Source organism: Zootoca vivipara, chromosome 1 (assembly GCF_963506605.1).
Source record: "Zootoca vivipara chromosome 1, rZooViv1.1, whole genome shotgun sequence".
Lineage (NCBI taxonomy): Eukaryota > Metazoa > Chordata > Lepidosauria > Squamata > Lacertidae > Zootoca > Zootoca vivipara.
The window spans coordinates 91,485,906-91,930,545 of record NC_083276.1 but is presented as its reverse complement, the minus strand read 5'-3'; the positions used below and the strand labels follow the sequence as shown (position 1 = coordinate 91,930,545).

At 41.6% G+C, this 444,640-nt stretch overlaps 5 protein-coding genes and 2 long non-coding RNA genes across 20 annotated transcripts; 6 read left to right on the top strand and 1 right to left on the bottom strand.

Moving 5' to 3' along the window:
- The first annotated feature begins 2,243 nt into the window (after positions 1 to 2,243).
- Positions 2,244 to 188,122, top strand: MYLK (myosin light chain kinase). 4 transcript variants are annotated; one of them, XM_035129122.2, is made up of 32 exons: positions 2,244 to 2,550; positions 50,502 to 50,674; positions 66,493 to 66,700; positions 68,366 to 68,414; positions 71,211 to 71,376; positions 73,136 to 73,301; positions 77,838 to 77,874; positions 79,934 to 80,517; positions 81,349 to 81,552; positions 82,140 to 82,274; positions 89,904 to 90,056; positions 104,382 to 104,519; positions 106,025 to 106,222; positions 109,337 to 109,583; positions 113,886 to 113,960; positions 114,366 to 115,408; positions 128,295 to 128,411; positions 132,111 to 132,170; positions 150,120 to 150,170; positions 151,846 to 151,973; positions 156,242 to 156,395; positions 169,064 to 169,366; positions 171,905 to 171,949; positions 172,037 to 172,130; positions 174,078 to 174,281; positions 174,819 to 175,036; positions 176,683 to 176,806; positions 179,381 to 179,533; positions 181,117 to 181,240; positions 182,017 to 182,146; positions 184,205 to 184,336; positions 185,841 to 188,122. In XM_035129122.2, the coding sequence occupies exons 2-32, from the start codon at positions 50,510 to 50,512 to the stop codon at positions 186,086 to 186,088; spliced, it is 5,853 nt and encodes a 1,950-aa protein (XP_034985013.1). In that variant the 5' UTR covers positions 2,244 to 2,550; positions 50,502 to 50,509; the 3' UTR covers positions 186,089 to 188,122. The 4 variants fall into 4 exon arrangements, with proteins under 4 accessions (XP_034985013.1, XP_060131882.1, XP_060131865.1 ...); XM_060275882.1 differs by lacking the exon at positions 2,244 to 2,550 and adding an exon at positions 3,172 to 3,404; XM_060275899.1 differs by lacking the exons at positions 104,382 to 104,519; positions 106,025 to 106,222.
- On the top strand, positions 25,672 to 50,489 carry LOC132592325 (uncharacterized protein K02A2.6-like). Its single transcript, XM_060275947.1, has one exon. The coding sequence runs from the start codon at positions 41,344 to 41,346 to the stop codon at positions 45,157 to 45,159; it is 3,816 nt and encodes a 1,271-aa protein (XP_060131930.1). The 5' UTR covers positions 25,672 to 41,343; the 3' UTR covers positions 45,160 to 50,489.
- A 1,305-nt stretch (positions 188,123 to 189,427) lies between the features above and the next one.
- Positions 189,428 to 217,768, top strand: HACD2 (3-hydroxyacyl-CoA dehydratase 2). The gene is made up of 7 exons (XM_035129101.2): positions 189,428 to 190,245; positions 192,448 to 192,565; positions 195,882 to 195,900; positions 201,834 to 201,922; positions 205,435 to 205,556; positions 208,768 to 208,946; positions 211,308 to 217,768. Exons 1-7 carry the CDS (start codon positions 190,088 to 190,090, stop codon positions 211,388 to 211,390), a joined length of 768 nt encoding a protein of 255 aa, XP_034984992.1. The 5' UTR covers positions 189,428 to 190,087; the 3' UTR covers positions 211,391 to 217,768.
- On the top strand, positions 195,907 to 200,047 carry LOC132592359 (uncharacterized). Its single transcript, XR_009557836.1, has 2 exons — positions 195,907 to 197,109; positions 197,215 to 200,047. It is a non-coding gene; the product is annotated as an uncharacterized LOC132592359 (long non-coding RNA).
- Positions 217,769 to 222,088: 4,320 nt separating the features above from the next.
- On the top strand, positions 222,089 to 413,795 carry ADCY5 (adenylate cyclase 5). 9 transcript variants are annotated; one of them, XM_035128989.2, is made up of 22 exons: positions 222,090 to 223,584; positions 224,111 to 224,975; positions 329,559 to 329,708; positions 332,020 to 332,141; positions 354,123 to 354,234; positions 354,395 to 354,522; positions 358,633 to 358,791; positions 360,793 to 360,934; positions 367,269 to 367,409; positions 375,097 to 375,119; positions 379,169 to 379,313; positions 380,606 to 380,703; positions 387,504 to 387,591; positions 392,254 to 392,370; positions 392,938 to 393,102; positions 394,954 to 395,129; positions 399,439 to 399,471; positions 400,254 to 400,386; positions 402,534 to 402,797; positions 403,895 to 404,099; positions 405,893 to 406,017; positions 406,956 to 413,795. In XM_035128989.2, the coding sequence occupies exons 1-22, from the start codon at positions 223,514 to 223,516 to the stop codon at positions 407,085 to 407,087; spliced, it is 3,594 nt and encodes a 1,197-aa protein (XP_034984880.1). In that variant the 5' UTR covers positions 222,090 to 223,513; the 3' UTR covers positions 407,088 to 413,795. The 9 variants fall into 9 exon arrangements, 6 of the variants coding, with proteins under 6 accessions (XP_034984890.1, XP_034984880.1, XP_034984900.1 ...); XR_004693427.2 differs by having other exon boundaries at positions 222,091 to 224,975; positions 406,956 to 410,602; positions 411,732 to 413,795; XR_009557784.1 differs by having other exon boundaries at positions 222,091 to 224,975; positions 406,956 to 410,602; positions 410,722 to 413,795.
- On the bottom strand, positions 403,021 to 436,970 carry SEC22A (SEC22 homolog A, vesicle trafficking protein). 3 transcript variants are annotated; one of them, XM_060276313.1, is made up of 7 exons: positions 436,897 to 436,970; positions 425,005 to 425,208; positions 422,708 to 422,871; positions 419,844 to 420,038; positions 417,655 to 417,773; positions 415,222 to 415,287; positions 403,021 to 413,923 (listed from the first exon to the last, which is right to left on the bottom strand). In XM_060276313.1, the coding sequence occupies exons 2-7, from the start codon at positions 425,184 to 425,186 to the stop codon at positions 413,723 to 413,725; spliced, it is 927 nt and encodes a 308-aa protein (XP_060132296.1). In that variant the 5' UTR covers positions 425,187 to 425,208; positions 436,897 to 436,970; the 3' UTR covers positions 403,021 to 413,722. The 3 variants fall into 3 exon arrangements, with proteins under 3 accessions (XP_060132296.1, XP_034984967.1, XP_060132338.1); XM_035129076.2 differs by lacking the exon at positions 436,897 to 436,970 and adding an exon at positions 434,940 to 435,078; XM_060276355.1 differs by lacking the exon at positions 436,897 to 436,970 and adding an exon at positions 426,368 to 429,767.
- Positions 434,961 to 438,042, top strand: LOC118091762 (uncharacterized). Its single transcript, XR_004693437.2, has 3 exons — positions 434,961 to 435,097; positions 436,941 to 437,105; positions 437,950 to 438,042. It is a non-coding gene; the product is annotated as an uncharacterized LOC118091762 (long non-coding RNA).
- The last annotated feature ends 6,598 nt before the right edge of the window (positions 438,043 to 444,640 follow it).

The following is a 444,640-nucleotide window of genomic DNA, read 5'->3' as shown; positions in this document are numbered from 1 at the left end:
AATAACTCAGGGAAGCTATGGGCTATCTATGCCATGCAGGACCACCCAAGACGGACAGGTCATAGTGGAGAGTTTTGACTAAACATGATCCACCTGGAGCAGGAACCAGCAAGCCACTCCAGCATCCCTTCCAAGAAAACTCCATGGACAAAAGCCTTCTACTATTCCAACCCAATTCCTCTCTATCTTTCAGATTCAGAGTTGCTCTTCCGTTTTGCTGTTCAGCTTCAGAACCTGAATAGGTGGGTATGAAATTCTTAACACAAGAACATTAGAAGAGCCTGCTGGATCAGGCCAATGACCCATCTAGTACAGCATCCTGTTCTCAGAGTGGCCGACCTGATGCCTGTGGGGAAATCTGCAAGCAGGACCTGAGTAGTTTCCAGCAATTCAGAAGCATTACTGCCTTTGACAGTGGAGGCAGAGCACAGCCATTGTGGTTTGTAGCCATTGGTAGCCTTACACTCCATGAATATGATCCTCTTTTAAAGCCATTGAAGCTGGTGAACATCACTCTCTCCTGTGGAAGCGACTTACCATCTGTTTATCAATTGCACAGCATACTTCTCCCTAACCTTGGGAGGCACTTGGGCAGCTGCCAAAGGTTTCCTGCCTGGATGGACAATAGAGAGGAAAATGTGAGTGTATGTAGAAACCAGCCTACGGTGAAAACGAGAATTTTATCTACGCTTACTTTTTTCTTATATTCTTTTATGATTTGGATTAAGTCCAAGCAATTGCAATCCTTGTAGGCAATTAAACTATGTTTCTTTTTTGTGGGCAAACATCCTAGGATAAGAGGAAAGCAGCTATATCTCCCCTTGAGTGAGGGGGTGGGGGACTTCCCAATGTAGAACTTTATTATCTTGCCCATCAAATAAGGCACATTGTTCCTTTTATTTTAGAAGAAAATACCAAACCCTGAGTTCAAATAGAAAGGGAAGTAGCAGATGGTCTCCCAGTATCAGTGTTCCTTTTTTAAAAAACAAGGATTAACTAGTCTAAAGGTGGATAATAGATTTATTCCAACTATGTTTAACTTCTGGAAGGCAAAAGCTGAAGTGTTGGAACCAGCTTAATCACCTTTGATTTCCCTTGGTTTTCCACCCACTTTTTATAATAGGAATTGTAGGTATGGTGGGGATGGGTGATGGAGAGACAGGGAACTTTATTGTGCATATCAGTTCTGTGATAATGGTGTTCCATTGACTCCCATGAGAGGTGGTGGGTGGACTCTCATTTCTTGGAAGTTTTTAAGCAGAAGTTGGAGGGCCATCTGCCATGCATGATCTAGTTGTGATTCCTACATTGGAGGGGGTGTTGGACTAAGTGACCCCCATGATCCCTTCCAACTCTACAATTCTATGATTCTATGACCTGGTTGATGCTTTGCCAGATCTGATCATTTTTAGTAAAAGAGGAGCATTTTGCCAAATTACTGGGGGTGGATGGGTTATCCGACCTACATTTTCTTTGGGGTAGGGCTCACCCTTGGCAAAGGCAATAGCACTGCTCCTTCTTACTTAACCTAAGGGTGATTTATCTTTTTGTGTCTGCTGCTGCAAGTGGCGGAAACGGCAACTGTATTGGTAGCCTAGCCACCATTTTGCAGTGTCCAAATTGCCTTACCACTGTTGTTCTCTCGCTTTTTTTTTATTTAGAAAATGGTGGAAATACAAAAATGGTAGAAAATAAAAACAAAGAAATCAAAATGGACTGGAGTGGAGTGGAGAAAATTCAGAGAAAATTCATCAAAGTGGCCTTTTTCTAAGGTAGTGAGAAAAAGAAAAATCCAGGAAACTTTATCAAAAAATAAATATGCGAAATCTTGGCTCAGCTATAGTTAGAAAAGATGCACTCATTATTTTTGTTGTAATGGCTCCATTCTTGCATTGATAATAGTCATCCACCCAAATAATGCGAAGGACACTCCTTCGGTCTTTTTATTTTTTGAGGGGATTCCTTCCACCTGTGACAAGGACAATGAGATGCTCCACACTTTCAAAAGGTGCGCACGCCTCTCGAGTTTCTTTCAGATCTGAGGCGACGCTGCCCGAGGCTGCTATGGATCAGTAGTTGCTAGCGGTGTGATCTTCTGTGTCTCTCTCACGCCACGCCGGCCTGCTTTCCGCTCTGCACCTTCCTATCGCATCGCATCCCATCCCCGCCTCGTCCCCCCCTCTTTCCCCCTCCCCCTGGCTGCAGGTCACCAACGCTTGTTGTCAAAACTGCGAGCAGTCCGTGCAGAAGGGCTGCTGGCTGCTGCTGCCGCTGCCTCTGATTACCTCCTCCGCCCCCCCACCCCGCTTTCAGCCACATGCACACGCACAAAAACCCAACTCCTGCAAACATTTCCTAATAAGGCTCCCCAGGCATTAAACAGCCCACTTTTTCGAAAGGGGCAGCCTTGGCGGGTTAAAAGGGAGCCGTCTGGACCGTGCCTCTAAGAAACTGAGCAAGCGGGGACAGAGCGAGAGCGCGGGGGATTGTGAGATCCGGCGGGAGTTTCTAACTTGACTGGCGGCGGCAGCAGCAACCAAAGCGATCGCGGTGAGTCTCTCCCTCCCTCTTCTCCATTGCCTCCGACGATGCGGGTTTCTTCCCCCTGATTCTGGTCACCTTATGCTAAATGCAGGCGAAGAGAGATTTAACAACAATAATAATGGCTAGAGAGCGGTAGCGAGTATGATGCGCCTCTTTCCACCTTGAAGCGTGGGCTTTGCTTTTTTGCCATCCTCCCTTAGTGCGTTTGCTTAGTAACTGAGGCTGCAGTGCTTCGTAACCAATCCTTTGTAATCCTAAAGCTGCAGTTCTGCCGTGGGAGAAAATCCCGTTTGCCACAGGGGGAGTTTCCTCCACCCCCCAACCCCAGTAAATCTGTATTTACTACTAAAGCGTTAGCCCTGCTTGGCTTACTGAGATTTACTTCCGAGGAGACATGCTTTTGACTCGCGCTTGCGCGTTTCGTTTAACCTGGTTCCCCCCCTCCATGAACCTTTCAAAGGGAGGGGGCGGGCAGAGAGTGTCCTGCGGCTGCAGCAACAACAGCAGCAAAAACAGCTCCCCATTCACAAAGATGTTTTTCTCTCGCACCTAATTGAAAAATGCCAGCAGCCGTCTAGTGGTGGAGAATGAATGCAAAGGGGGCGGGCGAGAGAGATGCGGCGGCGGCTGGTGCAGCGATAGCTCTGGCCGGGCGTGCAAGGCACAAAGCCTCTTGGCGTTTGCTTTGGTTTGTCGCTGGCTTGGTGTTGGGAAGTGTGTGTGAGTGAGAAACGTACAGGTTGCCTTGGAGCAGCGACTTCCTCTTAATAATGGCGCGAGGGGGATTGCTAGAGCGTCTCTGTGGAGGGAGCGTTTGAAGGGAATCGCTGAGGTGACGAGGAGGGAATCAAACTTCTCTGGTTTGTTACTTGAAGCCTCTGGCTTTTATTTACTTATTTCCGTAATCTGTGCAGCGAAGGTCACCGTTTCTCCTCGCCCTCTGCCTGAAATGTACAACTTATGCTGCTGCTCCGGTTTCAACTTTCTGAAAGTATCGCCCTGTAGGAGCCTCGATGTGTGGGAACTATCTGAACTGACTCATTTAATTGTTACTTGTTACTCTCAAGTGAAATACTAAGGCAGAAGTCTGTTTGAAAACAACAACTCCTCACATGACCTGAAGGGCCACATTCTCTCACCCAACACATGCCCAGAACCAGGCACTATCCTTCCTCCCCCCTCTGTACAAATCCCATCAATTGTTCTGAATAGTTTTGATGAACACCAGTTCCCCTAACTCCCCCCCCCCCCTGATGTCTATGATCAACAGCAGCTGTTTTGCTTCCTGAATATCCCACTATAATAGGTTTTTAACTACAGTGGTACCTCGGTTTATGAACACAATTGGTTCCGGAAGTCTGTTCATAAACTGAAGCGTTCATAAACTGAAGCAAACTTTCTCATTGAAAGTAATGGAAAGTGAATTAATCCGTTCCAGATGGTCCGCGGAGTAAGCGTTCATAAACTGAAGCAAACTTTCCCATTGAAAGTAATGGAAAGTGGATTAATCCGTTCCAGACGGGTCCGCGGAGTGCTTAAACTGAAGCGTTCATAAACTGAAGCATGGGTGTAATTGGTTCTGGAAGTCTGTTCATAAACTGAAGCGTTCATAAACTGAAGCAAACTTTCCCATTGAAAGTAATGGAAAATGAATTAATCCGTTCCAGATGGGTCCGCGGCGTTCATAAACCGAAAATTCATAAACCGAGGTGTTCATAAACCGAGGTTCCACTGTATATGGGACTAATGTCTGATATATTTCAGTCACAGATTCACAAAACAAAGAAGATTGACTTTGGTGCATGCTTGACTTGAACACATAAAGAATTATTATGGGCAATTCTGGGCATACTTTGTTGTTTAGTCGTTTAGTAGTGTCCGACTCTTCGTGACCCCATGGACCAGAGCACGCCAGGCACTCCTGTCTTCCACTGCCTCCTGCAGTTTGGTCAGACTCGTTGGTAGCTTCGAGAACACTGTCCAACCATCTTGCCCTCTGTCATCCCCTTCTCTTTGTGCCCTCAATCTTTCCCAGCATCAGGGTCTTTTCCAGGGAGTCTTCTCTTCTCATGAGGTGGCCAGAGTATTGGAGCCTCAGCTTCAAGATCTGTTCTTCCAGTGAGCACTCAGGGCTGATTTCCTTCAGAATGGATAGGTTTCATCTTCTTGCAGTCTATGGGACACTCAAGAATCTCCTCCAGCACCATAATTCAAAAGCATCAATTCTTCGGCGATCAGCCTTCTTTATGGTCCAGCTCTCACTTCCATACATCACTACTGGGAAAACCATAGCTTTAACTATACGGACCTTTGTCAGCAAGGTGATGTCTCTGCATACTTAGCTGGGGATAAGTCCCATTGAGCCCTGAATTGATGGTTTTATGGGATTTACCTAGGAACAGACATGCATAGAATTGTACTTGCAAGTGCACTAGCCTGTTGTTTGTGCCTTTGTAATATTGCATTGCATGGAGTGTTGTTAGGTGTTGTGTAGGCTCCATTGGAACCAGCAGAAGTCCTCATAAGGCTTCATTTTTGATGCACACAAAGCTTTCTTTGGTGACAATACTCACTTGTCCAGAGTACCACACCTCTTTTTTTGCTGCCCATGACCTCCATTTTGTGCTGACACCCATGACACTCAATATATGAGTACTTTCACCTTGTTTGTTTTTATTAAAAAACAAGGTGCAAGTACTCATATACCCTGGGTTAAAAAGTAGTCTTATACGCAGGAATATACAGTACCCCAGTGTGGTGTAGTGGTTAAGAGTGGTAGACTCGTAATGTGGGGAACCGGGTTTGCGTCTCCACTCCTCCACATGCAGCTGCTGGGTGACCTTGGGCTAGTCACACTTCTTTGAAGTCTCTCAGCCCCACTCACCTCACAGAGTGTTTGTTGTGGGGGAGGAAGGGAAAGGGGAACGTTAGCCGCTTTGAGACTCCTTAGGGTAGTAATAAAGCGGGATATCAAATCCAAACTCCTCCTCCTCTTCTTCTGCTTTACATAGCAAAATAAAACGAACTAAGAACCAGTGTCCTCTCAATCCAGTAACCTTGACTGAGTGATATGGAAGAGATGGGCAGCAAAAATAGCACCTTCAGCTGAGGTCTGTTGAGATACAACATGTTTCCAGAGGGCAGGAGCTATGTGTACTTGTGCAAGTAATGATAGTGGAATGCTACGACCAGTTCAAATAGTATACTTTTTAGACATGCAAGTGGTGCTTACTAAGCAAGGACTCCTGAAGCAAAACATAATGTGTGAGCCAGAAGTACATAGTAATCACTCTTGGGTGCATTGGCTGGGGAAAGTGCTGCATTACTTACAGGAACTGCTGCTAGCTACAGGTAGGTAGCCGTGTTGGTCTGCCGTAGTCGAAACAAAATAAAAATATTTCTTCCAGTAGCACCTTAGAGACCAACTAAGTTTGTCATTGGCATGAGCTTTTGTGTGCATGCACACTTCTTCAGAAGTTAAAGCTATGGTTTTCTCAGTACTTGTCATTAACTGCAGTATATGTTACGTTTCTTCAAATGAGTATGTGCCTGAAGTTGGTGGTAGGTAAGGAGAAAAAGTTCTTGGGTAATGGTCCACTTAGCTGCATTTTAAGGGGACTGCAGGGTCTCTGTGCAGGGTCTGTGTATATCTCCCCACTTTTGTCTTGCCCTTATTTTTCATTTCTTGCAGGTTACTAGTGAATAATTTGCAGTAGGACTACTGTAGCCTTACCATGGGACACAGGTGGCGCTGTGGGTTAAACCAGAGCCTAGGGCTTGCCAATCAGAAGGTCGGTCTTTCAAATCCCCGCAACGGGATGAGCTCCCGTTGCTTGGTCCCAGCTCCTGCCAACCTAGCAGTTCGAAAGCACGTCAAAGTGCAAGTAGATAAATAGGTAAGGGAAGGTAAACGGCGGAAAGGTAAACGGCGTTTCCGTGTGCTGCTCTGGTTTGCCAGAAGTGGCTTTGTCATGCTGGCCACATGACCTGGAAGCTGTACACCCGCTCCCTCGGCCAATAATGCAAGATGAGCGCCACAACCCCAGAGGCGGTCACGACTGGACCTAATGATCAGGGATTCCTTTTACCTTTACCATCAGGTAGAGTAAGGCAGCCTCTTCCAGCAGTGCATGCAGCGCCCCCTGCCACCAATTCCCCCCAGGGGCGTGGCCAGGATCAAATTTAGGGGGGCAAGGGGCGGGGCCACAGTGGGGCAAGGAAAGCCATGGTCGTTCAGGGGCGAGGGGGCGCCAGGATCAGCCCGAAATCGGGCTGTTCCGATCCCCTCCTCCCCCTGCATGATCGCCGGGGCGGGTAGAGGGAAAACTGGTTTCCCTCCACCCGCCCCACAGCCAGCAAGGGAGAAGGGAGACGTCCCTTCTAGCCGGCTGGCTGTGGGGCGGGTGGAGGGAAAGCATTTGGCTGGCTTTCCCTCCACCCGCCCCACAGCCAGCCGGCTAGAAGGGACGTCTCCCTTCTCCCTGGCTGGCTGTGGGGTGGGCGGAGGGAAAGCCAGCCAAACGCTTTGCGCAGCTCTGGGGCTTTCCCTCCACCCGCCCCACAGCCAGCCAGGGAGAAGGGAGACGGCGGCGGGCAGCAGGGCAGGCTGGCCAGCGGCCCTGCTTCTAGGGGGGGCAACTGCCCCCTGCCTATGCCCATTATTCCCCCCCCCCCCGAGATAACTTAAAAAACACCCTCTAAGTTTCTTTGTTGTGTGTGGGAGGTTATAATAGATAATACAGTGTAACAGTATTTTGTCACATGTGTGCATCCATGATGAACCCATCTGCTACAGGTGCAAAATAGAATTGGCCCTTCGGTCTTTTAAAAAAGTGATTTACGCTGCCACTGCCTGTTGGAGGAATTCAGCATTGTGCTAAGGGGATCAATCCACCAGCGCAAGCTTTATGGCTTGCAAGATGGAATGATTCCCCTTTCCTCCTCTAGTGTGCTGTTCCAGGGGTTCTCCCAACCCCATGAGCCAATTTTGGGGGTGGGGAGGAGGGGAGGAGAGAGGGGAAAGCCCTGCTACACAAGTGGAAGTCATTGTGCAGGGCTTCCACTGATGGGACTCATTAGTTGAATCCCACCCAATATCTCTTACCTCCTCACCAAAGTTGGCCCTACCATTAGGCAGAGTGAAGCAATTGGCCTAGGTAGCAGATGCTGTGGGGCATCATTAACACCCTTTCTAGCTGCTCCTCCTGAGCTCCCAGACCATTCCCAACTGTTTAAGATCAGACCCATGTGTGTCACACAGGCTTCCATGTACCCCTTAAAACAGCTTCCTGCTCTCAGGTGCCCTGGAGGTCACTGCCCTGTTGCCAGTGTTGAAGTCCAGTCAGTTTCTGCACATGGAAGGAAAGGCACTCTACTTTGCCCTTTGGCTCAGGCAGCAAAACGGCTTGGGTCAGTGCTGGTTCTCATCTTTCTTTCTCATTTTACTCGGCATATGGCTGTTGAGAAGCCTGTGAACACCCAGATGTGTAGCAGTTCATTTAAACCAGGCACCCCCAAACTTCGGCCCTCCAGATGTTTTGGACTACAATTCCCATCATCCCTGACCACTGATCCTCTTAGCTAGGGATCATGGGAGTTGTAGGCTAAAAACATCTGGAGGGCCGCAGTTTGGGGATGGCTGACTTAAACTGACTGAAACAAGCGCTGCTCCTTGATTCCTCACTTGTTAGGATGATGCACAAGAAACTATGCTGCAGAGTACCTGATATTGACTCTTTGGGTTAATTGACTCTGATATTGACTCTTCTTTGGTTAATCTTTCTGATTGATGGTTTCATTGTATAGTTCCAGAGGTATTTAAAAAATATATTTTAAACAAGGTTGCTTCTGTGCAGTTTAGAGAGTTTGATCTACCGAAATCAGGAGCTAAAAAAACAGTGTCTTAACATATTTAGGTTGCTCTTTGATGACCTGCTCGTTGAACATTCATTCAGATCAATTTGCAGGGTTGTTATACGACAGTCACTGTTTATTGAGCATTCATTCTGATTTTTGTGTGTGGCTTTTTCATCTTGTCATCAATTGTTATCTGACACTTTCCTTACTGCAAAAAGTTCATCGAGGTGGGTGGGGTGGGGAGAGAGAAGAAGGCAAGAGTGCCAAATCTGCTTTAATTGTGGGATCTGGATTTGTTGGTATGTGATTGAACAACCACAAAATAGTAAGAGTCGGAATGCAGCCTTAATGCAGCACAAGCATTTGGAGACAGGAGTCTAGTTCTGCATATAAGGCACCTCATTGCATGAGATAAGCATTAGCACTGCTAATGTCACCAGATCAAGCTCCTGTTAAAGGGCCAGGAACAAGTTGGTGGCTATCACTGGCTAGGAGGCACAATGGCTATATTCTGCACTGAATAACTGAGCAGGGTTTCTGTGTATTATCACCAAAACAGTGCTTTTTTTATATGCCTCTGGGGTTGCTATTGCCAATTCACCACCCCTGGATGGTTGTTTCTCTCAGTTGAATTGCTGCCAGTTCCTGGACAATGGGGGTACCATGGCAGTGTTTTGGGAGTGAAGGTGAGAAATTTAGGGTTCTATAATCCGCAATGTTTATTTATTTAAGAAATGCATGTACATGCAGTTTCTACCTACCCAATACTGAAAATAGAAGAATGTGGGTTGCCAGGCAAGTATCCTTGGGAAGGGAATTCCACAAACAAGGCACCACTGCTAAAAGGGCAATTTCTATGGTTTGCTGCTTGCCCTCTCCTCAGGTGATAGGGCATCTAAAGGAAAGCCTCTGCTGAAGGAAATCTCAGTACATGAGCAGGGTGATATGAGAGCAGCCATTATACAAGAGGAAAACTCTAGAATGTCAATTTCAACATGAGAACTGGGTAGGGTGTTTAATATGGAGTAGAGTTCCTTAAAAAATGTGAATAAAAATAATAAGTAGCATTTTTGTTTAACCACTATTGTACAATACGCTGTAGCTAGCAAGCCATGGTCACTGCCCAGTGTTGATTTGCTGACATTCGAGTCCTATTATTCTATAACTGCTTTGCAAGCCCCTTTCGTTTCTAGCCAGATCCAACCTTTTCAGTTTGGTTGGTTTGATGGGTAAAGGGATGTTGATGAGAAAACTGCTGTGAAAACAGATGCTATTCTGATGCCCTATTCAAACATGTACAGTGGTACCTCGGGTAACATATGCTTCAGGTTACAGACTACGCTAGCGCAGAAATAGTACCTCGGTGGCAGCGGGAGGCCCCATTAGCTAAAGTGGTGCTTCAGGTTAAGAACAGTTTCAGGTTAAGAATGGACCTCCAGAACGAATTAAGTTCTTAACCCGAGGTACCACTGTACCTACCTTGGTTGGATTTTAAAAAATAATTAAATCAAGTACATCTGCTGGCACTAGATTACTAGGAAGCGAAACTGATGTACATTCCATTGTGAAATGTTTACTGTGAAACAGGCACCCTGCGAATTGTAGGGGGAAAGAAACAAATAGTCCCAGATTTAAAAAGATCAGACTATTTTAAAGTTATTAAAAGTTAATTTGCATCTTTCAGTTCAATAGTTTTCCCTTATATAACAAGTAGGAGTGGGGGAAAATGGATTCAGAGCAAGTATACCGTACATTGAGTTTCAAAAACTTAAAACGTTGTGAATAATTATTTTGAAGTGATTTATGCCATATCAAAATTTACATGTAAAAGTCCATATAAGTTTTTCCTGTTCATTGTTTTAGCAGAGCGAAAGAAAACTTGGAAGTTTTGATTCTGATGAATTCCAGTGACATCCACTGGAAGCAAATCCCTTCCCAAAAAACTTTAGTAAGGAAAATATTCTTGTCTGCTCATGAATTCATGCAGATTTTGGCTGCTTAGTAAAAAATAAAAAATTCATTCTATCATGCGGTGTATAGGAATTAAGATATGATTTTTTTTTCAATCCAGATGTTCAGCCTTGTGAACTGATTTAGCTGACAGAAGCACACAAGCCCTTTGCAATACGTTTTAATTATTGTTTTATATTTTTGAAATGTTATTTTCACCCATCAGCTTTCATAAAGTCATAATTTAGAATTACTTTTGCATTTTATTCATTCAAAGTAATTGTCATTAGCAAAAGAATTCAGTCACGCAAAAGAATTCAGTCAGAACATGTCATGCAAATCCAATTTTGCCCGCTTTATCTTGCTTTGTCAAACACATATTGATTTCAGTGTAAGCTCTATGGTTTCAGATGAATCTACTTAGTTCCAACTAAATATGTTGAACATTATATCTTGCACAAAGCTGTGCAGCCATTCTCTCCCCCCCCCCGCTTGACAAATGTTCGTCACCTGAGGAGGAATATTTTTTGATTTATGATTTAGGAAAATTCCATGAATCCCAAAGGGATGCAAACACTGCTATCTGCCTGATAAATGTTACCAATTTGCTGTTCTAACTCCTTTACTGTTAAGAAATTACAACTGCTGTTATCATTGGGTTGTGTTTTTTTTTTTTAAAAAAAAAAGCAAAACAAAAAAATGTAGGGCTCACTGCAGAACTAATTGTGGCTGTGAGGCATGATGTGAAAACAGGTGTCCTTGAGGTCATAGATTCTTGTTTCTTGTGTTCATTGGGCCAGATGTTGCACTGATTTGTCACTCATAAAGCCACATGTTTTAACTGTAGATGAATAGTAAATTGTTTACCAATAGTGGGGTAGGAGAGCTGGGAAAAAAAATCACTTTTGGCAACTAATGTGCCCCTTTGGTTTCAGATAGTACATGGGTAGACGAGTATAAAAAGCCCGGAACACAAATTTTCACTACTCATTTGAAGGGTTTACTTTGCTCAGAATCAAGCATTAGAGTTAATGCTAAATACATTACTTCTGGTAAATGAGCCACCATAGCTGCTGAGGGCTGTGAACATTTCTGTCCCAGGCTTTTTAGATTTTTCTACCCATGTACTATCAGAAACCAAAGGAGCATATTGGTTGCCAGATGTGAAATATATTGGCATTATTTTCAGCTCTCCTACTCCACAACAAGGGCCAAATGACAATGTTATTCACACTTTTTAAAAGCTTGAAGTGGCCTTTTAAATTTTGTGAAAGAAGCAAACATGGGACCCTGATCCAGATCAGATCCCCTCTTTGGTTTCCATCTGAGAACTGCCCCTTCCTGTATGCAATTTGATCCCAACGGTGCTGTTTACGAGTAGGAAGGGACCAATTTTAATTGGAAAACATGGTGAGAGGGGCTCATATCTGGATCAGGACCCCATGATTACTTTTTCTTCAGAATAAAGGTATTCATTTTCCTCCTCGCCACCTCCTCTCTGGACAAGGAGTTGCTAGCATTGAAAGCTGAGAGCTGTGGGACAGTCTTGCCTCCCCATGGAGTGAAGATTGGGTTGAAGAGTTCCAAATTGTGCAAAAACCTAAGTGCCAACAGGAGGCTGCATCCTGTCCTTCAGACCTTTGCCCACAATGCATGGGCAGAGCAAGGGTTGGGCCAGTGAATGTGGTCCTGTTCTCCCAGTCCATGCAATTATTAATTGGGTGAACTGAATGCCCGAGTAGGGTTTCTCTTGCAGTCCAATCCTATGCAGACTTAGTCAGGCGTAAGCCCATTGATTCCATTGAGTTCTACTAGAAGCTGAAAGCTGCTGTGTTTCTCAAGAGAAATGTAGGAGAGGACAGGCAAAGGGAAATTTGTGTACATAACCAAACACATCCTGCTTAGAGCGGTAGTGGACAGCTTGGTGAGGTATTGCAGCTCATCTGACATCTGGTCTGTTGCATTGTTGATGCTCACTGGGAGGAAGGCAATATCAGTGAGTTCTCTACAAATGTACCACCAGAAGTGCTAGATTGGTTCCACTGCATTTGCAGCAGGACAACTGACTGGAGGCCAGGGGAGTGGCACCACCCCACCATGCTGTGCACTACTAGGCAGAACTTCCCTCAACTCATTTGCTGTTTCCTGGTTCTTGCCAATTACTGACAGTCATAGATACAGTCATTAATTCTTGATCACACCTCCATGATATCCATACTTAGTAGAGAGGGAGGAATCAAACTCTTTCACAGCCTTCAAATCATGCCAGCGCTATGTACTTTACCAGAGTTTCTGGATGTTCTGCCATTTCCACAGGAGATTATTCATTCTGAGGTCATGCAGATCAGAGCATCCTTCGAGACATGGGATTTGTTGACCAGTTAAGGTTCAAGGTCTCCTACAACCTCTTATCTTGTGTTTTTATCTGTGATTTCAAAACTATGGTGTGTTGGATCTCCTATAGGAATGTGTGAAGACATGAACAAACAAAGTGATTGCCCAGCATGTCAGTAAGAGAGAGCGGGGGCAGAGATACATTTGTTTTGGAGGAGGTGTGGGAATGGCTTAACTCTGAGCTCTTGGCTTTGTAATGTCATGCACATAAAAACTTAGGAAGAAGTTTCTATCTTTCCCTCACAGCTGTGGAAGCCTCTCAGATTTTGAGAAGCTTCTTTTTTTGGTACTGTCCATATTTATATAGCACACAAATGTATATGCCACTGTGTAATGCGGGATAACAGAGATTTGTACTGAAACCTTACCATGGAGAAAATAATATAACAAAGGATGTGCCATTTCATTCTTTCCTTCCCCTATAAGAAGTCATATTGTCATGTACATTAATTGCTTCTATTTGAAGTGGTGAATTAAACCTACATGCTGTAAGCCAATTTGGGAGTCATATGTCTCATTTTAAATGAAAGCAGACTCTCGGGACTGATCCTGATTACTCATTATTTTACCCAGGCCTTTCTTCCTCTTTTTACCCAGCCTTAAAATACTGATGACAACTTGATTAATGTGCAGTAGTGTGTGTGCCACTGCCCATACAGTGTAGCGGTGATATGGTATCCAGGTCTTTTTGGCAGGCAGATTGGCTGTGTGGGATGTAGCTTTGGTGGGAGGGTGAAGGGTTAATAAAGTGGCTTTCTTTTAAGCTAGTCACAGAAAATCAATACCACTCGTTGCAGTTGCCATGCTAAAAACCAGTAGCTTTGCGGTAACTTTAACTTCTGTGGAAGGCCAGTTTGTATTGGAAGACTGTGCAGTGGCATGACTTTATATCACAAATGAAAGCTCTCTTAATCCTTAGAAAACCAAGATGTAATACCTCATCATCTTTCAGCAAGCCTAGTGGATATTTACCTTCTCACTGGCTTCTGTAGACCATGTGCTTGCGGAATGGAAATATGCCAATTTTTCCAGTTGTGTTTTTTTTTTAAACCACAGATCAGAAATGATTATGGGGTTGTTGTTTTGAGTCTCAAGTTGCCAGATTTATGATGAAAATGGGGGAAAAAAATATCAGCTTTCACTTAAATGTATAGGAAAGATTTCTAGTTTTCATTTTTTTTCCTTTTGGAGAAAAATGTAAGAAGCTTGAGCACTTATGGGCTGAAGTAGGGGGACAGGCAGCTTTGGAGTGGGGAAGAACATTTAGCACATGATACAGGGATGTAGTGAACTTGCCTGTTACGCAGAATTAGCATCCACATGAATGTGATGGCAGATGTTAAGCCAGGCTTTACAGTGAGCATGTTGCTCTTAGTCAAATTAACCAACTATTTGGAAATTATTATCTCTGGATGTGAAACACCTTTAGTCCACTCCTTAAAAAAGAAGAGATATGGGATGGAAAGCTTTGCAAACATTTTTTGACTAGCAGTAAGCCCCACTAAATTCAGCTGGGCATACATAGAAAAGTGTAGAATCATGGAATCATAGAGTTGGAAGAGACCACAAGGGCCATCCAGTCCAACCCCCTGCCAAGCAGGAAACACCATCAACGCATTCCTGACATATGGCCGCCAAGCCTCCGTTTAAAGACCTCCAAAGAAGGAGACTCCACCACACTCCTTGGCAGCAAATTCCACTGCTGAACAGCTCTTACTGTCAGGAAGTTCTTCCTAATGTTTGGTGGAATCTTCTTCTTAGTGTACATCTGATTGTATCCTTGGTCTTAACAAAAGTAAGATTGCTATCTTTCCATTTGCTTGACCTATGGTTTCCAAGCCTTTAGCATGTTTTGCATATTGCTATAACGATTTCAGTGTCCTTGCCTCTGCAAATAAGAGGACCTGAAACTAAAGTTGCCAGCTCCCCACCAGGGCAATGCTGCCATGCCTTTAACAGCTACACGACAGATAGAAATTCAACAGGTGCTCTTTTTTTTTTTTTTAGGACAAAGGTGCAGTGTCAAGAAAAGCTTTCCCTATTAAAATCATACATGTTATGTAACTGTTAAAAACAGAGGAGCCCTGCTGTGGTGGGGTGGGGAGGTTAAAAGACCAACCAAAACTATTTTTTAAAAAAAAGTAAATTGGAAATTTTGGCAATTCAGTGAGAATTGGATGAGACAAGGCTACCCAATGTATTCGGGTTGCTTACTCTACACAGCAGTTAATGTAATGTCCATTCATACTGTCAAACATAAAAATTACACAACCAACAATTCAGAGCACATGTACAAGCAAAATTGTGTATTTTGCCTTTAGGAAGACAACCTCAGTTGCTTGAACCTTCTTGCTGGCAAACCTAGTACATTCCTGTTACATTCCAGAAAGCTGATATAATTATTCATGTGTCCTTATTTAAAATGGTCATGTCTGCTAACAGCTGCTTCAGCAAACTCTATGACTTACTAGAGATAATTCATTCTAACTATGGATAATTTTTCAGTCAAGGTACACTTCAGCCTCTGTAACTGGAAAAGAATGAATAAAAGAGTTAAATACATAATTTCAGTTGTATATGAGCTCTGAAAAGATGCAAGAGATTTTTTTTTAAAAAAAAACATATTTGTGGAATAGCTGTTAAGAGTAATAAATTGATGTGATATACAATCCCCGCCACCTAGGATTACATGGTGCAGAATTCCAGCTGGTATTAATTGATACAGTACTGTAGTTTAATCGGGGGTGGGAATTCTATTCATTCTTTCAATATTGCATTTCTTCCCCTCCCTTGCTCTCCAAGGAGCCTAAAGTGTAAGCAGCTCCCAAAGCAATCAGTGGAACTGTTATTTCCATTTGTACTAAAAGCTGTAATCTGATTGGCTGGTTAGTTCAAATCAATATTTTGTCATGAAGCCCTCCTGTATTGCCCACTTGCAATGCTGCAATGACAAAAGAAGTCACAAATGACAAAATTATCTGTGGGGTATACCTAGCAGTCTGTTCCTTAAGCCTCTTGCCTTGAGCACTGATTTGGCTTCTACCTATTGCTTACCTATTACCTCCATAGCATGCAGACCTTCTTGACCATTAGGAAGTTTTTTCCCATTGTTCTATCTCTGATTACCGTAGTTCCTCCTTGCCTCAGTTACCTAACGTCCTTCTCCGTTTCCTCAAGCCACCTACCTTCACTTTTGGTTTCTCTTTTGCAGCCCATTTATTACTACCGGTACAGTATGTGCATTTCCTTCTGTCTCTTGCCCCTGGGTTCTCTGGCTGTGTGTACACATCAGTGGCTTAAAACATGTCACGGCAGTTTCCCCACTCCTGCTGCATTTCAAGTCACATTTGTACACTGTTGTATACCTGACAGTGGGCAGGGATGTCTTTACCTGATGTGCATTACCTGATTGGTTTCCCTCCCCTGTAAATACCCCCCTCAATTGATGAGACTATCACCCATGCATGCACAATGACTGTCTCAAATGTGCACACTTCAGGTTAATTGCAAAGTAAATGTGGCTCCTTTCAGATTGAAGCTAGTTGAAGAGAAAGCACATCAAATAGCAGTATTTCTCGAAAGCCCACAGGGTAGTTCTACATTGTAGGCAACAGTTGTGTGTACACTGATACAAAAGCCAGCTGTGGGAGCACACTAGGACAAGAGAAAATTGTAATGTGTATACAGGCTCAGTGTGTCCCAGTCATCAGCTTGGCTCTTAGAGGTTTTAATGCCAAGCAAATGGACATATTTTCCTTCCCTCACAGAATCTGGACTGTCAACTGTTTAGCTCCCTCGGCAAGTCAACATTCCATTCCATCGCATCAGCTAAGCTAATCATTGTCAGAAATTTCAACATCCCAAGCACAATACAATGTTATTTTATATTGAGTAAGGAAACCTGTGATTGAACAATAAAAGCAGCTTGTTTATCAGCCAGAAATCTTAGAAGTATAGTTGTACACAGGTCATTGGTGCAAAATGGTTTCTAGCCTTTTCGAAAATAAAAATTCAAAGCTTAGCTTTTGAAATGGTACAGTTTAAATCAAAATAATTCCACTTTTGGTTGTGTAGTAGTGAATAGAGCACTAAAGATATTGAACTAGGACACAAGGCATTGGGTTGTGTCAGAACTCTAGGACTGATGGTGGGAAAGTATCTTTTGAAGGCAGAGAGCGGGAAGAGAGATTCCGAACAGAATCTTAGATTAGTTAAGGTTCACTGAATGGCTTTGTTGAAAATTCAAGAAGAGCATTTAAATACAGAAGTGCTGATGAAGGTGCAGGGCATCACAGATCTGTTTCCATAGTGATGTTGTTCAAACAGAAGCTTAGAAGTGCATTGAATATATCTTCTATAGAAAATGGCAATCTTGGGGAGGCACTGACATTATTTGTTAGGTCTCCGTGACTGGATGGATTGTAAGGGACCATCTACACTTTCGTTTGTCTCGTGATTTCAAGTCACGGGTCTGATAGGGTTGGGGTTTTTTTGTCCTGGGAAAACCTACTGTTTACTGCTCAATTGGAACAAACATCAATCCGCAACAAACCCATTTTACCTTTGTTCTGATTCATCAGTAAACAGCAGTTTTTCCAGGGAAACTGGTGGGTCAAAAAGCCCCCTCTAGAACCCCTTGACTTGAAATCACAGAATGAAAGAAAGTGTAGATGGGCCCTTGTAGAGTGTTCCCTCAGCCTCCTCTCTTCTCCCCTCTCCTTGGGAGTACTCTGGGCAGCAGCACTGCCACTCCTGGTCTCTGAGCTGCCCCCACCCCGCCCCAAAGAGAGGTGCCTCCTCCCACTGCTCACAGGGGCCTAGGAAGCACCCACTGGCCAACCCCAGAGGCACCCTTCGCCTGGGGAGCTTGTAGCCAGGGCTGCTGCAACCAACAGCTGTGCAAGACTTTGGGAGGCAGAGATGCAAGAAGGCATCAGAGAAGGGAGGGAAGAAAAGAGGGACAGAGGCTAGTGTTGCCTGCGGCACCCTGACCATCATTCAAGGCACCATGGCACACTGGTTGAAAACCACTGCCTTAAGCAATTCCAGACTGGGAAAGATACTTGCTTAAAAGGTTTGTTGAAAGAGGAAGGTCTTCAGTAGGTGCCAAAAGCACAACAGAGATGGTGCTTTTCTGATATTCAAGAAGAGGGAATTCCAAAGGGCAGGTGCAACAACACTAAAGGCCTGGTTCCTACATTGTGTAGAATAGACACCTCATTAAGATGGTATCTGCAGGAGGCCCTCAACCTGCAGAGCACAGGTGATTTATCTTCTCCTTTTCTCCCACCCTTGCAAAATGCTCAAACTAGGAAACTTATTTTGGTAAAAAAATCAAAATCAGTTTGTTGTTGTTGTTGTTTAGTCGTTCAGTCGTGTCTGACTCTTCGTGACCCCGTGGACACCAGGCACTCCTGTCTTCCACTGCCTCCCGCAGTTTGGTCAGACTCATGTTGGTGGCTTCGAGAACACTATCCAACCATCTCGTCCAAAAATCAGTTTTGGGAAACCTTTAAAATATTTGGTTGCTTAAACTTGTCTGAGGTGCTATTCCTAATATTACAAAGTGGTTGTTAACAAAACCCATGCTACTGAATGTAAAATAAAATAAAATAAAAATCAGTTACAAGCAGTAGAAGTGCAATAATTTGTTAACATCCACTCTTCTGGAGAGCTGTGGAACTGTGTCCCATGTAGCAGCAGCAGCAGCAGCAGCAGCAGCAGCAGCAGCAGCAGCAGCAGCAGCAGCAGCAGCAGCAGCAGCAGCAGCAGCAGCAGCTTCCTCACTGGCAAAGCAACTTAGACTCCCATTTCTGTTGTTGTAGTCAATAGGAAACTGGCTTGCTTATGGTCTTGTGCCAATCACAGAGGTTTCAGCTTTATTCACTTCTCCATGATACACTATTTGAGCCCTTCCATTAATGCCTTGATCAGGCTTCCCCTTTGCCAACATCCCCCAATGTGTGGCTTGCCCTCATACAAGCAAGACTGTGCTTTTCCTCTCACGTTACATTAATTGTGTGAGGGAATAACACCCAAATACCAAATAAGGCTGTCGTACCTACCGAAATTGCCTCTTCCACAATATCCACTACTCTGAATGTTGAATTAGATTTATGGGGTTCTGGACTAAATTTAGCTCCTGCGCCAAAGGCAATAACTCCCCGATTTTGTTTCTTAAATTACCTTATAGCTACTTCAGAAGGCAGCTACACTGATGCTTTGGTAATGTGCACAAATTTTTTAATATGCAAGTTAGGTGATTCATTGCCTAAACATTCTGTAAACCATCAACAACCTTGCTTATAGCCTAAACAAAAGGAAATACGGTATCAGGATTTTGCAATGTGGGTCACATCATCATTGAAACAGGGGAGTTTGGTTCTGAAGCAGATTGCTGCTGATCAGTTACTCAGGCTGCTGTTGTGGTGCAGAAAGAGGGAGGTATAGAGTTGTAAGCCATTCAGTGTAGTAGCCAAAACAGGAATGCGGGATAGGAAGGGCCAACTGGATCAGAACAAAGACCTGTCCAGGGTTGGGTAAATGGTGGCCCTCCAGACCATAGCTGCCAAGTTTTCCCTTTTCTCGCGAGGAAGCTTATTCAGCATAAGGGAAAATCCCTGTAAAAAAGGGATAACATGGCAGCTATGCTCCAGACACTGTTGGACTCTGGCTCCCATCAACCCTGCCTTCATGAGAGTACAACTCAACAACATCTAGCACCCCAACTCTGATCTAGTCCATTACAGTATATTGTTTCCTGTTCTACAAAATAGCCAAGAAGACGCTTCCGGGAAGCCCACAATCATGGCCTGAAGGCCTTTGCCCTTGTTGCTTGCCAGTAGTTGGTATTTCCTGCTTCCAAACATGGAGGTTGCATTTAGCTATTACAGCCAATAACTGCTAATAATTCGATTTTCCATGGAATTGCTGAAATCATTCCAAGGCTGTGGTCACCACCACATTTTGTGGCAGTGACTTCCGTACTTTAATTGTGCATGATTGAAATATATATATATGGGGTGGGGGATCTTTCTTGAATATGTTGTCTATTTCCTTGGGTGCCCCTGAATTCAAGTATTATGGGAGAGGGAGAACCTGTTTATTTATTTATTTAAATGCTGTATCTTTCAATCCAAAATAACCAAGGAGTTCTGTCTATTCACTTTCTCCACACCACATTGGTCAGTGTAGGAACTGGCTGTATAAAGGAAGAAATGGCTGAAGGAGTGCAGGATCCTTCTGGGTATACAGTGGTACCTCGCAAGACAAATGCCTCGCACAGCGAAAAACTCACTAGACGAAAGCATCTAGCGATTCTTTGTTGCCTTGTAAGACAAAGCTTTCTATGGCCGCGTCTCGCAAGACATTTTTTTTTTGCCGTCTGCCGTTTGTTTCTGCAAGACAAAAATCTCGCTAGACGAAGCGACCCGCGGAATAAATTATTTTTGTCTTGCGAGGTACCACTGTATTCTCTCATTGAGATGTTTAGACTGGAAGGAACATAGGCACTCTTGTAAGTTTATTAGGGCACTTTATTTCATAAAGTTTAGAGAAGCAGTGCCCTAGCTGTTTTACAAAATCATATGGGGGCAACCTAGACATTTGGCAGAGACCCAAGTCTGGGAATGTGGTTCCCCCCCAAAAAAACATCTAAAATATAATGGGGGGAGGGGGCGGGAGAGTTGCAATTGTGGGAGTAGAAACAGTGAGTGCCCACATCTGTTCCCCTGCACTGCACTTCTCATGCTGTGTTCATAAGTCCTAAGTGCTTCTATTATGAAGTTGTAGGGATTCACCATGCAGAGGAAAAACACATGGGTGGTACCATAAAGATTTTGGGATGTGAGGAGGTGTTAGCTGCTTCCTTTCAGAAGATTATAGGCTAGTGGCTGCATTCTCTTCACATCTGTGCCTGCGCGCTCTGCCTATGAGTGGATGCTCAGAGGATAAGATCTGTCAGTATCAGGAAATACAGACTTAGGTTGCTTTGCTGCAAAACAACAACTCCCTAATAAAACTGTTTAAACATAAACAGTTAAGAAGAAAATAGACTTGGAGCAGATTAATGCACACAGTAAAAGTGAATGTCTAGGGAATGAATGTGGCTTAAGGTGAGTTTGACCCTAAATGTTCACGAACGAATAATTTGCACGTGTACTGGATAGAGCCTATGGTATTAGTTCAGGGAGGGCAATCACTGGCCGGGCGGGTGGGTGGGGAGAGATGGGGAGTGGGGCTAGTTGCATAGAACTTTGATTAAATGTTTCTACTTGAGTCACTCATACATCTCCCACTGGTCCACTTTATACTTTCAAACTCCTGGACGCTGTGTCTAATGCATTCTTTTGTATACTTAAGTTTTGTCTTCTTGCCCAGATTTGGCACTGGCACCACAGGCAGACGGCAGGAAGAGAGAATGAATATATTTTTTCATTTGAAGTGAAGCCACACCAGAAGATGTTATGTTTAGTCTCTGAGCCTCATCAGTGCACTGGAGAAGTTTTCTTCTGTTAGCAAAACACTAGAGATATGAACCACAGTGGAACGGCTGAGAGGTCAAGCAAATGTTCTCATCCCCGCTTTCTTCATTCACTCAGAGGGTAGCTGCTTCTGCCACTGCCAGATTAGGTCTTCAATGAGTGAAGCTAAAAAGGATCATTCTTTTCCGCTATTCAGCCTGGTTCTTCAGGGTGATGGGAAGCTAATCAAAAGTCTAGACTGCCCAAACGTTTTCTGGTGGAATACTAGAATGTAGGTAAATGGCAGGACAGCTTGAAGCAGGGGGTGGATGAAAATCTTCTCCTGAGATACAAAGAGCACTTCAGGTGTAAGACGTTTTCATCATACTAGTTAAGGATTAAAAGCAATAATTATTTTGAGTTTACTAATAAAACCCACAACCCACTTAAACAGTCATAGCAACTCACTTCCTGATCACGATCTACAGATTGGGAATCACCAATATAAAGTATGCATACATTTATGTCCTGCTTTGTTGCTTGTTAGACAACAGGAAAATGAAGTGTAAACAAAATAATACTGAAAACGCAACAAAAAATTGGTGCAGTTGCAAAAGAAAACCAAAGCAACATGATCCAAATAGTCAGAAAACATCTAGAACAATACTCAATTATCACTTATCCCAAAAGCTCTCTGAAAAAACAGTGTCTTCACTACCCTTCTGAACCTAAGCAGTTAGGAAAGCCTGGGTGCCACTACTACGAAGGACCTGCGTCATGTAACCACACACCTTCATTTGGCAGAGGAAAACCGAGCAGGTCATCTGATGTTGACATGTTGCATCTTGCACATTCCCTGTTCACAGAGGAAGAGCTTCTTTGGCATTGCAGCACTCACCTAAGTACCAGTGTATGTGGATTAGAACAATATTTATGCCCATTTTTATCTATGTGCTACCTCTTAATCTTGGATTATCCAGATTAGTGGATCTGTGGACATCCAGATGTTGCTGGACAACCATTTCCATCACCCCTGACAATCGCTCATACCAAGTGGGGCTGTTGGGAGTTGGATTCCAACAGCATCTGGAGGACCACAGATTCCGTGCTCCTAATCTAGATAATAGAAGCAGAATAATAATATGCAGGTGGTGCCTATAGGATATCTCGTGTCACATCTTATAACTAACGGACACACTGATGTCCTGTGCCACATGCTATAACTAATGGACACACAAACATTCATTTTTGTGGTCTTAAATGTGCCTGAAATCTGATTATTTGTGATGATATTCTTGAGGTGGCACTGTATTTCGATTGTGAGAGCATCTGTTTATTTTTTTGCTAGTTAAATACACTAATCTAGTGCCTGCAGTAAAATGCTTTTCGATTAAATTGAAGGGACTGCTTATGCTTATTTATTTGTTTTAATCCTCTGTGCAAAAATCTTAAGTGAGCTACCCTTTTCATGTGTCTGGAATTACAGTAATTGAAGGAATCACTTGTCAGGGGTCCTGTTTCATGCTATTACATCCCTCTAAATTACTATCTTGAAGGATTGCTGCAGCCTAGGAGTTTTCATTCCTTCAAACCAAGCAGCAAGCTTCAGACCTCAATCCTTCTAATTACAGACAAGTAATGGCTTGAGATTATTTGTAATAACCCTAAATTGCTCTGCATTTCTTTAGAAGACTCCACTATTTTATAATATATGTATATTTTGCAGGACAACTGGTTGGTAATTGTGTGTTAAGCTGGAATTCAATTAAGTGACCGTGCACTGTAATAGTTTGAATGGCCTGGGCCAGTTCCAACATTGTTTTTCTCTACTCAAGGCTCAGGAAGTGAGGAAAAAATGGACAGATAAACCACTTTCCTAATGCCAAAATGGGCACACACATAGTCTGACTCTATACTGTACAACTGTATTATTATGTAGAATTCTCCAGTCTTTGGCAACAGAGCATGGGAGGCTGCCATTCCCCCCTCCCTTCAACACACATGCACAAAAGTGCATGTGGAAAAGTGCATGTGGAAAGTGCATGTGGAAAGTTGTGTGTGGGCTTTGCATTCTAGCCGTTATTTAAATATACAGCTAAACCAGGAAAAGTCATAGCTGCCAAGTTTTCCCTTTTCTCGCGAGGAAGCCTATTCAGCATAAGAGAAAATCCCTTAAAATAAGGGATAACTTGGCAGCTATGGGAAAAGTATGTAGTAGTAGTCATATCCAACAATTTATCCAGAAAATTAAATATTTTTGAATGCCTGCCTAAGAAGGAAATATCTCACCTGTCTTCTGCCAAAGTCCTGGCAGGCTTCATTGAGAAGGGAATTTCACAGTTGTGGTTTCATGATAAAAGGTCTAATTTTAAAGCTTAAGCACAAGGGGCAGGTCTTTCCCTATACACCTCAATGGTTTGGGGTAGGGGCATTTTGAAGAATTGGTTTTTAGGTAAAATTTATGCATTGTGACGTGGTGAATGTCCACGAGATCATTTTCAGGCAGAAGGAAAAGGTTTCAGTGTTATTTGTGCTGTACAGCTGCAGGTCTACTGCTTTTACAACCCAAGTATTCTAAAATGTGTTCTCAATTACCTTGTGCATATTTTAAAAGAATTAAATTTCCATCAAAGAGTTTTACATACTGTTTGATGTTACTGTGTCTAAAGATCCAGATCAGAATAAAGATAATTTTGACTGTGTTCATATTGTTCCATTCCAAAATATAAGCTTCCTTTTGTCTGGATTGTGGCTTTCAAAGGAGTTTGGTTGGTCTTTTTCATGTTGTGACCTCTGACATCTCTAGTGGATGTGAACTGAAGATCTAGGTCTGAAACAACATGACTGTGGTGTGGCTTGTGTGGGGTCTGCAGATGCTTTTGCGTATCTTGGTGTTCTGCAAGTTTTATAGCTCTGGAGTTCAAGAGAAAATATTGCCTCAGCAAGTGGAATTGCTTTGGATTTCTAAAGAGGTTTCTTAGCACCAATAAGCAATACTGACCACCCTTGGTGGGTGTGATGTACATGTCAGAAGCTTCTCTACAAGGCAGAAATACACCTGCCTATGAATGGCTTGAGACAGACAGCCTTCATTGAGGTTAGTTGTATAACTGACACCAAGGGGCTTCTCATGACAAGTTAGTGTGGAAAGGCCTCCCTGGAATGTTTGAGAACTTTTGCACTAGTGCAAGCAGCCAACACTTACAGCTCTTAAAACAGGACATTTCATGCTCCACTTCCTAGAATACCCCAATTGTGGGCTTGATCTGATGTTTCTGTTAAAGTTATGATTGTTAAGCACCAGGAATCATGAAGAAGCAATAATTTGCTGAGTTCTTAAACTATCTTAATACATGTTACAGGTAGGTAGTCGTGTTGGTCTGAGTCGAAGCAAAATAAAAAAAATTCCTTCAGTAGCACCTTAAAGACCAACTAAGTTTTTTTTTTTGGTATGAGCTTTCGTGTGCATGCACACTTCTTCAGATACACTTGAAACAGAAGAGTCAGACCCTTATGTATATACAGAGGGTGGTGGGGGTGGGTGGGAATGGGTGATGGGCTGATGGGAGTGGTAAACCTGTAGATGGCTGTTAACGACTGATGATGACTGCAATTGGTCCTGCGGGCAACATCATTACTCGGGCAATATCATTACCCGGACAACACCATTACTGGCCCCAACAACATCCAACATACCATCTCAGGACTATTTAATTGCTCATCTTCTAACATTGTGTATGCCATCAAATGCCAACAGTGCCCTTCAGCTCTCTATATTGGACAAACAGGCCAAACCCTACGCCAAAGGATAAATGGACATAAATCTGACATCAGGAACCACAAGACAGAGAAACCAGTAGGAGAACACTTCAATCTCCCAGGACATTCTATACAAGATCTCAAAGCAGCTGTTTTATTACAGAAAAAATTCAGGAACAGACTAGAAAGAGAAGTTTCTGAATTGGAATTCATTATCAAGCTTAAAACCATGGAGCCACCTGGGATGAACAAAGACATTGGATTCTTATCTCATTATGCATGATCAAGCTTTCTTTAGCGCCTCAGCCCTTGCTTTCCCCCCGCAGGACCAATTGCAGTCATCAGCAGTATATTGGTAATGTGTCTTGCTTTTCCTCAGAAAGTAGATCAGATTCATTAAAGCTTATGAGTATTCTGAAACCTTTCTGATTATCTATCACTTTGCTGAAGACATTCCTTGTTTACATATGAAGCAGTTAAGATATGGATTTGCCAATTCCCCCATGAAAATTCCATCTTAAGCCACAGGAAAAATGAATGGGTGAAAATAGTAGTTTGCATTTTGGGGCAAATTGCAGTTTCAGGGGAACAAATTTTATGGAGGAAATGGCATCTCTCTCTCTCTCTCTCTCTCTCTCTCTCTCTCTCTCTCTCTCTCTCTCTCTCTCTCTCTGTGTGTGTGTGTGTGTGTGTGTTTGTTTGTATGTATGTATGTATGTATGTATGTATGTAAGGATTAACTCCCCTACCCTCTCCAATCCAGATCAGGACTCTGTAGTTGTGGGTTTGTTTGTTTTTTTAAAAAATAAGGCTTTAAAGTAATAGAAATACAACCACAGCTTTTCCAGAATAGAGTTTCATGCTTTCTGTTAAAGTACACATAAAGTACAAATCAGATCTAAGGAAGGTGCATGCACATTAATTTCTTAGCAACATAGCCCATCTCAGATTATGGTGGTTACGGTCTACCTCAGGGGTCAGGAACTTTTTCAGCAGGGGGCCCTCAGACCTTGTGGAGGGGCCGGACTATATTGGGGGGGGGATGAACAAATTCCTATGCCCCACAAATAACCCAGAGATGCATTTTAAATAAAAGGACACATTCTACTCATGTAAAAACATGCTGATTCCCGGACCGTCCATGGGCCAGATTTAGAAGGCGAATGGGCCGGATCCGGCCCCCAGACCTTAGTTTGCCTACCCATGGTCTACCTACCTCCTCCTGCTGCTGCTGCAGCAGCAGCCTTCAGTATAATTTGAAGGAGGGAGTGATTTGCCAGACACCCTTTGCTTGAAAAGTAATCTACAGTGTTGGCAACCAGCTGTATTTCTCAAGCAATTACAGGTGTTCCTATTGGCTTTCTTGTAGCTACGATTATAGTACCACGCAGTCCTTAAAATATTGGAGGAGTAAAATCAGTTTTGAAGATTTTAAGCAAATAATTTCCCACTTGGTCTGTGCTTTCCCATGTGTTGGCAGGTTGCCCCCTTTCTAAGCTAGCTAAGGCAGGGAGAAGAAACTGCTCTATCAGTTATACCCATCTGCCACCAACAGAATAATGCTGACTTGCACTTGGCTTGGCCAGTCTCTTGTGCTCTTGAAAATTGCTGGGTGGGAGGATAGGGAGCTAGTTAAAAAACAATGCTGCCAATCCTAAAGCAATTCATGGGCTCTTCCCAAGACTCCAGGCATATCTGATTTATTTTATGACTTCACAACATCATGGTATAAGCTTCTTGAATGCATTTTATTATGATCCTGGCAATACTTGTGCAACCTTTTCTTTTGTAATCTGACCTGTCTGTTTTCAAAATGAAGGCCTTGTGTGCAACTCTAGTTGCTCAGCAATTCTATGTTTGTTGACCACTTTAACCTCTAGCATGTGGATGTGTAAAAGGAACTGGTATAGTTAAAAACTGGAATATTAATATTCATTTTCCATCTCATAGGATGATGTCATTTTAGGCACACTGTAGGATACTAATAGTGCTGGAGAGGTTAACGTTCCAAGAAGTAGAAAGATGTGTGAATGCATTGCATAGTTCCAAGAACTTGATGTATTTTTTTCCAGTATTCAAAATCATTAGCGCTCTTCTGAGTTTCCTTGCAAATGGATAGCTTTGGAGATCATGGGATGTCAGCCATAGTACCAAATAACAGCAAGATTTAGTGGGATGTCTACCTTTTTTTACAGGGTTCCTTTAGCTATGTTGTTACATTTTGAGCCCTGATTTCAAAAGGCTTCTGAGACAGGCCTCTGTGGTTCCCAACGGAGAAATGCAAAATTTTCATTTCATTTGAGGAAACACAAAATCCGCCCCTCAACCAAGAATGATTGTTCCTTCTTTATTAGCTTCCTGAAGCCTAAATTATACCTGCTTCTATTACACCTCTATGAGGTCAGCTTTGTGGGCTAAGCTGTTATGCAAAGCAGCTTCTGGCACAGCTCTGGTGATTTCTGGTAGGCCAGCGTAATCAAGGGTTTGGTTAATAATAATAATAATAGGCTAACTATAATTTTTTATTTATACCCCGTCCTTCCCGGTTTAGAAACCGTGCTCAGGGCGGCTAACAACAAATATGAAACATTGATTAAAACAACTTAAAAAACAGCATAAAATACAACTTTAGTTTAGCATCGCCAGGGCTAACTGGTCAAGTTAGTCCTGCTAAGGCTAGCAAAGAGACCAGGGAAGAATTTTAATGTGGAGACCCAGAAAGGTTTCTTCATAAAAAAAAAGGGAAGGGAAAAAGGAAAAGGGGATCAGGCTAAATTGAAGGCCAGGCGGAATAACTCTGTCTTACAGGCCCCATGGAAGGAGATCAAGTCCCGCCGGGCCCTAGTCTCATGGGACAGAGCATTCCACCGGGTTGGTGCCATCACTGAAAAGGCCCTGGCCCTTGTGGAGGATAATCTGGCTTCTTTAGGGCCTGGGACCCTTAAGCTGTTATTATTCGTGGACCTTAGAGTACTCTGCGTGGCATACCAGGAGAGGTGGTCCCCTAAGTACGAGGGTCCTAGGCCGCAGGTTAAGATTGTTGCAGACACAAACAGCTTGCCAAATGAAGTTGTCTGTAATGTGGTTATGTACCGATCAGCAACCCACATAGGCAAGCCGCCTGTTTGGACCAGGCCATACAACCACCAGGTATTAAGGAAAATTTTTACTTGCATAGGCCCTGATGTGAGTCTGGATTAAAGACTCATATCATCTCTAGAAGAAACAATACAGTACTACCGTAGTAAACATAATACCTGAAACCTGAGCATAAAATGTTGCTTTTTATTGATCGGGTCCCTGCTACATCTACCCTAGTATTAGATGCTTTCGGGGCAGTAACTCTGCAGGGCCATCAGACAAGGGCCTTTTCCAGCATTGCTGTCTAATCTCATTTCAACTGGAAGCTGAACCCAGGACCTTGTGGATGTAAAGCATTGTTCTGTGATTCAGTATATGCCACTAAATATCAGTTGCTGGTGAAAAACAGCATTAAGGGGGGGGGTTACCCTAAAGAGGAATATTAATAGGAACACAGCCTGTATCACTAGGAGTTAGAAGTGGTAAATCTGCCTCACATTTTAAATTTTCTACTCAGTATTTATTGACATAATGGCTTTATAAAATTGAGATATACAGCTACAGTTTGTATTTGAAGCTGTCTATTTTTATTATAGGTGAATAGCACTTTAACTTATGAAATACTTTAAAAAAGCTAGAGAGCAATTTCTGTTTAGTTAACATTACAAAAGTACAACAGCAACACCTTTTTGAGGACTTGGCATTCCTGGCAAACATGTGGTCAAAATTACGCCCTTGTCTGTATCTCGGAAACTTGTATTTTATTTAGTGCATAGTTTCAAAATGACCTGCGTCAAGTTCAGAGGAAGATGTAACTTGAACAATATGCAAGTAGATTCTTTATGCATGTGGGATAACAGATGTGTTTCTCCTGGAGATATTTGAAGGGTTTCCTGGCTTGTCTCATTTGATCTGTTGAAATAAATGCCGTTTTGTCTGGTGAATGACATGTTCTATCTTAAGTATATCGTGCAGAGTTCTGCTGGCATCATCTCTGGTTCCTGACCCCTTTTGAATGTGTTGCTCAATTTGTTGGAGGCTGGTGTAGTGTATCATAAGAAAAGTCAAGGAAAACCATTCCTTTAATTGTACGCTTATATTGCAAAAATGTTTAATTTAAACTTTTAACAGTAAGGATTAGCTGCCTTTAGAGAACACCCTCCCTTCCTGGGTTGCAACAGGAAACCACCTTTAAGGATTAGCTGCTTCATTTCTGTATCTAGAGCGACTAAGTCCTATTTGAGTATTATCCCCTTCTCCCTAACAGAGCTCTCGGGTAAAATGGCTTCGTAGTTTGAAACTGAAATCCTGAGAGTTTGCACAGCTTTTGGTCAAAACATATTCAGTGGAAGGGAAACACTTTCCAAAAAGTGTCTAATTTCCACAGATGTGGAAAGTATTATTATGGCTAGTGCCTAACGGTAGAATCTCACAACACACATACTTAGCAATCCTTGCCAAGGCTCTGATCTAAAGGCAATCTAAGGCCAATGGGGATTGTTCCCATTGGCTTTGTCGCCATTTAGCTGTAATTTTGGGAAGGCAGCCGGGTACTGTTTGGCAAAGTATTAAGGTAACTGTGGCTAATATAACCAGTACTGAGCAACACCTCCTTAGCCATCATATGCTTTTAGAAAAGGTCTATCGAGCATGGTTACAGTGCTTGTAGAAGGCGTTATAGAAAGTGCAAGCCCCAAGAGGCGAGTGTGATCACCACCTTGCCTAGAGTTTCTCACTCTGCATGGTTTATCATGCACATCTATGCTTTTTGATAGCACCTATATTTATATAAATATATCTACAGAAATGCCTTTATATAAATACGTATCTGTACCTCTTACTGGTGTTCTTACATCATACAGTATTGGTAAACAATAAGATGATTTTTACAGCAGATTGGCCTCTCAAGGTAACTTTATAGCAATTCGTACTACAGAAAACATTAGTAAGGGAAAACAGCCATGCAGTGTAGAAGTAGGAAAAAACTTGCAGTAATGGACAAGAAACCAAATTTCCCACAGTGATACATATGGTCTCTTCAAAGCCACTCAGAACTAGCCCTTTGATAAATGAATTGCATGAACATCCCTACCATAATGATGTCAGCATGCATACCTCTCTCGGTTCTTATTCTAACCTGTTGACCTAAGTGATCAAAATTAGGAATGCATGATCTTCTATAGCTCATTTAAATAGGTGTGTCTGGCACTTATACTGCGAGAATCCATGGGTCTTGCTATTTTGTGTATCTTCTCTTTCTACTGTCAAGATACAAAAATTTCTTATGCAAATACCTTTCTCTCAACTATACTGTAGTGCAGTTGGTAGGTGGGCAGGCCTTTTTCACTGGGATTCATAGTAACTTTCATTGATTTTTTCATACTTTCCCAGGAGTTGGTCACCTCCATGAAGTATGAGCAGTTAATGATTAATTTGCACAATCAATAGATTAGGTAATGGTTTTGAGGGGGGGAATAAATATTTGGCTGTGACCCTAAACACACTTAGTAGGGAGTAAAACTCATTGACTTTGTTGGGTAAAACATGCATAGGATTGTGCTGTTCATTGATCTAAAAGTTAAAATTGTCATATATGACACGACAAGGTGGTTCTCTAGTAAATATGCATCTTGATATTTATTTTAAAATATTTTTTTTCTATTAAAAGGTAACATAATTTCAGTGCAAGTTATATAATATTGAGGACATATTCTGTAGTTTTACTTTCACTATATATTTCAGTATTCCATCAAGCAGGATTTTATTTGATAACTATACAAATTAAAACTAGGCATCACAATTCAAGAAGGACGGTTGACAAATGGGAAAGAATTCAGTGGAGACCCAGAGAAATGACAAGCAGTCTTCTCTAACCTGATGCCCTCAAGGTGTTTTGAACTACAAATCTCATCATTCCTGACCATTGGCCATGTTGGCAGGGGCTGATGGAAGCTGGAGTCCAACAACATCAGGAGAATGTTGGAGAAGACGTGTCTAGAGGGCAAGTGAGGAGGAGTTGCAGGAAGCGTGGAGCTTTTCCTACGACCAAAAAGATTTAATGGAAATGTTGACAGTTATCTAACATGAAAAAGGGTGTTAGGAAAAAGAGGGAAAAGCTTTTGTTTACTCTCTGCTGCGGAAAAGGCAATAAGCAAATTGGCTTAAGCTGCAGGACGAAAGGCTCACAGTGGATATTAAACATTTACTTGTCATAAGAGCAGTTTAGTTGTGTGAAAAACAGCCTGAGATAGTTGTAGAATCTTTCACCTTCAAAACTTCAAGGAAGAGCAGGAAGCAACTTAGTGTGTGTCCAGACTGTGCTCACCGTGTCTGTATGTCCAGATTCCAGTTTATTTATTTAGCAAGATTTATATACCACTTCACTGTTAAAAAAACCCTCTACGTAGTTTACAAAAAGAATGTAACATTAAAATTAGCAATAAAAACAATTAAAAACAAGAATAAAAAAACATTCAAAAGAAAATTAAAATCAGCAATAAGCCAAAAAGGGGTTAAAGCACATGTGAACTTTTTTTTGCTGCTGCATCACACTGTTTAGGCATGTGGTCTACAAAGAGCCCTAGAGCCTTTTCACATGTACTGCTGGCAAGCCAGATGCCCCCATCTTATATTTGTGCAGCTGTTTCTTTCTGCCCGAGTGTAGAACCTTGCATTTATCCCAACTGAAATTCATTTTGTTAGTTTTGGCCCAGTTCTCCAATCTGTTAAGGTCATCTTGAATCCCACCTCTGGCATTAGCTTATGGCATTATTGGCCAGTAGGGCAAGAGGGCATTGCAAACTTGTCCCTCGTCTGTTAGTATTCCCTGTATGTGTGTCCAATTATCTCTGCCTCCTTGCTACCTACCCTGCCTTGCAAATAATTTTGGAGTATATATGAAAGTCAAAATTACTGCTGTTGCTAAATAAATAAGCAAAAATGAAATCTTCCAACAATGCCTGATCAGTATAACTTGGTTCTGATTGTGGAAACTGGGTTTCTGGGATACAGAATTTTGATTTGGGAGTGAAGTGTAGTGAGAATCTAATTTAATAAAGTGAAACAAACCCATTTAAATTGGGTTCACAATCCCAAAAACTCAGATTGGCATTTGTAACCCATCTTTTTGCAGTGGAGTGAGGAAAACCACAGTCAAGATTATTTTGTAAAATGTTAAATTTCATCAGTATCAGGGACTTAAACCTGTTCAGCAGCTCTCTTGAAAAGCTTCAGATTGCAAAACCCAAGCATTCCAAATCTTGCACTCTTTTATCATCCTTATGTATCTGTATCCCCCACTTTATCAGAACAAAGCTCATCTTATGTGCTGTCTGTCATGTCCAGAATCCAAAATTCAAAAGAACAGAAGAGGCCCTGTTAATGTTGCTTCTGAACAATCTGCCCTGCTACATCTAACCTATGGCTTTACTGGAAACATCTGGACATCGCTTTTGTTGTTTAAAGCCTTTGAGAAGCCCTGCCTTACTTGAATGGTGACCCTTTGGTGAAAAGAATGCATTGGGCCCACAGAATGAAGGAAGATATAAAACAGATTCAAAACTCTTTGGGGGCCAACCTTGCTAGTTACTTACAACTTGTGAAGTTAAAACTTATTGTATTGTACTACATATATGTAGTTCTTAATTAGACAGATGTATTCTTGGCAAAACAGATAACAAATTAATTGAAGTAGAGATGAATTGGGGTGGGTTGTTATGGGAGCTTTCAATCTCTGTCCATAGCTGTTGGGTTAGGGTGAACTTGGGTTGAGAAGTCTCTTAAACCCAGCAGGATGGGGATGGGGAGTCCAGTGATTAAAGGATGTAGTATGTGCATCTAGGGGCAGAGTCAAAGGAAAACACTCTGTTAATCCAAGGCAGGTTCTTGGGACTACCTGGGCCACCTCCCTCACTGGCTTGCTCCATGCCCTCTTTGCGTGCCTGGAGAGATGTATTGCCCTGGCCCACCCCAGCTACGGAAGGCATATGTCTGATAGTTAAGTCTTTACTGACAAAAGAAGCGCTTGCATCAACTCTTACGGTGCTCAGAATGCACATGTGCACACATGCCACTGAGCAACAGTCCTCCGCAGATCTGCGCCCTGTGGAGCAGTTGTAGCAACAGTGAGACCTCACCCCGTCTGCCAGCTTATATACCCTCCCCTGATGGTTGTGTGCCTACAACCTGAGACTTCTGCACGGAAGTCGTCACTACTCTTCCTGCTTCAAGCCCTTCCTGGTTTTAGGGTTAGGGTGGGGGGATTGTCTTCTAGAAGGCAAGCTGGCTCACTGCGGGACAGCTGCAAGGGTAATTCTGGCCATACACAATTTACACCTATAAGCACAACCCTTGGAACCAAGCCCTCATATTATGATGCGAGTATACACATTTATGTGGAGAAACTTGTCCTTGTGAATTGTCTGTCAAACTTGGCAGCATCATGTGCAACTATTCTAGTGGAGAATGACACTTGGTAGGTGGGTAACCAGTAGTCACAACCTAGTATGCTTTCTAATATGGAAACTGGTTAGGATGACTTATTTGAAAGGAGGTGAGGCAACAGTTCTATACAGAGATGGTGGGAGTGATGCCTTGATCAAAAAAGGTGATGATGACCTTGAGCAATTGGTCTTAGATACTATTTCAGTGCTGTGAGTGAGTCTCCTGACCTGGTTACCTGCGTATAACTATCAGATGAGCATGACATACCTCCACCTGAGGCTTAGTTCCAGTGATATCAGATATAGGTAGAAATACACTGCCAGCCTTCCAGATGTCACTCCAGAATGTGTCCATGGGCATCTCAAATTGGTTCTATGTGATCTCTTAAGTCCTATAGAGCAAGCGGAAACATCTGTATGCACAAAAGAACAAATATATGTACCTAAAGACTATAAACACAGTTAAAGATGCGTTCATTTTTACTTGGGAACCCTAGTGTGATGCTAGAACTCAGCTAGCCCATGGTTTCCATATCTTTGAAATGCAGGTTACGATGCCTTCCTCCTGCATGCTTTCAATTGGCATTGAGAGGTTTAATCCATTATTGTGTGTAAAGGGCTTTAAGGCCCTGGGTTGGGTAGAAAGTGCTATTTAAGAGCTTAGTGGTGCTATTATTAAAGCAGTTTATGGAGCTTACAGTCATTGACTACAAGGCTGAAAACAAGGCTATACTCAGTGGCAAATTTCAGCTTGTCCAAGAAAGACTGGTCCTCCTGCTGTGCTGTTATCTGCCTGGCATTGACTTGTTTTGAATATATGTACCTTACAAGAACTGTTGGAAATGAAACTAACTCTTTAAACACAGGGAACTTCAAGTTTCTTCAGGAAGCTTCCCCTTTTCTTAAATATAGCTGAGATCACACAATATCCTGACGAATCTTTTTCCAAGATGAACTGGGTAATGGCACATGGAGGTAAGTGCAAGTAGACATATTGGGTGAATTACAGAATTGCTGTAAGACTCCAAACTCCAAGCAAAAGATCCTGTGTTGCGGGTTAGTTCTCTAAAATCAGATATTCAGACAACATGACATTTATGGTAAAATCATTGTTGATTTTTTAAAGGAGTTTGATTATGGTATATTTTCTAGGTGGATGCTTGCAGTTGCAGACATTACATGTCTGTACACAACAACTGGGCTTAACATAGTGCAGTTGGAATTTAAATGTTCTCAGTTTGCATCCCCCCCCCCAGCTGCCAGGACAGAACTATATGGGAAGGCAACAAATCCGAGCATTTAGACATTAATATATCCCAATCCATGGAGGGAGAAGAAGCAGGAGATGCATTTTTTAAAGCAACATGGGTGAGGAGAGTAGACCCCTCCCAGCAATGTTTCATGCACAGCTTTAGTACAGGAAGTGTTTTTGGCAGGGAGAAAAGAGAGAGTGCCTGTGGAGAGGTAAAGAGTCTGTGGGTTACATAGTTTTACCCTTTTCACTCCTATCCTTTATTGCACCTGCATGTGTACTCACTGTGAAACCAGCTGGCCTGACTACTGGAGAATTTGGTTTGTCACATACTTTGGGAATCATACAGCCCTGCAAATGTCCAGTCTGTCTAGGGAAGGCAGCTGATGAAGAGATCCCTTTAATAGTGGTCATGCAAGCTACTCCTGCTGAAATGGCAGCATATTAGTTAAAGGTGCAGGAGTCCTGAGTCTCTTTTTCACCTGGCCAACCTAAGTGTTTACAACACATAGCATTCTTTTTGAGCCAAAGAGCCTTAGGTCCATATATTTTGTTTAGCTAGGCTTCATTTCCCCCCCAGTTGCTTTCTTCAAAGGGACTTCCAGAGGTGTGATTTCCTTAGTAATCTCAGTGCTTTTTACATGTAACCATTATGTTTATTGAGACATATGCTAGGCATCTAAGGCATATCTGCACAAGAGACTAAAGCTAGGGTCAGTCATTCCCTCATCCTAGGAAACTTAGCATTTTACTCGACTAACAATTTCCAGTAGACTTTGGGAGAGACTCTGATGGCTAAAGAGATATAAAACTGGTGTTTGATGGTTTTATATGCCTGTACAAGTCAGGTCAACTGTGCTGCTTGCTTTTAGTTCATTTCTACCATTCTAGAAATAGCTTTCAAACTGCTTTCATGACAGGTACTATTTCTTTAAGATATTGCCTATTTTACTACCAGGTTTTCAGCTACTATGCTGAGGAACCTATGGACCAATTCTCTGCACATTTACTTGGAATAGGTTCTCTAGGGGTTACTTCAAAATAAGTGTGAGTGGAATTGCCACTTAGAAAACACGTACCTGATGGGGGATAAATTCAATTTGTTTCCACTTAAAGGCAAGGCTACCTAATTTATACCCTAAAACACAGCCATCTTTTGAAATTCACACTTCTCTGAATTTTGCAATGCACAGAAATGCTTATAATCGCCGTAAAGTGTGCATATATTAGTGGAAATAATATACAAAATTGCATTAAATTAGAGGAAATTGTTTTGCAAAAATGTGATATCAGGGCAAATTGCATAGAAAAATGTGTATTAGGGGAAACACACTAAAATGCTGTTAAATTTTCATGAGGATTTTTTTTAATGCAAAGAACTGAAATGGAAAATGAGATAACCTGAAATTGAGATTCTCCCAGTCTCACTTTATGGTTAATAACACTGAACTCTGTGTCCTTACTTTTGAGAAATCATGCAACTTGCTTAGTCCAGAAGCACCCTAAGCCTCAGTTTCTGGTCTGTAAAAATGAGAATGACAATAATCTACCATAATGGTAGCAAGATAGCTGCTGTAACCAACAAGTAGAAATTAATGCACTGAAGGAATGTTGCCTATTTTCCATCCCATCTCAAATGACATCTAACTTTGTGGTGAGACAAAGGGAACCAATGCAAAGTTTCCCATTTTCCTGCCTGAAACTCAGGTGTTTGATTGGGAAAGAATGCATGAAGGGAGGCAGTCTAGAACTGGTAAATAGTATTGGGAGGAGGACCGAAGCTACACAGAACCACCACCAGCAGTGTGTATTCAATGGGCCTTTCCTTAGTTAAGAATAAATCCTATGTACAGTATTATAAGATAGGACATCCGGCAATATCACTAAGACTTAAATTGCCCTGTAACATCTTGAGAGTGTTTCCTCCTTCTGTCATGGTGTAGAATCATAACATATGTTTCTGATGCAGCTGGAGTATTTGCCACCACAAATGCCTACAACTCCCTCCTCGCTTCCCTCTGGATCATAGCTGCCAAGTTTTCCCTTTTCTCGCGAGGAAGCCTATTCAGCATAATGGAAAATCCCTTAAAAAAAGGGATAACTTGGCAGCTATGCTCTGGATTCTCATGTTCTGTTTACCATATGAATCTCCCACTTGTTTCAATTTCCATTCTACTTTTATAAAATAGCTCTTGAGTATAGAACATTGTCTTAAAAATGTGCAGTGTGCTTCCCATTTTATCTGCTTTTTTTCAAATTATTTTAAAGCTAACAGCTGTACTTTTTTCCTCTTTGGTCAATACTTGATTTGCTACTTCCTAATCTGCTGTTTCAGATTAGGCATGCAAGGATGTCATGGTTTAAAATTCATTTACAGTACTATTCAGCTGGGTAGTATTCAGCTAAAGGCTCATCCCCACTTACTTTTTGCCCTGTGCTTCCCAGGCACAGGCCCACACTTTCCCAGTCCTTGTCCAAGAGCTTTTTCTTTTTCTTTTTGCCCTGCCACTTTCCCCAGGAAACCCAATCTGCACCTTTGAATTGGAGCAAACAGCCATTCAGGTTTTCTGTGACTTGCTGTTATCTTTCATGGGGGAAGTGGCGGGGAAAAGAAAAGTGTTTGGACACAGACATGGAAAGCTTAGTAACATGGAGCAAAGTTACCATAAGTGTGGATGAGCCCTAAGTGTTATTTGGAATAGACCCATTGAAATGAATGAACATGACTAAGTAGGCCCATTAATTTCAGTGGATCTAATTTGCCCTATATGTAGAACTCAGTGGTTTAATCAACATTAATACATACAGTACATGTAATTTGCACTTAAAAATCCAGCAGTATCTTAACCACTTCAGGCTTGGCAGAGAGATATTAATAGTGGAGTTCTTATGCATGTCATTGTCTACTCAGAAGTAAGTCCTTGAGTTCAATAAAGCTTACTCCCAGGGAATACAATTACAACATAAGATTGTGCAAGAAACTACATTCTTTAGGAAGCCATGGGCAGTGTAGCCATACCTGCCATGGTTTCCAATTAGAAAAACAGAGAATGAGTTCTGTTGCTCTTCAGCCCCATTGGGTATAACCAGCTTTGTTTACCTACATTTATTTGCATTTTTTAAAAAGTCTGTGCATGTGCAGCATTGTTAAAAAATAGTATCTAAAATTGAAAATTGGAGATGAAAAGAGTTGTGGCGCCTGATAGACTTGGCACAAGGCTACTTAAAATCAGCTGTGTCTCTGCCAAAGCACGGAATTGACAGGTATGTATAGCTGCATTCCTAGACTACAATTCTGCTCTCTGAAGAGTGATGGGGTCTGTGCACGAGACCACTAGATTCTTAGAAAGATTATAATACAGTACATACATCTGTATGTATAATAGTCGATTCCTAACAAGGTCCCTGAAATTGCACCAAAGACTACTTACTTGCTGCATTCTGAGTTTTTACGAACATGCTTTCAAGGCCCTTCCTACAACTTTTATTATTACTTGTCAGGTATATACTTCCTTTATTTTTTTGGAAAAAATAAATATATATTTCCACAAGCCTGTCACCCTAACACTGGCAGGATGTGTTATGGCGTTGCACATTCCTTACAGAGATGTTACTTGAAAGCAAGTTGTAAATTCTTCTGCTATAACTCCATAAAAACCTCTGAAGTGGTTAATAGTGTTGCAACTTGATTCTTCCTATCCCTTTAAATCCATGTATGAATCTGGCATGTTGAAGAACTGAGGAAAAATAATTGAGATTGTTGTGTCCCTTGATTCAGCAGCAGATTTATAGATAAAAGACAAATCTCCAGGTTTTACCTTGGCATCTCTAGTAGTAAATGTTCTTAATGACATTTTATATTGCAGTCCAGAGGGAGGAACAGAAGGTGGCTTTCTTGAGGTTGCACTGTAATAAACCACACAAGTTTTGCGAGGGGAGCCTTTCCTTGTTACTAATCCTAGTAGAGCTGTACAAAATAGAGCTTAGACGGACAATGCACCAGGTGGCAGTCATTTGACCTTACCTAAAGTAGTGCAACACTTAATTGTTCGGCTGATTAGCATAAAGAAGTGTGCTAAGAAGGGATTGCGGCAGAGAGAAGATGGGCATTTGGTATGCCTCAAAAAGAGAGTCTGGAATCGTTTACAATGTGTAGTATTGGGGTACTTTTTATGAGGTAAATGTTTAAAAGTGCACCTTTTAAGAATGATATATTTACTGGCAATCCTAATTGGGGAACGGATGCTGCTTTAAGAGTCAGAGGGTGGAGTGTCAGATTAGTAGATGTGAGGCAGGATGAAGTGCCCACCTCAGATGGCGGAAGTGTTGCCGTTCGTCTTCCCCACCCATGGACAGAGAAGCCTAGTGGGCAGCAATGCTCTGAGGAGCACCCTGACTCCCATCAAGTTCAGCAAGAGCTGGGCTGTGACAGTGTCAGAAGTGGGGGGGATGCAGTGGGAGAGCGGAAGGCGGCATTTCCCGTTTTGCCTTTGGTAGCTGAATGGGATGGGCCACCCCTCCAGATATCTTCTAATCTCAGAGCACTTGATTCCTTTGTGCTCTGCAGCTGAGCAGATTACGCTGGCTCTCTCAATAAGCCAAGGCAAGCTAAGGCTCCTCCTGTACCCTTACAGTTGTGTGGAAGTGGGAAATTTCTGAAAGCTGCATGCAGCTTGTCATACAGAGGTGAGTAAAGCTAAATCAGTTGAAATGCTTTTGTCTTTCCCATTGTTAAAGGTACCGTTATTCTTGTCACTTTACACCCTTGTGGGTAACCAGGATAATAAAATTTCTAGCAACATTTTTGCTGAGTTTTCTAATACATGTTTGGGCCAAGCAGGGACTTAACTGAATTTTGTTATCAACATTTTAAAATGTGAAATACAGTAGTTACATATATACAAGCAACAACCAGTGTGCTCTTCTTTTCCATTATTAAGGAAGAATTCAAAACAGCAAAAATCCACATTGCAGTGCTGTGGAATGAAGCCTATTATTATTATTATTATTATTATTATTATTATTAAAGCTGTGAACACTGGATGCATCTAAGTTCCCTCTTTCACTTCTTTTTCTGACTGGGGCAAAGGAAACCTAATGTAATCAAACAGCTATGTAGGAAGCCGACAGTACATATTTACCTCCTGCCACAAATTTATGGTGAGAGCAGCTAGTTATGACTTAATCTTTTCGTTTCCTGCCTTTATTTCTGCAAGTAGAGAGTCAGAAAGTGAGGGGAGGGTGTGAAGGCAGTGGGGCTGGGCTGCAGAATTTGTAAGGATCTGTGTTCTTTTTAGAAAGGATTATGTTGTACATCTGTATTTTTTAATCTTTTTGTGTGGATGTTATGCCATATTCAGCATTGTAATTATAGCTAATGTAGCTTTTGCTTGAAGACAGGGTTATCTAAAGAGCTGCTGTGAGGAAATAATCTGCTATTTAAAGAATGCCTAGTTCAGGGGTTGCCAGTCTGTTTGGAACAGTGGGCATACTGTATTATGAATTTTGTGAAGGTGGGAGCGGTTGTCACAAAATAGCTGCTTTGGGGTGGGAGTTGTGTCCACAACAAACAACACCCGCAACAACCGTATGCTTGTGATGGTCTCTCATCCTGGAGACCATTAACCAATCATGACAGGCAGGAGAAACGGCCAACAAGGGAAGAATGAGGATGGTAAATAGAAAATTTGAAGTTTTGCTGGCAGATAGGGCCTGGCTACGGAAGTAGCTAGGTATGCTTAGAGATTTGGTAGGCAGGATAAACCTGTTTAATCCTGAGGAAAAGGTCCCCAAAAGGGGATAGAGGTGCTTTTACAGGAAGAGTAAAAGTGGAAAGCCCCATTCTAGGAGGATATAATTTTGATAGTGTTGTGTATTGAGTCAAAGGATTTTATATCTGTATTATTATTGTCTGTATTTGCATTAGGATAAAGTAACTGCCTTTTGGTTCCAGAGGGTACAGCTACTATTGGTTCATTTAAGCTGCTGTATTTGGATCCTCTGTCTTATTGGTTTCCTCCAAAAGGCAGCACTGTGATTGCTTGTTATTGTTCCCTCCAAAATGTATCCCTTCCTAGCTAGTCCCCTGTCCCTATAAATGTAGCTTTCCTCTCCTCAGTCTTCAGTCTTGTTCACTTTAATAAAGAGCTGTTACTAGAGAACTGTCTCCAGCATGTTTTGTCAAGAGAGCTGAAATCACAAACCCCACGTTACAACAACTGGCGACGAAGGTGGGATCCGGAATGCTGAGGAGCGGTTAAACACAACCCTGCCTCAGAGTCCGGATTGCAGCTGAGAACAAGACTCACTGGCCAGCTGAGAAGACGACCCTGCCCGCTAGGACAATGGAGAGTCCAAGGGTATTGGAGCCCTTCCAGCCATCAGAGCCCCACACCTGGGAAGACTACGTCGAACGCTTCGAGTTCTTTGCAGTGGCTCAAGGGATCACCGATGCCAGCAAAAGAAGGGCCACATTCCTGAGCTACTGTGGGCCGAGACCTTCAAGCTGGCCAAGGCATTACTTGCTCCAGCGAAGCTGAGTGAGACATCTCTCAAAGATATTCTTGCCTGCCTAACAAGCCACTTGGCGCCTACTGAGACCAAGATGGCCCGGCGGATGGAGTTCCATAAGAGGCAGCAGCATGCTGGGGAGTCTGTATCCACATTTCTGGCTGAACTCCGGAAGCTCGCTCAGCACTGCGGCTTCCAAAATCTGGAAGAAACTCTCCTGGATCGGTTTATTGGTGGTCTGAGCAGCAAGAAAGCCAGAAGACGCATCGTGGCTAAAGAAGAGGTTACCCTTGCTTCAGCCTTGAAAGAGGCCACCGCCACGGAGAATTATGAAAGAGAGGAGCTTGATGCCAGTCGCAAGGCCACTAAGCCACAGATAGAAGTTGCGCATGCCATGGACGAGCTAGAGGCTACTCCGAGCCAGAGCCCAGTCCGTGGGGTCGAGTCGGTGCGTCAGGCCTGCACAGTGCACAGAGATCGCCGAGGCAGTTGCCCAGGTTGTGGCGGAAACCATGAAAGGAAGAGTTGTCGTTTCAGGGATGCTATCTGCCGGACGTGCGGAAAGACGGGTCACATCGCCAGGGTCTGTAGATCGGCGGCGTCGGGAGCGACAGGAGCACCTAGACTGGAGCATCGCAGACCGCCCACAGCAACTCGTTTTCTAAAGGACTGCCACTACGTAACGGAGATCAACGGGAGGGCCGTGCAGTTTCCAGCGCAAGGCAAGGCACACGTCAAGGTGAAGATTGAGGGTCAGCAGTGCGACATGGAGGTGGACTCCGGATCCGCATTCACCATCGTGTCGGACCAGACCGCGAAGACATTCTTTCCCAGGGGTAAGTTGCCCCCTCTGGAGCCCTTTCCGGCAACCTTGCAGTCGTACTCAGCAGGCCGCATCCATGTTATGGGAATGTGTGCCGTGAGAGTACAGTTCCGGGACAAACAGGCTGTACTCAAACTGGTGATTGCGAAGGGCAGTCGCCCCAGTCTCCTGGGCACTGACTGGTTCCCTGCCCTGGGACTGAGTATCTCAGGGCTTAATTCAATCCAAACCTGCCCTGAGATGAGTGAGGTATTATGCAAGGAATTTGCTGGTCTCTTTAATGGAAAACTGGGTTGTTATAAAGGGCCCCCAGTTGACTTCGAGTTGGACCCCGGGGTGGCTCCAATCCGACTCAAACCAAGGCGAGTGCCATTTGCACTGCAACCCAAGATCGAGGCAGAGCTGGATAAATTGGTCAAGCAGGGAGTTCTCTCACCCGTGGACTCTGCTAAGTGGGAGACTCCAATCGTCACGCCCCTTAAAGCAAATGGGGAAGTCAGGATATGTGCAGATTACAAATGTACTATCAATAAGGCACTCAGGGGAAACTCATACCCCATTCCAGTCGTATCACATCTGTTGGCTAAACTGGCTGGGGGCAAGGTGTTCGCCAAAATTGACCTGGCACAAGCTTACCAACAGCTGCCAGTAACCCCACAATCAGCGGAAGCACAGACTATTGTCACACATAAAGGGGCGTTCAGAGTTAACAGATTACAGTTCGGAGTTTGTGTGGCCCCAGGGATTTTTCAAGGGCTCATGGAACGCCTGTTAAGAGGTCTGCCGGGGGTCTTGCCATTTTTTGATGATGTTTTGATTGCTGGAAAAGACCCACAGGAACTGGTTGCGCGTGTCCGTGCAGTGTTGCTCAAGTTCAAGGAGGTGGGGTTGCAACTGAAAAAAGAAAAATGCAGTTTTGGGGTGCCAACTGTGGATTTCTTGGGGTTTAAAATTGATGCATCAGGCATCCACCCCACAGATGCTAAGATTAAGGCCATCATCGAGGCACCACGACCACAGAACAAGACGGAGTTGCAGTCATTCCTGGGACTTATTAACTTTTATCATTCGTTCTTACCCCAGAAAGCTTCGGTAGCTGAACCATTACATAGACTATTGCAGAAAAAGAATGTGTGGCGATGGGGGCGGGAGCAGCAGAAGGCTTTTGACTCCTTGCGAGGAATGCTGAGTAGCAGGAGCGTCCTTGCTCATTATGATGAGTCAAAGCCGCTGGTCCTGGCATGTGATGCCTCTCAATACGGTCTTGGGGCTGTGCTGAGTCATAGGGAACCGGATGGGTCGGAAAAGCCCATCTCTTTCTATTCCCGTACGTTGTCGCCCACAGAGCGCAACTATGCTCAAATTGATAAAGAGGCACTGGCTATTGTGTCCGGAATCAAAAGGTTCTATGATTATTTGTACGGTCGCCATTTCTCCATTGAAACGGACCACAAACCACTGTTAGGGTTGTTCAACCCAAACAAACAAACGCCACAAATTCTCTCCCCCAGAATGTTGCGTTGGTCAATATTCCTGAATGGGTTCCAGTACACCTTGACCCATGTGCCGGGGAAACAGTTGTGCCATGCTGATGCGCTGAGTCGATTGCCCCTTCCTGGCGGGAGCAATGAGGATCCTGCTCCGGCGGAGCACATTATGATGCTAGAAACACTTCCGGGGGCTCCTGTAACAGCTACGGATATAGCTGAGAAAACTAGGAAAGATGCTGTTCTCTCCCGTGTGCTCACTTGGGTGGGGAGGGGGTGGCCAGGTGGTCCGCATGAAGAAAAATTCAGGCCTTATGCGACAAGGCAGCACGAATTGTCCATGCATAAGGGTTGTCTCCTATGGGGAGATAGGGTGATAATCCCAGCACCACTGAGAAACAGGGTTCTTGAGACGCTTCACATGGGACACCCGGGAATGGTCAGGATGAAGTCGCTAGCCCGATGTTATGTGTGGTGGCCTGGAATGGACCAGAACATAGAACAATGGGTACGAACATGCAAGGCATGCCAAGAGGTGCGGCCAGAAGTGGCCAGAGCACCAGTCCACTGGTGGGAGCAGTCCAGGACTCCCTGGAGCCGGCTGCACATAGATTTTGCTGGGCCATTCCAAGGGAAGGTCTTTTTGGTTATCGTTGATGCATATTCCAAATGGTTAGAAGTGGCGATGGTCCCTAGCATGGCATCAGCTGCCGTAATCAAGGTGTTGAGGCAGCTGTTTGCTACCCACGGGTTACCTGAGACCATTGTATCAGATAATGGGGCAGCTTTTGTATCCCAAGAATTCAGGGCATTCTTGGCTGATAACTTTATAAGAGGGGTCACATCCGCGCCCTTTCACCCATCCTCCAATGGGCAGGCTGAGCGCATGGTAAGAACAGCCAAAGAATCCATTGCGCGCTTAATGGAGGGTAACTGGTCGGCTCGCATTGCGCGAATGTTATTTTTGCAGCATGCGACGCCGTGTACTGCGACGGGCAAGTCGCCAGCCGAGCTGCTCTTAGGTAGAAGACTGGTAACGGTGCTGGATTATGTCCACCCAGATAAAATGCCAAACCGTAATTCAAGAGCAACCCCCCAGGCTGAGACTGACACAACAAGGTATCTCGCCCCTGAAGATCTGGTCTGGGTGAGGAACTATTCACGAGGTCCGCGGTGGGTGGCCGGTGTGATCACCCGGGCTAGTGGACCTGTGTCCTATTATGTGACCTTGGAAAATGGGCAAGTTTGGAAGAGACATATAGATCAGCTGAGGCGCCGGGCGCTCAGCAGGGAGGAGTCAGATAATTCATCCCTGGCTAATGACGCACAGCTGCAAGACCAGAGTGAAAATGGTCCAGAGGTACAGTCACCCGGGGCTTCAGCAAATGAACCAGGGTCTGCTAGTCCTCATGATGACGAGGTACAGGTCGGGGACCCTGAGATGTCTGGGACTCCATCTGTTCCTGATGAAACCCCTATAGCAGCCCCTCCACCACAGGTAACACCCAATCCAGAACCTGCAACACCTGTTGTCAGGAGATCAGGTAGAAGTTGTAGGACCCCACAGTACCTGAGGGATTACGTCTGCTGTGCTCACTAGGGGGGGAGGGGTGTTGTGTATTGAGTCAAAGGATTTTATATCTGTATTATTATTGTCTGTATTTGCATTAGGATAAAGTAACTGCCTTTTGGTTCCAGAGGGTACAGCTACTATTGGTTCATTTAAGCTGCTGTATTTGGATCCTCTGTCTTATTGGTTTCCTCCAAAAGGCAGCACTGTGATTGCTTGGTATTGTTCCCTCCAAAATGTATCCCTTCCTAGCTAGTCCCCTGTCCCTATAAATGTAGCTTTCCTCTCCTCAGTCTTCAGTCTTGTTCACTTTAATAAAGAGCTGTTACTAGAGAACTGTCTCCAGCATGTTTTGTCAAGAGAGCTGAAATCACAAACCCCACGTCACAACAGATAGAAACACTTCTGTTGTGGATAATTAAAAGTAAAGTTCAACCTGAAACAGAATTTTTGACAGAAAATAAGTACTGTGCCTTTAATTGTGACACTTCCATGCTTTTTAACCCTCTTTGAGTACAGTTTTCATTTCCATCATGCCCCAGCTTTAATTTACACCTAGGTGAGGGAATAAGTCGTCACAGGGAGCTTCACTATCAAGAGTCCTTGTGGATTTATATTTTACCTTAACACATGTAGAGAATTCCTGAATTCTTTGTTGTTTTAGGCAGAGAATGACCAAGATTAAATCAACTCAGTCATGTTGCCCTGTTCCCATCTTCACTGAGTGTGTCACAATGCTTACTATGGGAGGTCAAATATAACAGAAACAATTACAGTCATACCTCGGTTTAAGTACGCCTCGGTTTGAGTAGTTTCAGTTTAAGTACTCTGCGGACCTGTCTGGAACGGATTAATCCACTTTCCATAACTTTCAATGGGAAAGTTCGCTTCAGGTTAAGTACGCTTCAGGTTGAGTACTCCACGGACCCGTCTGGAACAGATTAATCCACTTTCCATTACTTTCAATGGGAAAGTTTGCTTCAGGTTAAGTATGCTTCAGGTTAAGTACAGACTTCCGGAACCAAGTGTGTTTGTAAACCGAGGTACCACGGTATACCGTGAAATTCCCTGAAACGAGAAGTAATCGGATAAGATAAAAATATATAAGGAACTAAGGATTATCATAAAACTAATAGAAATAACTGATATAGAATTAATTTATGAAAACAATCAAAGCCTTGACGGGATGCCGACTACAACCTCGTTTCACTGCGATTAACAGTTTCCTCAGAAGGAAATTGAAAAAAACTATACTTTAAATAACCATCATTCAAAGATAAAGGGTGCGGAAACTCCGACTTAGCATACTCAAAGCCTGAAATGCAGGCAAAAAAGGGTTCAAATTAAACTATATAGCCTTCTGAAAAACTCAAAGACTGGGCTGTATAAACACCATTCACTGATAAAGGGTACGACAACTCTCTCTTTTTGCACTCTCAAGGCCTGAAACGCAGGCAAACAAGGGATTCTAATTAAGCTATACAGTATAGCAGGGGTCAGCAAACTTTTTCAGCAGGGGGCCGGTCCACTGTCCCTCAGACCTTGTGGTGGGCCGGACTATATTTTTTTTTTTGGGGGGGGGAAATGAACGAATTCCTTTGCCCCACAAATAACCCAGAGATGCATTTTAAATAAAAGGACACATTCTACTCATGTAAAAACATGGGCCGGATTCAGAAGGCGATTGGGCCGCATCCGGCCCCCGGGCTTTAGTTTGGGGACCCCTGCTATATAGCTTTCTGAAAAACTCAAAGTCTGGGCTGTGAGAGCTCTGTGAGCTAATGTTTGGCAAAGAATGCATTGTTTTCATTGAGTTTTTAAAGTTTCCCATGAGAATTGCCTGCTTTAGAACTGGAGGCATTACTTCAGTAGCACGTTTGAATCCTGTATTTGGGATTACTGACACCTTTTCCCTTACCAAAAGAAGCCATAGCAGAGGAGATGTAACTCTTCCGCCCCATACCATTTTCTTCCTGAAAATCAACACCCCCAGCTGCTGTTTATATCATTATTAAAATAACATCTAATTTGGCCAGTGAGGAGTAATTGTTCCTGATTTAAGACTACAAAATAGGAATAGTAGGAATAATAGCATAGTATAGAACTGTGGGGTCTCTTCAATTAATAAAGAAAACAGAGTAGCATTCCTTAGAAAGAAAAGAGGAATTGGAATACGAGACATGAGGCCTTTGGCAGTTCTCCACCTCACTTTACATCCGCCGTGATGGATATGCTGTCATGAAAGTGACTGCATTGCATATTTGGGGATGGCTAAACCTTGGAATATGATTTCTTAAGAAAAACAGACTTGGCAGAGTGGAAGACTGGAATATAAGCCTTCTCATGTGAAGTTCCACTCACCCTCTTACTTTAAAATTATGGACATGAGTATTCATTACAGAAAGCTCCAGAGTTTCTATCCACTAAAAGACACCTAAATGCTGTATTACTGATATTTCATCCATTGAAGGTCCTAGGGTGCTATGCTTATATCACTGTGCAGGTAGGCTTATGGATGAAAATATTTATCTTTCTCAGGTGTGGGTAAGGCACTGAATTTTTCAGTTAGCAGCTGGTGGGGGGAGGGTAGCAATTTTTTACCTAGATTTCAGAGCACTCATGGAGAACTTGAAAATGGAATCCAGGTGCCTTTATGCATTCCTTCCTGTAAGCCAGATTTTATCCCATTCCGGCATTCCAGCCTTTAGCTTGCTTGTCCTCACCCTAGTGTCACCTCTGTAATAACTTAGCATTAACAACCTATGATTGTGGAGCCCCTGGCATTCCTCACGACAAGGCATGCATTAGCTTGGAGAAAAGCATTGGAGCTATAGTTGTGTGTGTATGTGCACACTCCGATAGGGGGAAACAGAGGCTCTGATTGCTCAACTGCAAGGTTCTCTAGGTTTTGTGAAGGCACAGGACAGAATAGACTAGGCAATGTTTAGTAATTGTACTGTGACCTTTGAAAACAATTATATGTGTGAAAAAATCAAAGTGGATTGTCTACTTTTCTTGGGACAGTCTCATGAATGGGATCCAACTGTGATCTCAGACTTTTATTTTACTGGAAAAACAAGAAGGGAAATTAAGGTCCACATTTTTCCTCCCTCTGAACTAGTGCTTTTGTCCTTTCCCTAATAAATTGATAATTGCCTAGAACTGCACAAAGTTGTTGATGATGATTTTTTGTATTCGTGGCTATTGCCTTGTAAAAGTCAGCTGATGAGGACAGATGTGTCGCTTGCTGTTTCACATACATTTCTGAAAATATTGGACATGTAGCATGCCAGAGACCCCCACCTTTTCTTTTAATCGTTACATAAGTCTTGTCCATTAAAAATTCATCACTTATCCTTTTTAATGACGTTGTAGAGTACTGAGGTAGAAAAGAATTTTCAGCTCTTGTGGGAAACCTTCAAAGGGCCACATGTTAGTTGTGGCAAAATTGGGTGAAGCAATGAACATAAATGTTAAATTTGTACAGTAAGCTAATCTGTATACTCACACATCTCCTTCTAACTTCTGAGCAAGCAAGCAGGCAAGCAGGCAGGCAAGCAAGCAAGCTGAGTTATCAAAGTTCAAGGACACATTTGAGTTAGGCAAAAGCACACTGGAACAAGGCAGGGCTTGTGGGGCATAGCTGCCAAGTTTTCCCTTTTCTCGCGAGGAAGCCTATTCAGCATAAGGGAAAATCCCTTTAAAAAAGGGATAACTTGGCAGCTATGTGTGGGGGTGGTGACCTGAGAAGAGCTCTGAGGGCTAGACAGAGAGGCCTCAGGGGGCTAGATTTGGCCCCCATCCTTGATGTTGAAGTTCAGTACTGGATAAGGCCACATTCACACACCATACATTTAAAACACTGATATCATTTTTAAAAAGTTATGGTTTCCACCAAATAATTCTGGGAACTGAAGTTTGTTAATGGTGCTGAGGCCCCTATTCCCCTGACAGAGCTACAGTTCCCAGATTCCTTGTGAAGAGGGAGTGATTGTTAATCCATTCTGAGAACCATGAAAGAAGTTGCTAGAGGCACTCGGGGCAGTGGCCATTACATACCTGACTATAAAAAGAAAGTTCCATTGGTGTGTCTGCTTTGCTGGCATGTAGATATCCAGCTGCTTAGTTACCCAGGTGGCCAAAAAGCTTAATTTGTATTGCATGTTTTAAACATTTTAACCTCTGTTTTCCTTTTTTAAAAGAGATTCCTCCTGCTCTTATTGTGGAGAAAATCATCATCAAAAAATATTTTAGTAGCCGTTCTTCTAGTAGGCCTAGATTCCCCTGCTTGCAAAAGGCAAGAGAGCCTTGAAGTCAGTGCAGGGTTTAAGAATTGCATTACTAAAATATGGAAATAGCTGCTGCAAGACACTTGAGGGACCAACAAGTAGATAGATGCAGGGACTGAATGAGACTGAGAGCAACAAGAATAATAAGCAAGTCAGAGCAATGTTCAGTAGGGTCTAGAATTCATATTGGTGACGAGTAGTGCCACAGCAAGGTAAAAGCTCTATTTGATTGTGTGGAGATTTATAAGGGGATTCAGTGGCTGGTATGGAATCACTATGACTTTGACCTAGCAGATACTAAAAAATCACAGAGAAAAAATAACCTGCAGCTTTCCAAATGCAGCTGCATAGTTGTTTCTTTCCTGATGGTTGCCATCACATTTTGTAAAATCAGTTTATACAGAGTGAAAAGAAAAGGTGCAACTACTGTAGGCATAACTCTACGCTTTTGGTTCATTTCCCTTCCACATTGTGAGGCTTGCTGTTGCAAAATTGTTTATAGTACAGTTAATTCTTGTCTGTCCTGTCCTGGAAAAGCCATATAAATGGAGACAGTCCATTTAAAAAACCACACTTTTTGTCTAGACGATTGTATTTATTTATTACTGATGCAAGTAGTTTTCAGGTTGCTGGATTCCCCACCCCCCACCCCTTTCCCATTAAGCTCTTGTGGTTATTATTTCATAGTTGCTTTAGCTTGGTTATTCCTCCAGTTTTTCACACACAAGGAGGGATCAATTATTTTATGTGTGTGGTTTCTTTTTTAAAAAACTCTCATTGTTCTTGCAGCCAAGGGGTTTCCCGAGCAATGGTGTCCTTTTCCTATAGGTTTAATGTCATATTATTGGGCATAATTCTGCAAAAGTTGAGCATTTTTAATTTGCACTGATTTGGATGAAAGAGATTTAACACTTCAGTGTTCTGAGAAACAATTGACTGTTTTCAGCTTTTCTCCTACTTGCTTCTCCCTCTGAAATAAATAAGACTTGGGTATTTAATTTAATTTTCTTTGTGGTTTGACAGTGTCCCTATAGAAGTAATAACTGGCATTTGTACTTCCTTGTTTTTCATCTACTTTTAAAGCTCTTAACATGGGGGATGTGAAACTGGTAACGACTACTAGGATCTCCAAGGCCACCTTGACCCTGGACCACTCCTCTCTAAAGTCTCCTGCTCCAACAGAAGCACCGGCGTTTACTTTACCTCCAAGGAATATCCGGGTGCCACTTGGAAGCACGGCCAGGTTTGAAGGAAAGGTAAGGCAAGCTTTTTGGGTGGGTGCTTGGGGCAAAGGGGACAAGAAGGTATTGAACTCAGGAACACGAAGGAACATATCCATGGTACATTTTCACAGCAGGAAAAAAGTACTCAGCAGGAGTACTATTCATCTGTGTTGTGCACTTGAGAAATCGGAAAACAGTCATTCTGAATTAATCAAGAGGCTTTGGTGCACTATCTCAAATGACCTAAAGGTGTCTCTCTTTGAATTAAATATATGTGAAAAAATATGATTGTTTACAATCTGTTATGAGCAGCTCAAAATGAGCCCCACCAGTATGTGAAATAGTAGGCTGTTCACTATATGGTACTTTAATGTTTACATTTGTATCCCATCCTTCTTCCATTGCGCTCAAGTGGCATCCACAAATGTGCATTACCTACACGTACACTATAATAAGCATTTGAGGTAGGCTAGGCTCTAGTTGCAGGCATTTCATCTGGACTATACATTGGTAGGTTCTACTGTTAATAAATGTGCCCTGTTTCAGTTTGCTATAGATGCTTCTACTGTTGAAGACGAAGAACATGTTTTTAAGAATAGTATGTCTGGTTCAGAATTATGTTTCAGAAAGTCTGAATAAAATATATTCTAATTTCGGAGGGGGGGCAATTTTCACCAACACCTTGCTTTTCAAGCAAACTGCAGCTGTTATTTCCTGCTAATATACTAGCTCAAACTGTGTTGTATCCAACCAAATCATTGCAGGAGCCCAATGACTTTCACCAGCACAACCTAAGTTCATTTCCTTCTCTCTCTCTCTCTCTCTCTCTCTCTCTCTCTCTCTCTCTCTCTCTCTCTCTCTCTCTCTCACACACACACACACACACACACACACCCCTTCCTTCCTTCCTTCCTCCCTCCTTCTTGAGGCTGTCCTCAAGGTCTGCTTGCTTTACAGCGAGGTAAGAGGAGGGACAGACGGGAACCCCTTCCACCCCTCCTCCCAGCCTTTTAGAGGAGGAAAACAATAAAAATATATTTTTCTTGTTTTCCTCCTCTAAAAATGAGGAGCGCCCTATTGTCGGGTGCGTCCCATGGAGCTAAAAATACGTAGGTTCATGATGTCACTGCTTTACAACCACCCCCACCCCCACCATGTTTGAAAACATCAGATTTGTACTTAAACACAAATTGGCCAGAAATATGCTTGGCAGGGGGGGGGGGGCACCAGAAGGTGATCTCGCCTAGGGCGCAAAAAACCCTAGCACCAGCCCTGTACCCTGTTTCTCATATTTTAAGACATACCCATAAAATAACCCATAGCAGGATTTTTAACCATTCAAGAAATATAAGCCATACCCCGAAAATAAGACATAGTGATAGGCACAGCAGCAATGCTGGCCGTGGCAGGAGGAGGAAGAAAAAAAATAAGACATCCCTTGAAAATAAGCCATAGTGTGTTTTTTTGAGGAAAAAATAAATATAAGACATGTCTTATAATATGAGAAACACGGTATATGCCCCTATACGCCCCCCCCCCAGCTGTAGGAGTTCCCCAACCTGTTCTGCTTTCTGAGCGGTTGTTTCACTTGCACAATGGCCTATTGGATTCACTCCTCTTAAGTAGTCCCATTTGACATTAGTCCCATTTGACATTAATGGAATGTCTTCCAAATATTTTGTTTCCATTTTATTCAATGGAGGTCTGGGGTTTTCTATATTTACTTTTATTTATTTGATTATTGCTGTTCTTCAGGTAAAGCTTCTTAGAGCTGCTAAGAATTTTAAAACAGTAAGTCCATAAAATGCTGGGTTGTATCCAGAGCTGTGCAAATAGAAGGCAAGCTCATGCAGTGGCTTTTTGTCCTCCCCCCTTCTGCAGCTTCCTGAATTCCCCACAAACACCTCTTCATATGCTTGTGTGGGGAGGGACCTACCAAACATTGTGCCATCCAGTGCTCAAAATGGGAGGAGGAAATTACTCGAAAAGGGGGGGGGGGAGTTTTCCACTAGCTCCATTGTTTGGTAGCCCTTGCTAACTCTTGAGCAAGGTTAGATATCTTTGACTACTTAAAGTGGTCTAATAATGCTTCAAATGTATAATGCAGATGGGATCTGCAGTAATAGATCAGCACAAAGGCTTCAAGCCCAGATCTTTATTTGCTTTATTGTATTTCTGTTTATGTGGAGAAAAACATAATCTACTGTCTGTGTGCTATTTGCTTACTCTGCCTGTATGAAAAGACCAGGTGTGACTATGTCTAAGGTGGGATTTTGACTTGGGATTCCCACATTTGACCGAGTTTGTTTTTAATTTGATTAATAGCATTTACTGAAGTGCAACTGTTACGGTACCTATAGCTATATAAAGTTTTCTATCAGAAAAATAAGGAGCAGATGTTTTGATGGATGGTTACTGATACTTGGCTTAATCACACAATATAAATATTAAACTCTACTTGGGCTAAAACAAAAATGGCTAGACAGGCGATTTTCTTCAAAGAACTCTTCCGTACTGGAATTTATGTTATCAGAAAGAACAAACATTTTAAGACTCCAAGGCAGGATATAAAGTTGATATTGTAAAGATCTTATATTCTCATTTTTTAAAGTACCTGATAAAAATACCACAGAATCAGATCTCTGTTATTTTTACCAGTGTATATGACAAAATAATTCACATGGAAGCAGAACTTGAAAGAGAAGAAAAATGCAGAAGTTAAAGAAAGTGACCTCATAAATCCAGGGCAACTGAAATAGAGGTGAAAAACAAAATACTGTATCTTTAAAAGAAGAAGAAGCAAAAACCTACAATCTTTCTGAATAACATGGGTAGTTTCTTTTTAAAGCAAGATGTGTACTGTATCTTTTTCTTCATTAAGAAATTTATCTATGAATTTACTAACAATAAATGTTTTGTGTAGAACATGTAGAACATGATGTTGTCTCTCCCTAAATCCTGGCCCCGGGGAGGAGGGAGTTATTGTTTTCATTTGTTACTATGTTATTTTTGTGTTTCTAGGATGAAGGGCGGTATAGAAATTTAATAAATACAGTAATACCTCGGGTTACGAACGCGATCCGTTCCGGATCGCAGTTCGTAACCCGAATAGTTCGCAAACCGAACGCGATGGGCACTGCCATTTTGCGCATGCGCAAATTGCGCGATCGCGCGCACGGCGAAAACACTTCCGGGTTTGCGCAGTTCGTAACCCGAACTGTTCGCAAACCGAGGTGGTCGTAACCCGAGGTACGACTGTAATAATAATATGCTTCTGAGCTCTTTGTAACTATGCAGAATAAGGAAGGGGGGAGCTCATGACCCTGAGGCTCATGCATGTAATGCTAAACCACAGTTTAGTGTTACATACAAATTAGGTCAGTGCGTATGAAAGTGCAAAAAAGACCTCCACAAGAGACACAAGGTTTTCAGTTATGGCCTGTCTGATTCCTTGATATTGGGAAATTCTCATTGCTGATTATTTTAGATGACAGAACCATGGTAAGTTGCCTTATGGAAGTCCAGTACAGTGGTACCTTGGTTTACGAACTTAATCCGTTCCGGAAGTCTGTTCTTAAACCAAAGCGTTCTTAAACCAAGGCGTGCTTTCCCATAGCAGCAGGGGACTCAGTTTACAAATGGAACACACTCAACAGGAAGCAAAACATGTTCTGCTTTCAAGGCAAAGTTCACAAAGCAAAACACCTACTTCTGGGTTTGCAGCGTTCTTAATCCAAGTTGTTCATAAACTAAGCTGTTCTTAAACCAAGGTACCACTGTATCATCTTCTTTAAAGTACTGTTGCCAGCAATATGTTTGGCCTTATAGAAGCAGAAATAAGGAAGGAGCATTAAATAAATGTGAAGATGTACATGTAGTGATGCCAGGTAGCCACTGTTTTACTGGTCCTCCTACGGTTGAAGACATCTCCCAAATTTTTTTTTTAAATAAATCTGACTGCTTGCTTCCAGCTTTGAGTGGGCAGCAGACCAACGCCCATAGAAATTACAACTCTAGTGGATTTTACAAATATTACTGTATAGACAATGTGCATTTTGTCCAAGGAAAGAGAAATTTAAACCTTGTAGTTTCAAGAGAAGTACTGCAAAAAAAAAAGAGAGAGCCAAGAAAATGACCGCTAGTCAGTAGTGCCTAGAAGCGAGAGCTGGGTCTGATACTCTGACTATATTCCAGGTAAAGCATTTTGGAAGAGTCTTTAAATCAGAAGAAGAAGAAAAGTGTGTGTGTGTGTGTGTGTGTGTGTGTGTGTGTGTGTGTTTAATATCACTTTAGAATGGGCCTGTGAAAAGGCACCATTATTTATAATTTACAAGTTATTTACAAGTGCAGCCTGCTACAAAGTTTTCTATTTTCTCCCTTAATGATCAATCGGTGTTCTGTTCCCAGTCATCACCACTTGACGAAGTGAGATCACTATTAGAACTGAGATCACTACCATATTAGCTATTTTTCCTAGAGGTTTTTGTACTTTTGAAAACCTTGATGTGCCCTGAAGCTTGACGGTACCACCTTCTTGCTTGTGGGTTGTGTTTTGTTGGCTACACAAACAAGGGCACACGCAGCTGAACATTGGAAATAGAGGCATTCTGATCTATGTTTGTGCTCTCTGGCATGGGCGATAGCTTTAACTCCCTCTAAATCAGTAGGCTGTTGAGAACTTGATGCTAACCAGAACAAAGCTATCTTTGCAATACAGGCATTCTTTTGAAATGTACCAGGAAATGGGAAACCTTACACTGCTCTGAACCTGTGCCTGATATTAGGGCTGCATGTTGTCTCTGCCATGTCTCAGGAGAAAGACAGTAGCCTGGCTGTATGAGGAGGGATGAAGGTGATGAACATGGTTCTTTTTTCCAGTCTAAAATTCATTTGGCATTTATTTATTTATTAGTTTGCTTAGTTTAATTATAATTTTCTGGAGAGGGGGTACTTTAAGGAACCATTGTCTCATTTATGCATCTGAGACGTTTTTGATTCCTGCATAGGAAAAACAGAAAAAATCTAATGAGTACAAAATCTGATGTATAGCCCTTGCTGTCAAATAATTAGTAGTGATCTCAGTTCTAATAGTGCAAACATCAAACCTCCAATTCCCATGGCTGTGGAATACTCTCCCCAGAGAGGCTCATTGGTGCGAATCTTGCTGTTATTTGGTTCCAGGCAAAGGCCTATTTATTGCCCTAGGTCTTTTAATATGTCTTAGCTTTAAGTCGTTTTTATGCACTGTAAATGCTGTATACATGCTTTTATTGTTGTAAAACATTACCTTCCTTGTTTTGAGTCACCCTGAGAGTTTCCTGTAAATACCCTGGGTTGCCTGTAAATACTTTAACTAAATTGCCAACCTCACACCACAGACTAAGAGATGGCAGCTTATCAAAAGCCACCAACAGAGTCCATGGCAAGATGAGATTTAACTGGGGAAACCTTTGGTTCATACAACAGCCTTAGCCACCGTGTTACACTAGGTGCTCAAGATCTTTATGCCTACTGAAGAACTTCATAAAGCTTGAAATCTTGCAAAATTTATTGGATCTTTAGTGTGTATATATATATATATATATATATATATATATATATATATATATATATATATATATAAATTTAAACCTAGCAACATTTCAACAGGGACATTGTAATTAATCTATCCATTCCAAAAAGAGACAGAAGAATCCCAATTTTCATAACACAACAGCTTATTAGTTTCTTTCTTGAGTTGCTTCTGGTGATTTTTTTTTTTGTCCTAGTGGGTCATGCAACACAAACCTACTGTTTTTCTTCAATAATCTTTCTTCCTGTGCCAGAGGCTTTTCCTGAAATGAATACTTGAGCATATCATAATTTTCCGGACAGATTCCTGAACTGATTTGATAGGTACTGAAAGTAGTTCCTAGATTATTTGCTGTGCTGATGCTTGGAAATAGCTTGTACTGAAAGACCTAACCTGCGAACGTTCTTTTAGAAATTTCATAGAATATATGTGTGGAAAATTGCATATGCCCTGGGCAGCTCTTCAAGTTTCACTTGGAACTAATGTTATTTTATTTCACAAATTTAAATATGTCATGAGATAGTGCAGGCATGCAATTTTTTGTCATCCACATTTAAACATTATAAATTTCTAATACCTGGTATATATTCTCCAATAATTCACAGGTTAATTTTGGTTAAAGGTGTTCTTAGTCTAATGTCTGACAGCTTTGCCCTTCTCTGGGCAAAGAATTCCAATGTGTGTTCCCATAGACAATTGACATAGCTAGTCAACAACTCTCATGACCTGGTATCACACAAGGTTGCACACCAGTTTGCACAATTGCTTTTTAATGGGGAAGAATCCAGCAGCTGGCTGGAAACAAAAAGTGGGGAATTCTGCAGAAATATAGGCACAGATTTTGCTCAGCCCTGCTTTCTTTTCAGGGTTGGTCGAAGGAGGATATAAATATTCCACCTGTTCATGTTGTTGTTGTTTAGTCGTGTCCGACTCTTCGTGACCCCATGGACCATAGCAAGCCAGGCACTCCTGTCTTCCACTGCCTCCCGCAGTTTGGTCAAACTCATGTTCGTAGCTTCGTAGTTTGTAACCTGTTCATAAAGGTAAAGGTAAAGGGACCCCTGACCATTAGGTCCAGTCGTGACCGACTCTGGGGTTGCGCGCTCATCTCGCATTATTGGCCGAGGGAGCCGGCGTATAGCTTCCAGGTCATGTGGCCAGCATGACAAAGCCGCTTCTGGCAAACCAGAGCAGCAACATGGAAACGCCGTTTACCTTCCCGCTGTAGCGGTTCCTATTTATCTACTTGCATTTTGACGTGCTTTCGAACTGCTAGGTTGTTCATAGGATTGCATAAATAAATGACATACTGCTGAGGGCTCTGTAATGCTTAAAAAGGAAGACAGAAGTTGCCTGCAGCTTAATGATTTATCATGACAGTTTACCAAAAAGTAATCTTTTGCTATAATTCCGTCTGAGACTTCTACTAAAAACACAAAAGAGCATTTTTTTATTGTCTTGTATCTATGTGTCCATTATGAAGAAATGCATTTCCCCTCAACAACCTTCTTGCAATTCCGAAAAATCTGGTATTCTGAAGGCGCACAATTCTGTGATAAAGACCAAGCCAAGCCCTATTTTGGAACAATTGAAGTCCTGTCTCTTTTAATATTATATATAACACTTGATTCTATAGCAGTCACTGTGCAGGATAACTGTAGAAATGTGAGAGCATGAGAGGTAAAAAGATCCTAAACACCTTTGGAAAAAAATAGGATTTCTCTATTTGCCTTCTGTTTCAGGAAATTGAAACTTTTTGCCCTTCCAAATAAAATAAAACAAGTGTTTTTAATTTGCAGAGCACAATTGTATGAGAAATAGCACCTGAGTGCTTTAATATCTAAAACTGCGCACCTCTCAAGTGGAGTGTCATGAGTTGTCTTACATCAGTAGTGACATTGAACAACAAGATTGATTTCTTTTATCAGATTTCCCTCCCATGTTTCCTGCAAGCAGACAAGTTGACATGCCTGGGGAGATTATCTCATTTTATCTTCATTATAGCCTGTGGTAATGGTGACTTGCCCAAGATTACCCAGTGAGCTTCATGACAAAGCAAGTATAATCTCCTCAGGCATGTCAACTTGTCCAGTAAAGAACATTGGCTCACCTATCAAACCACAGCATTGGTTGCATTAGATGGACAGGGAATTAGGCCTTCCCAACAGCAACCACAAGTTGCAGCAGAGGCATTACATTCTCGTGTGAGTTCCTTGAAGTTGAGATGAAATGTTTGAAGTGCAGATGAAACGTTTGCATAATTAAGGACTAAAGTTGAATATTTTTCCATCTCAAGGTGTTGCAGCCTAATCTCTAAATAACTTAGTGGAAGCTTAGTTAGCTACACCTCAACATATTGATGTTGCTATCCTTATTTGAGAGTAATTCAGCATTGCAATATGGTGCAATATCAGGGCAAGCAATATCTCTTCCCCTGTGTGCTTCTCTGGGGATTCTCTGGAACAACCCAAGATAATTTTTCACAGAAGGAAAGGGGATAACAGTTGTGCAAGCAGGGGTCCTGGGGCAGGGCTTCTGATGGGACTCATTAGTGGAATCCCACACATTTATTAATGCATATTAATTCCAGTTTTGCTAAAAAGCACTTACACAATATATTCAGTTGAGTCAATATATCACATTGGACTCCTATTTGCATGTGGTGATGACACATGCCCTCGCGCCCTGAAACCATTGGGTGCATCCTCCTCTGGGGCAAAGCCCAGGCAAGCATTGTGGCCAATGTATTGTATTTTTATTGTATTTGTGTGCAACCAATTGCCATTGGGACACGGGTGGCGCTGTGGTCTATACCAGTGGTCCTCAACCTTGGGCCTCCAGATGTTTTGAGACTACAATTCCCATCATCCCTGACCACTGGTCCTGCTAGCTAGGGATCATGGGAGTTGTAGGCCAAAAATATCTGGAGGCCCAAGGTTGAGGACCACTGGTATATACCACTGAGCCTAGGGCTTGCCAATTGGAAGGTCAGCGGTTTGAATCCCTGTGCCGGGGTGAGCTCCCGTTGCTCGATCCCTGCTCCTGCCAATCTGCATAGCTGCCAAGTTATCCCTTTTTTAAGGGAAATTCTCTTATGCTGAATAGGCTTCCTCGTGAGAAAAGGGAAAACTTGGCAGCTATGAATCTGGCAGTTCAAAAGCATGTCAAAGTTCAAGTAGATAAATAGGAACCACTCTGGCGGGAAGGTAAATGCCGTTTCCGTGCACTGCTCTGGTTCGCCAGAAGCGGCTTAGTAATGCTGGCCACATGACTTGGAAGCTGTATGCTGGCTCCCTAGGCCAGTAAAGCGAGATGAGCGCCGCAACCCCAGAGTTGTCCGCGACTGGACCTAACGGAAAGGGGTCCCTTTACCTAATTGCCATCTGTCATAATTATGAAGATAGCTGACTGTAAGGCAGCCAGGGAAGGAAAGTTGGAGGAAGTAGGAAGTAGAAAATTTCCAGAACATTTTTGCTATCTCCTTTATTTGCGAGGTCAGAAAACTACTATACAGTAGTTCTAAAATGTCATTTTGGGTTAGGACAAACAATTCATAGCATGTGCAGCCACTTTTAATAGAATACTGAAATAGATGTTTTTGCTGTGTTCAGATTAACGTGCTATGGTGACTAATGGTAGAATCAACTTCTGTGCAAGAGCCCTACAAGTTTCTTGTAAGGAAACCTGCAAAACAATAAGATGATTGTCAACAATATGATTTGCAGCTGCTGTCTGCTTTTCTGCTAACAGACCATGTCTTTTGTAGATAGCTCATAAATACTTCACTGTTGGGAGTACTATAAATGTTGGCTTAGTTGGAGCTTCTCCACTCGTCCTTGGAGTAATTTTTGTATTTATTGGAAAAGCCACAGCTTCCACAGTGGTGGTTCATTGCTTTGGCTTCAGGGGCTTTCCAAATGGACCTATTTTTCCTCTGCTGTTGCCATTCTCATGCATTTTGTCAGTTCATTCATTTGTTACCTTGGTTAATGATGTGGAGTTTCTGTTACTTTATATGAGATGAGAGTGAAAAGCCATGAGGTGAGAGCATAGGATGTTCCCTTCACATTAAGTTACTTGAATAAGGTACTGCAGTAGATGAGCCAGGTAAAATAGAGCACAGGAGGACCAGTAATTAAGATTATAAAAGTCATTTGAGGCTATCCCAGAGAGTTTGTCTTTACTCTGTTTCCTGCAGTGGAAGTAGCCAGACTCCCTGTCAGTAGGCTAAGGTTTTTAGCAGTGGGCTCTTCTGGGTAATGCATTGTTCCTAAGCATATTTCAGAGCAATTATGTTTTGATAAGTACACAAATCGTGACCTGGCCTGACTAGCCTTCCTGATTGCCATTGAAGGCTATGGTTTTTGTCCTATTGTTGTGTGATCAGGCCGGGAGGAACAAGAGGCAGAGTTTCTGTTGGAAAGATTTCTGTGTACCCATGTCATCATTCAGGGGCTCGGTGGGTGGGGTGAGATAGTGGCTGCCAGGAAGAGTTGTGGTGGCAAACGTATGCCTCCTGAGCATTTTCTTTCAGGTTTCAGACAAGCAACCCCTAAACATGGATGTTCCAAATAGCCATTGTGGCTAATAGATATGTTTTCCATGAATGTTACTAGCCTATGGACTTGTTACCTAAAATAGATGGATAAATCCAGGCACCTCCAAACTTCGGCCCTCCAGATGTTTTGGACTACAATTCCCATAATCCCTGACCACTGGTCCTCTTAGCTAGGGATCATGGGAGTTGTAGGCCAAAACATCTGGAGGGCCGCAGTTTGGGGATGCCTGGATAAATCAATGCAGCAAAATTTACTTTCATTTGCGATGAAAGGGAAACAGAGGTGAGAGTTCCATGGGATGAAGTCCTAAAGCACACAGTTATAGTTTTCTCTCCATGTAGATGAGGTAGAATCAGGCCACTTAGATACAGTATCAGTGTTGACTAATAATTCAATAATGTTCTGATTTTGAGGGATTTTGTTAAAGACATTGCTGACATTTTTTCCTCTGCTACTTTGGATTGCTTGGGGGAAGATCTCAGTAGTGGCAATCTTCAAATGTGAACTCCCAAAGCAGTGATTTATTAGCACTGCTTACATATGGAATAAGAAACTTAAGCAATGCCAGATGTTGAGTCAAAATATGACAGCTTATGCTGCAAGTTGAAGCATGCATTTGATCCTCTCTCTTTCAATGCATGGATGATTTTGAAAGAGATAGAGTTCATTCCCCTCTTGAGTTGAATGTTGATGTTAATCTAAGCCATCTAGGATTCTAGACCAGGCGTTGTTAAGCACTGGGAGCCATGTTAGAACACAGGTAAATAGGCCTTTACCATATTTTGCTGCTATCAAGCATGCTGTGATTCTATTGCGTACCATTTCTGGTGTCATATTGAATCTGGAATTTGATTGAAAACTTTAATGGATACTTAAGACTTGTTGATGACAGTGTTTTTGCAATAATTTGTGTGGTTTCCAAAGATTGAGCAATGAAGACATTTATTATTTTGTAAGAAGAGTCCTAGGTGTTACTAGTCCCAATTGGGCAAGTTTTCAAATTCATGGATTAAGGTAGGAAATCCCTAGAACTGAAAACCACAATAGGTTAGAGGCAATGCACGTGTCATCTGGGACACTGCCTCTGAAAGATTAACTTTATATCCATGGTAGATTTCTTTATTTATCATTAATATACAGCTTAATAAAAAATTTAAGCAGCTTACATAAAATGATACAAGATATTCATTAAAATGCCAATAAAAGCAGACCTTAAAAGGCTTGACAACTGAATTTTTAGTGTAACCATGTGGTTATAAAGTCAGCATTGCAAGCAAGACAAAAACTCATGCACTTGGGGATATATATTTTGTAAACCTTTGCAAATTTGTTCTTGATTAGAGCTTGAGAAGGGTAATAAAAAGGATCATGGTGTTCAGAATGGAAGAAAATCACCTTCTTATGACATTGCATGTTGTACTTAGTGCCTAACGGTACAGCATGTCTTGTTACTCTTCATTGGGCTTCTGAGCAGAAATTTACTGCAGGAGTTCAAGGTCTATGTCATTTAAATAGGTCTTGAAATAGTGTAACTAGCTTATATGTGTTAAGCCTACTTCTGGGTTCAGGTTAGAACAGAAACAGTTTGTTGTGGATGTGGGCTGAAAATATATCAAGATGCTTCCGTTATCTGAAGTCTGTACAAACCAAGGCATTGATGCTGTCATTTATTGGAGAAGAAAGAACAGTTGCAAAATATTCAGAGAAAGCCCTAGTAGCTTTTCTTTGACCGGGGGGGGGGGGGGAGAATTTTAAATATTTTGTGCAACTTTCACTCAAGTTTACAATCCTCACTGAATTCAGGGCCAATTCAGACATTACATTGCTAGATGGATGTTCCACATATCCACTATGTGTTTCCTGCTGAACACCTTAATACCAAAAAGGATATGAGTATCTGTAAACGTATTAAATTTACTACAAGTTATTAAGGTCCCAGAGCAGGCTACAACAATTAAAACCCAAGAGTCCATACAATTGGGACGCTGCAGTTGGCTATAACTCAGTCCCTGTCACATACGCATTATGTGTATACACACATAGGCCCTTACCCCACTTACTAGTGGAGACAGGTTAGACAACCAGCATGCAGCCAAGCTGCATTTAAATCTTTGTTCCTTTCTTTTGGGTGAAAGCAATCCTCCACCCTTTACTCTTAGGAATCTGTAGGGCCCGTGTAAAAAGTAGATGGGGCTATAAATAAGGGCTATAAGTCCTCACCCATTGTGGATGTGTTACTAAATGCAGATGTTTCTGCAGAGCCTGAAAGAATTATCAGAAAAATTAATTTTTTTATTTATAGAAAAACCTGCTGCAGTTCTGGAATTGGTCCACCATCAGCATCAAACTGAGGTAACTGGCAGCTTGTTTTTGAATCGCCAGACATTTTTATGGCAGGAATACATCTTTTCAGTGCAGGGGTTAGTTCCATGTGAAATGTGTTTCAAACTCTAGCTTGAAATGTAAATCCACGCCAACAGAATAATTCACCACTTGCTGCTTCTCCCTATTCTCCCCCCCCCAAATACTGTATCAACTGATGAAGCTGCAAGGCAGTGTGGGCTAACGAAGCTCACAAAAATGAAGCCCTTTGTGCATCAATCAGCCTCTCTCTCTCTGATTTTCTTAGGAAGAACTCTCTCATCCTTTTGGATGCATGTGTCCCTCCTGCTGTTCTTTCTCAAATTGGAGGCTTGATGTTTGCAAAATAAAAACACATGGAAAAAAATGAAATGTAGCTTATGTATGAGGGAAAGCCAAAAGATGGTCAAAGGAGCCTATGAAACTAACTGTAAGTGAAGAATTGGATAGGAATGACATAGTATGGTCCAATTGGAGCTAAGGGAAATTAGAATGATACGTTCTATCATGAGGGAAAACTAATAATTTGGAATAGCATCCAGAAGGAGAAAGGCACATTACTTTGTGGCCTGTGTTATTTGAAATTGGACTGGATGATAGGAAGAGATTATAATATTTTCCAGGGAGGAATCTACCATCTGTTTGTTTCGTTAAATCAATTCCTTCTCCTGCAAGCACTTCTGACATTGGTGCCCGCTTTTATCCAAACTCCTCACACTGTAACCTAGAGAATATGCTTGGAACTGCTTTATTGTGACACTATTAGATTAATTCCAACGGCAGTGCCTGAGTTATCATAGCTGCCAAGTTTTCACTTTTCTCGCGAGGAAGCCTATTCAGCATAAGGGAAAATCCCTGTAAAAAAGGGATAACTTGGCAACTATGTGAGTTATGCCTTAGTTCATTCTGCTGTTAACTGCCACTTAAGAAAATCTATAGTGTCTTTTATTTTACACCAGATTATGATAAACAGCATGATTGCTTGTGTGAACATCAGGTAGCTAAGTTTCTCATTACTAAATTAACAGAGGAGAGGACCGTGATTACTAAATTCTGGGTTGTTACCTTCTAGGGGATTACCAGATCTTTGTAGGTCAGCTCCACCCTTCCAATGGTGTGAGGAATGTTTGCCAATCTTCACAAAGATTATTGTTACAGTATAGTATTTTCCCCTAGTTGCAGAAGGAAATAACTAAGACTGCAGCTTGACATTGTATTGTTATGCTTGTCCTTGGAGTTTAACATTCTGTGGAAACTTCTCAATGAGAATCACCGCTCACGAAAGCTCATACCAATGACAAACTTAGTTGGTCTCTAAGGTGCTACTGGAATGATTTTTTTAAAAAAAATTGTTTCGATTGCATCCCCATTTACTGATGCATTCCCATGTTAGCTGTTTTCTACCATGGACAGCCCTAGAACCCTTTTTGGACTCCTCCTTCCAGTTGATTTTGGGTGTGTTTTTCAGTTTTATTTACAATAAATGAAATTAAAACACAACATACCATATTTGTTTGTTGTGGGGAACAACATATTGTTAATTGGTGAATTGGTCTTTGTTACTTTGTGAGAACTTTGTAACTGCCAAGGACACCACATGGTGGATAATTTTTTTATCCTGTTTATGTCATAGCTCAAAATAACTCTGTAAATGCATTCAGTACGATGGACAATATGTGAAAAGTTTATATCATTTCCTGGACTACATGTGATAAGCTTATATCATTTACCAGGCTAAATCCGCTGGTTGAAGAATGGCTTGATAAAATGCCATGATGATCCATTGGCACTGGTCAGTAGGTAACTTTGCATGGTATTCATGGTGACAGTTCCACATCTTCACATTATTAAGGGGTATCTGCAGTTTAGAAACTGAATAGCAACATGCAGGAGAAAAAGAGCATTAAAAAATCAGATGTTCCATTAACTTCCAGCCTTACTGATTGCTTAACTAAATTTACAGTTTTCAGCTCTAGTTAAGAATGTTAGGCACTCCTCTTGATTTATTCTGTTGGAACAAAATATATGGTCCAGTGAATATTTGAAATTCTGAATGTTGACATTCGGAATGTAAATGTTGGATTTATTATTTTGTATAAAATACTTATGTAACTGTCTTGAATCCTATTTAGATTTTAAGGAAGTGTAACACTCAAAATGTATATCATAATATGGACTGAAATAAAACAGAAAATAAAACTCATTCAAAGCAGAAATAGAAATAACAACAATTTTTAAATGTCTGAATGAATCAACATGTTTTTGCTTGGTGCAAAACAAAATGTAAATCAGGCACTCTCTTTAAGGGGGGCATTCTGTAACTAGAGTGCAACTGCTGAAAAAGTCTTCTCCTTTATGACTGAGTAATGTAGCTTAGATAAAGGCAACACCTGGAGAAGACCCTCAGCAGAAGATCTTCATTCATGGACAGATAGGTATGGAAATAGGTGCTTCTTCAGGTGTTCGCCCCCCAAAATTGGGTGAAATAGCTACCTTTCGATATTCATGAAATTCATTTTGGGGAACGTTCAGCTTTTATGTGTGATTGAGAATGTTAACCAAGTTTTGCACACACGCATGCACACTTAACACTCAAAAAACACAAACACATCTATTTTGCCATGGGTGGTACTGTACCATGTTTCTCCAAAAATAAGACACTGTCTTATATTTATTTTTCCTCAAAAAACACACTATGGCTTATTTTCAGGGAGGCGACGTCTTGTTTTTTTATTAAGTATGGTACAGTTTAACCTACAGGGTTAAACTGCCTATCACTATGGCTTATTTTCGGGGTATGGCTTATATTCATTGAATGCTTAAAAATCCTGCTATGGCTTATTTTATGGCTACGTCTTATTTTCGGAGAAACGGGGTATTTGACCCTTTCTAAAGAGGCTGATGAACACTGCTGCTTCTAAATGTCTCTCATAGTGGATGCATCTGATAATGAGGCCTGCAAATGTCATGCTACAATAAATTTGTTAGTTTAGCCGTTTGACAGTAGAATATGCTCTAATAATTTTGGCTCGTGATTCTGCTTCTCAGAATTTCTCATTTCTGGCTTTAAAATTTCCAAAGACAGAAAAAAAGCTTTGTCTGGGAAGCTGCCTGCTGGAACAACATTGCTAGTTTTAACAGCTTGATGCACCCAATAGTTTCGTTTCTTTTTCTTCAGGTTTTTGCCATTTGGCTCAAAACAGTTTGTATGTGTTTAACAGATACTGCTTTAGAAAATACTTTCCACTGGCTTATGAAGTGTTCTGCATTTCTTCCAGAAAAAGTCACCTTCTGTGTTTGTTTCTCCCCCCCCCTCACTCCCCACACCACCCCAATATTTCTTCACCCAATCCTTCTAGGTCAGAGGCATCCCAGAACCCCAAGTCACATGGTACAAGAATGGGCAACTTCTGACAGAGGGAGAGCGCTGTGTAGTGGACCGTAGCATTCGAGGTCTTTTCAGCTTAATTATAAAAGGGGTGCAGGAGGAAGATGGTGGGCCATACACATGTGAGGCCCGGAATGCTGGTGGCGTTCGTCAGGTGACCGTAGAGTTAACAGTGGAAGGTAAGGGTCTTTCCATTCTGTTGCACGTTATGTATAGCATGCTTTACCTTGGTAGCAAATGAAGGGAGAAGTAGGTTGAAAATGAGCAGGAAAAGCTTTTAAAATTAAAAGGCTTTTAGTAAGGCAGAAAATGGAACGCTGGCTATTCCTATGCCTTCCCCTCCAAGGAGAAGAAGAGCATAGGGACCAAAGCAAAGTCATTTCCACATTGATAGTATCAGCTCTCTGCAATGGCTGCCACTAAGGACAGTACTTGTGGAATGCTGGGGGTCCACTTTAAGGCCATGTTTAGCTGCTGTGAGCGCAGATGACCCCAGTTCCTGATGGTGTGGCCTTCTGTTGAGTAGCAGGACTGGATGATTGGCCTGATCATCTTCCTCCTCCAGTCTGGCCTGTTTCAGCAGTATCTGTTTTGCTTTTCTTTGCAAATGTTTATAATACTAATACTGAGGTTTCTGTACGTGTTTTGTGTGTGGCTTATTTGTGTAATAATAAATCATCCAGATGCAGCACCTTAGAGTGTTCAAAGTGCTTCATGCTGATTATCTCAGTAATTCTTAACAGTAACCTAGTGCTACTATCGTGATATTATCATCATATTTTCAGGTCTTCTTGAGGGGGCAATGAGGAGAGTGTGGGCAGGTGCTAGCTATCATTGGCTCCTCCGCTGCATGCCTGTGATAAGCTTGCAAGCCTTTGTGCATTGGAGGGTGAATGCTTTACTCGTGGAGGCTCTCCACATAATTTAGAACCCCAGAGATACGATAGAGAATGCAGAAGTAACTGGTACATCTCTGCTCTGCCCCACATGAGGTGAGAAGGAGGCCTGGGTAAAGCTGTAGTGGCTTGCCTATGGCTTCCTGGTGAGATCACCTAGTGCAGGTGAGATTTGAGCTGGAGGCATTCACAGCTCATTCTTCACCACTGTGCTTTTTTTGCTTTTTTGTGCTTGAATAAGAAGATATTATTATTTATGGAAGCTTCTTTTGCTCAGGCTTCCTAGGTCAGTTCTTACTACAGTACTGTTCTGCCAAAAAAAGGGGGGGGGGGTATTCACCATCTAGTTATGTTGGCTTGGGGTAATCCTGCCCATGTCCAGTAGATGGTGCTAAACATACAGTTAATAATACAATTCCTCATATCTTGACTCTTCAGCATGTATGTATAAAACAGGTTTGTTTGTTTTTAATGGAGAGAAATAAAAGGTAACAAATTTAGATAGGTGAGCTTAAGTCTAACTGGACTACATTTGGAAGTAAATATAAATGCACTATTGAAAAGTAATTACAGTAGTAATTTTTAGAAATGGCAGTTTTGGACTCCTGTTTCGTTGGTTGAAAAGCACACCACACCAAATGGCTCATCTGTTACTACTGGGATCCAAGACATTGTGGCTTCTCCACCTCTAAAGTGATCTATAAACAGCAAAGCACACTTACACACGCAAGACATGGAACTTAAATGCTTCCCCGTTTGCTACAGAGGGAAAACATATATATATATTTTGCCACCTTGTATCATATATTTTATTAGAAATTGATGGAAGGATGGCTTTTTAATTTTTAATTTTCTAAATCTATAGCCAGTGTCCCTAATTCTGAAAGAACTTGCATCCCTGATTAGTATTTTTTATTGTATTTCTTTCTTTCTATTTTCTGCTTACAGGATCTGTTTTGAAGAAGTACAGCCTGCCTTCTGGTGCCAAAAGTTCTGGGTAAGAATTTCAGTGGTTTTCACATTTCTAGAGCGAAAGAATACTGATAGCTTTTGGAATATGCACACATTTTGAAATATTGCCCTCTCCACGCTTTTTTGAGGCAACATTGACTCTTGCTATTAGCAATATCAATTTTGCTCAAAACATTCCTTGCAGACTTACAAAAAACTGCAGTATATTTACCAGCCCCTTGAGGCTTCTCCGCTGATTGTCCCTTTTGTTCTCTCTTTCCACCTGCCTACCTTTAAGGCCAACTAGATACCAGCTGAAATGTATGGATGCATTTCGTGTACCTTTTAAAAATGTAAATAGCAGGGTGTGGTTGCGGGGGGCAGGCAATAGCATAATGTCTCTCCACAAACTGCTGCGGGCATGAGAGGAATTTGTGTGTGTGTGTGTGTGTGTGAACATTTTCCTCCTGTGGTAATAGCAGTTTCAGGGGTGACTTTTCACAGCTTTCCCACATGCTATGCTCCTGAGCAATGTATTAAGTGTATTGTCTAGTTTGGTCCATGAATTCATTCCTATATCACTGGGAAGTGCTGAGTCTAAGTTGCCCACTATTCTTTTCTTTTTTCAAGTTAAAAGTGAAGGCAAGGCAAGTGAGGCCCAAAGCAATTGCTTTTCAACTCAAGGCAAGGCAAGTGAGGCCCAAAGCAATTGCTTTTCAACTCATGTGATTTCTGAGACCATCTATATTTCTAGTTGCCTACAAAAATCTTCACCATGACCTTATTTTATTCAGAATTATCAGGTTGCCCCCATATTGGCATCTTTACATTGATGTGACTGCTCCTTGGGCTGAGTCCATATGTGGTTTTTCTTAGTGTTCTGATACGTTGTGGAAGCAGAAAGAGATGGGCACAACTTGTTGGCTTATGGGTAAGCTGTTGTGTGAAATGCACATGGCCCAAGAACGTTTGTTTCGTTTGCTTGCCTGAAAACCACAGCTTCAACTTCATCACTCTTGATTATCTCCTGCTAATGTGTGGTTGTATATTTGCTGTTGAAATAGGCCTTGTCCATATTAATTTGCATGGGTTTGGATCATGCTATAGTATTGGCTCATATTTCAAGGCTGTTTATGAATGAGAGCGACCAGCTCAGTTGACTTGGTATTGATGGTTTTGTCACTGAAGTAGCTTGTTCCTTGAGTATGAGCAGAGATGGGCCAACACTATGAAGATGTTTTAATGCTGGTCATTTAACTCTGCACCTTAAATGTAGCAGCAGGTTGCTGGAAGGCAACTTCCAGCTTTTGATTTAGAGTTGCTTTTGTAAACATGTTTATGGCTGAATTTTCAGAATTGCAGATTCTATGAATTTTCATTCTTAAATTTTGGGGGGCAGGGGCAGAATTTAAAAGATTATGGTGTAAAACAAACCTCGGTCATCAACTAGGTGTCCTCAAACCACACGATTTTTCACCTTGTGATATTTTTTTTTAAAAAAGAGGGTGTCTCTTGGCTTTTAAGATTTGGAGGGAGTACTAGTAGATCAGTTAGCTGCACCAGTTGACTGGGTCACTCTGTAGGCAAAAGGGGGACATATTCCACGTTTCTGATGTGCCAGGATTTCAAATTGATTCCAAAATCCAGCCAAGCCAAAGAGTGACAGAGGCACCTGTCATTGCTACAGAAGAAATTCCATGTATGCCTGCACCATAACTTGCCATTGAACTCCTTTGTAGGTGCCTGTGTTAAATTTTTACAGAAAGTATGCATGTAAGCAAGCTTTGCTGCCGTATAGAACTTCCATTGTGGTTCTTGATGCTGAAGGACTGGCCCATCTCTGTTCTAAATGCACTTTTTTATATGCTCTGCAAAACAATGATTGGATTTTCTGCAAAGCTATGTCTGACTTGGGCCCTTTTGTAAAGAGTATGACTACCCGCTTTTGGATGAATTGGCCAGAGGCATCTAAATTGTTACAGAAGTCCAGTTAAGTTAGGGTGCTATTTATTAGAGAGTTAGGGGGTCTGTATTAGTTCCTTTAGTTCCTATTTTATTCTAAACAAAGTTGGGCAATTTCTTAGATAACTGAAGGAGAAAGTTGAGAAGATCACCCAGTTCTGCTGGAGGATTGTTACAGAAAGATAGACAGTTTTATCAGATTTTCGATGGTGGTGATTCTGCTACGTAGTGGAATAATTCATTGACATCTGTTCAGTAAGAGAACTTCTATTGTATGTGCCATTTAAATTGTTCATTGTTACTTATGAACAACCAGAACTGTCAAAGAGCATGCTTGTATGTGTTGTGTGCATATTAGATGAAGGCATCTGGCAAAATGGTGTTCCATTTTGGGAGGAACCTATGGCAGTGATCATTATGTAAGCAGCTACTCTGCATTCCTTTTTTAAGGGCACTCGTGACCTATCAATCAACATTGTTCCGTACTTTTCCATATACCCAGTTGTTTACTTTATGTTTTGTACATAGGTATGGATAAAGTGCAAAATGTAATTTCTGATTGTGTCTGGTCTGAAGGAAATTAATATACTAAATGTGGTACATGTTCCTTTCAAGTACTCAAAAGGGATGGCTGGCAAAAGTCAAGCCTCTGCTTCCTAGTATTTTCATATGACATATGCCCTCTTCAAACTTGATAAGAGGTACATGCATAATGTAACTGTACCTTAGAATTTTTTTAAAGTGAAAATAGGTTCTCAAAAAGGACACCATATTGTCTACCGCAGGGGTGGGGAACAAGTGGGGGTGGGGAACAAGTAACATTCTCTCTAAATATAGCTATATTAATTACTGAGCTCTGATAATATTGTTTCCTTTCCAGTGGTAGAGTTACTGTTCCATCGGTAGAGCAACGACCAAGCATCTGGGGCGAATGCCCACCCAAGTTTGCTACAAAACCCAATCGGGTCATAGTGCGAGAGGGACAGACTGGTAAATTCTCCTGTAAGATAACAGGACGACCTCAGCCTCAAGTCACTTGGTTTAAGGTACAATACCTGAGAGGATTTCCAAATTCACCTCTCCTAAAGGGGATGAAACCCAAAGCCTTGTTTATTTGAACTTGTGTACTTTGAAGTATCTTTAGCCACAGTTTTGCTCAGCCAGATTTTACAAAGTTTTCAACCTGACCATGAAAACTTCGTTTCCTCAATCTTATTCCCCTGTGAGAATAAATTATGGGGATACATGTCAGAGCACTCCCATGATAAATTATTCAAGTAAACACACCGAAAGACATGGAAAACCTGCAGTGGAAGTATGTTCTGTAACCTTGTACACAAAATTAAGTTGAGATATCTTGGGGAAAGTATTGCAATAACCTTTTAATTAATCATAAATTTATAAACCTTTACATACTGAGAACTCAGAAATGGCAACTATACTGCAAAATACACATGCACATGTGCACAGACATACGATGAATCTTATTCAGTTCAGTGGCAAGCAGAAATTGTTGATTAGAGTCACAGGTGGCGTTTGAGTGCCAACCCTAAACAAAAACCTAAAATGGAGAGAGGGCTCAGAAAACTTGTAAACCCGGATATGCCTGAAATAGCAGGGTGAACATTTGGCAATTTGACTGGCAGGTTGGCGTTTGATGATGGGTGGGTGGTGAATCTACATCCAGATTGAAAACTTTGAGCTGAAGCCAAATGAGCTGGCTGTCATCTCTAAACATTGGGTGAACTCTGATGTAATGTTAGTGAGAAAAGTTAGAGAGCTGGCAGTGTGTAGGCGGGAGCCCAACAGGTAATGCAGAAAGCCCTAACTGGCATTTAATTATTATAATAATAGCAGTTGTGCTAACGATTGTGCAACAGATTTCACAAATGCAATGATCCAAGCACGTGTGTGACTTGGCTGCTGTGCTGTGCTAAAAACAGGGCTCTGGCATGTGGCATGACTGTTGTGTGAATGGGCTGCTACAACTGGATATCACACAATATATTTAGAACCATGGCTAGCATGGGACCCTGCTTCCCCTTGCTATCTTTCGATAACCAAGATTCGCCAATAGCCTCACAGATACGATGGAATTCAACACTGCAATCTTTCTGTTAGTGCAAGCATTTTTGCTTGCCACACGGAACAATCTCCCATCTCCTCCCCTTGTATGCTGCTCTGTGAGTTCTTCTGACCTTCCAAATGAGATTTGGGGGAGGACATGGGGTGGGGAGAGGGGAAGCCCCATTGTGCTAGTGGGAGTCCTTGTGCTGGCTTCTGCTAGCATACCTGGTTAGTTGAATCCAGACCACTGTAATTGAGACTGAATTTAGTTTGCAAACTATTTTGCAAGGGCTAGGTTTGCAGGCTGTGGATGAATGGGTGGCCAGATCATAAAACTGAGGAATTAATACTCACCTAGATTGCGGCATCTAGAACAAGATGCTGAACCATGTGCAGGAATTTGAGTCAGACTCTCTAATCTGGCAAATATGTCTTTTGACTGAAGAATTCACAAAGTTCTGGCTTTGGGTTATGGCAACTGAGCCTTAAGATGTCCATATTCTGAGTGTGTCTTATGCGTGGTGTAAATCAGATTATCTGGAATGCCTGAGGTCTGGTCGCTTGGGAGTATTCTAGTAGCATATAAACATGCCACAGAGAGCAGTGGGCTGAATTGTAAAAGCAGAAAAATAGCAAAGGATGAGGTGTTAATTGGCTAGGCGTTGGTTCCCCCTCCCCCCCCCCCCCCAATTAATGAATGTATCTGTACACCTTTGATATTTTTCATGATGCATGTAGGGTGAAATTCAGGTGCAGAAAAATGATCGTTTCAACATGTTTGAGAAAGCGGGCATCCAGTTTTTGGAGATCCAGAATGCTCAGCTGGTCGATGCTGGAATTTACACTTGCACTGTGATGAATAGTGCTGGGAAGGCTTCTGTGTCTGCAGAGCTCATGGTTCAAGGTACCGTATGGTTAAAATAGACTAAAAGAGAAAGAATGCAGGCATGCCAGCTAAAAGTTTTCCGAGAGTTGAGCCAATTCCTCCCCATCAGTCCTCCTCTCCCTCCTCCTCCTCCTCCTCCTCCACCACCTCCTCCTCCTCCTTTCTTGAATGACATTTAAAACACACACATGCATTTAGATTTTTTAGAAAAGCCTTGTATTTTAATCTAGAGGAAATGAGGTGCAGAAAGATCCAGCCTGTTTACTCTTCATTTTTAGTCATCTTGGAAATCCTGAATTCAGTCAGGGTAGCTGAACACACAGACACCAGTTTCAGAGTTGCGTTGTGAATGGAAGTATTGGACATGGGCTGGTAATACCTGGACCCAAATTCTCATACAGCCAGAAGGCAGAACACCAGGCAGAATCACAACATGGCTATCTTTCTCTTCTATTTCTAAATACTGGTTGGCTTCCCACTTTTAGAGGGTTGTTGTTAGAGTCATTCAGACGCCCAAGACTTTGATTACAAAGGCAGCATTATATATTTAGCATACTTGTCTTTATCAACTCATTTTACAACTTCAAGCCCTCATTTGTAGTCCTTTTCATTACCCCACAGAATCAGATAATAGGCTAACATAAACTGTTACACAATTGGAACTCTTGTTATTTAAAGCAAAACCATGTAGACCTCTTGTATAGATAAGCTCTTTCCAAGCTCCCCCCACCTTATTTTTCCACTGGGAAGGGGAGTGAATGGCCTCTTAAGTTGATTGGATCATAAAGTGTTGCTTCATCTGTAGCGACAGCTGAGTGTTTTCAAAGCTTCTCTGCATTATCTGATCATCATCTTTCAGCTATAGTGCAGTTCTTTTGTTCTTTCTTCCTCTCTCAAAAAATAATAATAATTCCACAGTAATATTGTTTTCTAGGCTGGGATGCACCCAAATATGCTGTAGATGCAGCATCTTTTTGGATCTGGGAGAGCATTCCATAGCTGGGGAGCCTGAGTTCTTGCTTATTCCTTGGCAAATATTGAATTTAATCATGGATGATCAGAAAACCTATTACTGTAAACTCCCCACCACTTGTGGTTGTATTCTGGGAATGTCAGATTCTGCTCCATTATCCCTTAGCTTAGATGCTTTAGAATTATACAGCTGCCTAAGGTACACACACTTTCTGTGGATATTTTATATATTTATTGCATTGATAAACCTACCTTTTCTCCAAGGAGCTCAAGGTGGTGTACCTGGTTCTCCCCCCTCCTCATTTAATCTGCACAGCAACCCTGTGAGGTCACAGTTAGGCTGAGAGGCAGTGATTGGCCAAGGTCACCCAGTGAGTTTCATTTCTGAGTAGGGATTTGAACCCTGGTCTCCCAGGTCTAACCACTACACCACACTGTCCCTGATCCCAACTGAGTGCTGTAATTTAAATTTTTTTGGGGGGTGTGTCCTTCTTGTATACACAAAACTTGTTGTGTGAATAATAATAATAATAATAATAATAATAATAATAATAATATATTTATTTATTTATTTATTTATTTATTTATTTATTTATTATTTCTCCCCGCCCATCTGGCTGAGTTTCCCCAGCCACTCTGGGCGGCTTCCAACCAAATATTAAAAACAATACAGCATCAAACATTAAAATCTTCCCTAAACAGGGCCGCCTTCAGTTGTCTTTTAAAAGTAAAATAGTTGCTTATTGCCTTGACATCTGCTGGGAGGGTGTTCCACAGGGCGGGCGCCACTACCGAGAAGGCCCTCTGCCTGGTTCCCTGTAACCTCACTTCCCGCAGTGAGGGAACCGCCAGAAGGCCCTCTGTGTTGGATCTCAGTGTCCGGGCTGAACGATGGGGGTGGATGTTTGCAGCATGAGGCAGAAAGGCCTAGGTAAGCGGTTGGTCAAGTTTTCCTGAGGGCATACCCAGCAGTGGCCTTTTGCTTTCTGGAGCACAGGATTTAAAATGTGACCTGGTTTCAAAATGGTTCGTTATTCAACATCATCTATATAATCTTGTTTCTGAATTTTCTGGAAAACACAGTTGCAACCAAGGCCAGCCCCAAGTTTGAGTGGAGGGCCCCCTTCTCTGTCAGTAGGTCCTGCTGGGCTTAGCTGGCTACAGTGACAGCACTGCAAGTAGTTGGGCCTAGTTTCATCATTTAACTGTCCCACAGTGCCCCAGAGCAAAGCTGCTTCACAGGCACTGGAGGAAATGACAGATCCTGTCACCTGGTGGTACAGAACAGAAAATGAAATTAAGAGGGTGGAGTGCAGGCATAATGCTGTGGGCCCCTTCCAGGGCTCAAGTAGTGCCCTTCGGAGGCCAGATGCTGATGCTGATCATAGCCAGAGCAGCAGGAAAAGATGAATACCTGCTTAGGTCTTGTGGTCTGAAGGCAGGATATCAGTCAAGTAAGTGACAATTAATTAAAATGTGAAACAGAAAGCAGCAAGAAGCCAGTACAGAGGTACGGCTTCATCCCTGTTTGAGGTAGGGATGAAAACACCAAAATATTCATATTGTGACCATATAAGGCCTTGAATCCTGATCATGTTAGAGGCAGTGAGTTTGTGCTTTTCAAATCTAATCAAAACCAACCAAGGCAATCCATGGCCACAGGGGATAAAACTTGAGGATGGAAGTCAGCACTCAAGTAAAGGGCAGTATACAGCTCCAAAGCACAGTACAAGCATAAACCTACATATGAAATGACATTCCTCCTCTCAATAGTTACGGTATGTTGCACATAGCTACATTTTTGCAAAGGTCCACTGCAATGGGGGTGGGATGTTTTTCAGCAATTTTTCTAAGTTTCAGTTGGTGATCTCTTGCTGAGTCAAGGATAATTGTGTTTGTGATATTGTATGCAATTTGGATATGGCTGTCATTCAAAACCTCATTTTAAATATGCCCAGAAACCGTTTTCCGCAACTATTTAAAAACTGAAAAATGAAAAAAAGACTTAGTTTGGGATAGTTATAAATCCCACCAGCATTTAAATTGAACACTTGGCTTTTAGATGAGGAAGAGATATTTTCTTTTTTCTATATCACTGTGCACTCATTCTGGAAATAGAACAGGAGAGGCACTGAGGATATCTCCAGTCTGATTGTTATGAGCCCTGAGGAAATGCCTTGGAGAGGCTGGTAAAACCAGGACGGGGGGGTGGGAGGAGCTCAAGCAGTTAGAGGCTGATGATCCCAGGAGGGGTAGGGTGGGGTGGGGGAGACCCAGTGAGCCTGGATGGGCTGTGAAAGTATCAGAGTAGTCAAGGGAGGTCATGGCAGATGGTGTGGCTCACAACAGCTCAACCTGAAGCCCCTGCTCTGCCTCATACATTGCTGAGCAATCCTCTCTACTGCCGAGCCTTCAGAGGTGACATCAGGTGACAAGTCTGAATCCCAGCCAGGACTGTCTCCAGCTCCATTGCCTAGGACATGAACAGACAGCTCAGGCCCAGCCCACGAGAAGGACTTCTCATTTGCTTGCCAAGCCCAAATATGCTTTCCCACTCCTTATACATAGCTGCCAGGTCTCTCGTATTCCCTGGGAAACCCCCGTTTTTCCAGCTGTTCCCAGCCGGAAAAACAGATTTTTTTGTTTTTCCCCGGTTTATTCTGGCACGGTGGCCATTTTGGAACTGGGCGGAGCATGCTCAGAAGCGACTTTTGATGCTGCTTTGCCCAGTTCCAAAATGGCTGCAGCGCGACTTCTGGTGCGGTGGCCATTTTGGAACAGGGCAGAGCAGCATCAAAAGTAGCTTCTGAGCATGCTCCGCCCAGTTCCAAAATGGCGGCAGCGCTACTTCCGGTCTGCTACTTCCGGTCCAGTCCCTTATTTCTCAGGCCGGAACTTGGCAGCTATGCTTATAATGGGAACCCAGAAGGGTGTGTCAACTGTTGAGTCAATTTTATAGCTTGCTTAGCTATGTCTTATACCTGCAGTGCCTTTAATGCTTCTCTTGCCTTTGTACGGTACTGATCTGAGCATTCAAGTTTATTATTATTATTGATTTATGATTTTCAGTTATATACATCTCAATAGTTTTAAATCATTTTAACATTTCAAAACTCTACTTCCTTCCTTCTCTTTCTGCAGTTCCTTAAATTTATTTTTATCATTTCCTGCATATTCTAAATTAACTTATTGTTTTATTAATCTACTTTAATTATATACTCTTATGAAACTACAGGTTATTACAATAATCCTGCCAATATCCTTAGCCCTGAAATAAATTATTTGTATATGGCCTTTCTGAACGTCTCAGTCTAACAAGGGGCTAGTCTAACCAGGGGCTTTTTTCTTCTCAGTCCCAGAAATAATTTGGTTGTGGTCACATTATCATTTAAGCAAGGCAGGCAAATATTTGTGCGGCTGGAAGTGAATTGTGTTCTGCTAACTCAGGGACAAATGAATATAATCTAGGGCCACCATGAATTCTCAGTAATATCAGATATTGTGTCTTGAAAACAAACTGCAACATATATGCTCTGCTTAACATTCCAATATCATATTTTTTTAAATGCTTCATCATTTCAGGTTCTATTAAGAAAGACGTGCACACTCATCCTCCTTGGTATGTTTTTCAACTCCCTCTACCCACATTTTGATTTTCATCCTTTTAAGAAAATAAACAGTAAGGTTACTGTTTATTTTCTTTGTATGTCAACAGGTCTTTTGCATTGTTGAGTCCATATGGCCTAATAATGGTTTACAAATTCCATAGGATCCCTCTTCTAATCTGGATATTCCATATGTGAGGAGGAAAATTTGTAGATAAATGCTTAATGGGGCTCCTGCTTCTGTTTGTGTAGGTTCCTCATGCAATGTAGAATCCTGATTTTCCAAGGTTCTAAGTCTCATGTGGGGACCCAACATAAGTACAGGAGGCTCCCTTCTTCAGACAATCACCCTTCATAGAGGGTGATGGAAGGAGGGATGGAACTAGCATGCTCCTCCCCACAGTCCTCACCTCTCAGGTGGACTATCCTATACTAGAAGAATGCCTGAATATGGCTAGGGTTTTCTATGGTGGACTTCCTAACTCCTTGTGGATGCAGGTCATATAAGAAGTTTAGTGGAACCACAAGGGGTAGTTCTCTTTGGGTGAAATTTGCTCTGCCTGGCCTCCCTGCATCTGCCTGAATGTGTTTTGGTCTGGAATGCAAAGATAATGCATTGGGTGCCCAGGGTTCAATCCCATGGATGCTACTCCCAAGGTAAGGAGAGCAGAGAGAAAAGCAGGGAAGCTTCCTTTGTCCCTGACCACAGTGAGAGGGCTGGACTGTTTGTTGGAAGGCTGATCAGCCACAGCTGCAGTATGATGTTGGAGGCCAAGGATCTGTTAGTAGCCATGAAGGCTTGGATTGTCAGTCTTCTAACAAGCAGCACCACAGTGAGTTGATGCCTCTTGGGGCCTGCAAGAGGCAGATAGCCCACTGTGAGTACAGTATATGGCGCATACTTTAAAAGTCAGGGTAGCAGGGGTGATGAGGACTCTGGGTGTGCCTTTAGTGGCAGCAGATAATAGGATAGAGGAGATTTAGGGTGCTGTTCCTCCCTTTCTGTTCTATATATGAAGCCCTGAGACTTTAACAGTGACCACTAGATGAGTGGTCAAAATGTACGTTTAATAATAGGCTTTTATTTGCTTCCCATTCCCACAAACCCTCACTCCATGGGCTCATGAAAGAACTGAATATTTCATAGTAGGCTCTTAATACATAAATAAAAAGAATTAAAAACCCACAGTTTAAAACTCCATGAATCATCCATTTGGCCACGTGCTCTGAAGCTTATAATTATTATAGTTACTATTGATTACTGATAAAGTGCCTAAAATTGCAAGGTGCTGTCACAAAATTACACCAGAAGGTGTACATTTTAAAGCTTTTTAGTTACAGAACAGCAGATAAATGGTGCAGCAAATCAAGTGCCTGTTCAAGGTTTTATTTCATTAATGGATTTCTATGCCACCTTCAGCAAAAATCCCAGAGCTCAAACCAATGACCACAAGGCACAAGAGGCTTATAAAGTTGCCTTGCACTGAGTCAGTCCTTTGGTCCACCCTAGTTCAGAGCTGTCTACTCTGACTGGCAGCTGCTCTCCAAAGTCAAGGGCAGGGGTAGACAGCATGGTGCCCTTTAGACTACAAAACGCATCATACCTGACCATTGGCCATGCTGCCTGGGATTGATTGGAGTTGGAGTCCAGTAAATCTGGAGAGTATCACACTGCCTACTCTGGTTTAAGACATACCGGTAGCTCTCCATTTTGAAATCATTAAAGTGTAGGTGCTGAGAATTGAACCTTGGAACCTCCTGCACTTTAAGCTATGGCTTCTCCTTATCCCTTGTAATAGATTAGTTGGTCTTGTAAGAAATGGCTTATACGGTATCATTCATGTGGTAGGTGCAGGATTGAGTGCTTGAATGCTGTCCCTGCACATACAAGTAGCATGTCAGGAAGAAGGTTTGCACACTTTATATAGACTACAGCTCCTTTTTTTGAACACAATGCATATAACCTGCTTTAAAAGAGATTAGTAAGCCATTTTAAAGAGATTTGAAGAAAGGCATGCCAACTTCTTGTGAATTGTTCCGTGTTCTTAAGAAACTTCCCTCCTCTCTCTTTAGCATGCCAACAAAATGCAACACCTTTACAAAACCCACCATCACAACCAAAGCTATTGAAACGTCCGAGTTCAGAAAAGCCACTAGCAATGGAATTGCTAAAGGACTCAAATCCACTACCACAGAACTTTTGCTTGAACCCAAAGAAAGGCCAGCCATAAAGAAAGAGATCCCTCTCACTTCATCCAAAGAAACCAAACAGAATCAATTGGAAGAGGTGAAGGAACCCCATATAGAGGCACGTAAAGAAGAAGGGAAAGGTTGCAGAGTCCTGCAAAAAACATCAAGCACCATAACTCTACAGTCTGTTAAAGTACAAGCTGGACCAAAGGCGCAAGTGAAGGCAGCTTCCTCTGGACAGGAAGATGATGGGAAAAAGCCAAAGCAACCACTCACAACAGGCTGGCAGGCTGCCCCGTCTATCAGACCAAGTGGTTTGAGGACTAAGGAATTAGATGACCATGTTGGGTTAAAGAGAAGCATAACTGATGTAAAGAGGGAGACTCAAGGGATCGCTCCTCAGTTTGAGTGTCGCCCACAAAGCCAAGAAGCACTTGAAGGAGAAGTGGTTACATTCAGATGCAAAGGTAAATAGGAGAAAGGCTTTGCCTACAGTTGCAACAGCTGCATTAGGTAGTAAAATACTGAGGCTAGTAGAAGGATCTGTACAACTTTGCAATGCAGGAGGGGCATCAGATTTGTGGATGCTTCTCCATGATGATAAAAACGAAAATGCATAAAACACCTCTCTCCAAGAAGAAAACTAGCAATATAGGGAACAAGCTGGACTAGCCCCCCTGGCCCTGCTCAATGGGGAGGGGGGGATTCAGAATTGCTATCTCCAACCTGCTGGCAGAGGAGGGAGAGGGAGTGCATGCATGTGATTTCTCTCTCTGAGTGGTTTCACTGCATGTGTGCATGTGGTTGTGGTATGTGTGTGGTGCTAATTACATCTTTAAATTGAAAATGTACCCACAGGCCCCCAAAATGTTGGGGACCTGTGAACTAGATGTCCCATTGGATAGTTTCCACCATGATTTTCTATTTTTGCCTTAAGAATTTTCAAAACTAGCTTTTCTCCAAACAAAGTGTCATGTCATGTGTCTTCCTGCTAAGAACACACAACAACCCATTTCATTCTGCCCACTATATTCCAGCCTGATGAACTTTTTAGTTTGCTAAATGATGGGTGATGTCAGTGCTCTGTGCTTTTTCAGTAACTAGAAGTTGGCTGGCTTCTCTTTAAAGCACAAGTAGCTGTACTTTCTGGCCATATTCACCCTTGACCCAACCTTTTGGGTGGGTATGACCACAAGTGGGTGAGGCTACCCCACACTTTCATACCCATAGACACTCTTTCATGCACTCAATATGTAACATTAATATATTTTAGTAACAATGCACCTGTGATGAACTAGTTTCAGGAAAGCCCAAGGCAAATGTTGAATGGTTCAAAGAAGGATGCCAAATGGAAGCAGGAGATGAAGTCCAAATATACGAAGAGGATGGAACCCATTGTTTGTGTCTGAAAAAAACTCAGTTGGAAAACAGTGGGTCTTACTGCTGCACAGCCTCCAATGCTCAAGGCCAGGCTTCAACCAGGTGGATATTAACAATAAAAAGTAAGTATATTTTTGGTGCATGATTGGCACAGATGATTGTTTCACTTGTACTTGTACTCACTTGTACTCACTTGTGCTTTTACTGCCACTTTCCCCCAATTTTTGCTGCTGAATTGAAGCAGATGTGCATCGTGTTTTCTTCTTTCCCCCAATTTTTGCTGCTGAATTGAAGCAGATGTCCATCATGTTTTCTTCAGATTGACATTTGCTTCGATTCAGCACTAACAAGTGGGTTTCCCCAGGGAAAGCGGCAGGGCAAACAGAAAACCACTTAACCCCATGCTTTCTAGGCATGGGGCAAGCCAAAGTGTGGACGAACACCGAGAAGGGGCTGTTGGTCTAATGGTACCCATTACGGCTGAGTTGTGACCTATCATTTGGCATTTATACATAATAGACTGCAACACTTTATGAAGTCCTTAACCAATGTGACCTGACATTTGACAGCGAAACTTTTATTTATGTATAGCTAGTAACTGTTTTGCTGTCTATTGTGGGAATTACTTTTCCATTCTGAAACAGGTTACTGCTGCTGGATTTTGCAAGCCTTCTGTTTATAGTGTATCTTCCTTTGCTTTGATTTGTAGGGCCCAAAGTGAAGGATGTCGCTCCTCATTTTTCCACCATTTTGAAGTCATGCAGTGTGAGTGAAGGACAGGATTTTGTGCTTCAATGCTTAGTTGAGGGTACCCCTGTGCCTGAGATCACTTGGCTCCTCAATGGTAAGTCTTGGTCAGAAAAAAATGACCACCCCACTGTCTGTTTCTTGCAACATTGCTAACACTTTGGTTACCAGCATCTACATATGAACTGGGGCAGTCAGTCAGTGAGGGCGTGGCCAGGGGGCTTTGATCAGAACATAGGAAGCAACCTTAAACTGTCTTAGACCATTAGCCCATTTAGCTAAGTATTGCCTGCACTGACTGGCAGCAACTTTCTGGCATCTGAGATCATGAAGTGCTGCCACCGGTTGGTGTACAGAGCTAGATGGACCAATGGTTTGACCTGCTTTAAGGCATCTTTCTGCATTCTTATCATTGGAAGGTACACACAAACTGTCTGAGATTAGTAGAGGAGTTCACGCTGGCCACAGGGCAGATTTTTCTTAAAAGGCTGCTCTCCCATCACAGTTGCCTACAATATGTGGCATGACTAAGATCTGGCAAGGCGTTCTGGAGGGGGGAAAGAAAACATATTTGCTGCTGTTTTGAAGATTGTCCAGTAGAGGGTATTTGCGACAAGGCTGCATTTTTGTTGTTTGCTTGTATGGCCATGAGCTTTATTGCAACAGAATGCAGATTTTAGGAAATGAGATTGAATGTTTTGTTAGTATATATGGTTTATTTCATAAGATTTAAAAAAGAATAAAAAACATACAAAAGTTAAAATACTAAAAACAAATTAAGATTACCTCAATTTTCTAAGCGTTGGGTTAAGCTTGTCTAAACAGGAATGTTTTTAGCAGGCACCAAAAATAATACAGTAAAGGCACATTCTTGATCTCAATAAGCAGGGAGTTCCAAAGTTCTTGTGGTTGATTATCAAGAAAAGTGAATATCGTACCATATCTTCTCATTTCCTCTATTTCCTATATAAATCTTTGGTTAAGAGGTATGTTCTTAATTACCAGAAGAAGCACGCTGCAGTCAGTGCTGACTACTATCCAGGGGAAGATCATCCCCTCACTGTATGTAGCACTGTGGAGAAAGCCTCTTCTCTGCTGGGCATCTGCAGGCCATGATGCAGTTAACAGGGCCTCCTTTTGCTGATTGCAGTAATCTGGCTGTTTTCTCAATACACATATTGATCTAAAGTTGTTATCATAGGGTCAGCAAATCTTCTTAGCTATGATCTTATTTTGCTTTACTTTAATGGACAGAATGCATCTTATCTTCAGTGAGTGCCCTACTGCCTCTGATGGGAGAGGTGTTTTACTGAATATTTTGATACTCATCCCTTTTGTGAGAAGGGAGCAGCTCAGTGGTAGAATGCAAGAAATCCCAGGCTCAATTCCCAGCATCTCTAGATAGGTCTGGGAAAATTCCCCATCTGAAATCCTGAAGAGCCACTGCCAGTCAGTGTAGACAGTGCTGAGCTAGATGGAGCAAGTGTTGGACTCAGTAATTGTGGACGGTGTTTAGTTTATATGCATTTATTCAAATCTGTAGGTTTTCTGGTCACAGAATTCCAGACAATTTCTTTGTAAACATTGAGGAAGTAGCTTCCTGAAAATAAAGCCTACTGAGTCCAGTTGCTGGCTTTCTTAGGTAGTCCTATTCTTTTTTTTTTTTTTTTTTTAAATATTTTTATTAATTTTCCAATTAAAACCAATTATATCACATTCAATATTTCAAATTATACACATATATATATCAATCAGACCGAATGTTATGCCAAATCATCTAAAGAATTTTTTATTTGGGTTCCCATGCTTCAAGAAATTGGGAATTCCTCGCAACTGTCCACTGCCGTCTTTTTTCTAAAGTTCAAATCGTCCTTCAAGTTCATAATAATCCAGATCTTCCCCTTACAGTCACATAGATGTTTTCCACTTTCACGATTGTTTCCCAGCTGCTGATATTAATATCAAACAAAGTCTCACAGATGTTCTTTCTCCTGTGTGAGTTAATCAGTCCAGCCTCCCCATAAATCTTCTTAATGGAGCTCCTGTTGCGTTGAAGCAATTCGAAGTAGCGCCATCTTAAAAAGCTCAAATCACTTTCGCTTTCCTCTCATGGCCATGAAAATTTACGATCATTATGGAATTTACAGCTTTTCCAGGCAGGAGACCCAAACATCAAACCATAGACTCTTGGTAAATTAATGGATCTCCTTGCCCTATAGCTGAACTTAGCTTCAGGTCGCTGCTCCAATTTAAAGTGCGTCACAGCTCATAAATCCTCCGAACGCATTCAGAACTCCTTCCGTCCGACTAGGGGGGGGCTTTTCTCATCGGCAACTCCACATCTTTAAAAAAATATGCTCAGTAACAACAGTTATAAGGTTCAACTCACACAGTCTTTTGCTTCTCTTTCACTCCAAACAAGCCAGGACATCGCGTCCGGGAAGGTACGAGGCAACAATATGAAGAAAAAAAATAAAATAAAAACTCACTCCCCTTATCGCTCCGTCCCCATCAATCCTTCTTCCAGATGCAGTACAATCTTTGACTCCTCTCACTCGGCAGCATAAATTTCTCAGCAGTAAACAGCGCTTCTTTCCCTCCTTCTGAAGTATGTCCATAGATTTAAGCCTAATTATCTTCTTTAACCATGGAAATCCCCGCCATGCAGATTAGCGTCCGGGAGTCCTGGCCCTTGTAAGTGCTCAGCCCAAGCTCCCCCCACTCCAAAAACAGTCGGAGTGGGTCTGGGGGCATCGCGGGCCAGCGGCCCCTCTCCGTAACCCCCGGAGAGGGTAGGGGGTTGCCATTTACTCCCCTAGCAACCGCCAAATTCCTTACAAAGGTCAGAGAGATGGAAAACAGGTCCGCCATTCCTGCAGGCGGAAACCGGAACCTCATTAGGTAGTCCTATTCTTAAGGAATACCACTAGCTGCCTAGAACTGCCACTTGCTGCCTTGCATCCCTACACAGAGGCTGTATTCAGACATAACACAAAACCCCAGCTTTGCAAATCATGGTTTGTGAGTGGCTGCCAAAACAGGACGTAAAACCATGATTTGAAGCTGGTTTGCACAGTTTGTCTTAACTGTAGATATGTCTGAAGTGCAAGCTGGATTTTGAAGGGGCAGAGGAACCAGAGACCAAATTGCAAACATGCGCTGTATTATGAAGAAAGCTAGAGAGTTCCAGAAAAACATCTACTTCTGTTTCATTGACTACACAAAAACATTTGACTGTGTCGACCACAGCAAACTATGGCACATTCTTAAAGAAATGGGAGTACCTGATCACCTCATCTGTCTCCTGAGAAATCTCCATGTGGGACAAGAAGCTACAGTTAGAACTAGATATGGAATAACTGATTGGTTCAGAATTGGTAAAGGAGTACGACAAGGCTGTATATTGTCTCCCTGCTTATTTAACTTATATGCAGATTTCATCATGCGAAAGGCTGAACTGGATGAATCCCAAACTGAAATTAAGATTGCCGGAAGAAATATCAACAACCTCAGATATGCAGATGACACAACCTTGATGGCAGAAAGTGAGGAGAAATTAAAGAACCTTTTAATGAGGGTGAAAGAGGAGAGCGCAAAATATGGTCTGAAGCTCAACATCAAAAAAACCAAGATCATGGCCACTGGTCCCATCACCTCCTGGCAAATAGAAGGGGAAGAAATGGAGGCAGGGAGAGATTTTACTTTCTTGGGTTCCATGATCACTGCAGATGGTGACAGCAGTCACAAAATTAAAAGACGCCTGCTTCTTGGGAGAAAAGCAATGACAAACCTAGACAGCATCTTAAAAAGCAGAGACATCACCTTGCCGACAAAGGTCCGTATAGTTCAAGCTATGGTTTTCCCAGTAGTGATGTATGGAAGTGAGAGCTGGACCATAAAGAAGGCTGATCGCCGAAGAATTGATGCTTTTGAATTATGGTGCTGGAGGAGACTCTTGAGAGTCCCATGGTCTGCAAAAAGATCAAACCTATCCATTCTTAAGGAAATCAGCCCCGAGTTCTCACTGGAAGGACAGGTCCTGAAGCTGAGGCTCCAATACTTTGGCCACCTCATGAGAAGAGAAGACTCCCTGGAAAAGACCCTGATGTTGGGAAAGATTGAGGGCACAAGGAGAAGGGGACGACAGAGGACAAGATGGTTGGACAGTGTTCTCGAAGCTACCAACATGAGTTTGACCAAACTGCAGGAGGCAGTGAAAGACAGGAGTGCCTGGCGTGCTCTGGTCCATGGGGTCATGAACAGTCGGACACGACTAAACGACTAAACAACAACAACAACATGTCTGAACTCATAAATTGTTCACACGTCATAATTAAGGCTGGTGCACCACAGAGGTGAGAATGAACTGACTGAATACTGAGCAGAACCTCTGAATACTAAGCAGAAGGAAAGCAAACTAGGCAAAAAATTCTGCCCCATGGTTTCTTTGCTCTGCGTGTTCGGGTATTCAAATGATAGGGTCCATTCTTGACTATCATTCACACAAAGCATAGTTTTGCGTGATGTCTGAATTGAAACAGAGGTAGTTTTTTTCTGAGAGTGGTGCATTGCAAACTTTTAGAGTTCATGAAAATCCTATCACTTGGCCATTGTGGCCTTGTGGGGTTGTGAAATATACTCGGAGTCGAGAGTGAATTTCATGCTCTTTATTCAGCTCATAGTCATCAAGGAGGAGAAGAGAAGACGAATGGCTCTTTTCCCAAAACCATCTGCTTATATACATTATTTACACAATGGGCCTTGCGTGATTGGCTACTTCAGGGCTACACCTGTGGGCCAATTATATTGTGGATTGACTTCTGCCTGCAGCCTGATTGGCTGCTCCTACAGGCCAATCAGGTAGCAGATTCACTTCTGCCAGCCGCCTGATTGGCTGCTCCAGCAGGCCAATCAGGTTGCGGATTCACTTCCACCTGGAGTTGGATTGGGTAGCTCCCGCTGATTCTGAATCCTATTGTTCTAGGATTCAGCTCAGTACATAACAGGTTGGCACAAAGTTTCTTCCCTGATCAATGACCTTTATTTATACTAGTTATAATGCTTATATATTATGTCCCATATTACAGACAGCATTTTGCTCTTGTCCTGCTTGTAGGCTTTCTGTAGGTATGTGGTTGACCACTGAGAGGACAGAAGGCAGAACTAGATGGATGTGTGGTCTGATTCACCTTGGCTTTTCTTGTTCTTACGTTTTTGATGTAGACCTATGTAGACCTACCCTACAATGGATGCACCCGTCAGCTGCACTCCAAATTTATTTTGTACAATAATTTGTGTCTTTATTCTTCCACATATTCTGTACTATGCTTGCTGAGATGGTGTAATGGGGAGAAGGGGAGTTATTTGAGTAACTACCGTAGCTTTCGAACCATTTAGGGCTTTGGAAGCTACAGATTAAAACCTTAACCCCAATTGTAAGCTGGCAGGCGGTGATGGCTTTCAGCAACAGAAGTTTAAGAAACATGGAAATGTGAAGTGAAAACAGGGACATTATGTATTATCTGAAAGACATAAACATGTTACTTCCATTCCCAACTCCCAGAACTTGCCAGTAATTCTCATCTCTCTCACTTCTGATCTTGATACATAACTGTTTATACATCACTTGGGCTAGCTTATAAACTGTAGTTAAACTCTGGGATTTCTTGCAGCTTTTCAGCATATACCTTCTAGAAAATAATTTTGCTTAAGGATTAAGCTAGCTAATTGTAATATCCTCATGAATGCAAACAATCTGCTTCTTTCTGTCATGGAAGGATACATTGCAGGAAAGGATAGCTGTCCATAACCAAATAAAGGAGAAAGTTTCATTCCTTGTCCATGACTATTAGTTCCAGGCATGCTTAACGGTGCTCATGGCGAAATGGTGAGCAGTACAGTTGCTGTAGTAAGCTTGGTGTTTGGAATTTCCATATTACATTAGACTCTGATCCAGTGGTCATTTAGATTGGATAAACGTCAGTTTATTTTAAAGAAGGGTCCATAATGCACAGAAGACACTTGCCTGCTAGGCCAAAGAGGTTCCCCACCACTGGGCAAAGACGTCTATCTTGATCTGATGCTGAAAAGAACAACTGTGGTACAAGGTATGCCGTGGAGGGAAGGACATTCAAACACTTCGGAGCCACAACAGAGAAGGTCCTTCTGCATCTTAGTTACATCTATGTTGGCGTACTGCAGCTTCCTCTAAATGGTGGTGCCTTTGGAATGTCTTTGGAATTTGACATGGTCCAAAATGTAGTTGCAAAGATGCTGGTGGATGTTTGTCCATAGGATCATGTTACACCCATCCTGCAATAGCTGTTGTGATCACACAGGGTCCCCAGATGTCTCACGGTCTGTTGCCCCCTGTGCCACCACTGGGTTTTCCGCTGCCACCAACCAGTCTCTAACTGGTAAAGTCCAGTCAGGGTTAAATTGGAACATAAAAACTTCTGTTTATTTACTGCAGTTTAACAAGCATGTGGTATCATAAACGGTCTTCAAACAAATATAATAACTGTATGCCTATACCAGCCTATACCTTCCTATACCTTCCAGCATCCAATTTCCACCCTACTATTATCTACTGATCTTCTCAGATTCAAACTGTTACTGACTCACATTATTATTCCTCTACGCTAACTCAACCAACCCACAGACTTCCCTCAATTCACTCCTACTCCAATCTCCCTCATACACTCTCCCCCTTCAACTCCCCGCCCCCCCCCCCGCTGGTTTTATAGCCCCACAGACTCCGCCCCCTGGGTTCTTATTGGGTAATCCAATTAACTATTTCACCCCCAGCACTATCCTAGGCCAACGTCACAAGCACTTCCAAAGCTCTCCCTAGCTTAGGCCCAACATACATTAAAGAATTACCTCCTCCCATATCATCCTGCCCACTCTCTAGAATTAGAAGGTAAGGCCCATCTTTGAAACCTTCCAGAGTAGAAGCACAGCTGTATGGTACAATATAGAGGGACTTCTCGGTGGCTGCACCCAGATTATGGAACATACTGCCCCATGAAATATGCTTGGCTGCCTCCCTCACTGTTTGTCACTGGCTGCTGAAGACTTCTGTATTTCAGCAGACTTTTTTGAAATGGCAGATAAGCTTATACTATTTTAAACTGCTAACTTTGTCTCTCTTTGTAAATGTTACACACACACACACACACACACACAAAATTATTGCATGTTATAAGGTGTATTTATGCTAGAAGCGTTGTGTGTGTAAATGTGCTACAACATATATCTGCATCAAAAGGTTGCCATGAGGCTAACATGCCACCCTGAGTTATTTGGAGGAAGGCCAGAAAACAAGCGTTACTAGTGAAACAAGATTTCATGTTAAGGAGACTGAGGGCTGTGCACGAATCTCTGCATGTTTACATATGTATGTAAAATCTCTCTGCTTGGTGTGGACTTTATGCATAATAATTCACAGTGAGCATTTCTATAAGTTATTTAACAAAATGGTACAAAGAGTTGAAGTTAGCTAAATGACTGATCCTATTGGAAACTTCTTTTGCATTTCAAATCTGTATAAATGGATCCTTGTGTGACTGAGAAGCATTTGATCATTGACTCTAATGAAATGGTAAGGCAGTGAGATGAGCTGTAAAGCTAGCAACTGGCGATTTACAAAGTATGGGTTGGTAACTGGGATGTTCAACGATTTCTTGGTTCTCTCCCCCCCCCCCCCACTACCCCACTTCTGTAGATCGGCCTATTCAGTATGCACATTCTGCCTTTGAAGATGGACTTGCAAAACTGACTGTTCAAGACGCCTTACCAGAAGATGATGGGGTGTATACTTGTTTGGCAGAAAATAGTGCTGGAAGGGCATCCTGCAGTGCTCAAGTTACTGTCAAAGGTGAGTGCCCATCTTACTTACAGCTTAGAAGAAGGAAAATATAGATTAAATTGAAAGCAGTAGCTTTGGCCCTTTTTTATTGGCTTTTAAGAGATTGAATGGTGTAATTGATGATGCGATGTGGTGATCAGATAGAATCCTGTTGTATCTTGAGAGTCTGGCTGATATATCTTATGAAATTGACAGCATATTTTGAACCGATAAAAAATGATTTCTGTATGCTTACTGATTGAAAAGCCCTTATCTACATATTGACCTTATTAGCAGCTCTCAGTCAGCTTGATAATTTTTCATTGCTGAAACAGGGAACCTTGGGCATCTTTGCTTTTCTTTCTTTGCAGGTTTTTTCTCAGCGCTATTTAAAAGTTGAAATTATAATGCAGGGAAGAGTGTGATCAGCAATGATAATTGGAGCAAGAATGACTCAGCCCTGATGGTAGAGGCCAGAATAGTTTCTCTTGCACTCCATTTTTTAAAATTCTTTTACATTTTGTGGGTTGCAATTAGAATGTTTAAGTTTTATATCTTAGTCCTATTTCAGAGCTCTCATGAACTCTCCCATCCAGACAGACCACATAGAAACCTTCTTAGTTTTAACAATGCATACATACATACAGTGGACCCTCTGGATACGAACTTAATTTGTCCCGGGGGTCCGTACTTACCCCAAAAAGTCAGTATCCAGAGGTGCTGCTTCTGTGCATGTTTGCAGCATGATAGAGCACTTCTGCACATGCGCATGTGGCAAAACCCGGAAGTATACGCTTCCGGGTTTGCCGTGTTCGCTGTTAGGATTTTGTGTACCCGCTGCTGGCTAGTGTGCAGCTAGTGTGATTAGTATAAATCACATGAGATGTCTGAGAAGAGTGTGGGAACGGAAGACTGTCTTATCTCTTCCGCCTGAGCGTGTTATTGTACTTACTTCCATTTTTGCTGTATGCAACGGCTTGTTCTGCCAGAGTATGGAGAACACAGACGGGATTATGGATTCTCTGTATAGACTGTAAATAAAATGTAGTTTAGACCTACGGATGTTTCTTGCTTCTTGCTTCTTGCTGCGTGATGCCAGAAGACTTGTGTGCACTTTTCATAAGAGAAGTGTTGCAGAAAGGCACTCTGGAGTGAAGGGGCATGCCATTCCAGAGACGTGCCTACTAGGAGATGCCCAGGAGTGTTATGCACCCGAAGGTAACATAACCCAAGATACCACTGTAATTTTAATTGTATGCTGCCTTTCCAAACCATGCTCAAGGCAACTTACAACATGAAAAAATACATAATTACAACATAAAAAGGAGTCATAATAAATAAAACACCAAAAAATACACAGCCAAATTGAACACTTGTCAAATAAATCCTAATAAGATTTAAAATAAAGAAACAAAAAAAAATACCACCAATAACAGCAACACACACCCCAACAACTCCCCCCAACAACAATACCCCCAACCCAAGAGTCTGTTCAGCAGCCTCAGCTCTTGCAGCTGTAGTCAGTAAGGCCCCACCCTCCCAGGCCAGGTGGAAAAAGTCCTGCAAGGCAAGGAACAGGTTTTCTAGGGCTCACAACCAAGATAACAACAACAACAACGATTTATTATTTATACCCCGCCCATCTGGCTGGGTTTCCCCAGCCACTCTGGGTGGCTTCCAACAGAAAAATAAAATAAAATAATCTATTAAACATTAAAAGCCTCCCTAAACAGGGCTGCCTTCAGATGTCTTCTAAAAATCTGGTAGCCATTTTTCTCTTTGACATCTGATGGGGGGGCATTCCACAGGGCGGGCGCCACTACAGAGATGGCCCTCTGCCTGGTTCCCTGCAACTTGGCTTCTCGCAACAAGGGAACCGCCAGAAGGCCCTCGGTACTGGACCTCAGTGTCTGGGCAGAACGATGGGGGTGGAGACGCTCCTTCAGATCATGTGCTCTCAAATTACTCTGGTTGGTCTTCCATTCATTTGTTACTGTTTTGAGTAAATCAGCACTATTCATGTGCCACTACTTGGGGGGAAACCAACACACACTTCCCAACCACATTATGGCCACCCAGTCAGACAATTAAACAAACCTCCTAGACTCCTAAGGCTACCCAGGGCTTTTTTTTCCAGACAGAGCTCACCGGAGGTCTGCTCCGGCACCTCTCAGGTGGGTGCCATTGCCATTCTAAGAGAATAAGTTAATGGTGAACTCAGGCACCACTTTTTCTAGAAAAATAGCACTGGATGTCCCAGAATGTAGTTTGGCCTAAACTCCCCACCCACCTGTCAATCAGCTGCCATCATATGGCTTCAGGCACAGGACATGTAAAACTGAAATGAGCTCCTGATTCTTCCTTTTCAACCACTAGTAGAATTCAGCACTTTAAAATTCGGTACCTTTTTCTGTCATCTTGTAGTGGTATCCAAAAAAAGCACCAAATTAAAAAACCACTGAACTATAGCTGGAAATAGTTCACTTAAGGGTATGTTCCCAGTGTTTCCTTTGCCGCCATTGCCCCAGTTGCATTCAGCCTATGGCTACAAAGGAAGAATCCAGAGCATACTTAGATTGTGCTCCTCATTGGCCCTTTACAAGCTGTGAATCACCTGGTAATGTGATGGTGTGTGATTGGCAGCCTTGTTCACCAGTCAGTGTTCCATTGGAAAGTTAGCTGGATCCAGTCCTTCACCCCTGGTATAAGTCATCTGTATGTTTCAGTTGACCCTACCCAAATTTACCTGGTGCTGTTTTGAGTAGAGATTGTTTCCTGGATTTTTGGTGTGCTTTTTATGTCAGCCTAGTTATAGGGATGCATAAACTAAATGGGGAATATTTTTTACAGTAATAGACTTAAGTATTTTAAATGTATTGAGAGCCATATGTTTAACATTTTAACAGATTTAGGGCATCCTGTTAAAACCTCATTAGTTTGCATTTGGATTTTATTTTTGCTGTCTCAGATTGAGATAAACATGGATTTTTGTGCTGAAAATAGGCTTGAAACTGCAATTGAAGCTTCAAAAATCTGTGTACATATTCCTCCCATATCTTTAAAGCTCCCTAACGAGCACCGGTACTTGTGGTGTAACACTGTATAATATACAATGTGCTGCTGCTCAGGGCTTTCCCTGCCAAGGGTTGGGGAATAAACACCCACAAATCAGAAAGAACACAGATGCAAAGCGAGTTAGGGATAATGAGTGTTCCTCTGCTATATGACACATTTCTGTCCCACAAATAGCACTCCCATGTCCAATGAAATATCCCATTTGTTGGGGTCACAGAGAGCTGAAATAGATTTTTTGCCCCAGCACTTTTTGTCATGTTTTAATTTTTGTAAAAGGCAGAAGAGAAATAATGAATAAACCTTTGGTGTTAGATGACAAAGATTTGCATAAGACTAGTATTTTAATCTTAATGAAGAAAGTATTGAGCAAATTCCTATCAAAGAGCATTACAGTATATTCACCCATTACACTTCTAGATGTATTCACCTAATTTCAAAAGTCACAAGACAGTTGGGGTCTGGCTGAGACTGTTTGAGGTCTGTGGTTATATAATGTGTGAAGTACTATCGAATTATCTTATGATGCAGCGGAACCTTTATCATTTGAAATTTGGTATCAGAATCCTTGTAACTGAATTCATTGTGCCCTTTCTCCTGTATTATATCTGTGTGAACAGCATTTGTGTCTGGCCAGATGTCTTCTTTGATCCTTTTGGATGTGCATTGCTTAAATTAAGTATGTCTGTGTTTGATATTATCCCACAGAGCTTGTGATCTCAGCCACCCAAGAGATTAATATTTTATCACCATCCAAGAGATTAATATTTTTGCTCATCAGCTCTCCTGACCACCACCACTCTAGCCAAATCTTCCTTCCAGGTCACATTTTTTTAGCAAACACAGAGTGGAGAATCCATGTTTGTAGTGCAATGCATAGCTCTGCCCTGAAGGAGATTATACAGTGACTGCCTTTTCTTTTTAATTTTACAATTACAATGGCCTTAGAGTACCTGTTGCTTTTTCACAGCTGCTGCTTTATTTCTGTTACATTCCCTTTTTGTTATTTAATTCAAAGCAGTGTGCATAGGGTTTCCCTGGCAATCTCCCACCCAGTCATTGACCAGCCCCAGACTTGCTTAACTTCAGTAAGGTGTCTGCTTCAGACTATGCCCTGGGACCTCAGTGTATAAATCATTTTGCTTTCAGACACCTTGGTGATGCAGAAGTAGTAGTAGTAGCAGCAGCAGCTGACAGGATTGAGGGAAGTTTACCTGCTGCTAAGTGTCTTTAAAGTGGCCCCCCACATTTTTTTCTGCAGAAATCTTTCAGAGCTTTCCCTGTTCTTTTATTATTATAAAAGAGAACAAAAACTACTGAACTAAACCAAGGGTTTTGACATTAACTGTCTTGTAAAAGGCCCATATAAGCAGCTTGTAAACGAAATGGAAAATAACATAAAGAAAAGAAAGCATGTCTTTATAAATTCCATGGGATTATGGGATCAAGTTCTAAAACTGAAAGCATATTATCAGCACAAAAGGAGATGTTCTGTCAAATGGATGTAAAAATAGCTTGTGTGTAAAGTGCGATCTTCACCCATCTTCCTGCTACCAGGAGTATGGCCATCCCTACATTGTATGTCCATGTTACATTGTTTTTTGGAGGTGTTGCATACACCCTGGTTAGCAGTTGTGTTGCCCAGATCTGGGTCATTTTATTTGAGTTAGAGAAATCATGTATGCTATAGATTAGGGTCTCATCCAATGAGGAGCCCTTATTCTGAAGTAGTGCATGAATGACAGCTCCATATACTGTGTTTCTGCAGCTCACAACATGATGTATTATATTTCTACATATGACAAGCTAGTGGGGCTTTGTTTATACCTACTTATGGCCTGCATAAGAGCAGAAGCTTGGCCTAGAGTTTAATTTTTACTTGCCCCAAATCAGATGTCATATACAGTGGTACCTCGACTTATGAACGACTCGACAATCACATTTTTCGACTTACGAATGGTGGTAATGGCCGTGTGCTTACGAATGTCTCGACATCCGGAAAAAACCCACGGCGGTTTTAGATAGGGATTTTTCGACTTATGAATTTTTAGATAGGGTTGCTTCAACTTACGATTTTTTCCGTTTCCAATGCATTCCTATGGAAAATTGCGTTTCCAATGGCATTTTTCGACTTACAATTTTTTCAACTTACGAAGGTGCCTTTGGAATGGATTAAATTCGTAAGTCAAGGCACCACTGTATGATGTTAGGTCTACTGCAGCTCGGCCTGACTTCACCCAAATAGTCTTATGGGCCAAATGGGGAGCACCAAGCCTTGGGGCAGCACGTAGTGAATTGAGCAGAATGGAAGGTGAGAGGTGGTGGGGGTACCAAATTTTGATGTTGCACAGGGCACCACTGAAATTTGAAAGACCAAAGCCCGGGCCTGCCAGAGGGTCAGAGGTTCCTCTCTGCTAGAGTAGATGATGGCGGGAAAAGAAAATAATTTCATTGTATGTGTGGATTTGTTTGTGCACCTTTGATGCTCACATATTGCATTTATACAAGAAGGCTTGGTGTTGTGACCTAGGGTTCACCCCATTAATTCTCACAATGATTCTTTTAGGAAGTAAGGCTGGGAGATGGTTTCTTTCTCAGTGAAAGAATTCAGCAAAGAATTGAATTATTGTATCACTTATACAAGATTCTGATTCTTTTCTCCTACAACACACTGGGTCTCTGTTGAAAGATCTCATGGGTCTCTGGAAGGATAGTGCTCCACAATGGGGGCTCTGTCTCCATTTATATGGCCTGTCTCCTTGACATAATGCATGTTGTGCATAATTACCTGTTGTGCTTTAAGTATGTTATTTTTACTCATTCATGCATGCAAGGGTGCAATGTGCATGGTTCAAACGCAACAAAATATGAAGTGATACAATGATTTTATTCTCATCAAATGATACTTGCTCTTATTGATGGGAAAGGATTCACATGCTACATTGAGCAGTTTGCATTTTTGTCATAGTTATAAATTTATTTATTTTTGTTACTGCTTTTTATCTGGTAGCAGTTGCCTTTGGGCGAGGAGCCAAGTAGCACATAGCACATCCCCAGGCTTGCAAGGATGCCATTGTACTCTCCAACACTTTCCTGGCGAGGGAAAGATCTACACCATGAGGGGTGTTGTTTGCACGACACTTTCTTCTTCTTACCTTCTTTACCTTCAAGGCTAGAAGCCAGGGAGTAGCCACAGATATTTATATAGTCTACCCGCATTAAATGTTTGTGTTGGGTAGCCATAGTCCTCATAATCTGATTATAGCAACCATTCATTGACCAGCAGGCAAGCAGATTAGAGTCACCTGAAAGCTTTTCCCCTGAGAGGCTGCTGTGACCAGTTTATCACAGCAAGAGAGGAGAGAAACATTGCTTGCAAAACCTGTTTCAGGAGCAAAATACAACTTGGTGTTTTCAGGTAGGATTCCCTTCTGGATGTCTTGGAGAAGTGGCTTTATTCTTGTGTTTGTTTATAGCACTGTAAAACCATGTTGCTTTCTTGAGTGGCACGCTAAATCAAAATACTGTGTATATATGTAAATTAATGTGCACCAATTTTTAAAGCAACTCTTTTGAATATGTTTAGAGATTAAGGGATTGCATGTGTGTGAGAGTGTCACACCTATTATGTAGGAGGGGGATTGTTGGTTTGTTTTTGTTTTATTAGTTATTTTGTGTTGTCATATTGTCTTTTTTATGTTGTGAACCACCTTGTGAGCATCAGGTGAAGGGCAGTTTACAAATAATAGAATTATTATTATTATTAATTTTATTTATTATTAATTATTATCAGTTTCTGTCATCTGCCAATGTTCTAGGACCATACAGAATGCAAAACATTATGTTGCATGTTACTTTGGAAGTAATGCAATTTATGGAGAACGCTGAGCTTAATCTGTCCATTCATGGGAGCACTTGACAGTCGTCATCATCATCATCATCATCATCATCATCTGATGGCTGGCTTCCCCCAGCCGCTCCTATTGCTTCAGCTTACAACCAAACAATGTAAGGAGGTGGATTTGATTGTACACAACACTAAAACACGATAGCAGACCCTGTGGTTGTAGCCTTCATCCATACAAGAACTCGAGTGACCTGTGTAATTATCACATGGAAAATGGCAATTTGCTGTTATGTAAACTGTGCAGATATGTCTGAGGCTGCATTTTGTTTTCTCTGTGTATGGGTGAGTAACAGCCATACGTTGACACACTCATGCATCAAAAGGCTTTGTTGTATATTGACAATGCACTACTGGAAAGCAGCTTCTTACATTTATTTAATGTGCATGTCTAAGCATGATGTGAGAATAAGTTGTGTAATGAAGCACTATGGCATATAGACATGGGAGTTGTATATAAGAATACACCCTTAGTTTCAGACAATGAATTTTCTATTCTGTGTTTGTGGGGAAGGTGTGTGCATATGTGTACAAATATATATTGAAATAGTAGTTGCACTATTGTTGCTGCTGTTTGCTTTCCCCCTCAATTGAAGTGGGCCCAGATGCTCACTGTGATAAAGAGAAATGTACATACCAGCCATTCTAATGCTGGTTTAGTTATCAGTCTTGCCTGTCGGAGGAGCTGCTTTGCCTTGTTTATTTTCTGAAACATTGATTCACCTGAACATTCCTTTCCTTAAAAAAGAAGCTGCAAAACTGTTCCAAAGATTATGATAGGTGAGGTGGTTTATTATGTCCAAAGGCTTGCTAGTCAATGTTATTCCCAGCTGAAGTGCCTGGCAACTGCAAAAACTGGCTTTCCTTGAGCTTAACCTGGGACATGAAGTTGCATCTTTTGATGAATGCACTTCCAGAATTGCTCCACTGCTCAAATTTTGTTTCACTTGTATTTACCTTTAGCATGTATAACTTTCAAAAAGTGAGCAAAGTGGCCATATAGAACTTGCACACACCTCTGAAGGACCATAATGGATGCTTCTAACCCTATAAATACAGTGGAAGCTTGGAAGTAGAATCAAACTGGCAGTACTAACATGCTTCCTTGTAAATCTTAGTAAATCTCTTTCCGTTATCATATTCCAACATTCATATGTTTTACAGGCAGTTGTGTGTAATTTTATTAGCTGAAAGACAGAGTACAGAACAAACTTTGAAATAAATAGTTACAAAATGACTGAGGTCCTAGTTGAAAGCCTCAGGCCCTAGAGATGGGACACTAGGTTCCTTTGCATAGATCAAGAACACAACATGCAAGAGGGCCTAAAATAAGTTTTGTTATATAAAACAAGCTTGAGAGAAGTCTGCTAAAGTGTCGTGATTCTGTGGGGTTTTGTTTTGTGGGATTTGTTGTTGCTTGTTTTTAGTGAAACATCAGGTTGTCTGAAAAGGAAAGTGAACAGGAGAACTTGCGGCGTGAAGCTGAGAAGTGGTCTTATATAAAAGCAGGTCCTTTTAACTAAATTTTGAGAAGAGAAACTGTCTTGCTCTAATGGGGGCTAAATGTGACTGGACAATATGATGTTGGCTTCATGTTCACTAGATCCACACATTCACATGTCTTACTTACCTTATTGCATGGTTTAACATGTCAGCTTTAGCACCAAGAGTAGAGAACTGAAATTGTTCATGTTTTTTAACTTGAACTAAACATAAATCATGGTGAAGTTTTATCTCCTGTACCCAAATTGAACTAAACCTACAGTGACTTTTGTTTTACACTGACTTTCTGCCTGAGACTTCTTATGTTAGTTTGATTTTTGTGATCATTCTGTGATGTGTGGCGTGGCAGGGTGGGGCGTATTCCTTTTTAACACATTGTAAACTGAACACTTTACTTATTACATGCTAGTAATCCACAACCTAATTGACAACCGGATCACTTTGACTGTACAATCATTTTCAAACTCACAGGAAGAAAGATGTGAGGATACAAATATCCTTGGCATCCTTTCCTGACCAGTTTCAGTGTAGGCAGACATGCTTCCTCTTTGTGCATCCACTCCAAACCTGTGCAAAGAACAGAGAAAGTAAGAGAGGATGAAGTTTCAGGGGCACTTGTGCCATCAGTGAAACTGATTCCTAAGAGGAAGCCAGAGCACTTCTGTCTTGTTGCCTTCCTTTTGAATTTCATTTCTAGTGGAACACAATTAAAGGTTGAGGGGGTTGGACAAAATTGTTTTGCAGAATTAATGGTGGTCGGGTACCAGTTGGCCATTTGTGATCTAGGAAATGAGTTAATATGATGAGGTGGAGTACAGGGATCTGCCCCATACTGCAGATTTTGAACAAAATTCGGAGTTGAAGCATTGACTCCTGCTGTTTCCTTCCGTCAAACTCAGTTTTGTATATGTCTCATTTGGTTTAGGAAGCATAATAATTTTCTGTGTATTTCTTCTGGCCACAACTGAACACTCCTGTCCTTCTCCATCCAGCTTGTTTTGATTCACTAAGAGACAATTTGCAGTTCTGATAGTCCCATGACTATTTCCTATGTTACTTATAAGATACTTATAAATCAACGTCACATAAAATTGTCATTGTGGCGCACAATAAAATAATTAAAACTTCACAAGATTATAAAATCAAAAAATACAGAAGAAATGATGAACAGTGAATCAAATTAATTCTCTAAAAATCCTTGGCGGAACAAAAATATTTTTGCTGCCTTTCACATGGAACAACTCAAAGCAGCTTCAAGTTTATTAAGGCTATGTTGTTTAGAGGTACCTTCCTTTAACAGGAGGCATTGCAAGATAAATATAGCATGGTCCTATATAGCAACTAAAATCCTGTCTGGTGCACCAGCCTACTTTGGATAAAGGCAGTCTTTGTTACTGCCACTGCTTGTTTATGCATTGACAAAAACCATATTCTAGATACAGCAATTGTTTTTTTTTACTCTTTAGGATTGGGTGGGGAATCTTTTTGACTTTGGGAGCCAGATCTTTATCTGGCACCATGCCACAGGCTAACCTCCTGTTAAGCATGACATCATTATGAAGTCACATGATTGACAGGTGGTTTTTTTTGCCCCCCTCCCTCTAAATCCTTTGCTCAGGATTCCCAAACTTCTAATAGCCAGCTAGCTGTCATGTACTTTAGAATCACAGCTCAAGGGCTGTTCCCAGCCCTCTGCTTGACGCTTTGGGAAGTGCTGAAAATGGGCCTGGCAAAGTATTTCTTTCTCCCCTCCCAATCAAGAAAGAAGGAGCACAGATGAAGGAGGAATGTCCAAATTTCCCCATCAGTGTTGCAGTCAAATTGAACTTGCTGAATATTGGACTGCCTTTAAAGAGACAGATCCTTCTAGAATAAGCTCAACTCAGTGCTGGAGAGTATTTTTTAAATACTGTACCTTCATTAAATGCTATCACACAGTCTTGAAAGAACTACAGCCATAGGGGGTGGGAAATGTTTTAAGTTGGAAGAGGCTGGTGCAACTAACAAGACAATTTCTGGGCTGCTTGCATTTCTCTTGATTTAAGTCTGTGGATGGCAGGTTGAATTACACAACTATGCAGATCCTGCTCAGTTGTTGGTTGTCTTGTATATATTTATGAATTGGGGAGAAGATTCTCTGTCTAAAAGGTATATCACTTAATGCAACAAGAAGAAGTAGCTAATTAATAGAAATCTGGATGGGTTTGCACTATATTACAGAAATTGCTTCCAGATTTATTTTTTGTATCTGTAAAATTGAAAGCTGAAAGGAGTATTCATGAAAGAAAGAAATATATCAGTGCATTTTGATTTTAACAAGACTTCTACATTTTGCAACTTTAAAAAAAATATCAGATAAATTTTATATTCTTGTTCCGTGAAAGCTGTTTTTTCTTTTTATGGAGCTGACAGTATTAAAGTATCAAAGCACTGTTAAAAAGTGGAGATTGGATGTAAACCAGAATGGAGATGAACCCTGTGAAGAATATAATCTTATTTGGAAGCTGTTCTGTGACTTCTTGACTGTGCATAATTGTGTGTGATTTCTCCTCTGTGAGCTTAGCAAACCAGCACTTTGTGAGTTAAGTCTTTTTCTGCAGTTCAGTTGATTTATTGGACTCGGAGCCAACACAATATTTTAATCACCATAAATGGTCAATGTTGCTGAGCATGTGTGTCTGCAAAGGATTCAAGCTAAGCATTATTTGGCTGCATTATTGTATGGCTCTGGCAAACAGATTCCTCTGGTATAATTAGATCTTTTCCAGAAACTAAACACTACAGAAGATTATTCACATTACACTCACTTTAGGCTCAGTTAAATAGGATGAGAATTTACTGACAAATAAATAAGATTGCTATTTGGCTACTTTTGAACCAGTGTATTCTTGTTGTTTGCAGGGCTGGTCATTAGCCTCATGCTATTGGGTGGTATCAGTTCATTTGAATGTAAATATGCAAATAGGCACTCCCAGCTTAAAAGAGTCCATAAAGAGAAATAAATGTGAATTATAGTTTGGATCAAGTGTTAAACTATTATGAGCAGCATGCATTTCCCTCCACCTTGCTTTTCCTTGTTTCAGTGGTGTCAGCAAAAGTTTAGTCCCCCTCAACTTTTAAGAAAAGCTTGAAGCTGGACCAGTTTCTCAGAGTTTGTGTGTTTGCTAGATATGCGGGTGGTAGTGATATTCACAGGAGATTTAAGAGCTAAGAATATAAATGTTGCCATTCTTGGCCACAAGAGTGGCCCATGGCAGTTCTCAGAACTAAGAAAAACTACTGAGGACTGTTGGGATAAATCAGTACAGTGATGATATCCTTTGTTCCGTGGATAAAATAGAGGGCATGGGGGAGGGTAGCTGTACAAAACAACAGCAACAAACAGTCCTTCCCCATACAGTTTGGATACCATTTTAGTGTACAGTACTTAATAATGACTGTAAGAGAATGACGAGTAACTACTGTCAATGGAGATTTGAAGGGCTTTTGTGGAAATATGTGAAATTAACTTTGTACAATGATGATAATTAGGATTTATAAGAATTCCTAAGAACATAAGAAGAATATGTCTGGATTAGGCCAAAGGCCCATCTAGTCCAGGTTTCTTGTTCTCACAGTGGTCAGCCAGGTGGCCATGGGAAGCCTTCAAGCAGGACCTGAGTGCAACAGCAACTCTCCCTACTGGTTGCTGCTTCTTGGTGTCGTTCCTTGGACTATGGTAGTGGAAAGATTGGGTTGCATCTACTGTTGGTCCTATTCAGAGTTTACCAATTGAAAATAAAGGACATGAATGAGCTTGGTTCGTTGATTTCAGAGGGTCTACTTTGAATATAACATAGTTGAATAGAGCCCATTTCCTCTGCCACCCACCCCGTAAACAGGAAGTCCATCATCAGTAGGTTCTGTGGATAGATTAACCATTTAGTTAATCATGACAACAGCACTCTTTTCTGGATTGGCTACTACCGTAATTAAATGTTGATATGTAGGTAATTTGCACTTTGACTCAGAGTGCTAATTACACCATGAAACGTCCTTCAAAAGTAAAATAAATTCCAGAAAATTGAATAGTTTCTCCCCCCCCCCATAAGTTTATTGTTTTATTTTTACTCTTCTACTGTGAAAAATGCACACTGTAAGTGTTAGGCTAAATTTTAAAAAAGGTGTATTTACACTGAATATTTGAACGGGGGGAAGGCTATGTGGTCATGTTCATGCATTCCTTTTTTGCATTGATTCCCAGAGGGATAGACCACGGGAATCTTGGAGTTAGCACATGAGTCAGTTTCCTTTCAGCTGGGCATTTTCTTGATGATACTACTTACACTTCTGGTTTTGTAGCAAACATCAAACTGAAGGTCCTGGGAAACTTTAGTGTAAGTCATGCTGTTAGGTCAATTAAGATTGAATGCAGGCTGCTTTTTCTCTGCATGATGAGCCTCACTTCCAAACGTGGAAACATAATTTTACATAATTTTGCCAAGTTCTGTGTATGTTTAGAGATTTGGAAGTGTTTTATACATGTCTACTTCAAAAGCAAGTCCTACTGAAGTCAGTGGTGCTTACACCCAGGAAACTGGGTTTGGGTTTGCTGTCTCTCAACTCAGAGTAGCTGATGTTAAGTAGACCTATGAACTAGTCCTTCAGTTTTCTGTTCTTTGAACAGACCTAGATTGTGTCACAGTGAGATTAAGATTCTGTTACTGATCTAGAGATTTGGATCACATCTTCTTGCTAGCCCTTCGTATAACCATGTCTAGATATGGATAAGAGGATAGTTTAATCCTCAAAGCATTTTTGTTGGTATGTATCCCACTAAATTAAAAAGTTATGGACATATCCATTAATGAGAATAGTTTTATACAGGGAACAGTTAGGAAACTGCTAGTAGGAATATTTCCATGTTAATACATCCAGGACAGACTAAGGAATAATGACAAATGGTTAGTGGAAATGCACTTTTTTCATAAATCACAGAGGATCTTTGTTTTGGGAGCAGAAGAGATGACTAAGAGTGCTGTAGTATCTTTAATGACTATATATTGTGGCATTAGGTGTATGAAATAGTTGCCTGAATGGGGTAGGTATATGGGTTCTGAATAAAGAAGGAAGGGGTAACATGTGTTATTGCATTAAGTGATCTCAAAAGGTTAAGCAATGCAGAAGTTGTGTTTTCCCTTTTGTTGAGTACAATTAGAGTGAATAACCTATGGTACAGGTGTTTTATCTGTCAACCAGCTTAAAGCTTTTGGTTATAAAATTGTCTTAAGTTGCATTATTGCATGTATGTTTTTGATAGCACTGATGACATATCTGTTTTCATATTTTTTCAACCTGAACATTGGTTAAAGATTAGAACCAAATTCACTTAATAATGGAATTTAGATTTTCTGATTGGGAATTTTAAACCCCCCCCCCTCATAATGTGAATATAGTTAGTATTAAGGAAGAATATTATGCAATCAAGGAAACGTTTTCTTAAGTATTTGGAGGGCTTGTTAACTTGGAGTAGGTTGAAGCTGTCATTCCTGGGCAGGATTTCCATCATAAAAATGAACGTACTGCCAAAATTAGCATTCCTGTTTCAAAAAATTAAGTATGATAGAAATAGATGCACAACTTTAGTCAATATTGCATTTTTTAAAAACAAATAAAGAATTTTTAACAGAAAAATATATTAGGGGGCTGTTTTCTGTTTCAGAAAGAAAACCCTCTGTTCCATACAACTGCCTCGCTGCTGGATCAACAATAGCAATGGGCTTTTTTCCATTGGAAATGGTCCCTGTCCCATTCCGTTTTTGTTCTGATTGAAAAGCAGTTGATTACTTTGTACATGTCTTTCGTAATTTGAACTGTTGTCTTGCTTGTTCAAGCAGAAAAGAAGAGCAGAAATAAACCGAAAAGAGCACATCCTGCCCCAGTCAACAAAACCTTCCCTCCAATCTTCCTGAAAGGCCTAAGTGACCTCAAGGTGATGGATGGAAGCCAAGTGATTATGACAGTAGAGGTTTCGGGTAAGAACCAGTGCTTATTAATGGATCATGGTCACCTGTTTTGAGGTTTGACAAGGCTACTTTAACCCAGCAGTTTCTCCTCCTGGTTTCTAGGCACTTTTCTATATCCCAGTTTTTCCTTCTAACATTTGGAAAGTCAACATTTAGAGAGGCTTGTCTTGGTCAGGAAATTTCATGCATATCTTCAAGAAACTTTTAAACATATTTTTTAAACATATTTTATTTTAAACATATTTTGCTCTTAACCCATCCTAAGACTTCAAAGATTAGGCAGACAATAGGGCCCTTTCAGACAATATGTTTTGTGTGGCTGGGGTTTCAATTTTAGTTTGCACTAGGGCATTATCTGGCACATATGGTATGTTTTAAGGCCAGCGCTGTAACCCACCCACAGCCCAGTGGAAAGTACCAAAAAATAATCCATATAAACCCTTATTCCATCCGCATGGAACAGATAGAGTTTAAAGAAAGTGCATTGGGTGGTATTTCCAGCCACTGTCGGTGGAGTGGGGAAGAGTCATTTAAAATGTGTAAAAAGGAGGCTATAGAGAAATCTTCACCTGGAATTTATTACATCTGGTGTGCTTAGGAAAACCAGAATTGTGGATGTCTTTATGTGGGTGCATGTGCGACTGCAGAGGAAGTGGAAGGTTTTGTTGTTTTGTTATTTTGAAAAAAAAATATCATTGTTTACCATGGGACTGTAAAGTACGCTGTAATCTGACAATTCCATAGTGAGAAAAGCACAAAAAAGAGACTACATGCTACTTCTGAATATGCTGTTATATAGATTTTGCTGCAGACATTTCTATAAGAAGGGCAGGACTGCAATTGTGTGTCACCCCTTCTCAAGGGCAGATTTGCATAAGATTTGCATAAATTAATATACAAATTTAGAAATAAATATTATAATGTAAATAAAAATAACAATACAGAGGGGCGGAGAATCTGTTGTCCGGTGAGCTGTGTGCCTGCTCAGCCTGCTGTCTGGATGCAGACTGTGAATGGACAACTTCAGGGCTCCTGCTGCTCTCCCTTCATGGGATTCTTTATCGATATTCAGCAGCTGGACTGAACAACCCTTCAAATAGAGGACAGCATCAAATAGTGGACTGTCCTCTCACTGATCTTTCAATAGAGGACTGCCTCCTGTAAAGAAGTACAAATGGTCACCCTAGTTCAGGGGAAGTAGGGCCGAGGATAAGAGATGAAAGATGGTGCAGAGCCTTGAGGTTCCAGGATTCACAGGAAAGCATAGGACAGTAGGAGGGTTGTTAAATAGCTAAACCTAAGTGCCATTATATGCACTATGCCCTCAGTGTAATTTTGAGCTACCTGAATGTAGCTGAGAATAGGTCTATTTTAAAAACCTATGCAAAAGGAAGTCAAAGTGAGTTGTTTGTTCCTCCTTATCTCATGACTGCAGTTGGCCTAGTAGAATAGCTCGCACGCTTCCGTTGTTGCTTATGGTTTATCTCAAAGCCTTGTGTTTTGTTGTGGCTCAGCTAACCCGCCTCCTGAAATAATTTGGCTGCACAATGGGAAAGAAATCCAGGAAACGGAGGACTTTCACTTTGAGAAGAAGGGGAATGAATATAGCCTGTATATCCAGGAGGTATTCCCTGAGGATACTGGAAAGTACACCTGTGAGGCTTGGAATGACTTAGGAGAAATTCAGACTGAAGCAACACTAACTGTACAAGGTAATCATTCTTTTCCGTCATTCTCAGCATTATTTAGCATTTGTGACAGCGACACAGGAAAGCATTCTACTGTACCCAATGAATGACAGTTTCATAGAGAGAGGAGAGAATTCAAATTTCCCCTTGTAGTTTCATTTTCTGTATAACTTTCTCAAGAAGGCTGCGTATTTAAGAATCTACTCTAAACTCCAAACCAGGTAAAGTATAGCAGAGTATTAAATCAGAATATAAAGATGTTTGTAAAGGTGGTAGATTGCTTCTGCAATTTTTTTGGAAAGCTAGGCACATGAGTGTCAATAATAAGCCAGGGATAAGACAATAAATGTCTATATTATCTTCAGTACCAGAGACAGCATACCTCTGAATTTCATTTGCTGGGGAGCATGAGGAGGACATTATTATGCTTGTGTCCTGCCTGTGATAGGCCACTGTGAGAGCATGATGATGGACTAGATGGGCCTTTGGTCTGATCCAGCCACACTTTTCTTACACTTCAAGAAACTTAGCAGACTGTCAATAATTAATATGGCATTTTAAGATCAAGTTACAGTCTGCATTCATCTGTATCACTGTTATATCTCTTCCTTGTGGATCCTCTCCATTGTGGATAAAGTAACAATATGGATGGATGGATGGATGATAGGGTGGGTATTATTGGAGTATTATTGGAGGTGTTCAATTTCACCATGGTTGACAGGATCAAGTATTTCTTTAGGCTTTAAAGTTAAAAAATTCTGGAAATCTGCTTGGCCCAGCTTATACAGAAACAGCCTTGATATTATCATAAGTGAGCATGAGGAACTAATCCAAAAGGGAAGTATAGCCAAACCACTAAGGAGCACAATGAGTGATTGCCGTGAATTTTTTGTGGACAGAAAAATGCAGATAGGGAAACCAAAGCAAACTCTACATCAGTATCAGAGGGGAAAGAGGAGTTAAAAGGAGTGCTTAGTAAGGTAACTGCATGGATGATGCTTGTTGAAAATATTTTATTTATAAAAATATTTATAGACCACTATATCACCATACTATATTTTTGTAAGGAAAAATGTTGTCACACTGCAGTTCATGTGGCTGCTGATACATGGCCATGCTGACTGCACCATGAGGACAGAACAGCAGGCGGGAGGTGGAGGCAGATAGGTGAGCAAGCAGGGACAAGCAGAAGGTAACTGGAAGCAGGCAGATTGGTGTGGCTCATACTTTACAAGCCTCCCTGCTCTCCTCCAGGTGCTGCCAATGGTTGGTTTGGGAGATAGTGTGTGAATGAGGAGGCAAGCAAAGTGGGTGGGGTAGGCCTTCCCATACCCCAGTCCATCTCCCCTTTGTCTGCCACTACCAACAGAAAGAAGTGTGCTTTTCTCCTCTTCTTTCCCCGTGGCATCCGTCAAAGGGAGTCTTGGGGCAAGCTGTGAGTAGAGAGGGGAGCTTGGGGTAAACAATGGGAGGATGGGGGATTAGCAGTGCCTTTGTTGTATTCATTTTGTCACCTGCTTGAAACATTTTTATTTAGGCATTTTTGTTTATGCAAACAGGTTACCTGTGTTTTAACTTTTTAAGCTACTGCCATTTTTTAACATTTTCTGAATATCTTTAAATTTTCTGAACATCTTTAAATATGTTTTTACTGTTTTATTTCATATTTTTTGTAAATCACTTAGAGGATTTTTTACAGTCAAGTAGTATATAAATTTTCTTAGACACAATGAAAATAAAAATTGGTCTACAAGCAAATATATTGTTTTTTACTGCCCCTATACTAGAGGCCATGCAATAGGTCTGATAAATGGCACTTAAATTCATGTTGTTCTTCTTCCTAACTTAAACTTTGGACCCTTGGAAAACTTGTTCAGAAGCCAGACATTCTTCTGGCTTTTATTGCTAGGATCATAAAAATAGTGGATATCTGCAAATACAAACAAGCCCTTAAAAGAAGGCTGATTCTCCCTAGATAAATCTCCCTGTTATGGCTGTACTCGCTACTAGAAGAAAGGGAGACACCCTTAGCTAAGGCCCCAAGCTTTATTTCCCTCCATTGACTTAATTATGTGTAATCCCAAATAGTTTTTGCTTCAGTGTTGTGAGTTGCAGTTCAGAACTTCAGGTGCCTATATTTGATTTTCATAACTTTTCAGATGTTGACTTTTCCCATTCCTTAGTTCCTCTGAATATAAGAAAGGAACCAGCAACCTGAGGATTAACAGCATTAAGATTCTGAAATGGAGGGTTTAACCCTTTGGATATTCCCAAGGTGGTGGAGGAAAGTAATTCAAATGAGGATAGCAATTCTGGTCTTTTGGCATAGGTGTTCTTTTGACAGACAAGAAGGCAGAATTTATAAATGAATTATTTACCACAATTAAAGTCAATCTGCTCAAATCCATGGTGGCTATCAAATCTAAGACATGTTCACCTACTTTCACTGTTTCTTATGGTGACACTTTTCTCTCCATTCAGAGTCAGATTAATTTTATACAACCACTGTGGTCATGGCCAGCAGGTGGGTTCATCTCCTTTGCCTGAAAGGAAGAAAAATGGAGAAGTACCAATTACAAGAAAAAGGAAAGAAGGAAATTTTCATGTGCATAAGAATTTTTATTTTTTATTTTTTTACTGAGCTCATTGTGTTTCTACCTTAGTAATTCTAACAGGTGCACTCCTGAACAACTAGTTTCAGTCATGGCCCAATATGATGTTCTGCAATAGTGTGAAAGAGTCAAATTGGTGTTCAAATGCTGATGAGACTTTGCTGAGCCAGATGGATCCTGGTCTCAGATCCATCAAGGCTTAATGTTGTTTGGGTTAGAATGGCTACCAGAGTTTCCAATGTTGGTTTGGGAGGAGAAGAACTTTGATACTGGGCTTGCCCTACTAGCACATGCTAGGTTGGATGTGCTAAACTATGACTTTATGCACATAGGATAGCTCTCTCTCTGGATGATGAAGCACCTGTGCTGTGTACAAAAGAAGAAATGATGTAAATGCAGTAAATTAATGTGAATCATAAGATAGTAACTTCAGGTTGAATTTATCCACTTAGCTATTTATATTTTGAATCACACCCACCTCCATTACTTCTTTCAAGTTTTTCTTTTTTCTTTATTTTTCTTCCAGAGCCTCAGGATGGCATTCAGCCATGGTTCATTAGCAAGCCAAGATCAGTGATAGCAGAAGCTGGGCAGAATGTCCTTATTTCCTGTGCCATTGCTGGAGATCCTTTCCCTATGGTTCATTGGTTCAAAGATGGGCAGGAAGTGCTGCCAGGAGCAGGATGTGAATTCCTACAAAATGAAGACATCTTCACATTGATTATAAGAAATGTACAGCCATCTCATATTGGGCAGTATGAAATACAACTCAGGTACGTCAAGTGCAAAGTTATATGGTGCTAAACAGATTTAATTATTTTTGCATGCCATTTCTATACCACTTAGTTATTCACATTTATAAGTGGTGTACATGAAATGTAGTCCTAAATGTGAACTATAAGACACTTTAGTAATTTATAAATGAATGGTTATTTTCACCTTCTCAGAGCATGCATAAGTACCGATAGTCATGGAAATTGACATTGTGGGCATTATGTTTATATTTGTAGCAGCCACTGATGTTTAGCCCAGGCTTGCTATGTTGCAAGCATTTCACTGTTGTTGCCTTTTCATAGCCTGCTTTTCACATTGGCCTGCTTTCAGTGGATTTTTAAGGCTCAAACTACACAGCATGTGGGGTTCTGTGTTTTTATCCTTCTGCTCCCCATTCCTTTATTACAAATGAAAATCAGGCAGTCATTTTTTTCTGGTGAGAGTAACTTTCCAAAGTGGCATTTTAACCCTCAGTGACAGAGATACAGGTAAAGATGTGGTGATCTCTTGCCTTCCCCCCTGCAGGTGGATAGGGAATTTTGCCTTGAAAATAAGAAGCGAGGAAAGGGTTAAATTGTTTCTCTCTCTCTCTCTCTCTCTCTCTCTCTCCTTTATTCTGCTCTGGCTTGCAGACTGTCCAGGCTGATTTTATTTTATTTTTTAAACTCAGAGTAGGGGGAAAGGCATGCATAACATAGTTGTATGTGATAGTAGGTGGCTCAAACTGGGCATTCTGTCCATGATAATTTCCTGCAATACAAACAGGGATTCACTGCTTCTCAAAATTGTTTGAAACGTGTATGGACTGCAGGTCAAAAAATTGTTTTTATATACTTCTTTTGTCATGGACAGACTTCAGGCTTGCAGAGCTGGCTTCATATTTTTTTACTGGAACCCAGAGGTTCACCAACCAGTGCCATGGTCATAGTAGTGGATCAAGGAGCAGAGCCAGTTATTTACCATACTCTGTGAGCCATTCCCTGGGATGACTTGAATATATAACTGCAAATCTACATCTGAGTTAGAATCCTTGAACTGTAGTAACAGCCTGTCCTTTTGTGGGGAGGGGGGAAGCAGTTTTGTTGTTGCTGTTGTTAAAGTTTGAGAGTCAGAAACCTTTGAAAAGCTACTGCAAATCATCCAGAAATCTAATAGATCCCAGTCTGCCTTCTGACCACCCCTAATTCGTTGGTATAGCGTGGAAAGAACTCTGTGCTGTTTGCAAAAAGCCTATCAAAGCAGTTTATAGTATTGCACAGCATTTATTTGCCCACATATGGAACCATTCACCACTTTTGTAGGATTTGAATTTAGGTATGTTCTTTAAACATTGTGTCAACTTAAATGTTTTTGACTGAGGGGAAAACAACTCATGTTCAGATTCTTTTTCCTCCAGGCAAGGCTGATCAAATGCTAAAGTATATTCCCTGGTATGGTCTTAAGAAAAGCAGTGGTACAGCCTCATACTGATAATATCATTACATGCTATTTACTGTGCTTAGATGTATTGCCTTATTCGGTTAATATTTTTGATTTTGTTTAACCTACATGACTTTTTTTGGCCTGGGATAACTTTTAAACAAACTGTCTTGTGCTACCTATTTAGTTTTAGTTAAATACAAAAGTTTCCTGTGCAGCCCAGTCCTATGCATGGAACTCACTAGGAAGTAAGTTCTACTTTCAGGGAAGTATTGTAGGCTTAGGATTACATCTTAAATTTTACTGCCCCAATTCAATGTTCTGTGGGTACAAGTTTTTGGTTTTCGTTTGCTTGTTTTTTGAAAGTGAAGTTGTGTTGTAGAGATTTAAAACTGAATCTAATTAAGCTTTGAAGGTTCATAGAAGCATAGAGCTTTAGAACTGGAAGGAACCTTGAAGGTCATCTAGTCCAACCCCCTACAATGCAGGAATCTCAACTAAAGTATCCATGACAGATGGCCATCCAACCTCTGCTTTAAAACCTCCAAGGAAGGAGAGTCCACCGCCTCCCGAAGGAGTCCGTCCCACTGTTGAACAGCTCTTACCATCAGAAAGTTCTTCCTAATGTTTAGTCAAAATCTCGTTTCTTGTAACTTGAAGCCATTGGTTTGAGTCCTACCCTCTGGAGCAGGAGAAAACAAGCTTGCTCCATCTTCCATGTGATAACACTTTAGATATTTGAAGATGGCTATCTTCTCAGTCTCTTCTTCACCAGGCTAAACATATCCAATTCCCTCAGCTGTTCCTCATAAGGCTTGGTTTCCAGACCTCTTCACACATTCCAGCTTGTCACTACCCTCCTTAAACTGGACACAGTACTCCTGGTGTGGTCTAACCAAGGCAGAATAGAGTGGTACTATAACTTCCCTTGATTGGGCGCTATAGTTCTGTTGATGCAGCCTAGAACAGCATTAGTTTTATTTGCTGCTGCACTGCACTGTTGACTCATGCGAAGCTTGTGGTCTACTAAGACCCCTGGATCCCTTTCTCATGCACTACTAACAAGCCAAGTGTCCTGCATCTTATATTTGTGCAACTATGTTTGTTCCTGTTAAAATTCATTTTGTTACTTTGGGCCCAGTTCTCCAAACCATTAAGGTCATCTTTGAATCCTGAATCTGTCTTCTGGGGCATTAGCTACCCCTCCCAAATTGATGTCATCTGCGTCACAAAAAAAGGGGGGATGAATTTGCACTAAAATTGTGTACATGGACATGCAAATTTAGAAAGAAACGGTACAATTTAACTAAAAATACTGTACATCTCACCACAGTGAGAAAAGCTGAGACCAGGTTGCTGTCCAGGTACTATTTATAAATGGGCAGCTTCAGGGTTCCTGCTCTCCCATAATAGTGATCTTTATTTGTAGAGCAGATGATCGGGCGCCAAATGGGTTACAAGTGACAAAAGTATTTTGTGTAAACACATGTTTGTGAGTTGAGCTTGAGTTTGCATGCCAAATTGCCTAGCTGTAAACATGCCATCAGTGTGATTTAAAATGACTTGAATCTAGTTCTGAATAGACCTACCTGTATTTGCAGCCTGTGAACATTCAGATGGCATTGCTTCCAATTCCCAACTGCCCTCAGCCCCAGCCAATGTGGCCAATAGTCAGACATGATGGGAGCTGGACTTAAAAGGACCACAACTTCTCCATCCCTGGTTTCGATCATATGGTCTAAGCCAATTGTGTGGGTGTAGAAGATAGTGGCTCGATTCACATCTTAAATAAAATGTTCAGCAGGTTGACTTTAGTCGTATGTCTCTGTTCTGAAGGTTCTGCTAAATCCCATTCATTTTGAAAACATAATGGGATTCGGTTAAAAAAGAATACTCCAGGAGTTTCTCATGTTCCTATTTCTACATCCAGTATCTTGAGAATGTTTCCAGAGAGATAAATCTTTCAGATAATATTAATTAAAAGAAAAACCTTCCAGGCTAGTCATGGGGTTGGGCTTATACTGGGAAACCCTTAAAAATCCACCCTCTGATAAAATATCTCCTCCTTTTAACTGTTGGCAAAGGGTCAATCCATCTTTCTTTTCTTTTAAATGAATGCAGTAGCATTGTTTATAGAGTTGCCTGAAGCCATAAAATCTGTGTTGCTTCCCCCCTCCCCCACTTGGCATCTCTTGGGGGAGATGAGCCATTTTGAAGATGTATCTTCTGTGAAGCATAACATGGTTGGGGGGTGGTTGGGAAAAGGGGAAAGTATTTTAATGACTTCTTTATTGGGAGTCATTTCCAACAGGCATCTCTGGCATTCTTCTGCAAAAGGAAGAATAAGTGCTCAGCACCATATATGGCGACACATTTATTTTTTTTAATTTTTTAAATATAAACATGCACAGACTGAAACAATCTGCAAGGGAAGGAGAAGAGGGGGCGGGGGAAGGGAAGGGAAGAGGGGTCCCTGCTTTTAATATCTTAGTGTTAGGAAAGTTAAAAGCTTGCTCTTATATAAACAAACACAGGGACAAGGCTTGGAGAACTTTTTAAGCATTGCAAAACAGTGCTTTTTCCTTGCTTGGAGTTCACAACTTTTGATATTTATTTTCCTTCAGGTTGCTTATTTTGGAGGTAAAACACACACACACCAGCCTTTATTTTGAAGCTCATTACAATGACTCAATGTGCATTTCAAGCAGGGAGAAAAGTTCCAGGGGTGGGTAATATTGTTTGTTTTTAGACAGTGATAGCAACTTGGATGTTTGCTGGGATAGTTGGCTGGGTGCAGGGAAAACCAAGCATAGTGAGGTTTGAGTTTGGGTGGTTTGGGTATGTGGTTTACTCTGTTTACTTTCTGATTTTAACTTTTTCAGGAACCAAGTTGGAGAATGCAGCTGTCAAGTGTCTTTGATGCTGAGAGAAACTTCCACAGGAGAAATACACAGAGAGTAAGTACAATTCCCAGGGACTTACATGGGTGGGTTCTATTTTTTGCTTTGCTAATTCTCTTACCTTCTAGACTCAAGTTGGCTGCTGTTCAGCCTAATCCCCAAATGTGACCCAACAAATTGTTTTCATCACATAGCTGAAGCAAACGGTACCAAGCCAGTGTGGAGCACTTTTTATTTTTTTATTTTTTTGCATGTGTGTAGCCTTATATGGTTCCTGAAGTCATCAGTGATGCAGTTAACTAATGGAGCAAGTTCTTCTAATCAGCCTTCTCTTCTATAAACATATTTTGCCCTGGCTCTAAGGTGGTTCCTTGATATTTTAAACCAACTCTTTGCTTGCCCCTTTTCTCTTTTCCCTCCCCTTCTCCCTCCCCCTTTCCTGCAACCCTTCTCTGCTTGCAGTGGGAGGCAGACGGAACAGAGGGATGCTGATCATCATGATGCACTGACATTTGGAAGCATTGGAGACTTCAGAAAGAGCACTGGTGAAGTCCAGCAAGTTGAGGAAGAGCAGGAGGACGTTCGGGGGGTGCTCAAGAGGCGAGTAGAAACCCGGGAGAGTACAGAGGAGAAGCTTAGGCAGCAGGAGGCTGAACAGATTGACTTCCGTGACATTTTGGCAAAGAAAGTCAACACCAAAAGTTTTTCTGAGGAGGAGCTGAAAGAAATTCCAGCCGAACAGATGGACTTCCGTGCTAACCTGCAGCGGCAGGTCAAGCCCAAGACCTTGTCGGAAGAGGAAAGGAAAGTCCATGCCCCTCAACAGGTAGACTTCCGTGCGGTGTTGGCTAAAAAGGGCGCCCCCAAACCTTCATTTCCAGAGAAGGCACCTACCCCAAAGCCAGCTACCCCAGATTTTAGGTCTGTGCTTGGCGCTAAGAAAAAAGCACCAACTGAGAATGGTGATTCTGGTGTTCAAGCCCAAAATGCTAATGCTATCCCGGATGTGCATAAACCCAGCACCCACCCCAAAGTGGCCGATGCAAGTGCCAACTCCAAAAATCCACCAGGATCCAAGGCACTGGACACCCAGAATGCCAGCTCTAAAATACCATATACTAGCACTGTTTCAGAAGCCAAGGATGCTAGCCCCATAACGCAGAATGCTAGCATTAACTCTGAAGCCCAGCTTGCCAGAACCAACTCTGAATTGCCACATACCAAACTGAAGGAGAAAGAGGATAAGAATGACAACAACTGCAAAGGTGGTTGCCCACCGGTAGTCGATGGAGGAATAATTGAAGAGAAAGTAGAGGGTAACAAGAAAGAGCAGCCGAAGGGAACAGCACCATCATTTACTGAAAAGCTACAGGATACTCATGTTGTAGAAGGTGACAAATTAATCTTGCAGTGTCAGGTTTCCTCAGATCCACCTGCTGCTGTCACTTGGACTCTGGATGGGAAAGTCATCAAATCGTCGAAGTTCATTGTCCTCTCTCAAGAAGGTAAAATGATGCAAACAGCAAGGCAGCCGTGTGGCTCACTGCTGTTATAGCCTACTTCTTTCATTTTTGTTAAGTAAATTTTGCTCTTTTTAACTTGTTATATATATCACTATTTTAGTGCTAACCCTGTAATTGATTCCAGATGTGTTTGTTGCTGGCGTGCTGGGGACAAGGAATAGTCTTATTAAACATGTTTCCTGCAGATCAGCATCTAACAACTTGCAGATGCAAGCTGAATCGTCTTCCGTTCTTGTTTAAGTTATATTTATATGTGGTTTTAGGATTCTGAAATCCAATATCTACTTAATGAGTATTTAATTGGAAACTGGTCTATAGCAAGGGGGTCATATCAATTTCAGTATCTAAATTCAGGTATGATTCTCCTATTATGTGAAAATGTTTGCATGACTCTTGCTGAGTCGTGGGAACTTTGGAAGGAAAAGAAATGAGTTTGGGGTAGAATTATACTTTAAAACATGTTCTGGAAATGAAGTCTGGAAAGGAATCCTCTGAAATAAGAGTATAAGTGACTTGACTCTTAGTATGTTCAACATAGATATTTTAAATAATTTTGATACTAGTTGACAAATGGCTTCAAATGCAGTACAGTAGTAGCATACTTGAATTCAGGAAATGCTTTATTGAACAGAACATCCTGTTTTCGTACTGTTTTTAGGGTCAGTGGTGACTCAAAAGTTCTCTAGTCCAATTCTCTGCACAAGAATTAGGAATGCTTAGTGCAAAGGATTCTAACAATTTAGCCCACCCTGTGTATATGCTGATGTTTCACAGAGGGAGGGAGGGAGATGGATATGGCAATTGCCACAGATACCTGGAGCATGCAGAGTGGATTTAATCAATCAAAGTTGTTCAGGTGCCCAAGTCACAAAGCACCATTACAGGTTAATGTTTTAAATTGGAACTATCTTGAGGCCTCATTTCACCCGAACCTCATAAGGGCATGGCCCTGCAACCACCATTTTTAATACACTTGTTCATCACTGGAACAAGTTGGGTTGTGGGGAGTAGGAAAATTGGTACACATTTAAAACAACAGCAGTAATAAACATGTTTCTGAGGAGATGCATAGTGCCTTTTCCTCACAATAGCTAAGGTCAGACAGGCTTTAAATGTAGGCCCTCTTTCTGTGGGGCCTCAACCTCCCCATTGCCATAGCTGCTGCTACTTGTTTGTCAGGTAGAGGGCTGGTGATTGAACAAGCAGGTAGCAGCTACTCTTCGTGTTAACTTAGTGCTTTGCATTCAGAAGATCCCAGGTTCCATCTCTGGCATCTCTACGAAAGACTGGGAATTTCCTGGTCTGAAACTCTGGAAATCCACAAGCAAGGTTGACCAATGGTCTACTTCCATATTCCTGTGTCTGTGTTTGGCATTGCTATTGCTACTGAGCTGCTCATACCAAAGAGTGGGGGTGCAAGGAAACAGATGGTAACAGGAAGGAACAGGAGCAACATAGCTAGGGTTTTCTAGAGGTGGGCCCTCTAATGGGCTCTATGGCTGGGAAGGTGCCCAACCAAACTGTCCCCTGGATGGTAGCTGCACATCAGTTGGGATGCAGAGTGAAAGAATGCAGGCTTTGCCCTGGAATTAACCAAGAGAATTATATATTTGCTGCTCTACAACTGGCAAAACAACTGTCTTGTCATGTTGTGTGACAGAATAACAAGGGGAATGCTGTGTATTACTGAATTTGATGAAACCCAATTTTGATGTTCTGGTGGGAAGTGATGTATCTTTCCTCATTGCTGAACTGCTGTTGTGCTACACCAGGCACCCCCAAACTTCGGCCCTCCAGATGTTTTGGACTACAATTCCCATCTTCCCCAACCACTGGTCCTGTTAGCTAGGGATCATGGGAGTTGTAGGCCAAAACATCTGGAGGGCCGCAGTTTGGGGATGCCTGTGCTACACTTTGGCAAAAGAAGCCAGAGACATTGCCTAAGTGAACTTGTAGTAAAAAATAGTAGTATTCAATGCTAGTCATGTGCAAAGTAGACATTGAAGCTAATATTCATGTTTAACTTAATTCCATTAAGTCCTACTCTGAGTAGGACTTAGTTGACGAAAATCCAAACTCTCCCTTCACTTTACCACATTACAGTGGTACCTCGGTTTAAGTACACAATTGGTTCCGGAAGTCTGTACTTAACCTGAAGCGTACTTAACCTGAAGTGAACTTTCCCATTGAAAGTAAAGGAAACTGGATTAATCCGTTCCAGACGGTCCACGGAGTACTTAAACTGAAGCGTACTTAACCTGAAGCGAACTTTCCCATTGAAAGTAATGAAAAGTGGATTAATCCGTTCCAGACGGGTCCGCGGATTACTTAAACTGAAAGTACTCAAACCAAGGCGTACTTAAACCGAGGTATGACTATATTATATTTTGATAGCCACAAATTACCTTAAAGTTTAGTTCTCTGAAAAGTACAGTAATTTGTCAGAGAAATACAACTACCATGGTGGAGGTGGTCGTAGTTACATTGACATAACCACAATGAGCAGAATCCAGTTGGTCCTCCTAGTGCAGTTGCTCCAGTGTAAGTTTCATCTCGCAGAAGAAGCAGGGGGGACTTATTCTTTGATTCCTTCTCTTCCTCTGCTGCTGCATTGCCCCCCAATTCTGTTCTAAAGGGTTGGGCGATTCTCCAGAAAAGATGTTCAGGGGGTGCTGAGGGAAATGCCAAAAATCCTCTTCCCTCTTGTGTTAGTAGAAACTTCCCGCTGAATTAAACCTCCCACTGAGGTCCAGTGCCGAGGGCCTTCTGGTGGTTCCTTCACTATGCGAAGCCAAGTTGCAGGGAACCAGGCAGAGGGCCTTCTCGGTAGTGGCCCTCCCGCCCTGTGGAACGCCCTCCCACCAGGTGTCAAAAAGAAAAACAACTACGGTACCAGATTTTTAGAAGACATCTGAAGGCAGCCCTGTTTAGGGAAGCTTTTAATGTTTGATGCACTATTGTATTTTAATATTTTGTTGGAAGCTTCCCAGAGTGGCTGGGAAAACCCAGCCAGATGGGCGGGGTACAAATTATTTATTTATTTATTTAAAGCACTACAGTGGTACCTCGGTTTACAAACTTAATCCGTTCCAGAAGTCCGTTCTTAAACCCAAACTGTTCTTAAACCGAGGTGCGCTTTCCCTAAAGAGGCCTCCTGCCACTGGTGCCCTTCCACCATTTGGCTTCCGTTCGTAGACTGAGGTAAAGTTCACTAACCGGAACAATACTTCCGGTTTTGCGGAGTTCTTATACTGAATAATTCGTAAACAGGGCTTTTCTTAAACCGAGGTGCCACTGTAGTTGAAAATAGACTAATATTTATTTATAAATATATATATTTTATCAATAACAATTCTCACAATAATGTTTTATTTTAAGTCTCCTTTTTAAAATCACAATGTTCCTACATTTCAATGAGGTGGTAAATCTGTACCTGGGCTGTGCCACTTCAGGCACAGATTCGTTCATACACACATGCATATAGAAAACTAGATGTCTGTGAGGCTAAGCTAGAATCTTTACTGTATTTTATGTTGAAGGAAGAAAATGTGTATGGAAGAGCTTTCCATCAAGTGAGCCCCTGCAGGTAATCTATGGTGGTACAGCCTAGGCATAGGCTTATCACCTTAGTAAGAATTAGGTGTTAAGCTGGGTGTCCTTGTACCTGAGGGTGCAGTGGTTTGAGAAGAACAATGTATCATTGTATGTATCAATGTATCAACAATGTATCACTCAGTGCTGTTAACTGTTCAGACCAGAATGTGCACCAAATTGCCAGGCACTTGTGAAGTTGCTTCCATTTGCAGTTGCTTTGCAGTCCTTCCACTTTAAAACCACCCCTGTGCTCAGGACAGGCTAATGCTCAGAGTGGGTTAACTGCATATGAGCCCAGCTGTGGGTTTGAGATACAGCCTCAGTTCCTGGCAAAAAAATGACATGGAAATAATGGTTATAAATAGCAATTTTTGTTTATAATTGTATCCTGAATTTTCCAACGTGTCATCCATAGGTTACTGTCCTAATGGTAAACATTCCATTAGCTATTTTATCTGACTTACGGTTCAAGGTTTAACACTTACATCTTATGAGATGGATAATATACGATCCTTAGCCTGATAATTGTATTCATCATAAAATCAAGATGCTATGTTCCTTTCACTATAAGTTTGTCATGGAGCATCTACGTCAGGCATAGGCAAACTCGGCCCTTCAGATGTTTTGGGACTACAACTCCCATGATCCCTAGCTAACAGGACCAGTGGTCAGGGATGATGGGAATTGTAGTCCCAAAACATCTGGAGGATATAATCTGTCCACATTTTTTAAAAATTCTGTTGAAAAATGGTAAAGTTGTCACAGTTCTTAATTTTTGGCAATTTATATAGAACCCATCACTTCTAATGAATGTCATTCTCTCAAATGACAGCTTATAGGGAAAGCAGTAGGTCGCTTTATTTAGAGTTTTGCAGCTTTGTGGCCACCCACCTTATAGTGTCCTAAGTTTCATTCTCCCCTGACTTCCAGAAGAAACATCCCAAAAGTATGGTTGAATGAAAGCTAATTTGTAACCTAGCACAAATAAAGGCATCTGCATCGGCTAAAGTGAGCTCCTTAACTTGAACATTTGAGGAGTGAAGTTGTCAGCACTTTAACTCCTCCTTTAAACCAAAGTTTTATTGATTCTAGAATGAGAGAGAGAACAAATAAGCATGGATTGAAAAGTTGGACATCAATATAATTTCATTTCAGAACGGTGTCAACCTTTCTTCAATCTCTCTGTTTATTCAAAACAAAAGTTATGGCTATTATACTTCACATTCCAAGTTCTTTGTGGTCAAGGAGAGAAATTTGAATCTTTCTGGACGCACCAAAGGAAAAATGTTCAGCATATTAATTACTTTGTGAAATCTTTTTTTGTGGTGACTTTGATTTGTGCTTATTCTTTAGTACCTTGCTTAGAAATAATAGGGTTAGTGCTGCCAATATCTCTTATAGAAGCTGCCTTTTTCCTGGTCAGACTACATCTGGCCCAGTATTGTCTCATTTGACTGGCTATGCAGGGTCTCAGGCAATGGTCTATCCTTAGTGCAGTCAGAAACAATATAATTCTCATCCTTGAGTCTTCTGGCATCTTGCTGACTCGGTGGACCTCACTGGCATGCTTTCTTTCATTCCAATAGTCTTTTTTGGTATGGCTTTATTGTACTTCTCTTTGGCTCCCCTTTTCACCAGCCTTACATATGTATACATTAATGGTAAAGGGTAAAGGGGCCCCTGACCATCAGGTCTAGTCGTGTCTGACTCTAGGGTTGCCGCGCTCATCTCGCTCTATAGGCCGAAGGAGCCAGCGTTTGTCCGCAGACAGCTTCCGGGTCATGTGGCCAGCATGACAAAGCTGCTTCTGGCGAACCAGAGCAGCGCATGGAAACGCCGTTTACCTTCCTGCCGGAGCGGTTCCTATTTATCTACTTGCAGTTTGATGTGCTTTTGAACTGCTACGGTAGGTGGGCAGGAGCTGGGACCGAGCAACGGGAGCTCACCCCGTTGCAGGGATTCGAACCGCCGACCTTCTGATCAGCAAGCCCTAGACTCTGTAGTTTAACCCACAGCGCCACCTGGGTCCCATGTATACATTAGGATAATTTATTTTCACTTTGATTTCCCCCCATTGGAATGTAATCCTTTCTTCAATTTTTTATTTTTCCCCCCATCTAACTCTTGCATATCCTATTTCAATGCAATGGGAACCGGCCTTTTCCTTACTACTCTATTTGTCTCTGAGTTTCACAGCTAAACTGTGAAACTCTCCCCCCTGGAGACTAGCAGGCAAATCCTCCTAGAAAGCTGCTTACCCAATAAGCAGGAAAGTTGAATCTGAGTTGCAAAAGTTTGGATCTGTCTGTCTATCTATCTATTGAACAGTTTGATCTTGTGGTACAGGAGAGAAGACAAAGTTGGGCCAGGAAAAGGAAAAGCAACTCCGTAATTCTTCAGCCAGCTTAAATCCTTTAACTTTGCTGTAATAGTACAGGAGATGTCAATCTACAGGTAGGCGTGATCAGCTGCATCACTGAAAGGCTAGGCTTACGTAGCCTTTCCTATTGTATTCTAGCTGAGCTACCCTGATCTCAGAAGCTTTAAGTTTACCTCTAATTAGGGAAGGGGGTGGGTTTTGATTGTCTACATTTAAAAATGTACCTGTCTAACTCACACTTCCTAGAACAATATGAGAATCAAAACACAGTCATCCTTCAACATTTGCACTTCTCTGAATTTTGCAGTGCAGTTGTCCAGCCAACAAAAATGTGCTGCAATGCATATATAATAGGGTAAAGAGTTCACACACACACACTCATGACAATAAATACAGAAATTCATTCTATTGCTTAGCCAAAAAGGGGGAAATTAGGCAGAATTGCATACAAACATGTATAATAGGAGAAATCTATACTAAAATACTGGTGAATTTTGCTGAGGACTTCTTTAAAATAATTCACAAACTAATTTGGAAATGTGGAGATTAGAATGCAAGATTGGAAAAAATAGAAACTGAAGGAAACCAAAATGGGCAGATTCACTCATCTTACCTCTATTGACCAGGGAATCCTTGCATGTGGCAATATATACATCACACACACTCTTACACACCCTTTTTTTATAATGAGCTACTGTGATTAATCATAACAGAAAGCACATAATACATCATCATCCAAACACAACTGTAAGCTCACTATCTTGCATCACTGTATCCACACCCACTTGCTTATCCTGGAATTTGGTGAGGTGAAAGGGAAGCCTACCTCGTCTTTGTGGCTTGTACAGCTATTGTTTTTGCCAAGAACAATTTTTAATAATCTTTGAAGATAATCTGCCTGTTTATCCTCTGTTAAAAAAAGGATTGGTGCAGTAGGGAGAAGACTAGTTAATGCTGTTTGGGATTAACTCACTTTAATGGATTTAATTCCTACAGAGCTATTTTGGAGCTGTCAGTGTATTCTTTGTGCCCAGTGTCCTCTGTAGAAAAATACTCTTCAGAATTGGACTTTAGGCTTGTCATTGATGCTCTCATCCCAACCTTTCATTTTTTATTTTTCATTGGTTCTAATTAAGTCTGCTTTGTAACAGTGGGGTTAGTTGGCCAATTAATTGATTACCCCACTAACATATATGGTTAAAGAAATCATAGTTGGTTGAGCAGATGATAGCACAAATTTTAACAGGCAACAATTACGCATTAATAAATTGCTTTGTAGAGGGAACTGAGAAGGATCTAACCCAGGCATCCCCAAACTTTGGCCCTCCAGATGTTTTGGCCTACAACTCCCATGATCCCTAGCTAACAGGACCAGTGGTCAGGGATGATGGGAATTGTAGTCCAAAACATCTGGAGGGGCAAGGTTTGGGGATGCCTGATCTAACCTGAGGTGGCCAACCTAGTGCCTTCCAGGTGTTGTTGGAATACAAATCCCATTACCCCCTTGTTGCTGGCCATGCTGGCTGTGGCTGATGGGAGGTGGAGTCCAATATATGGAGGGTGCCTTGTTGAATCTTTGTATACAGCATAGGTGGACTATAAATCCTACACTCTTGATGGACTGCCTTAGTGGAAAGTGCCATAGCTGTCTAATTGAAGATAATGTTATTGTTATTATGTTAATGGATAGCACTGCTACACATTTTGATATGCAAGTGATTACTTTGAAACATTGGCTGGATGTTGTGATTGTATATAATTCATTCTAATAATTTTGCTTACATTTCCAGATGCTTTCTTAGTAGGAGAGGAGGTTTCTGTGCGACCTTGTTTTTTCCATTTCTTTGATATTCTCAGTTTTTCTGAGCAGATGTTCTTCTCCTTGATCTTAAGTACTTTGGAAATCAGCAGAAGGATAATACACCTACCCAAAAACTTTAAGTGGGTGGATAGATTTAGGAATATTTCCTGTTGAGAAGCTGCTCTTAGGAATGCTTCCTATGATATAGTAGAAATGAGTTCATAGAATAAATATAAGCTATGTCCCCTATAATGATTGCTAGGGTTCAGTCTGGAGAACATGCACTTAACCTTTTCCAGGTGCACCATTAAGGTAGGAACTGGGGTAGCCATAGTTGCTGCTACTTGTTCATCTCCTCACCTTTCATCTATCCGCCACCTGCCTGTCTCTGGTACTGAGCAAGACTCAATGTTTTCCCTGCTACAGGCAAGAAAGAAGGATGGATAAAAACGTCAGTAGAGGAAAAAGAGGAAGCATCTATGGTTACTTCAGCTTCCACCTAACTGTTGCATTTCAAACTCAACATGTTTTATCTGTTGTTGCAATCTGGATCTGGCAACCCCTACTACCAGTAGTAATATACATTCATCATCATGTGTCCATTATGAAGATTCATCCCTATAACAGTGGGGTTCACCATAGTTCTGGTCTCAAAGTGTACGTAAGTTAACACAAAGGTATGCAGCTGAACCCTGCGTTACATGGTAGAAATTAATGCATGCTAAATTTTAACTTGGGCATGCTTCAGCAATAAAGTGTAAACTGGCCCTAAAACAGTAAAGATGGCTAAGCTGAAATCCACAAAGTTGTTTACTTCTTTACTCCAGACTTAATTGGCCTCCAGATTTCAGCATCCTTTTTGGCATCCACTGCCTTTTAAAAACTACTCAAGGTACACAAACTGAGTTATTGCAGCTGGAACAGAGGGAAATATGTTTTGCTGACCAAGATAGGAAAGTAAAATATAAGAGCTATCCTTATTTTGAGGCTCTGCATTTTTTTTTTGAAGTAAATCTTTTGCCAAGTTTGTGCTATTTTGGTTAAACCAAACATCTCCACATAAGCCCCAAACTCCAGGGAGAGTGTCTTAAAGTGTTTAAGCCTCTGAACTCTCCAGACAATTGGATCCTTCCCACTGTATTGCCATGGATATTTCAACAAGTTTCCAATTATAGGCATTCTGAACACGCTTTTGTGTCTAATACACAAGTGTAGCTAACTCTATGCATTGCAGTGCTTTCGTCACATAGACATGTAAACTTTATGACACACAGTTGGCTGACAGCTATATAAACAGTTTGGGGGTGGGGAGAGATCAACATTTACAGCGATCTTGTTATTTTCCCTCCTGGGATTTCATTTTGTAAGGTGCCAAAAATTCAAAATTCCCAGCTGAAGTCACCAGACAGAGCCTTCCTCAGAACTATGAGAAAAGAATCTCATCTCTGGAGGTCAGTGAAGGCTTTTGTAGAGGAAATACCAAATGCTTCACTGAGAGACATTTGGCCTCCCATCTCAGGGAATGAAGCAGTTGCCTAAGTCACAGAAAGCAAAACCCTCTTTGGAAAGTTTTGTGTCTCTAGTAAATATATCTGACTTGCTTTTTGTTTGTATATCTAGTTAAGATTGTTAAGAGGAATACTTGTGCATGATTCAAGACAGATTTCAAACACATGTCCAAAGATAACATTCTGCCTCATCATTCTTTTATTACATGTGCACTATGGCATACAATCAACACGCACTTGACTTCATTAGCCTTTAAAGTGCATAAATTAGCACTAGGTTTGTTGTGACAAAATGCAATTGTTCTAGAGCAGGGAGTGAGGAAGCTAGGGCCCTACAGAGGTTGTTGGACTCCATCTCCCATCAGCCCCAGCCAGCATGGGACTGTTGGGTTTGATGAAGGAAGTTGTAGTTCAATAAAAGGTTTTCTATCCTTGCTTTGAAGGCCATGACTTGAGAAGAAGGAGCATATTGTTTCAGTGCATTGACAAAATGGGATTGGGAATAGGACTGAACCACTATGTGTAAAGCAGAAAGGAGCAGTATACCAGTCTCTACCACAGTTTATTGTTCTTCTGGATCTCTAATGTTCTTAAATAAAAACAATCTGAAACAATAGAGTCATTTTAAAGAATAAAAATGGCTGCATTCTTAAAATATGAACAGTACAGCCATACAGTCCTGAAATTCACTCTCTACAGAGGTGTATGTAGCGTCTTCATTATGTAGTTTTTGTTGTATGCTAAAGATGCACCTCTTTACCCTGGCATTTGACACCATACCCAATTTGTCTAAGCTTTAAAAAGGTACATTCTGTTCTATGACTGATTACAGACAATATTTGTTCAGAGAAGGTAGATGGTGGCCCACCGGCACATGTCTTAATTATTTTGGTACCACTGTGGTTTCTGGTTGAACAATTTTTTGCCATTGCTGTTTGACTTAAGATAATAGTAGTACAGAAAATATAAATATGGACCCCCCAAATCAGTGAAAGTGGCTGAATGAAGTCACTTTCAACTTCTGTAAAATATGTGTGCACAGAACTTAAGATACATGTCACAAGTGAGACTGGTCTTTCTGTTTGCACAAAAAGTCTGTGAAGTTCTGTAGTTTTTCTGCTAACACTTTGGTTTATGTAAATTAGACTTAGATTATTGTTTTGGTCTCATCAACACTTCTTTGAGTACAGTTCATTTTATTGTGGATTGTAAAATTCCTTGGCAAGGTGGCAAAGAACATAGCTTGGCAAGGTGACAGAGACTATATCATTGATTAACCTCCTAAAAACTCATGTTAAACATCATATGCCTGTACTGTATGTATTTTATGCTTTAAACGTTCAATATATAGGAACTAACATGCTGCTATTAACATCATGTGGCTGGTCTTCAATTTGATGCAATTATCACTGCTCCAGTGATACTTGCAGCTTCTGGAGTACTGTTGGCACTCTCAAAGGTGTCCCACTAATGCATCCAACTGGCACAAGGATTTCCACTTGCCACAACAGAAAACCCCTACTCCCAGTACATTTCCGAGCACAATTCCAAGTGTTGGTGCTGACCTTTAAAGCCCAAAACGGCCTCGGTCCAGTATACCTGAATGAGCGTCTCCACCTCCATCGTTCTGCCCGGACACTGAGGTCCAGTGCCGAGGGCCTTCTGGCGGTTCCCTCGTTGCGAGAAGCCAAGTTGCAGGGAACCTGCAGAGGGCCTTCTCGGTAGTGGCGCCCGCCCTGTGGAACACCCTCCCACCTGATGTCAAAGAGAAAAACAGCTACCAGACTTTTAGAGGACATATGAAGGCAGCCCTGTTTAGGGAAGCTTTTAATGTTTAATAAATTATTGTATTTTAATATTTCTTTTGGAAGCTGCCCAGAGTGGCTAGGGAAACCCAGCTGGATGGGCGGGGTATAAATAATAAATTATTATTATTATTATTATTAATAATAATAATAATTTCTCCTCCCCCTCCCTGTGAGACCCTTAAATCTGTGTGACCTTTAAATCTGTCCCCCAACCTGACAGAGTAGATTTGAGGAGGGCATGCAGAGAAGTGGGAGGAGGTGGGAGAGTTGCATTGCACAAGTGTAAAATCTTGCGGTGGTTGGACTCATTACAGTGGTACCTTGGGTTACAGATGCTTCAGGTTACAGATGTCGCTAACCCAGAAATAGTACCTTGGGTTAAGAAATTTGCTTCAGAATGAGAACAGAAATCCCGTGGCGGTGGCACGGCCGCAACGGGAGGCCCTATTAGCTAAAGTGGTACCTCAGATTAAGAAGTTTCAGGTTAAGAATGGACCTCCAGAACGAATTAAGTTCTTAACCCGAGGTACCACTGTAGTTGGATACTGCACACCACACTATTACTTGATTCGCAAATTATCTCATCAGCCTTTTCCATGTCTCCTGGTATGTTTGAATCCCAGTTCACACAACAGTTTTCAAGGTACTAAAGAAGCCATCGCACTGTGATATTACCACTTCATTTTCTCAATTAATTTATTGCTTTTTTGTTAAAGCACCTTTGGGAGCAAACTTGAAAGGCATCAAGTTTTAACCTGCTTTCTTTGTCTGTTCTGTGCAAGTGCCTGTTCCTCTCATGAAAATGAAGTAGCTAAGTTTTTGAGAAATAAACACGTTGCTGAATATGAGTGACTGTGCTGGAAGGCAAAAATGCCACTAAAGATTCCTGCTTCACAACCAGGAGATGAATGTGTCGATGCTCTTGCTGAAGTGGGCCACATGTTTCAGTGCTCACCCATATTGGGAGGCAATTAGCGAGAATCCTTTTTCATGATATATGAACTTTCTCTGTGTTCACAGAACTGTTGTAAGGAGAAGCACTAGAATGTGAATTTCCAGCATAGGAAGCTACCTTATACTGAGTCAGAGCATACGGTGTTGCTCAGTGGTCCACGCCACTTTTCTTCAACCTTGGGTCCCCAGAAGTTCGTTGTTTACAACTCCTTGACCATTGGCTGGGAATGGTGAGATCTGTAATCCAGCATCTGGTGACTTAAGGTTGAAATAACTGGCAGTAGTTTTCCAGTGTTTCAGACAGAAATCTTTTTCTAGCTCTGTCTTGAGGTGTTGTGGATTGAATCGGGAACCTTCTACTATGCCCTGCCACAGAGCCATGGGCCTTTCCCGCCCTGCATAACAATACATCTGGATGTAGATTGAGGAAGGAAGAAAATATTTATCTTAAGACTCCTTTGCCTATAAATATGGAATGTACCAAGATAAGTCTTAAGAGATATTTCTCTGTATTATTTCAGTTAGCATAACACTAAATGAAGTTGCAATGTTAACAGTGCTGTATTTCCATAGGCATATTTCAAAGGACCTACAGAGCTGGAAAAAAAGACTTTATTCACTTGTGTCTTTACATATTGCAAATAATTTATTAACTGTCATATTTTTTCTACAAATGTATCTGGTATTCGCTACACTTATTATGATGTTTTATTGTTTTATTATCTGAATAATAAATAAAAATTTACCAGAAACAAACAGTGCTTTACTTCTGTTATAAACAATGCTCGGTGTCCCCTCCTAACTTCTGTTTCCTGCCCATTAGGATCACTGTGCTCACTAACCATTGACAAGGCCTTCCCTGAAGATGAGGGCCAGTACAAATGTATAGCTGAGAATATGGCAGGAAAATCAGAGTGTGCTTGCAACGTTTCGGTGGAAGGTAAGTAGACTTTCCCCTCCTTATCCCACCTCAATTTCTGCTATCCTCACCCTTTAATCTGATTCTGATTTGTAAAAACACAAAAGGTGGCTTTTTTCTGCTTCTTTCTCTCCTACACTCCTTCCATTAAAATGTTACAATTTTTAATACCTAAAACAAACAGTGAATGAGCCACATGGAGCTAAACACACCATTGTGTGTCAGCTCCACATTTAGGCTGCCCAAACTGTGCTTCTGAATTGACCTTAAAATCCTCTCTGCATACATTTAAGTTCACATATGATAGTTTCTGTGTCATTCTGAAACCATATCTAAACAGCTGCCTTGTAAGCAATGGCATGTGCTTTTGAGGCAAAAATAAATAAATAAAATAAATAAATAAAACTAATAGTTATCTTGCTCTTGTTCTGGTACTCTATTGCCAAACGGAAACAGTGGTGAAATTTTTACCAAAGATGGTAGCAGGAAGAACTCCATACTGTTGTTGTACATACCACATTGCAGTCAAGAGCCTGTGCTAATGCTCACTTTCACTATGCAAACAGCAAACAGCAAAGATTTGTCTTGAAGCAAACGTGGCTTCTGGGGGTCAGAACATACGTTCCTCATAAAATAATATGTGGGCAAACCCAGATTCTCTAAGTCCTTTTATTTATTCACTTCATTACTCTTATTACATTTAGGTCCCACCCTTTGTTCATGTTGCTCAGGGCAGTACATTTTGTCATTTCCCCCACCTCCCGTTTTATTCTCATAATAACCTTGTGGTTAGGTTTAGAGAGTGTGTATGACTGGCCCAGTGAGCTTCATGGCTGAATGAGGATTTGGGGCCTTTGCCTCCACAATCCTTATCTTACACTTTAACTGCTATGACTGCCATTGGCCTGATCCAGCAGGCTCTTCTTATGTTATGAAGACAGAATCAATTCTCTGATTAATAGGCTTGGAGTTGCTTCACTCAAAATTTCATCTGTTGTCATATCATAAATTCTGACAGTGCCTTCTTTTTTTGTTATGCAGTTATGTGCTGTTATGTGCTGAATTCCAAGGCATTGGTGGTACGTCACTTGTTGGTGTCCAGTTAGACATCAGGGGAATTAGGTACTTCTGGGCTTGCTCTACTGTGTTCTCTTGCTGAGACTTGTCTCCCTGTTATGTAGCCATCCAGCCATTTGCAGAAAATGCCAAGGAGGTGAAATCTTTGTAAAGGGTGTTAAACAAGATCCTGGCTGTTGCAAAATGGCCTACAAAATCCTTAAAATCCAAATAAGACAGACACATCATTAGAACAAATCAGCTCCTTCAACTACTTAAACACCCTTCTTTGATTTTGTATTTTACATCAGCTGTCTAAAGAACCTTGAGAGAGGCAATAAGCTCTGCTCACAGTGATACCAGGATAGTGCCTGGGTGACTTTTATTCTCCCATATTCTTCAGTTTATTAAAAGGCCATTGGGTTGTTGTGAAGACTTCCTGGAAGTATCTAGAACAGGGGTGGCCAACTCCGAAGAGACTGCGATCTACTTGCAGAGTTAAAAACTGGCAGTGATCTACCCCCTTTTGGGGTGTTCAGGTCAAAGTTGTTTAGGGAGGAGGAAAGCCCTGTTTTTAGGGGTTCCGGTCAAAGTTGTTGAGCTTTTTAGGAAGGAGGAAGGCCCATTTTTAGGGGTTCAGGTCAGAGTTGTTGAGCTTTTCTGAGGTGGGAAGAAAGCCGTTTGGGGGGGTGAAGGGCTAAAATGTTGAGCATTTTTAGGGGAGCCAAAGTTGTTGAGCTTCTTTGGAGGGAGCCAGTGATCTACCAGTGATCTACCACAGACGTCCAGTGATCTACTGGTAGATCACGATCTACCTGTTGGACGTGCCTGATCTAGGACATCAATCATCTTCTCAAAGGCAAGAATCTCCACATTTCTGTATCTAACCAATATTATGAAATTTTGCAGGTAGCAGAAATTCTACATTACTCATTACAGTTGCTTCCTTGTTGTGATATTCTCCCTGGGTCCAACTTTTCTATAATATTCCATTTACTGAGTTCAGAGATTAACAAAAGTTAATACTTGATATAACAGCATTTTTGCTTTGGACTTGCTAATCTGGTATAGCTAATATCCTTTTATCAGTTTATTAATGCTTTTGGGGGGAGGGGAGGGTATATTTTTAAAAAGAAGAAATGGCAGCAATGTATATTGAAAATGATGCCCTATCAGTTCTATTCCACAAATACTGGTACCATGATCAATACTGTATAAGGAAGAGAATATTTGCTGTATGGCTGAAGACAGGTTGGACAGGAAGGATGGAATGGATATGAATGATTTTTGCTAGATGCATATTATCTTGCAAACAGAATAAATCAAAGTTTGCATATATTTTTAAATCATTACATTCTGCTTTTCTTCTGAGGAATTCAATGTATGTAGCAAACTGTCTCATACCGTTAGTCCATCTAGTTCAGTATTGTCTGCATTGAATGGCGGTGGCACTTTCGGAGAAACATATTTTTTGTAAGACTTGGAGTTAATGTTTATGCACTAGAGGCAACCAGGGAGGTGACCATTTACAAGCTTACGAATGTGTGTGATTCCTATAGGAGGTTTACCAGTCAAACACACATGCGTTTCTAGAATATGTTGTCTTAACGTGGTGCACATTTTGTTTGCCCCATTGCTGTTCCTGGTTAAGAAGTTTTTTAAATGATACAAAAGCTTACAGATTTTGTTTACCAATTGAGTGTACAGTACATTCCATGTGCAGTAATATCTCTTTCAGACTATATTTAACTTTCTGGAAACACTACTGTCTGTTCCCAGGCTTGGTTTCTATCTTTATTGTAACAGCCTGCTACCTAGCCTTGCTATATTTTTGAACTGAGATTTGATTAATCTTTCAACTTCAGCATAGTGATCTTGTTTTATCCCTTCACTCTAAACCCTCTTTGGTTGATCCCTGTGTTTTTAAAACAGGGGACCCTCTGTTGTTGTTGTTTAGTCGTTTAGTTGTGTCCGACTCTTCGTGACCCCATGGACCATAGCACGCCAGGCACTCCTGTCTTCTACTGCCTCCCGCAGTTTGGTCAAACTCATGTTCATAGCTTCGAGAACACTGTCCAACCATCTCGTCCTCTGTCGTCCCCTTCCCCTAGTGCCCTCAATCTTTCCTAACATCAGGGTCTTTTCCAGGGAGTCTTCTCTTCTCATGAGGTGGCCAAAGTATTTGAGCCTCAGCTTCAGGATTTGTCCTTCCAGTGAGCACTCAGGGCTGATTTCCTTCAGAATGGATAGGTTTGATCTTCTTGCAGTCCATGGGACTCTCAAGAGTCTCCTCCAGCAGCATAATTCAAAAGCATTATGGTGACCCTCTAGTTGGGACTTAATCAGAGTAACTTCAGTAGAAAGTTGCATCCTACTAAATTGTTAAGATTAGCCATTGATGTTTTATAGAGTTTCGATCAGAACATCTATTGGACAGCAGATACAGCTATTTTTATTCAGAATGTAGCCTTTCCAAACCACTGTGTGTAATAAATCTTGTTTAAACATCACAAAAGCTAACAATTTCCATCTGCTTTCCAGCTCAATCAGAATCAAATTAAAAGAATGAGAGGTCTGTTTCTCTTGCAATCATTGCTCCTTAGTTCTAAATGTTTGTTGTTGTTTTAATTGTTAACTGTCCTTTTTCTTTCCCGCTGCTTATAGAATCTTCAAAGCCAACTGAAAAGAAGAGCAAAAAGCCAAAGAGTTCACTCTCTCCTGAAAGTAAGTTGTTCTGCTTTGTTTCCTTTCGGCTGAATTTGGACAGGTACTTTAGAAAGTAGCTGGTTCCGAAGATGATTGTCTTTATTGTGACTGAAGCTAAGGGCATACAGAAAGAGGGCAGCAGCATTGATAATGAAAATCTGGTCCTCAATTTACATATTTGTGTGGGTGGTTGATGTCACCTCCTGCAATGATCATGATAAGCCTTCTGCCTAGATGAATCTTCTTGATATCATGTTTGATATCAATTTCTGCATTATATAAACTCATTGTTATGGAGCCACATGAGCAGAGATTTTAAGCATACTTGGGTCATCATGTGGGTGGTATTCCTCATACAGTGCATGCAAAAGTATCTTAAGTAATAAAAGAGGTGGAAAAATGGTTTTAATAAGGGTGTACCAAGCCAAATCCTTGTGTGTTTAGAACTGATTTTTTTTAATGGAATTGCTTTGTAGTTGGTGAATGCAAAAGCAGTTCGTTGTTCCTACTGCATGTGTTGTCTATAAAACTGGTTGAGGTGTTTTGCTTTAAAGATGTATAAAACCCATCCCTAAATTTTGGCGGTGTTTCCCCATTTTCCTCTCCATTTTGTCAGATATCCACAAACTGTCTTGTATACCCTTGGTTTTTGGAACAACTGAGTATTATATTTATATCTCACCTTTCCTCCAAGGGACTCAAGGTGACCTACAAGCTCCTCCTCTGCTCTATTTTTATCCTCACAACAACACTTTGAGGCTGGCTAGGCTGAGAGATAATGACTGGCTCAAGGTCATCCAATAACCTTCATTGTTGAGTAAAGCTTTTAACCCTGATCTCCCAGGTCCTAGTCCAGCACTCTAACCACTATACCAGGCATGTCCAACAGGTAGATCGTGATCTACCGGTAGATCGCTGGACGTCTGCGGTAGATCACTGGCTCCCCCCAAAGAATCTGAACAACTGTGGCTCTCCTAAAAAAAAGCTCAACATTTTACCTCCTCCCTGAAAAAGCTCAACAACTTTGACCTGAACCCCAGAAAAGGGGGTCGATCACTGCCAGTTTTTAACTCTGTGAGTAGATTGCAGCATGCGAATAGGTCTACTTTGCCCTCTTTTAGAGTAGTTATTTGTAGGTTTCATCTTAAAGGAATAACAGGCTGATCATTCACTACTTTTGGTGGTGAACAGAACACTTCCTCCTTCCTGTTAATGATGCCTGCAGCCCTAGATTTGTTGCCGGGAATCAGAGTTAAAAACTTAAGTTGGTATGAATCAGTCAAAGGTGATGTATTTTAGTTGGAATAACAAGACTAAATCAAACTATTGAAACAATTCCAGATTCCATGGCTGTGTAAACAAGACCTCTATAGCAACATTCTTTTACCAAATCCAGTTAAGATCAAGGGAAGAGTTTTTATTCAATTTAACATCAAAGGCAAAATAGTAACATTATACCTGTGTCTGAATAATGGAGAGAGAGAAATCACTGTTAGCTACTGCATATATTCTTTATTCTTGGTGCTATGTTTACAACTGCTACTGTTGAAGGTCTCGTCTCTCCTGCCACCCAATATTTTATTTGAGATTATAACAGAAAGACAGTTAAAGTGCTCTTAGACATCTTGCATTTTGTTGAGAATGGCTGTCCTCTTGGTCACTATTTCACTGTGTAATTGTCAAACTGCTGAGAATGAGCAGCAGGTACAATGAAACTGTCCTCCTTCAGCTCCTCAGAAGGAAGAGGGGAATCTCCTAAAATGATTATTAAATTAACAATGTCCATCTATTCTGATGTCACAAAATGAAGAAATATAATATCGGGTAATGAATGAATCGCAAATTCTTTCATGTAAGCCGTAGCCACTTAGATGCTGCCATGTTATATAAAGGTTACCTTTTGCTAGAAAGTGCAGTACAAAGCTCAGATGTGGCTGGATTATTATAATAAAGAATGCACAATGTAGAGAAAAGTAGTCTTGACATTTGTAGATTTGAGTGCTCCGTGAGTAGCCAGTAATCTAGTCAGGAGAATCAGCGGTGCTTGGTGATTTCATACTGAAATAGTTGAATTTCACCATTCAAAAGTAAATCCCACCTTTTCCCCATTGCTGCTGCCTCTATCCCACCCCAATTTATTCTCTAAGGTGGTATTTTTCAGAACATCCAAATAATCTGGAATCTGCACACAGACAACAGAGCAGCTTAGTGTAGGAATGGTGTTTGTCAGGAGAGGTCTTTACAAAATCCCCTCACATGTTCAGCGAATTCAGGAAAGGAACAATGGAGTCATGCCTGCTGGACAGCCCCTCCATTTCTGAGGCACCTGCTGGCCATGACCCCTGGCAACCAAGCGTTTGGCATTGGTGAGAAAAGGGCCATACAGCTCCTTCACCTGTTCATGAACTCTGTGTATTCAGGGTTCCCAAATGGATGGTGCAACTTATATATGTACAGTTTATATGCTATAGTGATGGCTGGTGCCCCTTGGGACTGGTAGGGCAGAAATCTGAGATGTCAGTGGTAGGTGGAGCCAGAGCCAATGCTAAGCAGAGCCAACTAATTCTAGTTTTGTCCCCCATCCTTTCTGTTAGGCCACCCCATGGAATGGTTTTAAGTAAGAAAGCAGGCATGTGGGGGCTGGCTGAGGGCAGACCGAGGTTGTTGGGGCAGTGCCCTAATGGATCAGACTCCACTGCTTATATGCGTATTTGGGCCGCTTTCTCACTAATGCCACAAGTATAGCAATCTAAGTCAATCTTGCATCCCTAAGGGTCCTTTAGAAGTCCTTTAGAAGTTCTAGTTACCATCCATGGAAATTAAAATATAGGGACAATTTTAGATCATAGACTTATAGAAGGGACCCAAGGGTCATCTAGTCCAACCCTCCACAATGTAGCTATTCATCTTGTAATTAAATTAATCTTGATGTAAATTATTGCTACTCAAGCCTACTTATTGTCATTTTGTTCTACTCTTATGGTGTTTGTGTTGGCTTTGTGACAACTAATGGGAAGAACTGTTCTAAGTAAAAACAGCCAGGGTAACCAATTTTATGGGTGTTCATATTTGAACTGAAATAAACAGTATTAAATTGTTACTCTTTAGGTTTATATGTGATGAAGAATTTCACACTGAGATGGATTCAATAATGGTTATTGAGGTTTTGTCTTTCTTTGAGTGGTATAAACATAAAACCTCATTTTGCAGCCTGCTTTCTCCATATTTTTTCATTCAATCCATGTTCTTGTATGAGAGGTTCTTTACGATTCTCTCAGCAAAAACCAGATAAAGGCTGTGAAGATTTATTCAAACATTATGATTCAGAATAGAGCTGAGTAGGTATAAGGCACTTGGAGAGCCTCAGCCACACTCTGCTTCTGAATCGCTGCACTACAGCAAGTTTCAGAGGAAATAACCCTTAAGTCTCCAAGTACTGTAACTGTGTAGTCCACCCTACCCCAACCTGGTGTCCTCTTGATGTTTTAGACTATAGCTTCCATCAGCCCCAACTACCATGGCCAATGGTCAAGGATGATGGGAGTTGTGGTACAAAACATTATTATTATTAACAGTAATAATAAAGTTTTGAATTGCTTTTTACATATGTTTCCATGTGGTTTACAAACACTATATAAAAAAGCTGCAACTGGTTTTTTAAAAAACAGTAAGAAAACAATTGAAGATAGGTTTTAAAAAAATACAAAATGAACACCTTGGCAAAGACCTTTTCATTTAGCTGTCAAAATAAAAGTGTTTTCAATTTCCAGGAAGAACAGGCAGTGGGTGCCTGCTGCCACATCTCAGGGGAGCTTTCAAGTCTTGGAAGTGAGCAAGTTATCAGTGACATAACCTTACTGTGGGAGAGAGTTTACAGCAAGTAAACAAACTGTACCTCAGATTTATCTCAGTTTCGTAAGGGTGACTTTCTAGGCTTTGTTGATCTAGACCAGGCATGTCCAACTCCCAAGAGACTATGATCTACTCCCAGTATAAAAAAACTGGCAGTGATCTACCACTTGTCATTGGAGGGAGGAGGAGCATGCGTGTGGTGTGTATGTGTGTGTGGGTTGCCCAAATCTCTTGAGCTTTTCTTAGGAGAGAAATGCCCAGAGTTGTTGAGCTTGTTTTGTGGAGGATTGCACAGTTTTTTAGCTTTCCCCCCATAATTTTTTGTACAAGATAAGGATCCCGTGATCTACCAGGATCAGCTGGTTGGACATCCCTGATCTAGACTTACTCCTGATGAGGGAGTAAGCAAATGATCCCAGAGCCCAAAGACTGCATAGTTCCCTGAAGTCTTATTTTAAAAAACAGTCTTTTGAGATTTTTGTCCATCTCTGAGTAAGTAATGATTAGGCTACTTTGCAGAATTTTCTCCAAATATTTTGCACCACTTTTGGGGAAGCGGTCATTTTCCTTTCTGTGCTTCCTTACAGAGGCAGGGTACAGGGTATTGTAGAGGATACACGCCCAAACTTCATAAGGTGAAAGAACCACCAAGAGGGCCCCCTCTGCCAATCTTAACACCCAAGAGAGTCTGGAGGGGAGAGAGTATTTCAGATATTTGGGGGCTGAGTCATTTAGGGCCTTAAATACTAATGTGAGCACCTTGAACTGGACTCAGAAATGAACTGGCAACCAATGCAGCTGTTTTCAAACGTGAGTTACATGAGATCTAAATGGAACTTTAGCCAGTAATTTGACCATTGCCTTTTGGATTGCCTTCAAGGGCACATTGCCGTGACTCAATCTAGAAGTTACCAGAGCATAGAGTACAATGGCTAAGCCATTTCTGTCCAAAAGGAGGAGTAGCTGCAAACCAACCATAGATGGGAAAAGGTACTCCTAGCTACCAAGCCCATCTTAGCCAAGAAAACCCCCAAGGTATGGACCTACTCTGTCAAAGGGAGCTCAACTCCAAGACAGACCACCTTCCAGACATGAGGACTTGGAACACATAACAGCTATGTCTTTTCAGCATTTATCCTCAATTTATTGGTTCATCATTGCCTCCCAGCAGCTGTCTAACTCCTCAGTTGTGTCTCCCAATTCATTTTAGGGTATATATTTAAAAAAACTCTTAAACTCTTAAGTCCCAGAGGATGCACTCCCCTTTTTGTGTTCATGGGGGGGGGGGGTTAACTTTTTGAAACAGTTCACTGTGTAATGTTATTTCTTTTTTCTGTCTGTCTTCCAGCAATCAAAAGAACAGTGCTTGGGGGTATCTCATATCCTTAAGTTAATAAATCTTCATGCTGACTACTGCATAAAATCTGTCCAATTTTATTTCAAACAAAAATATTGGCTAGGTTATTCTGTGCTCCTGCAGAGAGTTGTTAATATACATCACCACTGACACTGTCCAGAACAAAACCTAGGGAAATCACCATTGTTATTTCTTAGACATGATATCCTGGCTAGTGCTAGACTGAATAATTCAAGGTAGCAAGTCTCTGTACTTTTGGTGGGTAGGGCAAATACAGGATTATTCTTCGGGTGGGCTTGAAATAGTGACCTTGGGCCAGTGACTGTCTCTTAGCTCAATCTACCTCACAGGATTGTTGTGGGGATTAAATGAGGAGGAGAACCATGTAAGCCACCTTGAGCTCCATGAAGAAAAAGGAGGGATATAAATGCAATCAATAAATCAATCAATAGAAGAGCTTTTTGGTGTGTGTTTTTAATGAGTGGGGGAGACGGGACATTGGGACAGACTTAATTAGTTCATTAGCTTCCCTCTGCAGCTTAGTGATATTTCCTGTGAAACTTGAGAGAATCCACTATAGGACTGACTCTGCACCCCAAACGCTGTCAAAGGAGAGACCACCAGGTAGCTAAGGCATATCCAACCAGCTGCTTGAAGCAGCGGCAAAGCTTTTATTTAAAAACAAAAAAACCAGCCAATTAATCCTTAAAGGCAAGCCTGCCCAATCCAAATATTCTTTTGTGTTGCCTGCCCCCCAAACTTGTTGATATCCCCTCCCCCCTTTCAAGAGGAGAAATGGTGAAACTGGTAGAGCTTGAGTCCCAGCAATGTTCCATTGTTCTTGAATTATTAGACAGATGTTTGCAGTGCAGTGTACAAGGATGCCATCAGTGTAAACATGTCAAAAGTTCCTCATCATTTTCACAAGCTCCACAGTGGAAAATATATATAAAGCACTTAATTTAACTGGGTGGGATTAGCTCTCAAAGCCCTATTCTGTTGCTTGCCCTTCAGAATCAAAACAAAAACTTGCCTAGGTGGAGGAGTGGAGTTTATAGGTGCCATTTTAGGCAAATGTCTTTGGATGGCTCGCATGCAACCAAATCACAAAAATGTTTTGATTTAATTTCCATTTCCTAGTTCTTAGGGATAGAACCAGCAGTTCTTGCAAGCTCCAATTATAAAAGCATTAAACATGTCTGCTGCCATAGTTGATAGCCAACATGCTGCCTCTGACCACTATTGTGGACAGGGCTTAGAGGTGTGTGCCAAATCACTTTTTATTAATGGAGTCTTCAGCACAGCATCACCACTTTCTCCCAGAGTTCTAGAACCTGCTGCTTCCAACACTTGCCTTTTCCCAGCTGAGCATCAGTACGTTTAAGAGGATGGCAGCAAAAGTTCGATTGTTGCTCTTTCTTTTTTATTCCATTAGCCTGCAACTTTATACTGTACTCTGTAATAAAATATAGTTGCTATAAGAATGTAGAAATAAAGTAACAGCTTCAAGTAGGAGCACCACCACCCCTCGCATAAAAACAAAATGCCACTGTGTTCAAGCTCCTAGACATTTAAAACAAATTTTTCATGTTTGAAAAGTCATTGGAGTGGAATGGTAGTATTTTTGTTGTAACTTCTGAGAATGAACATGTGCAACATGATGAAATGAACAGATTTAAGGCTGAGATCTTGCTTTCTAGGCCCTGCACTTATTGTGACAATTTGTGCTTCTTGATAACTATGTAGATAGTGACAGGCAAATTACACTGCAGAGAAGTGTATTGCAGAAATGGAGTCTGCTATCACATTTGTCCCAGAGAACAAAATATAGAGTATGTTCCACTATTCAGAGAGCTTGTGAAATTTCCACTTTGAATAAGATTTCTCACAGACACAGGAAAATTCAGAGAAGTGATTTAAACAGAATGTGTTTTTAATAAACAACTTTGGTATCAGCAGGTACTTAGAGTAAGGCCTATCATGACCAAGTCTTTTGTTTGTGTTGGGGGGGGGGGATGAACCTGAGTTGGAACTGCTCCAGATTCTGGTATGTTGGAAGTGCTAGAAGAAAATGGAACCGACTTCTAAACTTTAGCCAATGCTTCCACAGAACTCCGGCAAATCAATAGTGTGAGAACTGACTTTACAAATAAAATCCAGCATGGTGTAGTGGTTAAGAGCAGTAGTCCTGTAATCTGGTGAACCGGTTTCACATCCCTGCTCCTCCACATACAGCTGTTGGGTGACCTTGGGCTAGTCACACTTCTTTGAAGTCTCTCAGCCTCACTCACCTCACAGAGTGTTTGTTGTGGGGGAGGAAGGGAAAGGAGAATGTTAGCTGCTTTGAGACTCCATAGAATCATAGAATCATAGAGTTGGAAGAGACCACAAGGGCCATCCAGTCCAACCCCCTGCCAAGCAGGAAACACCATCAAAGCATTCTTGACATATGGCTGTCAAGCCTCTGCTTAAAGACCTCCAAAGAAGGAGACTCCACCACACTCCTTGGTAGCAAATTCCACTGTCAAACAGCTCTTACTGCAAGGGCGTACCCACCACGGGGCAAGTTAGGGCAGCTGCCCTACTCTAGAAGCAGGGCTGGTGGGCAGAGGCGGAGCACAGCCCGGCGGAGCGCAAGTTCTCCATTCCCGCCGCGCCGCGCCGCACCCTCCCTCCAGCTCCCCGCCGCGCCCTCAGGCAAGGCCAAGCACGGCGGGGAACCAGAAAGCGCAGCGCGGTGGGCGGGAACGCCGAACTCGCGCTCCGCTGGGCTCCGCCTCCGCCCACCAGCCCTGCTTCTAGGGAGGGGCACAGCCCGGCGGAGCGCGAGTTCGCCGTTCCCGCCCGCCGCGCTGCGCCCTCCCTCCAGCTCCCCGTCGCGCCCTCTGGCAAGGCCAAGCGCGGCGGGGAACCAGAGAGCGCGGCGCGGTGGGCGGGAACGCCGAACTCGCGCTCCGCTGGGCTGGGCTCCGCCTCCGCCCACCAGCCCTGCTTCTAGGGAGGGGCACAGCCCGGCGGAGCGCGAGTTCGCCGTTCCCGCCCACTTTGTGGCCCCTCCCCTTCCGTGCCTTGGCCCCTCCCCTTGCCCCCCCCCTAGTTTTGATCCTGGGTACGCCCATGTCTTACTGTCAGGAAGTTCTTCCTAATGTTTAGGTGGAATCTTCTTTCTTGAAGTTTGAATCCATAGCTCCGTGTCCGCTTCTCTGGAGCAGCAGAAAACAATCTTTCTCCCTCCTCCATATGACATCCTTTCATATATTTGAACATGGCTATCATATCACCCCTTAACCTTCTCTTCTCCAGGCTAAACATACCCAGCTCCCTAAGCCGTTCCTCATAAGGCATTGTTTCCAGGCCTTTGACCATTTTGGTTGCCCTCTTCTGGACATGTTCCAGCTTGTCAGTATCCTTCTTGAACTGTGGTGCCCAGAACTGGACACAGTACCCCAGGTGAGGTCTGACCAGAGCAGAATACAGTGGTACTATTACTTCCCTAGATCTAGATGCTATATTCCTATTGATGCATCCCAGAATTGCATTGGCTTTTTATAGCTGCTGCATCACACTGCTGACTCATGTGAAGTCTGTGGTCTACCAAGACTCCTAGATCCTTTTCACATGTACTGCTCTCAAGCCAGGTGTCACCCATCCTGTATTTGTGCCTTTCATTTTTTCTGCCCAAGTGTAGTACCTTACATTTCTCCTTGTTAAAATTCATCTTGTTTGCTTTGGCCCAGTTTGGCCCAGTCTAATCTGTTAAGGTCATTTTGAAGTGTGATCCTGTCCTCTGGGGTATTAGCCACCGCTCCCAATTTGGTGTCGTCTGCAGACTTGCTCAGGATGCCCTCAAGCCCATCATCCAAGTCATTGATGAAGATGTTGAATAAGACTGGGCCCAAGACAGAACCCTGTGGCACCCCACTAGTCACTACTCTCCAGGATGATGAGGAGCCATTGATGAGCACCCTTTGGGTTCGGTCAGTAAGCCAGTTACAAATCCACTGAATGGTAGCATTGTCTAGCCCGCATTTTACCAGCTTCTTTACAAGAATATCATGGGGCACCTTGTCAAAGGCCTTGCTGAAATCATGATAGGCTACATCCACAGCGTTCCCTTCATCTACCAGGCTTGTAATTCTGTCAAAAAATGAGATCAGATTAGTCTGACATGACTTATTTTTCAGAACCCATGCTGACTTTTAGTGATCACAGAGTTTCTTTCTAGGTGCTCACAGACTGTTTGCTTAATGATATGCTCTAGAATCTTTCCTGGTATTGATGTCAGGCTGACTGGGCGGTAATTGTTTGGGTCCTCTCTTTTCCCCTTTTTGAAAATAGGGACAACATTTGCCCTCCTCCAGTCTGCTGGAACTTCGCCTGTTCTCCAGGAATTTTCAAAGATTATTGCCAGTGGTTCTGAAATCACCTCTGCCAGTTCTTTTAATACTCTTGGATGTAGTTCATCTGGCCCTGGAGACTTGAATACATCTAAACTAGCCAAGAATTCTTGTACTACCTCCTTACTTATTCTGGGCTGTGTTCCCCCTGCTGAATCATCTGCTCCATATTCTTCAGGTTGGGCATTGTTTTCTTTTTTGGAGAAGACTGAGGCAAAGAAGGCATTGAGGAGTTCAGTCCTTTCTCTGTCCCCTGTTTGCATTTCACCATATTCTCCTCTAAGTGACCCCACTGTTTCCTTGTTCTTCCTTTTGCTACGGACATACCCATAAAAGCCCTTTTTGTTGCTTTTAACCTCTCTGGCGAGCCTGAGTTCATTCTGTGCTTTAGCTTTTCTGACTTTGTCTCTACACGTGCTGGCTATATGTTTGAATTCCTCTCTGGTGATTTCCCCCCTTTTTCATTTTTTGTACATATCCCTTTTAAATCTTAACTCAGTTAAAAGTTCTTTAGATAGCCACCCTGGCTTCTTTAGGCACCTTGATAGACTCCTCCCTTCAGGACCACTGTCTCCCTCCCCCACATAAGTCAGTTTAAAGCCCTCCTGATGAGGTTTTTGAGTTACGTGGCAAAAACATTCCTCCCAACTTTTGTGAGGTGCATAGGGTAGTGATAAAGCAGGATATCAAGTCCAAATTCTTCTTCTCTTCTTCTTCTTCTTCTTCTTCTTCTTCTTCTTCTTCTTCTTCTTCTTCTTCTTCTTCTTCGTGTGTGTGGGAGGACTAGACAAACCACTTCTCAAGTGTTGGTCCCTCTGTCTGAATTAGTCCTACAGTTGTTTGTCAATTTTATTTTCTTATAGATCATTGGTGGGAGACTTCTTGCCTGTGGGCCAGATTAGGCCCACTGGCTTCCTAGTTTGACCCAAATAACACATATGATGTCAGGCAGAAAAGTGCACACAAAGTCTATTCATGGTCATTCTTTTTTTAAAAAAAATAATTTTTATTGCAGATTTTCCAATTTAAAATAATCATCATAACCTCATAACACAAATTTTTTCTTACATAAAGCACAAAAAAGGGAAAAAAGATAAAAAGCAACATTGCTTGAAAAAAGCAACACAGCAAACAAGAAAAAAAGAGAGAGAAAAAACAAAAAAAGGAAAAAGGGGGGGAAAAAATTCCAATCTTATCTAGGTATTCATTACACATCATCGACTTCCCCGTCCCTCCCTTCCCGAGTCCATTTTAATCCCAGCTTCAGCAATCTTCTCCAATTAACAAAATATTCTATTTATTAATATCTTAACCTTCATATAATCATCTAATTTTATATCTTATAAAATTCCCTTAAAACAAAAAAGAAAAATATTCTGTCTATAAAAACCCCTTAGCTTATAAGTTCCCTAAAAAATACTCCCAATTATTAAATCTAATAACCTCAATCTTTATCTCTTGCCCAAAGAATTTTTTATTATTACCCCCCTCCCTCCCCTGGTTGGCAATCCCCTGTAAACCCCGACCAGCTCCTTATAACAATCCATTTTCAAACCATTTAATCCATCCCTTGTAAGAAACGACCTTTATCTTTCACCCCACTCCATCTCTTGCCCACTCCAAAACATCCCACACTCTCCACTTCTCCTTCAGTTGTTCCCATCTCTGTCCCCAATTTCCTTTTCCATTTTTCTTCTTCCCCCTCCAAAGCCAAATCTTGTTTGAGTCTTTTGTCTTTGCCTGATTGTCCTTGACCAGAATCTGGTCTCCCTCTCCCACTGAGAGACCAGGATCCTGAGTCTTTTCTTGAGCTGGAGCCTGCTGGATAAAACCAATGTCCTTTGCAGCTTCTCTCACAAGTTGCCCAGGATTCTGATTTTTCGGCTCTTCTTGCATTTCAGCTTGTAGATCCAATGTATCCTCTGGGGGAGACAGTTGTATCTCTTCTTTGAAACTCTGTGTCTGTCTTCTATATTCCTGTACAGTAGTACCTCGGGTTACGAACGCGATCTGTTCCGGGTCGCAGTTCGTAACCCGAAAAGGTCGCAAACTGAGCACGCGCTTCTGTGCATGCGCAAAGCGTGCCCCGCTTCTGCACATGCGCGGGACGTGCACGCGCTGAAAACACTTCCGGGTTTGCGGAGTTCGTAACCCGAACTGTTCGCAACCCGAGCGGTTCGTAAACCAAGGTACGACTGTACATCCTTCGTCAGCACTTGAAATTGCTCTAGTAAACATCGCATACTGTCATTATCCCGTTGAGAGCTCATTGTTTAGTCTATTTGGTTCCTTTGTGTTCTCAAATTACAATGAGAGGCTCACGCAGCTGTTCCCAGAGATGGTCACAATGTGCTATTCTTTCCCCAATTGCTTTCCAGACTTTTCTTTTTCTTATTAAGTCCAACTTCAAATTTTAAATCCACAGTCTTTTACAACGCAAGTCTCATTATTTCCATCCTAAATCCCAGGTTCAAAAGTTCATGTTAATAGATAGCTTTCTAGCCGATGATGTCACAATGGCGGCTGGTCTTTGTTTCCAGGCTCTTGCCCCCAGATTACCGGAGGGCTCATTCCAGATATTTTTAAAACTTTTGAATAGATCGATAAAACATCTCCTTCCCTTGGCTCTGCACCATCAGGAAGGGGTCCAGCTTGATTTTTTAGCAGATCTCAGGGTCCCGTTCCAGCGTTTTAGCTGCAGGTTCTGTGACTGCTTGGTTATCTCGGCGGGGGGGACGGACGACCTCCGTTTCCTTTTTTAATTCCCCTCCCGAGGCCAAATCTTCTCCAATTTTACTTACAGTGCCAATCTTTTTTTTTTTGGAGGTATCTGTCGCTCATCTGTCGCCGGCACAGAGCTTCACGACCCAGAGGAAGCAATCGACCCAAGGCTCCGTCCCACTCTGCCTGCTCTCGCCGCACCTAAAAAAGGTGCTTCTCGGGCAGCAAGCAGGACTCTGCAGGGCTCAGCTGGGTACGATCCCGGAAAGCACAATCCGGGGGTTCTCCAGGGGGCTGCAGTGCTCACGCAGCTCTCCCCCCCTGGGGTGCTAGGGACCTCGGAGACCGAGGACTCCCCCGCCGATCGGCAAATGGCGGCAGACCGGAAGTGTATTCATGGTCATTCATTTCCAGCTGCTGGGGAAATGGTGTGCTCTTTGAATTACAGCTAGAAAGGCAGGATCTCTTTTGAACTCAAGCTGGGGCTTCAAAGGAGGAAAGCAAAGCAAAGAGTGCACTTAGAATGTGTTCCAGCTTCTTGCTTTGAAGTAGAATCATTTGATGTCATATGATTGACAGGTGGGCCACTCCACCCACCTGTCAAAGCAGCTTATAGAGGGTGGGGGAGTTTTGGATCTGCCTTTGCCAGTTAGATTAAACTCCTGGGTTAAACCTGAATATCTCAGTGACACTTGGAAGTTGATCAAATAGAAAATATTTCCTCTTACACACCATGTTTTGCATCATAACTGAACCAGGTTGCTTTTCCTCAAATAAAAATTATTGTGATTGGACTTCCTATCCAGTTTCCAGGGGAATGTATAGAAAAGTTTCTGTAATGGGCTCCTTCCTTCCGAGAGATGAAGAGCACCTGGTCTTGAAGCAGCCAGCAGCCTAATCCCCTTTTGATTTTTCTATCCTTGATGGAATTCCTTGAATGATATGGCGACGAGATCATACTGGCCTATTTACTTTGAATGTTTGTAAGTGATGCCAATAAGGGTTTTGATACTGATACTGAGAATTCCTTGAGGCTATTTTCATTGTGAGATGAGCACCAGTGTGGCAATCACCATAGTTTAAGGCATTTTGAACATATGCCTGGCTTATTTGGTTACTTGAAACAAAGAAAAAGAGTCAAACACTGATGAGATAATGGGGATGGTAGCCCAACAACATCTGGAGCACCGGGGGTTCTCTGTCCTTGCTCTAAACCAGTAAGGAAAATGTTCTGGTTGAGCAAGCCATTCCTTCTTGGCAAGTGTTTAAGTTTATGCCAGGTATGTTACTTGAATCTCCGCCAGGTTATTATGCTTTATAGTTTATGCCATCCTGACAAGCTGTGACTGAGTTAATACTGGCAAAGAGCAGGATTTTCCATGAGGGCTGTATTTACATTGCATTCTGCATAGTTATCTGGGGGAAAGGCAGAGGGGAAGGGTGGTTGTTATTGATTGCCACATATAGAAGTTGATTGTGACATTTTATCTGTGTGTTACACAACCACATGACACAGGTTCTTTACTGCTACAGTGAAAATTGCCTTTTATTTCCCCCACTCCTGAAATGTTTTTTTCTTGTCTGTAAATGTACAAACTATGCTGAATTGCCCATGTCATCTCACTGAAGGTCAGCCTACAGATCCTTCTAAAATGTGTTGTGGTTTTCTTTCAGCAGCAGGCATTCCTCAAACATGGTTAACCCATTTTAATCAGATTAGATGTTTTGCTTTGCATCTAGTTCTTTATATAGGCAGGAATTGCTTCATATCATCTTATTTCCCTTTTCTTTCCATTCTATTGTGGCACTCTTAATATGGGCCTAAAGTTCCACTTAGAATTATCAGTGCATGCACTTGGTATCTTCTCCCCAACCAATACCCCCTCTTTTTTATATAGTTCATGCTTATGAAGCATATGATAACAATAGGATTCACACCATTTCCCAAGAAGATAGTAGATGAATCGAAGGTCAATGGGCAAAGCAACTTTAGATCCACATGGCCAAAAGCTGAGGATTACTAAGAGAGGGAGCAGATTGTTTATGGCAGAGTTTTCTCCTACGGCATTAGTCCAGTATTCCCTACTGTCACTTGACTAGTGGTAGTCTCCGGGCTTCAGAGGATCTCAGCTAGACCCTACATCTATGGATCCCCACCATTTTGAATTTCACACAGTGCCCCAGAGCTCCTAAAAAGGCATTGATCTTGGTTGCAATGGAAAATTTAAAATGGTGTGTGATTCTTAGACACAGTTGCTTAAGAACACAGGGAACTGCCTTATATGGAGTCCATCCCACTCTGTATTTTCTACAATTACTGGCAGCGGCTCTTCCTTAACTGGAGATGCTGGTGATTGAACCTGGGCCATTCTTCATGCAAAGCAAGACCCTGTACTACAGAACTCTGCCCACCCAAATAGCAGGGGTGGGAAAGAAGGCAGATTGCATCATGACATGCCCATTTCTCAAAAGGCAAAGTTGTTAATTTGATCATGAAAAGAGTCTTACTAGATCACTAATTCAGTTGCATGCACACGAAAGCTCATACCAAAATAAAAACTTAGTTGGTCTTTAAGGTGCTACTGAAGGAATTTTTTTATTTTACTTCGATCCAGACCAACACGGCTACCTACCTGTAATCAGTTGCAGACTCTGGAGGTTCTCTCAGTGGAATTTTGCTCCGGAGATGCTCCCACTGGTGAAAGGGGAGGAGGTGATTTTCACCAAATACTCCTGCCCTTTGCAGCTCCCATGCACCCCACAGCTGCTCTGATTAGTTGCAGCACCCTCTGGAACAGTGCGTGGACTGGCCTTCAAAACTGTAGGGAAAATCAGTGACAATAGTCTCTTTCTCTTTCTTGCTTGTTCAAAGCTCATTCAGCAAATGGAAGGAGCCTTTCATTTACGGAATGCAAGTCTAGAGGAAGAGACTACCGTCTGAATGGTAGATACAATTTTATGTTGTCATATTGGGAGAACTGGGGAGGAGAGGAAAGGCAATATGGATCCTAGAAATGCCTTCAGCAAACTTGGTTGGAAGGCTTTGGTAAAATATAATACTGTAATGTAAAAGGGTCTCTTATACCAAGGAAAGGCCAGTAGGGGCTCACCAGTGGACTCATACTGCCCAGCCCTCACTGTTGCACTGCCCTGCCCACCCCTGCCCCACTCTGGTACACAACAGCAATTCTGGTACCAGAAAGCCCAGTCCCTTGTCCTGCCCCTCCCTGACTGCTATTCCTGCTCATACCACTGTAACTCAGTATTGTCTACCCTGATTGGCAGTGGCTCTCCAATATTTCAGACAGATATTCCCAACATGCTGGGTTTTGAATCAGGGACTTTCTGTATGCAGACCAGATGCTCTACCACTGAGCTATTGTTTCTTCAGCTTCCCACCATACAAATAGACTGGAGTATTCTGGGAGCAGAGGCTAGTGTTGGGATGTATGGCAAAGTGGAGGAGAAGCCGCATGGGACATGAGAAATCTTGGCTAATGATAGTTGAGGATTTTGAGAGACCTTGACCTGACTCTAAAGATGTCACAGCAGTGATTAATACAGAGTGGGCACTGGTGTTAAATGGCCCATGGTGTGCAAAGGCATCTATAATATGAACAATACTCTTTTCCCTCTGGAAATTAAAGCTATAACCAAGTAAATTTCCTTGAATTTCTGCTTCCTAAAGAAGGGCTTGATGTCTCAGAAAGTGTGGGCTGTCCTGTGAGTGCAGCTGAAGTTTGAGCTGCTAAATAGCTAGCATTTTAAAATATCAAGCTGCTTATTAAAGAGCCTAAGTGTAGAGATTTAGAAGCTTAGCTATAAGCTTTTGTTTTGAAAAGCTTTGCAGTCACATTATTGTGCGGGGGGGGGGGGAGGATGGACCACTGCTGAAGTCATTAAAAATTTGTGGTTGTTCGGAAGTAACCTCTCAGGTTTTTAGTAGCAAAGCTAGGGAAAGTACAGGAGAATAATATCTCTCTTGTGCTTGACCACACTGGTAAAATTTCTAGTGGAAGCAGGCATTGCTAGGTACTGAAAAGACAATGGGGCAGAAGCCCATGACACAAATGTGCATAATATTTACATATGCTAATATATGTAAACACACACACACAGAGAGGGGGGGGGGGCCTGGGTAATTAAGATGGTAGTGGGTATCTGAGGTCTCACGAGCAGTGCACTTTGCAGTGTGCTTAGCTATAAGTAAGGATGGACAAATCTGTCAATTTGATTATTTTTATCAAACATCTGTACCTGATTTATGGTAGAGTTCTCCTACAGCTTGGCAGTGTGACAAAGCAGAAGGCCATGGTTTCTCTAGGTGACCATATAGACAACCAATCTACAAAATAAACCTCCCCCCCCCTTTTTGCACCAAACCTCCCAGAACTCCTTTTTCATCTTGTGGGTGCTTAGAATGCAACTTGGCAGCATCAAAAGATAGACAAGCTCTTTAACTGTGAAGTTATTGGTTGGTTGGTTGGTTGGTTGGTTGGAAGTTGTTTTGAATTGTCTTGGACAAGAAGAAGTAGCTAACAAGTTTAATAAACTAATCATCATCTGCAAATCCCCAAATCTATTCTGGAGGACCTTCTGCAGAGTGTGGGGGACAACAGTGTTCTGTTATGCAAGAAATCATTGTGTTGATGGAACCTTAGCCTTAGCACTGCATTGAATACAACTCATAATGACAGGAAGACTTTTGGATACAGGTTTTGCCCAGATAGTCTCCAGCCTTTAGTGCAGTTATATGAGATTTTTCCACTTGATCATTTTTGTGTGGCTCAGACAGTTCAGTGAGTGATTTACTGGGAAGGAAGGAGTAGTTGGGAGTTTCGTGTTACTATTTTTAGTAAAATGCCTGAAAAGGGAAACGAGAGGGAGATCGGGACAGACACAAACACAGACGCTTCTGAGCATCTCTACTTATGGGGCTAGCATTTGCACCACTGAAATGGCATGGCAAAATGTTCCATAGTTGCAAGCCCATTTAAAAGGAGCCTTTCCCCACAGTAGGTGTGATTTTCTCATGCCTAAAATTATTCTGCTTCAATATCAGCCTTTTAATGCCTTGAAAATCTCACCCCTTAAAAACAGACGTACATGTGATTTGTTACATAGCCACATTATAGGAGTATTTGTACTCCTTTGCTCTCAGTCCTACTCTTGACAGGAAACAAATACATTCTGGGGAGGCTGCACCCTACTCTATGTGACCCATTTCCTCCCAGGGCAAAACTGCACTCATTACATTGGTACTTTGTGTGTATGGAGCTGCCAATATTATTTTATTTTTTGTAAAAGCAACAGAGGGGGCCCCTGCTTTGGATTGGAGCCATGACATGGAGGAGGGGGATTGGATGCTTTCTCCTCATGCCCCACGGGACCTGACACCAGAGTTGCCTCCACACCATTTGCTATTAGCTATGTTGGTACCTTTTTTTTAAGTGCACAAGTTTCTACCTCTGGCTGGTAGGAATTGCAGGGAGTTGATCTGGTTAGAATCTCATAATCCTAATCCAGCAAGTGACTTTTTTACAAAAGTAAAATGATGTTGGGAGATCCTGACACTTGTTACAGTGCCATGTTTACACAGTTCCCTTTTGCACCTACCAACCCCTCTCTTTGTTTAATTAGGTGAGGCAACAGTGAAGAAAAAACCAGCTCCCAAGACTTCACCCAAAGCAGGTATTGATTGGAACATTGCTATTAATACAGACGAGAGAACAGTAAACAAATGCAGAAAAATTACCATGCAACACACTTTAAACAACCTTGTTAGTTGTACCCATTTGAGTTTGATGGCTTGACAGTTCAGGACAACATTTCTCAGTTACCTGTCTTCTTGTGTAGGTCTATCAGGTGTGTGTTTGTATCAAAGTAATACAATATGTTGTTTTAAGGCTTAGAGACACAGCATTTTCAAGAGACTGTGCATTGTCAAACAGGAAGTCTTAAACTCCCTGTCATTACACCTCCCCATGTTAAAGGTAAAAACCAAGTGTAACTGAATAAAGTGACTTTAGTTCAAAGACTAACTAAATTCTTATCCCAAATCAGATTCCCCCCCCCCTGTGCTGATGGATAGATTTCTGCCCCATACATGCCCTTACTCACACTGGACCAGACCTGGAGAATTAATAACCCATCAAGCCAAATGCTGTTCATCAACTATAAATTAGGGCTAATGATTCATGCTTAATGAGTGTTTTTGCAGTGTCAGGCAGCTAAAAAAACCATGAGGTTTAATGGACTTCTGGTAGCCCACAAAAATGGCTGGTTAGCTGCATTGAATTTGGGACTAGAGATGGGTGAGCTGTCCCATAGCTCCCTCAGATTAATTCAGAAATTTATCTGAGATCTTCCTCCCCATAGGTTTGGGGGGAAATAATACACATCCTTTTTAGCCTGCATCATCTGTAGAGGGAGATTTGAGTGGCTACATAGACCGAAACCAAGGAAGCTTGGCACCCTTGTGTTTTTGTTTTTTTACCATATGAAGCTATCTTTATAGTATGCAGGACTTATCTACACTTCCCTTTCTTCCATGCTTTCCAAGCACAGTCTAATGCTTTAAAGCTCTGTGTTCAAGTGCTCTCTTTTTTCTTCTTCTTTCTTTTTTTTTTTGCTCCAGAGCTTTCCCCATTAAAACCAGCTCTTTTAAAGCTGAAACCATGGAAAACTCTTTCTGGTTATTGCGCTTCAGCTTTAAAGAGCATGTTTTCATGGGGAAAGCAAAAAAAGAAGAAGAAAAGGAGAGCACTTGGACACAGAGCTTTAAAGTGTGGACCTGTGCCTGGATAGAGCAGGGCAAAAGGTAGGTGTGGATAAGCCCAGTCATAGCATTAGTCTGTCTAGCTCAGTGCTACCTACACTGAGAGGCTCACCAGGGTTTCAGGAAAAGTGCTCCAGTTGCTGCAGCTCTTCCTCGTTTGTTAGCTCATCTTGTCTCTAGAGACTCTATAGGGCATCTCCAAGACTGAGCTGAAATTCCTACCTTGTTATCCTGTAATCCTGGGAGAGCTGTTGGTGTGCTTTACTTCTAACCCCCCATTCCTGGCTTCACTCAGCCAGAAGACTGGGCTTCTTTTTGCTGGGCTCTTTTCACAGGTGAAGCTTTGAAAAATTGGTTAGATAAATGGGAATAGGTTAACTTACCCATCTGGATGCATTGACAAGATAACTTTAAAAGTCTGTCCGTCGGCCCAAGAAGCAGCCGTGCATCAGTGAAAATGGAGGAAAGCAGAGCCACATAGATGCTAGGTGCACTTTTAATGCCTTAGTTGTTAACGTTCTAAACTCAGAGCCAAAAACTTGCTCCAATGAGAACCCTACCTCTAAATAAATCCTCCCTTTTTGCCAGCTCTTCCCCCCCAGATTGTTCAGTTCCCAGAAGACCAAAAAGTTCGGGCTGGTGAATCGGTGGAGCTGTTGTGCAAAGTTGCAGGAACTCTGCCCTTAACCTGTACCTGGATGAAATTTCGGAAGCAGGTAACACTATCTTTGTTGCTGTTCTTTTGTTGCTTGATAGAAGGTGGTATCTGAAAATAATGTTTGCATATATGGAGTATTCATGTTCACCCAAAATCGCATGCAGCCAAATGTCAGGTATTTTCCTACACAGCAACTTGCATCTACATCAGCTGGAGCAAGAAGCTTTTTATCCTATGAAATATCCTAGTAATGATAACTCTGTGGCACGTTTGTCCGTGCTGAATATTACTGAAAAGTCCTAACTAAATGTGTTGGTAAAACAGACACCATGGCAAATGTGTAATTCAATAATGACTTGCTGTTTCCTTGAAAGTAAGGGCTAAGCTACACACAGTGCTAAATGCATCACTTAAGGTAGTGATTCTTTTTTAAATGGTCAATGGTAGGTAGCTCCCCCTCCCTGCCACCCTCCACATGAAGATTAGGGCCATCGTTTGCTAGGAGGGGAGATTGAACCTCCCTTGCCCTGTAGTTGCAGTCCAAGCAAAAACATTCTCCTCCCATGCTGCTATTAGTTCAGGAAGAAAGTTACTACAATGGGAACTTCTTTCCTGGAACAGCGAGCAGGTTTTGTGTGTCTGATTTTGTTGGGACTACAGCTACCAAAGGAGAGTGGGGTGGTTAAATTCACTTTCCCAGCACAATACAGCCCTGATCACACACTATTTAATATTTCATAAGCATTCATGAAATTACAAGTGATGCATTTAGCAAAGTAATTGCTCATGGCTGGTGTTTGCCTCCATGAGGCAAACATAGTTGTAATAGTATGTTATCATATGTAAATAAATAAATTCTACTGATCTTCCCCTCCCTACACTGCTCTTGAGAGCTCCCCCAGATATGCTTTTTTGTCCCATCTCAGCTTGTGTGGAGGCAGCCAAATATAGTATTCAGATCTTGGCTTACTGATAACTGTTGCTTTGCCTCAGGGTGCTGACTGAAAAGCCAGGGATATGATTAGACTCGTTATTATTTCACTTGTAGGATCAGAGAGAGATGGCTGCTGCATTCTGAGGTTTTCTTGTCATTAACCTCTCTCACTCTTACATTTTGTAGTTTCATTGGTTTCTGTTTGTCTTACGAATTCCATTATTTTCAACAAATACGTCTTCATTTCCTTCTTCTGCCCCATTCCTTAGTTCCATTTTGGAATCTAGAAAAATCCCTTGCAATTGCCTTGGAGGGTTTTACATTATTATTTTTAGATCAGTGTTAATCCAGTTGCCCCATATGCTTGTGCCATTTGAGCAGAAGGGTAAGTGGTTGGATATTAGCTACACTTTCGTGCCACTGCATAACTTGTGTTCTATGGGAAATGGTCATATTAGGTACTTTTTTTTTTTACTTTGTGGAGATCACACCCAAACTGAGTTCAGTTAGAAGTAGGAATAATACAATGGTTTCTGGACAGCTTTTGTGGGTCTGTTTCCTTTATTTTTATCCCTTTTTACAGCCAAGTATTGTCTCCCTAAGAAGCTCAAAAGTAAAGAGAGAGAGAGAGGAGAAAGAGAGATTCTACCTTCAGGCTTAACAAACTAAACAAAGCACACAAGGGAAGGGGAATGGAAGAAAAGGTAGAAGAGAGAGATCAGTCCATCAAGGCCAGAATGATGTGGCAAGCTGTATCAAGTTTGAGCCAGGCTGGTGTTTCTGCTTGGACAGTGGTTGGTGGCTTTTGTTCCCTTTGGCTGACGGATGGAGCCAGAGTGTCCTTTTCGCTTGTTTCTGCAGTCCCAGGGCAATGGACAGCTGGAGCTGAGTGTTCTTTCTGGCAGGGACATTTTATGATGATGATTTACTTGCTTCTCATTTGTTAGCTTTTAAAATCTGTTTTATGAATGTGGTTTTAAATTTTTGTTTCTTAGGCACCTTGAGTAGTTCAGTTATGAACTAGAAAGGCAGGGTATAAATATTCACAATCGAGAAATAGCTCTAAGTTCCTTCTATAAAAGAGGATGGCCATTTGTCCTACTTTACAGAGAGCAGTCCTCTATTTGAATAGCTGTCTGGTCCAATGCCAATTTAAAGGTTTTAAAAAAACAGTGATAAGAAGTAAGAGAAGGAACCTTGAAATTGCTCATAACAGTATGTGGACAACAGATTATGCAGGAACAGAGGTTTTTGCTGAACCTCTTTTGGCCATTTTCGCTAATGTCCACAGCTGACCACCTAACGACAGTATGATCAGGAAGCTGCTTTGCCAGCAACTCCTGACAAAGGTAGTTCTGAATTTGCATATGTAAATTACGCATATGCAATTTACATATGTAAATTATGCATCTGCAATTTGCATGTGCAAATTATGCATATGCAAATATGAACATCTCTGCCATCTTTTGTTTTAATTTTTGTTGAAGCATTGCCTCTCTTTTTGGTAATTCATAAGTGGCCAGCCTAGTGCCAATTCCTGGGCAGCAGTAAACCAAGATGCCTGCTGCTTGGGGATATTTCATGTTGAGACCTAGGACTCCAGTGGCAGACAGTTGTACCAATCTATCATTTCTGGTATAGTCTATGTAACCATAATGCTTCTGTTAGGCTTGATACCCCAACAATCTATTCTGTTAAGTGGAATGATCAACATGTTGAATTCCTGGCTCACTCAATACCTTTTCAATATTTTCTAAGTTTTGCTGATCTTACCAGATGTAGCTAGTGTAAATTCCATAGATGACTGTGTCCATACTACAGTCACATGGACTGAGGGAATCCATTGGTGACAAGTTCATCACACACAAAAATTATTATATAGATTGTACATTATCTTGATAACAAGTTCAAGAATGGTGTGTGATTCACATGTTTAAATTTCTTCCGTTGCACAGAACTAAAGGAGTCTGAGCTTCACGTTAAGGTTTGCTGAACACTAGTTTAAAAATGTGATAAAGACAAAACAAAGCCTGTTGAGAACTGAAATCCTCCTGAGATCTTGTGAATTTATTACTACTCCTACAGGATCAGCTACAGGAAGCTAGCTTTTGCAGTCTTTTGCCAGAATAGACTTTGTTACTAAGACCTTCATGATTTTTTGTTGTCTCAAAATGTACAGCAGGACATGCCAAACTAAATAACCTTCATTTTTTAATGAAACTCTGGATGAGCTAGAGAAACTCTTATCTAACAGGAAGTGGAGGGAGGACACTGACGCTACTATCTATTCCCATATTTAGAACAGACTGTGCTGCTTTTTTTTAAGTATCTAACCTCTTGCTTGCCCTTATTTACTAAACTTCATGAAAATGAAGTTCTAAATATTCTTGACATTTTTGACCATGATTCTCATCTTAGCTTCATAGAATTGTAGAGTTGGAAGGGATCCTGAGGGTCATCTAGTCCAACCCCCTGCTATGCAGGGATCTCAACTAAAACATCCATGACAGACAGCTATACAATCTCTGTTTAAAAAGCTCCAATGAAAGAGAGTTCACCACCTTCCAAAGGAGTTCATTCCATTGTAGAACAGCTCTTACTGTCAGAAAATTCTTCCTGGTGTTTAGTTAGACCAGGCATCCCCAAACTGCGGCCCTCCAGATGTTTTGGCCTACAACTCCCATGATCCCTAGCTAACAGGACCAGTGGTCGGGGAAGATGGGAATTGTAGTCCAAAACATCTGGAGGGCCGAAGTTTGGGGGTGCCTGAGTTAGACTCAGGGCCGGCTCTAGGTATAGTCCCAGTGGGGCGGGGTGCCAGGGCGCCGGGCTGGCAGGCGGGGCGCTGCACGCTGCAAGGGCGGGGGCGCCGGAGCGATCTCTGCACCTCAGTGCCAGGGCGCCCGACCTGCTCAAGACTGCTCTGGTTAGACTCTCTGTTCTTGTAACTTGAATCCATTGTTCAGGTATTAGCCTCCAGAGCAGAAGAAACCAAGCTTGCTCCGTCTTCCACGTGATAGCCCTTTAGAGATTTGAAGAAATTCATGACCAGTCTTGCTGTTTGTTAGTTATAATTCATTTCTGTAAAATGGGTACAATGTTTTGAATGTACCCAGTTTGTTGAATGAAATAACTATTTTACACAATAAATAATTTTGCACAGTTTTATTACTTAAAACATACAGTATTATACAAATTGCTTGACTGGTGATCTAAGCAACGGGAACGGGGTCTAAGAGAGCAAACAAAAGGGTGATATCAAGGGATAAGACAGATTGGTGAGTCCTGCCAAACATACACGTCCCACTTCTTTAGTGTTTGACAATTCCTTAAATTGACTTTAAATTATATTTTCAAAATGCCTGCCTTAACCTATCTCTTTAATTTGGCAGATCCAAGAGAGTGAACACATCAAAATTGAGAATGCTGAGAACAGCAGTAAGCTAACTATCTCCTCCACTAAGCAGGAACATTGTGGTTGTTATACTTTAGTAGTAGAAAACAAACTGGGCAGCAGACAAGCCCAGGTTAACCTCACCATTGTAGGTAAGTAAACTGGATTATTATTTTTGTAGTTAATGTTGATAAGTGACCTGGGCTCCTCAAACTTGAATCAATGCAATTAATTATGGAGGAAAACAATGAATGATTATTTTCCATATTTTCCCATTATTTTCCAAACTAGTTTATCCCTTAGTTTGAGTCCTTTTTTGGTTGGAGAACTGCATCACAGAATTCAGAGAAGTGTAAATATTGTGAGATAGCTGTGTTTTAGTTTGCGTGTTTCAAGAAATGTGAATTGGGCAGGTTTGTATTAAAATGTGAACTGAACAAAATTTATCCCCTATTCTCAATGGTGAAAATGAGAAAAAAATATATTCTTCCTTCAATAATAATAATAATAATTTATTATTTATACCCCGCCCATCTGGCCGGGTTTCCCCAGCCACTCTGGGCGGCTTCCAACAGAAACATTAAAATACACTAATTTGTTAAACATTAAAAGCCTCCCTAAACAGGGCTGCCTTCAGATGTCTTCTAAAAATCTGGTAGCTGTTTTCCTTCAATACTTTCTAAAGGTCAGGGTGGGGGGCGCCCTACGGCCAGGCTGGGGGGCGCCGTGCAGCCGCGCTGCATGCTAAGCCCGCCCGCCCACCACGCAGCAGCAGCGCCCACCCGCCGAGCTGCACCCACCCGCCCACCACGCAGCAGCGCCTGGCAGCCACGCTGCGCGCTGAGCCCGCCTGCCCGCCATGCAGCAGCGCCCGGCAACCACGCTGCACCCGCCCGCCCACCACGCAGCAGCGCCCGCCAGCCACGCTGCACGCCGAGCCCGCCCGCCGCGCTGGGAAACAGGGCGGGGGGCGCCAGAGGTATCCGCCGCACCACGGCGCCAGGGATGCTTAAGACGGCCCTGCTAAAGGTCACTTATAATTGAGTAATATAAATTGTAATCTTGATAATTAATGATTGATAGCACTAGGTCTGATATTTTAAAGACATTTGTGTAGTTAAAGGCTCTGATTTTTACCTCAGTCTCTTGGCAGTTGAAAACCTGCTCTGGAAAGGGTCATAAATGTGAGTTGTTGTAAGGATATATTTTCCATGCCCACTAGGATCTAAATGCACATCACCTGGTTTTTTTACCTAGAAATTAGCAGTAAGAGAGCTACATATAGGTATATTGGAAAGTCCTTCTGTTGGGGAAAGAGATTCATTTAGCATGCCAGGGAAAGTTCAAGCCTTCATTTAGAATCAGTAGACCATCTAACTACAGGTAGGTAGCCGTGTTGGTCTGAGTCGAAGCAAAATAAAAAAATTCCTTCAGTAGCACCTTAAAGACCAACTAAGTTTTTATTTTGGTATGAGCTTTCGTGTGCATGCACACTTCTTCAGATACACTGAAGAATCTGAAGAAGTGTGCATGCACACGAAAGCTCATACCAAAATAAAAACTTAGTTGGTCTTTAAGGTCTACTGAAGGATTTTTTTCATTTTGCTCAGACCATCTAATGCACTGTTGAATCTGTGCATGAGATCACTCTTATTAGGGAATCCCTGCTTTAAAAGACTAAAGAAGTCATCTTATTTTACTTGTTATTTTGTATTATATTTACTGTTTTTAATTAGGTTTTGTAATTTTGGATTATGCGGAATGCTTTATCTGAGTGGATGTAGCAACCGAGTAATTTCATTGTTCCCGCAAGGGCACAATGACATCTTATCTTATCTTAAATGTAAGCAGTTGCTGTGATGAAATAGCACAGATCAAATCTGGCCCATATGAGTAGTTGCCTAAGCAGTCATCTTGAGAGAAGACCAATTAACATAATCTCATAATATTAGGTGCTTCTTCATGCCGCCCCCCCACAAGTCCCCTCCTGCCACAAGAGGAACCTGTGAGGCGCAGCACTTCAAAGGTTCCATTTTTGTGTCTGGGCTTCCCTCCACCCCCCCTCTCCTCCCCAGAGCACCCCCTGCCACCAGGTGCTTCTGAGCAAAGAGAGGGGGAAGGCGGCCCTCCATCCAAACACTTATCTGAACGCAGTCATATTAATACCAATCTAAAAATTGTTTCCCAAGCCATTCTTCTACCTTCCTCCAGAAAACTAAAATTTAATACCTAATCGCTCCCCCTTCTCCTCCCGATGTCCTTTTCCCCTCTTGAATCAGCAGTCCTTTATCAAGCCAAGATTCCAGAAACCGTTAATCAATCACCAAAATGCTTTTTAACTAAAACATTTTTACCCCACACCCATTCTTTCCCATTTCCAGATCCAGGCCTCTGTCCCCCCCTCCCTCTGCCTTTCCTTTCCCTCGGTTACCCATGCCCAATTTTTAGCCCCTCCAAAAGCCCTCTTTTCTTCAGTCTTCAATTCATTTTGTTGTTCTTGACAGCTGTCACTTTCCTGTTCAAGTCCTTGTTGTTCTTCCTCCAAGTCACCTTTTTTATAATCCACCTCAGTTTTTGCAAAGTCCAGTTCTTGTTCTTTACTTTCAGGTAGGCTTTTCACATTGTCCTCTATATCCTGCTCTTGAATCAAAGTCTCTGAACATGTTAGACTGGAGTATTGCAGTGTCCTGTTAATGTCCTTCAAAATCTCTAAATAGTTCAGAACTGACTCTTGGAAGCTTGATGAATACATTGTTTTCATTCCTTCTAACCACAAACTGGCAGGAGATTAGGAGGTAGAGCACACTGGAAATTTCCATTCGCACACGCTTTCCTCCATCTTGGTTATTCCAACCATTGTCTTTAAATTTTCCACAAAAAATCGTCTCTTAGGTCCAGATACCTATCTTTTAATAAGGTCTTACAGCCAATAGAACTTTGAACAAATTTTTACAGATTTCCTTGTCTTTTAGCAATTTTGACAGCTTTGACAGCTGTCAAATGAAATCTTCCCTTTGTGCACTTACTGATCCTCGGGAGGTAGCGGCACCGGGATTTGTAAAGGGATACAAAGTCTTTGTTTCTTTCAGGTGCTAGAGACAAAGTATCTTTTTCGGCTTTGGAATGTTTAATGCACCTCTTATTCAGCCATTAGGAAGAGATCGACTCCCGTTTTTAAATCTCTTCCGATATTCCAAAATTGTTAAATTTAGAGTTCAAAAAGTCCCCACGAAGATTTCACTTACTTTACGGATGTCTTTTAAATTCTTGGGAGAATCTGCCGCTGCCCGGTAGAAGACTCGGGGCTTCGCTCTGTGGAGGTTCCGATGTTGACCAAAATGGCTCCCGCGACTCCAACTCCGCTGACTCTCGGGGGCTCTACTGGGTCCCCGGGCAGCAGAGGAATCGCCAAAAACGGAGCCCGCCGGTCTCGGAGCCTTCGGGACGCTCGACCCGAAGTTCTTGTGGGGAATCCGCGCGCCCCGCGGAATTCCCCCCCCCCCCGCGATGCCAGGGACTGCGGAGCTCGCAGTCCCTGCGTCTTCTTTCTCCGGCGCGGCAGACCGGAAGTCAGCTTTTGAAGGTCTAATCATATGTCTAATCATATGTCTTATGACTCGGGATATTACAAGTTCTTAATCTTATTACTGTGGTAACAAACACAGGTGGGTTAAATAGCCTCGAATTAACTTTTATCTCTGTGACTGCTTTGAACAGATATAATTGCATTGCGAAAAAAAGCCCAATTCTGCCTAATGGATTTGACCTGACACTGGAACCAGAAAAAGAAAGATACCAGTGATAAAGGCTGGCCACCACACTGTTAATTGTTATCTAATTATCTATAGTTTTTCAAATGTTACTGGTGGTTTTGAAGCCCTTAACTGATACATATATGGCCAAATCATATTTAGGGTCTTAATGTATTTTACTCATAAGTGCTACTTCCTTCCTCCCCCATAAAGGCAGATATACACACCACAGAACCCAGAAGGCAATTAGCATATACAATCCTGAAAATATAAGCGTCTATATAAAAAGATGAAGTCTATAGCGCTCATTGTTGTTCAGAAGAGCTTATGGGCACAATCTGCTCCTGGTTGTGGGAAAAAGCAGAGCCTGAAAGTTTTAGAAGCAACAGGACAAGCAGCACGATCACTGTGGTGCATTAAAATGACACACAGAAGCTCTCACGGAGAATTAAAAGTGGAAGTTCACTGAAGTCAATATATTGAGAAAAACTGTTGTTTTATGAGGGGAAAGTTCTTTTCACTGAAGAACTTGATAGCTATGTAAAGATGGATCCTAAGTGCTTTAAAAAAAAAAGAGTTGCCCTTTCCCCCTTCCCATGTTTATGCTAAAGATAGAATTCATCAACATCTATACAGAATAATGCCTTTAAATTACAGCCCATTCCCCCCCTTGGAAATATAAGCTGCATGGTACTTTTTTTTCTAATGAAAGCAGAGCAGTTTACAGTGACACACACACACACACACACACACACACACACACACACACACACACTCTGAGAGCGGTAACATAGAGTTCAGTTATGGCCTTTTATGGTTTCATTTTTCTCCCACAGATGAATCTCAAGTGCAGTCTTTGCCAGCAATGTCGGCATGGACATCATCCAGCAGGCTTTAGCAGTATATTAAATACCTTCTCTGGCTAAACAGCCTAACCCATGGAAAGGAATTAATTGTTGCTTTATGTCTGCTCTTCATCTGGCAGGCAAATATCACAATAGCTAATAATAGTGTGGAATGGTAATATGATAACTCAAATTAAAGTAGCCAAGGTATCTAAAGAGGACTACCTTGAGCGTGGTGCTTCCTTTCTGAAGCAAAACTTACCTCCAGATACAGAGTCCCCAAGTGGAAGACACCCAGTCAGCAACCATGGCAGTTGGAGCTTGGGAAGCTGTAAGCCAAAAAAGCAATAGCTTCTAAGTTACAAAGTGAAGATATAGGAAAGAAGTCCCACTAGCTGTATTATTAAATAACTTGTATGTCTCTTATCTCCCAAACTGTACCTGAGGATCCCTGTAAAAAGCATTTCATTTTATCTGAGCCAGTGTAAGCATGCAAGGAAGCATTCAGTACAGCACTCATGAGACTTGCACATATATGCTTTGAAAGTGCCCTCTGATCCAATGGTCCCTGCGCATGTGAAACTGGTACATCAGAGGGAGAGGGAGAGGGAGAGAGTTCACACCTAGTCTTTTCCACCTCAATAATAATTTTTAATAATAATAATAATAATTTATTATTTATACCCTGCCCACCTGGCTGGTTTTCCCTGGCCACCCTGGGCGGCTTCCAACCGAATATTAAAAACACAATACAGCATCAAACATTAAAAACTTCCCTAAACGGGGCCACCTTCAGATGTCTTTTAAAAGTAAGATAGTTGCTTATTGCCTTGACATCTGCTGGGAGGGCATTCCACAGGGCAGGCGCCACTACCAAGAAGGCCCTCTGCCTGGTTCCCTGTAACCTCACTTCTCAAAGCAGCAAGGGAACTGCCAGAAGGCCCTCGGCACTGGACCTCAGTGTCCAGGCTGAACGATTGGGGTGGAGACGCTCTTTCAGGTATACAGGACTGAGGCTGTTTCGGGCTTTAAACACCAAGTTCCATGTGATATACAAGACTACAGTGAAAGGCCTGTGCATCTATACACTCCACAGACACACATATATCTACTGCACAGTTCTACAATGGTACCTTGGGTTAAGAACTTAATTCGTTCTGGAGGTCCGTTCTTAACCCGAAACCGTTCTTAACCTGAGGTATGCTTTAGCTAATGGGGCCTCCCGCTGCTGCCGCATGATTTATGTTCTCATCCTGAACCAAAGTTCTTAACCCGAGGTACTATTTCCGGTTTAGCAGTGTCTGTAACCTGAAGCGTCTGTAACCCGAGGTACCACTGAACAGGGCCGGCTCTAAGGCAAGACTGGGTGCACCCGCCAGCCAGCCGTGGCGGGAAACGGGGCGGGGGGGGGGGGCGCCGGAGCGATCTTCACACCACGGCGCCGGAGCGCCCAATATGCTTAAGATGGCCCTGCCACTGTATAAAGAAAAACACTCTAAATTTTTATCATCTGCATCTGGATAATTTTACTTGGTGCTGAGGCTTTGTACTCTATATTAAAGAGAGGTAACAATGTGCATATTAATAGGATAGTACAAGACTACTTAAATATAGCTATAAATTCAAAAGTTGATTTTGGATCTTAGTCCTACCTATCTAATCAGTTCATACCGAAGAATAAGTAAACATCCGTTCTCTTTCAGCAGAAGGTAGAGATCTACTGGTTGTTTCAAGTCTGTTAGTACTCAACCACAATACAAATTAGTCACAATAATAGCGGCCACAATACATCCATTTGCTTGCAGTGTTTCCAGATGTAATGACTTTTCCCTGTACTTGAAGTTGTTATGAAATGTGATTGCAGGAATATTTAGTGGGACATACATTATTTTTGGTTAAAAGCACAATGCCCTCTCTCAGCTGCTTTTTAGATTGTCAAGAGGGAGCCAGGTTCCCACACACAAGTCTCTGCTGAATGCCTACACTTTGGCCTAAAGTCAGTAAGACTGATGTTGCCCTCCCTGCTCAGATGCTGAGAAAGAGACTTTGAAAGACTCTGCATGTTGAAAATGAAAGGTTGGACCATAAGGGTCTAAGCAAATATGAAATTATCCATGAGATCAAAGATGTATCAGGTTTTATCCAAAACAAAATTTTCATTGTTGTTACTATTAAAATTAAATTATATCTACATAAACAACATTTACTTAAATAAAAAACCTACCCCAAAATAGGTTTTTGTATAATATTTACAGAGCTTCTTGTTACAAAATCAAATAAACAAATACCACTTTTGATTGCACAGGTTCAGTCTCTGGACTCAGCTACATTCAGGCAATTATATTGTTATATCTGTGTTATAAACATGCAATGCCAGATGGTGCTGTAGAGTTTGAGCCTTCATCAATTTGATTTTCCATTATGAGCTTAAGAATATGTTTTCCTGTACTGTAATGCCTTTTTTAATGTGTCTAGATCCAACCTCTATCTTCCTTTACTTAAAGGTAAAGGTAAAGGGGCCCCTGACCATCAGGTCCAGTCGTGTCCGACTCTGGGGTTGCGGTGCTCATCTCGCTCTATAGGCCGAGGGAGCCGGCGTTTGTCCACAGAAAGCTTCCAGGTCATGTGGCCAGCATGACAAAGCTGCTTCTGGCGAACCAGAGCAGCGCACAGAAACGCCGTTTACCTTCCCGCCGGAGGTCCCTATTTATCTACTTGCACTTTGATGTGCTTTTGAACTGCTAGGTGGGCAAGAGCTGGGACCAAGCAACGGGAGCTCACCCTTATGCAGGGATTCGAACCTCTGACCTTCTGATCAGCAAGCCCTAGACTCTGTGGTTTAACCCACAGCGCCACCTGGGTCCCTTTCCTTTCCTTAACAATAACATAATTTGTCTGTTTTGACATCAGTCTGCACCATCTGTATTTTGGAGCCAGTTCCACTGACGTCATAAGAGCACAATAGCCAGAGTACTGGATCAAACAAATGGGCCATCAAGTCCACAGTGGCCCAAGCAGATTATGAAACCCACAAGCAGGTTATAAATTCAATAGCCCTGCATTGTTGTTGCTCCCAACAGCTGGTGTTACATAAGAACATAGAATCATAAAATTATAGAGTTGGAAGGGATCCCAAGGGTCAACTAGTCCAATCCCCTGCTATGCATTTAGTTAAATTATCCATGACAGACAGATGGCCATCCAACCTCTGCTTAAAATCTCACAAGGATTGTAAGGAAATCATTGTATAAAATATGGATGAAATATAAAGGGATCCTAGAACCCAAAACACCTTGGTGGACCTCACCCTTAGAAATCATGACTGTAAAGAGAAAAAATATGAACAACAACTGGGCAACATATAAGGTATTACTGGAGGAGGAAAATAATAAACTTAAATTGAAAGAATATAAGGAAGTTAAAAAATATTTGAACAATTGGCTGCAATACTTTCAAATTAATCAGAGATTGGCAAAAGATAAATGAAAAGGATTTGAGAAAGAAATTTCAATATTGGATGAGTACTTAATCCAATCTAAAAGTAAACATATTTCCAAACTATATGATTTGTTTCTAGAATGGGAGGTAAAGGAGGAGCAAGTGAAGATAGTGATGGTAAAGTGGGCCCAGGATTTAGGGGAAAATATTATGATGAGCCATTGGGAACGGCTGTGGAAAAGGGATATTAAATTTATGGCATGCTACAAATTGAGAATGTAATGAAAATGCAATACAGATGGTACCTGACCCCGGTTATGTTAGCATTCCGTAGCCGGCGGGGCCAGATGTGAGTCTGCCCCACGTAGCTAACAGAAGCCAGAGCACACCCGGCCACCGGGAGTGCACCAAATTGTGATTGCCTTCAGCTTGAAGAACAACACACAGGAATCAATAAGTAGTGTCTAACTACTTTATTATAGAGAGAGAGATGCAACGTAGCGTCTGGCATCTTGCATAGCCGAAAGAGAAAGTGTACAGAGTACAGTGAAAAACATCACATGAGCATAGGGAGATAAGGACTTCCTTTCTCCTGGAAACGAACCGAATAACATCATTAGCCTGGCTCAAGCTGCGTAGCTCGCCAGTGTATAGGAATCCCAACAGGTTAGACTGGCAAAAATTTATAAAAACTGTAGTGATGTTTGTTGCAACAACGGGACAGGAACATTTCTACACATGTGGTGAGAGTGCAAAGAGATAGTGGGAGTGCAAAGAGATAGTGGGAAAATATTTACAACGAGTTCAAAAAGATGTTTAGATTTTCATTTGGAAAAAAAACACCAGAATCCTTTCTCCTAGGTATCATGTCAGAGGAAATAAAAAAAAACCGGTCAGACCAATATTTATGTATGCAACTACGGCAGCAAGGTTATTAATTGCCAAAATTTGGAAAAGCAGCAGTGCCCCAACTAAAACAGACATCTAAAATGATGGAATACTTTCATATTGCCAAATTAACAGGGAGGATAAGAGGAGATGCGGTACAAAAAGTGAATAAGGAGTGGGCTAATGTTTAAGGAATACATCAAAAGCTATGTGGAAAAAGTAGAAATTTTGACAGATATTGAGTGAATCCAGAAAAAGATTAGAGCTAAAGGAGAAGTTAAGATAGAAGAAGAGATTAAAGAAATAACGAAATGAGTTTAAGCCAATTGGAAAAACAAAGTAGCAAAACAAGAATGGCTGGAAGTCAAGTCACTTTGTGGGTGTTCGTGTGGGGTAGGTGTGTAGGTGAGTTGGTATATATAGTATAGGTAGGTATAATATAGAGTAACTAGTGGATTTTAGCCCGTTTAAAAACGGGCGCTAGAGGAAGCGGCCTGCCGGGACTGGCTTGGCGGTGGCGGGTCTTCCCGCCACCGCCAAGCCAGTCCGCAGCGGGGGCTTTTCGCCGTTTGCCTTCCCCTGGGGGAGGCAAACGGCGAAAAACCTCGCCGCGCCGCAATTCGGCTCCGGGACTGGCTTGGCGGTGGCGGGTCTTCCCGCCACCGCCAAGCCAGTCCGCAGCGGGGGTTTTTCGCCGTTTGCCTTCCCCTGGGGGAGGCAAACAGCGAAAAACCCCGCCGCGCCGCAATTTGGCTCCGGGACTGGCTTGGCGGTGGCGGGATGTTCCCGCCACCGCCAAGCCAGTCCGCAGCGGGGGCTTTTCGCCGTTTGCCTTCCCCTGGGGGAGGCAAACGGCGAAAAACCCCGCCGCGCCGCAATTCGGCTCCGGGACTGGCTTGGCGGTGGCGGGTCTTCCCGCCACCGCCAAGCCAGTCCGCAGCGGGGGCTTTTCGCCGTTTGCCTTCCCCCGAGGGGGAGGCAAACGGCGAAAAACCCCGCCGCGCCGCAATTCGGCTCCGGGACTGGCTTGGCGGTGGCGGGTCTTCCCGCCACCGCCAAGCCAGTCCGCAGCGGGGGCTTTTCGCCGTTTGCCTTCCCCCGAGGGGGAGGCAAACGGCGAAAAACCCCGCCGCGCCGCAATTCGGCTCCGGGACTGGCTTGGCGGCGGCGGGAAAAAGGGGAGGAATTCCTCCCCTTCTTCCCGCCGCCGCCAAGCCAAAGCGGGCTTCCCTCCGCGCCCGCTGCCGCTTCGGCTTCCTCGGGTTCCGCGAGGAAGCGCCGTCCCATGCCGGAGGTGTGCGGCAAGGCTGCCGGGGGGGGGAGCGCTTCTCTCCCCCGCCGCCTCACCGCGCACCTCCAGCATGAGACTGGGCTTCGGAGCGGCGGTTGGCGGAGCGGCAGTTGGCTGTTCCCTGTGTCCCGAGAGCGCGGGTCCAATCCCTGTGTCCCTGGTTGTCCCTCCGTCCAATCCCTGTGTCTCTGGGGGACATGCGCAGTACCCCAGGGACACACGGGACAACTGGACGCAGGGACAACATGGACATTATTATATAGGATGTAGGTATGTTTTATGTTATGAAAATAAGGTATTGTGTTGTGATATGTACTGTGTAAATGTAAATGTATGTGTTGTATATGTTAATAAAAAAAATTAATAAGTTTTTTTTATAAAAAAATCTCACAAGGAAGGAGAGTCCACCTCTATTCAATTCTGCTTCGTGATATACTGCTTCTGAACTTGGACATTGCCATCACTAGTAGACATTGATAAACCTCTACCACATGTTTTAATCATCCTATATTGGCTTGGCTTGCTTGCTGCTATCTGCTGAGCTGAGTAGCTGCTGCATTTTCTTTCAAGCAGAATTACCTTTGCTAGTAAAGCTGTAATGCTGTGGTGATGTTCAAAAAACTGATGTGTTTATAGCTTGCAGCCAGCAGCATCTAGCTTCTACACAGCCGTTTCAACCCATAACAATGCAGTTACAAGTCCAATTAAAAAGAATAACTGCTGCTATTGGCTCAAGAGACTGTGCAACTCAGCCATTACTTAGTAAATATTTTTAGGATTGTTGTGTTCAGCACTAGTTAAATAGAGGCTTTCCCACAAATATGCAAACATCTTTTTCTGTTTTTTGGGGGGAAAACTCGATTAGTTGTTGTTTTTCCAAAAAGGATGTTTGGCATCATGATAGGTTGCCCTTCTGTCTCTGGGTGATCATTACTGCTCACATACTTGACTAATGGATATGTCCCAATCTTAAATTATTTTTCCTGTGTTTGCCTCATTCCTTTCCAGTGTGCATCTGTCTACTACTTCAGTGTTCAGTTTTTATCCCCCTTCAGAGTTACTGTCTATATTCTCTCCTTTTACCTTTCCTCACTGTTTTTACTTTGTCTTTCAACTTCATAATTATTGTTGTCCCTTTGGTTCAGTCATAAATGGTTTATTTCATTGAACTCAATGGACTGTGTGGCAAACAGTAGATTCTGACCCTTATTTTTTTAAGATTAGTTCTGAGAAAAGATTTTTCTGAGGCATATAACATCCATATGTAATGTTAGAATTAGTTTCGAATTCACCAACTCGGTGCCCTCGAGATGTGCTGATTGGGGCTGATGGGAAATGTATGAAGTTGAAGGGCACCAGGTAGGCAAAGTCTGGTTTAGAGAAAAGCCAACTGACTATACCTTTTTGTACCTCAGGAGAAACAAGACAATCTATAAGTGAATTATTCTAGAGTATTCCCATTAAACTTATTAAATGTGTTTCAGTGAGGTGAGTTATGAATTACAGTAATCATCAAAGAGTAGACTATTGTTCCAAGACCTTAGCTGTCTGAGAACCTGGGCTCCTAAAAACTTAATGCTGGCATTATTTCAGCTCTGTTGTACAATGTTGGCTCCTGGTGTTGGGGTGAGACCTTTGTATAGCAACAACAACTCTGTTTAGCTAACATATTCATTGTTGCCTGTATGGTCTGCTGTGGGGAAAAGCCTTTGCCTAGCAATCTTAAATCTCTGCACCTAGAAGTTGGCACTGGCTAGGCTAGAAAAGCCAGACTTAAAGCAACATAGTGCAACATGATCTCTGTATGCAGCGTATATAATTAATGTAGCATGCTAGCCCTATAGCAGTAAGAGTTTTTTAACCAGGAAGACAAACCACTTTCTGCTACTGGCTCTTGCTGCCTTCTAAACCAGGATAACCAACAAGAAGTGCCAGGTAGCAAATAGTGCTGTTGGATCCATGGTTCAAATTAGTGATGAGTGAAGGATTTGGCCACCTCATGGGAAGAGAAGAATCCTTGGAAAAGACCCTGATGTTGGGAAAGATTGAGGGCACTAGGAGAAGGGGACGACAGAGGACGAGATGGTTGGACAGTGTTCTTGAAGCTACGAATATGAGTTTGACCAAACTGTGGGAGGCGGTGCAGGACAGGAGTGCCTGGCGTGCTATGGTCCATGGGGGTCACGAAGAGTCGGACACGACTAAACAACAACAACGAAGGATTAGGCTTACAAGGCTATAATTTTCAGGTCCAGCTATAAATTCTTAACCCATACTATACCCTGGTGTTTGTTGCACTATATGATGGTTGCAAGATGTGTACAAAGCAGGGGTGAGGAAGCGGTGGTCCTCCAGATTGTTGGTAGGGGAGCACGCCTCCCATGTTGACTGTGGCTTGTGGGAATCAGAGTTCAACATTTGGAGGGCCACAGCTTTCCCATCTCTCACATAGAGCCTGTGAAGCACAGACTGCACTCTTGAGGGTAATCAGGAGTTCTCAGAGTCCACTTGTGGAGTCAGTGCCTGTCTGTAAGAGAGAGAAATAGGAGGATGTATTTGTTGGCATATAACACATTTTTATGTGTCTCCCCCCCCCTTATCTGTAGATAAACCTGATCCTCCAGCAGGAACGCCTTGTGCTTCAGACATAAGGAGTTCTTCCCTCACCCTCTCATGGTACGGTTCTTCATATGATGGTGGAAGCGCAGTACAGTCCTACACTGTGGAAATCTGGAATACAGTGGACAAGAAATGGACAGATCTCACTACATGCCGCAGCACTTCTTATAACGTCCAGGACCTGCTGGCTGACCGGGAGTACAAATTCAGGGTGCGAGCTGCTAACGTGTATGGGATAAGTGAGCCAAGTCATGAATCTGAGCTAGTAAAAGTGGGAGACAAGCAAGAAGGTAAGTTTGTTGTCACTTGAAGTTAATGTTTAAATATGAATGTATATGCCATTTGGTTTTTACTGTGGCAGCTTTTAGGTGTAGATCACCTTTTTTTCTTAATCTGGGGACTGGGTGCGAGACTGGATAGTACACACAAGAAAATTGAGTATTTATGCTCTTGCATCTCTCCATGGTCCAGTTGGTTAGAAGATCTGGGTGGCTTTATAAAATGTAGGATTCAAAGAAATGAAAAAGTGAGTGTGCATGTATATGTATGAGAATATTTCATAATCAGCTTCAGTGGCTTGGAAAGACTGTTTACCAAAAAGAGGAAAAAGTTTGCAAGCCAGATTTACCAGTTCTTGCGCTAGTGGAAGCCAGTGCAACAAGTCTTTTTAGTATAATAGGACGTCCCCTCCCTCTACCCCCACCCTCCTTCCCCACATGCCCTCTCCAAATATGCTTGGGAGGGTCAGGAAAACCCTCAGAACAGCACACAGTTCCATCTGGCAAGCAGAAATGCTTAGCACAACATTGAATTCCACCCGTTGTCTTGGAGTTATGTATTCTAATTGAATCCCAGTTTCTCACATCGTACTGTTGCTGTAGTGGTGTAGTAGAGAAGAGTTGGTGAACCATGAACTGTGACCTGGAAATTTCTGGTTCAGATCCTAGCTCAGCCACAAGCTCCCAATGTAGCTTGGGGTGGGGGGCATAGTGACTGAGCCAGGTGTGTTTCTCTTGTGAGGCCGTTCTGTAATTCTGGTGCCCTTTTATCCTTACAACAATCATGTAAAGGTGAGTCTGAATTATTTTCTCCTTTTGCAGATGGGGCTCTAAGGCTGACTGGCCACACATTAAAAATCATTGTGGCACAAGCTTTTCTAGGCCATTTCATCATTGTCTCTGGCGCCCAGAAGCTTGTGGTACAATAAAATGATAGCATTTAAGGTGCCAGAAATCATAGCAAAGAATCAACTGCAACAGGCTAACATAGCTACCAATCTAGAGGCTGTGCGCACACTATACCCTCAAAATAAATTTGAAGCCTCAAAGAATTCTGGACTCTTTGGTTTGTTAAAAGTTTCTGGGAAATGTAACTCTACGAGGGGTTAACTACAGTGACCAGAATTATTTGAGGGAAAGAAAGGGTACCGTGTGCATGGTATGAGTTGTTTTATTCAGTCCTCATGCTGCCCTTTACAATAACAAAGTAGATTAACACTAGTAGGGCTACCGCTTCCTTCAACTATGTCCTACAGGCCATTTTAACAGGCCTTCCTATTCACCACCATAGCTGCCAAGTTATCCCTTTTTTACAGGGATTTTCCCTTATGCTGAATAGGCTTCCTCGCGAGAAAAGGGAAAACTTGGCAGCTATGTTCACCACTGCTTTCCTGGAGGTTCTTGCTCTTGCCTTCCTGAGCACAGATTGCTGGACTAGTTAAAAAAGGAGGGGAAATGAACCACAAGTCTCTCTTCCACTGCACCCCTCCTTCACACGCCTCCATTATGTGAGGAAGAAAGCAGGGTGCTGCTACAGATGCCAGATTGTGGGGAGGGGAAGTCCTTTCCTCATACAGAAAGGCCCTGAAGGCGAGAAAGTTACTATATGTATTATTTTGTCCTAATGTTTTCCATTCCTAAAGGCAATCTCTGTAAAAGAAAGGTCAAATATAGCACAAGTCATATCCCAGACGTCCACATGTTCCAAGAGTGGAATTAAAAGGGGTCTTGTGAATTTCTTGCTACTGATGTATAGGGTTTTTCGTAAGAGCCATGTATGGCATTGGAAAAGCTTCAATTTTAAAAAGAGAGATAGTTGAGAGTTAGGTGACGGCCCATCCCCCAGTTTTTTTGCATTCAGTCCATGAAGAATGGATTATGTGTTCCAATTCCCTCTTCCTGTTTTTAAGTATGTTCTATATATAGTACTTTGTAGGTTTAATTTACTTCGGCATAACCACAAACAGTTCATAATATTATTTTAGAGTAAAATAATAGGATAAAATAACATTGCAGTCATTGAGAGCTGTATGATATTATTAACATCAGCTCCTAAGCACATAGGATTTATCCAGCTTCTGTTCGTTGAGGATTTCAATGGAGGGACATCATACTGATCATCAGAATTCTCCTCTCTTATATGCACTCAATATAAGTAGAGATTTCCCCTCAAAGAGAGAATGGAGCAGAAAATCCGGAAAGTGGCAGCTGGGTGGCAATACCCATTTCCCTATGCTGTGATGGCCCCTCTCTTTTCACTGGAGGAAGAATGTCCATTTAAGCCTCCCTAATTCTGTATTTTGCAGTGGTACATATACGTGAAAGGAAACACAGTTATAATAAATTTAAATAAACTAACGGAGCAGGACATGATTCAACAATGGGCCTTGGCAGTTGCCCATGCATGCCAGTTGCTGATGTCATCCCTGTAGCCTTGTCAAGAGACGAGGAACGCACATACAGAATTCAACTTTTAATCCTTAAAGGGAGGAATAAAGATGGTATGAGAAGGCATCCTTTATAGACATATACATTTATATTTGGTTATAGGTCCCAAAGGAGAAGAAGAAGAAGAAGCTGAAGGATCAGATGATGGTAAGAAATTGCTCTTTCACCATACTGCATTTGCAGTGCGTGGCCCTCCTTGTAATCAGATGTGTTTTTCCCCCTGCCAACTTCTAGAAGAGAAGGAAACAGAATTTGACTATCGGACAGTGGCTATCAATACAGAAGAAAAAGTTTCAGACTCCTACAATGTTGAAGAAAGACTGGGATCGTAAGTGTAGCAATATGCATTTTCTTCTAAGCATGTTTTCTTGACAGTTAACTTCCGTCAAAATCAATGTGGCTGCGCTTCAGAGAAAATACGTTTAGGATCGGAGTGTTAATGTGAAACATACCATGATTTCTTTCTGAGAAATGTATCACGTGGGGCATAGCTTGTCCATGCCCCCACACCAGAAATACCATTTGGCTATTCTAAACCCCACCCCATCCCAGTTTTTTTCCCTGGTTCCACCACTGGTGGTTCCTTCTATAGTCTAACCTTGTGAATGAGTTTCTTCCTTTCTTTCATGGTTCCTAAATGGTTTCAAAAATCCCTGTGTTGAAGAGAGTACTCAAGGCTTACAAATATATAAAACCAATTTAATTTGTGTCTGACTGAACAGCAATGTGCAATTTTTACAGTTTCGTTATAACTACAAGAAATTACGCCAGGCACCCCCAAGCTGCAGCCCTCCAGATGTTTTGGCCTACAACTCCCATGATCCCTAGCTAACAGGACCAGTGGTCAGGGATGATGGGAATTGTAGTCCAAAACATCTGGAGGGACAAAGTTTGGGGATGCCTGGATTACGCAATTTGGCCTTTTGTCTTGCCTTTAGGAGATATTCCTTGCTGCTAGTGCTTATAATTCCCAAAATGTATGAGTTATGATGCTGCTGCTCAGTGAAGGCCAGCTGTAAATCACTGAAAATTGCCTCCTTCCAAGGCCCTTCCATTTGCAGAAGTGCAACTTTGGATCTAACCCATTAAAATAAAACACACTGTAAGAAAAAACTAGCCCACTTCCCTATACACATCTGACACAGAACAGCCATAGTTAGTGCCCAAATGAAGGAACTTCAGAGCTGGGGTACAATACTTGTGACAGTTTTGTCCAGTATATCAATCCTCTTAACTTGATACAGAGCAGGACCTCAGTTGACTTTCTAAGAGCATAGGTAGGTCCATACAAGAGAAGGTGGTCTCTAAAAGTAATGAGATCTCAGGTGTATCTCATTTAGCACCTTATAAACTAGGTGCAGGAAACCTTTGGCCCGCCATATGTTGCTGAACTACAGTTCCCTTCAGCTCCAGCAAACATTACCAACAGCCAGGGGGTGATGGGAGTTATAGTCCAGCAACATATGGGGGGGAGGTTTTATGGAAGGCCAAAGGTTCCCCACATTTGTTCTAATGCTTTCTCCAGACCTACCCCAATGCAAGTAAATAAATAAAATAGATTTCCCACAGAATCAAAACAACATATGAATTAGAATTAGTTTTGCTAATATGGGGACGGACCATTGCTCAGTGTGAGACCACATGCTTTGCTTGCTGAATGTCCCAGATTCTGTCCCTAGTGTTTCAGTTAGAATGAGCAGGGAACAGGTGATTGGAAAGATCTTTGCCTGGACCTTATTGAGCTGCTGCAAGAGTAGATAACAGAGCTGCAGAGTTACTAGTACGGAGTCTCAGTGGTGACTCATGTTCACTGGGGCTAGTGGTGCAGAAGGCAGGGAGCCCAAACATGGAGCCAGAGCCAAAGAAAGGTGGAGCCAACTATTTCTAAGTTTGTCTGCAACATTCTCCCCACTAGGTTTTACAAGGGTAGCACTAACAAGCAGTGCCACTCCCTGGACAGGTTGTAAAAAAAAGCAGGCTGGCTGAGGGCAGACTGAGTTTAGTGTCCTAATTTGTTCTAATGGATCAGCCACCACTGCTTTGTATAAGGCAGCTTCCTATGTTCCTCTGTATTGCACCATACACCCTAAAATATGTGTTTGTGTGTGACTCAGGGCATTTGGTCTAAAACACAGCAAGTCCTATCTTCTGAGTTCAAGATCACATTAATCATTCCAGGACATCAAAAAAGCATGTTCTAATGTTTTCAGACTGTGTTGTGTGCTGACCCTCAGACATTGAAATAGCTTAATGTGGATTCCTCTGTATTTTGCAGGGGAAAATTTGGACAAGTCTTCAGACTTGTTGAGAAGAAAACTGGAAAAGTTTGGGCAGGAAAGTTTTTTAAAGCATATTCAGCTAAGGATAAAGAAAACATAAGGCAAGAAATCAGCATTATGAACTGTTTGCACCATCCAAAGCTCGTTCAATGTGTAGATGCCTTCGAAGAGAAAGCAAACATTGTCATGGTGTTGGAACTGTGAGTATAAATTAGACTATTGTTACTTTCGCATAACAATGTTATTTTTAAAAATCTAACAAAGTCCTCCTAGTTCTCTTAACATATCCGCAAGTAGTTCTTCCTTTGTTCTTCACAGTTTTCCCATTTGTCAGATATTGCATTCTTCACTGATATACCCTTTAAAAATCAGATAAACTTGAATTTGCTAAGAACCACCACTAAGAATACTTAGTGAAGTACCTGTGCCACCTTTTCTTATTTGCTCTAGTGCACAGAGGGATGCAAGAGAAATTACAAGAAAATGTAGATTGCCTCACATCTTACTGGGCTTCTGGAATAAGGACCTGATAATGTGATGTTTGAGAGTAGGGGGGAAGACTGGGTGAATGTTGGGGGACAGATGAATGGTTCTGCATTAAACCACTCTACTGGTTCATACCCCACCAACTGTATTTTCATCCTTCAGAATAACCCACGTGCAAACTGTCTTCATATGGAATTTTACCAAACAATAATGTTAATTTAAAAATCTTTCTCTTTTGAATTATATTTTAGTGTTTCTGGAGGCGAGCTCTTTGAGAGAATCATTGATGAGGACTTTGAGCTAACAGAGAGAGAGTGCATTAAATACATGAAACAGATCTCAGAAGGAGTACAGTATATTCATAAGCAGGGCATTGTCCATTTGGATTTGAAGCCCGAAAATATTATGTGTGTCAACAAGACTGGTACAAGAATCAAGCTGATTGACTTTGGGCTTGCACGAAGGCTAGGTAAAAACTATTGAAACTGTTTTACTAAACTATGACCTATTTGATAGGTATTTGATTGTGCGTAGATGTCACAAGACCCAAGCGTTTTATTTAATTCAGAACTTATCTTCCCGAATTCCATATGGTTTGAGTCAGCCTTGGAGCCAAGTCTGCATTGATGGGCACTTCGTATGTACGCTTCCTTTCCCCAGGCACACAGTGATCGTATCCCAGAGGTTCCAAAAAGTTGGAAGAGCCCATGTGAAAGCCTTAGTCCACACTGTGGGTGTTCTTGCTTATAGCATTCAACAGAGTCTACTGACTAGTCTTGAGTAGGAAAGTGGGTTCGTATGACAAATATCCAGAAAAAAAAGAAATAAAGGAATTATTTCTGGAATTGCTGCAAAATGGCAACTGAAGTTTTGTCCGGTGATATGAATTCACCATTACTAGAAATCTAAATTATGCGGTATTTCTGCTCTGCGGCCACTGTATTTCAGCCTCAGAACAGTTTTATTAAATATTAAAATTGTTGGGCCAACCCCTTTATACATTTCCCAGCCTACCCTCCTCTTACATCCCATAGGGACAATAACTGAGAGAATCCTGTGAGCCTTTGCTCTCTATTTTAAAGCTTTATGTGCCTTTTCATTGTATTTTCACCAATTAAAAGAAGGAGGGGGGAAACCAGTGCAGCTAAGCTTCTATGCTTTGATGTCATTTAAATGAGTTAAGACCAGTGATCCTTTTGTGGTCAATTTCTGCAGAGAATTAGTTGTCCTGTTTTGCCAGGACATGCCAAAGATATAGATATTTTTCCTGACCTTTTTTGGTATGTTTAGAACAATTTACATCGCCTATCTCGTGCTGGGCAGAAAATGTGGTACACTGGCCCTCATAATAAAACAGTTCAGCATAAATAAGTGTCAGATTTTGTTTCACTGTCCACAGAATTCTGAAGCAGAATACCTCCTGCTTGAGGAATTCTCCTGGTTGTTATTTTTTTTTATTTGTTAAATTTGTATACTGTCCTATACCTGCAGGTCTCAGGGCGGTTCACAGATTAGTTATTGTGAGAAGCAAGATGATGGTCCAGGTGAATATTTGGCCTAATCCATTAATGTTCTCCTTAGCCTTATTAGAAACTGGAATACTTTTTGGTATGAGGGCCACAAGACCCATTTGTTTTGACTTTACTCAAGAAAAACACATGTGGCCCTACATACACCACTACCACATGTTCCTGTATTAGCAGCTATGTCCATTCACTTTCCACCTCAGTGGATTCGAAATTATTTATATAGTAGTAGGAATCGTGGATTTTAACCCCACTGCCTCCTTAGAAAAACAGTTTTCTCCCATTCCCCACCTAAAAGTATTGATGAGCAAAATGGTGTTAGAACCCAATGTATTGAGTTTGGACATGGGCAATTAAGTTCATATCCCAACTCGGCCTTCTAGCTCACTGGGTTGCCTTGGACAAGTTGCAGTCTCTCCACCTGAATTTATCTCCAAACATTATTGGAAGGAGGTTAAATGCTGCTTTGATCACAAACAGCTGCTTGGACTGATATAGGACATGTTCAAGTCTGGTATTTCTAGTTTTGAAAGGTAGGAGGTATAGTTTTTCCATGCTATATATATAATTTTTTCTCCCTGTTTCACAGAAAGTGCAGGTTCTCTTAAAGTCCTCTTTGGGACACCAGAGTTTGTGGCTCCAGAAGTGATAAACTATGAGCCTATTGGGTATGCTACAGACATGTGGAGCATAGGAGTCATCTGCTACATCTTGTGAGTACTTGCTGCTGGGCCAAATCTTGACCATTTCTCAAATCCCACTGATAATTATCTCTTATGTTTGTTAATTGTATTCCCATGCCTATATGCTGCAACAGAGCCAGACATTCCCAGTAGAGTTATTTGATTCTAGAGTATTTTCCCCACACCACCCTTGCTCTTTCTTCAGAGTCACTTATTGGTGTATTAATACTCTACCTATGTTATGGGAATGTTATATATTCTCTTAATTACGCTAATGGTTTTTCAACTTATTCCACAGATATGTTCATTAACGAATTCCATAGTTGCTTCCTGGAATTCAGCTACTGGTAGCTGCAATTAACCACTGTGAGATTTTTGTTAAAATATTGTATAGTAATAATAAAAGAATAAAGTAATAAAAATCCCTAGCAATCCAATAGCCAAATTACTTCATCCAGTCTCATTTAGACAAGTACTTTTCCTGATTCATCTTACCAAATGTATGTATAACACTGCATCGTAAAAAATATATCACAGTAGTTTTACAATAATATAAAAACACAAAACCAAAGAAGAAAGTCATAAAAGGTTAAAAACCAGTTAAAAGCAAAAAATAAATTAAAAACAAACATCAAGAGACCATTGTGTCAAGCAGCAAAATGTATTGGGCTTGCCATGCACACTCTTGGTTTCCTGCTTACCTGCAGAGCCAACCTTAGGCCAGTGAATCATAGAATTGTAGAATTGGAAGGGACCCCAAAAGTCATCTAGTCCAACCCCCTGCAATGCAGGAATCCTGTCCACAGCTGTCCCTGGGTGGGCTTGAACCTGCCACCTTCTGGTTAACAGCCAGCCGCAGTGAAAAACATCTTTCTGGGGTTGCTGAACACCACGCTGCAATCCTAATGCTAGAGTAGCTTATTCAGATTTACCGTAGTATTTTTAAAGGGAAATATAGCTTTGTTCTGGCCCTGGATGCTGCTATAAACTTAACTATGCCTAAGGTTACCTTGCCAAGAAGATGCCTGATCTCAGTAGCTGGAAAAAATCTTTCCAGTAAACATCTCAGTGTTAGTTGTAATAGTAACTGTATAGCTTCAACCCCAAATACCTTCTCTGAAGCAGACACAGCTCATCTTTGCCACTTTGACTTCAGTACTGCAGAAAGAAAATTGTTTCCATAATTTGTCAAAATTTTGTTCCATTATTGCTTTACTTGGCTATTATTTAAAACTGAGATCAGAGCACTGGGGCATGAAGATCTGTGATAAAGATGGAAATGTTTTAGGGATAAACTTCATTAAAAGCTCCAGCAATCTCCCCTCATGCACTTTTTGTTCTTCCACTTACCAATTAGAGAAATAAATACTAACAGAACATTGCTTTTCCTGGAAGTATTTTTAAACCAGTTTTGGACTGCATCTTTCCTGAGACCAACGTAACACACCATTGCATATGAAACCACCTTAAATGTTGACAGTCAGGTTTATATCATCACAAGACAGAATCAGCATTGATGTGCTTTGATACTGGATGAACATTAATCCTCAGATTATGCATTGACTTGCCACACGAATGTCTAGGGATGGTTGGGCCACCTTAAGTCTAATCCATGCACTCTGAGCAGTTTAGTCATGCTGGCCACATGACCTGGAAAGCTGTCTGTGGACAAATGCCCTCGACCTGAAAAGTGAGATGAGCACCACATCCCATAGTCGCCTTTGTTGTTGTTGTTTAGTCGTTTAGTCGTGTCCGACTCTTCGTGACCCCATGGACCATAGCACGCCAGGCTCTCCTGTCTTCCACTGCCTCCCGCAGTTTGGTCAAACTCATGTTCGTAGCTTCGAGAACACATCCCATAGTCGCCTTTGACTGGACTTAACTGTCCAGGGCTCCTTTACCTTTACCTTTATTCTGTGTCAGTTTTGCTGGTGCTCAATCATAGGCCCATTCTGTTCCATTCTTTGCATACTTTATAAGAGAAAAAAAGCATGAAAAATCCACATGTAAGTTGTATGCATTTACTGTAAAATACACATTGCTCAATGCATTTCAATGAATTTCCCCCTAAAATTCTGACATAAAATACATGTTTTTGTTGCAAACCTTTGGCAACCAAAACCATAGTATGTACTAAATATGAAGAAGTACATAATCCAACTGATAGTTTTAAGCAAATTTGGGAATGTTGCAATGGGTTGGTCTGGAGCAAATAAATTCCTCCTTCATCACTAGTAATGACATACATTGCTTTTGCGTATACTCTTAGTAAGTACTTTCTGTTGAGGGAAAGCATCTACAACTAAAAAAGAGAACATCATAGTTTTTTGGTTCCCTCTAGTGGGTGAAAAATAGAATTATTATTTTTGTTCAGCAGTTGACACATTTCAAACCCAGCACTGACTAGCAGAGATACATCACATTATGATTCCCCCCCCCCTGCAGCTTAGCTACAGGGAAATTTTGGAAGCATTGTCTTTACCTCTGTGTACATACAATTGTTGGATGTATAGATTTGCAAGTAATAAATATGTGTGTTCCTCATAGGGTTTTAAACTCAAAACTTCGATAATTTTGAAATGCCCTTGTTCTTTTAAACCTCAGGGTCAGTGGACTTTCCCCTTTCATGGGAGACAATGACAATGAAACTTTAGCCAATGTTACCTCAGCCACCTGGGATTTTGATGACGAAGCTTTTGATGAGATCTCAGATGATGCCAAGGACTTTATCAGCAGCCTTCTAAAGAAAGATATGAAGTAATATGCCTAATGTGCAATGCCTTGCATGTTGCTTGTTGACATGATTGCTTCTCATGAACTTGTGGGAATAATTGAATAGAAGCCTCAATATTATAACAGTTCTGCTATCTGTATCATTGAATCAATGTTGACAAAATTTGTGGAAAAACTACACTTGAGTGCCTGTCCAGTCTTTTCTCTTTGTCCCTGCCAGAGTTGATATACTAGTAATCCAACAGGCAAAATATGTCCCATATATACTTTTGGGGAAGGAACTGTATGGCATTTTCATATTTAAGCAAATTCAAGCCCCAAATCGTGCAAAAGTATAGGTGAAGATGACTCATCCTATATGAATGGCTACTGTGAAACCACATTTTAAAATATAAAGTTAGAGTAACTTTAAATGATCTCCTGTAAATAGTAATGTTGACAATTTTCTAGCATATAAAGTTTACAGAGATAATCGAGTTTATCTGAGTGTTATATGCAATATAATGAGCATTGCTGCTCTGTCAATAAAGAAGAACATGTAGGCGTATGTAATTCAATACATCTGTTCAAGTTGCTAGTTCATCAGAATTTCTATTTCAATAAGCGTGCTGTTTATGTGCATATTATTTTAAGGCAACCATTAGGTCATGTATGAATGATACCCAAATTATTCTTGATGGTTTTAGTGCAACTTACTCGTTACACTGTTAGATGGATGTGCCCACTCGGTCGAGAAAATGCTGATCCCAGTGTGTAATGGGAGTATCTTTCTTTCTTTCTTTTTCTTTTTCTCTTTCTTTTCTTTTATTATTGATTTATTAATTGCCTTCTAAACAACCATCTCACAGCAGTTTACACTAAAGGTGATTAAAAACAGCTGCAAACACAATAGACTATCAAATACATTTAAGGACTAAAGCCATACAAAGTAGACACTCATGGTAAATGCCAGTTGGGAAAGCCTGTGGAACAGAAACGTTTTCAGCTGTTTCTGGAAAGTGCAGATAGTGAGCGCCTGTCTTATCTCACCAGGAATGCTATGCCACAGAACGGGCATCCACACGGAAAGCCCTGCTCTGAGTGACTGCAGTGTGGGCTTCTGTGATCTTTGGAACTTTCAGGAGAAGCTCTTCTGCAGAGAGCAGCTATCTGCTGTGTGTATAAGGTCTCTCAAGTAACCTGGCTCTGAGCTGTATGGGGCCTTATTATATGCAAGTATCCAGTGGCAGATTGGCAGCCAGTGCGAATTTCACTAGCAGAGTGCTATATGCTGCTGGTATTGGTAGTTTCCCCCACACAAACAATTTAGCCTACAGGTATCAATCAGGTTAAATGTGATGTCACATCCACCACGTGCAGGCATGCACAAGTGATGTTGCACGTCCACTTTGTGGTGGCAGCCACTCATCTTCGTCTGCCTCCTCTCCATAGCCAGCGAGAGGGCCTTGGACTCCCCTGAAGGGAGGGGCTTGGACTCAGAGGCAACTACTTATAGGAGATAATTGAATGATCCACGCTGTGCATGGAAAAATAGAGAGAGCTCAATTGTATGTTAATACAATAGCAAGTTCATTGCAACCCTGACTTTCTTTTCTCTAAACTCACAGGGACCGGTTAGATTGCTCCCAATGCCTTCAGCATCCTTGGCTGCAAAAAGACACCAAAACCATGGAAGCCAAAAAACTATCGAAAGATAGAATGAAAAAGTACATGGCTAGAAGGAAATGGCAGGTAATATAGTGGACAGGAAAGTGGGCTGCAGTTCCCCCATACTTTCCATTTCTAAAGTTCGTGATGTGGGGAGTGATGTGGGAATAAAGGGCCTTTTGTTATGAAGAACATACATATTTTGCAGGAAACATGTTGGAAGATGGGAGAAGTAGATTTTAAGTTACCCTTTTCCTAACCCATGTCCTGCAAAGCACATACCTTTAATCACTGAGTTAAGTAAAGGAGATGATTACTCTTTCTGTTTTGGTTTCAAATGCATATCCTGTGCAGAGCTTGTGGGAAAGGTCTCCTTAGATAATAATGGGAAAATTCTCTCCGAGTCATCATTTTGGGGCAATTGAAGAAGACTGAAAACTGCTCAATATTTTTATTGGAAATCGCAGCAAAGAAGACGGGGAAGGTGGGGATCAATATTCATGCCCTTCAGAAATGTGGGTGAAAAGTTTTTCTGTGAGGTTTTTCTGTTGACTTCATATCTGTTCATTTATATTTCTCCTCCTGTTCTCGTTCCTTAAATGGAAACTTTAAATACTCCAGCTGCTTCAAAAATGTTCTGGCTTCCTGACTCTGCAAGCTGCCCAATATTGACTGTGGAAATCCTTGCTTAGGTATCTGTGTCTCCTGCTACTTATAGTTCCCCATCTCCTGGACCTGCTTTTGCAGCATCAAATGGCCTGACATAATTGTGTGGTTTCTACACTATGTAGTTTATAAACATTTTGGGGATCAGTAATCACAAGAATGGATTCACTAAGCATTTCTGGGTTAAATTTCAGAAAACAGGGAATGCGGTTCGTGCAATAGGAAGACTATCCTCTATGGCAATGATATCTGGCCTGAGTGGGAGGAAGTCATCTTCAAGCTCACCAACCAGTCCTGTTAATGCAGAAAAGACAGAAGCTGAAGGTATGAAAATGTTGATATGGTCTGAACACATACTTATTTGTCCTATATGACTTCCAACATTCGAGCAGATGTTATAAATCCATAGTAAACAATATGTACAGCCCTTGGTCCCAAAATTGCATGTGATATTGCGTGATATTTTGTTTAGGATTTAATTAGAATTCGTTAGTAACTGGAATATATTAAAACACTAATTATTAATGTGTGTAGCAACATTATTTATGTAAGTTTGAAATCTTTTAATTAGTGTTTGTGTAAAGACTGTGTGTGGGACGTTGCAACAGCAATTAGTACATGAAGACTTAAAGGTAAAGGGACCCCTGACCATTAGGTCCAGTCGTGACCAACTCTGGGGTTGCAGCGATCATCTCGCTTCTGGTGAACCAGAGCAGCGCACGGAAACGCTTGGAATGATACCTATTTATCTACTTGTACTTTGACGTGCTTTCGAACTGCTAAGTTGGCAGGAGCTGGGACTGAACAAAGGAGCTCACCCCGTTGCAGGGATTCGAACTGCCAACTTTCTGATCAGCAAGCCCTAGGCTCTGTGGTTAAACCCACAGCGCCACAAGACTTACTTTAATCCTAATGAGTCAACAAGTGTTGATGAAACCAGGTGAACTCCTTTGTTAGGTGAGGGGAGGGAATAAGCATTAGTACTTCAAAGCATCAAAAGAGCATTAGAAGGCAAATGAATAAAGGAGGCTTAGTTTTTAGGAACAGTAGAATTAGGACAGGTGCCTTGGACTCGAGTGCACTGCTGTGGGAAACAAACCGCTCTTGAGATGACCAGGCTGTAAGATCTTGATTCTCAAAGGAACAGAGACCCTGGGTGAGTGCCTGGAACCTTGTGGAATTTTGCTACCGCTCGGCAGAGAGTTGGGGTGGAGCCCAACTTTTGTAACCATATACAGTACTGTATGTTCAGCACAATTTGCCATGCAGACCTTCCTGAATACATGAAAAATTACTAGGACATGTTCCTGGGAGTATGATTTATTGGTATTTAAGATCTCGGTGTAACTGGGAAGATCAACAGGGAAGATCATTAGTAGACTGTTATGGCCATGACAAGGTGCTGTACAGATGGGACACATATACGTATCAGATACTCTGGTTTCTCTTCAGGTCGTACATATACGTATCAGACACACTTGCTCTATTGTCTTTTTGGTGCCTATTGAAGACCTTCCTTTTTCAACGAGCTTTTTAATTGGAATTTTTTATCCCTGTCTGTACTGGATTGGGAATTTATATATGAGATTGTTTGTTTTTGTTTTTATTGATAAATTGCTTCAAGTAGTTTTATTGGAAACAATTCATAAATGAACATATAGATGGATATTGAGCCCTTTAAAAATAACTCTCATATGCTCATAGAGCAATGTGGCATATAAGCAAAAATAAACAATCTTAAACAGCAGTCTTATTATTAATATCAGTGTTCTGAAAACACATTGAAATAGTTTCAACAACTTACAATGTGATGTGATGTACATGTTTTAAATTGCAATTACCTTAAGCCACAGCCAGCATAGCCAATGGTCAAGGATGATTAGAGTTGTAGTCCAAAACTTATGAAGGTTGGGGAAGGATGACTGTGTAGTGAGCCATTCTGTGACTGCCCTTGAAAGGCCATAAGCTAAGACTGAGTATTTCAAGATATCCCCCATATGACATCATGATACCACTACACAGTTAACAGAATAGTTGCTATGATGGATCATCATTAATGCTAATAAAATATTTTTGTTTGCGCAAGCACTAGGTAATATTTACTGGTGTCCCAAGGAGCTCACACTTTTTTCCATGTAAATTTGTTTATGATTGAACTGTGAGAATGCTGCTCAAATTAAATTATGTCCTTATGCTACTGAAAAATAGCTCCACCATTAAAGACTATCATGGTATGCACACAAAGCAGACTTCCATGAACTTCTGCACTGTTGCTGAAAGTAAAGGAAGACTTTGATGGTGATGTTTAGGCCACTAAAACAAAGACCCTTTGCCAGAGAAATTTCCATATAAGTTTAATGGATCTTTGTTTACTTTGTCTAGATGAAGCTGCTAGTGCTCTCCTGGAAGCAGTTGATGAAGAAAGGTCCCATGTGAAGCCATATTTCTCTAAAACAATTCAAGATATAGAAGTTGTGGAAGGCAGTGCTGCTAGGTTTGACTGCAAAATTGAAGGTACTCATCATAAATTTGGATGACTATTTTCTGCTATCCACATACCATCTTTCTCTGTGTTGCTTCATCAGTATTTTTCACACTAGTATTTTATCCACCCATAAGCCACTTTATTTTACTCTTCAAGTACATCTTGATACTCCACTACATGGAATCACATATTAATAAACAGGCCCAGCTTACCAAAGACAGAGGACACAGGCTGTGTATTTGAGAGAGTTTCAATTGGACCTATTATTATTATTATTATTATTATTATTATTATTATTATTATTATTTCTATCCTGCCCATCTGGCTGGGTTTCCCCAGCCACTCTGAGCAGCTTACAGCATATATAAAAACACAATAAAACATCCAACATTAAAAAACAGAATATCCTATACAGACTATAACCAATAAATCAATAGAAACATAAACATAAAAAAATCAGTTTACATTGATACCCAAATTAAAATAACCGCCAACCCCAACCCAACAAAAACAAAACAGTGGAACCAAAATTAAAACCATTCTAAACCATTTTTGCCAGTTGCCCCAACCCAAGAGTTGTTCTAGCAATATCCTTCTGGCCTCCCAGGAGCCTCTTTTAGCTGTTCAGGGTGAGTCTGGGCCCTGCCCCCTAGGCCAGGTGAATATGGTCCTTGCAGCAGGGAGTGGTCTTCCTTCTAGCGCTCTCAGCAGCAGCAATGAAAAGCTGTTGTGGAAAAGAAGGCAAGCTCCCTCACAGAATGTGCTGTGATTGATGATCATGCTCAAGTTTTTGAGTGTCTAAAAATGGCTTCAAAGTGCAGAGGCATAATACACAATCCTACGTTGCTCCATGATGATTAAGTTTTAAGAGATTAGCTGAATGTGTAAAGTTTGAGTCTCACTTCACATGACAGACATGTATGCTGCAAATTCACTGTTATCTCCAAGTGATTTGCAAAACGGGAGTATAAACATAGACATGTACTAGGGAAAGAGAACTAGCTGCCACTTTGGCACGTCTTATTGGTGTGTGTGTGTGTGTGTTGTGCTGCAGTTTGAGTGACCGCCAGAAGGTGCAAGCTGCAGGATGCCAACAGCAGGTTGAAGCGAATGGGCAGGCAGGTAGCCCAGGCAGGCCTTTCCAAGTTCCCCATAATTGCCATAATTGTTGCCGCCACCGCCATAACTTGCCTCTTGCTTGCTCACATGTGCACAAAACAGGGCAAGGGAAGCCCACAGTCTGAGCAGGTAGCCTGGCTGAGAAAGCGCAGAGAGCAAGCAGAGAGCCAGATAGATGAAAAGCCAAGGCAGGATGGGCCGTTGACAAGGGGGGTAGGGGGGTTGGTGAGCAACATTAGTAGAAGCAGCAGTTCCTAGTGTCAACCAAAATTATGTTAACGGATGCACATGTACACACACATCCCTTCCCAATATTACAGTGTATCAGCCCCTTAACATGAATCAGACTTTTAAGGATAAGCATGCAAAAATAGTTTTAAGTTGCTTGACTTGTTGCACTTGCTGTCCTTACAGGTTACCCTGATCCAGAGGTGATTTGGTACAAAGATGACCAATCTATCAAGGAGTCCAGACACTTCCAGATAGACTATGATGAGGATGGCAATTGCTCTTTGACTATTTCTGAAGTCTGTGGGGACGATGATGCCAAATATACCTGCAAGGCAGTTAACAGTCTTGGAGAAATAACTTGTACTGCAGAACTCATTGTAGAAACAATGGGGAAAGAAGGGGAAGAAGAGGAGGAGGAGGAAGAAGAATGAAATCAGAATGGGGTAGAGATATGGAAAATTACCCAGTAAAAGACTGATTTTAAGGCTTACACAGTGTAACTTTAGGTCATTTTTCCTGTTTCTTCAGCACAGTCAGCTGATAACCTGTTTGTTTTATTTATGGGCATTAACTTGAATTCGCAAGCTTCAATTTAGTTTAAGTTAAGGCATCAATTGCATTGCCCAATGTGAACAATCAATGTGAACAACACGCCATATGAAAAGCTAATCTGCAATTTTAACCAGATTCCACAATTTATTTGTTGAACATGCTGATCAGGAGAGGGGGACAGAACAATTGTGCTAATTGTTCCATCAACCAATACAACAGCTATGGAGAACTTGGAATACTTCAGAGCCAATCCTCCCAATCATGTCTGCACATAAGTCTCCTAGCATCAGTGGATCTTATATGAATGTATTTTGAGAACACTGAGCACAATCTAGCAGAAGGCTTACCTCCAAAGAGCCACTAAAAGAACGAGAGCTGCACAGAACAACTTGTCAAGCATATACACAACACAGTTACTTGCCATCATCCCATAGCATGTTTGCAGCATATTTATTAGTGAAGACTCCCCCACAGCAGCATTTCAGTTTCTGTATCTTCATTAGTTTTTCCTCTGAACATTATCATTTGTAACTGTAATTCAGAATAACTAAAATTATGCAAAATAATTATCATTGGAATAAAGAGAATGAATTAAGCTTCAGTCTAAGCATTTCAGCTTAAATGTAGTGTAGTTTTCCTCCTCTGAACAGTAAATGCACATTTTTCCATCACCATAATTTGTTGTTGCCAGTTGAGCAGTAGATCTTCTCCTCAGTTACTCTTTCTCCAGACGTGCCAGTTGTTACCATCATATTAGTAAGAACAAGAAAAAGCTGGCTTATGGCGATCTCCAACCATAACAGCTGGTACACTCAAGATTTGGTACTGAACCACAAACTGTCCAAAATGTTGTGTAAGCATTGGTGTGACAGCTTCTCTTGACTACCTTACCTGTAGGTTATACAGTAATTGGCTGGCTTTCTCCCCACAGCTGCCAAACAGAAATGGTAACCAAAAACAGTCCTATGTTACCTTACCTGATGGCAGATTATTGTGTGGGCAACCAAGATACAGAACTTTGCTTATTGAATTGAAAAGGCATATGTGCTGCTGCAAAGTAGTATGTTGTGTAAAGTCAGTGATTGTGTGCCTGTGTGGTGCAACTCTGGTTTGAAACAAACTTCCAAAGCCATGTTTTAGCAGTATCTGTGAGGCCAATGACTTTGAAAATCAGCACAATCAATAATAAAATGTGATTCTTCCTCAAACTGATTAACACATTTAGATTTACTGCCATTGCTTTTCTTTCACAGTTAGTTGCAGTCCAGAGGCCATGAAAAGTTACATTTAATCAATATGTCCACTGTAAGCACATTATTCCAGTTGTGTGGCTTTTCCCTCTCTCACTTTATTTGTAAGATGCAAACATTTTAAGTGTTAACGGTGACTTCTTTTTTTCTAAAAAAAAGTATATAATGAAGATTACTTTAGCTTATTAATGCAGAGGGGAGAAATTAAGTGTACTTTAATACAGATGTATACGGTATCATCTTTTGTTTGATATTGCCTAATGTTATGTGTTCTATATTATTTGCTCATCTGCCTGTTGGAATGCAACATTCTATATATGAGGCTCACTCACTATTGCTGTGGGTTTTTATAACTGCTTTTGCTGTTTCTTGCTAGGAGGAGGTTACCAGTGTGTCTTCTTTTTGAATGGATAAATAACTTTTGTTATAGTAAACACAATAATTGCCAGTTTGCCACACATTCTTATAAGGTTTTTAGTATATTTAGTGCATAAAGAGCATTTTGTCACGTTTTCAATGTGTTAAGAAAACAGTGGGGTGTATTTTTTGTATACTATAATTAAAAATATGCCAATGATTTCTTAAACCAAAAGATTTGCAAGATATGAGAACACTACAGCTGTAGTTACTCACAATTTCTCAATAAAGAAATACCACAAAGCATGCTATTATTTGCTCATTTGTTTAATCATATAAGCAGATCTTTTATTGCAACATGGTTTTCAATGTTCTATGATTGTTGCTCTTGATTACACATCACCTAATTTTCATAAATCCTGTTGTTGTTTAGTCATTTAGTAGTGTCGCCGACTCTTCGTGACCCCATGGACCATAGCACGCCAGGCACTCCTGTCTTCCACTGCCTCCCGCAGTTTGGTCAAACTCATGTGATGTTTGTAGCTTCGAGAACACTGTCCAACCATCTCGTCCTCCGTTGTCCCCTTCTAGTGCCCTCCATCTTTCCCAACATCAGGGTCTTTTCCAGGGAGTATTCTCTTCTCATGAGGTGGCCAAAGTATTGGAGCCTCAGCTTCAGGATCTATCCTTCCAGTGAGCACTTGGGGCTGATTTCCTTCAGAATGGATAGGTTTGATCTTCTTGCAGTCCATGGGACTCTCAAGAGTCTCCTCCAGCACCATAATTCAAAAGCATCAATTCTTCTGCGATCAGCCTTGCCAGGAGGTGATGGGACCAGTGGCCATGATCTTGGTTTTTGGTCCCATCACCTCCTGGCAAATAGAAGGATTCATAAATACTACTTACTAATAATATTTCCCATTTGTCAAGCAAGTGTAATAAGCTTTTCTCTCTCTCTACCCTCTTCTGTCTAAACACATCTCCTTCACCCGTAGGTGAGACAGTTCATATGAAACGCCAAAGGGGCACTAAAAATATCTATTTATGCCAGAAGAAATTCCCATAGAAGCAACTTTTATAGTCACAATAATTTTAATGAGATGCTTTAGTTGACATTCCTAATTACAGGGTGTTGGACTAGATGGCCCTCAGAGTACCTTCTAACTCAACAATTCAATGCTTCTATAAAGTTGCACATGGTGCCATTTCCCCATAGGACTGTTTCACACATTACAAAATTTATTTTTTGTATTGGAAATTTGTGTGGAAATTGTAGGAAGGTTTAGATATGTATTTATTTTTAGCCATCTCACCCCTTGCCTTTTCCTGCAAGACCAATTGCAGTCATTAACAGTCATCCACAGGTTCACCACACCTAGCAGCCAATCACCCATTCCCACAGGGCCGGCCCTACGGCCAGGCTGGGTGGCGCAGGCTGCCAGGGGGACGTCGCGCTGCGGCATCCCCCAGCCACACACAGAAATGGGGCGGGGGGCGCCTGAGGGATCATCGCGCCAGGGCGCCCAATATGCTTAAGACAGCCCTGCATTCCCACCACCCTTCTGAGTCATACCCCTCCCCACCCTCTCACTATATATAAGGGTCTGGTGACTTCTGTTTCAGTGTATTGAAGAAGTGTTCAGGCACACGAAAGCTTATACCAATGATAAACTTACTTGGTCTCTAAAGTGCTACTGGAGGGATTTTTGTTTGTTTGTTTCGACTACGGCAGATCAACACGGCTACCTACTGTACCTGTGCCTGTAAATACCGGTAACTGCTTATAGGCTTAACTCTGTTAACAGCGTTGGGGATTTAGACAGCTGGCCCAATAGCAAAGCAAACGCAAGTGGTATGCAAGTGGTATACAAACCTGACCAGTACACGCCATTGCAATACAATTTATGCCACGGTAGGTTTATGCCGCATTTGCTCGTTTCCTACACGCCCCCAGCCCCGCTCTCCGCCACAGAGACAAAACAAAAACATCCCGTCTCAGGCGCTCGCAGCTCTGGACTCTGACCTGCAGGCCATGCCGTCGCTTCGCCCTGCCCAGGTAGAAGGCGGGACAGCGGCCCCAAACCCGCCCCGGAGTAGGCGGAGCGCGTCAGCCGCAGGGAGAGGCCCGGCCAGCCCCGCTCCTCGCCGCTCTCTTCCGCCGCCGCCTTTTTCGGCTGCCAGGTAGAAGTAGACGCGGGGGTGGGGACAAAGCCGCAGTCGTTCCTGCTCCCTCGGGGAAAAAAGAGTGCCGCCGAAGAGAAAGAAAGTGCAATGGCGGCATCCGGTAGCGGCAGCGGCGGCGGCCGTCGAGCGGATAATGGCTACGGGGTCAGTGGGCAGCAGCATCAGGCGGGCTCCCGGCGGCGGAAAGGCCCTGGAGCCTTGGCCACGGCCTACCTGGTCATTTACAACGTGGTCATGACAGCCGGGTGAGCGAGCGCCGGTGCGGTGGGTGTGGGTGTGACAGAGAGAGAGAGGATCTTTCCCCTTCGTCTGAACGGAACCGAGAAGGCCTCCTTCCCTCCAGCCGACCCTCCTCGCCTTTCTCCTCCGGCTCCCCGTGTGTGTGTGTGTGTGTGTGTGTGTGTGTGTGTGTGTGTGTGTGTGTGTGTGTGTGTGTGTGTGTGTGTGTGTGTGTCGGCTGAGAGGCTAACGGAAGCTTCCCCCGCCTCAGCCCGTTTGCTGTTTGCTCCCTTCTCTCCTACGGTGACGAGGGTGGGAGATAATGGGGTTCCCTTTCAAGGAGAAGCAGGAGCATTTCTTCGTCTGCAGCAAATAGTTGGAAAGATGGGGCTGGCCTAATGCTGACCTTGGCCTCTGACAGAACAAGGCAGGTCTTCTGTAGCGTTCTTGGCTGGTATTGGAATAATACCAATTAGTGAGCGCCCGGATCGCAGCATGGCCTTTGTTTTATTAGCCCCCTGCCAGGCCATAGCTGCCAAGTTTTCCCTTTTCTCGCAAGGAAGCCTATTCAGCATAAGGGAAAATCCCTTTAAAAAAGGGATAACTTGGCAGCTATGTGCCAGGCCCCCACTAGGCCCGGGGGGGGGGGACAAGCACATGGATCACAGGCCGCAGCACTAGGCCGGGGGGGGGGGATAACCCACAGCAACGCTCTTGGGGGCACAGCAAGGGGTTTTTACTTTACAATTTAGCACCACTACCCCCCCCCCAAAATCCCCCACCAAATAACCACAAGACAAAAATAAATACCATCCTTCAAAACTTCATGAGATACCCCAGTCACGGGGGGGGGGGGGCAAACAGAATAGATCATGGATCGGGACACATGGGGACAGTCACAGGGATTAGCCACAACAACGTGCCACACCCACAAACCCCGCCTCCACCACGAGATCCTGTAAAACAGGGGGACTCTGAGGCTCAGGGGGATCTGAAGGGGATCTATTACCCTCCATTTGACAGACTATCGCACAGCAACCCACAAACCCTGCCTCCACCATGAGATCCACCACTCACATACATACATCCGGCAGAGGTGTTGAAGACCAAACCAACTGAAAACAGGTAGATAGCTGTGTTGGTCTGACGTAGTCGAAACAAAAAAAAATTCCTTCCAGCAGCACCTTAGTTGGTCTTTAAGGTGCTGCTGGAAGGAATATTTTTATTTTGTTTCAACTTTACTTTAGTAACAGAGTACATGTACAAACAAAATGTATAGCCATCTCCTGGAAAGACAAGGTTATATCTTGCCCTTGTTTAGTGCAAAGGTTTGTTTAAAAGCTGCAGTGAAAAGCATATCTGCATATTTACTGTGCACATCAACTAATAGAACTACATATGCAGTTTGGAAAAGAAATGTTTTACAATATGTAGTAATGCTGAAGATAGCATCCTCTGATATCTATCCATCATAAAAGGTTGCTTAATTTGATTTTGCAACTAACACTATCATTTTTAATCATTACACTTACGTACATCTAATTACACCAGAAATAAACTGCTTCTTTTTAACCATTGCTTGGTACTGGTAAAGAGGAGAATAAAAACTTTGTTTTTCTGATAATGCAATGTTACTACATTGTTTGAATTTCATCTCCTGTTCTTAGACTGTAACTAGATGTGAAAAAGCACAGCCAACTCATTAAATGTAGGTCTACCCAAAGGTCTACATAAAGTGAGTGCCCGCCACTACCTGTAGCCTGCAGCAGCCCAGCTGAGAGAAAATTGACAATGAGGTGTAGGTTTCAGGGACGCAAAGTACAGCCATAGCAAAGGTTTAGCACTAACCTGCCTGAATGCCTTTCTGCTCTTAAAACCAGAGTTCGTTAACATCTGATTCATAGTCACTGGGCATATCATAATTTAAAAAGAGGGGATGAGTAAACAAACAGCAGAGGTGGGACAGGAGTTGCTGCCACTGCCTGATTATTCACTGTCTCTTTGCAAGGTGTAGCAAAGCTAAGGAAGAGGAGCAACCTCAGCAACTGTCAGCAGTGATAGTGAGGGGATAGACTCCCTGAGGAACTGGCGTCCAATGAAGGTGTCTTGTCCAAAGGCCCATTAAAAACCTAGAGTGGCACTAGTTCCTGCTTTCAGTCAGAAGATCCTAAGTTGTTTTTCAGTAGGCATTAACAAAGCATTTTGCTATCTCTCCTTTTTTCTTCTAGGTGGCTTGTTATAGCAGTTGGTTTAGTCAGAGCATACCTCACCAAGGGTAGCTACCACAATCTTTATTATTCAATAGAAAAACCTTTGAAGTTCTTCCAAACTGGAGGTTTGATTGAGGTATGTGTACCAGGGAACGTGCCCTTCTAATTGCAGTGAAATATTTTTTTGTTTTTCCTATACATTTCATTCATTAACTTGCTCCTGCATTGAATTCTATCCCTTTTGATAGATAGACCACTGGTAAGTATTGGTATCCTTAATTACATCAGAAGTGAAATCTGAAACATGAAAACAATAGCATCAAAGAGAATTTGTCATTATGCAGTGAAACTATTATTTTCAAGTTAATTTATTTTTCTGAAGTTCTGCTGTCTGGTGATTGCCCCTCTGAAACCATTCTTAAATAGCATAATTTTAATTGAAAAATAGGTTTAATTACTTTACATAAATGGTGAACTTTGCAACACTAGAGACCATTGCCTAGTGCCTTTGTTCCCCTTACTATAACACCAAGAGAGCTTTGTAGTTTTACAGAAAAGAAAGAAAAATAGTGGCTGATGGTTGTGGTTTTAGACATTCCAATAAAGGCAGACAAATGTCTCTCCATAAGGTTCCATGAGTCGATAGAACCAAAATCAATAAAAGGATGCCATATGGCAGGGGTCAGCAACCTTTTTCAACCGTGGGGCGGTCCACCGTCCCTCAGACCATGTGGTGGACCGGACTCTAATTTTTTTTGGGGGGGGTTAACAAATGTGTATGCCCCACAAATAACCCAAAGATACATTTTAAATAAAAGGACACATTCTACTCATGTAAAAATATGCTGATTCCCGGACCGTCTGCGGGCTGGATTGAGAAGGCGATTGGGCTGCATCTAGTCTCTGGGCCTTAGGTTGCCTACCCCTGCCATATGGTATAGGTATAGAATGTGTGAGTCTCCCTGTCCCCAGATCAATATTCCTTTTGTGAAATTGTTAAGTTGATGGTGTGTTAGTCAAGGTATTTGGGTATTCCTTAGTTTGTCTTGTATTTCTTGGGTTGGTATGGGTTTGTTGTTTTTGTAGAAGTCTTTTAGAAAGTGTAGGTCTTTGGCTTGCCAGGTTTTCATCTGGACGTTTTGCACTGCGTGTTGGAATAGTGAATGATAGGCCAGGGGGGTTAGTGGGGATGGGGATGTTCCCTTCTGTGTGAGCCTGTTCAGTTCTGTGGGGATTTTCTTTGTTTTGTTTGTTTGTTTTGGAGAAATGGGTATGCTGTTTTGGGAATGTTTTCAATGGTGTCTCTCTCCAGGTGGACCCATTGTTTTGTCTTGTCTTATAGAATATACAGGATTATGTGGCGTACTTGGTTGGCGATGTAATATGATTCTATGTTGGGGATTCCCCATCCTCCTTCTGAGGAGGGGAAGTGTGGGTATTTGGGGCTTATTCTTAGCTATTTGTGTGAGAAAATAAATGAGTGTAGTTTTTCTGGAGTTGGGCTGGGGGAATCCAGATTGCGAGGGTTTGTAATAAATAGGTTAGTTTTGGGAGGGTGATCATTTTGATCATGGCTATTTTGTCTGAGAGGGCAAAGTTGGTGTTGTTCCATTTCCTCAAGTCTCTGTTGATTTGTCGCCACAGGGGCTTGTAATTGTAGAGGCATAGTTTGTTGAGGTTTCTGGTTATTTGAACCCCTAGGTACCTGAATTTGTGATGTTGGTGAATTCCTTTTGGGTATGCGGGCAGAGGTGAGGAGTGTTGAAGTACATAGCCTCCCTCAGATTTTGCAAAGTTTACTTGTAGGCCCGACCCCATTGCAAATGTGTTGAGTTCTTTAGTTAGGGTGGTTGTTGTGTTTATGGGGTCTGGTGTTGTGAACATCAGGTCATTTGCAAAGAGCTCTAGTTTGTAGGTTTTACCTTTTATTTCCACACACTTGATATCTGGGGCTGCGTGGAGTAGGATTGCTAGGGATTCCAGGGCCAAGATGAATAGGAAGCTCCAGGCCTTGGAGCTCCGCTGGGCCAGGGGGGGGGCTTCCGGTCCCGGTGGGGCCATGGTAACTTGGGGGGGCTGGGGGCTCTGTGCAGCCTTGGTTATGTTCTTAATCCGAGGAGTAAAGTAAGATAGTACGGGTAATTCTGGTTGTAGCAATTGTCCCATCATTTGATTAATTGTTTGAAAAACTTCCCGAAAGAAAAGCAGACTACCACATGTGTACTAGAGCAGCGTTTCTCAACCGCTGTTCCGCGGCACACTACTGTGCCGTGAGACGCTGGCTGGTGTGCCGCGACGTGCGGCGACGAGAAGGGCGATTTGCAGAACTACCATACCTATGTGCGGAGAACCTTCTCAGCATGGCTGCGTTTGAGCGCGCCCTTCACAAGATGGCGGCGATTCCTGTCATAACCCGCCTGCCTGCCCCGCCCGCCCGCACCACCACCACTCTCCGCTCTCTCTTTTATCTCTATGGTTCCTCCTCGAGTGTCCCTTTGACTTAGTTGTCCATGGTCTTCCGCACCCAATCGAAAGCCGCCGAGCGCTCCCCCTCCCCTACTCACCATCTCTGCAGCCGCAACCTCAGCCCAGACCCCCCAGAGAGGAAAAAGCAGCAGAACCCCCAGTATCCCAACATGCACCGCAACCTCGGGACGGCCCAGCCGGGTTCGACGGGAGGAGCGGAGCCACGTGGAAATGAAACGATGCATTTTGTAACGCATAAAAATCGCACAGGGACTCCATAGGTGCAAAGAGAAGAGCCTCTTTTGTCCAGCCAGCATCCAAACTGTCACTCTGTCAGGGAGTGAGCGGCCTCTTCGGCGAGGAGCACGTGCTGGCAGAGAAATCAGCGGCTTGTGAAGCCTTATTACAGGAGATTGCAACCAACACAGCAATTGGCAAGTGTTTCTAAGACTTACAGTCATAATTATAGTCAATATAGGGCGGCACAGAGTTAATTTTTTTAACTTTTTTAATGGTGGTGTGCCGCATGATTTTTTTCACGGAACAAGTGTGCCGTGGCCCAAAAAAGGTTGAGAAACACTGTACTAGAGAACCAGGTAAATTGTATTCCCACTAGCAAAGGTTGGATGTGTTATGATTAATTTTATACAATCTGGCTGGGCACATGCACCAGCGATGTGCTGTCATTAAAGCATTTTATTGAGTTCTAACTGAGATGAAGCTAAATGGTAGTTTATTCCAAATTTGTTCCTAGAGTTGTTCCTCTAATTCTTCTCCAAAACAAATCTCATTTTAGTCTTAAGGAAGTGAGAGGAAGCACAGACAATTGTTTGAGGATCTAATATAGTTGGGAGATTATTCCTCTTCCCAGTTGTTTGAGTAGTTAGTTGCTCAAAACTATTTAAGTTGTGTAATGCTTAAGTCCTTATATTTGGCTGATTAAAAGTCTTGGTTTTTGTTGACTTTATATGTTCTTTTTGTTCTAGATTCTGCATTGCGCAATAGGTAAGTTACTGGATTCATGTAGCTTATTCACTTTAAATTTTTTTAAAAAATAGCAAAAATATAAAGCATGGTATACATTTCTGATTTCATACTTTTTCTTCTTCCTAATGCCTATTCCAAGGAGGATTCCAAACCCGACTTATACTGTACAGGAAGGAGCAGAGCTGTACCTTTGCTTAGCTTTTCTGGCCAAGATAGCCTCTTGTCATTGCCAGCCTCCCTGTTCTGCCTGTAAAATATGCTGAAGGTGGGAGAGCAAAACACAGGATAGCCACTGGTAGTACCCAGTAGAAGCACCCTAAATGTGGTGTTCTGAATATGTGCCAGGGCTGAGCCAGTCCAGGAGCCATTGGAGCCTGAGCTATTTCACTGCCATCACATGAAAGCATTGGGCCCAATCACTGTATCAGCTCCATGTTGCCACAAGTCTGTCTTCTCCCTTATGATATGGCAATTGCCTGACTACTCTGTAGAGCATCAGGGGTAGGGTGGGGGAGGTTTGAATTGCATAATGAGTGTGTCAAATATGACTCTGAAGCATAGCTGCCAAGTGTCCCATATTCCCCGGGAAACCCCCGTTTTTCCAGCCGTTTCCCGCTGGCAGCCCGGATTTTTAAAAAAAACCTGTAAATCCCCCAGATTCTTACCAGCCTGGGGAGGCTCCTGCGCATGTCTGGAGTCTCTGGACATGTGCAGAAGCGATTTCTGGCGCTGCGACCATTTTGGAAATGGGCAGAGCATGCGTAGAAGCGACTTCCGGTGCTGCTCTGCCAAGTTCCAAAATGGCCACAGCATGACATCCGCTGCCGCACCGCAGCCAATCCTGGATTTTTCAATCTGGGAGTTGGCACCTATGCTCTGAAGTAACTTGCAAATTCAGGAAGTAATACAGGCTGTTACTACATATCAGAGTGCTCTGTATAACCCATCTATATTCGTCATTGTTCCTGTACTATCTTTGGACATTTCTGCTTCGTAAAACAAGGCTTGGTTGTTGAGCAAAAAATGATGTATAACAATGCCGTTCTTGTAAGGACACAAGGATTGTCTTGCTGGATCAAGCCATAGGTTATTTTGTTCTGTTCTTGGCACCAACAGTAGGCAGACAGATACATCTGGGAATCTCACAAATAAGCCATGATGGAGATCACTGATCCCTGTTGTTTGTCCCCAATATCGGATGTTTAAAAAGAAACAAACTCTGAGGAGGTTTGGTCCAACTTAGTTGGTCTTTAAGGTGCTACTGAATGAATTTTTTTATTTTGCTTCGACTCAGACCAACACGGCTACCTACCTGTAACTAGATCTGAGGAGGTTTGTTCTCCTTTAGGTTTTCTAACCCTTTCAAAAAAGAAAAAAGGGGTGCCCACAAGATGGACATAGTGTTTGGGGTCTCTCAGACCGCAGCTCCATAATTTGGCTCACCACTGACCCCAATAGCACCATGAGAATGTCTTGCTAAGTCCCCTGAGGGGGTATGCTGGCATCAGCACAATGAGGTAAGGCAGGAAGCCATATGAATTATTTCAGACCCAAAGAAAAAGCAACAACTTTCCTCCCCTTACAACAAACAGGGCCCTCTATAATTGTGTTTCCCTTTTAGCCTTTGAGAGTCTAGGCACCAGCATAGGAGATAAAAAATATAAACAAAGACCTTGCTACACAGTGAAAAAGGCTGAAATATGAGTTAATGAATGACTGGGAAGAACCGCCAGTACAGAAACTTACTGACTGGAATAAACAACAGCCTCTATAGCTTTATACTTGTCAGTCAACAACAAAATGATTAGAAAGCTATTTTTAATAATAATAATAATAATAATAATAATAATAATAATAATATTTATACCCCGCCCTCCCCAGTCAAAAACCGGGCTCAGGGCGGCTAACACCAACAGATTTTTTAAAAAAAAAGAATGCAGAGTTTAAAGAAACATCTGGAGAAGATGAAATATTCAAGATGTGTGGATGTACATGGAATTATAGAGGAAATAGGTGGACATTAGAACCTCCATTATTAACTTGTTTAACATATTGTCCCTTGAGCTGAAACTGGAAGTTAATAGTCTGGAACGAGCTCTCAGAGCTGTCAGACTAAGACCCAAGGACTCTTGATAATAATAGTAGTAACAACAAGTTTCTTGTACCCCACCCATCTAACTATAAGAGCTTCCTGAAACAGGACTGCCTTCAGATGTCTGCAAAAAGTCATATACAATCATACCTTGGTTGATGAACGCCTTGCGACTCGAACGTTTTGGCTCCCAAACGCCACAAACCTGGAAATGAGTGTTCCGGTTTGCAAATGTTTTTTTGGAACGTGAACATCTGAAGCGACTTCCACGGCTTCTAATTGGCTGCAGGAGCTTCCTTGGTTTCCAAACGTTTTGGAAGTTGAACAGACTTCCAGAATGGATTCTGTTCAACTTCCAAGGTACGACTGTAATTGCTTATCTCTTTGACATCTGACATCTTTCCCAAGAGACATTTGTCAGGTACATATTTGTCAGGTATAATAATAATAATAATAATTTATTATTTATACCCCGCCCATCTGGCCGGGTTCCCCCAGCCACTCTGGGCGGCTTCCAGAAGAAAAAGATGAGCTAATGCAAAAAGTGAGAACCTTACAAAACCTACAATATAATAATACCCCAATTATTGTTTTACAAGATCTGGCACTTGAAACGTCTAAAGAAAATATGTGAACTGTGCCCCTTCACACTAAAGCTATGGAATGCATGTTAACAATGCTGTATTGTAAAAATCATTTTTTACAATCATGTGATTACGATGAAGTTTTCTAGAGCACTAGGGATCACCTGAACCTTAATGGTACGCAGGCTGAGACCCTACCTGCCCACAGACTGTCTCGCCAGAGTGGTGCATGCTCTAGTTATCTCCCGCTTGGACTACTGCAGTGCACTCTACGTGGGGCTACCTTTGAAGGTGACCCGGAAACTACAATTAATTAAGAATGCGGCAGCTAGACTGGTGACTAGGAGCAGCCGCCGAGACCACATAACACTGGTCTTGAAAGACCTACATTGGCTCCCAGTATGTTTCCGAGCACAATTCAAAGTGTTGGTGGTGACCTTTAAAGCCCTAAACGGCCTCGGTCCAGTATACCTGAAGGAGCGTCTCCACCTCCTTCGTTCTGCCCGGACACTGAGGTCCAGTGCTGGGGGCCTTCTGGTGGTTCCCTCGCTGCGAGAAGCCAAGTTACAGGGAACCAGGCAGAGGGCCTTCTCGGTGGTGGCGCCTGCCCTGTGGAACGCCCTCCCACTAGATGTCAAAGAGAAAAACAACTACCAGACTTTTAGAGGACATCTGAAGGCAGCCCTGTTTAGGGAAGCTTTTAGTGTTTAATAAATTATTTTATTTTAATATTTCTTTTAGAAGCTGCCCAGAGTGGCTGGGGAAACCCAGCCAGATGGGTGGGGTATTATTATTATTATTATTATTATTATTATTATTATTATTATTATTATTATATCATCCCAGCTCAGTCACTAATATATCATCACCAGGAGTGTTGTTGGTTATTCCCTGAGTTGGTAAGGCTCATTTTAAAACAACTTGAAATAGAGCCTTTAGCATCATTTTTGGATACCAGAGATAGAGATTCAGCAGGTGCCTTCTGTTGCAACTTTTAAACACCTGCTGAATCTATTACCGTATTTTTTGCTCCATAAGACACACTTTTTCCCTCCCACAAAGGAAGGGGGAAAGTCCATGCGTCTTATGGAGCGAAGGCAGTGGATGGCAGCAGGATCCCTCGAGTGGATGGCTCCCAGTGGCGGGGGAGGCAGCATCAGTCTGAAATTGGGCCGGTGCTCCCTCCGCAGCTGCTACCGCCAGTGGAAGAGGGGTGGGGGAGGCAGCATCAGCCTAAAATCGGGCCGGTGTTCCCTCCGCAGCCGCCACGGATACCAGCACTGTGCCTCTGCTAACAGCGGGTAGCAAGCCCCGCCCCTGCAAGGGGGGTTCGCGGGAGCAGCGACCCAGAAGGGCTCGTTTCAGGCCGCTCTTGCTAGCCACCGTTGGCCTTGCTAGTCCCCAAACCTGAGCTCTTAAACATGCTTAGAACCCAAGCTGCAGGTAGGAACATCACAAATGAAAATATCAAACACTTCAAGGTTTCTTTTTGTCCCTTATAACTCCTAATTCAGGGGTCTGCAACCTTTAAGACAAAAAGAGCCACTTGGACCCGTTTCCGAAGAAAAAAAATAAACTGGGAGCCGCAAAACAGGGACGTAATTAGAAATCAGAGGGCCCCATAGCAAAATTTGCTATGCCCAATAATCAATGCCCCAAAATGCCATAGAAAATTAATCAGGGCCCCAGTGTACCATAAATCATAATCAGTGCCTGATGTAAATAATAATTAATAATGAGGGCCCAATGTCATCCTCGTCATTATAAAAATAACTTTGAGTTTGGGCTGCCTTGATTACTGGGAATGGGCAAAACTCTGACTCCCTTATTAGGACACCTGTATGGTTTCATGTGTGTTGCTCCCATCAAGTGAACTTATACAATTTCCTCATATTGAATCAACCCATTGATTAATACATCTACCTCAATCTCCTGACCAGGCCGGCAGGAGGCCGCAGGCAGGCCGCAGGCAGGAGCAGCAGCAGCAAACACGCGCTCCGAGCCCGCAAGCCTTTTCTGCTGCTGGGCTGGAAGAAGCATGCCCATTTAAAAAAATAAATAACTCCGCCCCCGTGAACCTATTGGCTGAAGAAATGCGGCGGGGAGGGGCTGATGCAGGGAGGGGGCCGACCACGCTCCCCGGGCTGCTAACGTCACCTTGCGTCCTTTTTGCACAGCGCACACGCACAGCGGAGTTGTGGACTCCGGCGGGCGCCGTGCGGGGCACAGGCGCACAGCGCGCCGCCGCAGCTGTGTGCTCCGGCGGCGGTGGGCACCGCGCGAGTGTCTGGCGGGCGTGGCGGGCGCCGCCGCATGGCTCAGGCGGCGCATGGCTCGGACGCCTCCTCCCCTCGTACCCACTCCGGAGCCGCAGCAAAGGTGTAAAAGAGCCACATGCGGCTCCGGAGCTGCAGGTTGCAGACCCCTGTCCTAATTCTCTGCTCTATCCTGTCATTGCCAATGCCTCTGTACTCTTCATCCTTTATCTGAAAGCCCCCCTCTCTTTATTGCTGATAAATAATCCTTTCTAATCTGTTCGCTTCTTGCATCAAGAATTTGAGGTGTATAAATGAGAAAACCTATTAGGTGCTCAGGTACCATGGTAAATGGAGCAGTACAGACACTTGAAGTGTGATTAAGCAAGCCTGCCCCTACGAGGGGGGTTGGCGGAAGCAGCGGCCCAACAAGAGCCCTTTTGGGCCGCTGCTACCGCTGCCGTTCGCAACAGCAGACGAGCCGGGAGGAGGGTCGGATGGGAGCCCCTTCCGCCCCTCCTCCCAGCTTCCTTCCATCCTTACTTCCTTCTCTCTCTTTCTTTCTCTCTCACCCCTTCCTTCCTTCTCTCTATCTTCCCTCCCTCCTACCCTCCTTCCTTCCCTCTCTCTTCCTCTCTCTTTCTCTCACCCCTTTCCTGCCTTCTTTCGCTCTCTTTCCCTATCTCATCCCTCCCTCCCTCCCTCCTTCCTCCTTCTCTCTCTCTCTCTCCCCCTCCTTCCTTCTTCTGAGCTGTTGAAGGCTCGCTAGAAAATATTGTTTTTCTTGTTTTCCTCCTCTAAAAACTAGGTGCTTCTTATCGTCAGGTGCATCTTATGGAGCGAAAAATATGGTATATTCTACCAGGCCTGCCTGATTTTAATCTTATATCATTTTTACTGTATGTTTTTATGTCCTTTCATTGTAAACCATTTTTATATATTTCATGAAATAATGGTATATAAATATTTATATAAATTGAATAAACTGAGGATATAGACCAATATAAACTTTCTTTTCAGGAATTGTTCCCTCTTCTGTTGTGCTGACTACTTTGCAGTTGATGTCAAGAGTTTTTATGATATGGGCTGTAACCCATAGTGTAAAAGAGGTAGGTTAAAAGAGAGCAAGAAAAAGATCCATTTCTTCCCTAGAAGTAAATATTTGTACTCTTTTGTATATTTCCTGTTCCTTTTACTGGGTCCACTGTGTGTGCTTTTGCTGGACACCTCAGGATCAGCTGTTTTTGTGAGATGTGTATCCAGAACTCTTAATCTGTAACATCTGTGGTGGCTTCTTGCCCACTGATGCAGTCATATCTTCCCACCTACCCTGCAGATAAGGTAGTGTGGAAAGAAGCATGCAGGTGAGTGGGGAACGGAAATAGAAATGGAAATCATGTAAAACAAATTAACTAATGAACTTCTTTTCAAAACTTTGGACTTAAAACTTGGTTTAAGTTGCTTGTCTTTGCCATTTTCAGATAGCTATTTAGTATACGTGAAACAAGATTCACAGTTTTCTAAGAGTTAGAAATCATATATGTAGGTCTGGTTTAACTATTCATTGTTTGGAAAGGGACAATGCATCAAAAGTTCCCACTTTCATGTCAATCTCTACACTTTCATTAACTGGACTGTTACTTCCTGTAATTTTATTTACATGGCTAATATAAAAACACTATTAAAAATAATAGTGAATATGGGTGCTGGGTAATAGGAACAATATTATGGGTGCATTAATAGATAAAACTCCCCCTGTTTTCACAGTAGAGGTCTATGATTAACTGCTTATGGTAGCTTTCGAAAATTTCACAATTGTGAGGTGTTTTAATTTTGTGGCAGCTGCCCAGTGTCCATTTTCCCCATCCAAGGATTCAGAGTGAGGCAGCACTTCTGGAACAAAACTGTATGTTTATTTAATTATACTTTAGGGAAGTTTAGCGCTTGGTGGTTTCATAAGGCACACAGCTTGGTTTAAAACACAACACTCCTTTCAGAGAAACTTTTTAAGCAGCAGTCTCCTACAAATCAAGTATCAGATAGACTTTTCACCTAATGGCTATCAAGTTCTAAGCACCAGCACCCACCCAGCCCCTTCTAGGATTTAACTTCCCGTCAGAAAATCAAAACTTGAGTTGCCTTGTGTAGCTAACTCCACTCAGTGTGGACAGTTTAGGTTTTGAACCATCTGACAGTCCCTCTCCCACTGAGAGTCAGATCCCTATCTGACTGTTAAACTGGCAGCTTCTCACTTAAAGGCCACTCTTTCCTGATTGGCGTTTGCTTTTTGCAAAAAAGCAGCATGTTGTAGCCCCACTTGATTCAAAGGAAGTGTAACTGTAGGACAGAGAAGGGGAACATACTTTCCAAACATCCAATATGCAGCATTTTATATGTGCAAATAGAATCCAAATTATTTCTAATGTGTTAGAAAGCAGTTTGAGTAATTTGGCAATAAAAATAGTCAAAACATCAAAATTGTATTGTACCCTATCAGTTCCTGAGTATCTCAGATGAAGAGTTAGTTGACAGGTTCATATTAGCATTCCTTTCCTTGTGAGATGAGTGTTACCTACGGTACATTCTTATTAAACAAAACAAAAAACAAAAAAACTTTTGCTTCCCCCCCCCCCACAAGGAATACCTACATACCCGAGCTCCCTGAACAAGTTCACCAATTGCGGATTTTGTAAGATGATACGTGGATGCATGAATGATCTGTGTTGTTTTTTGGTTAAATCAGCCATATGCTTCTAAGGTTCTTGTATGAGGAACTCTTAATATTTTGCTTGCTTTCTCACAAGTCTTACATTATTTCTGATCAAGCCTAATCAAGTGGTGTTCTGGAATCTGAAACATGAATTTTGCTGTTTAATGTTATTCTTCTGGATTCTTTGTTCCTAATATTTAATAGTAATTGCATGGGACAGTTCAGTAATGTTTGAAGAATGTGCTTGCTCTTATTCCTGGAATGGTCAAATTGTTAGCTATTTCTTTGCATGTTGTAGCCTTTCTGCTACTTGATATCTGAAATCTCAGGCAAGTTCACTAAGCATCAATCTGAATGCTTCTCATGCTTATTAAGAGAAAAGTGGAAAATAATCTAGAGCATGGTTGAGAAATCAAAAACAGGTTAGTGAGGAAAACTGTCAAAATACTGTATATTCCTGCGTATAAGACTACTTTTTAACCCAGGAAAATCTTCTCAAAAGTTGGGGGTCGTCTTATACGCCGGGTCGTATTTCTTATACGGCGAGTATATCCCAAACTATATTTTAACTGGGAAAGTTGGGGGTCGTCTTATACGCCCAGTCGTCTTATACACCAGAATATACGTAATACCATATCCTGTGCACTTTATTTTATTCGTGCCTCAATCTGTATTGGCAAGAAGCACAAACTGTGAAAAGTATTCTGTTCATGGAATGCTAATACAGCCAACACAGTCAATAAATAAATAAATAAATAATAAAGCACACGCATTTGCTGGCTGGGAGAGCAGACCAGGCAAGTACCAGGATGGTGCAAAGCCAGCCCCCTCCCTGTTTCTCTTGAGTCTTATACAGGAAGCTTGCAAAGCATAGGGTACTGTGTAATTCTGAAGTTGGAAATTGTTGGCTATAGGATTTTCTAGGAAATGATTTTGTGTGACAAGTATGTAATGTCATGTTTGCATGGGATGATGCATTCAGACTTAGTTACTTTCTTTTTTCTTTTTTTTTAAACATACTTTTTATTAATTTTACAGAATACAAAAAAACAAAAAAAACGGTACATACATAAACACCTTTTCCACCTCCTTCCTACCCACCCACATGGGTCCTCCCCTGCCACAGAAGTATCCCATGTATGTGAACAGTCAGAGATGGTCCATTTTATGCTTGGATTTCTGTCCTCCTCCTCCTCCCCTGACCCCAAAGCCCCCCCCCCTGCCACCAGGGAGCTCCAGCAAACCAGGGCAGTACGCAGGAGCCCATCCATCCAACCATCTATTGTCATACCAAAAAAAGAGAAAAATAGAAATAGGAAAAAAGAAAAAAAAGAAAGGGCAAAAAAAGAGAAAAAAACAATACAAAACAGAAAATTTTTTCTTACATTCATGATTGTAAAACCATATTTTGTGGGCTTCCCCTTCCCCCCCCCTTCCCCGGTTTTCTAAGGGAAGACTTAGTTACTTTCTATTACCAAATGATGTCATATTTATACCGCCATACAGAAACATTGTATACACCATGAACTCTGGTGAAATTAGACCTCAGGTCAGCTGTTATGCCTTTGTTTATTTTTTATTTAAAAAGCAAGCCAATGGTAAATGGTTTTAAAAATATACTCCGTAACCATACTATGAAGCAACTTAAGGTAACTTTCTCAGATTTTTATGTTGTGTCATTTCTGAGCAACACTTAATTTATATGTATGTACAGGCATTCTAATCTTGAAATTACAAAGGAGAAGGCAAATTACAAAGAAGAGTATAATCCCTCCCCCCCCCCCCGATAAATATTTCTGCTTTCCTATGGACCTGAATTACAAAGTTTGAAAAGGTAGATTTAAAAGCTTGACATTTTAGAAAGTTTATAATTTATTTTCAACTTACAGTAACTGTATTTTTCTTTAATAGGTACAAAATGAAGACTGCATCCTCCTCTTTGTTGTTGCCTGGACAATCACTGAGATCGTCCGTTATTCCTTTTATACCTTCAGCTTATTGAACCACCTTCCTTACTTCATCAAATGGGCCAGGTAAGGACATTAAGCACTTCATGATTATGAGCCTGAGAAACTATACATCAGTGGGCATATTTCCCTAATAATTGCAAGACAGAAATATCAGTCCTAGAAAATAAAGAGAATGTTGACATATTAGTTTTATTCAAAAATTAATATCTTCATTTTCATAAAATATATCAAGGAGTCTTACAGCATATAAAATACAACAAAACCATCTATCAATATATATGAAACACAGTGTAAAATCTGTAAATACTGGTTGAATAAAGCAAGAATTCATATTGTGAAGGCCTGTCTAAACAGTACAATTTTCAGAAAGAAGGTAGGGGTGGCTCCTGCTGAACCTCTATAGGTATGGAGTTCTACAGGACAGGATCTGTTGCACTAAAGGTTTGGTCCTTTATGAAGACCAACCGAACCTCAGGGGCATAAGAAACCATCAGAAGTGTCCCATCAAAAGATCCCAGTGATAGAGGTGGAGTATAAATGACGGTCTTCAAGGTACTTTGGGATCAAGTAATTGAGGACTTTGTGAATTAACACAAGAACATTGAACCTGGCCCACTAGCAAATCGGCAATCAGTACAGCTGTCTTAACATCAGAGTAACATGTTCCTAGTATTCTGCTTCTGTGAGCAGTCTGGCCACTCTATTTTGCACTAGTAGCAGCTTCTGGACCAAAAGGCAGCACCAAATAAAGATCCAAAGGCAGCACCAAATAAAGTGCATTACAATAATAAAGTCTTGAAGTTACCAATGCAATACAAGTTCACAAACTTGGTCCCATGAACTGGTTGGATGCAGAGAATGGTGGGATGAACCAGCTGGGGAAGTCCCAAGGGAAGAAGGCTCAGAGCCCAGGGATTGGTGGTGGGACAATGGTGAGTGGTCAGAGGGAGAAGACTGGGAGGAGGTATCGGAAGCTAAGTGGCAGGAGGGCTTAGTGAGCTGGGAGAGTCTGTGTCAGAGAGAAGTCCAGAATCGGAGGCAGAAGCTAAAGCAGTGGAGGAGGGATGCCAAGAGGCAAAGATGAGTCTGGCTGATGAAGAGGCATAGGTGTCTCCTCCTGCTGCTGCAACAAGTTCCCCTCTACCTTTTTCTCCCAGAACCAGAAGAGTCATGAAAATGGTGGAGGAGAGGTTGGCTGCAGGTAGGTGTAGTCTCTAATTGCTTGGGAAAAGCTGTGGAGAAGAGGTAACTTAAGAGGTAACTTTCAGTCTCAACAACTGATCTATGGGGCAATACCTTTCAGGGATAATGCAGATGCATTATTGCTAATAAAGAGTTAGCTTCAACTTGAATGGCGTGACTTGGGTTCAGGACCAGAAGTATTTGCATATGTTCTACACATTGTTAATATTCTCTTGTATAAAAGAGAATATTTTGAATTTCTGGTCCATGGGGTCACAAAGAGTCAGACACGACTAAACGACTAAACAACAACAACAATGAAAATATATATTTATTGACTAAAAGTCCTAACTAAACAAAAGCTAGTGATTCTCCAAGTTTTATTACCGTAGTTTGGACAATCAGAGACAACTACAGAACTGGTTTGCATAATGCTCATCTATAGTTTTGAGCTACAGGGCCGGCTGTAGGCCCGCTCCTGGTGGTGCGGGGCGCCAAGCCACCAGGGGCGCCGCTGCGCCCACTGAGAGGCGTGGCTGAGGCTGCCCCAGACGCACCTCCGCTGTTGAGCGGCTTCAGGCCGCTCTCCGGAGGCGCACAGGCCTGGGGCCGCCTCCGCCGCACACAGGGGCGTTGCAACAGGGGTCGGGCAGCGCCCCCTGGCCCAGGGCCGGCCCTACGGCAGGCTGGGTGGCGCAGTGCAGTGGGTGGCGTATCCGGTGCACCAGGGCACCGGGCATGCTTAAGATGGCCCTGTTGAGCTACATCAGGGGTGGGGAATCTGAGACCCTCCAGATGTTGTTGGGCTATAGATCTCATAATCTCTGACTAATGGATATACTGGTTGGGGCTGATCGGAGTTGGGATATATATATATTGAGGAACAGGTGCTGCATCTCTGCTATGTGCAGCAGCTAGAATAAGCTTGAGTGAAGTTAGAGGAGTTTAGTTTAATTTTTAAAGAATCCTGTCCAAACAAACTAACTGCAAACTATGAGATAGAAAGCGGAGTTGATATATATATATATATATCACTCTCTATGAAGGTACTATTTGGCATGAGAGACAAAAGCTTCCATGGGCACCAGTAGGATCTTCCTTCAGGTGCAAAGTAGCAGGGCTCCAGTGCAGGAGGAAATAGTTAAATTTCCTTCCCTGTTCACAGTGGCCCCATTCTTGATGAATGACCCCTAGCACCTGTTATTTGCACTCATATATTTAATGTCATATAGAAAATATTATGTTGCATTGTATTAGCAACCTTTTCATACTCCTAGTCTCATGTACTATGCAGTTTCATTGAACGTAGTGGAACTTACTTCTGAGTGAACATGTGAAGCATGCGCACGAAAGCTCATACCAATAACAAACATAGTTGGTCTCTAAGGTGCTACTGTGGGAGATGATATACCGTATAATGAACTGGGGGAAAATGTTTAAAAGGATATTTGTAAAACAAAAAAACAAAAACAAAAACCCGAAGCATTTTTGTTAGGAATCTTGGGACAAGACCTGCCAAGGAAAACAAATAACTTATTCATGTATGCTACAACAAGGGCAAGAGTATTATTAGCACAAGGATGGAAGAATGAGGAAGTCCCAACGAAAGAACAATGGCAAGAAAAACTGATGAGCTACAGTATGCGGAACTGGCAAAGTTAACATACAAACTATGAGAGAAGGACAACCGTGACTTTAAGGAAGAATGGGAACTTTTTACAAACTATTTAAAAAGACAACAAAAGGACTGGACTCCTTGGCAGCTTTTGAATACACATCCACAATTTATTAGTAGAACATAGGATAGATAAGGCAATGATATGTACAACTTTATAACATGCAGAGAATAACATGTGTAAATAAAACAGAGGCGGAGCTGAGGGAAGTCTCTGGAGGGTGGGAGACAGTATAAAAAGGGGGGATTGTAATTAGTTATATTGATTGATAATGTGTTTGTTAAATTTGTTCAATAAAAATATAAAATAAAATAAGGTGCTACTGGAAGGAATTTTTTTTATTTTGTTTTGACTACGGCAATCCAACACGGCTACCTACCTGTAACTTTGCATATCTGTGTTTTTGTTTGTTTTAGGTACACATTGTTCTTAGTACTGTATCCAATGGGAGTTGTAGGAGAATTGCTCACAATATATGCTGCTCTGCCCTATGTCAGACGATCCGACTTGTTTTCAATTACTTTACCTAACAAATACAATTTCTCCTTTGACTACTATACATTCCTGGTCTTGACTATGCTATCTTATATTCCACGTAAGTATAGCACTAAGTTACTAAATCCTTCCACCTTTGAGATCTGTAGCTGTTAGACTAAAAGCAGTTTTAAATGCCCGTAAACGTATTTTAGCTGTACATGTTTCAGTGTTCTAGAATGAGCAAGCATTATAAAAGGTGGCTTTTCAACAGTGAAAAATAGCAGTAAATTTAAATGCACAGATCCTGCATCTCTGAGGCATAGAATAAAAACAAGTTTTTGAACTGTTTTAATTCTACAGCTGATTTCCCTCTGGCACTTGTGGAATTCTTGTTTCTCTTTATTTTACATATAGCCATCTTTTTCTATTTATTCTCTCCCTGTTCTTATAGCCAAATTAGGGGATGAAAGCAAAAGAGAATATATATTTGTTGCAACTGATCTTCTTTTTCATGTTTTGAAAGAAGACTTTGGGTTTTAGCTTTGTTTTCTCTCTCATGGAATAGAGCATAATAAGTTTTTGAAGCCTAGTTTTAAGTTAAACTTTTGTGATAGAAATGAAAAATCCATTTAATCCCATGCTGGCATATTTGCCTGTGCAGATATTTTTTATCATAGTTATCACCTATTAAAACTCAAAAACTGTCATGACCACATGACAAATGTACACATTGCAAAACGTACAAAAGCCCTTAGATGAGTCTCTCTTTCATGCATTTCATTCTAGCGGGTTCCTAAGGTCAGCTGGAGCGCACAAGCTTCACATTGTGAAATAGAACTGCAAAAATAATTGGGTACATAGAGTGAGCAACGAAAATTGTAAAATTTATTGGGCTTTCAATGAAAGATTATATTGAACGACACATTGCTGTATCTGTGCATGTATCTTACCAAAGCAATATTTTCTCACAGCAAGATCCAGTGTCATTCGAGCAGAAAATTAATGCATCTGTTTGTTTCACAGAGCTATCTCAGCTTCTGTGTTTGTGTAAAAAAATATTCATTTTTGTTTTAACCAAGTTCTGGCATAGAATAGAGAGGTATACAAATGAATAGGATATTATAGAATTGGCTAGCTGGCTAAGAGGTGAGCAACAGAGACACACTGACTGCATCTAAAGGTGGAGCAATGAGTGTTACTCAAATAACCACTTACATACTTATTAATTATTACTGGTGCACCAATAATTATAGTTTTCATTTATAGTAAAATAAAATGTGTCATAGTTCTATGCTAGGCTTTGGGGAAAATGTTGTGTGCGTTCTCTTTCAAAGCACTTTGCAGAAATCACCTTGCCATTAAGTTGAGCATTGTCATGTACAATGTTTCATACATTATATCTTGCAATTAATTTTTTTTGGGAAATGATACATGAAGAAACCCAAAAATTAATTAAAACATCTTTTACCAAAAAAGCCTATTAGGAATCCTAGGCAATGACATTCCATATGAAAAAATTAACATCTTTTTATACGCGTCAACAGTGGCCAGAGTAACAATTGCAAAAACCTGGAAGGGGCCCACTATACCAACAAAAGGGGACTGGATGGGTAAACTATATGAATACCTGGAGTTAGCTAAATTAACAGACTTAATACGACAAAAAACGAAAGACAAGACTAAGAAACAATGGGAATGCTTAAACGATTACTTAAAGAAAATAGGCTTGGGAAATAAAACATGGCTATGTTTGGAATAACCCTGCAGGACAAGAAACACAAGAGGGGAAAAATAGATTAATTATTATGGATTCAAGATAGTATATTATTATGAGACAGAATAAAGAAACAGTAAAATACAAAACTACTCTGCCGAAAGCGGTGGAAGTGTTCTAGGATTTAAAGAATCTTGCTGTTAATCATTTTTTCTTTCTTTTTTCTATATCTCTTACTTGTATTTTCTAAACTATCTCCTTTTTTCTTTCTTTATACTCTATGATTTCTTGGAAATTGGACTTCTTGGACATTGGAAATTAATGTCTATTTTCTTTTTTTTATCAAATTATCAAAAATAAATTAGCTTAACAGCTTAATTAGCTATTGTACGTTAAGATTAAGTATGAAAGGTATATAAGAAATAATGCAACGTACAATGAATGTAAGTTTTATCTTTATTTTATTTTTATTTTTTCCAATGCATTTGTTGTGAATCTTGTGATTGAAAACTTTAATAAAAATTATAAAAATTAAAAATGGACAGAAGGGAAATGGCTTCATGGTCCCTTGGTTTACAAGTAAACAATCCTGTATTTTGGGAGGTGGGTTTCCCTCCACTTCATTAAAAGAGAGCAGAAACTATATGTTTGGGTTTGGGGGCACTGATATACATACATGTGAAAGCCCTTGAATACATAATATTAAATTGTGTGTAAGTTAAAAAATACTAACTTTTATTTACATAATTCTTTTCTGTTTTTCAGTCTTCCCTCAGCTGTATTTTCATATGATACATCAGAGAAGAAAAGTACTTTCCCTTCCTCAAGAACACAAGAAATCTGAATAATCACAGCTTTTGTTCACAGCTGTTTCAAACGTTTATAAATAATACAGAGTATTAAAATGAATTTTCAAAACAAAAAAGTTTGGTAACCTACTAAGGATATCTTTCCGCACTGATTTTTTTTAAAAAAAAAACATTGGTCTGTGGAACAGCATTTTTGGCATGTCTCATTACAGTGAAACACTTATTCTTTTATTTTACCTTTTAATTAATTTATTAAAAACTTGCATTATAATGTGCTTATATTGATGGTTTCAGTGATAACAATAATTGTGGTGCCTGAATTAGGATTCCTTTATTCCTTTAAAAACTTTTTTGCATGTTAGATACGTGTATTGTTGTAATATTTAGAATGCTTTTGACAGTTTGTCTAGAACTGCCATGGGCAGACTAATGAAGTCCCACAAAAGACGTTTCTGACTCTGGGTCTGGATGAGGTGATAATCCTAGCAATTCAGGGCACAAACTTAGAGAGAGAGCTGCATTACAATGATTGCAGCAGTAACTCATTGTAATTGCACAACTGATTTTTTTTTCCTCCAGAGTGGGGCCTTAAAAATAGTGCAGTGTTGCACAAGAGCATGTGTTCTATAGGTGCAACTTAATCTTATTACCTCAAGCTGGGATGTTTTCCTGCTGTTCTTGAATGCTCTTTTTACTTATTTTCGTGAAAATAAAGGCCCAGTTTTATTGAAATACTCAAAATATAACTAATTTGTAATTGACCTGGATGCTACCTGAGAACTTTTTATGGCTTTGAATTAGTTGTCCAAATACATCTAGTAGCATTTTGAAAGCATAGTCAGATATATTTTCAGCATCTAGACAAATTATCTAAAAAGCATTTTCTTAAAATGAGCTTATTTTTAAAGTTTTAAATGTTTTTAAAAGCAGCATTAATTTTGTGTCCAAAAAGTGATATTAATGCTAGTAAATTCAGCTTACTTCAAAGCTTATTTAGAGAATGGCTTTTTTATAATGGAACCAGGTGAACATTTTTTTATTAAATAACTTGGATACTCTGGGACAAAATGCAGCTTGTTCTTTATGCACTTCTTGTTTCCTAGTTATACTGGAAAAAAACATTTTAAAAATTACCAGTTCTTAAAATGACCAAGGATTCCTTCTTTTTGAAGATAGCTAAACTTTAACCTTTAGCTCAGCTGGTACCAAAAGAAAATAAATGATTTGTCATTTTATTACTGTGTCTTTGAGATCCTATGAAGAATATCAGTGTACCAAAGTTGTTCATGCTTCATGCAGAGTGAATCATAGAAACTGTTATGGTCTAACTTGGATGTTCACTATTTCAATTTATTCCTGTCCTATAACAAAGAGTGGTATCCAGGATTTTTCACATTCATTCAATAAGTCCAATTCATTTCACATCACACTATCACTCACATGCTTTTGTTCTGCTGCTTTTAGAAAGACAAAAAAGACAATTGACTCATTTCACTACTTTGGCATTCCTGTTGATCATCTTGAGTTAAGATGCATTCCTCTTGCAGTCAGCTCATGTTATTTCGTTATATTCTGATATACATTGCTGTTGTGTTGTTAAAAGAGGTTTCTCATTGTAACATCTATAACAGCTTAGCACTAAGCAGCGGTGTATATTTATTGGTTAGAGCTTATATTGTAGAGAAAGTGTGAGGACACCTCCATGACACAGTTTTGAAGGAGAACAAGGATTTCACATTAACCCATTTATTGTACATGTCCTTACATGAACTTTCCCACAGAACACTACCATTCTAGGCTATGATGGTTGCAGATTGAGTATGAGCCTTGCAGTCTAATTGGGCAAAGAATCTTAATGTTCCCCATGTAAGTGACTTTGCATATGGTATCTTAAAAGGTAAAGGAAAGGGACCCCTGACCGTTAAGTCCAATCGCAGACGATTCTGGGGTTGCGGCGCTCATCTCGCTTGACTGGCCATGTGGGTCATGTGGTCAGCCAACCTTATGATCGGCAAGCCTTAGGCTCTGTGGTTTAACCCACAGCGCCACCCTCTTCCCTATATGGTATCTTAATAAAAGGTAAAAGCTATGATACATACAGTAATTGCATTATAGGAGCCCATCAGGACCAAGCAGCAACAATCCTGTAATTATAAGGGCTTTAGGTACACAGAGAGTGGTTGTCTCTTGCTTGTGCTCAGCATTCATCTTCCTGATGGAGGGAATCAAAACAAACTATAGAGTTCTTTACCACTAGCCAGATGCTGCTTCTGGTCAAGTAATGTCCATCAGTACAAATCAGTTCTGCCAAAATCAGCTTCTAACCTTTGCTGCAGCACTTAAGGGCTGCTTTACATTGTCTGTTGGAGCAAATTTGTTTTGTGTTTCACAGCTGAAACCTGTTCTGCCTCCCAAGCACATATACTGACTATGACAGTTATTTGGCGAAATGCACAGACTTCTCACATGCACAAATTTAACTGTATCCTAACTTTCAGGTGAAACAGTTTCTCAGGTCACTGCAGTAGTCCTTTTTCCAGTTAAATATTTGTGACTACTTGTGTAGAATCAGTTGTGAGCATATTTTGTAAGCTGCTTTGAAAGCCTCTTGAGACTATAAAGTAGGTTATACTGTAATTTTTAAAATAAATCTGACTGTAGAGCTTGATAGGACATGCTTTTTTTGACATTTATGTGAAGTTCTGCCCCATGTTGCATAGTTCTTTGTTATTAATTTATGCTGGTCCAAATTCCATATTCTTGGAGGGTTCTGGGCATGTGTTCCTCTTCAAGCGCTCACTTGACCAGAGCCTCTTAAAACTTTTGGCTCTGTAGTTGTTACTTTTCCATTCCACTTCATTCTATCAATAGTCTGCTGTGTCCCAGTTTTTCTGTGCTTTCCCAAGATACAAAGGCCATTTGATCTTCTACTGGTAAAACTCTGCTTTTGAGGCTTATTGTTATTATCACACACAACAACCTATGTCTAGTAAAGCACAAGAATTGCCATCCAGTTCACATGACCAGTCCCAAATTACATATATTTTTACCCTTAGACAATTTGACAGTGAAAACTAATGGGATATAAATCTGATCCTCAGTATATCTCTTTCTATAAAATGTTGGCTGTTATTAAATGTGTGAATGAAACATTTACTATATTGCCACATCACCACAGCTTCATCCTGCACCTACGGTACTATTGTAGCATTTAAAGGCCTAGTTCCCAACAATCCTTTCTGTGCAGTCATTTACCTAGATACAATTGTGGCTGAAGATCAGATAGTAAGAAACTGCAGTCAGCCCCATTTATATGGTGCCAAGCCTTTAAATATTACAGCAGTGCTGTGTGATGAAGCCATGGAAAAAGAACTTTTCTCTGCTGTAACCTTTTGGTCATCATATTTCTGTAAAACAGGAAGGTGAAACATTGCTCGTTGTTAGGATTACCTGTTGCTATACCCAAGGCCTTGCTAGTCAGCTTGATGTGTACTTGTAACAGTTTTGTAATTTAATATCTATTTGATCTTCAGTTACTTCCCCTCCCAAAATTGATTGCTCACTTAGTATTTACTTCACTCAGTCTGTTCAGTTTTCTAACCTTAGCGTGACCTCTCCTCTGTGATATACCTTACTTGTAGAAGAAGTAGAAGACTTAATCTGATACCTTTTTAAGCCACTCATTAGCAACACTGTGAATTGGGAAGGGTTTGAGCATAATCTCCAGACAATTTGTGAAGGCCAGAAAAGTTGGTGCTGCTGGATGTAGATTCTGATACTTGGGTGTAGGGAGAGAGGAATGCTTGAGGCAATATAGCTTTTTTTGTAGCTAGCAGATGTAGTAAAAACTAGAGAATTCAATAAGATTCATCCTGAGAATTTGAGATAGAATTGGCTCTTTGGAGTGAAAGTGGCCACAGGGTGAGAAATCTACCTGACATTTAAATAATATTTAAATTAAATTTAAGGTTTTCTGTAAGCTTTAATAATTTACACATATGCTATGGCCCAAGATTATGGCCCCTTTTGAAACTATGTTGTGGGCGAAGCCCAGTTACTGCTGCCGACTGCTTCACTGACTCAGGATGGGATATTTAAGCCATACTCTTTCCATACTGGTACATTCAGAACTGGCACTGTGGCAGTGAGTTCTGAGGTAGAATTGGTCGTGTCTGGCTCACTCTAAAATGGTGGATAATCAATTTCAAATTAGAAGTTTATTTGTGGAGTACATATTATACAGTCCTCCAGTTCTTACTGCTGTGGAAAGCTCCTCTGCTTAAGGGGAAGGAATTGCAACACTCATTTTCTGACATCTATTGGTCGGCTTCTCACTGGACTATTCTCACAGACTTTTCAAATTAATCCTGGAACAAATAGATGAATAGAAAAAGAGGGGGTATACCCAGCCAGTGACTAATGGAAAACAAATGATTAATCAATGGAAAACTTGTACCAGCAGTCAAATATGAAAATTAACCAGAAGCAGTACTAAAAAGGAAGTGGGATCTCTAAGATGAGACCAATAAATTGGAGAGTAGAATTATTAGACCTCTACTGTTTATGAGGTGGCATTTGCAGTTTCTGTGCACCAGGTCCACCTGCCTGGGTTGTTGCCCATGTGTTCCAGTAATTCATGGATAAATGCTGCCAGCTGATATGGTTTGTAGCTGAGTTTTTACAAAATGTTACTGAAGAATCAGCAAATTACTCCTGCTTTATTCTAAAGCTGCCTTCTCAAAATGCATGTAACGTTCTGATGAGTATTTTTAATTAAAAGCATCCTCGGGTGGCAATTGGAACAGGAGGAATGGTGTGCGGGAAGACAGCATTTAACCTATGCCTTGCAGACTATTTTGCGTCTAAGAGTTGCTCCCCTCAATTTCCCTTTCCCCTTTAGGATGAAAATATGCAGTTACCATTTTTTTCACAGAGGCAGGGGGAAGCAACAAGGGGAGAAAATTAATGAACTTTTTGTGAAAGGGTTCAGGAGGAAAACATTTGTTAAATGACTACAAGGTGTACTTAGGTTTCCAACTCAGACTTGTTACCAGGACTTGAATTATTTACGTGCTAAGTCAAAAATAGTTTTCCAGTGCCTTAGACTATCACAGAAGATAGAGCAGTGTAGTAAACAAAACAGAAGACTGAAATTGCTGCTGTTGCACTACAGCCTCTCAATCAGGCTGAGCAAACAATGATATCTCGTGGGTCAGTGAATGCCATGTGTGTGCATTGCTGATTTTCTTGTGCACGTGGATTGTTCCCCAGCTCATTGATTGAAAAGGCAAGCTGGTGGACTTAGGTCTTTATAGGCATGTCAAAACGTTGTAGAGTGCCTAGGGCATGATCAGTGTGGTTATTTATGTTATCTATATTCCATGTACTGTATGTTTCTCTGAAGATAAAAATCCATGGTAATTAATAGATCTACTTTTGTAAATAAGCTCCCTTTTAAAAAAGAAAGGAAACATAAGGTGAGCAGTCCCCAAAGTGAGTTTTGTCTCTAGTTTTAAAGTCTGCATAATGTTTATTTGAGTTGACAAAGTATTAAGATTACTTGCCTTATTCTTAATTCCTGTAAATACAATCTTTAGAATGTGAATTTGGACAGAATTATTTACATTTTAATACACTTATTACTTCGTTCATAATGCAAGTTCAAGATTCCCTGCCCCCCTTTGATTAGAAATTAACTTTGAAGTATATCTTTTGAGATGTACTTTACCAAGTTGTTCATGGAGCTGTGTGCAGAGGGGATATCAGCCTTTTTTATATAGCATAGAAAATTTCTCACATTATGGTTATAAATTTCTCCTATGCATGTATGGCAAAACCACAGCATATTTGCTCACATCATGGTGGTCTGTGTGATGTACATAATACCTACTTAAACAAGGTATCTAGTAGCTTTCATGTGTTAAATTTTAGATCCTTCAAAATCTGGAATTATGTTTGAAGAGACTATTTCTTACCACAAGATAAAAATTTATTGAGAAATCTTGTTGCAAAATAAATTGCACATATGGCACATACTTCTATTAAATAATTTCATTTCACAAAAGAGGTTGGCATTTGTGTGGGTCAGTTTACAAAATTATTGTTAAGTTTCAGATAATTCATTGATACATCACTGGGTTTTTATGCATGGCCATTATGGAATTTGATAAAACGTAATCTTTTGTACTTTTTCTATGTTGTGAAGAATACTATTGTTATTTTATAAGTATTTTACAATGTACATGTTTTCAGGTGTTTTGAAATTTAATATTACCTGGGCCTCTGAGAGGACTTTTTATGCATGTATAAAAGATATTCCTACCTTATATGTAGATAAATGGTTTGCTATGTATATTGTATTTGTGCAACCCCCCCCCCAACTATTGCATTATGAAATAAATTAGTTGTGTCTTCTTACACATAGAGTACTGACAGTTAATATTTAAGCACTGTAGTCTACAATATTCTGAATACTCAGACTAAAAATGTGGTATGGTAATAATTTTCTACATCCATTAAAGGCAGAGTATTACTGTGGTTTTACTTTGCAAAATGTATATCCTCTTCTAGGATTGTCTTAGGGTGCAATCTTAACCACAGTCACTATGTGGAATGGAGTGATGGGGCCTCTACTACATCAGCAGCCATGCAGAGCATGCTGGGTGGGAAAGGGGTGGGCAGGTAGATTCCTACACTGGCCTGAATTTTAACCTGAATTTCCTCATTCCTGGTCTGACACTCTTAACACTTCACTACTCTTATCTCTTCCAGGTGTTTGGTTAACTTTTGTGGAAGGGACAGGCAAAGAAAATGTTATTTATCAGAATGCTGACAATAGTACTAATTAGGATGATGGCATTCCTTATTCGCTGACACTATCAATTTTTTTTGCTATGAAACTCCCTGCCTTCCTCAGTGACAATGTGACCCATTTCCATTGTCACCATTCTCTTAGAATACATTTAAAGCCTTGTAGTTTGGTATAATAGGTTCAGATGTGTGATGGGCACAAGCATTGGAGAAAGGATGAAAGATTAAGCATAGTTATTTAAGGGAATTTGGGACCCAGGTGGCGCTGTGGGTTAAACCACAGAGTCTAGGGCTTGCTGATCAGAAGGTTGGCGGTTCGAATCACTGCAATGGGGTGAACTCCCGTTGCTCGGTCCTTGCTCCTGCCAACCTAGCAGTTTGAAAGCACGCCAAAGTGCAAGTAGATAAATAGGTACTGCTCCGGTGGGAAGGTAAACAGCATTTCCGTGTGCTGCTGTGGTTCGCCAGAACCAGCTTTGTCATGCTGGCCACGTGACCTGGAAGCTGTCTGCGGACAAACGCCGGCTCCCTTGGCCTATAGAGCGAGATGAGCGCCGCAACCCCAGAGTCGGACACGACTGGACCTGATGGTCAGGGGGCCCTTTACCTTTATGTACATAAGAGAATACTGATATTTACATTGGAGTCTTTAATGTTTTTAAATGTAGCTGACTACACCATCTAAGTAGCTTTTACCTCAGGCCAAATTCCCTAAACCTCCCAAGCTAAATTCCCTCACACACTGGTCCAGCTACTCGGTATAATCCACTTCTGACTGACCCAAAATCTCATCCATTTTTACTTCTAGGAGCTTGGACAGTTTAGCTGACATTAAAAAACAGCAGCATGTGTAGTCATCTTCAGATAGGACCTTTATACAAGGCAGCATTTTAGCCTAAACACTTGTGATAAATAGCTTAAAACTCAGGCCTCCATTATCCATGTTCACCTCAGTTTTTTCTGCCTCTCACTTCTCTCTTCAGCTGTCTTCCCACACCGCCTTTCCCAACTGACATTCCCCACTGAAAATATCTGATTGACAGAACCTCCAACTATTCAGTCTTTTCTCTCAGACAACTCAAAAATAATTTATCTTATTCAAGCCTTGTCTAAAAATATTAAAAGCAATCGTTGTATTTTTCTTTCACCAAGCAGGTTCTGCAAACAGACCTTAAATGGAGCATAAGCCCAAGGCCTCAAACTTTGATCATTATACTCTAACATCAACAGAGCTCACTGAAAGATTTTTTCAAAGCACAAAACGTAAGTAGACAATCCTATCCAAATAATTTTTCCACATGCCCTAAATGTTGTAACTCATGATGATGATGATAATAATAATAATAATAATAATTGTAGTATTATTATTATTATTATGAGTTGTGGGTGCCAGGATTTGTGGGTGCCAGGTTCTAAATTCCTGAGTCTCAGTGTTAAAATTTATCTAATGTTATAGTGTTAAAACTGGTGGTCAGAGGCTGGATTTAACAAATTGTTAAAATACAGGCCAAACCACTTTCCCGTGTTCAGGAATTTGCCTGAGGGAATGGGCAATTCACAAAGCAAAGACTCAGGGCCTGACGGGTATAAGCCCCTCTTTCATCTGGGAAAGAGTTTGCAGAAACAGAGCAGGGTTGAGTTTTAGGATTGCAGTTGGCTGGGAAGAAAGTTAAGGTGAGCCATGGCTGGTGTCATTTGAATCCAAAGCTGTGGGGGCTATGGGATAAGCAGGACTCTCTTTGGGTGTGAATGCTGTGAGCCCCTCCAGGGTAGGCTCAGGGTGTATATATGTGTAAATAAAACATACCGTGTTTCCCCTTTTTTAATACGTAGTCAAAAAGTAAGGCATGGCAGGGTTTTTAACCGTTTGAGAAATGTAAGTCATACCCCGAAAATAAGCCATACTTCCGCGACGTGCAGAGCAAGACCACTGAGCGCCCCAGCCAACTAGCGGGACCCAGCACGGCGGCCGCAGCAGGAGGAGGAAGCCTGCCAGGTTGGGTCGGTGCCCGGAAGCGGCGGCGGCTGCTGCAGCGCCAATGAAGCGTGCAGCAGTACCGCACGGAGCACGGAGGGCACAAGCCAGCAGGACCCAGCTCCTGCAATGCCGGCCATGGCAGGAGGAGGAAGCCTGCCAGGTCGGGTTGGTGGTCGGAAGCGGCGGCGGCTGCAGCGCTGACAAAGCGCGAAGCAGCACCGCTCTCTCTCTCTCTGTGGGTGTCAGTCTCTTTCTCTCTGTGTGCGCGCGCGTCTCTCTCTCCCCCCCCCCGTGCGTCTTTCTCTCTCTCTCCCCCTGTGTCTCTCCGTTTGTGATCGCGTCTCTGTTTGTGCCGCGCAGGTTCCTCTTCGGCTCGTCATTCAGCTGCTCCGGCCTCCTCGCCGAGAGCTGACGCCGCTCCTCTCCCCCTCCTTCCCTTTCCCCCCTCCCTTCCCTTCCTTCCGTCGGTCGGTCCGTCAGTTGGGGTTGCGCGCGCCAGAGGCGCAGGCCCTAACCTGGTCCCCCTCGCGCTTCCCTCACTAGCGTCTTGGAGCGGGACGGGTCCCAGCCTCCCTCCCATTCCCCGGCCAGCATGAGAGAGCCCGGGGAGCAGCCTCTATACCTCCGCGCGCACACACACCCGGCCGCCGCTGCCTTTGAAGCCATGGCGGCGAGCGCCAAGCCGAAGCAGGAGGAGAAGCACCTAAAGCTGCTGAGGGAGATGGGCAGCTTCGTGTATACCTCCTGCTCTGGCATCCTATGAGGTTTAAATCCACCTCACAGAGTGAAGCCCCCCCCCCTGTGCACGTCTGTCTCCTAGGCAGGTGGACATCCAGCCTCTGCTTAGAAGCCTCCAAGGAAGGAGAGCCCTTGACTCAGGATGGGGAGGAGGGGAAACGGAGAGAATAGAGGAGGCAGAAAATGCACGCGGAAGAGAGCGCCAAGCGTCCTGAGCCAGTGGGACCCAGTTGTACTGGCACTTTAAAATTAAAAAAAAGACACCCCCTGAAAATAAGCCACCGTGTGTTTTTTTGAAAGAAAAAAGTTGTAAGACGGTGTCTTAAAAAGGGGGAAACACGGTACATCATAAAGACACCCCAGTCTCAGCTGTGCCTCATTTCCAAAAGGAAATGGGAACCCTGGGTAAGTGCCTGAAACCCATGGATTCACACCACTTGGATATTGGGGTAGCAGGTAGCAATAATAATAATAATAATAATAAACAAAGCTAAATTGTAGATTGTGCTGGGGATGCTTGATGCAAATTTATTTCCCTGTCTCTATATGGGACTGGCCAAAACTTGAAAGAGGTTTGAAGTTTGACCAGAACAAACAACTCCTCTGGCTCTCCAGCCAAAAAAACAAACAAACACGAGGTAGCACACACTGTGAAATGTCCAAGAACCGCAGCTACCAGTCAGAGTAGGCAATACTGGGCTAGTAGTGGTCTGACTCAGTAAAAGGGAACTTCGTCCACGCAGGTTGCTCCTCATTCGGTCTAGGTGGATATTCTAGCGCTTCCAAGCACAGAAATAATACAATCAGCGTAGCAACAGTCCTTAAGCAGGTGATTCCTATTCCGCCCTGCTGTGATGAGGGCGCTTTCCTCTAGATCCGGCTCAGCAGCAATTCTCCCGAAGGAGTTAAAACTACTACACCGGAGGAGGGCCCCTCCCCCCCTCCCCGCGCGCGCGGGAGACGGCCATTCTTTAATTCTTTATCTGACTGTGATTTTTTTTGCAGATGCCAGCTGCAGCCGCGGCTTCCAACATTCCCCGCCCTCCTTCCTCCTAACGGGGCAGCCTATTGGAAGGGAAGCCGATTCAGCCGCCCAGCTCCCTGGAGCCCGTGCTGTAGCGGAAAGCAGCGGCTGATCGCCAGCCAATCGGACCGAGCGTGAGGCGGAGCCATGCCGGCCAGTAGAGGGGCCGTACAAAGCCTGGTTTTGAAAGGGGCGGGTTGCCTCTCTCCTGCAAAGAGGAGCGTGTGAAGGAGCGAGCGAGCGAGCGCCAGGCCGGGCCGGGCCGGGTGAGGCAGCCGCCGCCGCTGCAGCTTCGCTGAGGGGAGCCGGTTCTATTCTCTGCTAGGAGAGGCCGAGGCGGCGGCTCTTCGCGGGAGGTGCCGTTTCTCTTTGCAATGAGCTGAGGACCACTCTTCTGGCTGGCTGCAAGGGGCACAAAAAGCTGCCCCCTCCCTAGCCCTCCACACCGCGCGCCGATACATTGAGACCCACTAGAAGCAACAGCAGCAGCAGCAGGAGGAGGAGGAGGAGGCGGCGGCTGGTGGAGTGTGCATAAGCAGTACGGAGTCAGCCTCGGCGGGTCTTTTTTCATCCCCTCTCCTCGTGGAAAAAATTGTGTGGTGCTGTGGGGTCCCCCCCCCTGCTTTGTTTTTGTATTTTGCATCGCTGCTTCAACTGGAGAGCGAGCCGTGCTGCTTGTTGCTGGCCCCTGCAGTGGAGACAGCGCATCTTCGCACGGAGGCAGCAGTGCAACGTCGGCTTTTTGGCGGAGGACTCCCTCCATGGATCTGTTCGCTGGAGAGATGATCTAGACGCAGGAATCTCTCCTCTTCCGATCTCCCACCTGCGCCTCCTCTTCCCCGCCGCCCTTGATTTGAATCACTCCGTAGATCTTATTTATTTTTATACATATTTTCCCCCCTCCCATGTGCCATCCCAAGGGCAAGCAGTACTGCCGTCCCAGCAGCCTCAGCAATCCCACCCATTTGGCTCATTCGAGCAGGAAAAAGGATGATTCCTCCGGCACTCCAGTCTCGGATTTGAGTCGAGAGCTTCCAATAAATACATTTAACTCAAGGCTTCGGGGGCTGCTGCTGCTGTATGCCATCCCTTCCTCATTGCAGCAATGTCGTGCTCGCCTTGAGAAGGAAGAGCTGGGAAAGAGGGGCGTCTGGGAGGTTTGCTTGTTTATGGTTCTCCAAGCCAATTTGTAGGGCCACTTTCCTTAAATAGGAGGGATCAAACAATGACCCAGCCGGCTTCCCAACGCCTCCAGCGCTGCTGCTGTGGCTGCCCTCTGCACCACCTCTCTAGATGACCAACAAATAAGCAGTTGCCCGCGGGGCAAAATTAAGAATGACGGTACTGAATCGTTTTGCTCCGCTTCCTGGAGAGCGTTTTCAGCGACTGAAATATGCAGCCTCTTTAGGACCTTTCTGACCAGCAGGTCCTTTTTGCGGCGGCAGGATCGCCTTGACCTCACACACAGAGAGGAATTATCGTGGTGGCTTTTCCCCCCCTGATGATGCATTTCGACTGGAAGGTGGTCTTTGCTTAAGGTGCGGGAGAAAACAAAAACCCAGCTGCCTCCACCACATTTGCTTTTCTATGCGTGGAAGTCTTGTTTCAACAAATGGTCAAAGCACTGGGGACTTGTGAAAATGACAGAGTGGGAATCCTCACCAGAGGGGCAGCCTTCCATAGGTAGGGGAACTTGCCTCCCAGGTCTCAGTGGATCTCCTTAAATTCTGGTTGAATTTTTTTTTCTATTCCCAGCAGCCTCTGGAGGGAAGGGGAATTTAACTGGCTGGCAAACCAGTCACCTTAAGGGTTTGAATTCCTTTATCGCTGGGAACTTTGTTTTATTTGGACTCGGCCAGGACTAACGTGTGTGTGTGTGTATGTACACACACATACACACACATGTCTTTCCTCCGCTGCACCTTCCACCATAGGGTGAGAGAAACTGCTCAGAAGCATTGGTTCTTCCTTGCTATGAGTGGGATTCCTTGTGATTTTATTTCTCTCCCTCCTACTCCTTTATAACTTGCCCCACAATCCCTCCCCCTTCTCTTCTGTCTTGGCAGGGCATGTCCCGCTCCAACAGTGTGAGCCCTCCGGGGTTTGCAGCTCCTGCTGTGCCCAGGGGTGGAGGTGCGGAACAGCATCGTTCTGCCTGGGGAGAGGCTGACTCCAGAGCCAATGGCTATTCCTATCCTCTTTCTACCAGGGCCTCTGTAAAAAAATCTTCCCGTATGGAAAGCAGGTGGAGAAGTGATGAAGACTACGAGTCACCAAGCAGCAGGAACCACGGGGTGAGTGGCTGCAGGATGATGAGCTTCAGGTCCAAGTCTGCCTGGCAGGATCATGGGGTTGACAAGAGCCAGCACCCTCGCCGTGCAGGAGATCCATCCCTTGCCATGAGTCCTAGGCGCTATGGTGTGGAGCAGGGTGAGGTGCATCCACGCTGTGTGGAACTGGGGCTAGAGGAGAAGCGGATCAAAGCCAAGATCGATGAGTTGGAGGAGGAGGTAGAACTGGATGACGAAGGGCGGTCTGAGATGGTCTTCTCCATGGGCAGCTGCTGTGGTAGCTTGCTGCAGATCTTCAGGTCGAAAAAGTTTCAGTCGGAGAAACTGGAGCACCTCTACCAGCGCTACTTTTTCCGTCTTAATCAGAGCAGCCTGACCATGCTGATGGCAGTGTTGGTTTTAGTGTGCCTGGTCATGCTGCTCTTCCACACTGTTCATGGCTACTATCAGGTGCCCTATGTGGTGGTGCTGTCCTTGGCCATCCTGCTTATGGTGGCTCTGGGTGCAGTCTGCAATCGCAATGATTTCCACCAGGACCACATGTGGCTCATGTGCTACTCTGTCATTCTGGTGGTGTTGGCTGTGCAAGTGGTTGGCTGCTTGCTGATGCAGCCCCGAAGTGCCTCGGAGGGCATCTGGTGGACTATCTTTTTCATCTACAGCATCTACACCTTGCTGCCAGTCAGGATGAGGGCCGCGGTCATCAGTGGTGTGGTGCTGTCTGCCATCCATCTGGCCATTTCTCTCAAAGTCAATGCAGAAGACAAATTCTTATTGAAACAGGTAAGGCTCGGTTTTTGGATGCTTTCACAGCTTCTGGTTTCTAGTACAAATGTGGACTTAGTTCAGTTTGAGAAATAGTTGTTTTCCCAGGAATTATGCACTACCAGCTATTATTGTGGGGACTTGATTTATTGATTGCCCTGAAGTGTGAAGCAGTTATTAATGATCACGATCCCTGTAATCACCCAAGTTTCATTCCCAGTGTTTTTCATGGTTTCACACTGAATAATATTGTTTGCCTTGAAAATACAAATGTTAAAAATATTTACTGTTATGCGCCTGAAATTCAGAACTGATTTCACTAGAAATCACAGAGAAGTAGAAATAAGGATTTCCTAGCTTGCTGCAAAATTTAGCTTCTTATTGCTGAAGATATAGATTTGAATAGTCTAGCGACTTACCTGCTTTGCAGCAATTAAAGCGGCATGGGAAGGTATCCTTACTATTTACTATGAGTGGTATAGAGTAAAAAAAAATTACATTGCAATGCACCATTGTCGGAAATGACATTTTTTGGATAATGCATTTTTGCATTGAACCTGAAATTCCTGCCTCTGCAGTGCTTGGTAAAGAAAGAAAAACTTCTGTTTAAATATGCTGCATACCAAAGCTTCAGAATTTTTTCCCCAGCAACCAAGTACACCAGAGTTGTCTTTCTGTTTAGTAAAAATAGCAGTTTCTGTGTGGAAGTGCATGTGCACATGTGGGTTGCTTGTAGCTTTAAGAATACTGTTTTCACTTTAAAAGTTGTGTGCTGTTGTGATGGGTAGGCATTCACTTCATAAAGTTAGGAAGCAGGTGTTAAGATTACCCTGTTGCAGTATTGACTCTCCACACACAACTACAAAAGGACATGTGAGTTAATATTTAAAATACTCAATAATACTTTGGTTGGATGCATTGTACATAGCTCTTTATGCCCTGAGGAAGTAACATTTGAAATGAACTGCCTACATATTTACTGCCTTGGGTGCAAAAAAATTCAAAGTATCCTGTGAAAAATATCCTGTGGAATTTCTCCTTAAACATGACTAGATTATGTTATATTTTGCTGAATACCGCTTTATTTGCGGAGTATTTATTCACCTATGATTGATTAGCATCCAACCACAATTGTATAGATAAAGTACAGGTAACTGGTTTACAAATACTTTGGTAAGAACCATCCGTGGGGGAGGGGGGGAATCTCTTTGGGTAGAAAATTGGAAGTCCCTTGTACTATATTGTATGAGGATCCCAACAAAGACATGTACTGTGTGTTTATATATCCATTACTTTAGGAATTGCTGGATTAAGCAATTTGGGATTGTTTTATTTTGCCACCATCACCTAAAGAGAACATGTAAAAACTTCCCATGCCTATCACTCATGGACATTGAACAGGCACATCCAAATTTCTTACAAGGTCATAGCTAAAAGCAGCAGCTGCAAGCCGTCAAATCCTTGGTTCAAATCTCACCTCAGTTATGAACTCATTATGAAACTTTAAACAAGCTGCTAATATCACAGCTGTAGCGCTCACCCATCAGCAATATAATAATTACAACACTGGACTACCTCATAGGATTGTTGTAAAGTTCCTGGATAACTGGCTCTCATTTATTTACTTCCCCTTTTAGTACAAACATAGTTCGTGCTAACATATAAAGGGTAAACTATGGTGACCTTCTGAACCAGAGTAAGAAACCATAGTTTGATGGATGTAATGGCGAATTATTCTGAATAGGAGGAAAATAAGTTAATCCAAATGCATAAAACAGTTGTGAAGGAAAGGAGGGGCTCAAGGGGATCGGGGGTGGGGCTGAAGGGAGACATGGCATTTGGTGGGTGTCTCAGGCACTGCAGGAGGGCTAAGCCATTGCCCATCCCTCAAAACATCAGCTGTGGAACTTTTGGTGATTTATTCCAAAAAAGCTCAATAATGGTGGCGGCTCCCCAGTGGGGGTTGCTATGCCACTGCATAAAGAGAAATGACAAGGGACTGTGCAAGCTAAGACTCACTTTTTAAATGACATACTACGTTTTGATGTTACCTGTGAACCTGCCAATGTATATGAAGTACATGAAATTCTTGAAACTTGCTACAGTATGTAAAAAAATAAGTGTTGCTAGCCAGCAATAACCTGCAGCTTCTAACTATGAAAATGTGAGCCATCTGTGCTATAATTTAGTGAACTTTTTATTAGCCAGGCTCATGCTATGGAACAGGTTTTCAAATCTAAGTTGATTTTTTTCCACTCACCAAAAAAGGTTTGTAGTGATATCTGTTGTGCGTTAAGGCTGTAGGCAAGAGTTTCTATTTAGAGCTTTCTGATACTAAAAAATCCATATCGGCAACTGCCTCACAACTGTTAGCAGGCGTTTTTGTTACCTAGGCTGTAGCTTGTTACCATGGAAATCTAATTTTTCTTTGACACTGCCCCACTGATGCATACATTTCCTTTCGTTTTCTTTCTGGTTTGTGGATTTTAAAAAGTGTGGAGATGGATAAAAGCCAAGTAAATCAAATTATTTTCATGCCTTTCAGCTGCTGCTATTTTTGGTCTTCATTTCATTCTTTCCTAATGAAATCTTTATTGATAAGTTGCTTGTTGAGGGGTTATATTGCTATTGATCAGTAGTGAAACTAATGGCTGATGCTGCAATCCTTTTCACACAGTAAGGCCTGATGAAATCAGTGGGAAGACATGCATAGGATTGCACTGTGAGTGGCTAAATAGCTGTGGCTTTATTTGAATCAATGGTTATATCTAGAACAGGTAGGGGTGTCTTTTAAGATACAGTACTCTGAATACACATTTACAAAGACCTCTAAAGTTAGAAACATTTGCATCAAGCATTTTATTCTTCGCTTGCTTTATTATCTAAATCTACCATGCCCCAAGAAACTAGAGTGTCATTGTAATAACATGAATATAAGGAGGAAAATACTGACAAGATTCATTAGTCTTTATCAGGCATCCCCAAACTTCGGCCCTCCAGATGTTTTGGACTACAATTCCCATCATCCCTGACCACTGGTCCTCTTAGCTAGGGATCATGGGAGTTGTAGGCCAAAACATCTGGAGGGCCGCAGTTTGGGGATGCCTGGTCTTTATCATAACTTTTTTTTCTTTCTTCAAAATTCCTTGCATGTTTTTACTTCAGGAAGAATCTCCAAGTTCACTTCAAAGTTCTCTTTACGTGAAAGCTCAGTGGCAGCACTAAACATTTCATCTTTCTACCTTCTCATTGTTGCTGCTCCACAGAATTCTACTGGAATACAATGGGTGGTAATCAACCCCATTTACATTAATGGTCCTAAATTAGTCATGGCCATTAATTTCTATGGGGCTATTCTTGAATATGACTGGATTGCATTCCATGTTAATGTGTATGAGGCAGATTCAAAACTTAACAGGCTCTTGTATACTGTTAGTTGTTTTTATGCCAAGATTATTTTTGGTGCAGCGCTGAAGTATCTAGGCATGCATCTTGAAGGATGGTGCCAATATATACCAGTAGTTCACTGAAATATATACCAGTAGTTCACTGAAAACTAAAATGCACCACACACATCATTCTGTTCCATGGTAAAAGCAAAATATGAAGGCACTACTTGCTTGCATATAAGTTTCTGTGGTATGGCCATATGCTTTTTTTTGTGCGGTATAGCAATTGACATTAACCTAATATTAGCCGTTGGTGACCTAGAATAAGGTGTAGTTAGATTCATAGCAACTGTACTTTTGCTGCTTTCCCGCCCCTTGCGTTTTATTCTAGCCCTTTTTCTTTTCCAGCAGAGTCCTGATAACATAGTTTTCAAACAGCTGCACCATCATGTGTCTTTGTTTTATAATTATTCTCTGATCCAAGCTAGGCTTCCAGCTGTTTAGACCTTTTAACAACAGCTGTGTCACAACAATACTCTACTTTAATGCTCTCTGACCTTGAAGTCTGAGAACAAGCTACATGTGGTGTCTCTTCACCCTACAGGCTTGCATTAATTAAACATACTTGATCCAATAGTATGCTGAGAAGCTTTACTATGGGTGTAATAATAGCCTGCTTGCCCCTTCGTGAATGGATGGAAGCAAGTATGTGAGTTCACATGTGCCACATGCAATCTGTAGGTGGTACATCACTCACACATAAATCTCCCTCCAAGAAAGCTTGTTTTGGGGAAGAGTGAAGCTGCCTGTTCTTTCCAGTGAAACATCAACTGACATTGCAGATAAGCATCTCATCAAGGTACTGCTTGTTGAATAAGATCTACCGGTAATTGGTTTGTAGTGTGGCAGAATAGCCTTAATAGTAACACAGCCATGGTTCATGGACACTTTCTACTGCCTGTCTATTTTTGCTGATTAGGAGTCAAAAAAATCTGATTTCTGTCTCACTTGAATTGTCTTTTTATGCTGTAGGCCAGAGGTCACCAACCTTTTTGGGCTAGAAGTACATGTGGACTTTTGAGAGAGTGCAATGGGTGTCAGTCCTAAAATGGCTGCTGCGGGGTCATGGCATAATACGAAATGACTGCCACAGCTAAAAGAGCAAAAAAAGGCGGAAAGTATGCTGTGAGCATCTGTTGCCCCATCTATGCGTTGGGAGGGTGGGGGGATATCCTGCCAACCTAGCAGTCCCTGCTCCTGCCAACCTAGCAGTTCAAAAGCACGTCAAAGTGCAAGTAGATAAATAGGTACCGCTCTGGCGGGAAGGTAAACAGCGTTTCCATGCATTGCTCTGGTTTGCCAGAAGCGGCTTAGTCATGCTGGCCACATGACCTGGAAGCTGTACACTGGCTCCCTTGGCCAGTAAAGCGAGTTGAGCGCTGCAATCCCAGAGTCGTCCGCGACTGGACCTAACGGTCAGTGGTCCCTTTACATTTACAGTGGTGCCTCGCTTAACGAACGCCCTGTAAGACGAAATTTTCGCTTAAAGAAAGGATTTTTCTAGCGGAGGTTGCCTCGCTAGACGAATTCGTTTTACAAAAAAAATGTCTAGCGAATTGTGGTTTCCCATAGGAATGCATTGAAATTCAATTAATGCGTTCCTATGGGCAAAAAAAAAAATAATCAAAAAAATTCAATGCATTCCTATGTGATTCGCTAGATGAATTTTTCGTTATAAGAATACTCGTGGAACGAATTAAATTCGTCTAGCGAGGCACCACTGTACCTTTATTCAATGCAGAAGAGGCTGAGGTAGTGCAAACAGGAACTCAGCAGGAAAAGCATTTCTTGTGGCTTTTTGAACCAATATTTACTTAGGACTTTTGTGAGTGTCTTAAGAAGTACTGATGAGCACACTGGTGCCCTTGGGCACCGTATTGGCAATCTGCATGCCAGAATTGATGTTCCTGTCTTAAAAAGATGTGTGTCGGGGGGAACAGTCTGTGATGCTATGTAACAGAAATAGAAGTGTCATGGTGTGCCTTATTTTAGAAATGTTGAACTGAACTTAATTTAGTGCCTACTATTAACTGTGGCAAGAAAAGCTCTAGAGTTGGCATTCAGCAGACCATCTGAATATTATCAGTTAATCACCTACCTGTATTTGTCTCTGGTTAAATACAGAGAAGCCAAGATTGTCCTTCTGCAGGAAGCAAGCAGCCTGTGTTTTTAATTGGATTGTGGTTTTATCAGATAGGAATGAGGGCTTCCTTCTATCTGGTGGTCTACACATATTTTTCATTGTGATCCCTTGCTCAGTAGTAAAACCCACAACCACACTGAATAGCTGATCTTTGTGTTCTAAAATTTTTTATAGTTTAAAACAAAAATCGTAGTTGTGCAACCTGGGTTTTCTTCCCCCAGAACAGTGTCTCTGCTGCGTCTCCCTGCTATCCCGAGCAATGTCTATGTATGTAAAGTGTTTATCTGTCCCCTATCTACGGAATGTGTGCCTGCATGAGTGTATGCACGTTTTTGTCATGTGATCCATGGAGGAATAGCCAGCCCTTAATGGAGCCCTGAGAGAGGTTAGCCACCTCTGCTTTAGAACATATTAATTTCATTATTTCACAACTGTTGATTAACCTTTGCAGTTAGCATGTCTTTCACTCTTCGTTAGCATTTTGCTAAGTTAATTCTTTAAATACATGGTAATTATATTGTCCTTTGAACCCAGCCTCTCCCCCCCCCCCCCGCTCACCAAGCGAACATGCTCACTGAAAACTGACCCAAATTAATTGAGACACTGAAGCATTGTTCACTTGCCAAGTCTTTAAAAGGGAACATCATTCTATATCTGAATGGATAAATGATATCTTAAAAAATCTGTTTATAAAGGGCAAGTATAGATACCGAAGTCTTATGAATGTCATTCTCACCATCACATAAAATGAGCTCGTTTCTGCAAGCTCACTACAGAATAGCTTGTGCTCTTTGAATTTGATGACTAGGGCACAGATCATAGAACCAAAGAGTTGAGTGGGACCCCAGCTGTCATCTAGTTCAACCTCCTGCAATGCAGGAATACTGCCCACTGCCATCCCTGGGTGGACACAAACCACCAACCTTTTGATTAACTGCCAGATGCATAACAATGGTAAAATGCATTCTAGATCGTCCCAGAATCTGACACTGAAAAAGATGGCACATCTAGAATGGGTGACATTCATAGCTGCCAAGTCTCCCGTATTCCCCGGGAAACCCCCGTTTTTCCAGCTGTTCCCAGCCGAAAAAACGTTTTTTTTTTGTTTTCCCCCGGTTTATTCTGGCGCGGTGGCCATTTTGGAACTGGGCGGAGCATGCTCAGAAGCGACTTTTGATGCTGCTTTGCCCAGTTCCAAAATGGCTGCAGCGCGACTTCTAGTGCGGTGGCCATTTTGGAACAGGGCAGAGCAGCATCAAAAGTCGCTTCTGAGCATGCTCCGCCCAGTTCCAAAATGGTGGCAGCGCTACTTCCGGTCTGCTACTTCAGATCCAGTCCCTTATTTCTCAGGCCGGAACTTGGCAGGTATGCATTGGTCAGATGTCACGCTAAATCATTGTTAAATATTATGCATGTGAGCTTGTGCCCTTCCTCCTCCTCCAGGATAGCCGTTTCCATTTTCAAATAATTGCCGTTTGTCATTTTGTTCAGACCAGGAGCTATAGTTCATGTTTTAACTATGCCTTATCTGAACAATTCATGATTATTAACCATGGCACGAAGTTGGCTTGTTTGGTTTCTCTACAGTTTAGATTGGTTACAGTTTATCTGGGTTCATACATAATGCCAAATCACAGTTAATTGAGAATGGAAGTATATGCTTCTGATCTGTGTGGGAGGGGGAGCACAGAAGCCCAATGATTCCTGCATATAACATGAAACTTCATTGTCCAAATGGACACTCTTGATGGGTACTGGGATTGTTGTTTTTTGCATATGTAAGTGAAACATAAGCCGTATCTGTTAATCTCTTTGGTCTCTATTTTTCATTTTTACATCTTATTTTTCCTATTTCTTACCGTTTCTGCATTGAGCTGTTAGCCTGTGGATTGAGGTTACCTTTTAAAATGTTTTGCATGGTGCCTAGTTTTTTTAGTTATTTATTAGGAATAATAAATAAATGTACAGTAGTAGTAGTAAAAAATAAGTTACTGTAGCTTTCAGACTTCAGTTGCAATAAAATTATTGTCTCGTTATTTATTAGCAATTTACTGTAAACTTTAATAATTGGTTTATTGCTGCATCACAAACAAGGCTATTTTTCCCATGAACCTGCATTAGGTTTAGTTAGCTCTTCAAGCAGTAATAGAGAAAATTGTAGCTGGGATCATGGGTGTAGACAGGGGGGGGCAGGAGGGGGCAGCTGCCCCCCCCCTAGAAGCAAAAAATTATTGTATTTTACAGACCATAACCAATACTTTGCCCCTCCAAAAACTGAAGTGGAAAGGGCTTTGCTTTAGCAAGAGCAGCTCTCCACTTGCTGGGGGCGGGAACACAGCTGTAACAAAAACACATCAAATAAATAAAGCAAAGTGGCTACCAGTACTTAAGCAGTTAAGACAATGGAGCAGAATATCCCTTCAGGCAAGGTCCACCCTATTCACCCTATTGTTATTCAGTGGGGGTTGTTAATGGGCATTCAGGGATCGCATTAACAGTTCTATTGGCGATTTAATGAGGGTGCAGAGGATTCAATTTGACTAAGGTGGCCCTGCAAGGCTAAAAGGAAGTGAATAAGAAGGGGGGGCTGTAGCTTTGATAGACACAGTGATGTTTATAAAAAGCATTGGTGTTCCAGTCTGCCCCTCCTCCTGCATCTGTATACTGTAAATCAGGGGTGGCCACCTCCCAAGAGACTCTGATCTACTCACAGAGTTAAAAACTGGGAGTGATCTACCCCCTTTTGGGGGGTTCAGGTCAAAGCTGTTGAGTTTTTTTAAGGAAGGGAAGCCCTGTTTTGGGGGGTTTAGGTCAAACTTGTTGAGCTTCTTTTAGGAGGGAGGGAGGCCCATTTTTGTTTAGGGCTTCAGGTCATAGTTCAGCTTTTTTTAGGGAGGAGGAAAAATTTGGGTGAGCTTTTTTTAGGGGTGCCAGTGATCTAGCAGTGATCTACCACAGACATCCAGTGATCTACTGGTAGATCACAATCTACCTGTTGGACGTGCCTGCTGTAAATCAAGCAGAGAGAAAGCTGCTTACAAGGCTCCTGTACAGGTGTACCGGTATCTTCCTCTTGCTGCAGAGTTCTAGCATCACAGCGTCACCCAGAGGCACCCACAAATGTGAGTTATCCCTCTCTCTATTTCTTCCTTCCTTTCCTCCCTCTTCCATCCTCAATAAAATACTGGGGGGGGGGCAGATAAGCCCCACATAGAAAGCCCATCAACATGGCGGGGGGAGGACTCTTTAAAATACAGTATTTACCAGTAATTTCTTTTGGGGGGGGAGGCACCTAGGCCTCTAGGAGTTGGCTGCTATGCCTAGGACAATTCAAGAAAGCAGAATCATGCATATGCTATGGTAATATATCAATAGAATCATGGAATTGTAGTCGGAAGGGACCACAAGGGTCATCTAGTCCAACCCCCTGCAATGCAGGAATTTTTCCCCAATGTGGGGCTTGAACCCACAACATGGTTGAAATATTATGCTGATATGCAGCAACGCCTCGGAGCCATCGAGACTGCGGCCCTGTCTTGCCTCGCCCTCGCCTGCCCTGCCACCCCCTCTCCCCTGCCCGACCCTCCCATCCTCTTGCTGCAGAGTTCCAGCTTCACAGCATCACCCAGAGGCACCCACAAATATGAGGTATCCCTCTCTCTATTATTCCTTCCTTCCCTCCCTCTTCCATCCTTAATAAAATACTGGGGGGGCAGATAAGCCCCACATAGAAAGCCCATCAAAATGGGGGGGGGGTGACTCTTTCAAATACGGTATTTACCAGTAATTGGGGGGGGGGGAGAGGCACCTAGGCCTCTAGGATTTGGCTACTATGCCTAGGAGTTGGACAATTCAAGAAAGCAGAATGATGCATATGCTATGGTAATATATCAATGGAATCATAGAATTGTAGTCGGAAGGGACCACAAGGGTCATCTAGTCCAACCCCCTGCAATGCAGGATTTTTCCCCCAAGGTGGGGCTTGAACCCACAACATGGTTGAAATATTATGCTGATATGCAGCAACGCCTCGGAGCTGTCGTGACTGCGGCCGTGCCTTCCCTCGCCCTCACCCGCCCTGCCACCCCCTCTCGCCTGCCCGACCCTCCCGTCCTCTTGCTGCAGAGTTCCAGCATCACAGCGTCACCCAGAGGCACCCACAAATATGAGTTATCCCTCTCTCTATTTCTTCCTTCCTTCCCTCCCTCTTCCATTCTTAATAAAATATGGGGGGGGCAGATAAGCCCCACATAGAAAGCCCATCAACATGGGGGGGATGACTCTTTCACATACGGTATTTACTAGTAATTGGGGGGGGAGGGCACCTAGGCCTCTAGGAGTTGGCTGCTATGCCTAGGAGTAGGACAATTCAAGAAAGCAGAATGATGCATATGCTATGGCAATATATCAATAGAATCATAGAATTGTAGTCGGAAGGGACCACAAGGGTCATCTAGTCCAACCCCCTGCAATGCAGGAATTTTTTCCTAAGGTGGGGCTTGAACCCACAACATGGTTGAAATATTATGCTGATATGCAGCAACGCCTCGGAGCCGTCGTGACTGCGGCCGTGCCTTGCCTTGCCCTCGCCCACCCTGTCACCCCCTCTTGCCTGCCCGACCCTCCCGTCCTCTCCAGCCAAGCAGGGTAGCCGCCGCCGTTGCCAGCCCCAGAAGCACAAGGTGGCCGCTGCCGCCGCTGCTGCCACCACGATGTCGTCAGGCCAGCTGGCCCTGTAGCCCCGCCCACGTTCCCACTTTGTGGCCCCGCCCCTGAATGATCATGGCTTGCCCCCCCCCAGTTTTGATCCTGGCTACGCCCTTGGCTGGGATAAGAGTACCAAGGGCGGAGGGAAGCAATACAACTGTTTGGGGAATGTGCACTTCAGTCATCAGGGCATTGCTTAAATGAGTTAAGCTAACAAGTATGATTTGCCTTCTTATTTTACTTTGTAAATTGGGAGTGACTTTAAACTTGTTATCATTCGTAGCTTGTCTGGGTCCTTTTATAAAGCTGGAACATTTCTGGAATGTTATTTTTTCCTTGCCTTGGTCAGTGCAACAACGGTTTCTTGAGTACCTGCCATTAACTGTGCTTGGCATGCAATTAACGCAGGATATTTTATTTGAATATTTAGACTAGTTATCAAGCAGTTGGACTTCATGGTTGCAGTACTGATGGTGTGCTAAAACTGGTCTATGTTAACAAGTTCATGAGAATCTAGGCAAGAGACAGGACTGCTTGTCTTCTGTGGTGTCATGTCTTGTATCTGCATCTGCAAAGTGTTTGTGTATGAATGTTGGTCACTTAATGGCTGCAGCATCAAGTGGTGACATGTGTGAATGTGCCACAAGCCTCTGCATGTATATGAACAAGTTAATCCATTGAGAAATGGCATATTATGAGATTCTATAGAATCATTCAGCTAATGGTCAAAGAATTAAGCCTTTTTAAAAAGACAAAATAAATGGTTAGAACTGCACAGATTCCCTTTTTAAGTAAGTGATAGTTCATATTTTAATAATCTTTAAAAATGCAGACTTCATATTTTCCATATAGGCATTTTTGTGTGATTTGTGACCCACCAAGCCAAATGTAGCCCATCAGTTATATATGGCAATTCCCCAGGGCATTACAGATGCCCTACTTTTGCTGACTGCAACTGCAGAAACTGATTCAGACCCTGGCTATCCACAATGCATTGTGAAAAATCGTTTGTTTTTTTAATTCGGTCTGTATTTGCTCTATTGGGAATATGGACAGTGACCAAAAGCTAGAGCCACAACTAAAAGAGAGCTTAACATTTCTTAAATACAATGCTTTTTTGGGGGGGGGGGAAGCAGGGGTACTCATTCCGCTAAACATTTTGTGAATCCAAGTTTGGCCTCATTGAGGGGCAGTATTTCAATATGAGTAGGAAAATGAGAGTACCCCCTAAATACAACAGAAAAGTGGTGAAATATTGTAGATACCTATTTAAAACAGTGAAAACATGATTCAAAATAAACAATGATTATAGTACAACAGATGAAATTATTACATTGGCTATAGCTATTAGCTGCTTAAGGTAGATCACAGACAAAAAGTGAAATATAAGAAAGCAAGAACACTGAGAATGTTTCACTACATCAGCGGCGGCCAACTCCTATGAGACGGCGATCTACTCGCAGAATAAAAAACTGGCAGTGATCTAGCCCTTTTTTTCGGTGGGTGTGTGGGTGTTTCAGGTCAAAGTTGTTGAGCTTTTTTTTAGGATAGAAAGTCCTGTATTTGGGGGGGGGGGGTTTCAGGCAAAGCTGTTGAGCTTTTTTAAGGGAGAAAAGTCGCATGCCTAATTGTCACTAATGAAACAATCAGCCTCACTGCAAAACTCATTCTGTTCTGAAGATCGTGCAGTAATGGAGCATGGGGCAAGGGGGCGGGGCAGGATTCTATTTTAACACCGCTAAGAAAAGGGACCCAGTGATCGACTGCGACTTACCAAAACCTGTTGCACTAGATTATAGAGGCAGAAAAGCAACATATTGAAACAAGATAGGAAAAGTTACTTGAGGAGTGTATATATTCCCTTTATATTGAGAGAGACTTGGGATCTTTGGTGAGTAATGAGTTTAAAAAGATTGTAAATTTGTAAAATATTAACCCAAGGTATCAGAATGTATCAGAATTTAGTGGCTTTTCCATGATGATTGGAATACAGTTAATAAAAAAATAGGCTACATTTTTCTTATAAGAAAACCACATAACCACAATATATGTGGTTATGTGCCTATTTGTAGCCTATTTAAGGCCTCTCCTGGAAGCAAACATGCTTGCCTGATGAAATGCAAAAAGCACAGACCCACTCTCCATCTTCCAAAACCCCCCACTAAGCCACGATAATCGGATATGTGATCGAAGAGCCGCATGCAGTCATTGAGGCCTCTTTTCCTGGCCCTCTGAAACACTTGATTCCTGCCCCCCGCCCCGCAGCCCTTGTGCAGCCTTTCCAAATCCAGCTAAGCAAAGTGCTGGGTTTGAGGGCTCTCACAGTGCCCTTTCCAAAATCTAGTTAGCACTTTCCCAGCTTTAAGGAGGAGGTGAGAGGGTTCTAGGACCTGCCAGAGTCTCGGGCCTGCTTCCCAAATCCCCGTGCCTCGCTTAGTATATAAAGCTGGATCACCCTGCACTTAAGCCATCATGCCTTCAGGGAAGGTGCTGATGGGACAGGGAGTAAAATACAGTAACCATGTCAGCTAAAGGTTGTATGAAAGATCAGGAGAGCAGAAATGTGGGCTCCCCCAAAAGTTATTTGTAAAATAGGTCCAAAAAGCTGGGAAGCTGTTACTCTTCATCTGCCCCTTCAAGCATGATAAGTTTATAATAACATTCAGATCAAGTCTTTTCCCTATAGGAGGAAAGAGAACAACTCATGCTGGCGCATTTACATCTTTTTCTAGACTTCTTTTTAGACGCCATCCTCTGCAAAATGTTAAAATGCACATGGGAAGGCAGTGTACTCTTTGTTTAATGGCTGATCAATGCTGGATGCCAACTTTGCTGCCACATACACCCGGACAACACCATTACTGGCCCCAACAACATCCAACATACCATCTCAGGGCTATTTAATTGCTCATTGTATAACATTGTGTATGCCATCAAATGCCAACAGTGCCCTTCAGCTCTCTATATTGGACAAACAGGCCAAACCCTACGCCAAAGGATAAATGGACATAAATCTGACATCAGGAACCACAAGACAGAGAAACCAGTAGGAGAACACTTCAATCTCCCAGGACATTCTATACAAGATCTCAAAGCAGCTGTTTTATTACAGAAAAATTTCAGAAACAGACAAGAAAGAGAAATTGCTGAATTGGGACTCATTACCAAGCTTAAAACCACGGAGCCACCTGGGATGAACAGAGACATCGGATTCTTATCTCATTATGCATGATCTAGCTTTCTTTTGTGCCTCAGCCCTTGCTTCCCCCCCCCCCCGCAGGACCAATTGCAGTCATCAGCAGTCGTTAACAGCCATCAGCAGGTTCACCACTCCTATCAGCCCATCACCCATTCCCACCCACCCACCCTCTGAAAATACATAAGGGTCTGGTTGATTCTGTTTCAGTGTATCTGACGAAGTGTGCATGCACACGAAAGCTCATACCAAAATAAAAACTTAGTTGGTCTTTAAGGTGCTACTGAAGGAATTTTTTTATTTTGCTTCGACTCAGACCTACATGGCTACCTACCTGTAACTTTAGCAGGGTGTGTTGGGAAGAAGGGGGGTGGGAAGGAGTGGGATCCATCTGTTAGTACGCCCTGTTCAGCCCAAGTCTTAAACGTGTGCATGCGCTAGGTCAGGGGTCGGCAACCTTTTCCAGCCGTGGGCCGGTCCACTGTCCCTCAGACCATGTAGTGGGCCGGACTATATTTTGAAAAAGAAAAGAACGAATTCCTGTGCCCCACAAATAACCCAGAGATGCATTATAAACAAAAGCACACATTCTACTCATGTAAAAACACGCTGATTCCTGGACCGCCCGCGGGCTGGATTTAGAAGGCGATTGGGCCGCATCCGGCCCATAGGCCTTAGGGTGCTTACCCCTGGGCTAGGCGACTGGAGCACCTTCACTGACCTTCTGATCACAGGAACATAGACATAGCATTCCCAGAGAACAGGTCCTGCTGCAGTGGACTCACACCTGCTCATTGTGAGCACCAAAACTCAGCAGAGTAAAACATAAGCAAAGCTGTGGAGGTTTTGAAGCATACCTAATTTATTTCTAACAGTCACTACAAATCGCTACAGAAATGCATGAGAAGAGCAGTTCTCATGCAGCCATTTATCCCCTCCTTTCTCTTAACATGAAAGTAAAACAAACGATCAGGTGATTCTTGCAATTGGAGGGGTAAAAATGCCAACATCATCTTGGGCAGGCTGGCTGGGAGAGATGCCATTGACTCCAGGGCACTGGCGGAGGAACTCAGGGGGCGGGGGAGCACACTGCCCCCTGCACCATCAGGGAGGGGATACCATCGTGGCTGCCCCCCCCAGACACACATCATGCACCCCCACCACCAGGCCGGATGTCACACCCCTGCGAACGGTGCGCCACACCCCACAGGACACACATCAGCCATGCCCCTGCCCACTCTCCGCCCCTGGTGCCAGAGCATGCAGCTTCCCCACTGCTCCAGGGTTGCACTGCTGTGGGGGACAAGCCCCACTGAAATGACCATGCTGTAAGATCTGGACTCCCTCCATGCAGACTGAAGGTGAAAAAACCATATTGTTTTAAAACTACAACAGTCTTCACTGTCTCAATTCTCCAAGGAAACACAGACCCTGGGTGAGTGCCTGGACCCCCACAGAGTCTTGCAGAGAGTGGGGGTGGCACCCAACTTTTGTAACAATATTCTATATTGTCTTCAAGGAGCAAGGCAGTTTTTAGTAATTTCCCCCTCCATTTAATTTTTATTTTATTTTTTTTGCAACCCTTGCAGATCTGTCTGCCATGGTTTTTAGTTGGCACATGACTTGTTTCTTTTTGCAACAGATAGTGGGAATTCTTTGGCTTACCCCACAAACTTCTGAAACCTGCAAGAGTGCCCGAAGTCATAGAGAAGTGTTGAACTCCTTTGTAATGTACAATTTGCAGTATATTAGTCTGAAATGAAGAGACAAAAACAGTGATAATTAAAGAGGGGAAATGAGCATTCTCTGTTTAAAACAGATATCCTGTTCCCAATGAAGGCAGCTGGGCAAATGATTTGTTCCATCTTGCCTGTTGTTAGTATTCTCTATCTGCGATGTCACGTCTAGGAAGTGATAGAGAAGAGTCTCTGACAATGTTACATGAACTTTTTGTAACAGTTTTTTTTCAGCTGGCATACATAAAGAACCAGCATTGGAGAGGTGAGATAAGCTTTCTCGTCTTCCTCTTTGGAATAATGTATGCATGTATGTATTACATATGCATGCTTTCTTATTTTGTTTAAGCGTTTCCTAGATTGCTATTTGCTTTGTCATCTCAGGATGACAACTATGGAATCTGCTATTATCCAGCTTTTGCAACACTCCTGAATACAAGACTTCTTCTTCTTTTTAAAGCAGGCTCCTGTCACCTTCAAGCTACTGTACTCAGAAATATAGAACTGTAATCTGGGAGGAAAGGTAGGGATTTCAAAGGTTGTATAATCTGTTGTGCTATTGCTTGTCTAAGATCGCTGCCTTATAAAACAGAGTGCTGCTAAAGCAAATAGAAGCATAGCTCAGTTGGAAAGCAGAAATGACTGAAGTGTTGGGTAGAGCTGTATCTCTCAGATAATGCAAGCAGCAGGTTGTTAACCTGCTACCGAAGTAGCCTCTATGCTTCCATGAACCAGTCACCTCTCAGAAATATTGAAGAGAGAAATGTCTACAGGACTGAGAAAATGGTTTCCTCTACAGAGGTATTCAGCTACTTCAGCTGGTTTAATAGTCATTCCCTCACTTAAGGGGGGGAGCAGGGGGAGACAGGATGCACTAGGGATCTTTGATGGATAATTATTCAACACCAGAATTATGACTACAGTACAATAATTCAACAAGCAAGAGAAACAGCTCAGGTGGCTATATCTAAACTAGGGATGGGCACACTTGCAAATGCAGGATCTACTTTTTTTTACTTAGAACACTGAGGTCTACAGTACTAGAAAAGAGAGAGGATGAAGTACTGAGTTACTGAGGAGCGAGTGAATTACAGATGAGTGATTAATTTCTCATATCTGTCTCTGGCTACTTCGTTCTCGGCTATGATGCAGCTCAGGCCTCTTGGCTAGGGAGCTGCTGCTGGAATGAAGGAAAACACTGCTCTCTCTTCCACTGTTGTTTTTATCCTATCGCTCTCATCTCCCCACAATTCTTTTTCCTTTTTCTAAATCTTCTTAGCTATGTGTGTGAAGGGAAGGGAGGATTTATTTATTTTATGAAAAATTTGGTGGTGGCAGCTTTTATCCTAATTTTAGACAAGGTGACTGAGGGTTCCACTTCCCTTTTTCCAGCTTGTAGTGGCTCCAAGACACTACAAGGCTCTCAACATCCTCCCTGCCACATCCTTCTTGCCATGTTTCCAGGTTCAGAATGTCTTTGGGCAATGATGCTGCCTCTTGACATTGCATGTCTTTTCCATGTGCACTCCCAGAAACTGAAGACTGCAGAGAAGCTCATGAGCCATGGAACTGTTTTTAAACTGTAAACTCATTTTATTGTTTCAAATACCTTTTCTGTGTCTTTGTCTAGTGCAGGCATCCCCAAACTGCGGCCCTCCAGATGTTTTGGCCTACGACTCCCATGATCCCTAGCTAACAGGACCAGTGGTCAGGGATGATGGGAATTGTAGTCCAAAACATCTGGAGGGTCAAAGTTTGGGGATGCCTGGTCTAGTGAGACTCTCTGCAACCTCCCACCTTCCCACAATCCCTGGTATTCAAAGGCATGCTACGGTACTCCTGAACATTTTGCTATTATGGCTAAAGAGAGGTGTTTCCTTGTGATGGAGCAGATAGGAGTGGCTCTGTGCTGAAGTTGAGGCAAGATGCAATTGGTATAAATTGGTGCAGGGTAGGGTTAGCATCCTCATTTTTTGAAGGTACAAGCCATCCTTGCCTGGTGTTTGGCTGCCTGCTTGACTACTGGATGGCTTTGAAGCAGGAATCCCTTGTTTATTTAGCAATTATATTATGTACGCCAAAATCAGTCAGGTTTCTTTTGTTTACAAAAGTGAATTTAGTTAGATGCCCTTGATTATAATTGTACTGTGCACTTCTCTCTGACCTGGCATTAGATTTGTCAGAACTTTAATTTGCGTTTCTACCTTTACACCCTGTAGTCTCTGTCTGGCTTATAATTAAATCCTTCTGTCAAAACCAGGCAGTCAGAGATATTACACGGCTAGTTTCATTATTTCTCCCCAGGTGCCCAAAGCTTGCCTTGGGGTTTGGGGATTTTGTGAGAAGACAGAGCAATAATGAGTTCCATGTTTAAATGAGCAGCAGCTTTTAAGGGGAAGTCCACCTCTGATATTTTCTTTTTTCCAGAGTGATGCTGTTGTGTATGGAAGGTAGACTCTGGCCTTCCCACTCTATGTAGTACTCCCTTTTAATATATTAATCAACACTGAATATTAATGAGTAGCTCTTATTTACTGATCCAGATGTATCTCAGCACTTTAAAATCCTGCTGACTTAAGTGCAGAGAGATTCAAGCACATGTTTGTTTACAGATTGATACATTTGTGTACTGCCCTTCGACATTAGTTTCCAGATAAAATAACCATCTAAAAAAATAAAATGACAGGGACCACAATTAAAAGTGGGATCAAGAAGCTTAAGCCTGGAATAATGTAAAAGGACTTTGCCTGGTGCCAAAAGGATAACTGCATAGGTGCCAAACAAGCTTCCCAATGCAAAGAATTCCCAATGCAAAGAGTCCCACAATAAAAAATGTCCAGTCCCTGGTTGCCACTGGAGGAAGAGGATGTAATGGGCAGGTGACTTGGGTCCATGTGTAGGTTGATTTAGGAGAGGATGTCCTTGGAGGTCCATTGTTCCTAAACCATGTGGGCCTTCATAGGTGAGTACCAGAAACTTGTATTGAGCCCTGAAATGGATCATGAGCCTGTGGAGTTCTCTCCGACCCCATGAGATTTGAAAATATTTTTTATTAGCTTTAGTATCTATATATCTCACAATGTTGTTGCCTTGGTTTTTTTTCTGAGAAAGACATCTTAAATCACCATACTGTGTGTGTGCTTACAGTTAAAGCTGTCTTATTCATATGGCGTTTGGTCTATCCAGAATGATGTGGCTGAACTGGACAAGTAAAACGATCCAATTCATAAATGTAATGTAAGACTGAAAAATCCCTTGAACATCAACCTTGACTTTCTAGTAAACATAATGTGAGGCTGCCACAGTGGGAACCTGTGCAGTGTAGACTGACTGCTCTGTCCTACATATTTTGGAGACCTAGATTCAGGCACTATTTCCCTATTTCACAAGGTTGTTGTGAAGCCAAAATTGGGGTGTGGTTGTGTGGAAATGTTTGCAACATAAGTTGATATGCCACACTTACATCAATGCATAATTAGGCGTATCTAAATGAAATAATAATATCAGTTATCAATTGGGGTCATTTCATTCAGGAAGAACTTCCTGATAGTAAGAGCTGTTCGACAGTGGAATTTGCTGCCAAGAAGTGTGGTGGAGTCTCCTTCTTTGGAGGTCTTTAAGCAGAGGCTTGACAGCCATATGTCAAGAATGCTTTGATGGTGTTTCCTGCTTGGCAGGGGGTTGGACTGGATGGCCCTTGTGGTCTCTTCCAACTCTGATTCTATGATTCATGCACAGGTGTTATAGATTTGGGTTGAGTTTGTGTAAGAGATTCTTTTTAGACAGTATCTTGGCATTATCTTGCCAGGTGGAGAGTGGAATCTAAGCAAGTAGGGGAGTCTTAAACTTATTGCCACTCCTTGGCAAGGCACTATGGTAGTTAATAAATGGTTGTTCGTATTTACCCATTCTGTTGAATATACCCCATACTGTTGAATATACAGTAGTTTTAATCAGTTGACCGATTGCTTCATCTAGTTCAGGCACGTCCAACTCCTAAGAGACTGCGATCTACTCCCAGTATAAAAACACTGGCAGTGATCTACCCATGGAGGGGGAAAGGGGGGGCAAAATCAAAGTTGTTAAGCTTTATTTGGGGGTGGGGGAAACAAAACTAGTTATGATAATTAAGGGAGGGGGGAACTGCTCACCAAAAACTGCGACACTGTGATTTAGCCAGCTTCCGTATCAGATCTTGCTGCCACAAAGAAAAGAGAAACAGAGAGAAAATGCCGGGAGGCAGAGACATTAAATGCATTGCTATATTTGGAGAGCAATTGCTAGGGAGCACACGATTGACAGCAGACATCCAGGGATCAACCTGTTGATCATGATCGACTGGTTGGACATCCCTGATCTAGTGCAATTGCCTACATTGCCTTGCAGTGGCTCTCCCGGGTTTTAGAATAGAGTCTGCCCCTGCCCTACCTGGAGATGCAGGTGATTGAACCTGTAATCTTCTCCATGCCATGGGTAGGCAAACTAAGGCCCGGGGGCAGGATCCAGCCCAATCACCTTCTCAATCCGGCCTGTGGACGGTAGTAGAACATGTCCTTTTATTTAAAATGCATGTCTGGGTTATTTGTGTGGCCTGCCTGGTGTTTTTACATGAGTAGAATGTGTGCTTTTACCAGTATTTAAAATGCATCTCTGGGTTATTTGTGGGGCATAGGAATTCGTTCATTCCCCCCCCCCAAAAAAAATAGTTTGGCCCCCTCAAGGTCTGAGGGACAGTGGACTGGCCCTCTTCTGAAAAAGTTTGCTGAACCCTGGTATATGTTGTACCACTGAGCTATTGCTCTTCCCTTATTTCTCTCTAGCTGGCCTACAGAACAGCAGTGTTTTGCAGCACAGTTTAGCCAGCCAGACCCGCATTCTGAACTGTTTGGTAAAATTAGAAATGCCAGTATCATGAGACTGGACTGTCAACACTTGTTCAACTTTCTACATAGGGTAACAGTAATTCCAGGTTTCTCTTGTGGTGCACTTAAGAGCTATTTATTATCCCAGTCTGGCAATTAGTAAAGCAAGTGCAAACAACCCAGGTGTATTCTGGTTTCTTAATGTCTGTCTCTTCTTATCTCTAAATGAGTATAATTGAAGGAGGGTCTCAAAGGAAGGAGCTATTTTGAATATACTAATTTAATTTACCTAACACTTTATGTGATGCTGCCATCTGTTTTTCTGCTACTCAGGGAAGCTGGCTGTTTTGTTGAAGTGATTTAAAACGAAAACATTGTGGGGCTCACCTAATGGCAGGAAAGTTGTGGCTGGATCACTGGTTTGATGAAATATCCCGGAAAAGTATGTTTTAGAATCATAGAATTCTACAGGGTTATCTAGATCTCTAATTTAGTCACACTTGTTTCTGACCTAGCCTCCAAAGAGCTGGTGACCTTAACATTTGGCTGGTGCCCTTAAGAAAAGATTGGTACCACTGTTTATTATTTATATTCCTTCTATTCTGCCTCTTTTAAGTTGGCAACCTCTGGAATCCTCTCGGGGACAGGCAGCTATTTTAAGATATGAGTTACAGAGGACTGCATGTTACTGAATGCTAATGTTGTGTTGATAGCTTTAGTGGAATACGTGAGTATTGTCCATCTATACTCATGAGTCTACATGCCATCTTGCAGATCACAGTGAAGGCCTTTAACAAAACTACATTCTATGAGACACAATGAAACATTGTCTACAATCTCTTTTGGCACTTCTTCCCAGATCTGTGTTAAACTGGATCATGCTTATTGTTTCCATGGACACTGAGGGCATAAGCAAGGTCTCCTTTTAGAATTTCCTCTATAAAGTCAACTTATTACCTGAATTCTAGCTAGGTATGTTTTTGCTCATCAGCTATATTAAATTTGCACTTAAAGGGAAAAAAGCAAAAAGCACTCAACTCTTTAAAATAGGGGAATGAAATTCCCTGTATCTGACAAGTCAGTCCTTTGTCTGTGGATATGGTAAGAGTCCAAATAGGGAAGGGCAAGGTTTCTTTGGTAAAGGTCCCCTGAGTGATGCACATCTCATGCTGCCATTTTGCTCCCTTAGAAGAGAGGTCTGCCAAGTGCAGTGTCTCAACGGACTATGGCTGGAAGTTAGCCTTAAGGGAGTTGTCTGCCATTCAACCTGGGTGCTAAAGTAGAAAAAAATTGGGCTTGGATAAGACATGCCTTTAGATGTGCTTCCAAGTCCCCCACCTACCCAGAAAGGATAATTTAAACTACAAGATGCAGTGTCCCTTTACGATTTAAACCATCACAGGAGGGACTGATTGGCTTTCCGCCAAGCCAGATTTTCCCCATTTACCTCCAGGTCCTGGGACAATGGGGCACAACAGAGGCTATGGTGTCTTTATGACACAGTACATGGTTTATTTATACATACACACAACCTGAACTTAGATGAAGGGATTGCAGAGCATTCACATCATAAGTGGGCCCAGCCCCCCTCCATAAGTGCACCATTTAGAAGTGTGTCTCTTTGTTGCAGCTTCTCCCATTCAGCCCATATTGTGTTCTGCCCCTTGCTTCTCTGCTTGTCAAGCCGCTGGCAAAACTGACACTTTTTTTCTGTTCACTTACACCAGGCATCCCCAAACTTCGGCCCTCCAGATGTTTTGGACTACAATTCCCATCTTCCCCGACCACTGGTCCTGTTAACTAGGGATCATGAGAGTTGTAGGCCAAAACATCTGGAGGGCCGCAGTTTGGGGGATGCCTGACTTACACCATCCACCCTGAAATCCTACAGCCCTTAGGCCTCTGCCCAGCAATGCGCAGCTGGGTAAGTGACTCCTTCTCTCCTTTTCTTGCTGTGTTCTTTCTCTCTTGATGGTTTCCTTTCATGAAAGCACTGGGATAGATAGTCGTACCTTGGAAGACGAACGGAATCAGCTTTGGAAGTCCATTCGACTTCCAAAACATTTGGAAACCAAAGCGCAACTTTTGATTGGCTGCAAGAAGCTCCTGCAGCCAATTGGAAGCCACAGAAGCCCCGTCAAACGTTCAGGTTCCAAAGAACGTTTGCAAATGGGAACACACACTTTTGGGTTTGTGGTGTTTGGGAGTCAAAATGTCCGAGTACCAAGGCGTTCTGTATCCAAGGTACGACTGTACATAACTTATGGTGACATGAAAGGTGACATGATGGCTGGCTGAGTCCTCTGTTTAGAGTGTTTATGTTGGAGAATGTACTCAAATCCTGGCTTGGTTACAGGACATTCAGCCTTGCTTTCCTATCTGTAAAATGAGAAGGGTGTTATCAGAGGCTGTGTAGAATAGTCACTAGATTTGGTCATTCAAAATGGGCATACAGTATTTGATACCACAAAACAAACTACTTCCCCAAATATATCCCCAAACCTTTGCATTTTTTTGATGATGCAGAAACAAGTTGCAGCTGCTTCTCAGCACCATTCTTCCCTGTGTTTACTGCTTTATTTCTTGCAGTAGTGTCACTTTGTTCCATTTGACTCTGGCAACTCAGGTGATTTTTAAAAGTAATTATGTTATGTTGTTTATGATTATGTTAATCATGTAATGTACACTGCTATCATTGACAAAATACTGTGGGTTCCCACATCCCAATCGGATTAAAGGGAGATGACAAAATCTGTGGGTTCCCACATCCAATCAGATTAAAGGGAGATGACAAATTTCTGTGAGTTGCCAGATCCAACTAAATTAAAGGGAGAGAAGGACAAATAAGGGCAAGGAAGGGAAGGGCAAAGAATGGTGTTGAAAAGCGCAGTATTAAAATAACGTGGGTGTATTTGAAATGAGAGCTAAACGTTGCTGAAAATGGAAAACATTTTTCTACACATCGAGAAAACAAAATGAGGCAATAGCAGTCCTATTGTAGACTAGCTACAAAAGAATAAGATGTCAACACATTATTGTTGAACCAAAAGTTTTATCACACAGTCACCTGTAAATCTAAGAAAGATTTATCATAGGTTGTTCTTGTGAGCTGGTCCTTGAGCCATATGAAAATACTATGATTTTGTCAACATGCTCTTCTGTATTTAAGGGTCTGTGAAAGTGTGAATATAAGAAGCTTCTTTGTATGTATCTAGTTCACTACTACCTATTCAAACTGACAACAGCTCTTGGGAATCTTGGACAGAATATCTGCCAGCCCTATAATCTGACACCCTGTAATTTGAAATCCCGGGTGGTGAATCTGGAATCTTCTATTAAGACAAGGAGCATAAATGCAAACTGAGAGGCTCTAAGTAGGAGTTGAATCACAGATACTGATCTTCTTCTTCGGCGATCACTCGTAGCCGAGTAAGATTGTTTTCCATAAACACGGTTTTAACAATAAGTCCGTAGGTGACTCTGGAGGCCTATTCTGAATCCACATGTCCTTCCACAGTGGGGACATTGGTTTCCGTGCGGGAGTTGATCACGGTGTGGATTTGTCAAGCATGCCTTCCTCTTAGCACATTTCTCCCTTGCGTCCTGAGTTCCGAGTGTCTTCAAAGCCCATGACACCTTTGGTAAAGGCTGTTCTCCAACTGGAGCACTTGCAGGCAAGTGTTTCCCAATTGTTGGTGTTTATACTACATTTTTTAAAATTATCCTCTGGCAACATGTTAATGAATGGTCATTAAGGAAAGTTAAGCACTGGAAAAACAAGTCAAAAGAATGGACATTATAGCACTGTACAGTATGGCACATAATTTCCACATTATATAAGATGGGTGTTGATTTACAACAGAGTTGTCCTTATCACCTTAATTAAATGTTTCTGAGTATCATCTTGTAGGTTGTCCAAAGCAATTGTAGGTTGTCCAAAGCAATTAGAATTTATACTTTTTGTCACACACTACTTGTGACAGTTTAATTCCACAGGCCACAATTTCAGTGGGGATTAAAGGATTTTGCAGAACTTCTTATATTATTTGATTATGTAACAAAATGGAAAGCAGTTCTTGGTGATGAGCATGTGCAAATGTGCATTTGGACCTTCTAAAACATGGGGTGGTGGTGGCTGGGTTTACCTTGAGCTTGGTTTGAAAGCTATTCGGTCCTTTTAAAAAATCATATAGAATACATCTATAAAAGCTGTAAGTAATTGAATTATTATTATAATAACTTATTTAAAGAATATATCTGAGAAGTTGCTCAAGGGGCTTTTTTTCTTTTCATGAGAAGTCAGGTGCCTTAATTTTGGTGTAGAGCAACTTCTTTGGATGCAGAATGTTCCAGGTTCAGTCTCCAGCATTTCCAGGTAGGGTTGGGAGAAACCCCTACCTGAAAGCCTGGAAAAGCCACTTCCAGTTAGTGCAGACAGTATTGAGCTGGATGCAACCATGATCTGACTCAGTATACAGTATAAGGCAGCTTCCTACAGTATGTTCCTATGCACACAGTATCAGCAGCTGCTATTGGGTTTGCAAAATACAGCAAATGATCTTCTGAGACCATGGTCAAAACAGCATGGAACAAAAACGGTTAGAGTTAAAAGAGTTTGGGAGGAGAAACACTTCAGCAGCAATTGCCTGTTTTCTCCTCTGGTATCTGCCAGTCTTAAGGACATAATTGAATATCCTTGCTTTAAAGTTCTGTCAAAAAGGATGTTGGTTTTGAGTTTCAGCAGACTTGAGATGATCTGACCTAACTATTTGCAGTTATGCCTGTACAGCGATCAAAATATTTTTTCCTCAGCACAACCACAATTAAGGGAAACAAGAAAGGCTGCTACAAATTGTGGAGCTAGCATAGTGAGATCATTTCTGTCAGAACTTTGAGATATACATACCCTTCTGGGTTTAATCATTCATTATCCTTTCCCTAATTGAGGCCTTGACCCAGTTTGTGGCTTAGCTTGGGCCCTCTTGTGAATTCTAAATGACAGTAGGCTGTGTGTCAGGAGATAATGCATTCGGGCTCTAACCTCTCTGTCACAAGAGTGATGAGAAAATTAAGTTCAGTAAATACAATCTGCATTATATTATGCATTCAGTTACCCTGAGTGAAGCAACCATTTCAGGATTGGGAGAGAGAATAGCACAGTAATGGGGAATGGGAAGGAAACACAACGTGATGCCACAGGCATTATCTCCTGTCTGTGTCCCTTGATTGAGCACATTTAAATTACAAGGCTGTTCTGAATTCCCTCCTTTTATCAGGCTTCAGGCAGTTCCCATGTATTTGTATCTATCTGTCCCATGTATTTGTATCTATCTAGGGATTTGTATCTATCTGTAGAGATTATACTGTTTTGTGACGGACACCTAGGCATTGTGAAAATAATTGCATCTCATTACACAACATTGTGTAAAGTAGCAAGGCCCTATAAGAGCCTGCCTCAGGGATTCCTTCATATTGGGTTTTGCTTGGCTTGGCTTTCCCAATACAGGCGTTAGGTTTGTCTGTACTTTCATTTACATGCTAAGTTCATGAGTTCATGAATCTTGTTATTCATGTGCAAATCACCTGTTGTTTGATAACCAGGATGTTCTCCTGCCACCCCACCCCCACCCCACACAAAGGAAATGCATCACTGAAAAAAGACAAAAGAGGAAAACACAGATTTGTATAAAACTTGTATGAGCTAATTTATACATATAGAAATGAATTAAGAAATAGTTGCTGTAATTTCCATAGAACAATTTCACTGTACTGCAATAGACCATGATCAAGTGACCTGCATGCCTGTTAATTGTACTGTCTAGGTCAGGCATCCCCAAACTGCGGCCCTCCAGATGTTTTGGCCTACAACTCCCATGATCCCTAGCTAACAAGACCAGTGGTCGGGGAAGATGGGAATTGTAGTCCAAAACATCTGGAGGGCCGAAGTTTGGGGATGCCTGGTCTAGGTGCTCATTGTTAATGTGGATTTGAGGCCTTTCGGTAGTGGCTCCCGCCCTGTGGAACGCCCTTCCATTGGAGGTCTAAACATCTAAAGGCAGCCCTGTTTAGGGAAGTTTTTAATCTGTGATATTTTAATGTATTTTGGTATTTGTTGGAAGCCGCCCAGAGTGGCGGGGGAAACCCTGCCAGATGGGCGGGGTATAAATAACTAAATAAATAATTTCTTTGTTGCTTTCTTTTTTTGCAATCAGGTGATATATAAATTTTACAAAATAAATGCCGTTCTGTTGCAAAAGTCAAATTACGTTTTCCATATCCTTGGATTACACAGAAAAAGTGGCCTTTAATATATCTGTTCTGCTTTGGGCTCTGCTGAAAACAGTTGCAAAATTCCTGATGGAAAGCAAAATATTTGGAGTTTATTATTTCCCCAGAAGATAGGGATGTAAGGGCAGAAATGTGACTGGCTGAGTTGTCATTCAGAAGATTCTGAACAGTAGGTTAGCCAGTCCAATCTTCTCATGAGGTGGTTCTAACCAAAGGAAGAAGCAGTTGACTGTAGCTTTCAGTTACAGCATAAGACCAACTTTTGATTTTTCGAGAAAAAATGTTTATGGTGTAGTCAGGGACAACAGACACAATCTTTCCCATGTGACTAAATCTGCTTAGACCGCTACACGGGTTAAATAGCAACTGCATTGTTAGCAATGATCAGAATCAGCCAGATGGACAGCTTTGCAAGCTTTATAGAGATAATAATAGTAATAAAAATGGTCTTCCTTCCAGCACTCAAGGCAGCAGCAATCTCCCTCCAGCCTCCTGGGAGCCTCTTATAGCTCTTCAGGGCATAGCTGTCAACCTTCCCTTTTTTGCTGGAAATTCCCTTATTCCAGCGCCGTTTCCCACTGCTATTCTGGATTGTTAGATATACCATAGATCAGGGGTCCCCAAATTAAGGCCCGGGGGCCGGATTCCGCCCAATCGTCTTCTAAATCTGGCCCATGGACGGTCCGAGAATCAGCATGTTTTTACATGAGTAGAATGTGTCCTTTTATTTAAAATGCATCTCTGGGTTATTTCTGGGGCATAGGAATTCGTTCATATTTCCCCCCCAAAATATAGTCTGGCCCCCCCCACAAGGTCTGAGGGACGGTGGACTGGCCCCCTGTTGAAAAAGTTTGCTGCCCCCTGCCGTAGACTGTCCCCTGGACAGTTGAGGCTGCTGATCCCTTATTTTCAAATCCGAAAGTTGACAGCTATGGTTCAGGGTGAGTCTGGGCCCCACCCTCTAGGTTAGGTGGAAATGGGCCCTTGAGGCAGGGAGATCTGTGTAGCTTTCCTCTTAGAATGTTTCTTAGACAAAGTGATTGTTATATGACTCACTTTGAAGTGCTGATAGTGATCAGTCTCATCTCTGAAACTCCCTTTGAGATTCTCCATTGCCCAGATTTGCTAGAAATGAGTACTCTGTATTTTGACTGGCCCTAGATTATTTTTTCAAGTGAATTGTGTCCTTTCAAACTGACTGTATCTGATATCATGCTGAAAATAGGCAAGACATTTATCTTTGCTTTTCATTTGCCTTTTGGCTATTAAATATGAGATTTGTGTGACCAACCATGTCACTGAAGGAAATGAAGGAAAAATCCATTGACAAGATTTGTAAATGTTGTGTCCTAGTCAGTGGAAATTCAGGCTCTATTTTTAAGTGCTTATTACCTGAGATGTTGTGCACCTCTTGTATCAGTTGGAGGAAACTGGTATCTGAATTGCTTATATGAGAATGTGTTGTATGGGTATGATGGTTTTTTTACATTTGAAAGTAAGAATTATTCAGCTTTCTCATGAGAAAAAATAATACAAGAACCCAATCCATTCTAACCAGAAGATGTCAGTCCCTGAATAATAAATTAATGACAGCAAAAATGGCAATGCAAATGTGTTGCTTGCTTTGCTCTTGCACCTGTATTGATATTGTCACAGCTGCCCATTTTAAACATTGCTGCTTAGATGAGATTTTAGCTGTAGTTTATGACAGCCTCCTGAGATGACTAATTAGGATTAAAGTCTCCGTAGACCAGTGAGTGTGGGAAACATTTCTTGGTCGCAGATGTGAGCCTTGTTATCACAGAGATGTATAATAAAATAATAATCAAAGCCACAGGGGATGAGAACACAGTGCCTAGGCAAAGGGAAATTAAGAAGTGAACAGTGAAACAGATGTTGTGATTTCTTTGCAGGAGTGGAAAACTGCCCAAAATACAGCCCTGGAACTTATTTAGTATAAGCAGCTGCAGCATACAGTCCAGTTCAGAGGCTACAGTTGTAGTTTGTTAACACAAACCAGGATTAAACAGTTTTCTGTAAGCTTGACTAATCGTAATTGGAATGAACCACGGTTACACAAGTTTGAGACATTACAAGGAACTGTAGCTAGTTTAAAAGCAAAAGCTTTTGACCTCTGCAACTAAGGAGACGGGCAGGTGTATGAGTCTGAGGCTTATTAATGTTGTATTCATGCTTGTTGTAATGCAAAAATGTCTTCATAATGGGGGAAAACATATTTCCTTTCAAACTACTGCAGTTACTCTTGCTTCAGATATGTGCAGGGCTGAAGCTAGGTGGTGGCAAGGTGGGCCTCCGCCAAGGGCGCAGAGAATGGGGGCCCGCAAAATCGGCTTAAAATATGTATATAAATATAAATATTGATTATTGTCTCATAAGAAATGGTTTTAAATAGAGGGTGAATTGAATGAGTAAAGGGGGGGTGTTGGAGGAGAGGCGGAAAGAAGAGCTAATTTGTCCGTGGCTAGGGGGCGCAATCTGGACAGTTCTGCCAGGGGCACAAGATCACCTAGCTACGGCTCTGGATGTGTGGAATCATTCAATTATGCACCAACTATTGCCAGGGAGGGAAACAAATGTAGACTAAAAAGGAAACAGAGCATTGCATTCTGTTTTACATCCACCAACCAACACTCAACAATCATTGTGTTTTACACTCACCAAAAGCGGATTGTATAAGAAGAGGGCACGGTCAGCTGTGCCTACCAGTATCAACATGTGCCCTGTGCTTCCTGAGTTTCTGGAAGTATGTACCTAAAATATAACATTTCTGTTGGCATACCTTTAGTTGCCCACCTGGGTCAGAGTTCTAGAAGGGTCCTAATTTTATAGGTCAACATAGAAATTTGTTTTCATCTTCCTGCTATACAGTGCTTTTTTCCTTTAAAAAAATGTTTAGGGGTACTCTCATTTTCCGACCCATATTGAAATACTGCTCCTCAATGAGGCCAAACTTAGATTAACAAAATGTTTAGGGGTATGTGTCGTCGTCCCCACCCCGGAAAAAAGCACTGCTGCTATATATAAATGGAGGCAATGGATACCTGAAAGCAATTTGGAGTGAATCCCTTCTCTCCCCCCCCCCCGGCCCATAAAGTGACTTCTGAAAGGTGGGAGAAGTATTTGAACATGTGACCCTAACTTGTAGATGAGGAGTTGGGAACCAGTGTGACTGGGTTACAACTTTCATCATGCCTGGCCATTGGCCATACTGACTGGGGCTGATAGGAAATATCCAGCAATATCTAGAAGGACACAAGTATCCCATCCCTGCTAATATATACAGGGGATGAAATCTTTTTTGTGTGTGATTGCTTGGTCAAATATTGAATGCCACCAAACCAAAAATTGCCATCTACATGTTGTAAATGTTAATGTGAGAGCAGTGGCAATGTAGTCGAGCCAGCTTGACATCCGCACATGTATGAGCACTATTTGTTGCATTACCCTGACATCTTGGAGAGCTTATTGATATGTGAATAGCAGAGGTTTGAAGATTTGACCATCCCAGTTCAATCTCTTTATTTTTTATTTTCTTTTTTGAACAAAAAAGGGACTTCAGTTATATTTCGTCGTTTCATTTTTCTGCGGCAGCAATCTTCAAATAATGGAAATCTTAACCACAGTTTTTATGCTACAAATCATGTGATTTGTAGCATAAGGACTCTAGTTAGGACTTACATTTTGTTCTGCTTATCAGCCAGTGATGGATGTGACTTGATTTATGCTGTAACCTAAGTTGCTTGGAACTGATGCCACCATGAGATTCTGTATGCCTGCCAAAGACCTCTGAATTATGAGTATCGTAAAACAAATCTCTTCAGTCACTGGAAGAAACAATTGAGAATGGAAAAGGTCAAAGCTATGCTGTGAAACCTGTGTACCTTAAATAACTTTAGTGTGTCCTTTGGTAGGAGTGGCTGTCTTCATGTTTGTTTAGAAGCCATAAAACAAAATTACTGCTGCCCATTGCCTGTAATTCAGAAGGCGGCTAGCATTTGCCTGATGATCTTGGTAAACCTAGTGAGAGAAAACTGTTATATAATGAGGTTTTGCTATATGCATATTTATGCCTTTTCTGATTCTTTTGATGCTGCAAATGAAAAGTATGGATGATTTAAGTTTAATGGTTCAGGAATGTTATTTCTTTTTGCTCCACTTTGTGCCCTTTTGAAACTCTTTGCATCCTCAAGATACTGCCTTGGAGATTTAGAGTATGGTATGATGATGTGTGTGCAACGTCAAAAAATGAACATATCTTTTAGTGGTTGGAAGACTGATTGTAATATGTGGCACAGTTATGAAGCAAGCTGTGATAAGGCCATGAATTTCCTACCCATAGCCAAGGCTACTTGTTCTCCCTAACTGGTTATTGTGATCAGTCTAGATGTCGCCTTTTGTAGTGTCAATTTCTGGAAAGGTATTTGGATATATACCGGTAGGGTAGAATCTCACATTACCAGCAACATTTCCAGATCACCTGTATTAATGTTCAAAGTAATTGAATCATAGCTTAGAAATACGATCTTTTGCTCCTGAGTTTTCTAAAGCTTTCCTGAGCTTTGCCATCACATTTGCAGGGCCTCTGTAACTCTCAGGCTAATTTTTTTGTTCATTGAAAGCTGGAAGATTTTAAGAACCCTCTGGGCAGCTTCCAACAGAAAAATAAAACACAGTAATCTATTAAACATTAAAAGCCTCCGTGAACAGGGCTGCCTTCAGATGTCTTCTAAAAGTCTGGTAGTTGTTTTCCTCTTTGGCATCTGTTGGGAGGGCGTTCCACAGGGCAGGCGCCGCCACCGAGAAGTCCCTCTGCTTAGTTCCCTGCAACTTGGCTTCTTGCAACGAGGGAACCGCCAGAAGGCCCTCAGTGCTGGACCTCAGTGTCCGGGCAGAATGATGGAGGTGGAGACGCTCCTTCAGGTATACTGGACCGAGGCCATTTAGGGCTTTAAAGGTCAGCACCAACACTTTGAATTGTGCTTGGAAACGTACTGGGAGCCAATGTAGATCTTTCAAGACCGGTGTTATGTGGTCTCGGCGGCCGCTCCCAGTCACCAGTCTAGCTGCCGCATTCTGGATTAGTTGTAGTTTCCGAGTCACCTTCAAAGATAGCCCCACATAGAGCGCATTGCAGTAGTCCAAGCGGGAGATAACTAGAGCATGCACCACTCTGGCTAGACAGTCTGCAGGCAGGTAGGGTCTCAGCCTGCATACCAGATGGAGCTGATAGGCAGCTGCCCTGGACACAGAATTGACCTGCGCCTCCATGGACAGCTGTGAGTCCAAAATGACTCCCAGGCTGCGCACCTGGTCCTTCAGGGGCACAGTTACCCCATTCAGAACCAGGGAATCCTCCACACATGCCCGCCTCCTGTCCCCCACAAACAGTACTTCTGTCTTGTCAGGATTCAACCTCAATCATCCATCCAGCCACCATCCATCCTCCAACCGCCTCCAGGCACTCACACAGGACCTTCACTGCCTTCACTGGTTCTGATTTGAAACTTGGGTAGAGCAGTACTCTTCAGACAATGCTGATTATTCATTGGCCAAGAAGCATGCAATAAAACACAACTCTGGAGGGGACCTTAGTTACCCCCAGATGGCAAATGAGGGAGAGACCCTATTTATTTTGGATCCCTGTTTCAGTTTAGGATTGCCCCCCCCCCCTTGAGTGGAGGTGTATGTGAAATGGAAATCTCAAACCAGGCCCTGGCGATTTGGCTCATTACATCTGTTTCCGAAAACAGCATTGTCTTCTCCCCCTGCAAATTATCAGCTGTTTTCAAAAGTGGTTGCTAGTGTATCAAACTGTGTACAGTCTCACATTCCTTGCTGCTGTGATTATGACAGTACATTCAGGCACGGCAGGCGTTGTCATCCGTTCATGGATGAAAGGATAGTGTAAGAACGTGCAGCAGCAATAGCTATACCTGTCCATGGGGCAGCACACCCAAGACAGGAGGACTAAAGTTATTATAGGGCTCGTTGTGGCATCAGACAAATGCAGCCCTGCATATAAACGGTGAACTTGTAGAAAAATGTTGCCTCATTTAAAATGTAAACGACTTGGATAGCTGGAAGTAGAAAAGTTAATACAGATTCTCTTTGATAGTATGTTACTGTTTGCAAGATGTTTTTGTTTGTTACTGAATTCTTTTGTTTTTGCTACTATTATTCTTTATTAATAAACAAAAGAAACCAAAGATAAATAACATAAAGAAATACTGTTATAGCAGGTTGACTACAGCATAAGATTGGACGTTATCACTGAATTCTTGTTATACATGTATCAGAGCAAATCTTTGTTATACCTTGTTTATCTGTTAATTTTTGTACTCAGTTATTCAGAGTTGCATCCTACCTAAGAGGTACTGCTATTTTAAAATATGGGGGGGGGAATCTAAAAATAGTACTAGTCCACCCACCAAAATACTAAAAACCCTCTTTGCAGACATATTTATGTTGGCCCCTACCAATCTGAGAAGGAACAAAACAACTCAAGTTTATAAAACTTCTGTGTTCAGTCACCTAGAGACAATTCTTACCCTGCCACAGGCAATCATTACAAGCTATTACAAGCTGGTACAAGCATTTAACTGAGAATGAGAATGTAAACCTGCTGATGAGGGGGAGTAAAACAACATTTTCAAAAGGGATTCTATGCATTTAATTTAACTTTGAAATATACTTTTGAATATGTCTGTTTTGCACATGTAATGGGGGAAATGCCCCAAAATAGCTTTGAGGTTTTTTTAAACTATTGCACTAGTCCTGCACAACTTGAGGAAGAAATTACTAGGATTCCTCTGCATCTTTGTTCTGAGTAACCTTTCTCCAGTTATTTTTATTTTTTACATAACTATTTCAACTGGAAAGAGTGTGTGTAGGCTGTGCAATGCCTGTGTGCATTTCAGAGGAAACCAACATATTGTATGTTGTATTGCATAGTAATGGGGGATGATGTGATGCATACAGGGAACGGTGTGAACTTTCATGTAAGCAGTTCTGTAATAATCTCAGTGGGGGAGCAATACAATTTGTCTTTGGTTTGAGCCTTTTAGCTGTATCTTGTGCTTCTTTTAATTAATGGGACATAAGAACTGTCAGGGTAAAAACAAATGGCTAATCTAGCATGATATCTTGTGTCTCCTGGTTTTGGGATCAGGTAGATGAGTATGCAGGAATGTAACAGTTATTATCCATCTCTGCTGGTGATTCCTTGCTTCAGATGAAGAGCAACTTGTTTAGTGTTGTTCACTGTGTCTCTGGTGAAAATGGCTGTGTCACTGTTAATAGGTGCTGGTGGCTTAGATGACTTGTGGCATTCTTGTGTGTATGCATGGAGTTGGGTATGTCTAGCCTAGAAAAGAGGAGACTGAGAGGAGATGTGATAGCCATCTTCAGATACAGTCATACCTCGACATCCGAACGTTTCGACTTCCGAAGGTTTTGACTTCCGAAGTCGACAACCCCCAGAAGTCCTTTCGTCGCATGCGTTCTGCGCATGCACAGAAGCGTGAAATCGCGCTTCGCGCGTGCGCCGTAGCGGCGCTTCGCCATCCGAAAACCTTGACTTACAAAGACGGCTGTGGAACGGATCGTCTTCGTAAGTCGAGGTACCACTGTATCTAAAGGGCTGTCACATGGAAGGTGGAGCAAGCTTGTTTTCTCCTGCTCCAGAGGCTAGGACGCAAACCAATGGATTCAAGTTGCAAGAAAGGAGATTCCAACTAAACATCAGGAACAACTTTCTGAAAGTAAGAGCCGTTCGACAGTGGAATGGACTCCTTCAGAAGGTTGTGGATTCTCCTTCATTGGAGTTTTTAAATCAGAGGTTGGATGGCTATCTGTCATGGAGATTCCTACATTGCATGGGGTTGGACTAGATGACTCTTGGGGTCCCTACCAACTCTACAATTCTATGTCATGTGAACCTTCTCTGCATCTTCTCAATGGCACCAAGCATTGTGACCTTCCCTGTCTGCTCCCCATGCCAGCAAGTGTTTATACAGCTTTACTTGAGAGCATCCTGGAGAAGACTGGACAGATAGATGTTCATAAAGCACAGAAATATGAAGATCTGTTGCAGTTACTTTGCATTGTGCCCTCTGCATAGGGCGCAAGCCAGAAGCTTAGATTTCTGATAGATTTGAGTATTACCAGCTGCCTTATGCATCATTTGCCTCACAAACACTGGGATGCTTTAGGTGCACATCAAAAATTAACTTCAATGGAAGATGAGAGAACCCTTGTGGTGTGTTTATGGGAGTTTCAAATGTTAGAAACACACGAACTATATGTAGTTCTTTACATGTCATGTCCTCAAAGAAAAACTTGATTGATTCATCTTTTGAACTATAAAGGTCATGAACACAAACTCATCTCAGATGCTTGCCAGTACCCCTTTTATCTGTTAGGAAAGATATCAGAAGTAAGTCTTTCAGTTCAGTAGAAGTATGTGATTTTAACTATAGAAGAGTTTTGTTTGTGACTAGAAAGACTTTTAAAGGTGGATATATAAAAGGGTAATACAGTATCTGACTTCCATCAGTATCCCTGTTTGTAAAGTAGAACACATTACCAAGCCTTTATCCCACAGGAAGTGTTCTTGGCTTTTAATAAGACATAGAGGTTAGGTATTCACACACACTTTTGTCTCAGACCTCCAAGCTACCTCTAATGGTTAAAACCTAATGGTGCAGAATCAAGTGAAAACAGACAGGGGACACATCAACAGGCAGACAATTCAGGTAAAAAACAGAGCAGTACATAACCAGCTACTGGCACCTCCAAAGATATGGCTGCTTTCTAATTCATGGGAGTATTGCAGTCATGAAAGACAACTCTTTGCATTGGTGTGTGAGCACAATTTTTCTTCCATTCATGGAATGATTTGGTTGGATTCCACCCATTGTGCTTTTTGTGATATTAGGTGATTTCAAAGTCCTCTCTATACTGTTAATCTGTGATGGCCAAGTTGGACATGTAAATCATGTGTGAATCACCCCCCCCCCATTTTTTTCTAGCTGCAGACAAATATGGCTCATGTCATGTTCTGCAAAATTTCTGTATGTAAATGAAATTCTGCTGTGGTTTTAAAAAAATCTCACTATCTACTTATTTTGGATGTGCCCCAAGCTCTTTGGGAAAATAGGATTGTATTCTGTATAGCTAACCTAACACAACCTTACGTTTTCCAGTAAAATGTGAATATATAAATAAAGCAAGTTTAAAATTGCATACAGCTATTTGTCTCCCCTGTGCATACTATGCCAAATATTTCTGCAAATACTTAGTTAAATCTTACCAAATGCAATATAGATATAGCATTTCCACACACCCACCCTTCCCTGCTTAAACAGTTTCATTTTAATTAGTCGTTGACATCACATGGATTTGTTCCATTTCAACCTGAATAAGACCTGTAAGCTCTGCTCGCTGTTGAACAATATCTGATGAAACTTGTAATTTTATACAGTACAGGGAGTACTTTCCAAGGTCAGAGTTGTGCATATTGGAAAAATGTATTGCATATGTGGGCAGTATTAAATGATTGGTGTTGGACAGTGACTAGGGTGAGTTTTTAGTACAGTGGAACCTCGGTTTATGAACACCTCGGTTTATGAATTTTCGGTTTATGAACGCCGCGGACCCATCTGGAACGGATTAATTCACTTTCCATTACTTTTAATGGGAAAGTTCGCTTCAGTTTATGAACGCTTCAGTTTTTGAACAGACTTCCGGAACCAATTACACCCATGTTTCAGTTTATGAACGCTTCAGTTTAAGTACTTCGCGGACCCGTCTGGAACGGATTAATCCACTTTCCATTACTTTCAATGGAAAAGTTCGCTTCAGTTTATGAACGGTTACTCCGCAGACCGTCTGGAACGGATTAATCCACTTTCCATTACTTTCAATGGGAAAGTTCGCTTCAGTTTATGAACGCTTCAGTTTATGAACAGACTTCCGGAACCAATTGTGTTCATAAACCGAGGTACCACTGTATCTCAGTGTCCCTGTGTAAGGGGCCTGCTTGAGAGAGAGAGAAACTTTGGGAGACAAATGAGGTTTGTCAATGACAAACCTTGACTTCTGTGAGTACTAGTTTGCACATATTGTAGCACTAAACCAAGCTTCATGGTTTTTTCTTATTGGCTCCAGGCAGGGAAGAGCAAAATGGAGGTGATTTGATAGCAGGTATCAGCATGTTGCTTGTTCATGTTAAGCCCCAATTTATTTCTTACTGTGAATCTGTGTGTGAACTGTTTGAATCCAAATTATTTACAACATCATCCAGGAGAAGATTCAGTAATAGTTGCCATATTTTAAAACTACAGACTTTGGTCAACACCCCCTGCCAACTGAAGGTGTAATTAAAATATTATTGGGGGGGGGCAGGGAGAAACTATACACACCCACCCACCCATATATTAGTGGGAAGTGCCCAACACTGCCCAGGAATTCAAAGAAACATACAAATATTGTGGTTTTTAAATGGATAGGGTACTGTATTGTTCGAGTCTAATGCCCCATCAAATCTAACGTGTACCTCAGTTTTCAGAACCTCGAAACCAAAAAAAGTATTTGGTGGTGAATGTAAATGTGCCATCAAATCTAATGTGCACCTTATCTTTCACAGCATAATTTGGCCAAAAAAGCTGAACATTGTATTCGAGTACATACAGTAATTTGCACGCACACACACACATGCCTCTCAACCCAGGTGCAACATGACCAACAAATGGGCAAAATCACACCAAAGTAACTTTTGGCTCCACCATTTTGATTCAAAATGGTGCACCTCATGCCAAGTTTGGTGGAAATATCTCAAGAGGTTTCTGAACCTGTAAATATAAAGTGGATAATGATAAACAATAGCACATGCTCACTGCCTAGCTCTGTTTCTAGGGTCCTGATAGAAGTGACCACACAATTAGATATACAGTAATGAAATCCATAGAAGGTGTATTGAGCAGGAGGGAAGCATGTCACACTCTTACTTAGTAGTAAGGTTAAACATTCAAATTCTTGTGAAATAATTAGATGGTTTGAATAGGCTTCCAAGGTTAGGCTGTAATTATTGTCTGATGGACTGAACTGCTGGAAATAGGTTTTGAGTCTTAGTCAAAAAACCTACTCCATAGTGGAATTAACATATAACCATTCTAATTAGAATAGGCTCCGTCCTCCAAAGTATGCCTGCTAGGCAAACTTAATTATTCTCATTGCAACTTGCACAAGAGCCAAAGCAATCTCTACCTGTTTTTTCAAGCACCAGGGATGGTCCAACAGCCAGAAAGCAAATACTGTACAGATTTCCCACTCCCTGTACTAATAGTATGGGGCTCCCCCAGCTGTCATTTCTTTCCTATAGCCCAGGCATAGGCAAACTCGGCCCTCCAGATGTTTTGGGACTACAACTCATATCATCCCTGACCACTGGTCCTGTTAGCTAGGGATGATGGGAGTTGTAGTCCTAAGACATCTGGAGGGCTGAGTTTGCCTATGGCTGCTATAGTGTGTAGAGAGAAGAATCTGTTTGACTGTAGATCTCAGAGTGAAGAGGGGGAAATGAAAAGGGCACAGCACAGCCTCTGCTATGCTCCTGAGTCTCCTGTTCTAGTAACTCTGCAGTCCCAACATCTATAATGTATTTTTACTTAAGACTAAATCTGCAGTATACAGTGGTGGACCCTGGGATAGCTCAGTCAGTAGAGCATGAGGCTCTTAGAGTCATGAGTTGGAGCCCCATGTTGGGCAAAAGATTCCTGCATTGGAGGGGGTGACCCCTATGGTCCCTTCCAACTCTACCATTCTATGATCCTATCCTCTGCAGAAACTACAAAGCTCTGCAAATACTTGTGCTATTTATTGGAAAGTGGTAGGAAGGTTAGGCACTGAAAAGTAAGACTCATAAAACATTGCCATTCTCTGTGTCCGAGATAGAATTATATTGTCCCTTTGTCATTTCACATGGTAATATTAATTACAATTTATAACAGATTCCAATGTGCTGTGCTCTCTCATGATTCTACATTGTGCTTTGGAATAGCATGGGAAATGAGAGGGCATCCACCCCTCTCAATTTCTTTTTGTGTCAAACCCAACAAAACCAGAAGTGTTTGTCTACAAAACAGAAGAAATTCTTTGCTAAGAATAGAGAGTACGTTGCCCTGTTCACATCTTTCGGGAGTCTATTTTTAGTCTCCTATGGAAGACTCGAGACCTGGCACTATTTTGGAAACAAGAGAGAGTTAATTTCACTCTTATGGGCACAAACATGTAAAAGCTAGATGAGTTCCCTTCTTTGCTGGTTATTGACAGTGGTATTATCTCCCTCACCTGTCCTTGATGTTCCACCTAGAGAGTTGACAGCGGGCCAAACTAGACATTACCTTGGCAAATGCAAGGGCAGAGCACACTTGAACACAAAAAAACAGCTTTATAATGATGCAGATCATTGGTCCATCTAGCCCACTATTGCCTACACTAGCTGGTAGCAGTTTTTCAGGATGTCAAGCAGAGTTCTTTTCAGCCATGCCACATTATTTTTAAGAAGATATACAGGAGCTTGAACCTGGGCTTCCTTTTTGCAAGGATTTATTACTGCACTGTAGCCACTCCCCTTGCAGGGAGGAAGATTGACGCCTGGAAGAAGGATGTCTAACACACACAGGCACACACTTCCTCTGCAAATGGGGCTGAAGCCATTTTTCTTCCAACATTGTTCACCTCTGGTTTCAGGTCTATTTGGCCTCTATTTCTCCTCTGGATAGTGGCCCTTTGGCCCAGCATTAGCACCACAATGGGCTACTGGTATAGGGAAATGTGTGTGTCTCTTTTAATTACTAGTTTGGCCAAATTCTTCTTCTTCTTCTACTTCTTCTTCTCAACAACAATTTAAGTTGTTCCCCAACAGTCTTCTACAGCAGTATTTTTCGTTCAGCATGGCATTGGCATTGGAAGTACACAGTATGCACATTATTTTAACAGCATAGTAATCTGGTATTTCTCCTGCCAACCTAGCAGTTTGTGCTCATACAGAGATATGTAAAAAATCAAAATACTCAAACTTAATTTTTTATTTTTAATACTTGTATAGGCACATTAGCAGCAAACAAATAAAAACACTAAGCCAACAATAAATGAGAACTTATATAGGACACAATCCATCACACATCCATAGTGATGGTTCTGCTGATTGGGTTCTGTAATTATTTTATTATTATTTATTACTATTTATTAAATTTGTGTGCCACCCTTCAACTGTAGATATCAGGGCAGCTCACAACATAAAAATACAATATAAAAAATACAAAATGAACTCCATTTTATTCCTGTAGCAAATATATTTAATAGGCAGAACTATCTATTTAATTCAAAAACAAAATAAAAAAATCCTTCCAGTAGCACCTTAGAGACCAACTAAGTTTGTCATTGGTATGAGCTTTCATGTGCATGCATACTTCTTCAGATATAATATTAATACATTGTTCTTGCAGGGGTATATTAGCATAGTCCACTAGGTGGCAGCTACCACTTGTGGTTTACAACCCACCAAAATGCACTGAGGCGCTACTGCGCGGTGGGCGGGCAGGCACAGCGTGGTTGCCGTGGGCGCAGCTGCGCGGCGGACCAGCCGGCCAGCGGGCGGGTGCAGCTCGCGGCGCCCTCCTGGCGGGCCGGCACCGTGCTGCCCTGCGCCACTCAGCCTGGCCGTAGGGCCGGCCCTGCCACTCTTAATCATCTGGCTTAGTTGTACATTTAGCTTATCAAATGGTTTTTTCAAAAGCGTTCACCACATATTGGTACTGTATTGGTATTTTTATAGCATATATGGTAACATCTGAGCATAGATCTCTTAACTTTTTTAAAAAAAAACTTTCACAGGGTGGAAATCAAATCGATTTAAATCACCAGCCAGTAAGACTTGATTTAAATCACCAGCCAGTAAGACCTGATTTAAATCATTTTTTTTACAGAAAGACTAATTCTTGCTGGTATAATCTTAATATTTACAACCAGATGAAGGTTTCATTTTTGGAATAATAAATGTTCAGAGTAGTTTTTACAGTTATATCAAAAATTACTGATTTGGTTATACGATTAGAAATACATAGTCAGATAATTATGAAATATGTTCATATTTGGACAACTTTTCTGCTGTACTTTATTGGAAGGAGAAAAATAATCATTTCCTTAACAATTTAAACAATTTATTTAACTAAAACAATAACAGCATAGCATATGTATCCATGTTTGTTAACTGATGTGGTTAAACGATTTTTTTTTAAAAAAAACAGACTGAGTTTTAGCATACATGAAAAACTTAAAACAAATCCTTATTTCCTGATGAATAGCCTTTGGACTATAATGTAACTTAAGTAGAAAACTATCTTTACAAAGATTTTTTCCTCCGAAAGCATTTTATTTTAAAAATCCTATTTAAATTTTAAAAAATCCAATTTAAATTAAAAAAATCCGACTTTTTAATTTTTTTTAAACAACCATTGATTTTATCCACCCTGGACTTTCATCATGGATGTGGAGCCCTAATTTCTGTAAAAGCATGTTGAGTTAATTGCAGCAACTTCTCTTAGCCAGCTGTGCCTGTACCTAAAGTGATTTGAGCTTCATTCCTTTCTCAGCAGTAAATACTTTTGGACTTTTTGCAGACAACTGCTGAAAGGCAGTGCCTTAGGACATACCACCTAATTTGGAGTGAGTATTTGGAGTATTTGGAGTGAGTTCTGGAGGCTTGCTTTTAGAGCAATGCATTGCTAAAGAGGGCTCTGGAAGCCCTGTGCTTTTGTTTAGGTTTAGAGGGGTTGCTATTTACTCTGACTTAGTTTTTAATTGCTTGGTGTGCCCAGAGGGCTCCCCTTTTGATTTAGTGGTTATTTTCTGAACCCAAAACACACACAGGTAGCTTTCCAGGGTACAGAGATGACTAGGAAGTCTGTTTGTTGTTCCTATATCTCCTTACAACTTGTGCTCCTTCACTCAGTCAAGTTACAGGAGCTCCGTAGCTCCATAATGTGATCAAGTGGAGGCAAACTGCTGGATGGGTTTATGGGAGATGTGGCCAGACCTCCCTTTTCCCATAATGGGGTGTTTTGCTGCCAGCACATCCTGAGAGGTCAAGAGTAGAGAAGCAGGGCTCTTTTGAGCCCTGTGGGGATCCTCCGCATGCAATGTAGTATACTAGATGTTTAATTATTTGCAAGTGTTTAACTTTCTGAGCACTAGAGGACTTAATGTTCTATTTGTGTTGAAATATTATGGATGCTATTGGCAAAAGCACTCTTTGGCAGTTTAAAAATGGCTCTGAAAGCTTTTAGTGTTTATATTTCAAGAGCAAAGAAATCGTCTCAAGAAGCAAGGCAGGTTTTAAAATTTATTATAGCTGGTTCTGTTGTACAGGCAATGAACTAAACCTGCTTGTGCTCAGCCTCTGAATCCTTGCTCTGTGTCTTTTCCACCTTTTGGAAGTGTGCTTGGTTGTGGTGGGGTCAAGAACAGGCCCTGAGTGTTTTTCTGTGCATTCTCAATCTGCAGTTTTGTCCTTCACTACCATTTTACAGAACATGTAGGGGGAAGCATGCAACTCCCAGTGAATCCTGTGTGGAATTTGTATCTTCCCCACTTATGAAGCAGTCCGTGAGTCCATAATATAGGCTTCCATCACTGTTCTGTTTCTTCCCATTCTAAGCACCTATAATGTGGGTTAGTCTGGGGCTTCCCTTACTAATTTAATCTTGATGGACAATGCTAGTTGCCACTGCAGTGTCCATCAACAATATAACAGCTGGGAAAGTTACACAGACCCCACTCCTTCCTGCATTATAGGTAAGTTGTCTCCCCCCCCCCCCCCCGCCAAGACCTATTTTGTGATTCTTATGCTTCCTTAGCTTTCCTTGCTTAATGTCTTTGTCATTTATGATACAGAAATTTGCCTTTCTATTTGATCTGCCTACTTTGAGACTTGAAACAAGAGTTGCTAATATTTGTGTTCAAAAACTCTTAGCGCTGAACAGTTTTTTGTTTATTAACACAATTTAACAACGGATTTTGTGTAATGCCCATAGTTGCAGTAGTTAATGAATAATGGTTAAACGGTGCTTTCAAAGACCTGGGGTTAGCTTAGGGCTGCAATCGTAAACACAAGTACTAGGTAGGTAGGAAGTACGTGGTCCCATCAGTGGTACTTACTTTTGAGTAGGCAAATTTTGGATTGAGCTGCAAATGAATACAGAATAACATAATCAAGTTTCTTCATACATTCTCTATTTTGTTTTAAGTAAGTTTGGAGAGAATAAAGAATGTTTTCCTTTACATGAGTTGGGGATAATAAATAATGTATCTCTAAAACAAATAGACTAAAACTGTTATATTTGGGTTTCCCTGGCCCACTGCAAAAGCATCCTGCCACTGCCAGTTCATAATCCAGATTCTTCTTAGTGAAATTCTGCCACCTGACAGTCAGTTATATCACCATTTTTGGATTTCAACCAATACATTTCCTGTGTGTGTATGTTTTAAGTTGTTTACTTATAAGAAGAACAAGCTAAGCTTATTAATTGGTCATATACTTTTCCAAATGGTGATAAAAATGTACATTGCTCGCCAAGATTGGCTTTGGGTCTTTTACTCCCCTACCTTCCAAACCCATGGGATATCAGGTAAACATGTTGAAATCATCTTGCATGTTAGACGATAACAATAGAGCAGGAGAAACTGTTGCCTAGCAACCAAAGGAGATGCTACCCAAAGACTTAAGCTGAACAGTTTTGTGTTTTGTACACACTGTGGTGGTGGTGCTACAACTTTTTGGAAGGCATGGAGGACAGAAAGGGCGTAAGATTCATTGTGATTAAATGGAAACGCCTTACTTTGTGCCACTTCAACCTGAGCAAAACAAAGAGGTGTGTATACGGTGTGCACCTGCTCTTGCACTGAAATACGAATTGATATTATTTATGAATTATTCATTTTTTACAGATCTTTAAAATATGCTCATTTTTACTTACATTTTCCAAGCACAGGCTATCAGTTCCAATATACGTGTGTGTGTGTGTGTGTGTGTGTGTGTGTTCATTCATTCTAATGTGAGCTGGAAAATGCACAATGTGACCTCTTATTCTGAGTTAGCCATTTTATACTTTCATGAGCAGAGCAAACTGACCCTGATATTTTGCCATGTCAGTACTTAATGCATTTAAACAGCCTTTTTAAACATTAGGGGGGGAAATGAAATGATTGTTCGAACTAGCTGGTTAATTACAGATTTTACAATGGGTTTCTACAATTTCAAGGTTTATGGGCGCTTTTCCTTTCTCAGTGGTAATGCTGGAACCACCAGCCCAGCCCTTCGCCAAATAATAATAATAATAATAATAATAATAATAATAATAATATCAAAATCAAATGATTTCATGTCTTCAGAAAACTCTGAGCCTAGGAACAGTCAAAATTTGAAAGTATGCTTGTTAATCTTTCTATTGATATCGCCTCCTTTCATCATAAGGGCTGGGGCCCTGAAGGTATCACCTTGAATATATTCAGACCAAAAGCTTTCTTATTTTAAAAATAATGCCTTTAAAATAAAATATATTGTTCCAATGTTTTGCTATACTTTATAAACATTTGGAGAACTGAAAAGGGAGAGGATTGTAAATTCATTGTTCATAGGGGGGAAGTGCTTAGAAACACAGCTAGATCATAAAAAATACGACTTTCCCAAGTTGTTTATTCCAAAGCCCCAAGGCAAATATACAGATTTTTTTAAAAAAGGAAAAAGTGTTTTTAATTTAATTTTTACTTTTATAACACACTTCAAATTATTTCCTTGAAATTTGCTTGTCAGAAGCCATACTTCTGCTTGAGATGTGAAAGGTTGGTTTTTTAAAAAATGTAGCAATTTATAATGCAGCACTTTGCAATGTGCGTTGGAGAGATTATAAGTGGGCAACAGAGAACTTTCTTTTAAAAAATAAAACTTGCTAGTTCTAAAATAACTTAACATTTAGTATGGCAGTGTCTTTTGAAAAGCTGTCCGCCCACTTGAATCCAAACTTTTCCCGGATGTCTTGTGAAAAAACAGAGAGATTATCTGCATATCAATTGGGTTGCTTCTTACTCATCCAAACAATAACTTCCATGCGCTGAAATGTATATTAAGATGATATCAAAGTTTAAAAACAGGAATGGTGGAGTGGTGCCATGGAGCCATCCTCCTTAACACTGGTGTTGCTGCCTCTTACTGGGATGGAGGCAGGGCAGGGAAACATGGTGCAGTTCTCTTGTTCCATGTTTTAGCTGTTCCGAGTAGTAGCTGTTCCGTGTTCATGCTGTTATTCCTCTCCCTTGCTTCCCCCATTTTTTTCTTTGTCCCTATGCCCTTCTTTTTGTACTTCTGCAACCACAGGGTTTCCCTGAGGAGGCTGATACTTCTCTCCTCATAGTTCAGAAGGAGCAGTACTTGGAGAAATCTATTTGCAGTTTTATATTACAGTTTAATCCATTTTGTAGCCTGGTCCGTAAGCCCTACTATATGGGAGCAATAGATACAGTGGAGAGCTCGTAAGTGCTGGTGCAAGGAGGCGTCTTGCTTTGTCTTTGCAATCAGTGGCACTGCTTTGAGGAAGCACGTAAACAGCATAGCTTTGCCCCCTGCAAGACTGTTTCGTCATGGTGCAAGGTTTCGTCATGGTGCAAGGTTGGTTTTGTATAGGCCTGCATATTTGAAGAGCTGGCATAGCAGCTAGTTCTTTCCCAACTACTGGTGCTTTGATTCACCATCAAAGGGTTAGTCAATTGTATTTAAAGAGCTATCATAAAGCTGGATAATGCTAGTGTACTTGCCATACAAAGAGTGTTGCTTTGGTTGATATGTCTTAAAGGTAAAGGGACCCCTGACCATTAGGTCCAGTCGTGACCGACTCTGAGGTTGCGGTGCTCATCTCGCGTTATTGGCCGAGGGAGCCGGCATACAGCTTCCAGGTCATGTGGCCAGCATGACAAAGCCGCAAATATTGCAATAGGATAACAAAATATTGCAATAGGATCAGGTTACCTATCCCATTTATAACCAGAGACACTATTATGTGTATTATTTCATTTGCTGCTCTATATCAGTGTTATTTGGGTGGCTTACAGAAATAAATATTAAAATGCAATTGTTGTCAACAAAACAATAAAAAGCAGAATACAATTGTCAGTGGCAGTGTGTAAAACAGTATAATAAGGTGCACATCATCACTAAAAGTATAGTTCAGATTGCTAGTGTTCCGTGCATAGATTTGAATAGATTAGGAAAATTAAGGGATTATCTGGTACTGAAGTGTATAAAGAAAGTGTCAGCCATGTATCTCTAGAGATGGCATCCCATAACCGAGATGCCACCACCCATACTTTCTCCCCAAAAGCCACCAGTCATGCCCTGCTTAGTGAGGTCACCTAGGGCAGTGTTTCTCAACCAGTGTGCCTCCAGATGTTTTGGGACTACAACTCCCATCATCCCTAGCTAGCAAGACCAGTGGTCAGGAATGATGGGAGTTGTAGTCCCAAAACATACGGAGGCACACTGGTTGAGAAACACTGACCTAGGGAAAGGCATCTGAAGATGATCTTGTACAAAGAGCTGATTCCTCAAGTAACTTGGTCCCAAGCCTTTATGAATTCCTCTTTACGTTGAATCTGTTTCCTGTTACTGTTATAAAGCGTTGCTAGTCTCATTTTATCCCACTATCACAGTCATGGTGGGAAGGACAACAAAGTGCTGTCAAACAATTTCCTGTGGCTATCTCTTGCTTTCATAATATTCTGTTTGACTTTGGATTTTTGTTTGAATATAATAATTTATCTTCACTCTCTGCGTACATATAATCAGTTTTCCCACTTGACATGTACAGATATTTATGTTTGCCTTTGGAGGCAGGTGTTCCTCTGGTCACTAATTCATTACTGCAGCAACTCCCAAACGTTTCCTGTGGGAACCATTCTTTCTCCTTTGCAGCGTTTTAAGCACTGCTACCTTGTAAATGGCCTGAGATGCACTCGCATAAAACACGCTTTAGGAACATGAAGTATAGGTATGCCTTGCCTTTAAAGCAGAAATAATTCATGGTTCTCTGGCTACTGTATCTTGCTGTTTATTTATTTGAGAAAATTATATACCGCCTTTCATGGCAAAGCCATTCTAGCATGGCTTACAGGCATAATTAAAACAATTTTAACATTGCTAAACAGCTTTGCTGTTCTGCAAATGAATGTGATTGAAGTACATACAGCAGAACTGTAGCAGGACACTGCAGGATTAGAATCAGTGTAAAATAGCATCACATGGTCAAAGGAAAATGCTTTTTTGTATTGCTCTTTGTCTTTCCACAGCTCTACGTATTCTCACTTGATTGCCTTGCAACCCCGAAATAGAAATTTTGTGTCCCTTTTCAGTCCTGCTTTAGCTGATCTGTTGTGAGGACGCACAAGTTTTATTTTCACAGTAACTTCCAATTTAATATTAAATATGATACGAAATTGCCAGAATAGAGTTGGCTTTTATCTTGGCATATTTCTTGTCATGCCATTATGCTCTTGGGACATAGCCGCTGTCCTTTGTTTCCACACTTCTGTAAAGTGTTATTTGAAGTATCATCTTCAACATGTTTCTCTGTTTTAAAAAAACTGAAATACCAGCCCTAGTGTTACACCAAGAAATTCCAAACATGCAGAATCATAAAATACCATTTCTACTATCTCTCTTGAGTGGTGGAAAATATTACGCAACAGAACAGTATTTCCCTGGGAGATCCATAATCACAGTATCAGAGCAAAAGAAAGAAACACCTTTTGGGTTATTATTTCCCTTGTAGATGTATCATTGCTACACCTTTATAGCCAACAGTCCTGTGGCAAATCAATGTTCCACTTAAGAAGTGTAATCTAGTGACCTCCTAGTGGATAAATTGCATATTGGTTATGATGGACCCATTCCTTAAGCTGGCAAGAAATTCAGACACTCACTGCAGCAGGCTTACTCATTTCAGAACTGCTGGAGCAGCAGAATAAAGTAGAGTGGCTCACCAGGAAGCCAAAACATGTTCAGCCAGTTGGGGAGCTGATTGTCAAATAAAAGTTAATTCTCAAGGAAATGAAGGCCTTGAGGAGGGTGGCGCTGTGACATCTAAACCACTGAGCCTAGGGCTTGCCGATCAGAAGGTCGGCAGTTTGAATCCCTGTGATGGGGTGAGCTCCCGTTGTTCGGTCCCAGCTCCTGCCCACCTAGCAGTTCGAAAGCACGTCAAGTGCAAGTAGATAAATAAGTACCACTCCAGCGGGAAGGTAAATGGCGTTTCTGTGTGCTGCTCTGGTTTCTCAGAAGTGGCTTAGTCATTCTGGCCACATGACCCGGAAGCTGTCTGCGGACAAACGTCGGCTCCCTCGGCCTATAGAGCGAGATGAGCGAGCAACCCCAGAGTCGTCCGCAACTGGACCTCTTTAGATGTTGTAGCTAAATTTGTATAATGGTTCCTCAAATCATGAAGCAGGTTTTCATATATGTTTGGATACAATACAGTTGGATGCAATTTTAAATAAAAAATGTGGACTGACCATTTCAAAATGATTTCCCTTCTGGATAGTTGATCAATTTTGCACATGTACTCATGCTTAGGAGACAGTGTGTAGTGCTGGCCTCCACATGCAAAATTTGAAATGGCTGCCATGGCACCAACTCAACCTGTCTCTCTTGTATTGTAAGGTAGCAAACAGTTGCAAGCCAAAGAAGAGCCAACCTAGCTGATGGGGCCAGAATTGGTGACATAAGAGAGCATGAGAGATATGTTACTTGACACATTTGTTGTGTGTTAGAGAGAAAGAAAGGGTGTGTGATATGGGGGGTGTTGGATTAGTTTGTAAAAATAGATATTTTCTGGATGCTTAATACATTGGCAATGCAGTGCATTTGTGTAGGTTGATGGTTGCCCTGAAAGTGAGTTCTTTACAATGGATATTGGTTTCCTTCGGACTAGCCTCACCCTTGGTGTTCCCTATCAGTAAAATGGATTTTGAGAATTTCACATTCTGGACCTCACAATGGAGGTATTTGATTTATTTATTTTTAACCTATGTGTGAAAACAATAACCGTGCCACAGCCAGAAGACATGAAACAAATTATCTATGGAGTCTGCATATAATGACCTTATTTGCACAGCACACTAAACCAAACCAAACTCCTGGAGAAGAGATTGTGGCCATGACCGCTGCACTCCATCCTAGTTCCTTTTGCTCCTGTGCTGTGTTACAGTTTAGCTGAGAATGTTCTCCAAACCCAGGCTCATGGTTTGTCTCTTCCAGATCAAACCATGTACTCTAACGAAGGTTTGTTCTTGGGTTTACAGCTAGTGGTTTTCCTGAAGGATAAGGGGGGGGGGAGAGACATACCATGATATTTGGTTTGGATGATTCACTGATCCCAAACCATGACTCAGTTCATGGCAGCTGAGCAGCAGGAAGGTTGGCAAAGTCTCCTCTCTGTGAACCTAAGCCATGATTTGGCTTAGTGTTACATTCAAACTAGCCCAAGTTGACATTGCTTAGCCTTAGATTTTGAGCCTTAGAGACTGGAGCCTTTTTTTTTTTTGCCACACCCTTTAGAACTATGTACAGTGTATTTGTGTGGCTCTGCTATAAAACAGGTTCTGGTTTATTGAAAATAATTTATATGCAGATTTACCATGGTAGGCTTGTTAGGATCTCTTACTCTCAAGTAGGACCCTGGTAGAGACACATGCCTGGCTGGCATGTTCTCTCCCTCCTAGTAGATCGTTCAGGAGCTTCAAATTCTTTCTCCAGCCTGAACATCACAGCGACTGATGCCAACTGACATCAGCACACTTATGGATCCGCAGAGTTCACACAATTGCGTAACAGAACTCAGTAGCACAGCATTTGGCTAATCTTCGTTTATTTACATATAAACACACTCAGAGCACTGCAACATCTCTCTCTCTCTCTCTCTCTCTCTCTCTCTCTCTCTCTCTCTCCAGCATCAGGCAGCAAAGAGAAAGAACAAAGGACAAAAGTCCCACTTCAGGAAACACAGTAACACAAATATCCTGTCTTCGTCACTTCCCACTGTGGAATGTAAACATACACTGTCATGTGATAGACAACAATCCCATGAACAGCAACACGGGGAATGACAAGGCTAACAAGGCTATGCCCAAAGTGGTTCAGAGTAAACATCAAATAAGTATAAAAACACTGCGGCAATTTGAAAAACAATTAGTTAGAAAACTTCTCAAACAATTAGGATAAAGTCAACAATCTGATGAGCACGATACAGCACAAAGTCCATATTATAGTGAAGCAGTGTCAGTCAAACTTTATAAATATCAGGTACAAAATCAAGATAAATATTAAGACGGGGAAAACTAACCCATAAGTTGCTGCACTCTAAACAGTCAATGCAGGGCCAGGCTGGCTTAAATGCAGTTGGCATCCTGTGGGTGGGGTCTGGACTCTAGATAGTTCTTTGCATGCTTCCTTATCTCTCCTCCAGCGCAACAGAAACGGGGAAAAGCTGGAGAGAGAGAGATGGCAAGTCCTCTTTCCCAATCATCCCAAGTTTTCTAGCTGCTAGGTATTGTAGTCTTGGAGCTGTCCAAGGGGTTACAGTAGCCTAGCAGGAGAGTTGTTGCTCAAAGCAGCATGAGGGCACTGAGCTATGGAAGGCTGCACTAATGGCAGTGTTTTTTATGTATGGATTTTTTAAATACTAAGACATTTAACATAGAAAATGCTTTGTTCCCCATGACCTTAGCAAAAGAGAGATTGATTTTAAATTAAATTAAAGAAAACTGCATGCTATTTTATTTTTAAAAAGATAATAGCAAAAAAAGTGGCATGCAAGAGATTGTTCTGTTTCAGCAGCAGCACCTATTTTTCAACTGGCAAAGCAGTTGGTGTGGCCTCTAGGCTTTCTGAGGGAAGTATATCACTATTAGATGCTTAGCACCAAGCAAATATTAACTTTCACAGTCTAGTGAACCTCTGTCAGTGCTTTTGATTATTGTTCTTTATTAAGAGGTGTTGTTAGACATTTGTGCAGTAAATAATCAGTGTAATGCCAACCGGTAGGAGCAAACCAATGCCCCCAGTCAACAAATCCACCACACCCAAAATGTTAGTGTAGCATCCCATTAAACGTGGGAACTCACTTCTATAGGATTTGATAATGACCTGTGATATAACTAATTCCACAAACAGGATTTGATGAACTTACGTAATATATTGTCTAATGAGGTTAGGGCACCTATCTTTTTACTGAGGATTGATGCCTTCAGGCATTATGGGAGGACCTTTAATTCTAAAAGCAAAGGATCTGAAATATTTTCCTTCAAGATTTAATTTGTTTTATTCTGGATTGTTTTATTTGTTGTTTTAATGTGTTGTAAACCACATTTTTTCCCCTTTAAAATATGAAGTGGTACAGAAATGAAATGAAAGAGAATAATAAATCTCATTGAGGGGGGGGGGATGCGCCTAGACAGTCCATTGTGGCGACTGTAACATAGGTTTAAGGTGCCAGTTGCCAATTAACTTACATATATGAATTTCTAACACTGCTTGGGGGAGTCCTTCTTCACTCTATCCAGGCGCAGAGTTATTACTAGCAAAATAATAGGACTCTTCTCCGTTGTAGTCTGGAAGGCAAGTGAGCCATCATTACACAAATAATTCAGCCCTTGATAGGAGGTGACAGTTATTCGGTATCTTTGCACTCAGGGGATGAAAGTAAAATTGATGAATGCATGACTAAATCTAAGACATGCCTTCTAATTTTGCCACAATAGAGAGTAGGGGGAAAGTCAATTAGGAAGTAAAATAGCAGTAGTGGTAGAGAAGAAGAAGAAGAAGAAGAAGAAGAAGAAGAAGAAGAAGAAGAAGAAGAAGAAGAAGAAGAAGAAGAAGAAGAAGAAGAAGAAGAAGAAGAAGAAGAAGAAGAAGAAGTTCTAGAACTGGGGGGGGGACCTAGGTTATGGAGTTGCTCTGGTTTGTAATTTTTTTTTACTGAGTCCTACAGAGTTGACACTGGCTCTTAAGAACCTTAGGCTTTTCTGTATATCAGAGGGAGAAAAAGAAAGGTTTGAAATGTACCGTACCACTTGGATTGTGTGCATTACTTGCAGAGATATGCTGTATAGCCTAAGGAAGAGGCTTCACCCTCTACTAGCTGCTAATTTCTGTAAACATATTAAGGAGCACACACGGGTTCAGAAGAAAAAAGGCAAGGGCAACAAATGCAGCATGGGGCTGGCGAAGCATTCGGGGTTTTGTTCTCCCCTTTGCTACTCTGAGTTAGGCTTTTAATAGACCTACTGTCTAAGTGGGAAATATACTTTCCCTGGCATGGAACACAGGCATGTAAACCGCTTTCTAATTGAATTTTCCTTTTGTTGGTGAGATAAAATGCCCTACGTACTCCGAAGGGATGTCTTGGTTGCCTAGCTGCTATGTCACCCAGTGGCAAAAGCTGAATGCAACACAATAATCTGTGTACATAAAGCTTCATTTTTCCTGACCGTTTCTGCCATGCATTGCTGGAATGCCATTGTTTCCTTATATGTTCATCTGATGCTCTGGATGAGTGCATGAAAGGGGGAAAGTACAGTACCCTCTGGGTTTGGGGGCTGCCATGTGCAAGATCTTTTTGCATTCTCACTTCCTCTAGAGCAAGCTTTAAAGCTACATTTTCAGTGGCTATGAAATGCTGCAGGCAAGTTTTTAGTTTACTGCTTTTGGCTCTCTCTGAATCCTAATGAATTTCTTGGTCACTTCATTTGCTGGAACTTAATTTACAAGAGCTCATATTTATTTCCTTTTTGTGGCCAAGCACAGAGAGGTCCTTCCTTCCCACTTCCCACGTATTTTACCTAAACAGATGAAGAGATGCCCCAAAGAACAATAACAGAAAATTCCATATTTTATTCTCTATATTTATTTGTTGGTGTTTAACACATGCTCATCTGAATGAAGTTTATTAAAATGCTTCTCAGCAGTGTCAGTGTGGCCAAGATGATGCACATATCTGGCTTATTTCTGGAAATAGTTTCAGTACACCTCCACTTTGGTGGCCTGATCCAGCATTCCTAAGCAAATTTTGCTGGCCCTCATTGATTTTTACAGTGAGAGCAAAAAGGAAATAAAAACAGATACAACACAGGGATGGGTGGAGCCCCGCTAGTAGTAGGAGTATAAATCATCAGATGGATAATTTGATGAGAAGTGATGTGGCGAGCTCTGCCAACTCAGTTGGTATGCATGGTCAGCGGGGGGGGGGGGCTGTGTGAATAGTATGGGGGTAGCCACACCAACTGCTGGCATGTGCCACTCCCCCTGAAAGGTATTCCAGAGGGGAATGCAGCCCTTAAGCCATAAAAGGTTACCCAATCTCCTGCAATATAAAATTTATTGAATGGTCATTTATGTGATACCTATAGATCCCATAGTTATGCTAGGATGCAGGCAATGCCCAACTTATGTTGGGGTTATGTCCCAAGGCACCACACACTTAAATGAAATAATGCATATTTGAAACACAATTGAGAAAGCATGCGAACACCTTTTTTTGCCTCTGCCTCATTCCATTCCTTTTAGTAATGTTTTCAGTTCACTTCTAAAACGTGAAGTCAGGACAGTAGCAGTGCATGTCTGGCTCTGTCGCTGGTGGTGTACCTGTGGTCCCCCAAAACCTCCCTGCCCTGCACCTGCCTAATAAACTGTAGCAATTTTGTTGTTGGGAGACTGGCTTCCAGCCCACTGGCCGCTTACTGTAAGAGGGATTATGCGGAGTAAACTGTGGTTGACCTCAAGGGCATTCATCAACCTGCATTTTTTCTTGTCAGAAAACTGGAGCTTCTTCCCACCTCTTCCGTTCTCCCTCCATGCCTTGCCACATTTATAGCAGCTTGTGTTGCAAGAGAGTGTGGCAAAGATGTGGCTATCCTTGTAGCTTCCGCTATCGCTTTATTTGTAAACTAGTGAGATATTTGGAATGGATGGAGTTTATGCAGATTTCATCATGCCGTTTAGAGAGACCAGTGTTCTATTTTAGGATTTTACACTTTCATTCGTCAGCATGGTAAAATCAATAAGGAAATGTGAAATCAGTAACAACTGTGAAGTGTGTCAGTGTCTCACTCTTTAGTGCTGAATACATAATCTCTCTTGTAGCTGCTGGTGTCATGCACAGAAAGGGACTTGTTTATAAACGATTAGTCCACAGTGTTAGGGCCAAGAATTCATTTGCGTGGAGGTTCTCTACATCCTCACATGTGAGAACCTCTATATCGCTTAGTGCAGGGGTAGACAACCTAAGGCCCGTGGGCCGGATGTGGCCCAATCGCCTTCTAAATCCAGCCCACGGACGGTCCGGGAATCAGCGTGTTTTTACATGAGTAGAATGTGTCCTTTTATTTAAAATGCATCTCTGGGCTATTTGTGGGGCATAGGAATTTGTTCATTCCCCCCCCCCCAAAAAAATATAGTCCGGCCCACCACATGGTCTGAGGGACAGTGGGCTGGCCCACGGCTGAAAAAGGTTGCTGACCCTTGGCTTAGTGCATTGCATCTGGTTAGCCATTGATCAGTGTTAGCCAGGACAGTGTATCTTATTTTGATGCTGTGCTCAGATAAACTAGCAGACAAAACCTTGCTTTTGATGAAGTAAGGAGTATTCCTTTGGAATGAGAACTTCTAGTGTAGTCTGTTGAATTCCAAGGGACAATTCCAAGGGAAGTTGGAGGCAGGGTAGGTAGGCACAGCTGGTAAGTGTAAGGGCACCATTTAGCTTCCCCTGCTGCACATAGAGGAGAGGTAAGGGAATCACCCCTTGGGTATTTTGAGAAAATCTCATGCAGATTTTCAGCAAAAGTAGAATCATAGAATCATAGAATCATAGAGTTGGAAAAGACCATAAGGGCCATCCAGTCCAACCCCCTGCCAAGCAGGAAACACCGTCAAAGCATTCCTGACATATGGCTGTCAAGCCTCTGCTTAAAGACCTCCAAAGAAGGAGACTCCACCACACTCCTTGGTAGCAAATTCCACTGCCGAACAGCTCTTACTGTCAGGAAGTTCTTCCTAATGTTTAGGTGGAATCTTCTTTCTTGAAGTTTGAATCCATTGCTCCGTGTCCGCTTCTCTGGAGCAGCAGAAAACAACCTTTCTCCCTCCTCCATATGACATCCTTTCATATATTTGAACATGGCTATCATATCACCCCTTAACCTTCTCTTCTCCAGGCTAAACATACCCAGCTCCCTAAGCCGTTCCTCATAAGGCATCGTTTCCAGGCCTTTGACCATTTTGGTTGCCCTCTTCTGGGCACGTTCCAGCTTGTCAGTATCCTTCTTGAACTGTGGTGCCCAGTTACAGCTACAGTAATGCCCTCCAGTTTATGTTGGCAGCTCTCCTGACATTTATTTCAAAACAGTGATGTTAAGAGTCTTGGTGGTAAATCAATGCTACCCACAAATTTAATTTTCCACCTAAAATTATAGAGTGCAAGCCTTGAAGTTAGGGTGAACACCATGAAGTAGTGCTCAGCGGTAGAGCATCTGCTCTGTGTGCAAGTTCAATCCCAGCATCTCCAGGTAGTGTTGGGAGAGTTCTTGTCTGTAACACTGTAGAGCTTCTGCCAGGCAATACTGATCAAGATGGCCCAATTCAGTATAATGTAACTCCCTATGTTTTGTGAACTTCTTGATATTTCCAGGTGATCTGTCCAGTATTCTAAATCAGGGATTCCTCACTCTCTTGGGAACTTAAAATCAGCATTTTGGGGTCCGGCTTTGCACAGATCTTTCTGTGCAATTTAGAGAACAAGAATTCAGTGAAAACCAGAGCAACAACTCTGTTTTGTATTATTTCCTTACCTTAAAAATTACCTTACCTTTCCTTACCTTCCTTCCTTAAAAATTCCTTCTTGAACATGAAAATTTGGATGTGAAAATTGAATCTCATGGAAATTTGGCTCTATTATTCCCTCCCAAAAAAGGATAGGTAAGACTAAAATTATGCATATTATTACATATGTTATATGTGTGCCTAGCCCAAAATTGTTCCACCCATTCCTGGCTTTTAGAGGGTGGGATGGCATAATTGGTGTTTACTTGCACAGAAATTTACATGAACCTTATTCAAACATTATATCCATGCATGGACGTCTGATTTATCTGAGCTGACACAGGCATACCTAGTAAAAGGATAGGGGCATATTTTCTTGCTCTCTGATTGCTTATGGTAAAAAGGTAAAGCAGGGTCTCACCCAAACCTGGGCAATCAAATTTACCTTAATGTTGTTGCCAAACTGCATTGTACATGTGGTCTTTGAAATTATCTAAGGGGACACTTAATTCAAAGTGCTATGCTTTCCCAATCTTTAACTGTCATCAGAAAGGCTTGCATATATATTAAGCGATGCCAGGCATGCTTATTCTAAGCAACGATTTGGAGTCGCATGGGGGATGGGGTTGCTTGTTTCTCATAAGCGTCAGGAACCTAGTTTGGACATCAGATCAGTTTCAAGACCCTGTAGCTTGTGTGTCTTTCATTTGCTAAAGATCGAAGCAATTCAGTTGTGAGACCATGGGGGGAGGAATTACCCAAGGTGTGAGTGTGGTCCATGTTTGGAGACAACATCCATGCCCTCTTTCCCAAGGGCATCTGGCTATCCACTCTTGGAGGCAGCTGTTGGGCTGAATTGGCCTTGTGCGTTCCAGCAAGTCATTTCTTAGTATTTGTATTATTAGATAAGCTGCACTGCAGTTCTCCCAAATCAGATGGTGGCAGCTGTTGCTGCTTCTTCATTTAATTTAATAATTGTCAGCACTTAGTCATGGGTTGCCTAGAAACTATTATATCCTGTCATTAACTACCTCAAAATGCTTCAGTGGTAGATATATTTGTCATGCAAATTCTCTCGCAGCATGCTTTCTAGTTAATTTTAAAAGGAAAGGGCTTGGTCAGGCACACTGCAGGATTGCATAATGTGTCCTCAGACCATGCTTATGGATTTCCCACATTAAGTCTGATTTAGCCTTGGAAGTGGTCCTGAAGAGTAATCACTAATCAGTCACAAATGCAGAGGATGTACAGATGGTGCCCATACGTGGTCCCTTGGGCTTATGTAAAATAGAGATCACTATCTCCTATGTTTCTTTGTGAATCTAAAGATAAATGGAGAACACTTTTTAATGAAAGTATTGAGAGAGAGAAAATACGTAAGTTGGGTACATAAAGAAGTATTGCTGTTGGCTGATTTATAAGTGCTGATCTCTCTTCCTATTACCGGTAGGCACAAGCCTTCTGATCCCAAATCCTTGCAGAATTAAGTGCCTTTCAGTAAGCTAGGTGTGCAAACTATATTCCGAGGTTCTCAGGGTCAGGGAAGGAGAGCTAAGCGGAAAAGACAAAAGTATAGCTAATAGAAAAATAGACTTCCAGGAAGGCACTGGAACCCATGTTGGGAGCAACCAGAGTTTTGTCTAGGTAGAGCACCCAAGGAGAAGAATAGGAAGCTGGGTCATAAGAAACAATGCAGAAGTCGAAGGCAGACAATGAGGAAAACTGTGTCAGGGTCACAGGGAATACAGAGCCAGGACACAAGGCCACACAAACCTCCCCATGTATTTCATTTATTGCGTGAGGCCTTCTGTGAGTCCCCCTAACCTCTGGAGATAGGCAGATGGTGACTGGAGAAACCCCCTTCTCATTTCTGGCCTCACTTCATGTTGAATACATTTCCTAGCAAGCTATGTCTGGCACCAACACTATTTTACTTTTATTACATTGGGTCTTTTGTTGTATCAGTTACTTTAAACAAGCTATTTTTATTGCCGTTACTGAAATTATTGTGTTCAGCCTTTTTTAATAGGATAGTGTTGTTGTTGTTGTTTTTGTTTTCTCAGATGTCCTAATTTAATTTATATACCCTATTTTCAAATGTATTAACTAATTTCAAGAACTATTTCAAGAATATTAATTTGGAAAGCATTCAGCTAAAAGATGGCTTCTAAATCTTTGAATCAATCAATTAAAAAATGGGGGGGGCATTTTGGGGTCAGCCTCAGGTGCTAAAATGTCTTGCGCCAGCCCTGACAAAAGCACTCCAACGGTTCATAGACATCTATTTTACTTCTCCATTCCAAATGGGAGACAATAACGACACTAGGCTGCATAGCTTCCACTCATATTTAGTAATCTTTATCAGTTGCTACGCTTTTCTGAGTCTTCTGGTTCTCCCCCCCCCCTCCCTACCCAGGAGCCTTAGAGATAGGGGTCAGGGAAAGAGAAAGTTTCTCAGTGGTCCCTCTCCAATCTCCAACAAAGTTAGAGCTGCAACTGTCTTGTCCTGTGTCAAGGTAACTTTGTGACCTACAAAATGTTATTGGAGTAGATACACCGACACTCAGTGCAGTAAATGTATCTGAAGGAGTGGTGCTCAAGTTAAAGGCCTGATAGCATTTGGGTACCTGACAGATGATGGCAGAGATCATCAAAAACAGAGGCCAACAAAAACAGAAAGGGTATAAGCTCCATAGTCTGTGAAGTTTCTTGAAGTAGTTGGGAAAAGTGAGCAGCTATGTCATAAACATGTTAACCAATAGGGGGCATTTTCAGTCACTCCTGATATTTGTAATTTTATGAAAACTTTCAGAGGTAGAGCATACATACATATTATTACATACATATTGTGTCTCTCAGTGTGTATGTTTATGTGTTGACTTAGTAATTGTTGATAACATAGTGAATTATGAAATTTAGATGAAATCTGCTATTGCTGAATAAAAAAACTAGGAAGAAATTTAACAGGAAATAATTTTATAAGCACACCTTGCTTGAATGTGGGTTATGACTATCGGATCATTCCAATTTCATGATACACAAGGAGAACCTGGAAATCAGGGTATATGTTGTAATGGTAACATATGTAAAGACCAATCATGAAGGTTTCGAAATCTCATTACTTGGCCGCTTCCCACATCTCACAGCCAGTGAGGTTAATTGCAGGATTTGCCTTTGTACACATTATTCAGAGCAATGACTGCACGTCAAGTGAGTTTTTGAACTCCCTGGGCTCAAGGAATGCTGCATTTCATAATATTTAGGGGTGTGCTTTCTCTCCCATTCTCTCACAATTGAAAATTTTGCCTCATCTGCTAACATCTGTTTCACAATTCTCTGTCTGAATCCCCTTGCTTAAGCAAAGTGCCTTAGACAAGACTCCACAAGAAGGGGAGAAAAACTTCTCCATTAGCTAATTGGCAAACATGAGATTCAATCCAGTGCTAATGGAACAAACTCCACTTTCCAGACAGATAACAGATATATTTCCCTGGGAGTTTTAGAGGACATTATCCTAAAAACCCAACTGTCAGATACTTTCTTCCACCTCACCCTGCTTCTACTGCCTCCTTTTGTATCTTAGGTCTATTCAGATTTAACTAGATTCCTACACAGCTAGCACTGCACACTACATATGCAAACTTCATGTGCTAATTATACATTAATCTATTTCACTGTATGTACACGAGTAAGGGAAGCTACAGCAGACTGTGGCTTCTTAGCATGTGGATATACATTGAAAAAGATACACGTACAGTCATCACATGTGGTTTGCACAGGGATAGAACACATCCCATTTGAATGTGCCCATATTTCATTCGCATAACTTTTTGTTTCACACACCTCTGTTTTAGCATATGTAGTTTGCATATAGAACAGCTGTCAACTGATTACATAATCTTAAAAATGAAGTATGTGCTAAAGTATGCTAGCAATCTGGTAACGTGTTGGATCACATCACAGTGTGTGAAAGACAGCAGTATGCTTTTTAGCAAACATCCCAGCAAAGGCAATGCATTTAATGGGCTTGAAAAACAATACTTTTGCTTGTGGCAGCATTCTGTTCTGGACTATTTAAACTGGGGATTTGAGTTTCTGTGATAAATGCCCAAAATGTATCAGTTATTTCCCCCCCTGCAGTTCTGCATTGTCAACATAGTCTTCAAGCTGAACTATTGTAATGCTCTTAAATGTTTCGTTAATCCTATTTGGAGGACAAAATGAACTGACTTAGCAAAATTGAAAGCTCTTGTAATTCAAGAGTGAATATTCAGAAAATACACAAATTGTATCCCATTACTTCAGAAGGTACATCAGAATAATCTTTATTTGCATCAGCCACTAGCCATAGCAATAAAATAAAATAAAATGTACTGAAGATAGAGGTAAAAACTTAACTATACAAAATACATTATGGAGGTTTACATCAATAATAGATCTTATTCTAATTGTCCTTGCTAAAAAGTTTTGCAGTTTTTGCTGTCACCTGATTATCTTGATTTCCTAGAAGTAAGGACACAGTAGCAACAGTTGAGCAACCTGATATGGATAGTAAGGAAGGTAAAGGGACCCCTGACCATTAGGTTCAGCCGCTGACGACTCAGTAGAGGGGTAATAACTTCATTCCTCAAATTTTTATAAAGCGTGCAAGCTGGAAGCACATGAGCTATTGATTCAATACTGCCATCTCTACATGGATATAACTGCTTTTTCAGCGGAATTTTTTGAAATAGATTCTCAAGTACAGCTGAGGGCAGTATATTTAATCTTGCACAAGTGAAAGCACATCTGTATTTTGGAACTGTTGAATTTTGCAAATAGGATGCCAAAGTGTCAAAATGTCTAGGTGGAAAATAATCATACCATGGACAAAATTTCCTTATCGGGGCCAAATTATTCTGTCGCTCAATATCATAAAGGCGCTGGCTAATTAAATTATTTGCTTTACTGAAGCTCAGTGTTAAGAACTATTGTGGTGATAAACCAGAAAAGTAAAGCTTTTGGTTGACAATTTTAGTCCAAGCGTGCTCATGACAATATTGCAGCACTAAGTAAGGGTAGTAGACCAGTGGGGTTTAAATTTAGCCAAAGCCAATAATTAAATGTCCTACCTACACCAAATCTGTAATTCAACAGAGGAGAGATTAGCCTCCAAGCGCAATGAAGCATTTGGAACACAGGATGGAACAGATTTCTTTTTGCCTTAGGAACTTAGATTGAACAGTATCTGTAGATCAAAGGTGAGCATCTGTCCAAATATGTGCTCCATATAATAACTCTGCTAGGGGTTTAGCTTTAAACACTTTGAGTGCGGATGGTATGTGATTGCCATCTTTTGTATGGAAGAAGCATGTCAGAATTTTGGCACTTTAAGATGCTTTTTCCTTTGCGTTTTTCTGATGTGCTCCCCATGACCCTGTTGACTGAAAAATAAGGCCGAGGTATTTAAAGACTTTAACTGTTCAATCAACTGATTATCCATATACCATCTATGGGCCCTATAGTTTATTGAAAACACCATGACTTTAGTTTTCTTGTAATTCACAGCCAGCTGTGTTGTATCCTATTGGACAAGGGTTAAGTTTCACCAGGACAAAAAACAATTCCTAGTAATAAATGAATTACTAATTTCATTATACAATCTGTCCTTTATTTGTTGAACTTTTGAAGAACACTGTGTATAGTTCAGCTAACTTCTAGAATTGTTTAATCATCCTCTGGATTGATAATTGTGTAAAATGCCAAGAAGAATGTCATATATATGCAGGGCTTCCCCCCCCCCAGCAGGTTGGCACTATTGCCATTATAAGAGAACAAAGGAGGTGTTCATGGTGAGTTATGGCACCTCTCTTTCTAGAAAAGTAGCTCTGTATATATGTATAATTAACTTTCCTGTCAACATTGATTATGATTTCTTAAGGAGCATCAATGTGATAATCCAGTGCAGTTCCCATGGGGTGTGATTCATGTTATCCCCCAAACCAATATACAGTACGTAGATGGAATGAGGATACCTGTTCTTATCTCTGTTTGCAATCTTGTCTATTTCAGTGTAGGAAGCAGGTGATGAGCTCTACAAAGTGTACATGTCTTATTACTCTAGGAGAGGCTGAATTAATATTCTAAGATTCTTGCTATCTTCTGCTCTCATTTCTTTCATGAGATGGCCATACAGACTTTCAAATCCATTGTTTTTCAAATGAATCTGATGAAGTAGGTTGTTGCCCACAAAAGCTTATGCAACAATGTGTTAAGACTTGGAAGGTCCTACAAGATTCTTTGCTGTTTTGCAGCAACAGACTAATGTGGTTATTCATCTCGTGTGTTCCCCTTGTGAATGACTGTGCACCCACCACACAATTAAATGTGCAACTATACTTTATTAAAGCTGCTGAGAATTGTAGCTCTGTGAAGGGTAAAGTACAGTTCCACGTTTCTTTTGGGTGTGAGTGTACACAATGTAAATGTATTGTGCATGCACAGTTCAAATTCACCTCCATAGAGGAAAATATTATATTGGTAGGGTAAGAAATCCCTCATGTGATATTATCAGCCTTAACAGTTGCATTTGGATGTATTTCTTTTCCAGTTTCCCCACATTACCTGGTACATCTCCAATTGATGCATGATCACTGACATACGGGTCCTTTTGGACCCAAAAGAGGGTGGAATGGGACAGAGGCACTTATGCGCGCTCTGCTGACACATGCAAAGGCTGGGAATGGAACCCCTGTGTGAAATGGTCGCCGTATATATTAACCTGAGATGAATATTTATTGTTTCATTTATTTTATACACTAGCTGTACCCAGCCACGTGTTGCTGTGGCTCCATCAGGGCCCCCATTTCCCAGGAGAGACGCATACCATAACAACACCCCACGCATTTCGTTTGTACATAAACACATATAGGAGGGTTGTAGTGAAAGTTGAGAAGGCCCCCTTGGCCCCCCATTTCACAGTCCCCCAAGGGTGTTCTTGTAAATCCCCCATCCCATCCCGACCCATTGAGGGGCCCCGAAAGCCATGGGTCTCCTGCACTCTCCGTCGGCGTTCCCTCCTCCCCCTGCACAATTTATGCTCCCGGCCGGGCAGGCAGGCGAAGGGGGAGGATCCGGCCGTCTGCCTCTCTCCCCCCCCTCGCATACCTCATGGCAGGGCAGGCAGGTGAAGGGGCAGGATCCGGCCGCCGGCCTCGGAACAGGAGTCCTCCACTATCTGCCGGCATTCCCTCCCCCCTGTATAGCTCATGTTTCCGGTGTGGCCCGGCGGTCGAAGGGGTAGGATCCAGGCGTCGGCCTCGGAGCAGGAGCCACCCACTCTCCGTCGGCGGTCCCCCTCCCCCCTCGCATGACTCATGGTCCCTGCGGGACCCTGTGGGCCAAGGGGCAGGATCTGGCCGCCGCCCTTGGAGCAGAAGTCACCATGGTGGTGGTTACAGCATGCTGTGTTTGCTGATGTCAGGATCCGGCCCCCACCCTCAGAGAAGGAGCTGCCGGGTAGTCGCTCCCAGCAGCCTCCACTGTCTGATGCATGTAGTATAGCGTCTGTTACGTCGAGGCCCAATAGATGCCGCTGTGTTGAGTTGTGTTTCCAAAAAAGTTTTACCTGCCACAGGTATGACATCTGTCACACAAAGTGTATGCAAACACTCACGTATTCACATGTGATGTTGTGTCCAAATTTCAACGCAATCGGTCAAGCGGTTTTGGAGAAAAGTGGAGACACACAAACATAGACATTTTACATTTTTATAAATATAGATTTCCACCAAGAAGCTTAAGGTGGCATACATGGTTCTGCTGCTTCCCCATTTCCCCCCAACAATAGCCCTGTGAGGTAGGTTAGGCTAAGAAACCGACTGCTCCAGAGACCTTCCTGAATGAGTGGTGATTTGAACTCTGGTCCTAGTCCAGCACTCTAACAAGTGTGCGGAACTGGTTTTCTATACAGAGAGCATTTTTTAAAAAGTCTTGCCCTGCCATTATTTCATTAGCTATTTTTACAAGGCTAGTCAGTGAATTCAAAGAAGTAGCAATAGAAGAAATGGCACGTGGCTTTAGCACTCAGTGTAACTTAAAGAAGAGAGAGACTCACTTTCCCCCTGGGTTTATCCATAAGCCTCAAAAAGCTTCTTTGGATGCATATGAATTAACTCTTTAGTCTAACCTACATCTTGTCAACTAAAGCATGCCTTTTGATTAATCGCCATTCACATCTTTTCCCTCCTGTAGCATGCATTTGACATGCTGACATATTTCTTCATGGGAGCTTAAATATTTAGACATATCACAGTAGGTACAAAAGCCTTGTAGGTAAAACCAGCCTCTGAGATACTTAAAAAAAACATAAAAAGTTCAAGCAAGAACAGAAGCTGTGGTTCCCTTTTCTGCTTTAATTATTCCTACTTGTTGACTCATTTGCACTTTGTACTTGCACTTGGCAGGAGCGTGGGTGAATAATGCCTCTCTTTAACTTACTTGTGTGAATGCTTGCTTCAGTGTGAAATGGGGTTACAGTGGAACTATTGGCCTGGAAGGAAAGTTTGAGAATGTAACAATTCTTTGCCACTGTGACATAGTAGCTGGGGTTGATGGGAGTTGGAGTCCAACATTTAGAGGGCATCATCTTGGCCATTCCTGTGGTATGGGGCATAGTTTATGATAAAGCAATTCCATATCCCATGTTATAAAATCACTTGCCTCCACCGGCATCTTTACTGCTGTTACAGCAAATGAAATTCAAGGGGTGTTCAGAGCACAGTCTAGTACTGTTGTGTTGGATGAGTTTTTGTTGGTAAGGCTTGAGGATGTGGACCAGGATGCTTGGATCGGTCAGGCCAACCACTTTCACTCGGAACCCCTGCCCTCTTTACAAGTAATAATAATGTAGATTAATATCCTTCTTTAGGGGCTATGCAGTTTACTCATCCCTATTTACACTATAATGCTGTGCTTTGTCTTTGAGACTCCTGAGGGAAACTTTAGAGAGAAGCAGAAACTTGCTGGGGGGGGATCGGTGCCTCTCCGCATGTTCCTGGACTACCCTTCCCATCATCCTTGACTCTTATCCATGCTGACTGGGACTAATGGCATTTGGTAGTCCTGTTAAGTAACTGCGCTACTATAAATCCATGGTTGCTGCTGGCTTCCTCCCCAGGTAGGAAAGGCAGCAGTATCAAGAAATTGGGGGTGGGTGGGTTAGAACCACAATATCCGCAGTCACAATATGACTTCTGTTTCAGTGTATCTGAAGAAGTGTGCATGCACACGAAAGCTCATACCAATGACAAACTTACAGAGCTGCCAAGTTATCCCTTTTTTTAAGGGATTTTCCCTTATGCTGAATAGGCTTCCTTGCGAGAAAAGGGAAAACTTGGCAGCTATGAACTTAGTTGGTCTCTAAGGTGCTACTGGAAGGAATTTTTTTTAATTTTGTTTTGACTACGTCAGACCAACACGGCTACATACCTGTAACTAATACCCGCAGTGTCAGTGTTCAAGCTTTTGTTCCAGAATGACTAGTACTGTAGCTGGTACACTATTTCTCCTCAGTTACAAACTTCATGAACTTCAGCACCTGTTGATAAACAGAGTCAGAATAAATTCATATGCTGCACCTGTCCCATCTGCCTTAAAAAAAAATCTGCCACATTTTCTAGATGTGCATTGTTTAAAAAATAGTTTGACAGAGAGGTTTATTCACAGTAATTATTTAGGCAACTAAAACAGATGGGACAGGTGTGGGCCATGAAGAAAAGAACATTTCAAGATATGTTTATTGATTGTAAAAGGTTAAGAAAATGTACTTGTCTCTAGACCCTTGACTCTAAACAGATTTTGCACATGCTTAAAACTAAGCTTATGTTGTGTATTTTAAATAACAGAAGATACAAGAAAAGTTCAAGGTTTTTGAGAGTTTATCAAATGAAGGAAGATGTATATTATGGTATGTATGTGCTCATACAGAGATATGTAAAAAATCAAAATACTCAAACTTAATTTTTTTATTTTTAATACTTGTATAGGCACATTAGCAGCAAACAAATAAAAACACTAAGCCAACAATAAATGAGAACTTATATAGGACACAATCCATCACACATCCATAGTGATGGTTCTGCTGATTGGGTTCTGTAATTATTTTATTATTATTTATTACTATTTATTAAATTTGTGTGCCACCCTTCAACTGTAGATATCAGGGCAGCTCACAACATAAAAATACAATATAAAAAAATACAAAATGAACTCCATTTTATTCCTGTAGCAAATATATTTAATAGGCAGAACTATCTATTTAATTCAAAAACAAAATAAAAAAATCCTTCCAGTAGCACCTTAGAGACCAACTAAGTTTGTCATAGGTATGAGCTTTCGTGTGCATGCACACTTCTTCAGATACTTATTCTTCAGATAAGTGTGCATGCACACGAAAGCTCATACCTATGACAAACTTAGTTGGTCTCTAAGGTGCTACTGGAAGGATTTTTTATTTTTTTTACTATGTCAGACCAACACGGCTACCTACCTGTAACTATTTAATTCAAATTCACACTAATCTGAGCAATATGTATATAATAAAAAGAGCTTTACTCTTAAGAGAGAGTCATTACAGAGCTGACCAGATGTTTACACTATTGGGTATTAATCTCTATGGACACTGTTGCTCTGCTCAGTGAACTGAGCTGCAGCAATTGCTTGGTATTAGATGTGGAAACATGAGAACAAGGAAAGCTAGACACGCTTGTTCAACACTTGTCCTTGCTTGTAGTTCAGACTGGTTAGCACAGAAGGAAGACATGAATAGGGGCCAGATCCACAGTGAATCACATTCATGTCACAAAGAATGAATTGTGCAACTGTAGACCAAGTTCAGCTACATATGTTGTCTGTGTTGTACCAATAGTGTTTTCAGGTTCTCCTGGGAAGATAATGAGAGGTGTTTGGTAACTGTGAGCTTGCTTAATAGAAGTGACACAAGACTTTTTGGTACCTGAAGCAAAAAAATGAAGCAGGGCTCCTACAGTGTTAAAAAAGTCATAAACTTTTTGTACTTGGAAGGTACATCAGATTTTGTCACCTGATGTGATACCAGTGATTTCAAATTCCCACCCCTTATTTGTAACTGCTTTTAACATAAGAGGATGGGGTTTTGTGGGGGTGGGGGGTGGGGTTAAGCTGATTTACCCCTCCCCAGTGAAGCCCCCCCTTTCCTAAAATTGTGTTTTAGAGAGTTTGGGATGCAAGAATACAACATTTTCTGTCTAGTGTAGTTGGGTAGATTGAGCAAATGTAGGCAGATTTGGTTAGTTTGCATAATACTTTATAATCTGTACAAATCACAGAATGTATTTAGCAATCCCCCTCCCGGCTCAATTTGGAATCAGGCTTGTTAAGAAGAGGGTTTTTTTTCTGTTCCCCCCACCCCCCCTGTTCTTATGCCGCTTGAAACCTATTTTGAGGTGGAAAAGAAATTTACAAAGGAAAGCTGTGTGCTGACTATTTAGAAATATTGTTAAGGAAAACTGAGATCCAAGTTCTGCAATAACAAATGGGACTAATTTGCTTCTCTTGCCTCTAATGCATCTCCTTTTGTCTAGCTAATATCAGTGCTTTTTGAAACTGGTAATTGGGATGAGTTGGTATAAGGGATTCATTCAAACAAAGCAATAATTTCAGAATGTTTTATTTCAGCACATTCCATGAAGCTTCTCACTGTGAGGGAAGATAAACTTATATAAGTACGAAAGTTTTATTTAGCCAGAGCTTGCTATAATAATAAGCAGTTATATTGACATTCCTAACCCCTCACACTCACACACATGGTTCCCTCCCCTTTCATTCTTCAAGAAATAAAATTGATTTAATTTGACAGCTCTAGAGATTTTTTGCCCCTATAAGGAAGTTCAATGCATTTCAACAGAAAGTTCCACCCCTTTCCCATCTGAATGATAGCTTGACTGGGTGAGCCCTACTGACTTTAGCTTCCACTCAGGAATTCAACATACCACTGTTTGTTTGAAAGACAGTGTTGCTGGTTCTTTGCTGATACTGCTGCAGTATATAGTTTGATTTGGAAATGGGAGAAAAATCCTGTCCTCCCCCCCCCCAAAAAAAAAATAAGAAAAGAAGTCAGGGAATAGATTTGTTTATTCTTTCCCAAATTATGAGTCAAATTGGAGCCATATTACATCACGGGAAGTGTGATGGGATCCAACCCTTCCACATATACCTACAAATCTTCTCCCAAGCACCCACCTACTAATATTAAATTGAAACTGGGATTATAATCCTTACATTCATATTGGTAAACACTTTGAGGTGCCAAAATTCGTAAATCAAGTCTTGGGAACTACAACTTTTGATGGCATTTCTAGTTTAGTTAGAAAGGGTTTATTCTGAACATTCAGCTAATACAAACTATGGGGTGTTATTTGCCATACCTAACAATCAAGCATTGCACTAAATGAAACCATGGTGTAGCATTAATGCAAACCTGTGTGGGATCCAAGAGAGAAGATTGTGTCCACTTTCCTCCTCCCTGGTAGCTTTACTGCTGTGCAGCACTGAGCTATGCCATGTTTGGTTTAGGAGGTTGTCCAAACTAGGTTTCATGGTTTACCTTTGTGGGGCAAACAGTTTGTACACTTATGCTTATCTCTGGCATGGCCTAGCATGATGTGCAGAGTGCAGTGAGATAGCAATTCTAGATAAGGTGGTAGTTTGAACACACACACACACACACAAGAGAGAGAGAGAGAGAGAGAGAGTATACTAGTAGGAGAGGAAGGAAAACTGGTATGGGGGACTTACATACTATTCCCAGGTTGTGGTGACAAGAGACTATGCTCTCCTGGACATTTTCCTTTTTCTCTTGTCTAGAATATGGCACGTGATTTATGGTACTACAGAATCTCAGTTCAGTTTTTTCAAATTAACTCCATCTCTCATAGTAGTTGTCTCCCACCACAATTCTGGAACAAATTGCTTAGCAAATCCTGCCAGGCCATCTCATTAGTAGAATTTAGGCTCTGAGAAAATACCCATATAATTTATTGTGCACTATAGGCACCAACTCCTCGGGGCCAAGGCACTTGGAGGGCCCCCAAAGGTTGTTGTTTTTGTGTGAGGGCAGGCCCCCCAATGTTCAGAGGGCAGTGAAGGGTGAATGTGGAGCCAGGCGCAGCTTAAGTGGTTGGCAGCTCCTCCTGCCACGTGCAAGAGGGACAGGGAAAGCAGCCCCCACTGGTGGCACAGCAGGAGGAGGAAGAGGAGGCCAATACTGGAGCTGAGCACGCATGGCATGGCTCAGTGGTTGGCGACTCCTCCAGTTGCTGCTGTTGCTGTCAGCACTAGCCAGGGATAGCTTCCCCTGTCTTTCCCTTGCGCTGCAGGGGGAGAGGGAGGAGTGGAGCCTTGCTGCTGTCATGTTAAACTCTGGTTCCTGACACCTTGCAATGTCACACTTGTAGCATCAGATTGTTGCATCAGGCCCCCACAATCTTTTTCTGAAGTTGGGGCCTCTGCTCTGCTCTTTAACGTAGTTGTAATGCATGCCATTGCTGTCCTGTCTTTTGCACTGGTTTTATTATTCTTTTAGTTGTTTGAATGAATTGGTTTTCTATTGGCTCGTTGTATATCAATTGAGTGCCTTCTTGGCAGAAAAATGCATGCATGCATAAATAAATAAATAAATAAATGGGGGGGGGGACTTTTAATATTATGAGAGCAACGGCCATAAAGAATTTGTCAGAAGTGAGCTTAGCAGATCTTCTATCATGTGTTTTGGAATTTGTCACTTGAATAGCTCTCTGTAACTGTAGCCTTGTCCAAACTGCCCCCACCTTCCCCATGCCACTGGGGCAACTTGCACCATCCGTGACCATTTGGCAGAGCTGGCTGGAGCCAACGAGAGTTGTAGTCTGACATCTGGAGGGCATCATGTTAGCTACACCATGGCTTGTGGCAATTATGGTAGCCTCAACCTTTCAATACCATCTGCTGCTAGTTGCTTAGCTGCTCTTCTATCCACACTAGTCCTTTTCAGTCCGTAGCCTTCTCTTTTGATTTTCGTGAAATTCAACTTTAGAGTTAATTCAGATGAAGCATTGAGGTGGTGGAAGCTGTAACCATGGAGTGGGGTATGGATTATGGTTTTATGGTGTGATTAGACAAGTGTAAAATTTCAGTCACCACTTCATGGCTTCATAGCTCATTCCATGACAAGCTGTTACCACACTACTTTATCTGACATGTCAGAGCAACCAAAACAAAACAACCCACCACCCTCGTTCCTTGACTGCTGGCTAATCACAACTTCTCCAGCCGTAGGCGCTGGGTTCCACCCAGATTTGAGAGGGGCATGTGCGATGTCATGTGCAGAATGCTCATGTGTGACATCACATGGTGGGAGGAGGCTGCAAGACCCGCTGTAGCCACGGGGAAGCCCAGCGGGACTTGCTGTGGCCACAGGAACACTTGGTGGGGCCTGCCACGGCTGCAGGTAGGCCTGGCAAGACCAAATGAGGTCCACTGCAGTTACAGGGAGGCCCAGCTCCTCAAGACTGGAGTGGCTCAGCCCAGGGCTTCCCCCCCCCCCCAAGCCAGCATCTCTCAGTTGGGCTCCATTGCCATTATAAGAGAATAAGGGAGGCATTTATGGTGCGTTCTGGCACCTCTTTTTCTAGAAAAATAGCACTGCCTAGATAGATAGATACAGTAGATAGATAGAGGGCTGAGGTGTCCTCAGTCCCATAGAGTTGTGCCTATGTCTCCAGCCATGCACCATGTCATTTCTGTTTAATGTATAGTGCCTAGAACCCCTGCTGTCAATAGGAGTAGTAGATAGAAATGGATGTCCAAGGCAGTGCATCTTCTCCAGCCACAACATCATGGACATACTAGCTTAAGTGAAAAATCAGATATGGGGCAGTGAATATCAGAACAGCAGCCTTATTCCTTTCACCAGCCTTTCAAAACTTGCTCAGTTCTTTTTTCTTTCACTTCTGGTTTATTATTGGAATTGTTATTAAAAGAAGCCATGATTCATGTACGGAAATATTAAAGAATATGTTTTAACTGAAGGCATTGTTTTATATTCCCTAAAAATATTTAATCAGCACATACAAAATTTCCATCTGGCATTTCTCTGTTTGAAAGCTTGTCTGTCACAGTGGGAATTAAATGACTTTTGAAAAGGCCGGTTGTATCCTGGGTGTGCACAGTAGTTCTCTTTCCAAATAGTTCTAAAACAGCAAAGCAAAAGCTGATTGCAGTGCTAGAATGATATAATTTGTTGGAAGCAATCTGTAGACTCTAGAAATGTAGCTTCAGCTGTATATTGTATGGGCAAAGTATTTTGCAACTGCAGCAAAAAGTGTTGCCCCCAAAACTGGCATTAAGGGTTGAAATAAATGCAGAATGAGCCATTAGGATTCAGAATCACGTACGTAAAGCCTTCAATGCGATCAATGCACATACAAATTATTAATGTGAGTATATTCATTAGAAAAAATGTGTACCTTGCAGAACATGTGTTTGCTTCCATCATTTGCACATATGACACATACCTTTTTCTACAGGGTAAAGGTAAAGGTAAAGGGACCCCTGACCATTAGGTCCAGTCGTGACCGACTCTGGGGTTGCGCGCTCATCTCGCATTATTGGCCGAGGGAGCCGGCGTATAGCTTCCAGGTCATGTGGCCAGCATGACAAAGCCGCTTCTGGCAAACCAGAGCAGCACACGGAAACGCTGTTTACCTTCCCGCTGTAGCGGTTCCTATTTATCTACTTGCATTTTGACGTGCTTTCGAACTGCTAGGTTGGCAGGAGCTGGGACTGAGCAACGGGAGCTCACCCCGTCACAGGGATTCGAACCGCCAACCTTCTGATCAGCAAGCTCTAGGGTATTATTGCTCAAATCAAATGAGGGCTACACTGCACATTTATGTTTAACATCCAGTGTTAAGCTGTCTCTCCCTTTTTACTACAGTGGTACCTCGGTTTAGAAACTTAATCCGTTCTGGAAGTCCGTTGTTAAACCAAAACCATTCTTAAAACCGAGGTGCGCGTTCCTTAATGAGGCCTCCTGCCGCCGGTACCCTTCTACTGTTTGGATTCCGTTCTTAGACCAAGGTAAAGTTCTCAAACCAGGACACTATTTCTGGTTTTGCGGAGTTTGTAAACCAAATCGTTCTTAAACCGGACTGTTCTTAAACTGAGGTACCGCTTATTACATGTTGTGCAGGGATCAGTTCATTCTGAAAATGCAGAGAGCAGGGAGTGGAGACTTATCTCTTACTTTTCCAGTGCATCAGAATTAAACCCTACCCTCTTTTCTCAGTGGCTAGAAGGCCAATGGGACGTGTCCCCTCCCTCCAAAAAACACTCTTGACATGAACTTTTGTGGCCTGTGGGCACATTTGGGACTTTGAGACATTGTCATAGGCCTTAACCCCTCTTGGTTCCTGTCCTATCACCCACCAAACAGAGAAAGCAGAGTATTTGATTTCCCATGAGGTCTGTATAAAGTCAGATTCAGTAGAATTAAAATGGATCCTCTAGAATTTGCCTGATTTTACACACTATATAATATCTCTCTTCACCTCTGTGCAGAATGTATCTAGGGCAGATTGTGAAATTTATTATTTCATTTGTAGTAAAAGGTGGTTGACACTTCTGCACAATACTGAGACATCGTTATCACCTTGGATAGTGTTGTGAGAAGGAAAACTGAGGAGTGAAATTTTGATTTCTTAGTCCTGTTAGAAAAATATTTTTTCCAAGGCACATGAGTTAGTTTGAGCACAGGGCTGATGAAATTTAATTAACCATGCTTTTCTGGAGGCTAGGTCCGGTGAGCATCAGCTGAATCGGATTATGTAATTGCAAATATATTTGATATTTGACCACACTGAATACTTAAGATGAGTCTTTGCCTTGAGGAATTTCTAGTTTTTATAGTAGGGGGCATAGAAGAGGAAGAGGAAATGAATATTACTGTTTCTTCTAAAGAGTTGTCTCCCTAGGTTATGTTATGGAAAAATAATATATTGTGCTACTAGAATGTAAACTTCTATTGATATTATTGGTGCTTACCATGCACCATAGGAGACGCCAGGGCTTTGTGCCCCCAGGCCGGCCTGCCGGGTGTCTCACCCTCTGGTGCAGCTTGAGATAACAACCTAGACTCCAGGAGCCTAGGCATGCTGTTGCAGAGTCCACGCAGTCAGAAACGGTGAGAGAGACGGTAGTGGTATTATTTACAAGCGTTTATTAAGCATATCTCAGGAGAGAGAAAAACATGTCCTCTCCTTCTCGATCAGCGCAGCAGAGCGAAAGCGAAAGCAACACACATCGGAAGTGCAGACAGACATGTGACATACAACAGCTACATGCCTGTACCTTAAGGTGGAACTGAATTCCCAACAGGCTTTTGAGAATTTTGAAAAAAGTGCCAAGGTTGCCAATCACAAATGATTGCTGCCAGGGATATGACATAACTGCCACCTCCAGTGGACCAAGAAAAGAAAAGATACGAAATTAGATACGAAAGATCTGAAATTATATTATCACGCAGCCTGTCTCGGATGGATTAAAGATTGGTCATATATTGGGCAACATAGAGATCTTGGACATGGAGGGATGGAACAATAGTTTTGATTGGCACGCTTATTTGGTTTATGATAAAGTGGCTGTAATTAAGGATTTCCTGAACCATATAATTAGAAAACCCTTATATAAAGTATGGGTAAATTACTGGTGGCTACTGAAACCAAAGGTGTTAGCAGTAAAAAAAATAAACATGGAAAAGAATTGGCCAACATATCAACAATTATTAACAAAAGAACATGGTGTCTTAAAATTAAACCATATGACGAGATTAAGGAATACTGCAGTGACTGGAATCACTGTGTGTCTTATATAAGGAGGATTTCCCTCACTCTAAATGGGCTTTATTTGCCATTAGTTATATCAAACAGCAACAATAAATAGCATTGGGATGTGATTACATTCAGTATGTGACCCCTGATTGGCTCGGAGTACTTGAGGATGAATATTTTGTTGTATGTGTGCTGTTTAAACATTATATAGGACACGGTTGGGGAATCTGTGGCCCTCCAGATATACCGTACTGTAGTTAGATTGCGATTTCCATCAGTGCCAACCAGTATGGCCCATATATCTCCTTTTCCAGGTATAGGGTTATTTGATGCAGTGTTGGCCGGGGTTCTAATCTGTACCTTGTGTAAAAGTGGTGCTGTTTCCCACGCAGATGTGAGAAAAGGTGCATCTGCCAAAACCACACACGAACACCTGCCCTCCTCTCCACAAATATTAAAGTTATGGGAGCATTGTTGCCTTGCCTTTTTTAATCTTTTGCACCACTTGCCAAGATGTCCACAGCCTGCCCAAGTTTAACTTGATCATGCTGCTCCTGGCATGGTTTCTTTTGTCTCAGTTTGTGATAGCTAATTCTTTCTTCAGCTCAGTTGTTTCCTTTTTGGTTTCTGGTTTTTATCCATCACTATTTCCTCACCAGAGCTTTGGCTTGTCAGGGTCAAATAGGCACATGTGGAAGCAGCATTTCCCTGCTGCTGTTGTCAGGGTTAGTGTGGTCATTGGTTTGCCTTTGTAGCTTGCAGACACTGAAGCCAGACTGTGTTAAAATAAACTATGATGGTATGTTTAGATTTTGGTACTATGGTTCTTTTATTGGCTCCACAGCATCCATTACCTATCAACTATTTTGCCCATTGTAAAAAATTGAAACCAGACCCCATTTACCTAAACTTTGTCATTGACTTTACCCCAAATCCTGACAGCTGGTTTTTCATTTGCTTTGGATGAATACCGGTAGTAAGAGTATAGTCAGGCCTATTTTTGGTAGCAGACTTTAATTTCAGATCCCCGAATAAGGCACAGGTGTGGTTATTTGTCCTTTCTCAAGACCTCTCAACACAACTGAGATATTCCAAAAAGTTAATTTTGATTGCGTTAATTTAATACACAGTTCTCCTATTGATTGAATTTTGAATAATATTTTAGAACTGAGCTACCTGATTAGCAGAATCAGATATGATAGCTCTTGAGTGTCGAGGTCCCCAAGACACCCTCAAATAAATTCACACTCCACACAGAATTTTTGTTTAAGGTTTTTGGCATAATTTTGGCCACAACTTTATTAAAATACAAAATGTGAGTGGTTGCTTAGGCATTGGTTGCAACTATCTGTCCCTGCCCAGGGACAGAACTGACATCCGCACGCCTGCGAAAGTCAGTAAGGGAAAACACTTTGGGGAGAGAATGGAGCTGGGTGGCAGACCCTCGCCTCTCCCCCAAATGCTCCCAGGGGCTCTTGCATGACCCTAGGCCCTTGCCGGGGGTACGGACAAAAGCATGACGAGCTCCTGGATTCCTTTAACGGAATACCCTTGCAGCAGCAGCATTGGAGGGGCAGACACAGCCAATCCATACCCCTCCACCAACCATTTAACCAATGCCTAACAACAACCTTACAAGTTGTGACGATTTGCTACGCATTAGGCAAAAACCAAATGGTACCAGCCAATCAGCCAAATGGACAAAATTCCTACCAGGCCCCTGCCCCCAAAGCAGATGACCCCATGACAGGCATAGCAAGGTCAAACGCAAACAGCCCTAAAATTAGGGAGGGTGGGAGGGTGATCCAATGCACGCAGCGAAAAGAGGAAGCTCAACCCTGCGCACAGAGAAAATATACTTTTAAGCTGTCAACCAACCATTGGCAACATCAACATCTCCCCAACAACTAGAGGAGCCCAATCACATCCGTGGCCATCTAAACCAGGCATCCCCAAACTGCGGCCCTCTATATGTTTTGGCCTACAACTCCCATGATCCCTAGCTAAGAGGACCGGTGGTCAAGGATGATGGGAATTGTAGTCCAAAACATCTGGAGGGCTGAAGTTTGGGGATGCCTGATCTAAATTAACCTGCCCAACCACAGAGGGGTATCTTGATAGCCCCCAGCACAACACGTGCTCTCCATGAAGGAGAGCACTCTTTGCGTGTCGAGGTCCCCAAGACACCCTCAAATAAATTCACACTGTTGGTCTGACACAGTCAAAATAAAGAGAAAAAAATAAAAATTGTCCAGTAGCACCTTAGAGACCAATTAAGTTTGTTCTGGGTATAAGCTTTCGTGTGCATGCACACTTCTTCAGATACACTGAAACAGAAGTCACCAGATCCTTATATATAGTGGGAGGGTGGGGTGGGGTTTTTCTCAGAAGGGTAGTAATAATTAATAATTTTTTAATTATTATTAATAATAGTATGCACAAAATATCCACAAATTTTTTGTGTGGATGTAGATAATTATTGTTCTACTAGACTGTTTCTTTCCTTCTTGCTGTGGGTACATCAAAAACTCTGCTTAGAGATAACTAGTATGCCAGAGAGGTGGCTAAGCTACCACAATTTCCTTAGGCATGCTACGTTTTCAAATATAGGGAGTTTTTCTTTTCTATAATAAAGGGAAACATGTCTTTCACTCAACCTGCACAGTTCGTGTGATTCTGCTGATGGGGTTAATTTTACTCTTAATTTCAAACCACTGCAACACAGCTGAAGAGTAGTGAGTAAAGAAGGTGCAGTACTATTTTCACAAGTAACTGGATATGATCTGTTTTCCCCAGATAAATCATTGCTGTTTGTGTAGCTGCTTTGGGAATGTGGGATTGTAAAGCTAAAAAATTCAGTATTGTGGCAAATGTCAGCCTTTATGCCATTTAGGATAAGGATTTCGAAGCCTGTTCTCTACCAGGCCTTAATCAAGTTATTGTGAATGTAAACAAACGTTTTTTTGAGTTCTAGTTTTAGCTCAGTCACAAGAGAAATAATACTCCTTAAAGGCAAGTTGTTTGTTTTTGTGAACCATCCTAAGTGCTCTGCTGAAGCGTGGTATAGAATTTTTTTCAGTCAAATGAAATAGCGGACAGGACAGGGCCACCCGAGGCTGTTGTTACCTGAAATATTAGGGAAACTTAGTTGTAAATTGAGATGTCAAGTAATGTTCTCCATCTTAAGTCAGCTGGAATCCCTGCAATCCCTTCTAAAAATACTGAGAGGATTATTTGGGAAGTTTTGCAGTTGCTCAGAATCTCTATAAATATTACCCTACATGAGATTTTTTACACACATGTTCCTGCCTTCATAGTTCTGTCTTTTCTTGAAGATAAACCCTGTCCTTTGAATCTAGCCTTCCTATTTCCAGATAGAGAGATGGATGTCCAAGACTTGGTGCAGATCAGTGTTTTTTGCAACATAGGATTCTGAGTGCATATGCAGGGGCTTGATAGCACCAAACATCTAAACAGAGGTGTTTTCTTCCTCAACAAGGATAGTAGCTTTTATATTTCTCTTCCTTCCCCCAGCTTGCATGTCTCTATGCACATTTACAGACAGTACTGCTGAAATATTAAATTAAATGATAAGGGGTTGGGTTGTCAAGCATTTTTTGTTGTTAAATAAGAATGCTTTTTTAATGTGTTTGTTTATAAAGCTAAGTCTAGGAATGAACTACATCCATGTTTTAGCATTTGAGATCCAACCTTTTTGTTTTTTCCTTTCTCGAGCATGCCAACTCCCTTGCTTTGTTCTAAAGACCCTGGCACTGGGATTGTTTCTGTTCTCTGCAGGAACCAGATGAGGCCCAGTACAGCTGATGGGTTCAGAACACACAGGGTGAGACCTGAAAGTCATTTTGATTGTTTATGCTTTGTAGGAACAACACAACAAACGAAACGTCCTGGAATGCCTTGTTCTGTGCAGATTCCATTATAGAATGGAATCTACCCAGTAATAAAGTTCTTATCTGCTTCCATGATTGATATTTGGGCACTGGCCACTTTGCTTTCAACTTTGAGTGCCTGCCTATTAATATGAATGTCATCTACTTTTATTAACCAATTCATGAATTTCTGTATCCCTAAAGCAATGTGTAATGTAGGAAATGGATGCCTCGTGTTTGAATTCACTTACCTAATTTTGACACAGCATAATCTGATTTCCTACCAGTAGTTGTGTTGCTTTGCTTGTAATTGAACCCACACATAAATCTGTGGTGAGAGTTGACAGGAGTGGGCTTATCAATATAAGTTAGGGTGAAAATTGGGCAGATTTGCATGACCACTTGAGTTTAGGGCAAACAATTCTATTTAAGTGACATTAACAATTCTATACACTGTGTACCAGAGATTTTCAATTTTTCTGCCTCTGTGGCCCTTGAGAGGACTAAAAATTATAGAAATCCACCAAGCACAAAGTGACAGGGCAGGGTGAGTGGAGGTAGAGTTTGCATAATCAGCTGACAGTTACCAACATAATTTTCTGTTGACTTCTAATCATTCTTTGGAAGTTCTCTAAATTCTTTTAGATAGCAATTTCCATGTCTGTCTGTCTGTCTGTCTGTCTGTCTGTCTGTCTAATCTCCACCCCTCCCATGCAGAGGACAAGCCTTTGTTGTGAAAAACAGCAGTGCAGCCCTACCATTAAGTCCTGTTGAATTCAATGGGATTTCCAGGTAATGGGGGTTAGGTAACATTTGCTTTTATGTTCTTCTTGTGTACTTTTCTGAGGAAAATGCTTTAACACCTCCACTCTGCCCCCGGATGTTTAGCAGTGGAGGACAGAGGAAGGAGTGGTTAAGAGATGCATGTCATTGCTTAGTTCCAACTTCTCTCTTAGACCTCATCCCATCCCTTGTGGACACCTATCCACCCTGCCTTTCTAGTTTCTGGTACCCAAAGTCAGGTTGCACTTCTGTGATGGAGCAGGCAGCTATTGCCCTAGACTCAGCCAGCAGGAGACCAGATTGGAAAGAGTAGTGGGTTGTGGGTGTGGGAGTGAGTATGTGAATCAAAGGTATTAGAAGACACAGCATATGTCCCAGGCCACTGCATGAATGGTGGCCTCGGTCCTGCTCTTTAAATGTGGAGCAGGGTGGGAGTGTCAAATGTTGGGACAATGCATTTGCTTATCCTAGTCATGTATCCTAGAACTCTGCTTATAGACCTATGAACTGTGTGTATCCTGCCACTGTGTGCTGATTTCTTAAATAAAGCTTTCTGGTTTCTGAGTACTATGTCTGAGGGTGGGAACCAGGACACTCCATTAGTCAGCTGCTTGGTCTATCCATCATAAGGTCCATATCTTTCATTCCCCCCCCCCCTGACTTCACATACTCTCTAACCAAATCCCACTGTCATAAATGTGGCAAGCTGTTGGTGCTGGCATTGGTCCAACCAAAAGCCCATGTTATATGAAGGGGGCCTTGCAGGTAAGTGAGGAGGCACTGGGTGGAGGAAGCTCACTAATGTTCCCTGGCCTACCATTTGAGAAAGCTGCCATATACAATTTCCATAGCGGCAGCCAGGTAGTATCAGTGGCTGGGACAGATTTGACACTTGCTCCCTGTAACACACAATTAATCATTTCAGAGGCAACTTCTGGGGTGTGTGTTAGTTCTCAGTACAAATTTCCCCCAAATTGTGATTAAGCAGCTCTTTGGTGCCACCTTTAACTGCAGTAAAAGTTAACCTCCATTTCAAACTGGCGAAGTTTGAAATAGGTTTCAGATCCTGTGTTAAGGGGAGCAGTGATCAACGGATAAAAGGAATTTGAGGAGGAAGGGGAGGGTGGAATTTGCTCCAGAGAGATGAGGGGCTATGAGGAAGGAACATGTGTTCCACAGGCTGGGTGGTTTATGATAATAGTGGGTTAGCAAGGGGACAACATTTCATCTACACTGGCCTTTTAAACCTGGACCATGTTGTTCTTTTGCTTTATTTTAAGGTTACATTTCTGGATTCACTTACTCATTTTATGTTTAAGTACAAAAGTGTTGCCCGTTACATGCATAAAACACTGTTGAATTTTGTGTGATTTATATGAATACATAACTGGATTATAGCCAGAATCTTGAGAGCTCCAGTTTGGCTATAAGCTAGAACTTTGTACTATCTAGACTTCTCTGTACAGCATTTGCTATGTTTGACGGAATGCAGTCTTTCTCATTGAAAAAAAAAATACATTGCTCTTCATGTAGTTTTTCACAGCTGTAAGGCAAAACATGGCTCGCTTTTGCTCGCTTTTTAAAAGTTGATATTTTTGTCCCGTCCCCCCCCGACAAAGCCATATAAACATTGTTGCTTCTAAAAGATAAAAAGTTTTGATTTGTCACTGTACAAAGCTTAGAGATTTTGGATTTATCCATAAAATTAATTTTTCAACAACTGTTCCCCCCCCCCCTCTCTCATATAGTAAACTAGTACTGAGGCTGACTGAAGATGATTCATTGGTGGAGACCAATTTTAGTCACTGGGTCTGTGTGAGTTTCGTCTGCACTGGCCTTTAGGGCACACTTGCTTATTTTTAGAGGCTATTTTTAGTTCCACTGTGTTACTGTAAAAGGCAATAAAAAATACCAAATGTTAAAGATGGCCATCCTTTGTAGCTAGTTTATAGAAGTATATGTCGTCTTGGATGCCCTTCAGAATCTCAAAAGGAAAGATGGGCTGGGATGTTTTGTCACATGCAAATTTATTAAATGTATTAAATGTATTAAATATAAATTAAATTAAATTAAATTAAATTAAATATAAATTAAATTAAATGTATTAAATATGACTACGTACATCAATCCAGATTTACACTTGCTGTCCTTTTAGTCTGTAATCAATGGAAATGTAGACACTATCATCAAAGATGAAAGATGCCTCTGTCACTCACTTCCACTATGAGATTGTAAACGTCTATGGGTTATATCCAGTGAAGTTGTCCCATTAGCACAAGAACTTGTGTATCCTCCTAATTATGCTCTGGAGGGTTGGGAAAACTTCCAGAACAGATTTGCTGGGGTGGGAGGTGAGGAGAAGGAGGGGGAAGCTTTATAGCACAAGCCAAAGTCCTTGCAAATGGAACAACTTGGTTGGATATAACCCCAGATTTTCGCCTCTATATTTAACATGGGGAATTAAAAGTTCTTTCCTTCAAAGCAGGTACAGATAAATAATTTTATATGTTACAATCCAAACACTATCCAATGTAGTGCCTTCCATATTTTTTGAACTACAACTCCCATAATACCTAATCATTGGCTTTGCTGCCTGGGGATGATGAAAGTTGTAGCCCGGGAGCTGAAAGGCTATCCCTGCACTAAAGCAACAGTCAGTTTGCTTGGTTCTTGGTTGTTCATGTCTTTCTCAATATCTGTTGTGCATGGACACTTAACATCCTGACCATTTGCCAATCTCTAAACCATGATTTAGCAACCTGTGGCCCAAGATTGAGAGGATAGGAAAATTCTTTATACTAAGTAAAGACCACTGGTCCCTCTATTGTCCACGCTGACTGCAGCATCTCTTCATGGTTTCAGGCAGGAGTCATTTTCCCAACCCTGCCTAGAGATGCTAGGGATTGAGCCTGGACCTTCTGCATGCAAAACAGATGTTCTGCTACTGAGCTACAACTTTATCTTTGGTCTAAAATTTCATGAAGAGTGGCAAGGGGGAGGGCAATGGAGAGCAAGCAGGTGACAAGGGGAGAGAGAAGTGCCTTTTTGTTTTGACCCTGCCCACTGACTTTGGCCTTGTCCACCACTAGATAGATCCACATTTAACTGTTTTTGGGTGGTTCATTTACTCCTTAATTTCTCCCCCAACATTTTGCTGTTCTGCCTGCTGATACCACCCTCTTGTGTGTGGGGGGGTGATAACAAGTTTGTTGGTGTGTGAGGGGGGGATGATATCCTTTTGCCATCCCTGCAGCTTGGAAGAGAGTAGCCTACAGTGGAATCCCAGCTGCAGCAGAAGCCTGAGCTAGGTTCCTGCATATACAAGAGGCGTATGATACTTTAATAGTAGCTGTCAGATAACATTAGGACATTGTTGTCACAAATAAATCGAGCAAGAGCTACAAGGTACAAGAAGCCAACTGAGCAGATACAAAAGGGCAAGTTTGTCCATTGGTATTCACTAAGGCTACAGAGAGAGCTGCCTGCTCAGTTGATTGCTGGTTTTACTGTTTGAGGTTTCAGAGCATAAACTGGTAGAATCACATTTATCTACCAATTCATTTTCTTTTCTAAATTGTCATAAGCTCAGTTAATGATTTTTAAAAGTGAGAGTATGTTTGCTCAGCTCATGTAACTACTGGGCATGTATCTGAAACAAGCCACTCAAATAGACTTTCCCTTGTGGAATCTGACCTTAGAAACACTTCCTGCTTTCCCTATTTTAATGGGTATAGTATTCTCAACCCTGCATAAAATTGGATGCTTAGGGAGGAATTGAACACCACACTAAGGCAAACATTTTGGCATGCCAGACGGAACACTCCCCTCCCTCAATCTTACCATAATTTCCTAGACAAAAGGGGTTTGGAGGAAGGGTGCTAGGGCGATACTAAAAAATGGCAGTGAGGCTGAGCAGTTTTGTAGCACACTATAGGAGAGTCTCAGTCATTACTGAGTCATTACTGACCTTCAAGTTGCAGACCAGTTTCTTTCGTTTTAGACTTCTTGTTTTTTGAAAATGGAAGTATTTGTGCAAAATGATCACAGTGGCTATCTTTAGAAACAATCTGACAAATTTAGTTCAGGTAAATGATTCATTTTGCTTTATTATCCCACTGGTAGAAATTCACATTTAGAATCAAACATTCATAGAATTAAAGTTTGGAAATACAAAGCTTAAAAGTAGAAGCTATTTTGCAGAAATACCAGCACTTCAGCATTTAGCACTTTGAAGTCGATAGTACAAAACTTCAGATTGCAGAATTGAGGCTTCAGAATGTTATTGCAGAATTGACATAACTATAAGCTATTTGTACAATCCTAAATGGAATATGACACCCTGAATTAAGTGACTTCATCTAATTCAGAATTCCCTTTACATTTTTGTTTCACCTGTAAAGGAAAAGTAGACAGTTAAATTCACATTGTTTATGAGCATTTCTTAGTGGCTTTTACTCTTTTAGTACAAAAAAGTTAGAATGTTATACCCAGTTTGAGTTTTTGCAAATTCAATTTAAAATTCATCTAATTTACGATGACTGACACATTCCTTATATTCCTCATTTGACAACTCTTTTGTGTCATGTTCAACTGCTAAAAGATTTATTGCACATAATTTGACAGGCTAACGACCAAATAGGAAATCATGTGACTGTTAACACTGTTCTTGAGGAGATAAAATTGACGTTCTAGCTCTGTCGGTTACAATATGGGAAAATTTATGCTTTTGAAAATCTTTTAGAATTTTAAATAATGTTTTCAGTCTCAGTAGTGATAGCATCTCATGTTAGACTCAAAATGCATGAGGCAGATGTAATTTCTAAAGACATTCTTTTTATGCTCACAGTGTTCACACAGATCATTCTTTACATATCCTGCCTTTCCTGATGGGGACTACCTGATCTGTTTTGTTGACAGAGTGAGCATGGGATACTCTTAAAAGTTAAGGCCCCAATACTCTGTGACATCAAAGGGTATGAAGTCAATAACCCTTTGTCTGCCTTTGCCGCAGCTGTCCTGATGCAAGAGAGGAGTATTAGCGCCTAGAACAATGATGGCCAAACTTGGCCCTCCAACTGTTTTGGGACTACAACTCCCATCATCCCTAGCTAACAGGACCAGTGGTCAGGGATGATGGGAACTGTAGTCCCAAAACAGCTGGAGGGCCAGGTTTGGCCATCACTGACGTAGAAGAAGACAGGTGAGTATTTTAAGTGCAATGAGAAACTTTTTGTCTCCTAATTCCAGCATCATGAGCATCTATCCCTAGGTTTAAGTATCCTATTCACAGTACTTGGTTGTAGGTTCTGTTGTATTCAGCTCATAGTAGACCCTTTGAAATTAATGGACCTAACATACTCATACTAATTTCAGTACGTCTACTCCCATGAGATGCAACACAATCAGACACTGGAAAGACCTTTAAGACCTTTCTGGCACAACAATAGACAATAGGTACAAAACAGTTCAAGAAATAGCCATCTTTGAGAGATTAACAAATAAACTACAGTATGCTAATAGAACTGGTTACCTAGCACTGCATTGGGTACAACATCAAGACTTTGGGAGTAGCTATAGGCTACCACTAACATGATGAGAAGGCATGTGACAGCCACCTTAGGCTAAACTAAGGCCTGGACTAGACAAATAGCAGATCACATGGTGAACTCATTCTTGGACTGCTTCGAATTGTAGATGTGGGCACTCAGAAAACATAGGCAATTGGCATGTCAGGGATGTGTTTATGTTACTCTGAAGGCATGTGAGACCTTGCTGCATGTCCTCAGGGCTCGGACGAGAGACCACCTGAGAATCACATGTATACCTTGTGTTCCGTGACAGAAGAAAGGTGGGATATGAATGTAAATAAAGAACACATTTCCATGGCATCTGGTTTCCTTTCTGCACGGATTTATTTACTTATTTAAATTGGGAAGGAGCATTCAAACATATTGCTCCCCACCAAGTGTCTACAGTGGTACATGTTGGACAGTTTGAATAGACTAAGTTTATAAGAGTAAATATCATAAAAACATAGTTATTGCGCACTTATCCCCTAATCTTTGCGTGTTTTTGTCTGTTCGGTATCATTCTTCATTAATCAGAAAATAAAATGGCACATATTTGAGTATGTAAAGTTCTGTCTTTATTATTTAATTAGCTCTGCTATGCATGCCTCCTCATTATCACTGTTGGAAATAGAACCAGGTCTGGCGTATCTGGTGAGCATCAGCTGTCGAAACAGAGTTGAAAGCCCGCAGAAACAGCTAATGTCAAAAGTGTTTGAACTACGACAGGATTCTTGGCATGTCTTACACATGTCCTAATATGCCTTGATTTGGCATGGGGCCTGAATATGTTGTGTCCAGCCAACCATGCAAAACTGCATCACTTTTTGGAAATTATCTTTTCTCTTGCTTCCAACTCTTCCACTTGCTCCTAGAATCTTATCTGTTGTCTTTTTTAAAAGCCACTAATGAGCTCTCAGTTTCTTTGCTTCCCCTGTAACCCTCCTCACCTCAAGTCAATTAGTTCTCGCAAGAACACTGCTGTGGAAAAATAATAGTTTCCCATAAGTATAGTTATACAATATAATACATCTACCAAGGGGGGTTTATGTAGCCAGCTTGCATCGTAATCAAGTATCGAGGTTACATGGGGCGGTGGTGGTGATGGAATGGATATTCCTAGATCTTGGGAATATTCAGGACCCTGGGAAGCCTAGACTCTTTAACAGTTATAGGTGTACCTAATCCTTTCACCAGCCAACATTATCTTAGTCTTACCTAGATATGGAATGAAACGGCTTCCTCACACATCTATGCACCAACAAGAAACTATGCAAGGAGGAATGACTGTGAAGTGAGAGACTCCTCTCAAGGAAAGGTGGGTGTGGATGTCATCACCACTCTGATGGAAACCGATTCCACATCCCAAATATCACTCCACATGAGTGTGATTGGAATGAGAGTTGGCACTGTGGGCCGAGAAGGAATTCTGAAGCTCAGGCTCTACAAGATGTGTATTCCCCCCTGCTGTCACATCCCCAGCTTTCCCCTTTCTCTGCAGATAATCATTGTTGTTGTTTAGTCACTTAGTCATGTCCGACTCTTCATGACCCTATGGACCAGAGCACGCCAGGCACTCCTGTCTTCCACTGCTTCCCGCAGTTTTGTCAAACTCACATTTGCAGATAGTCATAGTGAGAGAAAAATGACTTCTTGTATGTCCTTTCCTTTATAAGAATTGTGTGGAAAGTGTGTTTGGGTGGGAAATGGATGTAAGACAGCTGCATGAGGAGGAGAGAAGCTATACAGTACATTTAAAGCAGTATCATACCACTTTAAACAGTCACAGAGCTATAGTTCGTAGAGTGGTTTCACAGACAATCCCTCATCCTAAGGAACTCTGGGAACTGTAGCTCTGTGAAGGGAATAGGGGGCTCCCCCATAACAACTCTCAGCACCTTTAACAAAACTATAGTTCCCAGATTCTTTTGAGGTGCCACGGCTGTTTAAAGTGGCATGATGATGCTGTAAATGGCATAGTCCGCATCTGAAGCCTAAGATTGTAGAATAAACTTCAGGGTGAGGCAGGAAGTTGACAGCAGCACTCCCTTATAAGACGCAGCAGCCTGATCAGCCTGGAACAAGCTTTGATTTTGAATTACCTTTCATGTTGAGGCCTCACCAGTTTAATTGCTGTAAGATGTTCTATATATTCTGACAGCTCCTCTCTGAAGATGATTTGTTTCACTGCATGCTTCTGTGATCATTACAACACTTGCAGCCCTCATTTTTTAAATCTGTTTGTCTCTAGCGTGCTTGGTTTGGGGTGGGGTGGGTGTGTAGTGATAAGAGGCCAAATGCCCAATTAAACATAAAATTGTTTCTGATGTATGTATATTATGGGTAGGATTCCAAGATCCTGTGAGTGAAATTCCCCTGGCAGAAGGAAGCAGGGGTAGCAATTTTCATTTATTCTCTCTTCCCCCTCTTGTTCCCAGATATGCACCAGAGGGTTGGGGGACCAGGTAGCCGAGTCTGGGAGGTAGTGTCAGGGACTGCGGGAGTGGAGGAATCAGCAAAAAACTCTTCATCCACTCCATCCATGAGCAGGACAACTTTGGATCCAAGTCCATGATGATAGTTTTTGCTGCTTTCAATTATAAGATGGCATATAATGTAAAGAAAATGAATAAATATAAATAAAACAATACAGTGCAATAAAATAGTCAAGTAAGTGAATCGTTATAAAAAGAATGTATCATGAACAGAATGGAATTTTCTTCATAGAATTTTTTTAAAATATAATTAAGGCAGCACTGCTTGCTTTTTGTCGCACAAACTGTGAGTAGGTGATAGTCAAAGAGAATGATTTGTCCATTCGTCATCTATGGAGTTTTATACCTGAATTGGGGTTTCCAACATGGACCGTCCACTTTCAGACCCCAAACAGGCCATTTTCAAGTGCTGTGGTCAAACTTTTCAAAACTTTGGGCCGGAATTAACTAATGGGTCCTACCAGGGAAGTCTACACAAAGACTGTGGGGTTTCCCCTTGTTGCCCTGCCCTGAACAGTGCTTTAGGAGAGGAGAGGGGAGATCATTCCAGCAGGTAAGTAGAAGTACTTTTACTGATGGACTGATCTAGAGCACTGCATTGACTTTGTCTCACAGTTTATTTGCTCTGTTGAAATAAATGAGGCATCATAATGCAGGGTGTTTAAACACATCCCATTCTTGGAAACTTCTTCCCCCTCCCCTTTTTTAAACTTTATGTTGGAGGTACTTGAAAAACCTACAGAACATTTTTTGCTGAGAATGAGACAAAAAAAAAAATGAATATATATGTCACAGGCATTTATGCCTCCATCCTACCCTATCTACTTCCTCTTAAAAACCACCTTTAGACTCCAGCTTTACAGAAGGAAGCTGTCCCAGTGTAAAGTGCATTATCTTTGAGACAATCAGAGCAGTAGCAGTTTATGCAGGCCTGTGCTGAGCTTGTCCGAGGCCCAGGGCGCGAGTCATATTAGAATAAAGTTAGAAGCTCAAACAAAAAAGTAGCAAGCCCCTGGCAGGGCCTCCCAGATGATTTAGCCCTCCAAGGCCTGGGACAAGTGTACCCGGTTACCCCACCCATTGCACTGGCCTGAGTTGATGTCACTTTTAGAGCTCCTTAAAAGGGATTTTTGTAGAACATCTTGTGCAAGAAAGTCAGATGAGAAACAGCTTGTCTTATTATGTTTGTCTGATTCAGAGCTCAGATGCTTTCTGTGGAACACAAGTATAGCCGTTCTAATTTGGTCCTCATTGGTGTATTTTGTGTTTCTGTACTTGGAACACTTGTATTATAATAGTAAAAGCATAATTTCCCAAGAAATTGCAGGGCAAGAGAGGTCAGGGACTTGATGCTGTCATCCATTGCATCATTGCTCAGGCAGGATTTTCCCTTTTTGAAGACTTCATGCTGGGTTTTATTCTCCATTTATAAATGTTGAAAATTAAACTGTCAAGTACAAGAGATCTGCTAAGAAGGACCGTTATCAGTTACTGTCAGGGCTGTCCCAAATTATTTTGCTGCTTAAGGCAGAATTGCATGTGTCAAGCTCCTCTCCTCATCTTCCCCTTCCTCTCCTCCCATATACGGAGCTTCAAAACCTGCTCTGCAGGGTTGGGGGACCCTCTCCCCTCGAACAAATTTGGGAGCTGCATAGAGAACTCTCATTGTGCAAGTGGAAGTCTACTTGCATGGCATTATTTCACCCAATAACAATAAATTAAAAGGCAACAATTTGCTGAACTTTCACATTGCCTAAAATCAGATGCCTGAGGCATCTACCTCATTCTGTCTACAGATAGCATTCTCCTACAATGAAAGTATGTTGTATATATCAAGAGTTCTCCTTCCTGGAGTTCTGGGCTCCTACTGTGGAGGAGTTGGTGAGACACTCATTATGATTTCTGGCAAGATGTGGATATGGGAAATGAGTGAAAGCAGTGCATAAAACTTTGACGCCTTTGCATTGGTACCACGTCTTCAACCATACCCCTGAATTGACTCATGTTGGTAGCTTCGAGAACACTGTCCAACCATCTCGTCCTCTGTCGTCCCCTTCTCCTAGTGCCCTCCATCTTTCCCAACATCAGGGTCTTTTCCAGGGAGTCTTCTCTTCTCATGAGGTGGCCAAAGTATTGGAGCCTAGCACCCAGGGCTGATTTCCTTCAGAATGGATAGGTTTGATCTTCTTGCAGTCCATGGGACTCTCAAGAGTCTCCTCCAGCACCATAAATTCAGCATAAATTCTACTTCTTAAATACTGGTACTATTTGTTCTTTTAGGGAAATGTATGGGTAGAAGAGTGTTCCTATCATGGCAAATCTATCTGTGTGTGATTAAATTGGGAAAGTGGCATGGAGTAAAATCATGAACCTTCTCCAGCACTATGGTCTTGATAAGAGTCAGGTCTCTGCTGCTTTTAAAAGGAATAGATGATACAATTACAGATCACCAATGTCACATCTAGTTTGACTCTAAATTTGTGCCAAAAATAAAATATCATTTAAATTGTTTCATAACTTTCTCCTGGTGCTCCTATATATTGATCAATGTGTTAGGGTCAGTGCAAGACCTCTTGTAATTTTCTTGGTGATGTATTAATCAATATTCTACTCAATGAAAAAGTGTGTCACTAATATGGTAAAGCTGCCTGCAAAAAGACATATATCTTACATGTATTTTTTAAAATTGACACAAAATACAAAAATTCCTTCAGTAGCACCTTAAAGACCAACTAGGTTTTAATTTTGGTATGAGCTTTCGTGTGCATGCACACTTCATCAGATGCCTCATCTGATACCTAAGTTAAAAACTTAGTTGGTCTTTAAGGTGCTACTGAAGGAATTGTTTTATTTTGTTTCGACTCAGACCAACACGGCTACCTACCTGTAATTTAAATTGACAAATTACTTTGATATTTTCATAATTGGTATTTATCTGCTAGAATTAGTACAAATCAATTTCAATTTGCAGATTATTTGCACATGTGCCATATCTCTGAAGGCAGCCCTGTTTAGGGAGGCTTTTAATGTTTAATAGATTATTTTATTCTATTTTTCTGTTGCAAGCCTCCCAGAGTGGCTGGGGAAACCCAGCCAGATGGGCGGGGGTATAAATAATTTATTATTATTATTATTATTATTATTATTATTATTATTATTATCTCTAGTAATTGTGTCTTCACAGTTTTAAGTAGGTTGGAAATGGTGAAGTTGGGGTAGGACTTTATCTGTAGAGTACTGTATCAGTAACTTCAGGTCCCCAGCAACTTTCTCATTGCTACTGGTAAGAGCTGGGTTTGTGGAAGAGTGTGTTTAGAGGTAGAGCCTGCAAGAAGGTTACAGATTAGTGGGGGGATGCCACTGCAGCTCAGTGTTACAGCGCATAGTTTTGCACACAAAAGGTCTGGGGGTCAGCCCTTGGTATTTCTGTTGGAGCTGCTACCAATCAGAGTATAATCTGTTAGATTGGCCATTGGTCTCATTCTGTTCAGTAACATGTTCAGCTGCCCCTTAATGTTGTGATCACAGTGAAAGGGCAAGGCATACATTTTCTTAAAATAATAAATAAACAATCTGTGGTCTTCTACCTGTGAAACAACCACCCTGTCTGTACACAGTCCACTAAAGTTCTCTTTCTTGAAAGAGTAATCTCCAGACACTAGCCATTTGGAGACTGCTTTATGTAAGATGTATCATCCATCTGCTGCAAGTGTTTTCAATGTACCTTTTCACTCAAAATAAAATGCAAGTGGGAGTACATATTCCTATCACAAACCAATTAATGCATCACCAGGGAAATTAGAAGGAGTCTTACACTGACGCCGATACATTACTCAATATGCAAGAGCACTAAGAACATTTTATGAAATGTGGAGAGACATTTAGCATAAATTGGGTGTACAAATGAGTGTTTGGAAAACGGACTTAAGATAAAGTAGGGATGTTGCAAGTGGCAAGCCAAAGAAAGTAACTGAGTGACCTTTGTCACTTTAGCAAGTACCATCCCTGACTTATTGACCATGCTGGGTGTGTTTGATGGGACCTGGAGTTTCGAAGCCATGAAGTTGTGCAGAACCATAGCAAGTTAAGGGAGGAGGGAATGTATATTTTTTTCAGGTGATCGTTGCCTTTTCTTCCCCTGCCACCCTCACAGATCTTTATTTTTCAGATATTTGAGTTGTTTGCTTTGGCTTGTCTTAATGAATAGCATTCATGCTGTGACACACCATTTCTTCTTACAATTTGCTCCTTTTTATTAGGCAATTATGTAACTGATTACATGCCTGTGTTGTAGAGTGCCTTGTGTAAACTCATTTGATTTGAAGTGAGCACAGGTTTTGTTTTGTTTTTTATCTAACAAACTGTTTGAACTCCTGTCAATAAGGGTAAAACATTTGTAGTCAGGTCCTTCCTGAAAGATTCCAGAGCTTTGTTGGCAGCAGAACAAACTTACAAAAAATTCTAGTGACAGAGAGTCTGTGGTCCTCCTGAAGTTTTTGAACTCCAGCTAGTCCCAGCAACATGGCAAAAGGACAGGGATGCTGAGAGATGGCGTCATCAAAGTCTGCAGGGCTACAGGTTCCCCATCCCTGTTATAATTGCTTCTAGGATTGTGATTCTGTTCAGTGGCATTGCAACTTCTCAGACCACCTTTCTTCCCACTGTTCCTTTAATATAAAATTCCAAAATCCATATTAGGACAATACGTTTATTAGGCCAAACAATATATCACAAAATAGGGTTCAAGCCTTTGAGTTCTCCAGAACTCATCGGGCTATATGATAAACCGGGGTGGGGTGGGGGTGGGGGTGGGGCGGACTTAAATTCAGTAGCTGATTCCACTGGGAACAAAGTGTAAGTAGCATGCTCTGGATCTAACACTTTTATCTGTTCTTCTATCTATATGACATATGTAAAAATGTTCTTTGAAAATGATAGGGCAAGAAAAGTGTTATCTACAAAGTGTTTTTTTCTATAATTCTAACTATGTTGAAAAGTCTCCTCGCTTAAAAAGTGCCAGGATCCTTGCTGTTTATTAATTAGAGAGGTTGATAATGGCTGAGGAATGTGGAGGTACTCTGTAGTGCATGAGTCAGTGAAAGTATCTCTTAGACAGCTGTTTCCCTACACTGCAAAAGGAGAACATGCAGAGTTCATAATTGCAGAAGACAGCCAGCTAATGAAAGTCCTCAAGGACGTGGGATTTGTACAAACTACTATTTCAAAGCAATCTGTATGAATCTTTGTTGGCGATGTCATCTGAGATGATTACTTTGAATAGTCTCTGCGCATCCGGCTCTCTAGAAGTAAAGTGCTTTGAGGCATATTCATAATTAGTTGCTTTGTATCATGACTATCTAATGACTTAAGCAACATCAACAAGCAATACAGAGCAATGACAAAATGCTAAGTGTGCATGAATTTCACTGGAACTGTTTTGCGGATTTTTTTATTTATTTTTCATACACAACTCTTCTGGGTGTATAGAAACTACTGTCACAAAAGCCATATTCAGAATTAAGTGTGCACAGGGAGGTCCTGGGGATCAGTCCACTAGTTCCTCCTCCTGTTGTCACCCCATGTTGTGTATCAGGGAGCCTTCTGTACTTGTAGGATGTGAATTCTAAAATGTTCAGAGAGACTCCATGAGTACAGGAGGCTCCCTGCCTCACAGGGTCACCCTCCAACCGGAATGGTGATGGGGTTGTGGACTTAGCATGCTCCCTGTGTTGTGTGTTTGCTTCACTCTAATACTGAATGCATGAAGAGGCATTATGTGATGCTCTTTTGTTGGATTCTACATTATTGACTTGGTGTTTGTTGGTACTTCCTCTATATATTTTTACTTTTCCATGACGTTACATGAAGTCTGTGAGGTTCAAGTGATAGCTGGGCTTTCCAGTATAGTATGAATATTGACTTTCCATATCTGCAAAGACCCATTCCTGTATGCCAGAAATTCTAAAGGGGAAATTGTCTGGTCTTAAGAGGAAAATTGTCTGGACTTCAACCAGGCTGTAGATCCTGGAATTTCTCCCGAGTCACAATAAGAGAGGTCAACCACGTGGCAGGCAGCCTGCTAGTTTACTGCACTGGTGGGTAGGCTTCATATCAGGTGTACCTCTAGAGCAGGCACCCCCAAACTTCGGCCCTCCAGATGTTTTGGACTACAATTCCCATCATCCCTGACCACTGGGCCTGTTAGATCATGGGAGTTGTAGGCCAAAACATCTGGAGGGCCGCAGTTTGGGGATGCCTGCTCTAGAGAACTGTTATCAGGGAAAGATATTGAAAGCAGAACTGGTTGTCAAGAGAAATCTATTAGTAGTACAAGAAGTGAATAATGGGAGAGCTTTGAATCCTTTCAAAGTTGTCAACCACAATGCAGTATCTCTCCATGACAATGTTACCTTGTACACTGGCAAGAAATCAGTTACCTGATCTTTCGAAGCTGATCCTGGATAGTGGACAACACTGTAGAGTAGAACATTATTTTAGAAGACTATAAGGTCTAAAACCTCAGGCAACCAATAGAAGAAGAACCAAAATTCTTTTCAATGGGAATTTCCCTTGCTGTCAAAATTTATAATTATTTCCAAGTATATATATTGTTAAACTAAAGGGTGCAGCAGTAATGCAATGGAGCTTTCCATATTTTTTTCCTGTTTTATTTTGCAGCTGATTCCGTTGTTAAATTCGCTGACTAAGCTTCAGGTCCATGGTCCATATTTGGTATCATTTCCCTTTGATTCATCTGCCGACTTTTCTAGAAGACATGACCACTTAACACATGTCTGTAATGAGGGTGTTCCAAAATAGCAGTCCTTAAATTCTGCATAACAAGGCCCTGAAATGGAAACGGATAAAAAATAAAACTGCCAATATCATAATTCCTTTATGCAAATCCATGCTGCAAACAGAGCTTGAAACACTGTGTATAGTTCTGGTCCCTATATCTCAAAAAGTATATTGTTGTGTTGGGGAAAGGTGCAGTTTGAAAAGGGCAACCAAAATGATCAAGTGGCTGAAGCAGTTTCCCTATGGGGAAGGGTTACAACCTTTGGGGCTTTTCAATCTAGAAAAATAATAATGTGTGGACTTTGTGCAGGTGTATAAACTGGTGCACAGTGTAGAGAAAGTGGATAGTCATAATACTGGAATCCATAATCATCCAATGAAGCTGAATAGTGGGAGATATATCTGCTTGCTCCTGCACCAGTTTCTGCAGCTTAATAACTTGCATTGTTATTCATGTCACAGGTAAGAAAATAACAGAGGTTATCTTGACACCATCTCTCTTTTAAGCATATTTTCTGCCTATAATTGTCTGTGAATGGCATCTGGTGTTTGAATAATCAAATACATATGTAGCAGAGTAGTGCAGCATATTGAGACAAGGTGGTGTTTCGCTCTGTTTGTGGTGACTGTACCAGGCTTTTTTCCTCTGAATTACTACATAATAGGGTTACTCTACCTATCCATTTCAGTTTTTAAAGCAACAGGATGAAACTGATGAAAGAGTTCTATCTTTTGAAATGAAGAAAGTGTCCTTGGAGAAAAAATAAAGCAAATTAGATACAAATGTAATTTGGCAAAATATTTTCTTTTTATCCAGGCTTTTTGCCCTTAATTTGAAGTGTGTCATGTATTTGCAGGTTCTTTTACGGGATAGGAACCTAAGACCTGTCCTTTATCTTTGTAGTAGTGTTTTTCGGTTTTTATTAATTGGTTGTGATACTTGTTTTTAGTGTTTCTGTAAGTCGCCTTGAGTCATTTTTGTGAGCAAAGTAACAACAGCAACAAAAACATTTGCTTCAAAAACACAGCCATGAATTTCACTGGTTTATGTCATATTCTGTCAGCCTAACTTTCCTCACAGGATTGTTGTGATGATACAAATTGGGAGTGAGGTTAGTATGTTGCCCTGAGCTCCTTGGAGAAAGCACAGGAATAAAAATTTAATAAATACCGGTAATCTATAAACTACCTGTGTTGATGTCAGGTGTGTTGGCCCCTTGCTGAACTTTCATTCAGGGGCTGCAGTCTCTGCTTCTGGTTCAGAGGTTGTTATCATATGGGTGCTGGGGGTTCCCAGTTCAGTGGTGGTGCTCAGGACAATGGTCCTTCAGTCTCTGAATCTGGGTCCAGGTCACTCCTGGCCTCTCTGATCACAACAGCTACCTCTTTTGATGCATGATACCTCTTCATGTGATTAATGCATGAAAGGAACTTCTGTAAAATGAGGACTAATACATGCATTGATCCCAACTGGCAGAGAAGGGATTATCAGATGTTTTCGTTGGTGGAATTGTAAAAACAATGCCCTGTGTTTCTCTGCTGTTTTTTTTTTTTGAAAATGTTTCTTTAAGCACCTTGTTTCAAATGAATGCAATACCTTCTCAGACCCAGGCAGAGAGACTCCATATGCTTTTGTTGCTCTGCAGATTGTTGCTAATGCAGATTTTATTCTGAAAACAAAATAATCATGTGAAAAGAGAAAAGGAGTACAGTAGCTGCATCAGAAGAATCAGATCATGACAGTATGGCATAATTTACGATCTCATGTAATAATATGGCCCAGTGATTATTATGTTTTAAGCCTTGGAAATGGGCAGCATGTTGGGAAGCTACCAGAGTTTTAGAAACATTGGTCTATGGCAGTGGCTTTCAACCAGTGTGCCAGGGCACCCTGGGGTAACTTGAGGAACATTCAGGGGAGCCCTGTCGGGGCAGCCTTTCATATCTTCCAGTCCATATCTTTGCAGTCCATATCTTCCTGCATTATCTGTCTGTCTCTTTCTCTCCGAGGAAAATTCAGTGGAGCCAGCAGCTTTAACTTGCAGCCCATTATCTTCCTGCATCTCCCCCCCACCATATTTATCTTCTTAAAATTGCCCCCTCCCAAACAAAATCCTCACCAGCTTCAGTAAGTAACAATTCCTTAATTTTACACCAAGGGCTTGAGAAATGCAATAAAAATAGCAGAGTAGCTTGATGGTGTGTGTGCCTGGGTGTGTGTGCTCTGTATGGAGGCATTTAAAAATAACCCTGAAAGTGAGGAGTGTCTTCTGTGTTTCTCTCTCCTTCTACCCCAACATCCCTCCCCACTATTTTCTCTACCTCTCTCCACAGGCAACACCCCCCCCCTTTAACACTCACCCAGCTTTACGGGGAAAGGGAGAATGTTGAAGAAAAGAACCACGTCTCCATGTGTGTCCTGCACTGCATTTCTCGCTTTCATTCTCCGCAATAACAAAACATTTCTGCTTCTGATCTTAATCTTGTTTTGCCTTTTCCACCCCATGTGCACACTAATTTCAGGAAAGGCAGGCTGGGGCTGCCATGTGGAGTATGTCAGCTCAGCCCTGCAAAGTAGCAGTGTTGCTTGGGTTCCCGTCGGCATGTGTGCTCCCACTTAGGCGCTTGCCAAAAACATTGCCCAAAAGAAGGCAGGGTGGAACGGGGGAATTCCCCCGTACACGTAATGGAACCCGAATGTAAGTGGCTCCCACAGGTTAGCCGCAGAAAGAATGTGGTTGGTCAAGGGAGCCGTGGACTCAGAAAGGTTGAAAACCACTGGTCTAGGGGATTATTCCAGAGAACTTGGGAAAGGTGAGTTTTGAGGAAACACTGGAAGGAAGATAAGTAGGTAGGTAATTAAATACCTGGGATAAGAGAGAAAGGGCAGAGTCCTTTTAGGGAGCGGGAAAACTTCAGACATTGTAGGGTTGTGACTGGCCAAGTGAAGATTGCAGGGAGATCACATTTATGTACAGCTAAATTGTACAGCTGTCGTGTGAATAACATGACTACTAGTGCACTCTCAGTAATTTATTTTTAGTTATAGGTACGTTAGAAATGAGTCAGAATCCATTTAATTCCCTCAGGAATCTCAGCTTTGGTTTCCTAATTGAATTTCACCCCTTTACGATGATGAGAATTAGTTTTGTTTGCTCTCAGGGGAGGGGTGCAGCTCTTGTCTCACTTTAGTCAAGTGTTGCATGAAACACACACATATACCGTTTCAAGAATAGCTATGGTACTTCAAACTGTTTTTGGGTCCTTTGCCACCATGACTTTGCAGAGAATTACAGTAGAGTGATTTGTATAATCACTGTTCTTAGTGGTGTGTAAAAGGCACTGGAGACATGGAGGATAGTTTTTCAATAATGCTGTGTGCCTTCAGTAACTCATTATAATTAACTGCTGTGTTGATGGGATGACCTGCCAATGCCTTCCCATGTTATGGGTCTTTGATTGCTTGAATATATGGGCTCTAGGGGGGAAATTCATAGCATGTGAAAGCTATAAACAAAGCAGGGTGGTATTGGGTTTAATTCAGCGTAAATAGATACTGTAGGGCAATAAATTACCATATTGTCAGTTTTACACATTTAAAGATATATGCAGAAATATTTTTTTTTTATGCGCAATCTGCTACACATAACTGTACAAGGAAAGGAGAACAGTCTGCAACACATCCTGTAATCTGCTGTTGCTCACTTCTTGTTTACTAGTTTTTAGAGTTCTCTGTGAAATTGTTATTCCTCACTAAACAGTTTGCAAAATTTGTACTAAGAAGCTACATATTTTCAGTGGCTGTCCTACACAAGAGTTAAAATCCATTCCACTGTGTGAATTTTGTTAGCAAATATTATGTGAATGTGTGATTATTCAACAAATATTTGATATTCAGAATCAGCTGCCAACATTTTACAGCATATTACATATAACAACCAGCATTTAACGGATTCTCGCAGCTGATACACAGTCAAGTCCATATTTGACAGCATCTGACAGCTAATGCAATAGCATTTAATAATCTTGTCCTAACTTTATTTATTCCTGGCAATCAGTCAGAAAATCTTTCACATTAAATAGGCTGCTTTTTCTGTTTTTAGGATGTTTGATTTGATCAATTACTGTTGCTTATGAATATTTTTAATACTGTTTTACATTTGTTATTATAAAAAAGCATAAAAAGATAAAACACCTCCGTGAGGCAAAAAAACACACCCTTATATGACTGATTCTATTATTTTTCTCTTTCGATAATTAGTAAAAGGACACTATAGCAATTTTTATTTGTGCTGACTTCTGTTCTTTAAGCTTACATTTTCGTTTGCTTAGGCAACTGAGCTTCAGTAATTGCCAAAGTTTCTTTACATATAGATGGTTTAGTAACTCTCTCTCTCTTTGCCATTACAAATATTGAAGCAAATAAAAGGTTTGAAATGAATGGGTGGTGTGTTTTTGATATGATCTGCTGAGTGAATTTTAGTACATTATTTTAGCATCTAGCAATATCTTGCTATTGATTATTCTCTTACTAACCATCTTAACTTTCGTCCAGAATTTGCAAATTAGGCGGAACATCAACACCTAATATGTAAATAATTTACTTAAAGTAAATTGTATCACCAGAAAACATTTTTTTTTGTTTTTTTTAGATGTTGGTCATTTTATTTGGCTTAGAATATTAGCACTGTTGTATATTATAATAATAAAATGTATTCAAAGAAGATGATATTCAGTTAAGTCAAACTAAAATCACTGGATTAAAATTAAAATCACTGGATATAACTTTGTTTAAATAGATGTATCCCATGCTGAGCCTGAGATCATTTCCTGTCATGCTTTAAAATTATTCCCACTCTTTAAATCTTGGTTTACAATTAGCTCATAAATTTTGACAATGTTCCTTTTATTTTTTTGGATTTTGGTGGTCAAAACCCAAAACACATTTTAATTCAGGTTTGTTCTTTGGGTATTATTTTAAACTGTGTTGTCCCTACAGTTTCTCAACAGAAATACTGAACAATTGTAGATTCTCAAAACCTAATACCTTAGATGATTATCCTATTATTATATTGTTAAAGGTAAAGGACCCCTGACAGTTAAGTCCAGTCACGAACGACTCTGGGGTTGCGGCGCTCATCTCACTTTACTGGCTGAGGGAGCCAACGTTTGTCCGCAGACAGTTTTTCCGGGTCATGTGGCAAGCATGACTAAGCCACTTCTGGTAAAACCAGAGCAGCACATGGAAACACCATTTACCTTCCTGCCGGAGCGGTACCTATTTGTCTACTTGCACTTTGACGTGCTTTCGAACTGCTAGGTTGACAGGAGCTGGGACTGAGCAATGGGAGCTCACCCTGTCGCGGGGATTCGAACCACCGACCTTCCGATCGGCAAGCCCAAGGCTCATTGGTTTACACCACAGCACCACCCGCGTCCCTATTATATTGTTACATTACTGAAATAGCATAAATTAATTTTAAACCACAGTATTAACAATTTTAAAAATAAACTTCTTTCTTTGCTTTGTAATAATCAAATCTATCCATCCATATAATTCTACTTTTACATCTTGGATTTTATAAAATTCAGAAAGATAATGGTTTGGATCCTAAGATATATATAAATCTAAGGAAATTCCCAGAAGGAAAGTTCTCTGTCCCCTCCTCTTTCCTGCAGCCACTTGCACATCTGAAAAGCCTCCGGAACAAACTCTCTCCAGACTAACTATGAGCTGTGATCTGGGTTTGAACAACATACTAAGCAAAACTTTGGCTTACTGTGCAAAAACCTTGGTTTGTAGCAAAAAGACTATGGAGGAGCAAAGCAGCTCTTTTCTAGGAGTCCACTTACTCACATAGGCCTGCTAAACTGTGGTTTGGCTTAGTGTGACATGTATGCCCAGTCTTTAAGTCTTGCAATGATTACAGCTAAAGTTCCTTAACTTAAGACAGATAATTAGTCGGACATAAAATGGGCATGAAATTTGTATATTTATTCCTAATTTTCCCTTCATATCTTTATATATTGTTTTAATGTACTTTGAAATATTGCCTTTGAGTTTCTTCAGTAGCACCTTAAAGACCAACTAAGTTTATATTTTGGTATGAGCTTTCGTGTGCATGCACACTTCTTCAGATACACTAGAAACAGGAATTTTTTTATTTTACTTCGATCCAGACCAACACGGCTACCTACCTGTAACTAGAAACAGAAGTGTCAGACCCTATATATATACAGAGGATGGTGGGGGTGGGTGGGAATGGGAGATGGGCTGATGGGAGTGGTAAACCTGGGAGTGGTAAGCCCATCTCCCATTCCCACCCACCCCCACCACCCTCTGTATATATATAGGGTCTGACACTTCTGTTTCTAGTGTATCTGAAGAAGTGTGCATGCACACGAAAGCTCATACCAAAATATAAACTTAGTTGGTCTTTAAGGTGCTACTGAAGGAATTTTTTTATTTTGCTTCGACTCAGACCAACACGGCTACCTACCTGTAACTTTGAGTTTCTGTTTCTGTAAAATGCAGAACAAATGTAGCTATTCCAAGTAATCAACCGATTTATACTATTTTAGTGATATATGTGAGCCACTTTGAAGATCAAATTTGTGAATAGATGGGATATAAATTCCATAGCTCATTTGCCTGGAAATATTTTGCTGTGATCTAACAGCTGAATCTCACCAAGAAAGCATGTTTCTGGGAGTGGGAGTATTTGGAATGGAATTAAAAGCCTTTCTGTCAAAGACGTTGAAGCGCGACTTTGAAATACGAGGGAAGGAAAAAGAAAGGCTATCCTATTTTCAGCTCTCATGCCATATATGCAAATATCAGTAAGTGCTAATAATTATAGTCATCCATCATATATTTTATAAAATTCTGAGCTCATCGCAGATTCCACGAATGTTGAAACATTTATGCAGTCTTGGGCACAATAATTGAAGGCATCTGAATGTTAGCAGGCCAAGATTAAAGTGTTCTAATGAAGTGCCAATGCAGTAATGACATTCCAAAGAAATACATGTCTAAGGATATGTTAAAAGGGCAGCTCAGTAGGTTGAATGTCCTTCTAAGGTTCTACCAAGGAACACTGAAATAAAGCACTTTAAAGCAGAGGCACTTTGCCTTTAAGAAAATAGTCCATGTTAAACATAGTGGAATAGGTAGAAGACCACAATCAAAATTTCAAAATCTGGGAAAGGAGTTTGGAAGCCTACACAAACCCCTTTGTTAAAACAATTTTGATTGAAGGAAGGAATAACTTTCTCTAGCATAAAATACCCTTAACAAGTTGGTATCCTTTCTGGTAAAACGAACTAACCCTGTGGTCCTTTCCCCCAGCTTCGTTCCTTGAGGCTTCCCCCCCACCCCCAGTCTCTAATGATGGTGCAGTTTTGCCTGGGTGTTTCATCTTACGACCATTCTGTCCCTTGCCACTGCGTTTTTCTGCATCTATCTGTAACAGCCACTCCCAGAACTTGAATGCAGGCTCCCCTCACCAGGTGTACTACTTCACAAACTCAAAACAACACTTTCTTCCTCAACAGCCCATCATTCTCTTCTCCTCCTCTGGCCCAACTGCCCCCACCCCCCGACTGTCACTTTCCCAATGCTACATATTCCCTTAGCAGTGATTTCCAGGACTCCCCAGAACTGCCTAACTAGCTACATTTTACTTACCCCATTTTCCCTAGTCAACTTGCTGTATGAGGTATATTAAAAACCAAAATAGAAGCATTAAAAAAAAACACAACTCATCGCAAAACCACATGAATATACACACATCATCTGCCACATAGCACCCCCTAAACCTGCTCCAGGTTCCGTCCCCGCAATCTTCTAGAGCAGATTTGTGGGCAGAGGAGAGGGCAGGAAAGTTATATTGCACAGCTACAAGTAGGTCTGACCTTTAAAAGCAAAAATGGTATGCAGGAGTCAAATCTGCTTGCTTTTCCCTATCTTAACTACCTGCAGCCCTATATGTAAACACTTTTCTGTCATCTGGAGCCACTTCTGGTTTCAAGTCTTTGCAGATGTGATTTTTGACTGCCCTCTTTGCACAACAGATTTAGTAGTTAATGTGCTGGCTGACAGGCTGTAAACCAGTTTTGAGATAAATATTATTGAAGTAACTTGGACAGAGACACCTGCTGTTCTACTTTTAAAGAAAGGAGTTGATGAGAATTGGAATCCAACAGCATCTGGAAGGTTCCTCATTACTGTTCTTAACATACTAGCCCCTTTAAATTACTTAAACTTTGCCTAAACATCTCATTGGGTATGGAGAGTTAGGGGATAAGTGATATAACCACTTGCAAGGATTTTTGAGATATATGTGCAAGAATCACCATGGTCTGCTGGCTAGAAACCAATCAGTTCTTCCAAACTATCACACTAGCTTTATTTTTCCCTGATTTTTCTTCAGGCTTAGATTAGCCATTAAGTATAGACTATGGCAGGGGTCTGCAACCTTTAAGACAGAAAGAGCCACTTGGACCCGCTTCTGAAGGAAAAAAAAAACTGGGAGCCGCAAAACCATTGCGACATTTAAAACAAATATAACACTGCATATATTGTTTCTTAACTTAATGCTATATATACAGGATCGTGCAGTCAGCTGTCAATCTGAAGAAAAAAAGGACTTTCACTTAACAGTTCTTGTGCTCAGGTCTTGCTTGTGGGTTTCCCACAGGCGTCTGGCTGGCCACTGTGAGAACAGGATGCTGGACTAGATGGGCCATTGGCCTGATCCAGCAGCCTCTAAAGAACACACTGTTCTCCACTCCCAGCCTAGTTCCCTGACTCCATTTCTAAAACTGTCCAAAGGGGTAGCGGCTTCCTAGCATGCCTAGATGTAAGCCCCTCATCCTATACAGGCTGCCACCCCTGCTTGCTCCACTCGCCATCCCCTTTGCCAACCCTATTTCCCCCACAGCTCACCAAACCCTGCCCCCTTTACACCTAACGGTCCTAACCAAACGGACCTCTCTTTGCACCTCACCCAGCCCCTCACCCATCTCCCTGCCTGAAGTCCCTCCCCTCCCTGCTTGGCCCAAGCCCCATGCCTTTTCAAAAGAGGGGGAAAGTGCTTCAGAAAGCAGTTTGCCAGACAGCTGTTTTCATATGAAATTAAGGTTGCAACCTTCTTTCACCACTCCTGCTCCTTTGAGCAACAGTCTGGCCTGGCAGAAATTAACAATCAATACTGTAGAGGTGTTGTTGTTTTTTCACAGCACAGAGATAGCTTATTATTCATTTCCTCTGTATGTCGGGTGCAGGAATTGTTTAATAATAAGAACCAGTTGCTCTTTACAGTTTGATGGGTCAGTGTGTCTGGCTGTTAACCACAAGGCTGGTGGTTCGAGCCTACCCAGGGATGGCTCACAGCTGTGGGCAGGATTCCTGCATTGCAGGGGGTTGGGCTAGATGACCCTCGGGGACCCTTCCCATTCTACAATTCTATGATTGTATGAAATAATCCTTTAACCAAATATTAAGTGATGCTTTATTGCATTCTCTGGATTTTTAATACAGCTGTTCCATGCTCAAAACTAATCCAGTTACAGAGCAGGAAAAAAGGCATGGAAGAGTATTCCCTTTTCCAAAGGGAAGGAGGGGGGAAAGGCAGAGCGGGCGAAGAGGGCGGGGCACACACACAAACCACAGGGGAGCAAGTAGAGGTGGGGAAGTGTAGAACGCTGGCTGTGTAAAGCAGCCTTTGTCAACCTGGTGCCCTCCAAGAGACTTTGAATCAGCACCAATCAGCAAGAGATTTACTGTATTGAAGTATGTATTGAAGGGGGAGAGAGCTGATATTGCAGCTATAGAACAGAAGCAAGCAAAAAAGGGGGGTGAATGAAAGAACAGTGCTCAAGAATGTGAAGGGTAGGTTTATATTGTAGCAGAGCAGAAAGAAGAACTTATTCAAGCTCCAGTTCTGACATGCAAGGAAAGGGGGCAGGGGAACAAACAGTCTCTCTCTCTCTCTCTCTCTCTCTCTCTCTCTCTCTCTCTCTCTCTCTCTCTCTCTCTCTCTCTCTCTGTGTGTGTGTGTGTGTGTGTGTGTGTGTGTGTGTGTGGCAAAGGGGGGCAGAGAGAAGAAGGATGCAATGAGATTGGGGGGGGATAGAAGAAAAGGAGGACCAGTTTGAGAGGGAAACACCGTGAGGGGGGGAGTGAAGCGAAAACTGAAAATCCTAAAAGGAATTTGGGGGGAGGAGGAGTGTGGGGAAAGAGAGAGAAGCATGGGGAAAGGGGTGGAAAGAGAAAATAAAAGAGAAAAGTCACTATCAGGTTTGGATTGGAAAACAGCCTTGCATCCTGTGGAATACACTTCAAATGGTAGATCTTGTTAAAGGAAACCACTTTTTTATCATTCAAACAAAAGGTCAAAACACCCCAACATTTAATTGTTATTTCCTCCGTCCTGTCATCAAAAGGGGGCAGGAAAAAGGACCTTATACATTTTATGAATGAGTAACAGATGGGACTCTAAGACTGAGGAAACCCCTTTTTCAGCTCCTGACTTCAAAGGTGCTATGTGTTTACACTTTCAATTGACACTCTCAATTGGGAGAGATCAGATAAGACAATAGGTGTGCATTCCAAACCCGCTGATGTTACAATGGACTGATCAACGAAAAGCAGCCAGCAAGGAGGCTTTACTTTAACAATTAATATAAAATTGAGATTTTAACCGATTCACAAAATTCCAGTGCCAGCTCCCCTCTGCTACACAGAACTCATAAATAAAGCGAACCAAGAGCACTCGACCACCCTCCTACCCCTCTTTCCCCCCTAGGAAAGAGACGAGCCCCCACCCCTTACACACCTCTCCCGCTCGCCCCACCTCCGCCTCCCGAGGAGGCGGCAGCAGCAGCAGCAACAACAACACCATTTCAGCGGCTCCTCAAAAGCTGCCCTTTCTCGCAGCCGCGCCCGCCTCTCTCTTTCCCAGCAAGCGTGTCTCTTTAACCCTATCAGGGCTGGCCTATCCGTGCCTCCGTCACCCAACTCTTCCAGCCTCGGCAAGTCCACCATTTCAGAGCCGGCGAGTAGGAAGCCCCGATAGGGTTAAAGAGGCTGCGTGAGCCAGGCAGGGGCAGAGAGCCACGGCAAAGCTGTAAAGGAGCTGCATGCGGCTCCGGAGCCGCAGGTTGCCGACCCCAGGACTATGGCATCAAGTTGTAGTGTAGTTATATATGTGTGCCTGTCAGTAGACTAGGTTAGGGCCGGGCAGAAAAAAAGATATAAATCTTATGTTAGATCTCTGAGTGATTTGCAGTAGATTGGCAAGGGTTTTGGACTCCAAAACAACAGCTGCACAAAATGATCTCTGTACCTTTCACTATATTAAATTACATTACTGAAATGAGGTATGATTAGAATAATCAAAAGTGGACTTATTTGTGGAAAGACTGGGATATTTACCCATCTTTGAGTTAGGTGCTTATTCATTTCCCTAACGGGCTTCTTTAAAACTTCCCAGAACTCAGATGCTAATGGCTATTGCAGTGTGCATGACCATATTTTAAATCAAAGCAAGGGGTGTCTTCAAATCTGTTAACCAAAACAGCAGGAAAATATCCATGGATGCTTTTATAATTCTGGAATGCAGTGGGAAGGTATGTGTCTGGCTGCCTATGAGACCTCTTCTGTAAGCAGGACCAGAGGATAAATATTGTTACTCTTTCTGCAGCTATTGACTTCCATAAAGATAATTTGCTCAGAGCAGAAGACAATGATAATATATATGGTTCAGAAGAGGGCATTCTGGCCTCGAATCTGGTGCTATTCTTACCCTGGTTTCTGGACTGTAACCAGTTCTGTCTTTCTCTCCTTCCACTATTTCTTGTGCAGCTGGTGTCCAACATCCTCATCTTCATCTGCACGAACATTGTAGGTGTGTGTACACACTACCCAGCTGAGGTGTCCCAGAGACAGGCATTTCAAGAGACCAGGGAATGCATTCAAGCTCGTCTACATTCTCAGAGAGAAAACCAGCAACAGGTAAAAGAAAAATCATGATAATACATTCAAGGATGAGGTTTTTTTTTAGCTTGATTATTTTGTTTTGTTATATATATATATATATATATATATATATATATATATATATATGGTGAACAAATCAAATTTACAGGCTTTTTGTGTGGCAATATGGGCCTTGCATAGGAAGAATACAGAATGTTCAAGTAATTCTGATTGAAGTTGTGATTTGATAGAGACCTGGCTTTTGCTGCCCTTTGTGGCTGCAGGAGAAAAGTTCCCAGTACTATGATGATGTTTTCCAAGGTTCAACTGTAATCGTTGCTCAGGCAAAGCCCAAGTCTGACCCCAAAGCTTTACTATATCTATCAGGTTAGGAGAAATCAGTAGGTGGTGTGTGGGGTGAGGGAGGTAACCATCATGAACTGGGAAAATATCCTACTCCTGAGAACATTTTGATTTGCAGCACTGAGTAGTTGGCCAAAACTGTGTTCCTGGTTCCAGTCTTATCACAGAACATTAATTTACTTCATCAGCTTTAATTAATAGCATCCTTCCGTGAGCATGGTTCATGGTAGAGTGTCTGTGAGCTATTTAGTTAATTTGAGAGCATCTTTAAGATGCATGTAGGGAATTGTTAATGATATATTTAGAGAACTGATGATACATCTATAGACAGAAATTAAGTCTGATTCCACCCACATTGCATAGATGCATGTTTTCTTATCCCGTACCCAGCTGCCCAACTCCATCTAATGCAAATAGAGAAAAGTAACTTGGGGTTGCAGCTAATCCTAGTCCTACTTAAAGTAGACCCATTGAAGTCAATGAACATGACTAACTTGAATTCATTAATTTCAATGGGTCCACTCTGAATAGAATTTAGTTGGCTACAAGCCATTGGAATTCACTTTTAGACACTCACCAGTATGCAATAATTACTTCTGAAACTGAGGTGTCAGTGATTCATATGTCACCTTTTGAACCCTTTTGGTTCTAATGTACACAATAAAGATTTTAGTGCTTTTTTAATATCCTTACTTTGCTATCTTTCTGCTCTGGTTGTTTTGGTCTCATACAGGGACTGAGAAAATGCACTACTGAGAATATGAAACTGGTGTTTTCCACAGCAAACGTTAAAATGTGAAAGTCATCCATGCATGTTTATGCATCTTTTAACATATGTACTTTGGGCCCATAAAATTTCCCAGATGCCACCTTTATGAACAATTGTAGTGTAGTGCAATGGAGAAGATTATCTTCATGCTTTTGTTGTAATGTGTGAAGCAGCAAAGTACACAAGTTTCCAGTAGTGAGATGGTGCTTCTTTTATTACTTGGCCACAATCCTCAGAGGCAGACTCAGAGTGAAAGATGATGTGGGTTTACTGGACTCCTTCATCACAGAGGACACTAGTTCTTTCTTCACTGCCTCCAAGCCATAGGAGCAGTTACAGAACAGGGCAATGGTCCTTAAAAGAATACACAGCACCTCAGGGATGACTGGAGTAATAGGAGGTTCAGGCCAGTCAGTCTTCAGAAGGCTTCAGCCTGTTGCTGAGGCAACAGCTCTTCCTAAGTAAGTCCTAGCAAGCATTGGCTGGTGTGAGCTCTCCAGGGTGCTGACAAATTACCCAGCCCATAATCCGGCTGGATTTGACTGGACATGCCTTGCTGTGACCCTGCTTTTTTGAATATGGCTTTTTTTTTTTCTTATCAGCATTAACCTGGCCTCCACTGGGACTGTAAGCCAGAAGAAGGCAGGACAATGCCCATACATTTCAGTATCAGTAGAGAGTTCTGATCTTCAATATTCACATTTGACACAAGAAATACAAAACTTGGATGCAAGCCATGTGTTGTTGTCATTTCTTCATAGTTACTGAAGCCATAAATGTGTATTAGAAATTGCATTTGCTGCTACATAACAAATAAATGAAGCCAAATTTCATGGATGATAATTTGTCCTATGGCCTACATAGAGCCCGTGGAATAGCCACAAACAATGTACAGTCAACATGCATTCTGTGCACCACCAACTCTGTTAAAACAGTTACCTTTTGATGTTGCTAATGAGTGTCTAACTTCTATGAATGGCAGTTAAATTGGAACTGGAGAGAAATCTGATGGATTATGACTTGCTTAATTACTGAGTGGAATAGGATCTTAGATATCTTGATAGAGGCTGGCTTTATGGGAAATATCCATGTTTCTGCCCATTCACTGCAGAACTGATAGCTTCATTTTGTTTATATGAGATTAGAAAAGATGTGTGCTTGTGTTGTTAAATAGAGAGCAGGCATGTTAATTGGCTCATCTGTCTAACACCACAGGAGCGCCTCCTGCTCTCCGTACTTCCTCGCCATGTTGCCATGGAGATGAAAGCTGACATTAATGCCAAAAAAGAAGATATGATGTTTCATAAAATTTACATCCAGAAGCATGACAATGTCAGGTAAGTGCAACAGTAAAGGAGTGGAGTGAACCCACAACAATATGTATGTCTGAGAGGTACCGGTAAGGATAAATGGAATTTCTTTGTTTGCCATTTTTAGCAGCAGAACTGCAAATCACAGATATATCTTTAAGGGAGAGAGGGAAACAAAATTCAAAGCAACTCCAAACAGACTTCAGGCCTTTGTGTGAGTTTAAGGTTACTTCTTTGGCCCTTTCCCACCTTCCCTTTCCTTCTACAAGGTTTGTATGTGAGAGTAGAGAGTGAGAGACTAATCTTTGCTGGTGTCACATGTAGGGAAAACCATGCACAGAGGAGGTAAAACAGATTTGATTTGTCTTTACGTCTTGTTGTTTAACCAGTATAGAAATAATTTGATGTTCTTATCTCATATGTCCATGCAAAGTGAAGTTTCATTTTGAAAGTAGTACAAAGCAATAACTTACCACTATGGATTTATCTGCCTAAGTCATATGCTGAGTAGACCTTTGAAATTAATGAACATAACTAATTTAAGTCATTTGGTTTCAATGGGTGTAGTCTTGAGTCAGATACAATCCTATATCGTCATCATCTTTTTTTAAAGCCTTTTGAGTCCTAAGACTCATAGGTTATTTGAAAAATATTCTGATAAGATTTCCTAGCCTAGGCAGCAAGTGATTGCATGCACTGATAATCTGATTATCTTAATTTGTGTGTTTGCCTTTAAAATGACTTGGTCCCAGTGAGTCAAATTAAACCAGTGCACCAATGCACAAACTATTTAAGCAGAAATGCTTGGACTGACTTAATTAATCTTACCAAATTAATTGAAAATTAATCAACTGGAATCAAAGTAGTACAGCATAACTGATCTATGCATTTCAGTCTGTGCTCTTTAATTAGAAGAAGCCTGCCTTAATTGGCCTTGTTGACTCCAGCCTTATATACATTTGACACTTTTATGTGGTATTTGAAATGAGACTTCCAAGATCAGAGTCCCCATCCAGCACCCTCACTGGATTTAAACCTTGTTTATTTATGTCATGTAAACAAGCAACTAGTTTTAAAAGGAGGTCAGTTTGCTGAGATGAAGGGAGAACAATTAAAGATGAGAGAATGGTCACAAGGTGGAGGAGGTTTGAAAAAAGATAGCTGAGAAAGGGAACGTAATTAAGTATGTGTGTCTTAAGATAAACAGATGAAAATGTTTGCTGTATTTAGCTAATTGTGCCAACACATAAAATTGCAAGTTTAAATACTGTGTAACAACTCTAAAGGGTAGATACGCCAAAGTTTAAATACTGTGTAATAACTCCAAAGGGTAGAAATTTATAACTGAGGAGGGTAAATATACGGTATGCTTTCACATGGTTTTCTTATCTGAGTTCACGTGGATAACTGCTGACTTGTAAGTAGCCATTTTCCTGGTGTCTAAGTTCTTTTCTCCCTCTGCCCCTCTCAAGACATCAAAATGTCACAAATAACTAAAACAGGCTATTTAAAATTTCCTGAGCCAGTAATTTCTGTGGCCTTCGTTACAAGGATAGGTGTACTGTATATAGGAGACTTGTAAAAAAAATATCAGTTTGTATAATAGAAACAAAGTTGTTGTTGTTGCTGCTGCTGCTGTTGCTGTTGCTGTTGCTATTGTTGTTTTATTTGTACCCTGCTCATCTGACTGGATTGCCCAAGCCACTCTGGGCAAATATAAATATATAAGCAATAGCCCTGGACACATAGTTATCCTAGTTATGTTTGGGATGTCCAGTTTGCCTTTACAGTAATATAAACAAGGATCTAGACTTGTAAAACAGATTAAACATGTTTGAGTAGTCACTAACAACAGTTCAGAAACTAGATATGGACTTTGGCAAATGTTGAGAGGCCAAGTCCATCTAGTTCCAATACCAATACTCTTTCTTTTCTGATCTGCCTGTCTCAGCATTATCATTTTTTTTGAAACTCAGCGTCTCGGTAGCATAACAAGTGGCCCAACCTAGGTATAGTTGTTATACTACTGGAGTCAGCCTCTCTGTGGTGAGTGATTCTGGTCCATGACATGTATAGGACTTACTTACTGCATGGAAGTTGGATAACTTCACATTGAACTCCACAGCCCTGTGCCATATTTTTTGTGGAGAGCCATAGTGACAGCTAAGATCCGTGCACTAAGTGGGGCTTTAAATAACAAAACAAAAAACCATGTCACACAGAAGGAGGAGGCAGTTTTCAGAATTATCCACTGATATACACTATGACCTGTGCTCTGGCCATTGTGCATCTGAAGTTGTATTGGCAGTGTGTGGTGAATAGGAACAGATGGGGAGTGGGGGAAGCAACTGAGGAGGTAACAACAACAAACAATTAATGACTAGAAAGATTCAGCCCTAGCTCCCCCCTCCCCCAAGAGCAAAAGTAGCCCTACTTTTTTTCTTTTTTGAGTTTCTAATTTTTATTTTCAGTTTTTGAAAATTTTCAAATATACACCTTACAATCACACACTTCCAATACATATTAGACTTCCATCCCCCTTTTTGTGGTTTCTTATCTTATTCAAAATTTTAACACTGCATTTTCCACTGTGCTCCATTTTTAAATTATTCTACAGTTAATCTTGATAATACTCTTACTAATGCACTTATTTGCATGCCATGATGTTTGAAATATACCACAAAAATTCCCCGCTCTTTAATAAATTAGCTTTCCTCTTGGTTTCTTACCACACCTGTTTATTTTGCCATTTCGACATAATCCATCAATTTAATCAGCCATTCTTCCTTGGTTGGAACAGCATCCTCTTTCCATCTCCAGGCAAATACCATTCTGGCTGCGGTTGTAGCATACATAAACAAATTTCTAAGGTCCTTTGGAATTTCTGTATTAACTATGCCTAAAAGAAAAGCTTCTGGTTTTAAAAGTAGCCCTACTTCAGCCTGATTAAAAACATTTGCAATCTCTCTCTTGTTGCTTCAAATCCACCTTAAAGCCTGTTGGGATTTTGGTGAACACAGAGTTAAAACACTCTGGAGGTGTTCTGATTCTCTGGGTGTCTGCCCACAAGTGATACGTGCAATTTCCTTTGTTTCAGAGTTCAGTTTTAGTTTTGAGTCTGAGAGTCCGAGTATGAGTTTTCTGCCGGAGACGAGTGTGTAGGAGGGAGTGCTAGAGATAAGAGCTGAAAACATGCAGCTAGCTTCTGTTGGTTTTGCTGTTTCTTTTATGCTTCTGTAATAAAGTTAAGTTAGTTTAGAAGCAACGGAGTTGAGTCTGTTTTATTGAAGACACAGACTGCCATCGTTTCAGCTGCGCTGTAACTCTGCTGGGTCTGAACAAGAAGAAGCTTTGCAGAGCGAGCTGGGGAGCGTACTGGACAGCCATTGAAGATTGGCTGTGTGGGTCTAAGGATTTAGGACCCACTAATGAACATTACAACACTACATTTATCACAACATCAGCTGATGAACACTGAACTGGGTGCAGTCCACCTTTCATGCATGGCGGTCCTCCAGGGACTGAACAAACCTGTTTTCTTTGGTCTTCTAGGACTGCAAAATAGCAGGCTTGTTAGCTATTAGCTCAAAATCCATGCTTGGGGCATTGCCTTTGGCTTGTTGGGTCACATTGTGGAGGCTTGCCCTAAATGCATGCTTCAGCAAGGCCAAGCTTTTCTGCCTAAAATATGCTTTGATCAATCACTTATTCCTGGTTCCATACCTTCACCTGCAATTTTCTATAATTAGCTACAGGTTCTCTAATGCATACATGTAGGTTCCTTGCACATATAAGCTGCACACAGGGACCAGCTCCATATGCACACTAGGTCCTCTGAGCTGGCCTGCTTAATCCACTTTTTCACACATTACATAGTTAATCAATAGAACTCATTTCCACAGGAGGCTGTGATGGCCACCAACCTAGGTGGCTTTGGAAGTGGATTTGACCGATACATGGAGGAGCGGGCTACCGATAGCTACCAGCCGTGATGGCTCTGCTCTGCTTCCACAGTTGGAGGCAACTATGTACCTGAATACTAGTTTGTGTTATCCAGGAGGGGAGAGTGCTCTTGTGCTCAATTGCTGCTTGTGGGCTTCCATTTGAGGCACCTGGTTGGCCACTGTGAGAACCAGGTGGTGGACTAGATGTGTGGCCTGATCCAAAGGGCTCTTCTTATGCTCTTATGCTCTCTTGGCACTCTGCTGGTGCTCCATAAATGCTAGCCTGAGCACGGTGCTTTGGGCTGGCAGAAGGTGGACGCCTCAGTTGAACAGGGTTTTGTGTCTCCTCTAGATATGTCTCTTGGGGAAAGATCCCTGCAAGTGTTTGCTGCTGGTGGTGGTAATGGGACCAGGAGGTGGCATTGGTTAAGTTACACAGCAGAGAGCAACCAGAGGACAACAGCTACCTGTGACCTTGGCTGGTTTAGAAACCATGCCATGCAAGGGAAACATCAGGTTGGGAAAGTCCTGCATTCTTACGCATCTGTGAAAGCCACAGATCCACGTGTGCACACAAAAAAGGGCACCCTATCCAACTATGCCCTCTCCAGTTGTAATGCACACATCTCCAGGCTAATTCATCTCTGAAGCGTCTGTGGAACACCTGTCACATCTGTCAAAGCACACAAATGCTCTAGTTAATCCACTCCTCCAGGGGATGTGCAAGGAGCAGTTCTGGATACTTCAGTTTTTTCTCATACGACAAGTGGATACCAGGGAACAGTCTAGACTAGAGGTTCAGTTAGGCCCATCACTGTTTACTTTTCAGCAGGCAGCTTCAACTTACCGGTATCTTTTTTCAGCATGCATTTTTTGCTGTTGTCTTTTAAACTGGGTCTCTGACTGCTAATGTTTCAAGATTGTGGTTTTTACTGTTGATGATTTTGGCTTTATTGTTTCTAATTTTGTTGTTTCTAATTTATTAGCTAGCTTGAGTATAATTTTATAAAAATGAAGAGATAGAAACAATGAACATAAATGCATAAAATGAATAAACTCAGGAATGGGGCAATAATAATTACAATTCTAGGGCTAATTTACCCAGGATTTCCTGTCATGCCTGCTCATAAAATATTTTAATCTAGTTGCTGTTATAGTGTTGCGTAAGTAGAAGTTAGTGATAATGTGAAATCTATTTCAGACTCATATAGTCACTCGTGATGTGAATTATGACTACAGTGGAACCTCGGTTTATGAACACCTCGGTTTATGAATTTTCGGTTTATGAACGCCGCGGACCCATCTGGAACGGATTAATTCACTTTCCATTACTTTTAATGGGAAAGTTCGCTTCAGTTTATGAACGCTTCAGTATATGAACAGACTTATGGAACCAATTACACCCATGTTTCAGTTTATGAACGCTTCAGTTTAAGTACTTCACGGACCCGTCTGGAACGGATTAATCCACTTTCCATTACTTTCAATGGAAAAGTTTGTTTCAGTTTATGAACGGTTACTCCACGGACCGTCTGGAACGGATTAATCCACTTTCCATTACTTTCAATGGGAAATTTCGCTTCAGTTTATGAACGCTTCAGTTTATGAACAGACTTCCGGAACCAATTGTGTTCATAAACCGAGGTACCACTGTATACAGTATGTTGACATTTCATGGGGAAGCAAACATCCCCACTCTCAGAAAGTTAAAATGTGAGAAACTGCTTTAGCACAAAACAGTCTTGCAGCAGAAATTGATCTTTGCCTCACATCTGTTTGTGAAAAATAATGGTCATTGTCAAAAAAAATTAAATGGGATTTCCAGGAGCTCTCAATTCACTTTTTAAAGTAAATAACACAAACTGCACTGTTAAAGCAGTCTTTTTTTCCCACCTTAGACTAGTTTATAGCAGACATAAAAGCACTAAGATATGCATAGATTGTTTCATAGCTGCCAAGTTTTCACTTTTCTCGCGAGGAAGCCTATTCAGCATAAGGGAAAATCCCTGTAAAAAAGGGATAACTTGGCAGCTATGTTGTTTTTACCTCATGGTTTTCAAATGGTAACCCATTGCCACAATAACCCCTTAATGGTATCTGGAATTTGCCAAATGTAGTCATCTTGGCACTAGAAAAAGAGGTGTCAAGCTCAAGAACAAAAATTGCTCACCATTTATATGCCTCTAAATTTTTCTCACCAATGTGTTCTTTTTAGAGGTTGTATCCAGATGCAGTGAGAATGACAATTTCTGTTAAGTGTTGTGAAATATACTTTGATTAAGGAGAAGCAGTAGTTGTCACTGTCAGTTACTGTGTTTCTCATATTTTAAGGCATCCCTACAAAATAAGGCATGGCAGGATTTTCCTGGGGTGGAAAAATATAAGGCATACCTCGAAAATAAGCCGTACCGGGTGGTGGGAGCAGGTCTGTGGCAAAGAAGGGTTGCTGCTGCCGCGTTAACTCCCGGGACCTGGCTGCAGCCTCAGCGCGCGCAGCCCCAGAACCCGGCTGCAGCCTTTGCGCACCGCGCGCGGACGCACGGGACCTGGCTGTAGCCTCGGCACGCAGCGCGCGCAGCCCCCAAACCCGGCTGTAGCCTCAGTGCGCAGCGCGCGCAGCCCCAAAACCCGGCTGCAGCCTTTGTGCACCACACGCGGACACCCGGGACCTGGTTGCAGCCTCAGCGCGCGCAGCCCCAAGACCCGGCTGCAGCCTTTGCCTGCCACACGTGCAGCCCCAGGACCCGGCTGCAGCCTTTGCACACGGACACCCGGGACCTGGCTGCAGCCTCAGCGCGCGCAGCCCCAGGACCCGGCTGCAGCCTTTGCCTGCCGCGCGCGCAGCCCCAGGACCTGGCTGCAGCCTTTGCCTGCCGCGCGCGCAGCTCCAGGACCCGGCTGCAGTCTTTGCCTGCCGCGCGCGCAGCCCCAGGACTTGGCTACAGCCTTTGCCTGCCGCGCGCACAGCCCCAGGACCCGGCTGCAGCCTTTGCCTGCCACGCGCGAAGACCCGGTGGGAGCAGGTCTGTGGTCTGTACAGATACCGGTACCGGTACTTAATTAAAAAATAAGACATCCCTTGAAAATAAGCCATGGTGTGTTTTTTTCAGGAAAAAATAAATATAAGACGTGTCTTATAATATGAGAAACACGGTAATTAGAATGGCTTGAAAGATGGAAGTTAAACCAGCATTTGCTGGAATACAGCAGTGGACTTGACAGTTCTGTAAACAAAATACATGTTTAGCTTTCTAATGTGGTTTGTTTAATGTACCAAAACATACCAATTTGTTGCTTCATTTATCGCTGTTTAAATCCTTTTAACAATGTAGTAGTAAGCAGTGCAATCTGCTTCAGAATTAGTTTTTCTTGCTTCCAACCATGGTTTTTGACTTACCGGTATATTCTCAATGCGGGTATAGGGCGGTATGGAAATTCAATAAATAATAGTAATAATAAAGTCTGTCTGTAGAATGGCTTTTATTAAATTTGTCTGTAATTATACTGGGTGTCCTTTGTTAAAGATTAACAAAGTTTGAGCATGGTGGGGGAGTGTTACTTGTATACCATATCTAAAGTGTCAGTATAAAACAGCAATAAAACAAAAATGTGTAGTAGCCAAACACAGTCCATGACAACATTAAAAACGGAAAAGAGTAGACAGTAAAACATAAAAACAGCATTGAAGACTTAAAGAACCAAAAGGTCTTCACATCTGACCTAAGCAGTAAAAGAGTTGCTACTGCTAGGGATGGACAAATCTATCCATTTTGGTCTCTCTGTTTTTCTCATTTTGGCTATTTTAAGTTCAGTTCACCACATTTCCCCATCAGTTTGCAATTTTTTTTAAAAAAAAGTTACCAGGATTTCTTTAACATTTTCAGCATTTTGTGCACACTTTTCCTAATCTACACACTTTTGTATGCAATTTTTCCTAATACTGTATATGTATTTTGCAAGCAATTTTTCATAATAGAATGCTGTTTTGTACATTATTTTCAGTAGCAGATGCACTTTTATCCACTGCTTTACCCAAGATACAAATTTTGTGCACCTTATTTGGTGAGACAAATGCATATCCAAATTTGGAGAAGTGTCTTGTTTGGAGAAGTGCAAATGAGGTAGGTTCACATTAAAATGCAGACTAAACCAAATTCCCTCCATCCCTAGGTACCCCTGATTACATTTGCTTGATAATGGTGTTCTATTGCTGAGGGCTCTCCCAAATCTCCTGTCTGTTGGCCATTCATTCTAGGCTAGGCTCATTCATGGCTAGGCTCTCTCTGGTCTTGATTAAGCATTTATTCTGATTCCGTTGCTGGGAGGTTATACAACAATGATAATTCATCCCAATTGACTGAGTATTTATGTATCTTCTGTTGATCATTCATTCATTCCATCCTTTTCAGTACAGTTCCCCATAATAGCAAAATAAAAATCAGTTTCTTAGAGCAATGATTTAAAGTTAAAGGGAATTATTTCCCAGCAAGGCAGGTGCCTTAACATTTCTCGGATGATGATAATTGTTTGGAAGTTTCCTGTTAAGCCTGGAAGTGCAGCGGTGGCCTCACACTTGCCATCTGCAGCCTGCTTATTACTCATTGCTTGAATCACTGGCCCCTCTCCTTATTTCCCCAAATAGAGGGATACAATCTTTCATGCTACAACTAGACTGTGAAAAAGGTACCTGCACCTAGCAGCAGTCATTACAATAAATTGAAACCAGCTTCAAAGGTATATTATAGCAGAATGAGCAGCTACCAGGTATCAAAGGAAACACTTTCAAAGTAGTGGTGGTGCCAGATTGCTCCCTCCTGGAGATACGTGGCATTATAGAAAGCACTTATAAGAACAAACACTATTTGTTAAATCATCAAATGTCCTTCAAATCCAGAACTGCACACTATTGATCATTTTACAATAGAAAGACATTGTGACCTGACACCTGGAAAGGGTATCCATTGATGGCACTAGCAGTAGGTGAGGTGGAAGAATGCCTTGCCTAAGAGTGTGCTTTGTTGCTTCAAATATAGACATTCCACAGCCCCACCGAGGAAAGGGGGCTCTGCTGTGCCTTTGTTGTCAACAGGGAACAGAAAACTTGTGCTCCAATTGAGACTGGATGGGGCTCTCCAGCCTTCAAAACCAGAAGGACATACCAACTGTTGTACTCGGCCCACCACAACCGCGTTCACACTGAGTACATATTCAGCAAGAACAGCTTCTTTTACGAGTTTTCTGTTGGATTGTTCAGTGTGGCTGGCTGAGAATTGAGCTCAGTTGGTGCTGACCAATGTGGGCAGCACAGCGGTGCTTATGGTTATTTATTTATTTATTTGAAATGCATGTGCTGTGTTTTCAACATGGGATCAAAATGTCTCACTAGAGAGAAAGATTAAAAACGACATTAATAATATAAATGGCTATATGGATTGATTGAGGCAGATATTATCTGGTTAAAAACATCCAAGTGACATTCCATTGTGTCAAAAGCTGCTATGGGGCCAGTATGTTGACTATTAATGCATATTGACTAATAATAATTTATTTCACATTCAAGTAGCTTTAACTAAAACTAATTCATCCAAGAAGATTGATGGTGTTTATTTTTTTGGAATGCTTCCACACGCGTACTATTCTGGAATTGCCATTTTTTGTTCCTTCTTTACTGCTTTCTCTTCTTTTTCAAAGCAAGTTTTGCCAGTCTAATTTAGTCTCTCTCTCTCTCTCTCTCTCTCTCTCTCTCTCTCTCTCTCTCTCTCTCTCTCTCTCTCTCTGTGTGTGTGTGTGTACTGTAAATACTGTAAATAAATGTGCTCAGTGCTTTTTTCAGGGGGTACTCAAGGGTCTGCAGTACCGGCACCATTTTTTGTTTTTGTTATAAAGTGTTGCATTTACTGTAAGAACTTCACAGCATCTATTTTTCTAGAAAAAAGCACTGCATGTGCTTACCTGCAAATAATTATGTGCAAACAATATTCATTGTTATTACACTGTTATACGAATAAGCAGTTGAATGCAGTGATTAGAAAACTGCCTCTTAGGATTCTATGTAAATGTAGGGGGGAAACTGCCTGATTTGTTCATTTGGTATTGTGTGGAATCATAAAGTTTAAATAGGAATTCATGCTGGGCAGACTCTTCAAACATCTCTATCTTATAGATCATTAACATAAAGTATGCTGAGAACCTTGGCGGTGCTTTTAATTTCTTAAGCTGTGAAGGGCAACTAAAATATTAATAGAAAATTTGCAGTTAACAGAAAATTTGCCAAGATAGTAGCTCTGCAGCAATGGTCAGCATTTTGGTCTTTCCCAGCATCTTGTTGAAGCTACCATTGCTGGGAAAGACAGCTGGCCTCAGAGCCCCTGAGAAAGAAAGAAAGCTATAAACTCCAGATCAGAAATAACTACTGTACTTTGATAATATTTTCTACTTGAAAGATGGTTCCAGTTGAGAGACTGTGTGAACATTTATGCCTGTTACAAAGTTGTGAATTAAAACCAGACAACGAAAGGGGCATATTGCTGCACCACATCTTGACTTTAAGAACTTCATTGGAGTATTGGGCTAAATCATTCATTCCCAACCTGGTGCCCTCTGGGTGTTTTGGATTACAAATCCCATCAGCTACTTGGAGCATAACCAGTGTTCAAGGATGAGGGGAACTGTAATCCAAGACATCTGGAGGGTGCCAAGTTGAGGAAGGCTGGGCTGAACTTTCAGGCTGAAATTGATTGGTTTGTTTTTCTCAATACAGTCGTACCTTGGTTTTCAAACAGCTTAGTTCTTGAATGTTTTGGCTCCCAAACGCCGCAAACCTGGAAGTGACTGTTCCGGTTTGCAAACTATTTTTGGAAGCTGAACGTCCAGCGGGGCTTCCGCGGCTTCTGGTTGGCTGCAGGCGCTTCCTGCAGCCAATCAGAAGCCACAGTTTGGTTTCTGAAGTCAAATGGACTTCCGAAATGGATTCCGTTCGACTTCCAAGGTACGACTGTATAAATCAGTTGGAACTCCAAGTGATTATTTAATACAGCTCCTGGTATATAGACTGCAATAGCTAAGTCAAAACTGATTTAGTTCATTACTTCCACCATAGACAATATACACATAATAAAAGAAAGGGGGGAGAGAACATGGGTATGAACATCCCCATTTGCTTGTTTTTCATCACTCAACTATTGCTTATTATTCTCTGAAAAACTCACTGGGTTAAAACAGCTTAAATTTAACAGGATAGACTAGAATAAAGGTTTGATACACGTTTTTTAAAGTATTATACGTGAATATATCATAAGCACAAATGTCTCTAATAAACATTAATGTACTAGGTTGCGAAATCCACAAGTTGACCCTAGTGCTTCTGCTAACTAGGGTTGACAGCTTACTAAAATAATGTTTAGAGATACAAGATGCATTTTAATTGTGATGATGCATGCCCTCAGAAAGTTCAGGCAACCCACTTTGGAGCCCTAACCAGTTCTTAAAAGTCTTTTTCAACTACATGGAATAGGGTTTTTTGGGTTTTTTTTTAAAAAAACAACACTGCTGAAATATTAAGACCAGGAATAAGAAAGTTGTACGATGCTTCCGGAGCGCACTGCTTCTTAGCCAAGGCTTGAATTTTGTTGTTCTGTGGCACTATAAATAAAGATATTAGCATCAGTATGTAAATAGGCTTCTATTTTTGTTCATTGCATTGTTTAGGAAAACTAGGCCAGTTATTCAGTACGAAATGTTTTCGGTGCAGCACTGAGCCTTACCCGTTCTTTCCAGCCACTGTAGGATTCTTGCTTTTCTGCAAGATATCTCAATTGTGCTTTATTTAAAACGGGGCTGGCTGTGGTAGGCAAATCCAGATTTCCGGAGACTTTGATGATCCTTTGAAACAAACAACCAGCTCTTCTTTACTGAGCTTTTGTGAGTGCCAGGGTGGTCCAGTCAGTCAGTGCTGTTTGCTCAAAGGCCAAGAGCAAGTCTTTACCCCTTATTTTCAGTCTTTAGTCTGTAAAAGGCAAATAATAAGACTTGGCCAGTGCATAGCTGCCAAGTTTTCACTTTTCTCGCGAGGAAGCCTATTCAGCATAAGGGAAAATCCCTGTAAAAAAAGGATAACTTGGCAGCTATGGGCCAGTGGGGCTGTTGCAAAGAGGAACAAGAGCTTAACTGATAAGTGACAATGTTTAAAATACTGTGATAGAAAGGTGACACACTCGAGCTGGCCTTCTGGGTTGATATAAAAATCTCTTTGTTTAGAAACATCAGAACACTATCATTACATCAGGAGTGGGCCCAGAGACTTCTTAGAAGGCAAAGATGGTATGGCCATGTAAGTTGCTTGTGTGTAGGGTGCCAATGTGTCCTACACTACAGGGGGCAGCCTTTTGTTTGAAGAGCTGTCCATTCCAAGTCCAGTTCAAAGATAAAGATACACATGAAGGGATAGCAAGGCCCAGACGTTGCCCAACAGCTGTTACAGTTGTTTAGTCGTGTCCGACACTTCGTGACCCCATGGACCAGAGCACGCCAGGCACTCCTGTCTTCCACTGCCTCCCACAGTTTGGTCAGACTGATGTTGGTGGCTTCGAGAACACTGTCCAACCATCTCATCCTCTGTTGTCCCCTTCTCCTTGTGCCCTTAATCTTTCCCAACATCAGGGTCTTTTCCAGGGAGTCTTCTCTTCTCATAAGGCGGCCAAAGTATTGGAGCCTCAGCTTCAGGATCTGTCCTTCTAGTGAGCACTCGGGGTTGATTTCCTTCAGAATGGATAGGTTTGATCTTCTTGCAGTCCATGGGACTCTCAAGAGTCTCCTCCAGCACCATAATTCAAAAGCATCAATTCTTCGGCGATCAGCCACCTTTATGGTCCAGCTCTCACTTCCATACATCACTACTGGGAAAACCATAGCTTTAACTATACATGGACCTTTGTCAGCAAGGTGATGTCTCTGCTTTTTAAGATGCTGTCTGGATTTGTTACTGCTTTTCTCCCAAGAAGCAGGCGTCTTTTAATTTCGTGACTGCTGTCACCATCTGTAGTGATCATGGAACCCAAGAAAGTAAAATCTCTCACTGCCTCCATTTCTTCCCCTTCTATTTGCCAGGAGGTGATGGGACCAGTAGCCATGATCTTAGTTTTTTTGATGTTGAGCTTCAGACCATATTTTGTGCTCTCCTCTTTCACCCTCATTAAAAGGTTCTTCAATTCCTCCTCACTTTCTGCCATCAAGGTTGTGTCATCAGCATATCTGAGGTTGTTGCTATTTCTTCTGACAATCTTACTTCCAGCTTGGGATTCATCCAGTCCAGCCTTTTGCATGATGAATTCTGCATATAAGTTAAATAAGCAGGGAGACAATATACCGCCTTGGCGTGCTCCTTTCCCAATTTTGAACCGATCAGTTTTTCCATGTCCAGTTCTAACTGTAGCTTCTTGTCCCACATAGAGATTTCTCAGGAGACAGATGAGATGATCAGGCACTCCCATTTCTTTAAGAACTTGCCATAGTTTGCTGTGGACGACACAGTAAAATGTTTTTGCGTAGTCAATGAAGCAGAAGTCAGTGAAGCTGTTACAGTAGAACCTGGCAAAATGAACAGGCATAAAAGTCACCTGATTGTAGTCTGTTCCCCATTGTGGTGAGATATTCTGTATTTCTATTTAAAGAACAGCATTTTTTTTTCTAAATTTGCACCTATACATATAAATTAGCTTTTAGAATTTTAAGGCAAATCTCTGTCCTCTTTTGTCCACACACACACACAGCATTACCAAAAAAGAGAACACCTAGGAAGTCGTGTTGGCGTTTCACTGAGCTCCTTAAAGGAAGAGTGACATATAACTGGAATAAAGGAAGGAAGGAAGACAGGCAGGCAGGTGGTGGTTTGTGTGTGTGCGTAAATTATTGTGTTACAGTACAGTCATAACCCTATCTACTGCGGTGTGCTATTGAATTCAGCTTGAGATTTCATAACAAGCAATGCAAGAAACAGTAAACTGAACTCCCAGACCCACTCTATAAGATACAGAAATAACTTTTTCATGAATTGAAATCATAATGCCCAGCTCATCAATGTGAGATGTATAGATGCTCTATTTATATATGTGTGTGGGTGTGGGCGTGTGACCAGATCAGCAGAAAGTTGGCTTTTTGTTTTGGAAAGCACAGTGGGAAACCAGAACTAGGAAAGACATTATATAAAGCCAGTTTTATTCTTTCGCTCAGTAACATTGTGTTGAACTAAATTGTTCCATCGATATCCAGCTGTCTTGTCATTGTGATGGGAGCACTAAGGACCTCAGTGATGACAAATAGTGTTTGTGCATCTTCTACTTTTATATAACTTCAGGTCTTTCACTTGCACTCAAAGGACTATTTTCAGATCTGCTTTTATATAGTTTATTTTCTTTAAGATTTCTGGCTTCCTAAGTGATCATTTGATTTCATGAAGAAACAATCCATCATTTTATCTTTATTTTCTGGTATAGCTTTTATTTATCTTCCTGGGTCTGCATATTTAACACCAGCAGGTAGCTTTCCAAGCACAAGTTAGTAGAAGAAGTGATTCCCCTAAATTATTATTATCCATTATTCTCTGAAAAGCCACCATAAGGTATCTTTAACAGAACTATGCTGTGCTTAGTTTAAGCTTCTGTAAATTTCTCCCAAACCATTCAGTGATTTTCTAGTAACGTTTTGCTAACTGTAGCTATCATTATTTATTGTATGCAATAAAGTTGGAGATCAAAAGTAGTTTAGAAGAATGGGATTTCCCTGAGACTGGAAAATTAGCCCTAAATAATAACTAGTTCTTCAAAACATAATTCCTTGGAACTTCATTGTTAGTTTTCTAATTCATTTGCTAATGTAAATTAAGTTGTATCTGACTGAGGTATCTAGGCACTGCCATACAAAAAATATATAGGGTTTTTTTTACGACTTTGGAGATTTTTAAGCAGGTGTTGGATGGCCATCTGTCACAGGTGCTTTAGTTGAGATTCCTACATTGCAGGGGGTTGGACTAGATGACCCTCAGAATCCCTTTCAGCTCTACAAGTCTATGATTCCCTAGTATGGAATTTGCCCTTTTCCACTCCTGTCATACACTGGGTCAACAACTTCTTCAAGCTATCTACTGTAATCCCAAGGCCTCATTCCTAGTGTGTCACCCTCAGTTCAGACCCCATGAGCGTATATGTGAAATTAAGATTGAGTGGGACCTCAGGATTCCTTCCAGCTCTACAATTCTATGATTCTGTTAATTCTGTGAATTGCAACTGCTATATTTATTTTGCAAGGTTAGAATCATACAGTTAAAATAGATAGGCTTTTTCTAAAGAGTGGTCATTCATTGTCATGATACTTAAATGGGCACATTTGAAATTTCAATTAGCCGAGGCAGATGAGATTTGCACTCATGATCATCAGGCAGAAGCAAGAAACCTCTAGCTCTGTTTGTGGAGGCAAAGTCATAAGCTGGTGTAGTTATTTTGCACATGAACTTCCTTGTGATGTGTCAACATGGAAATCTTGGGAGGTGGTGGAATCCTGGGCCAAAGAGTACTGCTCTTCCTTTCCACAAATAACTTTTCCTCTAGAGAGGAATATTGCACACTCATTTTCTGCAGAGAAAATCTATAGGTGAATTCCAAAGGAAGACAGCTAAAGCATATCAGTTTTACTGTGTCAACATATAAATAGACCATAGTCTATTTGCATAGTCATATGCAAGGTCAGATCATTGCTGGAAAATCTCTAAAGCTATCACCTGCTGTCCATCTGGATGTTGCTGACGCATGCTTGTTTTAGTGTATTGCAATTTCTGGGATGTGCCATGGGAAAAATTTATACTGTATGCCCATTATTATGGAACTGTTCTGGTATTAGAAATACCCCCCCCCCCTGAAGTCCATGTTTCAGGTCTCATTTCAACCACACATTGGTCTAAAGGCAAGCCACTGTCTCTCAACCTCAGCAACAGGGCTCAGCAGTACTGATCTGCTTTAGAAGATGCCACTAATTAAGTGGACTCTAGCCCACTAAAGCTTAAGCTGTAATTAACTGGTTACTCTTTAAGGTGCTATGAGTTAAGTACTCCAAACACTCTAAAATGCTCTTCGAATAATTGGTGCCTGTTTTCTCCCTGTACCTTTTCTCTTGTGTGTTGTGTCTTTTCAATTGCAAGCCCGCATAATTGTATGAAAGCCACTCTGAGAGCCTTTTTGGCTGAAGAGCAAGGGTACAAATGCTCTAGATAAGATCAGAAAATAAAGATTGAAATGTAAAATGGAGTGAACTAGTCTTGACCCATTCTTGGCTTTAATCAGATCAATAAATAATTACATTAGTGTGTTTTTTTGGCTATCACTCGTAGCCGAGTAATATTGTCCTTCATGAACACGATCTTCACTTACAGTGAGTCCGTAAGTGACTATGGAGGCCAATTCTGGATCCACACGTCCTTCCACATAGAAAAGATAGGTTTCCAAACAGGAGTTGATCATGTGAGGGTTTACCAAACTCTTAGCACGTTTCTCCCTTTCGTCCTGAGTTTGAGTGTCTTCAAAGTCCACAACACTTTTGGTAAAGCCTGTTCTCCAACTGAGTGCTCGCAGGCCATTGTTTCCCAATTGTCGGTGTTTATATGACTTGTTTTTTAGATTTGCCTTGAGAGAGTCTTTAAACCTCTTTTGTTGACTACCAGCATTATGCTTTTCATTTTTAATTTCGGAATAAGTAGTTCCTTTAGAAGACAATATTCAGACATCTGAACAACATGACTGTAGCGTCGAAGCTACACATGACTAGTCCAATGAATTTGATGTTGAAGAATCATTGCTTCAACACTGGTCATCCTTGCTTCTTCCTGTGCACCGGCATTAGTTCACCTGTCTTCCCAAGTGATATGTAATTTTTTTTGGAGTCACCATTGATGGAATTTTTCGAGGAGCTGGAGATGGTGTTTATAAGTGGTCAATTTTTCACAAGCATACAGTAAGGTTGGTAGTACAATAGTTTTGTAAACAAGCATTTTGGTTTTCCTGCGAATGTCCCAGTCCTCAAACACTCTGCACTTCAATCAGGAGAAAGCTGCACTCATAGAGCTCAGGTGATGCTGGATTTCAGCATCAGTGTCAGCCCTTGTGGAAAGATAACTGCCCAGGTAGGAGAAGTGATCAACATTTCCCAACGTTACACCATTGCATTAGATTTGTGGTGCTGCAGAGGGGTTGTTTTGTGCTAGTTGGTGCAGCACTTTGGTTTTTTGGATGTTGTGCGATAAGCTTTTCGTATGCTTCTGCGAATATTTTTAGGATGGTTTGGAGGTCATCCTCTGAGTGTATGTATACACACTACATTGTCCATAGCTGCCAAGTTCTCCCTTTTTTTAAGGGAAATTCCCTTATGCTGAATAGGCTTCCTCGCGAGAAAAGGGAAAACTTGGCAGCTATGACATTGTCATCAGCATACTGAAGCTCTATGACAGAAGTTATGGTAACCTTTTTCTTTGCTTTCAGCCTGCTCAGATTAAAGAGCTTTCCATCTGTTCAAAAAAAAATATGATTTCTACTCCAGTAGGGAGTTTCCCTTCAACAAAGTGTAGGATCATGGTGATGAATATAATAGAGTTGGGGTGATAACACAACCCTGTTTACCACCTGATTCCACTGTGAAAGCCATTGTTATCTGCAATTGTTGCTATCATATTATCATGGAGGAGCTGAAGGATGTTCACAAATTTATCTGGGCAGCCGATTTTCAGAAGGACAGTCCCCAGGGCATTACAATTTACAGTGTTGAAAGCCTTTGTCTGGCCAATAAGCACCATATACAGGGGTTGGTTTTGCTTTCTGCATTTTTCTTGAAGCTGTCGAGCTGTGAAAATCATGTCCACTGTCCCCCTAGAAGGTCAAAAACCATTTTGGGATTCAGGAAGGGTAGCCTCAGATATTGTTAGGAGATGTTTTGCTAAGATCATTGCAAGAATTTTGCCAGACACAGCTAATAAAGAGATGCCTTGATAGTTTCCGCAATCCATTCTATCACCTTTTTAAAAGAGATTGGTAATTTTGGCATCCCTAAAGTCTGCTGGGATCTCCTCATTAGAGTCACTGAGCTTGATTTATCTTTTGAACATCATGTTGGTGTTGTGGTATCCTGCTGAAGCTAAATAAATTTAGTTTGCAAGGTCATGTATAAAAAGCTATGCAACTTGGAAACATACTGTGAACCTTATTATTTCCTCCTGTGGATTATGTAGTGAATATTATAATTTTTTTAATAAGAGAAATAAATCAAAGGTAAGGAGCATAAAGAAATACTATTACAGCAGCTTATAAACAGCATAAGCAGGTTGAACATTATCATTGAACTTGTTCCAAAACATTACCCAAAAAAACCACCAATATTTTCTTAAACCTGTTAAGATGATTTATATGTATTGTTTTGTAATCAGTTGTTTGTTGTTTAGTCGTTTAGTCGTGTCCGACTCTTTGTGACCGCATGGACCAGAGCACGCCAGGCACTCCTGTCTTGCACTGCCTCCCGCAATTTGGTCAAACTCATGTTCGTAGCTTCGAGAACACTGTCCAACCATCTCGTCCTCTGTCATCCCCTTCTCCTAGTGCCCTCAATCTTTCCCAACATCAGGGTCTTTTCCAAGGATTCTTCTCTTCTCATGAGGTGGCCAAAGTATTGGAGCCTCAGCTTCACGATCTGTCCTTCCAGTGAGCACTCAGGGCTGATTTTGTTGATATTTCTTCCGGCAATCTTAATTCCGTTTTGGGATTCATGTAGTCCAGCTTTTCGCATGATGAATTCTGCATATAAGTTAAATAAGCAGGGAGACAATATACAACCTTGTCGTATTCCTTTCCCAATTTTGAACCAATTAGTTGTTACATATCCAGTTCTAACTGTAGCGACTTGTCCCACATAGAGATTTCTTAGGAGACAGATGACCTCATCAGGCATTCCCATTTCTTTAAGAACTTGCCATAGTTTGCTGTGGTCGACACAGTCAAAGGCTTTTGCATAGTCAATGAAGCAGAAGTAGACGTTTTTCTGGAACTCAGTTGTAATCAGTTACTATGGACCAAATTTCTCAGTTGATTTCAATATATTAAGAGAGATGCTTTGCCTCTCAATTTTTAACTGTTATAATTTAGCAGCAATTATAAGGTTGGACATTATTTCTTCCAAGAGAACAGAAGAGGTGGTTCAGCACCACCCTACCCTCGTTCACTTGACTGTGCTATGAGAGTCATTGCCTCTAAACCGATCTCTCTCTGTGCCCATTGTCAAAGAGGGAGATACAATAAATTGCCCCTGGGATGCCCTTCTAGGGACCATAGGAGTGCAGCCTAACTGTGTGTGTGTGTGTGTGTGTGCGTGTGATAGGAACATGCAAGCCCACTCACCACGGCAAGGTGAAACACTGGCCTGTGAGCGCTCCAGTTGGAGAACAGCCTTTACCAAAGGTGTCATGGACTTTGAAGACACTTGAACTCAGGACGCAAGGGAGAAACATGCTAAGAGGAAGGCATGCTTGGCAAATGACTTGGATAATGGGCTTGAGGGCATCCTGAGGAAGTTTGCAGATGACACAAAATTGGGAGGGGTGGCTAATACCCCAGAGGAGAGGATCCCACTTCAAAATGACCTTAACAGATTAGACAACTGGGCCAAAGCAAACAAGATGAATTTTAACAGGGTGAAATGTAAAGTACTACACTTGGGCAAAAAAAAATGAAAGGCACAAATACAGGATGGGTGACTCCTGGCTTGAGAGCAGTACATGTGAAAAGGATCTAGGAGTCTTGGTAGACCACAGACTTGACATGAATCAACAGTGTGATGCAGCAGCTAAAAAAGCCAATGCAATTCTAGGCTGTATCAATAGGAGTATAGCATCTAGATCAAGGAAAGCAATAGTACCACTGTATTCCGCTCTGGTCAGACCTCACCTGGAATACTGTGTCCAGTTCTGGGCACCACAGTTCAAGAAGGATACTGACAAGCTGGAACGTGTCCAGAGGGCGGCAACCAAAATGGTCAAAGGCCTGGAAACAATGCCTTATGAGGAATGGCTTAGGGAGCTGGGTATGTTTAGCCTGGAGAAGAGAAGGTTAAGGGGTGATATGATAGCCATGTTCAAATATATAAAAGGATGTCATATGGAAGACGGTGAAAGGTTGTTTTCTGCTGCTCCAGAGAAGCGGACACGGAGCAATGGATTCAAGCTACAAGAAAGAAAATTCCACCTAAACATTAGGATTAACTTCCTGACAGTAAGAGCTGTTCGACAGTGGAATTTGCTGCCAAGGAGTGTGGTGGAGTCTCCTTCTTTGGAGGTCTTTAAGCAGAGGCTTGACAGCCATCTGTCAAGAATGCTTTGATGGTGTTTCCTGCTTGGCAGGGGGTTGGACTGGATGGCCCCTGTGGTCTCTTCCAACTCTTATGATTCTATGAAATCCACACCGTGATCAATTCCAGCCCGGGAACCAATGTCCCCACTGTGGAAGGACGTGTGGATCCAGAATTGGCCTCCACAGTCACTTACAGACTTATTGTTAAAACCGTGCTTATGGAAGACAATCTTACTTGGCTACGAGTGATCGCCAAGACAAGAGGTGTGTGTGTGTGTGTGTGTGTGTGTGTGTGTGTACACACACACCATCCTTCTGTTGTGAAAAGAAAGTTCATGGTGGTTCACAACATATTAAAAATACCGGTAACCCAAAGAGGTTTCACAGAATGCATAACAGTGGCATCTAAAATGTGGAGGTGATCAGGTGACCATACACAGTACATTCCAAATTATTACTAATCATCAATAATTATAAATGATCAATAATAAATTCAGGTGGAAAGTAGTAGAGCAGGAGTTGAAAGGTCCTCTGGTTTCTACTCACCCAATGATGTAATTTCACAGCCCTGTGAGGCAGCAATTACAGTCTTTTAGAGGCAGGGCTTTCCTCATTTGGTTTAACAACTATTCTTGATTCTGCTATAATCTTTATTATTAACTTGTGAGTATCTTAACCTGTTAATATGATGAGCTTAAGCAATGCTTCACATTTCTGACTCAGCATAAGTGGAAAGGGGTGGGGAGCACCTAGTAATGGTCAACTGAGTCACTGAAACAAAAGTACAAAGCACTGTAAGTGTAAGTTTGCAACCTTTATCTTTTTAATGTTAATTGAGTGGAATCAAATGAGGTGTATACTAGTATACTAGTCACCTATAAATGTAGATAAAGTTGACCATGTTTTTATTATATGCATTTTAGTATTTCCCCCCGCAATAATTTTTATTAATTTTTCCAAATATCTTAAACATAATACAGCTTAACAATATTATTATCCTTTAAATCTATATCTTATCCAAATTAACTTCCCTCCACCCCTCTTCTTGCTTCTCTACATTACTCTTACTTAAGCCTATTTACTATATATACGTTCTATAAATGTCTATAATTCCTTAATAAATTTTTGAATTGTACTTTAAACATGCACTCCTTCTTATATTGCAGCATTACATCTTATGATCTAACCAAATGTTTATAATACTGTAAACGTTATGAGTATTTATTTCAGTCCTGTGAGTGTCTTTATTTATGTACAGTTTTCTCTAAGTATACCATAAATTTGGACCATTCTTTTTGGAATTATTCATCGTCCTGCTGTCGGATTCTTCCAGTTAGCCTTGCTATTTCTGCATACTCCAATACTTTCTGTTGCCATTCTTCAATTGTCGGAATACAGTATATAGCCTGTCTCTTGTCGGGGTGCCCTCGTATATTCATCAAAAGAAGATGAATTATAGGATGTCTCAAAAAAAAAATTACACTTTGGAAATAGCTATATTAAGAGTTTTAGGGATTCACACCTATACTGAAACCGATTTCTCAATTGTATTTTAAGAAGTCCTACATAGGGGCATGCTCTTAGGGATAAGGAAAGTTCTGCATAACTTTGTAGATGGCAGAACGAATGAGAAGCATTTATTTATAAATACCTGTGTTTCCCACTGTTTTCTTTCCCCTTTACTACCCTTGCAGCATTCTCTTTGCCGACATTGAGGGCTTTACCAGCCTGGCCTCCCAGTGTACTGCCCAGGAGCTGGTGATGACGCTGAACGAACTTTTTGCCAGATTTGATAAACTTGCAGCTGTAAGTTTTCCCTCTTCCTTCTGCTTCCCCAAATGTATTATAACAGTGCCTTTTGCATGATGCTGCTTTAGACTCCTGCAAAATTTTCATTGCCATAAGCGGCAAACTGTTAACATCCTGAACTAAAAGTGCTTTTTCTTCTTCTTAATTTGTTTTGCAGGAGAATCACTGTTTACGTATAAAAATCCTAGGTGATTGCTATTACTGTGTGTCCGGGTTACCCGAGGCAAGAGCGGACCATGCACACTGCTGCGTTGAAATGGGAATGGATATGATAGAGGCTATCTCGTAAGTACCAAACACCACAGGGAGGGGCAGTGGATAAATAACAAATATATAGATATAGATATTGTGTGTGTGTGTGTGCTTCCAATTAATTATATATCTTGTAAATCATTATGACTGTTTCATACCAGCAAGTCAAAGTCTAACTGAGACCAAAGGTTTGGGTGTGCAGCTCTTCAGCACAGGGGAAAACAACACTAGAGAATATTTACTTGATTTGTCAAGTGCAAAAAAGAAGGAAACAAATGTATGAAGCAAATATCCCCAAAGAAGAGTGTATGCTTGAAATATCACCATGATGATGATTAAGGGATTTAAATATACTGGAATTTGGGGGGAGGGGGAGTCTTGCTTTTGAGGGCGGGGACCTTGCATTGTCCCTCCCCTTTTATTGTTCTACTTCATACATGTTGGTTTGCAACAAACTGACCCTGGTGAAGTTTTTGGTAGACAGAGCCTCAGTGCTAATTTACAAGTAGCTTATAAACAGCAGTTTATGGAAGTGCCAAACCCGTAGAATGGGAGAAGCATATTTAGGTCCCGGGTTCATATTAGGGCAAAGTGGTGGTACAAACAGTGTGTTGTCACCACTTTCCAAGACTGCATATTCTGGCATACATGTTCAACATCCATGCTTGCATGATGATGCAGCTGGTTCTTGTCATGTAGATAGCAACTTTGCAGGGCCCTGATCCAAACTGGGATCAAAGTGGGGCAAAGCTGGTTCCTGTCATGCCATGTACTGGATGCAAATTCCCCTCCAGAGTCTAGGTAAAAAATATTCTCACCAATGTGCTCAGCACTTTGCTGAGCTCTTTAGCTTAGCTTGGCTTGTGCAGATGCTCTTTGTGTCTAGATGGCTGCTGGTGTTACAACTGGAGTAGCTGCAGTTAAAGTTCTCTTTGATTGCCTGCTTCAAACTGAAGGGCAATACATGAAACTAGATTGGTGAGCATGGCAGTGACCCAGCTAATGTCCCCAAACAGCTGTGTGCTAAGATGCCAAACCTGAAAAAGTAAGCACATTATGATCTCTTTTATTTTATGTTGAACTTCTTTGCCTAAGGAAGAGTCTGTGGGTGGTCAAAAACTTGATATTTTACACGATTGAAGGCTTGGTTAAAGATCTTGAGCAAAATCCCAACAAAGTTAGGGGCACCTTGAACTTGCATATGCAAGCAGTTGGTTGTCATCTTAAATCATATAGATTTCTCTATGACATAGAGCAGCAACCTTTCTTTGGATTGCACCCATTCTTTCAACCAATACTTGACATCTCCATTTCAAGGTAAACAATCTGCCTCTTAGTTATCCCTTCAGCTCTTTACATGAGACCTCTGAGTATCGGGCGGTATAGAAATTCAATAAATAATAATAATAATTTCCACGAAATAGATGTTGAAAAGCTACGAAAGCAAAATAGTGCTGTGTTAATGTTTCACAAGCATAAAGAGCATCCTAAAAGGACCATCAGTTTTAGTGCCTGCCATTCCAGCATTCTGATTTTTATTACCTTTGCTTGTCTGAGAAGCATTCTCTTTCATGAGAGAATATGGAGGAGGCAGTGAGAACAAAAAGTCTCTCACTACAGATTTAGCAAAGAGATAAGACCGTTGAATCCTTTTCATCCCACACAAAGTGGGATCCAGGTTTTTCAAAGCTGACAGGGAACAATTTGTAAACAAAAATGGAGTGCACTTCAGTGCCTGTACGGGTGCTTTATATAAAACACACTGCTGCTCTGTGGAAATGCTACAGAGCCTTGCTTGCAGCCCCAGTGAATTAGAGAAAGCACTACATTGTATCAGGGCCAAACTAGAAAATATTCATAGTGGGGTGGGGAGGGATTATGTGGGATTCAGGCACCTCAGGTGCATTCATATATACTCCCCTCAAAGTAAGTCCCATTGAAGTCAGTAGGGCTTACTTTTGAGTAGATATGAACAGGCTTGCACTAAATGTTGTCAAGGACAGTTTTGAAAAATGCGACAATTGCTTGGCCTGATGTGAGCAGCACTAAAATAAACAAGGACCACGGCTTAGATTCTGCCCTCAACAACCAAGGCTTGATTCACATACTTTGTTTTGCTGTATGCACAAACAGTCCTAGCCATCCTCAGGTACGCAACCATGTGGAACACCATAGGATAAAGATGAAAGCAACCTGTTTGGAAGTGTTCTCACTGCATTTATTTTATCAATATATTCCTTGTGAGGTATGTATGATAGAAAGGAAAAGTTGAAAACCACTTCTGAGCTCCATGACCCCATTCTGAACTAGGGCCTGACAGCTGTAAAACTCCATGGGAGAGCTGATCACAGATCTCCTGATGTCACATGTAGTTTGTTCCTAATACAGTTGCGTAGAAAGCATGTCAAGTACTCCGATTGCTGCACACAGCACTATATCAGGACTCCCATGAGTTGTGTTACCAGTATGATCATCTCATTACAGATGTGCATAGGGGATGGGGAGAAGCACTGAGGCAGGAAGAATAGAGCTTGATACTACCTTACGGGCAGCTAAGGCGAGAGGTTTGAACGAAGAACTACTCAATTCACTCTGCACTAGGTCTATTAAATCAGTAGCTGATCCACCAGTAAAGTTGCATTCTGCAAAGAAAAGGCAGAATTGGGGGGGAGGGGGCAAGAGTGCAGTTTCTGTCTACAATGCGGTCATGTTTTATTCATTAGACAATCAGACCAATCAAATCAAATTTTATTAAATGGTCACAAACCAAAACAACTCATACAACTGATCAAAGAAGGATAACACAGGGATAAACAGGGGACAATTTCAATACAAATTGGGCCATGACAATACTGTAAAGGACATGAATAAAACTAAGTATTCGCATTCGCCTGCGTATTGACATTGGAAAGCTCTTGTTTCCTGCGTCTAATAGCAGCTGCGCAGAACTTGGCAACATTGATCGTAATTTCAGGGACCTTATCTTCTACCAAGGCTTTCAAACGTTGGGATTCTGGTTCATTTTTAAGCTTTTGTAAGACTGGGGCGATAAAGGTCCAGCGTAGATCCTCGTGGAGACTGCAGTGCAGCAATACATGCAAATTTGTTTCCACTTCTGATGAGCCACATGGGCAAACACGTGACTCGTACGGTTTACCCTCATATCTACCCAGCAACAGTGCAGAGGGCAACACATTAAATCTGGCCAAGGTAAAAGAATGTCTATACTTGGGTATTTGCAATTTTGCCAAGTAATTTACGAATGAGAACCCTCTAGAGAACCCTCTAGACATCTTCTCATTCCACTGAAGTTAACTGTTACTCTCTGTACAGCACAACCATTCTGGAAGTGGCTGAGCTATGGCTGCTCCCCACAGCAGCCATAACATGTCCAGTGACAGCAATCACGAGCAAGCATTTAAGGTCTTTCAAGGCCAAGAGTTGCCTCAGTGGCTTCCTCCCTAATCCCTAGATATAATTTCATTGCAAATTGCTGTGTTCTTCCAAGTAAACTTTTGCCCTAAAAGGCAAAATCCTACAAAGGATTCCAGTGATAATTTTGGGAGCAAGCTTTGTACATCTGAGAGCTCATTAGCATTGGATCCTGTTGGGAGTAACTGAAGAAGACAGACCTGTCTGCTCTGCTGCAGCAGCAGCTCAGCATGTCCTGCTACAGTGAATAATTCACATATGTATTATGTTTCATCTCTGGAACATTTGATGCCTGGTACTCTGTGAATAAATTGAGAGCTCTGGAATCTTGTTCTTTTTCTCTTCACAACATGGCTATTATGTTTAATGAGGCTCTGAAAGCTGGCAAGTTATGTCCAGCTTTGGTGTGGAAATCAGAGGCCAGAGCTCTTTGCAGTGTCCCAGATATTCCTCCCCCCCCCAAAAAAAGCGTGCTTTGAACTGAAAGCAAATTGACATCCTTGGCTAACTCCTCCATCCAGTGATTTGTGCTGCTGGTCTAGCCAACCTTCACAGTGTGGTTTCTGCTTTACCTAGTGAAATGTAGCATTTAAGCAACACTGTATTTGTGTGTTTACATTATTATTTTTTAAACTGAGGACAGTCTCTTAGGTTCAAATTTGTACCCTCTTCAATGTCTTTCATTCCCCCCCCCCCTGCATCCTTCTTCAGATTAGTGCGGGAGGTGACAGGTGTCAACGTGAACATGCGAGTTGGGATCCACAGCGGGAGAGTTCATTGTGGAGTCTTGGGCCTCAGGAAATGGCAATTTGATGTGTGGTCAAATGATGTCACATTAGCTAATCACATGGAAGCAGGCGGCAAAGCGGGGTAAGAGAGTCCTGCCTTTGAAGTCTACTGTTCTATTTGATTTTGCTCCAGTAACTTCTCTGCAGCCTCACATTAATACATCTACCCTTTAATTATATTATTGAATATGGGAAGTATGGACGAGCAATTCTACCTAGATTCGGGCAAATTACTAACTTTTGATGTTGCGCTCTCTGTACAAAAGGAGAGATGGGAAGTACAGCATGTCCGAGTTAAAACTTCAGATGCCACATAACACCAGTCTTGAAAGACCTACATTGGCTCCCAGTACATTTCTGAGCGCAATTTAAAGTGTTGGTGCTGACCTTTAAAGCCCTAAATGGCCTCGGTCCAGTATACCTGAAGGAGTGTCTCCACCCCCATCGTTCTGCCTGGACACTGAGGTCCAGTGCTGAGGGCCTTTTGGCGGTTCCCTCATTGTGAGAAGCCAAGTTACAGGGAACCAGGCAGAGGGCGTTCTCAGTAGTGGCGCCCACCCTGTGGAACGCCCTCCCATCAGATGTCAAAGAGAAAAACAACTATCAGATTTTTAGAAGACATCTGAAGGCAGCCCTGTTTAGGGAGGCTTTTCATGTTTAGCAGATTGTTGTATTTTATTTTTCTGTTGGAAGCCGCCCAGAGTGGCTGGGGAAACCCAGCCAGTTGGGCAGGGTATAAATAATAAATTATTATTATTATTATTATTATTATTATTATTATTATTATTATTATTATTGTTGTCAACCTGGTCCCTACCACCCACTAGTGGGCGTTTCAGGATTCTAGGTGGGCAGTAGGGGGTTCTATGGCACAAGCTGAATCCTCCTTCTATTGAGCATTGGTGGGTGGTAAGGAAATTTTACCATCAAGAAAGATGCATTAGTAGGCAGTAGGTATAAAAAGGTTGACTACCCCTGCACTAAACCAAATGGTTGCAAAGTTCTGACTAAAGCAATGCAACCATGAGGGTTCTCGGAGAGGCCACATTTTGTTCTTCCTGAGTCTTATTTGATGCTGTGCCATGCTAAGTCAAGGATGCTGTGCTTGTTGTGCAAAGCTGGGCCATTGTTTTCTGTTTTCACTTGGAATAGAACCTAAAAAGGCATGTACCTGAAAAAATGCAAAAAGAGGGAATGAATCCCCTCTTTTTTCAAGGTGTGAATGTATTAATAAAAAGCACTTGCACACACACACACCATTTCAGCTTAGCCCTAATGAAACTACAAATCATGGTCACCAACACAAGTTGCAGAGTGAATGTTTTTGCCCTGCTTTTATCTCCCAGCTGGAAACTGAAACAGTTAACTACAAAATAAAAAAAATTCTTTCCAGTAGCACCTTAGAGACCAACTAAGTTTGTCATTGGTATGAGATTTCATGTGCATGCACACTTCTTCACACTTCTCTAAGGTGCTACTGGAAAGAATTTTTTTGTTTTGTTTCGACTACGGCAGACCAACACAGCTACTTATCTGTAACTAAAGTAAAATATGCATGTTTGTGTGTGTGTGTGTCTAATAGAACCCCCCACTGTAGCCTCATTAAATTTTCAGTATATATATGTTCCCTAAAACTTGTTTAAAAAGAGAAGTATCTACCCTTTCCTTGAAAATCTGAAGTCAGGTGAAGGGCCTCTTTGAAAATGAGCCAAGAAGCCTTGACCCTAGCTCTCACAGGGTGTCTCTTGACCATATCAAAGAGAAGAGGGATAGTTAGGAGTGGCGGTGAACCATTGCCTGCTATTAGTGAGCTGGGGTGGCATAGGTTGAATGGTTGAACAAATGAAATAACAGTTTAGTCAAGGGATACCTATAAGCACAGGAAAACATAGGTATAATGTTTGTTTTAATGTTATTGACCTCTACATTAAGCACAAAACTGTGGAACGATTATAGTTGCAGGGTAGGATTTCAGTACAACTTGACCATTCCATTGTATGTAATAGTTTTCTCTTCCAGACTGCTTCTTTCTCAGTTCATTCAATGATTTTTATTATTTGGTTGCCTTCTGTCTCCATTCAAGGCGAATCCACATAACAAAAGCTACACTGAACTACCTGAATGGTGACTATGAAGTGGAGCTTGGTTTTGGAGGAGAACGTAATGCTTACCTCAAAGAGCATAGTATTGAGACCTTTCTCATTGTACGATGCAGCCAAAAAAGGGTAAGAGTCAACCAAAAGTTATAATAGGTTAATAGTCCAGCTGAGCCATATAAAAAGATGGTACCATAGCTCCATACCCATGACAACCTGCTAAGAGGGAAGTGGAAGAGTCCATGGCGTAAGATGGTTCATATTGAGTTCATGTTGCTCTCACTATTTAGAGGATTAGATGCTCTCCTTTCTTTTGAGGAGTTTACACATTCCATTGTTTGCACAGTTTATTTGTTGCAAATAGAAATGTCTAATAATTGTTTTCAATGTGTCCCCTTCTGGTGAAATCACATTTTTTTACAGCCTGACCTGAATAATATTTTATCAGAAGTAAAGGTAAAGGTAAAGGGACCCCTGACCATTAGGTCCAGTCGTGACTGACTCTGGGGTTGCGGCGCTCATCTCGCATTATTGCCGAGGGAGCCGGCGTACAGCTTCCAGGTCATGTGGTCAGCATGACTAAGCCACTTCTGGCAAACCAGAGCAGTGCACGGAAATGCCGTTTACCTTCCTGCTGTAGCGATACCTATTTATCTACTTGCACTTTGACGTGCTTTCGAACTGCTAGGTTGGCAGGAGCTGGGACCGAGCAATGGGAGCTCACCCCGTCGTGGGGATTCGCACCGCCGACCTTCTGATCGGCAAGTCCTAGGCTCAGTGGTTTAACCCACAGCGCCACCTGCATCCCAAGTTTCAGAAGTACTGTACTACTAGTTTCACAAAGGTTTATTACCTTACCTTAAATCCTAAAATGTGCATTTAGAATTATGGATTTTGGGTGCTAGTCAACTAAAATGTTCTCAGAATTAACATTAACAAATGTGACTAACTTACACCGATTAATTCAGTGGGGGGGGGAATTCAAGATCACACTAAGACAATTGTTCCATCAGGGCAAAAATTTCAGCTTGCCAGACAAAACAATCCCCCCTCCCAATGTGCCGTTCTGGGAGTTTTCCCAGTCTGCCCACCCCCCCCCAAAGCAATCGAGGGATTCAGGAGCGGGGAAGCCCTGTTTCACAAGCAGAAGTCTTTGCACAAAACTTGTGCTGAGTGGACCCATGAGTTGACTTGCACCCACAGTAATATAACAGGGAAAGTTCTTGTATGATATAGATTGAGCATGTAAACAAATAAGCATGACTCATTTGGAAGGTTTACCTTGTGGATGTCCTTCTTGAATGGATTTACCTATCAAGAACAATGATTATGGCAAGTGGTTTCCTGGTCAGTCATGCTGTATTGACTGCAGATACTATGGTTCTATCTGGTTTTTATTTATATTTCTATAGAAATATGTCAGATATGCTGATACAGAAATATATCAGATATGCTGATGACACAACCTTGATGGCAGAAAGTGAGGAGGAATTGAAGAACCTTTAAATGAGGGTGAAAGAGGAGAGCGCAAAATATGGTCTAAAGCTCAACATCAAAAATACTAAGATCATGGCCACTGGTCCCATCACCTCCTGGCAAATAGAAGGGGAAGAAATGGAGGCAGGGAGAGATTTTACTTTCTTGGGTTCCATAATCACTGCAGATGGTGACAGCAGTCACGAAATTAAAGGACGCCTGGTTCTTGGGAGAAAAGCAATGACAAACCTAGACAGCATCTTAAAAAGCAGAGACATCACCTTGCTGACAAAGGTCCGTATAGTTAAAGCTATGGTTTTCCCAGTAGTGATGTATGGAAGTGAGAGCTGGACCATAAAGAAGGCCGAAGAATTGATGCTTTTGAATTATGGTGCTGGAGGAGACTCTTGAGAGTCCCATGGACTGCAAGAAGATCAAACCTATCCATTCTGAAGGAAATCAGCCCTGAGTGCTCACTGGAAGGACAGATCCTGAAGCTGAGGCTCCAATACTTTGGCCACCTCATGAGAAGAGAAGACTCCCTGGAAAAGACCCTGATGTTGGGAAAGATTGAGGAGACAAGGAGAAGGGGACGACAGTGGACGAGATGGTTGGACAGAGTTCTGGAAGCTACCAACATGAGTCTGACCAAATTGCGGGAGGCAGTGGAATTCAGGAATGCCTGGCGTGGTCCATGGGGTCATGAAGAGTCGGACACGACTAAACGACAACAGAATTTATGGTTGATGGAGAAAGCTTGTCTCTAGAGCTCAGTGCACAAGCCTTTAGATTAGGCACCCCCAAACATTGGGCCTCCAGATTTTTGGCCTACAATTCCTATCTTTCCTGACCACTGGTCCTGTTAGCTAGGGATCATGGGAGTTGTAGGCCAAAACATCTGGAGGACCGCAGTTTGGGGATGCCTGCTTTAGATGCAAAAACCTGTATCCATTTATCTTTTGACTTCCAATTATTTTGCCTTGATACCATTATTGCAACCTAGCTCCCTGGTGAGTCAATCAATGAACATTCTGGTTCCTCGTGATCTCGCTGTATATGAGATCAAGGCAGGAGGTCCGTTTCCTATGGTTGTTCACTTTCGCCAAACCCATCTTTGGTTTACTCCTGAACAGAGAATGGAGGCTAACAGTGAAAACTTCATAACATCACCCTATGTAGAGACCTTTCTATGGGCTAATAAATAAATAAATGTCCTTCAAAGTTCTCTCTATAGGCTGTATCTGGATTGTGTCCTAATGAACTTGGGTACAGGTTGCTTGGGGGTTTCTTTCTAAAAGTGCAGCAATAATGTAATCGGGGGGAAATGTTGAAAGTGATGTTTAGAGCAGAAATAGTTCCATCAACTCCTAGGAGTGCAAGTCAATTGTTTTCCAAGTGGTGTTCTAGAAATCTACCCAGCTGAACAAACAGAATGATTACTGAAATGACTTTCATGTGATCCTAATGCAGCAAGATAATCAGATAATCTTAATATCTCGGACTTAATGAATTTCAGCCAAGTTTGAGTCCAGTTCATATAAATTTGCTCTGTTGTGATGTTGCTGTTGGAAATCAGTCTAGAGAGCACCACTTAGATGGATTAGAATGATGAAGCCTACATTGCTTTCGGCAAAGTAGCTCAGAGGGTGTCATATATGCATGAACATGAACTGAGTGGCATGTCCACAATTTACACAGCAGAATAGAGAGCGTTAATTGAAATGAAGAAGAAAGTGGAATAGAAAGAAGCATAATCAGAGACAGAAAGATGTTAATTTTGTCTTTTATCTCAGCACAAAGAACAGTCTTCAGCGCTAACAGCAATGCCATCCTGTACTTTTCCCTATCTCAACCCTGCATGCAGTCTTTCCCTACGCTGTGCTTGTGGTGGAATAATTAGCTCTACATATGTTCTTTGCTCCGTTTTGAGGAATCTCCCGTACGCATAGCTAAAAGAGGCTGATGTTGGTCCATGAACACTTACATTCGAAAGTACAAAAGAGCTAATGACAAGGAACAAAACATTTCTAAGACAGCAATCTTGAGTTTCCTTACCATAAGAGGCTTGGATACTTATGAGTTGTCCTTGTAAATCATTCAGAGTTTTTGGAGAAACCTTTCCCTTTGTGTAAGGGGGGAAAAACACACTGTCTGAACACAGCGACCTTTATAAATATTTCAGCATTAAATTAAGGAAGCTCTGATTTTAATCTCAGAAGTTTCTTAAAGTACGGTAGCTTGTTCTTCAGATATTTAAAAATAAATATGGCACACTCTATTTTGTATCCAGAGCTACAACACCAGGCAACAAACAAAAAATGCTACCAATCATTTCCAGACAAATAACAGTAGGTTGTACCCTGAGCTTCAGGACACCATTAAGAAGATAGTTGAACTCATTTTTAGGAATGGAGCATATATGTTTACAGTTTGAATTTTATTTGAGCTGCTAGAAGTTTACTGCATTTTTCAAGAGAATGGTGACTGTGCTTGTCAGCACTCGAAGTGAATGGCTTCATTTGCATAAACTTTTTACAATTAGCAGCAAAGTTGGCAGGTTTGCAAAATGTGCTTTATTTAGCACAAGCAGCTTGGCCTGCAGAAGCTGTAGGCTCCCCCCCCCCCCGCCAATACTGTACTGTGTTTTATCTGGTGGGAACTGCAACATACCGAAGACAGTTTGTGGCCCATTGCAAGAGTTCCTCTTATTGACTTGGAGAGCTATTGTATCACTTTCTTATAGCCATAGATAAGTGTTTTCCTTTTATCTGTTCCTACCGGTAGCTATACCCCACAGTAGAACCGCCAATAAACACACCCTTGCTGCTACCCCACTACCACCCTGGACCCCCTGTGGTTGTAGCTCACAGTAAATCTGGAGAGAGCTCAACCACAAGTCTGAATTCAGACAACATCCTAAATCAAAATGCTAAATCAAACCTTTCCTTAGCTTGCCATGGCATAGCAGCTGCATGCTGTGCTATGGGAGCTCCCCCACTTATTGTTCCCCCTAAGGCTAAGGCCTGGAGTAGTGTGGCATGTGGACCAGGCCTTTGTATAATGTCTTTTAACTGGTGCTAAGAGTTGTGGGCTTATTTGGTCGGTCCCTCCCCCATTACTGTTATAGATAGAATAATATTAAAACACAAACAGAATAAAAAAAATACCCCCCAATACAGAAATGTGAATCATTCAAACAATGATTCCTGCTAGCAGAAGCCCATGCAAGGATTTCTGCTAGCATAGTTGGACTTTCCCCTTCCATCCTTCCTCCAAACCCGCAGAATTGGTTGGGGCGGGGAATGCCAGAACAGTGTGGAGGGGGAGTAGAGCAGGGGTTGTTCCATCTGGCAATCTGAAAGGCTTGCACTCACTGAATGATTGCCATTGCGCTAGGTGGAAATTCTCTCTATTTGTTTTAAATAAAAAATGGCTGCACTGGTTTCATTTGATGTCCCAGAATATATCAGATTTAGCCTTTACAAGAGTGGTAGCTGCCCTAACTAAGGCATGTCAGAATGGCTACCGAGGGAAATATGCTATCTGTGCTCAGCTGAGCTGGTCTTCCATCTGTCTGCAGTGTCCCAGCGATGAGACCAAGAGACCCAGCCCAGTCTGAATGTTGTCCTGAGCTGGGTTGTTATTGGTATTAGAAAGTAAGGCGAGATATATATAAAAAATTGCTGCTCCATTTTCTCCCACATCCTGCTCCAGTGAAGTTAGGACTGCAGGATGTACTGGCAAGCCCTGAAATGAAGAAACCTCTTGAAATAATACAAAGTGTCTTTCCTAAGTGCTCAAAGCATTTAATACACATTGTTCTCAGCATGTCAGAAATATGATCGTTAGAGAAAGTTCATGATACGGCAGCTCTTATATGTGAATATGGAGGGTTTTATAATGTAATGAAACAGCTTTAAAGAAAGATAAAGCCTTGGTTTTATGGCAGCTTTTTAGATAACTACTAGTTGCAAAACCCCTAGCTGAGCTATAATAAAATGTACAGACAATGTCATTTGTTCATGCCATGCAATAAATATTTAGCTGCAGATTACTGATTTGCTATTTCTTCCTTTTTTGGCATCTAATGAGATATATTTTTAAAATCTGTAGATGTAAAATCAGTTTCAGCTGGAAGGCAGAAATAGACAGACTGAGAATGTGAAATAAATCATTGTGGCTATTTCTGAAAGGAAAAAAGCCAACTAAATACATAACTAAGTGAGTTCATAGTATTATATTTTTAGAAGCACTTGAACCTCACTTCCGGTCATAATGCAGTGTTTTCTTAACATTCTGGCACTAGACATCTGTAGTTGGAGCTCTTCTACATTAAACAGCACTTTTTGGATGCAGAAAACAGAAGGCATGATTATCATGGGGTTCAATTCTCCTTTGCTGATCTTTCTGTGATTTGCCATTTATGGCTTTTTTGTTTAATGCAGCCATGTTCAAATTCTTCTAACAAATTTTAACCCTAAATGACTCAGGCTCCATATACTTGAAATACCACCTCCTTCCCTACAGACCCTTTTGGGTGCTAAGATGGGTGGAGGGTGCCATGTTGGGATGGTGGCCTGGGAGAGTCCATTATCCGTGATGGCACCTAAATTGTGGAGCTCCTTTCCCACACCTTCATCATACAGCTTTCAGGGAGTGCTGAAAGCCCACCTCTTCTTTACCCTAGCCTTTGACATCTTATTTCTGTAACTTTTGTTATTTTAAATAAGCTGTTTTTTAATATTGTATGATATTGTTTTATTACTATTATGTTTTATTTGTTGTAACCTGCCAGGGGACCATAGGCTGAAGGGAGTGTAATATAGTGAGTAATATGAGAAGAATACTTGTCACAGCCATCCAGTCTTAAATATTTTGGTTAATATGCTGGTTGAGGATTAAAAAGAAGTTAAGACAGGGTTTAGGATGACATATAGCCACTGAAATGTTTCAAAATATAATCTCTTTACTATGTTATTCTTTCTAGAAAGATGAGAAAGCGACAATAGCCAAGATGAATCGTCAGCGCACTAATTCCATTGGCCACAACCCACCACACTGGGGAGTAGATCGCTCCTTTTACAACCATCTTGGCAGCAACCAAGTTTCCAAGGAGATGAAAAGAATGGTAAAGCTGTTCAGTTTTATGCAGCATGTGTTGCAATTGTGTGTGAAGTGTGCATGTGTATATGTAAATATATATTCCCATATTTAGTCTATGGTGGCTGTGGCATTACTATGTTAGGGAGCAATTGGGGTACAAATCAAACCAGATACAACATGCTCTATAAACCCTGAGCTCATAAACAGCAGTTCAAACTTTAAAGAACAATAACAACAACAAACAACCCATGAGTAATACTGTTTCTAAAAATAGTGTCCTTTACATAAACTGTGAGGACCAGCCAGAGGGTTGGATTATATTTCATCAGTATCTGCTGCTTGGTTCAGGACTGACTGAAGGCAGCAGTAGGAAAAGACTGGTACAACCTGAGTTGCATCAAACATCTGCTGCTAACACTTACCCTAGACAAGGCCATTCTTACTACACAATCTGAAAGGTAAAGTAAACTGTGTACTTTACTTTGCATTTTAAGGGGGGGGGGGAGTCTCACAAACAGCACTGTCTAAAAGGGAATGCGGAATGGCTTACTAAACCCCATTATGTTTCTTGCAAAGCAAGAATGTGAAAAACATTGGGTCTACCCTGTCTAATCTATTTTTAATTTATTTCTGTTGTTGTTGATCTCCCTCCTCCCCCAGTTAGAGTAAGCAAGGGTTTCTCACACAGTGATGATGATGCAGAAGATGAAATGCAGAGCTCTTCCAGATGACCTGTTTATTGAGCATTTATCTTGATTTGCTTCGACAATCTTAGGGAGAGGTTAGACTATGTGGTCTTTATTGAAAATTCATTCTGATTAGTTTGCAAGGCAGTTATTTGAAAATGGGCATTCATACTGATTTATTTGTGTGGCGGTCATACTTCTTCCCATTAATCCTTCATTCATCCCTGTCATTTTCATAACCATGAGAAATCCACTTTTAAAGTGGGTTTGTTGCATCAGGGCAACTTTAATCCAGTTTAATTGTGCAAACCTAATTTTCCAGTATGTGCTTGAATCCCTTTAGCAAAATACTGGCAGTCTGGAGGCAGCCTCAGCACAGAACAACAATTAAAGGGAAAGTTTCACATTAAAGAATAAGGAGTACTTTCACTAATGGCCCAAAGTTCAGTGTTAAAACTCAAAAATGTACTGTGAAAGTGGCTTGTGGGCTTGACTACTGGGGAAAACACAGTACTGTACTTGCTTCAGCTGTGCATTCTGCTGGTCAGACATGAAGCAGGAGCCCCTCACCCACCTTCAATAGAGGTATTATTGCTTAGCTGGGCAATGAGTTTAGGAGCCTAAGCACTAGCAAGAGTGGCACTGTCATTCAAAGCTCAGCTCAGCTCCTTTTAGAAATGAGAGACACCACATTCCTGGGTGTAACCCACCACTAGATAAGAACATAAGAAGAGCCTACTGGATCAGGCCAGTGACCCATCTGGCCTACCAGATGCCTGTGGAAACTGAATATTCAGCAGAATTGACTTGAACTCTGTGAGTTCTTCTTAGTGTATCCTGTGGGTGGTCCATAAACCCTTCCCCATTGGGTTGGAGGAGTCAAACAGATATGCAACTTGTTCTTTTGTTTGTCACAGAACACCAGGTGTTTCTAAGGTACAGTGTCCAAAACCAGCTTATTGTGCGGTCCCATGAATGTTTACTTGGAAGTGACTACCACTGTTGTTCAGTAGGACTTAAAGGTAAAGGGACCCCTGACCATTACGTCTAGTCGTGGACGACTCTGGGGTTGGGCGCTCATCTTGCTTTACTGGCTGAGGGAGCCGGCGTTTGTCCGCAGATAGCTTTCCGGGTCATGTGGCCAGCATGACGAAGCCGCTTCTGGCACAATGGAACACCGACACCAGAGCAGCACACGGAAACGCCATTTACCTTCCCGCCATTTACCTATTAATCTACTTGCACTTTTTGGCATACTTTCAAACTGTTAGGTTGGCAGGAGCAGGGACTGAGCAACAGGAGCTCACCCCGTCTTGGGGATTTGAACTGCCAACCTTCTGATCAGCAAGCCCTAGGCTCTGTGGTTTAGACCACAGTGCCACCCACGCTTACTCACAAGTAATTGGACCCAATTTTGACTGGATAAGTTGCCATTATAGGAAGTAAGTAAGTGGTGATTGTGGGGGTGGGGGTATGTTTGTGTTTGTGTTGCAGTATCTAATCAAGACAGGAGCAAGCTGCTTTCTTTGAAGGTTTATATACGGTTAGGGTTAGGGAATACCCTCTTGGTAGTTATATTGGGAAATTCACTGGGCATATCTTAGTGTGAAATAGACACTTGCATGTTCTTTGCATGCTATGCTCTCACGTTACGTTCCGATAGATTTATGAAAGTTATTGACGTAAAAATGTAACATTAGAAACAACATTAGAGCAACTCGCAACCAAATTTCTTGCAACATCCTGGTTCAGAGGATGTAGGCTTATCTTTCTACATGCATCAGGAAGATAAACAAGGTAATAAATCCTCAAATTACTTACTGCATAGTAGTACTATTGAAAATAAGTAGGCTTATTATCATACCCAATTGTTTCACATAATGTTCTTTCAAATACCTGTCCCTGAAGTTTCACATACTAACTGTGAATTAACAGAAGGCTTTACCCAATAAATCTTATTTCCTTTTTAAAATAATGGTACTTTCGAAGATTCAAGATACATCTGCACCGCACACTGACTAGAATATGTCTCATACAGTATTAAAACCAACTGCACAGCATGTAGGGGAATGCAAATTATGTAATTAACTTCATCCAGGTATGCAATCCTGCATATCCAAATTAAGAGCATGCTTTTGAACCTGCATCTCTTTCAGAATATGGCATGAGACATAATTACTTGTAATGTTGATTCTGTTTAAAATAAAATGGAAAAAGCAGAGATTTCTACTGGCTGTAATTGAGTTGATCATATAGCACTGTATGTTTTTGCAAACATATTGCTACGAGTAATTGTACATTCACTATTATGCAGTTTAACCAGCTTGGATATCTTTGGTAATATGGCTTAAAAATGAATGTTGCCGGTGTTTTCTTCCCTTTCTTATTATTTTGCTTTTATGCTCATGCTTTTCATATGCAGTTTCATCAAGTAGGAGTAGCATAATATCAGTGCAGCTGCAGCCTTTGTTCGCATAAAACCTCTCTTGGCTTTTTGGTCATGCCAACTCACAAAGCATGATGTGATTAAGAGATTCTAATCAAGCTAGCATGTAATTATAATTAGATGTTTCTTTCAATTGGCGTTAGAAGGGTGCTTGCATCATCCTATTCATAGAAAAAGGGTAGTTGTGCCAAGAGGTGTTATGCATCATGTGTTAATTAGAGTTTGCTATGTCTAGCTGGTGATTCAGAGGGAAAACATTATTATTTATTGTAATATCAAACTGCGATTTTTTAAAAAACATATCCTCCACTTCATGCATGGTATGAGTAGAAGACATCTCTGAAACATGAAGATGGCACAACTTCTCTCTCTTTAACCTACCTGCAAATGGATATTTTGTGAGAATTGCATGTTTCTGCATCATAGCATTAGCTTTGGAGAATCTGACACACAAATAACATTCATGATTTGTGTTTCTTACAGTGAAAAATGTGGGGATTTGTGTACTGAGCATGGGCTCAATGTTGTGCTAACATTGTACGGATACAAAGAAGAGTTTATTTGTTTCCTTTGGCTGACAGCATTTCAAATATGCATGTTGTGACTGGTAATTGTGCAAGCTGGAGAGGTATGATAGGCTGGAGAAACGGTTAAAAAAAATAAGGGTGATATCATTCTCCCCCTATTTTAGTGATTTTCAAATATAACAAAACTAAAAGCAACAGCAATTACTGTACATTATTTCCAACCCATCCTTCTCCAGAAGTATAGAGATAGTGTTAAATAATAATTAAAACCCAAGGCTTAAAGTGATGCCTATAACAAAAATGAATCAAACAAATGTATCATTCAACAATGTCCCATGAGAAGCTGGCAGAGGGTAGCCATGTGCAGTAGATTGTGCATATTTAATAAAATCAAAAGTGATTTAATAGATGCAGTTGTTATCCTTGGTATCCATATTAATTTCCCTTGCCTACTGTTTTAAAATACTTTTTTTTCTTGTTTTTGAAGCATCCAAAAAGCTTGCAAAGTGTGTTTACCAGAGATGATACTGGAATGAGAATGCACATTGCAGGGAACAATGCTTCTATTATTCCACCTTCAACTCTCTGAAAAAATTATTTCTGTTTCCAGTCATTGTTGTCTTTCCTTGTAGAACATCATTTCTTTCTTAACTGTTCTCTCTTTGCTCTTGGAATAGTGAAGACCTGTGTTTCATGATTAATTTGCTTCTTGATAGCTCCAGTAACTACAAACCTGCAAATCTCTTTGCCCCACTCCTACTTCCCCCCAAAAACCTATGCCAAAGCTGGTACTGTTTCGTGTTACAAAACCCAAGTTAGGAGTTTATAATTAATCGAACTTTTCTTGATTATGCTTCCATGCAATTGTGCAATGCACTAGAAAAGCCAATAGTATCCATAACGGAAAATTACATACCAAATAAGTCATAAAACAGAAGTTCCTTAGCCCACAGTGCAAAGCAAACATTGCTAAAGTAGCAGTTTATCACACTGGGTTAAATAAAAGAGTCTGAGATCATGAACATGCACCATCTGCAAATATATGAGTAAAATAACTTGCTCAGCACTCTCAGTGCTGTTTTCCAACACTGTGGTTATGTTTGGACACAGTGTCACGCCATAAACCATGGTTAAAGATATTAGTTCACAGACAGTTCTAACCCTTTCCCAATGGGACCACCTTGTGGGGCTGCATGGGGTTTGAGGCAGCTGAAGCTGGCTGGTGATCAGCCCCAGGTTTCACAGCACCTCATGGGTCACATGTGTGGTTTTGTATTACCTCCCTAGAACAAACCTTCACTTGTTCAGATATAATGCTAACACAGTTGCTCCATGACTTGTTTTCCCGCTGGAGGAAGACAGGAGTAAAATACTTTACTGTCTCTTGTTGCTTGAATTGGTGGGGCAGGTTGCCCCATGTGTGAGAGAGAATCAAGAGTTCCATAGTTAGGCAACTGCTTAAAAAGAAATATGACCTTTCACATGAGATACTGTTCTTATCTCTAATCTCCTGTTGTGGCAAGCAGCTCTTGAACTGCCAGCATTACCCTTTCCCTTGTAATTTTACCTCTACATGCTGTTCATCAGACCACACGTAGCTGGCCTACCTATAGCAACTCCCTTTTAAGTGTTGCTTCATGTCACTGTTTCAAATTTGTAGCTTGGTTTGCCCCCTCATCCGAAATCATCTGTTGTTCCATTCTCCTGAACTTGGCTTTGATTTGCAGCTGCCACTAACTGGCCAAGACTGGACAGCTCACCTACTTTGTTTCCATTACTTTGTTTTCAAATCATTATCTTATTGTCCAAGATTATGTTAAAGTGTGTACTTTCATAAATCCACAGGCCCTATTTTGTTTGTTTGTATCCGTGTGTGTGTGTGTGTGTGTGTGTGTGTGTGGAAAGGTGACAGAATTTGAAAATTGGCTTGAATAAAGAAGTCTCATTTAGATTATCTGAAGCTTTATATCAGGGGTGGGGAACTCACACCCCTCTGAGCCAATCAGAAGTTATTTCCGGCACCTCTATGCCAAGCTTAATGGGTGGAAACGGCTGCTTAATTGTCAATCACCTGATGATATGATTATGTCAGGTGACCCGTTTTTACTTGCATGGTTTCAAATTGAACTGTACAGGCAAAAAAACCTGTGCTGCAGCATTTCCCATGCACTGACAATCAGCTGTTATTTGGAGCTTGGAAAGTACTGCACACATGACTTCAGCACTGCCAACACTCAGCTGATAGTTGGCACATAAGAAGCACTGTACAGACTCTGCTGATCCATGGTGCTGACAAAGCTCCTATTGTCCAAATTCTGTCTTTACGTTTCCAGTACCTGATAGGACACCAGATGTGGGGCAAGTTTGTGTGACTTGACCAAAACAGTCTGGCAGGCCAAATGGGGAGCTCTGTTTGGCCTAATTATGCATATGGGTTGGAGGTTCCCTACCCCTGTTTTATGTGAACAGCCTTTCTAAATTTTTGTGGGTTGCTTTTCATACATAGGTTATATGTGTGGAGGGAGAGCAGGGGCAGGCCTTGTGCTTTGCACACAAAAGATCCCATGTTCAAGTCACCAGTTTCTCCAGGTAGGGCTGGGAATTTCCCCTCAGAAACGCTGGAAAGATGCTGTGCAATCGTAGACAGTGCTGAGCTAGATGGGCCAGCGCCCATGTTTCTTCTTATGTCAATGGCATCTCCAGTATGGGTTTTCCTAAGGAGCAATGCTGTCGTTTCCCTTAAAAAGCAATGAATGGGGAGTGTCCTTAGTTGTGAAAGATTCTGCTCTCTTGTAGCAATGTTTGTTGCCATGGTTTCCTTGATGGTGATGTTGTGGAGTCAGTAATTCTTTTTCCAGGACTCTTGGCACAGAGCAATTGAAGAGCTGTCTCCTGAGCATTAGTTAGCCAAAATGGAAGAGATCTGGAAGTGATTGACATAGAGATTGTGTGCCAAACATGAGTGTGGCCAGAGTCTACCATCAGCTTTAGGAAAACCTCTGCTCTCTGAAATGCCTTCACTGTTTGTTGCTTTAAGGGTTCCTTTTCCCAGTCCAAACAAAACAAAGTAGACCCAGGACAAGCTAATATTTACCAAGTAGCCCAGAATCATATTTTTGGCATATATCTGTGAGATATACAGAGAAGTTTAGTTCCCACTCTTTTTTTGTGGGGGGGAGGTTGGGAGAGTGCTCTTTCCCCCTTTTTACGCTTGTGTCATGTTTCTGAACATAATCAGGGAGATATTTTTGCAGCAAGATCTTTGCAGAGATGAGCAGTTGCTTTTCTGTTCCCAAGGTAACTCAGAAATTGTTGGCAATTTTGAACATTACAAGATGGGGGCCACTGAAGGACTGGTTGGCCAAGCTTCCTTCCTTCCTTCCTTCCTTCCTTCCTTCCTTCCTTCCTTCCTTCCTTCCTTCCTTCCTTCCTTCTTCCTTTCTTTCTTTCTTTCTTTCTTTCTTTCTTTCTTTCTTTCTTTCTTTCTTTCTTTCTTTCTTTCTTTCTTTCTTTCTTTCTTAAGAATCTGAAGAAGATACCTGGTATCTGAAGAAGTGTGCGAAAGCTTATACCCAGAACTAACTTAGTTGATCTCTAAGGTGCTACTGGACCAAATTATTATATTTTTACTTATATTGATTGTTTGAATTAATCTAAACAAGTTTGATTGAGTTAATTAATCATTCAGAATGCAGTAAGCAGATCACTGGCTGGTATCAATGATCATTTCAGTTTTTTACAAATTAAACATCCAGATCGACCTACCAATCAGTCACTATTTTAAGACATCATTTGTAAGGACACATAGTAAAGAAATGAACCACAGTGCTCTTGTGGAAGAGTTTTAGATAGAACAAAATGCTGTTTACATCAGCTGGTGTGTGACACAGAAGTTTTAGTGACCAATTTTATAGCCTTTATGTTGAACTTTACAAAACATTTCTATTCTTTCTATTCTTTGACTCATAAGTGATAATTTTGCCTTCTTTTGGCATGACTGTTATCACCATGATATTGCTAGCTAATTTGTATATATATTTTTTTTCTTTTCAGGGTTTTGAAGATCCAAAAGACAAGTAAGAGAAAAAATATAATTGATTCCTCTTTATTATAATGTGAAATTTTTCAAGCTGGCCATCTACAATTTGTGCAGAGGACCTTCTTGTTATGATACATCACCTTAAGTCACAATTTTCCTCATTCAATGTTTATTAGGTTTTTGGAACACAGTACATAACAGGCTTATAAAGCCCATGTGATGAATACATACAAACCATTACATCATCCTGCCACTGGCATTATCTTTTGTTCTTTAAGGGAACTTTAATGAGAAAGGCTCTTAAACTGGGTGTCACCAGTATGAAAAATTCAAGAATAAGCAGCTACCGTGGGGTGGGGTGGGGAATTTAACTTAAAAGAAAGTGAGAGGAAAAAGAGGAGGAACTAACTCTCAGCCTTACCTAACTCACAGGGTCATTGGGATGATTAACTACAGCAACCCTGCATTCCTGAACAACTCTGTTTCAAGATGGACACCAAGCACTGTTTGGTTTCATTCTCTGTGACACATCTAAAGTATTATTTGGAGCACTCCAAACATCTTTTTCACATGGCACAAAGGAAAAATGGAGGCGAAAGTTAATAGGTGGGGGAAGTGTAGAACTCTGTTAGCCCTTTTCTGCATAACCTCAGAAGTTCAGAGTTGCCACAGATTAACTGCTGATTGTAGCCTACAAGAGCCCTGCAGAGATTGCCTGGTGTAAGGTCCTGTAAGTTCTCTGACTATGAAGGATGTGACTGCATCGCCAATTTGCCAGAAGGGAGATGCTTCTTGTTTAGTCAAAACATGAGCCTTGCTGCTGCTGCTGCTGCTGCTGCTGCTGCTGCTGCTGCTGCTGCTGCTGCTGCTGCTGCTACATATATTGTTCTCATCCAAAGTGGATGGAGGTAGTGACTTAATTATTGATCTCCAGCTTTGTTATCTATGTGCGCATGAGAATAAAAGTAACAAAGAAGGATAAGGTAATAGCAGGATGCCCCATTTATCATGTTCTATCTCAAAAAATGAGCACTATTAATGTCAGAGGGTGTATCTTCAGCCACAAAACCTGAACAGTCATTTACTCTCCCTGTGGACTATAGAAACTGTATTTTAGGGCAGAGGGGAGAAAGCCAGATGTATTTAACATGATAATTTTAAGCACTCGACTCGCAGCTGTGATTTCCAGGATTCATTGAGCCATGATCTAACAGCAATATAATAATATAGATAAACTCAGAGACTGCCAACCAAGAAATTAGGAGATGCTAGCACATGCATTTTCTTACCTATAGTGGTAAAGGACAACATTGATTGGTTTGTCCACATAGGAATAAGGAGCAAACGCAGAATACAAAAGAGAATTGATTCAGTATATTACTTTCAAACTGTATAAAGGAAGGAGGAAATAGGAAGAAACCGTCTCTATCACACCTAAAAAGAAAAATGTTGGGGGGAAAACCCGAGAGTGCTTTTTAAAGTGTTGAGTTCAGGATCTGTATAATTCCTTCTTCCAATTTTGTCTACTTTCAAAAAATATTTGAGATTTTAAAAAATATTATTTCTCCCCCTCTCTCACAATTCTTAATTGCTTTCATAAGACTAAAAGCTCTATAAAATGACTGTGGTAAGAGCCATTATACAAAGCTTAATTAGGAATAATTTTCCAGGAAATATGCTCCTCTTTTGCAAATTAACAAGAGTAATTCCCACTAAATGTCTGTGCCTTCTTAGGATCTTTAACCTGTTTGTTTGTTTGTTTGTTTGTTTATCTAAATCTTTTACCAGACTGCCTCAAATTAGTAATAATCTTTTGTGTTTGAAAGTGTTTTTTTAGATCATAGATCTTGTGATATGAAAGTCACATATGAAAAAATAACTTCAATTTAAAGTTTTTTGTCTAATGAATGCCCTAAATTCTACTATTTTTATCAGGAAAAATTTATACAGGGGATTATAATGCATATCTATAAACATATTTTATCTAGATTTATGAATGATAAAACTGACTTTAATAAGCATACCAGATCTAATACTTAAGTTGCTTCTATCTGTAACCCAAGTGTACAAATTAGATTTGTAATGGCATCTGAGGAATTTCAGATATGAGTTATATAAGGCAGGAGTGGGATGGGAGACAGAGAACTCCAAATTTATCACCAGTTGCCTAATTAAAGGTGTTTGTTAAAGTAGCATTATTACTAGAGATGCCAGAGAAGACCAAGAGGATATTGTTTGGTTATGAAAATCTGAGATGAATAATTCAAGGTCTGGGCTGTGTAGTTGTTTGCTGCCATTTTATCAAAACATGGTTTGTGCTAAATGAGAACATTCATGGCACAGAGGTAAAATGGCTTTGAATTCTCCGCAAAGGATGTGAGGTAGAATGTTATAGGTTCTCTTCCATGTGACGTGGGTGAGATTTTTAATGTCACCCCCTGCCTCCAAATCAGTGGGGGACATAAAGCACCCTACCACCTACAGTATATATATTGATAGTTCCCCTGCTGTTGGGAAGAATGAAGGTGTTGGGGAAGGAAACCTTCCGTCAGAAGGGTCCATTCCTGGGGGGCAAACAGCTATCTTCTTGTGCAGCCCCCCCGGGGCACCAACTTATATGGATTTAAAAGAGAATTAGACAAATTCATTGAGGTGAGGGCTATTGATGGCTGCTAGCCATGGTGACTATGCTCTGCCTCCACAGTTGGAGGTAGTATCGCTTCTGAATGCCAGGTGCTGGGAGCCACAGAAGGGGAGAGTGCTCCTGTGCGTGACTCCTGCTTTCGGGTTTCCCACAGGCATCTGGTTGACCACTGTGAGACCAGGATGGTAGACTAGATGGTCCATCAGTCTGATCCAGTATGTTCTTATGTTCTTGGAAACAGAGCTAGTTTTAAAAATGCAGAGATCCCTAACTAGATTGCTCATTCATTTCTTAATAAAAAGAACTTTAATTTTCTTAAGACAAATTTCAATGATATTTTTAACATGGTTAACTCACTACCCAATGCTTTTCCCATAGCAAATATTAGATTTTTGACTGTGAAAATAACTGGAATTCTTTACTTTGGGTGTGATAAATTGTGATAGCATAATACATTTGGTCTTATTATTTGAACTATGAATTATGAGCATAAAATCATCAACAAGTTCAAAAAATTTGATACCGTACTACCTGGCATTCATAAGGGGTGTGCGGCAGCCATGAAGTAAAACTGAATTAATTACCTTTGGGTTTGGGGAGTTTGATTTTGTTTCCTTTGAGATGGAGCTTGATGAAACTCGTCTGCTCTGCTGAACAAGGTGGCAAAATAGAACATTTTTCCACACAGCATTTACAGGGCATCGTTTCTTATCAGATGTCCAAAGATCCCTTGAATGTATTCTGTAGTTATGAGTGTGGCTTCTAAAGAGGTCAGTAATACTATTTCTGAAGGCAGAGGCTGGCAGGTTAATATTGTAGCTTCCCTCTGTAGTTCAAGAGGCTGACAAAATAAAATTAGGTGTTTTGTCTTCAATCTGATCTGTATGTTGCTACAGTCGGGTTGACTTCTTTCATATGAAGTCGTCAAAGCCACAGAACTGAGAAAGCAATGTAGTCCCTGCATGCTTGGGTGAGCCCTGCAATATACAGAAGGACCACTTTTGCAGCTTAGAGAATCCTGAAGGGTGTGTGTCTGGGCCACTGCTGTTAGCAGGTGAGGATACACTGCAAGGTACCACTTGTAAATTTGCTGATAGCAAATAACAGTAAAGGGAGATGCTTACTGCAATTCATGAAACCCAAAAGACTGCAGTTTCATAAGCTGTCACTGGGTTCTCCTTTAGGATCAGCATAATGTGAAGGATGATAGGGCACTGATGAAGCTTGGAAAGGCAGCCTTACGTAGAATTCCAAATGCCGCCTACATTGCTGCAGAATAAATTCAAGTTTCCAAAATGACAGTAGAATTCTTCCTTCAGACTGTCAGTAGAAACGTAGGCTTGCAATAGGCAAAAGTGACGAACTGATTCATCCTTTGGATGACACATTGTTGAAGGCTCTTCTGGTGTAAATACCCAGGCTGACTGGTCTCTGCTTTATAGGAATATCCAGGAAAGCATGAATCCAGAAGATGAAGTGGATGAGTTTCTAGGCCGCGCCATTGATGCAAGGAGTATTGACCGCTTACGTTCTGAACACGTTCGCAAGTTTCTCTTAACATTCAGGGAACTTGACTTGGAGAAGAAGGTAATATTCCCCAAGAAGAGGTGTGTCTGTGGAGGTCAGTTAAGAACGAAACCAGACAGATGATGGTGACAAATCTGTATCTTTAAACTTAAAAGTTGTAAAATCTGAATCGGTGCAAATCATTTGTAAAGCAAGGGGCATGGTTTAAAGCAGGCATCCCCAAACTGCGGCCCTCCAGATGTTTTGGCCTACAACTCCCATGATCCCTAGCTAGCAGGACCAGTGGTCAGGGAAGATGGGAATTGTAGTCCAAAACAACTGGAGGGCCGAAGTTTGGGGATGCCTGGTTTAAAGCTTAAGAGAGGCATGTGGATCAGATGCATAGACCCACCCCCCCAAAAAACACTGCTTTTGCCCCCCCCCCATCTCTCTGAAAGCTGCTTTTCCCCCTCAGCTCTTTCGTTTCCAGTATTGGAGCCCATTCGGGAGAGTGGGTAAAAATTCCATTTGGTATTCAACTGAGGTAGAGAGGTTCACAGTCCTCTCCCCACACACCTTAAAAAAAAAAAACTTCCCCCAGTTCCCACTTCTCACACAATTTGGGAAGACTGCTTAATGACTTCAGTCAGCCACTGTCATTTGTATTTCAGCCCTCAATCTTTTTTCTTCTTCTTCCCCAGTCTAAACATTGATACTTTATATTGCACTACTAAAGAACTTTGGCCTCTTTTTACATACCAATGCTTCTCAGATGTCTCCTAGATAGCAAAAAGCATGTTGTCAGATATGGTGTATTGGGAAACAGTATTTGTACATTAATTTCAGCTGCCTTTCCAGTTGCTTTATTGCATTTGGTCCAGGGCCATGAGCACATTTGAACAGGTAAGGAAGATCTGATGAGCTGCTTTTCTTGAAACTTTGCATTTATCTACAATGTTACATGATATCTCGGAATTCGACATTCCTAATAAGAATGCTTCTATACATTTTTTCAGAGTTTTCCCTTTTAGTTTCCAAGTTCGTTAAAAAATTGCCTGCAAGCAGCCCTTTTTCCTTGTTACTCTCTAAGAGAGGCACTAGTGAAGGAAACTTTCAGCAGATGTTTGAAGAAGGTGATCTTGGCACTGGGTATTTTGTGTGAGAGATATGTGTCCTCTTATCTAATACATGAATTTGTAGTAATTGCCTATAAAGGTAGTATCAGTTTATTTCCGTTTTATAGCCCCCTGTATCACTGTCAAGCTAACAACACAACAATAAGGGCAGAGGCAAATCTGTTAAGAAATGCAAGATTCAGAAAGGGGCTTTAACATGAGAATTCACTATCTAACACATGGTTCCTTTCCTTGCAGTACTCCAAACAGGTGGATGATCGATTTGGTGCATATGTTGCTTGTGCCTCCATAGTCTTCCTCTTCATTTGCTTCGTTCAAATCACAATTGTGCCACAGTGAGTAGATCTTTATATCTTTCCTTGCACAATCCAGCTTCCTTTTTACTATCCCTGGCTTCTTTCCACTAAAGTGAAGTAAAATTATTTCCCATAATGTGTGGCTGTGTGGTACACTGCAGTGCTTATTGTTGACATTCATTTCCTTTGGTATTGTAATGTAATATTGGTTGTTACTAATATTATAGTTTATGTCTATTTATTTCTGCCTTTGAGAAATATGATTTAGTCTATTTTCACATAAATATCACAGGAAAAGACCCTCTGGGTGCTTATCTAGGGTCAGGGCAGTCTCGAGCAGGTCGCGCGTCCTGGTGCTGAGGGGCGGAGATCACTCCGGCGCCCCCGCCCTCGCAGGGCACAGCATTGTTTCCGCGTGGCCAGGGGTCTACCTAGAGCCGGCCCTGTCTAGGGTACTACGCTTTGCAACATTGTACTATATGCGCAGGTAGAAAACTCAACACTGCATTCAAAATGAATCATGAACATAAATAACATTCATGCAGCTTTGACCATAACGCCTAAACTTGCTCAACACAGAATACATAATCAAAATAAAAACAGAAACAACCAAATAACCACCCCCCCATGGTGTATAGCATAAAATATTCTTATAGTGATATATCCTTTTTGATGAGGGCTGGCTGTGCCATATATTCAGAGGTACAACCTATGAATAATTTTCATTCCATTTGCTTTTTTAAAAAATTAAAGCAATTTTAAGTAGTATTTATTCCACAATGACTCCATTTTTTTCTGATCAACCTGTTACTTCAATATCTTTTCTGCAAAGGTTTTTGATACCATTATGGTATTGACTCTGAGTAGTTTATACATTTTGGATACTATTTCCCTTACTTGCAAGTGTTATAAGTAGCTATACCAATTGTTCAAATTCTGTCATTGATCCAATTGCTTCAATTTTAACCAAGATTGAAACTAAAATGTGTTATTTGATGCTTTTGAAACAAATCACTTTTATTTCCTGCTTTGCTCTTTGTTCTTTGGTACAAATGTTTTAGTCCATGAAGTTTCTCTTTCCACTCATGGTATTGTTTGTCATCTTCTGGATCTTAAAATATTGATAGAGAAATGGTATGAGTGGAGTGGTATTTTTATGAAAGTTTTTTTGGACTACATTTTGGAGTTTTGCAGGAAAGGTGGCTGCAATCCCACCAAGAAGTTGGGTTCAGGAGAGTGACAGGGAAGCAATGTGAGGTGAGGTAAGAGAGTGTGGAGATGAAAAGGATGGAAAAGTTAGTGGCAGGAAACAGGATGTGGCTGAAGTCATAGTGCCCCCCCCCCGCCCCCACATATGAAACTTATTAGGCCTTTTACTGCTGCTTTTATCATCCTGGCTTGTTCTTCTTTGAGGCAAAAGAGAAAGCACCGTGCAAGGAGAGGCAGAAAATCAGTTCCACAAAGCTGCCGGAGCCAAAAACATGTAATCTAAAATTTAGACGGCTCCATCTAGGAAAACTGAAGAGAAATCAAAAAGAGGCTTGCAGCTAAATTTAGGTTGATCTCTTCACTTTAATGTGTGATTAAAAGCTACTAAATTTATTCTTTCTGGCTTAGCTCAGCATCTCTGAGGCTTTAGATCACAGGTCTGTGATATCCATTATTCTTCAGTAATCACAACTGTTAAAGGATTTGTGCCTTTGCTGAGCTTTTACAGAAATGGCCCAGTAATCGCAGGAATAGGGACCTATGCCATGTTCCCTGAAGGTGCAACACACCCATCTTATGTAATGTTGGAAAAGCATCTATTGCTGAGGCAAGGTCTGCATTGCTGTTGGCTTTTTTTTACAGATGGAGTAGACTTTCCAGTTTTCCTTTCTGACCAAGAAACAATTTATTTCTGAAACTGTTTTTACTTCGAAATAACTTTCCATTATGTGCTACATGTGTCTTCAGGTGCCATGACTTAGTGGATCCTAGGATTACGCCCCTAGAGCAGCACATAGTGTGGGGAGAGGGGAGATTGTTTTGTATGGCAAGCAGAAATGATTGTTCTGACTGAATAATTGTAATTTTGCAACATTGAATTCCACCCACTGCCTAAAGATTCAGTTTTAACTAGACATGAAAAAGGACCACAATCCTTACAACTGCTACAGAATCTCAACCTTCTAAAACCACAGTGTAACAGATTACACATTCCATAACCACACACACACACACACACACACACACACACACACACACACACACACATTCTAGTTGTCTTAGCTACCGTAAGTAACAAATATGGCAGAAGTTGGGCTGGCTTCAGAGTTTGCTTTTAGGAAAGATCTCAAGCAACAACCATATACTGAGTCATTCCCACAGGTAAGTGATCTGCCTACACACCCCTTGCAATGAGCACCTACAAATTTCATCACTTTGATAATTCTTAGTACCCTTCACTTTTTGTCTCCGAAATGCCAGAAGAGCAACAAGAAAGGTGAGTCAGGGAATTGTGCTGTAACATTGTAAGCAGTACATTCTCTCAAGGAATGGGGACTGCTGCCAGGACAGTGGAAAATTGTATGCAAGCAGCAAGACCCTCTCCCTCCCAAGTATGTGTCTGTTTGCATCAGTGATATGATGCAGTTTCCCTGATGGTCTCTGTAGTGCCAGGAGAAAAAGAAAGTGGATCAGATTTGAGCCGGATCCAGGGCTCATCTTGGCAAAGCCCTCAAGCATCATGTGCTTCAGGCATGGTAGTTTGTCTGGATGTTGCTAAGGCAATCCAGAACAACGTGATCTTGGAAGCTGCCTGATGATAAGACTTCGGTTATATTGGAGAATGCAAAGATAGCCACAAAAATGAAGCAATATAAACTAAAGTATTATTTGCTGAAACTGGAAATCCCAAGCATATCTTACTGTAATTCAGTTCACAGGGTTGTAGACTGTGAAGCAGGACCCTAGTTACAATTTTACCCATAATAAAATTGTGGTGTAAAGAAGCCAGCTTTCTACTTAGTGGTGGTTCAAAATAGCAGAGGTGTTGACAGTAGTTTGGCAGCCATGCCTAGAGTCCATAATCAAAATACACACTGCAAAAAACGATTAGCAGCTAATTTTCACTTTTGCTCTAACAGCTTTGTGGAGAAGGTGAAAGCCATCAAGTCTGAGCTTCAGGACAAATCCTTGAAGGGGTCATTTTCCCAGCTAAACTTACCCTGAAAACTTACTTTGGCTTTAAAGCAATAATGCTGTCATTACTTCCACTGCTGGAGAATTCTAGGAATTGTGGTTCGTTGAGGACACTCACAGTTCTCTGTTAGACAGCCACTAACTCTTTCTCACAGGACCACTTGGAGATTGGGGTGGCATGCAACAATATTAAACTGATTTATCTGCACCCCTTTTTGGTTATCCAGAACTCCAGAACTCTTCATCAGGCAATATGTCACACAAAACTGGAGTGAGGGGTGGGGGGAAACACAGGGAAAATTAAGAAATAAAAATTTAGACTGGATGTTGACAAACCTTCCTAGTTAGGCAGAGAGCAAGAAATAAAGACAAACACTGCAGTCTTTATATCGGCAAAATAAAAAAATAGGAAGCAGCCCAGAATCCTGGTATGTAGCCTGATAACTGTAAAACCTAGCAGAGACTTAATAAGCCTGCAATCTTCATCAAGAAACTAAATATAAAAGCTTGCCTTATGGCTGCAACATCCAGCCTGATTATTGTACGTTTCCCCCTCCCCCGTGCATTGTGTAACTTTTTACCTGATTAAATGTTCTGGAGAACTCAAACGTTTGCCATTATTTTGTGGCATTTTAATTGGTCTGAATAAAGGTATTGCTCAACTGTGTATTTTAAAGGGTCATAACTTCATTTGCTTTTTATTTGTAGTGTAAATATTTGTCTGTAGTGCAAATGTTCTCTAGGAATTTCTGGGACACCAAAATTATACATGTAAGATGGCTCAATTCAGACATAACCATCTTGGTCTTGTAAACCACAGTTTATCAGACAAAGAATGAGGCTTATGCCCACATGCTTCCTCTTCTCTCCTCTCTTTGCGTATCTGGCTTCAAGGAAGACTTCTGCTTTGTAAGCAGCAATTAAACAACAGTTTGCTGGTTCATACTTCACAGAAAACTTCATTGAAATTAGGTACTCAAGGAGAGATCATTCTTGGCCCCAAAACCATGGATTATTGGACTGAAATCATTATGTCTGAACCAGTTCAATGTTTGTGATATTGTGTGGCAATGGATATATGTGCGTTGAGCATTGTAAATGTCCATGAGATACTGACCCAAAAGCATGGAGGGGTTCAGTAATGAAAACTCACAGCAAAATAGCAGTGATAGATTTATTATAATCAGCAGGAAAGCCACAAAAGCCTGGTGAATAAATTAGCAAGTGGAAATGCTCTTTGTAGCCAGGGAAGAGCATGAAACCCAGCTGGCTTTCATGTGGTTAGCCTTAATGTTACCGTGCATGATAATCATTGTTGTTGAATTATGGATGAGGTTGAGCAATAGGAAGGGAAGGGTGAGCCGGGTTTGTTTGTTTGTTTGTTTGTTGTTTTTAATAATAAGGTAACATGGAAATGTTTCACTGATAAATGCTACGCTAAATCATGGCAATGATGTTCTGAACTGAAGCGGAGGTATTACTCCGAACAAGCCCATATAACCTGGATTCTATATGGTAGCTGGGAAACCAATCTACCCAATACATATGTATCAGTACCAGCACTAGAGAAAATATTTCCTCTCTGCTCTGGCACTACCAGGACCTGGCCACACCTTCTGGGCTGAGATGGCAAAAGTCACTATCATTGCTGTGCCACTCACTGTTCAGTTAAGATATTCTAACCAATGCAGCTGGGCCACAGACTGGACCTTTTTTTCAAAATTGGAAGGGTGCAAGGAGGGGTGATGAAGAAAGAGACAGAACTGTCTGATTTTACCTAGTGTTCTGTGCACCATTGAAACAGTTCCCTTCCACTAATGTGACATGCCAGCCAAGTTTCATACCTCTACTACACTTAATAAAAACATAAGAAGAACCTACTGAATCAGGCCAATAGCCCATCCTAGTGAAGCGCCCAGTTTTCACAGTGGCTAGCCAGATCCCTCTGGGAAGCCCACAAGCAGGCCACAAGTGCAACAGCATTTTGCCTGTCTGTAAATCCTATCAACTGGCTTTCAGAGGCATAATAAGTCTTGACGGTGGAGGTAGAATTTATTTCTACATGCAAGCCCCCCTTATTTAAAACACATATAAAAATTCCAAGGATTTCACAAAAAAATGGAATGTTACTTGGTTTGATGATCAAATTAGCTTGGATAGCAGTAAAACAACAACGTGTAAACACTTTTTTAGTTATACTAAATAGTGTTATAAAATCATATTGGGGGGGGTGTTGCAGGACACCATTACTAATGAACAGAGAGGGGTGACCGAATCTGACAGTTGCAGTTACCCAGAATCCCTCGCAACACCACCTTCTTCGCCTCTGCTCCACTCCAGAGACCCGCACCCCTCCCGTTCAGATGCAACCCTGCCCTAAGGATCAGCATATGCACACATTTCCACATGACTAGCAACTTGGGAGCCATAATTCCCTGTCAATGGTATCTCATTCACAATGGAAGACTCCTCTGAACAAAAGACAGTGATCAACTCTTATGAAAATGTTAATTTATCTTTGTGTTTAGGAATTCACACCTGGGAGGGGTGATAGGAGGACTAGGAGTGGTGTCAAAAGTGCTCAGATTTCTACCTTGAACCCTCCTTTTTTGTGAGGTATTGATTACATAGCTGTGATGTAGGAATGATGTATTGGGGGCGTTTCTTGGTGATGGGGAAACTGATAAAAGTGGAGGTTCTCTTTTGTTCTGGGTTCCTTCCTTGTTCTCCTGCGTGAGGGGAAGGACCCTGTTGCAACAGCAAATAAAGGCTTTGCTTCTCAAACTTCTCTGGTTGGCCTCTGTTATATATTCTCCGACCGATGGAGAACCCAATAAGGCTCTTGTGTACCCCATAAGGGAATAAGAGCAGATTTTGCTTAGAACAATAGTCATAATTTATAGATGCAAGTCATTCACACATCTAAGGGCCAAAGTAGACCTGGTGCTGGGGGATCCAGAATCCGATCCCTTTTATTTTATATTCTAGACAGCTTCACAAAGCGGAGAGGCCAAATTAGACTGGGGAAATAGCTATGGGGTGGTGGTGTGTAGAAATGAAATTCTGCTTTCCCCCAACTCCCAATTTGAAGTTACTGCTTGCCCCTCAGGAGAAATGCAATCTCCGCAGGGAAGATTTGTTCTCGAGTAAAACCAACAACCATCCATGATCCAGGTGAAATGCTCAGGTAGATATTGTGGTTTGTTGCTCTTGCTCTCACACTATGAAAGAAACATAGTAGAGTGATCTGTGCACTCACAGCAAGTTGTTAATTGTGGCTTACTGGGTTATTGATGCAAAAGAAGTTGCCAGAATTTGTTTGGGTGTTTGCTATGTTTTTCATTTTTCTGTTGTTGTTTTTCAAGTGCTTGACAAATAATGCATCTTTTCTTTCTCAAATTTACTAAGCTGCCATCCAGTTTTGTTGTTCACTACCAACTTGTGGATTGACCTACTCTTAATCATATACCTTTTTTTTTCACTGTTGGAGCTGTTATCTCAGGAGGGTGGTGCTTCCTCCTATATTTCTTAGCTAACATAAAGAGAACAGTGATCTTGTGGTTTTCTATCCTCTCTTCCTGCATCTTCCAATGACTCAACTATGCCTCCTTTCATTTGTTACACTCATCTCACATGGCTGTGTTTTCTGGTTTCAGCTCTGTGTTTATGCTGGCATTCTACCTGACCTGTTTTGTTATCCTCACCACAGTAATATTTGTTTCAGTCATCTACTCCTGCGTAAAGGTGAGTGTTAGTAATTTGGTGGTATAATCCTATATGTGTCTAATCAGAAGTAAGCCCCATTTAGTTCAATGGGATTTATTCTCCGGCAAGTGGGTGATAATTTGCTCACTATTTTGTGGCAATTTGATTAGTCTTCATAAAGACATTGCCCTGCTGTGGATTTTGGATCTCTTACCTGTCCTTCACCATAAGGTCCCAGATTACAACAATATAAAAATACAATATCAAATCCAGTAAAAACAATTTTCAATCAGGGGAATAGGATGGAGTGTGTGTGTGTGTGTGTGTGTGTGTGTGTGTGTGTGTGTGTGTGTGTGTAAGTCCAAGTAATACATACAGCATACATTGATAGCTATACCATGATGATGCTAGATACCTCTGTGGGAAGGGAATTCCACAATTTAAGGGCTGACACAGAGAAACCCCCCTCTTGGGTTATCATTCTGTGTACTTCTGTCAGAACTTCTGTCAGAACTGCCAGGACGGCCTCCTCTGCTCATCTTAACACCCGACAGTCTGCAGGTAAGGAACCAATAAGATAATTGGCTCCTACATCATTTTAGAGCTCTAAACAACAAAGTGGATAGAAACTAACTATTAACCAGCATAGTTGTTTATATGAGCTTGAATGGAGCCTCAGCCAGTAATTGGCTGCTGCATTTTGAACCAGTTGAAGTTTCAGAATTGAAGGTACCCAAGCATGGAGTACAGGGGCTGAGTCACAGAGGACCAAGGCCAGAGCTGGTGAACCAGTCACCAAGGCCACTTGAGTTTCAAGTAACAATGTTGGAACCAAAGAGTACCCCAAGTTGCGAACCCCCTCTTTCCAGAGGAGTGTAACCCTTTTGAGAAGAGGCCATCTCCCCCCCCCCTTGAACCAGAGAACTTGGAACACATAATACTTCTGTCTTATTGGGATTTTGGTTCAGTTTATTGGCCCACACCCAGCCCATCACCACTTCCAATCACTGGTCTAGTACCTGAACTGCCTCTCCTGATTCAGATGGAATGATGAAACAGAGCTGGGGATCATCAGCATATTGATAACACCTTGCTCCAAATTTTCTGAAATAGCATGGCTGAGCAATAGCCTCCCTTAAGTAGGAGCAGAACCACTATTACACAGAGTCCCTTGCCTTTTTGTACTCTATAAAGCATTATCAGTACTTGGAATGCTGTTTGAATTTCTTTCCAGTGAGGAAAAAAAACCAGTTAATGGAAAAGTGACCAGTAGTGACTCATGAAATACCTAGTGAAAAATCATACAGCTGTAGTTATACAGTGGTACCTCAGGTTACAGATGCTTCAGGTTACAGATGCTTCAGGTTACAGACTCTGCTAACCCAGAAATAGTACCTCGGGTTAAGAACTTTGCTTCAGGATGAGAACAGAAATCGTGTGGTGATGGCATGGCTGCAGCGGAAGGCCCCATTAGCTAAAGTGGTACCTCAGGTTAAGAACAGTTTCAGGTTAAGAACGGGCTTCCGGAATGAATTAAGTTCTTAGCCCGAGGTACCACTGTAACTTTTATTTTGCCTTGGTATTCTTATTTCAGTGCTTAGGCTCTGAACTATTGCCCTAGCATCCAAAAGGTTGCTGTCAGTACTGAACTTCTTGATGACCCATTTTGACTCAGCTTCCACATTTCTGAGATAAGCTGCTGTTTGTAGGAAATTAGCTTCTATCTCAAGTACAGTCTGGTTTGCTAATTGAAAACATACTCTTTAAAAGATTCATAAAGAGCAGGGCAGTCTTGAGCAGGTCGCGTGCCCTGGCGCTGAGGGGCGGAGATCGCTCCGGCGCCCTCACAGGGTGCAGCATGGCTTCCGCGCGGCTTTGCTGCGCAGCGCCCTGCCTACCGGCCCGGTGCCCTGGCGCCCCGTACCACCGGGACTCTACCTAGAGCTGGCCCTGATAAAGAGAATAACTAGGTTTTGTGCGTAAAGGTAAAGGCAAAGGGACCCCTGACCATTAGGTCCAGTCGCGGATGACTCTGGGGTTGTGGCGCTCATCTCGCTTTATTGGCTGAGGGAGCCGGCATACAGCTTACGGGTCATGTGGCCAGCATGACTAAGCCACTTCTGGCGAACCAGAGCAGCACACGGAAACGCTGTTTACTTTCTTGCCGGTTATGTGTGAACCAGGCTAGAGTGTGACAGTTAGGAATTTTATACCTTCTATATTGATTTGTTTTTGTTTGTCCCCTGCTGCTGCATGATTTGAGTGTCCTGTGTAAAATTCAACAAAGGTGATAACTAGATTGCAAGGCCTGTCCTGCAGGGTTCATTGCTTGTTACCATCATGACTCTACTTCTTCCATTTCTATAACAATATCAGTCATTGATTCTTGTCATTTGCTTCTTAGAGTTTCCAATGCTGGATTTTTAAAAATATCGGCCTTCTGTGGGTAGGGCCAGGTAAGAACTTTGCAGGTTAATATCCAAGGAGAATTGAACACCCTGCACATCAGCTGATGTGCATGCAGGAAGTACCCTGCACCCTGCAAAGTAGCTGAACCAGTGGGATCGAACTCCTTGTGCATCAGATGATGTGGGGGAAGTTCTGTCCTGCTTTCTGCAGCTGATCCAGTTGTGCCTCTACCTGCCCCACAACTGACATCACATATGATATCAGGTGTGAGGCAAGTGGGCCTGGTTTGGGAAAAACAGCCTTATGGGCAAAATGGAGAGGCTTGGCAGACCAGACTTGATCTACAGGTTGGAGTTTTTCCATCCCTGACTAGAGGCTTATGACCTCAGATTTTGAATTCCACATTCCAGAGCAATGAAAGGTAAATGTTTATGAGCAAATGGTTTTTCATGCATTGCATAACATATTCTTTGCCAACAAATCTGGGTTTTTCTACTTCAGCTAGGCAATTTTGAAAAATGGTTTCGAAATAGTCAAATAACAAGCCGTTAGGTTCTCAAATAGAAGAGAGCAGTTCAAATGCTGACATTTTCCAAATTTGGGATTTGATGAATTTCTGGATTACATAAATATGAAAAATTCTATATATGTACCTGTGATTCATCTGTCGCATTGAGAACTACTTACATGCTTAATTTAACCACTTGGAAGAACATTGCTAGATTTTTATTATCATCTTACAGTTTATTGCTATCTTTTATTATGCCAGTGCCTGGTATGATAGATGATCTCCCCCCCCCTCCCCACCCCAACCGAAGAAAAAATCCGGCCCAGTGATTTTAGATAGTTTTGTAATGGGTGCAGGTAAAGGCAGCAGCTTAAAAGAGGCACAGCATTGTCACACGTTGTATCTGTCTCCTTTTGTAATAGGCACCAGCTAATCAGCCCTCCTGTTCATCAAACAGCTTCATAATTGTGCTTGTGTAGGAAGCAAAATGCAATCCTTCTAACCGTGCAATAAAAAAGGGGGGGCAAAAAGGGAGAGGTTGGAGTGGTTAGTCATTGCGCAATACGCAAGCCATTTCTCACTGTCTTCTTTTTAAAAAGAAACCACTTAGAAGCCTAGTTGGTGCGATGATAATGATGCATATTTGAGCTGCTATTTGTCTGTGTCTCAGATTTCTCTCTAGGGATTGAATTGGGGAGCATTCTGATGAGGTGAAATTAACAGCAGGGAAGCCTTTTAGTTTTACAGAATTATGAATTCTAGTTATGTATCCTTGTTCTCTCCTTGCATGGGAGATTTGAGTGCTGGGGTGGGGTGAGCCACAAACAAAAACCTATTGGAGGAAGATGTGCGGTAAGCAAGTGAAGGAAAATATGCTCCCCTGAATTCTCACCAGGTCAAAACTTAGTATCGGAAGATAATCTCCAAGATCCCAAATTCACTGGTCAGCCAAATACAATTTAGAGTTGATTTACTTATTTGGGATGAAGTTGATGATTCCTGAGCAGCCCCTGTAGAGTAGATAGATGTTAATAGATCCCAGAGGGTCACAAGATTCAGTACAAGCCAAACTCTGATGGCTTCAAAAGGTGATTAGACAAATTCATGGAGGAGGAGAGTATCCATGAATACTAGTGATGATTACTATGCACTACGTCCAGTTTCAGAGGCAGTAACAGTTGCTGGGGAATCATGAGCAGGAGAGTGCTGTTTAGCTTTTGTCCTGCTTATGAGTTTTCCATAGGCATTGTGAACACAGAATGGTGGACTAGATAGGTCTTTGATCTGGTGCAGCTGGGTTTTAATGTTCAAATCTCTGGTGCCTTTGGAAGTTTGAAGACATTTGCCAGTGTTAATGACTACTGTACAATTCACTGCTGCAGTTGTACCTATTGCCCATGTAAACATAATAAGAGGTGACACGAAGATAAAACTCAATTCTAGCTAGAATCTTAGAAGCAGAACATGTTATTTCAAAATGCATGTTTATATATCAATTTATTCTGAGATCAGAATCAGATGTTTTGTTTTGTTTTGCACACCATTCTTTCTGGTTCTGATTTAGAAGCCATTATTTTAATCAGGGAGCAGCAAGTCAATATGACAAGTTAGGCAAGCAATTATGCATTTAGCCTTTCTGCTCTGAAAATTACCTAGAGGAAGACAGATGTTCAGTGATCTGGCATGTCAGCTTTTGTACTTTCTAATGTGTATTGTTCTTTAGTGTGCAAGATATTTATCCAGAATCATGATTTCAAACATCTTGCTTTCTCTTTTTTGACCAGCTTTTTCCAGCTCCACTTCAGACTCTCTCAAGAAAGATTGTTCAGTCCAGGACCAACAATACCATAGTTGGGGTCTTTACCATTGTATTGGTTTTCCTCTCAGCCTTTGCCAACATGGTATGTTACACTGGTTGTTACCTTTATTTAGCATCACTGACCTATCAGTGCCCAGAAGCTGTAGGGTACAAAAGAAAGCCTAGCTCTTGGTGTATGTGTGACCAATGAAATAAAAGTAGGCTTGGGCTCAGTAATTTTCCTAATCCTTCTAACCAGTCATTGTTACAACTTAATGTCTCCATGCGTTAGCCAATATTATGTCTTTAAAATAGACAGGATCAAAGCAATTCTAATTGTTTCACCCATTTTCAGAAACCTGTAAATGGAGCACTTCCTGGGAATTCCCAGTGCCAGTTTCATGGTATATTAATTAGATGGGTTAGATGATACTTGGGATGTGGGAAGAGGTAGATGATGTTTTGCATACCTGCTAACCAGTCATTAAAGCCGCCGCTATTTAACTGGTGGTTTATATTGTTGGGCCCAAGAGCCATCTGTGCTGGGCCACTTTGGCATTGTGCAGAGAAGCATCTTTTAATGCATCTCTGCCCTGAGTACTTTCCATTGTAGTTAGCTGTTTTCTCTTTTCCTTGCCTTTCTTTTTGCTAATCTCTTCCTTTCTGCCAGTTCACTTGCAGCACTGTGGATCTCCGTGATTGTGTGGCTGCAGAGTATAACATCACCCCGCATGAGGTGAACATGTGCCATATTAGCTACTCTGCCTCCAATTACAGCCTGGGGACAGTACAAGGATTATGTGCTAGCTCCCAGCCAAGCTGCAACTTCCCAGAGGTGGGTGTGTCTAAGTTTTAAAATTCGTACAAACTATTAGTGGCCCTTTTTTATGCTGAATGAGACAGTTAATCACTTAGCCCACTGTTGTCTGTTTCAGCTGTTTTCAGCTTTTCTCCATTGACTTCAGGTAGAGATCTTTTTCCAGGTAGAGATTCTTTCTAGCCCAGCTACTTAAAGGTAAAGAGTAAAGAGACCGCTGACCGTTAGGTCCAGTCATGGATGACTCTGGGGTTGCGGCACTCATCTCGCTTTACTGGCTGAGGGAGCAGGCATACAGCTTCCGGGTCATGTGGCCAGCATGACTAAGCCGCTTCTGGTGAACCAGAGCAGCGCACATAAACGCCGTTATCTTCCCGCCAGAGTGGTTCCTATTTATCTACTTGCACTTTGACATGCTTTTGAACTGCTGGGTTGGCAGCAGCAGGGACCGAGCAACGGGAGCTCACCCCGTCATGGGGATTCGAACCGTTGACCTTCTGATCTGCAACCCCTAGGCTCTGTGGTTTAACCCACAGCGCGACCTGCGTCCCAAGTTTCAGAAGTACTGTACTACTAGTTTCACAAAGGTTTATTACTTACCTTAAATCCTAAAATGTGCATTTAGAATTACAGATTTTGGGTGTCAGTCAACAAAAATTTTCTCAGAAATTAACAAATGTGACTAACTTATACCCATTAATTCAGTGGGGGGGGGGATTCAAGATCACACTAAGACAATTGTTCCATCAGGGCAAAAATTTCAGCTTGCCAGACAAAACAATCCCCCCTCCCAATGTGCCGTTCTGGGAGTTTTCCCAGTCTGCCCCCCCCCCCAGCAATCGAAGCAGAAGTCTTTGCACAAAACTTGTGCTGAGTGGACCCATGAGTTGACTTGCACCCAGATGACCACAGTAATAAAACAGGGAAAGTTCTTGTATGATATAGATTGAGCATGTAAACAAATAAGCATGACTCATTTGGAAGGTTTACCTTGTGGATGTCCTTCTTGAATGGATTTACCTATCAAGAACAATGATTATGGCAAGTGGTTTCCTGGTCAGTCATGCTGTATTGACTGCAGATACTATGGTTCTATCTGGTTTTTATTTATATTTCTATAGAAATATGTCAGATATGCTGATACATATAATTCTTGATCTTAGGTGGTTTCTATGAGTTTGCAGTGCTACCTCATTATGCAACTTACGTAGAATTGACTTTGGAGCTGCTGGCAGCTGTTACACAAAATTACAACTTAATGAAAACAAAGATGCATTAAACACGTATGCATATATGATGCATGTACATTCAAATAGACATGCATGCACACACCTTACAGAATAAAAGGTGGACTTTGAACTGCCGGAGGACTAAACAGCTGCTGAGGATTGGTGGGTCAGGCATTGTGTGGGCCTGCTGGAAGCCCAGCTAGACAAATGTGCCAGTCCCAGTATAAGGATCCATTGAAGGATGTTCAGTGGCACGCTGGACCTAAGGCAGTGTTTCTCAACCAGTGTGCCTCCAGATGTTTTGGGACTACAACTCCCATCATCCCTAGCTAGCAAGACCAGTGGTCAGGAATGATGGGAGTTGTAGTCCCAAAACATCTGGAGGCACACTGGTTGAGAAACACTGACCTAAGGTACCCTCAACTGAAGTTGTTCAGAGCCTTGTATTAATTAACATGTGGCATAGCAAAGGAAGAATAATTAAAATAAGTTGATGTGTATTAATCTGCAACCTCATTCTTGCAGCACTGCTTAATTGATGTTTGCTGCGCTTTACTGATTTGACTCCCGTTTGTTCTCTCTTCCTCCCTCCATTCCATTTTTTTCCTCCTCTGCCGCTTCCCAATCCCTCCTCTTGCAGTATTTTACCTACAGTGTCTTACTGAGCCTCCTGGCCTGCTCTGTGTTCCTTCAGATCAGTTGCATTGGGAAACTCATTTTGATGTTGATTATTGAATTTACATATGTCCTTATTGTGGAAGTGCCAGGGCTTACCCTCTTCGATAATGCAGATCTTCTGGTCACAGCTAATGCCATGTAAGTTACCCTTAAACCTTTGTAAATTGTGTATGTATGTGTGTATATATATATATATATATATATATATATATATATATATATATATAAACTGAGAGAAAGGTCACCAAGTTGGGGTTTTAGTAAAGCAGGTGAGGAAGTAGACTGATTCTGGACCATACCATTTCGGAGTAGCAGTAGGTTCTCACATGACTGGACACACTTTTAAAAAGTAAAACTTGCACATAGGAGTTTAAGAAGTCAATGATTTTTGCCTAGCCAGTTTTTTATGTGTACGGTTTTATTGTTTTATGGGAGGGGCATTCAGTCATGTGAGGCCCCTACCCAGGGTCTAGAGTGGAATAGTCCAGAAACAGGTTCACCGCATCATTTGCTGGGAAAACCAAATTGATTAGTCCATGAAAACAATTTTATGTAAACAGAAAGAGTGTGCATGATCAGCAAGTGAGTTAACACTGGAAGTTATTTAAGAACCCTCTATTAGTACTTGCTCTTGGTTCTATTTTGCTGGTATCTAGAATTTGAATGTCATAATCTGCATGACTGTTGTGCTCTCAGATAAGGACCAAACATGCATATTTTGCATCAAGTAGGAGGCCAGTGTCTTAGTTGTGCTGAATGCCAACACATATCTTCCCTTTTAAACATATATACTCATTAAACATTTTTCATTGTAGGAGTTTGTCTTGCTCACTAATAAGCAACACTACTTTTATTGGCATTGTTTGTATGCCTTATGATTTCCTTAATTCCCTTAAAACATACCAAACAACCAATTTGATGAGATCTTTTCTTAAGTTAATAAAACAGCACAAGAAAGAAAGAAAGAAAGAAAGAAAGAAAGAAAGAAAGAAAGAAAGAAAGAAAGAAAGAAAGAAAGAAATGCTATTCTGGATGAACCACAGCCATGCCCTTCTCCGTTTTGGATTGCTTAATTCTGATTAATCCACTTGGGTGTGATTGCTGCCCTTCATATAAAAAAGAAAATTGATAGCAAATTAGGGGCAGTCATTTGAAGGGATAATCTCAAAACAAAACATCCTTTAGGCATTTTATACTGCATGGAAGTTTGATAAGCGAGGAGCAGACTGAATTACAGCACTTAAAAGCAATTATTTGCATCACCTCACAATCAAGATGTCAGTAAAAAGGTGGAGTAAATAAGCAGCTTCTTCCCAGAAATATATTTAGGAGCAGCAATCTTACCACTCATTAAATTAGCTTTGCTTGCTCTGAAAGCTCCATTTCTTGTTAGTCTTACTGCGTGGTGAACCACTTACGGCTCGTGGGAAGTATTTAGTACATATGCAGCCACAACAGTCTAGGTGCAGATCTCTTCCAGATGCAGGGAATATTATCCTATTTTAATTTAACTGGGCATCTGTCTGATCCATCTAATTATTCTGTATAGGACAGGCACACTAATTAGCAAGATGCACAGATGCCTCTTTTCTCACACCTCTATACAAATTTACTGAAAACATAAGCCAAGAAAAGGCTGATGGTAAAACTTAAAGAGTACTCCTGCCAGCCAAAAAGAATTGTAACCATGCAAGCAGGCCTTTTGTCAAACTCTCATCCTTCTCTTTGTGGCAGCAGCTATGCCGCCAGTCCCTTTCCTCCTCTTCCTTAAAAAACCACACACAATACAGTCATACCTTGGTTTTTGAACAGCTTGGTTCTCAAACATTTTGGTTCCCGAATGCCACAAACCCGTAAGTGAGTGTTCCAGTTTGCGAACTATTTTTGGAAGCCAAACATCCAACGGGGCTTCAAATTGACTGCAGGAGCTTCCTGCCACCAATCAGAAGCCACGCGTTGGTTTCTGAACGTTTTGGAAGTCGAATGGATTCCGTTTGACTTCCATGGTACGACTGTAGTGGCTAAATCAGTGGTAGCTTCTTGCCACCTTGGGATGAAGAAGAGTCCTTGAGAGCCAGGAATTCTGGGTAAGCTAATTGTGCTGCTGCTGTGATTTGCCATAGCATTTAAAGAAAGCTTTTAAAAAAAGATTATTATTTTTTTAAAAAATTCTAAATTTGAAAGGCCTTTTTTAGCAAACTGCAGCAACAGCACTGGCATTTTCCAGGTCACCTTGCCCAGAAGGTCTTTTCTCAGAGTTCAAGAGAGGCAGCAGGCTATGCTGTTACCATGGATGGGAGCCAAGTTGGTCCCCAAGAAGTGTCTGCATATATCCACCTGGTTCTCATGTTAAGACCCATGATGGGTCTTTCTAAGCCCTGGGGCCATCAACCAATGCCCAGCTAGGCTAACTGCTGGCGCCAGGCCTTCCTGCAGGAGCCATGTGGGGTCTGAATTTCAGCTGGAAGAGGACAGCTGCTTTTAAGCAAGTTCTACTGACTCAGTGAGTCAGTAAGATAGATAGATATAACAAAGTTAATGTGGAAAAGCAGTTTTTAAATTGTCACTGTCGGATTTTATGGTTTGTTTTTACTTTGTTTCTTTTCTAGAGAATACTTTGTTAGGTGACTCATGAACTGAACAAAAAAATATAAATAAATTTAAAACGAAAGGGCAGAAGAACTGGAACAGGAGCTATGTTAATTGGATTATAAAGTATCTGGTTCTGCTGGAGTGATCTGGTGATACGACTCAGATAAAATTTCTAACAAAATACAAGAAAAAATGTTCAGTGAATAAATATGAAGGAACTAGATTTCAAGGCACCCCCCACGTCTCCAGTACCATCTAGATTAGAATGAGACAGAAAATTCGCAAACAAAGGGTAGAATCCAGCTTTATGTGGGCAGATTCCAACTTGTCACCTTTTATATCCTCTCTTCTGCAGCCCCACTGCAGAATTCCCTAAGTGCAGAATTCCCTGCACTTGAATCCCCTAATTTAAGGTTGCAGGTAGGTAGCCGTGTTGGTCTGGGTCGAAGTAAAATAAAAAAATTCCTTCAGTAGCACCTTAAAGACCAACTAAGTTTTTATTTTGGTATGAGCTTTCGTGTGCATGCACACTTCTTCAGATAGTGGTATCTGAAGAAGTGTACATGCACTTGGTATCTGAAGAAGTGTGCATGCACACGAAAGCTCATACCAAAATAAAAACTTAGTTGGTCTTTAAGGTGCTACTGAAGGAATTTTTTTATTTTACCCCTAATTTAAGTTAGGGAATTGTCGAGGCAGCATTGTTTTATAACATCCTACCGGTATCTAATGTGCCAACTTTCCTTGACTCCTCACTTCAACGATAATCAAGCTCAAAGTCAAAAAGTGATCCTCTTTCATTGTAACGATAGGCAAGTAGAAGAAAATTTTAGGAAGTGGTTATGGCTCCACATAGTGTTCAAAGTGAAAAATAGTAGCACTGATTTTGTGGAGCAGTTGATTATTACATTCAATCTTTATTTTAAAATATGTGGCATCCTGGATTCCATGGAACTTTGTGTAGTAATAATAATAATAATAATAATAATAATAATAAACAACTTTATTCGCATTAGCCAAAGGCTATAGCAACAATAAAATAGTACACTGTGTACAATAAAAGATTTGTTAAAAGCACAAATTAGAATCCTGAATTATCAATCAGTTGGTGGTCCTTATTCCAATTGCCCCAGCAATGAAGCTATGTGTAAAACTTTGTGTAGGTGTAAGAACTTTTTTTAAAAGAATGGTGATCTTAACCATGTTTGGAAACATGTTCCATTGAAATTGCAGGCTTTGATTCTAGTGTTACAAAGGGCATTAGGGATCCCTCCTGTTGCTGCAATCCATCATGCATTTCAGAACAATCAACACAGAGACTTATAAAACAACTTCCCTATAATTTAAATGGAGTACTTTGCACACATGTTCATTTGATTAACATCAGGCAAGTGATCCAGAAGAGACATGGACTTTTGAACTGGTTGAAGTATTAGAGAGGCACTTTTGTTTGGATAGCATTGGAGCAGTGAAATGTACACCTTGATTTTAATCCAAAGTCAGCAGTTCCGTGCCAGCTGGGAAGAAGACTGAAAAATTAAAAAGGCAGCTTGTGCAACAAATAAGGGAAACAGCAGCAGCATCATAACAGTAATGAGGAGGAAAAATTTTATATCACATCTCATTTGTGTTCAGACTTCTTCACATATATTATCTCAGTATTCTTTAGAAGATGGTGGCTTGATAAGGCAATCTGAGCTCTGAACCAGGGTGTTCCTGGCTCATTGCTTATACTCCTAGAAGTATAGGAGGGCACTAAATGTGGAATTGGGAAGAAAGCAATGGAATCAGTGATTTATAAATATAGCATAGCAGTCTATATACATTGTCTAAAACCTATCTCTTGCTGTTTCAGAGTGTTTTCCAATGGGACAGAGAATGGAACATGGTGAGTTACTGAGGGGGCAGGTAGCCTGAGGTTGCTTTAAAAATATATTAAGTGGATTCAGCCATTGGTGGGTTTGGGTTATTGCAGACATAATGTGGCTCATCCTTTAATGGTGCTTAAGGGATATGGGATGGGCACACCCCTCTCTTCTCAAACACAAGTCGTCCCCCCTTGCTGTCGAAGCACTGTTAACCATTATGAATGCTTGCCAGAGTTTGAATTTGAAACAAACTTGAAATACAAATTAACGTCAACCACAGTTAGTAGCACTGCTACTAGCCTTTGTTGTATTCAAGGATAGGAAGAATTTGACCTCATAAAAGCCGGGAGAGTGTGAGAAAAGAATAGAATCTAGTGGTCTCTCACAAATCCCCTATGATTTAGTATTGGAATGCATTAACTCTGCTGTGGCCCATTGTCTCCCTTCCTTGCCTAAGAGGCAGTTTTGATACAGTGTGCCTCGCTTCTAGAGTCATTGAAGCACACAAAAAATGAAGATGGATGGGGAGGCCTCGTGCAAAGTAAAAGATGTCCACCTGAACTTCGCTGTTCACGCTGCATCAAAAACAATAACTAAATGATAAATGAAATGATTCCGAGTTGAACAGAATAAAATAGTCAGTGGATTTTATTGGTCAGCAGCTACAGCCCACCCCTTGCTCAGCCTGTTGCTACACAAAGAGGTCAAGAAATTGCTTGCTTTGAATTGTACATACTCCTCCAGTTGAGCGACTGGCATCCTAGAACATCCAGAGATTTATATATTTTCTTTTCCTGTGTAGTCCTCCAAGTGTGTCCAGGGTGGCCTTGAAGATTGTGACTCCCGTAGTTATCACTGTTTTTGTCTTGGCGGTGTATCTTCATGCGCAGCAAGTGGAATCCACAGCAAGACTTGATTTCCTCTGGAAGCTTCAGGTGTGTGTTTTTGAGTGTCATTTTAAAATGCCATTTATAATCAGCAAACAGTAGCTATTCACGCTGTTAATGCGTTATCGTACTGTGCTCATAAATTATCGAGCTAGAAGTGCTGGCACAAAGGAAACTCCTATGGTAGGAGTTGTGATCTGAGGATCACAAATATTGTGCTCTTAGTTTTGTTTTATATTGTATTGTAAAAAATACTGTCCATGCCTGTGTGTATCCATCCCATGCATATAGTTTGGATGGAGTCACCCTTAGTGTGTGCAAAATCATATTCTGTTGCTAGCATGTATTGATGGGCTACATCTTCGACTTTATACCAGTGGTTTCCAACCTTTTTTTGGCCATGCCCCACCTAAGCAACTCTAAAATCCTGATGCCCCCTCCATGACATATAATTCTTATTGTTCAAAAAGTGAACTGCTATTCACGAGGAGGAAGCCTAAAAGACCAATAACTGTTAATAACTCATTCTCGAATTTTTGTTGTTTAGTTGTTTAGTCGTGTCCGGCTCTTCGTGACCCCATGGACCATAGCACGCCAGGCACTCCTGTCTTCCACTGCCTCCCGCAGTTTGGTCAAACTCATGTTCGTAGCTTCGAGAACACTGTCCAACCATCTCGTCCTCTGTCGTCCCCTTCTCCTAGTGCCCTCCATCTTTCCCAGCATCAGGGTCTTTTCCAGGGAGTCTTCTCTTCTCATGAGGTGGCCAAAGTATTGGAGCCTCAGCTTCATGATCTGTCTTTCTAGTGAGCACTCAGGGCTGATTTCCTTCAGAATGGATAGGTTTGATCTTCTTGCAGTCCATGGGACTCTCAAGAGTCTCCTCCAGCACCATAATTCAAAAGCATCAATTCTTCGGCGATCAGCCTTCTTTATGGTCCAGCTCTCACTTCCATACATCACTACTAGGAAAACCATAGCTTTAACTCTACGGACCTTTGTAGGCAAGGTGATGTCTCTGCTTTTTTGTCATTGCTTTTCTCCCAAGAAGCAGGCGTCTTTTAATTCCGTGACTGCTGTCACCATCTGCAGTGATCATGGAACCTAAGAAAGTAAAATCTCTCACTGCCTCCATTTCTTATCCTTCTATTTATTATTATTATTATTTATTATTATTATTATTTATTATTATTATTATTATTTATTATTATTATTATTTTATTTATTTCTCTGGGCAGCTTCCAAGAAATACCAAAATACATTAAAATATCACAGATTAAAAAGTTCCCTAAACAGGGCTGCCTTTAGGTGTTTTCTAAATGTCAGATAGTTGTTTATCTCCTTGACCTCCGATGGGAGGGCGTTCCACAGGGTGGGCGCCACTACCGAGAAGGCCCTCTGCCTGGTTCCCTGTAGCTTTGCTTCTCGCAGTGAGGGAACCGCCAGAAGCCCTTGGAGCTGGATCTCAGTGTCCGGGCTGAACAATGGGGGTGGAGACGCTCCTTCAGGTATATAGGACCGAGGCTGTTTAGGGCTTTAAAGGTCAGCACCAACACTTTGAATTGTGCTCGGAAACGTACTGGGAGCCAATGTAGGTCTCTTTATTTGCTAGGAGGTGATGGGACCAGTGGCCATGATCTTAGTTTTTTTGATGTTGAGCTTCAGACCATATTTTGCGCTCTCCTCTTTCACCCTCATTAAAAGGTTCTTTAATTATTCTCGAATTACCCCCTCCCCCTTAAAAATCAAATTGCCCCCCTGTGGGGCATGTGCCCCATGTTGGGAACCACAGCCTTATACAATAGATTCACAACTTATGCAAGAGTTATTTTCCAGGGATAGCACACAAAGCCAAAATCACATAGTCAAAACAACCCTTTAAGAACCATTAAAGTCTATCCAGGCACCTCTGCCCTGTCTTCAAAAGCTGCACACACACTCTCAAGGCCACTACACCATCCACCAGGATTAATGCAATGATGGGTGAAATTGCTGACATTTCCCCCCTGCTCTCCCACCCCCTTAGGGTATCCCTCCTCGCCCCCTTTTTCCCAGTCAAGTGCATAGAGCTGCGACCGCGCAAGCTAAATACACATAAGCTGTGAGTCCACTGTATATGCTTCCAGTCCATTTGCCACATAAATGAACCTGAGTTGCGGGCTGCATCTTTTTCTCTCTTCTTCTCTCTCCCTTTTCAGGCTACTGAAGAAAAGGAGGAAATGGAGGAATTGCAGGCCTACAACAGACGCCTTCTCCATAACATCTTGCCAAAGGATGTGGCGGCCCACTTCCTTGCACAGGAACGGAGGAATGATGAGCTGTATTACCAGTCGTGCGAGTGTGTGGCTGTCATGTTTGCTTCCATCAGCAACTTCTCAGAATTCTATGTAGAGTTAGAGGCCAACAATGAAGGAGTGGAATGCTTGAGGCTTCTCAATGAAATCATTGCTGACTTTGATGAGGTGAGCAAGTTTTTTTGTTTTTTTTTTAAGAGTTAAACCTGAGTGTGGTCTAGTTCATGCTTAACTGATTCCTGCATTGCAGAGGGCAGAGGGTTGGACCAGATGGCCTTGGAGTCCCTTTCAATTCTACAATGCTGTGAATCTATGACTGACCCTTTTGTATTGTCCCGATGCACGCAACATCAGTAATCTCTGACACTTTTGCTAGATTTCTTTCATATGCCAGAGGTATCAATAGAAATACATTACTACACCTTACACTATATAGAATTACTATATACTGAAAGGTGCTGCTGAGCCCAGACAATGCAATATACTCCTAAATAAACTATCCACCCATGGCTATGGGTAGGACACAGAACGCTACCTGGCTTGCAAGTCTTCCTCAGCTCATAGAACTAGTTTCCTAGTTCTTTGTATCCTGGCCTGTTGACTTCATTTCCTGTTGATTTCATTTCCTGGTCAACAGCCGTTTTAATCACTTCATGCTCTGCTCCCATGGATCTGTATAAGTGCAGCAGTGGAAACAATAATTTTTTTCCAGGTCAGCTGAAATGGTCTCATGCTTGTGCAGAGGCTCCTAGGAAAGTTCTACCTCCTCTATGATTACCAGTTACAGCAAGCGTTTATTTGCACTGGCCACTGTTGCTTTTATAACTCAGGAAGGCTAGTGGGTACCATGGAACAGAATACCTAGGGAAGAGTTTACCCATCGCATATGATTAAAAGTGCAAATGGTCCTAACTCAATCACCTTGCACATGACAGCAAGTACTGACACACTCGTGCCAGGACCTGATGTAGATCCAAACTGAAGGGGCATTGCGTCTCGTGACCTGATATCCTAGTGCAAAATCTTACTTTTCTTTCCTCATCAATTTGAAGAAGCAAAAATAGGGTTTAGGACATCACCCTGTCTATGTGCAGGATCAAAACAGTTCATGAACTTTCGCTTCATATGGGAAGCACATTAGAACATGTGTTATGCAAGCTACAGTGTGCATGATCATATCTGGGTCTTGTACAGATCAGGCAAACAGTGTATATTGATTTACACATGTCCTTTTCAATAACTTTGTTCCTTTGTTGCCTCTGCAGATAATAAGCGAGGACCAGTTCCGACAGCTGGAAAAGATCAAAACTATAGGCAGCACATATATGGCTGCTTCAGGCCTCAATGATTCCACCTATGACAAAGTGGGCAAGTCACACATCAAGGCCCTGGCTGACTTCGCAATGAGGTTAATGGATCAAATGAAATACATCAATGAGCATTCGTTCAACAACTTCCAGATGAAAATAGGTAAATTTGTTATGGTGTTATGCTTCTGGAGTTTTTCCTCTGTGGTTAAAAGTGCAAATGCCACGTGTTAATTGGTGCTGTCTCTACTGAATTAAATTAGCACTTAATGGAGTATTCTTGATCTGCAGCGTTGGTTGTGTTTCCTGCAGAAATTTGACCCCATTACATAACATTCCCAACTGGAGATTAGTGGCCAATTGCACACGGGAAGATCTAAAGCCAAACAAAATTAGTTTTCTGCCCACATTAGTGCTTTAGAAAGGACATTGCTGTTACAACTGTTTTGTCATGTAGAACACTGGAAAACTGTCTTTCATATTTGAATCTGAAATGGATAAATGCACACACACTGTTTAGGGAAGTTTTAAATCTGTGATATTTTAATGTATTTTAGTATTGTTGGAAGCTGCCCAGAGTGGTGGGGGAAACCCAGCCAGATGGGCGGGGTATAAATAAATAATAATAATAATAACACTTGAAGTGGAGGCGGAGCAAGAGCTCTTTCAACCTGATCCTGTAAAGCTAATCTGCATGCATACAGGTGCTTGACACCATTTTCCTTCATTCTTACTGGATTCCTAGAGCCATCACCATTGTTTGGGAAGAACTGAGTCAAGCACCCGTACTTCCTTCCACTCAGTCAAAACCGACAAGGCCAGCCATCTTGCATTCAGGCCCCTTTTTTTGAGGCTGGCCACTGTGAGAACAGTATGCTGGGCTACATGGGCCTTTGGGCCTGATCCAGCAAGTCTCTTCTTATATGCTATATTTTTATATGTTTGACTGGGAATGCCTCAGGTTCAGTCGGTTGATTCACAAGGATGTCTAGATTGAGGCTTCTTTCTCCATGTATGCTCCACTATAGACCAACAAAGTTTAGAATGTAATGTGTAAATTGAGAATGTCTGCCAAAGAAGCAGATTTTATAACATTTTTAATAGATCATTTATTCTGAGTGTTGAGCATGAGTGCTCTTGGTGCACTGTTATTCATGTTCATAATTCTGGATATCAAGATACAATATACTGATATCGAGTAAAAAATAAGCTCCAGTGAGTTTTCTGAGAAGCAGTTAGATAGTATAGGACAGGAGTTCCCAAACTGTGGTCCCCAAGCTTCATTCAGGTAGTCTGAGCTGTGCCTGTGAAGAACACTTGCCGTATGAATTCTGTGGAATTCAAATTGTAATACAATAAAATTATATATAGAGATATAGTGATAGATAGATAGAAGCAATAAAAATGCAATAAAAATCATACAGCATCTAGCGTAGTGCTTTGCAATTGCTACAACAGGCAGAGAACTAATCAGTGTAGGATATTTATATGCAGGTATCACAAGTTTCAAAGACCACAAATCTTTGATATCATAGATTTCAAAGACCAGGGAAGGTAGCACTGGATGAATTTACCTCACTCTCAACTGGTAACGTTTCAAGTCTTAGGAGTGGTACACACATTACAGCCACCATGTGGAGTCTGCTTTAAACCTTTGTTCATTTATAATAATAAAACCCAAAATACTTTATTACGGCCATAGGACCATATTTAGATACCAACACAGAATAATATACATCATACAGCAAAAAAAAAAGGACAATTATAATAATACCTGATCATAGAATCATGGCACATTTTGTCATATAGCCCTCAAAAGGTTGGCCATTCAAAAATGAGCTCTGGTCAATTTATGCCTGGGGAGGAATCAGATAGTTGCAGTCCTCCTGCAGGTGTGATAACTTATAAGATGTACTTTAAACCCTCATGTCTAATTCCATACTATTTCTTTGCTAGGGCTCAATATTGGCCCAGTAGTAGCTGGGGTCATAGGCGCACGTAAGCCCCAGTATGATATTTGGGGGAATACTGTGAATGTAGCCAGCCGAATGGACAGCACAGGAGTGCCCGACAGGATTCAGGTGAGTCTTATTGGCACCTCTCCTCCTCCCTAAAACTGTTTTTCTCTTATGCGTATTTAAATAAACCACTAGTAGAAGTGAGAAGTAATCTATATGTACATTTTATGTATTCTACTTGGGGGTAGATATTTACCACCCCAAGTAAAAACTTTTAACCAAGCATAAAAAATGTGGCAGCTGACACATGAAGTCACTTCAGATCCATGTAATTTGTCCTTCTTTCTTACTTTACATATTTCATGCTTTATCCAGCTTAGTGTTTCATCTCTGTGCTGGGGGTAGGGGGTGAAATATGAAGGAATCTATGTTGAGAATCCCTGCATCTGTTTCTTCCTTTGTAAAAAAGCACAAGTATTTTCATGTTGTTCTTGCTGAGCAATAACCATAAGATGGGTTAATTCATCTTGCTCTGATCCAGAGATACATACCTATCTAATACTGTGTGAACACTTAGCCACCTAGTACGTTATTCACACAGTTATTGTCCACACTGCTTATTATCTCTTTGAGAGAGATGGCCTGATTTCAAGCTGACAGGGATCATGCTCACAGGGTGGAAAGAGAATGGGAAACTTGATCCAGTCTCTCGTCCTCTACAACAGATTGGCATTGTCAAAGCTGAAAAACAAGATACCGAGAGAAACCAAAATTGATAGATTCACCTATTCCTTCTCCTTACTCGCATGTCTCTGACTTGCCATTGTCCTTTTAGGAGCCTAAGGGGACGTGTGAACACTATGAGTCTTTCTCTGAAATGATCTGAAACTCACTTTTAATGTCATCAGCCATTTTTCTTATGGGTGCAATCATAGTAATTTTTAGTGAAATGACAGTGCTTCTTCCATCAGCGCTGCTTGAGAATACCAGGCTTGCCTTGAATTGTGTCAATTGCAATTTATTCAACTCTTTTCTGATCCATTCTTTTTAAAACTCCACAGGTGACCACAGACATGTACCAAGTTTTAACAGTCAACAACTATCAACTAGAATGCCGAGGGGTTGTTAAGGTCAAAGGTAAAGGAGAAATGACCACCTACTTCCTAAACGAAGGCCCCCCACTGGCAAGTTAACAGCAGTGGGCAAGAATGACTCAAGAATGGCTCAGTTTGATTTAAATACGAGTTGGCAAAAAAAACATATCGGCTGCTGCTTAGCAGCGAATCTAATACCAAGGCACAGTTGAGTATTTCATATGCTGCCTTCCTAGCAGGAGTGTGTGCAAGAAGTGGGGGAGGGGGGGACACAGTTTGGGCTATGTGGCACACCATTCGGAAGTTACCTAGCACTGCTGTGGATTTTTTCTAGGTTGAGTGTAAATGAATTGACCAAAGATTTTTTGCTGAATGGAATTCGAAATGAAGACATGGATTTGAGATCTTCAATGAGGCTGCTACACAGGACTTAAGATATTTAAGTATTTATTTGAAGCAACGCAAGGTTTTTTCCTTGGTTGAAGGAAATTTTGATTCATTGCAACAAAAGGACAAAAAGGAACAGCATTACTCTGGAAAGGCTGTGCAGTCCCAGAGTGTTTCTGGTCTATGCTGTTAACTCCTTGAAGTGTGCCACTGTTCTCTTATTAGCTGTTTGAGCGGACTTTTGAAATTAAAAACGCCACCCACTATTGCTCTACAAAAAGGGCCTTTTTTAAAGACATCAGCAGTAATGGTTTTTTAATGGAAAAGATGCCTTGTTATGTACTCTTGCCATCCCTACCCTTACACAGATAGGAAGTTCCTTCTTTTTACCAGAACTGATATACTGAAAGTGAAAGGAGAGAAATAGTTCTTAAGGTGAGGGGGAAATGGTGCTTCAAGCATATTTATTAAATGAGGAGGCCTTCTCACTTCTGTTCAGCATTTATTGGTTTACACATGAAAGACTTCACTCATGGAGAAACACAGGGAGATTTCTCCAAAATGTGTAGGGTTGCTAAGGTTTTGAGCTGCAGTTTTTTGTATTTTTTAATATGGAAGATTATGAGATCTAAGAAATACACCAAAATTCTATATTTTGAACATTCTGTGTATTAAACAGTTGCCCCAATGGAGCAACAGTGATCCATGTGTAGCTCTGTTGTAGTGAGGTTCACAAAACAGCTGTTTGAAGGGGACTCATAGCCAGAACTGAGCACCCAGCAAAGCCTCTGTCAGCTGTTAGGCAGGACAAGAGCAGGGGCATCTTGACACAATCCTGAATCCCTTATCAGGCAATCAGCACTTGACAAAGAAGCTGATAGTCACTGTTAGGAACAAGGGAACGGGCACCCAGGCTGAGTTCAAGCACTCTCTTTCCCTTCTGTTTTCCTGTCTGAAAGTTGATCAGGGCTATGGGATGTTTCTGCCCTGCAGCTCTGATTGTCTCCATGAGTCCAGCAATGGGTGTGAAGTCTTCTGCTGAGCTCATAGTTCTTTGGATCGGACGCCAGGCACATTGGGAGGTGTACATAAGCTATAGAATTGTGTGATATTCTTTTCATTATCTCAGAGTTGCAGACTTGGCAGTTTTCAAATAAATATTGTACAGTCCAGCAAACAAGCTGAAGTAATAATAATAATGCAGGGGCTCAAGTTTGATTTTTTTAAAGAGGAAATAAAGTGAGGAAAACCTACAGTTAGACAGAGATGAAATAGGAAGAACAAGAACAGCTGTGCTCATTCCTAACATCAGAGGGAGCTGAATGCAATAGGTAAATTATGTATTCAAAATTCTGAAAGTGACCAAGGGTATTATGCCTGAAGCCACTTCGAGTGTGCCTCTGGACAGTAGAATAAGAGGAACAACAATCAAATCAAGAATTTCTTTTCGAAAGAATGCTTACAGTTTATGTAACAACTGTCTGTACAAGTAAGTGCCGCTGAATATTACCCAGAAATTTTACTCTTCTGGATTGATATTGTGGGAGCTGAATTCCATTTCATATATTATGAATTTCAGTTTGAAGACTTTGGCAAGTCCCCCCCCCCCAATAATAAAACATATGTATTGATTGATTCTCTAAAGATATTGATGTGGCCTATCCTGCTGAACAATACTTATTTTTTTAAAAAGAGGGGGACTGCTACTAAATGTATAAGTGAGTTAAATACATTTTCAACTTTTAAAATCAAGGTTCCCTTCATATTTTATTAAAAAGTATAAAAGGATAAAAACCTATATTTTTATATTTCAGTAGGGGAAAACTTTTGATACTGAATTTGGCAATTTCAAAAATGACTCAAACCTTTTGACACATACTTTTTCCACTCTTCTCAGGGCAGAATTTCCATTACCTAATGATTACCCAGCACTGGCAATTGGAGAGGGGGCGGGGGTTAGTGTCACCTTTGACCAAAAAATAAGGTAAAATCCATGGTCTCAGTGATATGTGTAATATTGCTATTAAACTGTTTCAGACTAGAGTGTCAGTAGCATCCCACTTTCCTTTCATCCCCTCCCTTTCTACTAGGGCACACCCTTGGATAGTATAGTTGCCCGATTCCTAGAAAACTGCCAAGTCTGTCCTTGTACTATATTTTTGAACCTTTTCAAGAAATGCCATTTGATTTGCAAAGGTCTTTATTTACACAGTACTGCAGCTTGTTCTTCATCACCTTCCACCCTTCATTCTTACTGTCATTTACCACTTCCAAATTTTAATTAATAGCACAATATAGGATCATTTTGTTTTAGGTTTGCCTCCTGCTTTGAAATGTGCATTCTTAACATTTGAGCAGACCACCTTGCGCAGTTGTGTTGTCAATTCAGTTTTCAGTTACCTGTATCTCTGACTGTGATTGATGACTGTGTCAGGATCATTTCAAGGGGTATGCAGTCTTTTTTCTGGCTCTTGCAAAAGGTGATACAGTTATGATTTCCCATGGAAATTGCAATCTGTTTAAGTAATTTAACAATTATATTAAAACACTGTTTCACTTGTGAATGTTTCTATTTTATTCATTAGTCTGGTTTATTTTTTTAAAAGCTACAAAATTAAGTAGGAATGTAATTTAATGTTTTGTGGTGGGAGTGACAATAGAATTTTGTGCATCACAATAACGTACCAGATATGCTTCATCAGTTCAGTAAGGCGGCTCCAGACTTGTGTAATTTGTCCCCACAAATAGTCCTGCTCACGTATGAATTTCTAGGTCATATTTTGTGCCTGCTGCATCACAGAAAGAAGAGACTGGACTTTGTACAATGGTCTCTCTCCACTTCTGTGACTGGATGAAAAATGGTAAAATATTCAGATGAATACAGCAAAGGTGGCTATTAATCTCAGCCCTTGGGTTCTAAATTAAGGAGCTGATTTGGATATTTCATTTTTATGTCAAATTCAACAAAACTGTATTTTTGGGAGAACTTTGGAGGCTGGAAGCAGTAGGCTGTGGTCTAGTCCTACTCAACTAATTGAACTAGTAGCTTTGTGTGTGTGTGTGCACAAGAGCATAGCCATCTGCATTTAAATACAGGTCTGGGTAATTCAGTACAGATGAGCAACGTGGTGCAGAATTGGATTTACACAGACGTGCCAGATTCAATCTATGTTACCTGTGCATGTAAAGGAGCCTTCACCCACATATGGATCTCCTTCCCTGGAATGGTAAGTCTCTTCTGTTTGAAATTATGGTGCTTGGCTGTATATTGTTAGGACAAAATATTCTGAAATCAACTGGTTATATTTCTTTACATGTTTTCTTCTGTTTTAAAATAATAACACAGGTGCCCAATATCTCTGAAGGTAGTCTCTAGATATTGGGAGGGAAGGTTGCTGGCTCAACAATAAGGGAGAAACTCATCCTAAACTCATATTTAAGTCATCAGTGGGGTCCCTGCCTGCTGCTTTTCCTTGTGCTAGACCCTGTTAAGGTGAGTGGGGAAAGCAGATGGGCAAATTGCCCTTAGTTGTTAATTTTGCAAGCACAGTGGTGATCTCCAGCACAGATGAGGAACATTTCAGATGTTCCAAGCTAGCTAAGAGTATGGTCCTGAGCACGATTTGCACTTAGAAATGATGGGAGCCATTACATAAGACAACATTAGGTGGATTGCTAGATATAGATCTTTTCAGTTAGGGTAATTACTGTAAATCATTTGGTATTGCATAACTCTCAGCATCTTTCCTAGTCCCCCCACCACCACCCCCCAAAAATTAGGCCACAATCCAGCACAGTCACTTAATGGAACTTATGATAGATAACACTGTGTTCTTTGATGGTTTTTTTTGTTTACCCTTAAACCAATTCTGGTAGCTTTTCACCCTTTGATTGTGTGCCTGCAATATGCATCTGTAAGCATACTTTAAGTCAGTGCTTCTAGTCACATGTGTGAAATCCAAGATGAAGGCTTACTTCTTTCTGGAGAAGTCAAAGCCTCAGCAAAGTTGCATGCCCTGAACATCTTCATGCTCAGCCATTGGCTATGACTCTTTACAGACATGAAAGTATTTAGGGCAGGCTCCAAAAAAGAAGTTATATCGCCTATAGTGCTAGCTGTATACCCACCACCCCACTACCCTACAGTATATATCATTAATGTCCCATTCTTGAAGTGTTGGCTGTGATAAACACCTTCATAAAAAATACCCATTAAGACCCCCATGTATGTTGCAGTGACCTCGCTTCAGAAGTCTTGACCATCTTATAGCTGCTTCTGCATTTATTTATACAGCACTTTTATTCTACAATGCACTTTACATTTTCATTGAAATGATCAGTATTCCCATTTTGCAGCTAGGAAACTGATGCCCAAAGTCATCATATGCAGCATCCCATGGCAAACAGAGTAAGTTTTTTCCTCATTTGGCAGGAGTTCCTTTACTTATATTTTAAATTATCATGAAGGTAAAGAAAACATAACATACAAGAACAGCAACAAGACTGGGGCAACTGGAAGACCCAGTTTAGGACTCTTTGTATGCCTATCATGATAAATGAATAATTTTTGTGTATCATTATTAATGTTTGGGTCTACAACAAATATACTTGGACTACTTCACACATTACTTGCATGTGGTTTCAAAATAATGCCTGACCTCCAGATCTAGGGCCTGATCTGCCTCTACCTCCCCCCCCCCATAAGCTTCACCCATTTTGGCAGTAGTGGCAGAAAGAAAGAAATAGACCTAGCACTACAGTGGGTAGAACTCTCCACTCTGATGTGGATGCAAATCTCCCCAGCAATCATTTGATAAGCAGGGAGAGGGTGATTAACCCTTCCTCTGCTGATCTATGTAGATGAGGGAGCTCCTATGTGTGCACGCAATGGTTTTGGGTGGCCATTTCCCAGAGGTTATCAAGGGTGAAAATTGCAGCTGGGACAAAAACAGTCACTTCTGGGGTACAGCATCTAATTCAAGGGAAGGGTTGTTCCAAGTAGTGCGGGAGTATACTGATTGGGTAGTCTCTGCCCACTCAGCATTGTCCTACAAAATAATGCTTTAGAAGTTATTGTAGTGCGTTGAGCAGCTTAGGATTTATAATTAAGACTAGACGATTTTCTTGCCTACTGGAAAAAAAAAACCTACCACTTTTGTGTAGGTGACATCTTACAATTAAAGACTAGGAGGATCATAAAACATTAGAGGAAACGTCTGCAGCTACCTTCATTGCGAAGGCATTTTGTTCTCACAGCTGCTGCTTAACATACAGGATGCAATGCAATCCAGCAACACTTAAGCAGATTTACTTTTCTCATTAGGGTGAGATTAGTAGGGTTGTATCCAGTGATAATCCTCAAAATGAGGGAATGGAATAGGGTTTTTTCCCCCCAATCTCCCTCCCTGCAGCTCACCCAAAAATCTGCTCCAGAGGGTTAGAGGAGGGTGGAAATTAGTAACCATCACCCTTCCTCATTGGTCTGCTGATGGCAGGCTCTTTTGGTCCACTGTAGGCTTCTGTCAGGTTGCTCACCTCTTCTACAATAGATCTGTTGTCCACAATCAGTATGTTACTTTCCTTTGTTCCCAGGACAGTTTTTCTTAGACAATTAAATTGAAATTAGTAGAAGTTAGGCTCTTTCCTAGATGAGGCTAGTCAACTTCTTTTCATCCTTCAAGCATTAGAGAAAAGGATGGAAGATGACATGGGATTGCTATTGGGGCTGGGGGAGAGAAGTCACTTTCCTCATTTCTTTCAAAGCAAATTACACAGAAAAAGTTGGGGAGGGGTAGAAACAAAGCAATTCAGAATTAGCACTGCACTAGATGGTAGGCCTTTGGGGCCCAGGAACTAATCCCCATGAACAGATGGTTCTGGGTTAGATTTTAATTAAGGAAAAGGCAGACACACACCATTAAACTTATGTGCATCCAATAATCTCGCATTTAGAAATTCATTCATTTTGAACAGTTCGTTAATATGCAACACCATCCTTTTATTTCAGCCTTTTCTACTATCTCACAAAGGCAAACCTGGTATGAGACTGAAGGAATCACTTGATATGCAGAACAAGCTCCTTGCCATTTTCATACTTCTGGATGTGGAATTTTCATGCTGCCCCTCCAAACTTCTCAATTTGCCCTTGAAGTACATTCTCCTGCACAGGGTTTTCATTTGTCCCACAACAGGGTCCCGAACCATTTCCAGTTCTTCTTTGAAGAAGAATTTCTCTGTCATTAATGCCCTAGACTATGGGAACCGTCTGTCTTGCAGAAAAGTGTTTCATTCCTGAGAGGAATACTGCTTGGATCAAGTTTGCCTTGAGACTTGCTGTAGGACAACCATCACACATTGTAATCGGGGGCCTTCCCTTGTGGCTGTCTCAATCGGATCTGTAACGTTGAAAAAGCGCTCACAGTCACATGGAAAAAGATCTGCCAGAGGTTGCGTAGTTCATAGAGATACATGTTGCATAAGCAGATTAAGCCAAAACTTAGGAAGGACTTGATGTTCCGCCAGCCTGTGCAATACACAAACAGATAGCACTGCAAAGGGAAGAAAAGTCACAAGGATGTAAGTAACCTGTTGAATTTTCTCATATTTCTATAGCAAGCAGCACGCAGCTAATGTGGCAAGAGACTTTTTTCATACCTTTCCATTCAACAAAGGTAAGCAGGGGAGTGCAAATGTTACTTCCACAGTGTGAGCTCCCTTGACAAAAGCTATGGCTTTCAATTTAAATCTACCAATGGATGTGGCATTTTAATGTCTTATCAAATTTCTCCAAATACCGTTGCCCAAAATTTATGCACTCCCTACCATAGGTGGAGGTACGATCCAATTTCTGAACATCTGCCCCAGCCACCTGCATCTTACAGGTGCAGTTGAAGTCTACACAAGAGTCTTCTATGAGTCATATGAATCTGGTATAACCCTTTAAAATACCACAGCAGCTGAAAGTAAGCTGTCTGTTACCAGCTATTTTGATTAAATATTACCTGAAGCAACAAATATCGCCACTAAGAAGATACAATATGCTCTCTCAGGAAGGTTAGCATAATAAGCTTACCTGTTTATTGCATGACCATAAAATCAATAATGAAAATACAGAAATTTTCAGCAGGCCTGTGCAGAGGGTGTGGGTGGCCAGGTACACTGATCCTCAGGGGACTTAGCCAGGGGCGTCCACCAGGGAGCAGGTGCTTTTTTGTTTGAGTTTATAACTTAATTATAACAATACTCTCACCCTGGGCCTCAGACAAGCTCTGCATGCTTAGAAATCTTAACCAAAAAAATGCAGGCAACAATCTGTCATTCTGTCCCATAAATTCGAGAATAAAAGCCCAGTTTGATTTAAGTTATGCCTCATCATGGACTAGTTTGTGTAATATTATGAGATAGCATCTGTGGGGAGGGGCAGAACACGTTTCATATGCAGAAATTGCCAGATAGAGCTCAGAAAGACCCTGGAAAATCAGGGTCAATCTGTGGATACATTGACCAATGGTCTTTTGGTATATTTTCAAACAGCTCCACATTAGGCCCAACCACCTTCAGTTTTCCCTGCCCAAAATTCAGATACTTATCTATTGTGACAATGTGGGGGAGTCAAGCAATCCACCAGCTACGTACTTTGTAGACTTCAATGCAAATGTCCAGAAAGCCTAAACTAGAGTTGCAGTATAGTTCACCCACTACCACCAGAACACAGAAGGAAACTTTGAAATAAATCTATTTACACATTTAATTTTGGACTCACAAGGTATGATACAACATACCCTAAGTCAGAAATGGATTACAACTTTTAAAAAAATCATTCAGACTTGTAAGAGGAAGATCCTACCTGATATAAACAAGCTGCTGCGCCGAGAAAAAAGGCAATAACATAGCTTAGGTCGTCTCTGTTGTTCTGGGGGGGAAAAATTGATGTCCTTATTTAGTAACTGAAGTTGCACAACTGATCCCAGTGCCAGCCAAGCAGCCAGCACTTAGGTCATGATAAATACGGATAAATGCAAGGCAGTAAAACACATTTAACTGCATTGCTTAAGTAATAATAGCTAAATAGGTATGTCTACGTTCATTTAGCAAAAATCAAGTGAGAATTGCCATCTGTTCACCATCAAATTAATGTTATTCTGCATTTACTGAAATTGGTATCTGGAATATTCCCGCTGGGCCACTTTTTTCCAATGTACAACAGCTATCCTTGGGGACAAACCAGACTCTTCCTCTCTTTAAATGCAGATCAGAGATCTCATTTTAAGAGCAAAAGGGGTGACAAGTGCTAAACTCCCCCCCCCCAAAAAATCCATTTTTTTATCTCCCTGCAGCCTGTCCCCACCAATCTTGATTTTTGTCTAGCCAGACTAAGTAGAAACACTTGGAAATAAAAATTCAGGAGATGGACTATGAAGAGAAAAGCTGGTGTAGGGCCTTAGGATCTCTCACAAATGTGCCCCCTTTTCTCTTAAAACAAGCAAAATGTCCAGCCTATTTTCAGCGATTGCCACAGATCAACATTTAAAGAGACTGATCTGCTGCCATCACATGCATCCACTAGATGGTGCTCAGCTCCTACAAAGTAAAAAGTAAACAGGAAATGAAGAAAACCCACAAAGCAGTATTTACACAGGTGGCAGCTAAATATTATATGATATACTTTCCTTAAGTTGTAATATCTAACAGTTGTATGAGCAGGAGCTTTGGATCGGGGAGATATGGGTTCCATTTCTGCTCCACAATGGATTTTAGTTTGTTTCTCACATTACAGAAAACCTGACTTCCCAGAACATGTGTGCACATAACAAAAGCAATTGTTACACGCAAGCGGCACAGTATTTCTCAACTGAAATATGAGTTCCTTATGAGAAAATGAAAAGACAGAAATGGCTCTTGAAGATTGCTTTCAAAAGGAAGAACAATAAAGACTATAACTGCATGCAAAGCAGAAGGTTCTTCAATGATAATGGGGGAGGTGTAATTTCTAACTGTAATCCGTGGACAATTATAGAGTACAAGTCAATATAACTTTCGTTACATGCTTGAAATTGAAATATAGAAATTTTGAATATTGAAAAATAAAACAAGGCCTCAAGGACATCTCATTTGTTATAACAGTTGCATGGGTAGTAATAACATTCATATATTACTTTAGTATTATATTATGATTTAGTATCCTGAGCCAGAAGAGAAATCCAGAATAGTCTGTGTATAGTTCAATATGACTTTTCAAAAGTGTATTTTAGATTTCACTGAAAACATTTACATTTGAATTGAAAAGAAAAAGTGATGCAATTCATCTGAAATGGGAGTGAAACTCACACCTGCCATTTAGCTCAGCTGGTTAGAACATGGAGCTGATAACTCCATAAGGGCCAGCTGCAAATTCCTGCATTGCAGGGGGTTGGCCTAGAATTCTCTGAGTCCCTTCCAACTCATATGATTCTAGAGCTCCCAATGCAGTCCTCCAAAACACTTTCCCAGAGTGGAGAACATAGGAAAGAACAGTTTTAACTGGTGCATCCAGAACTTTAGCTTGGATTGCTGTAAGTGAACAGTAGAACTTCCCAGATCCTTCTCTCATCATCTTTCTATGATCTTCTCAATACAGAGAGTATTTGCAGCAATCCTGTGTTCTAAAGGGATTCACTGAGAGAAGGTACTGCATCATGGATTTCCCTGATGCAAGAGAATGGTTCACTGGCCATGTGGATCAACACCCCCACACAAAGTAAACATGTCACATGATTCAGTGCTATCACAGAGAGCTTCCTCTACCACCAGCAATGAATGTCATTGACATCCACTGCAGGCAGGCAAACTCACCACGTAAATGGCCCAGAAATGATGGGGTGGTCAGAAACACACCAAAGAAAACCTACTTCTGTTGTAAAGTTTAATAACTAGACCAACTCAAAGAATCTTATTAAAGTCTACATGTGAAACATTCTGGATTTCTCTTCTGGCTCAGCTTCCCTACAAAAAAAAGCTAGAGACACAGATCTGAAACATGTCAGTAACAGAAAGATATATCGTTCCACCAGCTGAGATGTCAAACAGCTTGGCTCAGAAGGACAAACCCAGCCTGCAAGCCATAGTTGCCAGACCTCTGTGGGAAAAGAGGGTTTTCTCCTTATCCAAACAATATTCAGAGGGTGATTCAACTCTACCACTTATTGCAAGAGCATTTTTTAAAAAGAAATTGATAGGTAATTCTTCCAAAACTGGGCTTTTGTTTTTCCCTGCTACAAAGTCATAAACATGGCTACAGTACCTGCAGAAGACTTTCTATGGCATGAACACCACGAATTAAATTCAAAGCCCCACATAAAAGGCTGAGTAGAAAGGAAACAATCCCTGACAGAGTCACAGGTTCCAGTCGCTGGTGAGGGGCTGGAAGGCAGAGGGGGGAAAAAACCACTTATCAATATTTAAAGATGTGTTCCTTAATGTTTCGGCCAAAAATGTTAATGCTATTTTTCAATGTCTTCCTGCTCAAGATTCTGTAACTTAAATGAGAAAATGCTCATATGCTTAAGAGACTCCCTTTTCATTTATTTTGAACTGAGTACTTGCTTAGAGAATATATAACGGCAAACTGAAGAAGCATAACTTCTCAGAACACATTGGAAAAAATACATTTTGCATGAGGAAAAACTGAAACTCCAAGGCCTGGTTAAAAATAAGTTTTGAGCTAACACCCAAGTTCTTCAGTATTAGGCTTCGATTGTGGGAGCACAGCTGTAAATCTCCAAAATGCAGAACTAGCTGGTGCAATTAGTCTGCAATTAGCCACTGAGTAGTTAAGTCTCACCCTTGAAATAGGGCTCTCAGAGTTTGCTTTTCTGCTCTACTAATGCATGTTACAGCTCTTAAAGAATGATTTATAGTCGACCCTAAACATGCTTACTCAGAAGTAGGGGCTCAATGGTACTTACTTGCAAGAAGGTGCACAGAAATTGACAGCCTGTTCCTTTTGCATATTTTTAATTGACAGCAATGTGGAATATTACAAAAAATGAAGAGAAATATACCCATAATTGGTATTCTAGGAGGCAACGAATGGGGTCCATTCATCTCCTAAAAGTCTTCCAAAAACTATTGTCAGTTTATCCTGCTCCAGCACTTTTAGCCCCTTAATCAGACACTCCTTTGTTACTCACAAGGAAGTCCAATTGAGCCTAATGGACTTCCTCCCAAGTAAGTGTACCAAAGGCTTAGTGGCTTAGTGTATTTGCTAAATGGGGCACTGTGAAGCAGAAGGAGAGGTAGGCTAAGTATGAAAACTTCTAGCTTCACCAGCAAATCCACAAAGGGGCCTTCTGCTCAAAGATGCGGAGGAGGAGGCTGAAAGTAAGCATTTATGCAGACATTCATCGGTGCTACTGGAGAGCCAACGGTACAGGTACACACAAATGTCTGCCAATTCATAGTGAATGTGTGTACAAGCAGTTACTGTGCTATTCCGCAACAAGTGACAGAAAATGAATATGAAAAAACAGGGCAAAATCCACAGTAGTCTAGGCAACACAGAGAGAGTGACAATGAGGTTACTGAACCATATTTAAATCATTCTGTTTAAATCAGTGAAGTGTAAAGGTGCCAACAATGAAGTTAATGAGCTGGAACATTAATATTGAGAGGGGTGTCATTCCATGTTGTTTGCATTGAACAGCTGCAGCAGAAAAAGGCTCTCCAAAGCAGTTCATAAAGTCAGAGAAAGCACAGCAGCGACAAAGGGAATTTCTCCAGAAGAAGAAAACTAGACTGTGTGAGCATCACTGTTTCCAAACTCTGGAAGGAACACACTAATCTGTGCACAGTTTAGCTGCTGTTTGGAAGAAACATTTCTATTCTACATTTTACTCTAAAACAAACATCTTGGAATAAACAAAATATATGAGAAAAAATTTCCATCAAACCTCAGTGAACTTCATAGTTAAATAGAGACTGGCTTCCTCCCTACATTCATGTCCAATGTTCTAATCCAGAATCACATATTCTAGAGACAACTGAAATTTTGCAGTGGCTTTTTACTAATATTCACAAATTCAAGCTTGTTGATTGTTACAAGAGTGGAATAATATTATGGTGGAGCCATTAGCAAGACCTCAGATTTAGCAAAATTGTAGGATCAAATTAGACATGTCATTTGACCTTGAGGGAAACAATGGGACCTTTCATCCCACTGCAAACTGAAGGTGCTGTGTTGTGAGTGGAAGATATTCTAATCAGGAAAGCAGCAGGAGCAAAGGGTTAAAGTACTCCTCTCTCCATGCCACAGTCCTGATCTGGAATAGGTCCATTGCAATGGCCATTTATTTTATTTAAAGACAGGCACACAAGGCTAAACAACAAGAATGACATCTAGTTTGGCCCCAAGATTTACAAGACTGGTGTAAGCAAATTGCTCCAGTTTTTAACTTTACACAAGCAAAATTATGTTTAAGGAAACAAACTCACCTGTAGATATTTTCCCAGTACCTTTGTATTCTGGAAGAGGTGCATGTGGAAACCCATTGGCTGAACCCAATTCAGACAAGGAAATTTGATAAGGTGGTCTCAGCCTGATTTCCGTCTGCATGTCAGCAAGGTTTATCTTTGTCGACAGAGACCGTGGGTGGTTATATCTCTGCTTGGTTCTCTGAATGAAATTATCTGTGTAAAATTAAAACAAAACCCCCTTAGACATATGTTAATAAAATCATCTGACCCCCCATGGCTTTATGGGCAATATAAGTCTCTGAGACACATTTAAATTCATTATTTGGAATTCTTACATCCATTGTGGAAAGTTTTAATATTGTTGCTACTTTATAACTAATATATCATGGGCTAATTAATTTTGCAGCACCAAAAAATTAAGCACTAGGAATCTAATTATGAATAAACTAATGACTCATGCACTGACAAGCCTGAAAGTAAGGCTTATATAATTAATGAATTGCATTTTGTTTAGCTTTTCATGCAATTCAGAATATATTCTTACAAAATAAAACAAGAGCTTGTTCTGAAAACAAGCCTCTTTTACTTTGACACACATAATATGAGAATTAACAGCATCCATAATGATGAACTTTCTTTTCCTACAAAAGCATACTACTATTCATATGCAAGAGCAAAATACGTGCTTAAAGAGGAAAGCCCATACACTTCTTCATTTTCAACATATTCTTAGGGCATCTGGAATCTAAGAGATTAGGGGAATCCCCAGCACAGCACACAGGGGGAGGAGAGGTGTGACTGTTGCATCTGGCAAGCTGAAATGCTTGCATACAGAGCGTATCTCATACATAACACAACAATGAATTCCACCCTGTGATTCCACACAAAAAATCCTTCCTGGTTGTGGCATCACCTCTGGCTCCCTTCCTAGGAAGATCTACCTAAACCCACTGCTTCAAAATGTCATTAAACAGGTGAAAGTTTTTTCTTTTTTTTGTAAGGTGCTGGAAGAATGGGCTGTATATCACAGTAAAGGTTTATGGCTCAAACAATGGTTATGTTTAGATTTTAACTGCTAATTTTATTGTGTCAGCTGATTAATAATAATAAAGCTTTTGTAAGCCTTGAATACTTTGAGGCGGAAAGATATGCTACAGTTGCAAAAATCTTGAAAGTGTCGGCTGAACTTTTCTCCGTAACCGCTTGACCGATCGTCCTGAAATTTTGACACAATGATCCAGGCCATTCCCCAAGCGTTGTTGGAAAAGAAAATCCCTCAAATTTCGTACCTGGGCAAGTATAAACCTACTTTTCCACAAAGTAAAACAGCGCCCTCAAGTGGTGTTATTCCCTCAGCTCCTCCTCCTACACCCTCTCCCTCACCATGGAGTCTACACCACACCCACAAAATAATGATGTCATCAACCAAGCAACTGAAACCACCAAGGCGGCCATTACCAGACAACCCACAGAGTCAGGCCAGGGCCAAGGAATGGAGAGATAGGGTGGAGGCCTCGGGTCACATTTAAATACTAGCCCAAGCCAAGGCTAGTTTACTTTACAGCCTAAAGACTAGGCCTTGGCTCCATTTTACAGACTAGCCCTCAGCTCTACAGCCCTTTAAATACTAGCCCTGGGTGGGAGGTGGGGGAGCCCAAATAGGTCATAGGCTGACGTAGTGTGGGGGGAGCAACTGTCCAACAACCACCAAAACAGCCATTCCACGCCCAAAGCCCAAGCCCAAAGCCTCTCCTGGCAGCTGCATTAATAAACGCCTGGCAGTCGTTCATCATTTCTCCTAACACGCACTTGGAGGCACAGCGAGGGGTTTTCGCTTTATAATTTAGTGGGCATTGTGTCACATGCGAGGCTCCGGCGGCCATTTTAAGTAAGGGCAGTCATGCCCCTTTTAACCTAGACTTTATATACTACGACTGAATGCAAGCCTCTGCGTCTTTTTAAAAAAACAACAACCATGCACTTTCTCTCCCCAGTTTAAGTCCTCAGATATTCCCCCCACCCCCGATTTACAATCCCCTACCTTCCCCTTGCCACTTTCTGGGTTTTTTATGGAACTGAACAACTCGGGTGCTTCAGAACGTGCCTTCTGCTGTCAGGCCCTTGCAAGGCCAGACAGAGGCCCGGGCCAGGTAGATAATGTGGCCCTGTTTTTAACCCTTTTGTTACTTTTTTCATTTTACTGATTGTGAATATTCTGACCCAGGCCCCCTTTGGATTCAGAAGCCCACGCCAAGTGGCCCATATGACCCCCCTCCTTCTGTCTGGGCCTGTCTGTTGCTACGGGGCTGTGGGGTTTTGCTATTTGACACCCCCCCCCCCGGGTCGGGATTTTAAAATTAGTTCTCTGGGTCCCAGGGCGCATCATCACCCCCGATCCTTAATCTAAATATATAGAAATGTTCACGATGCGTGCGCAGGGGCCAATGTATGGAGATACAGGGGGGAGGGGACAACAGAGGGCATCAGACAAAAGTAAATACTGGGAAATGGAACCCAGAAACTGACAGTTCCTTCTCCAAGTGTGGGGGCCAAGGTATGGAGATACATGGGGGAGGGGCCAACACTCCCCAGGGACAACAGAGTGAAGGGTATTCTACCGAAACACAGGGATGAGCCGGGGTGGAGGGAGGAGGGGCAGGATACGTCATGGATCGGGACAGGGTGGGGATCACAGGAAAGAACCACAGCAACGTGTGGCCGGGTCAGCTAGTATATATATGATCTAAAACAGATCCCTCGCTAACAGAACCAGCGGTCAGGGATGATGGGAATTGTAGTACAAAACATCTGGAGGGCCGAAGTTTGGGGATGCCTGATCTAAAACAAGTCCGTCATTAAAGAAAGTGGTGAATCCCCTTTACCGAACTCAATGAAGCAGTATGGTCTAACAGCTGTATTTGTCTTCATCATGTTGTATGTTGTGATGAACTCCTTTTGAAGCTCATCCAGGAAGCAGAAGGCCAGGACACTGGGGTAATTTTCAGTGCAGAGCATCATGTAACTTACTCCCAAGGAACTAATAAAACTACAAAACAAAACAAAAACATTTTAAAATGTGTTTAACGTTTCAGAATTAAATTCATACATCTACAGCTTGACTAGAGCAGCTCTCTGTGCTGTAAGAACAAGAAAAAATGGCTCTGAGTGTAATGAAAGCATCAATATTCATGAGAAATTGTAACATTGTTTTCAAGAGGAAAAGGTCCCGGGTGTGTCCCACCACAAGTAAAAAGCAAAAGAGTAAGAGGATTTTTCCTTTCTAAAGTAGGAAGGAGGAAACAGATCAAAGAGTGAACTTCCCCTCTTTAACCTCTGAATGTTTTAATTATTGGTTGTGCATAAAAGGACATATTCATTCCAAAACCCAAATCAAAAAAGCTCATCAGAATTATCTTTATGAGCCAGAGAATGAAATCCTGCCCTAGCAATGATGCTTCTTTGTCAGTATTCAGTGATGGCATTGCATTAAAAGAACTCATCAGAAGCTGGAAAACTCCCCAGATCTAATTGAAATTCTGGCATACGCTTACACTCTTTATTATTAAACATTCCGTTAAAACACTGCATTAGTTCATCATTCCGTGTGCCATTCAAAACAATAATTCCAGGACAATTTTAGGTACATACTGTACATCTGACACTATATATATATATATATATATATATATATATATATATATATATATATATATTGGTATACTAAACATCAGAGATTTATCAAGAATATTTAGGGAAGTTTGTTTATAAAGGTCAGTACCAGAAATGTACACATCAGATAATACAAATTATCTACTTTTGAACTGTGAATATTGATTCTCTCCCCAACCCCATTTGCATCTACTTACAAATAATTCGTTTCCCATTTGGTCTAGGACCCACTTAATTATTAAGATCATGAAACATACGGTACACACTGTAGCACGCACACAAACTCATTTCAATTAAACCATTCCAAAGTATGGTACAAGAAAAATGAAGGCAATGAGAAAGGCTTGAAATTTATGTTTTCAGCTTAAAGATACACATGGTTTTATGGCTGCTGTACACTGCTGTAATTTAATCCAGATATAGTCCATATAGGTGTGCATAAGGCATGCTGGGCTTTTCTATAACCTATTGGACAAAAAGAAAAGGCACTGCCAACAAACTCATGGTCGTAGACACAAAATATATTGAAGTCTGTAGGAAATTAAAGAAAAACTATAGCCAGGAGTGGCCCAACACTCAGCAGGTGAAGTCCCAACTGATATGCTTCAAAAACTAAAGGTAAACAACCAATGGAACAAAATGGCATAATGTGCTATGACATCACACTACTGCTCCCACCATGTGTTCACAGCATATTTTGCCCCATTAGATTCATTTCATAAACACTTCAAAGGAAAAGCATCTCTGTTTCCAGAAGGGTAGTCCAAGGCTTGACTGCCTATGATATACTAGGGTTTATGTCAGACCACTATATCAAAATAATCACTTGATATGCCTTCTGATTACTCTGCCCTTATATGCCCGAAGGAATGTCTCCCTCCTCGTGGTTCAGCCTGGACACTCAGATCCAACACCAAGGGCATTCTGGTGGTTCCCTCACTGCAAGAAGTGAAGCAACAGGGAACCAGGCAGAGGGGCTTCTCGGTAGTGGCTGCCACCTTGTGAAATGCCCTCCCATCAGATGTCAAGGAGATGAGTAATTATATATCTTTTAGGAGACATCTGAAGACAAAAATGGGGATCCAAAGAGACAAATTTAAAATAACTAGAAGACTGGCAGAAGAAAAATGTCTTAACCTCTTGTTTTAAAGATATCAGAGATGGCGCCAACCTAACCTTCTTTGGGAGGGAGTTCCACAGTTGAGATGCTGCCACCAAAAAGGCCCTGTCTCATGGCAGTGGAATGCAAAACAGGATCTCTGAGGATGGTGTGTGTGTGTGTGTGTGTGTGTGTGTGTGTGTGTGTGTATGTGTGTATGAAGAATGAAGAAGTTGTACAAATGCCTTCATACTTAAGATTTATGAAAATGCATCATCACTTAAAGCTAACCTAGTTTTCCCCAAAAAAACCAAATAGTTGTTTCACTCCCTATTATAGCAGCCAGCAGTTGTATATGAAACAAGATAAAATGCTGTTGCATAGAAAAGACAAATCCCAAATAGAACTTACTTTAGGTTATACAGTCCTGCATGAAGTGTGCATCTATCTGGAAGCTGAGAAAGTCTCTTTGCAATAGTTTTGAAGTATTTTTGGCACTCCTGCACACCAATGTTTTGCTCATAATCAGTAGAAGCAGATAGAGGGAGTCCATCTCTCACACGGACCACCGAGGCAGACAAGATCATGGACATTGCCAGCAGACACAAGGAAAATCTGAAACAGAATACAGAGTTTGATTTACCTTTGCTTTCATTCACTACATTTCCAGTAAGTGCATCTCGGGGTTCTAGTAAAATCCCTGGTTCAACCCCTGAGAATAGCCCATCTGAAACTCTGGAGTGCCACAACCAGACAGTGTACTGTACACAAAACTGAGCAAGTTGGATCTGACTTCCTATGCACCTAATCCTATTTCTTATATTCATATGACATTTAGCAAGCCATCATAAAAGTAATTCTGTCACCACAACTAGGGGAAGAAGAGCAGTCACAAATTGTTCCAAACACAAAACTGCATCATCACTGAAATATATAAGTGGGCCCTGCAACAAAATGTTGTAAAGTGTTTCTGTACAATATTCCAGCCAGCCATAGCCTCATCCGGGCTGCTCCATTCTGTTCCCCCCACTTTTCCATTCACTCACCCAATGAGTGACCACTACTAAGCATACTCAGCCTTAACTGAACTGTTTTGTGGAGACCGAATGTTCCCTAAGAATCTTTTGCTAAAGACTTTTGTATGTCTGCAAACAATGAAGTTCTCCTGAACATGCTGGTGCCTCCCCTCCTGTTTCCCAGTGTCCTTGCTTTGGCTGTCATCCTGCTTGCATTCATTTATAACTCCTGCAACAAAATATTGCAGTGTGGAGTGCTCTTGTTCAGAGTTCTAGCCAGCCAGCCATCCAGGCAACCAACCAACCAACCAATCATGGCCTTTTCCAAAATAGTCCATTCCATTTCCCCTCCTCACTAGTTTGCATTCCCCACCTCCAGCAGTCAACCAGCATCACATGGTTCACTGAGCTGACTTAGCCTCCCTCCTTTAAACACAGAGCCTGCCAATACCTTCCTCTTTTGCTTTTGGGGGCTACATAAGTTGGAGAATGAGTTTGCTCTTGGCATATGGGATTATTTGCTCCTAGCTGGATATTATTCCTAGCTGTGAGATATATGATACTTCATAATATGTGGAAAACAGGATGAGCTTATTAAAACATTCATAATGCAGAGGTTTCTCTAGTAATAAATCATTGCAGGCATTTAAAATGCCTACTAGGCAGTCTTTTTGTACAATATCCCAAACTGTAATTAAGAAACACTCAAGTTTCTCTTTAAAGTACTCATAAAACTAGGAGAGCATTGTGAAACTTACCAAACAGAATGCTTTTGGTATCTACAGACTCCCACAATTCCACTCGGCACCACCCTCAGGTTGGTCAACCTGGAGAACTGGGCAAGGATTATCACAGTTTGTGAATTGTGATCTGCACTGCTTCCCATCTCCAGGGTTGCATGCTGTTCCCTGAAGATGCTGTGGGTACATTAAAGCAGCAGCACTCAAGTACACTCAACCCCACCGCATGTAAATTTCTCTTTTCCCTTGGGAAAGGCCAGTGGATGGAAGAGGGAATGTCAGCTGGAAAGAAGGTGGCAGGAAGATGATAGGCAGGGAGTAGGAAACTATTTTTTTTTGACATAGCTGCCAAGCCAGCCCAAAATTGTAGATCCCTGGGTATAGAATGCTACCCAGCAACATCAGATGCAAATATGTCACTTATTCACTGAATACCATAGTCCTTACTCCTGCCCGCCAAATTTCTTATGTATAAGAAATTGCCCAAAACACTGCCCTAAGAATAAACAGTAGCAAGTTACTTTTAAATGCCATTAATGGAACGAAGCCACATTTAGTTCAAACTACAGCTCATGAACCCACCATGGTTACAAACATATTTGCAAATTGCAGTTTGATACAGTACAAATGTAAAATGGGTTAGCTCTGAAAATGAAAGGGAGAGGAAAATTCACAACCAAGAGGAGTAGGTTGTGTCTGAACCTGTGGGCCACGCATGAATTCTTAACCATTATGAATGATTAAGAAGCATTATGAATGCGCCAGCCAAAGTGTTTTAACACAAAGCTATTTTTGTCAGCTTTTTAAAAGAAAACAACGGTTGCACATGGAGAGAAATGCAACTGGAAGTACCAGTGTGTCCATTCCTCGGAAACAAACGAAATAAAATCCTCACAACACTAAACAGGTTCACACAATCCATGCTTAAAGTATGGAAGGAGAAAGCAGGTGAAGTGCCCCCACCCTATTCATCCCCCTGGCCACCACCCCAATATTCCACTATGCAGCCCACAGCTTCCAAACAAAAACATGGCAAGTCAAAGGTTTACACAGCCTAACAGACTTCTACAAAAAAGTCAAACCCATACTAACACAAAAAAAATAAAAGACAAACTAGGGAAAACAAGGTGTCCCCTACTTTGTATACCCTGGCTGACCCAGCACCAACTGCACACCTTCTTAAATAACCCAGCAGCAAAAGCACTCTGAACACCTTCGAAAAACTTCTACAACAGAGGGGCACAGCAAGGGGATGGTATCCACAATATACAAACTACTACTCAAGACCCCACCAAACTGTGTTTAAAACTTTGTTTAAACTATGGTCTAAACCACCCTTTAAGTCAATCTCAGCCAAAAGAAGAGAACTGACTTCGAAACTAATTTATAGATGGTACCTAACACCTCGGAAGTTGGCACTGATACACCCAGGAACCTCACCTAAATGCTGGAGAGATTGCACCACTACAGGCACATACCTCTGAAAACAGAGACATTGTATGTACCCTTGTTAACCATGAAAATCCTTTAATAAAAACAATTTTTAAAAGGCAATGTAATGGTGTGTTCTAGACTAGTTTTGTTCATGAGGCTAAAATAGTTTAACTGCACATCTGTCAGTTTAAATGGCCTATAATTCACAGATGCAACATGTGTTCCAACAGTTCACTTACAAGATTGCATACTGTATAAACAAATTTCATACAATAAAAAAATCCATGAGTTCAGTCTTAATACTATTCTACTTAGAAAGAGATTCCTCCTCCTTTCCTTATCCAAATTTCCATTAATCAAAATTAATCTTAGCTGAGAAAACAAAGTATAATTCTGGTGACCTGATTATATAATGCAATTTCTGTTATTTTGAAACAATTCTGCAACATATAAAGCTAGTACAGATTCTCCTTTTCAGTATGTTTTTCTTTGTATTTTAGAACCAGAGATACAAAACAAAAAACAAAAAAATCACAAATACTAGGGAACTGGAGATGGTTAGAGCTTCACAAGACTAGATCTATTTTACAAAATCTTCCCTAAATCCTGGATAAACAGCATTCATTTCCTTTGAACTCCTATTTATGCAAAGGCAAATTAGTCACTCTTCCAAAAGATAAGCCTTCCTAAAACCTGCAAGCTGTTTTTCATGCATTACCAGATGATAGTAGCAGAAAGCTGTATTTAGCTACAGCCCTATCTCATATCATTAGTCAAAGGGGTTCTAAATGAAACCGTGTTCATACCTCATTGCATGATATAAAATGTGCTTGTGGATTAAATTTGCCTGTGAGCTGCTCCTCTATTATGTATATCATCTGAGAATGCTATTATCCTGTTATCTTCATCCTTACATCTTACACTTTTAGAAATACTCTGGTTGCTTCCAGATGAACTGTTTATTGAACATTTATCCTTATTAATATGCACAAAGATTGTGTGGAGTTTAGAGCATTCATTGTGATTAACATACAGGGAAGTTACATGACACTGTGTCAAGCGATCATCATTCCCCACTTTCCGGTGCATCCAATCACTTTCCTTATCATGAAATGTCTGATTTGGAGGAAAGAGTGGGTTTGTTGTACAAGAGTCCTCATCAACTTGAATTGCGTAACTTGGATTTGCCAGTGTGTGAAATAATAGCAACAGTTTAAAAAGCTCTGAGACAGACTACCATATGCACTGCCACCCACAAGTAGAGCTCCTACGTGTATAATCATCCCTGTTTTTTTTCTATGAGGAAGGCAGCTCCACTCAATAGAGTGAGGACATCTTTGCAGGCTGCAGCACTCCATATTTGTTTTGGAGCACCACTCCTCAATCACTTGGTCAGTTTCCTTGGCTTTACACCTTCAAATGTGTGGCAAAATTGGCCCCTGCTCAGGGATAAACTATGCAATGACTTAAACTCCTCTTAAAATGTACTAACCATCCACTTGGGAGGGGACTGAAAATCACTGGGATCACAGCAGATGTGGAGCATTCTCCAGATGTGCTCTCTGCATTAGGGGAAAGCTCCCAAAGTCCCAATGAGAACTTTACGGGTTTTCCCAAAATTATTTCCATTGTAACTACAAGAAGGCAGGAAATGGATAAACTCTCCCTCCACATCTCCTCCACCCCAATATTTATCAGCCATCCAGACAGCTGCTAATAGCATTTTTAAAAAATCTGTACAGTGGTGCCTCACTAGACGAATTTAATTCGTTCCAGGACTCAATTCGTCCTACGAAAAATTTGTCTAGCGAGTCCCGGTTTCCCATAGGAATGCACTGAAACTTAATCAATGCGTTCCTATGGGCTCCGGGGGACTGGCGGCGGGGAAGGCAGGCAGGCGCTTGCTCTCTTTCCTGCTTGCCTTCCCCAGCCAAGAGAGCTGTGTGCCAGGCAGCGGGGGAGGGGGAGAAGCAGGGGAACGGATCGTTCCTCCGCTTCCCCCCTGCCTGACAGAGCCGGCGGGCGCTGCTTGCCGGGGCTTGTTAAGCAGCGTCCGCCACGCTAAGGCACCGGGGGACGGAGCCGAAGCACGGCGGGTGCTGCTTGAAGCCCTGGCAAGCAGCGCCCGCCGCTCTTCAGATCCGTCCCCCGGAGCAGAAGAGTGGCGGGTGCTGCTTGGCAGGGTTGACAAGTGTCGGGCGCTTTCCCCCCCACCCCGCCTGTTACACAGCGGGGATCGGACGAGGCTTCTCAAGCCCCGTCAGATCCCCGCTGTGTCGGGCGGGGTGGGGGGAAAGCGGATTGGATCCGTTCCTCCGCTTCTCCCCCCCCCCTTCCCGCACTACAGTATTTCCCCTTTGTGTTCCACTGGTCTCTGCCGGTTGCCCCTCACTGCTTGCGGCAACCGGCAGAGACCAGTGGAACACAAAGGGGAACCAGCTGCAGCTCAGGAAGAAGGCAAAGGAAGATCAGCTGAGAGGCGCTGACAGCTCATCTTCTTTTGCCTTCTTCCCACGCTATAGCTGGTTCCCCTTGCTAGAGCAGCGTTTCTCAACCGCTGTTCCGCGGAACACTAGTGTGCCGCGAGACGCTGGCTGGTGTGCCGCGACGTGCCGCGGCGAGAAGGGCGATTTGCTGCCTTGCCACGTGCCTAGTCACGTGCCGCAACGAGAAGGCGGCCGCCATTAGAGGGCGCTGACCCGCCGTAAAGGAAGCCGGCCGGGGGACTTCCGGGTTGCCACGGACCGCTCCAGATGCTCCCTGACGAAGTCCGGGGAGCGCTACTCTTTGTGGGGTGAAAACGGGCGGTTTTGAGGCTTCAAACTCCCGTGTGAGGAACAGGGGGGACTCCCTGCCTAAAGAGGGGTTGCAGGGCGTTGGAGGGGTTCCCGCAACGGACTGCGAGGTCCAGAAGGGGATCACAGACGCCGGCTGCAACTCTCTCCCTTCCGCACTGAGAAACCCTGGCTGCTGAAGCGCACAAGCGGCAAAACCTCCGAAATAAGAAAGAACCGTGACCTGCATAAAAGGTTGGTGCAACTCTACCCTACTGCAACTCTTCAGAATTAAAGAGACTATGTGTATCTGTAGAAGTGCAAAGAGATAAAAAAAAGAGAGATACTTGAATGGCATTCAGAAAGATACTTTTAAGAGGCGCTTAAAAGAAACATTCCAAACAGACTGAGAGAGGGCAGAAGGGAGCCTTGCTTGCCTTGGAAAAAGATTGCAAACAGCGGAGGAGTTTTAAGAAATAAAAATAAAGAGGGGGTCAACTCTGATGTATTTAGATAACTGCAATATAGGCACAGAGTTAAATTTTTTAACTTTTTTAATGGTGGTGTGCCTCGTGATTTTTTTCATGGAACAAGTGTGCCTTTGCCCAAAAAAGGTTGAAAAACACTGCTAGAGGAATGCCCAGTAGGTTTTGTGATCGGAGGTTTTTATGGCCATGCTTCGCAAGACGAAGTGGCAGCCATAGAAAACCTCGTTGTCTTGCGAGGCAACCTGCGATCGCAAAACCTATTCGTTAAGCGAAAAATTTGTCTAGCAGGGCATTCGTCTAGCGAGGCACCACTGTATGTTAAAGGCAAAGACTGACATACTGTATCTAGTTTGCCCCTCAGAAAATGAAACGTGCACAGCAAAGCATTGAATAAGCATGCAAGTTGGTTCAGAGTAAGGATGGCTTACATATAGGGACAGAAGAGGGTCCAGATGGGAAACCCTAAAAGTTAAGCTGTCAGTAACCTTACAGAAATATATTTGAGTGAAAATATTTAGTACTCAGACAATTTCTATAAATTACTATCACGGTGTTGTCTAACATTCTAATGGTAGTAAAATAAGTTCAAAGCAAGATGAAAGAAAGGTGGGTTTTGCAGACTATTGGGGGACAAGTGTGTAAGAACAAAAAATTGGTCACAAATTCTGCTAATAATATAACAATATACTTAAGCTCATATTTCACCAAACCAAAAAATAATAACACATTTTGTTCAATGGGGCCTACTCCCTAGTGAGTTTGTTTAGGATTATGCCTTAAGGTTTTCTGAAACAACTATTCTTGAAAGAAAAGGGCACTGTTCAGCTATACTTTTATTTGCAACATACTGGAAAACTAAGGAGACCATTTCTTTTTTCCATCTCTGAAAGAATGGTATAGAAAATTATGGGGCAAAGAAATCATCAATAAAATTACATGATGTATTTTTGTGTTAGGGAAGAGAAACAAAATTGATGTGTTTGGAGAAGAATGGAAATGGCTTAGAAACTGCTGAAATGCTGAACAAAGTATTATTAAGCAAAATCCCTTTCCTTATTATAAGGTTTGTCCTTTAGTTTCATTATGTTTATGTTTTAATGATTTTTTTCCTATTTAAATTTGAGATGTGTATGAATACATCCTTTTAAAAAACTTTCGGCTTTCTCAGAAACATAATAAATATAGTGGTACCTCTGGTTACAAACTCAATTTGTTCCGGAGGTCCATTCTTAACCTGAAACTGTTCTTAACCTGAGGTACCACTTTAGCTAATGGGGCCTCCCGCTGCTGCTGTCCCACTGCTGCACGATTTCTGTTCTCATCCTGAGGTAAGTTCTTAACCCGAGGTACTACTTCCGGGTTAGCAGAGTCTGTAACCTGAAGTGTTTGTAACCCGAGGTGTTTGTAACCTGAGGTACCACTATAAAATAATGGGATACATGACAATTGTTTTTAAACTAATACTGTGGATAGACAGTCTGTATTATGGCACATAGTGATACACAGAAGGCAGTAAATCATGTGCCAATACTGGCAGATATTATAGTTGTCTGGCTAACATTTTATTATGTTGCTCCTCATAAGCCCACATAGGCAAGTAAAATGGCTGAAATCTGTTACTTAATAATGTGTTCAATTGTGTTGACTGGCAGACCTTTCAGCAACCTAAAAGGGGCTTGCATTAACAACGGACTGTTATTTTATTTTTAATTATTTACAATAAAATAGGCTGGATCTCCATTGCTTTAAAGCTATAACCACAAATGCAGCTGCCATAGCTCTGAACCATATTTTCACTAGGCTATGCTCACGTTTCCAGTCTCAATAACCATATCTTGAAAGGTGGAAGACAGCCCCATACTTTAAGGCAAAGGTAGGGAACCTGTAGCTAGCCAGACATTGCTGGACTAGAACTACAGTTGTCCCTGACTGGCTGAGGCTCATGCAAGCTGGTATCCAACAGCATATGGAGGGCTATAGGTTCCCTATCTCTGAGCATCACAAAAGCTAAGATCTTATGTACATTTACCTATGAGCAAGTCCCACCTGGAAGTTAGTCATTGTATTGCCAATACAAGTTGGAGCCTGGAGCATTTGCTTCCATAGACCTACTTGTTTGTTGAGATCATCAAAGGAGGCTCTCCTAATGTTGACACCACTGGCTGTGGCACAGAATGCAGCAACCTAAGCAAGGGCCTTTCTTGTGGTTGTATATGTTCCACAGAACTCCCTCTGCCCTGAAATATGCTTGGTGCAGATTCTGTTGGATCCCAACACCTGCCTCAGACTTAGCTCTTTACCTCAGCCTTTTCTGACTATTATTATTTTATTTTAATAACTGCTTGCTACGTACAGACTTCCTAAGCAACTTACAAAATTTTAAGAGCATAAACATAAAGCAGAGCATAAAATAAGGAAAAGTACGGTAACAATACATAACAATTAAAGAACTCTATATTCCATAAATCAGACCCAGCTTGAAATAGTATTTATTGTTGGCTGCAGTGGGTATAATTTTATAATGGTTTTAATATGTATTTTATCCTATTGTATTTTGTGAACTGCTCTGGTTTTACTTAGCTGAAGACCAACATACAAATACGGTAGCTAACTAACTTAGCAAACTAAGAGGAATACTCTTGTGGCTTTTTGAGTTTAAACCACGGAACAATGTTACCATATGAAGAGAGTTGCATTAATGTAACCTCAGGGATACACAGCTCAGATTACCATATGGCCAAATCAGTAATTGCCACAGTATTATTACATTCATTATGCAATAACAGCACGCTCAAGAAGCTGAGGCCTAACCCACACTGGTAAGGAAGAACTTCCTGGCATGTACTCCCTCAGGATGTGGTGGACTCTCCTTCATTCCAGGTTTTTCAACAGAGGCTGGATGGCAATTCATCAGGGGTTCTTTAGCTGTGATTCCTGCATTGCAGGGGGCTGGACTAAATGACCCTTGGAATCCCTTCTAACTCTGCAGTTCTATAATTGTATCATTCTACTGTACCATTACTAACCACTTAATAACTTTCCACAGCCATACCTACAACAATTGCCCTAAAATGTCACAGCATCCCCACCCCCCAGTATCATATTAGGGAAGGCTGAGGGAAGGGTTCCTTCACCCCCTTTTATTTAAATAAATCATAAAGCAACAAACAAATAGTCTCAACCCCACACTAGAAGCACCTTGCTTGGAAGGGCAAGGGAGGGAAACCAAAGGGCATCCTTTTTTCCAACAACTTCCTAGAGGCCTGGCACCCAGAAATGCAGTTTTTAGTGGTAGGCCTAAAATCCTAAATATACATCCGTTTCCAAAGCTCATTATGCGAGAGCACTTCCTTCTCCAAATCCTCCCCAAAACGCCTTTTGCCAAAAACCCTAGAGGGGGGTATGCGAATCGCAAACACACACCCAGCTACATTAGCTCAGGTATTTAAGGGCAGAGTCATTCCCTCTCTCCCCCCACCTTGCCCTCTGGCACAGTTACAGTGCCTTGAATTGCTGCATGGCGGGCAAAACATCCAACAGTTGTAGCTGCAGCGTTTAACTCCCATCCCCACCCCTAGAGAAAACTTCCCCTGGTGAACTTCCAGCTGGCCAAGGGGCTCTAGAGGCACACAGCAGCAGGAGGAGGAGGAGGCCACATAGGTCCCCTCCCAGTTCTCGAGGAACGTGCCAAAGGGCGCAGCTGTGCGGACGTCCCTGGGCCACTGCGCCCTGGGGAGGGAGCCCTATGCCTGCTCCCGCCTCCTCCACAGGAAGGGCGCACCTCCGCCCAGGCCCACAAAAAAGGGCCCGCGCTCCTACGGGCAAGCTGGCTCAGTTGCTAGGCAACCACTCGGGGCTGCAGCGAGCGCGTGGGGAGGGAATCGGATTTAGTACCTTGCTTAATCGACCCGGCAGCATCCGTAGCCGGACCGCGGCTCCGCAGCCTCGCGCATAGCGTTCTTGGGCGTCTTGACACGTCACACTCAACAGCGCTCGCTCGTAGAATCCAACGTCACATGACGCCGCGTAAAAGTCGCCATTGCTCTGCGGGGGTAAGGAGGGGGAAGGCGTTGCTTAAGCCTCCATTGCTTTGTGGGGATATGGCTCCGGGAGCAGCTATTGGTCTGCGGAGTCGCGGGTGTGGTCTGAATCTGCCTATGGGAATAATGGTGGAACGGCGCAATACTGCTCAGAGGTAAAGTCCTATTCAGCAGGGCTTGCTCCCAAGTAAGTGGTGCCGCTGGCTAATTAAATTGCCGAACACCTTAACAAACAAACATACAACCCCCGCCCGAGAATCTGTATAATCCAAACCATGATTTTGAGAGGTTGAAACAAAAACAGTACACCTGGATTTGAAACTAAGAGGGCTATTATTGGTTATAATCGTATTGTCTTTATTAGGGACTAGCGCGCGCCTTTTGAGATTTTGGGATTTACATGGCAATTGTAAATCGAAAGATCCCAAACGAAATAAATAAACTACTGTATACAATTAACTGGATATTGATTAACACTTTCTAAAATAGTAAAATATATTTTGAGGTGTTGCACATTGGTATATGGAATATATTTTTTTAGTAATTGACCTAGAATATGAGCAGATAATGTCATTTTAATAAACTTTCATGCCCACTCAAAAATGCCTTTAAACCAAGAGCTAAATCCTTAACATCTTAATTATCTTTGAATAATCGACACTGGTGGAAATGAGCCGAGATGGTTCCGTTCATAAACTTCCTGTAATATATGTAACGACATGTCTCCCTCCCACACTGTGTTTTCAAAATACTGTCTGTGGAAATGAGGGCAAGTGGCCTTTAAAGGTATGCTAGGACCCCAACCTGAACTGAAGGCTATTCCTTCATTTTTAGTGTGTGGAGACAGGAAAGGTAAGGTATTCTGTATATGCCCAGAAGTACCCACTATAATTATATCCGTGGCTAAACATGGACAAGTCTGTGGGCTAAGTCTATGGCTAAGCCAATACTATCTGCAAGAGATTATTTCCCCCTACACCACTGCAGTGATAAGTCATTTCAATACTGTTTGATAGTTATTATATTAGCTTTATGATTGCTGAGCCTAGGGTAATATATAAACCACAGGCACAATTTTATTTGATTTTTAAAACATGACTTAGAAACTTTTCTTTATTAAATCTGAGTGGTGTCTCCACAAAGCTAAAAGCCTAACTGTCTGATTAAAGGTTTATGGAGAACATTAGGATGCCTATAGACATATTTAAAAACTAGTGTCATAGCACAAATTTCTCATTGGGGTGTGTATGCATTTTATATTGGGATGCTACGAACAGAGATAGAAATCCCTTATTTCTTAAGGTCAGTAACTCTTGCCCACTGCCAGGTAGAGTACTGGTGGACTCTTCACTTGCTTTTTTTTGGGGGGGGGGGGTAAAGCTAATCTTTTTTAAAAAAAAGCTGAAAAACTTAGCCTCACGATGTTGTAAGCAGCTCGCCAATAAGTGCTACGTACAGTGCAGCCAGGATGGTTTTTTCTTAAGGAAAAGGTGAACAAAAACTGGTGAATACTCATCCACAGTGGACTCACAACTCAAGTTACAGGTATCTGGATGCACACTTAGGCTGCAATCCTAAATGCACTTGCTGCAGAGTAAGTCCCACTTAACATTCTGGGACTTACTTCCAAGTAAGCATCAATAGGGTTGTCAGTAGATGACCATTCGCACCTGCTTTTTATCCTTTTGTGATAATTCCCCAAGTAAAATTCAAAGACAGTTTCCCTATACTGTATAATACACTGGGAGAACAGAAAAACCTAAGGATGAAATGTATGACAATACTTTTATTCAAATATTTTCAATATGTACCTGTTTGTATTGATTTTCTGTACATGTTTGTATTGCTTTCAAAGCACCAAGGTTGTTGTGTGCTGTGGCTCACCAAGAAGAAGAGTGTACAACCTGCAGAAAAATTGACAAACTGTCAGGTTCCTGTTGGGGAGGACGAAGGGGCGCATTTGCCATCTTGTAAGAATAAAAACTACCTATGTGCTGCTATGATAAGAGTGATATAGCAGGTGAGTGCTGAACATTATACTACAAAAGTCCCCCTGAAAGAAAGAGAATCTTTAAGATGCATGTGTAGCTAAGGCAATTAGCTCATGTAAACACACCATCTTGTATGTCATGATTCTGTGCGTCTTTTATGTCTTGTATGTCATGATTCTGTGCGTCGAAAAGCATAAAATTATGCCAAATTGTGTTTTTGCTGTTTAAACATGCTTTTTATATATAACAAGCATGTTTAAAGTAATATTCCTCCAAAATGTCTGAATAAAAGTATGCAAGCAACATAATTTTGCATACAGAAGAGCAACCACAGAAAAATAATCAGTCCCTTGATATATTTTTTTAATATCATGACAAACTCATTATTTTATGGTGTATAATCTGTTATTGTCAAACATCAAAACTGCTGCTCAGCACCACTAAAGTCAGTGGGAAATTTGCCAGCAACATCAATGTGATTTTACCCTTTGGTTTCTCATAGACACATCACATGAGCCTAGCAGCTTCTATATAAACCAAGCAACCAGATATTTTAGGGTGTTAAATGTGCCAAATATACCCAGAATTAATTATTTGGCACCAGCCTTGCAGGTGAACTATGCAGACATTTTTATTCTGAATGGAACAGATCTGACCAAAGATCACAGTTAAAATTGAAATTGTTTTACCACTGATTATGATTGTTGTGAATTCCTCATCTCTAATATGGAGCTATTTGGTTGTTTGTAAATGCCTAGAATAATTTTTCTTTAAACATTATATAAATTTCATATACACTTTAATCATCTTTGGAAGATAAGTCTGAGAATCAGTACTGTACTAATTACAGTGATGTTTTTCTTATACCGACAGTTGTCCTTGGGGAGTGGAGCTCGACCACCTAATACATCTCACAAAGGCCGACAAACAATCTTCAGATCTCAGTAACTCCCCATCATAACTGAGCTGCACTAGATTTGAACTGACAACTTTGAAGAAGGATTCTCCATATCCAATTACCCAGGTCCCAGATGAGCACCGTGTTTATCTGAAAGCTCTGCCTTCTGAAGTGTGATGAGAGGATTGCTCCCTCCTATCTTCAGCTGGGTTGCAACTTGCCTGCACTCCCTTCTATCAAATAAAAGTTTTATTCCATTACTCCTCATCTCATTTCTGGTCTTTTTGTTCTCACAGGAGACCGTTGCCTGCTTACCGGTAATTTCTCCCTCCATCTATATTCGTGTTTGGCTATGTAATTGAATATATTTAATCGTAGAAGGAATTTTGGCTATTTGCTGATTATATTAAAAGGACTGAGAGCTACATTCAGCTCATCAAGCTAGGCTGAGCTAGAGTTGAACCCTGGGGACCCCGGATGGCTGCCAACAACACAGTCAAAGCCCTTCAAGGTTCTGCTTCCTGCCCTGTTACGAAAGAGGAAGGCAGCTGACATTAGGCTGGACTGGCAGGGAAACAAGTCTCAACAGGGGCTGGCTTTCCTCCCTTAAGGGCTGGCAGCAGGAATGGAGGGAAAAGGCCAGTCACATGCCCATGGAAGGATGGAATAAAACTTCCTGTTACTAAGCTATTGAGGCTCTCTTCCCTTCTTCCTCACAAGTCTCCTGCCTTCACCTAGAGCCAATGTAGTGCCCTCCAGGTGTTGTCAGACTGTAGCCCGACCATTAGGCTGTGCTGTCTAAGGCTGATGGGAGTTGGAGTTCATAGGGCTATAACAGGCATAGGTAAGCTTGGCCCTCCAGATGTTTTGGGACTACAACTCCCATCATCCCTAGCTAACAGGACCAGAGAACTCAGACCTTCTATTCCCCTTTCAGCACCCTTAACACTTCCCAGGATCCTTTGGGGAAAGCCATGACTGTTTAAAGAGGTACAATACTATTTTCTATATATGGTGCGGATGTGGCCCTAGAGCAGGCATCCCCAAACTGCGTCCCTCCAGATGTTTTGGCCTACAACTCCCTGATCCCTAGCTAACAGGACCAGTGGTCGGGGAAGATGGGAATTGTAGTCCAAAGATGGGAGGGCTGAAGTTTGGGGATGCCTGCCCTAGAGTCTCACAGTAATGAGGGGAAACAGGCATTTTGATTGTAAAATTATAATTTTTAAAAATGAAACACTGATGGGTAAACTTTCATAGCATGTAACAAAGAAAACGGGAAAGGCCAGGGGTGAAATTCAACACAGCTCTTCCAAGCGTTCAATTTGCCCAAGCATTTCAGCTTTCCAAACAGAACAATACCCCTTTGTCCCAAGTTCTGCTTTGGGGTTTTTCCTGACGTCCTACAAGCTAATTTTGGGGGGTGCAGGTGGGGTGCAAGGGAGGAAAGGGAAGGCCCAGCTGAGCAAGTGGGTGTTCTCACGCAAAGCTTCTACTTACAGGACTGGTGAGGTGAATCCGGGAGCCGGGAAGGGTTGGGCGATGGGCTCCGCGGAGTGGTGAATGCTTCCCTCTGTGAGTCTCAGGGATGACCCGCTGCAAGAGGCGGTCATTAAACCTCTTCTTAAAAAAACATCTTTAGACCCGGCAAATATGACTAATTATCGCCCAGTCTCAAATCTACCATTCTTGGGTAAGGTGATTGAGCAGGTGGTTGCTGAACAACTCCAAGCACGCCTGGAGGATGCGGACCACTTGGATCCCTTCTAATCGGGATTCAGGCCTCATCATGGGACTGAAACTGCCTTGGCTGCACTGGTTGATGATCTCCGGCGGGCTAGGGACAAAGGTGAGAGCTGTTTTCTAGTCCTGCTGGATCTCTCAGTGGCCTTTGACACCATTCTGGACCGTCTAGAGGGGTTGGGAGCTGGGGGCACTGTTATACAGTGGTTCCGCTCCTTTCTCCGGGGTCGTGTCCAGAAAGTGGTGATGGGGGGTGAGTGTTCAGACTCCTGGGCTCTCACTTGTGGGGTGCCTCAGGGTTCCGTCCTCTCCCCCATGCTTTTTAATATCTATATGAAGCCGCTGGGAGAGATCATCAGGGGGTTTGGGCTGGGTGTTCATCAATATGCGGATGACACCCAGCTCTACCTCTCTTTTAAATCAGAACCAGTGAGTGCGGTGAATGTCCTGTGTGAGTGCCTGGAGGCGGTTGGAGGATGGATGGCGGTTAAGAGATTGAGGTTGAATCCTGACAAGACTGAAGTACTGTTTTGGGGGGACAGGAGGCGGGTGGGTGTGGGGGACTCCCTGGTCCTGAATGGGATAACTTGTTGTAATGTTCCATTCCACCTTAAGAGAGAGAGAGGGTCATGTGACTGTGTGTCGTGTCAGTTGGTGTCAGTTATTCCTGTCAGAAGTGAAGTCTGTGTGTGCCTCTGATAACGTCTATGAAGAAGTCAGTTCTTTTGCTGTTTGTTAAATAAATGTTTTGTTTTAACCATTCATGCCAGCCTCTGTAGTGCCACTTCAGCTGCTAGCTACTCGAGGGTGGTGAGAGAGCTACCTGTGAGGAAGTCAGTTGCTCTAGTCTCCCTAAAATATAAATAACATAACTGTTCCCCTGAGGGACCAGGTGTGCAGCCTGGGAGTCATTTTGGACTCACAGCTGTCCATGGAGGCGCAGGTTATTTCTATGTCCAGGGCGGCTGTCTACCAGCTCCATCTAGTACGCAGGCTGAGACCCTAACTGCCCACAGACTGTCTCACCAGAGTGGTGCATGCTCTGGTTATCTCCTGCTTGACTACTGCAATGCGCTCTACGTGGGGCTACCTTTGAAGGTGACCCGGAAAGTGCAATTAATCCAGAATGCAGCAGCCAGACTGGTGACTGGGAGCGGCCGCCGGGACCACATAACACCAGTCCTGAGAGATCTACATTGGCTCCCAGTACATTTCTGAGCAGAGTTCAAAGTGTTGGTGCTGACCTTTAAAGCCCTAAACGGTCTCAGTCCTGTATACCTGAAGGAGCGTCTCCACCCCCATTGTTCAGCCCGGACACTGAGGTCCAGCACCGAGGGCCTTCTGGCGGTTCCCTCACTGCGAGAAGCAAAGCTACAGGGAACCAGGCAGAGGGCCTTCTTGGTAGTGGCACCTGCCCTGTGGAACGCCCTCCCATCAGAGGTCAGAGAGATAGACAACTACCTGACATTTAGAAAATACCTAAAGGCAGCCCTGTTTAGGGAAGTTTTTAGTCTGTGGTATTTTAATGTATTTTGATGTATGTTGCAAGCCGCCCAGAGTGGCAGGGGAGACCCGGCCAGATGGGTGGGGTATAAATAATAAATTTTATTTATTTATTATTATTATTATTATTATTATTATTATTATTATTATTATTATTATCCCACCCATGGTGCCTTTTTATTTCTTTTTAGAAAAGTGGTACTATTTTATTACCCACTCAGACTTTAAAAAGCAGTTTTAAAAAAATACAAAATCATTTATCCACATAGGATCTTTGTCAAATGAGAAAGGGAGAAGAGGAATAGCTAAAAAGAAACTGAACAAATGATGGAACTACCGGTAGTTCATTGAACTAGGGAGAGTAGGAGTGGGGAAAGAGTACCCAAATCTAATAAACAAATTTAAGTGTCCTTTGAATCTCCTCATCTTTAGTCCTTTCTTCAAAACCATTTGGCTGAGCTAATGATATCTACCCCCCAGGGTCTTCCCTTCTGAGTGCATTTCAAAAATTTGTTATAAGGTTAAATACAGTTGTAGAGTGCAATAATAACTATGATGGAGAAAGAAACTAAGAAGTGCTGGCAAGGGAGAAAAATTGTTTTCACGTGAGACTGGAAATGAGATAGAGAGTTGATGAGGCGGAGAAGTGGCCACCACAGATGATAAGAATGTCAGCTGTGGTGAGACTGTGTGAAGGAGACTCTGTAGCAAATGAACTCTGGGAGTAAACAGAAGTGAAGTCTACGGTAGTGGAGAATATAGAATTAAGCCCTGGAATAAATCTGAGAACCTTGCAGCTGGCTTAGAGGAAGCTGACATCCAGCCTTTCATTTTCCTCTTGTGCAATGTAAGGGCTAGGCAAAAGATAATTTTCCTATAAATTAATAGAATAAAATGACCTACATTCATCAACAGTCCCATTTATGCTTATGACTTTATTTCTTTCAGTGCATATGAATGAGTGTTAATAAAAAGACTCGTCAGGGGAAACCATTCCTATTATAGATAAAATCATGTAAGCGGGATTGTGTGTACTCCATGCTTGCAAACTTCAAATTCTGTTGAAAGGTAATCCAAATTCTGCACTAACAGCATGATCTGCATCCTCTTTATACATTAAGCAAATTCACCCATTTTTCTCATTTTGTGCAGCTTATAGTCCCCATAAAAGTGCCAAAGTGCAAAAATCGTGCACTTTCCCCTGAATTACTTCATGCTGCTGCCACCATCCCTCCATTCCTGCCAGCGTCTCCATCTTCAGTATCAACAAATACTCAAGTGAGCCTACGCACCAAATGCCCCATAGCAAATGAAGTTATGCTGTTCTGTGACAGGTGACATGCTGATATTTTCAAACATTAATAATTAAACCATATGACATTAGCCAGCCATGGAAAGTGACACCAGTACTACCCTGTGTCTACCTACATACAGGCGAAAAATGTTCCAGTATATGTACGTGTGCCATGAGCATCTACTTATCAATTGGCTGCTCATTGTGTCTCCCAAATGTGCTGTACTGTGTATTTGCAATCTCTGATTTAGCATCAATGTCGTAACAACACATCTCCATGTATTTATCAGGAATGCATGTGGTAGTGTGGAATAATGGTAGAGGGGGAGCATGGCAATTGAACATTTTTTACTTGAAATGCTGAATTTTACTTTTACTTAAATGTTTTAACATGATTTAAAATTTTCATCAAATGTACCTGTAATTTTGTTTTACTACTTAATAATGACATGCAAGACAATAATCACAATATGAGCAACCTGCAGATGAATCACAATTGCCTAAGAACCAACCAGAGGTGCCAACCTAAATAAAATATTGGGCAGGGATAGGTTAGCCCCGCCCTGCATTATTGATCACAAGCATGCCATTTGAATGGCAGTGCCCATCAACTTTGAGGGGCACAGACCCTTCAAATATTTTATTGGGGAGGGGGCGAAGGGACCTCTGCCGCTAGAAGTTGGCTCCTATGCTAAGCACAAATACTGTGAAACTATGAAGAAAGAAGTCTGCACTGTAAACACATAGCAGCAACATAGTTACTGAACCAAATACTGTAAAAAGACGCTATATATCCTCATTGGTTTTCAAATAATTAAAGACCACTGTCTTCCAATTATTTCCACTCACGGTTTCCAATTTATTTCCATCGTGATTTTTTCAGGACTGTCAGCCTTGTTACGGTACTACATATTAGAATTGCTGGCTGGCAGGTTTTTAAACGCTCAGTCCTTGATTATTTTAAATGGACTAGAGCTAATAATTTTAAAAAGACAGTAATCCTCGTTATCGTGTTTAGGAATAATATTCTCCACATCAAAACACGAGGTAGGACCTGAGAACATCCAATGACCCATTCAGTTGTATGAATCTGTTCTCTGTTAAGGAGTTGTTGTCACTCCCTGGGAAAGTGGAGATGACAGGAAGAGTCACTAGATAGCAACTGAACAGGGGTTGGTTAGAATGACATTTTTATTACAGTTTTATCCTGTTCTTCCTCTAAGGAGATTCAGACAGCATGCAGGGTCAGCACCTCACCACCAAGGCAGGTCACCAGGTCAGCTTCAAGGCCAAGTGGGACTTTGAATGCAGTGCACCACACTGACTCTTATTGTAAACACTTGGTTCTTTAGTGTATCAGCAGAAAAATAAGGATGACAGGAGACAAGCAGTGGTCCAACAAACCTGCTACCATTTTTCTTTTCACATTTAAGTGCTCAACAGAGAACATTAAGGGAGCTTATGACTGATGTAGTACTATAGATACTTGGGGTTCTAGCACTTGCAGATTTAGGTACAAAACAACCTCCCCCCATGCTTTCAATCATTACCTGCATTTATTCACAAAGATTTCAGTGGGTTGCAGAAGGCTGCAGAAAACAGACCCATTTCAAAGCAACAGCCACTTAGGGGCTAATCAGATATGACTTCCTGAATCTGGAAAAAGGGGGATCAAGTCTTGATAGTGAAGCTGCTAAAATTGAAAAATATGGGGCCCATAGGGCAAATTGACTCATCTCAAAATACACAAATGCATTTCAAGGGGAGGTCCCTCACCCCTAAAAATGGCCTCCTACTCATAATTTAAATGAAGAATATTATACATTTATGTACCTATTTGCTGCCTATTGTAGTTTCCAGTCCACAGTCCAGACACTCAGAAAGGCAGCTGCCAGCTGCTGTGTTGGCACAGGTTTGTTGATAGCTGAAATTGACTTGGATGTTATAGAACAATATCCTGACTCCTGAGTCCTTTGACTGCAGCAATCAATCTACTCACAAATTTCCAAGTCAGAAGAACTCACATACACCCCAAGGGCAGGGCATGCATCATGCAAATGTGACCTTTAAAAATGCAAATCATGAGTCCGGACTGTTGAAGGGGAAAATTCTCTCATAAACAACAA

Coding starts and splice junctions, on each gene's coding strand:
- ADCY5 (XM_060275982.1), top strand. CDS start 223,971: ATGTCCCGCTCCAACAGTGTGAGCCCTCCGGGGTTTGCAGCTCCTGCT. Junction 329,709..332,019: donor AGAGAGAAAACCAGCAACAG/GTAAAAGAAAAA, acceptor CTAACACCACAG/GAGCGCCTCCTGCTCTCCGT. Junction 380,704..387,503: donor CAAATCACAATTGTGCCACA/GTGAGTAGATCT, acceptor TTCTGGTTTCAG/CTCTGTGTTTATGCTGGCAT.
- LOC132592325 (XM_060275947.1), top strand. CDS start 41,344: ATGGCCCGGCGGATGGAGTTCCATAAGAGGCAGCAGCATGCTGGGGAG.
- HACD2 (XM_035129101.2), top strand. CDS start 190,088: ATGGCGGCATCCGGTAGCGGCAGCGGCGGCGGCCGTCGAGCGGATAAT. Junction 201,923..205,434: donor TAACCCATAGTGTAAAAGAG/GTAGGTTAAAAG, acceptor TTTCTTTAATAG/GTACAAAATGAAGACTGCAT. Junction 208,947..211,307: donor TATGCTATCTTATATTCCAC/GTAAGTATAGCA, acceptor TCTGTTTTTCAG/TCTTCCCTCAGCTGTATTTT.
- MYLK (XM_035129122.2), top strand. CDS start 50,510: ATGGGGGATGTGAAACTGGTAACGACTACTAGGATCTCCAAGGCCACC. Junction 82,275..89,903: donor GATCACTTGGCTCCTCAATG/GTAAGTCTTGGT, acceptor CCACTTCTGTAG/ATCGGCCTATTCAGTATGCA. Junction 151,974..156,241: donor GGATGAAATTTCGGAAGCAG/GTAACACTATCT, acceptor TTAATTTGGCAG/ATCCAAGAGAGTGAACACAT.
- SEC22A (XM_060276313.1), bottom strand. CDS start 425,186: ATGTCCATGATCTTGTCTGCCTCGGTGGTCCGTGTGAGAGATGGACTC. Junction 422,872..425,004: donor GCAGGACTGTATAACCTAAA/GTAAGTTCTATT, acceptor TTTGTTTTGTAG/TTTTATTAGTTCCTTGGGAG. Junction 420,039..422,707: donor ATACTGCTTCATTGAGTTCG/GTAAAGGGGATT, acceptor AATTTTACACAG/ATAATTTCATTCAGAGAACC.